This window comes from Panthera leo, chromosome F3 (genome assembly GCF_018350215.1).
Source record: "Panthera leo isolate Ple1 chromosome F3, P.leo_Ple1_pat1.1, whole genome shotgun sequence".
NCBI classification, from domain to species: domain Eukaryota; kingdom Metazoa; phylum Chordata; class Mammalia; order Carnivora; family Felidae; genus Panthera; species Panthera leo.
This window is the reverse complement of record NC_056696.1, coordinates 11,097,122-11,673,837: the sequence shown is the minus strand read 5'-3', so window position 1 is coordinate 11,673,837 and position 576,716 is coordinate 11,097,122. Positions and strand designations below refer to the sequence as shown.

The window sequence follows — 576,716 nt, the reverse complement described above, 5'->3', positions numbered from 1 at the left end:
CTCTTATTGTGATGTATAAATCAAAAACACCTGAACTCTTAAGGGCTGTTTTCCCTCCGGCTATAAGAGATTTTCACTAAATGACAGCTGGTACCCACATCATTGTCCTAGAAATTGCCTGCTGCTCTGGAAAACAGTTGTCCTACAGAGTTCCTTGAATCAGAGGCTCAGAAGAGGGAACTGAAGGTGGAAGCCCTCGTAGAGTTAATAGCCTCAAACACTTACTGATCGCTCACCAAATGTACCAGGCATTCTTCTAAGTGCCCAACGTGTATTAGCTTATTTAATCCTCACATCACCCGATACGGTAGCTGTTACTCCCCTCCCCCCAACCCCTCTTTTACAGATGATAAGAAACCGAAGGACAGAGCAGTCGAGTAGCTTGTCCAGGCGGTGTGGCTCCAAAGCCTGTACGTGGAACCATGGCATGGCATGCCTCTCCCCAAGCAAGGTGCCAAGACGAGGTCTGGAGTGACTCGTGCCCACTCCATTTGCTACCACACCATTCCTGGCCAAGAGTAACATCGGAGGACTGGCTTCCTGCTTGTATGCTAGGGATTCCATAAGCCCTTGAGTCCCCTTTTGCATCCATATGGATTATTTGAGCTAGTAGTAGCTTGAGGAGGAAGCTCCGTGGCTTAATGACAGACTAGAAATAATCTGTTAAAATGCCGAGTCTTCCGCCATTTTGTCGCCCCCGAAAGTTTGTTCTCATTCCAAGCGCCGCCATTTGCAAGGGTGTCTTTGTTTTCTCAACACGACGGGGCTTTCTGGTAGCAGCTTATTACAGGAGACATCCCCCAACTCTGCACTCTCACACTAGTTGTGTAAGAGGTGGGATATAAATATGGGCCAACCTGGCTTTACAGAAGAGAAACAGATCCTCCTTTCTCGGGCTTGTTTGACTTCCCAAAGCTCTTTCCAACAACAACAACAAAAAAAAAACAAGAACCGAAGGTGACAAATCTGCTTTCTGTTCTGCATGGGTCACCACCAGGATATCTTTGTTCTGAGGAAGAGATTTCCACCTTCCCGGAAAGAGGACAACTATGTAAGGATCAGGTTTACTTATTGCAACTGGAATTCTTTCCATCTAAACTTGGGGTTCCCAACCTTTCCATTACAATAGGCTGGTCAATAATCAAGGCCAACCAGGCCATCTCTCCCTCTATAGGCACCAGCCCAGCCCCCCAGCTTCTCCCCATGGCTCAAAGCACGGCTTACACAAGGGGATCCTGCTACTAGGGAGTAAAGCCAGCACTCTTCCCTCCCACCGCCCCTTCTTACAAGTGTCTCCGTCACTTCTATTCCGGAGACTGAAGTAAGATAACCTCTTGGCAAACTCTTGACCTGTCAGCTAAGAAGCTGAGGAAGGCCCAGCCCAAACCCCCAGAGAGGAGGGGGACTCCATGCTCTTCGACACATGCTGTACATTCTGTCGTAATACCAAGAATGGCAGTGGGCAGCCCACGGCCCACAGTTATGCTTTAACCTCTAATTGTTCGAGTTATCCTCGAAACGTGTGTTAAGCATCTACTACTATTTGGCAGGTGCTATGCTAGGTGCTGAGGAATCGAGGGTGCGACCTGCCCCCTGCCCCCACTGAACTAATGGCTCTTCCTTATCTCTCCTCCCATCTCAGTATCCTACCCGCTTCTTCCTGAGAGACCCCCATCATTATTGTCCGTTCTTATTGAAACGGGTCTAGGTCAACGGTCGGCTGTGAGAATCTATTATCCGGGACCTGAAAAAAAAAAAAAAAGGAAATGACTTGGCCAGGTACATAGAGACGATCCTAGGACATGACTCTAATTACTGACTTAATTCAGTGTATGTGATCTTTGTAGACTCTTCCCACTTTGGAAAGATGATCTCTTGTGCCTCTCTTAATGCTTTGATCCTTAGCCAGTAGGTAACATCAGAGGAAACCCCCTTCTGGGTTTTTTTTTTCCAGAATATACTATTCTTTCAAACTTAGCCAAGATAGAGAATCATATTCCAGAAATTCTTCCCATGGCTGGCCCCCAGTTAGGAATGGTGTTAGGCTTCTATCTTCTTTCACTTAAAAAAGATTTCTGCAGATCTAAGCTACAAGTCTGACCCCATTGGATTAGGTCTTTAGAGTGGATTGTGTTGTCTATAGGTGGTTTAAGAGAACCGGAACCTGAATCTCGGACCTCCTCTAAGACTACAAGATTGAACGGGATGACCTTTATAGAAGTGGCTGGGATGAAGCTTGACGAAGAGACATGCCTTCCTTGCCCTAGCATTACCTGGAAAATCGCACGTGTATGGGTCTCCTTCTTTGGACAGAGCTCATCCCACATACATTTCTAAAGATGGAAAACGCTTGCTCCTATACACCGAATCCTCAAATTCTCTCTCTTTAAATTACTCCTGTTTTCACTAACACCCCCACTGCCGAGGTTTCATTCAACCAAATTGTGGCACACCGTACAATACTCTGTGGCCATTAAAAATCACATGGCGGAAAACCATTTAGCAGCATGGAAAAATGTTCAGGTCTTTCCCCCCAGCTCTCCAGTTCTCAATCAGAGTATAAAATTTGCCAAATATTTCATTCTGGTCACTCTTTGCTGAGCATGTAAACCACACCATTTCCTGTACTAAGTCAAGGTTCATGGTCATAGTTCTAAGAACTGGTTCGTCAGTAGTGAAACAAACTATTTCCTGTTAGACCAACAGTGAAGAAATAGACCATAATAGTCTATTTCTTTGAGAAGCAGTGAAATGGATGCTTATCCATCTGAGGGTCTCAAAGATGCAAACTTCACACTGGCGTTTAGAAGATATCTATCGGGAGGTGACTGTTCGTTAATACCATTGTTTTGGAGCAAGATACAAGCCCTGGCCCATCACTGTATAGCTGGGGTATCTTGAACATGTAATTCAACCTATCAGAGGCTCCGTTTCTTACCTCATCGGGTTGGTGGAAAGAGTAAACAAAGAGTATGTAAAGAACTTAGTATAATGCTTGGTACTCAGAAAGTAATCCATAAATGCCAGGTAGTATTCGAATCTCTCTAACTCAGTTTTCTCCTCCAGCCTCTACTTCAGTAAAGATGGGGACAGGGAGTTGGAAGAGTGAGAACAGGGCGCAGATTCTAGCAGGGTTCCCAGTCACTGCGTACCAGGAAGTCAGGAACTAAAGGTCAGCTTTGTGTGATCCTCTGACTCGGTTTTTCCGCCGCCTTTCCCCGCCCCCGACCAGGAAAAGCAGTAAGACGGGTTATCACTTCTCTATGCGAGGTAGTAAAGGAGGGACATCTGGGGGCACTGTTACTTGCTCCGGGCCCAATCTTGGGGGACTTTTAAGTAAAGAATGCCAAGGATGAATTGAGAGGGAAAGGAGGAAAGCCAGCTGAGACCACAGGGCCTTGGCAGAAAGATAGGGGTGATCTGAGGTGGGAGGAGGGCCCAAAGGAAGCTTCCTGGTACAACTCTTTCCCACCGGGAAGCCAAAACTACTCTGGGACCGGGTGAAATTCCCTGTCCGTCAGGCACTTTGGCCAAAAGGGCAAATCTGATTCAAGGAAGTAACAGTGGGTGGAGTAGTCCTTTCTGCTTGAGGACAGCTGTCTGCAGGCCCTGATGCAGAAATGCAGATGAGAAATTCCAGTGTGTCTGTTCGGAGAGAAGAAGACAGGTGCACCCACAACCGCTCCAAAGCCCGGATGTGATCCCTGCTCTACTGGAGAGGACAGAGTGCTGGGGGGGGCGGGGGGCGGGGGCAGAAGCGAGGCAGTGGGGGAACACTCGGAGAGAAATGTGAGCCTGTGTAAGAGGCTTCCGCAATGAAGAGCATGACGCTGCAGAGCAAGGCAGGAAAGGAGGGGCTAAGGTGGACACAAGATTTACAGCGGGAACATCTCCTTTCCAGCATGGCTGACATGCCCCGGGCTTTCTGCCAGCTCTGACCATCACCTATTCCGGAACCAGGGCGAAAAGCAATTTCCCTCCTCCCTTGGGTCCTTGTTGGCTCGTTCTTCCCTCTGTATCCCATTAGGTTTTGCCTCCTTTTGCACTTTCCAAGAAATGACCACGCTGGGCTCGACTGAAAATAAGGATCATCTCATTTCCGCTTGTTGGCAAGGAATTGGAGAGAGCCTGAACGATGGCAACCCACCCGTGACCTGACGGAGTGCGGCGCGTATCTCTCCGCCCGGCCCCGTTCTGGGATTTGAGACGTGGCGCCCACTCACGTGGCTCGAAGACTAGATTTCCTCTCAGTTGCTCCCGGGGCCACCCTTTCCCGCAAAAAAAAAAAAAAAAAAAAAAAAGCCTACATTTCTTCTTTCGAGGTCAGACTTTCTCAAGGTCACAAAGATAAGGCACTGTCTCATCATGGCCGATTTATGCACTTATTCCGAGGATGGAGTCTGGGGAAGGGTCTGGAGGTGCTAGCTGAGCACCTCCAACGCGGAATAGGGTAACACGGCGGCAGGAAATAACTCCAGGCTGTGGAGGGGCAAGAGGACTCTGGAAGGAAGGCAGAGCCAGAATTTAAGAGATCCATGGCCATGCGCGGTGTTTCCCTGGGCTGGATGGCAGAGGAGGGGGGGAAGGGCTGGAAATCAACACCGAAGGTACCGGGGCTCTACACCCATGCTACCAGGAACCGTCGATCTCTCATCCTCTGCTTTTCTACCCGCTCCAACTCCTTTGATCTGCCCTCTCCCACCATAGTTGCGTGCCAGACAAATAAGCACTATAGACCTCCAGAAGAATGGACCAAAAGGCTTGTTAGAAAAGCGGCCTCAGTAAAATGGGCTGGTTGGTCCCCACGGCCCTGAGGAAGCTCACTGGAAGAGGGCACTGTTACCCCCGCCCCCGACCCAGGAAGGAAACTAGCCACAGCCACGCCCGGGCTGCCTTCCCTCCATTGCCCTCTTCTCTCCCGGCTCTCGTCTTTGACCCTCGGGAGAAAACAGGAAGAGGATCGAGTAGAAGGAGGTAGAGAAGGGATATGAGGGTGAAAATAAAGAAAGAGGAATGGTGAGGCGTCAGCAGCGCTGAGCCTGCTCACGTGGTCGCAGAACATGATCCTCAGGACCCTTTCCTAAGGAGAATTTTTCCGCGTGCTCTCCCAGACTGGAGATGAGAAAGGAAGGTAAAGGCAAGACACGTGACTCCAAAGCACAGCGGAGGAGGGGGTGGTTGGGCGAGAAGGTGGCCATGGACGGCTGAATTTTTTAAAGACCACACTCCCTCTCACCTCCTGCCCCATCCCTCCTCCTCCCTCCTGCCCTTGTCCAGCCGCCTCGGGGGCCTGGAGCTCCCTGCAGCCTTTGGCCTCCTTCTCTGACTCTCTCCTGTTGTCTACGGATACCTGCAAAGGCCCGAGCTGCTCCCCTCCCGCTCCTGCAGAGAGCTAATGGACATCCTCTAGAACCCCAGTAGGGCCCGGATGCAGCACCTTGGCCACAGTCCATCTCCCAGAGACAGCAGGCTCCAGGCTGCCCATTAGCAACAGCAGCTAAGATTTCAGAAAGGAGGCAGGTCAGCGTTGTAGGAGACGGAGAAATGAACGACACACATGGGCTCCTTTCTCTTAGCAACGAAAACAGCAGCAAATGCTTTCCTGACAGCCTTCCTCCCCTCCCTGCCTCCGATTTTCCTTCACGTGACTGGTCACCACTTCACAGACCCCCTTGAAGTACCGGCTCTTAGAAATAACGACAGCGTCTACTGGAGGCCAAACCTCTGCGTCTAGCGTTTATTTCGAAACCACCTGGCAAGATAAAGATCATTACGTCCACTTGACAGGTTCTGAAACGGAGTCCCAAGCCTGCCCAGTTGCAAAGCCCGCACTCCCTCTTCTGCTCCAGAATGGCTTATTTTCCCCCAACTCTTTGAATCCTCTGCAGCGTGCAGCGGTGCCTGGAACGAGGAGGTCCTCAAAGCTTTCCAAGGCTCATGGAAAGGAAGTTTGGTTGTAGAGGAAGATGTGATGAGGGAGGCAGGCATAGACGCACAGCTGCTTTATTATCTGCAAAGCCAGCCTCTCCTCCCAAATGCACATAGTCATTAGTGAGAGGCTAAATTTAAAGCCACACTAAAACAGCCAGTTGCTAAACAAAAGCAACTTAGATAAATCTTCCTCGATTTGCATTCTGCACTGACTAGGCATTAAACGCCCCCAAACAGAGAGGAGGGGGCGGGGGGGGGGGTGGAGAAATGAGCAGGCATTAAACCAGAGCTGTGTTTCCCAAACCTTTGCAGGCAATGACATCCCTGTGACTTTGCAGAGACCAGGAAGTCACCGGTAAATGCCACACACCTTTTTTGTTTTTAATCTTTTTATTTATTTTTGAGAGAGAGAGAGAGAGACAGAGTACGAGCAGGGGAGGGGCAGAGAGAGAGAGGGAGACACAATCCGGAGCAGGCTCCAGGCTCTGAGCTGTGAGCACAGAGCCCGATGCGGGGCTCGAACTCACGGACCTCGAGATCACGACCTGAGCCGAAGTCGGACGCGTAACCGATTGAGCCACCCAGGCGCCCCTAAATGCCACACATCTTAAAGACTGTCCGTATGCAACCCACAAGCCTCACACTGATGGGCAAGGGTGGAATTTGAAAAAGGAGCTGCTTCTTATGTATTTCCGACGCTTCAGTAATTCAAAGAGAAATATATTAAAGTGAAATGAAGACGCAGGTCTAGCAAATCAATAGAACACGGAAAAGGGGGCCATAAGGCCCTGGATCCTCACATTGGCCGGCTCACTGTCACGATGTCGTTTCCTAGGAAGACAGCCACAAAGAGCACAGGACCAGGTACAAAAACTGGCCTTGATGGGGCGCCTGGGTGGCTCAGTCGGTTAAGCGTCCGACTTCGGCTCAGGTCACGATCTCCTGGTCCGCGGGTTCGAGCCCCGCGTCGGGCTCTGGGCGGACGGCTCGGAGCCTGGAGCCCGCTTCCGATTCTGTGTCTCCCTCTCTCTCTGCCCCTCCCCCGTTCATGCTCTGTCTCTCTCTGTCCCAAAAATAAATTTAAAAAAAAAAAAAAAAACTGGCCTTGAGTTTGACACTGGCCTCAGCCCCTGGGTTCTCCCTGCACAGGGGCCCACAGCCCTCCCATCTTGAGCTGGCATCCTTTGGCCTGAACATCCCCCCAGCTTCCTTGTCACAACCCTCCTCGGTAGTTTCTCCCTCTAGTCCCCCCTACATGAGGACCCTCCGAAGGGCACAAGAGACAGGGACCCCTGCACGGGACCCCTCTGGCCCTCGCACACCAGACTGAGACGTCTTCCTTGGGGGGCCGTGTTGTGATGCTTTCCCCAGAGGTCCTCAGAAACGTTTCTGTCATTTCCCACATTTGAACTTCAACTTAATGCAAGTTTATTTACCCCTTTCATGGCATTTTAAATTTTCTGCCTTGACACCTTGTCTTGACATGAGCTTCAAGGGAATATGTAGTAATATTTCTGGGAATAGAAACCCTGAGCTGTGATTAAATTTGGGTGGTAGATAATTACCTAAATGAACCGATCTTTTTTGTTCTGAGAGAGGCTTCCAATATGCTAAGGGAATTTGCCCCCCGGTGACCATTCGTATCATTGTCTCCAACTCTGTTTGATCATCCACGCTTACGAGTGAAAAAGTTTCAGCATGTGTCTCCAAAACACGTCTATATTCACTTATAAATTGTAGACACTGTCGATCCATAATAGCTTGTATTAGTAGAGCTCAATTTCTTTCTTATTTTAACCACAAATAAACAGACATTGAAATTCTAATATGCTACTCCTGCAGCACAATAGGTTATCACGCTGAAGGGATATTTATACCCCACTTTGGAGGCTAAATATAAAAAGAGAGGAGAGAGACCTCTGTTTGAGGCCATGATCAACTTTGCGGTGACAGCCACATTTCTCTTTCACCTCAGTGGGATCTTGTTCAGATGGGTATGTGGACAAGATTCTCTGAGCTAATAACAAAAGAATTCTCCAGGCCAATCTAATGGGAAGGGCTGTGCCATAAATAATCTCAAGTCGTGGTCCTAGCCATTAATTTCGTCACCCGCCCCCACCTTTGATTACATGCTTGCAGAACAACAAAGGCGCAGCAAAATGGACTCGTTTGCTTTCCTCCTCTGTCCCCTGGCTTATCCCTTGACAGAAAGGCTACTGAGCAGTAACGTGGTCACGCCGCATGAAGGAGGAGGGAGGAGGTACACGGGCCCGGTAGCAGTGTTTAAATGATCAAGGTGACACCACACCCGTTGGGCACTCCCTGTTAGAACTGAAAGTCGCCACCAGGCCAATATCGGCCAAGGTCACCATGCATGGTAGGCCTACCATGCCTCCTGGGTGGCAGGGGTGGGGGAAGAGGGGTCGAGCTTGGCCTGTGGGGCTGCGAAAATGGACAAGACCTCGCCCTGCCCTCCAGGGGCTCACGGTGGTAAAGCCACTAAACTTAAGGAAGGGAAATTTTTAAGGTCTCGTGGGCAGGCTCTCCGCCCCCATAGCTGTGATTTCCCTGCAGGCTTGGAGGTATTCACCATTACCATACTTGCCCAGCCAAGGGGTAGGAGGGCAACAGCCATATGGACCTTACATAAGCTATACAAACCATGCCAATTATAGGGTATGATACAATAATCCATACTATAAACTCTGCCTTATCCGAGTGGGCAAAAGAGCGACATCCCAAGGCTCTTACAAAAGTCGATTGTACAATTGCCCCCGATGACCCCATTCTAGGTAGCCAGCCTCCCTCGCTGAAAAGCCTGTAAGCAAATGCCAAACATTACAGAGCATTAGAGACCGTGGGAAACTTGTCATTTAAGCCGTTCCTCTAATAAAAGCTCCACAGAGTCTTTGGGATTAAACACACACACACACACACACACACACACACACAGCTGTCCAGGCGGCAAGAAACACTCAGTCTCTTTGCTTGTGGAAGTTCTTGAACATCCTATCTGCCATTTCTCATGCCTGTGCCTGCTCAGACCAGGTATTGCCCTTCCCCTTGAACAATGCTCAACCTCACAACAAATATTTATTAAACACTGCATTGTCACCGTCCTGAGAATATAGAGGTGAACACAACAGACAAAAATCACTGCCTACACAGAGCTTACGTTAGCATACATACATTATATAAATGGCAGATGCTGTAAGTGCTATGGAGAACAATAAAGCAGGGACAGGGGAGAGGGAGGGAACTGACCGGAAGAAGGATTGCCACACCCTGAGGAGACCCTTACGAGGATGAGAGTTTAAGGCTGAGGGATGATCTGGGAGTCCAGGAATTGTGGTAACTCATGCCAAATGGGATCAGGGACCAAATGCAGTCAGGTTCAGCAGTTGTGGTGATGATGTGTGTTGGGAAAGGAGGAGTGGGATCTTGCCGGGATCACCCAGAGTTCTGGCCCCCTTCCACTCCTCCCATTGATAAGGTGCTTGTTAGGGGCAGAGTGGTCTTACCCAGACCACACGGAGGTCTCAACTCCCGCCTTATTCCTGAAAAATAAGATACGGAAGCCAGGAGAGAACCACTGTCATTGAAACAATAAAGGAATATTATGTAATATATTATATATGTGTATATATATGCATATATATATAGTCATGTAAATTACTCACGATTATCTCTATTTAAGGTAGTCACCTTAGAGTCATTATTTTTCATGATTTCAGCAAATGACAAGCTACCGCACAGAAGCATAGACTTTCTCAGCCTGAGCAAATTTGTGATTGCTCTGTTCCCGTCCCAGCTCAGGTCTGCTCGGAACAGCAACCAAGCTGTCCTGGGCTCAATCCACCACCTGGTGGTCAATTCTGGGAATTACCTCACCCCCTCTACCTTCACTAGTTCTCCCTTGAACCCTTTTACTATCTATTTACTCAGGGGTATGACAAAAATGCTCTCTCCTCCTCTTATCTTTCTTTTATCACTAAGAGTGTAGAAATTTCTACCACAAAATATCAGAAGGTATACAACTCTGGCTCTCCTCTAAAGGAGAGCTAAAAAATTAGACAATTTTCTTCTCAGTTCTCTTAGGAAAACTTAGAATTTCATACACAGAAAAATCCCACTTAGAATAAGACCCAAAGTCCTTTCTGTGGCCATTCTACCTCGCTGACCACATGTTCTACTGCCCCCGTTGCTAACCCCAGTCCACTCACACTAGGTTTCTGCTTTTCCTTGAGGATGCCCAAGCACATCTTTGCTAAAGGGCCTTTGCATTGCTGTTGCCTCTAGGCTATCCTTCCCGCCCCCTATGTCTGCACTGACTGCCCCTTACTTCTTTGAGGAAGTCTGTCAGTTATCAGCTCCCTTAAAGAAATATTTCTTGACTACTGTATCTAAAATCTAACTTCTCCAGGGGCGCCTGGGTGGCTCAGTCAGTTGAGTGTCTGACTTCGGCTCAGGTCATGATCTCACAGCTCTGTGAGTTCGAGCCCCGCATCAGGCTCTGTGCTGACAGCTCAGAGACTGGAGCCTGCTTCCGATTCTGTGTCTCCCTCTCTCTCTGCCCCTCACCCACTCGCATTCTGGCTCTGTCTCTCTCAAAAATAAATAAACATTAAAAAAATTATTTTTACATCTAATCTCTCACTCCAATTTTTTTCTTCAAAATATTTATCACTACTTAGGTAGGTAGGTAGATAGATAGATAGATCTGCCCTATATTAGTTTGTTGCCTGAATACTCCTATAAGAAAGGAAATTTCTCTGGGCACCTGGGTGGCTCAGTCAGCTAAGTGTCTGACTCTTGGTTTCAGCTCAGGTCATGATCTCACGGTTCATGAATTTGAGCCTTGCTGACTCGGGCTCTATGCTGGCAACACAGAGTTTGCTCGATATGCTCTCCCTCTCTCTCTTCCCCTCCCCAGCTCTCTCTCTCTCTCTCAAAATTAATAAATAAAACTTAAAAAAAAATAAAGGGAATTTCTCAAAGGCAGAAACTTTATTCCGTCCCCGATGCACCTCAAGTGCCCGGCGCATAATAGGAATTCTCCCCAATCTCCATCTCCTAAAATAATGTAAAAGCTATTGTCATAGCTAATATGCATAAGATTGATGCCTGCAGCAATAACAAAGGAAGGTAAATCTATAGAATTTCCACAAAAATCAGATTACAAAGAGCCGGCAAAGCCCTGAAAATTGCTGAGAAATTCTCTTCAAAATCTGCATATACCTCTTATCCCTATTTAATTAGATGTGTTTTCCCTACGACTCTAACATTCAAAAGAAACATGGTTTAATATTATTCTGTTCTTTTTCGTTTAATCTCTGGCATGGTACCTTCATGGTCTTAACCATTTACTTCAAATATACTGAATCTCAGTTGCATTTTAAGATACACGTGTCTGGGAGCCTAGTCACCGGTTAAGTACACTATTTCTGGGTGAAAATAGTCCCTTCTGAGTTCCAAACAACCAACTTGCAAATGACAGTTTAATTATAACCCATCTGCAAACTGGGAACAGTCTTAAGGACGCCTTTAACATTTTTAGGATCCCAAGTTAGTTTTGCTATGAACTTTTCCACTCTACAGCAAAGGGGAAAAAAAAAAAATGCCGGTAGCCCAATCAGCCAGGAGGGATCTATATGGCCCAAATACACCGTTAGTTCCGTTAGGAATGGGATTCAGAAGATAACTCGCTAAGCGTAACACTTCTAGACAGCTGTGCCCATGGGGGCAAGCCCTTCCCACCTTCAGAAACAGAAGGACTCCTAGATGCCTTGGGCTTACGCGATAAGGAACGAACTCGAGACTAGGTACCGAACGTCATGCTTCTGAGCTCTTCCCTTCCCATTTCTCCCCCCTGCCCCCACCAAGACAGTATCTGTACGTACATCAGAGGTCATGGCGATGGGGAGACTGTGGACCTGCATGCAGGTCAGGAGCCCCCTGCAGGATGATGGCTTCTTGTCAGTGCTCTCCCTGCCAGTCCCCGTGGCCAAAGTCAACAGTTGGTCGAATTCACAGTCTGCCTTCTCTTGATTTGCTTTGAGCCTAGTGGGCTCCCTGCTGGCTGGGCCCACGTCAGCTCCCGCTAGCATGGCATGGCCCTCTGGGGTCTGGCTGCGATGCCCACTTGACCCCTAGGCCAGAGTCTGCCGTACAGCCCACAGCACTATCAACTGGGGTCACCAACTCATAGCATCACCAACTGGGGTCCCCAGCCCCCAGCACCATCAACTGGGGTCACCAGCTCATAGTGCTATCAACTGGTGTCCCCAGCACCGTCAACTGGGGTCACCAGCTCATAGTGCTATCAACTAGGGTCACCAGCTCACAATGCTATCAACTGGGGTCCCCAGCACCATCAACTGGGGTCGCCAGCTCATAGTGCCATCAACTGGGGTCACCAGTTCACAATGCTATCAACTGGGGTCCCCAGCACCATCAACTGGGGTCACCAGCTCATAGTGCTATCAACTAGGGTCACCAGCTCACAATGCTATCAACTGGGGTCCCCAGCACCATCAACTGGGGTCACCAGCTCATAGTGCTATCAACTAGGGTCACCAGCTCACAATGCTATCAACTGGGGTCCCCAGCACCATCAACTGGGGTCACCAGCGCATAGTGCTATCAACTGAGGTCCCCAGCACCATCAACTGGGGTCACCAGCTCATAGTGCCATAAACTGGGGTCACCAGTTCACAGTGCTATCAACTGGGGTCCCCAGCACCATCAACTGGGGTCACCAGCTCATAGTGCTATCAACTGGGGTCCCCAGCCCCCAGCACTATCAGCTGTGGCCATATCAGTCAGCAGGACTGATCCAGGAATTTCTGGATTCTTCTCACTTCACCTGGGAGCACGAAAAGACCCCGGGAAGCTACACTCAAGGTTTCCTGCTGCCTAACCCCACCTCAGCATTTACCTCAATGTAGTGTTTTAGGTGATGTAGGGAACACCCTGCAGGGGGTTTTCCTCTGAGTCCCCAAAGGAAAATGTCCCCTGCTTCTGCCTTTCCCATCTGTCTACCTGGGGGAACCATGGCACACGGTCCTCCATAACCACCCCCATAACTTCCCTCCTTCTAAGAATCCATCAGAACCCAAAGGGGGGGGGGGGTTCATTTTGTCTCCTCTATGATTGATTGTCCTTAGAGCCACACACCCTCATGTTCAAATTAATTGCACAAAACAGTGTCTTCTCCACCTTTATGGAAGAATCTCTGTGCCCTACTCCAACCAAAGTGGGGTTTATTTTTTTAATGTTTACTTATTTTTGAGAGAGAGACAGAGCGTGAGCATGGGAGGAGTAGAGAGGAGGAGACACAGAATCCGAAGCAGGCTCCGGGCTCCAAGCTGTCAGCACAGGGCCCGACGCGGGGCTCGAACTCACGAACCGTGAGATCATGAGCTGAGCCGAAGTCAGACGCTTAACTAGCTGAGCCACCCAGGCGCCTCACAAATTGGCTTTTAATATGGTGAAAGAGCTAAAGAAGTTTTTAAAATGTCTTCTTCATTTGTAAAGCCTAGTTTCCAAAACTTACTGAAAATTTAAAAAAAAAAACACACACGCAAAAAATTACTCAAGATGGTTTCTGCTCTGGGTATCACAAGCTGGATATTTAATATTTTCTTTTGCATTCCTGCGTAAAAACCCTAGTAGTCCCTGAGGCAAATCGATGCCTCTGGCAGCAAGGAAGGGAAAACGTGTAAAGGAATGCATGAGGGAAAACACATGAATACATCTCAAAAATAATAATGAATTCCCATTTCACACGCTTCCGACACGTTTCTTGAGTATCTGGTGTGGGGCGGGATCCAGGCAGAGGTAGAGCGTGGTCCCTGCCTACGAGAAGCTGCCAGGAAGAGGTGAGCGGGGGGGGGGGGGGGGGGGGGGGGGGGGGGGGGCAGCTCTGCCCAGGGTGTCAGAAGACTGGCTACGACGGATGCATGAAGTGGGACGCAGAATCAAGAGAAGGAAGAAGTCCCGGCAAGAGGAGCGTCCTAGGCAGACACCCCGTCACACTTCAGATCGGCTGCTATGAGTGAAATGCGGAGGGAGATGGATGGCCAAGGCCGCGACGGGAGTGACATCGTGGCATGGGACAGGGGGTAGGATGGGCTCGTGTTGGAACAGCCATGGAGCTGACTTCAGTGTAGAAGAAACAGGGAACGAGGGTGAGGGCAGAGGCAGCGACGAGGTTAGGTTACGTGGCGAAGGTCGCAGATGGAACCTTTGGAATCACCTGACACTAGAAGACCATCTGGGTGGACCCAGCCCGTCGCCGCGTCCTCAGCAATGGACGAGGGCAGTAGAATCAGCAGACTGGAGAAAGGAACACGTGGGTGGGAATAAGGTTTGAGACCCGTCACGTTGCTGGATTCGCAGGGGGAGGAAGGGGCCGTGAGCCACGGCGTGTGGGTGGCCTCTGGAAGGTGGAAAAGGCAAGGAAACAGATTCTCTCCCAGAGCCTCGAGAAAAGCAGCCCCCCCCCCCCCAGACCTTGACTTTAGCCCCGTGAGGGAGACACACGTCAGATGGATAACCAGTGTCCTGCCACTTAGAACGAGGACGGCTCCGTGACGGTGTGAAAGATGAAATGCACTGGGAAGGCCCCAGTTAGTTCCCAGAATCCACAGCCACTTAACTCTATATCCGTCCCTCCGAAGCTTAGCCCCGCCCGCGTTTACTCCATGTTTACATCTCGGCTTGGGTCTCTGACTTCGGTCCTCCAGCCTTTCTATCGGCAGCAACAACCTCACCAGCAGCTCTCCGCGTTTTCTCCCTACATTTTCCCCTTCCATGTGTACCAGATGCAGAGCTTCAGGAGGATGGAAAAAAAAAAAAAAAAAAGGATCACATGATCCTTGTCTCCTCCTACCTCCTTCTGGCACATTTTTTCCTAGGTTGTCTCCGGAAATGGACCCAGGACCCTCTTTCATGAGATTTTTGCACAATTAAGGATATAACGATGAGCTCTGTAGATGCAGACATCTCTCGAGGGAGCGTCGGTCCTTGGGTACCACCAAGCACTAACAATGAACGTGACCCGGCGGGACCTCTAACCGAGTGAGGGAGCAGGGGAGGAAGGAGGGCTTCGGGAGAAGACTCAGGCGTCCGTATTGATGTCCCATCGCTCCCCTCTTCGCTTTTCTGCATTTTGGTTTTGCAAGCAGAGCAATGTCTGATGAAACAGCTACGACCTGAGCTCGGGCAGGCTTGGCTGAACAGGTGCTTACACTTTCACGACGTCAGAGTCATAGCCACCTGAGATGCCCCTGCCCCTACCTGTTACTTTCCCAGCCAAGGGAAGGAAAGTAGAGAGGACATGAACGGGGGGGAAAGATACGAGCTTTCTGAGAGTCAAATGTGCTCTGCTGAGGAAAGTTTTTGTTTATTGGAAACGGACCTGAAGTTTAAAGTCACAAATATATTCGGGAAAAAAGGATATCTGTTTCTTCTACTGGGCTATGAATTTGCTACGTATATCCACAGGATGACTGCATCTATTCGAAAAGTAGTCATTACGCTGAGTGCTGGGGCGAATACGACATCAATGACGGAGTCCCTGACCTCACAGGACTTGTAATCAGCTTGGGAAAACAAAGTAAACACCCTTGAATGCCGCCATCATCATCATCATAATAGCCACCGTAACTTTTTTCAAATTTTTTAATGTTTATTTATTTTTGAGAGAGACAGAGGCGTGAGTGGGAGAGGGGCAGAGAGAAAGGGAGACACAGAATCTGAAGCAGGCACCAGGCTCTGAGCTGTCGGCACGGAGTTCGACAGGGGGCTCGAACCCACGAACCTGAGCTGAGAGGAGGACGCTCAACCAACTGAGCCACCCAGGCGCCCCAAGTCATCCTAACTTTTGTAGCAGTTTTCCTTTATGGTTTCATCTACAGTTAAATCCAAGAGAGTAGCACAGCACACAAGTCTGCACGATTTCAGAGACGGGAAAGAAAGGATGAGAGACAGAGCCCAGAGGCTGCCTGGGGGAGGGGATATCTGCGTTAGACACTGAAGATGGGAGAGAGCAGTGGAAGGAAATCTGAAACGCACGCAAAACCAGACAAGCGGAATCGTCATGACGAGGCTGGGGGCCGCTGACAGCGAGGAGGCCAGTTTGGTCAAAGCGGAAGTTGGAAGGAGAGATGTGGCCAGATCGCAGAGGGCTCTCACGCTTCTCAAAAGGTGCAGCCGCTGGGAGCATCTGAAGCCACAGGTGACCAGACGCGTTCTTCTCAAGTGCCGATTTTCTCTGATGCTTTGGCCAGGAAGGGTTATGTCTTTTTTTTAGCTGGTCTGAAACATCATTTTTCCTAACAATGCAAATTCCTAACAATGCAACCTTGCATGAGTTTCTAAGATGAACACGACTCAAAGAACTTTGTCACTTGGGGCAGGCCCTCCAAGCCCTGAATGTTCACCTTCCTAGACTCGTCCTCGCTCACCGCCAACCCCAATTTGTAAGTTCAGTCAAGTGTAACGCCTCATTATTTCCCCATCTGACTCCTCTTGCGCGGGGCTGACGACCGCCTTTATCTCGTCCCACTCAGGTTACTGCTGTTTGTTCCTGGCTGGTCCTGTGCCTCCGCCATTCCCTCCCCCTTCCCCTTCCACACTATTTCCGGGGTAATCTTTCTACAGGAAAATGTGATCCCACTAGCCCACTGTTAAAACCCTCCTGATGCCTCCTTCCCCCACTTCCCGCGGGCTCCAGCTACACCAAACCCACCCCCCCAGCTCACCCCCCCCCCCGGGGGTGCCCTGGGTGGCCGCACCTGCTGTGCACAACGCTGCCCAGTCCACCTGACAGATGCCTTGTCCTTTTGAGAAAACATTTCCTGCCAATGCTCTCTGAGCGACCCGTCTCTTTATAGCACCCAGTCTTTGCAGAAACCAAAACCTAAGATCTCCTAAAGGGAAGTCCTTCCCTCCCGTTTCTGGGATAACGCATCATCCTCCATATCTGGCCGGCCCGTTTCTCAGCTTCCTTGAGAATCACCAGGAACGTGCCAGCATCTTATTATCCGAGCGAATGTTCAGAGGTAAAGGAGACGGGGCGCCATTTTCCAGGATCCCGTATCTTCCACATGGCCAATCCCAAAGCCCACATTGTGTAAAACAGTGCGACAAACCTTTGTTGACTTACTCTGGTGTTTCAGGCGTTGTTGTAGGTGCGAGGGATGAAGCCATGGATGAGAACCCGTCCGGCGCTGGAGAAATTAACAATTTTGTAAGTGTCTCTATTGCAGGCCCATTGGAAGAGTCAGTTCTTAGCAGTCGGGGGACATGGCTCTCACTCTCTCGCCGGATGCACCAGAAAATTGGCCGAGGAGAGCCCCAGAGAGAAAGCCTCCCAGCTCACCTAACCGAGCGGAGACAATCGTTCTGCCACATACACCCTGCTGTTTTCAAGGTCTCTTTCAGTGCCGGGCAGGAACATCCAGGTATTTAGAATTTTAAAATAACTTTATTTCTCTCAACAGCGGCCTCTGAATATGAGAATATTGCCTGAGAGTTATAATTAAACCCTCACCATTCTCTTTAGCGGTTAACACGGCCATCAGTCATTGGCGGCCAGCCTTGCCTCAGCTCAGACTTCTGACCCGTTCCTCTCCTGTGCCTCCCCACGGAACAGGGCCAGAGTGATCTTCACATTTGAGGAGATGCGTTTCTTTCTCTTTGACTGTCCCAGAAGTCCTCCTGGACTCCTGTGTTACTTTCCTAGCACTCCACCAAAGGAAGCTTGTCCAAGATATCGTTACCTGATCTTATTCGTCTCTTGCTCACAATTTTTTTTTTTTTTTGAGAGGGTACAGGTGAGCAAGGGGGCAGAGAGAGAGAATGGGAGAGAGAAGTGGGGCTCATGCTCACCCAATGCGGGACTTGAACTCACCAACCGTGAGATCATGACCTGAGCCGACATCAGATGCTGAATGACTGAGCCACCCAGGCGCCCTCTTGCTCACAGTTTTTTTAAGTTCCCAGAATCCCTCTGAGATGTCAGGCAGCCACAGAAAGGTTAGAGTGTCCCTGACATGGGCCACAAAATGTTAGCCACCAAAGGTAGGTACAGGTAGACTGCGTGAATGTCCACATAGCTAATCAGTAGAGAAAGGGAGAGAAGAGACCCTAGAATGTGAATCCATGGGTCCAAATGGGAAAATTTAGAAAATGTCGGGAATTGGGTCAGACGGCTGGCATATTTGTGTCCCTGGAAAGATCTGTCTACCAGCCAAGAGGCAAAGGTGTTTCTTGAGTTTCATGAGGACAGCTTCTCGGACAGCTGCCCAAGAGGATGCACCATCTTGGAAACCAGAGGGGTTCAAGTTCTCCCGATCAGCACCCCCCCCACCAGCGCGCGGCAGCACCTCTAAATGAAAATAAAAGAGCTTGAGACTTTGTCATTATCCTCTGGCAAAATGGCCCACGGGCTTCTCCTAACACAAACGTTGAGCCACTGAGGAAGGAACAGGACAGTCACGGGTCCTGTCCACTTCTTAGACTTCCTCTCCTCTCCTGTTTTGCTAGTACCTCCTAAATCGATTAATTGGTCATAAAAAGCCAACTAGACTAAGTTCCCAAAAGACAAAAAAAAAAAAATGTTTCATTATCTCTCTGTGTTTTCTCCAGCAACGAGACTCTTTCTGGGCACATCGTGGCCTGAGACTCACAGGTCCCCCGATGCTGCTCCGATGTCATTTCCCATGGCTCCCACTTCCCTACCTGACCATGTCCCATCTTGACCCTCAGTCTTCTCAGAAAGTTTCTCCACGGGCTCCATAGGTGCTTTAGCATAAGCACATGGGTCCGCTTCGGCTGACCCAGGGCCGTAGATCGACACGGGTTCGTTCTGAACTCACGTAAATGCGTGTATTAGAAACGTGATTCAGCGTTCAGCCGCGTGTCAGCCCGGATCACTCTCCAGTAGCCACGTGCACCTCTGTTGGTCACACCTTCCAGTCACAGTACGGCGTGGTGGTAAAGAGCTATGACTCCGAATTGACGTGGGTTCAAACCCCAGCCCCCCGACTTCTAGAACGGGTAAAATAATGGAGCTATTTTGCAGGCTCGGTGTGAGCGTTGCAGAAGCTGATGCCTCGCCTGGACCAAGGCTAAGCGTTAGCCGTATAATAATCCCCAAGCGGGCAAGGGCCATTTTACTCCTTGTTCCCCCCTTATTAGCTAAGCACACAATGATAGATGCCTGATACATATATACTGACCGACTGAACAGCTGTCCCAAAGCGACTGCCTCCTCCCAGGGCCGACAGAAGCCATTTTCGCTCAAGAGCTCTGATGGAAATGCTTTGCTGTGGCTGCTGTTTCGGCTCAAGTTCTAAAGCACCGTCACGTTGCCCTCCTCTGCTGTCTCCAAAGTGGCATCGTATATTTCTTTAAAATAAGAAAGACTCCCCAGGGCTGTCCCAGTTGCTGAATGCAACACGGCATGATGAGTCAGCACCGCACCCTGCAGCCGGCAGCTGGGGCCCAGCGTGGCCCCCAGGACACCCGCAAGCATCCCCCCTGCGACGCTGTTGCTGTCGCGGGCACACGCCTCACAGCCTGGAGCGCTGACAGCCTGATGCAGCTGAGTGAGCAGAAGAACGGCGTCGTTCCAACCCCCGTGAAGCCCTCGGCCACATCTAGTCCCAAAAGCCCGCAGCTAAGGAATCAGAGCACGTTCCTGCCAAACCAGACCCTCGGCCGGGCAGCCCGGTGGCCATCTGGATACCGGGCCAAAGCGATGCAAAGCCGCGTCCCTCCGTCTGAAAAGCACCCTTTGCACCGCTGACTGTCCCACCAAGCCCTGTGCAGGGGGAGGGGCAGGGAGAACCCTCTGAGCAGGGCACCTCCGTGAGCCACTTAGGCCTAAATCTGCTTGGAAACCACAGAACTGCACCCTGTGTCATCTTGGCAAGTCGGTGGGCTTCTCGAGAACAGAGACGGCGTCGAGCAGCCCCAGCGAAGAGCCTACACACAGTAGGTGCGCGCTTCCCCTCTGATGGCCGACCAGGATGGGCGAACGGCAAGCCCGTTCAGCAGGGCGTAACCTTCCACGCCCCACACCACCACCCGTCACGTCTCCTCTCTCCTCACCTCTGCCAAATGTATCCAGCGCCCCAGGAGTGAGGGAAGAGCTCTCTCTCTCTTTCTCTCCCCGCTGGAACTCTGTTGGTTGAAGTTGCTCCCGAGAAGCCAGAAGATGGGGGCTTGGATGGGAGGCGCACGGCTGTTCCAGCCACTAAATGAAGATCGTACGCACATCTATGGTGGTTATGACGCTTCTGAGGGAACTACTCCGGTTCCCAGGATGGCGGAGGGGACGTAGCTCTTCACTGGGTGTGGTCCCCATGGGCTCTAATGCTTGAAATGGGAATCAGAGTTCGGGGGCCTCCTCAGTCCCCAAGAACGCACGCTTCCATCCTGCCTCTGTCTCCGTCTTGTCTCCCTTTCTCCCCTTTTCTCTCTCTCTCTCTCTCTCTCAAAGACACACACATGCTATTTAACTGAAAGGGACATGATGATCAAAGCGGGGCAGGGCCAGACATAAGCGACCTGCCTAAAGTCACACAGCCAGTTAGTGTCCTTGCCAGATTCCTGAATTCCAGCCCAGTGATCTTTTCCCTTGATTGTGAGATTATTTGGGTGGGTCTCTGCTTGCTTGCTGGCTCGCTTCTGCTTACATACATCTTCAAAGAAGGTCCAATTTCAGATCGGTCTTCTCTGAAAAACGGCAACGTTCCCCAGGTAAAATCCAGCTCCTCCAGAGAAGGGGTGCTTCTGGAATCCTGCCTCCCATCCGTTCCCCAGAGGATACTGGCTCACCCGATACGGCAGGAGGACCTGGCCCCCTCTGCTGCCCGTGTGATAAGCGATGAGTTTGAGCAGCACACCCAGAGACAGTGTGACCCTGCCCTGTCGTGACCTAAAGCCCAGACGTGTGCAATCAGCCCTGGTGATGCTCGAGATACTCCTTTGCAAACGCAGCAGCTGGCGTGAAGGTCATGGGCAGGGGGCTGTGCGCATTCATCTTGGTCAGTGGTTTTTTGGGGTTTTTTTAGCCCAGGCCCAGCAGGGAGTGTCCGAGTGAGGGGACAGCTATGCCCGAGGAGCCGTCGCGACCAGCCGTTTCGCTGTGGTCCCCTGGATGCCTGCGGACCACAGAGGTCCTCTGTGACAGACACCAATCTGTTTTTGGAGAAAGAGCGCCACCTGCCGTCTCTCAACTCTGTCCGCCTGCAGCAATGTTTCCCGAAAGCCCCAGTGCTGTCATGTTTCAGCAGCGTCGCGTCTGAAGGGGTGAGATTCCCCCACAACGGGGAGAGAAAACGTGGCACCCATAAACGTGGTACCTATACCCCGTGTCGGACTGTGAACCAGTGGCCTCCCCCAGGGGGACGCTGGCAGGGCCCTTCGCTCACGTCCCCTTCCTTCCCCTCCGGGGTGGCTTCTCTCCTCCAACTCAGAATGGAAAAGAAAGCCTTAGAGACTTCTGGTTCAGCTGAGGATCTGAATGGTAAAGAAGGGCGCCCAGGGTCACACAGCGGCCCCGTGTGCATTCCGACACAGACTTCTCTCGCACCAGGTAAAGGCTGGTTTGAATTCACACATTTCAGGTCTCTTTCTCTCCACCTGCAGTAGAAATTTTGAGGCTTTTCTGCCCTGCTGCATTGCTGATCTCACCATGCTAGCCCCACTCCAGCTCGCTCGCTCTCTCTCTCTCGCTCTCTCTCTCTCTCTCTCCTGCAGCATGCTTTGTAGCACAGCTGTGTGCCTCCAAATGTTATCTCCCCTCCTGGAGCCCGAATCCCAGGAAAGGAGGCTGCTCAGCGTCTGAATCTTTGCATCCAGGAGCTTACCACGGTGAAACGTCTGGGGAGGAGCTCCCCACATGCCCTGGGTCTCACTGGCTTCAGAAATGGATCCGCTCTCCTGGCCTCTCGAAAGCTTCAGCATTAATCATTTTACAACCCATACGTGTGTCAAATCCACATGTTGTACACCTCAAACTTACACAGTGTGTCATTTAAATCTTTAAAAAATGTTTTTTCAGCTGTCACCGACTGGTCGCCGGGAGGCCCGATCTCCCCCAGACTGACGGAAAAGGACAGGGGACCCCCCAGGTCCTCTCACGGTCCCTTGGTCCCTCTCTCTCTCCCTACTCACTGCGCCCCCCCCCCAAACCACATCAGCCAATATTAACGCCTTTACGTCTAACTACTCCAGTAAACCATGGGAGGCAACGCGTAGACCGATTTTACAACGGTCACGGTCTCCCAGAGTTTTCCCAAAGCTTCTGAATGTTCGTCTCTCAACACACAAAAGATCCAGCCATGAATTCTGCTTCTCTTTGCTCCCATCCCCACCCCCAGGGAAGAAACCTGCAAGGCAGAGTTGGACCTTCACAGCCCGGAGAGAGGAGAGAAGCCAAATGTCACAGAATTATTGCCACCAAAGGAGACTCCGTGACCTCCCATAACCACTCAGTGTCTCCCTTTTCTCGTCTGTGAGATGGGTGTAACAAAAGTGTTGGCCGATACGAATGTGGAAGGGTTACCCAAGACAATAAGGTACTTAGACCTCACTTAGCACTCAGAGGAGGTCAGCCACTATCTACACACTCCCCTTGGTCCTCACGCCCATCTTGCTCCTGAGTCCCCAGTGTCATATGTGGCACAAACGAGGTCTGCGGTCAACAGCTGTTTGATCAAGTAGGCAATGTATCTCACACAACAAGCTGTTGATAGAACAAGAGGAGCGTGAAGGGCAGGAATCTTCAGGGCTCCAGAGTGAGACGCAAGCTACAGTAAGTTGGGGGGGGGGGGGGAGTCCCAAGGGAGCACCTTGGGAGGAGGAGCACAGTTGGGAGGAGGGAAGCTGCCTTGGAAAGGCTGGGGAGAGAAGGGAGAAGAAACATCCAGAGACCTCAGCCTTTCGTTTCGATACAGATGGCTGGGAGTCAAGGATTCTCAGTGGGGAAAGGCCAGGCTTGTCAATAAATGGCACTGGAAAAGCTGGGTATCCACACGCCAAAGAATGAAATCAGAACTCTGACTACCACCCCCCCCCCCCGGGGGGGCAAAAATTAGCCCGAAATGGATGGAAGATCTTAAACTGTGTCTACCTTAAACTCACACGGTGTCATAGTCATCCCTCGCTTATATTTCAGGGGAAGTGGGAAAAGTGAAAACATAAAGTCGAAAATGATTTTTTTTTTTTTTTTTTTTTTAAGCTGAGCCATCAGCCAACCCAGCGGCCTCAGGTTCTGCCTGGAGCTTCACCCACGGGCCTGGGGCCGATTCCCTCCCAGGAGAACGCCACCAGCACCGTCGTGGCCCAACGCCAGCTCGGTTAAGCGCCCCCCCCACCCCCCCACTCGCCTTCCGCTTGTCCCCTCCCCCGCAGGCTCCCAGTGCCCAAGGACCCGCACTCCCACGCCCCCCGCCCCCGCAGTGTTAGCAGGAGGTGTGATCCCCGCCAGCTCTTGGAGAGGCTGTGTGGTGCCAACAGCGCCTCCCTGCGGGGCGCACCTGACTTCCTTCTGATGTTCAGGCAAAGGCAGCCAGACTCTCCAGGGGTCGGCTGGCACGGGCCCCGGGCAGAGCGGGTGGATCTCACGGACACTCTCCATTACGCACTCTGTATGCCCAGCCCTCCCTGGGCTGAGGCAGCAGAAGCTTCTCCTTTGCCTGGCACCGAGGACCCCCCCCCCCCGGGGGGGGCAGGCAGCGGCGGGGGTGCGTGCAGGAGGGGGCGAGCAGCGGGCGACAGAAAAGGTGTCTTCTGAGCAGCAGGCTGGCCGACAGGGGAACCATCTGGTAACACTCAAGGGGAAGCGGATCCACTTTGCTCCGCACGACGCCGCTGCAAGAACCGTCTGGACCTTCGCACCCCACACAGCACCGGCAGAATGCTGGGGCCCCTGGCCTGGCATCTCGGACACGCCCAGGCACAAAGCTCCGGGAACCGAACGATGCTTTTTAAACGGGAGCCCCGAGGCTTCAACCTCTCTGTCTTGCCCCGTCCTGTAACGACCACGAGACGGCCTCGCAGACGACTCACGCGTGGCTTGTCAACCTCCACCCTCCGGAGATGGAGACAAAGCTCTCCCGTTGCTACAAGAGCTAGAAGTACTTGGAACCTACATTTTGTAAATTACCACGCGGGTCGTTCCTATCTTTTTGATCGTTGGAACACAGTTATAACCCTTTCAGGGGAAGTGTTCCAGCCTTTTGAAAATACATTTTGTAAATTACCACCTCGGCCACAGTAAGCGCTGCCCCAGGACAGAGGCTACGACCCCCTGGCCGCGTGGGTTAAGGTTTTGAATCGAGAGTAGAACCCAGAGGGGCAAAACGAGAGCCGCTGGTTGATCAGGACCCTCCAACCAACCCGGAAAGGCCTCTCGGCTACCCACCCCTGCGTTGTGGCCACGGGGACAGACATCACCGCCGACCCGGTGCCACACTGAAGCCCGAGTCCAAACTCCAGTCCTGCCCAGAGTTTAAGCAGCACAGCCATGGGAAAGTCGCTGGGCCTTTCGGATTCGCAGTTCCCTCTTCCGTAAAGTGGAGGAAGCTCGGAGATGCCCAAAGATCCTCCCAGACCCTCACGTCACTCGTCTCCTTCCCCATCCACTGCACGCGTGGGACAGTCAGAGTTGGAAGGGACCTTAGGTTACCTGGTCCCATTTTACACATGGAGAACCCGGGCCACCAGGCAAGTTATTATCCCAACCCAAGTTATTATGCCACCCCTGACTAGAACCCAGAGCTCCTGGGGCCGAGTCTAGTGTGCCTTACAACCATAGAGTAGCAGGGAGCGTCACTCCTAGGTCCGGTGGCCCAGAAAGCAAACCCTGAGACAGACATTTAGCTGAGGGAAGTTTACTGGGGGGGGGGGGGGGGGGGGGGCGGTGCACTCAGTAATAATTCCTTTAAGGGACGGGGCACCTGGGTGGCTCAGTCGGGTGAGCATCCGACCTCGGCTCAGGCCATGATCTCGCGGTTCGTGGGTTCGAGCCCCGCGTCGGGCTGTGTGCTGGCAGCTCAGAGCCTGGAGCCCGCTTCGGATTCTGTGTCTTCTGCCCCTCCCACACTCACATTCTGTCTCTTTCTCTCTCTCAAAAATAAACATAAAAAAAAATTTTTTAATAAAAAAATAACAGTACCTTGACGCGACTGAGAGAAGCAAAATTAGGCACAGGAAGAAGTTGAATCATACAGGAAGCTCAGAAGCTGAACTTCCCTCCAAAGTTGCCCTGAATCGAGACGAAGGTGCCAGGCTGTATTCCGCACCAACCAGTCATTGGATGTGGGCTTCCCTTCGGGAGGAGCTGTAGCCTTGGGCTACCTGAAGATGAGCTTAGTTCCTAGAGGGGGACTCACATGGGAGTCATGAGCAGCTGGCACCCTTAGCCCTTGGGGGGCAAGGTACCTTGGTCCCATGCAGGAATTCCGGGCAGCACAGCACGGCATCCCGTACAATGTAGCTTTTGTACCACCGGGATCACTGACTCCCTGTTCTGAGAGTGCCCCTTCTGGGAGCAACTCCTACGCTCTTCTGGGGGTTCTATTCACCAGTGGAAACTACCAGAGGAAGATGAGTGGGACCAACCACCGTCACCACATCCGATCAGGGGGCCGCAGCTGAATCCCACTAACCCCATCCTCTCCGACCCATTCTGGATACCTCTCACTTCGAGCCAACACCTCTGTTGTTCTAGGAAACTTACCTGTTGGAGGGATCCAGACCCTCATCCCTAAGGAGCCCACGCCCCTGGTTACTACACCACAGCACACGGTTCTCTGGCATGGCTTTCTACCCTCGCCCATTTACCTCGTATCAGGCAGGGGTGTACCAAGAGATGCCCCAGGGGAGTACCTGAAGGCCAAACATATTCAGTCCTTCCCCTTTATGCAACAATGGTACCGCCCCCTCCCATCACTGGGGTCAATGGCTTCTGCCCTACGGGCAGCTTCTTGCCTTGCCTGCTGATCTCCTGGTACCAGGAGTCAGAAGACATCAGATGAAAGCATCCGTCCTCTGGAAACCAGCCTCTTCAGACCCACAGGGTCTGCATCTGTGGGGTTGGGGAGCACAGATCCCCCAGCTGGGTCACTGGGAGGGATGGTAAGCAGGACCGCTCCTATGCCTTGGGTTCCTGGATACAGAAAGTCTATCTTTCGGGGTCACGGCCTCCTATAGTGGATGCTTCTCTGGAGTATGTGCCATATGGATGGCCTTGATCCCTGCCACCACGGGGCCACCACGGAGCCACCGCTCCATTCACATATCCATTGCTCAAATACTGCAGGACAGAGGCTGGTTGACGTCAACGGGCTGAGTCACTTCGCCCACTTAGTCATTCGGTGTCTCTCCTGCCGTGGCTGCGCTCTGGTGGTATGAATATGCAATGCAAGGATCCTAACCCTTTCTGCCCCCTCCCTGAGGCCCAACCACATGCCTCTCCCCCCGTGCCCCGTGCCAAATCTTTCCATCTTTGTCTCCGCAGGCCCCTAACCAACGGTCACACCATTCACTATTTCTCATGAGTCTCCGGATATTATTACTTTAGTCCAGTGCTCCTTCCGCCCAGAATGGATGGCCAGGACCAGCCCTCAAGGCTCTGCCTGTTGAGAGCCCTTCCTCTCATCTCCCTCTTTAGGAGCCAGTGGCAAGCAGGGCTGCAGTTCACGGCAATCCGTTTCGGCTTGCACCCACATACAGACTCAACCCATCTGTGACCCACACCTGACGTTTCTTCCCCTCCCTAAGCGGCTCCTAAGTGAGGCTCCATTGCAGCCATGGGCACCGGCGTCAGCTGAAGGAGCAGCGACAGCAGCGGTGACACGAGGTCTGACCACCTGCTCACGCAGCCCACTTGGGCTCCCTGACCCTGCCGGTGCTCGTTCCCGGATGAACCGCTCGCCTTCTACAGACCCACCTGAAAGAACACAACCCACCCCCCTTCAGCCGCAAGCGACTCCTGCCAAGGGACTCGGCCATGAGTCCTCAGCAGCCAACAGTCTGGAAGCTGGGAGAAGGAGTACCTTGACCCTAAAGGGGAAATCTGGACAGTGCACTGGAGACCCCTCCCCGGCATCAGATCAGACCTTCATAAGAAACCAGTGAAGAAGAAAGAGATACCGAATATCTTGCAGGTGAGGAACCTGAGGTATCCCGAGATTAAACTAAACTCTAGTAGATGGTGAACCAATCCGGTGTGAGAACGGTCCCTGCACTGGCCCCGTCCAGTAGAAATGTAATGTGAGCCACACGTGGAGTTTTAGATTTTTCTAGTAGCAACATTAAAAATATTAAGAGGAGGGGCGCCTGGGTGGCTCAGTCGGTTGAGCGTCCGACTTCAGCTCAGGTCACGATCTCGCGGTCCGTGAGTTCGAGCCCCGAGTCAGGCTCTGGGCTGATGGCTCAGAGCCTGGAGCCTGCTTCCGATTCCGTGTCTCCCTCTCTCTCTGCCCCTCCCCCATTCATGCTCTGTCTCTCTCTGTCTCAAAAATAAATAAATGTTAAAAAAAAAAAATTAAAAAAAAATATTAAGAGGAAACAGATGGGATTGATTTTTTTTTTTTTTTTTTACTTTTCAGTATTTTTAATTGTTGGACAGGCATTTACCACGTTCCGTTCGTAGACTTAAACACATAAAAACAGACCTTCTTTCAGCTTATAAAAGAAATATAGGAGAACTTTTGACAAGGACACGTCATGACCTTACGTACAAGAGACAATGGCACCCTCCCTAAGCACCAGACTTTCTAGCATCTTCAGACAGAACTATCGCACCGGGACTAGTAAGTGCGACTATCAGATAGATGGGATTAATTGTAGTACTATATCTTATTTAACCCAAGAGATCGAAAATAGTATCATTGCAACACGTAATCCACATTACAAGTGAATGAGACACTCTACATTCTTTTTACCATACTAAGTCTTTGAAACCTGGCACGTGTTTTACATTTACATTTCAACTTGAACTAGCCACATTTCAAACGCTCAGTAGCCACGTGTGGCTACTGGCAACCGTACGGGAAACTCCAGTTTTCGACTCTATCCAAGTCTCTGCTCTATCGTCCCTGACGCACTCCTTTCAGATTGGCAGGGCCAAGAATCTGGGGGGGGGCGGAGATGCTCGGGCAATAATCCTGCCTCTGGTGGAAATCTATGTCCTTGCCATTTATGACGCTTCCAGAACCCCCCACTCCTTCGGTACAACGTGTCGTTCAGCCCCCAGGCAGCTTCACAGGTGTTGCCACCACGTGCTGGGAAGGTTCAATTTGAAAAGGAAAGAGAAAAGCAGTTGTAGGCAAATGTTTGACTCCATCTCTGTGCGTGCCATATAATTTAGTGCTAAATCCGCCTCCATGTGGTTTCTGTGGCAACCAAGAGAACCAGCTTTCCACAGCTCATATGTCCAATTTCTAAATGCAGGGTGCCCACAACACGCTCAGCATCCCAAACGTCTGAGCTCTGATGTTCTCAGAAGCCCCTGATTCCGAGCGTGAGCCACAGGCACAAGGATGCAATGTGGGAGCTTCTCTTAAAGTCTTTGCCCAACGCGGCAAATGGAGGAAAGGTAGGACTAGGCAGCTTTCCGTCCTAGCAATCTTCAGGAGTGGGAAAGCTCTTCGTTGGTCTGGAAAGACTTGGGAGAGGGAGTTGGTGCGGGCAAAAGGAGGCATCACGCCTGCTGTAGTCATTGCCAACCCAAGTAGCCTTAGCAGATGCACCTGCTCTGCACAGATGGGCCCCTGGGGGCAGTCATGAGCCCTCAAAAGCAAATTTCCTTTCTTCTGTCTCTGTCCCTTCAGCAAGCAGCATGCATGGGATTCAGGGGAGTAGACTGATAATCTGGCTCCGGCACTGACTTAGATGCTTGAGATGCTTCTCTGTCTCTGGACCTGGAGATGTGGAGCCATCCTAGAGAACCCTCCGCCATCCCTGGGGGAGGCCCCAAGATTGGAGGGAATGATTTGAGGATCTTCTGGTAGGTGTTAGCTCCCCCCCCCAATTCAGTACCGAGTTCCTTCCCATTGGCTCAGAACCCCGGAATGCACCTGTTTCCTTAGAAGCCCCCAGAGCAGTGATACCCACAATTTTCTGACCACCACCCACCACATAAAATGCCAGTCACATCATGACCCAGGACACCAGTCTGCCCATGTTCCCAGTGAGTTTCTCCAACCTAGTCTCCACGCTCACTGTATCCAGAGTGATCTTTTTAAAAACATGCATTGTGTCTACATAAAACTCCTTGGTTGCTCTCATTGTTCTTAGAATCAAAATAAAATTCCACTCACACCTATTCATCCTTCAGGTCTCAGCTCTGCCATCATCTATTTCCTAATTGCTCTGGCCAGGCACAAGCTTTTGTTTATGAACATTAGAGGTTTCTCCTTTGACACACTGTCACCATGGCAGTTTTGCATATGGTGGCATGGCTATTTGAGGTAACACCTAGCTCTCCGACTAAACTTGAAGCTCCGAAGAGCAGGAATAGTTCCTGATTTTTCCCAGCATTATATCCTGATGCCGATTGCATCGTTTGGCATAGGGTAAAAGCTCTATAAATATTTGTCACCTGAATGAATGAATAAGTGAATTTCAAGTGACAGCTCCTGACAACTGGTAAAATTTCATAGAATTCTCTTGTCGAAAAGATTCCAATGCTGAGGAGAGCGGGCTCAGTTTCAAAGAGTGTTGTGATGGATTGACGAGAGCTAACACGGGCCCCTGATTAGGAAGCAGTGCCCTGACTCCTGATGACCCTCCATGTTCGGAAAGAATCCGATTTTCTTGGGTAGGACCAGGCTCTGAGCAGTTTCCTCGGGTTGGCTGAGTGCTTGGACTGGAGGCCCCAAACCCATCCGGATCCCCTCGGCATCCCCGGGAGCGCTTCTTGACCACTTCTGATTTCAAGCTCTGAACCTGAAGTATCTTTTCGTTTTGGGGCCACCAGTCCTCCCTCCCAAGGAGACGAAGGCAAGAGGTCCAATCTTTTACAAGATATGTTCCTAGCATCCGCAGGAAAAGCGATGTCGTTTGTGGAAGACTAACCGGGACGGGACAACCCAGCTCCAAGATGGAAACTCTACCCTGAGTGCAGACCAGGACCGACCCAATGGCATGGCCCACGGGTTCCCTCTGCACCCTCCCCCTGCCAGGGCTGGCCTGGACAGTGGCTCTCACTTCCGGATCGGCAGGCCGGGTGGCTGTGGCAGCTACTGAACCAGCATTCCTATAATTTTGCTCGGCATTGATGAACGGGGAGCCAAGGGTCTAGGGAAAGAATCTGCTGTCCCGTGGTAGGGTAGCGTTCTGCCAGGTTCTTCCCTTCCTTCCTTTTCTCACTGCTCTTCTCTGTTACCCAGCTGGCTCAGTCTGCCGGCTTCTGCACAGCCCTGCTGACTCCAGCCAAGTGAAGTCAGGAGACGGCCCCGGTGGCCCCGCGCTGGGAACCATGGGATGTGCTGTCCCAGCTCCCACCCCCCAGCCCCCCACTGCCCACACCGCTCCGAGCAACTGGTCACTTCGGACCACAGGCCCCCTGCCTCTGCAGGGCCCCAGGAGGCCGTTCTCTTTGCTCCACTCGCTCTGGGCCTCTCCTCGCAGCCACAGCTCGGACCGCAGTTTTCTGGCCTCCACACGCAACAGTCAGCCCTTCCTCTCGTGCTCTGCCAACGATGTAGTTGGAGAACTATTTTCAGTGGGAAGTTTAAAAACCTACACGTTGAAGAGGAAGAGAAAGCAGGGCTGCAGGTCAGCCGAACCGGCAGGCAAGTAGCACTGCACAGCTGACCCTCTGGAGCGTTCTTTCAGGCTCCAAACCCGGGGACAGAGGTGGTCCAGTCACCCGGTTCTCGGCTTGGACGGTTCAGGGACGCCACGGAACGGAAGAACTGGCACCTGGACTCAGGACTTAAATCCCAAATCCCTTCCCTCTGCGGCCACACCACCTGTCTCAGGCGGTTGGCCGTGGTCCTTCCCCGAAGGAAGGACATCAGTCTGGGGACTTCGGCGACCGAGAGGTCGCAGCACGCCCGGGGAAGCCTCCCCCGCTCGGACACAAGGACGTGGCCCCAAGCTGGGAGAGTGGCGCAGTGTTTCGACCCGGAAAGAGCTGCGCGAGTTCTCAACACTCCCCCCGCGCTGCCGCGCACGGTGTCCTCCATAGGCCAAGGTGGGTCACAAAGTTGTTACGGAAAATTCTCCACACCTGAGTGTCCTGTGAGAGGCAGCAGGGCACAGCCGAAAGGAACCCGGGTTTTTGTCGTCAGAGAGACCTGAGTTTGAAATGTGCCCCTGCCTGTGCGCCCTCAGGTTGCCTCTCAGACCATCAGTCTCTTGACCCATAAACCGGGACCGATCACGCCTTTGTCGGGTTGTGCCGAAGGGACGGCGCGTGGCACAGAGAACGCTAAGACATCCTGAGGGCTTTGCTTGTTTTTATCCGTCTTTTTTTTTTTTAATTTTTTTTTTTTAACGTTTAATTATTTTTGAGACAGAGAGAGACAGAGCACGAACGGGGAAGGGTCAGAGAGAGGGAGACACAGAATCGGAAACAGGCTCCAGGCTCCGAGCTGTCAGCACAGAGCCCGACGCGGGGCTCGAACTCACGGACCGTGAGATCATGACCTGAGCCGAAGTCGGACGCTTAACCGACCGAGCCACCCAGGCGCCCCAATCCGTTTTTCTAAATACGTTTAATCCAGCCTGAGCTGCTGCTGCCCTAGAGACGCTGTCCCCTTGTGCTGTGCTGATGGGATAGCGTTTCAGTGCCAGGACGACACAGCCCTTCTCGTGCTCGGCGACGCAGACCGGGTCTGGAGTTATGTGTCTGGCCCTGAGCTTCAGGTTTATAATCGGTCAGGTGTCAGTGTTACCTTCCCGTGCATGTTATATACCCTTCAGGGCGGAGCCCCTGTTCTGAACAGCTCTAGAGACTTCATTCGCAGTTCCCGCCCACCGCACCGGGCTCAGGGGAGGCGCCGCATAAATGGCAGTGTCCAAACAGGGAGCCCGACGTGAGGGTGACCCACCGCGCTCTGTCCCTCTCTGACAAGAGCTGTGAGGGTCCCTCCGGGCTGGCCTCATCCGGCCCCAGGGGCGTTCCCATGGCGTAGACCCTTAGGTGTCTTGCTGGAGCCACCTCAGGTGGGACAGGCATGACAAAATCACAAGGTCAAATTCCAAAGGCGCCCGGCCAGAAACGTGGCCCCAGGGGAAGAGGACTAACACTCCTGGGGCGGGGCTTCGGTGGATCAAGGTCAGGACGGGTGCCCTTTGTATTTAGCCTTCATAGAATTTTCAGGAGATACCCCAATTGGCCAGACAAGGAAATGAGGGCTTTCGTGGGTTAATAGCTCATTCAAAGTGGCAGGGCCTGGATTCAAACCGGGTTGGTCTCGCTCCCAAGTAATGCTTCGCTATCTTCACACGGCCTCCCCGTGGGTTCCGAAAGGACAGGAGCCCTCAACTCTTCCACGAAAAAACCAAGAATTCACTCCACTCCTGTCTGCTGAGCCCCCCTGGGGTGGGGGGGTGCTGGAGACCTGGTGGGGGGGTGCTGGAGACCTGGGGGAGGGGGGAGGGAACAGGAGAGCCCCACGGCTGGGGGGAGGGGGGGCATGTGCAGAAGCACCTGCTCCAGGCAGGAATCCTCTGTGCTGCCTGCTCGCCTCCCCTGCCCTCTGCAAAGCCCCTGGTGAGCACCTCCTCTCGCCAGGGACACTCTCCTCAGCGTCCCCTCTCCCGTCTGCACACAGGCAGTCATCTTGGGCAGATTGCGCCTGCCGGCTGGTCCCCCAGGAGGCCGAAATGAGTCCTCTGGAGGGCACAGGCTGTCAGGAAGAAGGATGCCAGCGAGGCGCGCTCTCCCCATTTGCGTGCCGAGTTGGTTGCGCGCGGTGCATTTTTATGCCCGTCGCCTTTGCATCCTCCCTTCCCACTTCGCCTTCTCCTGATGTCCCCCGGGCAGTGTATCTGCCACTCCGGCTCTCCACAAGAATTCTGGCCTGGAGCGGTTTTCTCCGCCACTGCGGGGCCGCCCGGGGCTCACAGGGGTCTGTCGGCAGAACTCGGCCCTCTGTTCGCCGGTGAGGCGTGGCTGCAAGCGAGTTCCTCCCGGGGAGCGGGTCCTGAGCGGGTTGGGGGGGGGGGGGGGGGATCCTGCGGAGAGAGGCCAGGGGCAGGTCTGGGCGCCAACAGGGGGCGCCAGAGTAAACATCTGCGGGGGGGAATTCTTTCTAAAAAGAAGTAGGGGTGGATGATTACAAACAGGGAGCGAGAGCGAGTGCCAGTCGAGTGCCACTCTGACAGGCAGCGCTACGCGTGCTCGGGGTAAATCGAAGGGTAAATCGGATATACAGGACACGGCACGCGAGTGGCAGAAATACGACAGAGACTGGGGCCGCCTGGGTGGCCCCGTCCGTTGAGCTCTTGATCACGGCTCAGGTCACGATCTCAGGGTCGTGGGATCGAGCCCCGCATTGGGCTCTGCGCTGACAGCGTGGAGCCTCCTTGGGATTCTCTCTCCCCACCTCCCCACCCCCCACCCCCCTGCCCCTCCCTCACTCTCTCTCTCAAAACACATAAACTTTTTAAAAAATAGGACAGAGATGGTGTACGCGTATGAGGATGAATGAATTAACTGAAGAGGTGACAAAATATACCCAGGCCAAACAAACCAAGTCCCCCCTCCCGCTTGACCACCCCTGGGATACGTCCCCACGGCTGCCGTCCGGGGCGGCGGACATTTATCTCTTTTCAGAAGCTTTACGACCCGAATCAGGACTTCCTCCCCCACTAGGCGCGCAGCCCGCCGCAGGCAGCTAAGCCCGTCAACTGCGAGCCAATCTCAGAACCACAGCGACAGTCGCACTGACGGAGCAAGAGGGTTCGGCGCCGCCTGGGTGCTGCTTCGCCCCCGGAAGCGGGGTTTCTGAGACTAGGCCCGGGGCCCCTGGTTTGAATCAGAGCTCTCTCATTGCACGCTTCTGGGCATTTAAAACGCAAAACAAAACAGAAAGCAACCAACAAAACCGGGCAGCTCGTTTTCTAGGCCTCGGGGTCATGCACAGTCCCCAGAAAAGAACTTCTCCGCCCCACAAGCAGCCACACCAGTCAGGGCCTTACTGGGCCCTCCGGCCTCCCTGCTCCCGGCTTCCCAGTCCCCAAATCCAGTCCTGCGATGCCTCCTGCTCACAGAAGGTTTTTTTAACAATTGCACCTTCTTTAAACACATTTTTTTCATTTGTTTTATATTTATTTATTTTTGAGAGAGCGCGAGCCGGGGAGGGGCAGAGAGAGAGGGGGACACAGAATCTGAAGCAGGCTCCAGGCTCTGAGCTGTCAGCGCAGAACCCTATGTGGGGCTCGAACTCACCAACCATGAGATCATGACCTGAGCCAAAGTCGGTCGTGTAATCAACCAAGCCACCTAGGTGGCCCCCCAGAAAATTCTTATATGGCGTGGCCGTCACCCCAGGGGCCCTTTCTAGAGCTTCCCATTTCCAGCCCAAGTTCTGACCTTCCCTCTCTGGTGATTCGCAAATCTGACCTCCTTTCAGGGTCGGCACTGACAGTCTCTTCCAACAACCGTTCCAGAATTGCGCGCTTTCTCTAACAATGCCACAGGACTTCAATACACTTGCCACGGAATTAAACCTACTGGTTGTTTTCTGTCTGTGGCACGAGTCTTTCCAGCCTGATAACTTCCTGGGACCCAAATCACTGACACAGCTGGAACCGGGGTGTCGGATAAAAGGCAGCTGTCACTTCACGTCTTACAAAGTGTTTCCACAAAAACTGCCCCCAGCTGCTAACATCTTTCACTAGGGAGAGCTGATTCATGGAATTTAAAATAGGATGTCTGCATAGCCAAATAATTCTGCTGAGGAAGACAGAAAAAGAGAAACAAAGACTGACTTCTTCAAGTTGTTCCTTTGAGGACGAGTCAGGGCACGGACGGTTGTAAACACTGGATGGCTAGTGTGGAGAAAGGGAATGTTGGAGAAGACACTCCCGTGTGGGTCCCGAAGGTGTCTACAAAAGTACACAGCTCCTGGGGGTTCACCGAGACCCTCCCCAGGCTAGAAATATCCAGTAGGAAACCAAAATTAGGGCCCACCAGCCCTTCAGAGACCAGAAGTTCTGCGAAACCACTGATGGCATCTGTTTCCTGTCACACACTTAGCAAAATACTTGGTGACGATGTCGCCATAGCCTCTGTGACACACAGGACTTTGGATCTCATCCCTTCCCGTCTCCCTAGGCACTTTTCATTGCTGAGCCTTCTCTCTTACACGTTCGACCTCTTTCTGACAACTGGTTTCGTCCAGCTGACCTTTGATATCTACACTTTTCACCAGAAAGATGAGTTTCACTCAACTTTTTCTTTGCTGGCTCCTCTTTGTCTCCCTGCCCTTCAAACGTTAGTTTTCCTCAGGGCTCGGTGCAAAGACTTCCATGATTCTCTGTTGTCCTCTGTCTCTGGAAAACCTCACCCATAGCCCATTGTGTCCATTGCCACCAACGGTACTGACCCACATGACTCACAGGTTTCCATGTTGACCTCAGTCCCATGCCCATCAGTCCATTAGATATCTCAATGGCACCTCCTATTCACCTACGGAAGCACCTCCCATTTTTCAGTCCCCCAAAGAAACAAACCAAAAGGACAAGAGTCTCTCGTTCCAATAGTTTCGGATTTCTGGAATGGCACCATCTTTTAGCTGTCAACCCAGAGGTCACCCTTGACATCTTCCTGCTACTTCCCACGGCCAAGCCGTCACCACATCTTACCCACTTACCTGCCAACTATCCCTCAGACCCGCCAACTGTCCACCTGCCTCCACACTTCAGGCCTTTCATATGCTGTTCCACTGCCCAGGAAGCGCTTCCCTCCTTCTTCTGGTCACCTGGATCTCAGGTCAATGATCACTTACTTACTTGGGGAAGCTGTGCTGACTTCTCTGTTGAGGTCAAATGTGCCCATTACAGCTGGACCTCCAGAGACCTTGTCACTGTTGCAACTTTACATCTGTTGGCCTAGGGATTTGATGACTACGCCTCTAGTAATATTGGAAGCTCCTGGCAAGCAGTCTGTATTTGTGCACCTGCTGCCTGGTCTCCCATCACCCAACTGTGTGCCGTGCAAGGATTCATTTAAAGAATAAACAAAAGAGGTTTTCCAAGTTGTTAGGGATCTGACGAGAGTGATTCGTCGGCACACCTGCCGCCCTCAGGCCATCATCATCTGGAGCAGGTTTCGTCAAAAAGCATTCTGTGAAATATGGCCTTTTGTAGCAACATGGATGGAACTGGAGAGTGTTATGCTAAGTGAAATAAGCCATACAGAGAAAGACAGATACCATAGGTTTTCACTCTTATGTGGATCCTGAGAAACTTAACAGAAGACCATGGGGGAGGGGAAGAAAAAAAAAATGGTTAGAGAGGGAGGGAGCCAAAACATGAGAGACTCCTAAAAACTGAGAACGAACTGAGGGTTTATGGGGGGTGGGAGGGAGGGGTGGGTGGGTGATGGGCATTGAGGAGGGCACCTGTTGGGATGAGCACTGGGTGTTGTATGGAAACCAATTTGACAATAAATTTCGTGATAAAAAAAAAAAAAAAGCCAGACAGAGAATGACAAACAAACAAACAAAAAACAAACAAAAAAAAGCATTCTGTAATTAAGAAGCTAGAGAGAGGCACCTGGGTGCCTCAGTTGGTTAAGAGTCAGACTCTTGATTTCCGCTCAGGTCATGATCCCGGGGACACGGGATCGAGGCATGTGTCGAGCTCCCCTCTGAGCGTGGAGCCTACTTGAGATTCTCTCTCCCTCTTCCTCAACCCTTGCCCCTCTCATGATCCCTCTCTCATAAAAAAATAAATAAATAAATAAAATAAAAAGCTAAAGAAAATAAAGTGAGAGATGAGAAAATGCTTCCTTTTTATTTCTCATAGCAAAGAAAGGAAAGAAAGAAAGAAAGAAAGAAAGAAAGAAAGAAGAAAAAATTCCTAAAAGCTTCTTGGGAAACACCAAACCAAATATGAGGTGACCAAGGAAGGCTTGATAGTAAATGCAGGACATGGCCCAAGCGTTTCTTCATTGCCCTAGCACCAAGAAATGGCTCTAGAGATCTGTATTTCTGAAGGCAGGCTGAAAAGACCCTATTTTCTAAGGACAGTGTTTACCTGCTCTGACTCAATTTGCTAAAAACCAATTCCCAGGGGACCAGTTCCACAGACTAAGTTTTGGGCAAACGGGCTGACTTCCGTATTTCTCCAAACGTGATCCCTGCATTTCCTGCATTACCATCCCCTGGAATGCTTCCTAAAAGCACAGGCCATCCCAGACTTATTATGGGTGGGATCCAGGAATCTGAATTTTCAATACCCCAGATGATTCTCATGCAAGTTAAATTTGACAGCAGGACTGTGGTTCTGGAGAGTAGATGGCCACGATTTGCAAATACACTGAATCAGCCTCTCCTTGCCTCCTGGCAAGCCCCAAGCAATGACAAGAACCTTCCAAACACTGTAGTGAAAACCTCTCTCCTGGGAAAACAAAGATATCTTGCTTTCTAAGTTCTGTAGGAAGAGTTTGCTTTAAAAAAAAAAAATGGACACCAAGGAAGTTGGCTCGAATCGTTCCTGCTGTGGAGTTGAGCCAAGGGTACTATCGCTTGTGAGAGCCTCTGGCCAGCGGGCTAGATCCCGAACTGACTTTGGGAAGCAGGGTCTATGGGAGACAGAGCTTTGCAAAGTTTTGGCATCCAGGTGTTAGGGAGAGGCTCAGCCCCCAATCGCCTCATGACCTTGAGCGACAGAACACTTGCACGTGGGGCACGAGATGGGCCGGGGTCAGGGAAAATGGCTGTGCTTGAAACAGGACAGAAAACCCCATCCTGCAATAACTCTCTGTCTCCTACATTTATTTCACTTTAAGTAATGTCATTTGTGAACACAGTTGTCTCCAGGAGGCATCCATCAATAGAGGGGGAAGCCCTTGTCCACCACAGCAGGTGGACTGATGTGGAAATAACAGGTAATAACAGCAATAACAGGTCCCTAGAACTCCACCTGCACGGACTATAATTCATGCCCGTGAAGAAAAGTAGATGGAATTCACAGCACCCTCCAGAGGAGAAAAGAGTCCGAAAGGTTTCGTAATTTGCCCAAGGTCACACAGCTAGAGGAGTGGAGCTGATATCTGAACCCAGACCTGTCACTTTCACTGGCACCGTGATGCGTGGTAAATTAAATGTATGCAACGTCGTGACTCACGCCATTCCATCCGCATTCGAAGTCCCCTCCGGCGGGCTCCTGCAATTCCAGCCTCCCTCCCTACTTCCATTTTAGATCTCTCTTAACCTTTAGCTCTGCCCAGATCAAGCCAGAATTCTACTTCGTTTGTTTCCCGCAGCATTATTGAGATATAAGTGACCTACGACATTGCGGAAGCTTAAGGTGAACAATGTGATGATTACCACAATAAGGTTAGTTAACGCCTCCATCCCCTCATATAATTCCTTTTTGTGTGGGGGTGGTGAGATCTCCTCTCTCAGCGACTTTCAAGTATATAACACAGTAATGTTCACTACGGTCGTCACAGTGTATGTCGAATCCCCATGTTACACTGGGAAGTTTGTACTTTTTGACCACGGTTGTCCCATCTCCTCCACCACCAGCAACCACCAGCCCCCCCCCCCCCCGCCCCCAGCAGCCCCTGGCAACCACTGTTCTATGATTCACAGGCTTTTCAAATTATTTCTTCAGGGTCGTATTCCTAATCTTCCCTTCGTGTGTCTGGCTTTTCTTGTTTTTCCTTGCATGGATCTGTATCTTTTCATGCTCTGTATAGCTTTTCTCAGTTCACATCCCAAAGGGAACACTAACCTTGGGAACCAAGACTCACACGTACCAGCCTCCAGGTTTTTAATGGAGTACAAGATATGTCTTAAATACAAGTAAACATCTTACGTACCGGGCAATTACCCTGTGCAAAGTACTATTCAAAGGTGTCGGGGGAAAAAAAAAAGATGTCGGACATGGCCTCTGCCCTCAAAGAGTGTACAATCGAATGGGGCACAGACGTAGAAAGCACAAGTCCACAAGCAAGTGGGCTTGCTTATCCTCGCGGGTGCCATGGATGGTTTCCAGACTGTGGTGAATGTCGCTGGAATGACTCCCTCTCCTGGACAGGTGGCATGCAAACTGCACTCTGTGCATTAAATTCAGTTTTGTGCCTCCCAGAGCCATTTTTTCTCTTCTGTCTTTCATTGGCAGAGCTTCTAACACTCTGGTTTCCATCTTCTCTCACCCTGGACCCATGACCGCTGCTCATCAAACCATCTGTGGCCGCACCAAGAGGCGGACTGTGGTGGAACAGTTTCAGCCAATCCAGGAACAAATGTGAGTCATTAACTGTTAGGAATAATCTACCTGTTTAAGTGTGTGTTTCGAGTTCACTTAAAGTAGAGTCCTATCCTAACTTAGCGAAGGGATTTCAAATCTGCTGACTGGCAACCAGCAGCATGAGGCTGGCCTCTGTTGTGGGCAAGAATAAAAAAAAATAATACAGTTCCCTGGCGAGAAGCTCCTACTTGGATCTTGTTTGAATAAACCAGCTGTGAAAGATATCTGGAAATCACTGGGAAATACGAATACAGACTAAGTGTTTGCTGATATTGCGAAATTATTAGCAATTTTGTTAGACTAAAATAGTATTATAGCTATAGGGGGAAATGTTCTTTTAAGATACATACTAAGTCTTTAGGTGTGCAATAAAATAAAAGTGTCTGTAATTGACTTCAAATTCTTCTGCATAAACAAATAAATAATAAAGATTAAGTAAACATGGCTCAATTTTAACAACTGTTAAATCTAGATGATTCATATGTGTGTGTTCATTTTACTATCCTCTTTCTGCTTGTCTGTGGATTCAAACATTTTTTTATAACAAAAGTTTTTTAATTGGTACCAAAGCAAGGAAAAGTAATCTAATATTTATTGTGTGTTAGGCCCATTATAAATACTTCCTCTTACATTATCTTATTAAACGTAACAATGACAAGTGAAATATTAGCCCCATTTTACAGATGAAGATTGAGGTTTAAAGAGAAACATTAATCGTACATTCAAAAAACATTAAGCATCTATGATATGCCAGACACAGTTTCTGCCCTCAAAAAACTCATTTACCAGCCAGCAGGGGAATCAGCTACATAAGCCATAATGACAACTATTGTTACTGCTTTTTATAGAGCACCTAGTGTGACAAGCAGTCTTTTTTTTTTCCAGTTTATTTATTTATTTTGAGAGAGAGAGAGAGAGAGAGAGAGAGAGAGAGAGAGAATCCCAGGCAGGCTCCAAGCTGTTAGTGCACAGCCCAACGCAGGTCTCGAACTCACAGACCATGAGATCATGACCTGAGTCAAAATCAAGAGTTGGATGCTTAACCGACTGAGCCACCCAGGCGCCTGGGCATTTCAAATGTCTTAACTCAGTCTTCACAACGACCCCTTGAGGTTAGTAGCTCTATCACTCCCCATTTATAGATGAGAAGACTGAGGCCCAGAGAGGTTGAAGACATTGCCCAAAGTATCCCACAAAATATACAATAAAGTATCATGGATGGTCCTACAGACATATATGTAGGACCCAATAGGACACAAGGAGGAAGTGAGCATTCCTCCTGAAAGGGAAGCCATTGGGAAAGGCAACACACAGAGGCTAAGTAACTCGATTCTACCTACCAGGTGACGTAACTGGAGCCATGGTGCGTCTAACTCAGGGTTTCTCAACCTCAACACTACCGACATTTGAGGCTGGGTAATTCTCTGTTGTGGGAGGCTGTCCTGTGCGTTGTAGGGTGCTCAGCAGCATCCCTGGCCACCACCCACCAGATGCCAGTAGCCGCCTCCTGCTGGGTCATACAGAAATGCTTCGGACATTGCCAAATGTCCCCTGGGGGACAAAATAGCCCCCCTTTGAGAAACACTCATCTACTTTAAATTGTAATTCCATCTATAAACTATAGATCTTACCCTCTTATCTCAAACTATACTCTTCTCCTTAGCTAAATGTAAATGGGATCCCCCAAAACTATTTTGCCCAAAGGTCCTCCAAAACACCATGTGACTGTCACCTTCTCTAGCCCATTCGAAGAGTCTTGATCTGTGACTTTTCTCATATGGATGTTTAGCCTTTCCACTAACCTCAACCTTGGCTATAAAGTCATCTCTAGAGCCAGAGAAGAAAATCATTTCTACCCAAAACCTACAACTAGAGAGACAAGAGCCACAAAGAGATCTGGTCATCACCCCAGACTTTGAAATCATGACTATCAAATATATTCAGGCTCCCATCCTTTGCTGTCGACACTTGTATTAACTTGCGTCTGCTGGCTCTTCAGATAGGGAATGACCTTGTGAGTTCCTTCAAATTGGAGTTTGCAGACTACGTGATTGATTGATAACGACAGTTCCGCAGGCAGGAAACGAGCATGAAACACAGCTGCCCAGCTGCACTCGGCTCACTAACCAGCCCAAACACAGGTCAGTCCCAACAACACGAAAACTCATGAGATGTTACATCAGTTCTTCTGAAAATATGGCAGGCAGATAAACATCCAGGAAAACTGAAAATGGAAGCCAGCCCACGCTGACCCACATCGACGGTTCTATCATCATTATTAGCAACACAGGTAAGTGGAAATAGAGCTAGAGAATATTATTTGCAACGTATCTGTCTCTGGACGTGGGCTTTATTTCTAAGTCAGCCTATCTTTCCACTAGAGTTTCTCATCAGAGGTGAACTACGAAAGGGTGAGTGAGTGACTGTGTGGAAAGAGTGATGGCCAAGTGCTAAAAAAGAACTTTGGAAAATACCTTTTCATCCCCTGAATGATCCCCGAAATTTCTTTAAAGCATAATTCATTTGGCTTAAAGCTTTGGTCTCTGGCAAAATGAAAAATAAGACAGAGAAAAAACTCGCAAAGTGGTAACGGGACACCTACACTATAGTGTGAATAAGTTTCAGATACTAAAAAGAAGTTTTGAGAGGGAATACAGCGATAACATAGATTAGATAGAGACAGACAGACACACGTATTTCCCAAAATATTTTGGGAGGAAATACCGGTAAACCTGGCTTAGAACATTTTGCAATCCCATTCTTTCTATCTCAGAAATAAGAACAATCAGGCAACAGAATAAGAAGCATTTTCCAGTTCATTTAAAAAAGAAGACACTTTACCAATAATTTGACTGGTGGATAGGGAGAGAAAAGCAGAGGGAAAGTAGGAAAGACAACTAAGTACACATCCACTTAACAACTTCTTCTAGAGCCTACTCTAGTTATCATACGTTTCAAAAACATTCTTGCACCAAGAATAAACATGTTTAACAAGATAAGGGTCGGGGGCTTTCACCCAAAGACACGCAGAACGAATAATACACATTTTTTAAATCTTTTTTTCTCCACTAGCCCAGTGGTGCGGTAAGTGTAATTTTATGATATTGAACTTGCTATGAACTGAACGGTGTCCCCCTCCAAATTCACTTGTTAAAGTCCTAATCCCCAGTAACTCAGAATGTCACTCTGTTTGAGAATACGGTCTTTTAAAAAGTAATTCATATTACCAAATCTGCCGACACACGGATCTCAGAATTTTCACCACCAGAACCAGGGGAAAATGTACGTCTACTGTTTGAGCCCCCCAGGCTCTGGTCCAGCCCTGGGAAACTAATAAAAACTTCAAACTGCTTATCAACTTAAGTTGATTTTATCGTTACCTAAGAATAATGGCCTAAGTTTTATACAGGGCACAGGGGCCCCCGCCATGATGTTGTGTTCCCAAAAGTTCTTCTGTGGCATCAGTCACTAGAATGTCTCAAAAGTTAACCAAACAGGATGCACGGGGGCCAGACAGCCTACAAACATCACGAGAATTTACTGCAGCCAGTTGCCAACAGAATTTGGCCAATGGGAACCACTGGGCAGAAAAAAAACAAATCCAAATATTACTCAAGCGTTCCCAGGCAAACCCTCTGGGCACCGACGTTTCTTTTGATGCTGTTTTCACTTCTGGAAATATCCAGGCCACTCTTTGTCGCCCATGCTTTGCCTTCTGTGTCCTCTATATTTTCAGAGGTCAGCAAGCATTTCTAGTAATGATGCTTTCTCGTGCATGGCTGGCAGAATGTGAAATAGGATATAGCCACTTTGGAAAATAGTCTGACTTTTCCTCCGTGAAACACAGAGTTACCAACTGATCTAACAATGCCACTTCTAGGTATATACCCAAGGAAAATGAAAACAGATGCCCATACGAAACTTATACACAAATGTTCACGGCAGCATTATTTATAATATCCAAAAGTACAGAAGCACCTGGGGGGCTCAGTCGGTTAAGCGCCTGACTCTCGATTTCAGCTCAGGTCGTGATCTCGTGGTGTGTGATTTTGAGCCCCACACGGGCTCTGTGCTGACGGCGCGGAGCCTGTCTGAGATTCTCCCTCTTTCTCTGCCCCTCCCCTGCTCACACTCTGTCTGTCCCTCTCAAAATAAATACACTTTAAAAAAAAAAGTGCAAACCCAAATGTCCATCAACTGATGAGTGGATAAACAAAATGTGGCATACACATACAATGGAGTATTATTTTGCGATAAAACGGAAAAAGGACCGATCATGCTACAACATGGATGAACTTTGAAAACATGAAGCTAAGCAAAAGAAACCAGATTTTTTTTAATTTTTTTTATTTTTTTTATTTTTTTTTTATTTTATTTTTTTTTTCAATATATGAAATTTATTGTAAGAAGCCAGATTTTTATAAAAGGTCACATATTGTATGATTTTGTTCATATGAGATATCCAGAATTGGCAAATCTAGGAGATTAGTAGTTGCCAGGGCTTGGAGACAGAGGAGAATTCAGAGTGAAGGATAATGGGTACAGATTTTCTTTTGGGGGTAATGATGCTCTAAAATCAATTGTGACGATCGATGCATCAACTCTGTGAATATTACTAAAATCCATTGGAGTGTATTCTTTAAATGGGCAAAGTGCGGGCGCCTGGGTGGCTCAGTCGGTTGAGCGTCCAACTTCGGCTCAGGTCATGACCTCACTGTCCGTGAGTTCGAGCCCCGTGTCGGACTCTGTGCTGACAGCTCAGAGCCTGTAGCCTGCTTCGGATTCTGTGTCTCCCTCTCCCTCTGCCCCTCCCCTGCTCGTGCTCTGTCTCTCTCTGTCTCAAAAATAAATAAAAACATTAAAAAAAAATCTTTAAATGGGCTAAGTGTATGCTGTATGGACTATGCCTCCAAAAAGCTGTTCTAAGTAAACATTTTTCTATTCCCCATTTCCTTCTGGCTGTTCTCCTTTTCCCAAACCCAGTACATACACCACAGACTTCCTCCTTGACAGGGGTAACAAAAAAGGGGATTCAGGATTAGGACCTAGAGTACACAGCGATCAAGGCCCTTTTCAGACCTCAAGAATATAAAATATCTATGGATCATTTAATTATCCTATTGTTGCTCTGACGAATTACCACAAACTTGGTGGCTTCCAACCACACAAATTTATTATCAGACCGTTCTGAGGATCACAAGTCTGAAATGGGTTTCCCGGGGATCAAATCAACATCTCACCAGGACTGTGCTCCTTCTAGAAGCTCTATAGGAGAAGATGTTCCCTGTCTTTTCCAGCTTCTGGATGCTGCCTGCATCCATGACACATGGACCGTTCCTCTGTCCCCAAAGTCAGCACCTTCAGATCTTTCTCTGATTCTATTACCCAGGATAATCTCCCCATCTCAGATCTCCACACAATCATATATGCCAAGTCCTTTTGCCCTGTAAGCTAACACATCCAAAAGTTCCAGGGACAGAACATGCACATCTTGAGGGGGCCATTATACTGCCTACACATCTACTATGTCAAGCAAGTGGTTACAGCATTAGGGGAGACAGTGGACCTTAAGAAAGGACCATGGAAGAGAGAGAAAACAGGATAACTAGGTCCTCAAGATCACAGACCCAGTTCAAGGCTACCCCAAGCACATGATTGGCCTCTCCACCTGTCTCCTTATGAATATAAGCAAACAATCAACAGAGGTACTTTCAATTTTTCAAACAAAGAGAAAGAAAAATCCAGATTTGTAACGGTCCTTGAAGGAAATTTATGAGCTCTTAGAAAAGACAGCAGTGATCTCCAGGAACCAGCAGCATTTCATGAACAAAGTTCAAGACCTGACAGTTACACCTTCCTGTTTCCTTTGAGAGGGGACACTCCAGCTAAGAAATGTGGAGATTTGGCATATCTCACCTACTCCAAAGTCTCAACTTGGAGAACTATGGGCTACAATGTAAAGCACTTCTCCACGTGAACAATTGACTACTCTTTGTTGAAAGGATATTGAGGGGTGCGTGGGTGGCTCAGTCGGTTAAGCGTGCAACTTCAACTCAGGTCACGATCTCGTAGTCCGTGAGTTCGAGCCCCGCGTCTGGCTCTGGGCTGATGGCTCAGAGGCTGGAGCCTGCTTCCGATTCTGTGTCTCCCTCTCTCTCTGACCCTCCCCCGCTCATGCTCTGTCTCTCTCTGTCTCAAAAATAAATAAACGTTAAAAAAAATTTTTTTAAGTAAAAAAAAAAAAAAAAAGGATATCAATGAATGGATTGGGGTTGTCTTGTGAGTCACCTCTAGTGTTGGGCCACAGGGCTGAGGTTTAAGGTTTTTATCAGTGGCTTAGAGGAATAATTCTCATGCTTGTGGATGGTACAAGCAGACGGGAGACCTTGAACAGGATGCCTGGGTGTATGTGTGCAAAACAACAGGGTTAGATCGTGGGGGCACACGGAGGACAAATGAGTTGGGATGCTAGGTGGGGGCCTGATCATCAGGGGGAAGTGGCAGACGCAGACCTCTGCTTTAACCGATCTGTCACACGATAAAAATAAAAGATACTGAAATGGGTGAAACCCAACGTGAAAAGGGCGCTGGACACAGCCGCTTAGAGACGAGGACAAAGGTGTGCCTGTAGACTGCAGCCGTGTGAAGGCACACAGACAGGGTCAAGAGGCCAGGGGACCAAAGTAAATGCAAGATGACAGAGGAATGATTTCATTGATTATGGCACAACAGTCACATAGTAAGACCACCATCATGAACATAAGGTTCTCAAAAATATTTAATGGCGTGGAAAGTATTAATTTTTTTTAAAGTGGTCTTCAAACTAATGTACGGTAGAATGCCAGTTGTGTGATTTTTTTTTTTTTAAGTGTGGCTACAAGAAAACTCAGAAAGGGTTCAACACGAATGGCACCTGTCTCTGGGTGTTAGGACGGTGCGTGATTTTCTTTTCCTTTTTCGCATCCCCACATTTTCCCAATTTTCTACCATGGACATGTATCACGTTCAAGATCAGAAAGGTAGACGGGTTGGTACTTAGGCAGAAGGAAAGCTGTCTTTTCACCTCGGACAAGAAAGAAGACAGAAAGAACATGGGTAGGAGCAGAAATACTTGGAGAAAGAACGGGAAGGGGTGTCGGTGAGGGAACTCGTGCTAGGCAGATGTTTCAGTCAAATCAGGAAGGCAGTATTCCTTAGAGAGCATTTCTGCAAGGAGGCAATTTTCCCCTTGAGTAAAGGGGACATTTTTTACTCTGTGTTCACTTTGGAATTTTGGCACCTTTTAAATGAGGAATGTCGGCGGGCAGCACGCTGAAATTAATCTACAGTCCGGCTTTTCTCCCAACTTAACAAAACTCATTAAGAACCACATGAGCCTCTGCAGGGGCTGACTGTCTATGTGCATAAAGCAAAGTGGGGCAGAACTCTCATGTTACCGGTGGCTATGCGCAGCCACCGTGACATCAGCCGTCACTCCACCGGCAATACACCTGCCGTGCAAATTATGCAATCGGCAGAAAGTAAGCCATCGGCCCATGGCCCACCGATGGCCCTACCTGCCTCAGTTCCGTCATCCGAAAACTGAAGACATGCTCTCCACCTCTGAGGGTGAGGCAGTTACACTCACATGACAGAGGTGTAGGAATTACCAAAGCACTTCACAATTACGCCCGATTAATCCAACGGTCCGCCACCGGCACCGGGGGGGCGGGGATGTTTCCTGCTGGAGGCTGATGGTCTTCTCCGTTATCAACACCCTAACTTTCTGCTAAAATGGTCTCTCAGGAGACCCGTGGGTCCAGCGTCGTCCCTTCACAAGACACCGAGACCCAGAGAGATTAATGGGCTTCCCCGAAGCCTCCCAGCTGGCGGGTGCAGAGTCAAGGAGAGAAACCGGGCCCACAGACATCAGGCTGCTTCTCCTTCTCTCTCCCTCCCCCCGCCCCCCATCCGCCCTTGGGAGAAAGGGTGCCAGGATGACGGACACACATCATCTAGTGAAATGGCGATGGTCTCAGCTGGGAACATAAGATGTGCCTAGGAGAAGCAGACGGACCCTGGGGACAAAAGAAGAGGGGCCCGCCAAGGGAACCTTGGTCCTGAAGATCCATAGTAGGACCTCGGGGATAGATTCATTTGTGTGCTTTCCAAAGCCCATTTATATCTTGAGTTGGAACCACCTCAAGAACTATCAAGTGTCATGTATTTACCACCAATTCAAAACATAAATAAATGACACAGGGGCACCCGGCTGGCTCAGTCAGTCTGGGGTCCGACTCTTGATTTCAGCTCAGGTCATGATCTCGCGGTCTGTGAGTCTGAGCCCCGCGTCGGGCTCTGTGCTGACGGCTCGGAGCCTGGAGCCTGCTTCGGATTCTGTGTTCCCCTCTCTCTCTCTGCCCCTCCTCCACTCACACTCTGTCCGTCTCTCTCTCTCAAAAATAAACATTAACAAATTTTTAAGTAATGCATTCTTTACTAATGATTTCCTCTTCTCTCTTCCCTCTCTGCCTTTAATAAACCTTCCTCTTCTACGCTCAGAGGAGTTCCTTTCTATTTGCTAAATGGGATGTTGCCCGATTCATGATTTGTGGAATAAAGCCAAATTGATCGTCAAAGTTACTCAGATGAGTTTTGTTTTTTAACATAGTGAAATTGAAGGCATGTCATTTCTTAGTTGAATCTCAGTCTCAATGTGGGGCTATGTCATTTTTTCCCCACAGGATTGTTTTAGAAATAAAAAGAGGTTATATATGTAAAGTGCTTAGCACAGTATTTAACGTGAAGTGTTCAATAAAGGATGGCTACTATAATAATTTCTGAGGGCAATCTATAATTATGGTATTAAGAAGACAAGGAAGGGCGCCTGGCTGGCTCAGTTGGTTGAACGGTCACGTGAGCGATCTCACGGTTCATGGGTTCAAGCCCCACATCTGGGTCACTGCTGTCCGCACGGAGCCTGCTTTGGATCCTCTGTTCCCCTCTCTCTGCCCTCCCCCACACTCATGTTCTCTCAAAAATGAATAAAACATTAAAAAAAGAAGAAGAGGGGCGCCTGGGTGGCTCAGTCGGTTAAGCGGCCGACTTGGGCTCAGGGCATGATCTCGCGGTTTGTGAGTTCGAGCCCCGCATCGGACTCTGTGCTGACAGCTCAGAGCCTGGAGCCTGTTTCAGATTCTGTGTCTCCCTCTCTCTGATCCTCCCCTGTTCATGCTCTGTCTCTCCCTGTCTCGAAAATAAATAAAACGTTAAAAAAAATTAAAAAAAAGAAGAAGAAGAAGAAGACAGGGAAATGGGTAATATTTTTTTTAATTTCTCTACAATTTCATTCCTTCCAGAGGCTACCTTTAGTCACAAAAAATAAAAAATAAATAAATAAATAAAAACGCAAGCAGAATGACATTTCTAAAGATTCGAGACAGCTTTTTCTGGATGGCCCATTTAAACCCCAGCATCAAATAGTGTCAGTCCCAGGCTAGTAGATCTGAATGCACTTCCTTTCAGAGAGGCCTGCAAACAGAAGCAAGCAGACGGGTGACAGCAGCAGTTCCCTGGGGATAATCGGCACCTTGCCCCCGGCCACGTAGACCAACCAGGCCCCGGACAGAGGCAGGTACCACTACTCCCCTGGCCCCGTGCTTTTCTAAATGGTCGTGATGAGCCCTAAGGAGAAAAAGCGCTTCCCTTGTTCTACAGGAGCGGGTCCACAGAATCAGATTGAAAGTAAAAAAAAAAAGACAATCAGAGGTCCCCGATGTCCTTTCAGTGCCAGGTGTATTAACATGCTAAACAGAGACCTGCAAAGCCAGCTCCAGAGTGTCTGTGATGTCGCCTTCGGAAATGCTGCAGCCAAACCCTGCCCTGCCCCCTTCCAACAGACACGAAAGCTCTTGAGAAAATTTCCTCTCTGTCATAGCAGGAGACCGCGGACGGGCGGACGCTTAACAGACTACCTGGGTCCGAGGTCGACGGGAAAATGGAGTGGACTAAAGATATTTCCTACAAAACTCATCCCAAAAGATCCTGAAATCGTGCGTCATGGATTAACAATTGATTTGCTAACCTCCCCAGCCTTCCTTCTCTCGGCCTTGAGCTTGGAGGCCACAGACCCAAGTCACCAAGCCTTGAAAGGAGCCTCCACCACGTATCACGCGTCCTGAGAAGCACACGCATGTATTACGTCCCTTCATTTTCACAACATCCGCGCCAGGCAGGAAGTATTTACCATTTTTCAATGAGGCAAGGGAGGCTCCAGGAGGAATCTGCCCGCGTCCCTGCAACCAACAAGTGGCACCATGGGATTCCCTCTTTACCTTGTCCCCAAGGAAAAAAATATACAAGGTAGTAGCCTTTGGGAGCAACAGAAAGAATGATAACCTGTGACCGAAGCTAAGATATCTGGAACCGCCTTCTGGAAGTATCTTAGGAGGTGGGCGGAGAGAATCGAGGAGGGAGAATGTGGATCAGAACGGTGCTAAGGGTACCGCTCTCAGTCAAAACAAAAGCTTCAACCACGTTGCCTGGAGCCCTTTTTCCCTGTTGCTCCTTTTACCTCCTTCGTTTGAGGTCTAAGTAGTTTGACATTTTCCCCCCCCGAATTTGTTTTTTTGTTAAACTCACGGTTAGCACCTGCCGGGGTAACTCTTCACGCCTGTGTGCGGTCCAGCAAGACGATCCTTGGGGATGGCCCTCAAGGGACCAGGGTCCCAGCGCCTGAGCTCTGAAATCCACGCACGTGCACGTGGCTCCCAGCCATGACCAAGTGCGGCAGGGATGCTAACGCACTGGCGCTCCTGAGAGACATAGGACCCCTCTGGAAGCTGGCCTTGGCCGGGGGGACTCTCAAAGGCCTTCTTGAACATTCCTTGTGCTCGCGGCAGTCTAAGAAGCTTCCCCCAACGTTCTCTCCTCTTCTCCCTCGCTTGGGATCAGACCTGCATTTTGATTTGACTGACCTCTCAGACTTTCTGACTTCTTCCTCTTTTTTTTTTTTTTTTTCCTCCCAGGCATTTCCTTAATAAAATTCCGGCACGTGTCATTCCATCTTGGCCTCTGCTTCTTGGAGATGCCCAGACTGACACAAGTTAACCGAGGGGGTCCGCTGGACAAACCGGTTCACCATCAATCCCACCAATACTGTGCCTTGGATTGCAGCCCCCCCTGCTGTGGACTGAGCTGTGTCTTTCCAACAATTCCTCTGCTGAAGTTCTAAAGTCTCGTACTTCAGAATGTGGCTTTATGTGGAGACAGCGTCTTTAAGGAGGTAATGAAGTTAAAATGAGATCATCAGAGTGGGTCCAAATGGAAGATGACCGGTGTCCTCACAAGGAGAGATTAGGGGCACAACATGCGTTGAGGGAGGGCATGTGAAGACACAGGGAGAGAGGGCTCCGAAGAAATCAACCCTACCGACGCCTGGTCTTGGGCTCATAGGCCTCAAGAGATGTGGGAAGATAAATTTCTGTTGTTTAAATCCCCCGGGCTCTGGTACTCTGTGATGGCCTCCGTAGCAAAGTAATACAGTCCCCTGACATTTTATGGCCTGAATTGGAAGGTGCCTTCTACTCTATTTGAGCTCCTGACTCTTTCTCCACTCCCGTTCTGTGTGGGGTCCTTCACCTGCCTGACAGGGAGCCCTTCAATCTCTTGCACACAAAGGACATAGACAACACGCCCAGCACCCTGATAATAGGGGTTCTGAGTATCCCGCACCAACCCACATCCGCAACGGAGAGTATACATTGGTTTGAAATTTCAGGATGTCTTTTGGAGTAAGTTTCTCCGGACGAGTTTTAATCTCACCGAGGATCCCTCTTGGGAGTAGATGGATAGAGAATTTAATTTCTTGTTGCTAAAGTTTTGGGGGGGAGGGGCTGGATCTCTTTTCCTTTTATGCCACTATTTTATGCCGTTCTACCAAGGTTCCCCACGGCTCTCGGCCGGCATGTGCCAGATGGAAACTGGGTTCATTCGTGTTGCTCTCATCTCAGTCCTTCCCATTTTGAGAATGCTGACTTCTGACTAAACTCTGATCCTAACAGGTCATAAGACCTTCACAAGCTACCAACCACCTCATGTAGGAGAATGCCCCCCAAGACCACTCATCACAGGTCTTCTGTGGAAATCACCACCCTGTCACCTTCAGATTCCGGCTCAGAGAGATTGAAGGAGATGTTGCCTGACTATGTAACTCCTATTTGCCTCAATAGAGGCTTTTATGAGTTGAAAAAAGTGTGCACAGAAAGACTAGACAGAGTGGACACTATTTTTAAAAAAAAAAAAAACGATTAATTAACTAATTAAAATTTACAAAGACGAGCAAGAAAAAAAGCGAATGCAAAGAATTCTGTGAAGGGGATGAAATCAAAGATGTGTGCATGGTTTTGAAATTTTCTTTAATGTATAAATGACTTTAATGGATAAATGTATACAGTTCTTTCACGTATAAATAAAATCAAAAAAAGGATAAACCGGCGTAAAATAAAAATTCATCGGGGGAGGAGCCAAGATGGCGGAACAGCATGGGAAGTTTTTTTGTGTGTCTCGCGTCCCTGAAATACAACCAGACCAACGGCTAAACCATCCTGCACACCTAAAAAAACGGATCCGAGGATTCACACAACAATCTGCGCCACTTGAACCCCTGAACTCAGCAGGTACGCGGCGCAGAGAGGTGAACTGGGGGAGAGAGAAGCCGGGAGGGCAGGGAGCCGCTTTTGGGTGCAGAGAGAGGATGGAGGTGGGGGGGGGAGGGGGTGAATACAGGAAAAGCACCCCCCCCCCCCCCAGCAAAAGCAGCTGGAGAGAAAGCGGAAAAGTGGAAACAGCCGCAGGGACTGGACTAAAAAGGGAGAAAGGAGAAAAGAGAGGCTGTAAATTCCCTGAAGACTCTGTAAACAGAGGGAGCAGAGGCTGAAACTCCGCAGCTCCATACCTGGCGGCGCTCAGGTGGGAAGGGCGAATCCCCAGGAGCAGAGTGGATTCCGGGGGGCTTCGGGCCACACGGGAGAGGCGGTTCCCCCGCTGGGAGGACAGCTGGTAGAGGTGGCGTGGCCCCCGCACAGGCAAAGACCCCGGCGGACCCGGGAGAATGGCCACATTCGCTGGTGCGGGAACAAGGTCGCTGGGGGCGGAGCCTGGTGCCAGATGCGTGTCCTGATTTTCCATAATCCCTGAAACGCCGCTGCTACACGATCGCGCGAACTTTCTCTGGGGCGGGCTGGCCCCCGGCCGCAGTCTCGGGGTGTCGGCAGCAGCACGGTCCCGCGAACGTTCCCGGGTGCGGCCGGCACCCGGCCATCGCTCGGTGAGACCCTCCGCAGAGGGGCAGAAAGGGTCAGAGCCGCGGTCCCTCCGAAGTAAGGGGTCGGGAGACACAGCCGCATCTGAGATAAAACTCAGGAGGGAGGTGCTGCCTGGGGCTCGGTTGCAGATGGTGTAAAAGCGGGTAGTGGACGGAAGCCGAAGACAAAGGACAGGTGCACGATTGCTAAGCTAATCCGGAAGAAGGGAGTTCGATACTAGAGAGCGGGTAGCCGGGCAACACCATCGCCACCATTCCCGCGCATGCGCATACGCACCTACAAGCGCCACAGCAACCCACCCCAGTAAGCTAAGCAGCGCCATCTAGTGGAGAACGGAGCCGTTACACTAAGCCCCGCGCAACTGGGCTAACCTCGCTCTTCAGGAACACAAATCTCTCCGCTTGCTTAGTTTCTGGACTGGAAAGAAATCATAGTTTGACTTCTACGGGAAAACGAAGTAATTTCAATCGTATTTCAGTCTGTTCACTGGTCCATCTATTCAATTTTGTTTCTTTTTTTTTCTCTTTTTCATTTCTTTTCTTTTTCTTGAATACAGAAAGAAAAAAATTATTTTTGTTTTCAATTTTTATTGAAAATATTTTCCTCTAATTTTTCTACTGTATTTTTTTTACTTTGGTGTAAATTTTTTTGAATTCTATTTTACTTCCATCATTTCATTTTATTCTATTTCAGTGTATTCATTTTTTCAAATTTTCCAACAATTTCCTTTTTTTTTTTTTCTTTCCCCTTTTTTTCTCGAGTCTGTCAAGCCCCTTTCAACACCCAGACCAAAACACGCCTAGGATCTAGCATCATCCACTTGATTTTGTGTTTGTGTGTGTGTGTTGTTTTCAATTTTTTAATTTTAATTTTTTTTATTTTTTTAATCTCATTAATTCCTTTTCTCCCTTCAAAATGATGAAAAGAAGCAATTCGCCCCAAAGAAAGAACAGGAAGAAACGACAGCCAGGGACTTAACCAACACAGATACAAGCAAGATGTCTGAACCAGAATTTAGAATTATGATAATAAGAATACCAGCTGGAGTCGAAAATAGATTAGAATCCCTTTCTGCAGAGACAAAAGAAGTAAAAGCTAGTCAGGATGAAATAAAAAATGCTATAACTGAGCTGCAATCTCCAATGGATGCCACAATGGCAAGGATGGATGAGGCAGCACAGAGAATCAACGATATAGAGGACAAACATGGAGAATAATGAAGCAGAAAAAAAGAGGGAGGCTAAGGCAAAGGAGCAAAATTTAAGAATTAGAGAAATCGGTAACTCATTAAAAAGGAACAACATCAGAATCATAGGGGTCCCAGCAGATGAGGAGAGAGAAAAAGGGGTAGAAGGGTTCTGTAAGCAAATCATAGCAGAAAACTTTCCTAACCTGGGGAAAGACACAGACATCAAAATCCAGGAAACACAGAAGACTCCCATAAGATTCAATAAAAACCGACCATCAACAAGGCCTGTCATAGTCAAATTCACAAAATACTCAGGCAAGGAGAGAATCATGAAAGCAGCAAGGGAAAAAAAGCCCTTAACCTACAAGGGAAGACAGACCAGGTTTGCAGCAGACCTATCCACAGAAATTTGGCAGGCCAGAAAGGAGTGGCAGGATATATTCAATGTGCTGAATCAGAAAGATATGCAGCCGAGAATTCTTTATCCAGCAAGGCTGTCATTCAAAACAGAAGGAGAGATTAAAAGTTTCCCAAACAAAAATTAAAGGAGTTCGTGACCACTGAACCAGCCCTGCAAGAAATTGTAAGGGGGACTCTCTGAGGGGAGAAAAGACTAAATAAATAAATAAATAAGTAAATAAATAAATAAATAAATACCAAAAGCAACAAAGACCGGAAAGGACCAGAGAACACCACCAGAAACTCCAACTCCACAAGCAACATAATGGCAATAAATTCATATCTTTCAGTACTCACTCTAAACGTCAGTGGACTCAGTGCCCCAATCAAAAGACATAGGGCAATAGAATGGATAAGAAAACCAGATCCATCAATATGCTGTTTACAAGAGACACACTTTAGACCTAAAGACACCTTCAGATTGAAAGTTAGGGGATGGTCACCAGAAGAAAGCCAGAGTAGCCATATTGATATCAGACAAACTAGATCTTTTAAACAAAGATTGTAACAAAAGATGAAGAAGGGCATTATATTATAATTAAGGGATCTATCCACCACAAAGATCTAACAATTGGAAATATCTATGCCCCAACTTAGAACACCCAAATATGTAAATCAATCAAAGAAACTCATCGATAGGAATACCATAATAGTAGGAGACTTCAATACCCCACTCACAACAATGGACAGATCATCTAATCAAAAAGTCAACAAGGAAACAATGGCTTTGAATGACACACTGGACCAGATGGACTTAACAGATATATTTCTTCCTAAAGCAGCTGAATATACACTCTTCCCCAGTGCACATGGAACGTTCTCCAGAATAGACCACATACCGTGACAGATATCAGCCCTGAACAAGTACAAAAAGATCAAGATCATACCGTGCATATTTTCAGACCACAACGCTTTGAAACTCGAAATCAACCACAAGAAAAAATTTGGAAAGGTAACAAATACTTGGAGACTAAAGAACATCCTACTAAAGAATGAATGAGCTCACTAAGAAGTTAAAGAGGGAATTAAAAAATACAAGGAAGCTGGGGCACCTAGGTGGCTCAGTCAGTTGGGCGGCCAACATCAGCTCAGGTCATGATCTCATGGCTGGAGAGTTCAAGCTCCGCATCGGGCTCTGGGCTAACAGCTAGGAGCCTGCAGCCTGCTTCGGATTCTGTGTCTCCCTCTCTCTCTACCCCTCCACCACTCACACTCTGTCTCTCTCTGTCTCAAAGGTAAATAAACATTAAAAAAATAATAATAAATAAAAGTACATGGAGGGGTGCCTGGGTAGCTCAGTCAGTTAAGCGTCTGACTTCGGCTCAGGTCATGATCTCACGGTTTATGAGTTCGAGCCCCGTGTTGGTCTCTGTGCTGATAGCTCAGAGCCTGGAGCCTGCTTCAGATTCTGTGTCTCCCCCTCTCTCTGTCCCTCCCATGCTCATGCTCTGCCTCTCTCTATCTCTCAATAATAAATGTTTAAAAAAAATTTTTTTTTAAGTACATGGAAACCAATGAAAATGATAACACCACAGCCCAAAACCTCTGGGACGCAGCAAAGCTGGTCATAAGAGGAAAGTAGATAGCAATCCAGGCCTTCCTAAAGAAGGAAGAAAGGTCTCAGATACACAACCTAACCTTACACCTTAAAGAGCTGCAAAAAGAACAGCAAATAAACCCAAAACCAGCAGAAGACAGGAAATAATAAAGATCAGAGCAGAAATTAATGCCAAAAAACAAAAACAAACAAACAAACAAAAAACAACAACAGTAGAACAGATCAATGAAACCAGAAGCTGCTTCTTTGAAAGAATTAACAAAATTGATAACTACTAGCCAGTTTGATCAAAAAGAAAAAGGAAAGGACCCAAATAAATAAAATCAAGAATGAAAGAGGAGAGATCACAACCAACACTGCAGAAATACAAACAATAATAAGAGAATATTATGAGCAATTATACGACAATAAAATGGGCAATCTGGAAGAAATGGACAAATTCCTAGAAACATATACACTACCAAAACTGAAACAGGAAGAAATAGAAAATTTGAAAAGACCCATAACCAGTAAAGAAATCAAATTAGTAATCAAAAATCTCCCAAAAAGCAAGAGTCCAGGTTTAGATGGCTTTCCAGGGAATTCTGCCAAACATTTAAGGAAAAGTTAACACCTATTCTCTTGAAGCTTTTCCAAAAAATAGAAATGGAAGGAAAACTTCCAAACTTTTCCTATGAAGCCGGCATTACCTTGATTCCAAAACCAGACAAAGACCCCACTAAAAAGGAGAACTACAGACCAATTTCCCTGATTAACATGAATGCAAAAATCCTCAACAAGATATTAGCCAACCAGCTCCAACAATACATTAAAAAAATTATTCACCACGACCACGTGGGATTTATACCTGGGATGCAGGGCTGGTTCAATATCCACAAAACAATCAATGTGATTCATCACATCAATAAAAGAAAGGACAAGAACCACATGATGCTCTCAATAGATGCAGAGAAAGCATTTGACAAAATACATCATATTTTCTTGATAAAAACCCTCAAGAAAATAGGGATAGAAGGATCATACCTCGAGATCATAAAAGCCATAAATGAACAACCCAACGCTAATATCATCCTCAATGGGGAAAAACTGAGAGCTTTCCCTCTAAGGTCAGGAACAAGACAGGGATGTCCACTCTCGCCACTGTTATTCAACGTAGTATTGGAAGTCTTAGCCTCAGCAATCAGACAACACAAAGAAATAAAAGGCATACAGATTGGCCAGGAGGAGGTCAAACTTTCACTCTTCACAGATGACATGACACTGTATATGGAAAACCAAAAGATTCCACAAAAAACTGCTAGAACTGAGTCATGAATTCAGCAAAGTTGCAGGATATAAAATCACTACACAGAAATCAGTTGCATTCCTATACACCAACAATGAAGCAACAGAAAGAGAAATCAAGGAATCACACCAAAAACCATAAAATACCTAGGAATAAATCTAACCAAAGAGATGAAAAATCTATACACTGAAAACTATAGAAAGCTTGTGAAAGAAATTGAAGAAGACACACAAAAAAACGGAAAAGATTCCATGTTCCTGGATAGGAAGAACAAATATTGTTAAAATGTCAATACTACCCAAAGCAATCTACATATTCAATGCAATTCCTATCAAAATAACACGAGCATTCTTCACAGAGCTAGAACAAACAATCCTAAAATTTGTATGGAAACAGAAAAGACCCCGAATAGCCAAAGCAATCTTGAAGAAGAAAACCAAAGCAGGAGGCATCACAATCCCAGTCTTCAAGCTGTATTACAAAGCTGTAATCATCAAGACAGTGTGGTACTTGCACAAAAACAGACACTCAGATCAATGGAACAGAATAGAGAACCCAGAAATGAACCCACAAACGTTTGGCCAACTAATCTTTGACAAAGCAGGAAAGAATATCCATTGGAATAAAGACAGTCTTTTCAGCAAGTGGTGCTGGGAAACTGGACAGCGATGTGCAGAAAAATGAACCTGGACCACTTTCTTACACCATACACAAAAATAAAACCAAAATGGATGAAAGACCTAAATGTAAGACAGGATGCCATCAAAATCCTCGAGGGGAAAGCAGGCAAAAACCTCTTTGATCTTGCCTGCAACTTCTTACTCAACACGTCTCCAGAGGCAAGGGAAACAAAAGCAAAAATGAACTATTGGGACCTCATCAAAATAAAAAGCTTCTGCACAGCGAAGGAAACAATCAGCAAAACTAAAAGGCAACCGATGGAATGGGAGAAGACATTTGCAAATGGTTAGTATCCAAAATCTATAAAGAACTTATCAAACTCAACACCCAAAAAACAAATAATCCAGTGAAGAAATGGGGAAAAGACATGAATTGACACTTTTCCAAAGAAGATATCCAGATGGCCAACCGACACATGGAAAACTGCTCAACATCACTCATCATCAGGGAAATACAAATCAAAACCACAATGAGATATCACCTCACACCAGTCAGAATGGCTAACATCAACAACTCAGGCAACAACAGATGTTGGCAACAATGCGGAGAAAGAGGAACTGTTTAGCACTGCTGGTGGGAATGCAAACGGGTGCAGCCACTCTGGAAAACAGTTTTGAGGTTCCTCAAAAAATTAAAAATAGAACTACCCTACGATCCAGCAATTGCACTGGTAGGTATTTACCCAAGGGATGCAGGTATGCTGTTTCGAAGGGAGCACATGCACCCCGATGTTTATAGCAGCACTATCAACAATAGCCAAAGTATGGAAAGAGCCCAAATGTCCATTGATGGATGAATGGATAAAGAAGATGTGGTGTATACATATATAATGGAGTACTACTCAGCAATCAAAAAGAATGAAATCTTGCCATTTGCAACTACGTGAATGGAACTAAAGGGTATTATGCTAAGCAAAATTAGTCAGAGAAAGACAAATATCATATGACTTCACTCATATGAGGACTTTAAGACACAGAACAGATGAACACAAGGGAAGGGAAGCAAAAATAACATAAAAACAGGTAGGGGAGCAAAACATAAGAGACTCTTAAATATGGAGAACAAACAGAGGGCTACTGGAGGGGTTGTGGAGGGGAGATGGGCTAAATGGGTAAGGGTCATTAAGGAATCTACTCCTGAAATCATTGTTGCACTATATGCTAACTAACTTGGATGTAAAATTAAAAAATAAAATAAAACTTAAAAATAAATAAATAAATAAATAAATAAATAAATAAATAGAAACAATATCTTAAAAAAAAATAATAGAACTTGTAAGTTTATCTGGGTACATAGCCAACAGAGAGGAAGATGATACTTACCAGCCTCCCTTGCAGCTAAGAAAGGCCATAAAACTAGGTTCTGGACAATGGAATATAAGCAGAGTGTTGTATGAAAATTCCAGGAAATATTCTTATATAAGAGGAGTAGTACACTGTTCTTTATATCTTCCTCCTTTTTGATGGCCAGGAAATGAATATGATAGCTAGAAGTAGAATAACCATGCCAGACCATGAGGTAGAAACCTAATGCAAAACGTGTAAAAGCACTAAAAGCACTTCTAAGAAGCCTAAGTCCTTCATGATTATGAGCCATCTGTACTAAATCCCTATGTATTTTTCTAGAAATATATCCATTTCATCTAAATTGTAAAATTTATTTGCATATTCATAATATTCTCTTACTGTCTTTAGAATATCTGTAGGATCTGTAGTGATGTCTTCTTTTTTACTCTTGATACTGATTATGTCTTCTTTCTTTTCTTGATCAGTCTTGCCAAAGGTATATTAATTTTATTAGTCTTCAAAGATTTGACTTTTAGATTTATTGATGATCCCTTCTATTTATATATTTTCTATTACCATTATAATTTATTTCTTTCTATTGGGGGAGTGTTATTTAACTATTTTTCTACATTCTTGAATGTAGGAATATAAATCTTTCTTGCTTTCGCTACATCTCATAAGTAATCATATGTCATATTTTCATTATCATTCATCTATTTTCTAAATACCAATTCTTGTTTGTCCCATAAGTAATTTAGAAGTATATTTTTTAGTTTCCAAAAATGTATGGATATTCTAGTTCTCTTGTATTTATTTATACAAAAATTGTGTCATGGTCAAATTCTGAACAAATACAATTCCTTTTCCACCGCCTATAGAATAGATTTTTTTAAATACCCTGTTTGTACTTAAAAATAACTCTATTCTGTCTTTCTAAGAAATTGTTCTGTAATTTGTTTGTTCACTGTGTTACTCAAGTCTTTTAAATTCTTACAGATTTTTGTCTAATTACTCTGTCAATTACTCATAGATGTATAGTAAAATTGTCCACTATGGTTGTGAATTTGTTTACTTATCCCTGAAGTTTTTATAATTTTTACTTTACATATATTGAGATTATGCTATTTGATGTAAATTTAGAAATGTTTTATAAACCTAGTGAACTGTCCTTTTGTCATTATCTAGAGATATGTTTATTTCTAGCAATGCTTTTTTTTTTTCCTTAAAGTCTGTTTCATCTGATATTAACATAGCTACTTTGGCTTTTGGGTTTGGTTTTAATTTCTACAGTATATCTTTTTCTATGATCTTAGTCTTTGTGAATCTTTATGTTTTACCTCTGTCTCTTATAAAGAGTATATGGTTTCTTTTTAAAACAAACTGCTGATGATGTTAATTAGCATCTTTGCTCCATTTATACTTAACACAATGACTGATACATTAGCACTTATCTGTTATGATGTGGTATTGTTCTGCGTATTCTACATTCTTCCCCTTATTTATTGCTGCATTTGAATTGATTATATTTTAATCATTCAGTTAGTTGGCTCCCATCCATTTGTTCATAAGCTATATACTGTTTTGGAATTCTCTCAGTGTTACCCTTGAAATGATCAGATGCATTTGGGGCTTATCAAAGTCTAATTAATTACTGTTAATTAGTATTCTCATCCTCATCCTAACAATGCAAAGACCTGAAACATTTTTCACTGCATTCTCTAACCCTTATCTAATACCCACTAACATGCTCTTGCTGTCCTGCATTTAATTTTGTATATATTTTTTAATTCCAAAAGACATGATGATGATGATGATGATGATGATGATGATTGCTTTATACAATATGCACACATAGCAATATTTTTTTTCCATTTACCCACATATTAAGATTTTTATTCATCTTGGGGCACCTGGGTGGCTCAGTTAAGTCTCCAACTTCTCCCTAGTCACGATCTCGTAGTTCCCGGGTTCAAGCCCCACGTCGGGTTCTGCGTTCACAGCTCAGAGCCTGGAGCCTGCTTCAGACTCTGTGTCTCCCTCTTTCTCTGCCCCTCCCCCACTCACACTCTTGTCTCTCTCAAAAATAAATAAACCTTACAAGTTTAAAAAAAAAAAAGATTTTTACTCAACTTAACTTCTTCCTGCTTTTTCATCTAGCATCATATTCCTTTTCCCTGAAGTTAACCCTTTAGTATTTCCTTTACTACTGATGGCAAATTCTGTTTCATTTTGTCTGGAAATGTCTTTATTTTCCCTGCATACGTTAGTACTTTTCTTCTCTCAGCATTTTGGAAATATGAGTCCTCCGTATTTGGTCCCCCACTGTCGCAAGTAGGAAGGCAGCTGTTGGCCTGTTGCTCTTTTCAAGGTAATCCAAGTTATGTTCTTGATCTTTCTCGCTATAAGATGCCACGCATCGACTTCCTGTTCAAAATGCATTGGGTTTCTGAAAATCTGGATTAATGTCGCTCAACGGTTTTGAAAAAAAGTGCTCAGTTATTATCTCTTCAAATATCATTTCTGTTCCTTTAGAAAACATGTGACAGATGCAATATTTCCCTCCCCTCTTCCAAGATTCAAATTAAATGATTGTCCTACCTTCTCACTGTATTCTCCATGGTTATGGAAGGCACTCACATATATTGCCTTTTGTGTTTTCTTATTATAAAGACTGCCACCATTAGCATTAGCTATTTCCTCTTCTATTTCCAGTTTTTCATTTGAGTGCTTCCTCTCAGACCAAAAGGAAGTCATTGCTCTAGATGCTTTAAAATTACTGTGCTTTTCTGGGGCGCCTGGGTGGCTCCGTCGGTTAAGCGTCCGACTTCAGCTCAGGTCACGATCTCGCGGTCCGCGAGTTCGAGCCCCGCATCGGGCTCTGGGCTGATGGCTCAGAGCCTGGAACTTGCTTCCGATTATGTGTCTCCCTCTCTCTCTGCCCCTCCCCCGTTCATGCTGTGTCTCTCTCTGTCTCAAAAAAAAATAAACGTTAAAAAAAAATTTAAAAAGTAAATAAAATTTAAAAAATAAAATAAAATTACTGTGCTTTTCAAATATTTATTCTTTTCATACAATTACCTCTTCCTCTCCGTAATGCTAGCAATGCTGACAATGCTCTTAGCTGGCCTTACCCCATCTTACCCAGATCCCTAAAGCCTTGCCAGGCTCATGACCTCATTCTGCCTCCCAGACTCTCTTGCAGAAGGGCAACAGACAAGAAACCTTAGCCGGCCTGGTTTGGGGAGAAGGGGATACAAAAGGAAGGCTCCAATTTGCTACAGGGAATTAAGACAAATGTTTTTGGCAGTTTTTATTTTGTCTTTAAAGTTCTGTTCCCATAGCAAGGGGCTTTCCTCTAAGGACTGATCTATCGATTCGTTACCTCACTGGGATGGGTCACCTTCTCAAACTCAGGACAGAAATTTGGAGGGGGGGGGGGGGGGCGCCGTGTGAAGGGGGAGCAGGGAAAATGGAAGAAGCCAATGGCCAAGCCAGTAGCTGCTGGGTGCCTGCAGATGGGAGGAGTCAGAGGCAAAACAGACCAGAGGAAAAAAGACACAAAAAGTTCCAAGGCCGGGGATGGTACAACAAAATGCCCCGTTCACCCCATTTGCCCCAGCTCCCCCGTCTCCCGTTTGGGCCACAACAACACCTTTACTACCCGCTGAGGCCTCCTGCCCAGCCGATCCTCCTTATCCACTCTCAGGAGGACCCTGTCTCTTCCGTGACAAGGAAATCCCTTCATCTGCTACCACACTTCTCTCCTTTCCTTCGCTGCCTGAGCTCCTCGGACCCTGGGTCCCGTCGTCCCCTCCCGCCTGCTCCCTGGGCATCAGTGCTCCCTCACACTGGAGGGAGTCTCCCTTGAGATCCACATTCAATACCCACTTAGTTGTCATCTTCATATGTATTTCTCAAAGGCACTTAACATCTTCCCACTATCGAAATCTGGGTCCCCTATTACGTATTCTCCTTTTCAGCGAACAGTCTCCAAACCTCTCTGGTCACATAGAGCGGAAATGTCATACCTTCGTAACTACCATTCCTCAAGCCCATATCTGGTCCACCTGCCTATCCTGACCCCCCAAGCCCCTAAACATTTCTCGAGCCTGTCCCCGTTGATCTTCTTAGCCACCACCCGATACCTGCTGACCCATCTGCCTGCATAGACTTTGCTGTCCCATCCATTCCTATAGCAGCCACCAGGACCTCTGTGAAAATGCAAATCTGACTCCATCGCTCCCTTGCTAAAAATGCGTCAGTGATTCCTTAATGATCTTAGGAAAAAGAACCCAAGAATCCTTAAAATAGTGTACTAACAGGAATCCTATTTTGAAACATACGCACACCCCCACACACTTTTTACCTTCTGCCTTCCCCAAGAAGTCAACGTCTCCCTAGATGGCAAAGCATCTATCCACTGGGGAGAAATTTGGCCTGAAAAGGAAGAACGCCGAGGGAAGGAAGGGAGTTCATATCCAGAGTTTTAATTTCAAAATGGAGTTCTGCAGCAAACCAATAGCCATGCAAGGGAGAATTTTCTGAATTCCTTTATCCTCTTTTTTGGCTTAACTGGGAATCAAGACTGACTGTCCACACCACCAGGTTCTCCACAGGACAGAGCCGGTTCCCCCTGCAAAGGCCATTTGGAAAACAAAACAGAAACACAGCAAGACCTGGGGTCAGGTGGAATCATCCAGGGGATAATTGCTGGGCCCCGACCAATTGGAGGGAAGGATAGAGGAAGGGGGGAAGGGGGGGAGTGGGGAGGGGGGAGGAGGGGAGGGGGAGGGAGGGAGGCCCAGCCACAAGGTGCACAGACTGCCAGCCACGGCCACCAACGTCAGCAGGGCGCTAGGTGGCCAGAGAGACAAGGAGCGCTACTTCGAAGACCAAAAGAGGCGGAGAACAGTCCAGGTCACTTCAGGGCTCCAAGGTCGCTTTTGTCACTGTTGCTACAAGTACCAAGCAAGCCAAAGCCCAGCCCCATGCTCAGGAGCCAGCCTGAAAAGTTGCCCGGTAAGCGTAGCCAAATCTAAGCATGTTTACTCAAAAAGGACTATTTCTATTTTTATTTCACGCTAAGTTTTGAAGCTGAAATTCTTGCTCCTCAGCAGATGGAGTTTCTGAGAAAGATGAAATTAGAGACCGATCCCCCCACCCCCCCCCCCAAAAAAAAAGAAAAGAAAAGAAAAAGAGAAGGAGGGCAGGGAAGTGGAGAGGGAAAGAGGAGGGGCAGAGGAAGGGGGAAGGGGAGGAGGAGAACCATCACTGCTCCCCACCTGTGCCTCTGGCTATGGTGTCCTGGAACCGCCCCCCCACCCCCCTCCACCTGCTGTCTCTCACACCCCACTCTCCCTCCATTCTCAAGACACAGTGTCCTCCCCCCACCCCCAACCTCCCTGGTCCTTTTTCAAACCTGCTCACCTACAGGCACTTTCCCACACAATCTATCCCCCCTCCCCCTGGCTGCCGCACCCTGCCCGGTGGTCCGGACTGTTTGGCCCTGCCTCGCTTTCCCGAGGAAGCCACCCCAGACCATCCCCCCTGGCCCCGCACCCCTCCCCCGCCTGCAGGGGCCCAGAGGCCCCCTCCCCCCCCCCCCACTTATGGCCCCAGAGTTCCCTGAACTTCTCCTGGTCGCCGTCTCCCCCGCTGGCAACCACGGTGCTGTCGGGTTGTGCCCTTGATTCCGCCAGCCCGGAGACCCTGAGCCCCACGCTGGCAGGACCGTTTTGCTCACCCCTGCACCTCACACCAAGGGCATTCCATCGGTCTTTACCGAATGAAAGAATTGCTCCATAAATCTATAAAGAGGTGAACAATCCCATCTGTTCAAAAATGTACTGGGCTGCCCTGTGAGCCAAGCGGCCCCCATCCCTGCGGGTTCAAGTTCAGCAGCACGGTTGCCACGGGGGGACACTTTAGCGGCAATGCCCGCACTGGATGGATGGCCAGGGTGCACACGGCTCAAGTCTCATCCATCTCGAGTCCCATGCTTCGCGGAATTGAAGTGTTCCCAGAGCCAGTGCCATTTCCTCAGGTCATGAGGGTGGCCAAGGCATCCTTGCCCAGCGTGTGCTTGAGACCAGAGGACGGCGTTCTCCACGCAGGAGGAGGAGAATGAGCGTATGTCTGTGCCCCTGGTGGCTCTGCGTTCATCGCTGGGGATTTGTTGTTGTCTCCCCATTAGCTGCTGCTGCTGCTGCTGCTCAAGGCAGTGTGTGTGTGTGTGTGTGTGTGTGTGTGTGTGTGTATGTGACGTGCATGGACACAGTACATATGTACGGGTAGGGGTGGGATACGGAACTGGGGGACCAACTTGTAACCAACATAAAATGTTTTGTGCCAGCCTCAGCAGCACCATGGGTGATGCACGTACGACGTGGAGAGGAAGACCCTCTTCCAGGCGTAGCTCACTACCCAACACCCCACCACCACCTACATCTTTATCCAAAAGGCTAACAATTTGGTTCCCCTGAGTTTTAAAATATTTTGCTTCTGAAAACCTTGTTAAAATGAAAATGCTTTTGGAAGGGGAACGGTTCAAGCTTCTATACTCCGCGTTGTAGAGACGATTGCGATGGCTAATTAAGAAGGGCCTGGAACATCAGACACAAGATGAGGAGTGGGGAATGTCAGCGAAGGAGGATGGGAAAACCCAGCATCCAGAGAGCTGCCAACGGTGGCCTCTGTCGCCTGTAAACGTCACTGGCGCAACTCGGCTTGGGAGGCCCACAGGATAACTGTCTGTCCTCAAAGGAACACTGCAGATCTCTGAGATAGAGGGGTGTGCTCCGTTTAGTTTAGATTCAAAGAAAAAGTGCCGGGTTCACTTGAGGTTCTCTGATCAAGGGCAACAAGCAGCATCTTGGGGGCTCTGCAGCACCGACGGTGACAGCCTGGCCATTTCCCGGTTAGGAGACATAAGGAGCAGCAGCAGGGAAAGCCACCTATTACTGGTGGGATGAGGTCCACAAAACTGCTCTGGGGAGCTCAGGACCACCCCCTATACCCACCCCCTGCAGAGATCCTGCAGCACTCAGTGTCAAGTTTAAGGAGGACCCGGGGAAGTGAGGGTGCAGAAAGAAATGAAGGATGGAGAGAGGAAAACAAAGAAAGACAGAGAAGGAGGAGGACAGGTTAAGCATCTGGAAAATTACTGCAGGCTCATGGCTTTTGCTGCTTCAAAGCCAGGATGAGTCATCGGCTGGTTGCCTAGGCAACAGCTATCTTCCTCCTGCCGCTGATCAATTTCATCTGCACAAATGTCCCGGGAAACCGTGAGCTGTAAAGATAATATGCCCGAGTCACAGAAAGTCCTGCCAAACGAGGTCTGCATTTCAAGTGTTCTGAGCCAGACCTTATGTATGTTTACCCATCGTCTCTGTAACCCACCCCAGCCCCATTCCAATGTTCACACACACACACACACACACACACACACACACACAGCAATGGGCCAGAGCAGGGGTCAGGGATACAGGCAGGAGGAGATTGTCACCTCTGCCTTATTCTGGCTATGCCAGAATCATAACTGCCCAACCTCACCGTCCCCCCCCTTAAAGACAGAGTAGATATGTGGTCATTCTGTCCTCTTATGTCTCCAAGCAGTTCCCTGGATGATGGAATACAGCCACGGAGGGCAGTCAGGGGCAACTCCGGGGGTCAGAACAGGGAATAGTGGCCACTGTCTCTACCCTGAGTCCTCCAAAGACATCGCTGTCACCTTCTAATACTTTCTTTTTCCTCCCAACACTTGTCACTACACGTGATAGACTAACTACATAATTGCTTTGTCTTACCCACTAGAGCACAGGCTCCTTTAGGGCAGGAAATTTATTTGTCCCGCTCTCCAGTATATCCTCACCTCCCAGCCCAGCTCATCATCCTGCACATACTAGGTGCTCAGTGATAGTTGGTTGGCTGAACAAAGGGATGAGTAAATGAATAGCAATGTTTTCGGACCACCTCACAGAGAAGGCCACCCTGAAAAAAATTACACAATCAATACCGTCAACCGCCTTCTGAAGGGGTTAACGTCCACGGGACTTCTGTACTATCGGCGAGACAACACCTACAATATGACAAGTCAGGAAACCGTCAGTTTCCATGGTTTCCCCCATCCTCCTGCCACCATTTAGGGCGTGAAGAACTGAGGAAAGATCTTACGGGGGAAAAAGGACGCGCGTCTCATATACACGTAGCCATCCCGCAGCACAAAGCTGATAGAGTTTCCAGGCCCGTTCATCTGCTGCCAGTGTCCTCTAGGGAATGACAGTGTGGCAGGCACGCTGGGTGCATTTTTTGTTTGTTTCACCTTCAAAACAACCCAGGTGATACATATTTTATAATTCCCATTTTACAGATGAGGAAACTGAGACAAAAGGAGGTGATAAATAGATAGATGGATAGATACATACATACATACATAGATGATAGATAAATAGATGACTGATAGATAAATAGATGATAGATAGATAGATAGATAATAGAGAGATACAAGATAGATAGATAGATGATAGATAGATAGATAGATAGATAGATAGATAGATAGATAGATGATAGGTAGATGATAGATAATAGATAGATAGATAGATAGATAGATAGATAGATAGATAATAGATGATTGATAGATAATAGATGGACAGATAGATAGATGATTGATAGACAGATAGATAGATAAGCAGCATCAGCATGCGACCCCAGTTCTGAGTTCTTAGCCACAGCCGGTGTCACCTCTGCTTGCCTCACCCCTGCACTTGTCCCTGTTGTTCCTTTGGTGAGATTTCCAACCCCCCTTATCCTTCAAGCAGCCCAGAATGTCAATTTTAGCCTGAAGTGTTTTGCCTCTCGTACTGCGCTAATTTTCCAAGTATCTTCACGTAAATGATGTCCTTTGGGCCTCAAAACAATGCCGGCTGCTAAGCATGGGCTCGCCTCACTGCAGATGGGGAACGTGAGAAACAGAAAGGTGATGTGATTTGCATGACACCGTTCACCCAATCAGAGCTGGGGTTTGCACATCGATGCTCAGACGCCACTGTCTCCCCAGTCCAAGTGCGCTCCGGAAAAGAGCATCCGAGGGCACTCTCGGTGTGATCAGCCCCAGGCCCTGCCCGCACCCTAATTTGGCTCTGGGCCCCCACCATTGCTCAGAGCTGTCCGTGAGAAGCCTCAAGCTGGCTCTCATTGATTCCCCTTGTCAGCTAATTCTAGGCAGAGCCAGCCCTGGGGAACCTCAGGGACCTTCCTTCTGCAATAACAGGAAAGCAACCTGAGATTTCAGAGGAAATCTGAGTATGTGAGAGTCTAAATGTTATGGCTTAATTTGGAAAATGGTGCCAGATATTTGTACTAATTTTATCTTCACTCTTTCCTGGCCCTGATCCCCTCAGCCTCAGTCTGCTCTCCACCCACCCCCTTTCCCCTTCAAAAAAAAATAACCTTGCATCATCCGCCATGCAGTAAAAATGCTTCAAATTATAGCTCTGGGGTCATCCTTCTGAGAAACGAGTTCACAAAATATTCTTACCCGCTCTCTCTCTCTGCAAACACTGCTAGGCCAGGTGGGAATGAGTAATTAGAAGAGCCAGAATTATACATTTGAATCCAAACACTTATAAGATGTCCCTACTGGCCGGCAACCAACAGGCATACAAAAGAAACATGCTAATGATCACCAAAAATGAGGAGTCTCGCTTGCTTTGAGTGGTCTCTATGAACGACTCCACCTGCCCGCCAGAGCCATTCTTTTTCCTCAGCATGGCTTCCTTTCTCTATGATTTGTCTATATGGACGATTTTCCTGTCTGTATGAAAGCCACATTTTCCCTCTGTGTCTGAGCCCGTGTGTTTTGTGCACACATTTGCATGTCTTCGTTGGTGGGAGTTGGACCGAGAGGGGGCCTGCCATGTGCTGGGCACTGGGCCAGGTGCTTCCGGGATGTGACCTCAGCCCCACCTCCAGGGGGCTATAACAGCAATATGATTGCTAGTGGGTTTTTTTCCTTTTACAGGTGAGGAAACTGGGGCTCGAAGAAGTTAAGGAATTCGTCGACCAGCACAAAATAATGTAAAATTAATCCTAGCAGTAGACCCAGAACGGTAACTGGGTATCATCCACGCATTCACACAATACTTTTATTTCAGCACGGGACTACTCTTTCCAGTGAATCTGAACGACCATCGCCGCTGAGAGACCAGGAGGAGAAAACTATATTGAATCTTTAATAACGTTCTTTTCCCCCATTTATGAGATCCACGGAGACATTGGAGTGTTCACCTTAATTTTGTTTGGGCCAAAATTAGTTCTCACAGTGTAACCCCTCAAAAGCATGATGTTATGTGTCAAAATTATTTACAAACCAAGTCAGAGACATTTTAGATCTTCCAAATCCACCTATCCCCTCAACTATGAGGGCAGGATGATAGCTATTTGTTATGTTTCCAGTAATACGTCATTACATTAATTCTAATGATGATGCATGAGGCCGTGTTAGAATATTTAAACGATTTGTCTGTCTTCAGTGATTGAGCTTAAGGAAAAAAAATTCTGATTAATGAAAAAACATAAGTCTAATTCTTAATCAAGCCTTGCCTATGAACATACATCTGAAGAAAAGTGGGCCAGGCCACCAGAAAATCATCCTGCTGATGTCTTCCTTAATTAGTCATATCTGACCCACAACTTGGACAGTACTTCTGTTACACTCATGTGCTGACCGATTAGATGCATCATCACCCCATCCATAGAAAGCATAAGAATGGTTACTGCTGACTTTATAAAGAGCAAAATATTCTCAAGCTACTGAATTTTTCAATATTAACATGGATGAGTAAAATTCTTTCCTTTCTTTAGAGCTATGCGCTTTGCCTTACTCTACGATTGTGGTCAGAAAGTTGAGTATAAATCGTGGTTTTATAACATAAAACATATTTTCCCATTCATTCTTGTGTGTGTGTTCTCATTCATTTATGTGATTAACGTGGGCATTTTCCTGAAGGAAATGAAAGTTTCATTAAATATAAATGGCACAAGTTTCCTATTGTTAAAATTGAGGATCTTAAACATGGTGACCTCAAGAAGATCTGGGAAAGCTCAAACACAGGACAGCAAGTTAGGACAAAAAGAGGCAAAAAAAAAAAAAAAAAAAAAAAACACTGGAAGCTGGGGTCTTGGCTGGGTAGTATCATTGGAGCAAAGGATGTATGGGACCAAGTGACGAGATGAGAGGCTGCAGAGACAAGCAAAAGTCAGACCTTGAAAGGCCTTATCAAGGCGCACATACTGCAAAATCCACTAGCGGGTTTTTAGGCACAGTGACATGGTCAGCTTGGAAACGAACTCTGAGAAAGGTGACTCAATCAGCAGTATGAAGATGCCCTGGAGGACAGACGCCACCGACGGCAGGAAGAATGTTTATAGTAACCCAGCGAGAAGCAATGGAGAACTAATCCAAGGCCGTCCATGAGGATGGAGATGTGGTGGTGGGTCCGGGAGAGTTTAGACAGACGGAAGCCCCAGGAGGTTGTGACTGGGCCTGGGAGTGGGAAAGGACTGTGACTGGGAAAGGAAGGAAGTACAAGTTAGTGAAGGAGCCAGCCTGGAAAGGATCATAAAGAGGCTGCTATATGCCAGGTAAGGAGATAAGAAACACCAGAGCAGGTGCATGTTTGGCCAGGGATTTAAAATAATGAACTTCCAACGTATGTGTACAGCTTGTGGAGCTGTCCCACAGAGCGCTCGGTGGGACTGGAACATCAGAGGGGAAATCGGTGCTCACCCGTGGAAGCCGAAGCTGGCTCTTGGTGAGTTCGCTCACTACGTGGGTACGGAGCGAGGAGAGAAACACGTTTAAGGGGGTGAGTGAAGAGGCTCCCATGAAAAAAGATAAGGCGGGGAAGGCCCAGCAAATAGTGATGACCTTGGATGCCAAAGAGAAAGAGAAGTTCAGGAAGAAAGAAGTCCACACAGTCAAAGACTGCGGAGACTAAAAAGTACTCTTTGTTTTGCAGAGCATGGGTGAGTCCGTTTCAATGCAGTAAGAACAGAAGCCAGAATGTAACAGGTCCAAGAGTTGGAGTAAAGATTGCAAATACAGTCACTGGCATTCTAGGCACGTTATATACCTGCAAAAAGGTTTACAATACTTGTTTTTCATTACAGAAGAATATACCCATATGATATAAAGCTTAGCAGATAAAGAACACAAGCTCACTCGTGATTTCTATATCTCGAAACAAACCACTGCACTTGGTCAATTTTCTCCCAGTCTTCAACCATGTGAATATACTTCACTTCCAACTACTGTCTCTTAAGAAACCTGAAGGTGAAAACCTACAAAAATTCCAACACGTCCCCCAAACGTATCTGTAGCTTGCCTTAAATATTTGTCTTACTTCAAAGCATCTTTGCAAGAGCATGGCCCCAAATAATAGGCCTTGAACTTACAGCTGGGGCCATGTGTTGTTCATAACATACCCAAACTTCAACTTCTTTTCATAGCCTTTAGAAGTCTCACTCCAGCAAAGCCAGCAATCGAGTGTCAAACTCGGAACCTCAGCCAAGTGTCTCCCTGCCCCCAGGGGCTACCCCAGGCTTCACCTGAAACATACAAGGCGTATGGATCAGGTCCCCGGAAACTGGAATGGAAGTGGGCAATCATCCCACATCAGATCATTTACTAGAAGCAACTTCTTTCTTATTCCATACATCATACCAAACATTCTCCAGCTTCTCACGTCGCCCAACGCGTACTTAAGTAACTGGGCTTGCTGGAGTAAGAACGAGAAAGGTTCAAGTTTACCTAAGCCTGACCTCACCTCCAGGCCGGCCTGGCGAATGTTGCAAGAAGGCTGGGCTGTCTCCCACGTAACACCCCGTCTCCTTCTTTGATATTCCTGAAAGCAAAACCTCTTCCGAAATTTGCCCTGACTTCACGGAGACAGGGACAAATGGATAAACGTTTTTCAAGTGTCAGCAGCCAGGCTTTCATATGGAAATTTTACAAGGGAAGAGGTAATGTTGGAAGTGGTGGGAGGGAGGAGTGAAAGTTTAAGACTAAAGATGTCTATGAATTTGTGCCACAGAGGCCGTCCCTGGTGCTAGTAATTCTGGGAGGAAAGCCACATAAATATTTGCATTTTACTGGGAGTTCCCCAGAGCCACAAGTCTTAACCCCAAAGCAGCACAGCTTGAAAAGCAGGAAGAGTCTGGGGATACTTCAACTTTGTGGTGTCCTTCCAATGGTACTCTCTATCTAGTGATCTGTAGCTCAAATTTTTTGGTATCCAGTTAGGGATTATTCCTTTTGCAAAGAGCTTTTACAAGTACAGAGACTCGTGTCGAATGGGCCCCTTGAAGCGTTGGGCACTAGCCCTCTTCTGTCGGTTGATAGGGTCTGGGTGGCCCTGTCTAACCATGGCTGGATAAACCTGGATAAAACTAAATCTTGTAGGCGGTCCTATGTGGAGTCCTTAACTCTACCCCAACCTGTCTTGGGAGTTCCATGATTATCTCTGAGCCTCCGAACGAGGAGAAGCGCTGAAGAGTCAGGGACAAAAAGCAAATCTACCAGGTCCGTGATTATGAGGTAAACAGGGCCAGTCCTGGCCATGACCGCACCTCTCCTCTCCCCTTGTCACCTCCTTCTCTCTCTCCTGCCGGGATGCCCACCACATCCCACGCCCAACACCTGCCCCTCTGTCCCTCGCACTGTTCCCGCTCTGTTGCAGGGCTCGCAAAGATGTATGCTGTGTTTTTTCCTCGACCTTCTGAACTTCCCCGAGCTCCCATGTGCCCAGAGATACAAATATTCACCTGCTAGGACCGCCAGAACAATGAAATAAGGCAATGAGTAAAAGGTATCTATGGCACAAAACAGTTCCCTGAGTTGTTACCCTTATTATTATTCATTTCTGTTACGGTTGTTATCCCTTCCCTTAATGATACTACTTTTCCCTGGGGTATTTGCATTCAATAGGAGACAAAGAGCTTCTAAATCCCAACAAATCGGTTCCTAATGGTGGGGCTTCAAACCAAGAGGAAGAGAGCGGGCAGGGGTCCTTCAGGGCACCCTCAATATCTCCCCGGGAGTATACCCACGGTGGGGGGGGGGCTCCACAGCCCAGCCTCCTGGGATGACTGCGTCTGCTGCCCCACTGAGGGCCCACGTGGCTGTCCTGCTCAGGCACACAGGGCGATCGCCACGCAGCCCGCGGGGACGGGAGCCACAAAACAGATGTTCCCGTGCATCCGCCTTCATCCAGAGAAGTGCTTCCCTTGCGGGCAACTAACTTCGTTTTGCAGGCTTGCCGGAGTCCAGGATAGCCCAAGGTCAAGCTCCCTGGGGCCTCATCTAAAGTTTATAATGAGGCCGGGACTCTGCTGAAGCAAGCCTCAGCATAAAACTGCCTTTCAGCTCGAGGGCAAGGCACCACGACTCAGCATTCTGGTCTACCTCCCCCGGGTCTCTGACTTCTCCCTCCTCCCCCTCATCCGCCGGCTGCTGCCTCAGCCAGGGCTCCTGTCACCTCTCTCTCCCCCAGGTAAACCATAACCAACCAATAATTTACTAAGTGCTTACTCTGTGCCGGGCCATCTAAACAAAAGTTTTTGCATGCAATTTCTCGCCAAGCCTCAACACAAGCCACGAGGTGGAAATTCTTTGTTGGGAAATATTTGGAAAATTTTGGAAAATTTTTGGAAATCTTTGGAAATATTTGTTGTTGGAAATATTGGTTGGGAAATTATTTGTTGGGAAATTATTTGATGGGAAAGTTGAGGATGCTCAGCGAAGGTCACTAACTTGACCAGAACTTCCGCCCTTTCACCCCCACTCTCTGGCTTCCTTCCCCCCTGCCCTCCCCTCACCTACTCCCACTCTCCGCCAGCCCACCCACCATCCGCTTACAAGAATCCCTTCACCATGCCATTCACACACTGGAAATCCTTCGGAGACTCGCCGTTGGGTCCAAATAAGGTCAAGGTCCCCTCAATCGGCATCCTAGACTTTTCCCACCCTCACTCCAAGCCAACCACCCCGTCCCACGATCCGCTCCGTCCCACATGAAGCCGCATGTCACCCGAAAGCAGCTCTCCATCCCTCACACCCACCACCCCTTGCGGAATGCGGCTTCCCCAATCTTCCGCCTGACAAACATCCCTTCGTCCTCGAAGACGCAGCCCAAAATGCCACTTGCCCTGTGAAATCTTCCCAAACTCCCTCTGCTCCTTCACTCTGTCTCTCCCTCTGGGGTCTCCCAGCCCTTCCCACTCTTTCCACTAACGTGCTACTGCATCAGATTGTATGCCATTGCCGGTCGGGGGGTCAGCACCCCAAATGGGCTGGGAGCTCTCCCGGGGCAGGGGGAGTTTTTCATTCTAGTCCCGGAACCTTCCACGGGGCCTGGACCGGGTGGTCGATTGAACATTTCCTGCATGCTGTATGGAGAAATCATTTATTTATTCGTTCGGCCAGTTGGTTTTTAGTCCGTTGTGGGCTAGTCTGCTGTCAGGGAGCTAATCTTCGACTATTGCACAAGGCGCCACACTAGGGACTAGGGAGGCAGAGAGGAAGCAAAGTCAGACCCCCTGGGAGGAGTCCCAGCTTTGGTCTAATGCTTATATAACCGTGGGTTTTTATTACTTTTTTCTTGATTCCCTTCCCAGAAAACAAATTGAGTTGCAGAGCCTGCAAAATACCACCCAATTCCATCCTATTTAATCTGAACACAAGTGCCATCCATTTAACTGCTTACCAAAAAAAAAAAAAAAAACCAAAAACCCTCAATTGTCGGGTCTAAATCACAAGCTCATGCAAATAACCAAGGTTAGATGGCTTCCAGCTCCACTGAGATCCTCAATCCCTCATGGTGTTAGTTCCCCAAGTTCTACACATCCAATTAACTTTTCTGATTACTCACGGATTAATTAACCAAATTGTGCTGACGAGAAAGCATCGCGGCTTAAGGTGGCTGTCTACATAAGTAGACCTTATTCCACCATGATGATAAACACTGGAAGCACCTTCGGGCAAGGATCCCACCTCTGTGACCCCTGCCAAACCAACCGGCACACGGTGGGCGGTGGGCGAGTGGGGGGGGACTCCAGAATTGCAGGTGCAAAGAAGCAGAAGATGACGTCATCTGAAAACCTCATTCTGCACAGGAAAGAAACGAGTCCCGGAGAAGGGCAATGACACGCCCAAGGCTCTTTAAGGCTGAGCTGGGACCAGCACCCAGGTGGCTTAAACTCGTTTGACGATAGTGTCGACCCCACAGCTACCCATTGTTTATTGCCTGGCGTATCTGCTGACCCGGAACCACGGGGCCAAAGGCTGAGGAGCTGATCAGTATTAGTGGCCTGAGGGACATAAATCTGAGGTCAGGGCGACCGAAGCAGCTCAAGTCTGAGGGAGCCCACCCTTGCGAGAAAAATGCAGGGAAGAGATTCTGAATTCTGGACCCCTCTAGGTCTCCAGGCAGTTGCTGACTTGTGAGCCGCAAGCAGAAGCCGCTGGGCAAGAGGCTGAGATACAAGGCAAACGTTTCAGCAGCCTCACAGCACTCTGGAGACACAATGTGGAGTTGGGGACCCACCGAGAGGATGCTGTGGGAAGCGCTCAACGTTGTAGCTGGGACTCCTTGCATTCGCTTCCTGTGGCAACTAATTATCACCAGTGTAATGGCTTTAAACAACCCAAGTTTACGGTCTCAGGGTCCTGGAGGTCAGAAGACTGGCAGGGGTCCCGCTGGGCTCCCATCAAGGTGCCTGGTAGGGCTGCATTCCCGCTGGAGGCCTTCGGGGAGGAGCTGTGCCCTCGCTTTTGCCAGTTTCCAGAAGCTGCTCACATTCCTTGACATGGGGCCCTTTCCCCACCTTCGACACCAGCAACCGCAGGTCGAGTCCCTCTCGTTGAGCATCACTCTGTTCTCCTGCCTCCCTTTTCCACTGTTAAGGGCCCTTGTGATTCTGCTGGGACCACCCAGAAAATCCAGGATAATCTATTTTAAGGTCAGCTGATTAGCAACGTCAACTCCATCTGTCCCTTTCTTTCCCCTTTGCCATGGAAACTAACAGATTCGTGGATTCCCAGCATTAGGATGCGGACGTCTTAGGAGGGGGGCTTTATTCTGCCAACACACCCTAGAAGTAGTGAAACTGAAACACAGTTCTGAATCACCTCAATCCAAACATGATTAAGGCAACATGCCCCCAGGATAACAGCCAGCCAGAGCAAAAATAAATCCTCTCCGGAGAAAAGTCAGCATCCTCCAGAGCTTCCATAACCTCTCCAATAAAATGTCCAGCACTTGTGGGGCACCTGGGTGGCTCAGTCGGTTGAGGGTCCCACTTCGACTCAGGTCATGATCGCGCGCGGTCGTGGGTTCGAGCCCCGCATAGGGCTGTGTGCCGACAGCTCAGAGCCTGGAGCCCGCTCCGGGTTCTGCGCGCCCCCCTCTCTCTCTGTCCCTTCCCCGCTCGCGCTCTGCTTCTCTCTCTCAAAAATAAACATTAAAAAAAAAATTTTTTTAATGTCCAACACTTGAGATCACCAAATATGTCAATATACAGGACCAGATGACCCCTTGGTGTCTTTCTGTTCCCCCACTAGAATGTGAGCCCCCTGAGAACAAGGGCTACGTCCAGTGTGTAATACCCAGGCCTCACCCCAGGCTGTGATGTATAACAGCAGCCCTGCAAATACGTAGTCAGTGACTGGCCAGATGCCCACCACAACTGCACCGCAGTGGAAAACACAGTGGCCCTGGGCAGGGACTTCGGAAGCCAACATGAAACTCTCGGAAATCCTGCCGCACCTGCAAAAAGGCTACAGCTCCCAGGGCCAGCTTCCCACAGGCCAACCTGAATGATAATAACAACAACAGTAACAAGAAGGAACGAAGAAAACCAAGCAGCCGATGCCGCGGGCAGCTCACCACCACCCATCACTGGGACTGAGCAGAGAGCAGACCAGCCGCGCTCGACTCCCACCTGATGTCCTCCGGTGACAGCTGGTCACATCTCCAATCCCCTCCTACCTCTTACTTATTTTGAGAGTCTTCCTTTTTTTTTTTTTTTTTTTTTTAACGTTTATTTATTTTTGAGACAGAGAGAGACAGAGCATGAACGGGGGAGGGGCAGAGAGAGAGGGAGACACAGAATCAGAAGCAGGCTCCAGGCTCCGAGCCGTCAGCCCAGAGCCCGACACAGGGCTCGAACTCACAGACTGTGAGATCATGACCTGAGCCGAAGTCGGACGCTTAACCGACTGAGCCCCCACAGGTGCCCCTATTTTGAAATGTTTCTTAATGTTCCTAGGAGACTTAACCCTTCCAAGATACCTTCCAGGAAAATGGCTGAGAAACAAGAGACGTGGGAGCGTTAAGGCAGAGCTGGGGCACGCAGTGTGAAGCTTGTGCTCCCGGCCGGGAGCCACCAGCCTCTGTGCTGCAGAAAGGCTGGCCGCTGGGGGGGGGGGGGGGGGGGGGGGGGGGGGGGGGGGGGGCGGGGGGAACCGCCTCGTTTCCGTTTGTCTGCAGTGGAGGCACTTTCTTCTATTGTGCAAAGGTTTAACCTGCGCCAGTGTCAGCCCCGAACTGGCAACATTTCAAGAAATACCCTAAATGGGAGAAGGAGCCGTCATTTATTTGAGTATCTATTGTGTGCCAGACACCGTGCTAAGCGCTTGACGTGGGTTGTTTATTCTCTAAAATGCCGCTCTGCCAAGATACTGCAGCGCAGGGAGGTTAATTACTTGAGTCAAGCCTACCCGGGCAGGAAGCAAGCAGAGCCACTGGCCACGGTGACACAAAACGCCTGTGTGGCCACCACAAAAGTCTGCCTTCCCTTCATTCGCGAGTGTGAGCAACTGGGATAGTTGAACTTCTCAGCCACTCAGAAAGCGAGCATGGAAAGAAAAAGAAGGTGTCTTGTTGAAAGCGGGTGGCCAAGCGGCTCTTCCCCCTTTTCTGCCATGCTGGTACCTAATGGTGCCCCCCCCCCCCGCGGCAATATTTCCAGAACCCTCCAGTCCTACAGCAGGACTCCGGGGTAATGGGCCACATGATGCGGTGAGACTTTTCATGCGAAACAGGCGGAGGTGAAGAGTACTGTCAGAGGGCAGACCGGCAGCTTCTTTTCTCTAAAACATGCAGGGTTTGTGCAAAAAGAGGGTTCTCGGTCCCCCACGTGTCCTTCAGATTATTCCTGCCAGTATCACCCACTCCCTGGAGCCGTCTTCACCCACAGACCGCACCCGAGTATTGGATGGTATCTCTCTATGATCAAGTTGCATTTCGGGGACAGTGAGGTTCCTTTTTAGCGCCTCATCAAGAAAAGAGCCCTGAGATCAGCCTGCGTGCCCTTGGCGTTGGGTGATCAGGTTGCCAAGGCAACAGCAGCCGCTTCTGACGTCACTGAGGGAAGGCAGGCTCCGCCCTGAAGGTGGGCCCTCCCCTTCCTGATCGGCTTCGCCCTCCTTTGTCAGACTTCGTTAATTCCCTGAGCTTCTCCGGAGTTCCCAGCGCCACCCGCCCAACCCCACGCAGCTCAGCAAACACAGGAAGAGAAGAAACTGCCTTTATTGGAGTCTTTCTCTCCCTAGTCACCCTCTAGCCAAAATCATCAAAACAAACAAACAAAAAACTGGAGGGAGAAGGGGGAGTGAGGTCCTGAATGGTTCCCAGGCAAATTTGCCTGTGACTCTGCCTGGAGATTTGGGGAAAAAGGAGATGGGCTGCGGAGAGAGACTAGGGAGGGGTCCGCGCCCAGCACATGGAGCAGGAACAGAGGCAAATCAGATCAAAGAAAGGGTGAAGCTCTTCACCCACACCCGTTCCTACCTGAAACATTAATAATGGTCACCTTTGGGTTGAGCCTCTTGCTTAATAAAGTATAAGGACTTCTGCCCACAGGAACAGAAGGGTAACTAGGGGGCAGGAGTGCAAGCTTGTTCCCAGCTCAGTCCCATGGCAGACATAGCCCACTGCCCACCACGGTCCAGGGCTCCTTTTCCATGGTGTAAAAGCTGTGTTTGAGGAACAGCTACCCAGCCAGGGATGTATTTCCAAGGGAATCCTGCCTCTAGGCCCCATGTTCCTGCCAACAGAAGGTGAGCGAAAGTGAGGCGGCTCATTTACAAGTCAAAATGAGGCCGTCTAGGGGGCGCCTGGGTGGCTCAGTGGGTTAAGCATCCCACTCTTGATTTCAGCTCAGGTCATGATCTTCTGGTCCGATTCCCTCTCTCTTTGACCCCTCTCTTGCTCGTGTGCTCTCTCTCTCTCTCTCTGTCTCTCTCAAAAATAAATAAATGGCAAAGGAGAAGGAGAGAAGGAGCCTGGGTCCCTAAATTACCACCCCGCACACAGTCATCAGACTGCTTGGTGAGTCAGAAATAAAAATCTCCTGGGTTAGGCAGCTGGGATTTCAGAGTGTCTCTGCCAGAGCAGCCAGCATGAACTCCTACAGCTTTATCACCAACGGGGTTTAGGCCAATGCGACAAGGCCCTGGCCCCGGGGCTCTCAGGCTCTGAGGGGCCAGCACAACTGCGTCCAGAATGAAAAGCCGCCAAACCAAAGCTAAACACAAAACCTGCTCTAACTGGAGGGAGGACACGTTCCAGCAGAAATCCCTCAATGGGGCTGTTTTTGTCTGCAGGACGCAGGAGGGGTCACTGGGCAAGAAGCAGGAGCGGGCGGTAGGCGGAGGCAGGGGAGACGAGGCCGACGACACCAAGGCCTCTGCTCAGCCCTTGAGCATGGCTGTGTCCTTCGAGCAGCAGCACCACGGGCCCCTGACGTGGATGCCATCAGGGCAACAGCCAGGAGTGGGAGCCGCGGTCAGGACTGCCGTGGACGGGCCAATGCACAGTCCCACCGCCGAAGGTGTGAGTGGGGCCAAAGTGAAGCCGGCCCTTGTCTTACATCCTGGCTCAGAGCTGGGTTCACCTGAGAGGAAGGTACCTGGTTTGTAAATGTGCGCGTAGGTGACGCCCGGGACCCCCCTGGCTCCCGTGGGGGTACCGCACACTAAGGCTGTGGGCCAGTGGTGGCCCCGACCCCTGCGATCCTCGCCCGGCCAGGCCACAAAGTTCCCGCCTCCAAACCAGCGTCAACACTGAGTCACGTTGAAGAAAGCAAAACTCCGAGAACCGAAATGAAATTGGACAGCTGCCCACACGGCTGAAAGAAAAATTCGCTGTCCCCCTCCTCCCTTCCTAGCCTTCTCCCCCCCACCCAGCCCAGAATCTGATCCGGGTGCCAAATCCGCTCCCCCCCCCCCCCCCCCCCCCCCCCCCCCCCGAGGTACGAAACCGACGCGACCTTTTCCGGAGGGTAATTGTGGTCCCTCTATTAAATACTTCCATATTCAAGCCCTTTGACCTCGTGAGTCCACTTCTAGGAACTGAATCCACAGAAATGCACCCCCTCTCGGAAACTGCCAGAGAAATCTCTACAAAGCTGCCAAGATACACATTTTCGCTCCGTTTTGCCTGGGAACTTTTGTCACTCGTTCCCTTGTATGAGAAACATTATGCATCGTTGAGGATTCAGGATGTCGTCTGACCACGTAAAGGAGCCACGACCTGGTATTTTACCATTTGTTTTGAAACTGATCACCACCCGGGAGTCCCTTGAGGGCAGGGGCCGCACCCTAGCCCCTGCTCCTTTTCAGACCTGCCCGCTTGCCCCCTTCAGCACAATATTCTAGACGCAGAGCCGCTGGAGGCCCGCCTCACTCTCGGCTGTGTCCTTATTCCCCACTTCATGCAGGCGCTGCTTTAGGCAGGGAAAACGGAGAGGTTCGGGAGAAGGAAGAAGGAGGAGAGAGCACGGCTGGGCATTTACGTTTTAAGGAGAAATAAGTCAGAGTTTTTAGCGTGTTGTCCCTACCTTGAACCCCCTGCAATTATAGGCAGCCGTTTTCTGGGGAGACGGAGCGGGGCTTTCGTGACCTTCTCAAAGAACTCATGTCCGTGACACTAAAAAAAAAAAAAAAAAAAAAGTGGTTACTAATCCCTGCGTCCGGGAGTTTCGACTCCGAAAAGGGTATGTTGAGACAGCTTCTGAGAAAGCAGGGGAGAAGGCCAGCCAACATCATAAAGAGAGCTACAAGAAGCTCCAACATCAACCGTCCCACTGGTGTGCCGATTTTCCTCTTGCAAGCCCTGAAGACGGTGTTTCAAAGCACTACAGTCCCCGGGCCCCCAAGCTCCTAAACCTACCTCCGAGTTGCTGTCTGTCCTAACGAAGCGTGAAGACATATGTTCTGACTCCTTAAAAAACTAAGAAGGAACAAAAGAATCTCAGAGAGGAACACGCTCAACGTTCCAAACATCACCTACGAGACAAAATACGACAGGGTGTCCCTACCACTGTTGGCCTTGAGAGCGCGATTACTAGTCAAAGATTTTGGGGCAGGCAGTCGAAAGCAGTTGATTTTCTGTGACCGCGCGTTTCATTAATGCTGAGCTCGGCACCCTCTGGGGAGTGAGTGAGGCTTGCGGATCAGATCTAGGTTTCCCAACCCCTCAGGACGCTGGCGGCTCCCCATCTACCACGACCACTATTGTGTGGCCCAAACAGAAATCAACTTAGCCTCAAGTTATTTGCTTTCAAAGAGCTCTGCTGTTCCCCGGTGCCATTACCTTTCAAGGTATCTTGGGTCTTCCTGATGCTTTGTGATCGACCAGAGTTAGATTTTGCAGCAAGAGACGTTCAGACATTTGCCACACTGTGCACGCGTGGTAAATTAACTACCGGGTTCCCGATCGTTTTCCACTACGATGCTTTATGTAAACTGCGGAGCGTCTGGCCTCCCTCCACCCCTTACCCTTCTACCATCTCATTAGCTCCAGTCCTTTCCTTTAACTCGCAGGTTAACAACTAGCTGTGCCTGAGGCCGCCTGGCACGGCGCACAGAGAGATGATCTCACCAACACCATTTACTGGCACTTACCTGCCTGCCTCATCACACTGCCCTGCGTGCTATGAAAAGCAAATAATAAGACGCAGTATTTGGTCTCAAGATACCTACCGATCAAGCAGAGGAAAACCTGTCCTGACAGCAAGAAGCATCCTAGCATGGGACAGCAGAAAGAGAGAGAACCTGGGGGGCCCGGGGGCCTAGTTGAGAAATAACATTTAGTTTCATGTTCGTTCGGTGAGTGACACAAAACAGTCATTGAAGAAGGGCTCCTGGGTGGCTCAGCCTGTTCAGCGACTGACTCCGGCTCAGGTTACGATGTTGCGGTTCGTGAGTTCAAGCCCAGCATCGAGCTCTCTGCTGTCAGGGCAGAGCCTGCTTCGGACCCTCTGTCTCCCTCTCTCTCTGCCCCTCTTCCACTCGGTCTCTCTCTCTCTCTCTCTCTCAAAAATAAACATTAAAAAAACAGTCATTGAAGAATAAGTAGACACACACACACACACACACACACACACACACACACACGATATTTGCACTTTGTAACACATTAAGACTGCTTTTGGGGCGCCTGGGTGGCTCAGTCGGTTAAGCGTCCGACTTCAGCTCAGGTCACGATCTCGCGGTCCACGAGTTCGAGCCCCACGTCGGGCTCCGGGCTGATGGCTCGGAGCCTGGAGCTTGCTTCCGACTCTGTGTCTCCCTCTCTCTCTGCCCCTCCCCCGTTCATGCTGTGTCTCTCTGTCTCAAAAATAAATAAACGTTAAAAAAAAAAAATTAAAAAAAAGAAAAAAAAGACTGCTTTTAAGATCAAGCACCGCTGTGTAGGACTTGGGAACTGGCCAAAGCCTAGGTCACTAGATATGATCATGAACTCTGGGTCAAAAGGCTAGGGTTCTAGCTCCCCATAAGGTCAGGAACACAACAAGGATGCCCACTCTCACCACTGTTATTCAACATAGTGTTGGAAGTCCTAGTCTCAGCAGACAACACAAAGAGATAAAAGGCATCCAAAACGACCACGTCGCTCTTCACAAACATGACACTCTGGGTGGAAAACCCAAAGACTCCACCAAAAACCTGCTAGAACTGATGCATGAATTCAACAAAGTCGCAGAACATAAAATCAATGCCCAGAAATCGGTTGCATTCCTATACAGCAATAATGAGGCAACAGAAAGAGAAGTCAAGGAATTAATCCCCCTTACAACTGCACCAAAAACCATAAGATACCTGGGAATAAACCTAACCCGAGAGGCGAAAAATCTATGCATTGAAAACTGTAGAAAGCTGATAAGAAATTGAAGAAGGCACGCCAAAAAAATGGAAAAATGTTCCATGCTCATAGATTGGAATAACAAATATTGTTAAAATCTCAATACTACCCGTGGGACACCTGGGTGGCTCAGTCAGTTAAGCATCCAACTTTGGCTCCGGTCATCATCTCACAGTTCATGGGTTCGAGCTCCATGTTGGGCTCTGTGCTGACAGCTCAGAGCCTGGAGCCTGCTTCAGATTCTGTCTCTCCCTCTCTCTCTCTGCCCTTCTCCCACTCATGCTCTGTCTCTTAAAAATAAATAAATGATATATTTTTAATGTCAATACTACCCAAAGCAATCTACATATTCAATGTAACCCCTATCAAAACAACACCAACATTCTTCACAGAGCTAGAACAAACAATCCTAAAATTTGTATGGAAACAGAAAAGACCCCGAACAGCCAGAGCAATCCTGAAAAAGAACCCAGATTGAGACACATCACAATCCCAGACTTCAAGATGTATTACAAAGCTGTAATCATCAAGACAGTATGGTACTGGAACTAAAACAGACATATAGATCAATGAAACAGAATAGAGAACCCAGAAATGGACTCAAAAATGTATGGCCAACTTAATCTTTAACAAAGCAGGAAAGAGTATTCAATGGAAAAAAGACAGCCTCTTCAGCAAATGATGTTGGGAAAACTGGACAGCGACATGCAGAAGAATGAACCTGGACCACTTTCTTACACCAGACACAAAAATAAACTCAAAATGGATGAAAGACCTAAACATAAGACAGGAAGCCATCAAAATCCTACAGGGGAAAACAGACAACAATCTCTTTGACCTCGGCCACAGCAACTTCTTACTTGAAATGTCCCTAGAGGCAAGAGAAACAAAAGCAAAAGTGAACTACCCGGACCTCATCAAGATAAAAATCTTCTGCACGGCGAAGGAAACAATCAGCAAAACTAAAGGGCAACCAACGGAATGGGAGAAATTATTTGCAAACTACACATCAGATAAAGGGTTAGTATCCAAAATCTGTAAAGAATTTATCAAGCTCAACACTCAAAAAACAAATAATCCAGTGAAGAAATGGGCAAAAGACACAAATAGACTCTTTTCCAAAGAAGACATCCAGATGGCCAACCAACACATGAGAAAATGCTCAACATCGCTCATCACCAGGCAAATACAAATCGAAACCACAATGAGATACCCCCTCACACCAGTCAGAATGGCTAACATTAACAACTCAGGCAACGACAGATGTTGGCGAGGATGCGGAGAAAGAGGAATCCTTTTGCACTGCTGGTGGGAATGCAAACTGGTGCTGCCATTCTGGAAAACAGTATGGAGGTTCCTCAAAAAATTAAAGATGGAACCACCTTATAACCTGGCAATTGCACTACTAGGTATTTATCCAAGGGATACAGGTGTGCTGTTTCAAAGGGGCACATGCATCGCAATGTTTATAGCAGCGCTATTGACAAGAGCCAAAGTATGGAAAGAGCCCAACTGTCCAACAACAGATGAATGGATAAAGATGTGGTATATATATACATATATATATATGTGTGTGTATATATATATATGTATATATATGTATATATGTATATATATGTATATATGTATATCTATGTATATCTATGTATATCTATGTATAGATATATATACATAGATATACATACATAGATATGTACATAGATATACATAGATATACATACATGTGTATGTATGTATACATATACATATATGTATATATACATATATATACATACATATATACATATATATACATATACATATATACATATATATGTAAACAACCTCTTAAACACAGAGGACAAACTGAAGGTTGCTGGAGGGGTGTTGGGTGGGGGGGAGGATGGGGTGGGTGATGGGCATTAAGGAGGGCACTTGTTGGGATGAGCACTGGGTGTTACAAGTAAGTGATGAATCACTAACTTCTAGTCCTGAAATCATTATTACACCATATGTTAACTAACTTGGATTTAAACTTAAAAAATGAAACCATTAACCTTAAATATATATTGGAAATAAAAGCCAGTGTTTTAAATAAATAAATAAATAAATAAAAATAAAATTAAGTTAAAAAAAAAAAAAGGCTGGGGCTCTGGGTCATACAAGCTCTGAGTTCTTGTCTCCTCTGTTTTCCACCTATAATGGTAGTGATCTTTAAAGTCCTGATATTGGCTCTCTTTCTACTATACCAAACTTTCCTTCCTCGGTAATCTTGGACATTGTAAGAGGCTAAGGGGCCTCCATGGGTACCACGGCAGCTACAGAACTGGATGTACGTAACAGCAGATTGATTACCCAGTGGTATTGACTAGGCTCATAGTCATTACCGATTTGTACAGGTATTTTGACATTTTCTGCTAGATATCAGAACGGTGTCTCGGGAAAGGATGCTTTTTTCTAATTCACATCAAGTTTCCACATGCACTAGCTGACAGGTCTGAGACAGAGAGGTGAGGTGAGCAAGCCAAGCCCCAAGGACCAGGGTCAAGGCCGGACCCCGTGGCTTGAGAAGCCCAGCCTGGGAAGAGACACTTCCCAGGCTGTGCCTTTCACCGAGTTGCGGCTGATGCCCAAACCCTACCCGCTACACCTGACTTCCGCAGAGCTGCTCTACAAGCCCAGCCAGAGATTCTCGGCGACACCTACCCCCAAGCATGGGCCCACCTGCTCATTTCACACTTCTGTCAAAGCCCCCATCAGTGTCCCCTTGCCGGAGTCCGAAAGCCTGAGGTCAGCTTAGAGTCCTTCACGCCTCCCCCCACTGCTGTATTCGTTCGGGGAACACGGCCTTGACCTCCGGCAGCCAAGTGGTCTCTGCACCCGTCTCCTCAGTGCCAGGCCTCCTGCCACCACCCAGTTCACTCACCTCCTCTGCCCTGAACCACAGATACCCTCCTAACTTGGTCTTCAAACCACCCATCTTTCTGCTCCAATGCATCCTGGGTGGTGTTGGTTAATTGTCTACAACGCTGTCCTCAACACATCACTTCTTGCCCCCAAACCTTCACTGACATCATCCTGCTTACTGAGTCAAGTCCACACTGCTCCCAGGCAGGGCAGTACCCCCCCACCCCCATGTAGGCAACACTCAGTAGGATCAAAATCCTCATTGTTTACAGCTAACCCACCAGTGAGGTAGGGGGAAACCATTTCTCCAAGCCTGTTTCCACATCCGTTAAATGGGGATGTTAACAGGACCTACTGTATAGAGCTGTTGTGAATACTAAGCCCAATATATACTAAGCACAATACATATACAAGTGCTTAACCCTCAGTAAATGTGAGTGGTGATGATGGTGATGATGAAGGTGAACACGATCTCCCCCCCCCCCCCCAAAACAATCCCTCAAATGGCTGTGGCTCCACTCTGGCTCACGATTCTTCCTTCTCGTGTTCGCTTCCAACCCAGGTCCCTTAGCTGCCACGCCCAATGAATGCATTTTAGCTCACGTCTGTGTTTCAGTTCCCTTTTAACTTCTCCCAAATTGCCTTCTCTAGCCCTCAGGGAATGGAATCTCCCAACACTCACTGATCAAAGTGAAGTAATGAAGAGTCCAGCCCACTTATCTCAACACCCTGACCTGACACTTGCCCGCTTGTCAAAATCATCCAAATCAAAGTTTTACTAAAGTAGCAGAGGGTCACCTGAGGGGCTCAGACGGTTGAGCATCCAACTGTGGCTCAGGTCACGATCTCGTGGTTTGTGGGTTCGAGCCCCGCGTCGAGCTCTGCGCTGACAGCTCAGAGCCTGGGGCCTGCTTCGGATTCTGTGCCTCCCTCTCTCTCTCTCTCTCTGCCTGTCCCTCATTTGTGCTCTCTCTCTCTCTCTCTGAAAAAATAAACAAACTTAAAAAAATTTTAATAAATAAAGAGTATAAAATGTGAACTTAGACAGATATTAGATAAAAGTCCAGCTCTTCCTGGTTTGAGCTCTGCTCCGATGGGGTCCTGGATGTGAATTAAGTAACAAAAGCCCACATCTGAATAACATGCTTACCAGGCGTCACCGAGTCTGTTTCCTCATCTGTAAAATGGAGATAATGATATCCACTGTGCAGGCTGCTGTAAGAATTAAACGGCACCGTCCGTAAAGGGCCTGCGTAGGGCCCAACTCCAAGCCCAGAAAGGAGACCTTCCTTCTATACTCCTTACCCACTCTAACCAATGTGGCTAAGAATACCTCTTACTGGAGGGTGGGCTCTACTTTCAAACATGTATATGTTTTCCAGAATGCATCACTGTGAGAATCAAATCGAGAGTGATAAGAAGGTGGGGCGCCTGGGTGGCTCAGTTGGTTAAGCGTCTGACTTCCGCTCAGGTCATGATCCCGCGGTTCGTGAGTTCGAGCCCTGCATCGGGCTCTGTGCTAATGGCTCAGAGCCTGGAGCCTGCTTCGGATTCTGTCTCTCTCTCTCTCTCTCTCTCTCTCTCTCTCTGCCCCTCCCTCACTCACACTCTGTCTCTCTCTCTCTCAAAAATAAATAAACCCTTAAAAAAAACATTTATTAAAAAAAGAGTGATAATAAAGCATGACAACTGTATTCGTTGGCTAGAGCTGCTGTAACAAAATATGATGGACTGGGGACTTAAACAGACATTTATTTCTCACAGTTCTGGAAACTGGGAAGTCCAAGGTCAGGGTGCTGGCAGACAGGCTAATTCTGAGGCCTCCTCTCTTGGCTTGCAGGCAGCCGCCTCCTCACCGGGCGCTCACACGTGAGCTTTCCTCAGCGCATGCTCACGGAAAGCGAGCAAGCCCTCTGATGTCTCTTTTACAAGGGCATTCAGCGCAGTCAGACCAGGGCCCCATCTTTACAACCTCGTCTAACCCTAATTACCTCCCCAAAGCCCCTTCACATGCCATCACTTTGGGGGTTAGAGCTTCAACATATTAATCTTGGGGGGGGGGGGGTGCACAACATTCAGTCCCTAACAACATTATTCACCACTGCCCTTATTCATTATTACAATATCACCAGTCTGCCTTCTAAGTCTCCACGGCTATGCAGGGAAGACTTCCAACAGTCCTGTCAGCCACCACACGGCATTGGCCAGTTTGCTTCTCTCCTGCTGCAGACCTGAGGTCTCTGTAATTCCCGAAAGTTCTGCCAAGGCATTCAGTCTCCACAGAGTCCCTAGAAAAGGCCCTCAGCCATAGCCAGAGCCGCTGTTCCCTGTTACTGCTTCCTCTGAGTCCGCTGAGCCCAAAGAAGCTGCCGGAGCCAGGGCCACAGATATGGTCAATGAAGGCCTGCCACCCGTGGCAGCCGCCACGGGCCGCAGTTGTCCCGACCCCAGAAAGCAGCAGAGGCGCCCCTCCCGCCCCCACCTTTGGGCCGACCGTGTCACGGATTCCAGACAAAAAGCTTTCCTCCTCCTTCCCAGGATGCAAGCATGTTTCGCAGGGTCTTCTGTTCATCGCACAGAGCATGGCATGGAACGATGCTCGATAAACGTCATTTCACTGGTGGTGGCATGAACTACAGCGAGTCCTACAGGATGAACGCTGTACTCAAAACCCACCCTATCTCTAGCTCCAAGGCGGTATTGATCAGTGAAGCTTGTGGGCCTCAGTTCTCTCTCTCCCGAGCAAGGTGAGCTGCTTCCTCAAAGCCCGAGCTTCCTTCCAGCACGCTGCAAGATGGGTCACACCCCTTGGCGTGCCAGGAGATATCATTCCCTCAAGGTCTCCAGGGTTGCTGGGCTGGGCCTGGGGGCCAAGAGTCACAGGCCGGACCCCTCCTGTGATCAATAGCTCCCACAGTTAACCCCCGTGTGCCACCTGATCACCACCATTCTCTACGTGCAGGACAGTCCTACTCATTGCCGTCCAGCATAAACTGGAGAAAGTTGGGAAGCACTTCCTCATGCTGAAGGAGCCCCAGCAGGCCTTCCCTCGTTCTGTCACGCGTGCACCCTAGGACAAGCCCAACTCGGGTTCCAGATGCCCTCTCCCAATCTTGCTTGGCCTCTTCATTCTTTCCTTTGATAACCCGACCTCATCCCCTCACTATACCTCCTCCAGCCATCCTTCCTGCTGCGCCGTCACCATCCATGGGACTTCGTGGATCTTCTAGAACAGTAATTTATTCCCTAACAATTATCTGGATGGAATTCCCAAAAACTGAGCCCAAAGAGGAAGAACACCAAGATACCTTTGTATTCGAGGGCAATTTTCTAGTAGAAACCACATCCTATGAACAACTCCGTGTGTACAGATTTGAGACTTTAGATTAATAACACAATTCCCTGACAGGCACCGTCTATGAAAACTCACATACACACATGCGCGCACACACACACACACACACACACACACACAACTCACACAAGAATTAATAGACAATCTGAACAGGCTTATATCTATTAAATAAGTTGAATCAATAACTAATAACCTTCTAAAATAGAAAGTACCAGGCCTATTGAGTTCATTGGTGAATTCTACCAAATATTTAAATTCTCTACAATCTCTTTTAGCAAATAAAGCAGAAGTGTTTCTTTCTAATTAATTTGATGAGGCTGATATTACCCTAATACGGAAGCCAGACAAAGGCATTACAAGAAAACTACAAGCCAATACTTCTCATAAACAAAGATGAAAAATCCTCAACAAAATACTAGCAAAGCAAACCCAACAATGTATAAAAAGAATTATACTGGGGCGCCTGGGTGGCTCAGTCAGTGAAGCATCCAACTCCGGCTCAGGTCATGATCTCAGAGTCCATGACTTCGAGCCCTGTGTTGGGTTCCGTGCTGACAGCTCAGAACTTGAAGTCTGCTTCAGATTCGGTGTCTCCCTCTCTCTCTGCCCCTTTCCTGCCCACACTCTGTCATTCAAAAATAAATAAACATTAAAATAAAATAAAATAAAATAAGATAAAATAAAATAAAATAAAAAGAATTGTATACCATGACCCAGTGGAACTTATTTCAGGTATGCAAGTCTGGTTCAACATTTGAAAATCAGTTAACGTAGCCCATCACATCAACAGGCTAAAAAAGAAGAATGACATGATTATATCAATAGATGCAGAAAAAACATTTGACAAAATCCAACATCCATTCATATGTCATCAGGAAAATGCAAATTAAAATAAGAACGAGGGGAGCCTGGGTGGCTCAGTAGGTTAAGACTCCAACCTCTGATTTCAGTCCAGGTCATGATATGATCTCACAGTTCACGATGTTGGGCTCTGCACTGACAGTGTGGAGCCTGCTTGGGATTCTCTCTCTCCCTCTCTCTCTCTCTCTCTCTGTCTCTGTCTCTGCCACTCCCCTGCACACGTTTTCTCTCTCTCTCTCTCTCTCTCAAACAATAAACTTTAAAAAATAAAATAAAACTTGGACAGAACCAAGGTGCCCTTCGGTAGGCGAATGGATTAACAAACTGTGGTCCATCCAGACGATGGAATGTTACTCAATGATAAAAAGAAATGAGCTATCAAGCCACGAAAAGACATAGAGGAACTATAGGCTATTATTAAGCAAACGAAGCCAACCTGAAAAGGCTATATACTGTATAATTCCAATTACATGATGTTCTGGAAAAGGCAAAACTATAGAGAAGAGACCGTAAAGTACAATGGTTTCCAAGGGCTGGGAGAAAGAAGGACAAATCAATAGAACACAGAAGATTTTGAAGGTGGCAAAAATATTCCATACGATACTATAATGATGGATACATGTCATTACACATTTGTCCAAACCCACAGAATGTACCAGTACCAATGTACCAATACCAAACACTAATGTAAACTATGTCAACCAATACCAAATACTAATGTAAACTATGTCAGTGTAAATTCATCAATTATATAATAAACTCACCACTCTGGTGGAGGAGGTTGATAATGGGGGAGGCTGTGCGTGTGTGGGAGCAGGAGGCACATAGGAAATACCGGTACCTTCTTAATTTTGCTGTGAACCTAAAACTGCTCTAAAAAAAGTGTCTGTAAAAAAATCATGCTGCAGGGGTGCCTGGGTGGTTCAGTCAGTTAAGCACCCAACTTCAGCTCAGGTCATGATCTCATGGTTCACGAGTTCAGTCCCCGCATCAGGCTCTGTGCTGACAGCTCGGAGGCTGGAGCCTGCTTCGGATTCTGTGTCTCACTCTCTCTCTGCCCCTTTCCTGTTCGCACTCTGTCTCTCTCGCTCTCAAAAATATATAAACATTAAAAACTTTTTTTTTTTTTTTTTTGCAGCTGAGGTCAAAGAGGTTGTTGCCTGTTTTATCCTCTAGGGTTTTGATAGTTTCCTGTCTCACATGTAGGTCTTTCATCCATTTTGAGTTTATTTTTGTGTCTGGTATAAGAACCTGGTCTAGTTTCATTCTTCTGCACGTTGCTGTCCAGTTCTCCCCCCACCATTTGCTAAAGAAGGCTGTCTTTTTTCCATTGGATACTCTTTCCTGCTTTGTCAAAGTTTAGTTGGCCATACATCTGTGGGTCCAATTCTGGGTTCTCTATTCCAACGGCCTATGTGTCTGTTTTTGTATCAAAACCGTACTGTCTTGATGATTACAGCTTCGTAGGGGAAGGCTCTGGCACTGGAGGGTATTATGCTAAGTGAAATAAGTCAGAGAAAAGGCAGATATCGTACGTTTTCACTCATGATGTGGGGCTTGAGAAACTTAACAGGAGACCATGGGGGAAGGGAAGGGGGAAAAAGTAGTTACAAACAGAGAGGGAGGGAGGAAAACCATAAAAGCCTCTTAAGTACAGAGAACAACAGAGGGTGAATGGGGGGGGGGCCAGGGGAGAGGGGAAAATGGGTGATGGGCATGGAGGAGGGCACTTGTTGGGATGAGCACTGGGTGTTGTATCGAAGGAATCTACCCCCAAAACCAAGAGCACACTGTATACACTTTATGTTAGCCAATGGGAGAGTAAATTATAGTTAAAATAAACAAAGAAACCATTTTAATAACCTTGTAAGATGTCTTAATCATGCTGTAAAATCAAAATGTTGTTCAGTTGATATTTTTACGCAAATGAACACATTAGTTGGCATCCATGGTCAAGTGCTGCGGCAGTCAATAAAAAGGAGGAGGAAGGCGGTGAACGTGTCCACAGTTGGCCGCACAGTGGTACTCCAGGTATCTCACCTACATTCAAGTTCACTCTCAATCACACTTGTCCCAATTGCAAGTAGGCGACGGTTTCCCTGGACAGCTACGTTACTCCCCTAATTTTAACCTTCCTGAGTCCACTCCCCTCGTTTCTCATTAAACCGTGGCCCTAAGAATCCACGCTACCTATCACAACCATCTTGCGGAAGGAAAGAGGAGGATGCTCCCTCTCACAAGAGAAGAGGGTTGCTTCCTTCGACACAGGCATCTGCTACCTAGGATTCGCCGATATGGAAAAATAGATTTACGCGCCCTCGAAAAGAAACTGAAGGGTATTTCCCGGTAGGCTGTAGGGTTCGATGCCCGATCCTATCCAAAGCAAAAAGCTGAACACAGACCCGAACTCAGATCCCACCATCCACGGATGGAGCTGGCCGGTCAGCCTGTCTCAAGTCTTCCCCCTCCTTGCCTCCCACATCTAGCCGGTCCCCTAGTCTGTTGTTCAAGGATCCCAGCTATGCCTGCGTCCCAACCCCAGAGACCCTCACCTTCCTGAAGTCAGGCAATTGCCTGCAGGGCCCCAGGCCTGTCCTGCCTGCCCCACCCTGCCCTGGCAAACCCACTCTACACGATTCAAAATAACAAGCATTCACTGAGCACCTATTATGTGCCAGGCCCTGAGCATTAGGATACGGCAATGTAGGATTAGATCCAAGGGTCCTCCTTCCAAATCAGGACTCTCTGTTTTCCTGATCCACCAGAATCCCATGGATCTTTATTTCAAAGGTGAAAATGGTAATAATAATGCCTATAAGTTATACAGAATTTAGGATGTGTAAGGCACCATTGCAAGCATTTTGCCTACACTGACTCATCCAATCCCCATACCATCCCTGTGAGGTACCGTTCGTATTTAACAAATGGCAAACTGAGGCAGAGAGATGGCCTAGGGAGGCTACCCGCCAGTAAGTGGCAAAGCAGATGTAGCACAAGCAGCCTGGCTCTGGAGTCAAGGTCTGGACTACCGGGCCAAGAGCTGGTGGGGGCAATAGAAAGGGAAACGACATTCAATGCAATATGTATTAATTTAACACTTACTGGGTGCTCAGACCAAGGAGTCAGAGATGAAGGTAAGTGCCTCCAAGAGGGGGAAGCTTCCTTTCTCCACCTCCCTTTCAAAGACAAGGTCAGCCCCGCACAAACACACGTCCAACACAGATGATATCTTAGCAGACGGAGCCTCCCGCCTCTAAATCCACTCTACCGTATGCCAGATAATGCACATAAAATGCTTTATTGGCGTGCGGGAGTCCTTCATATCCCCCAAGGTCTCCACTAGGTTTTTATTACCTCCATCCTATACATGTGGAAGCTGAGCTCTTGGCCCTTGTATCGAGTTCTTGGGGAACCGTTGGCCAGGCTGCAAGCGCCTTGACACTGAGAATACCTGTCATTTTTCTGCCCCCCCCCCCCCCCCCCCCCCGCTCAGCCCTCCAGCAGGCACTCAGAAAACAGCCGTGACATTGCACTACATCAACAAGCCAGCGGGGTGCTCTGAGCACCCCGACACCTGATAATATCCAGCAGGGATCTTGCCGTCGGTGTCCTCTCCCGCTCGTGTTCACACAATAAAAATTGACCTGAACATCACGTTTTATCAGCGGCCACTACCAGAGCTTTGCATGCGAGGATTGGTTAGAAACCTCACTCTCACCACATCTCCCAGGGAACGGAACCAAAAACACTCCTCCAGGGTGAGGGGGTACACACACAGGCATCGAGGACCCCTGCCGGCCAGGTCTCCTCCCGGGGAGGTGAGCTTTCCGTGTGGGCACCTGGAAATAGAACCCACACGCTCTCTGCTCCTTGTTGCCCTGGAGCCTTGACAGCTGTCAGCTGTTCGGACATAGCCTGACAATAACGAGCCCCTAACGAGCCCCGTAATGCCTCTTCAGGGTCTTGCTAAGTCATCAGATCCCCTGGTGATGCCATCTGCCGCCGGGGGGGAGCACGTCCAGAGATCCTGATCCCCAGGCGGCAGCCTGACAACGGGATTTTAGCCCGGGATTTATGCCAGGCACACAGACCCAACCTGACACTGCAGGGTTTAGAATTCAGAGCCCATACGCCACGAGTCCCCAGGGAGAAAAGCAAATCATTTTCTGAAGACAGTGGGACCTGCTGTTTCCTCTTAGGAACCCATTAATAACATGCTAATAAAAACGAAGTATCATCAAAAGAACATATTTAGATCAACTGTTCCCTTCAGCAGGTTGGAATTTCTGCAACAATCGGGAACAGCTTTGAGCTCTGCATAGCAGCTCCCACGCCAGACACAATCTGTCTGTTGCAAAGGGGATGAGTCAGCCTGGGGGGAGGGGGGGAGGGCAAGGACAACCTCCTACCCCAACCCCGCCCCCCACAGCAGCAGGGCTGCTCAGCTGGGTTTTCTTGTGGGATGAGCTCTTAACCTGCCTAACAGGTCACTTCTCTCTGCTTTAAAAGGAAGGGTGGTATCCCAGAGGCTCCCAAACTTTGAGGGAAGTGGCCTGTCACCGAAGCAACGACCCTCCTTCAGAGCAGGGGTGAAGCCCACCCAGCTCCTCCTCTGTCCCGGTTTCCAAAATGCAAATCTCTATAGATACCTTTGACCCCTCCTTTCTGTCTGTTCCTCGTGTCTTCTATACCCCCAGCTATAAACTGGGCTTTGTGCCACTTCCTGATGGGTGTTGCAGGCGTTTATTCATTCAGGAAGGCATTCATGCAGGCAGGCAGGCATTCGTTAATGCATGCATGCAGGCAGGCATTCATGCACGCATGCATGCAGGCAGGCAGGCATTCATCCATGCAGGCAGGCATTCATGCACGCATGCATGCAGGCAGGCAGGCATTCATCCATGCAGGCAGGCATTCATGCACGCATGCATGCATGCAGGCAGGCATTCATCCATGCATGCAGGCAGGCAGGCATTCGTTCATGCATGCAGGCAGGCAGGCATTCGTTCATGCATGCAGGCAGGCATTCGTTCATGCATGCAGGCAGGCAGGCATTCGTGCGTGCATGCATGCATTCGTGCATGCGTGCATGCAGGCAGGCCTTCCGCAGGGCTGGCTGAGCACCATTACATGCTGCGTCAGGTGTTAGGGGCGTTGGGCTGAAGTTATAGCCCAGCACCACCCTCCTGGATCCCATCCACCCAGCCCTTCCTCTTACCCCTGCTTCCCACGGCAACAAGAGAAGCCTTGCAGGTAAAAAGGCTGGACACCAGCCTGTCCGCCCAGGTTGGTGGGGCTCCTGCTGGCTCCCTGCTGGCTCCCTGCAGGCCGGCTACCCTCCCGAGAGCTGAGCCTGGAGGAGCAGGGCCTGCTTCCTCCCGTCACACCTCTGCAGACACTCGAGGGCCCCCCGGCTCCCCCACTGCGGGGACGTCTCCTAAGGGCCCCTCTTCGCCGGCCTGCCTGGAGAGGCAACTGGGCCTCTGAGCCCCTCCCCCCCCTCCCCGAAGTCCACAGTTTGCCCCCTGGAGGGTGTGCAGACCTGCCTTCCCTCCTCCCCGCCCCCCACCCCTGCTTTCTGTCCACCTGGCTCCCAACAGCGCTTTCCACAGGAGCCTTCGGGGAGGCCCTCAGCTCAGCGACACCGGATTCCGACCTTCACCGTCCTTTCTCCGTTTTCTCCTCTGTCGCCAAACGGTGGGGGGGTGGCAGGGGATGCCACCCCACAGTCTGCCACTCTGACACGTGGATTGTTGTGAGCAGAAGGCAATCGGGACCCAGCTGACTCAGGAAAGGTTGTGTTGTGTTGTGTTGTGTTTTACCCTTCCCTTAACTGCCTAAAAAACATAGATCAAGGGCTTGTGCCAGGAGGAGAGTTCCTACCAGAGATGACTTTTTATATCAGACTGAGCGACGTGACCAACATCTGTTTCCCAGACATTTGCTCTCCCGTCGTCCCGTGAACTGCTTCCTCCCCCCAGCCCCAGACCCCTTCCCCTTCTCCTTAGCTCCCAGTCTCCATTGCCTGGTGTTTTGGAGCTTCCCCAGTCTTTGGGGCTCCCGTATGTATGGAATTAATTGGAATCAATTAAAAGCAGCTCTTGCGTCCGTTTAATCATGAGACCCGCCCACGAACCCACGAGGGAGGGGGGCGGGTGTCCCTCCCCACGACGCCCACAAACGGGCATCCCTTCCAGCACCTGAAGAGGGAACTGTCCCGAGACTCTGTCGTCAGCCCCACGCTGGCAGTGGCTGCCACCACCCCCCCCCCCACCCCGGGCTCAGGGGTGGCACCTGTGGGCTGGCTGGTTCCTGAACTCCCAAGGTTCCCAAACACAGCTCCGCACAGCCCGTCTCCTCGCCCCGCCCAGCTCGTCCCTCACTGCCCCGTGTCGCTTCTCTGCTTCTCTCCCTAAAACCCTCAGAGGAGGCCACAGAGCACCGTGGCTACGATTGTGACCGTGGACACTGGACTGTGTGGTCTCAGTCCTAACCATCCCATCGCTACCCGGGCGACCCTGAGCGGGTGACTTAACTTCCCTGGGCCTTGGTTCCCTCATCTGCAAAAAGGGGATGATCGTAGTGTCTGTCTTCTAAGAGGTGCTGGAAACACTGACACGGGGCTCAGATCCACATCTGGCACAGAGTGCGTGTCCTGAACGTTCTTACCGAATAAAGAACGGCTCCCTGTTGCGCAGCATTTAAACCCCGGGCTCGGGGAGCCTGGGTGGCTCAGTCGGTTAAGCGGCCGACTTCGGCTCAGGTCACGATCTCGCGGTCCGTGAGTTCGAGCCCCGCGTCGGGTTCTGTGCTGATGGCTCAGAGCCTGGAGCCTGTTTCGGATTCTGTGTCTCCCTCTCTCTGACCTAGAAGGTTCTTCCCCACTAGCTCCTGGCCTCCCTGCCCACCCCCGTGCTCCTCCACGCCCCTGTGTTTCATCTCCCTCCTAAGCTTGCTTGCTTTCCACGGGCCTAACAAACCAGCCCTTCTCAGCACATCGCGCAGTGTTTATTGACTAGTAGGTGCTCAATAAATATTCGATGCAAGAACAAATGTCCAAGCTGTACGATAGATCAGTCATCAGTAGCCATATCTCCAACTCCCCAGTCATTCCAGATATAATCGTTTGGGCTCCTCAGCGCCAGGAAGAAGGTTCTTTTCCGAGGATATCCGACTCCCAGACAGCCAAGGGGGACGGTGGCCGGGAAGGGGCACAGGCCGAGCCTGGTTCCCCAAAAGGTGACAAGTGCAGTGTTCCAGAGAGCCCAGGACCCCGAAGCACTGAAGGCAGGGCCCCTGGACACTGGGTGGGATCAGAGGCCTGACTGGCCCGAGGACCCGCTGAACAACCTTCTTGCCTCTCTGGGCCTCAGTGTCTTCACCTTCAAACCGAGGGGCTTGACTCTATGCTAAGGATTCCTCCCACTTAAAAAATCCTTGAGTCTGTCCCAATATCGAACGTGACTTGATTCCCGCCATCTCATTCCTCCACACCAACCATCTTCAGTGGCTCCCCACTGCCCTGAGAATCCAGACTCCGCTTATACTGGTGGCTGGACTGGGTGTTCTCACTCCGGCCTTCCTGTTCCTAACGGCCCGCTCCCCATTCAGGTGAAACTCTTCCCGTCGCCTATTGAACAGGTCCCTTCCCTGTGCCTCCTGTTTCCACCTGAAGAAACTTCCCTCCTCTCTGCAAACCTGACGTCCCCCCTCTCTTCTGAAACCGAGTCAAACCTCTGCTCCTTCACGCAGCTGTCCCCGGGCCTCCCCAACCCATGGCGCCTTGACCTTCCTTGTTGGCCTACCGTTCGGGCCCGTGTACCTGGTGTCGTACCGCGTTATTTATGGCCCCCGACCTTGCCTTCACCGATTCCTACATATTGGTATTTTCTCCTCGTTAGGAGCGCGGGCTTCTCAAGGAAGAGACCCTGTCTTCTCCCTTGCTACACTTTCCTCTTACGCGGCCTCAGTAATCTGTTAGCCAAGAGAACAGTATTTAGGAAACCACTGGCTGAATAAGCAACTTTCTGGCTGAATCACGCGTCTCTCGAGTGTTCAGAGGCTGGAGCTAGATGCCAGTGATCACATAAGGGACCGCAGGCTTATCAACCACAGAGGCAGTTTTCGAAAACCAGATGCCTCCGTGTTGGCTGCCTCGAAGTGACCAGCCCGCCACCAGCCACCTCCCTTGTGTACCAGAGGCTCCTTCCACTAAGAGACCCACACGTTTACGGTCATCTTGCTACCGTCTCACTGGCCCCCCTATATCCTTGGCCCCATCACCGGCGTCACCCGAAAAATCAAAGCTGAGAAGCAACACAAGAGAGGAAGAGTCTCTCCAGCTGCCCCACCGCCCCGCGGCCCCCTGCCCAATGTCAGTCGGGCTCTGGCCTTGCGGACCCAGCCTACTTTTCGTGACTAATTTTTGCCTAAAATGGACCCCCCTGACTGCGTGTTTTCTTCTTTTGAACAAGAATGCCGGGAATCCTCACCCAGCGGCATCGGCCTGAAGGATCCAGGTCTGAAGGCTGCTCTTCTCCCGAGTCTTCCAAAAACAGAAGCATCTCGAACTCACCTCCTCGCTTCCCTCCCTTCCTCTGTGCAAGCTTCGCACCTTGTGTGCACGAATGACCAGGGGCCAGGGGCCACCGAGCCCTTCAGGCCTTCGCCTGGCTTCCGTGGAGAACCAGGAACAGAAGGCCGGTGGCCCCGCTCCCTGATCCCGCCACAGCCACAGCCGTTCCCAGACTTGGCCTCTGGGGACAGAGTGGCTCGCCGTGCTGAGGGACAGTGTCCAGACAGACAGAGCGGCAGGAGCCAGGAAAGGTGGCGGGAAGGGGCCGTGGCAGGAGGAGTGGCAGAAAGCCAAAACCCACAGACGGCAGTGAACGGTCAATGCAGGTAACGGGACCCATCCAGAAACCTGTCTCTACCTCTCCAGTTCTCACTTCCAGCCCGGGGTTTTCTCGGTTGCAAGATAAGGTCGGGAAGGAAAAAACACAGACAGCGGCACTTCCTTTTCCCCCAAACACCAGATGGTGCCAGATACAGAGTTCTTTCCGCCGAAGTCGGTTACTGACAGGGAGCTGGGCTCCCGCAAAGCGCCCCCTGCAGGCCCGTGCAGAGGAACGGTGCTCTGTTCTTGCCCAAGTGGGTTTCACCGAAAAGGCATTTCAGAATTATTTTTGTAAAGGGTGGCTGGGTTCCCAAACCACCTGCAAAAGCTTACTTCCACCCGAAACGTAGCTGAAACAGTGAGCGCTCGCAAAAAGGAAAACCATTTAGTGGAGGAGGTGGCGGGTGAGCGGGAGATAAGAAATGAAAGCGAAGAAATGATTCTAAATAACCAGTAAAATTGGGTTGAGAGTTCCTTGAGGGCATGAGCCCTTCCTCAGTCACAGCTCACAGCCCGTCACTGCACGGTTTTGCTCACCACGCCCAAGGCACCTGGTGCTCCCTGCCTCCTGACCCACCGGAGCCAACCTCGTTGGCGCCCGCTCGTTTGCAATGTCTGCTTCTCCAGCTGCCCAGCGAGCTCAAGCACCAGAGCTTCGGCTTCTGTTATTTACACCCGAAGGAGTCCCACCCGGCGCCCAACTTGGGGGAGTCCGTCGGTCCTCAGCTGCTCGCCTTGCCCTGCGATGACCCTTGTGCCTTCATCAGGCCGCTTCCCGACTCAGTGGCAGCAGAGGACCTTGAAGATCTGCCATCCCCGCCCCCCAAGCAGAGACGCTCTGTGCCCCGCCCCCAAACCAAGGGCCAGGAGTCCCTCCTGCGGGATCTCCGGTGCCCGGGGCCACCACCTCCCGTGACAGCCTTTCTGCTCCTGAAGAGCTCGGATTCGGGGCAAGTTCCCACGTACAACAAGATGACATCTGGCTGCTGGAAACTTCCACCCATTAAACCGATTCCCTCAGCCAGTTTTCAAAGCGTCGTAGGACTGAAAGCAAACAGAGTTCCTGCTTTTATACATTCTGGCGTGGTGACAACGAACAGGAACAGAGAGCAGCCACCAAGAACACAGGCAGGGCTGCTTCTAAGCTCTTTGCAGGGAGCCAGCCACTTACCGCTTATACCTTCCCTGTGAGGAGTACGATGGCTGGCCCCCCCATTTTATGCAGGAGGGGGTGGGGTCGGGAGAGGTTACCAAACATGCCTGAAGTGACACACCCGGAAAGGAAGAGAACCAGGGTCTGAACCCTGCAGTCGGAGGCCACAGCCCAGCATCCTTGGCAAAGTCACGCTGCGACACAACAACTGCCCCGAAACAAATGGATCTGTTGTTCAGATGCTGACCTGCAGAGCAGAGGGCAATGATTGACGGTCCCAATCGCGCGCTCCGGGGGGAGGGCCCCGGCGGGAGCAGAGCTGCTGAGGACCCAGAGGGTGGAGGAGGGTTTGGTGGGAGAGGGGGCGATGGGAGCACGGGTATAAGGAATGGTTCTGGCCCGTGATGCTACCTGGAGCTCTGTCTACAAGTAACTCTCATGTCCTCTTACCCTTCCCTGCGCCTCCTTCACACACCCCTACGTTTTTTGTGTTTTGTTTGCTCGGGAGCCTGCTAACCCCCTGGGTGCCTGCTCTGCCCAGGCCCGCTGGCTCCGCACGACTTCCCCGATGGCGATGGCGGCTGTGCAGCCGCAGCCAGGCTGGGCGGGGCCAGACAGAGGGGCAGCGGCAGGTTCGTGCCCTCACTGCACCCAGACACGTGCACCTCTGAATTGTCACCATCGAGTCGGCTGCTCTATCGGATGACTCCCAGATCTTTTCCCAGAAACAGCCCTCATTCTATATTTGGACAGTTGCTTTTTTTAAATCTGCAAAGTTCTAACTTCCTCATGTTAGTTTCAGCCTGCTATTCCAGGCCACTGAAATTATTTTCAAATCTCTGTCCTGCCATCACTGTTACTAGGTTCTTCTGAGCTTTGTCTCATCTGCTGGATTATAAAATGTTTCTTTCTTCAGTTGAAGCATAAATAAAATTGTTGAGCGAGACAAAGCCAAGGTCAAGGACAAAGTCCTCTGCCTCAACCAGAGATCATTCCCCAGGCTGATAAAGGATACTGTTTATACCAACAAGTCTGGGACATCTGACAATAGCATCCAGTCAAATATTATACACTCTCCTCCCTCGAGATCACACAGAGCACATTTTCCTAAATGCCAGGCAGGAATGCCACATGCTGTATCCCCAGCTTTCCTTAAACTTGCAAACTAATTGCCCTGTTTTAAAAAATAGAATGATGTTCATTTCTTATATTTTTTCCCTGTAGGAAGTGATCCCTGCATCCATTTCAAAATACTCAGAATCCCTTTAAGAAATGGTTTTTAATGTGATCTCTATCAATACCTTGCTTATCTTCCTGATTTCTCAGGGTTATCTGCAAAAGCTCTGAAGTCATCCCTACGTTCTTCTTCAGGAGAGCTCACCACCGCCTTGCCAGGAGGAGAGTGGCCTGGCTCTCGTTAATTGACCATTCTTTCTTATGGAGAAAAGGAAACTTGCATCAGAACCTTTTTAAAACACATTGGGGGGTAAATGTAATAAAAGAATCCCAAGAGAAGATTAATTTTTTTTTTTTTAATATTGAGCAGCTTCTGTATAGAGTGAGAATTTCCGGACCCAAACAAGATTCCAAAAGCCTTTTCTATGCTCAGCAACGTCTAGAAGTCTGCCCTAAGACCCCTTCCAAACACGCTTTTCCCTAGGTATGGAGTATAGCATCCTCCCCTGTTCTTTCAAATTTCCTCAGGTGCTGCAGGCGGCACCCTGAGTGGGAGGGCCGTGGAGGAAGTCTGCACCCCAAGGTGCCAGACCTGGTTCCTCCCTAGCTTGGTGCTGGTCTGTTTTGAGTCACTGTGCAAGTTCACGCCACCCGTCCTCAAACCCACCACCAGCCCACCCTTCCCTTTATACGGCCTGCCTTCAAGGAAACTGTCGGAGGTGTCAAAGCAAGGGGTTGATAGGAATCTAAGTCAACGTGTGAGCATTTCCCCTCGAGGGGGATAAAAAGAAGACACAGACCACAGTGAAGAAAATAAAAGCAGAGATACCTGATTAAGATCTCCCTGCCATTATGTATGCATGGCCTCAGACCAGGCGACTGAAGGGCAATCAGTTCTGCTTTTTTCCGGCCATTTTGGACTTTTGTGGGAAATGAAATGATACCTTTGGAAAAAAGAGTAAAAAATGATCATTCTTAATGCTAATGGGCACACGGCAAAACTAGTATACTTATTTATGGCCTGTCCCAAGCTAACTTGGCCCGATCACTTTGCACTGTCAATGCAAAGCAAGGATCAACAAGAAACTCACACTCCAAGGAAGTTACCCTGAAGAAACCAAGAGAAGAAAACTACATACGTAGGCCCAAAACTGTTCGATGCTGCATAAAAATGTCGGCGCAGTCCCAGGTATATCTTACGCACTCAAAACTATCTTTTGAAAAGCTAAGTAGGTCCAACAGTCTGATGATGATTTAATAACTTTGGTCAACAAGATGGACAAGAACATGAACAAGATGAAATAGTACACAGAAACGAAAGTCATAGTAGAAAGTCTATAAAAATAAAGGGACGGGGCTCCTGAGTGGTTCAACCAGTTAAGCATCCAACGCTTGATTTCAGCTCAGGTCATGGGGTTGAGCCCCGCATCAGGCTCCAGGCTGAGTGCGGAGCCTGCTTGGGAAAAAAAAAAAAAAAAAAAAAAAAAAATATATATATATATATATATATATATATATGGATGATTGCACAGCATAAAATTAAATAAATATGCTACACTTCAAACTAACATCCAAATTGATTGCAATTAAATAGATATATGTGTCAAGAGGATAATATGAGAAATAGAAATAGTTATGCAAAGTGAGAGAATTGAAAGCAATTTTCATAATTTTATTAACTTTTACTCTGTTGCATTTTCTTCACCACTTCAGAAGTGCTTTCGGCAGAAAGAAAAATGCACCGCCTGTGAAGGCGAGAGACTATAAAGATCTTAAACAGTTATTTTAGAAGTCATCGTGGACGCTCTTGGAGGGTTAAAATGCCTGTCCAAAGGTGGGGGCTGCCCTGTGGGAGACACGGTTGGCATCCCTTAGACAGAACTGCCCAAACTGGATTCCTCCTTCTTGAAACGTACTTGACTTCATGGCTCAATAAAATGGAGGTCGAATATCTACTTTGCCCCCCCCCCCCCCCCCCCGGATTCTCATACTGTTTCTGAAAATACAATCACTCTCTTTCTGACATTGTCACCTAATCTTCCGGGGCTGGTTTTGGAAGTGGCCAGCAGGGCTTTTTCCCTTCGGAAAGGTCACAAAAAAGAGTGGCCCCCATGCAGCCCCAATTTTCAAGTTGGTGTTTAATCGATCTTAACACACCTCACAACATTGTCATTATGAATGTGTATCCAGGACCTAATGAGGTTAAATTTGGAACAGATGAAACCGCCCAAACAAGGCTTTGGACTTCAGTGTCCAAGGAATTGGATTTCGAGAGAGGTTTTGATCCCCCCCCAAGAGCTTACACCTTTGACCTAACCTTTCCAGACACTTGCTCTCGCCTGGGTTTCCAGCTTCGCCAAGAGGGGAGGGGGCATGCGCACAACGGTGCTTCCCCACTCCCCCCCCCCCCGCCCCGCCCCGGAGTTCAGCGGGGCTCTCCAGGTCTATGCAGCTCCTGCTGGTGCACGATCGCCTGCTGAGTTTCTTGGCAGAAGGACACCTGGCCCCAAAAGTCATTCTGAGGCGGCAGCTTTAAACGGGGTGACGGTCACCATTGGGACTGGTTGTGTGCTGGGACCCCCAGCTTACCAGTCCTCAGGGCTCCCAGGTGTCTGTTTGCAAAAGATGTCCCTGCAGCCTGCCAAGCAGTGTAGATTCCTCCAGCTTTCCCTGAAGGGACAATATGTGCATTGGTGTCACTTAGGGCTTGGAGTGTGATAGATGCCAGATGCCCCCAGTAGCCCACTCCTGCGACCCCGCCTCTCCCAAGAGCTGCTGTCTTCTGGGTCCCTGGCTCCCCTGACTTGAGTGTCAGCTCGCACCTGCACAGCAGGCACCCCCTTGTCTGCCCAGGGCTTCCGGGGCTGTCCAGGCCTGTGGAGCTTAGGCTGGTCCCGAACCGCCTGCAGAGGATCCGGGTGGAAGGAGGCTCTCCACCGCACAGATCTCTTTGAGGCGGCAGCTGCCTTTGGACTTGATACATGGCAGAACCTGGGGCTTCTCCAGCACTGGGGCAGCCCTGAGTCACGGGAAGACACTCAGGCCAGCCCTCCCAGCACCCGCCCCCCACCCTGCGTTGCAGTTGAGATTCCTCCAGGGAATTGCCTTCGGGGAAAATGTTCACTATTGGGTAGGTTATGGCTTACACTTAGACGGCATGTTCCTCTGAAAGACAGCTCCTGTGACCAGGCCTCCCTTGAACCTTGCCCTGTGCCCTATCCCCGGTTCCCCTGAACTACGTGGACATGAGCAGTAGGCACCCCTCAGCAGGCCTTGGGCAGCCGGAGCGCTCCAGGCCTGAGGAGTTGGGACCCACCCTCAACCACCTGCACAGCCTCAGTCGTGGAGGCAGCCGCCAGCCCACAGATGTCATTGAGGCGTCAGCTGCAAATTCACAAGTCAGACCCCATCTGAACTTGGTGCCTGATGAGCACCCGACCTTCTCCAGAAACCAGGGCTCCCAGCTGTCTTTGACTGAAGACTCACCTGCACTGCCCTGGGAAGACGGTCGCATTCCCTCCAGCTCTGCCTTCGGGGTGAGTATGCCCATTGGGTAGGGTGGGGCTTGGGATTATGGGGCTGCCTTATTCACCCAAGAGGCTCCTGCCCCTTGCCATGTTCTAGACCCCTGTCCTTCGCTGAACTGCTGGGCGTATGCATGGACGATATACACCCCCCCTCCCAGCAGGTTATGCTGTGTAGTTCAGGGTAGGCATAGATCTTGAATAGAACAGTGCCCTACTGTATACCAATGCCCTACTGTATCTATCTGAGCCTCAGTTTCCCAATTAAGACGTGGATAGTAGTCTTTGCAAAGGTCAAGTGAGATAAAAAGTCCTTGACATCTCTTTGCAAGTGACAAAGCGGCCATGGCCATATTTTTGCATGTTATAGTTTATACGTGGATTTGCTTGATGGTCTTCTTGTCTGCCTCCCCATTTGCATGCCCTCTGGCAAACAGAAATCTGAGACACAGCACAGTAATTCTGGAGACGCAGGGAAAATGCCAGTTATGAGCAAACCTAGCATTCATACGCAAATTTACCAAGAACCGCTTTACTCTGTCAGCAAAGACCTGAAGCAGTTTCGGTGAGGTCACACGTGAAAACAGAATTGTAGAGTTTGAATGTATGGGATCCCAACTCTCCTTCGCTAAGCAAAGAAGGCTTTCTGAGGAAGGAGGGATTTCAGGTAGCATGTAAATATCAGAAAGATGAGGCCTAAAACGCACACTATGTGGGTGAAGTGGTCCACTGACCGGGACGGGACAGCAAGTAGATAGATCTCATCGATCACCCAGGCTCTTAAGAGAACGCAAGGGGCACGTGGGCCACGTTATGTCTCGTTGAGGTCGCAGGGAGACTTTGAAAGGTGAGGACGTCAACACCGCCGCCCAGATGGGTGCCTCATCCTCTGTAAACGTACAGCTCTCCACTGCCCTTGAAACTGTAGGCTGCTTAGGTGACGAAAAATGAGAGAAAGAGTAATCTGACAGGAGCTCTCCCTCTCTCTCTCGGGATTCTCGCTTCCTCTCCCTGCCCTTTCGCAGCTTCCAGGCCCACCCTGGAGCCACGTAAATAGCTTTGGGGCAAGCCGAAACACTGGTCTTCAGCAAGAAGATTGCTTTTCCAAGCACAGCAGGCCCAGCTGAAACGGGCTGGCTTCTTCAAAGAACTCTGCGGGCCCTCTAAAAATACCCTGCTGAAGCAAGAGCAGGGGTGGGTGTGGGGTGCAGGGATGATGGGGGCGGGTTCACTAAATTCTAAGAACCGTTTCGTCTTTGGGAGACGGGACTCGGGTGTTTCGGGCCCTAGCAAAGTGCTTGTTTTCACCGCCCCCTCGGTCCCCCATTTGTCCCTCTCCTTGCTCTGAGATGCAGCTGGGACAGGGCTGTGTCATGCGATGGGCCCAATGGTCTACTCTCCGAAGGCTCTGCCTTAAAAGCGGGTGGATTCTTCCTCCCGAGCTAATCCCTGTCGGTTAGAAAGAAACCCCGTGTTAACATCAGTCTGGGATCCACGCATTGATCTACACGAGGCCCCATGACGCGAGGTCACCATGACGGACGTCACCAAAGCATGCAGAACTACCTCCTCTGCGGCCAGTAAACTTTCACGAGACTTTCACATTTTAGGTGCCAAACTGCCAGGAGAACGGGCCTCAGAGAATATCCACACCCAATATCAAATGATCGGCTCCAAAGCATAGACCAAAATTGCATTGTATCGTCCTCGGAGGGGTTTCATAAACGATGGCCCGTTGCGGTGGGGGCGGCGGGGGGGGTTTGTTTGCCCATCCTATTCAGAAGGCATTTTTGTCCTGACGACTGTTCAGTTATCTCTATTGCTGTCTTTACAGCTGCTCGTCTTGCTTGGGTGGGTCCTTCTCTGAAAGGAAAATCTGCGGCCCCACTTTTTTTCAAGTTCTGCCGCAGAAGACTGCAGACGCTGTGTGGCCGGCGCTTTGCTGCCACCTAGTGTCGAGCCTCGGGGTTGCAGCGGTAAAGAGGTAGAGGCGTCCGGAGCATGCGCTCTGCGGACCTTCACAGTCGGTGGTCCGCCGGTGGTCCGCAGGCTTCCAGATCCAGTGCTGCACGGACACGGGGGTGCAGAGTTCTGGGTTATACGGCTGATTTCAGGAGGTCGACCATGCATACCCAGAGGCAGAAAACCCAAGCCTGCCCCCACCCCCCGCCCCACCTCCAGCCACCCATCCCGCCCCTCGTCCTCACCAGGGCGAGGCCGGTGGTGTGGCCAGCACTCTCCCATTCCCCGCAGACCTTTCCAGTTTGCCCTCGGTGATTTCTCCCGCCCACCTGAATCCCACGCGCTAGGATTGAATCCCCTGAGACCCCCCTCCCCTCCTCTGGGCGCCTCAAGCCCCTACAGAAAGTTCTGAGCACTAAAACCAAGGGAGAGAAAGCGATCTTAGTGGAATCCGTGCGCGGAAACCTCCAGGAGACGCCAGCCATCAAGGTGATGAGCCTGCTTTCCTAAGGGCTGGACAGCACCCTGTGACTCAACTACAGACATTCAAGGAAAAAAAGCTAAAAGCCAGCTTTACTAAAAATGTCTGCTGGCTGTTTGGGGTCCATCTGCAAATCCAAAGCCCCAGTAGCTCCTGGTGTGTATTCTGTACGGGAACACAACAGGGAACACTCACACAACACTTGCTCAAACCTTTAATAGTAATGCTATGAACTCGGGGCGCCTGGGGAGGGGGGTGCTCAGTAGGTTAAGCCTCCACCTGGAACTCGGCTCAGGTTCTGATCTCACGGTAGTGAGGGATAGCCCCACATCGGGCTCAGTGCTGCTGGTGTGGAGCCTGCTTGGGATTCTCTCTCTCTCCCTCTCTCTACCCCTCCTGTGTGTGCTCATTCACTCTCTCTCTCTCTCTCAAAATAAATAAAATAAGCTTAAAAAAAAATAATGCTATGAACTTCACTTACTCAGAAGGATCAGGGTCAGGGAGGTTTAATTCAAATTTTTCGTTATCTGAGAGCTAAGGCAAACATTGTCTCTGATCCAGGAAAGTGGCTTCTGGTAGTTACAACTCTCACAGTCTGTGTCCTGTGAATATTTCTGCTAATACATAGGAAGAAGATTCGGAGACGTGCTGATAAATTCCATATTGCACAGGCTGGGAAGACTGAGAATGCATTCTGTGACAGAATTTCCTTCGAGAATAATTCAACAGACTTCTTTTTTTTTTTAATTTTTTTTTAACGTTTATTTATTTTTGAGACAGAGAGAGGCAGAGCGTGAACAGGGGAGGGGCAGAGAGAGAGGGAGACACAGAATCTGAAACAGGCTCCAGGCTCTGAGCTGTCAGCACAGAGCCCGACGCGGGGCTCGAACTCACGGACTGTGACATCATGACCTGAGCCGAAGTCGGACGCTCAACCGACTGAGCCACCCAGGCGCCCCAAGTGGGTGTTTTAAAGGGAGCCTGAGGGAATGCGGTCGGGGGGGGGGGGGGCGGAGGGGGAGCAGGGGCCCTGCAGAGTCCGGGAAGTGAAAAATTACAAAAAAGGTGGGAGGGGAAGTGGGTGCGGGTGACACGCACCTGGGCTTGCTAACCGGCGCTTACTAAAGTTAGGCTCCTACCTCTCAAGGCTGGGAGACGGAGACCCTGCCTTCAAGTGTTACTGGAGCAAACGGGAAATTCTTCTGGCAGCCTTGGGTCTTCTAGCACTCTGTCTCCTGCCCCATCTGTCGGCTTCTCTCCCAGCTGCCCGGAGTCCTCGGCCTCTCCCGCTGCACGGGAGAGAGGGCAACATGGAGGACAGAGGGTGGAAGGTGGCCCCTCCTCGGCAACCTCGGCCATGGCCATCTCTCGTGCACTGGAAGGCCAGCTGAAACTGAACTGGAATCTGACGACGATTTCCAGATTCCTGGGAGAGAGCAAAGAGCGTGGGTCAGGAGGGACCGTGGAGGCGAAGGGGCGGGTGTGACAATACAGGGCACGGCTGTCAAGGTTCTCAGCTCCCCTGGGAGGGAAGGAGCCAAAGGGGTGTGTGATTCACCCACACTCAGTGAAGAGTGTGATTTCGGGGCGATGTCACCAGTAAACGGAGTGGGTTTACACCAAGCCCCCGGCGGGACTGTCAGGACCAAGGACACCTCCCGATGCCTTCCGGGGCCCACACGCCCCTCAGGTTCCTATTTCCTAGAACTTATTTGTGGGGTTCTAACAACCCCTCCTTAGAGCTGCGGCCCGGAGTGAGGGCCGGTATGCGGTCTGCCCCTCGGAGACCCCCAGCGTGCCTCTTTTCTCCCCAGCCGACACTGATTTCACCCGAGGACACCGTCGTCTGCCCCGCACCCGTGTCCTCGCCTGTCTCTCCTGCCTACTGTTTCTCATGTAGATGGGGAGGCCCCGGTTCTTTTGGTCTTTCCAAGCCAAATACATTTTTTTCTCAGAAACACTAACTTTTACGAGTTGTAAGAGGCTATTTTGGATCGCAAAAGCGGATCTATGTCAGGCGTGGGGGGCAGGGGTAAGTGACGGGTGCCAACAAGGAAGGTTCAGGTAGTTACCTCGGGGGCAGTGGAGAATCTCACTTTTATTCTGCTTCGTGTTAGAGATAATCTAGAAATAAGGGGGCCGTGATGTACATGACCTCACCCTCGAGTTTGTTGGCCCCAGTGTCCTTTCCTCAGAGACCAGAGATAAACAGGAATCCCAAAGACTTTTTAAAAAGGGGGGGGGGGGATTGGTGAGCGACAGAGGGGGACGCCACTAGGTGGTATTACCATAGGCAACTTGTGACATTCCCATAGGGCATGGCTGAATGTGAGAACATTCAGCATTAACGTTAATTGAAGGTAACTCTGCCCTCCTCTTTCTCGCACGCTCAGGAATGAAACGCATGAAATAGTCGAGCCCAATTTCAACGTATCAGTCACCCCAGACTCACATAGCCATTGTCCCCTCCTTCTCCAACCGCCAGCTCTCGCTATATTCCGCTCAGACCCTGCTGCCTCAGGACCCATTTGTGGGATCTTTGCCTAGGCGTCAGTCTTCAATCTGCCCATGTAGATCCCACTTGGGAGCAGGGGGGCAGGGCAGTCTTTTCTCCAGAACGCTGGAATGCCATATATCAAGTGGACCCTTTGCCCCATGCTCAGAGGCCTCCGTTCTTCAGGCAAAGGAACAGCTGATGTGCCTAGCCCAGTGCCTGGCAGCTGAGGAAAATTGGGACCATCCCAGGTCCCCTTGGCCCTGAGGCTGAAGCAACTGCCTGGTGACACAAAGCTCAGTGGCAGGCAGAGAATCTGGGGAAAGCGTCTGGTTCTCCACCAGAGGGTTCTCATACCAAGAAGTGCCTTTCCAGCTGGACCCATAGGCCCCCGGTGTTGAAACTTTCTATGTGCAGGGCGTGCTGACGGGCCACTTGAAACACAAAGAGACGTGATCCCTCCGTATCAGGAGGTTGCAAAATAGCCGAGGAGACAGGGTGTGCTCATTGGAAGGGAAATAGCCACCGAAGGTAGTAAATATCACAACGGAAAACATGTCCGCTGGTCGCAGATCACTTCGCGTGGGTTATCTGCTTGGGTTCCTGCTCCAGTAAATCCTTGAAGGGTTGCTCAGTGACAGCATTGGCCCAAATCTCGCCCCCTTTCTAACTCCTGTACCCCCTCCGCCCCAGTGGAAGCTCAATCCCCTTCTCAGAGATCCCTTGAGGACTCCAGTCTGTCCTCGGCCAAGGCTTTGCTCTTGGGAACTACTCTTATCTTCCCCAGAGGCTAGAAGGTGTGACCTACATGATGGCTGCTATTCAGGGTTAGACGTCCATCTAGCGGCTAGAGAAATAGGGCTGGACCTTACCTGAGACGCACAGTCAGCCTCTGCAGGGAGGAAGGCTTCCTGATCTGCCCCAAAAGTCATCACTCTGGCCTCATGCTCGCCACGTTGTGCCTGCCTCCGCTGCAGGGTTGACACGCCGTGTCCACGCAGGAGGGAATCGGGTTCTCTTCAGCTCGTTGTCCCCAGCACCTGCGCCTGGCAGAGCCAGTGCCCAGGGGGCTTTTACTGCCTCATCCTGCATTTGGTTGAACTGAGAGGTATCAAAGCCGATGTGAGTTTAACAAGTCACATGTATGTCACCTTTGTTTTTAGTGACTGGTGTCTACTTTAGAATTCGATGCAGCTTACCTGAAGAGGTTTCTTCTTTTGTGGACCACTGCTGCCAGGTCACCTGTTTGGTCCGTCTTCCGCTCGGATGCCCCTTATTGGCACAGGGTCAACGCTCGATAAGCCCGTGACGTGCCAGAGGGCAACGTGCCTGCCACCCCACGGCACGAGAGGATCAAGAGCAAAGACCCTCCACATTATCATGACCCTATTCCAGGATACTGTTTCCCAGGATGATGAAGTCACAAATTACGTTAGTGACTGCTTCAGAAACGCCCTAACGATCCATGCATCTGAATAATACCTGACTCAAAATGGTCCCCCAGACCCCCAAATCCTATAAACATCCATCCTGGATTTTTCTCTTCTAAGACTATTAAGATTCTATCAAGGTGGAAGGGACTCCTTTACTGCAATTAGTAATAAATTCAGTGTTGCTTTGTCAGCAGGCGACCTTGGTGGTCTTTTTGAAGGTTGGCATACTGCGTTGTATTGAACTGAACCCTGTTCCAGGCCTGGCCCTAAAGCTCTCCTCAGTTCAAGATCAAAAAGCCCCAATCCTTTGTGCGGTGCATTGGAATTAAGGTGCATTGGAAGGGCCACTAGACAATGAATGGACAGATAACGTTCTTTCCAGTAACACAGGGCATTTGTAATGGGTGGGAGGTAAATTATCAAGATTGCACTGTGGATAGATTCTAGTTGCTACAAGAGAGAAGGCCAGATGTCTCTAGGAGGGCCCATCACGGTTGTAATTTGGATACTCTTGCCCAGACCAGAACAGCCTGACAAGAAGAAAGCCACCCATCTCCATGATGGGGTTTATATATTGTTATTTATTTATTTGTTTGTTTGAGAGAGAGAGAGAGCGTGCACACGAGCGGGGCAGAGAGGGACAGAGAGAGAGAGAAAATTCCAAACAGGCTCCACACTCAGCACAGAACCCAACACGGGGCCCAATCCCACGACCCTGGGATCGTGACCAGAGCCAAAATCAAGAGTTGGACGCTCAACCAACTGAGGCACCCAGGTGCCCATCCATGATAGGGTTTAAGGGTCTGCAGACAGAAATAACCACAGACTACCTCTGAGCACCTGAATCGCCACAGTGTAAGCCTTGTTCCTTTTCACTTCCAGGACTTTGTCCTTTAAGTGGAGTTATCATCCCGTCATCATTTCAGCCATTTGCTTTGTTGCCATGCAGTTTAGAGCAAAGCTCTTCTTGGAACAGAGGAAAAATGATCCCAAGAGCCAGCGAGGAAGCCCCAGCTACAAAATGTCAAGGAGCTGGCCATTCCTTGTTCTTAAGTCTCTTGATGTGGAGCATACTCACTGCAGTTGAATGAGACAAAAATGACCCAGATTTGTCACTTGTCTCTGTGTCCACACCCCTTGTGGAAACAAATGGCTTCTTCTGACCAGGAAGCCACATCGGAAGGTCGCATTGAGTGCAAACTACAGTCTTGTCGTATAAAACTACTGAGATTCAGGGTTTTACCTGTTGTAGCATCTAGAGTCCTTACAAAGACCGTACCTATCTAGGTAGTAAGGAAAATGAGATATGTTTAAAATTAACCAGTTTTGTGGCACAAAAACAGACACTCAGATCAATGGAACAGAATAGAGAACCCAGAAATGGACCCACAAACGTCTGGCCAACTAATCGTTGACAAAGCAGGAAAGAATATCCAATGGAAAAAAGACAGTCTCTTCGGCAAGTGGTGCTGGGAAAACTGGACAGCGATGTGCAGAAAAATGAACTTGGACCATTTTCTTACACCATACACAAAAATAAAGTCAAAATGGATGAAAGACCCAAATGTAAGACAGGAAGCCATCAAAATCCTCGAGGAGAAAGCAGGCAAAAACCTCTTTGACCTTGGCCACAGCAACTTCTTACTCAACATGTCTCCGGAGGCAAGGGAAACAAAAGCAAAAATGAACTATTGGGACCTCATCAAAATAAAAAGCTTCTGCACAGCGAAGGAAACAATCAGCAAAACTAAAAGGCAATCGATGGAATGGGAGAAGATATTTGCAAATGACGTATCAGATAAAGGCTTAGTATCCAAAATCTGTAAAGAGCTTATCAAACTCAACACCCCAAAAAACAAATAATCCAGTGAAGAAATGAGCAAAAGACAAGAATAGACACTTCTCCAAAGACATCCAGATGGCCAACCGACACATGAAAAAATGCTCAACATCACTCATCATCAAGGAAATACAAGTCAAAACCACAATGAGATACCCCCTCATACCTGTCAGAATGGCTAACATTAACAATTCAGGCAACAACAGATGTTGGCAAGGATGTGGAGAAAGAGGAACCCTTTTGCACTGCTGGTGGGAATGCAAACTGGTGCAGCCACTCTGGAAAATAGCATGGAGGGTCCTCAAGCAATTAAAAATAGAACTACCCTACGACCCAGCAATTGCACAAGTAGGTATTTACCCAAGGGATACAGGTGTGCTGTCTCAAAAGGGCACAAGCACCCCAATTTTTATAGCAGCTCTATCAACAATAGCCAAAGTATGAAAAGAGCTCAAATGTCCATTGATGGATGAATGGATAAAGAAGATGTGGTGTATGTATACACTGGAGTATTACTCGGCAATCGAAAAGAATGAAATCTTGCCATTTGCAACTACGTGAATGGAACTAGAGGGTATTATGCTAAGCGAAATTAATCAGAGAAAGACAAGTATCATATGACTTCACTCATATGAGGACTTTAAGACACAGAACAGATGGACATAAGGGAAGGGAAGCAAAAATAATATAAAAACAGGGAGGGGGACGAAACAGAAGAGACTCTTAAATATAGAGAACAAACAGAGGGTTGCTGGAGGGGTTGTGGGAGGGGGGACGGGCTAAATGAGTCAGGGGCATTAAGGAATCTACTCCTGAAATCACTGTTGCACTTTATGCTAACTAATTTGGATGTAACATTAAACATTTTTTAAAAATTAACCAGTTTTGTTTTGTTTTTTTTAATCAGACATGGGGATCACACAAACAATACGGGGTAGGAAGCTAATGAGGGAAAGATCTGTTTGATCATCAGATGGATTTTGTGCTGAACATTTTGTTAATGTTTATTTAATTTTGAGAGAGAGAGACAGAGCAGGAGTTGAGGAGGGGCAGAGAGAGAGAGAGAGAGGGAGACACAGAATCCGAAGCAGGCTCCAGGCTCCGAGCGGTCAGCACAGAGCCCGATGGGGGCTTGAACCCACGAACCACAAGATCATGACCTGAGCCGAAGCTGGATGTTCAACCGACTGAACCACCCAGGCGCCCCTCGATTCTGGAATATTTTAAACAGCAGGCGAAGGAATGTGACCTTTATATTTACGTCGGTGACTGTGGGCCCTTGAAGATTTCTGAGCAGTGAGGGGACACAATCCAAATTAAAGACGGAACCACCAGCCTTGCAGGATGCCGGGAAGGCAGAAAGCCAAATCCGTGGCCACAGCCCAGGAACGTGCTAGCAAGTGTCTGAAGGAGAGCAGCGTTTCCAGACAATTCTCCGTGGAGCCATCACATCTTACTTTGCAAAATAGTGTGAAAATGTGCTATAAACTCCAGAGCATCCAAAGCACGGTACAAATATCAGTTATGATTCTCATTACCATTCACATCATTAAACGTAAAGGAACGGGCTGGAGTTCCAGTAAGCCAATGTTTGCCGCTTAATCAAGCAACCCACAGAATAGCTGGATCGCAGGGAGGGGGCAGAAGGTTAAATGATGCTAGAGTGAGGTAGGGGGGTGGGGGGGAGGGCTAAGGCTTAAAACAGCCCCAGGCTCCCCATCGGCATGGAAAATTCGGAGTCATCCCTGTGAGAACCAATGGGGAACATTTGCTGAGGGGAGGAGGAGATGTACAGATATTCTGGGAAAATTGTTGAAAAGATTCTGCCGTAAATAATGGTTACTAAACATAACATTGTATTTTAGTTGGGGGAGGGGGCACTTGGGTGGCTCAGCTGGTTGAGCACCTGACTTTGGCTCAGGTCATGATCTCGTGGTTCGTGGGTTCGAGTTCCCCTTCGGGCTCACTGCTGTCAGCATGGAGCCCGCTTCAGATCCTCTGTCCCTCTCTCCCTCTCTCTCTCTCTCTCTCTGCCCCTCCCCTGCTCGTGCTCTCTCCCTCTCAAGACTAAACTAACATTTAAATTTATTTTATTTTTTTTAGTGTTTACTTCTTTATTTTGAGAGAGAGAGGGAGAGAGAGCAGGGGAGGGGCAGAGAGAGAGGGAGACGGACAATAGCTCAGCACGGAGCCCGACACAGGGCTCGATCCCCACACCCTGAGGTCGTGACCCGAGCTGAAATCAGGAGTCAGACACTCGACCGACTCAGCCACCCAGGCGCCTCTAAAATTGTATCTGAAACACACTCTGTCCGTGGTTTATTTCTCCTAACTGCATTTGTCCCCAGGGGGACAGGCTTCGTCGGTTACATCCACAAACTGCATCACCGAAACACTGATCAGCAGCTCTGGCGAAATGGGAACACAGAGAGCTCAGCCAGGACCGAGGGGGGCAGCTCTCAACCCCCAAACCTCGCTCACTATTGGAGGCCACAGCCTTTTTAAAGGACCCCCCAATGTCCACCCGAGATACACTGCAAGGAGGAAGTATGGAATTTGGATTTTCTTTAGAATGTGGCTAGAACAGGAATGGAAGCATCACCCCGCAGAGGCACGGGGTGGGGGGTGGGCTTTTTTACCCTGCTGCCTTCTAAGCGCATTGCACTGAAATATTTACGCTTGCTGCTTTGCGAATCTAGAGGATCATATAAATGCTAAACCGACAACATTATTAATTTATTGGATATCTACAGGCCTATATCTCCAGGAACGTCAGGGAGTCTTTAAACAACAAATCATGTTTTTAAAAAAACACCAAGATGAGATGTGATGAAGTCAGCAGGAATGAATGGGTACTGAATAAAGGACAGAAGCAGGAGGTCAAAATAGAAGAAAGAGAGTTCGTGTCCCTTCAGAAACACTCGGGGAGCATCTACCAGAGAACGGGTGTCTGCGTTTGTTGTTAAAATACAAAGTGGAGACACAGGGGCCGTTCTGGGGGAGCTCCATCCAGTGAGGGAGAAGGATGCCTAAAAAAAATAAATAAATAAAACAGAGGCAGTTATAGGAACCCTGACCTTCAGAAGGCAACGTTGTCCACAAAAGGCTGAACTTGGGAAAGTCCAACTGGCATAGAAAGAATTATGTGGAAGATTATCCACCCTTGTCTGGGCTCTGAGTGGGAGAAAAGTTCCCCCGTGATAGTCTAAAACTTTGAATTGAGACGTTGGATTTAGCGTCAGTCTAAAACCTTGGATCTGAGGCTCTGGACTTCGCGTTGGGTCACAATTTAGGAGCGAGCAAACGCCAAGTGGAAAAGGTAACATTAAACTGGGACTGGACAGGGGCACCCCGGTGGCTCGGTTGGGTAAGCATCCGACTCTTGATTTGTGAGACTGAGCCCCACCTCGGACTCCACGCTGAGAGCGCAGAGTGTGCTTAGGGTTCTCTCTCTGCCTCGCTCTCTGCCCCTCCCCGCTGCTTGCGTGCTCTCTCTCTCTTTTTTCTCTCTCTCTCCCAAGATCAATAAACATTTATAAAACAAACAAACAAACAAACAAACCGGGACTAGACTGCTGTGGCAGAGGGGTTTTTCCAACAATGGCCCCAAGAACGGTTCCCGGGGCCACATTCGCTTCTCCCTCCTCGATTATCCAAAGGCAGAGCCCGCATTCCCTCCGAATTAAATCTGGGTTGGTTGGGATGGGGACAGAAGTGATGCTGGGCCCTCCAAGGCCAGGTCATAAAAGACAAGACAGTATTTTTTTTTTAAGCAGACTTTATTTAGGAGAGCAGTTTCAGGGTTCACAGAAAACTCCAGGAAGGTGCAGACCCGTCCCATACCCCCCTGCCCTCACACACGCACAGCCTCCCCCCGCCATTACCCATGTCTCCCCCCCAGAGTCGTCACCATCGATGACCACACCGCCTGCCTCCCGAGCACCCAAACTCCACGTTCTGTGGGTCGGACAAACGAATAACGTGCAACTGTCACTAGACTACCCTGCACACACCATATGCCCTGAAAACACCACAAAGGCGCTAGTCACCGCCCTAGCAATCCTCCGTGCTCGCCCTATCCATCCCTCGCTCCCCCTCCCCACCCCAATCCCTGGCCACCCTGCTGCTTTCCCCGTAACCCCTGCCCTCTTCACCAGCTTCCTTCCCGATTCTCCTCTGGGGGTTCCCTCGCGTCCGGCCTCCCCGCCACGAGCCCGGACGCAGACGTTGCTCACGGGTCAAAGCAGTCAAAAGCACAAACACGCAAGTGAGACCTGCGTCACGAATGCCAGGCCGCAGCCCCAGTAGGGCTGCAGCGTCAGACGCCAAGAACCCAAGATGGCAATGCGACGATCAGGAAGGGCGCATAAAGGGAGCCTCTGTGAAGTGACTCAGGGGCGCCTGGGTGGCTCAGTCGGTTACATGTGCAACCAGCGGCAGCTCCGCTCATGGGTTCGGGCCCCGCGTCAGGCTCTGTGCTGAGGCTCAGAGCCCGGAGCCCGCTTCCGACTCTGTGTCTACCCCCCCCTCTCTCTCTCTCTCCCCCTCCCCCCGCTTGCACTCTGTGTGTGTCTCTCTCTCTCACACGAAAATAAACACTAAAAAACTTTTAACGTGATTTAAGTTTTTTGAAAATAAGCAGCCATTGGAAAAACTAGGACTAGATTTTGCTGCTCGTGTCTGTTTTCAAATAGAGGAATCTGCACAGTAACTCACGTAACCAACACCGCTGATCAAACAGTGTGGTGGGGTTGGTTTTTGTTTTGGGGGGCGGAGAGTTGGTAGGAATATTTTAGAGCAGTTCCTTTCGTCTTCACAACTAGCTAGTGGTCATTTCATGCAAATTTCTAATTTTAGAGCAGTTCCTTTCCTCTTCACAACTAGCTAGTGGTCATTTCATGCACATTTCTGGAACTGTCAGTTTTTGGAAAACTCCCGATCAAGTTTCTTTTACGTCTGAGCCCTTGCACATACAACTGCTCTTTCTGGTACTGCTACAGGTTTGTGCCTTAGAAACACAAAAACTCTAATCCATCTTCCGTAACTTCCGTCACAAGAGAAAGAACCGTGGTGCATTGATGCTTATTTTTTATGTTCCGCTGAGTATATTCCTGGCAGGAGACAATTTCCATTTGGACTAGGTGTCACTGATCGCCACGTTCTCCTACTGACAGATCCTTACACGGGACGGCTGGATGAAATTTCCACAGAGCACCTTCTCTGTCTGGGTCTGCACATCTCAGTCTTGTTTCTCTTCCATGACCCAAACTCTACGCCCGGCGCCGTAGGACGTGTTTGTATCACAGTGTAGTCCCCGGCACTAAATTTCCATGTCACGAACAGTAGGAGTCTGGCCGGATGCCATGTGCCTCACGGGGCGGGGGTCCAGCAATAATAGGGAAGTGACTGAGAACCCCATACACATATTTCCCTAACTCCACACTAAATGGGTTTCCAGCTCAGTTTCCCTTTAGTCAGATGCCAAAAATGCCCGACACCGCTCGCCACAAAGAGAGACGTTACGGAAGGGAGTGAAAAGAAAAACCGGCATTAACCAAGATGCATCAAAATCTCTTACAATTGCAAATTTTACAAAAGTATATGAGCATATTGTTGTGCCCTCTCCCAGGGCACGGGAGGAGGCTTATACAAACAAGGGGGCCCGTGGCTAAGTCTCACTAGCTTTACCGTAGATCCAGGCTTATCAACAAAGAAACACCGTCCAGAACCTGTAAAGAAAGGTTGAACTACTCGTAAGAATTACGGACGTAAGAAATGAAACCGCTCTTCATAGAAGAGGCAGCCCAGACGGCCATGATGCTCTGCCAAGATATTCAACCTCAACAAACATGAAAATTAAGACAACCCGATGAAATGTTACGCCATGCAAACTGGATCATGTTAATAGCTCAGTAATGCAGGATGTTGGCAACGTTGGAGACTTATATATGGCTGCTGGACTGTAAATTGATACGACTTGACCATACCGACCAAAGTTGAATCGCACAACATCCCTAAGTTTCTGGGGAGTCCCCAGAGCAGACCCCCACACACCTGCGCACAAGAGACATGCACAAGGATGTTCACTGCAGCACTGTTTGTGACATAAAGCAAGAGGAGACTAACTGTCTATGCACAGGAGTGACAAATCGTCTAAGATTTGTTCATAAAATTGAAAACGATCCAACCAAGGATAATGAAACCACTACAATGAATTAACGGGTTAATTTTTCAGTTTTAGAAATACGGATATAATATTTGTCAAGTAGGCTTCATTCCCAGTGGAGCCCAACACGGGGCTTGAACTCATGACCCTGAGACCAAGACCTGAGCTGAAATCAGCTGTGGGATGCTTAACTGACTGAGCCACCCAGGGGCCCCATTATGGATATAATTTTCAATCATTTAATTTAAATCGTATAATTTTGAATCATCTCAATCAAATCACATCAATGTCAAATGACTTATAGAGGTTAATATCACTTACCCACAATTTAAGAGACATAAAACAGTTGTTTGTATTAGCTATGGATTCATATATACTAGGAAACTTACCAGAACGTACATGGGAATGATGTACATCTGTAGCAGGATTCTCTCACAGGCTTTTTAATTTCCAGGAAGCAACTTGATTCATGCCGGCCCTGCTCGATTGGGTTCGCACCCAAAGAACTGAGCCCCGAACGTCACGTGGCACAGTTTTTTCTACATTTGCTATTTCTTTGTCTCCCATATACGGCAACACACACAGACATGCAGTCCGATTAAGTAGCCTCGGTTTACGAGGTCATGAGAGATGTTGTCACGGAGGCGCATAGCCAGGTTACCTTGAAGTTTTCTCTCCCTTTGATTTCTCTCTCCTTAGGGAGGAGACGGTAACCACACACCCACTTCAAGACTGTGGCTACTGTCCAAAACTGTGAAGGATCTCAGATTTTGCCCTCCTTCCATTCGAGCAACGTAGCCCGCCAGGGCCAGGGTCACGGATGCTGGAAAGAGACACGGGATTCCTGGGTCAGAGACAAAGGACTTCAACCCTCAAGGCAGAGCAGGCGGCGGGCACTTCACGTTTGCATCGGTTCCCCCTGCTTCCCAAGGTCCGCGGGGGTGATGCTAAGTGGCCCAGGTGGGGGCCAGGGTTCTGATTATAGCTGAGGAACCCCCAAACCTGTATGATTTTTATCTGTACACAGACTAACACACACACACACATGATCCATACGTGATCTACCGGTTCTGCCTCTCCAGTGGAACGCCGACTGGTACGGAGGCCATCTGACTCTGTCAAATCTGCTGCTACAGGACTTGGTCTTATACAGATGAGGAAACTGAAGTCCGCTGATGTGAGTTGCTCAGTGCCGGTGCCAGAGCTGGGATGGAAATTCACGTCCCTCTCTCTGTGCCCATTGCTCTCAGTGCTCTTTCCTCTGTGCTGTTTACGCCAACATTCCCCAGAGGCGAAACTGTATTGGTCTTCGAGATCTTCGCTGCAGAGAATCTTTACTCCTTACAGCGTGAAACTTAAAACTCTCCGGGGTGCCTGGCGGACCCGGTCGGCAGAGGGTGTGACGCATGATCTCGGGGTGGTGAGTTCGAGCCCCACCCTGGGTGGAGCGATTACTTAAAAATAAAATCTTTTTAAAAAATATTCTGCACAAGAAATCAGTTGCATTCTTATACACTAACAATGAAGCAACAGAAAGACAAATGAAGAAACTGATCCCATTCACAATTGCACCAAGAAGCATAAAATACCTAGGAATAAATCTAACCAAAGATGTAAAAGATCTGTATGCTGAAAACTATAGAAAGCTTATGCAGGTAATTGAAGAAGATATAAAGAAATGGAAAGACATTCCCTGCTCATGGATTGGAAGAATAAATATTGTCAAAATGTCAATACTACCCAAAGCTATCTACACATTCAATGCAATCCCAATCAAAATTGCACCAGCATTCTTCTCGAAACTAGAACAAGCAATCCTAAAATTCATATGGAACCACAAAAGGCCCCGAATAGCCAAAGTAATTTTGAAGAAGAAGACCAAAGCAGGAGGCATCACAATCCCAGACTTTAGCCTCTACTACAAAGCTGTCATCATCAAGACAGCATGGTATTGGCATAAAAACAGACACATAGACCAATGGAATAGAATAGAAACCCCAGAACTAGACCCACAAACGTATGGCCAACTCATCTTTGACAAAGCAGGAAAGAACATCCAATGGAAAAAAGACAGTCTCTTTAACAAATGGTGCTGGGAGAACTGGACAGCAACATGCAGAAGGTTGAAACTAGACCACTTTCTCACACCATTCACAAAAATAAACTCAAAATGGATAAAGGACCTGAATGTGAGACAGGAAACCATCAAAACCTTAGAGGAGAAAGCAGGAAAAGACCTCTCTGACCTCAGCCGTAGCAATCTCTTACTCGGCACATCCCCAAAGGCAAGGGAATTAAAAGCAAAAGTGAATTACTGGGACCTTATGAAGATAAAAAGCTTCTGCACAGCAAAGGAAACAACCAAAAAACTAAAAGGCAACCAACGGAATGGGAAAAGATATTTGCAAATGACACATCGGACAAAGGGCTAGTATCCAAAATCTATAAAGAGCTCATCAAACTCCACACCCGAAAAACAAATAACCCAGTGAAGAAATGGGCAGAAAACATGAATAGACACTTCTCTAAAGAAGACATCCGGATGGCCAACAGGCACATGAAAAGATGTTCAACGTCGCTCCTTATCAGGGAAATACAAATCAAAACCACACTCAGATACCACCTCACGCCAGTCAGAGTGGCCAAAATGAAGAAATCAGAAGACTATAGATGCTGGAGAGGATGTGGAGAAACAGGAACCCTCTTGCACTGTTGGTGGGAATGCAAATTGGTGCAGCCGCTCTGGAAAGCAGTGTGGAGGTTCCTCAGAAAATTAAAAATAGACCTACCCTATGACCCAGCAATAGCACTGCTAGGAATTCATCCAAGGGATACAGGAGTACTGATGCATAGGGGCACCTGTACCCCAATGTTTATAGCAGCACTCTCAACAATAGCCAAATTATGGAAAGAGCCTAAATGTCCATCAACTGATGAATGGATAAAGAAATTGTGGTTTATATACACAATGGAATACTGCGTGGCAATGAGAAAAAATGAAATATGGCCTTTTGTAGCAACATGGATGGAACTGGAGAGTGTGATGCTAAGTGAAATAAGCCATACAGAGAAAGACAGATACCATATGGTTTCACTCTTATGTGGATCCTGAGAAACATAACAGAAACCCATGGGGGAGGGGAAGGAAAAAAAAAAAAAAGAGGTTAGAGTGGGAGAGAGCCAAAGCATAAGAGACTGTTAAAAACTGAGAACAAACTGAGGGTTGATGGGGGGTGGGAGGGAGGGCAGGGTGGGTGATGGGTATTGAGGAGGGCACCTTTTGGGATGAGCACTGGGTGTTGTATGGAAACCAATTTGACAGTAAATTTCATATATTAAAAAAAAAAAAAAATATTCTGCACAGATGCAAACACTTGCCTGTCCATGCAAGCTCCGCTGAGCCTCGGCGACAAAAATGGCCAATTCTCTTGTCCCTAGTCCAATTCCAGATGCTTGGTGGGTCCTCACGCGGTGATTTACAAGTTAGAAGTGGGTTACTTGCTCATTTATCGCCCTGTCCCTGGTCCTCTCTGTCGTCACCACCAACTGCAGAGGAAGGGGGCACAGTGGCCCCAGGTAAAAATGATTGCTACACGCCCTCCACACCTGCTGATTCTCCCCTCATTCTGTGCTTTCTTATTGTCTTTGGCTGCCGCCCATAGCCAAGTGTGATGCAGTCATCAATAGTCACTTCACCTCGATCTGATGTCCTCCTCTCTGGAACTCGCTTAATTACTAGCTAAGTGACCTGATAATTTGTACGGCCGGCAGTATTGTAAGCAAGAAAAAATTAACTAGATATTCACCACAGATAATCTTGACATAATAGAAGAGGGTTTGTTTGGTTTTTTTGGTCTCAACCCAAAAGAATCACAAATTGGGGCAGGGTGGGGGGGGGGGAGGACTAGAGTAGGTCAGGCTCCAGGAGATACATTTTTAGGGGGTTCTTTTTCATTGGCTTTCAAATCCTCTCACTTGTTATGACCGACTCCATTCATGGGTGATGCTAAACCAGTGTTTTTTTCATCAGAAAAGTGAATGGACTACAAGAGATGCATTCTAAAACCCCTGTGACAAAACCACCCTTCGGCCACCAGCAGTGTGCAGGGGCTAAATTTACTTTGCCATGGTGTGGTCGTCATTGGGGGAGAGGGAGAGAGTAAGGATCTGTGAAAAGAAGGTACACACTCTCCCTGCCAGTGATCCAGAGAGAAGGTGGGAAACCGCAGAAGAAACATGCCAGCGTTCTTCTGGGCATCAGTCTTGGTTTGGAGATGAATGAATTTCACTGTCTGCTAAGAGTATTTTGACTAGTGAGCGAAAAGATAATCTTCCAGAATGGAGGGCTGGGTGGGAGCTCGACAGAGAACTACAGACACAGAATTCAGACGCAAAGCAGTCCTTCCCATCGGATTCCATGTATATGAAGGTCAAGAACAGGTTAAACTAATGGTCAGAAGAGTGTTCCTCTTGGAGGTGAGTATCGCCTTGGAAAAGGGCAGCCTTCTGGGCTGCTGAAAACATTCTATACCTTGATCTTGTCGAGAGTTCTGTAAGTAGTTACATTTGTAAGCATTCATCAAGCCATATGCTTAAGGTTTATTTACTTCCTGAATGTTACATCCCAATACAAATTTTAAAACATCTTAAATAGATTCCAAAAAACATGAACGTTATTGAATTCTTGGTAGAAGAAAAACTTGGTAGTTTTCTAAATGTATGTAACCTGTTATGTTTAGTTTCCCCCTATAAGCACTAAGCTTCTAGAAAAAAGAAAAAGACCTTCCAGCCTGGTTTGTGGGTCACTGTGGAATGGTCATGTGTCCTCACCTGAGCCAGCCATAGAGCCCAGCACAGTAGAGGCTGCGGTGATTTGAAAGATTGGTGAGAAATCTAGAAGCTGGAAACTCGAACTGCCCCTCCTCATGGAACATTCTCTCTCCATTGCCAACCCAAGGGGATCTGGGTTCGATTCTGCTAGGGAGAACAACAGTTTCCCTTCCCGGTCCCTTCTGTACTTTGGTGCTCGTGATCCAAGATCCTAACAGCAGCCCAAGAGCCAGGATGTGTATGCTATCACCAGGGAGACGAGCTGAGAGCCGTGGGACCTTGACCGTGCCCAAACTAGGAGCCACCCCCAGCATGGAGACAGCCTCCACGAGCCAACCAGAGAGAGAGGTTGGTCCATCTGGAGCGTGCCTTGCGCTTAGCACAGAATCTTGCCAGTAGAGACCCGCAGAGACCGTATGTTGGATCCTCCCGTGGGAAAGCCTTTACCTAAAGGGATGATCTCCCTTTACTAGGTTAGACCAGCCGCGCGCGCTAACAAAGCTTTCTACTCGCCACGGTTTGTAACCATTGGCCTTAAGAGGTGTTTCCAATTCCATTTTGTTCACGATAAATGTCAAGGTTCAGCTCCATTTCCTCCACCTTGAAGGCGTTTTTGGTGCCTTTGTATAGGCCAAACACCCAGGCCTAACGTGGCCTCTAACACCGTGAAACTTGGAATTAACGAGCCTCTGCGTGACCGTGTTGGGCCGGCGTAAATGGGACACCCGCAGTGAGTGACAGAAACCCCCAAACCAACCAACTCAGCAGGAATGGAATGTGGGCCCCTGCCCCCCCGCCCACTGAACGCCTGCCGAGTGGGAGGAGGGGAGGCAGTCCCCCCAAGAGTGTGGGGAGGGGGGTGCAATTCTTGTCCCAGAAGGCCGGGGTGCCGGGCAGACAAACATGTCTCTATAACGAGGCTTGAAAAGATTTAATACCCTCAGACCACAGAGGCTCTTCCCTGCACCTTTTCTGGCACCGCATATCCGCCCTCCTACCCCCCCCCCCCGGACCTCTGCTCCAGGAAGCACGTGCTTGCTCAGTCTACCAACCCCACCAACCGGCCAGGAACCATCAAGGGGCTCAGGAAGGTGGGAAGGGGGTAAAGCGAATAAGAGGGAGGGCGCTGAGACACATGCCAGAGCAATGCCCCAGGTGCCATTCTCCAGCTTTGACACCCAGTCCCTAAGCCAGAATCCGGCTCCTGCGCAAATGCCCTATTTCAACCCGCTCGTACTCACCCAAATCGAGTCCAGTCTTGGGGGAAAGTGGCAAACACCCACTGCCTCAAATATCTGTTATCGAGATTTGTTTTAACGGCATAGTTTTTACACTCTCCTCATATCAGCACCTCCCCTCCCCTCCGCTCAGTCCCAGGAGGTGCCCCCGGAGCGACAGAAAGCCCCTGGAAGCATCTGGAAGGCCTGGCATAGGTATGGTGTGGCGGGCAGAGGCCTTTGGTGGCGAGGCCGGCTCACCGGGAGCGGGGAGGGCTGCGGAAGCCACACGGACCAAATAAAGACCCCACGAGGGGAGACACCTTCAACAGAGCAGGCTCCAGGGAGAGTTACAAATCTCTCCTGCCTGCCTGCCTAAAAGAATTGTATTAACTCTTTATTCCGGTGCGATTTACGTTTCTCTTCAACTCAGTGTGACAGGCTTCAATCTCTGAAGCGACATCACTGTTGTCTTATAACAAGCTGCACGAGCAAGGAGGTGCTGTAAAAGCTCCTGGGTGGCTCAGTCGGTTTCGCATCCGACTTCAGCTCAGGTCATATCTCATGGTTCACGAGTTCAAGCCCTGCGTCGGGCTCTGTGCTGACAGCTCAGAGCCTGGAGCCTGCTTCAGATTCTGTGTGTTCCTCTCTCTCTGCCTTACCCCCGCTCTCACTCTCTCTCTTTGTCTCTCTCTCTCTTTCTCTCAAAAATAATAAACATTTTAAAATATTTATTTTTCAAAAAAGCTCCAAAGTTAGTCTAGGACGTCAGAGACTCCATCAGTCATTAAATGACTTAGGCAATCAAGGGCTGTTCTCCCAGGCAGAAATTAGCCCCGAACTATCTGGAGAAAACACCAGAAAGCATATTGTTCTGGCTGCATGGCCCACACCATGCAAATAGAGACCCTCAATGCAGAACCAGCTGTCATTTCGTGTGTTTAAAAAGCATCACAGGTTTGGAGCGCCTGGGTGGACCAATCGGCTAATTGTCTGACCTCAGCTCGGGTCACGTTCTCGGGGTTGTGTGAGTTCGAGCCCCGCGTCGGGCTCTGTGCTGACCGCTCAGAGCCCGGAGTCTGCTTCAGAATCTGTGTCTCCTTCTCTCTCTGCCCCTCCCCCGCTCACGCTTTGTCTCACTCTGTTTCTCAAAAATAAATCAATGTAAAAAAAAAAAATTTTAAAAAGGAAAAAAAAAGAAACTCTTATCTGAAGCCAGGTTCCTGTAGTACCTATCCCTCGATTTCTCTGGTCTGGGCAAGTAGGTTCCAAACTTGGCTCTGTAGGATCTGTTTTGAAAGGCAGATTCCTGGACTCCAGCCCTAACGATGCTGATCCGGTTGGTACGGAATGTGCCCAGGAATGTGTGGTTTGTTTTTTTTTTTTTAATGTTTATTTATTTATTTTTGAGACAGAGAGAGACAGAGCACGAGCAGGGGAGGAGCAGAGAGAGAGGGAGACACAGAATCCAAAACGGGCTCCAGGCTCGAGCCGTCAGCCCAGAGCCTGACGAGGGGCTCGAGCCCATGGGCCGCGAGATCGTGACCTGAGCCGAAGCCGGACGCTCAACCGACCGAACCACCCAGGCGCCCCTGGAATGCGTGTTTCTGACAGGTGCCCCTGGTGATCCCGGCACGGGGGGCTCCAAGGACCCGTATTTGGAAGCAACGGCTCTGCCCACACCTTCTCCGGCTCCTCAGTCACTGCCCGTGGGCTGTGCCTCAGACGAGGAGCCCTGGGTAACACAGCGTGTTCCTGGGCTCCCCACGCTGACACGCTACCCCGACCCGGACACGTGTCTCCGAGCTCTGCCGTCCCGCGAGCTCCACGGCTGTCCTCCTAGCACGCACGCACTGCACGCCAAGTTGCATTCGGCCAGTGTTTATTGGGCACCTACTATAGGCAAGGCACCGGGTGCTGTGGGGTACAAAGACGAGAAGGCTAGTCCTCACCCTCAAGGGGTTCACAGTCTAGGGGGAGAGAGACACATTCACAGGTGACAAAAACACAAGGCAGGATGGGGCGAGCTCCACAAAACGGAGGCAAAAACCGGCGGGGCAGGATCACACGTGCCCAGGCACCTCAGGGGTATGATGTGGGCAGTGACGCCTCAGCCGGCCCCCGGGGGGGAGGGGCGGGAGTCCCAGAGGCGGGACGGAACCGAGAAGGACAGCTGAGGTGCCAAGAAGGCACAGAGGTGGCAAAGTCCACGGAACGTTGAGACAACAGGCAGAACGTCGACCTCGACGGAAACGTAGGACGCTAATGGGGTCACGCAGGGAAGCTGGAGGCTCGACGGTCGACGGTGTCCTTCCGGCCAGGAGGTAGGACTTCGTGCTATAGGCAACGGGGAGCCATGGAGGGTTTCTGAGCAAGGGAAGGTCACAGTCTCATCTCCTCCATCCCAGGCACGGAGCTGTGAGTAAACCGTGACTAGCTCTCTGCGTGTTCACGTCACTCGGTGGCCTTACGCCCTCCCTTGGCCTCAGAGCAGAAGCCCGGTGGCCACAGATGCTTCGCAGGGCGGCACGAGGCTGGAAAGCCTCAGGCCAGGTGAGCTCAGACAGAACAGGAAGTGCGGCCTTCTGGAACCATTTGGAAGTGAGGGGCAGGGCCGAGGGAGGTGCTCAGTGAGGTTTGGTTACCTAAGCGGGTCGCAGATGAGCTGCAGAGAAAAACGGGAGCGTAAAGAGACACCAGGGAGCCTCATCAGACTAAATCATCTCCCGTAAGCCACCCACCCCCCCCCCAGCTCACTGGGCGAGGCGACCCCGCAGTCTAACTTCCTGGGATCCGCAGGTGGGGTTTCTAAAAGCTCTACGCATAGAAGGTTCTCCGCCGACACCCTCCCTAGGATCCTGCCTAACCATCCAGTGAAGAGGGAGAATGGCGCCCTCCCCCACCCGGGCCACCCCAGCCCGAGAAGGGATGCGAGGCCACTGCCGTCCAGGTGGACACGGCGATGCTGGTCAGCGAAGGCTCCCCCAGAACCTCCACGCCGGCTGAAGCGGGTGCCTGGGCAGAGAGGGGCGAAGTCACGGCCGGGCCCCCCAGGAGAAACGTCCCCGGGGAGCTGGCGTGCACGTCTGGGCCCGGCCCGGCGGGGCCCCCGCCGCTGTTACTGATGGTCCACAGGCACGGGTAGGGGCTGCAGAGACAGAGACACAGACGCTTGCTGAGGGCCCCGGCCTCAGGACAGAGCACCCGGCCACGGCTTTCCTTCCAGCTCTGACCCAGAGGGCCCAACCTGTGAGTGAGACCCCTCCCTGGAAGAGAGGGGACGTGACAGACACAACGATTGGGACACCCAGGGTCGGAAAACCCGGGTTCGCGTCCCGGTCTCCCGCTTACTGCCCCCGAGACCCTGGTCCAGGCAATACCTCTGAGCCTCGGCTTCCTCACCTTCAAGATCTGGAGTGATGATGATGTGCACGTTACAGACGCTATCACAAGGATTAGACAACAACGAGGATACGAGGCCTCGCACGGGGTGCTCACCCAACGGTGGGCGTTATAATGAACTCCTCCATTGCTGGCTCCCAAACCCAACTGCTTGCTGGAACCACTTAGCAAGTTCTGACGCCTGGGTCCAGCCGCCAGAGAGCCTCGGGTTTTTACCAGTCTGGCGTGCCACTTGGGGATCAGGACTTTTTAAAGCTTTCCGGTCGACAGTAACGCGCAACAAATTTTGCGCCCGAACATAGATGAAATGACTACGGTCGGTCGGGACAGGCCGGGTAAATGCCAGCGCCCTAAGCCTTCAGCCATCGAGATGTCCTGACATTTTAGAGTCTCTGTTATCGCCTGATACTGAGCTACGGGAGAACGGGCTCGTTGCGCAGTGACGGCACTGGACGCATTTGCTGTTCTCCAGCAAAATCGCGACGGGAGTCGGTAACAGGTTAAAGATGCTGCTGGGGGTGGGGGGCGCCTGGGTGGCTCCGTCGGTTAAGCGTCTGACTTCAGCTCAGGTCACGATCTCGCGGTCCGTGAGTTCGAGCCCCGCGTCGGGCTCAGGGCTGATGGCTCAGAGCCTGGAGCCTGCTTCCAATTCTGTGTCTCCCTCTCTCTCTGCCCCTCCCCCGTTTGTGCTCTGTCTCTCTCTGTCCCAAAAATAAATAAACGTTAAAAAAAAAATTTTTTTTTAAAAAAGATGCTGCTGGGGAAACCAGAAACAGAAACGCCAGCCTGCACTCCATGCCATGGTCCAGATACTATAGACCTGTCTGGGCCACACGAAACCTGCAAAAGCCCATGCTCTGGCTGTGTGCTTGTTGTCTGTCTGTTTGTTAGCTCGCTCGGCCTGCTGTGATTTGGGGTCTGACCTCTAGAAGAGGTCTCTTCTACGGCATCGCCCGCGGCAGGGCCCCTGCCTGATGCCCCGTGGGCCAGTGGGAGAACCAAGCACTTGGTGACACCACCTACTGGATGACCTTCAGGACGTCTTTAACGTGTCTGAGCTACGGTTTCTCCAACAGTAAGACAGGGACTTTAACGGCAGCCTCGTGGATGTCGCTGAATACCGTAAACAACTAACAAAATATCTAGGACAGAACCTGCCACGTGATCGTTTACCATCTTCAAGGACTCGCTTGCTCACTTCGTGCCACCACAACCCGAACCCGTGCTTTTCCTTTAGGTAATCCAGCCGCGTACCGACCGATAGGAACAAAACGCGAGCCATAACTGCCAGGCTTCGTTTGCTAGCAGCCACACGTTTTAAAAAAGACAAAAGAAGGAAAAAATGCACTTATTGGTAATAATATCTTATGGAACCAAAAACGTGCAAAAAATTATTTCAACATGCATTCAAGGTAAAAAAAAAAAAAAAAAAAAAAGAAGAGTTGAGATGTTTAATTCTTTGTTTCCTGCCCAGTCTTCAGACTTCTGTGTACTCACAGTACACGTCCATAGGGACCTGCTGCATTTCAAGGGTTCAGTCTCCGCAGGCGACCGCTGGCTGCTGCATGGGGTAGCCCAGCGCCAGACCCTGATCGCCACGGCCACATCAGTATCAAAACCATCAAGATCCTAGCAACCCCGGCAACACCCACGCAAGCTTGTTAAATGCAGAATCTCGGGCTCCAACCCAGACCTGTTCATCAGACTGTGCATTTTTTTAGAGTTCTTACTTATGTTGAGAGAGAGACTCGGTGAGCAGGGGAGGGGCAGAGAGAGGGGGAGATAGAGAGCATCCCAAGCCGGCTCCGCGCTGTCAACACAGAGCCCGATGTGGGGCTCAGTCTCACTCACCGTGAGATCATGACCTGAGCCGAAATCAAGAGTCAGACGCTTAACCAACTGAGCCGCCCAGGCACCCAGATCGTGCATTTTAACAGCATCCCAGGTGATTTTTTTTTTAATGTTTACTTATTTTTGAGAGAGAGAGAGAGAGAGAGAGACACAGAGTGCAAGCGGGAAAGGGTCAGAGAGAGAGGGAGACACAGAATCCAAAGCAGGCTCCAGGCTCTGAACTGTCAGCACAGAGCCCGACGCGGGGCTCGAACCCACAAACCAGGAGACCACGACCCGAGCAGAAGTCAGACACTTAACCGACCGAGCCCCCGCCTCCCAGGTGATACTAACACCCATCTAAGTGTGAGCAGCCCTGCTGTAGACCAAAGCACTACGTCCCCCTAACATTTTCTAGACCAGCAAATCACAAGTTACCAGACATCTCCCAAGACCCCCCTTTTCATTTTGGGTCCCTTCTAGGACCTTCTCAAAACTCTGCACACAGAACTGAACGCAGCAGCGGACATTTACGTGGAACGCTGCCGCTTACAACGCATCTTAATGCGTGTTCTCCTTGTGAGCTCACCGTAACCTACCGAGCCGCTCATATCATTTCCGTCTTAGCGATAAGAAAGCGGACGCTCGGTGAGGCTCAGGAAACCGCCTGGAGCCACAAAGCCCATACCAGGTAGAACCAGGACTGAAGCCAGTGTCCGTCAAACTCCAAGGTCCCTCCCTGTCCCTTTCCCCACACCGATCTCCAGAAGTTCGAACGACATGCAGGTCTCCGGTGCGTGAGTTCCGCCTCGGGTCCGGCATGCTACATTCTGCCCTGTTACCTGGGTTGCGGGCCAGGCACCCACCGTCCGTTCCCCTGTTCGGATGGGTGGCTTAGGAGAGCACCGACAACTCAGGGTCTCGGCATACAGTTGAGCAGGTGCTCTCCCACTCCCTTCTCTCTGAAAGTGAAAAGCCCATCCTGTTTTCATGTTCCCTTCCTAGTGGCTTAGGAGTCAGGACAATGGCTTAGGCCAAGGCACCCGAGGAAGAAGAATGACCTTGAGTCTCCAGTGCTAATGTCAAGACCTCGAGACCACCAATGAGCACGTTGCTGGCGTTGGTCTTACCTAGGCCCTGGATTGATCGGCCCGCTGGTGTGGGGTACAGACAGGATGCTGGTGTGGGGTGTGGAAGATAAGGAAGTCCAGCTGTCGGCTCCGGAGAAGACTTGCAGGTTATTGCTGGAGCTTTCTATCAAATTCACTTTGGGGAAATAACAACAGTTCAGTTGATGGGGTGTGTACAACACGCAACGATGGCGGCCAATGATATTATTCGAGGGCGAAACGTGACCGTGGCTCATGCCACAGGGGCCAGTAGTTTGTTAGTGCTTTCCGAGGGAAACGGCAAAGAAGGAAGCCCTCAGGAATACAGAACGTCAACCACATGGCACGTTCCGGTCCTATCTTACTCTGCACAACAGCGACCTGTCCTCTCCCCTTTGCCCATGGGGCTCAGAGAGGAGAGGTGATCCGCGCTTCGTGACACAGACCCGTCTGACTCATCACCACCCTCACGCCCCCTGAAGAACGGATCGTGTCAGCATCCCCTCAACACAGGCCGAAGGGCCCGCCAGTGCCCCAGACGAGATTTCTAAGGACCCACACCTTATTCTTCTCAGCAACCCCAAGTACATTTAAACACCTCAAGAACAGTGTCTTCTACGTCTTTGGCTCTCCATGGGCACGTCTTCTACGTGCATAAATAAGAGAGAGGAGGGAGGCAGGCCGAGGAGAGCGAGGAAGAACATTCCAGTGCGCACACCTGGCTGACCCAGTCGCTCCTCGTCAGGATGGGGCACCTGCAACTTCTTCAGCCCCAGCTCTGTTTCCTCCACCTTTCCCTCCACGCTCTGTTCCAAATCCGTTCCCCGGACACCCTGGGTCCCCTCCCCCCACCCCGGGCCTTTGCTCACCCCACTCCTACCTCAGGGCCCTTCGCCTCTCCTGGGCCCCCTGCCTTCCGCCTTCCGCCTCTGCTCACCCCCACCTCTGTCCGCTTCTATTCACCCTGCGAATCTCAACTTAAGGGTTAACCCCTCCGGGGCAGTTACGGCTGCTCGTTTCCCTCCGTTCCCACAGCACCTGGGCTTAGGTGTGTTCTAGAATGTCTCTCAGACTGTAACGTGCAGGAGAATCACCTAGGGATCTCATTAAAATGTAGACTCGTCCAGAAGGAGAGCCCGAGAGTCTACCTTTCTAACGAGTTCCCAGGTGATGCTGTAGGTCCGAGGGCCACACGAGAGCTCTCACTGCCTGGTGTTACGATTCGGTATTCATGTATCCGCATGGGCCCGAGTTTCCTCAGGGAAGAAACTATCCCTTCATCACCTTCCCATCCACTGTCTGGACGAGGGCCTGGCGTGTAGCAGGGGCTCAGAAGCTGTGTTTTACGTGCTGACCGTGGGAAAGGACCGGGAAGCAGAGCGAGAACGCTGCCCACTTTCTCGTGTCATTAAGCTACATTCTATGCCTTCCCGGAAGCAGCTCTCAAGGCTGCTGGGAGTGGCACACGAAGGGACACAGAGACAGGCAGCCGGTGACCCAGAAAGCCCTCTGCAGACAGAGCTCAGGGTGGGATCTTAACCCTCTCCTCCGACTCCCATGCCATGAATCTCACTTATTTCTTTAGACAACAACAAAAAAAAATGTTTAATGTTTCCTCATCTTTATTTTGAATCAGAGAGACAGACAGAGAGAGAGAGAGAGAGAGAATCCCCAGCAGCCTCTGCACCATCACCGCAGACCTCGAGCTCATGAATCGTGAGATCAGGACCTGAGCCAACATCAGGAACAACCCAGAGTCTGGGTCTTTAGGAAGACCCAGAGGTCTTCCTAAAAGCTCCCCAGTTCTGGGCCCCGCGTCCCCCGGACGTAATACAAGTGAGGAAAAGAGCCCCGCGGAGGCGGTGAGCGGAGGCCCTTCACCCCCATGAGAAACCAGGAGACCGAGCGTCTTACGAAACAATTATAAAACACGAATAATGTTATAACTACATAACCAACTATTAGTATACAAAATAAAACATTAAAATGACAGGGCGCCCGGGTGGCCCAGTTGGTTAAGCGTCCGACTCCGGCTCGGGTCACGATCTCACGGGTCGCGGGTTTGAGCCCCGCGTCGGGCTCTGGGCTGCCAGCTCGGAGCCTGGAGCCTGCTTCGGACTCTGTGTCCCGCTCCCTCCCTTCCCCTCCCCTGCTCACGCTCTCTCTCTCTCTCTCTCTCTCTCTCTCAAAAATAAAGAAACATGAAAAGTTTTTTAAAAAGCCATCACAATGATATTACCCAATACTATTACCTATATTCGGATGCTTCTTTTTACTACCCACTGTGTACCCATTTCTCGGCACCACCGCCCCCCTTACCCACACCCCCAAGGGCCTAATTCGCAAAATCACACACCTGAGGGAGAATGGTTTCTATGCATGTAGGCAGAAGGATAGGGAGCCTGCCGGTGACCGCGGAGGCCAGGATAGTGCTCATAGCCATGGTGGGTGTGGGTTGCGGACAGAGGCAAGGGTGTCGCATACTGGTAACTGGCGTTTCCTGCTGCACACGCTCCGTCAGGATTGGAAAAGATCCAGCCTCCCACTAGAATAGACAAGAGGAAGACACAGAGACCGACTCTGAACTCCCACACCAAAAGGCAGCTGACCAGCCAATGCACATACTGCGTCTCTGTGTGAACGACGCTGAACATCCGCCCGGGGTAGCGACGGGGACCGCGGCCGCCGCCACCCCCCTTCCACAGCAGCACCGAAGCTGGCTTCTTTGGGGAAGGATGACAGTTCCTATCAAAGTTGGGAAAGCCTCTGGAGGAACGCTGGGCCCGAGCGGCATAAAAGACCGTTTGAATGAAAAGTTACAGAAATGCAAAAGTGAAGTTGCTTCTGACTTCACTGAATTAAATTAAAAGTCAGTCTGAGAAGCAATAACCTGTTGATGTTAGACGCATATGTAATGTCCAGCTGGGGGGGGAATGTTTCATGTGGTTACACAGGCGTGAAGGCCTCTTTCTGCCCAGCGGGAAAGGTGTCTGTGGTTCTCATTCCAAGCAAGACGAGCCAGGATGGCTCACAGAAACTTGGTTTTGAATGGAAAACAAAAAACATGAAAGAAAGAAAAGGCATCGGAAGAAAGAAAGAAAGAAAGAGAGAGGAAGGAAGGAAGGAAGGAAGGAAGGAGAAAGAAAAAGAAAGAAAGAAAGAAAGAAAGAAAGAAAGAAAGAAAGAAAGGAAGAAGAAAGGAAGGAAGGAAGGAAGAAAAAAGAGAGAAAGAAAGAAAGAAAGAAAGAAAGAAAGAAGTGAGGAAGGAAGGAAGGAAGGAAGGAAGAAAAAAGAGAAAGAAAGAAAGAAAGAAAGAAAGAAAAGAAAGAAGGGAGAAAGAAAGAAAGAAAGAAAGAAAGAAAGAAAGAAAGAAAGAAAAAAGAAAGAAGGAAGGAAGGAAGGGAAAGAAAGAAAGAAAAGAAAGAAAGAAAGAAAGAAAGAAAGAAAGAAAGAAAGAAAGGAGGGAGAAAGGAAGGAAGGAAGGAAGGAAGGAAGGAAAAAGAGAGAGAAAGAAAGAAAGAAAGAAAGAAAGAAAGAAAGAAAGAAAAGAAAGGGAGAAAGAAAGAAAGAGGAAGGAAGGAAGGAAGGAAGGGAAAGAAAGAAAGAAAGAGAAAGAAAAGAAAGAAGGGAGAAAGAAAGAAAGAAAGAAAGAAAAAAAGAAAGAAAGAAAAGAAAGAAAGAAGGAAGGAAGGAAGGAAGAGAAAGAAAGAAAGAAAAGAAAGAAGGGAGAAAGAAAGAAAGAAAGAAAGAAAGAAAGAAAGAAAGAAAGAAAAAAGAAAGAAAGAAAAGAAAGAAAGAAGGAAGGAAGGAAGGAAGAGAAAGAAAGAAAGAAAGAAAGAAAGAAAGAAAGAAAGAAAAGAAAGAAGGGAGAAAGAAAGAAAGAGAGAAAGAAAAGAAAGAAAGGGAGGGAGGGAGGAAGGAAGGAAGGAAGAAAGGAAGGAAGGAGGGAAGGAAAGAAGGAAGGAAGAAAAAAGAGAGAAAGAAAGAAAGAAAAGAAAGAAGGGAGAAAGAAAGGAAGGAAGGAAGGAAGGAAGGAAGAGAAAGAAAGAAAGAAAGAAAGAAAGAAAGAAAGAAAGAAAGAAAAGAAAAAAGAAAAGTTTGTCTGATGCAGGTGTCCAGTGGGCAAAACCAGGCATGTGGTCACCCTGAACTGGACTCCTGCCCCCTTGGTTTGCCACATTAAGGGACACACCTGAAGAAGCTCGCTGAGAAGACCGTAACGTGTGAGCTTGGAAAAGATGCGGTTCACAAGCGGGTACTATACACAAGGCCTGGTATTCCAGCTCCCTTTAAAAAGTGTTTTTCTGGGGCGCCTGGGTGGCGCAGTCGGTTAAGCGTCCGACTTCAGCCAGGTCACGATCTCGCGGTCTGTGAGTTCGAGCCCCGCGTCAGGCTCTGGGCTGATGGCTCAGAGCCTGGAGCCTGTTTCCGATTCTGTGTCTCCCTCTCTCTGCCCCTCCCCCGTTCATGCTCTGTCTGTCTCTCTCTGTCCCCCCCAAAAAAAATAAATAAAAAACGTTGAAAAAAAAAATTAAAAAAAAAAAAAAAAGTGTTTTTCTGAGAGCTCCTCCCTTCGATGCACGATATTGCTGCTCCACAGTGAGCATGTGCAGAGGCGCAGGGGACCGAGCGAGTAGAGGGCCCCCCACCCCCAGCTGGACCCGAGCAAACCCCCACAATTCACATTAGAGCGTCTCCGACACCAGGGTTAACTTTCTGCTCTGACATCACTCACCTGGGATTCTGCTGCAGCTTTAGGGGGCTTCCTCCCCTCCTCCCATGCCATCCAGACATGGGGAGGCCAGTGCCCTGTTAGGGTCGCCCAGCCCCCACACAGTCCCCAGCGTCATATCACTCACCTCACCCTATGGCTTTCCTGTCAGCCTCCCCAGTCTCCCCCACGTATGCAAGGGAAACGCTGCAGTGGTGACCAACACAAAAATGGGCAAACACTAAGAACAGGGGCAATTCAGGCCAGACTGACAAGGGTGTGGGGTGCAGAGTGGAGACGGAGGAGACAGTCCTGAGCCTCTGGGAGGTGAAAACTTGAGTCTGAGAAATCCATCACCCCCTGCCTATCTCCTGCCTGAGTTTCAGTCCAGTCCCCCAGGAACACCAGTTCTCTCTGGGAATTCTGGAAAGGGCATACACATGTCTTGAGTGGAAGAAACAACCTGTGGAGTCTTGAAAGAAGCTTTGGAACACAACAGGTAGGGTCCGAGTGCAGTCTGGGTGGGGTGGCTCCAGTGTTCCCCCCCCCCCGACCCCAGGCATGTCCCACCCACTGTCCACCCAACTCACAGTGAGAATAGGCCACGTGCTGGCTCTCAGAGACAGCTTCCGGAATGTCTTTTAGGTGATTCCTGAAAGAGAGGAAAGTACACCATGGCCATCTGGCGTATTCTACAAGTCCTGCGGAAAGTCTACCCCATATTCTCTCTGCAAAGCACTCTATATCTTTTATCTCGAATCTCTCCCTCCCCTTCTTCCTCCAGGATACTTTATCTAATGTGCAATTCCTCTTTGAATTTCAAGTTCATGTGACTCCAGCTTGCCATATTTATAGCTATCCCTGTTTAGTCTGATCTCACTGATTTGGGGTCACTGCTCCCGCCTGGCGAAATTCAAGCAATAGCAACAGCTAGGATTTGCGTAGGACTTCGGGGCACAAACGCATCTGTGATATGCTAGAACCACCGATAATCCCGGGGGGGAAATATTCCTATGTCAATTTTACAGATTTTAAAAGTGGACCTCAGGGGCGCCTGGGTGGCTCAGTCAGTTAAGCGTCCGACTTCGGCTCAGGTCACGATCTCGCGGTCCGTGAGTTCGAGCCCCGCGTCGGGCTCTGGGCTGACGGCTCAGAGCCTGGAGCCTGCTTCCGATTCTGTGTCTCCCTCTCTCTCTCTGCCCCTCCCCCGTTCATGCTCTGTCTCTCTCTGTCTCAAAAATAAATAGACGTTAAAAAAAAAATTTTTTTTAAAGTGGACATCAGCGAGGTTAAGTGACTTATGTAAGGTCACACAGCCAGGAAACGGCAAAGCTAGGACTCCAAGTCAGGACCGCATATTCAAAGTTCTGTTATCTCACACATCAGATTTTTTTTTATTTTTTTAGGCCTTTGGTTATCTGAAATTACATTAAATCCAATATTGACAGGACGGACAAAGCCCTTTGATAGAAATCAATGATAAGCACTATTTTTTTTTTCTTTTTTTCCCTAGAATGGAAAGGAAAAACGCAAAGGTGTACAGCCACTGGCCTAAAGTGACCATTCACGATCCCAGAAGTCTCTGAACGTTCTTCTCTCAAAAGCTCTCTCCTTTATGAGCTACCTGTATGAATCACTCACCTCTCCTAGGCTCCATGCAGTTTAAAAAAAAAAAAAAAAATTGAAACCATACTACTCAGAGATAATCGGAGGCGGGGAGGAGTGAATTATTAAAAATCTGAATCACGTAATTATGTTTTCTTAAACGTGCCTGTGCTACTTTCGAGAGCTGGTAGTAAAACAGAGCTGACAAAACATTGCCAGTTATGAGGTTCCCCTGGAGCCCTGCTTAAGGGACAGATAATTAGGAACTTTGTTGAATTGCGATCATTTTGTTGAAGATCGAATTGAATGTTGCAAACCTCTTTCTATCAGAGGGAGTGTGTGTCCTTTCAAGATCATCCTGTCATCAATCTCACATTTGCAGAAGCCAACCCGCAAGGTTTCGCTGCAATTTCTCTACTCACCTCTCCTTGGCATCCAAGAAGGCTTTGGCAAAAGGGTTGTACTTGATTTTGAGAGCTGTTATCTTGCGTTTACAAAGACAAGAAGCGTTAGTGAAAGCGGAACACGTTACGAGCAGGCAGAACCCTGTATCTCCACCTGTGAATTTCTGTCCAATCGGAAGGATTCCCCCTCTCTTCCCTTTTCTCCCTGTCCGCGTATCTTTGCTTCCTTCTGCACGAAATTACTAGTACACCGTTCCTGACAAAGGATGCTATATTGTGGCTGCAGCGAAAAAGGCAAACGCAGCAAAAGCAAGCAAGGGAAGGACAAAATTAGAAAGGAGCAAAGCCTGATATGCTAAGCCTGCCATGTCTTCTTTTATTTATTCGTCCTTTTTTTTTTATTGAACACCCCCCCCCCAAAACATCCCCATGTCAGTTTTCTAGTCCCTGGGAACACAGTCGGAGTGATTCCCCCTCACCCAGAGAGTACGGCCCAATGTCACTCCATAAGTCTTCGGGGATCACTTACTCCTTGGGCCACGTTCATGTTCACACAACCTCAGATTCTCACTCCCACCCGCCTTCGCGCCAACCCGCTGGCCTTCGCGGGCGTCCTTTTTCTTCAGCGCCCCCAGACGTACATACACGTGTATATGACGCGTGTGTGCTCTCGTGACCTCAGTGTAAGTGATTTGAGGGCAGTGCACACATCTGTGATGCCCATCACAGTAGTCCCAGCAGGTACTAAGACTCAACAAATATTTTGCTGAATGAACAAGCGTTGGAAAGAATGTTCGCTGCAGCAAGGGCCTGGGGGCAGGAAGAAAAGTGAAATAAAAGCACGCCTCTTTCTGGCCCCGGGAATGCGGAAGAAATCAGAAGAGGGAGGAAAGCCACAGAGCCTGATGCGAGTGACCTGGTCTTTCTCCTGGCCTAAACCCGGGGGGAGGGGGGGAGTGGGGAGAGAAGGGGGGGTGTTCGGGTGCATTGGGAGACCTAGCATGCAGCCCCAGGTGCAATGCACCCTCTCAGGGTGCATCTACACCCATTTGGCTGGAAAGTGTTGGAAGTAGAGGGAGGCTCTAAGGTGGGGTTTCCTGGGCTTGATTCCCAGGGGGGAAATCAAGGTGGAAACACAGCATGAGGCTGGGGAGCTTGCCGGACGGGTGGCCTTAGCCAGGCTGGTGGTCCAGAGGGGACTCTCTAGCACCCACCCAGCAGGCAGCCTGACTAAGGGAGCAGGTGGGAGTAAGTGGGCAGGGGCATCGCCGTGGAGACCGAAGGGGCTAGGGCTTAGTCCCCAACACCTCCTCCCCACTCTCTAGAGTCGCAAAAGCCATACCCTCCCCTCAAAGACCCAGACTCCACCATAGGGAGAGAAGCAGGGCAGGGAAGGCCGTCTAGAACACAAGCCTGTTTTAGCCTACGGTCAGCACCACCTGAGGGCCTGTTTAAATGATCTAATATTTAACTGATCTAATCTGTAACTGCTTGGAGGCACTCGGCCAAGAGGCCAGACGACTTACAGAAACGAAATTACGTTTTCTCTGCACGTCTGTGATGGGAGTTAGACCTACAATTCAATTTCACCTCGAGGCACTAAGGCAGCCGTTTCCAAATCCGAACGCTCATCATCAGAATCCTTTAGGGAGACTTTAAAAACTACAGATTCGGGGCATCATCCCTGGAGATTCTGACTCCATTGGCTGGGCGGGGGTCGGGGAGGGGGGAGCTCCAAATCTTTTAAAGCTTCCAAATAAAGATCTACAGCTTAAAGCAGCAATAAGATACTTTGGGGTTGTTCTGTTTTGTTTTGTTTCACCTAGCAGATTATCAAAACTGAAAAGGGCTGATCGTCACCCGTGTCGGGAACCGTGGGAGGGTTGCAGAGGCGTGGGCTCTCTGGGGGAGGTAACTTGGTGATGTCCCACGATTCTCAACCCACCCCCTCCTTGACAGAGAATTCCATTTCTAGATGTTCATCCATGCAAGCAAACAGCGGGGGCGGAGGTACTGGCATATTCTTTGCAGCATCACGGGTCAGAGCAAATAAAACACCTGTAAACAACCTAATAGCCACCCTGGGGAGCTGATTGCCCGAAAGACCGTATATCCCCCGCAGGCACTTCAGAAAAAGAGATATGCCTGAACTTAATCACATAGAAAGATATCCATAATATGCGGCTAAATGGGAAATAAAAAGAAATTTTCAGACCAACATTGTACTTCATTAGCCAACTTATGTAAGTCTATATTCTCATATATATTTATATATACAGAGAATACGTGTCGGGGGAAGACACACACTTTAAGCTGTTATTTGTGGCGGCCTTGGGGAGTTGGATTCAAAAGGCAGGAGGGAAAGAATACATTTTTACCTTTTGTTTGTAATTTTCACTGAACGTAGTTCTGCACTATTATTGTGGGAAGTTTCTGTAATGAACCTGTATTACTTAAAAAAAGTGTTCGTTTTTTTTAAGTTTAGTCAGAAAGGATCTAACCCGCCCCCAGCCCCTCCGATGACACACAGACCTGGAAAGCCCTAGAAGGTGCACACGGACCCAAATGTCCTGTGCCCAAACTAATCCACAGAGGCCAGGTTCTGCCTCCTCGGCTCAAAGCGCCAGCGGCTCCCGTGGGGCAGGAAAGACCTCAGTGTGCTCAGCACGAGCCAACAGGACAGTGAGCCTAACCCAAGCCGGAGGCGGGCGTGCAGGGATCAGCTCTCACAGACCCGCTCCTGGAGCAGGAGACCACCCGGCTCTGAGCACCAGCTCTGGGCCGAGCGCACGCCGGGCCCGGAACACAAAGACTCCTGGGTCTGTTGGTTTTAACGCAGTGCACAACCGTGCACCAGGAGAGCAAGGGTGGCAGGCCTTTGGCCAACAGGCAAGAGGGAGTGGAGAGTGGCTTCCTCCTGCTTAACTTCATCTCCGCTGGGGTGTTCCGGACTCTAGCTCTGCTAGATTCACCGGTGAATCCCAGAAACCCACCTCTCACCCACGCTTGGTCCCCATCCCCCACCCTCTTCCAGGGGACAGCCGCCCAGGCACGCGCCTGTGCACACTCACCTCCTCGTTCTGATAGGCGGTCACGGCTATGAACTGGGTTTCTGGGAAGGAGCAGTTCATCACCATTCGATGGGCACCTCCGACGCGCACTATGTGAACCTGAGGTTCGTATTTATGCAGAGAATTCAACATTATCTGTTGAGGTGGGAGAGGAAGAGAAGGAGAAGCCATGCAGAGCCTGGTGTAGCACAGGCAATAGTGACCCCTTTGGTTGGTCCCAGGCTGGGCACCCAAGCCCGGTCAGGGCCACACGTTTCGAATCCGGGTCACCGGAGCTGCCACCACACGATTCCCTTGTCTGAGAACTGAATGGCGGGGGGGGGGGGGGGGGGGGGGGGGGGGGGGGGGGGGAGGGGGGGGGGGGGAGGGGGGGGGGGGGGGGGTGTTATTCAGAAGCTCCCAGGGAGCATGAAATGAGAGCTTATGCTAGGATTGCCAGAAAGTTCTAAAGCGTTCGGTTCTCTGCCAACATCATGCCTTCCTTTTCTCTCTCTCTCGCTCTCTCTGGCTCTCTCCCTATTTTCAGAACAACAGTGTGGATTTCGATCCATTAAAACATACTGTTTTTCTCCACATGAGGAATCCTGACATCTCAAAATGCTGACGTGGCTGCCTGTTGCGAGCGACTAGCTAAAGAGTAAGGATGTCTGACGTCTGACGGTTACCTAGCACCCACTCTGCGATTCACACAGAAGCCTTCTTAAAAGTCTTAAGTCGTGGGGGCGCCTGGGCGGCTCAGTCGGTTAACCTTCTGACTCACGTTTTTTGGGCTCGGGTCATGATCTCAGGGTTCGTGAGTTCGAGCCCCACTGCGCTGACAGTGCAGAGCCTGTGTGAGATTCTTTCTTCCTTTCTCTCTCTCTCTCTGCCTCTCTCTCAAAATAAACAAAGTTAAAAGAAAAAGAAAGAAAACGTCTTCGGTTGTGACATGTGGGAGGCAAGAACAGGTCGCTTTTCAGTTTCCTGTTTTAATAAAGAACTGAAACCTTCTGACTATTGCCCAGGCTTGGGTGGGTCACCTCCTCCTCCTAAACCGTCAACTCCCGGGTCCCGGCTGGTTAAACATGGGGATCAGAGGAGGCCACAGAGATGGGGGGCTGAGAGGCCGACAACAGGAAATAGGGGCGAGGGCCTCGCCTCCCAGCTCCGGCTCTGAACAGCCTACAGAGTTCCCCCACGCTGCCCCCCCCCAAACGGTCTACATTTTATAACATAAATCACAACCTTACACATTACGCTAGTATCCGCTAAACAAAGGAGGAAAAAGCCCCAAATTCGTGTTTACTCTGATTGGAGACCTTAAATAAAACCTTCCTTCTTTAAGGTGTGTTTGTTGTTCTGAAAACCCAAAGCGGATTCAATATTCTATTGACAATTATCATCATGCCCGAGCCGAGGTAGCAATTATTTCATTTGGGAGCCGCTTTTTATTAAGGCATTTGTCTATTGCCAACATGCCACTTATACCAAAACAGAGGAGAGAGAACAACAAAACCCCGGTACCCACAGCCATCTCCTTCTCCGGGGGGCTGGGTAAAAAGCCCCACACAAGACAAAACTCTGAAAGGGCCCTCGATGATTAAGTAAACTACCGCGCTCTCTCCCTCTCTCTTAACATCAGGAAGTCCATTAAAAACTGAAAGCACCAATTAAGAGCTGTTTATTCCTGTTCACATTTGGACTCCAGGGAATAATTGGCTTCCATGGGAGAAGAGGCCAGTGAGGACCCCTCTAATTGCCTAAATGCACCCTTGATATTTCTTGATTGGTGGTGTGGGGCGGTCGGGGGGCCAGGCGATCAGGCGACCCGATCTTACCTGCCCTCCTCCATTGAGCTTGTTTGTCAGTTTCACTTTGCTGAAGGAGATGGGAGCTTTCATCCAGTGGGCCCCAAAGTTGGGGGAGTCCGGGTGGATGTAGACGCAGCTGTGGCTGGAGACCTCTGGCTTGCCCGCGGGCACCCATTCCCCGTTGACATACTTCCAGCGGTGACTGTCCGTTGGGACGAAGTCCAGCAGGAGGGAGTACATGGCATTGGGGTCCAGGCCCGTGACACTGATCTTTAGGACGGGGAACATCCGTCTAAAAGAAGAGGCAGAAACTGAGTCACAGGGGGGATGGTGGCGGGTTCGGGCCACCCTTCGCCTGGTCCGGCCGTCTCTCCACTGCGCGGAGACCTTCCGTGGAGAGCCTCGGGGTACAGCGAGTGACCCAGGACAGCAGCCCCCCCATTCCAGAGCCTCTTTTTTTACAAATGCATTTTAGACTGGGGTTTTAGGGGCGCGCCTGGGGAGCTCAGTCAGTTAAGTGTCAGACTCTCGATTTTGGCTCAGGTTACGTGATATCGAACCCTGTGCTGGGCTTTATGCTAACAACGGGGAGCCTACTTGGGATTCTCTCTCTCCCTCTCTCTCTGCCCCTCCCCCCGTGCATTCTCGCTCTCAAAATAAATAGAGTTAAATATGTCTATATCTATAGAGATATATGGGTTTTACTGAAAACCACTGTGCTCCATTTTAAAGTCTGAAAACCATTAATCTAGTCATTTGACAGAGGACCCTGAAGCCCAAAGCCTATCGTCACATGCCACGTTCTCACGGAGTCCTTTCTTCAAAGACTTCCTCCGGGCACACATCAGTTCTTCCATTAAGGCCACAAACCAGTCCTTCCCCTGTCACAGAGAACACTAGCTCTGAATGACAGCAATAGCGTTGAACGGCGAAAACGTGGTTTCATGGTAAAAATAAGTGAGGGAACGCTTGGCTCTACAGAGCTAGACCAGTTCCTTCCCTGCGTGACTTCTCAGAGCCTTTAATCTACGAATGTGCACGATAAACCTCCGAGCAGATGAGGACTGTGCACACACGGAACTTATAGGACAGTGGAACCATCCTTTCACTGAGCATTTTGTGCGAATTTGTGTTCAAGGGATGTACTCGGAGACGCACCGATCTGGAGTCCTCAGGCCTTCTTCCACCTTCTAGAACGGTGCCAGCAAATGTGCTCTCACATGCGTGGAGAGGCTACCTCGCTTGGCTGCTCCCTCTCTCTGGTTTGTTTTCCCTTCACCGAATGTCCTAAGGCGCTCTAATCTATCCTCAAAAGACCTGGTTTCCGGACATGCCCCCTCCACCACCTGATGGCCCCGGACGTCATCGTATTGTGAACACGTCTTTTGAAATCCGAATCTCCACATTGAGAAGCTAATAACCGAGAGTCTGGACACTTGCGACCCAAGGCGGTCCCCCGACCCAGCAGCACCAGGATCACCTGGAAACTCATCAGAAACGCGGAACCTCCGACCTCACTCCAGACCCACTTTTCCCAAAGCCCCGGGTGCGTCACAGGAACATTAAAGCTGAAGCGGTACTTAGCTTCAAAGCCTCTTTGGCTTTGAAGACAACAACGAAGGAGGGGCGCCTGGCTGGCCCAGTCATTTAAGCGTCTGACTCTTAATTTCGGCCCAGGTCATGATCTCACGGTTCGTGAGTTCGAGCCCCGCGCCGGGCCCTGCTTGGGATTCTCTCTCCCTCTCTCTTTGCCCCTCCCCCAGTCTCTCTCTCTCTCTCTCGAAATAAATAAACTTGAAAAGAAAAGAAAAGCAAAGGGACCTGACAGGCAGATGACAAGGGACGGACCCAAGCCGTGCAGGCTCCCTGTCTCTCCTGAGCTGAAATTACGAGGGCTTCCTGAGCAATCTGGACATAGACCAGAATTATCTTCCCTCGGCATTTCCTTTCCTGGCTCCTCTTTCAACTTGGTCTTCCAGCTGGCGGTGGTGGGGTGTGCTTTCAGACCCCTGCCTCAGAGACCAGTTCCCGTCTCCTCGCGGCGGAACACAGAGCCTGGTTCGTGTCTCTGGCCCGGGACTCGGTAAGGATTCGGCAGTCCCTCCGAGAGGCCGGACGGAAGAGCGATCTTGGTTCCGTCCCCCGCCCTTCCTGAAGTTGTTCTCCAAGCACACTCACCCCAGCCTTGTCCACGGGGGGCAAGAACTCCACGAGCTAATTCACCAAAGTGCTCATTCTAAGGCCTGGCGCCCAGTGAGTGCTTTGCAAGCGTCGGATGTTCTGTCATTACGTCCAAGCCCTTCAGCTGGCCCAGCTCTGCTTCTGTTCCAGAATCCTGCCCCGGGGCAGTGACTTGGGAAGTTGGAAACGCGGGACACCAGCTCCACCTCCCTTCTGCCTGGCTGACAGGTGCCAGTTCCCTCCGCCTTTCTCTCTGGAGAGAAGAAGTCTGGGCAGAACAGAGGAGTGACTGCTGATGGCTTTGGGTTCCTTTTTAGGGAATGTTCTGGAATTAGATAGCGGTGATGGCTGACTATTTTAAAAACTATTGAATTGTATACTCTACAAAGGATGAATTCGATAGCATAGGAATTCTTTCTCCAAAACAAAAAAAAAACAAAAAAAAAAAAGAGCAAACTAATAACTTACACCACCACAGTTTTTTTTCTCCAGCAGGATCACAGTTATTTGCCCAGAGACCCTGGCCTTGGCATCACGAGTGGGAAATGCTAAAGGTTTCCTCCTTCCCCCGGCTCCCAGCAGAACTGTCTCTCCCTTCCCTCTGTCTTGGTGGGCACAAGGAGACAAAATCTAAATAGGAGGTTACGACAAGTATGTGAGTTAAAAGAAGTTTCTAGGAAAAAATGCATCAGATGATGCACCTCGAATCCAGATCCTGCCTGAACACGGCATGACTCACCTGTCTTCTCCTCTCCATTAATGATGAGACTTTCATGATAAGGAAAATGAGGATTCTCCCCGCGGGAGGCTCCCTGTGTCATCTAAATTCTTCCATTTGTGCATTCTTTTTCTTTTTTTTTTTAATGTTTTATTTATATTTTTGAGAGAGAGACAGAGCATGAGGGGAGGAGGGGCAGAGAGAGGGGGAGACAGAATCCGAAGCAGGCTCCAGGTTCTGAGCTGTCAGCACAGAGCCCAACACGGGGCACGAACCGACGAACTGTGATATCATGACCTGAGCCGAAGTGGGCTGCTTCACCGACTGAGCCATCCGGGCGCCCCCTCTTTTGCTTTTTCTCCGACAGAAGGATTTCATCTATTCTCTTCTCTCATATCAGACTGAACTATTCCCTTTCGCAATATATTTTAATGTTTTCCGTTATTTTAATAATCCTGGCCACGTATAGAAAACGAAGCCCCGGGGCACCTGGGTGGCTCAGTTGGTTAAGCGTCTAACTCTTGGTTTCAACTCAGGCCACGATCTCGTGGTTTGTGAGTTTGAGCCCCGTGTCAGGCTCTGTGCTGCTGGTACAGAGCCTGCTTGGGATTCTGTCTGTCTCCCTCTCTCTCTGCCCCTCCTGTGCTCACGGTTTCTCTCTCTCTCAAAATAAATGAACTAAGAAAGAAAGAAAGAAAGAAAGAAAGAAAGAAAGAAAGAAAGAAAGAAAGAAAGAAAGAAAGAAAGAGAAAGAAAGAAGAAGAAAGAAAGAAAGAAGGAAGAAAGAAAGAAAGAAAGAAAGAAAGAAAGAAAGAAAGAAAGAAAAAGCAGAAACCTCCTGAAAACACAAATGTCATTTGCAAAGAATCACAAAAGCGGGCATCAGAAATGATCGTAGGGGTCAGATTGGGTCACTTTGACAGCCAGGAGCCTGGCTTGTTTCCACGACGTACACAGAGAAGAGATGGTCTGGTTCCTGGTCCTTTGCTTTCTCTGAAATGCTGAAGTTTGGGTTTGGGTTTTTTAAGAAAACTCAGGAATTAAGTGTGGATCACTGTCGTTTCACACACAAAGTTAGAAAGCACCGGAAGTTTTCTCAGTAAGGATACGCGGTACATGTGAAAGCAATAAAAAGAAAAGAAAGCTCACGTAACACATCTTCTCACACTAAAGTGCGAGGAAGGACACGGCTGCTCCAGCACGTGGCCGGGCTGTTCTCTCCATGGTGTGATCGTATAACTCTGCCTTAAGATTTACGAGATGACTTAACGTAAGACAGTTTTGCCAGCGACAGCAGCTAAACACGGAATTTTACGGCACCCGGGACTTAACGTATGTGCGTCTCACTCACGTCTCATTTTGCCCCACGGAAGTAAATGTTGCCATGCCCATTTCACAGATTGTGCACTTGGGGTTCAGGAGGTACATGTCCGTGCTCCTCTGACTCTGCCCCACTGCCTCCTCCTCTGGTACGTTCACCACACCTTTTCTCTCTCCTTTTCTTTTCTTAAATTGAAGTATAGTTTACGCCCATAACACCAGTTTCAGGTGCACAACATAGTGTCGTTCCTTTAATATTTTTTTTAATGTTTTCTTTAGTTTTTGAGAGAGAGACAGAGGGTGAGCAGGGGAGGGGCAGAGAGAGAGAGGGAGACACAGAATCTGAAGCAGGCTCCAGGCTCCCAGCTGTTAGCACAGAGCCCGACCCGGGGCTCGAACCCACGCACCGCGAGATCATGACCTGAGCTGAAGTCGGACGCTTAACTGACTGAGCCACCCAGGAGCCCAGGATGAACTGCACTTCTAATCTGGTTGATTTTCCTCCTTCTGTTTCCAAGGTATGGCTCACCACAGAGGAGCCCCAGAGTTGGTGAGGAGCTGAGAAATATGTAAGTCGGTCCCTAATTCGGGAGTTGGGGGGGGGGAAGGAGAGAGACAGAAAGAAGGGGGAAGACAGGGAGAAAGACAGAGGGAAGGAGGGAGAGGGAGAGAGGGAGGGAGGGAGAGAGAGACAGAGAGAGAGAGGAATAGAGAAGCAAATGCAGCAGGGTGAAAAAAGCATTCCCCAGAACCATGCTTGAGGGACCACAGGTGGTTGGGCCTTGCCCGTGAACTCTGCTTTGCTAGGAGGTCGGTTCCTCCCTCTGTCTTCTCCTAACGGATCTTGAGAGCCAGTGCTGCGAAGGAGGCTACGAGGAGTGACGTTGGCAGGAAGACAGGGGGCAGCTGTTGGAGGTGGGGAACAGCAGAGATGGTTAAAGGTAATATTCACCTTCCGCTCTCACCGCAGAACTATAATATTCGTCAACTACCCGTCAGGATGTGTGTGTGTGTGCACGCGCGTGTGCACGCGTGTGTCGAGGCTTGTGCGACGGTAAGCAGCCTTAAGAGTAGCAGAAGGAACCCGGTTAGCAGAAGGCAGCTGGCAGCAATACCCACGATCCCCATGAATCCTAACTGTGAACTCTGGGGGGAAACGGTGTGTGAGCTACGGGGCAGGGAAAAGCATTTGCCTGATGCACAGCCTCCGTTTCCCCCCCTCTCGCACGGTCAGCTCGCTGCCCTTAATCACTGGCAAATTCAACTTAATGATTCCCCACGCTTGTTTGTTTGTTTATAACACATGGGCACACCAATTACATCTGAAATGCTTCCAATTTCTGAAAACGTGTGCAAGGCAAATCGAATCAGAACTGAGTCGAAATTATTTAACTGCGTGGAAATACATGGGAAATACGGCCTTTTCCACTCAGGTGAAGACGGTATAGTAAAGACAACAAGAGGCACAGGCGATTTCATATATTTGCCTCGGAAGCCTGGAATAAGGGTGTTGTTGTTGTTGTTGTTGTTGTTGTTGTTTTCTCCGACCTAAAATTGAAGTTCCTGGCTCCAAGGATTGAGATGAAAGAGAATACTCGTCAAGCTGCACACCCTACAGATGATTCAAATGAGCTCTAGGGGGATGTTATAATTGTTGCTGTTGTAGCTGAAAGACGACTGAAGAGGGAAAACTAAAAGTTGTATTTGGAAAGGGGGAAGGGGGAAAGGGAGGAGGGGAAGAAAAGGAAGGACAGGGAGTGAGGCAGGAGAGACGGAGGGAGGAATGAAACCCATCAGGGTCCCGGTTTCTGGGGATAATCCAGGGGGAAGTCCTTTCTTTACTACCTCTGATCAATGTCAGAGAGAAGCCTCCTCTGTGTGTGTGTGTGTGTGTGTGTGTGTGTACACACACACACACACACACACACACATATATATATATACTGAATTCTTTCATCAGCCCACCCTATGTTATTTCAAAACTTGCTATTAACACAGAACAAGGAGACATCAAGTGGACAGGAGCTATCTGATTACCCTCATTGAAGCTTCTAGACCCCCAAAAGTCTGCCCACAGGGGCAGGCGGGTTATGTGAATGGAAAGGGCTACAGCTGGGTGTTAAATACCAGAAACAGTCTTCCGCACAGAGAAGGGCCACGGGGGCATGCGCCCCGGGCTCAGGAGTTGGTCTGGAAGCAGGGATGAAGCATCTGGAGATAGCGGGTCTGCAGGTAGAGGCCGGGGGTACAGAGGAGATACGCAGGGACAGACGGTTAAGGGAAGACAAGGGGACAGGAACAAGAACGATCTTTTGGTATCGAGAACGTTAAGATGTGGCTAACAATCTAACCTGTGAAAATACGAGATAGGGAGTAATTCCAGGCCACGCTCACTCACCATCCACCGCGTCAATTTCTTAGACATGTGTCTTCCCTTCTTTATCTGAAGTATAAGGGGAACGGTCTCCTCCTGGAAGAATCTCGATCCTAAGGGGTTCAGAGACCTTTAAGAGAACCTGAGAAATGACTCAGTTCACTGGAGGAAGGGAAATGACAGCAGGACCTCCACAGATAAGACTAACCGAGTTGGCTGACATGAGACTTTTCTACAAAGGCTATTTTTTCACATATCTAACATTAAAGGACTTTAAACTTGGGAAGATTTTCCAATTTTACATATGCAGAAAAAGTATTTAGGTGAACAGAGGCACGTGGAAGCCATTCCCAAATTGTAAAATTACGGGGCACCCGCGTGGCAGTGTCATAATTCTCCCAGGTAGACAAGGACTGGTTCAATGTCAGTACTGTGCATTTCATTCAAAAATAGGAAAGCAAGACATCGGGGACGGAGGCATTTTGCACGAGGGCAGAAGCCTGCCAGAGGTCCTGCTGGCCCCAACTCTTCTCTCTTACCAGCATTTCTCCGAAGGGCCACAATTGGAGCTCTGCTGAAACTGAGCATACCGAAAATGCTTTCTGACTTTTGTACTTGTTGACCTTGTGAACCAAGGGTTCTGTGAGCATCGTCTGACTCTCGGGAGCCAGTCTGGCCAAGCTGGGAGCAGAGAGATTTTCTTTCAAAATATTTGCATCTCCTCTGCTTAAGCGAAACCTCCCACTATTACCCTGACAGCCACTTAGCAGGGCTGGATTTAATAGAATCCAAGAAATGCCACCGGAGATCGGTTTCTGTTAATCTCTCATTTGTGGCGATGGGAAAAAAGCGGGTCTCTTCTCTTTTCTCAGACAGTATGTTATGGCTTCAGCAACTATTCCTGCGATGGTTCTCCCGTCACCACAAACATACACAATCTCAAAGGAACCCTCACCACAAACACACACGACGAAGCAGACGTCGCGACAGGCAGTGAGATGAAATTTGCCCTTTGGCTCCCGATCTTCAGCTAAGTCCACAATTCCCTGGCAAGTTTGCTACCCTTAAGAGGAAGCATCCGGCTTCCAAATAAAGTTGACTTTCACCTTATCCAAACGGCGGTGGAGCTCAGGTCGGCTCCAAGATACGCAGTCAGTCAAAACATAATATCACCTCCCGACTAACTTGCCTAAGGCCCCCACTTATGGTAATTTCCCAGGATTTCTCCATGGAGAATGCATGCAAGGTGACTTCATTCTCTGCTCTGACCTCGGGAAATTAATCAAGCTGGCTGGGGGAAAGCCGTCTGAGATTGTTCTTCTCGTGAGCATTTTAATCCGACTCGGCTGCCTCTGAGTGAAGAGCGGCAGCCTCTTCCATTTTCGGGGGATCTCACCTCCCTCGCCAAGCCCCCCCGCAGCCCAGGCCGGGCCGCAGATCCACTCACCTGCCATTCTTGGTCACGATCATTTCGTTAGTGACTTCCTTGAATCTCTGCCAGAGAGGCGCGTCCTCCAGGATGATCTGAAGCTGCTTCTCCGTAGGGTCACCTTTTTCCCTCCCTGCCTGAAGCTCACTTTCTACCACATTGAGCAGCCGAGAAACAGTGCCATCACTGGTCTTCTGGGCGCCCAGCTTGCTCATGGCCATAGGCCCCTCTCAAACTTGGCCGCGGAGCGTCGTGACCTACCTCGAGCCTGCTTCCAGCTCCTTCCTCCTCTCACCTGCCTGCTTTTCCAACCCAGCCCGGCAATGCCTGGGGAGCTGGGGAGAAGATGCTTTGGCTCTCGCCTAAGCTCCTAGCATGACACCCCTTAAAGTCTCCAAATTATACCACCAACCTGTTAAGCTTCAGTGGGGAGGGGGAGGGGGAGGGCGGGGAGAGGTAGGAAGAAAAAGCCCTCTCTTAATTACTCATTGGATCAGGTGGGAGAGAGCCTGGCTTTCCCATTGGCTGCTGTGCATAGAATAGACATTTAAGAAGAGTACTCCATCCAAATTATCAGGCTTTTATCTTGTTGTACCTGAAGAGGTCTAATCACTGTTTTGAGGACCATTTTCCCATTAATTAAAACTGTTCCAGGCCCAGACTGCGACAATCAGGCAAATCATGTTTGTGTATAAATCGTGGCATGTGGTACCTATAGGAAAAGAGCTCCTGGGGAGAATCGCCAAACTTGAGGCCAAAGCAGGCTGTCCTGCCACAGTCAGGAACCCAAATCCCTCCGATATCTACCAGCCCCGGATGGAACGGCAAACACGAAAGGCCAAAGGCACCACGCCAGGGAATATGGCAGCCGTACCCAAGAGTGAGTGAAGATGTTCTGTGTGCCACCCACTCAACGGTCAGAGATCCAGAGAAAGGGGAAAGAGCCAGGGCCCCCTTCCTCCCGGCACACCCCCTACTGCTCCTCTCCCTCCTCCGGGACCCCTGTGCACACACAGGACCCCAGCACCTCCCGCAATCAGATCTCCAAACCTCGTCCTTCCTCCCTAGAAGTCAAAGCCCCAGTTTTGTTGAGTCCAGCCCCCGCCAGAGGGAGGAAAAAAAAACTCACTCAGCATCGTATTACCCTCTCCAAGGAAGCACCGCCCTCAGTGAGTGAAAATAAGCTGTTGACATTACTAGGCAGAGCAACTTGGACCCAGAAGGATCCAGAAGGATCCAGAAGGGCTCCACAAGGGCTCTCGGGCTTTCCTCTTAGACGGCCCGTGACCTATCTGGCATTCTGGGGTGAAGCCCCATTTTCCCTGGGAAGATACTGCCGTAGATGCTTCATTTACCCATGACACACAGTACAAGCCGGGGAGGCGGGGGCAAGGACAGAGCTGGCCAGCGGTAGATCCCCGGGGGTTAGGAGTTTCTCTCTCATTAGAACCCAAAGAGGATTAAAGGGAAAATACAAGCAAAAAAAGAGAAGAGAAAGTCAGGGTAAGGATGATACTCAAAACGCACTCAGTGCCTAGCAAGTGCCAAATACTGGTGACACGTCACATCCAGCGACAAATGAGGCCGAGTAGCCTGCGCCTTCGTGGAATTAACAACCTGATGCGGAAAATGAAAAATGCTCAGCGGTGACGAGTCTATGCAGACTGCGTAACGGGTGGGGTAGTGGCACCCAGCAAGGCGGGGAAGATCCTAACTAGAGAGGGTTGTGTGGAAAACCTCGGAGGAGCAGACAGTCTTGCCGAAACCGACGAGATGCCAAGGACACAGTCGGGGAAGAGTCGGGGAAGAGTTCCGGGCAGAGGAACCCCAAGCGGTTCCTGGCACGGGTGGGCCAGTCGAAGAACTGTGGGAGGCGGGGCCGGAAGGGGGCTGCAGAGAGAGTAGAGGAAGATTTGCTCCGAGGGGGGCCTCGTAAACTATGGCAAAGAACCGGATGGTATCCCACGTGAGACAGGAAACCCGCGGACAGAATGAAGCAGGAAGGCAGCATGATTTGCTTTGTACTTTTCAAAGTCTGATTTGTACCGAACAGACTAGTCAAAGGCAAGGGTTGAAGTAAAGAGATTAGGAAGCTGTTACGGTGGTTCAGGCAAGAGGCGGTGGTGGGTCAGCCTGAGTGGCGGCAGTGGCCGCAAAGATGTGAACGGACTCCAGATACATCTTAGAAGCAGATATGACAGGGGCGCCTGGGTGGCTCAGTCAGTTAAGCGTCCGACTTCGGCTCAGGTCACGATCTCACGGTCCGTGGGTTTGAGCCCCGCGTTGGGCTCTGTGCTGATGGCTTGGAGCCCGGAGCCTGCTTCGGATTCTGTGTCTCCCTCTCTCTCTGTTCCTCCCCTGCTCTCTCTCTCTCTCTCTCTCAAAAATAAATAAAGATTAAAAAAAAAAAGGAGCAGATATGACAGAACTCTAGGGACTCCGTGAGGGGCAGAGGGGGAGTGAGGAACTATGTACGTGATGAATAATTAGTAGACGGCACGGCCGTGTGCTGAGATGGGGAAGGCTGGGGGCAGAGGTACAGCTTTGGATAGTGGAATCAAAATGTCGTTTTTCTGCGCAACACTGAGATGACTGATAGACGCATTAATGGCCCTCCCAAAGATGTCCGTGCCCTACACCCTGGCACCTGTGAGTATGATCTCACGGGGTAAAAAGGGATTCTGATGCTCGACGTCATATGACATCAGGGAACGGCAGATGAAACCAACAATGAGATACCACTCGACACCTGTTAGAATGGCCCAAATCCCAAACACTAACGGCACCAAATGCCGCCGAGGATGTGAAATGACAGGAGCTCTCATTCGTTGCCGGCGGGAATCCAAAATGGCACGGCCACTTGGGAAGACAGTCCGGTGGTTTCTCACAAAACTAAACACCGTAGGGTCTGGCAATCTCTTTCCTTGGTATTTACCCAAAGTTGTTGAAAATTTATGTCCACACAAAAAACATGCACACAGATTTTTAGCAGCTTTATTCATAATGGCCCAAAGTTGGAAGCAACCCAGATGTCCTTTAGCGGGTGAATGGATACATAGACCGTGGTCCATCCAGACCGTGGGATCCTACTCACCACCAAAAAGAGATGGCCTGTCAACGATGAAAAGACACGGGAGAATGAACCAAAGTGCATTTTGCGCAGTGAAAGACGCCCATTTGAAAAGGCTACCTACTGTACGATTCCAACCATAGGACGTCTTAGAAATGGCAAAACTATGCAAAAGCGAAAAGGTCGATGGTTGCCAGGGGTTGGGGAGAAAGAGGAAGAGGGGTGAACAGGACTTTTAGGGCAGTGAAAACACTCTGTAAATTACCGTAATGACAGATACCTGTCATTACACATTTGTCCAAACCCACAGAATGTACAACAGTAAGAAGGAGTCCTCATGAAAAGTATGGAATTGGGGCGCCTGGGTGGCTCGGTCGGTTGGGCGTCCGACTTCGGCTCAGGTCACGATCTCACGGTCCGTGGGTTCGAGCCCCGCGTCGGGCTCTGGGCTGACGGCTCAGAGCCTGGAGCCTGCTTCCGATTCTGTGTCTCCCTCTCTCTCTGCTCCTCCCCTGTTCATGCTCTGTCTCTCTCCGTCTCAAAGATAAATAAACGTTCAAAAAAAAAAAAATTAAAAAAAAAAAGAAAAGTATGGAATTGGGGTAATGATGGTGTATCGATGCAGTCCATCGACTGTAACCAATTTAGCATTCTGGTGCTGGATGTTGAAGGCAGGGGAGGCTGCAGGGGGGAGACGGAGGGGCAGAAGGCGTATGGGAAATCTGTATACTTTCAGCTCAATATTACTGTAAACTTAAAACTGCTCTAAAAACTAAAACCTATTAAGGGAAGGGGGTGGGGAGCCCTCTAGATGTGACTAAATTAAAGATCCGGAGATGGGGAGAATATCCAGAATTACGGAGGGAGCTCAGTGTAATCGCAAAGGTCTTTATAGGAAGGAGCAAACGGATCCGGAAGCCAACAGAGAAGGTAAAATGGACGGAAGCAGAGGTCAGAGAGGAGAAAAGATGCTATATTCCGCTGGCTTTGAAAATGGAGCAGGGAGTCCCAAGCCAAGGAATCTAAGCAGCCTCCAGGGGATACAAAGGCAAGGAAATGGATTCCGCCCCTAGAGCTTCCAGAAGGAGCATCTGCCATCATCCGGATTTTAGCCCAGTGAAACTGATTGGACTTTGGACCTCCAGAACTAGAAGATAAATTTGTGCTGTTTTCAAGAAACTGAGTTTGTGGCATTGTGTTACAGCAACAATAAGAGACTAACACGAAGACCTTAAGACACGCCTCCAAGTAGAGATTTCCAAAAGGCACTGCTTAGAATCGTGGCACAAGTGTGGCTCTGAGCTTCCTAGCAGCCAATGCAAAAAAAGGGGGGGGGGGATGCAATCCGGCATACATTACACCGTGTTCCTAAAATAAAAACGACCCATTTGCCCATGAGAAAATGTTCCCACGAATCTAAAGAATCCTAAGGAAAACAGAGGGCAATACAGTCAACGATGTTTCCCCCAAAGAGTCCATAACACCAGTGAGAAGAGGACTCTTGTTTTCAAGGAATTTAACAAGCTACGAGGGAGAAAGAGACATATGCTCTGGGAACTCTACTACAGAGTGTGCAAGGTGTTTTGGAAGGACCAAAAAAGGGAGAAAAGTAGGAAATAATAATAGTGTTCTTTTCTTGTCAGTTATATCCCAAACCATGTGCTCCTGAAAACTAGGTTAGCTCATGAGTTTCTTCAACCAGCAGGCCCCTGAGAGGATGGCCCTTAGGGAACAGCACACGCAGTGGCCATGGGGCAGCCCCAAGACAGGGTCCCCAAGCAATAAAAAATGGTTTACGCTCTCTTGGCTTTATGTCTGGCCTCTTTCCAGCCTATGCCACCTCTGAAATCTGTATTATATTAGGCATTTTTTTTTAATGTTTTTATTTTTGAGACAGAGAGAGACAGAGCATGAGCAGGGGAGGGGCAGAGAGAGAGGGAGACACAGAATCCGAAGCAGGCTCCAGGCTCTGAGCTGTCATCACAGAGCCTGGTGTGGGGCTCGAACTCATGAGCCATGAGATCATGACCTGAGCTGAAGTCAGACGCTTAATGGACTGAGCCACCCAGGCACCCCAATTTTTTAATTTTTTTTTTTTTTAGTTTTTTTTTTTTTTTAATTTTTTTAATGTTTATTTATTTGTGAGAGAGAAGGAAAGAGAGTGAGAGCACACATGGGGGAGGGGCAGAGAGAGAGGGAGACACAGAATCCGAAGCAGCCTCCAGGCTCTGAGCCATCAGCACAGGGCCCAACGCAGGGCTCGAACTCACAGACTGTGAGATCATGACCTGAGCTGAAGTCGGACGCTTAACCGACCGAGCCACCCAGGTGCCCCGATATATTAGACATTTTAGATGGAACCACACGGAACCACATGAAACGGCTGATACTCAACATACGTTTTACCTGGAAACAACGGCAATTTCATATGGCTCAATCTAATTCTTGGATTTAAGCTAATATAAAATGCCTTGACTATATACTAATACCATCTATACAATAATACCATTTTACTTGGATAATTGTTTTCTAGTTACTAAGTATCTTATCAAAGATGACTTTGAGAAGTATAAGGGAGAAAATAAAAACTTTCCATCATCTCAACACCCAGAGACGCCTGTTAACAAGTCTGCCGTAGATACTTTTTACTTACAAATACATGCACGCTTTCTCCTTTAAAAAATGGGATTTGAAAACCGCGTGGCAGATTGAACACATGCATTCGTTCATATCTGCTCCCCACCAAGCCCCTCTAAAATGGCACTAAGGAAATACACAGTGTAAACCCACAGGGTTGAAAAGTACAGAAGAGGAAATGGGGGCAGATAAGAGCGGTCAACAAATGCTGGAAACTGACGAAACAAATGGATGCTGGAAACTGACGAAACAAATGGATGCCCCCCCCCACCCCCCCCCCCCCCCCACCCCCCCCCACCCCCCCCCCCCCCCCCCCCCCCCCCCCCCCCCCGCCCCGGCTGATGTAGCAGATCAGAGAAAAGTGGAGATCCAGGCTTTCCAGGCAGAAGCCAGTAAGAAGCAAGCCAGTGTGTGCCCGGCAACTCCGAAATACCTCAGGGATCGGATGCATCGCATACCTGTGACACCCAGGGGGGTGGGTGCTTCTGGCTAGGACCAAACAGGAGGAGGTCTTGAAACTTTATATAAGAGCACCGGGTGTTGTATGGAAACCGATTTGACAATAAATTTCATATTAAAAAAAAAGAAAGAAAAGAAAAGAAAAATAATAAATAAGTAAATAAATGAATAGTGCTATACTGAGGTCTGTTTTTGAAATACTGATTAATGGCAGGGTGACAAATGGACAGAGACAGGGAGGCTAGCCAGGAGCCCGTTACAGGAGTTCAGGGGAGGGATGGCAAGGTCATGAGCCAGTCAATGGCAGTAAGTCATGTGAGGAAAGCGGGGACACTGGCACATTAGCAGATAAAGTCCACATAACTCTGGCATCAATTAGATGTGGGGATTAAGAGAGAGGAAGGAGTTAGGAAGCCTCAACAACTTTGAGTCTTGAGTGACCGGTCAACGCCAATACCATGAGCGGCCATAAGGAACACAGGAGAATCGGGGTTGAAAAGACAATGTTGGGAAATGTTTGAGTTGACTCTTGGACAACCCACTGGAAATGTTGGAGGGAATTGAAAATAGGAGGCTCAGCAGCGCCTAGGTGGCTGAGTCGGTTAAGCGTCCGACTTCGGCTCCGGTCGTCATCTCGTGGTTTGTGAGTTCAAGCCCTGCACTGGGCTCTGTGCCATCAGCTCAGAGCCCGGAGCTTGCTTGGGATTCTGTGTGTTCCTCTCTCTGCCCCTCCCCCTGCTCGCGCTCTGCCTCTCTCTCTCTCTCTCTCAAAAATAAATAAACGTTTAAAGAAAAGAAAAAGAAACTTTGTATAAGAAACAAGTTAACCTTTAGATCCACCCCCCCCCCCCCCCCCCCCAGCCCTCCTCCAGCCAGGCAATTCTCCTTCCCCTATTGCAACAGAAAACAAGAGACTTGACTTTCAGGAGAGAGAGGGTTTTGAGAGGATTTGTACTCAGAGACAGCAGTCACTGATGGGGACAGGGGTGAGGGCCATACTGAAAACAGAGGATTAAGACACGCTCCTTGCATAATAGATTTGATGAGTCCTCAGTGAGACGACACATCCCCAATCACCACTGACCGTAATCAAATAGGGGAAGCCAACATTTGTAAAGCCCTGCCCATGTGCACTGGCATTCCATAGGGATTGATGTGCCTCGCCCTTAAATACAACCACACAGATCGTCGGGTTTCAGGCACAGAAGTCAGACCAAAGGGGGAAAAAAGGAATTAAAAAAGGAATTCTGAAGACACAGAGACAATTTTGCAATCTCATCGAAGACTTGGGGAGTCTTTTTCCAACGTCATTCAGGTCGTTGTCAGAATTCTGTTCCTTCGGCTCAGTCCGTGAACTTCTGACTCTGGCTCAGGTCATGACCTCACGGCTCATGCGTTTTGAGGGTTTGAAGTCAAATGTTACGTGGTTCTTCCTAGATGTGGGGAATGCTGCACTTTCCACAAAGTGGCAAACCCCCCCCCCGCCCTTCCCCCCATACACCACAAAGACACGCTACACAACCAAAAAAAGTCAACACAATTAAAAATATACATACCATTCCGATCTATGAAGAAGCTCTGCCTGGTGACTGAAAATTACAAGGGAGAGAAGGAACTGAGATGTCACGCAAACCCCAAGCACCGAACATCCTGGCCGCTTGCTCCCCCCGTGGAGACCAGAACCACGGCGGTCAGCTCAGCCACACATCGGGTCGCATCCGCAAATCCACTAGATCAACTGAGGCTCCGCCTTTTCACCAAAGCTTCCCCACGGGCAGGAGTGGGATACAGGTGCTGCCCACGCCCCTCGTGAGGGAGCACTACGTAACTACCCCACCGATGAGCCCAACTCCTCTTCACCTCGCATTTGACGTGTAACGAGGAAATCCGCTATGTAAGCAAACCCATCGAGAATTCTAGAACAAAGCAAAGACCTTGCGCTGTAGAAATCCCCGGCCCGTAAGAATCTTGTGTAGATGTGGACGTTCACTTACGGGCCTACTTCCAAGAGGGCTGGGTGCTCAGTGTGTGCTCGGCAGGCACCACGTCCGACCTCAGGGAGCTCAGGGTGCGAGGAGACCGACAAGTTACCTGCCGTGGAAGTTCGGCAGGAAGGTCACTGGAGGAGGCCCAGGAAAGGGAGAGCCAGGGACACCTGCACAGAGCAGGGGACACCTAAGCTGAGTCTTGGAAGTCTTGCCTTGGGCTTGGGAGGAGCTGCGTTCCAGGAAGAGAGAACGAATAGTCCACTAAAGAGGCCAGAGGAAGCAAAACACCGAGCATGTAAATAACATCAAGGAGTTGAGCCTGTGGAACGTTAGACTAGACAGGACAGGGCAGCCGGGCTTTGGATGTTCAGTGCTTCCCACGAGTCAACAATTTTAGGTGGCACGAGGGCTAACGCTGCTTATCGTAACAGAGAAGTGTAACCAAGCATGTGAAACCCATGCCTTTAAGGACACGATTTCTTGGGACCAAAAAAAGTAAAACTAGGGGCACCTGGGTGGCATCCAACTTCAGCTCAGGGCATGACCTCATGGTTCGTGAGTTCGAGCCCTGGATCGGGGCCTCTGCTGTCGGCCCGGAGCCCACTTCAGATCTTCTATAACCTTCTCTCTCTGCCTCTCCCTCCCTTACTTTCTCTCTCTCTCTCTCAAGAATACTTTTTTTAAGTAAAACTAGAAAAGAGATGTAGCTTACATTAAAATGTTAATAAGGCAATGGCGAAGGTAGACCTTGAACCTCACAAAGGCAGGGAGATGACTAGCGTTTAGCAAAGTTGCCATGTGTGATGAGTCCTGGGGCAAGCAAGCGGACAAGCCGATGGGAGCACCATTTTCGGGAGAGTGCTATTTAGGAGGCGTGGAAGCTGGGAGGGAAAGCAACGGGAGGCAGACAGGCAGGGAACAGCTGCAGCTCGCGAGGGGTGAGGGAGAGCCACGAGGGGCATCGGGGAAGGAGGACACGGCAGGGGTGAGAGCTATTTAGAGGGCAGGGTCCACGGAAGTGGCAGTCCCTGGCGTGGCTGTCAAGGGAGAAGGCACATGCGGTGATGGTCAAGCATCTGGCAGGACGGCCCGGCAGGTGGCTGGACCGCTCTCCAGGACGGAACAGAGAAGAACCGGGAGGAGCTGGCTCCATGTTCCCCATGGGCAGGGGCATTAAGGCCCAAGAAGAGTCAGCAGTGCACAAGCCGGCTGTGAGCACACCCTGGGACACCACCCGAACATCGGGAGCTGGTAGCCGGGCCGGGTAGATACCCGGTTCGGTGACCTCTGGCCTCGCACGCTGCTGAAGGGATCAAGAGGGCGACACGTTCCCCTTCGGCCTGACAACTCAGTAAGTTCGATCTCACAGGCCCAGCAGCTGCCCTGCTGTCCCGCTGCCAGGCGAGGAGGTTGGGGAGGGGGGGGGGGGCGGTTATTAATTAAGATGTGCGGTCTAGGTGACACCCGATAGCACTGCTGTGTCCTCGGGCACAGAGCGGCCCGTGTCTCGGACTTAAAGGGCAAAAATTGAAAGCCACGCAACCTGAGCTCATGAGCTCGCGCTGCCCTGAACATCCGTGCCCGGATCCCTGAGCACACCCGCAGAAGTCATGTCTGCACATTCAGTCCCTGCAGCCTGCGGAAACCGAACACCTTTCTCCGCCCACCTCCAGCGGCACCGGGAAATTAACACTCACCCAGGTATTGGTCATAATTAAACTGAACAAAAAGACAGCTGCTCCTACCTTTCTTTTTTAATCACCAACATGCAGCCCTAGGGATTACTGGCTTTGGGGCGATTTAGGGAGGATTACTCTTTCATTAGTGTCTGGGGTCAGTTCCAATACAATGTCATTAGAGCCTTTTCAGAGACCCTCCTGGGCCAGCGGCCCATCCCTTTCCATGTCTGAAAGGTTAGATTTTACAAAGCCACGGGCAACCTACTTATCAGGCCCCCCACATGCCTGTGATTTTTCACCAGAAATACCACCCCAAGATGAATTCTGCCCACGTTCTGCAGACATTCTGCTCTGAGTTTCTAGGTGAGAATGGCATTCTAAGTCCCCCGTTCAGACTCCAACGATAAGAAGGAACAGCAGTGAGATAGGAATAGGGCTGTCCTTCGGTGTTGACAAAGTTGAAAGATCTGTGACATCCCTGTATAGCTACCCACCGTACGTCTACCGACCACACCCCTTCCGCAGCGAAATCAGGGACACACACACGGTGACACGGACTTTTATTCAATCAGCAAACGCTCGAGTGTCTATGGTCCTTCGGGCGGTTTGCCGAGGGCTGGGGATACAAGGCAAAAGTAGGCAAAAAGAGACACAGCCCGTGCCTTCGCGGAACTGAGTCTGCAAAGGACAATGGCACGCGTCAGGGAGGTGAGGGAAGGCCTCCCGGAGGATACGAGGCTCACTTTGAAATCTGGTGGGCAAGCAAGATGGGCGAAGAGGAGAAATCCGGGCAGATGGAACCACATGTGCAAGGCCCGCATGGCGTGACGGAAAGAGGCTCATGAAGGCCACAGGCAGGCGGAAAGGGAGGCAGAGGCTAGACCACGCAAGACCCCGCGGTCTTGTGGGTCAAAGTACGCAACACTGCCTCCTCCTAAAAGTAACCACTCTGGTTACATTGAAGAGGGGTGGACAAATTAGGAGCGTTTCCTTACCTCCAACAGTGACGGTGGTAAGTTGGACGCATTACCTCTGCTCTGTTTACAATACCCACCTTCCCACCAATAGCCACAAGGACCTCCAAAGACGTTCACAGCAAGCTGGAGCCCAGGCAGACACACAATTTGGGTGGCTTTTCCCTGTGTGCTTAGTCAATCTCCGTTTTTCTGCCCATTCATAAGAATCGCTTGGATTTTCCTGCACTTTTAGATCAGCTGCCGAATTTTTATTTTCAGGTGAACTCTGCACTTCCTATAAATTTCTCAATTTCACCTTGTACTTCCTCTTGAAGAATGTTTATGAAAATGTTAAAATAGAAGCAATTTCAAAAAAAAAAAAAAATAGAAGCAATTTCAATTTTGATCCCCAGTGGACTTCACTATTCGACATATTCCCTTCTTTCTTAGTTTAATCCCCTGAATCCCATGAGAATTCAAGTTTCACTTGTTTAGAAAATGAAACGTTTCTCTCTAGAAACTTGTTAGTGATTTTTTTAAAGCTATTTTCCATTGATTGATTGTTTTATCTCCCTTGAATCAAGCTCTATGATATTCTAACTAGAAGCTAACATTTCCTCCTTCTTCATGAGTTAGCTTACGGATAAACATGACTCCAGAAAACGGAAGCAGGAGTTCTACGCAACCGTTCAGAAGTAAAGTAAAGTTGAAAGTAGATTTTTGGGAGCGGAGGGATGGGCGAAATAAGTGAAGGAGATTAAGAGGTACAAACTTCTAGTTATAAAACAAGTGAGTCACAGAGATAAAGAGTACAACATACAGAATGTAGTCAATAATATCGTATTAACTTTGTACGGTGACAGATGGTAACTGGACTTACCACGTGAGCATTTCCTAATGCATACAATTGTCAAATCATCCTGTTGCATACATGAAACAAATATGATATCTGTCAACTATACTTCAATTTAAATGAATGAATGAGGGGCGTCTGGTGGCTCAGTCTGGTAAGCGTCCGATTTTGGCTGAGGTCATGATCTCACAGTACTTGAGCTTGAACCCCGGATCAGGCTCTGTGCTGACAGCTCGGAGCCTGGAGCCTGCTTCAGATTCTGTGTCTCCCTCTCTCTCTCTCTGCCCCTCTCCCGCTTGCACTGTCTCTCAAAAATAAACAAACATGAAAAACGTTTTTTTAAATAAATGAAAATGGAGTGCAGAAAAAAAGACTTTCAATTATTCACTATGTATATGTGTAAGTCTAATGAGAACAGTCTTTTATAATAAAAAACATATGTGTATATATGAATAACTAAAAGGTTTTTTTAACGTACAACTGAAGTATTTTACCTAAGCTACATGTAACGTTATCTTCTAATACTAAATTCTGAAGCAGAAAAATTTGAAGGCGCCCAGCAAACTACTCTGGCTATGAGGAAGGTAAGAAGAATGAAATCAAATTTCATTTGATTTGATACAACTTGAAAGAAGATGGCAAATAAATGTGAGGGGCTCCTGGGTGGCTCAGTCAGTTGGGCATCTGAGTTCGGCTCAGGTCATGATCTCACAGTCCGTGAGTTCGAGCCCCGTGTCAGGCTCCATGCTGACAGCTCAGAGCCTGGAGCCTCTTCGGATTCTGTCTCTCTCTCTCTCTCTCTCTCTCTCTCTCTGCCCCTCTCCTGCTCACACTCTCTCAAAACTAAATAAACATTTTAAAAAAATTTTTTTAAAAAGGAGAATATGTGAGAGATGAGCGAAAAATGTCAAAACCAAAAAGGCTGAGAAGGGAACTAAAATGGTCATTGCCTTTATTAGTAAAAGCCTAAGAATTTTAGGGGCACCTGGGCGGCTCGGTCAGTTAAGCATCAGACTCTGATTTCAGTTCAGGTCACGATCTCACGGTTCGTGGGTTTGAGCCCCACCATCTGGCTCTGTGCTGACATCTCAGAACCTGCTTGGGATTCTCTCTTTCCCTTGTTCTGCCCCTCCCCCAGCTCATGCTTGTTCTGTCTCACTCAAAATAAATAAAAACTTAAAAAATTATTAAAAAAACATAGAAAGGTCATTTGTGGCTATGACAGAACCTCAAAAGGTGATAGGAGGGCATTTTTGTTTCCATTAATGGCAAACCAAATAATCTGGAACGAGTCCGTATGCTGAGGACAAACAGATAATCTGAACAAAACACAATCATCTACTTGAAGTCATCAGAGAGCCAACAAGACAGCAAAGAACTGCAAGGTCAGGACAGGCAGGAAGACAGAGGTTAGGGAAGCGATTCGGGTATTTGCAGTGCTTCTCCCGGGAAGGTTTTGCCAATGGCAAAAGAGGAGGCTAACGATCCGAAGCACTTTGAAGGCCTCCTGAGTCTCGAGGGGCGGGGAGACTAGGGTGCAAAAAGGTCGAACAGCTGATACAGCTCCTTCATCTTTGCATTTGGCCTTGAAGAGCTGTGCCCCAGGAGAGTGAGCCAGGAGTAACCTTGGCTGGTAGTCACCTTGAATTTAACCTGAGTTGCTGGTACCCCCCAACCAGTTGCCAGAACACATGTAAATGGTCTCTGGAAGGTCCCGGGCTGCAAATTATTTCAACTAAGCTCTCTGCAAATGCAGCACTTAGCACATGATAAAAATAGGCAGACAGGGGGAAAAGACAACAAAAGGAAAACCACGAAAACCAGAAAAAGCAAAGGACACTAGAAACAGAACTGCAAAGGCTTCAGATGATGGATTTGACAGACACACGCCGGCCATTATCAGGGAGAAAAAAGACAGTGTAGGCTGTTGGGATTCTCTCTGTTCCTCTCTGACCCTCCCCGTTCATGCGCTCCCTCTCTCTCTCTCTCTCTCTCTCTCTCTCTCAAAATAAACTTTAAAAAAAGTAAAAGGAAAAAACAACTCTGAAGAAAGCCAAGGAAGTGACACTATAATGCCAGGATAGTCATCTTTGAAGGTGGGGTAAAGGAAGTAGTAATTGGCCAGGAGCATAAGGGAATGTTGAGATGCTGGCAATGTCCTATTTTTTTTTTAATGTTATTTCTGAGAGAGGGAGAGGGAAGAGTGCAAGCAGGGGAAAGGCAGAGAGGCAGAGAGAGAGAGAGAGAGAGAGAGAGAGAGAGAGAGAGAGAGAATCTGAAGGAAGCTGTGAGCTGTTAGCACAGGGCCCAACATGGGGCTTAAACCCACAAACCATGAGATCGTGACCTGAGCCAAAGTTGGACCCTTAACCGACTGAGCCACCCAGGCGCCCCACAATATCCTATTTCTTGACCTGGGTGGTGGTTATACCATCACTTTGAAATAACTCGAGCCATACCTTATTGTGTTTTGTATTTTGTTTCTGTGTTTTATTTTTTTTGTTGTTAAAATAAACAAGTATTTTGAAACTAATTGAAAGAGTAGTTAAATCCACATTATAATTCACATGTCTCTCTCAACAATTGATAGAAATAGACAAAATCAGTATGGTTAGAACTTGAACAACACTGGAGCACCTGGGAGGCTCAGTCAGTTAAGCATCCGACTTCAGCTCAGGTCACGATCTCACAGCTCATGGGTTCCAGCCCCGCATCAGGCTCCATGCTGATGGCTCAGAACCTGGAGCCTGCTTTGGATTCTGTGTCTCCCTCGCTCTCTGCCCCTCCCCCTCTCATGCTCTGTCTCTGTCTCTCTCAAAAATAAACATTAAAAAAATATATTTTTTAAAGAACTTGAACAACACTGCCAACCAACTGGCCTAATTGATATTTATAGCACACTCCACCCAACTGCTGAATACGCATTCTTTTCAAATACACATGGGGCATCCACCAAGATAGACTATATGCAGGACCTAAAACAAGTCTCAGTACGCGTTAAAGGATGAAAATCATTTAGAATAGGTTTGCTGACTACAACAGAATTACAAACCAGTAATAGATATCTGGAAAATCCCCAAACATCGGAAAATTAAACACACATCTAAGTAACCGATGGGTCAAGGGGCACCTGGGTGGCTCAGTTGGTTAAGCATCTGACTCTTACTTTCAGCTCAGGCAACCATCTCACAGTTCGTTCAGTTTGAGCCCCACGTGGGGCTCTGCACTAACAGCACAGAGTCTATTTGGGATTCTCTCCCCATCCCATCCCCCCCCCCCTTCCCCTGCTCCTCCTCTCTCTCTCTCAAAATAAGTAAACTTAAAAAAAAAAAAAAAAAAGATTTTAAGCAATCATTGTGTAAAAGAAGAAATTATAGGGAAGCAGAATATCTTAAACTGGGCGAGGCCATGTTTGGGAGGGGCAGGGAGTGGAGATATGGTGTGAGGTTGGGGTAGGGAAAGACAGGGAGGGGAGGAGGTGGTGAAGCCAGAAGCAGGGGGAGGGAGAAGGGGAGAAAAGGCGGGGTGGTGAGCTGGGATTGTGGAGGCAGTCCAGAGGTGGATGGTAGTAATAATAAAAAGGCAAAAAAGAAAATATTTTGAACTTTATTAAACTGAAAAACACAACATACCAAAATTTGTGAGATGCAACCAAGGCTGTGCTTCCAAGGAAATTTATGGTATTCAGTTATATTAGAAAAGAAGGAAGATCTAAAAGCAATTATTTAAGCTCCCACCTTAAAAAGCTAGAAAAGTTAAACCCAAAGTATAAGGAAAGAAACAAAGGTAAGAAAAGAAACCAATTAAATAAAAAATAGACAACAGTGAAAATCAATGAAACCAAACACATCATAAAAGTGCACGTACACAAAAAACACAAGTGTAATGATTTATCGGAGTGAACACCTTGTAAGTTACCACTTGATCAAGAAATAGGACAACCAGGGCCCAGAGCCCTCCTCCAGTGTCCCTTCCCCAATCACCAACCTCTTCATACTTCAGGTCATCACTATCCTAACTCCATGCAAATGAAGTGTAAAGTCCTACTCTTCATTATAATCTTACCACCGAAGGATGTATTTTTAGCCTACGTTTGGGTTTTACCTGCTTTAACTTATATAATGTTAACACAGTATAAGAGGTGTTGGCTGGCCATTCATATACTTTTGTCAAATGTCTGCTCAAAACTTGTGGGGCACCTGGGTGGCTCAGTCAGTTAAGTATCGATTTCAGCTCAGGTCATGATCTCACGGTCCATGAGCTCGAGGCCCGTGTCGGGCTCTGTGCTGACACCTCAAAGCCTGGAGCCTGCTTCGGATTCTGTGTCTCCCTCTCTCTCTCTCTGCCCTCCCCCCCACCCCGCTCACACTCTGTCTCAAAATAATAAACATTAAAAAAAATTTTTTTTAAATATCTGCTCAAAACTTTTTAACTAGTTTGTCTTTGAAATGATCAATAAAATCATAAATGTTAAGCCCGACTGACCAAGATAAAGCAAGGAGACACAAATTACCAGTATCATCGGCAAAGAGAGAACAACCATAGCTACAAATCCTAGAACACTAAAAGAAGAGTGAAATATTATGAACAACTTGATACAAACTAGTTTAGGCAGTGACTAAACCAGCTAGGTGTGTAGGAATACTCCAACAAAACAAAAACGTTTGACATTTCTTACCTTCAAAACTCTTCAAAACTTAGAGCCATGTTATCCCCAAGTCACTGGAGAAAGACGACTACATACCAAGTTAGCTCAAAAACAACTTTAAGTGCTTAACAATGCATGCTGCGTACTACGAACGCAAAATAAGGGCAGGGTCTTATCCTGCAGTCATACAACCTTCATTTGGCTTAGTGACTCCCGGGAAAACAAACATGAATACGAGACAGTATTAGATTTATTAAAGACCATAATGCAATCATTTATTGGAGAAGGAAACAAAAAGCAAGAGAAGAAAAATTAAGAACAGTTTTATAATGTTTTGGGGGAAAAAACAGCTTCATCGTCCGCAAAATTCTTTCCCTTTGAGATGCATTAGCAAAAAAAAGAAACACTTGTATGAAACAGAATCTCAAGGTAGGAAAAGTAGCAGACAAGAATATATTTTTGGATTTAAAAAACTCAGTTATGCAATCAGCAGCATTCAAAATTAGTCGAGTATCTCTATACAATTGCAAAAATCGATTCATGTTTTAACAAAGTGTTTTAAAAGCTCAAGGTATTACAACAGGCACAATGTTCTGAAGGCATGTAAATTATCCACGGGCTTTGAACATCTTTATCCCCAACTTCACAATCAGAATTTACAAAAGCCACAAAAGATCAGAGCTGGGAGGATTTAACATTTTTCCTTTCCTTGTTCAAAGTGGCAAAGTCAAGCAAACATTGAAAAAGGCAAAACAAACACTCTTCACAGCAGAAGGACCACGAAACTGGAAGTCAACTAGACTTCTCCTTTAGGGTGTCCAACAAATGCCAAGATTCACTTGTGCTTACAAGTAAAGGCTCACTAGCTGCAGCGCGGAAGTTCAACAGACAGAGGACAACACTCTGCCCAGATACGTCTTTATTTGGTCTTCAAGGATACCTCACAAGGATGTTGAGGCCAGGCAGCCCCCTCAATCGGGGAATGTTTGTCCGCGAAGGTTTTTTGGTTACCTTGTGGTAAATACACACATCAGCATCAGCTGTTTACGACAACGCTGTGGACTGACTTTTCATTTCAAATAGCCCCATCTGGTCCTAGAGGACTACCTATCACCTGTCTAGTGAACTCGCTCTTGCCTGCTTTCAGCTCATCCCGTCCACAGAAAATGTTTTGTGCACTTCTCAGCCCATCATCAGCCTATCAGCTCCTGCTAGGAAGAATGGAATTGTATTTGGTCGGTGTGCATTAAACAAGGGCCCCGCGGCTCCCGTCTGCCTCACCGGGCTCTGCCCACAAGCTTTAGGGTCAGATCCCTGCCAGCATGAGTTTTCGAGCTTCGTGAGGCCTTTCTGCACAACGAATCCCTGAGCAACCAAGAACAAAGCCTGGTGTAGCAGGGACTCGCAGTGTGGCCTGTGATAGAACTGGAAACAGCCCAGATGGGACTACACAGCCTATCCTGAAGGAACCGGGCTCAAATAAACCGCAAAACACTTTTTACTCGACTAAAAATGCTCCAGATCTCAGAATTTCCTAAAATTCATGAACTGTGACTTAGAAGGTACGTGATTTAAAGGCACGCGATTTAATCGCCCAAGTTTTTCAATAAGAATTTCCAAAAAGTCAAACATCCTACATTCTTTTGTTAATATCCTATCAAGAGTTTCAGATATAAATCTGTATTTAACTTCAGATGTAGGTCTGTTAGCTTTTTATAAACTGTTATCTGAGAAAAACTACAGGACATCTTAAAACACCCAAAACATTTTTTAGGTTTTAAAAATCAAGAAAACTATGCCAAAAATCTACAAACATGGGTTTTCTTCATTGGCTGAAAATGAAAATGAGCATTTCATTTGCTGAAAACGAGGTCCAGGACGGGTTGTAAACTTGTAACTAATTTGTAACCCTGCAGCTGACTCTGGTTGGGTGTTGTCGGAGGGAAGAGGTGAGGCAGCCAGCCCCGGTGTGGGCTGCCCCACGGAAAAGGGAACCCACCGCCACGGGAACCCGAGGGCTGAGTTCAGTTTCCTAACTCAGTCCCCCAAGGGACACACGGCCACACCTGTCACGCTCCTGGAGCTCTCAAAAGCAGAAGCAGCCAAACCAGTTATCTCCCATACCCTGTTCCCAGGGTGTGCCTTACTTCTTCATCACGTTTTCTAATGGAAGTATCCAAAGTAATTGATTTAGATGCATCTCATGGTTTGATTTCCTGCTCCCTGAGCGCACCCTGGTTGGGGTGGGAGGGAGGGGGCCCTCAGAAGGATACCCCACGAAGTCCCCATACAACGAGGGAGAGAGGCTCTGAGCACCGAGATCAGCAGCCCAGTGGAAATGCACAAGTGGGGACGGTGTCCCACTTTCCCAGGGAACAGCCAGCCGGGCCCAGGCAGCAGTGGCCAGGGAGGGACACGGCCACACACACGATCTGGCAGCCAGAGCTGCCTGTGAGCACTGTCGGTGGGCAGAAGGGAAACCTCCTAGGTGGTGAGACGGGTGGCAGGGGGTCCAACGGCAGGCTCCGAGGGTGGGGGGACGGCTGTCCAGCCTTGGGGAGCAGAGGGAAGAGCACTGGGGGCACTGCTCCCATGCAGCTGGAGGCACCCCCTTGGGGAGCATACTTCCCAGGCGCAAAAAAAAGTCACCTCAATGGTTCCCTTCGTTCCAAAAATGCAACGACCTCTGCTTCCCCCAGCGGTGAACAGGCAGGACAGCGGGCAGGGAAGCCAAGACGGCCGCCAGCCTGCCGGCCACGGGGTCCGAACTCTAATTCCCCACTCACCCCCCCCCCCCCAACGAGGGTGCTTACAACCAGAACTGTTGCCTGGTTACAGATTTCAGCGGATCTGACATGGATTTCTTCCTCCCACAGTGCAGTGGGCAGAAACAAGTAGGGAAAACCAAAGGGGGAGGTGGCAGAAAGGAAATGCAGGAGTCTGGAAGATTCTGAAAGACGGGATCATCCAAAAGCTGCCGACACTGTCCAGGCTGGAGCTGTGTGCGCGCCAACCGATCGCAGGCCACACGTTAGGGCAAAGCAGGTGCTTTAACGAAAGAACCCGCGCCCTCTACCGGTGAGACCTGGAGGGACCACTGCCCTGAGGCTATTCCCTCTCTTCGGTGCCGGAAACAGGGCCACGAACCTGCAAAGTCACTGCGAATATTACAGGAGACAATGCATGGCCACGTCTACTGTGCTAGACATAATGCTAGATAAATATTTTCTTAGATAAGTTAGCCGTCAGGGACATTCATCCCGTCCCCTTCAAAGGTCACCTGTTATCTCTGGGACTAAGTAGTAATACCTTCCTTTCACAGAGATATCCTGTACCTATCCTGGGCCCCGGGCTAAGCACCTGATACACAGCTCACTGATGTACTACGATGATCCAGCGGGAACTGTTATCTCCTTTGTTTCTAAACAGATAAGCAAAGTGAGGAACGGAGCTCAAGTAACTCGTTCAACCTGACACCTGCATGTGACTGAGTCACAACACACACAGACCCGTTGGCCGTTAAAGCCCACATCCGTCACCACCAAGCTACACAGCCCTGGTGACATCTCAAAGGGTGTCTCGACCTCGTGTCCCACAAAGTCCAGTCCAGACATTGGAAAGGGTCACAGGGATCAGCCTTTTAGTTACTCCAGGCTGGTTGGAGCCCGTAGAGACAGGCTAGCCTCACATCAGCTCCGAAGAGAGGGAACAGTGGACCCTCCTGACCTCTTCTGGGCCCCTTCCTGGAGCACTTCTGAGATGTGAGCAACCTCCTGGAGCCGCCTCAGACGTGCAAGAGCTCCACGAAAGCCAGAAGGTAGCACATAACTTCCCTTTCTGGCTGAAGGCAGGTCAGGGACCTCGGGATAAAACAGGGTGCCCTCCACAGCCTAGAGAGGACGGGGTAAGACCGGCTCCCTCACTCTGGCCCTATCGGGCCAGCTCATACCTCCCAGCTCGGAGGAAAACGCTAGCAGCTCTGAGGTCTCAGCTTCTCAGCTGCAACAGGAGAAGGAATTTAGCAATTGGCCACAAGCAAGGAGGCCACGAGTGGACATCACAGCCTCTGGTTTGGAGGTCCCGGAGCCAGAACCCGAGTGGACTAGCCAGACCTGGGTAGAGAACAGAAAGGCGACCCCGAAGACACTTCACTTGTGGGCTTGCTTTAGAGGCCCTGCAATGCCAAGAACTCTGGCCATCAAGGCAGGGTATTTATGATGGTCAGGCAGCAAGGAGGAGCTGAAAGGGCACACAAAGGAACAACGGAGATCCCACGGATCCAGAAGGAAGCTTCCCCAAAGGGAGGCTGGGCAGGAGGCAGTGCAGTGACGTAAAGAGAACGGGACCGGAAATGGCACGGGCTTGGCTGGTGAAAACAGAACAGGCAAAACAGTTAGAGGAGGCACCTCCAGAGCCACACTGGGAAACGCGGGGTCGTGGAGGAGACTGGAGCTGGGGCACCCAGGCTCCGGGCCCAGTTCTGCCACCGGCCGTGGCTTTAGGGAAATCTGCTAACCTCTCTGAGCCTGCTTTCCTGGACTGCCCAGTGACAGAACCATCACCTCCTTGTCACCGGGCTCTCGTGAGGACCAGACGAAGCCCAGGGGACAATGCACCCTGTGTGTAGACGGGGCCAGCAACGGAACCACCCGACGGTCCACGGCGTCCCGCCCCGGTGTCTGCGGCTGGGGCTCGAGTGCAAACACTGGCACTTGTTTAAAGGTCACTGGGCAGGCGTGCCTCCTTCCTGCGGGCCCCACAGTGGGGCTCTGTCTTCCCACCCACTCACCCCTGGCCCCATTCCAGGGCAGAATGGAAAATGGGATCAGTTTAAAAGCGACATTTATAAATAATGGAAAAAAAACCAAAAAATACAGTAGGGAGCAGCGAGAGTTTTCACCTCCTGTCAGCTCTCGTGCAAAAGCAAACCGTGTGTGTTCTGTCGCAGCTCTGTCCCCAGTCTAGTTCTAAGAGGTCATGAGGAAAGATTGGGGGGGTGGGGTAAGGGGGAGAAAGGAAACCTCAAGAGAAAAAGAGTGTGCACTGAAATATCATCGTCAGGTGTGGAATCAGAAGACCAAGAAGGCTGACGTTCAGATTTGAAAACAACACGTGTCACCAAAAAGTGCTCCTTTTCCAGGTCACTCCATGGCCAGGCCTTCCACGGGTTTGTATACAGAGGTCACCGCAGAGAACCACTGGTTCCCAGACCCCAGACCAGAAGCACGTCCACACTGTGTGAGGCGGCGGCGGTCGGGGAGGATGGTCTCCACGCTGAGGGCAAGTCTACCAAGTCCCCGTTGACCCCCAAACTCTGTCCCTTATTGTCGCACCCCTGCCTTCTCTGATGGCGCTGCCTGTCGTCCCCTGGGGATCACTGGCTCCCCAAGGCTTATCTGCTCCTGCTTAACGAGGTTTTTATTTACGAGACTCCAGGGGAACACCGTCCAAAGAGGAAACAGGTGCATGAGGAATATTCTACTCCCTAAGATCCAGAACCCATCTCTCACACCGTGCTATAGACGTTTGGGTCTGCGAAACCAACACTGCCTCCAAAAGCAGCCCTCCAATGTTCGGCTCACAAGCAACACGCGGCTGCGAGAGAAAAGGCACGTGTCTGCAAGAGGTTTAGAAGGTATTTACAAAACCGTCCACCAGCTTCCGGGCATGGTGCCTTCTTCCAAAGCTTTGCAAAAACGGACCGGGGGTTATGCAAGACACACAGCAAAACACTTCTTCACGGCATCCCTAGGAGGAAAAGCACAGAGATAAATGAGAGGTCATCACCCCAAAGGCCCCGTAAGCGGTAAAGCCCCTCCTTTAGATTTCCAGGGTACCCAGAGTAGCACCCAGCGGAGCAGAAAGCACCTGCACTACGGGGTCAATCTACCTGGCACCAAACCTCAGCTCCAAATTAGTGTTACTGTGGGCAAGTTATTTGTCTTGCTGAGTTTCAGATTCCTCATCTGTAACAGGGGGTGTCCCTCTCACCCTAAAGACCAGCCGCAGGAACGAATACACCGAACGGAGTAGGTATTTAATAACTGAGAGCCATTCATGATAACCAAAGGAGAAGACAGGGGAAAAAGTAGAGATTATCAGAAACCAAGAGTTTAGGACTGTGTGTTTTAATAGCAACCAGAATCACTCTACGCGCTGAAAACATTAGATCAAATAGTCACCAGGGCCTTTCTTCGTGCTAAGCAAGCAGCAGAAACCTGCTAAGGGACAGCTGTCAGGAGCTCGCTAGCATAGGGGGCTCTCTGGAGTGACTGAGGGTGTATTAACCTGCTGTATTAGGCCTGCACCAGGCACTTACTCCTCAGAACTCAGTGTCCAGCGTGGAAGGAAAGAGTGGGTACCCAATTACTGTCCCAGCCCCACCAAACCCGGCTGTGTGCCAGGGCTCCCACCCCAGTCCCTCTGCTCTCCGCTGCCCCTACACCAAGGATACTGGGAGTCACGGAGGCAGGCAGGGGTAAGTGCATGCATTTGCATGAGCGGGCGCTGTGTCTTAATACAAAGATAATTTCTAGAGCTGCACTTCTTAAGATATGTTCTGTCCTGTAGTCCTGGGAGATGCTCTGCACAAGAAAGGGTTTTACGACCAAGTAAGATCCCTCATGGCAGCTGACAACACACACAACATATTCAAGGACCCGGAACGCCCACCTAATTTTGCTTAACCTCTACCCAAACGTATCTGACCACAGAAGCCTTTTCCACCACATAACCACTATTTCTGTGGAACACTGTGGGAGCGCAGGGCCTCTCTCTGTGATTCCTGCCCTACTAGTCAGCACACGAAATTCACTGCTACAAGTAGCTTTCTATCATTCGGTCCATCACTTGTGCCTAAGCTCCAGAAATGCCGATCCAGGTCAAGTCTGCAACCCTTGAAGAACGGCACCACGCAGGCCCAGCTTCGTGGGTAAGAGACGTGTAGAGTTGCACCGGGCCGCCTACTTCAAAGGTTCCACGCCTAGGTTAACGCCCTGTGGTTGCCATCGTGAAGTCCTCCGTCATTTTTTTAACAAGGAGCCCACATTTACATTTCGCACCGGGCCCTGCAAACTAGGCTACTGGTCCGGGCACGATGACACATTCACCCTGTTGGCAAGCTGATAAATACCTCACTGGAGGCTCAGGCTTATTTCATGCAAAAACCTAGTTTCCCAAGACAGCCCCCCATCTCCCCGAACCGGCTGGGTCAGCAGGCTGAATCTTCCTGTTATTCCCCTAGAACCCGCTCCCGAGCCACACGGCTGCCCTTGCGTTGATGGACTTGTGAACCTCTCGTCGGACACCCCCCGGCGTCTTCAAATCCCCGTCGACAGCACACTCAGAATGCGTGAAGACGCAGGGCTGCTCTCCCTCCTTCCCCGCTCCCATGCGATTTTTCTTCTCCACGGTTAAGGAAAAACCTTCTTTTTTTAGTTGACAGGTGGTGACAGAGATGAGTGGAGATCGAATGGTTGCAGGAGAACAGAGTCAGGCAAAGATCACAGTTTTGAGAGGCCCATGGCTGAAGGGCCAATTGAAGGCGGTGTGGAAGCTGGAAGGGGGGGGGGGGGGGTGGTGATCTGGTCCGACGCTCTGCTTATCCACTGAGTCCACTAAGGCCAGAGGGGTCCAGCAAGTTGCCCGAGGTCACACTGCTACTTAGGAAACCCTGGTCCTCCGAGAACTGGCCCTGCTTATTTTCCGTCTGTAAACTCTTCTCAGACACTCTCAATGACACCGCGAGAAAACGGGCATGAGTTTAGACGCCTCCCCCTCTTCCTCGGTGATATTAAAGCGACATTCCCCTTGCAAATCTCCGCAAAGCTGCAAGTTACAAAGAGTGATCGTGTGCACAAACACACTCTGTATCACAGGAGAATGTTCACGCCACCGGAACTGGTGGTCCTGGGTCAGCGCCTGTTGTCCCTGAAACATGGGGGAGCGGGGTGGAGAGGACCCTCGGCTTCCTAATCTACAAAACAGGTATATGACATTTACCTGTTTGTCTCAAAGAATTTCAATGAAGGTAATATGTGCTCTCTGAAAGCGCTCTGAACTAAACGCCCTTCGCGAACATACCATCAGCCCCAAGGGACGGAAGTTACGGTCCGAAATACAGTCCGTCTTACCTTGCATATGGAATGAAGGAAAGGCTATACCTGCAACGAAAACAAACACAAGTGGAAATTAGACGGAGGGAGTGGAAGATCGCACACTGGGAGGAACGGGCCCTGAGCTGTGACCCTCTCCCTCCCCAGCGTGCAGGCCGCTCACACCCACACGTGAACGCGAGCTGTGCCACACGTTCAGGTGGGGAGGGAGGTAGGGTCGTCTGTGGCCAGAGAAGAAGGGCAGAAGACCCACGTGGAAGCAACCCTGTCCCCTCAGCCTCACAAGGTCACTGCTGTAACCAAATGAGCCAGCAGATCCCACATATCCAGGTGGTACAGAGCCCTATTCTGAAACAGTACCAAATAAAACCCTGATCACTTGTCCTCTAATATTTACAAATCCTCGACAGAGTGTAACTGACAGGGATAATTTTCTGCTCTGTTCCTATTAAGCTTGAAAGAAAAGAGAACAGAAAGAAAAAAACCCACGACCAACTGCTCAACGGATAAAAACATAAGCAAGCTATGCTATGATTCTTCGAGAGCCCAGTTGGCTCAGCCCCTTCTGAGAGGAGGACCCTGCAGGGAGGAGGCAACAACCCTAACGGACCAGGCCCGTGTGTCAGGCAGGGAGTGAGTTGGTCGGCCCGCAAAGAGCACAACACCGTCGGTCCTGGCAGGGATATGGCCATCTGCCTGAGCCCATATGAATGCTGAGCCTCTGAAAACTGGATTCGAATTCAGTCTATCAGAAAGGCATGTGCGTGTGGGTACCAGTTTCGGCCCCCAGAAGAAACCACAATAAAACATAAGTCATGAAACCTGACCCTTTCGGCACCTACTCCCAGAACGTGTCATTAAAAATCAGGCCATCGTTCTTCTCATACTCCCCGTACACGGAAGCTCGTTCACTTGTGGACACAGCAAATCCCAAAAAGCATTTGGGAAGTCTATTTATTCAGAAGTCCAAAATCACGAAAGGGAGGGACGGGTGCTCAGCTTGTGGTCTGGCGAGCAGGGGCACAGCCATTCCGCGGCCCTGTCCCCTTTGCCCTAGAGCAAACCCTCTTACTTTCCCAAGTGGATCAGCACACCATAGAAACTGCTGAGGCAGGCATGAATCATCCCCTGACAAACTCCGGAAGTACTACAGAAACGTCTCAGAAGCCATCGATTCCACCACCCTCTCCCTCCGATGTTGGGCCCGTCTGAAAGGGCCCGAACCTGCAGCCCCACCACCGGCCCCCAATAACGGGGTCTCCAGCGCCCGATCACCGTGCGTGGCTCTTGAGCGACAGCACCCCGGCCTTGCCAACCGGCCTCCAGTGCACATGCTGGTCCCACCGCCCACAGCCGCGTGGCTTTCCATTTCACCATTCACCTCCTGCTGACAATTCCCTCTTTGTGCTTCCGCTGAATGATTCATTCCATCACAAACGTAACATCACGACTTCGGTACTGCTCTCCTTTCCTTCGATGTCTCCCTGACTCACAAGCCTCCTCCTACCAGCCCCGGTAACGCTTCATCGTCCTTGCTCTGACCGGACATAAGTGACTGAGTCACATTTATCACATCTCAAAATCAACCGTGAGCCCCGCACAAAAATGTCGCACCGGGCAAACGATCGGCCTCCCCTGGCCACCCAAGACCACTAATGCCACCTGTTGGCTCCGGGGCCTGACTTCACTCGCACCGGAGAAACCTTAAGTTGAAAAGTGTCTGTGTCTTTCTCTTCTCCTACCCACACCACGTGGAGCTTAATCTCCTTCAGCTGCACTAGTCAGAGATGGAGGTGGGAGGGGGCTACGTAAAACAGCACTTACCACGTCAGGGCCAAGGACTGCAAAATGCAGAAGATGAGAGCGAGCCCCTTGTTATGCCACTGAAAGAAAACAACGGTTACCGCACAGTGCGTGACGAGGGGCATAAACCGGAAAGGGCCAGGGAAATTAAAATGCACACTCACCCAGAAGGCAGAACACAGGGTGAGTGTAAAACACAGCTAGAGAGAGAGGGAAAACACGAATTAATACAGCAACAACACGGAGAAAAATACTGTTAAGACTTCACCGTTGGCAAACGTTAACGATGCTTCTCCCGCTGCAGTGACCCGATTCCGTGATGATCATGGCAACCGAAGGCACCCTTCATTGCAAAGCACTGGACCCACGTGGAGGCTTGCGAGTTACCCACATTTGGCAGAAGAGTTAAAATCCCCAGGAAACGAAACCGGCCAGTAAGAACTGATGTGGATTAAAAAGAACTGAATTGGGGCACCTGGGTGGCTCAGTCGGTTGAGCGTCCGACTTCGGCTCAGGTCGTGATCTCGCGGTCTGTGAGTTCAGGCCCCTCATCAGGCTCTGTGCTGACAGCTCAGAGCCTAGAGCCTGGAGCCTGGAGCCTGGAGCCTGGTTCGGATTCTGGGTCTCCCTCTCTCTCTGCCCCTGCCCTGCTGTGCTATCGCGCTCTCTCAAAAATAAATAAACATTAAAAAAAAATTTAAGGGGAGTCTGGGTGGCTCAGTCGGTTAAGCGTCCAACTTCGGCTCAGGTTGTGATCTCGTGGTCCGTGAGTTCGAGCTCAGAGCCTGGAGCCTGTTTCAGGTTCTGTGTCTCCCTCTCTCTGACCCTCCCCCGTTCATGCTCTGTCTCAAAAATAAACATTAAAAAAAAATTTTTTTTTTTTTTTTTTTTTAAAGAAAGAAAGCAAGCAACAAGCAGACCCGTGTCAGAAAAACGGATGAATGGGGCCGCTGGGCAGCTCAGGCAGTTAAACGTCTGACTCTTAATTTCCTAATTACCGCTCAGGTCACAATCTCATCATTCGCGAGATCGAAACCCACATGGGTCTCTATGCTGACAACCCAGGGCCTGCTTAGGATTCTCTCTCTGCCCTTGCCCCCGCCCCCACACTCCCTCTCTCTTTCCGGGTTCTTCCCGCTAAGCTCTGCCTGTGCGTGGCTTCCCCCGTCCCCAGGAGAGTGTCCCAGCTCTCTTACTACCACATCAGTATGGCCAATTTCACAATCCCTCTGGGGTGCAGAGCCGGCAGGACCCTAACACCAACTGCAACAGCAAGGGGGTAATTATCAGACACCGAATTCTCCCTGTGTGACGGTGGCTACCAGCATCAGGCAGTAAGTCAAGACGAAAGGAAAACGAAAAGCGGTCTTTAGGTTTAAGACAAGAAAAATCCCATACGGCGGAAATAAAAACGGCCATTTGACAAACGCAGCTAAAAGGCAGACCTTACCAGCACCATGACAGTCGCAATCAGGCGCGTCGGCTCGAACATTCGCTTCAGCTGTTTCATGGGCCCCATGAGGAAGACGGTGCTAAGAGGGAAACGTACACACGCCTTCAGCCCAGAACGGAACCCCAAGCTGCCCCCCATCCCCTCCCCCAAGGTGACTGGCGGTAATCACAGCAGTCAGAGCAGCTGACGTGTGGGGGCACTTGGGTGGCTCGGTCGGCTAAGCGTCCGACTTCAGCTCGGGTCATGATCTCGCGGTCCATGAGTTCGAACCCCGGGTCGGGCTCTGTGCTGACACCTCTCTCCGCCCCTCCCTCACTTGCACTCTGTTTCTGTCTCTCACATGCCATCATGTGAAAAGTTCTCACTACATGCCAAGTGCTGTGCTTAAGGGCCTCGGGTGCATCACTGTCACGGAATCCTTCGCCAACTGTGGGGCTGACGACAGGAAAGCATCGTACTTACTTGGCAGATGACAAAACTGAATGGCGGAAGGATCTGTTACCTATCCAGGCTCCCCCCCACCCCAACCCCAGCGCATCAGGCAGTAAGTGCATGGAGGTCTGTCACAGCCACCAGGTCAGAGGACCCCTCTAAGGGGTGCTGCCTTGCCTCCTTACCGTCCTACCCATGGAAACAAATGAACAAACCAAACACTCGGGTACTTTTAAAAAGAAAAACCACAGGGACGCCTCGGTGGCTCAGTCCGTTGAGCGGCCGACTCTTAATATGGGCTCAGGTCATGATCTCAGGGTTGGGAGATCGAGCCCTGGGTCGGGCTCTGCACTGAACATGGAGCCCGCTTCAGATATTATTTCTCTCTCCCTCTGCCCCTCTCCCCTGCTTGCTCTCTCTAAAAGAAAAAAGAAAAAAAAAAAAAAAAGAAAGCCACATCTGACAGGTGGAGGTTGTTTAGGTTAAAAAGTAGCACCTTTCATTTTCTTTCATAATCTGCAGAGAATAATTCTACAGGTGGTATCATCTATTATTTGTTCAATGTTTGCTAGATGCCAGATAGGACATCCCCGACCTCATTCCATCCCTCAGCAACTATGTGAATTAGGTGTTATAACACTTATTTTCAGAGATGAGAAAACGAAGCTTAGAAAGGCTAACTTACTTATCCACAATCTCACAGTTAGGAACTTCAAGAGCTGGCATTCAAACCCCCATCTACTGGATCCAAAGCTCCAAAAGAAATCCCTAGTGTGCTTTCAGGAGGAGTGGAACTTGAGAGATGGCCTGTGAGAGGAACCACACGCAGACCCTCATGCCTAACCCCTGAGGGTCATATCTGTCATGTGTCTGGGTTCCTGGCAGAAATGCCCCATGTGGCGTCACCCTGGGGAGTAATTGGTATTAACCAGTGTTTAACAAGCCAACCGGCAGATAACATTAGCTACTGGGTGATGGTAAAACAACAAATTTAAAACATAGGTCTATGTCTCTGTAAACTGCCAGTAACTTTCAACCTGAATTCATAGCTGTGCTCTTTCTTTTTTCAATGTTTTATTTATTTTTGAGAGAGAGAGAAAGAGGGAGGGACGGAGAGGGAGACACAGAATCCGAAGACAGGCTCCAGGCTCTGAGCTAGCTGTCAGCACAGAGCCCGACGCGGGGCTCGAACCCACGAACCGCGAGATCATGACCTGAGCCAAAGTCGGATGCTCAACCGACTGGGCCACTCAGGCGCCCCACATAGTTTCACTCTTAAGTCAGGTATTTTAGCCAACACTGAACAAGGAGAGCCAAGGCTGGCATTCAAAATTAAGTGCAGCATACCTACGAAAATATAACACATTATAGGCAAAGCCATAAACTCCTAGCCACACCCCGGAAATAATCATCGGCTCCCTTTGCTACTTCTGCAGGCAGTGAAGAGCTGACCCCATTAGGGTTTGCTAAATAGTTCTGGACTAACAACACACTCCTTCCTGTATTTATGGTCAATCTGTAGACTACATTACAGCCGACGCTGTCTGCCCAGAGCAAAACCCTCCAAAAGTTAGTATGTGAGAGAGCTTTAGAGACGAGATTAGACACCTCGGCGAGCCAGCGTTTTACTCTCTTAGGCCTTCATAAAGTAAGCTCTTAGAAGGTAACCAGAGTCAAAGACTCACTCATTTGGTTAACATTTCTGGCTAAAACCAAAACTAGGTCTGGGAACAATTAGGGACGGACAGTTAAGACAGAGGCAGCCCTTGTCAAGTGGCTTAGAGACTTTTAACAAGCCAGTGTAATAAAATGCTATCCGTGCTGTCGTGTCAATATACCTCATATGTATAAGAGGTTCGGATTGAACCCCATATGAAAGAAGAGGTCATTGATTCCGGGTGGGGTGGGGAGAGGTCACAAGGAGAAAGAAGTTTTGAAGGAGCGGAGACTTTTGAGCAAAGTCTTGACAAGCGAGCAAAAGGATGGGGGTGGGGCACAGAGAGGGAGAGACAGACGGCGCGGCACTCCAGGCAGAGAAATTAGCCCCAGAATGGGCACAAAGAAGTTTGGGGAAATTGCAAGAAGGTCAGCCTGGCTGGGGAGTGGAAGTGGGTGAAGACACATCTCGAAGGGCCCCTCCTGCATGCACACACCTGTGCCGGAAATGAGGCACCACTACAGACAGTTAGGCAGGGAGATCACTGAATGGCTCTACAGCTCTGTGGAAAATGGCCTGGGGAGGGACAATAAAGGAGGCAGAGAAGCCAGCAGAGGAATCCTGTAGGAGTTCAGACGGGAAGTGATGCGGGCCAGAGCTAAGAGCAGCACGGGGGTCACCACATCCAAGAAGCCTTCCCTGGCTCCCTGGGTCAGATGATGGCACCTGCCCCTCCCTGAGCACCCCCTTTCTCCATGCCCTATTATGTTACCAGTTCATGTCCGCCTGGCTGGCCAGTGAGCTCCACTGTGGGAGGACCCAATCCACACTTGTCTTTGAGAGCTCAGAGCCCAGCCCAGGGTGTGATCAGGGCTTACTCACTGAGCACGTGAGTCGATCAGTCAGGGACAATAGCCACGGGACCAAGAAGGAGCCAATAAGACGTCGGCACCAAGCCACGGTGAGTAATAACGGGGGCCGCGGCTTGGACACCTGGGACTCTGAGACCATTCACTGAGACGCAGGGGAAGGAGGAGGGAGAGGAAAGGTCACGGAGTTCAGGCTCCAGGAGGACCATATAGTCAGGCCCGCACTCCCAGCTCAGAGCAGGACTGTTGCTCTCAGCCCGAAGGTGTGGCTGAAGCGTGAACTGCACTTGACCTGGGGTATCTGGGCACCTGCAGCGTGCAGAATGGGCTGCCCTGACCTCAGGCGCCAAGAGACAGGTGCGAGATGGTGTTCAGCAGGCAGAATAGTAATACAGCCCATCTGCAGCCTCGGGCCCGCTGGGCCCTTGTAAAATCACCACTCAAGTCTCTGGCCGCAGCAGGCCAGGGTGCCGAGAGGGCTGTGCGGTCAACCCCGAAGAAACCATTCAATGGCTCCGTGCACGGTTCCCTCAGACACAAGATCACAACAGTAACTATACCCCAGGGGACTTCAAAAATAAACTAACACACTGGGTGCTGTATGGAAACCAATTTGACGATAAATTATATTTAAAACACAAAAACAACAACAAAAAAAACCCAAAAATAAACTAAGATACCAAAGTATTCTATGGGCGTGATGTATATATATATTTTTTGGACGTGATGTATTTTAACGACCTCTTTTCCCACCAAATCCTTAGAACTACGAAAGCATCCTCCTTCTCCCTCGAGCACAATCCACACCCATTTTCCCATCCCGTGACCGGCTACGCTTAGATTAGGAAAAAGAAACAAAAAAACTGTTACCTCCCAATCGATGCGATGTTACCAAAGGTGTAAAACACCGCGAAGAGGTACAGTCCCTTTCTGGGGACCCAGAGCAGAAGAGTTCCCTAGAAGATAAAGCACAGGGTGTTTGCACACAAGGACCCCCTCCTGCCACAGCCACACAAGCAAGAGCCCACGGAGAAACACGCGCTCCTCCCCGCCTTCCTCAGCACCTCCCAACCTCTCTCTCTTATCCACGCATCTCATGAAGCGCCAGAGAGAAAAGGCAGGGCACAGAAAGGGAAGACGACAGAGGGAAGGAGGGCCGGGGTGGAGAAAAACCAAGCGAGGAGAGGGACATCTCACCAGCAGTGAGCAGACAATTCCTGCAGCAAAACACGCAATGAAGCCTTTTATTCTGGTGCCCCAGCTTAACGAAGATGCCTCGACGACCTGAAATTTTCAAAAAAACTGATTACATACACATATATGCATATTATAGCACCAAAACCAAGGTGCATGTAATTATTTTTTTTGATGAGAGAGAGAGTGCAGGGGAGGGATACAGAGAGCATCCCAAGAAGGCTCTGCTCTACCGGCACAGAGCCCTATGTGGGGCTCGAACCCACAAACTGCCAGATCATGACCTGAGCAGAAAACAAGAGTCAGATGCTTAAAACCAGCTGAGCCCACCCCCCCAGGCGCCCAGGAAGCACATAATTAGAGGTAGTGCGTGAGTCTGTACTGCGGAAGGCAGGAACAAAGAATCCGACTCACTCAGAGCTCCAAGAGCCCTTGGGAGTCATGGACTCCAGCTCGTTATCCATCCATGAATCTCCTCTCCAGCAGCACATGAGAAGTCACCGAGCCTCCCTCCGGATGAACATCTGCAGAGGTGGGAACTCTCTGCCTGCGGCACAAACCATTTCCCGCCCAGTGATGCAAGGCGGCAGACCCTAGAGCCGCCCAGGCAGGACGAGGTCAACTGGAAAGGCATGGACTCCACCAGGCAGGGGCCCAGGAAACGGGGACAAGACAGGGACAGGCGCTCAGGCAGTTGGGTCCGCTGGGCATCGTCTCCTGCATCAACCAGCCAAGCTTCGGCAGGAGCTGCTCCCAGCGGCACCTGAGACCTCGAAGGACTGAGGCTCTCGTCCGTGTCGGGCTCCCGGCTGAATGTATTCACTCCTGGCACACACAGGTATGCCGCAGGGTGCTGGCATCGGCCAAGTCACCCAAGGGTGAGACAAATCCCAGTTAATTCACGACTGCCCTACTCTTCTGACTCTCTGCTACCATGATTAGGCTCAAAGGATGCCAAAAACAACTCTGCTAAAACAGGGGAGCCTGCAGGTGGCTCCCCAGGGATCGCCCCCCGCCCCATGTCAAAGGGGACAGCCAAGCAGTCACGCCAGAGGCCTTCTGAGTCTGTCCACCCCATGAAAGTGGCCACCGCTGCTCCAAGCTGGGGACAGGCAGCTGCCACTCAGACCAAAGGTCCTGCCTCCTGCCCAACCACCCCAGCGTATTCACACAAGGTTCACCTCGCGTGGCCATCAGAGTCTCCATCCAGCAACGGGGTGGGGGGGGGGGGAAGCGGCCAGCAGCATTTCCACCCGCTGATGGAGGAAGGAGCGGGTGGCAGAAGCTGCAAGGGTCACTAGATTGGCAACTCCTTCAACCGTGACTGCTCCCAACTCAGGAACCTGTTTTCAACCTGCTCTCCAAACTTCCTGTCAAACCAGAAGCTTGAAGAGAAGGACCAGATGCTCTTCCAGGTGTGGCCGGCATCGCTACAGAATGGCCTAACTTCCATTTGGGAGAAGGGGAGCATTCCAAGCAGTTCTGGTTTCTTCCTTCAGAAAGGAAAGGGACATGTTGGTTCCACAAGTCTCTCAAGCTGAATTTCCATCCAAATGTCACCCTACTGGGGAGCCTGGGTGGCTCAGTCAGTTAAGCATCTGACACTTGACCTCGGCTCATGGCATGACCTCACCATTTGTGAGTTCGAGCCCCGCGTCGGGCTCTGTGCTGGCAGCGTGGAGCCTGCTTGGGATTCTCTCTCCCTCTCTCTCTGCCCCTCCCCTGCTTGCGAGCATGCATGCCAGGGCTTTCTCTCCCTCTCTCAAAATAAGGGAAGAAAAACATTTTAACAAAAAGGCACCTGGATAGAATTTGCAGGCAATCTGCTCACAAGCTGTCTGGCAGTTAGAACAAAGGTCTCTTTGACTCTGGGATTGGGAAAAGAAAGGCTCTTGCCAAAATAAAGAAAAGCTAACAATTGTTGGAGGAAACCCGGCTGGTAACCAGAAGGTGAGAAAGGAATACTGATCATTCCTGTGCTTTCAAAGGTACCACTCCTTCCTTCCTCCTCCCTGGAATCCTTGATGGAAAACCTAAGACCTATACTTTTAGAAAGAAGCCCTCTGAAACTAAAGGTTGAAGGTGTATTTATGAAGGTGAGACATCAATTAAAAAACTCGTCGGGTAGCTTTTCGTGATTAGGCACTGCGGAGGAGTTTTTATTAATCACCTAGTTTCACATGTACAGAACTAGAACTTTCCGGCTGGGGAAACCGAGGCCCGCGGAATACACACCAAAAACGTAAAATGTTACTTTGCCTTCCACAAAGGAAAACAAGAGCGAAAAAGCTCTCGAAATAGGAAACGAACATTCTGTGCGGCTGCGCAGACCGCAGCTGGACGGGACCATCCCACGGGAACGGTCCCGCGAACACGCAGGCAGCCTCACGAGGTCCCGGGCGCCTGCAGCGTCTGTATGCAGACTGGGGGCCCAGAGACACAACACGGTTCGGCGGTGGAGACGGGCCACAACAACCAGAGGTGACCAAGGGCGGGGGGGGGGGGGGGGGGGGGGAGGGTCAGGCGCACAACTAAGGGCCGCCGCGCGGGGGCAGCGGGCAGGGGAGGCTGCGGGACCGTCGCCGGGCCCAGGCGACCTCCCCGACGCCGGCTCCCTCCGCCTGGCTCTCGGGGGCCCACACGCCCTCCCGCCTGGCTCGGCCCCGGAGCCCGGGGAGGCCGGCGGGGCTGGGGGGCGAGCGGGTGGAGAACCCCGAGACGGCGCCTGCCCCCGCGGGCGTTCCCGCGGTTCTGCTCCGGCGCCGCCCTCCCGAGCGGGCCTGCGGGGCGGGGAACGCTCAGGGGGCGCCGGGCCCCAGCGCACCGCACAGGCTGACCGCCCGGAGCAGAGCGCCCGGCACCTGTGGCGGCGCAGGGGGGCGGGGGGGGGGGGGGCCGCTGGACCCGCGCCCGGCCGACCGGGGGCAGGACGCACTCGGGCGGCGCTGCTTTCCAGGAAAGCCTGGAAAGGTTCCCGCTGGCCCGCAGCGGGCGCGCTCACCTCGGCCAGGCCGCCCCGGTCCTCGGTGTCCTGGCCGCTGAGCACCTTCTTCAGCTTGTCCATCCCGGGCCCGGTCGGCGCCGCGCAGCCCCGCTCGGCCGCCTGTTGCGCTCGAGTCGGCGGCTCTTCCGGGTGCCGGGCCCGCCGCCGCCGCCCGCCAACCACGGCGCGCCCCGCCCAGGTACCTGCCCACCTGGCGGCCGCCCGCGCAGGCGCCCCGCGGCTTTTGGGGCGGGGGCTGCGGCCGGGGGTAGGGGGCGGGCCGCTCGGGGGTTAAGGGCCGCCCAGCCTGGCTCTGCGACCAGGCGTCGCCCCGCGAAGCCAGCCGAGTCCAACCCGCCGCCCTTGCGGCCCTCGTTCCTTCCGCGTTGATTGAGCACCTACAGCATACGGTGCACAATGCCAGATGTTTGACACACAGATGCAGAACTGGACCGACACCATCCCTGCCTTCAAGGACCTTTAGAGACCCCCCTCCTCTCCTGCCGGGAAGAGGAGGGAAGGAAGCACTTGGAGTTGGCTGTGTGACGGGAAGGGGGAGGAAAGCCGAATGTTGGACTTTGCAACGGAGCCAATTTTACTAGTTCTGCAATTAGGCGGGTAGTTTGGTAATGTCCGAGGAACATTCTCCACGAGCGTCTTAAACGTACCTTTCGCTCCCCTGTCTTCCCGGGGCTGCTGATTCATTCTTTTAGTTGGTCTGTCATTCACTCCAAAAAACATTTATTGAATTTCTATGCCAATGAAGAAATACGCAGTTCTGCTCTCCAAGTGGGTAAAGTTCCAGATGCCAGTCTGGATGAATGGATAAAGACGATGTGGCATGTCTGTATAGAATGGAATATTACTCGGTGATCAGAAAGAATGAAATCTTACCATTTGCGACGTGGAAGGAACTAGAGGGTATTATGCTAAGTGAAATAAGTCAGTCAGAGAAAGACAAATGTCATATGATTTCACTCATGTGGAATTAAAGAAACAAAACAGGTGAACATAGGGGAAGGGAAGCAAAAGTAAGATAAAAACGGAGAGGGAGACAAACCAGAAGAGACTCTTAAATGCAGAGAACAAACTGAGGATTGCTGGTGGGGTGTTGCTGGGTGGGGTGATGGCCTAACTGGGTGATGGGCATTAAGGAGGGCAATTGGGGGGTGTCTGGGTGGCTCAGATGGTTAAGCAACCGACATCGGCTCAGGTCATGATCTCATGGTTTGTGGGTTCAAGCCCCGCGTTGGGCTCTGTGCTGACAGGTCAGAGCCTGGCGTCTGCTTCCGATTCTGTGTCTCCCTCTCTCTCTGCCCCTCACCTGCTCTCTCTCTCTGTCTCTCTCTTTCTCTCTGAAAAAAATGAATAGACATTAAAAAAATATTTAATATGCAATATATGACAAGGTGTAATGCATGTGTGTTGATATACACACGGGGAGAATTGTTCTTTTTTCTGTAATTACTGATGGTTTTCTGAAATGAAAAGAGTAGGATTTTTTTTAAATATTCTTAGCAATGTTAAATATCTTGGTCTTCCTCAACTCTGTTCATGACGCCCTGACCTGACCCTTCTATGAGCTGCATACATGATCTGGTGATGTGGTCAAGGTACCAGGGGTCACACTGTGAAAACCATGTCTGTGACATCCATACGTCTGAGAACCACTGGTCCCATGGACCCCTCTCAACAACCAGCTCTTCTTGAGCTTTGTTTCCTTTTCCCAAAGTGGGAGTTTCTCAAGGCTGGGTTATCTGCCCTCTCTTCTCTCCCTTTCCACACTCACCTCCGGAAAGCTGATTCCTTTCAGGGTTTACAACACTTTTCTCCAATCCTTTACAGCTTGCAAAGTCCTTTCACTGGCGTCAGAGGATATAGGTTTGAGTCTAGACTCCTTTATTAGTTTTATTTATTTATTAGTTTATTATTTTATTAGTTTATTTATTTTATTTTATTAGTTTATTTTATTAGTTTTGGGACCGTGGGACATTTATTTAACCTTTCCAAGACTTGGTTTTTCTCATTTGTAAAAGGAGAGTAATAGTCATACCTACTCCTAGAGTTTTAGGGGGGAGTAGATGAGCTAATGAGTAGAAAATGCTTAGCATATTTTTTTTTCGACAAATGCTGCCAGGACGGTGAATGTCCGCATACAACAGGATGACGTTGGACCTCCTTCTCTCACCATAAGCAAATGGACATCAGCTGGTGAATGGATGAATGAAGTGTGGTAACTCTATACAATGGAATATTATTCTGCAACGAAAAGGAGTGACATAATGTACACATGCTTCAACATGGATAAACCTTGGAAGCATGTTGCTAAGTGAAGGAAGGCACACATTAAAAGCCACCTGTTCAGATTTCATATATGTGAGAGTTCCATAATGGGCAAATCCAAAGACAAAAAGCAGATGAGTGGTTTCCACAGTCTGGGGACAGAGGGTCACGGGAAGTAATAGCTAATGGATAGAGGGTTCCTCTGGGGGTGATGAAATGTTCTAAAATCAATCGTGGTGATGGTTGCACAACTCTGTGAAAACACCAAAACAAAACAAAACATTGAATTGTACACTTGGAGTGAATTTTATGGTATATACATTTCATCGCAATAAAGCTGCTGAAAACATGCTTAGCACAGTGCCTAATGGGTGTTTCCCAATCCATGAATGTTATTTATTAGAAAATGTAACAGATGTTCACTCTTCTCTTGCCCTAAATGTATCCGAGTTTGAACCCAAAATATTGGACTCCTAATTTATCTACAGAGCAGGGACCCATGTACAAGGTGACTCATCGTGACATTGCTTATAATACCTAAAGATTGGAAACAAGCCAGAAGTCCATCAGTGGGAGGAGTGGTTATGTAAATTATGATACATCCATTCGCAAGAATACAAGGCAGTCGTGAGAAAGAAAAGAATGAGGGGCACCTGGGTGGCTCTGTTAAGCGTCCGACTTCGGCTCAGGTCATGATCTTGCGGTTCGTGAGTTCAAGCCCCGCATCGAGCTCTACGCTGACAGCTCCGAGCCTGGAGCCTGCTTCAGATTCCGTCTCCCTCTCTCTCTACCCCTCCCCTGCTCATGCTCTATCTCTCTCTTAAAAGTAAATAAACATAAACAAAAATTTTTAAGAAAGAGAAGAATGAGGAAGCTTTTTATATATTGATATGAAACTATCTCTGAGATATGTTGTTAGGAGAAAAAAATCAGATCCAAACAAATAGGTAAAAGGTAGATAGGTAGATGCATGACGGATAGGATATGTGTGTAGACATATCTGTATTTACTTACATATACGTAAAATACATCTGGAAGGATAGAAAAACAAAACCAAGAATAAACAAACAAAAATACTGATGTTACTCTTTACCTCCCGGGAGGGAAACCAGGTGACCGTGGGGCAGAGAACTTTTCCCTGTGTATCTACTGACTTTTCAGTTATGAACCTTGCCAATGTATCTGCTATTCAAAATAAATAGAGACACAAAAAAGGTTACATACTCTATGATCCCATTTATATGAAATACCTAGAACAGATAAATCTATGGAAACCAAAAGCAGAGTGGTGGTTGCTAGGGGCTGGGGGAGGGGTTACTGGGGAGAAACTGGTTAAGGAGATGAAAACATTTGGGAACAAGATAAGGATGTGGTGGCACGATATTGTGACTGTACTAAATGCAACTGAATTGTTTGCTTTGAAATGGTTCATTGTATTTTATGAAAATTTCACTCAATGGATTATTTTTTGAAAGACAAAGAGGGAGAGGAAAAGGAAAAGCGGGGGGGGGGGGGGGGGGGGGGGGGGGGGGGGGGTGAGGGGGAGACAGGGAAGGGAGGAAGGAAGGGGAGGGAAGGGAAGGGAGAATGTAGAACAGAACAGCAAAACAGAACGGCAGCTGACCTGGAAGGTTTTGAGCCAACAGCTTTGTATGCAGAGGCCTGTGCTAAGTCAGGAATTGGGGGAGGAGACAGTTGTCACAGTGATCCAGTGATCAGGAAGTCGGAGGGAGAAGACCAGGCATTGGGAAGGACACCAGAGCCGATGGGTGCCTACCGCCTTCCGTCCTGGGCGCTCCCCTGGTGTCCAGCGCCCATCCTTCACCTTGGGGCTCCTCGATTGCCAAGCTAAGGTTGTTTTTCCCTCTAGCAAAGCATTAGACGGTAGGGGGCTCCTGGAGGAATGTTCTACTCTGTCTGTGCCTCAAGTACTTGTCAACGAGCTGCAGGTTATAAGGAAGTTTAATTTTAGCTGCCATTTCCTTCTTGCCTTTGTTCCCCACATCGCTATGGAGGTGTGATGTTGGGGCTCCTGGAAACTGAGTCTGCAAGGTTTCTGGAGATTAGGCTTTTGATAAGATTGCCCTTTTCTTGTCATTTACTAAGATATTTGTAAACTGATGGAGACCCACGTCCTGGATGACTGTGATCTCTATCCATTAACCATCTGTTTTCTTTCCATTCCTTGGTCCTTTGGGCAGCCAGGAGTGCCCGAGGAATGTCACACACCTCCCACCTGGGGAGGGCGGGGGGGGGGGGGGCGCTAGCTTGCACTCTGTCCCCAGCCCACTCCACACTCCCTCATCACCCACCATCGCATTGCCATTGGAAGGATCCAGAGCACCAATGTCTCCTGCCCACCCCCAGCCCTCCTCAGAGCCACCTTCGAGGCTCGCACTCACCCGCTCCCAGCACCCCCTGCGTTTGTGGCCAGTCCCAGCTGGGTGCCTAAGGCTCTGTAGCCCCAGCAGGGCCAGGAAGCTTCTATTAACACTTAACACAAAAGGCTGATTAATCTCCACCCCGGACAGTAGTGACATGGGAGCCAAGGCAAGCTGCACAAGCGACCCCCCCCACCCCACCCAGGTGGGGTCTGTGTGATATTCCTCAGGCCCTCCTGGCTGCCCAAGGACCAAGGAAAGGAAAGAAAACAAATGGTGAACTGATAAAGATCACACTCCTACAGGACAGGAGTCTCCATCGGTTTGCAACTGTCTGAATGATTTACAAGAAAAAGGGCACTCTCCAGAAACCTATGGACTCCCTTTCCTGGAGCCCTAACCTCATCCTCCCCTCCACTGGGATGTGGGGAAACAAAGGCAAGAAGAGAGTACAGACAAAATTCAATCTCTTTATAACCTGCAGCCCATTGACAAATACTTGAGGCACAGACACTTTAGAACGTTCCTCCAGGAACCCCCCACCTAATGTTAATGTTTTGCCAGAGGGAAAAATAACTTTAGCTCCCCAACGGCAAGGCCCCCAGTACCTTAGGAGTCCTCTTTAGCATATGAAAGTCCTTTGGGAAACCTCTCTCTCTCTCTTTCCTTCCGCCTCCTCCCACCAACTCCAGAGTATAAAACCATCACTCCTGACAACCCAGGGCAGCTCTTTCTGCCCAGCGGTCCTGTCCCTGCGCTCCAATAAAACCACCCTCTGGCACCAAAGACATCTCAAGAATTCTTTCTTGGCCATCAGCTCCAGACCCCCACCACGGCTCCAAAACTGCATCAGTCGGGGTAGCGCCCGAACTTCTCCAGGGACCCCCAGAATTTCCAGCTCCCACAAGCATTCCGGGACTCACTCCTCCCCGGGCCACCAACGTGCCTCTGACGCCCCCACCACCAGGGCAAGGAAACCAACCGTGCAGTGACTCTCCCTGCCAGCCCCTCCCAAGGGGACTGTTGTGTCGGTGCCGCTCTGTCCCCTGCCATGTGAACCTGCTCCATCCCACGCTAATGGCCTGAAGGAAGATTCTCCGCAAGTCTTCCTCTCCGCTCCGTTTCTCCCGCCTCCGTCCCAGTCGCCCCACATCCAGAAGGCGGCGCTCGCTTCCACAGTGGCCTCCCTGCCTCGCCACGCTTGCACCTCAAGCCCACCCGGCCACCACCACAGCTGTGGTCACCTTCATGTTCCATATTCATGGGGTCACGCCGGGACTCAGAGGCCCCCACCGGCTTCCCACTGCCTGAAGGCCTCTCCTGGCATTCAAGGCCCCTTTACTTTATTATTATTTTTTTTAATGATTATTTATTTTGAGAGACAGAGAGACAGAGTGGGGGAGGGGCAGAGAGAGAGGGAGACAGAGGATCCAAAGCGGGCTCCGCTCTGTCAGCACAGAGCCCCACGCGGGGCTCGAACTCACGAACCATGAGATCGTGACCTGAGCTGAAGTCGGACGCTTAACCGACGGAGCCACCCAGGCGCCCCTGTAAACACTACACTTTAAAATGAAAAGTGAGGGGCGCCTGGGAGGCTCCGTCGGTTAAGCGTCCGACTCTCGATCTCAGCTCAGGTCACGGTCTCAATGTTTGTGAGTTCGAGGCCGGCATCGGGCTCATACTGATGGCGCAGAGCCTGCTTGGGATTCTCTCTCTCTCTCCCTCTCTCCACCCCTCCCATGCACGCATGCATGCTCTTTCTCCTTCTTGCCCTCTCACTCTCTCTCTTTCTCTCAGAAATAACTTAAAATGAAAAATTCAGGGGTGCCTGGGTGGTTCGGTTGGGTAAGCGTCTGACTCTTGATCTCAGCTCAGGTCGTGATCTCACAGTTCGTGAGTTCGAGCCCCACATCGGGCTTTAGGCTGGTAGTGCGGAGACCGCTTGGGATTCGCCGTCTCCCTCTCTCTCCACCCCTCCCCCTCTTGCTCTCTCTGTCTCTCTCGCTCTCAAAAATAAAGAAATAAACTTAATTTTTTTTTTAAATATTAAAAAATGAGGGGTGCATGAGTGGCTCAGTCGGTTAAGCATCCGACTTCGGCTCAGGTCATGATCCCGCGGTTTGTGGGTTCAAGCCCCGCGTCAGGCTCTGTGCTGACAGCTCAGGGCCGGGAGCCTGCTTCGGATTCTGTGTCTCCCTCTCTCTCTGCCCCTCCCCCACTCACACTCTGGTCTCTGCCTCTCTCAAAGATAAAATTAAAAACCATTAAGAAAAAACAATTTTCTTTTTTTAATTAAAAAGTGAAACATGCGGGGCGCCTGGGTGGCGCAGTCGGTTAAGCGTCTGACTTCAGCCAGGTCACGATCTCGCGGTCCGTGAGTTCGAGCCCCGCGTCAGGCTCTGGGCTGATGGCTCGGAGCCTGGAGCCTGTTTCCGATTCTGTGTCTCCCTCTCTCTCTGCCCCTCCCCCGTTCATGCTCTGTCTCTCTCTGTCCCAAAAATAAATAAAAAATGTTGGAAAAAAAAAAAATTAAAAAAAAAAAAGTGAAACATGCATTATTCCTGCTAAATATGCATGACACTTCGGCTCGGATGTCACTGGCAGGCTCTGAAAGTCCAAGAGGACATCACGTGCGGGTGGTTCCTGCATTTGAACGTGGCCAAAACATCCCAGTAAGAGTCGGGAAGTCTATCAGTGTCACACACAGTGCCTGGCTTGCAGGTGGCCTGTTCGACAAGCCCGGCAGAGGCCAGCGCGTGAAATCCGCCCCATCTCGCTGTTTCCGAGTCATCTGTGCTCGGGAGGCTGGTTCCAGCCTGGCTCCGCGGGCTCGGCCGCGTCCTGCTCAAGACCGGCCACCCTGCCCGTGGTAACCCGGCTCTCGCCAAGGAGGGAATCGAGGCTCATCACGCAGTCGGGACACCTGAGCCCCTCCCCGAACCGACCCGCAGGCTGTCACCCCGGCCAGACACGGAGACTCTGCTGTGGCTTCCTTCAACCCACCGTCCGGCCGTGCTGTTTCATGCCACCTGCAGTGAATGTCCTCAGAAGGTTCTCTCGGATGCCCACACACTCCACGGCCCTTGGGAACTTAGGGGCGCTGAGTTGTTGCCCTGCTCACAATCTCCCGCCACGTGGAAAGCTGCACGATGTCTCCCACAAGATACCCGCGTCTAATATCTGGAACCCAAGAAGGAGGCAGAGGGCGAAGACTTCTGGGCGGCTCCTTCGCTTGAGCATCTGACTCCAGCTCGGGTCGTTCCCGAGTTCAAGCTCAAGCGTCCGCTCTCAGCTGTCAGCTTCAGATGCAATGTCCCCCCTTCTCTCTCTCTCTCTCAAAAATAAACATTAAAAAAAAAAAAAAAAAAAAAGGAGGAGGTGAAGGGAGACTTAGACCCAAGAGGAGAAGCTAATGTGACCTTGAAGTCACGTGGTCACAAGCCAAGGAATGCTTGAAGCCAGCAGCTGCTAGAAGCCGGAAGAGGTAGGAAAACGTGGTTCCTGAACTCATTCCCCACCTTGACCTCCTGGAAAACACCTCTTCTCTTCCCATCCTCGTCCCCTTGTCTCCCCCCCACACACAGTGCTCCAAAGACAATACGCTTTTTCTCCCATTTGCACGAAGGTCTCGTGCACAGACCCTGTCTTATTTGTCTTTGTATCTCCAGCACCAAGCGCAGAACCTGGGACACATAGCAGGTGCTAAATAGCCTACTCCAGTCGCTGCCCTGAAGGTTAGCCATTGTCCTCGCTCCCGACGATGCCCCCAGGCTGAGTGAGCGTGTACTCCTGCATAGCTCTTCTGGGCGTCTGTCTCGCCAGGGTAGACAAGCAGGGGGCTCTGGATGAAGTTTTATGTAAGCCTTGTTAAACTGCATCCTCCCCTCGGCACCAACTAAAATCAAAATCGCTTTCAGAGTCTCCAAGGAGTCTGTATCCGGGGAGCTGGGGAGGTAGCCCCAGGACACCGGGTGGTCCTCCTCGGGGCACTGATGGACGACATTAACATAGAAATGACAGGAACTGAGATATGCATTCCTGGTGATTCAAAACAATTTTTTCTTATGTTTATTTCTGAGACAGAGAGAGACAGAGCATGGGTGGGGGAGGGGCGCGGAATCAGAGAGAGAGGGAGACACGGAATCTGAAACAGGTTCCAGGCTCCGAGCTGTCAGCACAGAGCCCGACGCGGGGCTCGAACCCACAAACCGTGAGATCATGACCTGAGCCGAAGTCGGACGCTCAACTGACTGAGCCACCCAGGCGCCCCACATTCTTGGTGATTTTAAAGAAAAAGGCCTCAAGATATCAAGATTGAATGTCTTAATAGATCTGGAAGGGAAAAAAGGGAGGGACGGAAGGAAAGCCAAGTCCTCAGAGGCTAGAGGTTAATCCCAGAGGCTAGAAAAAGGATTGTCTACCGCAATGTTGACAAACCCCAGCTACACACAGAGCAGATAAGACGTCGTTGTGGCAGGTGCACCCCCATCACAGTTATGAGAGCCTGGGGCTCTGCAACTGTGCGAATCCTGAACTTTGTTCTTTTGTTCTGATCCCTTGCTTACCAAGCAGCCTCCTGCATTATAACCTACTTCCAGGAAGCTGTCGGCCCTCTGTGTCATCGTCACAAGTTAGACCTTGGACTTGTGAAGATCACAGACTGGACTATGAAGGGCTATGCTGCCCTATGGGCATTTATCTGGGCAGCCAGGCTTCCTCTCTTTTTCAGATGAGTGTTTGTGCCTTTTTTCGACTCTTCCACAGAAACCTAATAAATACAGGAGAGAAGGGGCCCTTATTTAGCCAACCAGGTTAGTGGTTCTTATTCTATTTTGGTGTCACAGACCTTTTTGAGAATATGATTGCCATAGAGCCACTCTCCATGTGCCCACGTGCAGAAAAGTCGCCTAAAATTCCAAGGGGCCAGCGTATGGAGACCGGACGTTCAGCCATTGACTATGGATCCCTGAGTGAGAACCCCAGGCTCAAGGGAAAGCAGACACCTACTAGCTTTCTTTTTCTCCAAGTACTAGATTTCTCTGTGTGTTCGCTGGATTTTAGCGATAATGTTTCCAGAATCCCTTTGGGGAGAGGCTTGATCACTGAAAGGTCAGAAAGGCTGCTGAAGGGTAATGGCTTGATATCTAGCTATCGTCTTCATTTATTCTCCCCTCCCTTGTAAGTCCTTTGTCAATTTACAGTCCGGCTTGCCGATCAAGGAAGAGTTCTGTGGACAGAAACCAAAGAAACCATTAGCGTCCAGGAGTGCACAGAATTGGGGACAATACGAACAAGACTCTTCTGCCAATCACTGCGGGGGGGGGGGGGGGGACAACGTTTGCAATATGTCGATTTGGAGGTTGCGGTATGGGTGCGGTCATGGCGCCCCGCCTCGTATTCCCTTACCCACCTGAATCCACCTGCACTGTGGCAGACGTCCTCAAGCACCTTCCTGTGTGTGTGTGTGTGTGTGTGTGTGTGTGTGTGTTGAGGGGGGGTGGTGAGGAGGAAGCGACCACCCCAAAACTGGGATGGCCCCGGCTTCCCGTCCTCTGCTGGGAGAATCTGAGCTATGTTCCACACACTATGTCAGAAGTCTCCAGCAGTATTTTCAAAACTTTTTTTTATTTTACTAAAAAACATTTTTTTTAATGTCTATTTATTTGGGGGAGACCGCACAAACAGGGGAGGGGCAGAGAGAAAGAGGAAGACACAGAATCCGAAGCAGGAGCCAGGCTCTGTGGTGTCAGCACAGAGCCTCACTCAGGGCTCGAGCCCACAAACCGTGAGATGGTGACCTGAGCCGAAGTTGGACGCTCAACCGGCGGAGCCCCCCCAGGCGCCCCAGAAGTGTCCGGCAATATTAAGCCCAGGTGATCACGGAGGGACCCCCGCATTCGGTACCCCCCTCCCCCACTTTGGCCTTTTCTCCTTTATCTCTTTCCCCACTTCCTGACTTGTTCCTTCTGAGATTACCTCCCCAACTACCTGCCTCCTGGTTACTGTCTCGGGACAAGCTCTGCTCTGGAGGGCGTCTAAACGGAGACAGGGTGGGACTGGCCCCGAGGGGCGTTCCTTTCCATCTCACACCCCCGTACCGAGGCCTGTCACTGTGACATTGGTGCTGGTTTCAAATCCACCTGGGTGTTTCCTCTGCCAGTGCCCTAAATACATCATAAATAGGAAACCCCACGCACCTATAGATGTTTACTGCGGACGAGACCGGTCCAGGCAGATTTTCCACAAGCACCGCCTGACGCTGCAGTTCCAACGCAACTCAGGAAAGCCCTCGCACGGGAACAGACCTCACGTTCACCTGAGTGTCGCGTCCCCGTGATGCTAAGCGTGCCCCCACGGGAAAGACTGGGGGGAGAATCTGGTATGCGGTGAATCCCTGCAGGAAACCAGGCAGGTAAGTAAGCAAAGGTTATTTCTGGTTTCTGGAACCTTGTTTTGGTAGACTGAGCGACCCTTCTTCACAAAGTGACTGGGGGAAATGGCTGACAGTCGCAAAACGTGAGGCTTTAAGTCCTCTCACGGGAGCGCTGTTTGGTCCACTGGCGATCCCCTCTTAAGCCACCCATCTGCCACAGACGTGCCCGTCCCACAGCGCCCCCCAGCCACCAGCCCAATTCCGCGAGAGCCTCCTTTGTTGAAATACCTGTCTCCATGTCTGGTGTTCCCGGCCTGGCCTCTGCTGTCACTTACCGATGCCTCCATGCCACCGATGGAAACTCTGTCGTCTTACCTTAAAGCATTCAGCACAGGGGACAACTCCTTCTTATTTTATTTTTTGAATGTATTTATTTATTTGGAGAGAGCGAGACCACAAGCAGGGGAGGGGCAGGGAGAGAGGGAGAGAGAACCCCAAGCAGCCTCCGCACTGTCAGCTGCAGAGCCGGAAGCGGGACTTGAGCTCACGCACTGTGAGATCATGACCCGAGCTGAAACGGAGAGTCGGACGCTCAGCCGACTGAGCCACCCAGGCGCCCCAACAACTCCTTTTTTTAAGAATACTGTGCTCGGGGGGCGCCTGGGTGGCTCAGTCGGTTAAGCGTCCAATTTTGGCTCAGGTCACGATCTCTCGGTCTGTGAGTTCAAGCCCTGCGTTGGGCTCTGGGCTGACGGCTTAGAGCCTGGAGCCTGCTTCAGATTCTGTGTCTCCCTCTCTCTCTGCCCCTCCCCCGTTCATGCTCTGTCTCTCTCTGTCTCAAAAATAAATAAAACGTTAAAAAAAAAAATTTAAAAGAACACTGTGCTCGGGGCACCTGGGTGGCTCAGTCAGTTGAGCATCCGACTTCGGCTCAGGTCATGATCTCACGGTCCGTGAGTTCGAGCCCCGCGTCAGGCTCTGTGCTGACGGCTCGGAGCCTGGAACCTGCTTCGGATTCTGTGTCTCTCTCTCTCTTCCCCGCTCATGCTCTGTCTCTCAAAAATGAATAAACGTTAAAAAAATTTTTTTTTAAATAAAATAAAAATAAAAACACGGTGCTCTTCCCTTGGCTTCCACGATCCTACACTCCTCTGGTTTCTACCTACCCACTGGTAGGTCTTTCCTCTCCGCTCAGGGCTCCGGCCAAGGCCTCGTTCATGTCCTTAAAAAAGCCTCTCCAGGTGCTCCCATTCACTGCTGTGACTTTACATGCCACCTGTGTTGGTGATGACCCCAACTCCTTTATCTTCGACGTCTCTGGAACTGCCCGTTCGTCGCCCGCTAAACCGCACATCAGACACGGCCGCGTGGGTGTCTCACAGGCGTTCCGGACCTGATGTGCTCACGCACAACGTTTGTTCCCAAGCCTGTCTCCCTGTGTGTGTCCGGCACATTGCAGAGCACCAACATCTCCCCACTCGGGGAGGCAAAAACCTAAACATCCGCCTTCATTCCTCCGTTTCCTTTCTTCCTTCTGCCGAATTTATCAGGAAATCCAATAAAGGCAGCCTTCAAGGTATATTCTGAGTCGGGGCACCGGGGTGGCTCAGCCGGTGCAGCATCTGATTTCGGCTCAAGTCATGATCTCGCAGTTGGTGGGTTCGAGCCCCGCGTCGGGCTCTGTGCTGACAGCTCGAAGCCTGGGGCCTTGTTTCGGATTCTGTGTCTCCCTCTCTCTTTGCCCCCGCCCCCCCAATAGTGCGCTCTCTCTCTCTCTCTCTCTCAAAAATAAATAAACAATAAAAATATTTCAAAGTGTATCTGAGTCTCGTTTTCTTCCTTGCTGTAACCCTGGTTCAAAAGGCACCGTCACTCAGCTGGCCGTCTGCTGGCCTCCTCGATGTGTTCCCTGCCTCTCCTCCTAACGCCTTCAATTCATCCTCATGTCACAGCTAAAGTGAATTTTTTTTTTTTTAATGTTTATGTATTTATTTCTGGGGGGAGGGGTGAAGAGAGGGAGACCGAGAATCCCGGAAGCAGGCCCCATGCTCTCAGCGGAGCTCGAACTCATGAACCGTGAGCCAAAGTCGGAAGCCCAACCAAATGAGCCCCCCAGGTGCCCCAACGGCTAAAGTGAATTTAAAATGTAAGTCACATCACTTGCCCCCAGGCCTAACTTCTTGTTTCTCATTGCCTCAAACTCCGTCTTCCTTAAAAGAGGACTAGAAACCCGTTCGTGGGTCTCAGCTGGCTGCAACCGGCCCCTTCGGACTCACCCTGGGCTCTATCCACTTCCAGGAAAGAGCCAATCTTTCCTGCCCTGAGGACTGTTCTCGTACTGCTCCTCCCTGAGAAAGCCCTTCCCACCCTGAACAAATCCCCTGGTCAGCTTCTTTTCATCCTTCAGGTTGCAAGTTCAATGACATTCCCCAGACTGCCTCTTTTTCTTATGTAAATGGCTCCTCAAATTCTTTGTTTTTTTTTTTAAATTCTTTTTTTAACGTTTATTTATTTTTGAGACAGAGAGAGACAGAGCATGAACGGGGGAGGGGCAGAGAGAGAGGGAGACACAGAATCGGAAGCAGGCTCCAGGCTCGGAGCCATCAGCCCAGAGCCCGACGCGGGGCTCGAACCCACGGACCGCGAGATCGTGACCTGAGCTGAAGTCGGACGCTTAACCGACGGAGCCACCCAGGCGCCCCGTAATTCTCTGTGTTTTTAAATTAATGTTTGTTGAGGTGTAATAACAAGGAGATTCGTAGCACATTCCTTCACCTTTCCCCAGTTTCCTTCCCCGCCCTTTGTGCTCAGGGGCCTCCCCCTGCCCTGGCAACCACTGATCCGATTTCTGCCCAACAGGGTTGCCTTTTCCAGAACGTTGCTGTGACGGTTAATTTTATGTCAGCCCGACTGGGACACAGGGTGCCCAGGCAGGCATTGGGTCAGCTGGGTCAGACGTTATCCTGGGTGTGTCTGTGGCGGTGTTTCTGAAAGCGATTAGCAGTTTTTTTAAGTTTATTTTTGAGAGAAAGAGAGAGAGAGACAGAGAGAGCGAGTGGGGGAGGGGCAGAGAGAGAAGGAGAGAGAGAGAATCCCAAGCAGGCTCTGCACTGTCAGCCCGGAGCTTGACGCAGGGCTCGAACTCCTAACCGGTGAGGTCGCGACCTGGGCCGAAACCAAGAGTCAGACCGAGCCGCCCAGGGCCCCCCAAAGAGACCAACATCTGAGGGGGCTGCCCGGTGCAGCCAGTAGGCCTCCTTCCTGTGGATGGGCCTCACCCAACCGTCTGAAGACCTGAAGAGAACCAAACGCTGCTGGGGAGTGACCTCCTCCTGCCTGTTGAGCCAGAACAAAGGTCTTCTCCGACTTTTGTACTTAAGCTGAAAAACAGTGGCTCTTCTTGGATCTCAAGGCTTTCTCAAGCCTGCCGGCTTTCAGAACAGAAGTCACGCCATTGGCCCTCCTGGGTCCCCAGCTTGCCCACTAAAGCTCTTGGGACCTCGCGGAATCTATGGAGATAGATACACGCACACGTATCTGCCCATCCTATTGGTTCTGTTTCTCTGAAGAACCCCAACACGGCCACAGAAATGAAGTCGGGGGCGCCTGGGTGAGGCCAGTGTGTGGACCCGTTTTATCTAGGAGCTGAAAGGTAAGTGAAAGCTGACATTCGCGAGAAACCGCCAAACTGTTTTTCAAAGCGGTTGAACGGATTTCACGTTCTCCCCAACAGCCTATGAGATTCTGGTTGTTTCACATCCTCACTGACGGTGGTCTCGCCCGTTTTTAAATTGCAGCTGCTGCAACAGGCGTAGCGGCGGTGAGGTTTGGGGGTGATGGCGGGGTTCGGAGCTGACGGCCAAGAAAGAATTCCTGAAGACGTCTTTGGTGCAGAAAAGGTGATTTTATTAATGCACGGGGACAGGATCCACGGGCAGGAAGAGCTGCCCCGGGGTTGCGAAAGAGAGGCTGGTTTTATACCGTGGAGTTGGGGGAGCTAAAGCCAAGAGGAAGTTTCTTAAAGGGATTTCCATATGCTAAGGAAGATTCCCAGGATAGTGGAGGCCTAGCTATTTTCAAGCTAAGGTTGTTTTCCCCTCTAGCAAAGCGTTATCATTCAGTAGGGAGTTCCTGGAGTTTAGGCTCTTGAGAAGATACTTGTAAACTGAGGGCGACTCTAGCAGTTTAACCATTTGTTTTGTGGCCTTTCCTTTGTTCCTGGGCAGCCGGACGTGCCTGAGGAATGTTACACTTCTCCCACCTGGGGGCGGGGTCTCCCACCTGGGGGCGGGGTCTCCCACCTGGGGGCGGGGTCTCCCACCTGGGGGCGGGGTCTTTGCCGGATGTCAGCTCCCTCATCAGTGGTATCTTACTGGTTTTAATTTGCATTTGCCTAATAGGTGATGATTTCGAGCATCTTTTCATACGCGTTTTTACCATCCGCAGCGTTTACCCATTTTCAGTTGGGTTATTGTGTTACAAGAGTTCTTTATGCATTCTAGATACAAGTCCTATGTCCTATATGTGTCTTGGAAATCTTTTCTCCCAGTCTGTGGCTTGTCTGTTGATACGCGTCAAGAGTGTCTTTCAAACAGTGGAAGTTTTTGGGGCGCCTGGGTGGCTCAGTCGGTTAAGCGGCCGACTTCGGCTCAGGTCATGATCTCGCGGTCCGTGAGTTCGAGCCCCGCGTCGGGCTCTGTGCGGACAGCTCAGAGCCTGGAGCCTGTTGCGGATTCTGTGTCTCCCTCTCTCTGACCCTCCCCGTTCATGCTCTGTCTCTGTCTCAAAAATAAATAAACGTTAAAAAAAAAAAAAAAAATTAAAAAAAAAAAAAACAAAAAACATTAAAAAATAAAAATAAAATAAAATTACATTAAAAAAAAAAAAAAAACAAACAGTGGAAGTTTTTATCGTAATTTTTTTTAACACTTGTTTGTTTTTGAGACACAGAGACAGAGTGTGAGCCGGGGAGGGCAGAGAGAGAGGGAGACACAGAATCCGAAGCAGGCTCCGGGCTCTGAGCACAGAGGCTGGTGCGGGGCTCTAATCCACGAACCATATAGGATCTGAGCCAAAGTCGGACGCTTAACTGACTGAACCACCCAGGCGTGGACACACGCTACACACACACACACACACACACACACACACACACACACACACGTGCGTGCACAAGCTAGGGAGGGGCAGAGAGGGAGAGAAAAACTTCGAGAAAAATGTCAGCACAGAGCCTAAGGCGGGGTGTCAGTACGGAGCCTGGTGTGGGGCTCGGAGCCGGTCGCGGGGCGCGAGCTCACAAACCATGAGATCTTGACCTGAGCTGAAACCAAGAATCAAAGAGTCAGATGCTTACCCGACTGAGCCACCCGAGTCCCCGCCTGCTAGGACTTTCACTAACTATAGATCAGTCCTGGGAGAACTGGCATATTAACATCTTGAGTCTTTCATTTTACAAATGTGGTATTTGTCTCCATTTACTCAGGACTTCCTTAATTTCTCTTATCCTAAGTTATTTGGGATTTCCCAGATACCTTTCTGTTATTGGTTTTTACTAGTTTTAATTCTACGTATAAGTTTTTTATGGCCCAGAATATTCTCTACCTCGGTGAATGTTCCCTAAACATTTGAAGACGGTGTGCATTATACTGTACGTGAATTTCATGCCCACCTCCCCATGGTAGCGGGTCATGTTATCCATGTAGGATCCCGGGCCCAGGTTTTTCTGTCCCTCCTCTGACCTTGGAGGATATTGGCTTGTACTCCTCCTCGGCAGTAATGGTTCTTTGGCTGTGTCCAAAGGCAGAACATTTCCTACTCCCGCACAGGCAAATGGGTTTTGTCTTTATTCCTCCCCTAGAGATGTTGGATTTTTGCCTGAGCCCCAGGGGTGATAGGATTTGCTGCGCCTCCCTGAGCAGCCTAAAGCTTTTGCATCTTCTGGAAACGGGTCTGGGGAAGTGGGCAGGGCTTCATACCTACCTATCCCTCGGCAGTAGCCAATTACATCCCGAATGCTTGAACCAGCGACGAGGGGAGGGGGGGGCTTTCTGGTCTCCAGCCTGCCCCTGTGTTTCTTGTGAACACTTGGTATAGGCCACTGGGAAAGATCTTGTGTGGGGAAGTCCCCCGATTTGAAACTCTCAGCTATGCCAAATTCTTAAACTCCTTTAAGAACTTAACATTCTAGATTATCTTTAGCTGCGCATATAGTGGCCGCTTCCTTCTTGAGCACTCTTTCTAGAAGGAAATGGGTGCATATCCCATCTCCTGTTGGAGCGCTGATCACTCCCCGGGATTGTGTGCTCCGTCTCCCAACTTCAGCTCTCTGACACGCTCGAGGAAAGCTGGAATTTTGTAGATTATCCAGAAGTTTTTCCTTATGAGGTCACAGTCTCGAGACTTTCTACACCCTGTTCAGAAGCAGAACGGACTACCTCAACTAACGGTGATTTTGTTATTGTCTGCAATCAGTTATTATTTCCGTCATTATACTTATCAAAATTTGTAAATTTGTAATTATTTCTGTTTTGTTTCCCCCACTTAACTTTAAGACCGTGAAAACATACACTCTGTCTCTTCATGATCGTAATCCCTCGCGCCGAGTGCTACATTGCACACCAAGCCCTTAAAACTAAACAAAATGATACTTATGGCAGATATTTCTTTTTTCAAAAATCATTAGCCCACCATACAGCAAACACTGGCTGATTAAAACATCCACAGAAGTACCGGGGGGCAGGGGAGGGCCGAGGAAGAGGAAGAACGAGGGCCCAAAAGCTAAACTGGGAGATTATATTCTGAACTATCTGCTGGATTTTCATTTATCATCTGCCCAGAGAATCTGGCTGTGATGCTGCCCAAGTTCAAAACAAAGCGCAAATGAGACAAGGATACCAAACCCTTCTTTCATGAAGCTTCGGGAACAACTGAAATAAATGAACTAGCAAAAAACATAGATCAGTAATTCCTTATTGTTTATTCTTTTCTTACAAAAAGACACTTGGAACAAATAAATACAAAATGGCATACGTCTTGTTTAGCAATGGGCAAATACAGGTTTTTCTGGGTACTGTCCACAGGGATGAACTAAAGGAGCTTCCGGAAGTGCCCTCATCCTATCAGCTTCCCACCCTCTGTTTTTAAAAAAAAAAAAAAAAGTCAATTCTTTTCATTCCTCACAATTTTCAACAATGGAGTCTCAAAATAAGTAACCTAGCCCTGACTCAGAGACAAAGACATCTGATTCAAGGTCAGCACGTATATAATGACGTTGCCCCGAAACTTCAACTAATGAATATTGAGTTTTCATTTCTTGTATCTTGTATGAATAAAGAGTTTATTCTGTTCAAATCTGCATGGCAAATAAAATACAACAGAAAGCTGAGTACAATATATACACTTTTCTGTCCTAAGAGAAAACATTAAATACAGGTATATTTAATATACAGTGAACATGCCGTGTATTTTCTTGAAGCCAACAAAATCCCCATTTCCTATACCCTGCAGGTGATGCAGAAGGCAAACGAATACCAAAATCACTTCTGACAAAATGTAGCTAACAAAATTAGCTAGACGGTAATACAAATTCAATATTCAATGGATTTATTCATTCCACAGTTGCATGGAAAAGGAAGTAAAAAACGTCAAGTACAAGTAGAACCACACGTAAGAAAAAGCACCTACGGATGGAGGAGGGACAGCTCTGGGAGCCTGCCTGGGAGAGGCACGCCTCGCTCAGGTGCTTCCAAGGACAGAACACCCTAGTTCGCCGAAACCCTAGGTTACTCAGTTCTGTGTCTGAAATCTTCTCTAAGACGTCAAAAGTCAGTTTAAACATAGAGGGGAGAGATTTTTTTTTAATCTGTGGGTAAAGATCATGAAAGTCTGACACTGATTTTCCTAAAAGGCAACTCACGACTCTCCAGAAGTACGAATAAACATCAAAAAGCCCAAAGTAAAGAGCTAGCAGTACATCAACATGCGTGGTCAGGAATCCCGTGAAACTCACAAGGTGCTGCGGTTCGGTGATTTCCACGAACCTCCTCCCGGGAGAAGACAGAGTTCCGTGACGGATGCGGATTGTGCCCACTGCTCACGAGACGCACACACATCGAGACTCGTGAGCTCCCACTTTGTGACAATTTAGAAATCCAAATTTGGCTCCAGAAAATATAAATCTGGAATAGGACTCTGCAGATAGACCATACAAGTAGCAGCTGAGTGGAACCTGCCTGCAACAATCCTGTATTTACTTTTTTTTTTTTTTTTTCCTTTAAGGCTACAGAAAATCTGCACATAGACAAGGCGATTAATTCTCATAATAAAAATACCCCCTCCAAGGAGCTAAGGTCTCCAGTCAGATTTCATGGTGAGCAGACGTTGTGTGGCACATTCTATTCCACAGGTGTACTTTCTGGTGGGTCTGCAGGCTTAGGATCAATTCTTTCTGGGAACAGTAGCTTCTCACAAACTGCCTCCTTTATTGGTAAATACTGTGATATTTCGTTGGGTTCCGTGAAGAGGGAAGGTGAAACGTGCTGGGAGATACATAAATCGTATTAGTATATATTCAGTCACTGCACTGATACTTTTTGGCAATGCTTTGGTTCAAGCATGCATAAAGCATGACAATTCTAAAATGAGTGGCAATCGACGTCTATGAGGACGTATAGGTGTTTCTAATGAGAACGGGTATCTCGTTACTGGATCATTCGGCCCTGTTACCGAATGACTTCCTCAAAGCTCACAGGGATAGATTATTTATAACGCTCCCACAGATGTATTAAGAATTTAATACATCTTAATCCAATCCCCTTTCCCTGCTGCTTTTGTACCTTGAAAGCACTAGCCTTCGGGTAGAGCCCAGTTACGGGGTCTACGCCAGACTCTTAAGTAACGTTTCTAACCCACGAACGTGCTCCCCCCAGAAGGAAACAAGCGCTAGGGGTGAAAAAGAATAACAAGTTTGCAGAAAGGTGGCACCTGGGAAACAACCCATTACAGAATCCTACAGACTTGGAGAAGCCCTTTACAAGTCCCAGAGGGGCAAGAAAATAAAGGACGTTAGGTGAAAACAAGTTGCGGTACAGAATTACCACACTTTAAGAAAAAAATCAGAAAAGCAGACTAGGTAGAAAGAAGTTACGGGGGGACGAGGCGCTAAGTGGAATGAACATCCAATTGGTAACAGTACCAGACCCACCGCCAACCAACTCTGGGTCTGTTTCTCCACCATAAAAAGTGGAAATTAGACTGGATGATGGTGCTGCTACCCATAACAACCCTGTCCTGGTATCTGGGGTGAATTCAGAGAAGTTACGCTCCAGGAGGCTTTATCTTATAGGTGGGCTTAGTAGGTGAATCGCTAGATCTAGGGAGGCAGATGTGGCTAGAAATACACAAAATGAAACATTAAAAGTCAACTTCTAGAAACTGGTATTCAAACACCGTACCATTAAATTAGCAATTTTGCTCTCTCGTGATGTATATTCTCGTAACATGTAGGTCTTGTCCGCCTATGTGGAAAGATAAAAAAAAAGGTTGCAATAAATATTTCTATTGTTATCAAATAGTTTCTATTAAACACAACCACCTATGACAACAGAACAGGTTGCAAAAGCAGCATAAAGTCTGATAAGAATATCTTATTCTGTAATGAGATAACTAATCTCACCAAGAATTCTGAATTATTGATTCCAATCTCTATAAATCACAGTGATAGCATATGTAAACAGATTTGATAATTACCAACTAAGAGAAACACAGCCAAAGTTTTACTATGAAAGAAAGTATGTATATTTACAAATGAGATATGCAAGACATTTTAATATTACCGCATGTTTGGAACTATACCTTTTCCTTAAGCTATAGTATCTACTTACATAACCAGGCTACTCTTACATTTAAAAAAACAAAACGAAACAAAAGAAAGCTTTACCAAATTTTATTCTCTCCTATTTCCACAAAATTCTTGTCAAATTGCTTATTTAATAAAGCAAGTGTTTGGTACTTCAATTTTTCCCATTTATGACTTTTTACTTATGTATTTAAGTAGTCTCCATGCCCAACATGGGGCTTGAACTCACGACCCTGAGATTAAGAGTCCTCTGCTCTACTGCCTGAGCCAGCCAGGCACCCTCCATTTACAACTGTTTAAAATTAGGTGTTAGAGGGGCACCTGGTGGCTCAGTTAAGCATCTGACTTTGACTCAGGTCATGATCTCACAATATGTGAGTTCGAGCCCCGCGTTGAGCTCTGTGCTGACAGCTCAGAGCCTGCAGCCTGCTTCAGATTCTATGTCTCCCTCTCTCTCTCTCTCTCTCTCTCTCTCTGCCCCTCCCCTGCTTGCGCTCTGTCTCTCTCTCAAAAACAAATAAACATTAAAAAAACTTTTTTAATAAAATTAGGTTTTAAAAAGCAATGTATTACAATTTGTTTTTTGGTGAAACATTATTCAATAAAAGAAAAATCACATAAGATTAAACTCCCTTAAAGTTTTATCCTTTTTTTAATTTTAGAGAGAGAGTGCAAGCTGGGGCCTGGGGCAGAGGGAGAAAGAGAGAATTTCAAGCAGGCTCCACACTCAGTGCAGAGCCTGACATGGGGCTCGATCCCACGACCCTGGGATCATGACCTGAAGCTGAAATCAAGAGGCTCAACTGAGCCACCCAGGCACCCCAACTTTTATTCTTTTCTATCAATAAAAACACATTAATGCTTAAGGAAAGAAAAATTAGATGATATAAAAGTATAATATATAAGTACAGCTTCTATAGATAATACTATCTTTAACTTAGAAATCTCTACACAGAATCTTATATAGATTCATACTTGCTTTTTTTTCTTTTTTTTTTTTTTAATTTTTTTAACGTTTATTTATTTTTGAGAAGAGAGAGACAGAGCATGAACGGGGGAGGGTCAGAGAGAGGGAGACACAGAATCTGAAACAGGCTCCAGGCTCTGAGCTGTCAGCACAGAACCCGACTCGGGGCTTGAACTCACGGACTGTGAAATCATGACCTGAGCCGAAGTCAGCCGCTTAACCGACTGAGCCACCCAGGCGCCCTGCTTTTTTCTTTTAAAAATTTTTAATGTTTATTTATTTTTGAGAGAGAGCACAAGTGGGGGAGGGGCAGAGAGAGGGGGGACAGAGGATCAGAAGCAGGCTCCGTGCTGACAGCAGCCAGACTGATGCAGGGCTTGAACTCACAAACCACGAGATCACAAGCTGAGCCGAGGTGGGACCCTCAACCAACCGAGCCACCCAGGGGCCCCCATACTTGCTTTTTAAAATTCAACACTGAGGGGCGCCTAGGTGGCTCAGCTGGTTAAGCGTCGAACTCTTGGATTTTGACTCAGGTCACGATCCCAGGGTTGTGAGACCAGCCCCACAACGGAACCTGCTCGGGATTCTCTCTTTCCTTCTGTCACTCCCCGGCTCGTGCATGCACGTGCACTCTCAAAAATAGATGAACGAATGTTTAAAATTCAACACTGAGATGCAGATCTTTACGTATCAGTTAAATATAACTTCTGCCATTCATGTTAATGGATCTATACTTTTCTACTATATGGATATAAATTAAACAATTTAAATCAGTGCCCATTCAGTGGGCGTTAAGCTCCTTCTCTCCTTTTTGCTATTATAAACAACAGCATTGCCATGAACATTCATATATATATATATATATGTATGTGTATATACATTTATATATAGATACACATACGTGTATATATATACATTATATATATTATATTATACATTATACATTACATATATTACATAATGTATATATGTACATATGTACATATGTGTATATACATATTATATATGTATAATATATATAATGTATATATACATAATGTATATATATGTATATACATACATATACTGTATATATATACTGTATATATATAATGTATATATAATGTGTATATATGTATATATACATTACATATATATATAAATGTACAACTGCCTGATTAATATTTGCAGATTACTGTATAAGAATGATTTTAGGATAAATTCCTAAGAAATACTGTTGACTTAAAGCATAAGCATTTTTAAAACTTAGATTTCATCTTTTCTGAAGGAGAAAAATGCAGTCTATCTTTAGTACTTCGCTACCACTTATTAAAAGAAAAAGATCGCAAAAAAAAAAAAAAGAAAGAAAAAGATCACAGTTACCATGTTATTTCAAGGAAAAAAGCCCCACCCATCTATAAGTGCAGGATTTGGGAAAACACCAATCCAACCTCACCCTACTGGGTACAAATCTCACTTCTGCCACCCAATAACTGTGTAACTTGGGTAAGTTACTTACTCTGTCTTTGCTGTAGTTGCCACAGCTATAAACAGCGATGATAACGGGACTTATTTCACAGGGTGGTTGTGAGAGTTCACTGTTCCTAGGACTGCCCAACTGGTACTGGTGTTCCCTTCGCTAAGTCACCATTCTACATGATCACAGATCTGAGGGTACAAATCCATTCCACAAGGACAGGCTGCTATAAGCTATTAGAAGACTTTTCATGCCTTCAATTTAAGCCTCCTCCTTTTTTTAACTTTTCTGAAAACCTTGTATGTTAACAGTTCCTTCAGAGGTGAGTACAGAGCTTTCAAACTTTAGAACAACTATCAAAATGATTATGTAATACAAATTTCAGTAGGTCATGTAATTGTTGTTTTGTTTTGTTTGAAGTTTATTTGAGAGAGAGAGACCATGATCGGGAAAGGGGCAGAGAGAGAGGGAGAGAGAGAATTCCAAACATGTTCTGTGCTGTCAGCACAGAGCTCGACGAGGGGCTCGATCCCACGAACCTCGAGATCATGACCTGAGCTGAAATCAAAAGTCAGACGCTTGACTAAATGAACCACCCAGGTGCCCCCTCGTGATTGGTATTTTTAATATCAAGACATTATATAAACAATACATATGAAACACAAAGGTAAGAGTTAAGGGACAGGTTTTTTTTTTTTTTTAAGTTTATTTTGAGAGAGAGGGCGAGCAGGGGAGGGGCAGAGAGAGAGAGAAAGAGAATCCCAAGCAGAGTCTGCACTGTCAGCACAGAGCCCAATGCAGGGCTCGATCTCACGAACCTTGAGATAATGACCTGAGCCCAGATCAAGACCTGGATGCTTAACTGAGTCACCCAGGCACCCCAGGGACAGGTTTCTTAAACACAGCTTAAGTACACGTGAAGTTTTTAAAAAGGCATCAGACATCCTCTACTGAGGAGGAACACTGGGGAGCGTCTTTCAGAAAACATTTTCAGCTACCAGAACTTTCAGAAAGGAAGATGTGATGCGGTCAATAGTGAACGTAGAACACCCAATCTTCAAGGTTAGAAGGACTGCCATAAATTATAAAGCATTATTTCATTTCAAATTCTCAGACAGACAGTGAAAGAACACGACCGAGCCCAACATCAACTAGTACATTCATTAAATAAGAAGAGATACCTCATGGTAAAGTCTTGTGTCATTCATTCTGATAAGTACTCCATCGATTCTCAAGAAAAATCGCAACAGCAGGAAAAAACTAGAAGGCATTACTCTCTGAAAAAAAAAAATAGTATGTTAATATTTTAATGAAAACTAAATGCTATTACTTTGCTGAGAAAATAAATTTTTTTAAAAGGCATCAGAGAAAAGCTGAATTAGCACTATACAGAAATCTCTGAACTAAAGGTTCTTTGTCATAGCACCAACTTAGTCCTGTTCTATTCTGTTCTATTCTATTCTATTCTATTCTATTCTATTCTATTCTATTCTAAATATCCTGGCTTCAGTTTCCTACAATAGAAAAATATTTTTTAGGTCAAAAGATAATTGAGGTTAAAAAGACTTAACACTTACCTACGTAATATGAAAATTACAATGTTCACTTTAAAAACGGACAGTACTTGGGGCGCCTGGGTGGCTCAGTCGGGTTGGGCGTCCGACTTCGGCCCAGGCCGTGATCCCACGGTTCATGGGTTCGAGCCCCGCGTCGGGCCCTGTGCTGACAGCTCAGAGCCTGGAGCCTGAATTCTGTGTCTCCCTCTCTCTCTGCCCCTTCCCTACTCGCGCTCTGTCGCTCTCTCTCAAAAATAAGTAAACATTGAAAAAAAAATGTTAAAAACTGACAGTACTTACCATTAATGTCAACACCAGTAATACCAAAAGGAAAGAATAACCTATTTCTTTGTTTTTACTCATCTCTACTCACTTTACATTAAATGAAGGCGAGAACTTAAACGAAATGCTCTAATTCAGTGCAATCGATTAAGTATTATTTCATACTGCCCAAGACTGGTTTATCAGATCATTATAACATGTTCTTGGCATCTTTCGTCTATGCCACATCTACACATTTCTGTTTTCCAAGCGTAAACCGGGGAAAAAAGACAGAGACAGTGAGAGAGTAAGAAGGTGGGTCCTGGTGGCAGGGAGGGAGGGGTTGGATACTGTGGGGCCTTTAGATCTTTAAAGGGAATATGCTTGTGGGCACTTGGCTGTCTTAGTTGGTAAAGCATATGATTCTTGATCTTGGGGTCATGAGTGCAAGCCCCACATTGGGGGTAGAGATTACTAAAAATAAAATAAAATAAAATTAAAATAAAATAAAATAAAATAAAATAAAATAAAATAAAATAAAATAAAATATAGACCATTTCTTAAAATAAAATAAAATAAAGACCATTTCTTAAAAAAAAAAAAAAAAAGCTTGACCATTTACTAAATAAACACTCGTCGTCTACTAAGTGTCCAGTTCTAACTATAAGTAGATCTTGGATTTATATAAAAAGATACAATCCCAGTGGTCAAGAAGTTTATCAAAGAGGGAAACAGAGAAAAAAAAAAAATGATGTGGTAGATATAGTAACAGAGGTATGCACAAGGTTCAATAAGCACTCAGAGAAAGTCCCGAAGTTGGCTGAAGAAAGTTAGAGAAGGCAACGGAAAGCTGACCATGGAAAGAAGAGCTGGGGGCGAGAAGGAGAATTCCAAAAAGAGGAAACAGCATGTATAACAAGTAGTGAGGCACGGAATAGAAGATACACGCAGGGAACTGAGTGAGTTGTAGAAGCACAGGGCAACATTAATGAAGAGCGAAGAAATAACACGATAACCCACTAACAAACAGTGGCTTTACTACCTAGAGAGTCACCAGCCACAGGCCAAGCTCTCCTGCCCTAGGACCTTTACGAGCCCTGTTCCCTGACCTAATGCCTACTGGCCTCAGATCTCGGTGTAAATATCACTTGTACACAGAAGCTTCTCCTACCATTCTATGACCACAGGCTTCTGTTATTCTCTCTCCATTCCCTTATAAACGAAAAGATTTATAACTACAGCCGTTCACATGTTTACTTGCTTAAAGCCCATCTGCCCCCACTTAGACCGCAGGCTCCATAACTGCGAACATCTGCTCTGGTCATCACTTTGTCCCTGCTGTCTAGACAAGCAGCGAGCACACGGTGGGTGCTCGTCAGCGACTCCCTGTAGGAAAGAGAGGCTGGAGCTCTCTTTGCCGGGGAAAAGGTCCACAGTCACACTGCCTTCGGGTGGGATTATCAGCAACAGACTTCAAAGCAAAACCCAGAATAAAGAAGGGCTGGAGGAAGAACCTGACCTAGACAAGTTGCTACGTCACAGCCAACTGACTGGGAAGCAGCGTTACTTGACAGAGTGCTCTTTGTAATTACTGGAAAGACTCACTGGCCACATTTCCCCACATTTCCAAGTGGGTTATTGACAGTTACACTGGGCACAACACAGGAAGCGAGCTGAAGTAACGTTTCAGGGCGGCGGAGGGCAGAGCAGGAGTCAGAAGACCCAAGTGCTCGTCCTAATTCCGCAATTTAACTGTGTATTTTAAGGCGGCAGTTCTCTCACAGGGGATGTTTGGAAATTTCTGAGGGTGTTTTTTGTCGTCACAATGATATTAGGCAGTTAAAGACCAGAGACGTTAGATGTGCTGTAACGCACAGGACCATCCTATACAACAAAGTCCAGTCCTGCATCCACAAAACTTCCAAAGATCTTCTCTGCCATTCATGTGGGGAAAAAGATAACAATAGCAATAAACACAAATACATACATACATAAATAAGCCAACAATTTATACTGACCTCACCTTAGAACCTAACTCCATTTTACATACAAATACAAAACACACTGAATTTCCGGGCACGCAATTACTTTGCAAATCAAGGAAAGATTCTACTTTATTTCATTTGGAACTTTACTAAAGGGTTGTTCACCATTTTTGAAAAATTACATCACCAATGGCAGTCTTGATTGTGTTATCTGAGTCACTGACTGCTACCTGGCACCCCTATCAGCCTTCACTTGTAGCTGTCACATTCACAGTGATTCAATATGCAAATGTAAGTATAGGACTGCTTCATTATGACTTTAGTCATATTGTCATATGCAGTCATATTTAGTCATATGCAGTCATATTATGCATATTCATACGTACATACTGAAATACATCGTTTATTCTAAATCAATTTCCTTTTATTTCTCTTTTATCTTATAATTAGGACACGATGTTGGTTTACTGGAAAGAAGGTGGGTTATAGTATCTATGAAATTCATTTCACGGTAGTAAAAGGGAGGGGGTGTTAAAAGTATTTGGTTAGGAAGAAAAAAAAAAAAGGAGCAACGAGGGGAAGTAGGTTGAGAACCAGTAACTCAGATCAAGATCCTAAACCACCTAAAGTCTCCTTCTTCATCTATAAAACTAGGGGGTGTGAAGAAACCGTTCCTTAGACCCTGTCTCCATAAAACACGACCATTCTATAAGACTACTTCAACAAAAGCCACCTCAGCACAGGCTTTGTGGAATTTTTTGTACCACAGAGATGAGATACGTGCCTACCTGATATACTTGGATTCTTTTTTATTTTTTTTTTAATTTAAAAAAAAAAAAATTTTTTTTTTAACATTTATTTATTTTTGAGACAGAGAGAGACAGAGCATGAACGGGGAGGGGCAGAGAGAGAGGGAGACACAGAATCAGAAGCAGGCTCCAGGCTCTGAGCCATCAGCCCAGAGCCCGACGCGGGGCTCGAACTCATGGACCGCGAGATCGTGACCTGAGCTGAAGTCGGACGCTTAACCGACTGAGCCACCCAGGCGCCCCTGATATACTTGGATTCTTAGGTAAAACATGGAAGCAGAGGGTAGACCACATTCACTCCTGACTACTCAGAATGGAACTAACCACCCAATGGAAAAAAGACAGTCTCTTTAGCAAATGGTGCTGGGAGAACACCTGGACAGCAACAGGCCGAAGAAGGAAACTGGACACTTTCTTACACCAGACACAAAAAGAAATTCAAAATGGATGAAAGACCTCAATCTGAGATAGGAAGCCATCAAAATCCTACAGGAGAAAACAGGCAGCAACCGCTTTGAACTCGGCCACCACAACTGCTTACTTGACGTGTCTCCAGAGGCAAGGGAAGTAAAAATGAACTATTGGGACCTCATCAAGATAAAAAGCTTCTGCACGGCAAAGGAAACAATCAACAAAACTAAAAGGCAACCAAGGGAATGGGAGAAGATATTTGCAAATGGCATATCAGAGAAAGGGTTAGTATCTAAAATCTATACACAACTTACCATACTCAACACCCAAAAAAAAACAAATAATCCAGTGAAGAAATGGGCAGGAGACATGAATAGACACTGTTCCAAAGAAGACATCCAGATGGCCAACAGACACATGAAAAGATGCTCAACGTCACTCATCATCAGGGAAATACAAATCAAAACCACAATGGGACACCCCCTCATACCTGTCAGAATCGCTAAAATTAACAACTCAGGAAAGAACAGATGTTGACGAGGATGCAGAAAAAAGGGAACCCTTTTGCACTGTTGGTGGGAATGCAAACTTTGTGCAGCCACTCTGGAAAACAGTATGGAGGTTCCTCAAAAAATTAAAAATAGAACTACTCTACAACCCAGCAATTACACTACTAGGCATTTATCCAAAGGATACAAAAATGCTGATTCAAAGGGGCACATGCACCCCAATGTTTATAGCAGCACTGTCAACAATAGCCAAAGTATGGAAAGAGCCCAAATGTCCATATACTGATGAATGGATAAAGAAGATGTGGTATACAATGGAATACTACTTGGTGATAAAACAGAATGAAATCTTGCCATTTGCAACAATGCGGATGGAACCAGAGGGTATTATGCTAAGTGACGTAAGTCGGCCAGAGGAAGACAAATATCATATGATTTCCCTCATATGGAATTTGAGAAACTCACCAGGTGAACACAGGGGAAGGGAAGGAAAAATAAGATAAAAACAGAGAGGGAGGCGAACTATAAGAGACTCTTAAATACGGAGAACAGACTGAGGGTTGCTGGAAGGTGTTGGGTGGGAGGATGGGTTAAATGGGTGATGGGCATGAAGGAGGGCATTTGTTGGGATGAGCACTGGGTGTCTTATATAAGAGATGAATCACTGGGTTCTAATCCTGAAGCCGACACTACACTGTATGTTAAATGCATTAAATGAATTAAAAAAAAAAAAAAAAGAATGGAACTAACCATTAGCTGGTTACATAACATCACTGCCAGTATTTGGGAATAGGAAATGTATTTTCTCTGAAAGTTAAAACCTTGCGTATCAGCATGAAAATAGCTTTTCTTTAGATCTTAGACTAGTCCTATAAACTATAAATCATACCAAGGACAGTAGATTACAACACAAAATCCTAGCCTAAAAACATAGCTGAAAGAAGCTACCTTAGAAACACAAAACAAAAATTAATTCCTAGAATACCTCATAATTAGATATAGGTAATGCCACCCACACAAAATTATCAAAACTCATAATAAACTCACTGAACTAAATCGAAAAACCTCATGGTGCACAGAGCTCCACTCTTTCTCCCTGGGGAACTGTGTCACAAGGAAACCATTATTATTTTTTGAATTAAAATGGTCTAGGTTTAGAATTTAAATTTTAAGATGGTAAAAATACTTCAAAACCTGAAACAAACTAAGTAAGTTAAAAGCAACTTAAAAGGCTCCATCCAACGATAACAGGAATCTAAAGTTGCTTTGGGGGCGCCTGGGTGGCTCAGTGAGTTAAGCGTCTGACTTCAGCTCAGGTCATGATCTCATGGTTCGTTGAGTTTGAGCCCCTTAGCAGTCGGGCCCTGTCCTGACAGCTCAGAGCCTGGAGCCTGCTTCAGGTCCTATGTCTCCCCCTCTCTCTGCCACCCCCGGCTCGTGCTCTCTTTCGCAAAAATAAATAGACGTTAAAAAAAAATTTAAAGGGGCGCCTGGGGCTCAGTCGGTTAAGCAGCCAATTCTTGACTTCAGCTCAGGTCATGATCTCCTAGTGAGTGAGCTCGAGCCCCACATCAGGCTCTGCACTGACAGAATGGAGCCTGCTTGGGATTTTCTCTTTCTGCCCCTCCCCTGCTTGCACTCTCTCAAAATAAATAAACTTAAAAAATTTTTTTTAAATAAGTAAGTTACTTTGTTTATGTAAGTAGTTTCCACATTACAGTATCATTTCTTTACAGGGTGCTTTATAATTATTATAGAAACCAAGAAACCAAGAAATCAAGCATTCATAAGCAACTAGCTTCACAAATTCTAAAATAAGAACTTTTTAGTAGTTTTCTGGCCAAGATTAAAATACCAAGTGGGGCTCGAACCCACGGACCATGAGATCATGACCTGAGCCGAAGCCGGATGTTCAACAGACTGAGCCACCCAGGCGCCCCCTTTATGATGTTCTTAATAAATAACATTCTTTTCTCTAGCTTACTTTATTGTAACAATACGGTATATAATATATATAACGTACAAAAAATGTGTAATCAACTGTTAACGTTATCAGTAAGACTTCCAGTCAACAGTAGGCTATTAGAAGTTAAGTTTTTGGGGAATTAAAAGTGACACAACGAGGGGGCGCCTGGGTGGCTCAGTCGGTTAAGTGGCCGACTTTGGCTCAGGTCATGATCTCGTGGTCCGTGAGTTCGAGCCCCGAGTCGGGCTCTGTGCTGACAGCTCAGAGCCTGGAGCCTGTTTCAGATTCTGTGTCTCCCTCTCTCTGTTCCTCCCCCGTTCATGCTCCGTCTCTCTCTCTCTCTCCTTCAAAAAAATAAAAATAAAAACATAAAAAAAAAAAAAGTTACACAACGATTTTCAACTGTGGACAGAGGGTTGCTGGTTGCCCTAATTCCCTCACTATTCGAGAGTCAACGGTATATTCCATACCCACAGTCAAACACCTAGCCATAAGGAAAGATATAAGGTACTCCTTAAACATTTACGCTTATTTTTAGAAGTTCCTTGGAGAGCTCTGTTAAAACTAAAAATGATCTGAGACGGTTCAGATTTTATTTGAGAGCAACTGGGAAACACATAGACTTTAAATCAGAAAAAGTTCTATGTCAAAAAGGCCAGGTGAAGGGCATCGAGTGAGCTTTATGTGCAAAGTACCTAGCAAGGGCTCTGGAAATGATCGTCACACTTGGTCACACTTTGTCACACTTCGTTCTACATTTCATCACACTTCGTTCTCAGGCCTTTTCTGACCTCTTCTCTCCATTCCCACGTGCGTCTACCCAACTTTCCAGTCAGATAGCTAAGGGTACCACGGTCAGACAAGAAATATTCTTTGTCCCATAGTGCAGAGACAACTAAATCTCTAATCTGTTTAGGTAATTCTGATAAAACTCCAGCTTTGGGAATCACTGGATGAGAGGTAAGCTTATCTACACGCAGACCCCCTTTCCTCCCATCACCACAGAAGCATCTCTCCTGTCTAAGGCTAATCCTCCCTCCCACGATCTGGATCCTAGAAGATTATGAGCAAAGACAAACTGATCCACTGTGTGACTGATCTTAGGCAAGTTACTTAATATCTCTGACCCTCCGTTTCTTCTCACTGAGCAGAATTTTCTGGAGGATTAAATGAGATGATATAAATAAGCTATATGTGAAATAATAGAAAATACATATATAGGTCTCTGCTTCTAGTTCCTGACAGAGGGCTTCTGAAACCCTTATAAATTTCTAAGTGAGAAGGGCACTTAGGAACATCTTCGGTTCTAATGAGGTGATTCTGGGGGGGGCTCCTGGGTGGGGGCTGGTCCCCAGAAAGACCAGGCCATGATTAGAAGCTTGGAATTTCCAACTCCACCCCTCATTTTCCAGAGAGAAGAGAGGGGTCGGAAACGGGAGTTAATAATTGATCATGCCTTGTGAGGGAGCCTCCATAAAATCCTAGTAGGATGGGGTTCAGAGACTTTCCAGGTTGGTGAACACATCTATATACTAGGAGGGTAATGCACCCCAACTCCAAGGGGGCAGAACTCCTGCACCTGGGACCATCCCACACCTCCCCCTATATCTCTCTCATCCGGGTGTTCATCCATACCTCTGTTACCATATCCTTTAATAAACTGGTGAGCATAAGACAAAGAATATTTCTTGTCTGACTATCCATAGTACATTTGGCTATGTTCCCCTGAGGTCTACGAGCTGTTGTCGCAAATAATTAAATCCAAGGAGAGGAGGTCACGGGAACCTCCAATTTGTAGCCAAGATGGACAGAAGTTGTGGGGAACGTAGGGACCTATGACCCCTGGTGGCTGGCGCCGAAGACGTAGGGCGAGGGATGGTGGTCTCGTGGGCTTGAGCCCTTAACCTAGGAGATCTGACACTATCCCCAAGTCGATAGTGAGGCCAGTGTCCCAGAATTTTGGGTGTCGGTAAAAGTACCACACATCTGATGTCGGAAACATTTTGAGCGTTGAGAGTAAAGGAGAGACACAGGAGGAGGAGACTGGAGTTCTTCCAACCCAGGGTCCCACAGTAAATTTTTCCTCCCGGTAAAGGCTCAAAGCCTTCCTCTTCCCTCCCCTCTTCCTCCTCCTCCAAAACCTCACACCATTCATTTTCTCCCCTCTCTACAAGGAACTGCTTCCTGTGAGCACCTGATCAACGCTAGTCTTCCCCATGTTAAAAAAGCAAAAAGCACATGCTCACGCACACCTGTCAACCGCGTGTCCTCTCTTAGGCGTGTCCCTGTGTCTTCTCCATCTAGGAAGCTTTTTGGAAGTCTGGTCTACTCTGTCTCCACCTCCACATCTTTCCTTTACTTCCTAACCATGTAACTTAAACTGCACTTGCAGAGGTGAATCCCGGTATCTTAGTTGCTATAACCAATAAGTTTTTTAGTCTGGTGGACACCATCACATTCTAAGATCTCCTTACAGCACGACGCTGCCCCTTCACGTCCTTCTTCTTGCAAAGCTGTGCCTCCTTAGCTTCCCAGGCACCACGTTCCTGGTTTCTCACCCGCATTTATATTTACCAGGCTAGTCTGTGCTTAGAGAAGCAACTTCATTTATCCACACCGCACTGCTGGGAACTATGGCATTTATTTAGGGCAATATGTGTTTCACTGTCAGAAAGAAACGCTATCCGAATGAAATTCTTCCAGGCATCCTTAAAATGCAACCCTATCCCACGTCACTTTTAAAAGTAACACGAGGTAAAAGAAAGAACGTGATAGGATGACACTTCTCTTCAGTTATCTAATGCTAGAATAACGACATAGACGAGATAGCACAAGGAAAACTTTGTTGCTAATTAGTTTCATGACCTTAGGTAAATGAACCCTTTGGGCCTTGTCTATAAAATACAGAAGCTAGACTAAGTGATTCTCTACCAATTCATCGTAATTCCAAAATGCTATGGTTGTACAGAAAAACGTGGCTTTAAAATATATTGCTGTTTTGATTTGTTGTGGACAAAACAATAATTTCAATCCCAACACTGACAACCATTATGCTCCACGAGCTATTTCTAACATTTTTTTTTAATGTTTATTTATGTTTGAGAGATAGAGAGACAGAGTGTGAGCAGGGGAGGGGCAGAGAGAGAGGGGGAGACACAGAATTTGAAGCAGGCTCCCGGCTCTAGGCTGTCAGCACAGAGCCCGACATGGGGCTCGAATCCACGATCGGTGAGATCGTGACCTGAGCAAACGTCGGGACGCCCAACCGAGCCACCCAGGTGCCCCATCTAAGAGCTATTTCTGATGCTAGGGTCCTGTCTTTGAGAGACCTTCTAGTAAGTTCTATACTTGAGGGGTTAAGAAAAAGTGCTCCTGGGGGTCTGGAAGAGGAATACTGAACTCTTCCCGGGGGGAGCTGTGGTGCATCTTACAGAGGAGGTGACATTTTGGCTGGGCCTTGAGGGATAAGGCACGTAACACAAAGTTTCAGTAGAAGATGTCCCGTGAAGTGTTAGAAACACAGTTCTGACCTAATAGTAAACACATATGAGTCAATGCGAATGAGCTATTTATTACCCTTCTTAAACACGTTCCACCGATAACACTGTAAACGGAAGTACCTTCCACTGATAGAAGAGAGTACAAACGGAGAAGGGGGTTTTACACTTGTCGTTTCTGTCACCTCTGTGCTGGCGAAGGACGTGCAGTTTCTGGAGCACCCAAATTCTGACCCCCCCCCCCAAGGTGCCGTCTGCAGATCCTTTCGATATAATTTTTAACTCAAGAGTGAAAATTAATCCATAATTTTCATTCTAATTAAATAATCAGCAAAAAAAAAAAAACCAAAAAAAACCAAAAACTACAAAGCAGTCAGGCAGCTCTTGAAAGAAAATGTTCTACTAAAGCCTTAGGAATATACTAAGATTTTATGAACTTTATAATGGATAGTAAGACGTACTCTAGACCCACGTGATACTTTACATGCTATCATGTTAAGACACTGTGATTCTAAGTGAGCTTTATATCTCTAACCAATGGGAAGAATGGAAAAAAGAAGTTAATTTAGTTTTACTTAATTTATTATTATTATTATTTATTTGAGAGAGACAGAGAGAGAGTGCTGCACGTGGGGTGGGGAGGGCAGAAGAAGAGAAAGAGAGAGAGAGAGAGAGAGAGAGAGAGAGAGAGAGAATCTCAAGCAGGCTCAACACTCAGCATGGAGCCCAATGGGGGGCTCGATCCCAAGACGCTGGGATCATGCCCTGAGCTGAAATCAAGAGTTGGACGCTCAACGGACTGAGCCACCCAAGCGCCCCTGGAAGAAAGACGTTCATTTTATAATACTCACAATTTTCACACTCAGGCTTGAAACTCCATGATCATGAAGTTCATCCTCAAACAGGAGAACTTCTTCAAAAAACTTAATCTGTTCTCTGGCTTTCAGTTTCTCCGTATCTATATGGTCTGTTGTAGGTACGACCTGAAAGAACAAATTTCGGAAGGAACACATGAAAATTGAAGGAGCTGGAGACACAGGAGAACAGTCTTCCCACCGGTCTTTTCTGCATGGCCAAAGCACACAGCTCTACACCTGGGTGTCCTCAGTAGACACAAAAGATGAGGTATGTGCCTTGTCCCTCAAACGCTGACAACACTACAGGTGGCTGATACTGTAGCCTTACAAGACAGACTCAAAATTCTTCAGCTTTCATATAAGTCAAGTTAAAATCAAGTGTTCTTGGGGCGCCTGGGTGGCTCAGTTGGTTAAGCCATCTTCGGCTCAGGTCATGATCTCGCGGTCCGTGAGTTCGAGCCCCACGTCGGGCTCTGTGCTGACAGCTCGGAGCCTGGAGCCTGCTTCGGATTCTGTGTCTCCCTCTCTCTCTGACCCTCCCCCGTTCATGCTCTGTCTCTCTGTGTCTCAAAAATAAATAAACATTAAAAAAATTTTTTTTTTTTTTAAATCAAGTGTTCTGTTGTGATTATGAGAAAAATCAATCCTCTGAACATTAGTCAGCGTGATGGACGACTGCTATCATAGACACCCAGAGCGGTTTTGTGCGGTGAAAGTCTACTTGGAAAAAACATCGGTATGGAACTTACAAAAAATTCCCATTAGAGTCTTGCTATGTATTTTAGATTCGCAGCCTAGCTCCCCCAAGCGTACAAAACAGTGTTTTAAATACTGAGGTAAATTAAGAACTTTCCGAGAAATTCTGAGGGAAGAACTCCTAGCATTCTGGGCTTCTGAGGATGCTGGCCAGTTTTTCACCGTGTTATTTCGCAGCTCACGGACACACAGATTCACAACCCAACAAGAGCGTCACCAATGCTAATAAGGCAGGTCCTATCGGTAGCTCACTAAATCGGTAGCTCACATCATTCTTTACTCCATCCAATTTCACTACAAAATGTTGAGCTTTTCCATTCTTTGACATAGTTGTATCATAAATTAACACAATGGGGGCGCCTGGGTGGCTCAGTCGGTTAAGCGTCCAACTTCGGCTCAGGTCATGATCTTGCAGTCCGTGAGTTCGAGCCCCGCGTCGGGCTCTGTGCTGACGGCTCGGAGCCTGGAGCCTGCTTCGGATTCTGTGTCTCCCTCTCTCTGCCCCTTCCCCACTCATGCTCTGTCTCTCTCTGTCTCTCAAAAATGAATAAACGTTAAAAAAATTTTTTTTAAATATTTGGAAGAGAAAATAATTAGATAAAACATGGGTTAAGGATATTGATTATATTTATCTATACTATCTTCTTCATTTACAAGGACAAGTATATTTAAAACACATTTGCTCTTTCTCTTTTCTCTTTCTCAACTCTTTTCATGTTCTCACTAAACTCAGGCATCTGAAAAGGGGAAAAAAAACCAAAACCAACAGCTAAATTTAAAATGTAACAAGTACTTCTGACTCCTAGTATTGTCAGAATGAGTAACCCAGACAAACCCTCTTGCTTAAAAGCTGGACGAAGAAACAAAAATTTCTGAAAAGCATCAAACGGTCAAGATCCTGAAGAATTCCTGAACTGAGATCTGCCAAGAGCACTGGAACCCAGAAAAAGTGAAAGTGAGCCTGTAGTTGGCTGGCTTTGGCCTTGACGCATCTGTAATGGCCGCTCCAGGGGAGAGGCTGGGGTCTGCTAGTTCCTGGCCCCATCACTGCTCAGTGCTAAGGACAGGGACGTTGGAGAATTCCCCGCGCCCCTCCTGAATTGGGGATGGCACCCTAGGGGGCCACACTGGTGTCACAGCTTATGTTACAGGCCCAGAAACCTCAAACACGGGTCCCAGACCAGAGGTTAGCAAATTAAGACCCGAAAGCCAGATGTGTCCAGATGTGGCCCCATCACCCATTTTTGTGTGAACTGGGAACTAAGAATCATTTTTACATTTTTTCAATGGTTGGAAAAAAAAAAAAAAAAAAGAATATTCCAGAGCACATGAAATTCAAATTCATGACATGAAATTCTACGTAAGAATTCACATAGATCTCACACTGTGGAACGCACGTTTCCACGTCCCTAAGTAAAATGTTACCGAAACAAAGCTGTGCCCGTTTGTTTACTTCCTGTCCATGGCTACGTTCAACTACAACAGCACAGCTGGGCAGCTGCTCATAAACCCTCCCGCCCTCAGAGCCTCAAGTATTTCCTACCTTTACAGAAAGTTTGTACAACTGTGTCTCTGACTCTGAATACCCTCGGCTGCCTGTCAGAACTGCCTTCTGGGGAAAAAACATCATCATCCTGGGACTCAAAACTAAGGCGGTCAGGTCCATCAGGAGCCTGCGCACCATAAACCGGAACCAACAGAAGAACAGGCCAATAGGACAAGACCCAAGGGACCCCAGATACTGGAAATGAGGCCCGAGCTGTTCAGCAACAACGCACGCTAGATTCAAGGAAATCAAAGCTAAGGCTGAAAAATGCCATAATATACTAGGAAATGTTTTTTGAAAAAGAAGTGTGATCAGGAAGGGTCCCGCTGGAGGGTGGTTGCAATGTTCTATTTTTTTTTTCCTGAGTGGCCACATTTCACAAATCATTACACTGTAACTTCATGTTTTCGGAGTTGACAACCGTTAAAAGGCTTACAAAAAATATGGAACACCGCATTCTTGACACCTGACAAGAAAAATGAGCCCGAGTTACATCCTTCGAAGAAGTCCTCCCTCACGTCAGATGGAGGTTTATGATAAGGAAGTCACTTGATTTATAGGTGTTTTTAAATTTACCATATAAAGTCAACTAATGCTAAATACTAAGAACCCTATTTTAAATTTGTTTCAAAAATGTCCTCTTTAAATATTACTGAAAGCAGTAATACATGTATGTACACATTGAGATATATATTTGCCATTTATTTTTTTTTTAACGTTTTTATTTATTTTTGAGACAGGGAGAGACAGAGCATGAACAGGGGAGGGTCAGAGAGAGAGAGAGACACAGAATCCGAAGCAGGCTCCAGGCTCTGAGCTGTCAGCACAGAGCCCGACATGGGGCTCGAACTCACAGACCGTGAGATCATGACCTGAGCCGAAGTCGGCCGCTTAACCGACTGAGCCACCCAGGCGCCCCTATATTTGCCATTTTATATATATACATATATATATATATATATATATATATATATATATATATATATATATATATATGGTGGTAAGGACAAGAAAGTTTTTTCTTTTCTTTTTTTTTTTTTTAAAAGTTTATTTACTCATTTTTGAGAAAGAGAGGGTGTGTGCCTACAATGTCAGTTTACGTATTTAACCGAAAAGAAGAAAATGGCCACATTTTGCCAGGTACCTTTTAGGCATCTGACCTCCTAACAGTCCTTAAAAACATTTTTTTTAATATTTATTTATTTTTGAGAGAGACAGAGACAGAATGCGAGTGGGTTAGCTATTAGCACAGAGCCCGACGCGGGGCTTGAACTCACAAGCTGTGAGATCTGACTTGAGCCGAAGTCGGACGCTCAACTGACTGAGCCACCCAGGCGCCCTATGACCTCCTAAGATTCTTATACCATAATCTTTGAGATGTTCCTACGGTGGCCCAGCCAATACATAGCAAAGCTGGATTTGAAAGCAGCCAGCACAACTCTATGACTGGCTTTCTTCTCTTAAATTATGCTACAACTCACGAGTAAGAGGTAAAACAACTCAAAAAAGAGTGAGAAAGCACTACACACACACACACACACACACACACACACACACACACACACACACACACCAGCAGCTCCCAGCAATTAAAAGGCAAGAATTTAAGTGCAAAAGGAAAGGCGTCATTCTAATGCCTCATTCTGACATTCTTACGGTTCATATAAGATATATGCTCCTACACAGGCATATATTTCCTATATACACTAGGGCTTTTGATTTCAGAAAGGGTGTAAGCATTAAATAATTTAAAATCCCAAGTAATATTATAGATCAAAAAAACCCTTAGGTATTAAGAAAGTCAAATGCAAAAAATGTGCCCGTGGAGTGATCTTCCACATACAACATGCTTACCAATAAGCTACAGCATTGGTATTATGTTATCAAGAGATACATACTTTAAGATCTTGAACCTATTTCTTCATCCACGAAACGAGGATAAGAAGGCCTAACCTACAAGGTTATTTTGAAGATTAAGCAACAAAGTTTTAACACTTTTGCCTAGAAAACAGGTACTCAAGGGGCGCCTGGGTGGCTCAGTCGGTTAAGCATCCGACTTCGGCTCAGGTCAGGATCTCACGGTTCGTGAGTGTGAGCCCCGCGTCGGGCTCTGTGCTGACAGCTCAGAGCCTGGAGCCTGCTTCGGATTCTGTGTCTCCCTCTCTCTCTGTCCCTCCCTTGCTCATGCTCTGTCTCTGTCTCTCTCAAAAATAAACATTAAAAAAATTTAAAAAAAAAAGATACTCAATTTTTTAAGAAAGCAAAGGAACGTACTCACAACTCTGTTTAGACCATAAAGCAAGAATAAATATTTAGATACTATATCTATATATCTACTTCTAGTTTTGGTATTTCAATAATATTACTTTAGTTCCCCTGACATTTGAGATATATTATTAATAACAGCAGCTACCATTTATTGAGATCTTGCTGTATAACAGACACTGTGCTAAACACTTTACATATGTAATCTTATTTACTTCCCACAACTGCTATTATCCAGTTTACCAAAGTGAGAAACAGTATTCAGCAAGATTAAATTGCTTTTCCAAGTTGAGCGATGGTGCTGGGATCTGAACCCAGGCCTGCCAAAGCCTGAACTCCAGTAAGCAGGTGATCACACCGCTATTTGTCAACAACGCCTCAGAACAAATTGCATTACAGGCGGAAGTGTCAGGAAGAGGACTGAACACACGCCTTTCGCCTCCCTCTACTCTCCTTTTCCCGTTTCTATTGCCGTGGTTCTAGCTCCTCGGTCACAGCTAATGCTACTTCATAACCTAGGGGAGGCTTTTTAGAAGTCATCATTCCTGCACAGGGTTAAAACAAGTTCCCATTTCTTCACTCCCGGCAATGAAATCTCAAATGGACTGTGTTCTTTACAAAGTTTTTCAATCAGGAGTGAGACAGAAAGGAGAACGTTCATCAGTGAAGTATTAAGGGGCTGACATAACCTTGCTCCCCACAGACTATAAAGGAGGGATTTTTGTCTGTTCTCTGCTGTATCCATGGCTCCTAGGATTGGTGCCTGGCACAGAGAAGAGCTCAAGAGCGAGTCAGTGAGTGAATGAATACATGTTCTCTCAAAAAATGTGTGTATTTGTCTCAGAAGCAGCACAGAAAAATAGGTAAAGCTTGGATTATAAGAGCGGCAAAAACTGAGAACTGAATTCCCGCTTTAAGTTCTGTCTTCCCAAGACTAAAAATCTCTGTAGAGACCAGAAGCCCATACACAACTCATCTCCTTAACACTTCTGCCTAAGCACCAACACATGATATAGGGTCTCCAATAAATATTTCATTTACGGTAAAATAATTTTGTTCTCCATAATGTTATCTCTGATCATCAGAGACGTGCAACCTAAGCCAGATTTTCACTTCAGTCATACGGTCTGATTTCGCAATGTAGCTAAGCTCCCAATACGACACCTACCAAATCCACTTTCCCAGCATCATTCACCGCGAAGCGAATCTCTTCCTAAGTAGGACTCACACAGATGCAACTTCGCATTATTAATACGGGGCTTTCGAATTCACCTAGAGCTTTCCCACAGATTATCTCCTATCAAAACTCTGATGTGAGGTAAATATGTCTGTTTACCCAAATTACTAATAAATTGAGACTCAGATTCGGTAACTGGCCTGGAGTCATACCAGGTTCACACATAGTGCAGGAAGGGCAAAAACATAAGCGGTCTGAACAAAGGTCCTATCTGCCCACCTACCTGTTCATCTGGAAAACCGTAAGCTATTAACTAGCAGGTTCTGTCTCAATCACCCAATTAACCACACCAAGAACAGATGCACATTTGAATGCTTCTTTTTTTTTTTTTTCATGTTTATTGTTGAGAGACTGAGACAGAGCGCGAGCAGGGGAGGGGCAGAGAGAGAGGGAGACACAGAATCCGAAGCAGGCTCCAGGCTCTGAGCTGTCGGCACAGAGGCCGACACGGGGCTCGAACCCAGGAGCTGTAAGATCATGACCTGAGCGGAAGTCAGACGCTTAAGCGACTGAGCCGCCCCAGGTGCCCCTTGAATGCTTCTTGACAGTGATAACGGTAACATTAAGGCGGTTTGCCATGGTTACTTTTGAGAATAAAAATTGTTTCACTGTGGCCTTCTTATTTTCGGCTTATAATCAATTAGCAAAACCCCTTCACATTAGGTTCTGAAGCTTCCCCTCACTAGAAAGAAAGTGGGATGAAAAGTAATGGCAAAAATAATCCATTACTAGAAAGTTCTAATGCTGAGACTGTCCAAGACAGCTAGTGACTTTATCATAAAAGCAAAAAATAAAGATTTACCTTTAACTTAAGTGATTCTCCAAGTAACGTTCCCTTATAATCCGTTGTGTAGGTCCAATCGTATGGTTTAACAACTTCCTTGGAGTGTTCGCCCTCCGTCCTCAAATATTAAAATGAGAAGGATCAGATTCAGTAATGCAGAATATAGGCTGTCTGTATTCATATATCACACCAAGTTACATTCTACAAATAATGCAAACATCCTAATACATACATACATATACTTGTCATAATTCACTAATACAAGATCCTTCTTGGTTTGTCTGCATATTTACAGTTATTAAACTTGTCATATGCTGATGTGGTCTCTCCAATTAGTTAGTATAGTCCTTGAGGACACAGTTTAAAGGCGTTATTGGGGCACCTGGGTGGCTCAGTCGGTTAAGCGTCCGACTTCAGCTCAGGTCAAGATCTTGCGGTCCGTGAGTCCGTGAGTTCGAGCCCTGCGTCGGGCTCTGGGCTGATGGCTCGGAGCCTGGCGCCTGCTTCCGATTCTGTGTCTCCCTCTCTCTCTGCCCCTCCCCCGTTCATGCTCTGTCTCTCTGTCTCAAAAATAAATAAACGTTAAAAAAAAAATTAAAAAAAATAATAAATAAAGGCGTTATTATACTTCTTGGTATCTTGCAAGGTACCTAGTTAGTATACGATAGACACAAAATAAATAACTGCCAATTTGATTATCAAAGAAAACACGTTTTTCTTTATTTTAATGCTCCTCACATTTACAGTTCAAATCATCAGTAAACATTTTTCTTCAAAAACAGGAACAGTGAAGTACACAGCCTACTGTGTCTTCACCAAGGAACACTGAAAGCTCAAAAATGTAAACCTTGCATGGCTCAACTCAACCGTAATTCAATTTAACCCAACAAGTATTTAAAAGGTAGGGTAACTAATCTCCGTTTTATGGATGGGAAAAATGACTTCTAGAACGATCCAACTATTAAGTTAATAATAATACCTGCCCTTCACTCTCATAAAATACACATATCATGACAGAAGATTTCTGTCAACTCTTCTTTTTCATTTTTTTTTTAATGTTTATTTATTTTTGAGAGAGAGAAAGAGAGAGAGAGTGCAAGCAGGAGAGGGGCAGAGAGAGGGGGACACACTGAATCCAAAGCAGGCTCCAGGCTCTGGGCTGTCAGCTCAGAGCCCGAGGTGGGGCTCGAACTCACGAACCGCAAGATCATGACCTGAGCCGAAGTCAGATGCCTAACCGACTGAGACACCCATGCGCCCCACTCTTCTTTTTCACTTAACCCATAAATGTTGAGATTCTTACCTGCTTTCCTGCCACTCTTCGGCACAGGCTACTTTAAGCATTCCTTGATAGTTGTTTACACATCTTAAGGCATCCGTAGCGTTGAACTCAATCCCAAAGCCAGAGCCGTGCTGGATTCTTAAAACGTTGTCTCCAAACATCATTTCAGGCAGAGATGGCATATGTAATTCATCGGCTAACCTATGCAAAACCAAAAGTCAGGTAATATTTCCAATATGTGTATAATTATAAAGTGTGCAACAGAGGCAAAAATTTAAATGTGCCCTGAGTAAAGTTCTAAGGGACCCCAAAGAAGGCACGGGACTTTAGTGCAAGTGTTCTACGACAGCCACTTTAGCAGATCAGAAGGTTTTCTTTTCGATTTTCTTTTTTTTTAAGACTTCTGGATTTTTTTTTTTAATGTTTTTTTTTTTTTAATTTATTTTTGATACAGAGAGAGAGAGAGCATGAAGAGGGGAGGGGCAGAGAGAGAGGGAGACACAGAATCCGAAGCAGGCTCCAGGCTCTGAGCTGTCAGCACAGAGCCCGACACGGGGCTCAAACCCACAAACCGTGAGATCATGACCCGAGCCGAAGTTGGACGCTCAACCGACTGAGCCACCCAGGCGCCCCTGGATTTTTTTTTTTTAATGTTTATTTTATATATATAAAAATAAATATTTTAGTATTTATTTTTGAGAGAGTGAGCATGAGCATGAGAGAGGGGGAGAAAGAGGATCCAAAGCTCCATGCTGACAGCAGAGTGCCCGACACGGGGCTCAAACTCATGAACCCTGAGATCAGGACCTGAGCCGAAGTGGGCCACTTAACCGACTGAACCACCCAGGTGCCCCGAGACTTCTGCATTTTTGAACAGTTACACAGCTATTATTGTTAGATAAGGTAAAATAACACTATATTAAAGAATATATTCTTACATAAATCCAATAAAAGATCACACATATCCTAAGATCACAATTACCCTCTTTCTAATTGCTTTAGATTTATTTCCAATCAGACATACCAATCAAGTCTTGCATACATATTAAAAACAAACAAGCCAAGAAAACTACATGAACAAATTAAACAATGGAAAAAAATACTGATTCCTACTAGAAACATCTATTTCATTCCTGGGTCATCAAAGGCCCACCACTTTCAAGAATAAATATGGGTTCCAATCCTCCTATGACTGTCTAGGAGATGACCTAACATACCACAGTCTCATGTTTCCATAAGCTTCATGTTTCTGGTAGACTTTTTGTTCTTACACAATTATATTAATTAAAGTTACGAAGAAAATATAGCAATTAAAGATGCTGTCTCTTGTAGGAAAACAACTTTTCCAGTATAATTCTCAAATTGTCATGTTTTATTTTTTTTAATGTTTTATTTTATATTACAGACAGAGAGAGACAAAGCGTGAGCAGGGGAGGGGCAGAGAGATGGAGACAGAATCCGAAGCAGGCTCCAGGGTCCAAGCTGAGACAACTCAACACAGAGCCCGACGCGGGGCTCAAACTCACAAGCAGTGAGATCATGACGCTTAACCAACTGAGCCACCCAGGTGCCCTGCCTTGTCACAAGTTTTAAAAGGTGGTAATGAAGAAGGCAAAAGCACCAAGGCTGATGAGGGAAACCAGCACTTGCTTACATGGATTTCTGGAAGGATTGTGCAAATCTACAGTCTATCCCCTGGGGCACCAATTAGGGAGAAAGTACCGGGAATTTCATCAAATTTATTTTCTGACTCCAAAGGGCAGCAATGGGAAATCTGTAATAAAAAAATAATCTCCAATGCAGAAAAGAGCTATACACATTGACATTCAAAACCATCTTATTTATAATAGTAAAAGAGAAATACTTGGAATGTCCGAATATAAGGAAATAAACCATAATGTAAACTTCGGTCTATCCATACGATGAATGAAACATTATAGAATCGTTAAAAATGTTTAACAAGAAAATATAATAATGTAGAAAAATGTTTATGACACAATAGTAATAATAGTAATAATAATAATAATAAAAATAGTAATAAAAAATAATAATAATAGTAATACATCTGTGTATGTATGTGTGCACCTATCAGTGATTTAACATTTTAAGCTGCACATCTTTAAGGTATCTAATAATGTTAATTGTTCATCATAAATTTAAGTAAAATGTATTCATTATCAGGAAATAGAAAATATTGGGATGCCTGAGTGGTTCAATGGGTTAAATGTCCGACTTTTTTTTTTTTTTTAAGCATTTATTTATTTTTGAGAGACAGAGCGCGCGTGGGGTAGAGGCAGAGAGAGGAGACACAGAATCCGAAGCAGGTTCCAGGCTCTGAGCGAGCTGTCAGCACAAAGAGCCCGACGTGGCGTTCGAACCATGAGATTATGACCTGAGCTGAAGTCTGATGCTCAACTGACTGAGCCACCCAGGCGCCTGAAGTGTCTGACTCTTGATCTCAGCTCAGGTCTTGATCTCGGGGCCGTGAGTTCAAGCCCCCACGTTGGGTTTTGTGCTGGGCGTGAAGCCTGCTTAAAAAAAAAAAAAAAGGAAATAGAAAATATCAAGTATTAGAGAGATTAACACACCTATGTTCATAGCAGCACTATTCACAATTGCCAACATGTGGAAACCACCTAACGTCCACTCACAGATGTACGGATAAAGGAAACATGGTTTATCCACACAACGGAACACAATGCAACCTTAAAAAAAAAGAAGGAAATTCTGCGATATGCAACAACGTGGATGAGCCTTGAGGGCCTCATAAACCAGTCCCAGAAAGACAAACACTGCATGATTCTACTTAAATGATGTATCTAAAATAGTCACATTTACAGAATCACAAAATGGAATTGTGGGGGCGCCTGAGTGGCTCAGTCGGTTAAGCGTCCGACTTCAGCTCAGGTCACGATCTCACGGTCCGTGAGTTCGAGCCCCATGTCGGGCTCTGTGCTATCAGTTCAGAGCCTGAAGCCTGCTTCGGATTCTGTGTCTCCCTCGCTCTCTGCCCCTCCCCCACTCACGTTCTGTCTCTCTCTATCAAAAAATGAATAAACGTTAAAAAAAATTTTTTTTTAAAAAGTGGAACGGTGGTTACTAAAGGTTGGGGGGGTGGGGAAAGAAGTTACTAATCAACAGACACAAATTTTCAGTCAAGCAAGAGGAATAAGCTCTAGAAATCTGCTGTACCTGTAGTTAATAATAAAGCATTGTAAACTTCAAAACGTGTAAAGAGGGGAACTACAAAAGACCCTGAATAGCCAAAGCAATCTTGAGAAAGAAGAACAAAGATAGAGGTATGATGCTCCCTGATTTCAACAAAGCTATAGTAATCAAAACAGTACAGTGCTGGCTCAAAAACAGACACACTGATCAATGGAACAGACTAGAGAGGCCAGAAATAAGCCCACACTTATATGGTCAATTCATCTCTGACAAAGGAGGCAAGACTATACGAAGAGGAAAAAATAGTCTCTTCAATAAGTGGTGTAGGGAACACCGGAAAATTACATGCAAAACAATGAAACTGAGCGTTGCTTGGGTGGACCCGTTGATTGAAAATCCGACTCTTGATTTTGGCTTAGGTCATGATCCCAGCGTCATGAAATCCAGCCCTGTGTCGGGCTCCATGCACTGAGCATAGCACTTGCTTGCTTGAGATTCTGAATCTCTCTCCCTCTCCCTAACTCATGCACACACACGCTCTCTCTCTAAAATATAAACAAACAAAGAAAAAGAATGAAACTGAACCACTTTCTTACACCATACACAAAAATAAAATCAAAATTCAAAATAGATTAAAGACAATTTCATTGTAAGCCCAGAAACTATAAAACTCCTAGAAGGAAATATTGGGCAATAAACTCCTTGACATCAGTCTTAGCAATATTTTTTGGATCCGTCTCCTCAAGCAAGGGCAACAAAAACAATAAATAAATGGGACTCCATAAAACTAAAAAGCTTTTACAGAGCGAAAGAAACCATCAACAAAATGAAAAGGCAATTTACCCAACGGGAAAAGATATTTGCAAATGAAATAACCAATAAGGGATGAATATCCAAAATATGTAAAGAACTCACACAACTCAATAAAAAAAAAAAAAAAAAAACAAACACCCAAACAATCTAATTAAAAATGGGCAGAGCAGCTAAAAATAAAAATAAAAATGGGCAGAGCAGCGGAATAGACATTTCTCCAAAAAAGACATACAGATACATGAAAAGATGCTCAACATTACTAATCATCAGGAAAACGCAAATCAAAACCCTATTGAGATATCTGCCTATCAGAATGGCTAAAATTAAAAAGACAAGAAATAACAAGTGTTAACAAGGATGTGGAGAAAAGGGAACCCTCATATACTGTTGATGGGAATACAAAATGGTGCAGCCATTTTGCAGTCTATGGAAGACTATGGAGGTTCCTCCAAAAATTAAAAATAGAACTACCATACGATCCAGCAATTGTACTTGTGGGTATTTATTTGAACAAAACCAAAACACCAATTTGCAAAGATATATGTACCCCAATGTTCACTGCAGCATTATTTACAATAGCCAAGATATGAAAGCAACTGGTGTCCGTCGAAGGATAAATGGATAAAGATATAAATATAGACAGATATATACACACACATACTTCCAAGAAAAAAAAAGTGCAAACTCCCAAGGGGGAAAAAAAATTTATTACAAACATAGATCTCATGTTAAGTATTTCTACTACAATAAAGCAAAATTTAAAAAAATTTTGTTTAATGTTTATTCATTGTTGAGAGAGGGAGAGAGAGAGAGAGAGAGAGAGAGAGAGAGACAGGGGAGAGTGAATGGGGGAGGGGCAGAGAAAAGAGGGGACAGAGGATCCAAACTGACAGCAGAGAGCCGGGTGCATGTGAGGCTCGAACTCACAAACCATGAGATCATGACCTGAGCCCAAGTCTGACCAGGCCACCGAGGGGCCCCTACACCAAGATTTAAAAAAAAAAAAAAAAAATTAAATACTTCAAAGATTAAATAAGATGAAGACTGAATGTATTAGGACAAAAATTCCATAAAAAAGCACTCAATTAAATAAATTTTAACTACTTAATGGAATAACGCACACATGAAATAAGACATGATTCTGAATTTTCCCCAATATATACCTGAAAAAATCTAGGGGTCTTACAAAATACTCCGGTTATGTACATAAAATAATTAGTCACTAATTTACACTGCTAAACCATCCTTTCATGACTCTCTTCCCTGGTGACTTCCTCTGCCTGAATCTTAAAATACCCTAGGGTTCCCTAGGATACCATCCCATAACCTTTCCTTTTCTTCAGGATGACTTCTACATGATCCTAGGTCACGCCCAAGGCTCCAGATGTCAACTATAAGCTGATGATTCCCAAATCTAAACCCACCGACAGTCATTTTTTGGAGTTCCAAGACAAATGCCCACCACTCTAGAACCCCCACGCGACTCACACTTCAACCATCTCAACTCATCCTCTAGCCAACAACTGCCCCCATCTGGTCCTCCTCCTGTGCCCACCGTGTTCAATGGCGAGGCTTCCCATTCCTATTCCCAAGCCAGAAATCTTCTCATCGGCATAGATTTCTCCTCTCTCCTCCCTCCTGCTGTCAAGTGGCCATCCAGGCACCTAATCTCCTGAAACCTCTCCTCTCCTCTGCCCTTTCTAACTGGTCTCCTTACCCAGTCCTGTGGCCTTCCGATCCATCCTCCGCATCCCACACCCCCCCCCCCCAACCCCCGAGAAATCTTTCCGAGTGCACATCTGCCCAGGTCACTCCTTCGTACAAAAGGACACCGGCGGGAGCCCCCATACAATACCAACTCCTCAGCCTGGCATACAAATTCCCTCAGTAGCTCCACTCCCCTGGGGCCCTCCCATTTCCCACTACTCCCGCTCTGGTACCTCTCGCTCCAACCAGGCAGAAACGGTTCTTCGAACAAATGGAGGCCCGCACTCTCCCCGGCCTCCCGGCTTTACACGTGTCCCCTGACAGCCCCAAACTCTGTCCAGATCCTGTTCAGGCATCACAAACGCCTCCCGGCTCGCCCCATGCCTGGCCTCCCGGCTTCACACACGCGACCACCCCCACCCCGTGCCTCTGATTTTCATCAAGATCCACTCGGGCATCCGAATTTCCCGGACGCCTTGTCCCCTCTCAACGATCTCAAATAACCTCGCGTACACGTCTCTATCCGTTATTCACCCGGCATTACAATGGCCTCTCCGTCTCTCTCCTAAGACGGTCAATTCCTGCAAGAGGCTCTTTCATCTGCCGTATCTCAAGCGCCTGGCACAGCACCTGACGCGCTCAAAACCCAAGCACATGTATCATCCCCGCTATCGACCCCCAAGAAAACCGGGCCCAGCCACTCAGGAAGCAACGGTCTAAAGGTGTGGCAGGCTGGGGCAGGTAGGGACCTGCGGCGAGGGCGAAGTCCACCGGAACAGTCAAGCGCCGCTCAAACCCGGGCGGAGTGACAGTTGCACGAAGGCAGCGCCTGGCGAACCCCCCACCGCAGGGCGGGAGGTGGCGACAGGATTCTCTCCCGATGTCATTTCGAAGGTCCCGTCCTCAGGGACGGAGCCTCCGCCCCGGGGAGGGTTGGGGCTGCGTGCAGCTCGCCCTGCCTCCCGCCCAGGCCCAGCTCCCCGGCCCGCGCCCCGCGCCGCGTCGCGTCCCGAGTCCCGGAGCCTCACTTCTCCACATCCGCTGACTTCATGATGTGGGTTTTGGCCGCCGTCAGCTTCCAGGGCCCGAAGGAGAAGTCCTGGTGGCTGCTCTGGAAGCCGTGGATCATCATGGCCGAGGCGGCGCCGGCGCGGGCCTCGCGGAACAGGCTGGAGCAGCGGCGGCAGCGGCGGCGGCCGACACCGGTTCCTCCGCCTCCGTCCAGCCCAGCCCCCTCGGCTTCCGAGCCGTCCATGCCCAGCCCCTTCCCGCCCCGCCCCCTGCCGGCCGACCCGGACGCAGGCCCTCCTTTCCGCCTACCCCGCCCTTTCGATTTTTGCTTCCGGGACCAGGCGCCAATGTTGCGTGACCCACGTCTGACGTCACGATGCACCGGAAAACAGCATAGGGGAGAAAACGCTGAGGGGCGGGGCTTCGGCGGCAGTGGGTGTGGTCAGGGACGCACCGCCCCCGTCCCCGGACTCGTTGGATCGTCATCCGATACTTGCTGGTACCGATGGGAGTCCTTAACGGAATGCCGGAGGTGGAGAAAGCGAGTTCTACAAGGCCTTTCCGGACCTCGCAAGGCAGTGTGATTACCTTGCATTTTGGCGAATCGTTGTGCAAAGGAGAGGCCCCTATATTCTTCTGTTGAGGCCACAGAACAGAAATCCTTGTAATTTAGGAGGTCCTGCACCAAGCGTTACATGATTTAGAAGTGGACACGTAACTACTTTTAACTAAGACAGACTCCTGTCAAAAATTTCATCCTTCGGACAGGTCAAGGCTCTCCTGGTCCAGGCCCCTGATATGGTGGAAGCAATACCGGAGAGACCGGTGCTAAATCCACTTCTGCAGTGCTGTTTTGTGCATCCTTGGGCAAATCACTTAACTGATGATTTGGGGTTCAGTTGCCGCAAAACAGCATGGCTTGGTGTTAGGACATTTCCCAAATCTGTCTTTCCGGTCTCGTTTCCAGAAACTCCCTCTTAGCCCTACCCATCTGCACTCAGCCTTACTTCTAAGCCCTTATTCTTGCTGTTCTCTTAAACCTATTAAGCGTATTCAGACCTATCCCGTTTCAGACTCAACCTGGCACCTTTTAAAAATATAGATTCTCCAGCCCCTGGGCCTCACCCTAGCCAAGGAATGATTTGCCTTGATCAGATACGTCTTCAAAAGGCTTTTCCTAAACCCTGGAGCTGGATGTACTTATTTCTTTCTCTGGGCCAACATGTTGATTTAAATCAACTTCAGTGTCCACTCATCCAAATGATTGTCAAAATGTAAGCACTGCTATTTGCCAACCATTCGTTTTATTACAAAAATAGCACTCTCACCCTGTCTTACAACAGAGCTTGACAATGGAATTCCTAGACATGATTTCAGCGATACAAGGCAGGACTGCCTTCCCCTTGAAATGTGTGTTATCTATCTATCTATCTATCCATTTATCTATCCAATTTCATCTAAAATTTCAAATACTCCTAGATAGGGCAACGGGCCACTGATTTGCTTAATCGGTCATTTACATCTTAGTCTAAATGATTTTATTATAGCATCTTCTGTAAGCTGGCCTTGACAGAGAAGTACCAGGCCACACTATCCAGACCTGAGTCAGTGCTTTCCCACCTACCCTTCCAAAACATTTGTCCTCCTCCCAGATTTTCCTAGGCAAGATATGATGAAGACTGCCTATTAGAAGGAGTTTTTAATTTAAATTTAAAATCTAACATTTTAACCCGTTGTCTCTATGGCCTCCAATTCAGCAACTTATTAGAGTTTTTAAGACTAAAATTCTTGAGAGTACAAAGAAACAAATCTTTAAAGGTACAATTTAAAGCACTCACACATTAGAGGAGTGCCTGGATTGCTTAACTGGTTAAGCATTCGACTCTTGGTTTCAGCGCAGGTCATAATCTCACGGTTCATGAGTTCAAGCCCCCAGTTGGGCTCTGTGCTGACAGTGCAGAGCCTGCTTGGGATTCTCTCTCTCCTGCTCTCTCTGCCCCTGTCCTGCTCATGCTTTCTCTCTCTGTCTCTCAAAATAAATAAATAAAGAAAGATAAAGCACTCACACATTAGAGAGATATTTAGGCATTAACTGGGTACTGTCCATCCCCATTCAAGTATTATCATGCAAAAACTATCTGCTTTATAAAACTGGTTCTAGGGAAGGCATAATACCTGGGACGTGATTCTTCAGCTAGATTGGACAAAGGATGTTTGAACCGCAAAATCAAGCCATCTACCACTCAAGTTTGTCAAGATTCAGTTCTGAGAACAACCAACGGGTTATTATAGAAATTTGCTCATTACACAGGCTTTTTGGGGCACTGAACTGTGGTGACAGAATCTGTGTTAGGCCTAAGGACACAGCAGGAAATAAGACAGGCAAGATCCCTTTCGTCTTAGAGCTTTCATGATAATGGAGGAGACAGGTAATAAGTAAGTAAACAAATACGATTTATAATTTCATAAATGGATAAGTTCTGTGCAGAAAATTAAGCAACTTAGGTAGAAACAGTTAAGTTGTGTGTGTGTGTGTGTGTGTGTGTGTGTGTGTGTGTGTGTTTGGGGACAGAGAGCAGACTGTACAGATGGAGTGATCAGACGAGCCCATTACTGGGAGTGTCTAGGAGATGAGTCGAAAAATGTGGGCATGGGCCAAATTGAGAAGGAACTTGAATGTCATGCTGAAGAACCTGGGACTTTTTCCAATGGGTGATTAGGGGCCACTGCCTCCGTGAGATAGTGTGATGGCCTAAACTTGTGTCTTCAAAGTGAGATCCATGCACACGTATCCTCATACTGCAAAATGCATTGGAGGGGAGGAAGAAAATATTAACACTTCTATTTATATTTATCTCCCGCCTTTTTTAGTTCTGTTTTTGTGCATGTTTCATAATGTATATAATATATCACATATTCATGTGTATTTTATTTGCAAACAAATATTGGGATGTGTGCTCGATTTTTTACAGATATTAATGTCAAGTGATCAAATGACCTTGTGGACCATCGACCTACTTGAAGGCAGTAGTCGAGGGGTTAGAGAGGCGAGGACAGATATGGGAGAGGGCTAGGTGACTGATTGGATGTTAGAGAAGCATCCGGTCTGTGGCCTGGATATCACAACACCGTAATCAGGATGCCTGTCAACTAACCTGTGTATTCTGCGATGACAAAGAAAGACAGGGACCCCCAAGAGAAAAGACACGATCATATAAAAAGAGAGGAAAAGGAATTTTCTGAGGAAGAGCCTGTGGAAACGAAGTCCGACTTGCTTTGTTCCCCCATATGTGAAATTCCAGATGATGCACATGGGCACGGAATGCTAAGATCTGTGTGAGGCGGGGGCGTTTCTAGAAGAAAGATCGTGGTCATTAAACAGTAGATATTGTTCAAGTATGTATATGGCATCAGTTATAATTTGATTTAACTGTCTCTTCTGTTTCAGAGTGATTCCCTTCTGCTCTGCAAGAGAGCATGCAGAAAGATGAACCTTAAAACTGCAAACAATTTGGCCACGTTGCCCATCTACAAGGCTGCCCAGCTTCTCCTTCGTTCTAGGGGTTCAGGGTCTGTGAACTGACTCCGATCTGGGAATTAGGGAGCAGCTGTGGCTTCCGTGGCGATCCCAGTTTGTTTGTTTCACTATACTCGGGGTTGTGTTGGTAGTACACGTCAAGGGGAACCTTAAGGTATCGCTCATCTATTTCTGGCCTCGGGACCCACTGTCAGTTACCCCCGCATTCCCAAGATCTCTGTGGGTCAACCCGTTCTGATGATCACTCTGTCTTTGCTGCCTATTATAGTCACCGTTGCCTCTGGCCGGTTAAGTACCGCTATTTGGGTTTTGCCATCTTGGACATCGCTACATCCTCACGGAAATCATGGAGTCCACTCTTAATGGCACATCTCCTATCTCCATCCCTGCCTTGCAGAAGCCAGCCAACGAAACACCCCTCAAGGATGGCGGTGCCCCTTCCGTCAGTGTATTTCTGGGTAAAGGGCACGGACTCTAGTCCTCTCGGGACATAATTAGGAGGCGGATGAGCAGGTGACGTGAGCGAAATCCATGCCAACGTGCTTGTCCCCTACATCTTTGCGTTACTTCTCCGTTAAACGAAAGAAACTCGGGATCTCTAGTTCCGGCATCACGGGTCATGGTTGAGATCAAGTTGCAGTGAGCCTACTGAACGAACGAGTCCCAGCTGCTCACACCAGCACATCGAATCCACAGACCGGCTTATTCGGCTCTCTGTAAAATTACATTCCTCCTTCGCTGGACCAGCATCCTCAGCATGGAAATACAGATTTCCTGGAATCTGGCTGCTGGTTTCCTGGAATCTTGCCAACATAAGTTACCAAATTATTGCGATTCGTTTGCTGTTTACAAGTTCTAGATGTGACTTTGCATCTTGCCCTCTGGATGCCCTGACAGTGAATATAGCTAAGGATCCAGAAGCCACGAGAAGGGGTAGGTGTTGGGCGCAGAGAGAACTGGCACCCTCTTGCCAGGTGTCTGCCTCAAAGGAGGTCATCCTAGAGCCTTGAAGCAAACCAGGACCATCTTAAAGACAGGAAGGGGGCTAGCGATTGAGGGAACAGGGTATTTAAAGTTTTCTCAAATCTCACTGCCTCAGCGCTAAACGTCCCACTCGGGCGTCGAATATATGTTCTAAAGTCCCCAAAGAGGCCTGTGAGCTACGGGCACCTGGGTGGCTCGGTCATTTACGCATCTGACTTTAGCTCAGGTCACGATCTCATGGGGTGTGAGTTTGAGCCCCATGTTGGGCTGTCTGCTGGAGCCTGCTTCAGATCCTCTGTCTCTCTCTCTCTCTCTCTGCACCACTCTCTCTCTCTCTCAACAATAAATAAACATTTAAAAAAAAAGAGGCTTGCAGGTCGTCTACCTGCAAGGCCATCACTGTGGCTCATTTTGTGCTATTGTAGCTTCATAGCTCTAACAGGCCAGAGATACTTATAACAGGTGACCATAGACACTCCCTGAATTTCTTGCTTACAGTGCACGAGGCCAAGGATTTAAGCTGTATATTCTATTCCCGTTTAATGTTCCCCCTGAAATTTCCAACATGCGTACTTCCCAAAGCCTATTAGTTTATACGACTACCCTCCTCTCAGACAACATAAGGATCTTGGCATGCTTTCATCCTGACCGCTCATCTCACTTTATGTATATTATTTTCCTCCTGTGCTTTAAAAAAAAAAAAAAAAATCCATTCTCTGGCTCCCTGTTTTCACTAGCTGCCTAAACTGATTTTTTTTTTTTCAAAAACCCTCAAAAGGAATTGTACTTGTATCAAAACCAAACAGAGGAGGTGGCGGTCGGGACCCTTTGGTCCCTTCCGACGTGGGCAAGGAGAAGAAAAGTTCTTATGAAAGGTGGAGATGGGGCGCCTGGGTGGCTCGGTCGGTTGGGCCTCCGACTCCGGCTCAGGTCATGATCTTGTGGTCTGTGAGTTCGAGCCCCGCATCGGGCTCTGTGCTGACAGCTTGGAGCCTGGAGCCTGCTTCGGATTCTGTGTCTCCCTCTCTCTCTGCCTTCCACCGTTCACGCTCTCTCTCTCTCAAAAATAAACATTAAAAAAAGAAAGGTGGAGAGGAGCAGCAGACATGTGAGATGTTTTGTAAGCCCCCGCAGCACAGAGAGCAGCTCACAGTGGGTTAGCCTAGGGCCTAGAAGTGTCTCCTGACTTAAATGCCTGTAGAGAATATTAAACACAAAGCACATTCCCTAAGGGAGCATCTTAGTCACGTTACTCTTGGTTGACAGTAACAGAAACCCTCTTCAAACTAGCTTTAGCAAAGTAGTCTATTCTACGTGTTTAAGAAGCTTCCTGGTAGACATCTTGATAGCCATTTCTTGGTTCACGTTTTAAATTTCCAGAAGGGAGAATCTGACTGGCTCAGCTCGAGTCCCGTGTTCAGCATAGCCCAGTCAGCATGACTAAATGGGGCCACGTTAGTACAAGCCTCTCGACTTTGGAGACAATGGTTCTCAGAGATAGATATACACCCCCCACCCCCAGTGTTTGTAACAGTGGGCTTTGGGCTGATTAGGGGAGAAACAGAAGGGTTTTTAAGTATGTGTTATAGTTAGTAAAGGCAAGCCCCACTGGGGACAGAAAATATTGGCAGAATGGGATATGAAAAAAGAAGTTGCAAGAGAAGTTATGAAATTTTACCTCTACGTACGTTACAGTTTTCTGTGACCCAAAACAGACCCGATGTCTCATCAACACTTTGGCAAGGTTTGGGGACCCGCAAAAGGATGGAATAAAGGTGTGGACCAGGTTATTCCGAAAGTCAACAATAAAACTATGTAGGCTCACCAAATTTGCAAAACGGGGGGGTATCTACTTACAGGTCAGTCTTCTAGTCTTCAATAGTTACTGCTATAACCCGATATACGCCCATTTGGATTAGGAGAAACCCAATCGATGAGAATGAACACTCCTCCTTAGGCCTCTGAGGCATTTCTTTGAATTTACCCAGGGCCGATGTGACTTTTCACCTGCCTGGAGAGCTGCTGAGCGCCAGGAAGCAGCTGGCCATCCAGAGAGCTGGGGGTCCCTAGCTGTGTTGAGACCCTCTCAGAGCACTCGAATGGCTGATAGTGGTGACCATGTTGGGAATCAGTAGCACTGTTTGTGTTAATTTTTTGGTCTTTGATGTTCACGTTGGGCATCGCGGTTTTGTTTTTTTTTTTTAATTTTTTTAACGTTTATTTATTTTTGAGACAGAGAGAGACAGAGCATGAACGGGGGAGGGTCAGAGAGAGGGAGACACAGAATCCGAAACAGGCTCCAGGCTCTGAGCTGTCAGCACAGAGCCCGACACGGGGCTCGAACTCACAGACTGCGAGATCATGACCTGAGCCGAAGTCAGCTGCTTAACCGACTGAGCCACCCAGGCACCCCGGGCATCGCAGTTTTAATTACACAAACGTTGTAGCGCTTTGTTGGGTCATGCATATGATAGAGGGACCCGTTGTGACTGTTAGCTTCAGGCGCATGGCATGCCACAGTGGCAGAAAAGCTGACAGACCATAAATGACGCTATTTTAGGATCTGTTATAAAGGGAAACAGGGGTACTATCTCTTTGTGACAATAATGTGAACTTTTGGAGTCACTGGTCCATTTCATAGAGAATTGGTGGTGTTTCAGTACATAGGTGGGCATTTGGGGACTCGGGAAAATATATACACACAGAAGACCTTGATTCGAACGTTATCTGGAAAGGTTGTGAGGAAAATTACCGGATGATTCTTCAATAAGACAGATTACAGATTTCGAAAGTGTTTTTATAGCACTAGACTCTGGTACAGGTAGATGCGTGTGTGTGCCTTAATTCGGGTAACAAATACAAAGTTATAAAACTCCAGAGAGTTTTATATGCACAGATTTTTATGCACAGTTTTATATGCACAGTTTTTTATGCACAAATTTACTCGGGGAACTACACCGTATGCTAATGTCCGAAGGCAGGAATGAGCAAGTGAACCAGGGATTCTAAGGCCGCCAGCCGAGAAACACGGATTAAAAACAAAACGAATAGGGGCGCCTGGCTGGCTAAGTCAGAGAAGCATGCGACCCTTGATCTCGGGGTTGTGAGATCGAGCCCCATGCGGGGTGTAGAGATGGCTTAAAATAAGTAAATAAGTAAGTAAGTCAATAAAATAAAATAAAAAACACAACAACAAAATGAGCATCCGTGCTCTTTTTGCTCTCAGGAATCCATGCTCTTTTTGTCCAGGGATGCTGTATGGCCAAAATATTTTTCTTTCTTTTTCCCCCCGCTTCTTTTGTAGCCAAAACAAGGATAAAAGAAACTGAGGCAAGCTACGGGGCCGGGAACTTGAATGGCTAAAACAGGCTTTCTTTCTGAAAGCACAAGCCTCAACGTAAAATTCAGACCCTGGAGGCAGGGATGAGCTGGTCGAGGCGGGGTGGGGGACAACAGGGCTGAGATCTGGGGGGATCCTCAGTTGGAATCAGGCCTCTTCCTTGGTGGACACAAGCGGACATCTAGCACAGAGCCTCGCAAAGGCCCTTGCCCGGTAAGCGGTCCATCGGCATAAATAAATGCAGCCGCAGCAGTGGAGAAAGGCCCAGGGCACGCGGGTCGCTCAGAGCGTCGCTCGTTCTCAAGTGTGGTCCTGAGGCCACGTGCACCCCGGAACCACTTAATCCGCCATCTCTAAGAGTGGGATCTGATTCCAGAGGGGTACTTCGTTTTTAGCAAGCCCTCCACACTAGTCTTAGGTACGTGAAACTCAGAATCTTCAGAACACAGCAACCCCGGAGGCAGCTTTCACCCAGAAAGAGAGAGCACTGGGCTGTTGGGAGAAAATGTGATGTCCCTACAAATTGCTGGTCACGGTGTTTTTCTTCTGCCGGGAGGGGTGTGTCGGCGTGTATGCACCCCTGTGTGCTTGGAAGGGGTGGAGCCTGATGCTAAAAATAGTGATGACCGTAATTATCATGTTTTGGACACCTATTCTGTGTCAGACACTGGGATAAGTTACTTACAAAATGAGTTCATTTAATTCTTTTTTTTTTTTTTTGAGTGTATGTATTTTGGAAGAGGGAGGGGCAGAGAGAGAGAGGGAGAGAGAGAGATCCAGAGCAGGCTCCGCACTGTCAGCACAGAGCCTGACACGGGGCTCGAACCCGCGAGCGGTGAGATCGTGACCCGAGCCAAAATCAAGAGTCGGATGTTGGACGGAGGGAGCCACCCGCGCATCCCCGTTTCATTCTTCACATGAATAGGGGCGCCTGGGTGGCTCCTTCGGTTAAACACCGACTTCGGCTCAGGTCATGATCTCGCGGTTCGTGAGTTCGAGCCCCGCGTAGGGCTCTGTGCTGACGTCTCGGAGCCTGGAGCCTGCCTCGGATGCTGTGTCTCTCTCTCTCTCTGCTCCTTCCCCACTCGTGCTCTGTCTCTCAAAAATAAATAAACATTAGAAGAAAAATTTATTCTTAACATGAATAAAATTTAACTTACGCTCTTCTTTTACGTTAAAAACATAGTATGATCTCAGCTTCAGCTAAGCGTATTTGTGAGACACCTGATGTAGACCGTGACCCATGTCCCGCCAACCTATGCGTAGGGCATCCTAATTTCAGCAAAGGGGCTACAGGTAACTGAAACTGTTCCCGGGGGCCGCCGGGCCAGGATTCTGGATGGGTAGACTATCTGCTGAGCACTGAGGTCCCCTGGGTAATGGCAGGACTTAGCAGGGACAGGCAACGGAAGGCCAGTTGCCAAGTCTCTCAGACAGGCCTGGAGACGACAGAGCGGAGGACGGTGGGAGAACGATAAAGTGGGGTGATTTGGCCTCAGAGGGTAGGGGGTTCAGGGAGTGTTGGAAAAGCAATGGTTCTGAAGCACCACCGTCGAGTAAGGAGACTGAAACCCACCACCATATACGGGGTCGGGAAGAATGAGCCACCCAGCTCACGAGGGCTGCGAGGGACGCAGAGTCCTCACGGAAAGATTTCAGTTAAGGACGCTGAAAGGAGCAGTCTATACACAGCTTAAAAACGTACGTAAGAATTTGTTTTTCATGGATATCGGTGAACGGCACCCCCATCTCCTTCCTTCCCCTCTCCTTTGCTCTCTCTCTCATTCTCTCTCTCTCTCTCTCTCTTTCCCACCCCTGGGCCTTTGCACAAACCCCTCTGGCCTGAGAATGTCCGTCCTCCCGCCCCATCTGGCTCACTCATCATAAATTCCTTCAGACGTAGGCCCCGGTGTTCTGTCTTTGAGAAAATCTTCCCTCCCCACCTATCCTGTCAGAATGAAATGTTTCTTTCATGCTGTCACCGAACCTTCTCTTCAGCATCATCAAAGCTCTTCTCTCATCACATAGCAACGGTCCGCTTTTTCCTCTGCTTCTCTCCACATAGTATAAGCCAGTGATTTTCAAACGTTAGTGTGCAACAGAGTTACTTAGAGGGTTTATTACCACTCCGTCGAGGGAACTCGAAGACTCTGCATTTCCAGTAAGTTCCAACGTGATACTGCTGCTGCTGGTCCAGGTGACGCACGTCAAGAACCTGCGTGGGAGGGGCGCCTGGGTGGCTCAGTCGGTTAAGCGTCCGACTTCGGCTCAGGTCACGATCTCGCGGTCCGTGAGTTCGAGCCCCGCGTCAGGCTCTGGGCAGATGGCTCAGAGCCTGGAGCCTGCTTCCGATTCTGTGTCTCCCTCTCTCTCTGCCCCTCCCCCGTTCATGCTCTGTCTCTCTGTCTCAAAAATAAATAAACGTTAAAAAAAAATTTTTTTTAATTAAAAAAAAAAAAAAAAAAAAAGAACCTGCGTGGGAGAAGCTGTGGGTTCATCTTCCCCAATTCCCTAGCACAGTGCCTGGCACGTGATAAACCTTCCATGGATATTTGTTGAATAAATAAAACCAGAAAGCTCACATGAATTTTCAACGGTATATTAAGCAACCTTTGTGCCTGGTTGATCATAGCCTCCACCCCCTTTCCTCTACTCGTACCCTTAACATCAATCCCCGATGAGCAGGGAGTCCCTTAAAGCGTCCCCTGTTTTCCTGAGGCAGGTCAGGTCACCGTGGAACCTTGCACACCTTCTCCAGTTAAAGCTCACTTTCTCTGTGTCTCATTATCTCAGTACTCATTACGTAACTAACAAAATTATCTGATAAACTAATCGAAACAAGCACACTAGTGATTTAGTACTAGTGATTGGCATGTTCCTCCAGCTTATTTACCAATTTATGGTTTTTTTAAAATTTTTTTTAACGTTTATTTATTTTAAGACAGAGAGAGACAGAGCATGAACAGGGGAGGGGCAGAGAGAGAGGGAGACACAGAACCGGAAGCAGGCTCCAGGCTCTGAGCCATCAGCCCAGAGCCCGACGTGGGGCTCGAACCCACAGAACGTGAGATCGTGACCTGAGCCGAAGTCGGACGCTTAACCGACTGAGCCACCCAGGCGCCCCCCAATTTATGTTTTAACAGAGCGCTTCAATGCCTTTTTGCGAGGCATGTAAAAGTATTTAAAAAAAAAAAAAAAGTCTGGGCCTGTGACTGGACTTACTCACGGATTCAGACGCTTTTACCGAGAGCCAACCGCGGTGCGGGCACCTGCTAGGTCCTGAGGATTGACAGATGAGAAAGACAAGGTATGTATGCTTAGGAATGTCCATCTACACCTAGAAGACAGACACATAGACAGTGTCCCCAATGCCAATAGACACGTGTGGGAAGCGCTACGAAAATACAGAGAGAGGGGCCGCTGACCAGACTGGAATGATTGCAGGGTTCTCATGTGAAAGCAGACCCCCAAAAAGGCTATGAATCCCCCACGGAGAAGCCAAAAAGAAGGAACAGTGTGATGTATTAGGTGGAGCAGAGCAAGTTTGGGAAGAGGCTAGACCATATCGACATTCCTTATTCCTGCTCAAAAACCATTACGTGGCTTTTTTTTTTCGTGGTCATGCTATAGATAAGCAGTAATAAAAGTTTCATCTCGTTAGGATAAATAATTTTTTTTTTTTTTTGAGAAAGAGAGAGAGGGAGAGAGAGGGAGAGGGAGAGAGAACGCGAGCGTGGAAGGGGCAGAGAGAGAGGGAGAGAAAGTCCCAAGCAGGCTCCGCACTCGCAATGCGGAGCTTGACTCAGGGCTCGATCCCATGACCCTGGGATCGTGATTTGAGCGGAAATCGAGAGTCGGACGCTCAACCAACTGAGACACCCAGGTGCCCCTAGGATAAATAATTTTATAACATATTTCAAAAGAAATTTCTGAAAATCCGATTATGCTAAGATCTCAAAAATGAAAAAAAAATGAAACCACATTCCTAATAAAATAATATGGAAGGCCTTGACATTTCGTGGCACTTTCCCTGAGCTAGTTCTAATGGGAGGAATGGACCCAAGAATCTTCTAAGTGTCAGGAAGAGCCAGCTTAGAACTCACCTTGCCTTGCAGAATCCACACGGTGAAGAGTACCTTTGACACACATATGGGACAACTGGGGCTGGGGCTGCATAAACACAGATAAAATGGCCCAGTGCTAAAACTATTCCGCTCTGTTCAATTTCCTGGGAATCTCAATAGGAAGAATCAGCAATAAAATACTTGCTTTGGGGGCGCCTGGGTGCCTCAGTCGGTTAAGCGTCCGACTTCGACTCAGGTCACGATCTCGCGGTCCGTGAGTTTGAGCCCCGCGTCGGGGTCTGGGCTGATGGCTCAGAGCCTGGAGCCTGCTTCGGATTCTGTGTCTCCCTCTCTCTCTGCCCCTCCCCCCTTCATGCTCCGTCTCTCTCTGTCTCAAAAATAAATAAACGTTAAAAAAAAATTTTAAATACTTGCTTTGTATCATAACAGTGTGATTCTACCTTCCAAATGAGCCACACTGAACCAAACTATAGCTCTACCGGGCTGTCTTTAGGTCACAAACTCTCCTTCCTGCTTCCTTTGGTCCGTTTATTTCCCTCCGACTTTTCTTGGCTCCCGATTCAAAATAGCTTCCAATTCCTCACTGATTTACCCATTCAGTTGAAGCTATTATCAAAACTCCTCAGTTTTGAGCTCTTCAAGGGCAGGGACCTTCGTCTTACTCATGTGTGTGTCCTCAGAGCCTGTTTGGAACCGTGAGTGACACAGCAGTCATTCAGCAAACCATTCAAGGGAGCGGACAGATGATCCAGGGCTTGGGCAACAGTGGGAAGGGCCAGGCTGGGGACTGGATGGACTCCCAGGGTCAAGGCAAGGATTGGGATGGATTCCAGAGATAGTTGGTGGGAGGAAGCCCAGGGAGACAGGGACCGCCTCGGGAGAAATCCAACAGTAGACGAGGAGAGAAACCGCCCAGACAGAAGCATCCCGTTGGTGGGACCATCTGGGTGGAAGATGCAGTCACAGATCTGAGGACCAAGACTGGGACTCCAGCTCCACAGCATTGAGAGAGGAAGTCAGCAGCCCGTCCACTGACAGGTGTTGTAACAAACAAAGAATGGGCTCAGAGCATCAGACCCATAGGGAGAAAAGAGGGCTCCATCACTCAAGAGAGAGGTTTCGTCACAGAGCAACAAGGGAAGAACTCAGTCCCTGGGCTGAGATGGCTCTTTCCTCACTGTCATGGGTATCATCTCGTCAAGTCTGTCAAGTCCGTTTGTGAGAGTCTCCGTTCCTTACAACCAAAGAGCTCAGTGGAAACAAGAACCTGCTTGCAACATCTCCCGGAGTACCGCTAGCCACGGCCCTTCATCCCCCAATTTTCACATAGAATGTACAAGGGAGGCCAGGTTCTGTGCAGGGGAGGGAGCAGAAGGAGAGAATAAGGGAATTCTGGCTTTGAGGAATTCAAAAAGGAGGGGAGGAGCCTGGCAGGGGTGAGAATATAAATATTTCAACAAGCTAAGTGGGTTGGGAGAGAGGACGCAGAAAACCCACGGGAGTTTTCTCCTATGGAGAGTTGACTGCATCCAAATTAATTTTTAATTTTTTTTTTGATGTTTATTTTTGAGAGAGAGAGAGACAGACCGTGAGCGGGGGGAGGAGCAGAGAGAGAGGGAGACACAGAATCCGAAGCAGGCCCCAGGCTCTGAGCTGTTGGCACAGCGCCCGACGCGGGGGCTCGAACTCTCCAACCGTGAGATCGTGACCTCAGCCGAAGTCGGACGCTCTACCGACGGAGCCACCCAGGCGCCCCCATCCAAATTTATTTTTAAAAAAGAAACGTTGCCAGGGCGCCTGGGTGGCTCAGTCAGTTGAGCATCCGACTTCGGCTCAGGTCATGATCTCACAGTCTGTGAGTTCGAGCCCCATATCGAGCTCTGTGCTGATGGCTCAGAGCCTGGAGCCTGCTTCCGATTCTGTGTCTCCCTCTCTCTCTGCCCCTTCCCTGCTCATGCTCTGTCTCTCTCTGTCTCAAAAATAAATAAAAACATTCAGAAAAAAAAAAATTAAAAACAATAAATAAATAGCAGGGTATTTGAAACCAAGGGTGGTTACTTCAGCTTGGCTGTGAACTAGGCGTGTTGGGAAGTGACCGAATGTAGACATCTATTTCCTCCTTACACAATGAAAGAAATCTTTGAGGGCTAGAAGAGGTGGGCTTTTGGGAAAGTGAAGCAAAAAACACCGTGTGATGTAATGCAAAGACCACAGGAGTTGGGATCGTCGGCCTGTTCGTTTCCTGAATCTGCTACTGCCTTGCGATGCCATAAGGCCTTGAGATAATGTTTGGAATCTGTATTTTTGTAACCTCATAGTGGTAATAATAATAACGACGACGATCGAATGACTTCCCTTAGCTTCCTCACAAATGTGGGACCCTTCCTAAACCATTAACGGCCATGCAAATATCCGTTACTATAATGAGTCAAACGTTCAACCACGCAGGTCTGTTTTCCTGATTGTGACGCAAACGTGGAAAGAAAGATGCAGGCAACTATTACTTGACCCTAACACGGAATTCTGGAAATCCCAATGATTTTTGGCTCTTTGTTGTGAGTAATTCTGAAGCCACTCAGGTGACCGAGCAGGGGTAAAGTGGGGACTGGTGAGGAGCATCTGCCCAGAGTCCTAAGGGTCCATGCCACAGATCGCACCCCAATCCTGTCAGCCATCTTTCAAATATTGCGTTATTTTATGTATTCCAACATACACGAGCTTGGTTTGTGCTGGGTTGGGAAAAGAGGCTAATGATACGGGCCACGATGCCCAGGAAGCGCCACTTCGGACTAAATGACAGAGGGGGAATCTAGGTTTGAAAGAAAGGGGAAGGAGGAATCGCTTGCCTCAGGGCACACCCAGTCAAGAGAGCATCCATGTTGTATCTTCTGTATTCTAGGCACTGTTCTCTGTAGACAATACTGAAGTAAAGGACATCACCTCTGACCTTAGGAAGCAGATAGCGTATTGGGGAACGTGACACATCTCCATAGAAAAAAGACATACGCTCCCTTTTCACACCACCAGCTGGGATGGCAGCCGTCTCCTACCCCAGATCATGTCTGCCCTCCAGGGCCAGATGGTGATGCTCCACGATGGCCATGGGGCAACCAGAAAACAAAGCCCACGCTGCCCAGAAGCTTCTGGAGGTTCCTCGTCCACCGCGTCAAGGAGCTGGAAGTGCTCCTGTGGTGCAGGAGATCTCGCTGTTCTCGGATTGCTCACGGTGTTTCCTCCCAGAAGCCCCAAGCCAAAGCCATTGTGGAAAGGGCAGCCCAGCTGGCCCCCAGAGTCACCAGCTCAATCCCGGGCTATACGGCGTGGAAAGTGAATACGACAGATGCTCATGTGCACATTTTCTTTGCGGTAAGTACAACCTTGACCACTCTGGGGGCAGGGAAAAAAAAAAAAAAAAAACCATGGACACAATTTGCTTACGTGAGCTGTGGGGGGTGGGGGCAAGACCTTGTCTTCTTCCCCTCGGTGTACCTGCCGCTCGGAGGGTGTCTAAGAAATGTCAGATGAGTGAAAGGAGAATGGAGCACGATCGAGAAATGCCTCAGGAGTCCAGAGAAAGGAATGTTGCCTCGTGGTCAAGGAAGGCATAAATGGACCGTGCTTCTGTTAGGACTTGAATGGTGAAGTAGGATTCAAACAGCAGAAGAGGAAAAATGACTCTAAGCGCTAAAGCGTCATGTCCAGAGGCCAAGAGCCCAGAACGCCCACGGGAATGAAAGAAGGGGCGATAACAGTGACCAGTTATAGACGGTGTAGACACACGCTCCCTCTCAACCTTCACCTGCCACAACTCTGGGAGCTACCCGCTATTATGCCCATTCTACAGAGGAGGAAGCTGAGGGTAAGGGTCAAACAGCCTACCTCCCCAGTATCACACAGTAATAAAGCAAATAAGAAAAAGAATACAAATACGGAAGGTACTTGCAACACTAGAGATAGCCCCTGCCTTTTCTTCAAATCAGGTTAAATTCAACTCAGAACCTCAGCCGAGTGCCGTCCTCACCCCAGTGCGATCCACCCCTGTCCTTAGGCTGATGCAAAGGTCTTAGGGTTCTGGATCATACGCAGGGGAAAATGCTTGAGGAAGCCTCTCTGGTCTTGGCCCACGTGCTCACCCCTGCGATGCCCACAAGTCCAGCCTGCAGCTTCCTGGAGTGCCGGAGCCCCGCTGCCTGTGCTCAGCCCCCCTGAGAGTTCTGTCGCATGGGGATCCTGCCCTGTCCCAGGTTGCAGGACGTATGGAGGGCGTGGGGAGGGAGGTCCGTGCCACTCATGGTTCCCCTAATTCTCCGTATCCTTCTCCGTTGGCAGAAGTCTCGATGTCTCTGTTTTTGCCTATCTCCCACTTCCCCTCCCCTCCCCTCCCCTTCCCCCACCAAACGATGCAAACATCCCCTGAAACAGGAAACCCTTTTAGGGGGCACCCGGGTGGCTCAGTGGGTTAAGCATCCGACTCTCGATTTCAGCTCAGGTCATGATCTCACAGTTCGGAAGATCAAGCCCCACGTGGGGCTCTGTGCTGTCAGCTTGGGATTCTCTCTCTCTCTTCCTCTCTCTCTCTCCCTCTCTCTCTCTCCAAATACATAAATAAAAAAAGAAGCCCTTTTAGAGCAGGGAAGGGAAATACTAAGAGTATAGCACAAATAGCTTTTTCTCTTGGACAGTTCCACAGGAGTAAAAATAAAAAAATTCCAATTAATATTGCAATTAATTAATCGACCACAAAGCTACCTTTTTTTAAAGTTTGCTGTGTGCGGGGACTACATTAAGCCCTTTACCCACAGGTACAATTATTATCCCTACTTTATAGTCAAAGAAACCAGAGCTTAGAGAAGTCAAAGTGTCTTACTTAAGATTGCAAGGCTCCTTAAGTGATAGAATCGAAAGCCAAACTCAAGAACGTCTGGCTGGAAAGTCTAAACTCTTTTATACGCCTTTTAAGGGAAGCAATTCTTCCCAGCTGGAGTCCAGAGCAGAGGTTTATTTTTTCCTTCTCTTAAAAAGAAAACCCACACAATTACAGATTCTGCATTAAGTAGCAAATTTAGGAAGAAACTTACTCTTGGTCTCATTAAAACTCCCATCAATTTTCATCTGTCTTTGTCATCTTCTAGAACTTTGCATTTGCATACTTAATTATTTTTTTTTTACTTTTTTTTTTAATGTTTATTTACTATTGAGAGATAGAGAGAGACAGAGCATGAGCCGGGGGTGGCAGAGAGAGGAGGAGACACAGAATCCGAAGGAGGCTCCAGGCTCTGAGCTGTCAGCACAGAGCCCGACGTGGGGCTCGAACCCACAAACGGTGAGCTCATGACCTGAGCAGAAGTTGGATACTCAACTGACCGAGCCACCCAGGTGCCCCTGGTGTTTTTATTTCTATGGAATAGATTCCCAGGAGTAGGATTTCTGAGTCAAAGGGCATACAATTATTATAACTGAATAGATATTGCCAGATTGCTTTTCAATGCCTATACAAACACACACTTTACCAGCATTGTAGGAAAGTACAGGCCATAGTTCCAAATGCTAGTCTGAGACCGCCTCACAAATTGACCATTTAGTAGGCATCAGGAGGGACCCAGGAATCTCTATTTTTTTCAAAGATCTCCATGTAATTGTAATAGGTACTAAGATTTGGAAGTCACAGGTTTGTCTCTGTAGGATTTACCCCATGGGAGAAATAAGGGGCAGAGATCAGGAAAGCCATTTGATGGGGGGACTCCCTTTAACAAAGGACTTTCAATGAAAACTTTTCACATTATCACCAAATAAAATTATAAGCAACAGGGGTGCTTGGGTGGCTCAGTCATGTAAGCGTTCCACTTCAGCCCAGGTCATGGTCTCGGGGTTCCTGAGTTCGAGCCCTGCGTTGGGCTCTGTGCTGACAGCTCAGAGCCTGGAGCCTGCTTCAGATTCTATGTCTCCCTCCCTCTCTGCCCCTCTTCCTCTCTCTCCCTCTCTCTCTCTGAAAAATAAATAAACATTAAAACATTAAAACAATAATAAAATTATAAGCAACAGAAAACTTGACAGGATGGGAGAAAGAAAATATTAATAATTCAACCTTAAATATATGTCTCATTATCTGTCCACCCCACTGGTAATACTTATCTTTCAATAAATTTTTGTTGTGAGCACAAGTATATGGTAGAACGTTGCGTCTCTGATGGAATATTTTAAATTCAATTAAGTCTATAGCTTATGTATAACACATGACCGTCATTCAAACAGTAATCAGAACAATTCTTTCAGCAATACTATTTTGCTACAAAAAATTCTAACCTTTAAATCAAAAATACCCTAATGTTTTAATTTTTCTGTAGAGAAACAAAATATGATCTTGTATTGGATAAAAGTATTAGATTTGTTTGCTAAAAGTAAATACTGAATATACCATATGTTTTATATTCCCATGTTGGCATTTCCTCATTCTTTTCCTTTTCTTCTCTTTTCTATTATTTTCTCCTTGCCCTCCTCCCAATCTCTCCCTCCCCATCTCCCCCCTCCAACCCATTCTTCACCCTAGGTCCGCACGCCAGGACAGCTGGGGCTGCTGCAGTTCCAACATTGACCACTAGGGGCCCTCTGCTCCCCTGGCCTGTGGGCAGAGAAAAATGCCTTTTCTCTTTTCCAACTTTTTTTTAAACTTTTTTTTTTTTAATGTTTATTTATTTTTGAGACAAAGAGACAGAACTTGCGTGGGGGAGGGGCAGAGAGAGGGAGACATAGAATCCGAAGCAGGCCCCAGGCTCTGAGCTGTCAGCGCAGAGCCCGACGCTGGGCTTGAACACAGGAACAGTGAGATCGCGACCAGAGCCAAAGTCGGACGCCCAACCGACTGAACCACCCAGGCGCCCCATCGTTTCCAACTTTCTTAATGGAAATAAGTCTCCCGGGGATTTTCAAAAGGATATCCCCCAGACGAACCAAGGGAAAACAAAGAGAAATTTTAAGAAGACACTCCAAACAGCAAATACAGCTTTCAGGTTTAAGACGACTCAAACCTAGTCTTAGCTCTCGATTGATACGGCTGATTGGCTCCAGCCTCTGTTCCGTTTCTTCCCCCCTCTGAGGGAACACAAAGCAACAGTAAGTTACATTGGCCACGACAGGAGAGTTAGCAGGAAGGAAACCGACTGCCCCTCAACACTTTGTTCTTAACCATCTCTCTCGGCATGACCTTGGGGGGGATTCTCCCAGCTCCTCTTGCTTTTCCTTGCTGGGGAGCTTTTGCTCTGCAACCGTCCTGATGTCTCACCTTCCCTCCACTTCCTGGCCCTCCGGCGCCAGCCTCCTGGGTGTTTTTCTTGAGCCCACTCAGAGGTCTCTATGGCTCTTAGCATTGGGAGCCTTACCTTCAAAGTCTCCCCTTGCTAGTATCTGATCTGACTCCCTGTGGAGTCAGGACTCGCAGCAAGGCTGGGGCTGAGTCAGGATCCGAACCCAGTTCTTCCGACTTTCAAACTGCAGACTGCCATTTATACCACGGGCCATCCTTCAAAGGGCCATGCATGAGGCGATCTACGTATTATATGCATAATGCATATAGTAACAGCGGCAATAGAATAGAAAGGTATGCATATAAACATGTTTGCGATCCGAAAAGATCTTGAGTTTTAAGCCTGAACAAATCAAGTGTAAGAACACAAATGTTATCTTTGCCTTCTCAGCTGGTTCAGAACGTCGCTGAAAAAATACTGATTTTCTCTGCCCGGCGAGTGTACAGGTTTTCAAGAGCTCCCATTTTTAACCTGACGGGTTCCTTCCCACGTACTCTGGATTTGGAGATTTCATTGCTGGCCAGAGCCAATCGCTAACAGGCACCTCGAAATTAGCACGGCAGCAAACTGACAAGTCAACAGCGCAAAGAAAGCTTCTTCAGGGTAAAATCATAAGGTGGGTAGAACGCGGTGGTAGTGTTCCGGGCTTTTCTCTTCCACTAAGTCAGTAATTGTTGCTTGAAGGTTAACATGGCAATTTTTTTTTTTTTTTAACTCATTTTTCCTGCGGAACATCCACCTGCTTCGTAAGATTCATGCAAGAATACTTCCTAAATGGTTCTGTAGACTTCCATTGCATCCCATTTTTTGGCATATTAAGATTAAATGGATCAGTTGCTCATCAACCATTCACCTAATGATTTCACTATCCGTTGATGACTGGTGCCTACCACCCTGATTCCCTTAACAGTGGCAAAGGAGCGATTTTAAAATTCTATTCTTTCTTCTGCATTTATTGGCTGGAATTTTTCCATCAAAAAGAACTTTTCCTTCACTTCCCTTTTGGTTACACGGGCATGCAATTCTTATAGAAAAGGTGGAATGAATATTTGATTCCTTCTGTTTATTAATTTTTTAGAGAAATTAGTTGGTTACTTAGCAATCACCAGTGGTGACCACTAGATTTAACTACAAAAGCAGAGTTTTATTTATTGGGTATTTTCCATCCACTGCAGTTATTCTTTTTTGATGCTCAGATTGTCCCTTCACTTTGGCTCTTGCGTCTTCTTAAATTTTTTTTAACGTTTATTTTTGAGAGAGAGAGTGAGCACGAGCAGGGGAGGGGCAGAGAGAGAGGGAGACAGAAGTTGCAGGGTCTGAACCCACGAGCCATGAGATCATGACCTGAGCCAAAGTCGGATGCTTAACCGACTGAGCCACCCAGGTGCCCTGACTCTCTTGTTGTTTTGAAATTACTTCATTCATCTTTGAAATCTCTCTTCGTTTTTGGTACAAGATGTTCTAGATCCATTTTACACATGTTCTGGTCCAGGGCAATAATCAGCCATTTCTGGAAGGAGACTTAGTTCCTCTCTATGAGAAATGGCATTTTGAGACCAGGTCTGGTTGCTAAGGGTGCTCATTGCTTCTGGGATGTCATTTTTTCCTGCTTTAGTGGCTGGAGTTAGGAAACACAGGCTTTTTAAGAGGAAACAAATCATGAGACCATATTGACATTTCCAATGCAAATTACTTTTTTGCAGGTTTTTGTTTAACCTCCTCAATTTTACCCTTCATCTCCTTTTTTCATCACTCAAAATCTCAGGTCCCACACCGTAAACACGGTTGTTTGTTTGCTTTCTCTTACACAGTATCTATCGTTGTTTCAAACAACAGTAACGAACTGTCACTGACGTAAGGTGACTGAATGAGATTAGGATTTTTCAGAGGTTCTTTTTGTCTTTAGAACATACCCCACTGGAGAAGTACAGTTAAAATGCTATATTCCAGGGGCACCTGGGTGGCTCAGTCGTTTAAGTGTCCCACTTCTGCTCAGGTCATGATCTCACGGTTCGTGGGTTTGAGCCCCACGTAGGGCTCTGTGCTGACAGCTCAGAGCCTGGAGCCAGCTTCGTATTCTGTGTCTCCCTCTCTGTCTGCCTCTTCCCTGCTCACTCTCTCTCTCTCTTAAAAATAAATAAACATTAAAAAAAATTTAAATGCAATATTCCAAACTCACTTGAAATTTTTTCTCTGTGTTGCTGTGACCGAATTCAAAGAAGGCTTCACAAAGATGACTGGCCCTAATCCCCAAACCTGAAAATGAGAGGTCACTCTTGTGATTATGTGATGTTATATGGCAGAGTTGGCTTTATTTTTTTAAGTTTTATTTATTTATTTTGAGGGAGGGAGGGAGAGAGAGAGTGAGAGAGAACAGGGGAGGAGCAGAGAGAGAGGGGGAGAGAATCCCAAGCAGGCTCTACACTTACAGTGGGGCTTGATCTCAGGAACTGCGAGATCATGACCTGAGCCAAAATCAAGATGCTTAACTGACTGAGCCACCCAGGCACCCCCTTAGGGTCTTTTTTTTTTTTTTTAATGTTCATTTATTTTTGAGAGAGAGAGAGAGGGAGAGAGAGAGTGCGATCAGGGAGGACCAGAGAGAGAGGGAGACACAGAATCCGAAGGCAGTTGACATATGTCCTTTTTGTGAACTCTATTCAACCTTCGCCTCTTTTTAGTGAAGTGTTTAGCACTTTGCTTCTAAATTGTTAACAGCTCTGTACAAGGCAGAGCTACCCTAGCCTGTGCTGGTTGTTTTCTGATGGGGACCTTTCAGCCGTCTAAGTGTCCTGCTTTGTGCGCCCAGCACCCTGACTCCCACGTGAGCTGGCTTCTGGCTGAGTTTGGCCAGCGAGAGGTTCTGGCAGGAGAACGGAGGGTGCTGTCTCCCACTCCCTCCCATCTTCAGCAGTGACGACACCTCCCTTGGTAAAGCTCTCGAGCACTTCCTTCTCCAAAGTTCAGCTCCCGGTGGGCTCCTCTAACATTATTCCCCCCCTTGTCTCTTCAACTCCAGGGGAGCTAAGGACAGCCCTTTACATCCCCGGCTGTGGCCCTGTGTGTACTCCCTTCATTAAAAATCTCCATATTTGAGGGGCGTCTGGGTGGCTCGGTCGGTTGAGCATCCGAGTTGGGCCCAGGTCATGATCTCCCGGTTCGCGGGTTCGAGCCCCCATCGGGCTCTGTGCGGACAGCTCGGAGCCTGGAGCCTGCTTCGGATTCTGCGTCTCCCTCTCTCTGCCCTACTCCTGCTGGCCCTCTGTCTCCGTCTCTCTCTCAAAAATAAGTAAACATTAAAAATTAGAAAAAAAAATCTTTATTTGAGCCATTTGGGGTGAATTCTGATTCAGCATCCTAATTGTCACATACTTCTTTGTGACACAAGTTGTACGTATTTTTTTCCTCAGTTTACCACTTTTCCTTCGACTTTGCTGTGGTGATTTTTTTCATGAAGTTATTATTAGTTTCTCAGTTTATTTACTTATTTTGAAAGAGAGAGAAAGAGGGGCGCCTGGGTGGCTCAGTGGGTTGAGTGTCCGACTTCAGCTCAGGTCACGATCTCGCGGTCCGTGAGTTCGAGCCCCGTGTCGGGCTCAGGGCTGATGGCTCAGTGCCTGGAGCCTGCTTCCGATTCTGTGTCTCCCTCTCTCTCTGCCCCTCCCCCGTTCATGCTCTGTCTCTCCCTGTCTCAAAAATAAATAAACGTTAAAAAAAAAAGAAAGAGAGAGAAAGAGAGCATGAGCAGGGGAGGGGCAGAGAGACAGAGAATCCCAAGCAGGCTCCACACTGCCAGCGTGGAGCCCGATGTGGGGCCTGAACACACAAACCACAGGATCAAGACCTGAGCCAAAACCAAGAGTCAGATGCTTAACCAAATGAGCCACCCAGGCGCCCCCCAAGGAATGACTTCTTAAAATTGTGCAGTAAAACTTATCTTTAGTATTATTATGATGTCAGCTATGGGTGTCATAATTACCAAAGTTTGTCCTGCTTCCAGATTATAAAGGAAGGTATCTGTATCTAGAACTTATTTGAGTTTCATTTTTGACATTTGATCTCTGACCCACTGAAATTTACCCCATATACAAACTGCTCTTTTTAAAAACAATTTAATGTTCATTATTTTTAAGAGAGAGAGAGAGATAGAAAGCAAGCAGGGGAGGGGCAGAGAGAGGGAGACACAGAATCCGAAGCAGGCTCCAGGCTCTGAGCTGTCAGCACTGAGCCTGACTCAGGGCTCGAACTCACGAACCGCGAGATCATGAAGTCAGACGCTCAACCGACTGAGCCACCCAGATGCCCTATACCCCGTAAACAAACTCTTATATCGCCTTTATTGGTGATATACAGACGTTATTGGTTTGGCATCTGTTATTTTCTGGGAGGAGTCATAATAATGGTGAAAATTATCATAATTTCTTCTATTCCAATCTGGTACAATTGTTTCAGAACGTGTAACCTCCAGAATATTTTTGTTTTAAGCCACCCCGTTTGGGGCACTTTTATTACTGCAGCCCTTAGGAAACAGACACACCTGATCTTGTAGCTCTAAAAACTATATGCTGAAGATTCCCAAACTTTTATCTACAGCTCACACCTCTTTTCAGCTGTTTACTTCACATCCTCACTTGGACAGCTAATGCCCATCTCAAACGTCGTGTGTCCTGAGGCTCCTGGGTGGCTCCCCAGACAGCTGAGCGTCTGACTCATGGTTTGTGAGATCAAGCCCTGTTTTGGGCTCAGAGCGGTGCAGAGCCTGCTTGGGGTTCTCTCTCCCTCTCTCTCTGCCCCTTCCCCCCCCCCCCTTAAAATAATCATTTTTTTTTTAAACCCTTGATGTGTCCAGACTGATTTTCTGACGTCCAGCCCTTACCCCCACCTCCAGGCTTTGGCGTGGCCGCTGATGGCAACTCGATCCTTCGGCCGCTCAGACGATAGCTCTGGAGTCAACCCTGACACTTCTTTTTCTCTTATACTCCACATCCAACCTATAAGGAAATCTTGTTACCTCTACTTATAAAATATAACCAGAATCCAGCCCTTTCTCACCTCCTTCACCGATAGCATCCTGGTCCAAGACACCGGCATCCTTCTACTCCAAATCCTTTCCTTCCACTCCTAGCAGAAGCCAAAGTCCCGTCCATGGTCTGTGGGATCCCGCACAAATCCCCTCTTCTTCTCTCTTGCCTGCCTGACCCATCTCTTCCCGCTTCCCAGCTTGCTTGCTGTGCTCCGGTGACCCCAGCCCATTTGCTCTTCCTTGAAAATGCAAGGGACCCTCCTACCTTCGATTCTTTGAATTAGCTGGTCTGTCTGTCTAGAATGCCGTTCTCACACGTCCTAATGATCAATTTCCTCATCTCCTCCAAGTCTGTGCTCAAGTGTCGGATTATCAAGAAGCCCTAACCTGACCACCCTATTTGATATTAAAAACCACCCTCTGCCCCCTGCATCCAGCTCCTCCTTACCTTGCCCTAATTTTGGTTAGAATATAAGCTCCCTGAGGGCAAGGGTCTTTATTTTGCTCCCTGACATGTCCAGACCACATGGCATGTGCCCAATAAGTATTTGCTGGAGATGAAAACAAAGTTATTTTTTTTTCTTTTTTTAATGTTTATTTATTTTTGAGATAGAGGGAGACAGAGTGCGAGCGGGGGAGGGGCAGAGAGAGAGGGAGACACAGAATCCGAAACAAGCTCCAGGCTCCGAGCTGTCCGCACAGAGCCCGATGCGGGGCTCGAACCCACGAACCGTAAGATCATGACCTGGAGCTAAAGTCGGACACTTAACCCACTGAGCTACCCAGGTGCCCCTGAGTAAATCATTGGTTTGTGGAAACTGTCATTTCCTAGAATTTTATGCTAGGAAAATTTCATCAATTTTTAATTTGGGATTTAGGATATTTGGGAAAGAGATTGACCCAGTTTACCTTTGTCTAACAAAGAAAAGAATTGCAGAACAAGTTGTTTGCAAATAATATCACTAAGGAACAGACAACTTAAGAGAATCAATGCTTTTATATTACCATTTAATAAAGATAATACTAGAGAAGGCCCTTTTATTTTATTTTCTTAAAAATTTTTTTAAGTTTATTTATTCATTTTGAGAGAGACAGAAACACGAGACCATGACCTGAACGGAAACCAAGAGTCAGATGCTTAATCAACTGAGCCACCCAGGTGTCCCACGCCCATTTATTTTAAAACTATGTATTTTGGGGGCACCTGGGTGGCTCAGTCGGTTGGGCGTCCGACTTCGGCTCAGGTCATGATCTCGCAGTTTGTGAGTTCGAGCCCTGCTGACGGCTCTGAGCCTGGAGCCTGCTTTGGATTCTGTGTCTCCCTCTCTCTCTGCCCCCTTCCCCACTCATGCTCTCTCTCTCTGTCTCTTAAAAATGAATAAACGTTAAAAAAAATTTTTTTTAAACTATCTATTTTGTATGTATATATACGTATGTTAACCAGAGGCCATTCTTTACCATTTACTAAACTAGCTTGGGATTGGAAGGCTCCAATCCTGCTTCCCCCCTCCTGCTGCGCCCAGAGACAGACACCATAGGTGCAGGTCCAAACGAAGGAGGGTTAAGGTGCAGAGGCAGCATGGTGGAAAACAGTTCACATTGTACTCCTTGAGCAGTACTCCTGCCCAAAGTAGCCTCTATTAGGAGAATTGTGAGTGCTTTTGAGAGCCTACGTTCAGTTTCTGTACAATACTTGGAAGGATTCGAATCTATTTCTTGCCAAATATTTCTAACTTTCACTGATTTTGTAACTTCCACCTCCCCCCTCCGCATTTTCGTTTTTATTTATCACTTACATAGCCCTTAGCAGCTGAAGATCCCATTCTAATTGCTTAACAATTATTAGCTCATTTACTCCTCCTGGGGGCTGTTATAATCTCCATTCTTTTTTTTTTTTTTTTAATTTTTTAATGTTTATTTATTTTTGACAGAGAGAGAGAGACACAGAGTGTGAGTGGGGGATGGGCAGAGAGAGATAGAGTGAGAGAGAGAGAGAGACGCAGAATCCAAAGCAGGCTCCAGGCTCTGAGCTGTCAGCACAGAGCCTGCCGTGGGGCTCGAACTCGTGAACCGCGAGATCATGACCTGAGCCAAAGTCGGACGCGTAACCGACTGAGCCACCCAGGTGCCCCTACTCTCCATTCTCTGTATATGGATTTGTATGTAGAAGGGTGTGTCTAACCAGCTCAGACTGTTACAGATTCCATAGACTGCCTTAAACAACAAATATTTATTCTCCCAGCCCTGGAGGCTGGGAAGTCCAAGATCGAGGTGCCAGTAAGTCTCATGTCTGATGAGGATCCGCTTTCCGGTCTGCAGATGGCTATTTTCTGTATCTTCACATGACAGAGTTCAGACAGAGGTAAGCTCTTTTGCGTCTTTAAGGATTCTAATCCTCTCCTAAATCACCTCCCGAAGGCCCTACCTCCAAATATCACTATAGTGCAGAGTAAGCTTCGACACGAATTTAGGGGGACACATTCGGTCCATAGCAGTGTGTGTGTGTGTGTGTGTGTGTGCATGTACCCACACATCTACATTTATTGGACACCCTACTATGTGTGGGATTTCCATTCATTGCGTCATTTAATCCTCAAAAGGATCCAGTACAGCTATGGTCCCCAGTTTACAGACCTGGATGTTGAGGGAGAGAGAAGTCACATGTTTTGGCAGGGGTGAGGGAAAGAACTGATTGCAGAACTGAAGTTCTTAGTTTTGAATTTAAGGAATGGAGACGTCTGTCAGCCAGCAATAATCGCCATAATGACGAAGTGAAACAATGCAGATAAACTGCCAAACAGGGAAACTGGTACATAATAGAAGCCTAATACATGTTTTTCAAATCTGAATGTCTGTTTACTCTACAGGGAGCATCTTTGAGAAGGTTGACTGGGTTTAATCAAGAATTGGCACAGATAATCCGTCGTCCTAAAAGCAAAAGGTTTTCTATAGAAATTTTCAAATACCTTTATCTCCTATAATTTTGGACAGACTCTTCCTTCTCTTTGGCCATCCTGTACACACACACACACACACGCACACGCACACACACACACATACACCCTGTTCTCTCTGCCTCAAATACAAGGCAGAGAGTGCAAGGAGACTAGGCAGCTTCCAGTGAGTCTGAGGCCACGGCATCATGTACGGCTTCACCTGCAGGTGGACGTGACCCAGAGTAAACCCACCCCGGTGAAACCGGTTTGTGGGTACGTCGCTCCCCCTTCTTTATACATGGTTGTCAGTTTGCTGGAACTATTTTATCAGCCATATTGTTTCCATGTCTTCTTTTGTAAGCCTCCTCCAACATTTTCTGGAAGCAGGCACAGCATGAAGGCAGAAGAGAAAACTGCTTATGTACGTGGTATCACAAGGGAGGGAAGAGCAAGGGGGAGGTCTCAGAGGCTTGTCTCCAAGTTATGGCTCCCAGCTTGTGCATCCGGATCCCCTGGGGGTTGTGCTTGGCAAGAGGCGGCTGGCTGTCCAGGTGCCCCCCAAGACCCGCCACATTCGTTAGGGGGACGATTCTCAAGTCTAACACACCCTTTTAAAATAACAGATATTTTGTAACAGCCTTTTAGTATCTTGAAATGAAATTGGTCATAACACAATCTACCTACCTACAGAATTTGGAAACTTCAATATGATCTCCTAATATTAATAACAATAGGAAGTGATTATATCATTCTTCTATCCACAACTTTCATCACACCCAGAGAGAAGCCAAAGGATCTGTACGACCCTGCACAATCTGGTCTCCTGTTTCCTCTCGGAACTCGTATCTTACCTCTCTACCACTGAAGCGTACTTCTCAAGCCACATGGGTCTCCTTACTGTCTCTTAAACAGCCTAGATACAGAACCTTCTCAGGGCCTTTGTGCCGCCTTTCCTCCATGCCCGAAACACTTCCTCCGATGTCTACTGGGCTGACTCCTTCACTTCCTTTAAGCCTGTTCTCAGGAAAGCTCTTCCTTCAACTTACACAGTAAATGGCATTCCTGGATACATTGGTTTAGAACAAAACCGTGCAAAACAAACAAAAAAAACACCTTCATGCTTAGATGTCAACAGTTTGACTCTAGATCAGAAAATAACTTTTTTTGTGGTCTTTCAAAAGTCACATGTGAAGGGCATTGTTCTTTTTTTAAATGTTTATTTATCTTAGAGAGAGAGAGAGCACGAGCAGGGGAGGAACAGAGAGAGAGGGAGACACAGATTCTGAAGCAGTCTCCAGGCTCTGAGTTGTCAGCACAGAGCCCAACGCAGAGGCTCGAACCCACAAACCGTGAGATCATGACCTGACCTGAGGTCAGATGCTTAACCAACTGAGCCACTCAGGGGCCCTGGGAAATGTTCTTTTTGTCATGCACTGCAAGACATCTGGTATACTTGGCCCCACCCACTAAGTATCTGGAGTGTTCTCTAATTGTAACAATCCCAAAATGCCCCCATAGATTTCCAAAATGTGATATTGAGGACCACTCAGTCACACGCCTTTTTTTTTTAATTCATTTATTTATTTTTGAGGGGGGTGGGGGTGGGGCACGAGCTGGGGAGGGGTTGAGAGAGAGAGGGAGACACAGAATCCGAAGCAGGCTCCAGGCTCTGAGCTGTCAGCACGGAGCCTGACACGGGGCTCGAACCCGCAAACCGTGAGATCATGACTTGAACTGAAGTTGGATGCTTAACTGAGCCACCCAGGTGCCCCTACACGCCTTCTGTTATTTCAAATAACAAAAATTAAAGCCCCATTGGCTCAATAAAATAATATTGATTGCCTCCAGGTGTACATCATCTTCAGGGAAGGCTTCGTCAAGGATCACGTGATTTAGCCAGGCCCTCAATTCTACCGTTTCTCACAGCTCTGTGTTTCTTAAATTTCGGCTCCACCCACCCAGCATTCTCAGCAGTATGTCCTTGAGGCTTCATCCTGACCCAAGGGCCCCAGGCCCGTCTCCACCCCTGAACCAAGCATCTGGCTTAAAAAGTGCCCGTAATCACAGCCCACCCCCGGAGCTGGGCCAGAGGTCATTCTGCGCAACCCTCAGGATACATCCCGTAAGTTTCATCCATTAAATTGTACGCTTCCCTGGTTTTTAATGTATTCACAGTGTTGCGTGATCATCACCATAATCTAATTTTATAACATTTTCAAGAAAGCTTGTAACTGTTAGCAGTCACTTCTCATACAACCCTACCCTCAGCCCCAGGTAATCATTAATCTTTCTGTCTCTCTATATTTACCTGTCCTAGATATTTCGTATAAATGGAATCATACAGGGGCACCTGGGTGGCTCAGTCGGCGAAGTGCCCGACTTCGGCTCCGGTCATGATCTCATAGTTTGTGAGTTCGAGCTCTGCATGGGGCTCTGTGCTGACAGCTCAGAGCCTGAAGCCCGCTTTGGATTCTGTGTCCCCCTTCCTCTCTGCTCCTCCCCTGCTCACGCTGTCTCTCTCTCTCCTTCAAAAATGAATATTCAAAATAATTAAAAAAAAATTTTTTTTTAACGTTTTTATTTATTTTTGAGACAGAGAGAGAGCACGAACAGGGGAGGGTCAGAGAGAGGGAGACACAGAATCTGAAACAGGCTCCAGGCTCTGAGCTGTCTGCACAGAGCCCGACGCGGGGCTCGAACTCACGGACCACGAGATCATGACCTGAGCCGAAGTCGGCCGCTTAACCGACTGAGCCACCCAGGTGCCCCTATTCAAAGTAATTTTAAAAATAAACGGAATCATACAACATGTGGCCCTTTCTGTCTTGCTTCTTAGCCTCATGTTTTCAAGGTTCCCCCATGTTGTAGCAGGGGGTCAGCGTTTCATCCCTTTTTACGACTGAGTGATGGTCCACTGTATGGCTAGCCCCATCTTGTTATCCACTTGTCAATTTGTTTGATACAGACTTTTGTGTGAATGTAGGTTTTTATTTCTCTTGCTTTAATACCGAAAAGTAGGATTGCTGGGTCATATGGTAACTTTATGCCTTATATTTTGAGGAACTAACAAAAACTGTTTTCTAAGGTGGCTGCATCATTGTGCATGGTCACCGGGAGCGGGCAAGGGTTCTAACTCCTCCGAATCTTCCACTGTCCTTGTTGTCATCTTTTTCTTCTTTTTTTTATTAAGGAAGTTTTTTTAATGTTTATTTGTCTTTGCGAGGAAGAGAGAGAGACAGAGACAGAGCGAGGGCGGGGAGGGGCAGAGAGAGAGGGAGACACAGAATCCGAAGCAGGCTCCAGGCTCTTGAGTTGTCAGCACAGAGTCCGACGCGGGGCTCGAACACACGCGCCGCGAGGGTGGGGATATAATATTTTATGCAGAACAGGCAGCATACTCCACAATTTTGCTTTGACTAGTTGTATGTGGACGGCTGGATTGGAAAGATAGCTCATTTTAAAGATGTCTTAACCCGTGCGATTCTTCAGCCAGCATTTAGGATTCAGTTAGACAAAGCCTCTCGTTATCTTAGTTCAGAAATCTTTTGGGGGCCCCAAAAGGGAGTGGCTTATGAAAGCGACTTGGAAAAAGAAAATTACCATGTATCTTTCTCTTCTTTTCTTGAAAAACATTCTCACCCCAAATCCACGCATGTTTTTCACACAACTGTCACCTATACAGTGTTACTTAGTGAAGTAAGTTTTCTATATTGGTGGCTCAGTCGGTCAAGCATCTGCCCTCCGCTCAGGTCATGATCTCACGGTATGTGGGTTGGAGCCCAGAGTCGGGCTCTGTGCTGACAGCTCAGAGCCTGGAGCCTGCTTTGGATTTTGTGTCTCCCTCTCTCTCTGCCCCTCCCCACTCATGCTGTCTCTCTTTCAAAAATAAACAAACATTAAAAAAAATAACTTTTCTATCTCTTCTCTGCATCTGAGTGAATACTGCTCACAGCTCAGTATTATTAGAAGAAAAATCTTAAGAGAGCAATTGAAAAAATGCATTTGTTGGCAGCAATTTCTATCTTTGAATGCACAGTAAGTTCTGAGCTAATCAGCTATGGGAAGAAAAACCTTTGTGATAAATAATGTATTTGATAATGAGCGGGAGAAAAAAAGGTTTTCAGTGGAGTTCAGGGAAGGGCATCCTCGTATCATGGGTGGATACGGAGGCAAAAGATCCATAATTGTTTTTCTCATTCTCTCCATGTCAGTCTATGGCAGATCTTTCCAGACCTTTCTTGAATGCCAGCTTTCAAGAGGGCTTAGCTCTCAGGCTCCATGGCACCAGATGATCTACTTAATCTCATTTCATCTTTTTATTTAAACACTTTTTAAAATGTTTATTGACTTTTAAGAGAGAGACAGAGAGAGTGCGAGTGGGGGAGGTGGAGAGAGAGAGAGAGAGAGAGAGAGAGAGAGAGAGAGAGAATCTGAAGCAGGCTCCAGGCTCGGAGTTGTCAGCACAGAGCCCGACGCGGGGCTCGAACCCACAAACCACGAGATGATGACCTGAGCTGAAGTCTGACGCGAAATAGACTGAGCCACCCAGGTGCCCCTCGTTTTGTCTTTTTAAACTCCACAGATAGGCAGGTATGAGGATGCCTATTTTACGTAAGAATAAACTGACATTCGGAAAGGTTATATAACTCCGCAGGGTCCCAAAGATTAGCCAGTGCCAGAGTCAATGCAAGTTCAAATAAAAATAGTAATAACCAGGTATTTCATTAGATAAGTCTAAAATACTCTGGAGAACAAACCGCTTTCAACTCCTTCAGCATCTGGCTTTCTGGCGACCTAGACTCTGAGAGGAGCTTCAGCTTCCGGTTTTTGACCAAGTAAAGCATCTATCCCGTAGGAATATTAAGGCATCCATTAACTTTTTCCCTCCCCATTATCCCGTCTGTCCCCGAAGACAAGCTGGGTGTTTGGCAAGTGCAAGATAGTAAATTATTGCTCCCACAGTGCCAATCTGTAGATAAGGGAATAATTAATGCATTCCTCAAAGCAGATGGATTCCAGAGGAATTCAAATCCTGCTCCGGGGGCAGCATCAGTTTGTGCTGGAGTCTGGTGAACTGGACTTTGTAAATTCTGACCTGATTCTTTTCCTGCCCTGTTTTCTTCCTCCCTTCCTCCTCGCTCCAGGTCGCCCGTTTGCTTCAACTTTTCTTCCCCTTATTAAGACTGCTGCGTAGAAAACGCCAGGAGGCTAGGGACGGCACAGAACGTGGGGAGTGAAGAAGGGGGAAAAGGAACATTACGAAAAGGAAATGCTCTGTCCTCTGAATGGGCAGCGCTCTGGTCTGCGCGTTGTAACGATTGCTCCTCGGCCTTGTGGTTCACGGGCGAGCAGAGCAACACTGTAGGGATCTGTTTACATCCACCCTCTCACTCTCGAGGGCTGCGGGTTCCTCAAAGGCCGGCCTCCAGGTCGATTCCCTGGGATGTGTCCAGGGCTCGGCGCGGCGCCTGGCGCCCGGCAGCTGTCCCTAGACGTCGGGTGGGTGAAGGAAAGGTGGGCCGGAAAGGGAAGGCCAGCGGGAGTGCAGGGCGAGCCTGGAGGAGGAGGGGGAGGAGAACGGGGCTGTGCGGAACCCACGGGGGAGAATCCGAAAGTAGGAGTGCGATGGAGAGGGAGATGGAAAAGGGGACGTCCCAACGGCTGAAACTGGGACGGAGGGACGGGGTCAGGGAGGGCCCGCGTCGGGGCCACCGGAGCGAAGCGGGGCGAGCCGAGAGGGTGAGGGCGAGACAAAGAGCGGCGGGCGAGGCCGGCCGTGGGAAGGGACGGGAAGAAGTGGCCGCGAGGGCGGGCGGCCGCCGAGCCGGGGGCGCGGGGCTGGGGAGGGGCGCGCCGGGGCGGGGAGGGGCGGCGGCGCGGGCGCGGGCGCGGGGGGCCGCGGGGGGCCGCGGGGGGCGGGGCGGCGCGGCGGAGGAGGGGCGGGAGCGCCGCAAAGTTACTTGGCCTGCGCCCGCCCGGGTCCGCGTGCTGGTGGCGGGGCGGCGGGAGGAGCGAAGCGGGGCTCGGCGGCCTGAAACCCGAAACCTCCAGTCCGCGAGCGCGGCCGGGAGGAAGGAAGCGGCGGCGGCGGCGGCGGCCGCCGAGGCGGGAGGCGGCCGGGCCGGGCCCTGAGCGGCGGCGGAGGCGGCGCGGTGAGCCCGGCGCGGGGCGCGGGGCGGCGGGGCGGGCGGGCCCGAGCGGGACTGAGTTCCGGGCGGGGCGGGCGGGCACGCGCGCGCGCGCGCGCGCGGGGGCGCGACGGGGAGGGTCTCTACGCCCCTTCCCCCACGCCTCCCCGCCCCCACGGCGCTCTCCTTTCTCCGCGCCCCCCCCCCCGGCGGGTGGGAGCTGTGCTCCCGGCCGCGCTCCGCCAGCGGGTGGGGAGCCGGAGCTCTTTGTGGGAAGATCTTGGGGGCGCGTCCCTGCCCTGCGGCCGGGGGCTTCGGACTGGCTCTGCTCCCGGCCCGCCCCTTTTCTGCAGCGCCGCCCGCAGCCCCCTGGTACGACCCCCTGGAGGGGAGGGCATCCGTGCGTGCCCGGGACCCGGCCCGGAGGGGCTCCAGGCGGCGGGCTCACTCCTCCCTCGGGGATAGGCGTGGGGGGCTAAGCGGCGTCGTCCCCCTTTTGGAATCCGTGAGGACCAGGTGAGTCCCACCCTCCCAGTCGGGCTCAGGGCTGTGTGTCCCCGAGCCTGGGCGGGAGGCGCGCTCAGAAGTCGCCGGGCCGACCTTGGAGCGGCGCGATGGGCGCCTCCGCCGCCCCCACATCTGCCAGACCGAGAGTCGGTTAGCTTTGGGGGGACTTGGCCAGCCTCCTGGGCCAGACCTCAGCCCCGTGCAACCTCTTGACAAAGGCGTGGGAGATGAGAATGTCCGTTGGGGAACTGGGATGCTCTGGTGCGCTCCCGAGAGGTCTGCTTTCCAGTAACCACACGGCCGTGCGTTGGCATGACTTTGTATCGCATCTCTGTGGCTATTTTTGTTCGCTGTTGTACCTTTCATCCGTTTTTGCGAAGTGCTTTCCAAAGAAGGTCATTTGATCTTCCTCCCTGTGAAGTCGGGAGGTGGGGTGGTTTTGGAGGGAAAGGACCTCAGTGCCTTGATGTGTCCAATGGGGATGATGGTAACGACAGGCACGCCTATCTCAGCGTGTTCCTGGCTGGGGAGGATATCCCCGGGCCTCCTCCCCAGCCCGGCAGCGACCAGTTCAGTCCAGCCTTCCTCCCTGTCCCTGAAAATGAGCTGCCGGGGGCTACTGCATGGGGAAAAAGTGACTTTCCCTTACTGCAGCCATGAGACAGGTGAGGAGAGGCATTTCCCAGAGCTCAAGGCAGAAAGAGGAGGCAGGAGGGACCTCAGATCACACAGCCACGGGCTCTTCATCCACCTTTCTTTAAAACTGGGATTTGTGTCACCCCTTTCTGTCACTTCTCCCACAGCTCCCCTCTTGTTCTAGTCCACACCTATCTTATTTTGTAGTTGTAAGCTGTTTATAAGCACGATCGTATACACTTTTTTAAAATTTCATTCACTTAACAGCCCTGTGAAGTGCTATCAGCCCATTTTATAGGTGGAGAAACAGACTCAAGAGAGCTAAGTACTTGGCCCAGCAACAAGGAGCCAGAATCAAACTCAGGTTTTTTGACTTGGCAGTACTTTTAATGTCGACTCCGTCATCCAGGTGGGTCCTCGAACTCAGGACTTCTCCCTGTCCCAAAGCTCCACCGCCACGGCGGCGAGGAGATTAGGGACCCCCTCAAAGAGAGACCCGCTTGGCATTTTAGGAGCTAAATCCACGACCTCATGTACTCATATCCTTCTCTTTGCGTTGCAGCCCTGCATGGTGGGGGTATCAGAGACGAAGGAGGACCGTGTCGTCAGAGGGGTTGAGCTCTTTGTTTGGGTTCCGTGAAAGACAGCATGGGCTGAACTGGAACTGACCTACATGTCCGCCAAAGGAGGTAGGGTTCTGTAGTGTAAACTCTGCTGCGGGCTGGGCCAGTCAGGAGGCCTGCCTGTAGAGGAGGGCAGGCAGGCAGGTGGGCTGGTGGGGGGCACGCCTCCCCGTGAAGAGACAGCTCCAGCCCCTTGTTGCTTCACCTGAATTTGGGGGAGGAAGCTGTAAATTGTTACGGAAAAGGATCTCATGTTTTTAAAGCTAGTAACGAATTCAAACCCCTTTTCAAAATACGCAGGGCAAGCAGATTATAGGTGCCGGCTGGTGTTTGCCTGCAGACTGCCAGCCGACAGCTTCTGGGTTGGACCTTAGGAAGAAGTTGCTGTCATTCTAAGAAGCGATGAAGCGTGGCTGGAGTGGGGGGGGGGGGGGTGGGGGGGCTGTCTTCTAGCTGTTTTCCTTTGAGAATCAAAAAAAGAAACGACAACAGAACTGGAGGTAGCCAGCAGGGCTGGCTGGAGTTTGGAGGGAGGACTGACTTAATGACTCAGCCCCTCATTCGTTCAGCCAGTGTCAGTCTCCTTGGAGTCTAGTCTTACGCCAAGAGAATGCTTGCAACTTGCTCGCTACCTGTTTCTGTGGCCAGTTATGGGCGCAGCAGGCGTTCAGGGCAGATGCGTTCGGGGAAGCTGGGAGCCTAAAGGAAGGCGTTTTCTCTGTGATGGGGGGTAAGACATGAAGGGGGCACGTTCGGTGGTGTGTGTGTTTTTCACTCAAGTAACCGGTGAGAGAGCCCTGTATCCAGAGCACAATCTGAAGTCAGCCTGCCACTTAAAAACTGGCGTCCCTGGGTGAATAATAGAAAGCATATCGGGGCGCCTGGGTGGCTCGGTCGGTTGAGCATCTGACTTCGGCTCGGATCACGATCTCGCGGTCCGTGAGTTCGAGCCCCGCGTCGGGCTCTGGGCTGATGGCTCAGAGCCTGGAGCCTGCTTCCGATTCTGTGTCTCCCTCTCTCTCTGCCCCTCCCCCGTTCATGCTCTGTCTCTCTTTATCTCAAAAATAAATAAAAACGTTAAAAAAATTTTTTTTTAAAAATAGAAAGCATATCTAGAGTGTGGTAGCTTTTTCATAAACATGAGTCATTATGAAAGATTTTTTAAAATATAGATGTGTATAGGAAAATAAAATATAGGACGTGTATAGGAAAATAAAGTTCCCTCCACTCCCTCTCCTCACCTCAGAGGTAACCACCGCAAATGTATTATTTTCTAGGCCTTCTTCAGGGCCTAAGTATATGCCCCCCGAGTCTGGAAATCCGGGTGAATATGCAATACATTGTTTATTGATACTTATATATTTTTTTAAGTTTATTTATTTTGAGAGACAGAGAGCAGGAGAGACGGAGAGGGAGAGAGAATCCCAGGCGGGCTCGAGGCAGGGATCGAACTCATGAACTGTGAGACCGTGGCCTGAGCCGAACCGAGAGTCAGACGCTTAACTGACTGAGCTACCCAGGCACCCCCCACCCATGTCTGTCCCCGAATGCAGCGTGAGCCCCCCCCGCACTTCCTGGAGGGAGCTCGGCCCCTCCCGGCTGGGTCCCGGGCACACACCGGGGGTTGTACAAGGGGGCTGCGGGCAGCGCTGGAGAAATGGGTCCAGCGGGGAGAAGGGCCTGTCCAAAGCCTCTGGCCGCAGGGCAGGGATGCACCCCCAAGATCTTGTGTACACGGGAGTATTTCTGGATAAAACCTATTCCTACAAGTGAAGCTGGTGAAGGTATGTTACTTTAAACGTTTATTTAAGCAAAATTCCCTTTGTTTATTGGGATCTGGAGATGGTGCAGACAAGAGATTGAATTTATTTACTAACTTTTAGGTTTACTCGTTTGGGGATGGGTAGTATTTGGGGTACTGTATTTGGGGATAGGTAGTATTTCTAAAGCACGACATTCGGGGCGCCTGGGTGGCGCAGTCGGTTAAGCGTCCGACTTCAGCCAGGTCACGATCTCGCGGTCCGTGAGTTCGAGCCCCGCGTCAGGCTCTGGGCTGATGGCTCGGAGCCCGGAGCCTGTTTCCAATTCTGTGTCTCCCTCTCTCTCTGACCCTCCCCCGTTCATGCTCTGTCTCTCTCTGTCCCAAAAATAAAATAAAAAACGTTGAAAAAAAAAATTAAAAAAAAAAAACAAAAACAATAAAGCACGACATTCAAAGGGTATAAAAGGGTAGTATCTCCGTCCTATCTCAGCCCTCTCTTTCCCTATTTTGGATATAATGAATTTTGCCAGTTTTTGTGTATTCATCTAGAGTTAGCCTATGCATCTGTAGGCAAATAAAATGTGTCTTGTGTTTTCTCCCTCTAAAAGAAAAAAATACGGTAGCATACAATATACCCTATTCTGCTTATGGTCTGAAAACAAAGCAAAACAAAACCTATGTCTTCGAGATCATTCCGTACCAAAGTTCTGTGCATTTTAGGTTTTCCCAAGCTTACACTGAAAAAAAGCTTAGTCAATTTACACTCCTTCAAACTGCCCGTGAAATCCTTTTCAGTTTTTCTGTTGAATTGTTTGTGATCTCATCAGTTTTTGAGGCTGTCTCTAAATCCTGGACTTTCTTTTCTTGTTAATAAATCAGATATTTTGCCTTTTATGTTTTCCTCCCTAGCTTTACGTAACTGTACCTTTGTGCAGAAGTGATGACTTTTTACATGATTGGGTCTGAATCACTTTTCTGTGACCCCCCCCTCCCAAGTTTTTTGTTTTGCTTAGGAAGTCCTCTCCAATCGCAAGACTAACTTCTTACGTTTTCTTTTTCCTCTCTGTTCTCTTTGCTTTTTTTTTTTTTCCCTCATTTAACACTATTTTAAAGTATTGTGTCTTTCCTATTCCCTTTTTTTTCAGGTTCCCTCCTCACTGACACCAGGGAAGACAGGGTTTGAATTTGCCTGTGAGCCTCGTTAGCCAATGTGGCATCCCTCTTGTCTTTCGTTTTTAGAGGGATCATTTTCATCGAGCGTTAAGGACGAGCTCTTCACTAGGCGGGGGAAGAGGGAGAGCTCTTCACTAGGCGGGGGAAGAGGGAGAATGGGCATTCCGACAGCGGACACGTTTCCGTGCAAAATCAGGGGAGCGAGGTACAGCAGTGGGTATATTTGGAGAACCGTGAGTGAGCGATTCAGGAGGGCCTCAGTGGAGGGCGTGTCCGTGATAGGTTCTGCAGGTGACCCAGCCTGGCATGGCGTGACCAGGCTGGTTAGGAGTCAGCTGGTCCAGCAACACTGGAAGGTGGGAAGGAGATGAGATAGAAATGTCCGGTAGTCATCGAGGGCAAAGATAGCGAGGCCCTGGGCCGGGGTAATGACAGTGGCCGATGAAGTTGTGAGTCAGAATTTAGGGAGGCACTACGTGTCCGTGACGGGGAACGGAAGTGACCAGCACGCGTTGCTTTACATACGGCATCTCACTGACACCTAGCAAGCCCGTATGAAAGAAGATCCAAGGCTCAGAAATGTCCATGAATCTCCCCCAGGTCCCGTGGCTCGTGTCAGTCGGGGCCTTAGCCCCATCAGGATTACCTAGCAAGAGTACTCTCTGATGCCCTGGGTTTCTGTCTTGAGTGCTTGGGGCGGGTGGTGATGTTTTTTCTAGGGTAGTGAAAAACACGAGGAATAGCATATGGAGGTGGTAGAAACGGTAGGAGCAGAGAGGACGAATTCCATTTTGCACATGTTCTTGCTGAGGTGCCTGGGTGTGGCAGGAAGGGAGTATGGGAGAAAACACCTACTAGGCGGGTGGATATGAATCTGGAGCTCTGAAGAGCGATATAGATGGAGATTTCGGAGTCATCCCTGTTTACGGGGGTATAGAGAGCGCGTACAGAGAGAGAGGAGGTCTCAGGCGGGACTCTTCCTTCTACAAGTGGTGGAAAATCAATTCACACTGGCTTAAGCAGAAAGGAAAGTTATTGGCTCACATCACCAAAAAGCTCAAGAGTGGGGGCGCCTGGGTGACTCAGTTGGTCGAGCATCTGGCCCTTGATTTTGGCGCAGGTCATGATCCCGGGGTTGTGGGATTGAGCCCCGTGTCGGGCTCCTTGCCGAGCATGGAGTCTGCTTCGGGTTCTGTCTCTTTCTCTGTCCTTCCCTGCCCTCAAAACAAACAAACAAACAAACAAACAAACTTAAAAAAAAGCTCCAGAGTGTATCTGACTTCAGGCCTGGGTTCCAGGTTCAAATGATTTCATCAGGACTCACTTTCTTACCTGCTCTGGTCTCAGGCTCCCCGCTCACGATGGCTAGGGGGTGATGCCAGTGCGAATCCCGCGGGAGAGGGCAGCTGTCTGTCTCCCAGCTACCCCACCACCAGGCCCGTACGTCTCACAAACCGAGTCATAAAGTGGGTCAGAGGGGTTTGGAATGTGCTGATGGGCGAGGCATAAATTGTGTCACGTCCATGAAGACACATGAACTCCGGGTCTGGAAAGGGTGACTCTGCAGAGGAAACTCAGGGGCAACCCCCGGAGCAAAGGGAGCAGTTGATTTCCTCTGCAGACGGAGAAGGAGTGGCCCCTGGGCAGTAGTAGTGACACGGGTAGGGCGACTGCAGGTCAGTAAGCCTGGAAAGGAATAGAAGGAGGGAGAAGCAGGAGAGAGCGGCAGCGGGGGAGGGGGGCGTCTCAGAGGAAAATGACTTAGTCGAAGGCATCAGGTGCTGGGGGAGTTCAAGGAAGGACCCGTTGAATTTGGCGAGGAGGTCATCCTTGTCCAAAGCAAGACAGTCATTTATTTTTATATTTTATTTTTATTTTTGAGACAGAGAGACAGAGCATGAGTGGGGGAGGGGGAGAGAGAGAGAGAGAAAGAGAGAGAGAGAGGCACAGACTCTGAAGCAGGCTCCAGGCTCTGAGCTGTCAGCACAGAGCCCAAGCAGGGCTCGAACTCCAGAATGGCGAGATCATGACCTAGGCGGAAGTCAGACGCTCAACTGACTGACTGAGCCACCCAGGCGCCCCAAGACAGTCATTTATTTTACACTTGACTACGCCTGCCTTCTAGAGGATTCCTATTCCTGCCTGTCTCCTGCACTCCCCACCCAGTCCCGGGACGGCCAGGAAGGGCAGAGGTGTGGTGAGGGCAGTCAGGACATCCAGGCTCTGCCAGTAATTACATATGTGACTGAGCTTTGGTTTCATCGTCTGTAAGATAACACGGCTGTGCCGGGTTGCTCCTGTGGCCGCTCCTAGCTCTGAAAGGTTGGAGATAAACGCATCTGCTCATTTCAGACCGCTTCGTTACCATAACCCTTGTCCAAGCCTTCACCTGTTACCTGGGCTAACCGGTGTCCCTGCCTCTGTGCTCGCCCTACATCTGTTCTTTACCCTGTAGCAAGAGTGGTCCTTTAAAACAGGTCAGTCACATCCCTCCAGGGGCCTCCGTCACACATGGGCTCTCATCCATAGTCCTCACCACGGCCACGGAGTCCTCAGTAGTCTGCCCCTTACTGGGTAGTCTGCATGCCTTAAAGCTCATTCTGCCTCAGGGCCTTTGCACAGGCCCTTCCCTAGCCTGAAATTCCTTTGCACTGTTTTCTGTTCTGATCAGATGTCACCTGGAGAGACTTTCTGACTACCCACTCCCAGCCCAGTCACCCATTCCTTCTTCTTTCCCCTGGTAGCTTTCTTCATGGCACCTGGCACCATCTGGAATTATTTTGTATATTCATTGTCTATTTGTTTACCGTTTGTGTCCCCTTCCCTGTGAAGCTCGCACAAAGCTATACCCCACACAAAGCTCCAGGAGAGGAGAGATTTTAGTACCTTGCTCTGTGCTGTGTCCCTGTGCTGTGTCCCAGCTTGGCACAGAGTAGGTATTCAGGAAACCTTCTTAGGGGTGGCTGAGTGAGGGCTGGGAAGGGGGAAGCAGGCAGTGCCCAGGAACCAGCAGCAGCATGGTAAGGGTGGGAGGGGACATCCTTTATTCAGCAGGGCTATCTGTGATGGCATGTGTCTCAGATATGGTCAGCAGAAAAAAAGGATTCAGAAATGATATTACTTTAAAACATGTAAAAATTGGGGCGCCTGTGTGGCTCAGTCAGTTCAGGGTCTGACTTCGGCTTAGGTCATGATCTTGCTGTTTCGAGTTCGAGCCCCGCGTCGGGCTCTGTGCTACAGCTCGGAGCCCGGATCCTGCTTCGGGTTCGGTGTCTCCCTCTCTCTCTTCCCCTCCCCTGCTCACGCTCTGTCTCCCTCAAAAATAAATAAACATCAAAAAATTTTTTTACACATTCAGAAATAACATTCTCAATTTTAGCGGTATGAGTTTAGCTAGTGTGCTGGGCTCCGGGAGGATTACGAATAAAACAAATGATCGAGAGTAAAAACCAATTAACGTGATACCATTGTTTCTCTTGTGATGGAAGTAATCTTACCCTTATTCCCTGCATAGTTTTCATCTCTTCTTCTTGGAGCGCACATGCACACGCGTGTGTGTGTGTGTGTGCGTGCGTATGTGTGTGTGTTTTAGGGAGAGAGTTGTTTTATTTTCCTTCGATCTGTTCGTCAAGTACATGCAGTAAACCCAAAGTACTGCGGTGGAACAGGATTTCTCAGGCTCCGTGCTGTCGACGTCTTGGGCTGGGTAATTCTTTGTTGTGGGGGCTGCCCTCTGCATCAGGGGGTCTTTAGCAGTGTCCTTGGCCTTACATGCCAGAGCTGTCCCCTGAGATGTGACACCCAAAAATGTCCCTGGGCATTTCCAGAGACTCCTCCCTGGGGTGGGAGGGGAGGCAGAGCGCCCTTCCTTTGAGAAACACTGATGTAAAATATTGGAGTAGTGATTGCGTTTGATTGTTACCTAGAGTCTTCTGTGTGGGCATTTTCAGACCTTCCCCAGCCATCCTGACACTCCCTTAAAAAATGAGATTTTCTCTTTCAGGGTAGGGTGCTGTGCATGGAACCTCAGCTGAGGGCCCGCCACCCCGACTCAGCCGGGGCACTCGCATTGCTAGTCACTGAAGCGACTCCGGCTGGGCAGGAGCCCCCCCTCCTGCAGTGATGGAGCAGTCAGGTTCAAGTCCTGAAGCCCTGAGCACCGTCCCCGTGGAGCCCCAGCCATTTCCATTTGCAGTGCGTCCTTTGTCCTGTGTGTCATCCACTTAAGCGGTCAAGTGAAATGTCTTAGGCGGTCCTTAAAATTTGAAGGGGAGAGAAAAGAATGGAGTCTTCTTTTCGTATCTTAAGTAGCTTAAACATTTTTTGAGTTTTATTCCCTGACAGCCAGGCCACTACCTGCTTTCACAGGTTTCCACGTACATTGCTTTTTCCTCGTACGAAATGACCCCCCAGTAAGTCCAGTGACTGTCCGTCACCACACACAGTTACTCACTATATTCCCTATGCTGCACATTACATCTCAGTGACTTACTTCTTCTGTGACTAGAAGTTTGTGCCCCTTAATCCCCTTCGCCTGTTTCGCCGGCCCCTCCAGCCTCCCCGCCCTGCTAGCCCACGGTTTCCCGTCTGAGTCTGTTTCTGCTTCGTGGGTGTGTGTTGTTTTGCTTTTAGATTGCACGTAGAAGTGAAGTTCTGTGACCTTTTCTTTCTCTGACTTAGCTCATGTAGCGTAATGCCCTCTGCGTCCATCCATGTTGTCTCAAACGGCAAGATGTCATTCTTTTTTACGGCGGAGCACTCTTCCGTTATTTCTGTATGTGCTGTGTCTTCCTTACCCCATTCATCGGTGGGTGGCCGCTTGGGCGCTTCTGTATCTTGCCTCTTGCAAATAATGCTACAGTCAACGTAAAGGTGCGCAGTTCTCTTTGAATTGGTGTTTCCGTCTTCTTCAGGTAAATGCCCCAAAGTGGAATTGCCGGATCGTGTAGTAGTGCGATTTTTATTTTTTGAGGACCCCCCCCCCGCCTCCCGCCGCCCCATACTGTTTTCCATAGTGGCCGCATCAGTTTATATTCCCACCCACAGGGTGCGAGGTTTCCCGTATTTCCACACTCCTCGCCAGCGCCTGTTTTTGTCTTCTTGATAACTAACCGTTCTGAAGGGTGTGAGGCGATCGCTCCTTGTGGTTTTGATTTGCTCTGATGCTGAGTGACGCCGAGCATCTTTTCACGTGCCTCTTGCCGTCCGGCTGTCATCTGCAGAATAATGTCTGCTCCAGTCCTTTGCCCGTTTTGTAATCAGGCTGTTTGGTTTTTTGACGTTAAGCTGTGTCTGTGTATTTCGGATATGAAGCCCTTAATGATTTGCAACTAGGATTGCTGTGGGTTGCCTTGTTGATGGTTTCCTTCCGTGTGCAGAAGCTTTTTAGTGTGGTGTAGCCCCATGTAGTTAACTTCAGTTGTTCTTGGCCTGAGGTGACTGCTTTAGGAAGCTACTGCTTATTACATGTAGGGGATGAATCACTGGATTCTACTCCTGAAATCGTTATTGCACTGTATGCTAACTAACTTGGATGTAAATTAAAAAATTAATACATTACGGGGCGCCTGAGTGGCTCAACCGGTTGAGCGTCCGACTTCGTTCGGCTCACATCATGATCTCACGGTTCGTGAGTTCCAGCCCCCGCATCGGGCTCTGGGCTGACAGCTCAGAGCCTGGAGCCCGCGTCAGATTCTGTGTCTCCCTCTGTCTGCCCCTCCGCTGTTTGCACTCTGTCTCTCGCATTGTCTCAAAAGTAAATAAACATCAAAAAAAAAAAAAAAACAATTAAAAAAAAAAAAGATACTGCTTAGACTAGCATGAAAGAACTTACTGCCTGTGTTTCCTTCTAAGAGTTTTTACGTTTCGGTTTTAGGTTTCGGTTCTTACATTTATGTCCTTAATCCATTGGGTCCATTTTAGGATTCGTTGTTTTAGTTCTGTGAAAGATGACATTGCTTTTTTTTTTTTCCTGTAGTATTTTGATGGAGATTGCATTGAATCTCTAGATTGTTTGGGTGGCATGGATGTTTTAACAGTGTTAATTCTTCCAGTCCGTGAGCATGGTACATCTCTACATTTATTTGTGTCATCTGAAGATGATTCTTTCATCAGTGTTTTATCGTTTTTGGGGTAAAGGTCTTTCAGCTCCTTGGTTAAATTTATTCTGAGGTATTTTATTGTTTTTGATGCAGTTATAAATGGGATTTTGTTTTTAAATGTTGTATTTATTTTTGAGAGAGAGAGAGAGTGCAAGCAGGGGAGGGGCAGAGGGAGAGAGGGAGACCCAGAATCCAAAGCAGGCTCCAGGCTCTGAGCTGTCAGCACAGAGCCCGACGCGGGGCTCGAACTCACGAACCGCAAGATCATGACCCGGGCCGAAGTCGGACGCTCAACCGACTGAACCACTCAGGCGCCCCTAAATGGGATTTTTTTTTTTAAGTTCCCTTTTTGATAGCTCATTATTAGTGTATAGAAATGCACCTGACTTCTGTATGTTAATTTGTATCCTGCGAATTTACTGAATTTATTAGTTTTAATAGTTTTTTGGTGGAGGGGTGCCTGGGTGGCTCAGTCAGTTAAGCATCTGACTTTGGCTCAGGTCAGGATCTCATGGTTTGTGAATTCCAAGGCCCGCATCAGGCTCTGCGCTGATAGCTCAGAGCCTGCTTGGGCTTCTCTCTCTCTCCCTCTCTCTGCCCTTCCCTGACTTGTGCTTTCTCTCTCTTTCTCAAAATAAATAAATCAACTTAAAAAAATATTTTTTTTGGTGGAGTCTTAAGAGCTTTCTATATATAGTATCATGTCATCTGCCAATAGTGAGTTTTACCTTTTCCTTTTCAATTTGAATGCCTTTTATTTCTTTCCATTGCCTAGCTGCTGTGGCTAGGTCATACATTCCTCTGGACGATCACATAAAGTAGGTTAATTCTACTGTCTCTTTCCTCATGGAGAATTTCAGGCTCAGAGAGGTTAGGAGACATGCACATGGTCATGTGAAATTCAAACCTAGGTTTCGTCAGGATTCCAGAAATGATTTTTTCTACTGAATATCAGATCGAAGTAGATATTAAAGAGTAGGGGGTATATAAAATATTTTCTCCCACATGCAAAGTGCTGTTGGGAATACAAAGGGGAAACTGAAGAAGAATTAATAAGCTTCCTGGAGGAGGAAGACTCCTTACCTAAAATGAAAACTCGTGTTAAGACAGGCATGTCTGAGAGGATAACGAACGTGTAAAAGGAAAACTTGACATGGTAAGAGGTAGGAAGGGTCACTGTGAGGGTGGAATGTTCCAGAAAGGTTTTTTTCAGAATTTTGCTCTTGATGTAGATGGACCTTGAGCTAGATGTTATTCACGTAAGTGGCAGTGAGGAGGTCAGGGGCCTGGAATGGGTTATCGTAGTGATCTCCAAGCTTTTCCAGGGTGCGTGGATCCACCTCCCCTGCCCCCACCTAAAAAAAAAAAAAAAGTTTATTATTTTGAGAGAGAGGGAGAGAGAATCCCACCCGACCCAGGGCTTGATCCCAAGAACCGTGAGATCTTGACCTGAGCTGAAATCAAGAGTCAGATGCCTGAGCCACCCAGGAGCCCCGATCTGCCTCCCCTTTTAATATCACTTCAGCTGGAGAACACGTGTTGCTTCAAATACAAAAAGTTGCTTTGAATCAATAACTATGTGAAAACGAATTTTAATTGTATTGACCACAGTAGCACCTATAGACATTTGAAGCATAATAGTTCACGTGTGTGCGAGACATTATTTATTTGGTCCACAGTTAACTGCCACCTGCAGTTTGGGAATTCATGACTTAGAGGATGTGTGATAGGATAGTTTATAGAGGAAATAAAAGTTAAAGAATCAAGGTAGCCAAGAACAAGTAACACTCTGCCTTGTTTTACAGGCCTGTGCAGATATCTTCTGCACATGTACCTGTAGTCTCTTCAAAAGGTTCTTACTTTCTAAGCTTGGCCTTTTGGAAATTGTTAGACGTCCAGTATACATTTAACTGCTACATCCAGCGTTCTGGTGGCATAAAATTCAGTGGGGCTCAACAACCTTAGCTTTTAAATTCAGCAGTTTCCCTCTTACTACTTAAAAAATACTAAAATTAGATACTGAGCTCTGAGCTGTTTCAGGGGTCCCTGTTTTTCTGGAACATGCTAGAGTTACCTAAGCCGTATACATACAGTTCTTACGTTACTTACATCGTAGAGTGTTGAGAAGTAGAAAATCACCTGTCCCCAAAGGCACAGGAGGAAATGACGTATATGTATGACAGAGGCCTTAGTTGGAGATCTTTGCACTGACGCGCTCCCCCGAGATGTTATTTGCTCTTGCAGAATATTTGCAGACTTTTAATAAGCTAGACGAGGAAAACTGTAGTTAAGTATACTTTGTGTAGGAAAAGGGGAAGCAGAAAGTTGAAAAAAGTTGCAGAGAAAGTGTAAGAAGGAAGTAGAGAATTTAAAGGCGCATCTGGTGTAAGAGGATATACCCTTACCTCACCTAACTGGAGGGAATCACTGTATTTCTGATCCTGCATCGATGGCTCACGGTGGAAATTCACCTGCTGAGTCACTGGGCGAGTGTAACAGTCTTCCCTGAGGTTTCAGAAGAAGGCAGTTGCATTAGAATTGATCTCTAAGGTCTTTTCCAAATCAAAATTCCATTTATCTTGGTACTTAATGGCCTTGCGCCATCGTCATGAAAATTACTATGTTTCGTGTCCTTTGTTTTAAAATATACAGAAACGTATGCTAGATTTTCATAATTTTGCTTAAAGGTTTAAAATAAAGAGTTTTGCTATTTTAAGGTGAAAAAAGCCCCATCAATTCATAAAACTCAGCTATCCAACATGAGGCATTTCCAAGGATTAGCTCAGCTTTTAAAAGTGCCCTTTTGGAAGAGAACTTTTTTTTTTTTTAATTTAAAAAAAAATTTTTTTTTAAACATTTTTATTTATTTTTGAGACAGGGAGAGACAGAGCATGAACAGGGGAGGGTCAGAGAGAGGGAGACACAGAATCTGAAACAGGCTCCAGGCTCTGAGCCGTCAGCACAGAGCCTGACGCGGGGCTCAAACTCACGGACCGTGAGATCATGACCTGAGCCGAAGTCGGCCGCTCAACCGACTGAGCCACCCAGGCGCCCCTGGAAGCAAACTTTTTAGTGGAGGCCCTCTCTTCCTACTGCTTAGAGTCTTTGACTCTGTATAGAGTTATCATGGAAAAGGGCGAACGAGTTAGGATCACTGTGGGGTCGAGGGGAAGGGGACGGGGCAGGTGGGAGAAGACGACGGACAGATGGACGAAGACCCCACGGCACCAGTTCTTACCAGCAATCGGATTGCACCGTAACATTCACGCACAGCAGGGTTTGCCTTCCTCTACGTCTCTCTTCTCACCTTTGACCTACGTGTCAAGTTGGCGTTGCTCTACGTGGTGTGCAGGGGAGACTATACTACAAGGACTTAACCAAAAAGTGGTTGACTGGCATGCCTGCCTGGGCACAGAGGCCTCGCAGTTCGGTATGTGGTTTGGGCCACAAACTGATTGCATTGGGACTTCCAGCTACCTGGTCAGAAGGTGGCTGCCTCACTTGTGAGCATCGGGTTTGAGTTCCAGTCGGGAGGGAGGGGAAAGGAAAAAGGGCGGGAGCCATAGCTGGGTCTGTCCCCCAGGAAGTGGATAGCCTTTGGCCACGTTGTAGACATTTGTTGATTGAAACTGGGTCTGATGGCCGCTCAGGCTGTGTACAGGGAGTCTGTTTTCGTGGGCACGTTTAGTGCCCCGTGTCAAGTGAGAGTTGTGTTGAGAGGGGAAAGGGGGTATCGACTGGATAATGAATAGTGGCTGCTGTGTCTACAGAGCCAGAAATGCCTGCTGTGCCAGGATGCCCAGTGTCCCGTGGCTCATTCATATATTCAGTTATTTATCACGTATATTGTGTACCTGTTCGTTGTCAGTCACTGTTCTGGATGCCAGTGAAGAAATTTGTAGGCCAGAATTCCTTGCACTCACGGAGCATACAGTTTCGTGGGAGAGAAAGGCATTAACAGATTAACGAGTATGTACATACATGTGCACTAAGGAGAAAAAGTAAGGAAGAGAATGGGGCCACAGAGTATGGGAGAGGGGTATGAAAGGTAGTGTGGGGGTGGGAATGCCATGCCAAAAAGGTGATTGAAGTTAAGACTTCGAGTGGGAGAGCAACCTACAAAGAACTCTGGGCTGAGGGCATTCCGGGCATAGGAAGCAGCAAGTACAAAGGCCCTGAGGTAGATGCATGCTTGATGTGTCTGTGAAATAGTGAGGAAGCCAGTGTGGTTGGAGTGGGTGTAAAAAGCGATTTTTATTATGAGGTTGGAGCAGTAAGGGAGAGCCGGATCACGTAGGAAACTGTGGGGCATGTTCTCAGTGATCTGGGGATCCTTTTTGGCGTTCTGAATAAAGCCGTGGCTTGGTCATTTGTTCTGACCTCTGTTTGAACAGGCTCATCTGGGGACTGTGTTGAGAATGGGGGCAGTGGCAGACGCAGGTAGGCCAGCGAGGAAGCTATTTTAGTAATCCCGAGAAGATACAACAAAGCCTGGGCGGGAGTGATGGTAGCAGAGATAGTCAGACATAGTTGAATTCTAGAAACATTTCAAAATTGGAGCCCGTAGATTTGTTCATGAACCAGATAGGAGAAGCGAGAGAAGGTGAGGAGTCAGGAGTGACTCCCAGGTTTAGGGCCTGGGAGGATGGGGGAACCACAACAGGAGATGAGGAGGAATGTGGAAAGGGCAGGTCTGAGAGATTTGAAGTCTGGTTTCGGACGTGCTAGGCTTGCCATGCCCGTGACGTCCGACTGGAGCTGTCGAGTAGCCAGTTGGGTGTATTGAGTCAGGAGCTCTGGGGAGTGGCATTGGTGCCTCTCTGCCTGAGCAGGGGATCGTGACCAGACCTTTGGCCCAGCACAGCCACCTCTGGCCGCAGCGTCAGGTAAGAGGAGCAGCCTCGGGTGTCCTGACCTGGGGGGACCCAGCTTCGCCTCCCGGAGCTGCCGGGATCCCAGCTCCAGGCAGGGTGGCCGTGGGCCAGTGCTGTGGAGGCTTTCCCGAGCCTGCCCTGGAAAAGCTGGCGTGTCTGCCCTTGTCCCCCCCCCCCCCCCCCCCCCCCCCCCCCGCCCCCGGGGGGAATCTGTGGTGCAGGCCGGGGTGGCCGGTGGCCTGGCAGAGGAGAGACCGCTGCCTTGTGTCCAGCTGGGCGTCTCTCTGGTCGGGTCGTGCTCCACCTTCAGGCTCCTGAATGTTTTGCCCAGAGCTGTGGTGAAACCGCTGCTGCTTCCTCTCCCTAAAGCGCTTTTCTCTCGGGACCTAGGACTCTCCCCTGGGGAGTTGTCTTCGTCGCGGCTTCAGCTGGCTGTTGGCCAACTTTCCGGGAGGCTGCGATGGACCGTCCCCCGTCCGTGTTGACCGGGAGATGCTGGCGGCGTTCGGGGTTGCCGACGGCGGCCTGGGAGGGAGGCCAGTGGCCCTTTGAAAGGACTCAGCTGACAGTGTGTGGCTCCGAGTCCAAGTTGGCTTAGTACGCGGTGTGCCTCACAGTCTCCAACGTGCGCGACCCAAACGGCCGCAGAGGAGTCTGAGGAGCACGAAGCTGAGTTTTGTTTCACCGTGTGCTCTGGGGAGGGTGCAGCGCGACGGGCGCGTGCCTTTAGTGCATCCGGCCGCGGAAGTGGCCGCCGGAAGTGGCCGCCGGAAGTGGCCGCCGGGGCGAGGAGCTCGTGAGGAGTCACCCGCCCACGGCCCACGCCCCCTGCTGCCTGGAGGTTACTCTGGACGCCGCCTACGGCCCTCCTCCTTGTCACCGTCATCATCATCACCGGCTGAAGATAGCCGCTGCCTCCTTCGCTTGGTGACTCTCCACACCCTGTGGGGAGAGGAGTTCAAGAGAAGCAACCCCGATAAATAGGTTCTTCCCTGTCTTTATTGTGCTAAGCACATCTCCCGTGCACGTGCCGTCGTGGCCATTTTCAAGTGCGCGATTCAGCGGTATGGACTGCCATCACGTTGGGCACCCGTTCCTGCCACCCGTCCCCAGAACGCTCCTCGTCTTGTAAAACTAACCCCATTCACCAGCTTCCTCCCTCCCCCGGCTCCTGGCATCCGCCATTCTGCCTTCTGGCTGTAATTTCGACTACTGCGAGCACCTCGTGTAAGTGGAACCATGCGTATTTGCCCTTGCGTGACTGACTGGCTTATTTCACTCAGCATAGGGCCCTCCAGGTTCCCCCGTGCGGGAGCCTGTGTCAGAGCCTCCTTCTGGAGGCTAACAGTCCATCATGTGGGTATACCGTGGGTTGCTTGTCAAGTCATCAGTCAGGGCCGACTTGGGCTGCTTCACATTTTAGCTGGTGTGCATCATGCTGCTAGGAACACGGGTGTACGAGTATCTCTTAGAGACCTTGCTTTTTTAATTTTTTATTTTTTTTAACATATATTTATTTTTGAGAAGAGAGAGACAGAGCATATGCGGGGGAGGAGAGAGAAAGAAGGAGACACAGAATCTGAAACGGGCTCCAGGCTCTGAGCCATCAGCACAGAGCCCGACGCGGGGCTCGAACCCATGGACTGTGAGATCATGACCTGAGCCGAAGTCAGACGCGTAACCAACTGAGCCACCCAGGCACCCCTATCATTTTACATTCCCACCAGTGGTGCAGAAGGGCTCTAATTTCTCCATGTCCTCACCCAGACTTGTTATTTTCTGTTTTTGTTTTTTTTTCCCCTTATAGTAGCCATTTTATGAGTATGAGGTGGTATCTCCTTGTCGTCTTATTTACTCTTGATGATGCTCAGTGATGCTGAGCATCTTTCATGTGTCTGTTGGCCATTTATATATCTTCTTTGGACATGGGATGTTTTTGGTTGTGGCTGAATTTTAGGAGTTCTTAATATAGTCTAGATATTAATCCCTAATCAGATACGTGATTTGCGAATGTTTTGTCTCATTCTGTGGGTTGCCTTTTTATTCTGTGGACAGTATCCTTGGATGTACAGATTTTTAAATCTTCATGAAGTCCAGTTTGTCTGTTTTTTTCTTTCTGCCTGTGCCTTTGATGTCGCATCCGAGAAATCATTGCCAAATTCCATGTCGTGACTTGGTATATTTTTTTGTTTGTTCTTTAGGCTTCAGTCTCCCGCTGCCCCATTTACCTGTTTGGTTCCTTTCCTCTTTCAATAAAGTTATTAGACCAGTAGATCAGGAACATATCTTAGATTTAGTACATCTTTATTCACCCATACCACAAACGGGGAGAGCATTCCGTGTAGAGGACAGGCAGAAGCAAAGAGGATGGGAAACGAGAGCACACAGCATAGCTGGCTGGAACGGAAGGCCCGTGAAGGGGTTGGTGGGTCAGAAATCTGGAATGTAGATGAGGCCATGCCATGCCGAAGCTTCTCCTGGGCTAAGTGGATGGATGGATGGCAGACGGTAGTCTCACAGCCACAGGACCAAGTTTACTACTTATTGTTCTCTTGAACTAGGCCCTTAACCTTTCTGAGCCTCAGTTTCCCCGTTTTATCTATTTAACAAACACTGATGTGGTTCCAGACACTATTCTGAGCACCGTACAAGTATGAACTCATTGACTTCTCCCACCAACCTTGTGAGGCAGATGCCTGAGCGAGAGTATTATCCCCATTTTACAGAAGGGGAAGCCGGTGCCCAGAGAGTTTAAGTAACATGTCAAGGTCACGGAGCCAGTAAGTAGTGGAGCTGGGATTTGAACCCAGGCCCTCTAGTTCCAGAGTTCATGCTTTTAACCATATGTTTCGCTGCCTCTCTGAAATGGGGAGAAGAGTAATTCCTCCCTCTAAAAGTTACCCAGGAGATCTAATGAGATGATGCAGGTGAGGACACATTGTATGTTGCACAGGGTTTTGCAAACACTGTTTATTATTAGCTAAAAATAATCAAGCAACACTCTGGAAATGGATGTGATTCTCAAGCGTATTGGGAGAAAGGGACGGATCAAGGACCAAGCCTCGGGGAAGGTCTGTGCTGAGGAACAAGAAATTGGTTTTGGAAAGACATCAGGCAGACTCACTGTTGACCCCTGTGGACAGGATCACAGTCGGTGAAGAACCCCAGCTCCAGCCTTCCAGTCTCTACAGACGACTGTTGTGAAGGACAGTGAGGCGCTCAGGGGGATAATGTCCATGCAGAGGGGACCAAAGCCAGGTCTTTCCCGCTGGCAAACCAAGAGCTCGGTCGGGGACTGAGAACGTAAGGTCGTTTGGGGTTCTGACTGTAGCTTTTTTTTTTCCTCCTTCTGCTGGTGCAGAAAAAGTGCTCGTGCATTTTCCCAAGCAGACCACAGCTCAGGCCTGCTTTACATGCGAAGTGAGAGATGTTGAACCAGGACATTCCTGGGTTTGGGGTGCCCTTGTGGGGACAAGGGCCGAGTGCCCTGTGCGTGGTAATAAGACTCTGGGCTGGCTGTGCGGGCATCCCTGTCCCCACAGAGGCCAAGTTGCTGCACCTGCTGTGTTCGGGACACTTTTCATGTGAGTGCCAGGGAGGGGAGGAGGAGACCCCGGGATCTTGTGATCTCTCTCTGGCTCTCAGCGAGGTGTGTGGTCTGGTTTATAGGTTGGAGGGGTGGGGGCTTACTGTCTATCTCTGTTACTTTGTGCACCGCAAGGTAGTCATTAGAACCTTCTTCCCGTCTCCCCCTCCGGCTGGTGATTGATGTGTAAAAAGTGCTGGGAGGTGCTGACCTGAAGAGCCCCTGAGAGAGCTGCCGAAATAGCACGACAGTGACCTCGCCTGGGCTTGTTTGAAGTGGTGTTTAGGAAATACTCCTTTGTTGTTGTTTTTTAAAAAACTTTTTGATGTTTGTTTATTTCTGAGAGAGAAACAGAGCGTGGGCGGGGGAGGGGCAGAGAGGGAGGGAGACATGGCATCCGAAGCCGGCTCCGAGCTTTGAGCCATCAGCACCGACCCCGACGCGGGGGCTCGAACTCGCAACCTGTGTGCTCATGACCCGAGCCGGAGTTGGGCGCTCAATCCACTGAGCGCCCCCGGTGCCCCAGCATTGAATTTCTTTAGGAGAGGGCATCTGGCGGTCCCAGCTTCCAGGCTGCTCAGGCTCTTCATAAAGGTGGGTGGCTGTGGAGGAGAGCGGGAACCACTCCCGCTCGGGTATATTTAAGAATGTCAGAAGAGAACCTTCTGCCTTATGCTGAAAGAAACTATCTTTCTAGAGAAGACTTCTGGGGAGGACGGATGTGTCTTGTCATGTCCAGCAGCCCCTTGTTAGACAGGTGTCAAGAGAACTGCCACCTTCCGATCACCATGGTCTCCCAGCACCCACCTGAGCCTGGGCCCGTTGTCTCCGGGCTCTCCAGCGTCCCTTTGGTGGCCTCACTTCTAAGCGGCGCTGGGGGGTGGGGGGGGGCAGGGAAGGCCTCCCTTTCTTTGTAGCGGCTTGTGGACTGGGCCACGCATCTCCTGATCCCAAAGAGGCGGCACGCTGGGGGTGCCCTACGACAGTCCATGGCACCGGTGGCCGCGGGGCTGCAGCAGGAAGGAAAGGATAAGGTGTTAAGAAGGAGGCCGAGGTAGGCAGAGCTGTGCCCGAGGAGTCGGCCTAACCTTGAAGAAGAGAAGGTTCCTGGTACCGATGTCCGAAAAGGTGGGGGTCTTGCCATTTTGTGTGCGGATCGTGGCGGATCAGAGTATTAGTTGGGATTCTCGAAGTTGCAGGTGTCAGAAACCCAGCCCACTTAGCCTCACGGGAGGAGAAAGGGCACCTGAGAGAAGGAGAGGATTCGGAATCTCAGGTTACTGGGCCAGCACGCGTGGCCGGGCTCACAGCGTTCTCTCCCCCCCTTCCCCGTGCCTCCCTCTCTTGCTGTCATTCCCTCAGCTCTGCTCACGGTGCCACACGCGGCCGCCACCGCAGCCGCCCCGGCCCGCGTCCCGTCAGCCTCCCAACCCGTGGGAGCGAGTCTGTCCTTGAGCTGTTCCAGCCAGAGTCCTGGGGCACGTGGCCGTGGCTAAAACGTGCAGGAAGGGTCCTTTCCCACAGTGAAATCAGCAGGCTCCTCAGGCGCTCCCACGAGCGCGCAGCTGGACCTCGCTCGTCCACATGCTGCTCCGGGCGCTTGGTAGAAATCGGCGGAAACTTGCCCGGACCTCGCCGTAACCGTGAGGAAGATCGTCTTCTTACAGATGAGGAACAGAAGTTGACTGAGCTCATGGGCCTAAGAAGTAGAGTTGCTGGGCTTCAAACCCAGGCAGTTTGGCTTAGTGTCTATACACTTAACCCCCAGGCCACGTCGTCTTTTTCTGGCAAGTTCAGGGCAACTGCAGTCTGGGCAGGAAGGACGCCCACTGCAAATTGATGAAAATCAGAGTTCTAGGTAAGAATCTGAGGGGAGACCGTTAACCTCCTAACTTGCACTGGGGCGCCTGGGTGGCTCAGTCGGTTGGGCATCCGACTTCGGCTCAGGTCATGATCTCCCTGCTCATGAGTTCGAGCCCCGCGTCCAGCTCACAGAGCCTGGAGCCCGCTTCGGATTCCGTCTCCATCTCTCTGCCCCTCCCCTGCTCGCACTCTGCTCTCTCACTCTCTCTCTCTCTCTCTAATATAAAAAATAAAACATAAAAAAATTTAAATATCCAAATTTGCACAAACAAGAGAGAGAACCCACCCTTACATTGTAGTAATTCTGTTTTTGCAAATCAAGGTACTTCTAGAATTCTTTCGTGGAAATTACCATGCAAACCAGTTTATAAAACACAATAGATACCTGACTCAGTATTCTGTAAGGTTGCCTTGTTGTTGTTTTTTAATATTTTTCACATTTATTTATTTTGAGAGAAAGAATGAGTGCGTGCACAAGTGGGGGAAGGGCAGAGAGAGAGGGAGACACAGAATCTGAAGTGGGTTCCAGGCTCCGAGCCGTCAGCACAGAGCCCGACGTGGAGCTCCAACCCACGAGCAGTGAGATCATGACCTGAGCCAAAGTCGGACAGTTAACCGACTGAGCCGCCCAGATTTGGTTGCCTTGTGTTTAAAAAAAAATTTTTTTTTTTTTTAGTGTTTATTTATTATTGACAGAGAGAGAGAGACAGAGCGTGAGTAGGAGAGGGGCAGAGATAGAGGGAGACACAGAATCCGAAACGGGCTCCAGGCTCCGAGCTGTCAGCACAGAGCCCGACGGGGGGCTTGAACTCACAGACCGCGAGATCATGACCTGAGCTGAAGTCGGGACGCTCAACCGACTGAGCCACCCAGGCGCCCCTTGGTTGCCTGTTTTTTAAGCCAAAATGATACTGATCGCTCGCTTCAGTGTCAAGATCTGGCTTTGAATGACCCGAAGCCGTTGCCAGCAGTCTAGTCCAGCAGGCCGTTCACCGTCCCTGGGAATGGCCAAGAGGACCGAGGTGGTTCGGAAGGAGGAAGGGCCATGCCGCACTGAGCCACGGCGGAGGAGACAGGTGAGCCTTCCCTGGTGACCTGAGAGGGCGAGCTCTCAGCCCGGAGTAACCTCTGACAGGTTTGATAGAACCCCAGTCACGTGACGCTCGGGCTGTCTCTGGGAGTCGCAGCACAGGGCAGGACCCAGGGAGTGTGGGAGTGCTGACGCCCCTGTGGGTCTGGCGGCAGGGGGGCCCGCAGAGCCGAGATGTGAGTCACGCGCCCATTTCCTTCCATTCCATGGGCCCCGGCTTGTCAGGCCCTGGGTAAGCCGGCCGCCTGCCAGGACGCCCTCTCTCTGGGTCGTGAAAGGTGCCCCCCTGGGAGATTTGCCGGGGCTTGTGCCTCCCCACTGCGGCTTGGGCCCCGCAGCCCTTCTCTGGGCCTCTGGTTCACGAGTGAGCCAGCCTGGGGCCACTGGGGGGGGAACAAGGGCAAGTGGAACTTCATTCGCTTTTTCCCTTCTCTTTTGGATCGGAACTTTTGCGTCCTGTTTTTATGCTCTTAGTGGTTACCTTCGCACTGTTGGCACTCGTATTTGACCTCATGATAACAGAACTTCAGCAGCTAGTCATTCGTGTACCGATAATGATTGAGTTTCCCTACCGTGTGCCAGGCACTTGTCCGGGTGCTGGGGAGACAGCCGGAACCAAAATTTCTGCCCCGAGTACCTACCCACCTGGACTATTTCTACTCTAACCATGCCTTTAAGAGCTTCCATTTTGCTTTGCATTTTCATTTCAGCCTGTTTTCAAAAGCTTCCAAATTAGCTGTTTGTATAAGATTTATTGTTGCCGTTTGACTTTTTAAATTAAAAAAAAAAATTTTTTTTTTTCAGTTGTTATTTAGATTTAGCCGTATAGTTACCAGTTTCTTTTCTAACAGTTAGTTGCTTCTTGCGCCCTGCCCCTTAGTTTTGGATTTGGGTTCCTTCATGAAATGTGTCTTTAAGTGGATCTTTCAGTCAGGGACTGTTAGTAAACATTCAGGTTTTGTTTGCTTCAAAGTAGATTGTGCCCTCTCTTGAATGATAATGTAGAACTTTAGCGCAAGAGTTCTTTTCCTCAGCACTTGACAGAGAGCGTTTCGTGGTTTTCTGGCCTCTATTTTCTGTTTTCTTCGAAAGAAGAGGCTGCTGTTTATCTAGTTGGTACTACTTTAAATTTCTTTAATGTTTATTTTTGAGAGAGCGAGAGAGCGAGAGAGAGACCAAATGCAAGCAGGGGAGGGGCAGAGGGAGAGAGGGAGACACAGAATCCGAAACAGGCTCCAGGCTCTGAGCTGTCCGCACAGAGCCGGACGTAGGACCCGAACTCTGGAACGGCGAGATCATGATCCTAGGCAAAGTTGGACGCTTAACAGACTGAGCCACACAGGTGCCCCTAATTGTTACTTCTTTATAGAAAAATTTGCTTTTACTGTTTTTCTCTGTATCTTGGTGTTTGACATTTTTCACTGTGATGTGCCTTGTGCAGACTTTTTTCTGATTTACTCTTGGAATTTGATATGCCCTTTCATTCTGAGGACTCGTATGTTTCTTTAACTCTAGAAAATGTTCAGTCATATCTTTAAATACTGTGTAGGTAGACCCAACCCACTGTAAATTGGATGCTTTTGACTCAAGTAACGGAAGCCTCAATGAAAATAGACCTCAAAGTCATTTTAAGAAATGTGTTATTTCACATTAAGTAGATTCAGATACATTATTAAAATGTATATTTCACATAACAAGAGGCCAGGATGCAGTGACTTGAGCATCTGTTAATCCAGCAGCCCAAGGGTCCAGCTCTCTGCTGACTTAGCGTCTGAGGACGCCAAGATGGCTGCCTTTGCTCTGTCTGTGCTTTCTTTGCCGTTAGGGCCATTAGGAAAAGATTTTTCTTCCCAATGTCTTTGTGAGATCAAAGCAGCTTTTCCTAGATATCCCCATCTCCACCCTGTTTATCCCCAGACGTCTCTTTCCGACTTCTTTGCCAGAATTGCAAGGAGAAAGGACACAGTGATTACTTTAGACTTACCGGGATCTAGCTCCCGAAACTGGGGATGCGACCAACCTTCTGAGTCACTGGGAGAAGGATTGGACACCAAAACGAAGTAAGAGGTCTGCCAGTGAGGAGAAAAACCAGAGTGGTTGTTGGGTAGGCACCCAGCAGTGTTTGCTACCCATGTTCTCGTTAATGTCTCTTGCTGCCACTTCTATTGACCATATGTTGTATCTTTTTATCCTGTCCTTCATGAATCTTGACTTTTATTTCCTATTTTCAGCTTCTTAATCTTTTAATCGCATTCTGGGTAATTTCCTCAGAGTTTACTATCTTTCTCTTTAGCTAAATCTGCTGTGCAGCATGACCATTGAGTTTTCAATGTTAACAACTAAAATTTTAATTTCTGTTTGGTTCTGTTTCATGTCTTATTCTTTCATTATGGTTCTTACCTCTTTTCTTTTTAAAGCTTTTCATTGTGTGTATAGTCTCGTTCATCTTTTTCTATTAATTTAAGTTCTTGGAATTATCAATTCCAATGATCAATTATCAATTCTCCTGTTTTTGTTTGTTTTGTTGACGCCCCCTCATTGTGAATTGTATGCACTCACTTTCACTGAGTGTTTATTTTGAGAATGTGGAAATTCACTACAGAGCCATTTTATATTTACTTCTACAGCATTAATTAAAAAAAATTTTTTTTTAACGTTTATTTATTTTTGAGACCGAGCATGAACGGGGGAGGGTCAGAGAGAGAGGGAGACACAGAATCTGAAACAGGCTACGTGCATATGTAGCTTTGTTAGATATTGCTACCTTCCCCTCCACTGGGCTTTGCCCCTTTGCACACACATCTGGAACAGAGGGGAAAGCGCCCCTCCCTGCAGCCCCGCCACCAGAACATGAAAGGAAAGAAACGGTGTCTTTGTGTAGTTTTGTGTGCATTTCTCTTATTTTCATTGCAACTGGGCATCTTTTCGTACGTTTGAGTACGATTCGTCTATCGCCCCCCGTGAACCGTTTCCGTCTTTTCACGCCCAGTTTTATTGAGATACAAGTTGACACGTTAACATCGTGTAAGTCTAAGGTATACAACTTGACGATCTGATGGATGTATGTGCTGTGAAATGATGCCCACAAAAGCCTAGTTAACACTGAACTCCTCAGAGAGCTCCATTTGTTTCTGTTTATATCTTTTGCTCACGTTTCTGGTTTTTCACCTTTTCTATTTTTTTGGCATTATTTGTAAATTAGAATGATTAGTCCTTTCTCTGTGACAGAAGTGATATTTTCTCCCAGTTTGTCATGTGTCTAATGACTCGAAGTCTGTTTTCTTTACCACCATGTTATCCCTTGTACAGTTAAGAATAATAAGCTTATGTAGGACTTTGGTTTCGAGACATCAATTAATAATTTACTTGTAAGAGTTAACAAACACCTAGTTGGTTAAGTGTCTGACTTTTGCCCGGGTCACGATCTCACGGTTTGTGAGTTTGAGCCCCAGATCGGGCTCTCTGCTGTCAGCACAGAGCCCGCTTCCCATCCTCTGTCCTCCTCTCTCTCTGCCCCTCCCCTGCTCATGCTTTCTTTATCTCAAAAATAAATAATAAACATTAAAAAAAAAAAGAGTTGGGGTGCCTGGGTGGCTCAGTCGGTTGGGCATCCAACTTTGGCTCAGGTTCGTGATCTCATAGTTCATGGGTTCGAGCCCTGCGCTGGGCTCTGTGCTGACAGCTCAGAGCCTGGATCCTTCTTCGGATTCTGTGTCTCCTTCTGTCTCTGCCTCTCCTCCCTCCTCTGTCAAAAATGGATAAACATTAAAAAAAATTTAAAAAAACAAAAGAATTATTTGGTGCTGCTCCAGCCAGCAGGCCTCGGGTTTGTGGTTCTGACCCACCGCCGTCAGGCTCACTGAAAAGGGAAGCTTTCTAGCCTGCACTTAGGACTGCTGGAAACAGAAGAAGGGCCCCCTCCCTGTGGCCAGAGGTGTTTGGACAGAGGCGTCGGTCCCGGCGGCTGCGGGGAAGGCTCTGCGCTGTGTGTGGGCAGTTCAGGCACCAGGGTCCTTGTCGTCTGGCTCGTGGAAAGGAAATCTTTCCTTCTGGTGTCTTCTGTTTGTTGGGATCCAGAGCCGCTGGAGGAAGTGATCTGTGGGATTTTGTGGCTGATCAGAGTAGATGGCAGTTTTGGGGAAACAGGCATCTGTAGGATTTAATGTTCACCTGTTAACCTTGAGCTTTAGCCGAGATTCTGAGCCGGTGTCTCGGAGCAGGGACTGTGCCTTGTAGAGCGTGGTGTCTGTGGGCCAGGAGCTCAAACTGTGCCTGCACCTACCTATTTATAATTGGTGCTTGGCTCCTTGCCCTCCTTCACCACTGCTCACAAGAAGAGTGATGCTGTCTCAATATGAGTTGTGCTTGTTGAAACCCTGCTCGGGGAACTCAGAATAGTTCCTATGATAATCTTTTTCAAAAAGTGTTCAGTTGTTTATTTTGGGAGAGAGAGAACCCATGTGTGTGAGCAGGGCAGGGTCAGAGCGAGAGGGAGAAAGAATCTTTTCTTTTTAATGTTTATTTTTGCTTGTGCAAGCGGGGAGGGCAGAGAGGGCGACAGAGGATCTGAAACGGGCTCTGTCTGTGCGGACAGCCCAGAGCCCAATGTGGGGCTTGAACTCACAGACCGAGCGATCGTGACCTGAGCCGAAGCTGGACGCTCAACTGACTGAGCCACCCAGGTGCCCCAGCGAGAGAGAGAATCTTAAGCAGGCTCCGCGTGCGGCAGGGAGCCCCGTGCGGGTCTCGATCCCTCGACTGTGAGATCATGACCTGAGCCAAGATCAAGAGTTAGACGCTCAACTGACTGAGCCCCCGGGCGCCCTCCTGTGATAATCTTACTGTCAGACGTTAGTGGGCACAGGAATCAACTGGGGTGAGAATGCAGATTCTGATTCAGGAAGTCAGAGGCGTGTCTGAGCCGTAGGCTGCCGTGATGCCCATGCTGCTGGTTCAGGGACCTCCCTGAGTTGCGGGGGGCCCCGAAGCAGCAGTCCGCAGCGCGTTTGAAACAGAATCACCCGTCCCCTGCTCGTTTCAAACGCAGACTCCTAGGTTGGACCTCGGGTCTCTGGGACCAGCCTGTCTCGGCTGGGGCCTGAGGATCGGCTCTCTGGCTGGCGCCGCTTTCTAAGTGACGTCACAGGTTTTGAACCGCTGGCCCTGGGGAAAACGAATAGGATGGTTTAGGTTGGACGAGCCCATCGTTCAAGGAGGCAGAGATGTGGAGCCGCACGGAGAGTCGGTTGTAGAAAGCAGGCCGGTGGGGAAGACTGGCTGAGAGCCTCGGGACTGGCAGGAGAACGGGGGCCTCTGCCGCCTTTCTCTCCAGCGCGTAGGATGCGAGTTGACGAGTCTTTCCCCGTCCCCTGGTCTCACCTTCTTTTTCTAGTCGTCCGGCATGCTCTGCCCGCCGCACGCCGAGGTGCCCTGACCATGAGCCTCAACTCCTCCCTCGGCCACGGGAAGGAGCTGAGTAACCTCACAGAGGAGGAGGGTGGCGAAGAGGGGGTCGTCGTCACCAGCTTCGTCGCCATCATCATCATCACCGTGTTCGTCTGCCTGGGCAACCTGGTCATCGTGGTCACCTTGTACAAGAAGTCCTACCTCCTCACCCTCAGCAACAAGTTCGTCTTCAGCCTGACCCTGTCCAACTTCCTGCTGTCCGTGCTGGTGCTGCCTTTCGTGGCCACCAGCTCCATCCGGAGGGAATGGATCTTCGGCGTGGTCTGGTGCAACTTCTCCGCCCTTCTGTACCTGCTGATCAGCTCGGCCAGCATGCTCACGCTGGGGGTCATAGCTGTCGACCGGTAAGCTTGCCGCAGACGTCGAGAATGGAAGAGTTAAGGAGCGTGTGCAGAGCGGGAACGGGAGACATCATCTCGTTTTAGCTCCTGGGGAGGATGTCGGGGGCCTCTGCCGGGGAGGGTGAGAAAGCCTCTTCCAGCCCTTCAACCAGAGCATCTCTGATTTCAGCTGACCGACACTGCATATAGGTTTAGTCTTTAAAAGGAGTTCCGTTGCTTGCAAAGAAAGTTCTCGAAATCTCTGGCCCGCGCTTTAAGGATGAGAAAAAGAAGCCGGGGAGGGTGATGCGTCAGAGATGTTGGTTTCCCAGAGGGCTGCCTGCCGTCTGCTGCTTTGGTCGGGCCCCTGGATTCATCTTGCGTATTAGGATTTTGCTCTGATGGTCAGTTCGTTCACCACAGGCCAGTGTGTGACTTCAGAGAGAGAGTAGATTCAGCTTGCGGGACGGGGGAGGAAGCTAGCAATGGAGTCAGAGGAGACTAGCCAGGGTTCTGGTCACTTGGTGACACAGTCCCTGAGCTCCCTCGGGGACCGTCAGTATTTTGGCTGACGAGTGGTAGCTGGATGGTCCATTCTGAGCTCAGACCTCCTCTAGGCCCAAGGCCGAACCCTGTCGGCTCTCGGCAGCTGTGGGGGATGTAAAATGAAGGAAGCGACTGGTCAGAACTAATCAGTTGGCTTCTCTGAATATCTTTTTTTCTCCAGTAATGTAAATGTTACAGAAAATGTAAAGAATAAAATAAGAAATGTCCACAGTCTCACCACTGTTTCATTTTTAGTATATTTGCCCCCAGTAATTTTTGGTTGCATACAGTACATTTTTTTTTTTTTACAGTACATTTTTTAAATAGGCTTTATGGCCCATGTGGTTTTTGTGAGCTGCTTTTTTACTTAACAAGTGATGGGGAGCATTTCCTTCCTCCGGCGGTTGTCACGTGCCCTTTAAGAACATGATTTTTTTTTTCAATATATGAAGTTTATTGTCAGATTGGTTTCCGTACAACACCCAGTGCTCATCCCAAAAGGTGCCCTCCTCTATACCTATCACCCACCCTCCCCTCCCTCCCACCCCCCATCAACCCTCCGTTTGTTCTCAGTTTTTAAGAGTCTCTTATGCTTTGGCTCTCTCCCACTCTAACCTCTTTTTTTTTTTTTTTTTCCTTCCCCTCCCCCATGGGTTTCTGTTAAGTTTCTTAGGATCCACATAAGAGTGAAACCATATGGTATCTATCTTTCTCTGTATGGCTTATGTCACTTAGCATCACACTCTCCAGTTCCATCCACGTTGCTACAAAGGGCCATATTTCATTCTTTCTCATTGCCACGTAGTACTCCATTGTGTATATAAACCACAATTTTTTTATCCATTCATCAGTTGATGGACATTTAGGCTCTTTCCATAATTTGGCTATTGTTGAGAGTGCTGCTATAAACACTGGGGTACAAGTGCCCCTATGCATCAGCACTCCTGTATCCCTTGGGTAAATTCCTAGCAGTGCTATTGCTGGGTCATAGGGTAGGTCTATTTTTAATTTTTTGAGGAACCTCCACACGGTTTTCCAGAGTGGCTGCACCAATTTGCATTCCCACCAACAGTGCAAGAGGGTTCCCGTTTCTCCACATCCTCTCCAGCATCTATAGTCTCCTGATTTGTTCATTTTGGTCACTCTGACTGGCGTGAGGTGATATCTGAGTGTGGTTTTGATTTGTATTTCCCTGATGAGGAGCGACGTTGAGCATCTTTTCATGTGCCTGTTGGCCATCCGGATGTCTTCTTTAGAAAAGTGTCTATTCATGTTTTCTGCCCATTTCTTCACTGGGTTATTTGTTTTTTGGGTGTGGAGTTTGGTGAGCTCTTTATAGATTTTGGATACTAGCCCTTTGTCTGATATGTCATTTGCAAATATCTTTTCCCATTCTGTTGGTTGCCTTTTAGTTTTGTTTGTTGTTTCCTTTGCTGCACAGAAGCTTTTTATCTTCATAAGGTCCCAGTAGTTCATTTTTGCTTTTAATTCCCTTGCCTTTGGGGATGTGTCAAGTAAGAAATTGCTACGGCTGAGGTCACAGAGGTCTTTTCCTGCTTTCTCCTCTAGGGTTTTGATGGTTTCCTGTCTCACATTCAGGTCCTTTATCCATTTTGAGTTTCTTTTTGTGAATGGTGTGAGAAAGTGGTCTAGTTTCAGTCTTCTGCATGTTGCTGTCCAGTTCTCCCAGCACCATTTGTTAAAGAGACTGTCTTTTTTCCATTGGATATTCTTTCCTGCTTTGTTAAAGATGAATTGGCCATACGTTTGTGGTTCCTAGTTCTGGGGTTTCTATTCTATTCCATTGGTCTATGCGTCTGTTTTTGTGCCAATACCATGCTGTCTTGATGATTACAGCTTTGTAGTAGAGGCTAAAGTCTGGGATTGTGATGCCTCCCGCTTTGGTCTTCTTCAGAATTACTTTGGCTATTCGGGGCCTTTTGTGGTTCCATATGAATTTTAGGATTGCTTGTTCTAGTTTCGAGAAGAATGCTGGTGCGATTTTGATTGGGATTGCATTGAATGTGTAGATAGCTTTGGGTAGTAATGACATTTTGACAATGTTTATTCTACCAATCCATGAGCACAGAATGTATTTCCATTTCTTTGTATCTGCTTCAATTTCCTTCCTAAGCTTACTATAGTTTTCAGCATACAGATCTTTTACATCTTTGGTTAGATTTATTCCTAGGTATTTTATGATTCTTGGTGCAGTTGTGAATGGGATCAGTTTGTTTATTCATCTTTCTGTTGCTTCATTATTAGTGTATAAGAATGCAACTGATTTCTGTACGTTGATTTTGTATCCTGCAACTTTGCTAAATTCATGTATCAGAAGAACATGATTTTTAATGGTTCCATATTGTGCCATCCCGTGGAGGTAGAATTTATTTTTACAGTCCCTTTGTAGCTTCCTACTTGGAGGAACATGTGTGTGGTGAAATTGTGGTTTTGGTAAGAAGAAACACATGTTCGCGATTCTTCGTGTGTAAAAGGCAGGTTGTTTTCCAGAAGACTGGATAGACTTTTACTCCAGTAGCTGTTCGTTGGCATCCTATCAAGACTGATTATATAATAGTAAAAAAAGTAACTGGGGGACGCCTGGGTGGCTCAGTCGGTTGAGCGTCCGACTTCGGCCCAGGTCATGATCTCACGGCCTGTGAGTTCGAGCCCCGCGTCAGGCCCTGTGCCGACAGCTCGGAGCCTGGAGCCTGCTTCAGATTCTGTGTCTCCCTCTCTCTCTGCCCCTCCCCGCTCTCTCTGTGTGAAAATAAATAGAACATTAAAAAAAAAAGTAATTGGAACTTTGTTGGCAGTGGGGAGACATGGGATCTCGCCATTGTTCCAATTTCCATGTTTTTAAAAAATTGTTGATTTTTTAAATGTTTGTTTATTTGTGAGAGAGAGAAAAATCTTAAGTAGGCTCTGGGCCGGCAGCACGGAGCCTAATTTGGGGCTTGAACTCACCAACCAACCGTGAGATCATGCCCTGAGACAAAATCCAGAGTTTTAACTGACTGAGCCACCCCAGCGCCCCCAAATTACTGTTCTTTGAATTTCCTTTCTTGGGCCCTGGGTCCTGTGGGACATGGGGTGAAGGCAAACCGCTAGAGGAGAGCTGAGGATTTTTTTTTTTTTAATTTATTTATTTAGAGGGGGAGAGAGCAGGGGAGGGGCAGAGAGAGAGGGAGAGAGAATCGTAAGTAGGCTTCATGGTGTCAGTGCAGAGCCCAAGGTGGGGCTGGATCTCAGGAACTGTGCAAACCAAGAGCTGAACCCGTTGCTTAAGGGGCTGAGCCCCCCTGGGGAACTGGTTTTTCAGTGCCTCTCTTGGAGCCGTCTGTGTATGGATGTTTGGGAAATCGTGCCCGCTGGGCAGGGGCAGGTGGGGGAGACTCAGTTGCGTTGCCCAGTTTGGTGCTTTATTCTCTCCTGTGGGGGTGCTGGCCGGATGGCCATGTAGGAAGGGCTCTGGGCCTGGTCCTTACGGCGGCAGGATACCAGCGGGCACAGCACACAGACCTTGCCCACGTGTTCACACGTAGGCGGCAGAGGCCTGCCAGCGAGGGCGGGTGTGGACCCAAAGCATAGGGAACTGGCGCGGCCCCAGTCCTGCTTGGGGTGGCAGGGCCTGGAGGGCTCCCCGGAAGAGGTGCCACTTGAGTAAGTCCTAACCGCGAGTAGGATGGCACAGGCCTGGAAGAGCTGGAAAAGACCCTTCGACGGAAGGAACAGCGTCCAGCAGGTAGTGCGGGGAATGCACGACTAAGATGAACAGATGAGCGGAGGAACTCACAGCGGAGGGGAGGGGAAGGGCCATGGAGTATGCGGTAGTGCTGGGCGGGGCCTCAAGCGGGGAGGAGGAGCCCAGGGCCGTGCGGGGGGAGGTGTGGGCATGCATCCTAGGTGGCTGGAGATCGTCTCCGGCTGTTAGTGGTGGCTGGAAAAACGGTGACACACACGGGTCACATTTACCCGCTGGAGCTTTGATCCACGCGGCCTGACTCCACACCACCCCGTGACAGAGCCGGTCCAGAAGGGACCTGTGCCTCCCCTCAGTGACCGTTACCTCCCCACCACGAGGTGCAGACAGGCAGGGTCTTGGCCGGTTCTGGTGATTACAGCGTACCGACCCCTGTCATCGTGTTTTCAAGTAACTTGGTGGCAGATGCAATTTACTTTTTATTATTGGTCGTTTATTATTGGTCATGTGGCGTAAAGATACAAATTGACTGGGCCAGTTTACGTGATCCGGCCCTTCTTAGTGACATAATATACTCCTTCTGCCTGCTTCATTTTAGTACATTAATTTTACTCTATCTTGCTAATTTTGGAGGTCACCTATTTGTTCCAGTCTATTGGAAACCTAGAGATGCAACTCTGTGTGTGTGTGTGTGAGAAAGAGAGAGAGAGAGAGGTGGAGGGGGAGGGAGGGAGGATGAGGGAGAGAGAAAAAACAGCAGTAGGACAGGAGGGAAGAAGAACAGAGGACAGGACTAGAGGAGAGAGCCGGAAACGTCTCTAAGAAAGTGGAAGGTGGTGGGGGGGCGCCTGGGTGGTTCAGTCAGTTAAGCGTCCGATTTCGGCTCAGGTCATGATCCCGTGGCTTGTGAGTTCGAGCCCTGAGTTGGGCTCTGTGCTGACAGCTCGGAGTCTGGATCCCGCTTCAGATTCTGTGTCTCCCTCTCTCTCTGCCCCTCCCCCACTTGTGCTCTGTCTCTCTCTGTCTCTCAAAAATGAATAAATGTTTAAAAAAAAAAAAAAAAAAAGGAAAGTGGAAGCGGAGAACCCGCCGGGGCAGGTGTCATGACCTCCACTGAAAGGGGTTGCTGCTAATACACAGTCCTCCCAGCAAATCCTTGCAACTGGGGGCTGGCTCCCATTCTGCAGGTGGGCAGAGTGAGGCTTTGTGAACCTGCCCCAGCTCACGTGGCTGGTAGGCAGCTCGTCGGGTTCCGAGGAGGCGAAGGCGGGACTCAGAGCAGACTGCAGAGGGAGCCACCCATCAAGTCCAGCAAGCGGCTAGTTTGACCCAGGGTTTCTCAAGCTGGCACTGCTGACGTTCTGGGTTGGGTCACACTTTGTGGGGACGGGGGGCCGCCCTGGGCAGCACCCCTGGCCTCTGCTCACTAGATGCCGGTGGCTCCTCCGCAGTTGTCACCACCCAGAATGTCTCCAGACATTGGCACGCGTCCCCGGGGGGACACGTCGTCCCCACCGAGAACCCCAGCTAGAGAACTCCGCAAACTAAGTTGGCAGATGAGCCAAAGGAGAACAGACCGCGTAAGAAGAATGGCTGACTGGAGAGAGATTTGGTGGGAATGTCGGTGTCCGAAACCGGCCACGTGGGGAACGTCATGTGACCCGGGGAGAACTGTACCCCGAGTGAGGGTGTGACGTGGTCGCTTAACCCGGCAGCTCGTCGGGTTTTCGCGGCACGTGCGGGTGGACGCGGCCCCGGCTCCGAAAACGGGGTTCGGTGAGGGAAAGCGGCTGGCTCTGGGGGGTGGGTGGTTACGGTGCAGGGTCACCAGTGCCACCGGGAGAGCGTCCGTCCGTGGTAGCGCGCTGTCCCCGAGGTGGCTGGAGTCGGCCTCCGCTCCGTCCTGTTTGCGGTGGAGGCGTCTTAGCGACACGGACCGACGTCGCTATCTTAGGGGCCGGTCTTGCAGCAGGACAGCTAAGCATCGGAGTCCCTGTGTGCGTAATGACTTTTCGGTTACACGAGACGTCGTGGGAGGCTCTTCTGGGACCTGGGGTCGTGCTTGGGCTCATGCCTGAAAATGAGCTGCTGGGGAAAAGACAGAGCTTCAGAAGCCAGTTAGGAGCACGGAAGGCAAAAGAAGCCTGTCTGTTCGGTCCTCTAATGACGTGCAGGGACACAGGGAGCTGCTGTCGTGCTGTATTTTCCTTTGAACCTGCAGCAGGCCTCAATGAGGCTAAGTTTAAAACATGAGGTTTCAGATCTACAAAATCCGTGTCTTCCCTTGGGCAGATGGGGGATGTTCTGTATCTTGATAGAGCCGTAGATTTGTGCGTTTCATCGTATGTAAGTTTTACAAAAAATGAAATAAATGGAGGGTAACTGGGCAGCACCCTGGCCCTGGCGGCCTCTCCGACTCTGGGAGACTGACCCCTTGGGAGCCGGCCTCCGGCCCCCAGCACCCCGGTGGGACTCGGGGCTCAGCTGGGAGAGGTTATGGTCACGTCCCACTGGAATTGCTCGTGGCCGGGACCTTAGCGGGTGAAACAAATACCATTTATTATAGAAAAGGAGGAGTCTTGCCATAAAATAATAATAATACCTGGATGTTGAGAATAGCCAGAAGGATTATGTGTGGAGGACCGCTTATTAATTGTAATTATTTTTACGACCGCCAGAACAGGGCTGGTCAAAGGAGCCGGGGGCAGTTAACATTCCCTGGCCCGGCTTTGCTGCGCTGCTGCCCCTGGGGTGTCTTGAGGTCAGAGAGCCTGCACACGGTTTAAAAGGGCAGAGAAAAATAGAAATCTCTGCCTTGTTTCTTTTTAAGAGTGAAGGAAACCTCCTAGGCAGCCTTCAACCCCACCCTAGCAGACCCCCTCACGTTTCGTTGGCTGGGATGGTGCCACACAGGTCAGTGTCTCGGCCATGACTTGGCAAGAGGTAGGAGACCACCAGAATGGCCCCATTCATCTCTCGGGACTCAGAAGGGCCCAGTGTCCCCGTTCAGTCATAGCAGTTGGGAGCAGCACGAACGATCTGGGTTCCCGTTTTCAGGAAGGAAGGGGGAAAGGTCGGTGGACAGGCAGAGACCAAGCTCTGCCCCTGCCATGTGAAGAGGAGGCATGACGCAGGCCTTTCCCTCAGTCTGGCCCCTGAGTTCTTGGGGCCAGGGCTTCTGTGGTTCCCACGTTACCGATGAAGGCCACCCAAGGTCACACAGCTTGTAGACGGGAGAGCTGCCCTCTGGACCCAGGGATCGCAGCTCCAAAGGCATGCTTCTTTCCCTGGGCTGCTCGGACTTTGCAAGATGCAAACCCAGGTACCAGCATAAGACACTGATTGCTTCATCCCAGGCCACGTGCAATGATAGATAGCCGTGACCCATCCCAGGGTCCCCGCGAGATCCTCTTTTCAGATCCCACACCCGGGGAGCATGCAGCCGGACATCAGCAGCCCCTGGCTCACCTCCGGTTAGGAAGGCCCTTCAGGGGCGCCTGGCTGTCTCAGTCGGTGGAGCATGCAACTCTTGATATCAGGGTTGTGAGTTCAAGTCTCATGTTGGGTGTAGAGATTATTTAAAAATCTTTTTTTTAATTTTATTTTTTAATGTTTGTTTATTTTTGAGAGAGAGAGAGAGAGAGAGAGACAGAGCATGAGTGGGGCGGGGGTAGAGAGAGAGGGAGACACAGAATCTGAAGCAGGCTCCAGTCTCTGAGCTGAGAACACAGAGCCCGACACGGGGCTCGAACTCATGAACGGTGAGATCATGACCTGAGCTGACGTCGGACACCCAACCGACTTGAGTTACCCAGGTGCCCCCCAATTTTTTTTTTTTTTTTTTTTTTTTTAGAGAAGCAGGGACACCTGGGTGGCTCAATGGGTTAAGTGTCTGACTTTGGCTCAGGTCATGATCTCACGGTTCGTGGGTTCGAGCCCCGCGTCGGGCTCCGTGCTGACAGCTCGGGGCCTGGATCCTGCTTTGGATTCTGTGTCTCCCTCTCTCTCTGCCCCTCCCCTGCTCATGCTCTCTCTCTCTCTCTCTCTCTCAAATATAAATAAACGTTTAAAAAATTTTTTGAAAAAGCGAAAGTCTTTCACAAAGGGTGTAGATGGGGGAAGCCTTCCCTCCAAGAGGGTGGGCAAGCAGCATGTGGCAGTCAGGCCGTGGGCCCTGTCCCTGCGCTGCTGGTGCCCTGGGGTGACTCAGGACGGGAGATGTGGGATCCTTGGCCCCGTTCGTTTTCTGCCATCCTGTCTGTACCAGGTGGCATCAGCGTGGCCACCCCTGTCTTTTCCACAGGCTGCCCTCACGGGGAAACCCTAGTATTCATTAAACAGCATTTCCTTTGGGTAAAATATCTGGGTGGGGAGGATGTGGTTTACTTTCAACCCCATGATCTAAATCCTCCCTGGCTTTCCCCCCGGCGCCTCCGTGCGGTGCTGAGCTCCGTGCAGGTTCCCCACGGGGCGGGTGCTGGCTCACACCTCCCCGCACCCCAGAGCTGCCTTCCTCCTCAGGGACTCCTGGGCCAGTGCCTCCGATCTCTTAAGACCTGGGTGTACGTGCGTCTCCCGCAGGAAGCCTGGGCTGACCCGCCTTCTGGGACAGGTGCCCCGCCAGTGTGCAGCTGGAGCCCTCCAGGCCTCCCTCCTCCGCGCAGGGCCGAGGGATTAAAAACCACCCCTGTTGTGTGGACTCCGGGACAAGACGGTTTGCTAGGAGTCGCTGGCGTGTCACTGGGGGCTGTGGGGCCAGATCGTCTGGGTTTACGTCTTGTTTCTTCCCCTTATCTTGGGCAGGCTGCTTATTCTTCCTCTGCCTTAGTGCCCTCGTCTGGAAAATGAGGGGGATGATAACACCCACCGCTTCACGCAGTCGTTGGTGAGGATTCCATTTAGCTCTTACACCCCAGACGCATGCTCTGCCCACGTGTCTGTCTCTCGCCACGTCTTCTCACTGCCTTTCCTGTACGTAGCACAGGCGTTCAGCAGGCCTTCAGTAAATGTCCATCGATTGAATGAACCCCCTAGTCCGTCAATATTATTCTGGCTTTTTCATGACCCTCTGGAAACGAATCAATCTCAGGTTGATGTCAGCGACACAGAAGTGATCTGGCTTCATGCACGATCCCTTAGGACTCCTGTAGGTGCCCCGAGAGGACCCACAGCCCCGAATATGATTGGGCTCTGGCATCGTGACTCGGAAACAGGACCGCCCGAGCCCTGGGTTCATCCTGGCCTCCAGCTCCTGGCTGATGACGGGTCCTACAAAGCGGGGTAACACGGCAGAGTCTGTGACTTGTCCGGGAAAAGTTGGGAGAAGGGACTGTCTTCGGAGCCCCGTGACTGGGTTGGGTGGAGAAATTCAACAAAGCTCCCTACCTCGGAGAGCACGGGGTGCCCGTTCGGGTGCGTTTTCTCTATTTTGACTCCTCTCTCTCGCCCCCTCCGTCCTTTCCCTAGCTACTATGCTGTCCTGTACCCCATGGTGTACCCCATGAAGATCACGGGGAACCGCGCCGTGATGGCGCTTGTCTACATATGGCTTCACTCCCTCATCGGCTGCCTGCCGCCTCTCTTTGGTTGGTCGTCGGTGGAGTTTGACGAGTTCAAGTGGATGTGTGTGGCTGCGTGGCACCGGGAGCCCGGCTATACCGCCTTCTGGCAGATCTGGTGTGCCCTCTTCCCCTTTCTGGTCATGCTGGTGTGCTACGGCTTTATCTTCCGCGTGGCCAGGGTCAAGGCGCGCAAGGTGCACTGTGGCACCGTGGTCATCGTGGAGGAGGACCCCCAGAGGGATGGGAGGAAGAACTCCAGCACCTCCACCTCCTCGTCCGGCAGTAGGAGGAACGCCTTTCAGGGCGTGGTCTATTCGGCCAACCAGTGCAAAGCCCTCATCACCATCCTGGTGGTCGTCGGTGCCTTCATGGTCACCTGGGGCCCCTACATGGTTGTCATCACCTCTGAGGCCCTCTGGGGGAAGAACTACGTCTCCCCGACCCTGGAGACCTGGGCCACGTGGCTGTCCTTTACCAGCGCCATCTGCCACCCCCTGATCTATGGCCTCTGGAACAAGACGGTTCGCAAGGAGCTGCTGGGCATGTGCTTTGGGGATCGGTATTACCGGGAGCCGTTCGTGCAGCGGCAGAGGACTTCCAGGCTCTTCAGCATTTCCAACAGGATCACAGGTAACCTGGGGACTTGCGGGGAGGGGGAGGCCCACCTCGGGCGGGAGGCCCTCTGCCGTGTTGACGGGTGAGCTCTCAGACCGACGGCGGCCTCCAGGCTCCAAGCACGGTGTGCGTCGGGGGAGGAGCGTCCCGGCGCGTCCCCCGTGATTCCCAGGCGGCTTTCGGCAGGGGACACCAGAGTTCAGAAGTCCGTTTTCGGTGTCCCCAGCCACGGCACGCTGGCCTTTCTACAGACAAAAGAACCCAAGCATTGGACCGGGCTCCCCTCCGCTGTTGGCCAGTCCCTTCGTGTCGGTGTTCTGTAAAGCAGAGTCCACCTTCAGGCACCCCCGCCCCTCCTCGGCTCCTCCTCCCCCATCGCGCTCCTCCCCCCCATCGCGCTCCTCCCCCCCCATCGCGCTCCTCCTCCCCCCCCCCCATCGCGCTCCTCCTCCCCCCCCCCCCATCGCGCTCCTCCCCCCTCCCATCGCACCCTTCCTCGGGCCTTTCATGCTGGTCAGCGGTTTCCTCCTGCCGGTGCCAGTAATTCACGTGTGTCGGTGCCAAACCCCAGCCTTCCGCCCTGCCGCCTTGAAATGGCACTGTCCCCTGTGTGTAAAGCTGCTCCATCCAGTAACTGATCTGGGAGCTAACAAGCTTCTGGAGGTGATCCTCTCACCTTTGGTGAGACCCAGAGGACTCGCTCTAGGCAGGGATAGATTTTTTTCTTTTTTAACCCTTTTTATTTGGAAATAATTGTAGACTTGGAGAAGAGCTGGGAAGAGAGGACAGAGACTTCCCACCCACCCCGCTTCTCCTGGCGTTCACATCTGGCCGAATCATAGCAGTTACCAAACCAAGATACTAACATTGGGGCAGTGCTGTTAACTATGCCCTGCTTGAGGCAGATTTCCCCCATGTCCCCAGTCAGGTCCTTTTGCTGTTCCAGGATCCGGTTCGCGATCAGGTCATGGCTCCCTTTGTCTTCTTGAAGCTTTGACGAGTCTTTGTTCTTCCCTTGTCTTCTGTGACATTGGCACCTTTTTAGAGTACTGCTAAGGGGGTTTTTAGGATGCCCTTGGTTTGTGTTCAGCTGCTGTGTTGTCAGGATTAGAATGAGGTTCTACGTCTTTGGCAGGAATGCCGGGGGAGGGGGGGGTGCTGTGGTCTTCTCCGTGATCACATCAGGGGCACGTATGTCATTATATCTTATTACTGGTTTAGGTTGCCTTGACGTCTCGGTTGATGCCTTGGCTCGAGCTGCTATCACCAAACACCATAGACCAGGGGGCTTAAACCACAGACCTGTATTTCTCACATTTCGGGCGACTGGAAGTCTGAGATCAAGGTGCCACGTGGTTGGAGCCCGATGAGACCACTCTTCCTAGCTGTCCCCTTGCTGCATCCTCATGTGGATATGGGGAGACGGGACAGGGCAAGCCCTGTGGTCTCTTCTTACGAGGCCCCCACCCTCATGACCTCATCTGCTCTGGATTACCTTCTGAAGGCCCTATTTCTGGATACCATCATACCGGGGTTAGGGCTTCAACGTATGAATTTTGGGGGGAACACACTGAGTCCGCACAGTTCAGGAGGCGTCTGCCAGGTTTCTCCGTCGTAAAGTCACTTTTTTTTTCACTGTAATTAAGAAATACACTGGGGGAGAGCCTTCGAGGCCCTGCAAATACCCTGTCTCTCCCTCAGCCTTCACCCACTATTTTTAGCATCCACTGGTGGATCTTGCCTCCAGCGGTTATTACCGTGTTGTTCCGATGGGGAAGTAGCCGGGTTTTTAGGGCCATGTTTGAGGGAGATTATCACCCGGATGAGCCGTTGGAAGAGAGACTTGAGGGCGCTTGGATCGACTGGAAAAAGCTAGTTCAGGTTACAGTTCTCATCTTTTTCTGGGTAACTTTGGGCAGCTCAGACCGCTCGAGAGAAAGTTTCCTGTTCGTGGAATAGAGAGGCCTTCCACCTTCCCTCCCAAGAACGAATTCCCCAGGGTTGTGCGTACTCAGCGGTAGTATTGTTGGGAGATCTTTTCCACGAGGCAGTAAGAAACCAACATCACTGATTTACTCCGTGGGCTGATGGAGTGTTATTTCTTGAGAGAGGAAGGAAGTCGGGGACTTGTTCTTCTTCTTTTTCTCCTTTTTTTTTTTTTTTTTTGTAAGTAGTCTCCATGCCCAACATGGTGCTTGAATTCATGACCCTGAGATCAAGAGAGGGAGTTTTCGTTCTGAGCCGAGGAGAAGAACCTTTCCGTACCCCAGTATTGTAACCACCGAAATGCCCATCGCCTGCCCCTGCAAGTCCCTGTTGCCAAGTACGACTTGTGAGCCAGGACTGCATTCACGGTCTGGCTTCATTTCCCCGAGTAACTTACTCAGATTTGGTAAAATCGCTCCTCTTTTAGGCAAAAAGTGTATGTTTTGCCCTCCATTGAAGTGAAGAGTGGGGAAAGAGAAAGAAAGAGGGAAGAGAATAGAGGAGGAGAGGGTAGCCAGCACCAAAACAAACACCGGCTTTTGGCCAGCATTTTCCACGCAGGTCGCCTGTGGTGGTGCCGGCAGAGGCCGTGGGGCCGGGAGAACGCCGGGACGCCCCTCTGTGGTTTGGTGGGCAGGTCCGTGGCAGCTGGTGGCCTCCTCCTCGCTGAGGGACGAGCAGTCTTGTGGGAGGCTTTTGGGTTGCAGAGTGTGTGGGCCGATGGGCTCTGTGTACTTGGCCTTCCCCAGCTCCTGAGTGTTGGACACGGAGCGGAACTCGGCTGCCCTTGCTCCAAGCCCCGCCCGCCCCAGAATGCCCACGCCCTTCTGGGCCGAAGAGGGAGGCCTGGCCTCCACCTCTGGGCCTCGGTCCCTCTGGCCGAGCCAGGGAGCGCGGACCCTCCTCTGACGCCCCCTGTGGGCCTGGCTTGCATCCGCCCAGACTCCTGAACCCCAATCCGCTTTCCGTCCCTGGAGCCTGCCTTCTAGGCCACCTCCCTCACCTCCGGGAGTGCTGAGCTCGGTGGTAGCAGAGGGAAAGAGGGGGGTAAGACCCCTTCCAAAGGAGCAACAGAGGTCTGGAGGGTCTGTCTTGTTCCTCTCCGTTTGCGGGGCCACCTGGCTGCTGCTCGCTCGCAGGCGGTCAGCGCGGCCACGGCCACGGCGGTCTGGCCCCCGTGACTCCTCACACTGCTGGAGACCAGGGCACGTTCCGGCTTTCGCCACAGCCTCAGAGATGGTGTCCAAACCCCACCGCGGCCTCGACCAGCCCACTTGGCAGTAGACTGTCCCCCACGGGCCCCTCCCCGAGCCAGGCTTCCCGCGGAGACATGGGCACATTCTGAGGCTGGGGCCCTGGACGGGACGAGCATGTCTGGGCCCTTCTCTGGTGCCCGTCTCTACAGCAGCACCCAGCAGGGCCCTCTGCACCAGTGTGGTTCCCGAGTTCGTGAAGGGGTGGTCCTGAGAGAAGCCCCTGCCCCCCCCACCCCAGTCGTGTCCTCCTTAGCTCCAGGGAAGGCAGGAAAGCGCTTTCCCCATCACCTCGCACCCTCTGAAAACTCAGGACGGAAGTAAAGATCCGAGCCGTCTCCTGTCTGTAAGGGGACCGTGGGGGTGGGTAGCGGCGGTCTCTTTGGTCTGCTAGGCTGTAGGTGTTCCTCGCGAGGCCAGAGGACTTTGACTTTGTGTGCTGCCTTGTTAATTGCTAAGAGCTCCTTCTGGTGACCTCCGTGGTCTCCGGAGCGTCCGGCTCTTTTGTTCCTGGAGTCCTCATTCTCCCGGTGTTCTCCGGGGACCCGCGCGGAATTCTTGGTTTTCTTAAGCTCCCAACACGGCCTCCGCTGAGATCCGTTTCTTTCCCTTCTTCCTCCGGTATTCCTTCTTCTCCTTCTCTCAAGCTGGGGCCTCTCCTGGAGTGTCCAGTGACGAGGCCCTGGGTGCGGGTGGCGGCCCCGCATCGGGAGCAGCATCAGGAGCAGGAGGCGCTCAGCCCCCCGGGGAGGGTCCTCCCTCTCCTGCTGAGCGAGCTGAGGGGCGGGGGTCCCACTGGTAACTCCGCAGCCTGGCACCGTGCTCTCGCTTTCTCCGTGATGCCTCGGCCGTGGCCGGGGTCTCCGAGCCCATCCCCGGCCGGCTCCTCTCACCGTCCTGCCGGGAGGCGCCCGGGCTGGGCGGAGCCGGAGGAGGGGACCCGCCCCCGCCCAGAGACACTTCAGAGACACTTTCCCTCCGGCCCCACCTGCCGCGGGGGCTCCTGGCCTCCGGTTCCTCAGCTTCCGGGCCCAGTGCGAGAACCGGCCTCCCCCCAGGCCTCCCCAGCCGCCGGCCTCCGCTCCCTGGGTCGGGCCCGCGGTCCTCGTCGGCACCTTCCCGTGGGCGGGCACTCTCTCCCGCTTGGCGCTTCACGCCTCCGGAACACGCAGATTCCCCTGTGCCGCTCGGACCTCAGGAGGTCGCGGCGGGCGAGTCCGCGTTGCGCGTTTAACCGGAAGATGGTCTCCCAAGACCGCTGCCTCGCGTTCTCCCTGCCACCCGCCTTGTTGGGGTGTGTCCTTGTTGGGAGAGCTTCCTCTTTGGGGGAGCCACGCCCCCGGGGCAGGAACGAGGGGCAGAGGGGGAGAGGGCGGCCGGGGGCTCCCCGTCTTGCGGTGGGTTGACGGCGCGGCTTGCGAGTGACAGAGGGGACAGGAGAGCGGGAGGGGGGGCCGGTGGGGACCGCTGGAGTGGGAGGGACGGGGGCTGCCCCGGCGGGACCTGGACCGTGCTGACGGCGCCGACTCTGCCTTCCAGACCTGGGCCTGTCCCCACACCTCACGGCGCTCATGGCAGGCGGACAGCCCCTGGGGAACAGCAGCAGCACCGGGGACACCGGCTTCAGCTGCTCCCAGGACTCAGGTAAGCCTCCCGCGCGTCCGTCACACACGCCCTGGGGCCCGCTTAGGAGCCGGCGGGAGGGACCTCCCCACGCAGGTGCCTTTCCGGTTGGGGCTTTGAGCTCGCCAGCGTCTCCGGGCCTCGGTTTCCGCCCGTATCAAACCGGGATTTCCGTTCCTCTTCTCTCCACCACACGGGGTTGTCGTGAGATCCAAATGAAGCGAACCCCTTTGAAAAGCTGAAGTGCCGCGTGCCCGTGAGTTGTCACCCTGAGTGTGACACCCTCGGCCGCCACGGGCTCTGGGGTCCAGCTGCCTGGTGTTCAGTGTCTCATTGGCCTTTTCTGAGCTGTGCCATCTGGGGCAAGTTGCTTAATCTCTAAGCCTTGGAGCACCCCGGGTGTGAACTGGGGGTAGCTGGCCCCCATCACGGCAGCTCCCCTGAGGCCCCATCCGTGGCTCACCACCCTGGCCTGCTTTGTGCCCTGCCTTTGAGAAACTCGGTCTCCCCGAAGGGACACGTCCCCGGCACAGATGCTCCCCGTCCCCCATGGCTGCCCCCAGGGGACCCTGCGGGCCGAGCTCCTCCTTCAGGAAGTCCGCCTAGCATGCCGCTGGGCACCTCACCAGGCCCTGGTGAGAGGCGGTGGGCAGAGGCGTCTGCTCCCCATCCTGGGGCCTGTGCCCACGGGCCGGGCCGTAAGGAGTGGGGCTGAGCTGGAACGAGGCTCAGAGGGCTGGGCAGTGGGCGGGGGGGGGGGGGGGGGGGTTGCTCCATCCCCGCTGCCCGGAGCTTGTGAAAACTCCTCTCTGCCTTGACCTGAGTCTCCCCCCGCCTGAGCCTGTGACCTCGACGCTGGGGTGGGCCGTGGGTAGGGACCGAGACCAGGCCTTCTGGCGCAGACAGTTATCCCTGCAGGCAGAATATTCCCTGAGAATGTTCTTTCACCCGTCAGCCAGGGGGTTGAACCACCGTCACACCGTCTCCTCTCACCCCGCGTCCCTCGTGTGATTTGAACGAAGGGAAGGTCTCTGGGTCACTCCCCAGGCTCTTTCCCCATTCACAGACGACCAGCAGGGATCCGGAGGCAGTGTGACATCCATTCATTCAACAAATGTTTATGTACCCAGCCCTCGCTCTGGCCAGACTCTGTACTAGGTTCCAGAGATCCAGTGGTGAGCTATACTCATGGAACTTTCTGCGGACCTGGGAAGACGGCCCGTCATCCCACGTGCTTTCAGTAATTCTGCTATTAAAGATTATAACTGGGAGGGCAGCTTTGGAAGGGAGAATTAGAGCAGCTTCTCGGAGAGGGACATTGAACCCCGAAGAGCAAGGAGATGGCCAGGCAGAAGGCATAGGCGTCGTGGCCGGAGAAGGAGCGTGGCCTGGGCCGTCACACGGACCCGAGCGTGTGTGACTTCCAGCCCCGCCGTTTACCGGCTGTAGTCGTGCCTCCCCGATTAGCTCCTGCCGTGTGCCGAGCGCTGTGCCGCATCTTTCCACGCCTCAGCTCACGGTCCTCAGCCAATCCGTGAGGTGGACCGAACTACCATCCCCGCGTCGCAGCCTTGAGGACGCTGAGGGATTCGGCACCTGCCCGAGATCCTAGGTCCCCGTGGAGCGCGAACTGGTGCTCTGACTCCCGGGGAATGATCTTTCTGGAGGCCAGGCGGTGATGCCTCTGCGGCTTGCTCTGAACAGCAAGAGGACCCCGGGGCTGCCCTGTCTCCCTCGTTTCCCCAGCACTGAGGCCTTGAAGGATTGAAAGCTGGAGACCGGGATGGAACGAGGCTGGGGACGGTGTCAGGCCAGGGTCCCGGCTCAGCCCAGCCCTCTCTAGTATGACCCCCTGCCTCCCTGCCTTTGTTTCCCCGCTCTTTTAGGGGGTATATTTTTCAATTCTTTTTTGATCCTCAAAGAACTCTACCTTTTCCGGTTTGAAATGTTGATTTAGCACAACATATTTTAACAGTGACGGAAATTCAGACCGTAAGAAGGATCCTCAGAACACAGAGCTCCGAGGGCCCTGCCCTGCACTGAGCCCTGCCCCCGCCCCTCCCTCCCAGGCCCGGCCGACTTCACTCTGTGTGTGTGTGTGTGTGTGTGTGTGTGGCAGCCCCACGGGCCGGCTGCAGACTCCTCGGGATGACACCATGCACACGGTGTCCCTCGGGCACCTGCACATGCTGTGGGGCCATGGTCGCCCCTGTTGGTGGGATTGAATACTTGGGGACGAGGAGGCGAGAGAGGTAGAGAAGGAGGCGGCGAGGAGGACCTCACACCCCTGGTTCCGTGTGCACAATCCGCCCTTGGTTTCAGGGACAGATGTGATGCTGCTCGAGGACTACACGTCGGATGACAACCCTCCCTCCCACTGTACTTGCCCCCCCAAGAGGAGGAGCTCGGTGACATTTGAGGATGAAGTGGAACAAATGAAAGGTTGGTCTGTGGCTCACTGCTTTGGGACAGCCCGGGGCGGGGCGGGGCGGGGTGGGGGGGGGCAGCAGAGGGAAAGGATCTGGGGAAGATTCCTTGGCTCAGCCCTGCTCGCACCCCCAGCGTTCCAGGGCTCCCCGCTGTGCCGGCCACCGTGACTGCTCCCGACCCTGCCGGCCTCACTTGTCCCCGGGCCTCCCCTTGTTGGGGCATGAGGCCCCCGGGCTGGGAAGGTGGGGCTGTCGGACTCTAGGTCGATGCGCACGCGCACGCACAGCCCCCATCCTGATTCCCATCTCCTCCCTCGGGAAGCCGCCGGACTGGAGAAAACTTTCTGAGCCCTCCACAGTCTGTCCCCTTTGTGGACGCGGTGTGGGTATAAATCTGAACTTGCCCTCTCTGAGCCTCCGCTTCCTCACGGGGAAAATGGAAGCAGTGGCCCCACGAGCGCTCCCCCCTGAGCAGAGGCTGTCGCCTCGACCATCTGTCGTCCCTGGAGTCGATGAGGGCGTGTGAGCCTGTGAGGGGAGTGGGCTCCCACATTTCGTCTCCCGCGTGTCCTTGTCACCTCTGGGACGTAGGATCTGGTTTCCCATCCGGACAAGCGTGTTAGAAGAGTGACAGGGGACCATCCAGACCGCCCACGACGTAAGACCCTGTCCTCTAGATCCTGGCACGTGAGGGCGGCCGCCAGAACCACTGGGTGGTATGTGGGAGAGTCAAGGGATCGGGACAGCGGACTGTGGCCATCGACGTGGGTCCCGTCAGAGCTTTAGGATCGTAGGGAATCCCACCTCTTCTCCTGCCCCCCTCCCTGACTCCTGCCCGACTGAGGCGGTCGCAGAGCTCAGGAGGCAGATGGGCCACTCTGCCGGCAGAGTAGACTCAGGAACAGAGGACGGCCTGCAGCCTCATGGGCTCTGTGATATATTAGCCCGGAACCAAAGCATGAAGGACTCCCCCCCCCCCCCCCCCCAGACCGCCCAGCCCACGGGGGCCAGTCTGGCCCCTTCAGACCCACTTAGTGGGGATGGCGGTTCTGAGGGCCTGTCTGCCGGCAGGGAGGAACAGGGCCGCCCTCGGGTCGCAAGTGAGAGGGGCAGGGAGAGGCGACGTGTGCCCCCGCCCCCCACTCTTTGCTCCATTCTTGTGTCCGGCTGCAGACTCCCTGAGACGGGGTGACGGGTGGAGTGTTCATCTCGGCGGGTGGATGTTGCCTCCTCTCCGGAAGGACGTGAGGGGTAGGAGACACGCCGTCGGGAAAGCTGGCAGTGAGGGCAGTGGTGAGGAGCAGCGCTGGGCGTGACGTGGCAGACTCACCTCTCTCTGTTTTTAGCTGTCGGGGGTCCTGATCCCGGGTGGGGCGCACGGACCTCTGTGTTCCTTCCGACCCGAAGGCTCTGGCGGGTCTGAGCCCATGTGGCCGGGAGAGAGCCCACGCTCAGGATCGTGGAAGTTTGGAGCGTAGACGTTGTGTGGTCCTCGGGAGCTGGAACACCAGAGAACTCATTCAGAGATGGAGAATTTTGAATACCCTCACCCGGGAGTATTTATCAAGCCTTTCTTACGGGCCAGACCCGAACATCTCAGAAGGACCTGTTTACGGATCGCAGAAACCTCCTGGAGAGGAGCGCCGGGGCCTTCTCGCTACAGATCGGGAAGCATCGGTTGGGATACTTCCAGGCGTCCCCTGCTAGTAAATGGGGAGTCGAGGATTTCGGCCCCGGGGAATCTGACCGCAAAAGCTATGCCCTCAATCCGCTTGGCGGTGAGGCGTCAGCCAGAATATTCCCGCTAGCCCTCGGTCCCAGCCCTCCGCTAACCGTGTCTCTGCTTCTCCCTCAGATGCTGCCAGGAACCCTATTTTGCACGTGAAAGCCGAAGTGCACGAGTCCCTGGACAGTTACGCAGCCAGCTTGGCCAAAGTCATCGAGGCCGAAGCCAAAATCAACCTGTTCGGGGAGGAGGCTTTGCCGGGGGTCCTGGCGGCCGCGCGGACCGTCCCGGGGGCCGGCTTCGGGGGCCGCCGAGGCAGCAGGACTCCGGCGAGTCAGAGGCTGCAGCTGCAGAGCATCGAAGAAGGGAACGTTTTGGCTGCGGAACAGAGATGAGAGCCCGGGGTGGACCGTCTGTCCCGCGGGGTCGCCCGGGGACAGAACACCTGAGGTGCGGCCAGCAGGAAACACCGAACGGGGTGTCTCGTGAGGCCGCGCGTGGGCTCCTTGGAGGTCTTGGCAATGGGACCAGCGGCGTCCGAGGCACGAAGGAAAGCGGACGGAGGTGTGGCCAGGACTTTCCGGGAGGTGGGGCCTAGAAGGGACTAGAGACCAGGGCTGGGAAGGAAACCACCAGGTGGCTGACTCCCTCTTCCTGACCTGGGCGCCCGGCCAAGCGCTGTCGCCGGGATCTCAGGCGGTGAGCCCTTCCCAGCGCGCTTTGGGGGACAGCGCGTCCTAACCCCGCGAGATCAGCCCCTGGCGTCTGCGTGGTCGATGCGGTCCCCGTGGGACTGGGGTTCTGCACTGAATGGTCCCCAGAGGAGACCCTGGAGCAGGGCCGGTCAGATTGGAGTTCCCACACCTCCATCCCGGTCGTGACCTTGCAGTCCGCACGGAGCCACCTGCTGGTGCCAGTAGGGACGATCCACAGGCCGCTGGAAGCAGCAGGCCTGAGGCTGCTGTTGCTGAGAATGGGGGCCGTTCTGCCCGCCTCTCTATTGACTCATTCTTTCAAAAGAAGGGAAAAACCACTGTCAAAGCCACGAGGAAGGAGCAGGTGCCAGATGTTTCGTTTCCAGAATTTAAAACAAAAATGCGTTCGGTTAGGACAGGCCATGCTCCTCCCAAGCAGGAATGGGGCTGTGGTGCCCAGCACGGCGGGGACACAGAGACACCGTAGTCACACAGGACAGCCTCCTCTGACAGGCTGTGGTGGCCCCGCGACCAGTCAGAATTGCAGCTTCCAGCTGCACAGGGACAGTCCCCCCCGCCCCCCCCCACCCCCCCCCATGCAACGGCTGCTGGTCCCCTGGCCCCGGGGTGTGAGGCAGGATGGAGTGCAGACGTCGCTGCACCTGTGCTCCTGGCCCAGCTCCGCCGCTGCTACCATCTGGGACTTCCTGTCGCCCCTCGAAGCCGTCCATCCGGAAAGTGGGAAAAGGGGGCCAGAAGTGGGATTTGAATGGTCTCCAAGGTCATTTCCAGCTGTGATCTTTGACGTTCTCTATCTGTAGGTTAGAGATGGGGCCTGGCGGGGGGGGGGGGGAGTGGACCCTCCCAGGGGCGCAGGCACATCTTTCCAGATGGTTTCTGATGGGTGCATGAAGCCCTGCGGGGTGGGCGCGGTGCGTGGGCTCGTCAGACCTGTTTCGAGCAGGGTCCTGAGCGACCACCCAGGTGTAGACGCGGAGGAAGAGGTGGAAGGGGAGCGTCGGGAATGTGATTCGTCTGGTTAGAGCGCGCCCGCCTCCCCCTTCGATCTGGGACATTCGTTGACGTGTGGGCTTGCAGTAGTGCTGTGGTGACTTGGGAAGCCGTCGAACCGCCTGGGTCATCAGCCAAGTGCCAGACTTTCCCCGCCCTCGCAATTCTAGGCGGGCCGCGGGGGGCAGATTCGCGGAGATCCAGCCGCCCCAGGAAGCACAGTCCGTTGTGGTGTTTTCTTCGGGGCCTAGCCAGCTCCTGGTGACGCGTCGTCCTTTGGCTGCGCGGTCCCCGGCGCGCAGGTTCCTAAAGCCCTCTCCCGAGGTGAGGGCTCGCTGCCTTCCTGGTGACCGAGCCCATCGGCAGTGCTCCGGGTCAGCAGGGTGCCGGGCACCGGCCTAGGTTCTGGATGGGGTGGGAAGGAGCAGGTGGCTTTTCCAGAGGAGCGGAGGGCACATACGCCCGTGGGATCTGCCCAGACGTGCAGGTCACACGGACTCCGCTCCCGCTACTGGGCGTCATTCCTGAATCTTAGGGCCTCTTACGTTTTCTGTGTGTCTTTTTTCCCACACTTGTCTAGTAAGGGGACCGTGTTCCCGAGAAACCGGTGTGCACGGAGATGACCTTTAATCTCTAGGCCGGAATAACCTGGGATGGCTTGCCGACGAGGCCGTTTTTGAGAGCAGCATGCCGGCTTGGAACCCAGGGGTTGAAGAGCGCTTCCCCTGGGCTGCGCTCGGCTGGGCTCTAAGGGAAGAGTCTTGGGACCCCAAGTCCCCGCTGGCGGATCCCAGACTGGCTGCGATTTGCTAGGGTTTCACCTGCGCCTGGCTTTACAGGGTCTGTTTCCCTTTTTTCTGTTGACGCTCCTAGGCACCGCGTACCTACTGTGTGCAAAGCACCAGGCTGGCCTCTGGGTGGTGCCTTTAAAGTGTCTTCCTTCACTCGTTATAATACAGGGAGAGACTCGGGCGATACCGAAGCTAACGGCAAAGTCAAGTGCTTATTCACCGGAGGGAGGTGGATATTTCCGGGTAGGGCAGCTGGGGATGGCTCCGTGAGGTAGGTGACGACCTCAGAGGACGCGTGGCAGCTAGAACCGTATTTTGCATATTCGGGGATCCAGAGATCTGGATCCAGCCTGAGTGAGAGCAAGAGCCGGTGAGGAAAGAGGTGGGCGAGGAGAGGAGAAGTCCACAATTTGCACACGTTATGGAGTTTCCTAGAGGCTTTTGGAAGACACCGGTTCTCGGTGCAGAAGGTCAAAACCCCAGCTGCCCCCACTCCCCCCGGGCCTGTCGGCGTCCTACTGCTCTGTGGTGGCAGCTTGAGACCTTCCTAGGGGACCATAGGGACAGTGGCAGGGTGGACATTTGGGCACACAGTTGCTTAAAAACCTCACTCCCATGTCTTCCCGTTTAAGGCTGTTGCCCATCTCTGCCGCTTTCGAGATTGTCATTTGACTGGGTCCCTGCGCTGTGCTGGGGACGCGAGGTCTGGGGGCTCTGGTGGCGCACGCTACAGGGCACACCTAGGCCGCTCCCCCGGCCAGAGGCACGGAGCTCAGGCGCTTGGGGCCCTGGCCACTAGGTGGCAGCAGCGTGGCTGTGATGCCACCTGCAGTTCTAGAAAACCCAAAGGGCAAAGCTGAAGGCTCGTTTGCTTCCAGCAGAGCCCGTGCTCAGAACGCTTCGTCCCCTGCCGCCCTCGGCCTTCAAGGCCCCCTGCTTCCCGGTAGACCCTCCCGGGGCGGATCCTGCTTCTGCTCCGCTGTGTATGTTACCCGACGTTACCCGGTCGTGCAGGGGAGGCGGGCTCGCGGCTGTAAGACCAGGGCCCCTGGCGCTTGTTCTCGGTCCTCATGCCCGGGGGTGCCAAGTAGTCTGCGTGGACCTGAGCCACCCGCGAGACTGACTCTGCATTCGTATCGGCCGAGGCCTTCGGGTGGGGCCGGAGAGGGAGGAGACGTGCTTTGATACGGGGAGATCTTGTAAGTCCGCTCGCACTTCACCCCCAAGCACGTGTCCATCCTGACGGCGTGGCCCTGAGATGCTTGCGCCTTCGAGACGCGTCCCCGGACGGACCGCGGGGCGTGCTCGTGATGGTGGTCGGCCTCGAGCCCGGCTGCCTCCCGTCCGAGGCCCCGGGAGGGGGACGTGGCTGCCGAAGGGTGAGGCGGGGCACCGGCGCGTAGCCGGTGGGTGACACGCGTGGGCGCGTCCCGTCGCCCGTCGCGCCGCTGCGCCGGCGCTGCGGAGGCGCCCGGCTGAGGCTCTGGTGTGTGCCGGGTCCTGGGGGCCGAGCCCCCGCTGCCGCTCGCGAGCGGGCGTTCTTAGGCCCTTCGGTCTTTCCACGTCGCAGTTGTGGTATTTCTCTGGGGGGACGCGGATTCCAGGTGGGTCCCCTCCCAGGTGACGGTGTGGATTGAAGCGCCCTGCGCGGGACCGGGCGTGGCTGGTGCCGAGCCCTACGGTGACGTCCCAGTGACCGTGGGTGGGTGCGTTAGGCCGGTTTTACAGGGGCTTCTCCGGGACAGGAAGTGAGAATCTCGGCAACTGTGATCCTAGGCGGGAGGTGCTGGGGGCTGCTGCTGTGGGAATCGTGTTGCGTATATAGCACAGGAGGGTCTTCTGGGAAGAGACACACGGTGAGGGAGGGGACGGCAACGGACAGGAGGGAGGAGAGGGAGGCAGGTAGCATCTGGAACTCAAGTCTGAAAGGAGCAAAGTGAGCTTTTCTGTTGTAGAGTCCCGAGCCACAGCACAGGCTCAGCCTTGACCTCCCTCCCTGACAGCTTGAGTCGTGACCTGGGCGCTGACAGCTCTGTCTTGCAGTGACAGTGACTGCTTGGCCATGGGTCTTGGGCTCACAGAATCTTTGGTCCTCTAAGTCCCTGATGGGAGAGGTGGCCCAGGGACAGGAGTCCGTGCTACTATGCACAGCGGATCCAGGACCCCAGGGGAATCCCGTGGGAGACAGAAGGGACCTCCCACCCTGAAGTAAAGGACAGTGGCTGTCGTATGTGACTACAAGAGGGGACAGAGTCTGACCCCCCCCTTCTGGGTTGGGGAGAGGGAACACAGAATCCAGGGAGCCCTAGGGAAGCCTAGGAATTGTCCGAGGTCCCAGAGTGCATTAAGCCAGAGTCTGGGTCAAACGCCAGGTCTTGGCCATGTCGCTGAGCGAAGGAGCCAGCTTTGCAGCTGGAGGAGGTTGGGGGGGGGGGGCGGGGTGCGTGAGGTGAGGTGGGGGGAGAAAGTAAAAGTCCTCGTTATCAGACTAGGCCAGCTGCCCTTAGAAGGTAGAAACCATTGTAAACCGGGGAGCTTGGGAGCCTGGAATACCGGCTCGCCAGACCTAAAAAAACCTGCGACCCAAGGAAAGCGGGTTCATTCGAAAGATTTCAAAGCACAAACTCAAGTCTGCATAAGGTTACCAAGAGCACAGTTTTGCTTAATGACATTTCTAGAACATGATACGCAAAGCTGCGTTCGTTTCCCTCAGAGTTTTCCTGAATAGTATTAATAGCTTAGGAATTCGAAGACATTTCTGTTTTTCCTTTTCACACCACCATTCTGAAATATCCCAAGTCCCGGGCAAGTGGCCACTCCCGATGAAGACAGCCCCGCGGGGGATGGGCAGCCTGGGCCTGCGTGGCCACAGAGTGTGGTGGAAAGAGCGCGTTTGCCTGGAAACAGGTCTGTCCCTCTGTGATGCGTGTGTGTTCTAGGAGGCGGAGCTGTGCCGTGTTCTGATAACGGACCCCCGGATGCAAAACTTGTTAAAAACCTTCAGAGCAAAATCAGAGCAAAACAAAAACAAAGCTAGTCCTGAAATAAATTGCACTTGAAGTTTTTGGATGATTTTTTTTTTAAGGTAAGAAAAACGTTTAGGGTTCTTCTAAATCACAATATTTATAAACGAGTAAAAGTAGATCGAGTAGCTTTGTTTACCCAGTTGGTTAAATATCCGTTTCGGTACGTGTCTGTGGAGACCGTGGATCTGTACTTGGACTTCTGGGGCCGGCGACTTTCTGAGAGCCTCCACCGTTACCTACTGTGTGCAGCCACACCCCTGTCCGCAGCCTCCCTCCCCGGGGGCTCACGAGAGGAAGGAGACCGCACAGGAAGGGGCCGACCGCCGTAGGATTAGGAGGCGTCGACACCCCACAGTCAGTCACCTTGCTGCATCCATCCGTGTGCTTTTCATAAATTCTTCAATTCGTCTCTACACCCGACGTGGGGCTCAGACTCAAAATCCCAAGATCAAGAGTCACGTGCTCTACTGACCGAGCCGGCCAGGAGCCCCAGTGCAGGGTTCTTAAAGGAGGTTTGACGAACGGCCGTGCGCCGTCTCTAAGCCCGTCCCGTAACCAGAGTCAGAGGGCGGCTGGCAGGTTGCCACCGAGACTCAGCAACCCCCAGGCACGGGACCTCCCACCTTCGCCCAGCTCCCTCACCTGCCACCACCGCAGCCCTAATCCTGTGTCGGAGCAGCACGTGGGCCCTGCGGTCCGGGTCCCCAACATGCAGTGAGTCACGGAAGTGACCACGGAGGTGTCCCCTGTACCTCCGTAGAATGTTTTCTCTTCGCTGCCTCCGTGACTGCTGGTCTGGCCCACCTGCTCCTTTGTAACATAAGGTACCAGATGCTGCAGAATTTAACAGGGCGGGGGGATAACTCCTTTGACAGGTACTGTTACATTTAAAAAGTTTGAAGGTTCCTGGCAAAAGTGAACAGGAAGTTCAGAGTTCCCATATGCCCCCTGCCCACCCCCCAGGCTCCCCTCCTACCGACAGTCTGTGCCAGAGTGGACAATTGGGATTTTATTTTCATTTTTTTAAATTTTATAGAGCGAGGGAGAGGGAAAGAGAGAGGATCTTACGCAGGTTCCACATGGTACAGAGCCCAGCGAGGGGCTCGATCCCATGACCCTGGGTCATGACCTGAGCTGAAGGTCAAGGGTCGGTTGCTCAACTGACTGAGACACCCAGGCAGCCCTTGAGTTTCTTCTATGCTCTTCCAGCCAAAGAGCTTCCCTGGCCTCCCCCTTGAGCCTTCCAGTAGCCTCTGCCCCATGAGCCTTGCAGCACCTCTAGAGCATATCCGGCACGGTTTGGTTACAGTGCAAGGAATGACGTTGGTTTTTGTGCTTGTGGTAGTCACTTCGGTTCTGTCAAGCCCTTCAACCTCCGTGGTTTCGTGTGGTCCCCACACAGCCCCCGGGACACAGGTGGTACAATAGGAATATGTCCATCTTACGGAGGAGGAGGCCAGCCCAGAGAAGTCAGATGGCTTAAACAGGCCACATAACTAATTGGGAATCAGAAGCGAAGACCTTTGCATTTCCCAGAAATCATGCAATTGTCCTGTTTGGCTACAGCTCGAATTCCTTTTCCCTTTACCATTCGCCACGTCTCCTGACGTGAGAACGTGTCTGTCCCGTCCAGGGCAAGAGCTAGATGTTGAAGTCTACCTGAAGTTGCTGAGCCAGCAGAAGAGTTACTTTTCTTCCGTCCAAAAAGCCAGTCTGCCTTCTCTTGGTCGGTGTCCCTGGGCTTCCCGCCATCTTCTGCCGCCAGGCGAAGGGGTGATGCCTGGTCGCCGCGAGGGAGAGGGTGCTTCGCCCGCTACACCCGTGAGTCCCTTCATGGCCCAGCCGGAGGAAGCGGCACGAAGGGGAGAGGAGGGAGGATGACGGCAGGGTGGCGTCTGCAGGGGTGGTTTCGGCTCAGAAGGTGCGGGCCTGGGTGGAGACGGCCTAAGGGGGGGCGGAGTTGGACACCAGGGTTGAGGGGGACCCAGAATTACAAGACTGGACGGTCGACAGCTCGTGGCTGAAACCGAGAAGTTGGAGAGGAAGCCGGGGGGCCAGCGCTTTCGGGACGAGCTTGCGCCGGTCCGTCACGTGAGCTACCCGTGATGCTCTGGGCCTGTTGCCGGCAGCCTAACTCCTGTACTTGGGTGAAGAGGGATCACGAACCATGAAAGATGGAGATTAGAAGTGAAGGTAACGTGCTCTGGAAGGAGAAATGAGAAAAGCTCCTCTATGTGATTCTAGCACACAGAAGTCACAACAGAAAAGGTTATCAGATCTAGAAAAGAATAGAGAAAGAGCCTTATGTTATAGAGAAGACGGGAGAATGTGGGTCGGGGTAGTAAGGCATTCAATGAAAAGTCAAATTCAGGACATCTTAAAACAACCAACTTCTTTTATTAGAAAGCAACAAACATGCAAATGGCAAGTGTAGAAATTTATCTGAACCAACGTTTTCACTATAATGAAAATTACTCTCCACGCTGACCCAAGCTCTCCTATCCGAAGGTTAGGGAAAATATTGCACTTTGCATTTTCTAGCACTCCTCATACATGGCAAAAAGTTTTAAAAACATTTTGCTAGTTTTGTTTTACACGCTCTCCCAAATTCATGCACACAGTCATTCCAAACCAATGTCAGGTTATCCCCAAAAAAGGGAAGAAACTCCAAAACACCATAACCTTAGAATTGCACTAAAGCTCTGTAAAGAGAAAATATAATCAATGTCTTATACAAATTTCAGACCATCTAAGTGCTTGCCAATAAGAGCTGGTTATTCCTCATCCTCATTTTCATTCTCCTGACCAGAACCTTCTGATCGGTCACCCTCCAGCCGGTCTGGAAAACACACAGAGGAGACGCACAAAAAGAGACACTTTTAGAATGACGATTAAGATAATTTTCAATACCTTCTATTTGAAACCGATGAGAATGTATACATATGAACGTATCATCGCGTAAACATCAGTTCACCTCCGTGCGTAGGGAAGCTATTTTTTGCCGCTAGAAGCAAATAAGAGAGTCCGGGAAACAGCACTATACCTTTGAATATGCATGTAATTCTAACCGTAATACAAATTAAAAAGAAAAACCCTAAGGATCCGGATATATCCCGGTCTACTGCGGAGTTTTAAAGATCGCGTTCCTTGGAGTCCAGGAGCCTAAGGAGGTGTCTCGTGACACCAGTAGACCGAAGGGGGCTGTGGGGGAACCTGGGGAACATTCCTAAGGATCTGTGTATTCTGTTGATAAAAAAAATTTTTTCAGTTAAATATCTGCTATGTTCCAGGCATCGTGCTAAGGATACAATGGTGACCAAAACAGACCCGCGGTCTCTGCCCTCGAGGGAATACGGGATGGTGAACTGGCGCGTGACACGGCCCGCTGTCCCCGACCGTCACGGTTGGCGCGTCTTGCTCCTCTGCTTGGGACCCTCGCCCCGTCCTGCAGCCGTAAAGCTTCTGCGTACCCACTCAGTGCGACCGTTATCCCGTGTGAAACGTTTCTGGGACTTTTCCAAACCCCCACTTGCAGAATGAGGAACTCCTTCCTCTACATTCCAGACTATCCCGTGTATCCCGTGTAAAGATGACCTAACTGCGGAGACAGGTCGTGTGTGTCTTCTTACAGACTAGACTTGAAGGGCTCTGAGTTCCTGGGAGGGTAGGAACTTTTTCTTTTTTCTTCTGTCCTCAGAGCCTGGTACAGCAATCCACGCATATAGGTTTTACTAGGATACGTTAGGTTAGGTTATGTGAAGAAGGCCACTTTAAAAGCCCCTGTCACCACTAGCATGGAGCCCATTCTGTCACAGGAACACTCCCCCCAGGGCAGCGTGGAAAACACGGAGATCAGACATGGGGGAGAGGTTCACTCCCGGCTGTCAACAGCAAGAAGACTGAAGCCTGAGCTTTTACTTAGGACCTCCAGAGGCGTCAACTCTCCCACTGGGTCACTGGGTCCTAGGTCACCACCACCAAGAGCAGTGTACAGAGGGACTGTGTGTTTTCTGTCCAAGTGAACGAGACTAAATCCCCTCTATGCTGACTCCATTTTGAAGTCAAACTAATGAGATGATGTATATGATCTATAATCTGAACTACACAAGTTTTAGCTATTATTATTATATAGTACGTGTTCCATACACATTTGCAAAATAAATGAACCAAAATAAGGTTTGGATTGACCTTCATGTATCAACCACTAAGGAATCCAAGCACAGTGGAAGAATTTCTGGTCAATACTAACGAATGTTCGTATAAAAGAGATTATAATCTTTATATTGTGATACACTTTCACGAGGGAGCGAAACGCGAAGTCGCTATCTGCCTCGGTAGATTGCCGTGAGTGGGAATCCTGGACACGGCTGACTATATTCAACAAAGCTATTCCTGTCCCACTGGAAGCACGAGGAAGGAGTGTCCGCCTGTTTCAAAGTGCGCCGGTTCTTACCCACATTCCTTTTGCTTGTCACACTATGCGTGAAGATGGGAAACGGAGGGTCAACAAGAATTGTCGCAGTCTTTAACTCGGGGGGTTTACGGTAGACAACAGACTTCTGCAGAGTCCAGAGCAAGCCACAGAGTCAAGCGAGGGCCAAGAGTGTCTAGCATAGGCCAGCGAACGACTGACCGTGGCTCCCGGAATGAGAAGAGGGCAGAACGGTGGTTCTTTTCTCAAGTCCGTCACAGTCACTGCAGAGTCCTCTCTCAGAACATAAGCCCAATTTCTAAGAATAAAGGAAACCTTCTGTTCGTGAAGTGCCACCTCTCCGAGGCAGGGAAACCGCACCGCGGCTCAACGTTTACACCGACCTCTGGTTGGCAGTTACGGACCGGGGAGGCCTGACAAACCCTGTTCCTTGAAATGAAAACAAAATAAGAATCGCTTCTATGTCCACTGTTTTTTAAGGCAGACAATACTGTGATAGGAAAAGGCAGGATAAAACGGGCAGAGACGGACCGGTTAGGTAGGACCCGGAGGCTCTGGGCGGGGAGGACTGCGTATTTTGGAACAGAGCTGGGAGTGTCTGACTACAGCCAACCCCCGCAGGCACAAACAAGGTCCCTCTTAGGAATGTAACAAACGCCATCAGCTCCCCTTCAGGGCCCCCTCAGGAATTTGACAATCAAAATACCTAACTCGAAAGGCAAACCATAAAACGTGTGTTACAGGAGGGACAGTATGACTCCTCGTACAAGGGAACCGAGTCAACCCCGAACGGACGACCCAGCACCTAGAGCTGTCCAGCCAATAAGGGTGGGACCTGAGAAGGAACAAGGGGGCGGGGAAGGGAGAGGCGACCAGAATCTTCCAGACAAAGGCCCTTGCCTACAGTCCCGGGCATTCGCTTTCAAATGTGTCCTGTCAAGAGAGCTTCATGCTCTTCTTCCCTCCTGCCCTTACACTCCGTAAACTTTGGCCTGCTGCTCCTTTTGTGTCGCCTCGAAGTTCTTCGAAGCGGCGAGACAAGGAACCCTGGGTACTGAGGGGAGAAATCCTGCAACGGTACCAAACTGTTTTTGTAAATAAGGTTTACGTTTGTGGGAAGCCTTTTTTATTCTTGTTAGGAATATTTCCTCAGGAAACTATTTTTGGTCGGGGAAATATGAAGAGAGAGAGAGGAAAACAATTCCCCGAAGGAAACCTGTGTTCCACAAAAATACTGTGCAGTTCTCCAGACCATCCTTCACAAATTTATTATTTCTCTAAGAAAAAGAATAAATATGTGACTTATTGTTAGAGATGTGACACCAGAAATTCATCCATTTATTCAACAGACATTTGATGAACAACGAATACGTGCCAGGCGCTGTTCTAGGAGTTAAATATCCAGCTGTGAATAAGACAAACTAGGTCTCTGCTCTCAATGAGACCACTTCCTAAAGGGGAAAAATCGAAAACAAGACAACCAACATTTTCCCCCTTTAATTTGTAAGAAGGCAGCAGATACAGTAACGAAAAGCTGGGCTAAGTACTTGAGGAAAATAGGCAATGAACAGAGTGGGTGACTGAGAGGCAGGGCACGAGCGAGAAGGCACATGAAGCGACGTCCCGTTGGGTGAAGTGTCTACCGAGACTTCTCTAAGGAGGTGACGCTGGAGCTGAGGGCTCAACTGTATGTTCAGTTCAGGCCAAAGTCCTTCAGGCAAAGGAGACGGTCAGCGAAAAGGTCCTAAATGTGCTAATAAGCTTGATCAGTCTGAGGAAAGAAGAGGCCGGCCGGCATGCTGAAACGCAGTGCGCTACGGGACAAGTGGAATGACTGGAAGTCAGAGGCTGGCAAGGTTTAGATCATGTAGGACCTGGCAGACCACGTCTTGTTTTTTTAATAAAAAATTTTAAACTCTTTATTTTTGAGAGAGTGAGTGAACGCGAGAGAGAGCGCAAGTGGGGGAAGGGCAGAGAGAGAGAGGGAGACACAGAATCCAAAGCAGGCTCCAGGCTCTGAGCTGTCCTCACAGAGCCCGAGGCGGGGCTCGAACTCACGAACCACGAGATCATGACCTGAGCTGAAATTGGACACTCAACCGACTGAGCCACCCAGGTGCCCCAGACCAGTCTTATTTTACGAGCAATGAGGATCCCCCAAGAATTTTAAGTGGGGTGACAGAGCCTAATTTATGTAAAAAAGGGGCCAATAAACTGACTCACGGGCAAATCCAGCCCATAAGAAACTTTTATTAAAACAGCCACGCCCATTCACCTACAGATTATGTGTGGCCACTTTTACACGACCACATCAGAGATGAGTAGCTACAACAGACACCAAGTGACCCACAAAGTCTAAAATAGTTACTATTTTGCCATTTCAAGAAAAAGTTTGCCGACCCATGTTTTAAGAAAGATCCCTCTGGCCACCCTATGGAAATCAGACTGTGTGAAGGCGGGGGTGGGAGCAGGGGGACCAAGAGTAGGTGCGTATGGTTATATCCCGAAGTAAAGTTCCAACCGCTGACGCAGTGAACCTGTGCATATGACTTGGTAAGTGCCGTGAGCTCAGTCGAGGTCGGGCTCTAGCACCCACCGCGGAGGGCACCATGGCTACCTAGAGCTCCGTGGGCCAAGGCCCAGAGGTATGAAGGGAAGTGTGTCAAGTGATGCTTCAGGGTTTCCTAAGTCATGTTAACACATCTGGACTCTGTCCTGAGAACAGGAGAGGCACGTTTTAAGGAGAGGAGTAAATTACCAGCTACTGAGACATTCCAGAAGAGGTTAGAATGGTCCAAACACACAATTACCATCTCTCCAAAGTCTATCAAAACTTCCAGGGGTCTCAGAACTGCCTTTACGTCTCAAGAAGTGGCCGGCCTGCACTAGAAGTCTTTGTAGAGGCCGCTTTTAGGCAAACAGGCTCGAGCAATGGACTGTTTAAAGGGCCCACAGCGACCACCTGGCTGGATACAGACAGGCCCACCAGGCGACCCACCTCAAAATAGCCAGAGGCCCTAAGTGACCCATGGGCTCCTTACAACCAGGCACAGCTACCAATAAAGGGAAAATTCCACGGCAGCCACACCTCCTCATCTCCTCCTTTAAAAACAGCCTCCACCCACTGCCTCCTTGCAGACAGCTTCTCCTCTGCCTGCCTGCCCCCGCTCCCCAGCCGCATGTTCAGTAAACCTCTATCTCCTTTGTTCTGCCTCAGGTGAATCCTCCCCCCCCCGCCCCCCGCCTCTAACCGATCGTTGCCCCACATTTGGGGGCCCCCATCCAAAGCATACACCACATTCAGACACCACAGTCTTTACTGCTGTACTCATGGGAATGATTTTGCGTGCTGTTTTGAAAATGCAGAAGCTCAAACCCTATTCAGATCAAATGAGTAAGAATCTTCAAGGGGTAGGACCCAAGTATTTGTAGTTGACAAAGCCCAACCGGGGATCTGAAGTGCAGCCTTCGCTGAAGATCACAGCTCCACCAGGAAGAGGCCGCCCAGTACCTGTTCCCTGGGCCTCCCGGGAAGCCTTGTGGAGTAATGGAGGGGCTGGACTATTCTGGAGCCAGCCTGGGCTTACTTGATCGCCGTCCATTACTAACTCTCCTTGAGTACCTGTACACGCTCATGGTGCTCCAAGAACTGGAGACAAGGAGCAAAGGAGAGGAAAGGGGGGAATAACTGACTCATCAAGTAACCTGAGGTCTTAAGGATAAAAACAACTCTCGGGAACATCTTCCTTTCCAGTCTTTTACATAAGAGAAGCAAGAGGATGAGCTGACTAAACCAATTAGAAGGTGTTTTTGGTTGACGGCAAAAAGAACCAGAAACAAAGGAATCTTCACAGTGTGAGACATCTTCTCTAACACTCAAATCAAAGGAGGCTAGTAGCAGCTGTTGGCGAACAAACCACGTGAGCACCCGTACAAAACAGATTCTGCACAGACCAGAGAAGAATGTTTTCCATAGAAAAACTAAGGAAGAGCCCTTCGCCAGATAAACTCTTCAGAACAAGCAAGTTTTAAGAGTCCTAATTGGCAAATGTTCTAGAAAAGCTGCCTCCTCAAGTCTGAAATCTAGATGAATTTTAAGGGTTACTCACTGTTATTGAAGAAAATGGATCAAAAATCTTAGTCATTAATGTGATAATACAGGAGCCTAAAAGCTACCGCAAAAATATTTGGTTGGACTACTAACATTTTCTGTTTACGTTCCATGTTTATTTTTTGTTTTGACCATTTGAAAATCTCATTCTTTCCTGGTAGTAGTTAATATTTACAATTTCATGATTTTCTCCCCATCTCATAGGAGTTTCTTTCAATTCTTTAGATGTGCTCCACACTCTTTCTCCTCCAGGACTTCGAAAAATGCTACATACCCTTTACTTTGCCTGGAATATTTGTCCCTGCTCTCTCTGAGGAAGTGATATTTAATCCACCGCTTACAAAGACCTGAAGGATAAGCAAAGTGATCCTAACAAAAAGTGAGGATGGGAGGGGGACAGCATGATGATAAAGATCCTGAGGTGGAAAAGAGTTTGACATGCCCCCAAATTCAAAAAGGGCCAGAGTGGATGGAATGGACACAGAAGGAGAAAATACTGTGAATGAGCCTGTAAAGAAGCTTGAGATCAGATCACCCGGGGGGCTGCGTGTCGTATTTCTGATCTGAACGTATTCCTACAAGTGAACTTTCTAGGTCAGAGGGGAGTAAGGGCGTGGAACTCAGTTTCACACCTAGGCTTCACCATTCATCAGCTGCATGAGCCGGGGCGAGCTATTACGAATAAATAACCGACTTTCTAGAGGGTTGGAGCTCATCGGGAAACATCTGTGAAATGACTAGTATGGGGCCTGACACATTACAGCTACTCTAGAAACGATGGCCGCTGTTATTATTAAATAATAGGTAATACCCAACATATGAAGACATTTAATTTGTGAAATCAGTGAAGAACAACAAACGCTGTCTTGTTTGATAAATGTACTTTGTTTACAATGGATACTGGATCTTTTCTACTGTTACGAACACTGATTATATTCACTTCCTTCTTGAATATTAATTGTAACATATACGATTTTGTGTTTCTTTGGCATTGAACCTCACGGTTTATCATCGAAAACAAAAAGTATTTAAAAACCCATACTGAGGTATCTGTTTCGACCTTCACAGTAGCATGTAACACTTATTTTTGTCTGGGCTAGGAGTAATTTTGACCACATCTACCTTGAAAGGGTACCTTACTGTAGAACATAGCGTAAGGTTTATGGTATGATCCTCCACCCTGAGAAGAGAAGCACAGCTGATAAAAGGTTTTAAGTGACTCTGTCTTTTCATTTGGATGCTTTTCAATAAATTTGGTTCATGAGGAAGTAAGTTTACTGTACTAAGATCCAGGGTTCACAGAACTCCTAGCTCGGGAATTACATTGCCCTCGTTTTGTGGTTAAAGGAAATTGTACAAATCACTTTGAAGCAGATCGTAAATAACAGCATGTTTTTCAAACGTAACAATGGTTTGAATAATACAATGACAGTCCTTACCAGCTCTGATATGATTCAGTGAAGCCAACATCCTCAACATGAAAGAGGCTGGGACTGTGATGGTGTTTCTAGTCTCCTCCAGCATGAGTTCGTTTCGAGTTATAACCTGAGGCAAGTTAAACAACCAGGTCAAAGCAATGAAGTAACTACACGTTCCCATGAAGAGTAGGAGAACAGTAAAAAAATTAGCACGTCCTAAGAGGAATTACTTCATTCTTTCCATGTACGCTGTGTATATTTCCACCCTAAGGCTACTCGATGCCAGGTAATTAACTTGCAGTGAGGGAGGAACATGACAGAACGCTACTCTTTCAACTGGCAGCAAAGAGAAAGGTCACACTTTGAGGCTACTTAAAACATTCAAGAATTCAATGAATTTTTTCTTGTAACTTGTTTCCCCGAGCAGTCTACCTTGTGTCTGCTCATTATGTTCCCCTACGGCAGAGCTGATGCTCTTAGTGACGGAGGGGTGTGAAATTACTATCCCTGGGTCATTTGGATCTCTGGAGAAAACGTTACCTGGACTGAGGCAAAGTAATCTTGAAAAATAAAGTTTTGGATTAAGAGTTACCAATGAATTATATCTTAAGTACCAAGAACAGGACTAAATGATTACCCATAAACACCTAGGAATCTACTATACAGTCATGAGCAAAGGGGGAAAAAGAAAGAGGGAACCGCAAAGCGTGTGGCAAAGGAAAAAAGAAAGAAAGGAAAGCATGAGAGTAAGAGAAAGATGCTAATGTCATCAATGGTTCCCCAGCGATTTACACACTTTCAACTCATGGGGCACCCCCAGGGCCCTTTATAATCTTGCCCCAGGGAGCTGCTTTCTTACCCACTCACCCCTGGTTCGTTATTTACCTACCTTAGGACACCTTGGAACATGCTGATCCTTCATCTCAAGTGCTCCTTAGCTCCCTGTCTGCCTGGTGAACTCTGTCCAATTTGTACTTCCTCTGCAAAGACTCCCCCATCCCATCTACCCCATTTATAAGCACCTCTGCTCCTTGTCACAGGCTTCCAGAACACTGTGTTGTGTGCCTCCCTACATTCTGGCTGACTGTTCACAAGTCTGTCTTTCCCACCAGCCTAAAAGCTCTGAGGGAAGGTTTATTTTTTAAAATTCATTAGGGCGCCTGGGTGGCTCAGTCGGTTGGGCATCCGACTTTGGCTCAGGTCATGATCTCGCAAGTTTGGGGGTTCAAGGCCTGCGTTGGGCTCTGTGCAGACAGCTCAGAGCCTGGAGCCTGCTTCGGATTCTGTGTCTCCCTCTCCCTCTGCCCTCCCCGGCTTGTGCTCTGTCTCTCTCTCTCTCTCTCTCTCAAAAATAAACAATAAAAAAAAGTTAAAAAAAATAAAAATAAAAAAATAAAATTCAGCACTGTGCCTGACATCGAAGTTATAAATGTCTACTAGAAAGCAGATGTGGGAACTGTGCCGTGAACTGTCAACCCTGGTCTAGAGCTCTGGCTTTCTAACTAACATTTCTCAGTAATGGACTCTCACTTTATGTTTTTAAGAGAATGCAGCATCTACTTGAGCTGCATTCACACAATGCAGAAACTCACAGAAACTCAACAGTTATGTCAGGAGCTAACTGATTAATGCCATGGACCCTTATTTTCACAAGAAATCTTCTATGAAAACCCACTAATAAAAACCCCAGCTGAAGTTAGGGAGGAAAAGCCCAGAATTCAGCGTTTGTGTCATCCACCTTCCCTCTTCTCATCCCACAAAAAACCTACAGCTTCACAAAACCCAGTTTGAAAGCTGTTGGTTTAACAAGGAGCTGAAGAAATCTAAAATATAACAAAAAGGAAAAGATTCTCCAGTCATTTGTTCTGCTACTTATTTGGCTGTGATTATGGAGGGCAGCCAGAGTAAAACTATTTTCTTAAAAGGACAGAAGGTTTTTTAAATGACTCTTCATTGCAAAAGCACAGACAGTCAATCTGTTTTTCTTAAACTATAATACACTTAATCTGGTATTACCGATGAACAGTATTACAATTATCAAAATACCCTGATTTTTACTTCTCTAGTATTATAGGCATGTTATTGCTTCTTTTTCTTAAAATTCGACCTCCTCAATTAAATAAACTTGTTTATGTTACCAACTAATAATGAGCTGATGGGAGTCTTCTTAAGAAAGCATTTCAGGAATAAAGTGACATACACTCATTATAATAAGTAGAAGTAAAAAACTTACTTCATCAGCAAGTTTTCGGTTAAAAATCCTGGACTCTTCTAGTGGTGACCAGATCTTTATGTCATAATCTATGCCAGATGAGGCTAGAACTAGAAATAAAATGTGCATATTAATATAAAGCATAAAAACAAGCCATTAAGACATGCATATGCGTTATATATTATGCATGTATATATATGCATGTATGTATATGCATATACACATATGTACATGTACAGCAAAACTGAGCTGGAATGGAAATTGTACTGATATATTTGTTAACTGAAAATATGATTCTGAAGATTTTCTAAAAGTTACCCTGGAATATAATTTTAAGACTATCTTGAAATCACTCAAATTTCTTTCTTTTCCATCGCTCTTTTACGAGAAACATGGGCAGTGTCAAATGGAAGGCAAGAACGAGCCAAGCTCTCTCGTTCTGGTACATTAACTTGGCCACGTGAAGACTAAAAAGTCTTGGAGATTGAGTTTGGGGAAGTAATGCAAAGTTCAGTCAGCCAAAGCTCTTGCAACTGATAATACTTAGAGGAAATATTAGCAGGATAAACTATCTCCCCATACTTTCTGCCAAAAGGAGGTTCTAAGTGTTTTTTGGTTGAAACCCAATGAGAGTCATAACTGACTCGAGTGGCTGCCTTCTAGGATAATATGCATTATTTTTATATTAAAAACTAGCACAAAACTGGAGCTGATGTACAGATTTCTAGCCTTTGCCTTATAAACGGCCATCTTACTTGGGTCAAACGGATGTGGCTGCAGGCAGTTTACCACATGATTATCAGCTTCCAGAAGCATTAAATGCTCAGCAGTGTGACGATCCCAGATGAAGATATGGCCACAATCAGAACCACTCATTACAAAATTAGCACCCCAGAAATTGGCTTCTTTTATCTAAGGGTTTAGAAAAAGGAAATAAGAAAACTCAAATCAGAGTTATTAAAACAAAGACTTATTCTATTCTGCAACTGAAAATATTAGAAAATAATAAAAAACTAGAAGAGAATCTTTGTCTTCTATTACTTTAAAAATGATACAGATTTTTCAGCAAGCATGATATGGCACTAAGTAATGAAAAGTTCCCCATGAACACAGAGATTCTGCTCTGTTCAATGCTGTATTTATAGGGCCTAAAACAGTACTTGGCGACACTAGGTGCTGAATTAGTAACTGCTAAATGAATGAATGGGATTTCTGGGACTGGGCAGTGTAATGGAAACTTCTACATATGTTGCTGACCTTTCCAAAAATGGTTCCATTTTAGGTTTATAATAAATACAGTTCATAGAAAAAAACGAATAGTTCCTTTTTCTATTTTGCTTTATGATAAAAGAACAAAAAGTACCAATCTTTTTATTAGCTATTCTCCCGCAACTGAGAAAGGATATAGCGTATTTACTTTTATGAAGCAACGAGACAAAGGAATAGGATATACTGGAATGGTTGTGACGCCATATGGATGATTTTGAATAAACCATCCAAAAATCTTTGTAGTTCAGGATTTTTTCGATCATTTCATCAGTAGCTGCCACTTTGCTATTTTTGCCAAAACAAAAGGGGAAGCCAGTTTTGTTGTTGCTTAGCGCTACTGTTATATTTACTTTTCTTTTTTTTCATTCCTATCCCCAATGGTTTTCATCTAAAATTTTAACCACAAGGTGTAAGAAGTGTACATTGATCGCTTCTATTGATAATAAGCATTCAGTTTAGAATGATTAAATCGATACTACCAAGGATACCTATAGAGAGAGCTAATTATCTCCCTACCCCAAATAACTTTTTTGTTAAGGAAGCTCTACACACAACGTGTGGCTTGAACTCAGGACACCAATATCAAGAGTCACACATTCTACCGAATGAGCAGGTATTCCCACAATGTAACTTTTTGCCTTTACTCTGAAGAGTAGATTAAAACTAATTCTATAGGTACTTTTGGATAACTCAATGAATGTATGAGGACAACACTTTCTAAATATGAATGGTTCAGAGTTAACAGTTATGCTGATCATCTTGCAAGATCTTCTTAATATGACACTGGGTATATAGACTTGTGGATTGTTAAGACTTGCACAGATCTTAGAGATCATCTGGTCTATTCTTATTTCATAAAGGCGGACACTAAAGTCTAGAGAGACAAAGTGACTAAAGCAAATCTTCACTTGTCAATCTTAAGAGTTGTAATTAAAGTCACTGGACTACATTTTGCAATGAGCCTGGATTTCATATATCTAAATCTTCCTCTCCAAACCAACAAAGGGTGCTAATACAAGCTAAAAACAAAAAAAAATCTACTAGGCCGGTAGACAGCAAGTGTGAGAAAGCAAGAAAGACACAACTGTTACGTGTACCAGCTAAAAAATTTTCAATTCTACAATATTTCCTCAGTAGGGCAGAGTTTTCTTTAAACAGTAATGGTCTGGCAATATATTCTAGGACTAAAAGAACCAAGTTTGGGTAAAGAGGTGACTGCTCAGGTACAATAATGCTATCCTGGAAGCACACTGGCAACATAGGAAGATCACCGTTATGGAAAAACATTCATAGTCTGAATCTGCAATTTGTCCAAAGAGTGCCATGAGCATTTGGTACCATTGTCCTGGAGTTGCGATGGCCCTTATAAACCATCTTTACTAGTGGCCTTCTAATGTTCAAAGTATCCAATTCTTCCATTTCTTTCCTTTCTTTTCTCCGCCTGAAGAACTCCTGAATGCGGGCAACAGCAGAGCGTCTACGAATTCCATATTAAAAGAAAAAACAAAAATAAATGAAAAAAAAAATCCACAGGCCACTACAGAGTGAAAACGAGGAACATTAAAATACGGTAAAGTCTAGAAAACATTTAAACTAAACATTATCTCAATAGGGCATCCCCAACCGAAGCATAAAAAGGCAAACACAACAGTGAGACTACATCAGACTAGTCGAGTTACTAAAAATATTTTAGTGAAAAGATCACTTAGAAATTTGGTACTGGTTGAGAGTAAAGGAAATCGCATGCGGCACACTGGTTTTTAAAGGGCTATTTTATAAAAACGTAATATAGACAAAATTAATAGGCAATTTATTACAAATATAACAAATCCTACTCAGTATCATTTTTCTTCTCCATATTAGGAAATGTAAAGGCATAAAGAGAAACGAGGAGAAACAAAGGGTAACATATAATAGTGGGTAAACTTGTTTTGAGTGTTTGTTCACGATGTTCCCAGCAAAGAACAGACTAGTCAAAAAAAGAGAACAGTAATATATATATACAATAAAACAAGGACTTTCGGATGGATTCTATTCTATATGGAGTCCATATTAGAGTATAGATTTGGAGCTAATGAGGCAGACTCTCCTCTCCTCAGAACTGAGCTGGTTACAGAGCTGGAGACTGAAGAATAATGGGTTCTCTTTAAGGCTAATTTAATTATTAGAAGAAACTTTTCCTAACATATGATATACTTGGTAAGTTTGTTAGTTTTGTTATTCAAAACACTGTCTTTTGGAGCACCTGGGTGGCTTAGTCGGTTAAGCGTCTGACTTCAGCTCAGGCCATGATCTCGCAGTCCGTGGGTTCGAGCCCTGCATCAGGCTCTATGCTGACCAGCTCAGAGCCTAGGGCCTGCTTCAGATTCTGTGTCTCCCTCTCTCTCTGCCCCTCCCCAGCTTGCTCTCTGTCTCCCCATCTCTCTCAAAAATATTCTATTTTGACATATAATAGACCGAAAAGTTCTACAAATCAGTAAGAAAAATGAACACTGCAACAGAAAAATAGGCAAAGGACAGGAGTAGGGAAACTATAGAAGAAATGAATAGTCAGCAAATGTACAAAAGGATACTGAGACTCACTTATAATAAGATAAAAATAAAAAAAAATTGAGGGGCGCCTGGATGGCTCAGTTGGTTGGGTGTCCAACTTCAGCTGAGGTCATAATCTCCCAGTTTGTGGGTTCAAGCCCCACATCAGGCTCTGTGCTGACAGCTCAGAGCCTGGAGCCTGCTTCGGATTCTGTGTCTCCCCTTCTCTCTGCCCCTCCCCTGCTCACATTGTCTCTCTCTCTCAAAAATAAATAAAAAACATTAAAAAAAACTGACTTCTTTGTACATCTACCAGATCAAAAAGATTTTAATGTCTATCAGACTGCCAGGAGTACAGAAAACAAATGCTATGGCAGGGGTCTGGAAGTGGTTCTATATATATAACAAAAACAGAGTGAACTCCTTCACTGCAAATTTTTCATTGAAGAACACATACATGGGAAGGCATAAAATCCTAAGTGTGCAGCACAATGCATTTTCACAAATGAAACAAGCCCATGTAACCAGCACCAGAATGGAGCAACAGAGCATAACCAGAGTTCCAGAATTCTCCTAGTGCTTCATTCCCACCATCGCTCTGCCCTTAAAGGAAACCACTATTCTGACTTCGAACAGTATGAATTACCTCTGCATGTTTGTGAACACTAATTAAATGGAATCAGAGGAGATATATTTTTGTGTCTAGTTTCTTTAGCTCAACATTATGTTTGTAAGATTCATCCATGTTGTCTTATTTCGCTGTAGTAACTCATCCCCTTTGCTGTCGACTACTACTTTATAAATATATTATAACTTATGTATTCATTCAACTGTTGGCAGACACTGGGCTGTTCACAGTTTTTGATTACTGAGTTAGTGCTACCATCAGTGTCGGCTCATGTCCTTGGCAAACATATGTACCTATTTCTGCTGGGTATATATCTAGGTGTAAAACGGCCGGACCAGAGCATGTGCATATGTTCACCTTTAATAGAAACTTTCAAACAATTTTCCAAAGTGGGTACACCAAGTTATACTCCCACCAGCAATATACTGAGTTCCTGTTCACTACAAATTAAATAGTATCTATTAAAATTTTAAATGAATTTGCTTTGATGCAATTTTACTTTTAAAGAATGTATACTGTACAAAACTTAAGCAAATATACAAACATATATACATGTATACATATATATGTGTAATATAAGTTTTTGCTGTACTACTTTGAGAAAGATTGGAAATAATCTAAATTTTATGTGGAAAGGATAGATTAAATAATGTTACATCCATACATTGGAATATTTACACCACCATTAAAAAAGATAAGGAAGATCCATAAAATAACCACATGAATAATGTTGGTATTATACTGCCAAAACTGTAACATAGGTTAATGAATAATTCTTAGAGAAAAAATTCTATATATGCATAGAAAGGGCCTAGAAAACGGACACCAAATTGTAACACGTTTGTTTTTTTTTTTTTAACATTTATTTATTTTTGAGACAGAGACAGAGCATGAATGGGGGAGGGTCAGAGAGAGGGAGACACAGAATCTGAAACAGGCTCCAGGCTCCGAGCTGTCAGCACAGAGCCCGATGCGGGGCTCGAACTCACTGACCGCGAGATCATGACCTGAGCCGAAGTCGGCCGCTTAACCGACTGAGCCACCCAGGTGCCCCTGTAACACGTTTTTAAAACAATTATGTAACAATTTTGTACTCCCACTTTTATAATAAAAAGGTATTTTCTTTTTTATAAAAGGATATACCATAAGTTATACAGGCTTATTTAAAAGTGCTTTAAAAACTTTATCCTATGCTTTGTATATCTAATAAAAGGGGGCACAGGGATACACATAACATTTTAGAATCAGATATAATTAGAAACTTCCAGGCAAAAAGATGACATATTTAGCTTATTACGATTTTCTGATTGGGAGCTCTCAAACGCTCTCAAAAAAAACCCACAATTAATATGTTGGATCTTTCTTTTTTCCTGAATTGGAAGAAAAGTCACTCTGAATCAGTTAAAAATATATGATTAGCAAAAAACCAATAAAGAAAAAGACTCTTTTGCTAACAAAGCAGAATATCAGGTAGCAGTGGAAACAGCAATGACCTTGCCAACAAACCAAGGGCCTCAGAGCTATAAATGAAAAATAAATTATATGACAAATTATGAATTTAGATAGAAGCTCAAATTACTTAAAACAAAATGTGTGGGCAAAGTTATAAAGCTAAATGATTAACGAAGTGGTAATAATAAAGAACTAGTAAAGACAGTACCGGATCAAAAATGTTCATTTCATTTAAAAGTTAGCTCTAGAATATGGTCTAATTTACTGCTTAGTGTTTGTTTGATCTGACCATCCTGATTTCAAAATCTGGATGTCAAGTTATATGGTTTGTATTATATAGTTCTGATCTAAAATTAGGGCACCTGCCACCATGTCACTACAGGAAAACTATCTAAGAGAAAAAGCTTCAAGTGCAGAAATTTCAAATTAGAGAATAAAAAGTAACTGTGGATGCCATATCTACATATACAATCAGGTAATGTCCAACTCAGCTGACATTTCTAAAGAAATGATCTTAGAAAGAATACACTGAAACAACTTTCCTAGAGGATATTTCACAGGAAACATTGAAAAAATATTGGTCATTGAAAATCATTTGTACTTTATTACTTTGCAAATTTGATCAAATGAAAATCAAAATGACACATACATATGAAGAACACCAATCAGCAAACAAATATTTATTAAAAGCCTACCATTTGCAAAGTTGTTTGGGGGAATATCAGCTATTCTTTTATAAGAGCTTAGGCTAGTTTTGGAGCACAGTTTAAAAGTCATAAAAGGCATTATAAAGTTAAATAAGCATATGCAATTTCAGAAGTGAACAGTAAAATAATAATAATGAGTATAAATCCCAACCCAATGGGAAAAAAAATAAAGAAAAAGGCAAAACCAAAAAAAAGGATAAAAACCTTAATTCCAAAAAAGGCAAGAAAGTAAAAAAATAAATAAATAAGACAGGATAATTAGAAGACGTTGGAAAGTTTAAATACAGCCATAATGATAGTAGATTTAAATAGACTAAATTCACCAATGGAGAAAAAAGAGAATGTCTAGGATACACCTCAAGTATGAGGACAAGGAAAAGCTTCAAGTGAAAGGGTCTTACACAAATACTAATCAAATGAAAGGTGGCTTAGCTACATTAATATCAGACAAAACAGATGAGGATAAAAAGCATTAAGCATTAGATGAGGATAAAAAGCATTAAGAATAGAGACGATTACTAATACATAAGAAGTTCAATTTACCAGGAAGATATAACAATTTAACATATATGCACTCAGTAGCCTCAAAAATGCATTTTAAAAGAAAATGACATAACTGCAAGGAGAATGAGACAAATCTTCCAATACAGTGAAGACTTTAACACACCTCTCTCGCTACTTTGTAAGTCAAGCTGACAAAACCACACAAACAGCAAAGATATAAATTTTAACACAATGAACAGTCTTGATCTAATGGTCACATATGAAATTCCACATTAAAAATTGGAGTAATATTCTTTTCAAGGGCCCATGAAAGATTTACGAATTTGACATGTACAAGGCCACAAAGGCAGTTTCTACAAATTTCAAAGAATGCATCTAACACCAACTACATTCTCTGATCACAAGTCAGATGTTAATGAAAAAAAAACTAAATTTTTACAACTTTAATTTAGAAAAAAAAGAAAAAAAACTATAAAGTAATCTCAAAGAAAATAGAAGAAAGGAAATGATAAAGAGAGAAAAAGGAGAAATAAAAAACAGAAAGAATAACAATATAGAGTTCCGCCATGACGATGAAGAAAAAATTAAGGGGGTTTAAATAAATAATGTTATGAATAAAAAGGCCATTATAACTCAAGACAGTAGAAATGAAATAGACAATAAAAATACTATAATAACAAATTTCCAAACTTAGATGAATTGACACATTTTTTAAAAACCTCTTAAAACTGACTAAAGAAGAAAGAGATCATGCAAATAGTCTACAGCTATTAAAGAAGTAAAATAATACTTAAAAACCATCTCCAAAAGAAAAAAACTAGGTCCAGCTGGTGTTATAGGTATAATCTACTAAACTTTTAAAGAAAAGATCATTCCAACCTTATACAAACTCTACCAGGGAAAGGAAAAATAGGAAATATTTTTCTCTACTTATGTTTAGTGTAACTTTTTACCAAAAATAGGATGAGGAAAATATAAGAAAAAAATTTCATTCCAAATATAGATACAAAAATCCTTCGCAAAATATCAGCAAATCAAATCCACCAATGTATCAGAAAGATAATACATCATGATCAAGTTAGGTTTATCCCAGGAATACAAAGATTGTTTAACTCAGTTCTGTATGTAAGGATCTTGAAAGTCCTTACTCCAAACTCACAAGTAAAAAGCTCAACAGACTGAAAAATCAACAACTCTTCTTGGATCTGTAAGAAAGGGGAGGACACAGGGCAAATTGCTATCCCTAAGACTGGAGAGAAAAACAGGCAAACAGGGAGTCATAGCTTAGCAAAGAAGAGACTTGAAGGTAAGAACACCTGAACTGTGATTGAGGGACTGCTGGAGGCTCAGTGTGGACAGCTCTAAGAGTTAAAAACGCCAGGGGAACTCAGTCATAGGGTGCCCCCCACCCCCAAAATTTTCAGATTTACCTCCAGGAGCCAGACCAGATTGCCACACTAAATACTGGAGAAAAATCCCCTTGAGTTTCTGGCAGGGAGAGGGTAAGAGGAAGTATTCTGAAATATGCCAGAGCATTCTCTTCTTCTTATAAGGTCTGCTCTTAGTGGAAACTAGTTAACCAGAGTCCAATGTGCTGGGGTACTATCAGAGTCCAACTAACCTAGGGGAGGGAAATAGCCAACTACAGCTCTCTACAGGATGACCCTGGTCATCCTAGCCCACCTAAAGGGAAAGAAAAAAATAACCTAATGAACACTTGTAAAGTCCAGAGATGTATGTTCACTAAAAGACTGAGAACGAATCATAAGATTAAGAATGCTTCCTCTCCCCCACGCCTTACAACCACATTGCTAAAGGTTTAGAGCAGTTCCTTTTACACAGAACGCTATACACATTTGAAGAGACAGAGAAAGCATCAGAACCAGACATGACAGGGATGTTGGAATTATCAGACCAGGAATTTAAAACAATTATGATTTGATTATAATTAATGAAGGGCTCTAATGGATTAGGTACACAACACGCGAGAACAGATGGCCAATGTAAGCAGAACGCTGGAAATCCTAAGAAAGAAGTAAAAAGAAATGCCAGAGATAAAACAAAGCACTGTAACAGAAATGAAGGATGCTTTTGATAGGTTTGTTAATAGACTGGACATGACTGAGAAAAATCCTTGACCTAGAGGATATATCAATAGAATCCTTGAAAACCAAAAAGCAAAGAAAACAAAGACTGAACAAAAACCCAATCAAACCAAATATTCAAGGACTGTGGGATAACTAAATAGATATGACATAAGCGTAATGGGAATACAAGAAGGTGGAGGAAAAAAAAAGAAGAGAAATATTTGAAACAATAATGACTGAGAATTTCTACAAATTAATGTCAGACACCAAATCACAGATCCAGGAAGCCTAGAGAACACCAAGCAGGATAAATACCAAAACAAAACAAAACAAACACAAAAAACAAAAAACAAAAAAAAACCCAGAAAACAACAAAATCAAAAAAACCCAAAGCAAACCAAAACCAAAATCTTATACCTATGCGTATCATTTTTAAAATACAGAAAATCAAAGATTAAAAAAATCCTGGAGGAAGCCAGAGGAAAATAAACATCTTACCTAGAGAGGAAAAAAAAATAAGAATCACATCCAATTTCTCCTCAGAAACTATGAAGCAATAAGGGAACAAAGTAAAATATTTAAAGCACTGACAGAAAAAAAAAAAAAAAAAAAAATCACCAACCTAGAATTCTATGCCCTGCAAAATGATCCTTCTTGTGAATGAGAAATAAAGACTTTCTCAAATAAAAGGAAAGGAATTTGTTGCCAGTAGACCTGCCTTGCAAAATTGTTATAGAGAAGAAAAAATATGTAAATCAGACATATGGATCTATATAAACAAAGAACATCAAAGAAGGAATAAGTGAAGATTAAAAATAAAAACTTCATTTTTTTAATTAAAAAATTTTTTTTAAATGTTTATTTACTTTTGAGACAGAGAGAGACAGATTGTAAGTGGGCAAGAGAGGGAGACACAGAATCCGAAGGAGGCTCCAGGCTCTGAGCTGTTAGTCCAGAGCCTGACGTGGGGCTCAAACTCACAAACCATGATATCATGACCTGAGCCGAGGTCAGACGCTTAACCAACTGAACCACCCAAGTACCCCTAAACTTTCATTTTTCTTACTCTTAGTTTACCTAACAGATAAGTTTCTTCAAAATAATAATAATAGCAATAATGTATTCCATTATGTACGTTGATGTAATATATCTTATGTGTATATATGCTTATGTATGCTTATATTAAAGTGAAATGAAAGGCAGCAATGATACAAGGGACACAAGAAGGAATCAGGATTTTGTTATCATATAATACTCACGCTACCTGTGAAGTGGTGTAGTATGATTTGAGAGTGGATTGGATTAGTTGTAAATGTACACAGCAAACTCTACGGCAACCACTAAAAAAGATTTAAAAAAGAATTGTAGCTGATATGTTAAGAAAGGAGAGAAAATGGAATCATATAAAATGCTGAATTCAAACCACAAAAGGCAGAAAAAAAGGAAAAGACAAAAAATAGGAACAAAGAACAAATAGAAAACTATAATGAATATGCTAGACATTAATCCAATTATATCAATAGTCACCTTGAATGTCAATGTTCTAAATTACACCAATTAAAAAACAGATTATCAGAATGGATCAAAAAATATGACCCAGCTATCTGTTGTCTACAAGAAATCCACTTAAAAATAAATAAAGAAATCCATTTAAAAATAAATAATTAAAAAAATAAAGAGATTAAAAGTAGATAAATGTAAGGAGAAAAATATCCCATGTTAAATACTAAACAAAAGAAAGCAAGATTAACTATATTTCTTTTGGACAGAGCAGACTTCAAAGTAAGCCAAGTTATCAGGGATAAAGAAGGGCATTAAATAACATCAAGGGAGTCAATTCTCCACGAACAATCTTCAATGTGTATGTGCCTATCTAGAGAGGGTCAAAACACATGAGGAAAAAACTGACAAATGCAAGGAGAAATAAACGAATCCACTACTGTCGTTGGGAGGCTTCAACACCTTTGTCTCAGAAAGGGGCAGATCCGGGAGGCAGACAGTAAAGCCATAGCTGCACTCAACAACTGGTTGAGTTGATCCAACTGATCAACTGGATATAATGGACAACTACTGACTACTTCATGCAACAACAGCAGAATACACATTCTTCTCGAGTTGAACGTACATCAATATACACTACGTTCTGGGTCATAAGACACATGTTAAAGGCTGTTTAATATTAGAACATTTGTAAGTGTATTAGCTGGCTAAAGGAGAAAAAATAGAACTCAATAGATGAAGAGTTAGGTGACTGATTAAATCAATACTCGTTCATGATAAAAACTGTTAGTAAACTAGGACAGCCTAGGTAGGGAAGCCCCCTAACCTCATAGGAGGTATCTACAAAACCCCTGAAACACCAGTACAAATAAACTCATGTAGGCACTTTTTTCAAAATCAGGAGCAAGGTATGATTCTTACTATCCTCATTAACCAATACCCAGTAAGCAATAAGAATGAAAAGGAGGAAAGAAAACTCCTTTTTGGAACGATATGACTGTCTACATAAAAAAGCTTAAAATAATTTATATGCTAACTAATAAATATAACAGAAAAACACTTGGGTAGATATAAGATCATTATATAAATCAACTGCATTTCTAAACACCAGCAACAAACTATCAACAGAGTATGAGTTTAAAAAAAAAAGGGAGGCATAAGTTTAAAAAAATTCATTTACAATGGTAACAAAAATGAAAGTATCTATAAATAAGTTAAAAACCGATATGCAAAACTTGTTCATAGGAAATTATAACCTGTTATAACCTGGGGGCACCTGGGTGGCTCACTCGGTTAAGTGTCCGACTCATGATTTTGGCTCAGGTCATGATCTCATGGTTCACAGCTTCAAGCCCTGGTTCTCTATCTCCCTCTCTCTCTGCCCCTCCCCCATTCATGCTCATGTTCTCTCTTTCTCTCTCTCTAAGTAAACAGAAAAAAATAATAATAACCTGTTACTGAAAGACATTTTTAAACAGCCTAAATAAATGTAGAGATAACTTAATATTGAGAGGATAATTAATTCTCCAAATTTACTTCCAGGTTTATTACAACTATTATCATATTCTGATGACTCATAAGTAGAACTTAATATGTTGATCATAAAACAGACCAAAAGACAAAGAATAGCCAAGTCCCTTCTAAAGAAAAATAAAGAGAAGAGACTTGAAGAGACTTGGAAGACATTAAGATTAAAAAACTAGAGTAATTAAAGAGTGTGGTATTGATGGAGGGGCAAACAAATTGACCAATGGAACAAAACAGAAAGCCCAGATATAGACCTGTGTTTATCTGGAATTCTATAATATGACATAGGTAGGATAGCAGCTCCCTGGGGAAATTCAACATTTAACAAATGAACAGGGAAAATAGGGCTAACTAAATGGGCACACATATATATCATAAATAATCAATTCCAGATGGATTAACACCTTAAATTGTCGAAAGAAAACTTTAAAAGAAAATTTTCAATTTTTTTGAATCCAGGGTAAGGATTTCTTAAACAAAAGGAAGTTATATGCATAAAGAAATGATACAATTCAACTACATTAAAATTAAGAATGGTTTCTCAAGTCAGCTTAAAGTAAAAAAGAAAAAACAAATCACAAACCAGAAAAAATATTTACACACTTATAAATGATAGCAAATTAGTATCAAAAATATATAAAGAATTCCTTAATAAGTAATAAAAGTTAAGACAACACGGAAAAGAAAAACAACTCAATTAAAACAAACCAGTAGAGGGACACCGGTTGGCTCAGTAGGTTAAGTGTTCGACTGTTGATTTCAGCTCAGGTCACGATCTCACATTGTGAGATCGAGCCCTGAGTCAGGCTCTGGCTGAGCATGGAGGCTGCTTGGGTCTCGGTCTCTCTCTCTCTCTCTCTCTCTCTCTGTCTTGGTCCCTCTCTCTCTCTCTCTCTCTCTCTCTTTCTCTCTTGGTCTCTCTCCCCTCTGTCCTCCCCCCACCCACTCTCTCAAAATAAATAAATAAACATTAAAAAAAGAATAAAACAACCCCAGTAGAAAACCAGGTATGGCCAAAAAACAAACGAGAGATGCATAATCTCGTTCTGTAAATACAGAAATGAAAATCAAGACCACGAGATAGCACTGGACACCAAATTTTGCTAACGGTAGCAAATTCAAAAAAAGTGACAAAACCAAGTTTATTTATTATTTTTTTATTTTAGAGAGCAAGTGAGAGAGAGTGGGGCAGAAGGGTAGAGGAAGAGAGCGGGAGAGAGAGAGTGGGGGAGAGAGGGAAAGAATCTTAAGTAGGCTCCATGCTCGGTGCAGAGCCTGGCATGGGGCTCAATCCCACGATCCTGGGATCATGACCTGAGCCCAAATCAAAAGTTGGATGCTCAACCGACTGAGCCACCCAGGGGCCCCTATTTATTTAAAGATTTTATTTTCAAGTAATTTCTACACCCAATGTGAGGCTTGAACTCACAACCCCGAGATCAAGAGTTGCACGCTCTACAGACTGAGCCAGCCAGGCACCCTAACAAAACCAAGTTTTAAAGAAGATGTGGATCAGTGTGATTACTCAGTGACCGCATTAACTTATACTCCCACGTTGGAAGACAATCTAACTTATAAAATCAAAGATTCCATTCCTAGGTATGTACCCCAGAAAAACCCAAGGACACATATTTCAGAATGTTCAAACCAACACTGTTGTTAATAGCAAAACTGTAAACAACTGCCAGTTACCAGGAAAAGGGATAAATTATGGATTATTATATAGCAGAAAACAGACTGAGCATCAGCTACACATTACAACATGGGTGAATCTTAATATAATGTTGACTGAAAAAAATAGCAAGTCCTGGTCTCACATCTAGTATGATGTCCTTTTTTATAAAGTTTAAAAGTGGGTAAAACAATTTAAGTGATATATTATTTTGGCATTTACGTTCAGGATGATTTTTTGTTTCGAAAGTAAGGCATGATCAACACAACATTCAGGAGAGTGGTTGCCACTGGTAAGGTGGGCAGGGGCACAGAATTGGGAGGTGTATGCATAGATCTGAGTTACTGGTAGTCTCTCAGTTCTTGGCTTGGGTGTTGGGTTTATTGAGATTCACTTACCATTAAATAAATGAAATAAAGAAAAGGAACTAAGCATAAGTCAACAATGACAGTGTGTCACAAACCAAGAATTAAAACAAATACAATTCTCCCCTCCTTAGATTAGGTTAAAAGCCCTTAATAATGCCAGTGCCTATGCAAAACTCTATGGCCACAATTACTATTTTATAATTATTTGTATGTGTCTGTGTATCCCACTGAACCAAGAGCTAATGGAGGCTGTAATTTTCATTATCCTTAGATTACCAGCATCTACCACAGAGTTTGGTTCATACACGTTTATTGAATGGATAAAATAAACACAAAACTGATTCATTATAAAAACAAAAACACCTCAAGGTATCAGCCATTTATTTGGGAGACAGCATTTACTAGAAAAAAAATCTAGAATGAATCTAACATATAACTGACCTAAGAAAATAAAAACCTAGATTCCTGACTTTATATTTTGATTCCTTCCTCTTCCCCAAGAGTCTTCTTTATTTATTTATTTATTTATTTATTTATTTTTTAATTAATTTATTTATTTTAATGCTTATTTTTGAGAGAGAGAGAGAGAGAGAGAGAGAGCAGGGGAGGGGCAGAGACAGAGGGAGACAGGATCTGAGCATGCTCAGGGCGAACAGTGCAGAGCCTGATGCAGGGCTTGAAACCCACGAACCACAAGATCATGACCTGAGCCAAAGTCAGACATTTAACTGACTGAGCCACCCAGGTGCCCCTGTATTTTATTTTTAATACTGCATAGTCTAGAAAACTATTTCTAAATGGTCAGTAAAATTCTTAAGGTAACTCCAAGTTTAAATTAGGAAGTTATAAAAATCAGAAACAGGGGCGCCTGGGTAGCTCAGTCAGTTAAGCTTCCAACTTTGGCTCAGGTCATGATCTCACAATTCGTGGGTTCGAGCCCCATGTAGGGCTCTGTGCTGGCAGTGTGGAGCTTGCTTGGGATTTTCTCTCTCTTTGGCTCCTCCCCCACTTGTGCTCTCTCTCTCTCAAAATAAATATATAAACTTACAAAAAAAATCAGAAATAGTCTGTAAGCCCTACTAAAAAAAATAAACAAGTTGACACATTTAGTAGTTAGAGGACTAGGCTAAAATATAAGGAGAAATTAAACAGAAACTAAAAATATAAAATGTGAATCACTTTGCCTATTATTTTCAATATGGTTTATCCTTTTACAAAAACACTATCACAGATAGCTAGAGTGATACAATTGATATTATTGGTGTCATTAAAATGGTCTGTGGGGGAACAAAGAAATTTTAGGGTAGAAAAAATGGTTTAATCCAGATTAGGAGAGGACTAATTTATTTAACCTGGAATTAAATGACATGAGGAGTAATTCAGTTAGTCAAAGGAGGTTAACATAAAAGGATACTGTACTAAGGATAGAACGTGAGGACACGGTCAGATTATACAGCAGGTGAATTTTAAGTTAAACTATTGGAAGAAATTCTTTACTGTGCAGGTATGAAAGAGTCGTCTAGTCTAGGAATCTAATGAACTTGATACAATTTAGAATGTAAACTGGAAGAGCATTGTCCAAATTGTGGGATTTTTGTAGGTGTTCCACAAAAAGTGTTTGTGAAATGTACAAAATAATGGATTAAGCAAAGCTAAACAGGTTTCTTTGTTGTTAAGTCTTTGAAGAGGCTTTATGATGTTAGTTTCATGAATCTAAAAAGACATATACACAATGTAGTATTTCCCAAATTTTGTGACACCACTGTAGAGTATCAGGGCTCTTAGGGCAACAAGAAAACAAAGCACACGCTGCCCAGAAGCTTCTGGAGGTTCCTCGTCCACCACGTCAAGGAGCTGGAAGTGCTCCTGTGGTGCAGGAGATCTCGCTGTTCTCGGATTGCTCACGGTGTTTCCTCCCAGAAGCCCCAAGCCAAAGCCATTGTGGAAAGGGCAGCCCAGCCGGCCCCCAGAGTCACCAGCTCAATCCCAGGCTATACGGCGTGGAAAGTGAATACGACAGATGCTCATGTGCACATTTTCTTTGTGGTAAATACAACCTTGACCACTCTGGGGGCAGGAAAAAGGAAAAAAAAACCAAAACATGGACACAATTTGCTTATGTGAGCTGTTGTGGGGGGGGAGAGTGGGGGGAGAGGAATTGGGTTCTTTGCCTCAAACCGTATTAGTAAAGCTAAGGGACAGCAGGCCTGACACTGCTGACTTCAGAAGAGTCTGCTTCCAAGGCTGGCTCTTGGCTGATGTCTGGGAACTTGACTTGTCCAACGCTGCCTGCAGTGTTCTGCCTGCCTGGGACACTGAAGCCTGATGTACTGGCTTGCCTGGATGGTCTGTAATAAATAAAGTGAACACGTCCTTTCCTCTTGGGTCTGGAATTTAGGTAGTTGTGGTTGGTGTGGAGGGTGCCCACATGACCACCCCCCAATAAAAATGGTTTCTGAATCTCACGCAGGTTTCTCTGGACAGAAACACTACACAAGCATTAATACACTTGATTACTGAAGGGAGAACATTCTATGGCCCATGCTGGGATTGGGAAAATGTTGGAAGCTTATGCTTGGATTCGTCCAGACTCTGATGTGTCTTTTCTCTTGTCATAATTACAAATGAACCTAAATTCTGTGAGCCTTTCTAGGAAGTCATCAAATATGTGGGAAGGTTGTGGGACCTCTGAAACAATACAGTTGATGTTTGAACAATGTGGGGCTTAGGGACACTGACCCCCACTCCCATGGAGGTAAAAATCTGCATAAAGCTTTTGACTCTCCAAAAACCTTACGAATAGCCTACAGTTGATCAGAAGCCTTACTGATAACAGAAATAATAGAGCAACATATACTTTATGTTGTATGTATTATATGTTGTATACCTAAACTAGAGAGAAGAAATGTTAAGGAAATCGTAAGGAATGTTAAGAGAATCAAAGTCAAAAATTTACATTGTTATTTATAAAAAACATCTGCATATAAGTGGATCTGCACAGTTCAAAACTGTGTTGTTCAAGGGTTAACTGTAATTCATAGCTTTTCATTTATTTCAAGTTTAGGAAATCGGAGGAAGAAAACAACAAGCCAGATCATCTAAGGAAATATGAATAAAAACTTAGCTAGAATTTAGTAAAAAGGTGTCTTGTTTGCCCAACTCTTATTTACATATATGCATGTATGTATTCTTATGCTGTCCTCAGACGTGCTTACTTCTTACACAGGGAAATATACACATACATATACACATACACATACACGATAAAGTGTTATACAGACAGCATAACAGATGTATAAAGGGCACACGGAAGAAATGTTCAGTCCTGCTTGGGACTATGAAAGGTACGGGGCCAGGAAAAGTTTCAACAAGAAGCAACGTAAGATGAATATTGAGATGAGGTGGCCGACATGATGGTGTCAGTGACAGGAGGGCATTTCAGGTAGAAGGCACACAGTGAATAAAGCAACAGAGGCATTAAGTGTACCCAGAGACGCTCCCAGTAGGTCTGCTGTAGTCTGTGCAAATTCTGGCCACGGCCATGACAGAGAGCGCCCTGCAGGCCAGGCAGAGGAGCTGGAGTTTTCTACATTGCAGGCAACGGAAAGCCACTGAAAGTGGACGTGATGAGGACAGAGGTTGGAAGCAGCTGGAGGGCCATATGAATAGAAGACCAGGTGACAGGTGATGAAGTAATAGCAGCTGAGCGAAGAGTAAGGGATGATTACCATTTTATTTATTATTAAAAGAAACAGATTAAATGTGGCACCTATCATTCAGAATCTCGGTTAAGACCTATTCACAAAACACTACAGGACAGTCCCTCACGTAGACTGGCTATATGAGCGAGCAGATCATAACGTGTGATAATTTTGTTTTTCTAATTTTATTTTTCTAATCTTATCTTAAGCAGAACTTTACATTCCTTGAGCATCCCCAACTGCTAATGGGGAAGCAGACTAAATGTGTGCTCGATGTCAGGAAAAAACTACCTCGTAATTAGAAATTTCCTCCATATAGGAAAGAAAGAACAGAGGTAAAGAAGCTGTCTAATCTCATTAGCTCTGAGGGAAGGGAAGAGGCACATTTTCTTTTTTACCGTTGTTTACTAGTTCTTGATACTCTCCGCTTCAATTTGTTAGCTTCTCTGTAACTTGTTTAAAGCAACATGGTACTTTTTAATTGCAATCTTCACTGTAAAAGCAGAAACTGGCCTTGAGTACTTGAGATGAAAGGTAGAAACCAGAAAATCAAAAAGCCCTTAAACAAATTCCATTTTATGTTTCATATTACCCCTTTGTTTTGGAAACTAATGAATGGTAAGTAACAGACATGTGTCCCTAGAATTAGATATAAAGTTGATTTTGTCAGTAAACCAGGTTTGGGCTAGAAGAATAATGGGATTGAAGCTCACTTTAAAATTGTATTTAAAAATGTACCCCACTGTCTTCAAATTACAGAAGTGTCTGAGACTTAGATAGCATCCTGATGTGCGACATTAAGTTATTAAAGCTATTTATTAATAAAACAGCTTTCCTTAAAAGTCAGAATTTTACACCTATGCATAGAATTAGACTCAAGTCCTTATTTTACTTCCTGATTTCAAGGGAAAGGAGTATATCTGAATAATAACAAAAAGTTGCTAAGGCTAATTGCTTTGCCAATCAAGTTTTTTTTAAAAAAAGTAAGTTGCATCCTTTGACAAAATATCCAAAACGAGTAACCAATAACTTAGAGTACATCATTTTCAGATGATAGTTACTTTACCATGTGACACACTCGACGTGGGTATCAGTTACATCTGCACACAGGAAATTTCTCTTCATTCTATTCTCATGCAGTGCATGCAGCTAAATACAGTCTGTGAAAAGCAACCTGCTCACAAGGCTGAGCACTCAGAGTTCAGTAAGTTTGAGGAGGTATTAACTGTTAATAGGAAAGGTGGTTAGGTGTGGAAAAGGAGGACCTGGCAAATTCATCATAAAGAAAAAATAAATAATGAAGGAACATACTGAATTACCTCATTATTCTATCACCTATTGTTGTTCCTCTGATATTAAATCTAGTGAAGGGAACACAATAACTAAAGTCACTCACAAAGACTTCAAAGAACCAAATATTTAAAGCATTAATAAGGTCACCACTTCTACTGTTAATCACCTAGATCTAAGAAAACTTCTGTGTCTCCTCCTGACTTAAGGAATTATGTGAGATTATGCCCTTCAACTTAAAAGTATATGAGGAGATTAAGGAAACAGAGACACTCACTGAAGCTAGACTGAAAGGAAGACTTGGCACTTAATCCCTTTTATCTTTAACTAGATTAGAACCTAACCCGTTGCAGAGTGCAGGGCACTGCAGGGACTCAAACCACCAATACCATCCACTGCGACACCTACATTATGCTCCCCAGGGCTATGCTGCTCTTTCAGAAAAAAATAATTAAGCCCTGAGCTGACTCATTTGTCCTAACCATAGACTCGATAACAAGCAAGCAAAGAATAACAGAGCTTTTCACTCTCTAGGAGTTCAGTTCTTTCTCTGTTACCTTTTTTCTCTCTGTAATTTTCTTTCACAAAGAATACACTTGAATCATTAGAAATACTGAGAGTGATTATAATGATGAGTAAAGAGATGGTGACAAATTTACAGGACACAAAGAATTCTGGCTTTAAAAATAAAGGCCATGTTCCCCAGGGTCCAGAATAGGTAAACAGAACCACATTTCTATGCATATGAAAAATACATTTTTTAAAAAGTGGTTAACAGGCCATACAAGGTTAATATTTTTACTAGTTACCAGGAAAGTCTTTAGAGCATCTCAATGGAGTCTACAACGAAAAACATCCAAGACTATGCAAGAACTTCTTCAGGAAGCTCACTCACACGCTTCCCAGAAAGCAAGAACCTCTCGGGTTTGGCAAAAGAAAAGAGCTACCAGCCAGGCCATCATACCGTTTACTGTAAGCTCCCTGGGGCACCGTGGAAAGTTTATGTGGAGGCCATATAAACAGAAAACCTGACCAGGATCCTTCCATTCCAAGGGCACGGGTTTCTATTTCTAAATACGGTGTATAATATCACTAAGGGATACACATACTACTTTTGTTTATTATTTTTTAATCCCAAGATTGGAAAGTATATGTTTGATTAATTATTCTTTCTTCAATTTAGTTTCCATTTGATGTGCTGTGCTCTGGCCCTAGACAAAGTTAAACGGGACCAAATATGTGGTGATTTATAGAGATTTCATCGTTTTAAACTTCGGATATCTGCCAGTAGAGACATTTTACCACAGACTATAGTTGTGCTTCTCTAAGACCGATCTGCCAAAGAGCAGAAATTAGAAACTATGGTTCTTTGGCAAATCTGGCCAGTCGCCTGTTTTTGTAACAGCCTATAGGCAAAAAACAGTTTTTACATTTGTAAGTGGTTATATTTTAAATGGTTATATAAGTACCTACACAGTAGCCTCCACTTTATCTCTTGGCCAGCAAAGCTTAAATATTTACTATCTGTTTCTTTAGGGAAAAGCTTACTGAGCTCTGCCATAGAGGTCCCAGTTGTATTTGTACCGACACTAGCTATGGTTCATGGGCAGAGCGTTCCATCCTAAAACATCTATGTTAGTGGGTAAGGCTTTTATTTTCTAAGACATTTCCTGCTCATGCTTGATCTCAGTCCAAAAGTGAAAAGCTGGATCATATTTATCTAACCAAATTAAAAATGCAAGTCTTTATAATGAAATAGTTACTTTACATTGCAAAGAACTGCTTTGATATTTTTAATAATGTGTACCAAAAATGGCTTACTTACAAACTTTTTAGCTTTCATTTTAAAAATTAAATTTGGGGCAAAAGAAATTATGAGATCCGCTACGTCATTCTTCATACACATTGAAGTACAGACCTAAGTATGCACTTTTACCATTTTTAATTTTGGGGCCATTTCTTTACTCTAACCAAACTAACCCTGACTGGGCCTCTCAAGTGGCAGCAACGAGGGAACTCCGAGACGTGCGTTCCTTTAGTTGGGCATTTCATCAAAGTATGAAATGTATCCTTAGATTCTAAAAACCAAACAGTGTAATTTTTACAAGAGAACTTTGAAATCTTTTGTCCCTCTGGAAACAGAAATTCTCAGAAATCATACGCCTACTTACAAGCTGGTAAATAGTTCTTTTCATGTTCTTAAGAAGTAAAGTATCTTAAACTTTCTCTCTTTAGCATAAACGTCAACATACGTATTCCTTCAATTTATAAGATAAATAGGCAGTTGTCTTAAGGATGAAGAACCCTTAGCAAGGTGCAGCAATATTAAAAACATACTTTATATAGGCAGTTCAAGATTTAATCGAGATGGTGCCAAGAAGTCAGGAACTATCAAAATTATTTAGATAAAAATCAGAAGGAAGATTTTTCACCATTTACAATTGTTGGTAAATAGGAATAATGCAAATCTCAAAGAAAAACTGATGTAGTTGTTAAACAGTCACTATAATCGCTTTAGTGATAAAGGAAATGAACTACAGTGTTACATACATACAAAGACGTGTGTACTGCCAAGGACTTAGTACATACATCTTTGTATGTATGCAACACTGTAGTTCATTTCCTTTATTAAAACTGTTTCCCTGCATTCTTATAAATGGCTTGTGGATTTGTCCTCTCTTCTTCAAGAAGTTATTAAGTTTCTTAAAGAGTGAGAATTTATTATCCTTCTGTTACTCTTCGGTAAGTTCACTATTATGTCCAACAGAATAAAATAAAATATATGGGACAAACGAAGGCTATATACCTGAGCTGAACATACAGAACATTAAATAATATATAATAATAATTTTTAAAAATCAGGGAAGCCAATGCAGACCCAGAGGAGGTTTCTGATCTGGATCTAGCCTGAGAGTATGCACTGGAGACCTCCACGGAGTAGGGTCAGCTCCAGGCCGTTGTCCCTCATTTCCTTGCTCCCTCCAAATCCTCCTTTCTCCCTGATGCTCAACTACTGTGTTTAAAAAAGAAAAAAGAAAACTTTTTAGGTCTAAAATATACAAATCATCTGCTTAGCACTTCAGTTTCCTCAGCTATAAAGTCGGCTTGGTGTAAAAGTGTTATAATTAGCTTGGATAGAAGATGATAAATAATCACGATATTTTATAAGCGTCTAACATCTATTAAAAATACATAATTTCTTATTTAAGCAAATAAACCTGGTAAGTGATTTGGTGCATTTTACTAGAAAGTACACTTAAGTTTTATTTTCAATTATGACCTTAGCATCATTTTTAGCTACATAAGAAGTACAAAAAAAAAAAAAAAAAAAAAGACGTATGTTCACTTATGTAAATAGAAAGCCATAAGTGCATAAGCTTAAAATAATTCTACAGACTCTAATTCTCCACCCTTGGGTTTCAGAAACCATCAATTTGATTTTCAAACTGTGCTACGCTTGCTAACCTTACCTGTATTCAAGTGGTTTTGATCTCCCTCTTGGGTATGGAAAGAAATGGGACTAAGTTTTACTTGTCTAAAACAGAGACTAAGAATGCTGAAGACTAATGTGCGGCCGGTAAAGAGAAGATGGTTGGTTCATTGCTAAGTACAAATATTGGGAGAGATCACTTCCTTTACATTTAAAAACAATGCCATTGCCAAGTAAACATTCTGATTAAACGTAACTGAAGGAACTGTCCTTTCGTAGTCACAAAAGGTGGTTTCGCTGAACTGGAAGCAGTTCTGTTCCGGATTTCTGCTTGGCCTCTGTCAGTCTTTATCCCTAAAGCCATTCTTGGTGTAATTGTTTTTCAAGTCTGAGTAGCCACACAGAACATCCCGGTTGCTTAATACAGTTATTGTTTATTTAGTGCTTTCAAAGTGGACGGATCCTCTGACTAAATAATTGATGGATTTTTAAAAATTCTTATAACAATTCTAGATAATCATAACCTAATTTTATAGATAAGGAAACTGAACCTTAAAAATATATTAGGTAGTTTGAATGAGGAAATATAGCAAGTGGTAAAACCAAGATTCAAACCCAAGTCATAATGCTCTTGATCATTAATTTACCATGAAAGAATGGCAATGCTATATAATCTTTTCACTGTATTTTTCACTTGTCCGAAATGTCAGAATATTTTACAAACAGTAGTATAGTGAGCATAGAAATATGTGAAATGGTTCTTCATACCTGTGTAAGCTAGGACTTTAAAGATAAAATTTTATTCTCTGGAAAAGGACAGAGCTTATACTGAGATATGATAGCATTATCTGTGGAAATAGTTTTTAAAAAGTATGGAATGCAATATACTTCAAGAGATTTTATCTACTAAAAAATAGAATACACCTGTATTGATCACACAAAATAAAAAATGGCAGAAGTATATGAACACGTGAGCGATTCTTCGTTGTAGTTGTAATATTTGTTATCTGGTATGATTTTTCATTTTCTAAATTGGGTTACCTAGTAGACATCAGAGAACAACATAATGTTCTCAAAAAGAGAACTACTATCACACGACCTTAAGCCAGGGTCAGTAGAAAAGCAGAAAAACCGAATGTGAAAAAAACAAAATAAAACAAAACTGATAAAGGCCAGGATGTCTACAGCTAAATATAGCTCTGACTTCATAAATAACCTGTTGGTCGTTCTCCACATTCCTTTCTCTTGACCTGTAAGTTGAGGAGCAAGCCTCAGGCCTGGACACACAGAGCAACAAGACTTTATTCCCCTCTTAAGTACACTTTGTTCAAAGAATGTAATACGTAAAATCATTTACAGTTTAAAAAATTCTGTGAGTTTGTATGCCTGAGATACCCTTAGGGGAAGCAACTGTAAAAAATGGAGAGACTCCTTTATGTGACTTCAAACAAAGCCTGGTGAATTGCACTTTTTTAGAGTTCATTTTAATGAAAAATCTACCAACCTGTCACCAGGTCCTGCTCGATACCTCGCACCTGGGATCAGGACTGGGTCGTCATCACTATCATCTGTGTCCTGGAGAGCAGAGTCCCTGGCTAATGTTTCCTCATGAGCCAAAGGCCCGATGGCTTCTGTTTGTGACTGAGGCTCAGGATTAGTGGTATTTTGATCGGCAGCACCTTCAGTGCTAGTTTGATCTGAAGTTCCTGGTTCCTTGCCTTGTTCAGACAAAGTAGATTCTTCTGGAACCCCACAAGAGCTACCAAGATTGAGGTCATTTCTTTCTCCTGAGCAGGAATCCAATGGCTCAGATGTGAACTTATCTGATTGTGCTGTTAGAAAATAAAGTAGAAACAGCTGGTCATGTTGGCAACATTATTTAATCTAGCCTTAAAGCTGGCAGGCATTTCCTAATGAGGAATTTCCCAATAGGGAGAAAAAAATTCCATAATACATCTATTTGGAAATGGTCTCAGGAGAGAGTAACATAAATTACGCTTCTCATTTGCCCACATGAAGCAATTATCTAAAGAGAACAAGACAACTACTCACCTGTATCTACACGATTCTGAAGTGTGTTTTCTGCAGATGCACCTTCCTGACATGTTGTCGCATCCTCTGACGATTCTTCAAGAGCTTCTGGGAAATAAACCAAATTATCATTTTTTAAAATGTTTATTTATTTTGCGAGAGAGAGCGCAAGCAGGGTAGACAGAAAGAGGAAGACACAGAATTCGAAGCAGGCTCCAGGCTCTGAACTGTCAGGATGGAGCCCAACACAGGGGTCGAACTCAGGAGCTGTGAGATCATGACCTGAGTCAAAGTCGGACACTCAACTGACTGAGCCACCCAGGCACCCCACCAAATTATCATTAAATCCAAAATTTTTAATAAAATGAATACCAGCTGAATACTCTCGCTATCCTATATATAAGCGGCTCTTAATCCTTTTGGGATCATAGAATCTTCTGACACCCAGACATAACCTCCCCTCAGTACAATGCAAATATCTACGTCCACACCGAACTGTACAAACACTATCAAAGATGGATGAGCAATCCCGCCCACTGCCTCCTCCCAAAGCCCAGGCAAGGACCTTCATAAACCCGTGGTGAAGAATTTCTGCTTGAGATAAGCCCTCACAACTGACATTACTTGCTCTTGCCTTGTTTCTAAACTTCACAAAATCTAAACTTAAAACTGAGTATTTTTCTATCCCTTTACCATGCATTTAGTAGAATCTGAACTATCATGAACCCTACCATCAATTCTCTTTTGGCCGCTGAAAATACTTATTTCTGGGATTTAACTCTAAGATCCATTAGGGATCAGTCTTTTTTGCTCCTAACCGCGCATCTGCTTACTAGAGAGTTGTTTTACACATACTTAATTCTTGTAAACTCTGTTATATTGAGGCATCTATTCCTTTAATAAGAAGTGGAATTCATTTAGTCCTTCATTTACCAAGTATTTTTTGAAAATCTACTGTATGCCAGTCTTGGCCGTGATTCATTTCATGCCATTTTTCTTTGATTAATGAGCTGATTTTTCTATGATGGCCCATCACCAGCTATATTTATTTTTTAATACTCTTGTTACTGTACCAGGCTAAATTTTTGAGCATTAGTTCCATCTGATTTTCACCAGCTTTATGAAATAGCACACAGTCAAAAATGGATGTATAAAAGAAAGCAAATAAGCAGTTGCTAGGGGTTAAGGGGGAAGGAGGATGGGGGATGGGGTGTGACTGCTTAATGGCTGTGGGATTTCCTTTAGAGAGGATAAGAAAATGTTTTAGAACTAGACAGATGCAATAGTTGCACAAAATTGTGAATGGTCACTGGATTGTGTACTTAATTTTTTTTTTTTAGATTTATTTATTTTTGAGAGACAGAGAGAGACAGAGCACAAGTGGGGGACGGGCAGAGAGAGAAGGAGACACAGAATCCGAAGCAGGCTCCAGGCTCTAAGCTGTCAGCACAGAGCCCAACGTGGGGCTCAAACTCACAAACCGCAAGATCATGACCTGAGCCAAAATCAGTCGCTTAACCGACTGAGCCACCCAGGCGCCCTTAATTTTTTTTTTAATGTTTATTTATTTTTGAGAGAGAGAGAGAGAGAGAGAGAGAGAGAGAGAGAGAGAGAGAGAATGAGTGGGGGAGGGGCAGAGAGACAGGGAGACAAGAATCTGAAGCAGGCTTCCGGCTCTAAGATGTCAGCACAGAGCCCAATACGGGGCTTGAACACACAAACCATGTGATCATGACCTGAGCCAAAGTCGGATGCTTAACCGACTGAGCCACCCAGGCATCACTAGAGCGTGTACTTTAAAATGGTTCATTTATGTTACGTGAATTTCACCTCATTAAAAAAAAAAAAGTGAGCAAAAATTATATGCTAACAAAAAAAAGAGAGAGAGAGAGAGAGAGAGAAGACAGAGAAAAAAAATCTCCTGTAATCAAGGCTCTGGACTAGACACTAAATTTCACATAACGGTCATGTAAAATATTCTAGGAAAGCATTCTGAAAAATTCCTAAATGGCATTTCTTGTATGAAACAGTATTCACGCATAACCCATTTAAATTTTATTCCTTTTTCCCCCTTCACAAGCCACCTATACTCTTTGAAAAAATCAAGGCAGATACTTTGGATTTCACTGCTAGGTATAAAAGTGGTCAAGATAATCCAAACTAACATTTACATCTCACATATTTTCAGTACAATGACCACCTGTCTTGGCCATTGTATCCACTGAGGGGAACTGTGCTTCACTGTGACTCCCTACCCTAAATGCTTAAGGCCTCAACCATTTGCATTTGCTATCTGTTTATCAACAGTAGTGGCTGGACTACTGAGGCAAAAGTAATTTATTAAAAACAAAAAACGGGCGCCTGGGTGGCTTAGTCACTTAGTTGAGTGTCCGACTCTTGATTTTGGCTCAGGTCATGATCCCACGGTTGTGGGATCAAGCCCCATGTCAGGTTCCACGCTGAGCTTAAGATTCTCTTTCTCCCTCCCTCTGCCCCTCTCCCCCACTCGAGCTCTCTACAAAATACTAACTAACTAACTAACTAACTAACTAACCAACTAACCAAGAAATAAATCTGCTGCACTGAAAGAACATAAAAGCAGGTGGACATTCAACACTGGGGTTTTATAATGACAACAGAAACAACACCTTACTTGTCTCACTGTCTCCTGGTGGTAGCACAGAGCTCTGTGGGGTCAAGGATCCCTCCTGACCCTCAGATTTGCAGTGGCTCCCATTTCCTCTAGAACTTGAGGCAGTACTGCTCCTATTATCAAAACAAAACAAGCGGTTCCACCAGGAAGTTAACAAATATGAACTTTTAGGGTAATTTTTATATTTTACAACTAGAGAAACAAAAAATCCACACAACAAATAAAATACAGGACTTCTTATTTGAATAGTACTTGTAAAACACCACTTTCAAAGATCAAGGTGATTATTCTAATCCTCCTTAACCTTAAAAAAGAGATTTAAAAATACAGAAGGACCACCTTTTCAAGGTTTTGATGCTTCTATTTATTTCTATACATTTGTATTGAATTTTAACTGAATTACATGGACTCTCTTCTTGTCCTCACCACAGATGGTTCACCACATCCAAATCCTTACTGGTTTTACACACTTTGGTCTTTGAACCCCCCTATGCAGCTTGCTTCTACTTCTGGACTGTTGTTCACATATGGCAGGTGATTGAGCACCAGGGCTTGTAGAAAGTTCGGAAAATGTTTTTTGTTAGTTTAATACCCACCTGACGATGACTAACAATTCTGTCGGCATTTTTGGCTAGGGCAGAATCCTAGATGGATTCAAATAAATAATTTTCAATGAATGTTCTGTGATAAATCATGGCATATGTGTAAGGTGGGGATTAGATGGGAAAGAAAATAGAGGAAAATGTAAAACAATCTAGGATTAAAATTAAATTCAGAGAAATGTAATAATTTCTTAGATTTAGAATAAATGTGAACAAGAAAAAAAAAACCCTGAGAGTTACAAGTAACTTAAAAACTGTTAATAACAGACAAATAGCAATGACTCAATAGACAATGCAAATTGTCATGGACTTTTTGCCAAGATTTTATAAAACCCCCTTCAGGCTACTTGCAGAAGTCAATTGGATTTTTTTAAAAGGGTACCCATGTATATAATATGCTATTTTTAGGAAGAATGCATATCTACATGGGTATATATGCAGAAAAAAATTTCAGAAAGGATACGTACCAATGTTAAGTGTCATCTCAGTAGGATTATTGCAAGTGATTTTTTTTCACACTTTTCTCTAGATTCTGACTTTTTTTTTTTTGCAATGAGCATGTTATTTCTTTTTAACCGGAAAGAAATATATAGCAATTTTGGTAAAGAGAAGCCAATGTGATATATAAATCTTTTTTTCCCCATTGAGAAAGCTATGATACAGGCATAAATAAAATGCTCAGTGTATTATAGTTATGAGAATTGAAACATATGATACTGATGTAGGAAAACAGAGCCATTAGTGGAAAAGACAATGTAACCAAGTAAACATGTTTAGCATATGTTAATATGGCATTTTAAATCACAGAAAAAAGCATAAATTGCTCAATCAATGTAACAGGACAAAGGAAGAGTCATGTGGAAAAATCAAGCTATAGCTCTATGTCATACTTTATGGCAGAATAAGTTGAAGAGGAATTAAGCACATATTTCTGATATGAAAATCACAGAAATGATAAGAGGAAAATAAGAAGAAACTTTCCCCCTAATCCTGGGAAGGACAGGCTTTTCTAAGCATGAGCTCACAGGCTGGAACCATAAAGCAAAACTGCCATAAGTAAACTGAAAGACAGACAACAAACTGGGAAAAATATCTGCAACAAATGAAAGACAAATGGTATCATCCTCACTCAATTCTATAATAAATAGGTAAATAGTTTTATAAACAGTAAGAAAAAGATATGAACACTGTAGTAGAAAAACGGGCAAAGGCTAGGAAAGGCCAATTTACAAAGAAGGTAACTACAGACCCAGCACCCGGGCCTGTCGTGTGCTAGGCAACGTGCCAAGTACTATCTGCTTTTTCTGTGTGATCTCGTTAAATCTTCCCAACAAACCTCTAAAGTAGGTTCTTAGTAGATATGCCTGTTTTCAGATGAAAAAACTGAGATTCAGAGAAGTTCAACAGCTTGTCAAGTTTAAGGTCTAAGCTCTTAGTCAGTGTGCTCTATTGCCTTATCTGTCATCAAAGAAACTAAAATAAAAGCAAGACCCCATACTGGCATATGAAAAAGAGATGAAAAAGACTGCATACATTTTGAGTTTTCTTTTTATAATTTTTTTCTTTTTTCTTTCATGATCAGGAAAAAAACTAATTACTTTCTGATAAAGAAATAAGAAACTAGTGAATGAGAGAATTTCATGGTCAGTTTTTAGAGAAGAAAAAGTAGCATTCAAAAGAAGAGTGGGACTAAGGATCTTTGCTAAAAAAAATGCTCAGATGAGATTCTTTATAAAAAATCAGCCTTTTCGGTACAGAAACATGAGACTAGAACAAGAAAGACATAAAGCATAACAATCTTGTATGATCTTCAATTACATATTAAGAAAAAGGGCCACAGAGATCATGATTATAAAAAGTTGAGTTCCAATACTAAGGCTCATAAAGAAGTTAGAAATTCTACTGACTGCACCTTCAAATATATATCTAGAATCCTGCTCTCATCCTGGTCCAAGACACAGGTGCCTCTCACCTTTCTTACTGTTAGTCTTTTAACTGGCCACCTGGCTTCCACCTAGGGCCTATTCTCTACTCGGCAATCAGAGACATCCTTTATCCTTTTAAATATGCTCCTCGCTTACCTGGGCTGACCTTCTTTGCTACTACTTTCTCCTTTGGTCCTCCACTTCAGCTACAGTGGTTTTCTTAAAGACCCTTGAACATTCGTGGTCTGTTCCTGCGTCAGAGCCTTTGGACTGGCTTTCTCTCTGCCTACAATGCTCTTCCTCCAGATGTATGCATGGCTCACTCCTTCTTACCCTTTAAGTTTTTGTCCAAATGCCATCTACTCAATGATGCCTACCCTTACCCGAGGTCTCCCAATCATCCTTACCTGCTATATTTTCTTCCACAGCACTTAGTATTCTCTAACATACTATACAATTCATTTATTTGCTCTATTTATTGTCTGTCTCCCCCATCTAGAATATAAGTTCCAATAGGGAGGGATTTTTTTGTCAGTTTTTTTTTTCCCTGATGTATTCCCAGTGTCTAGAATAGTCTCTGGAACACAGAAGGATTTCAGTAATATCTGAAAATACTACTTAAAGATTTTAATGTAAATACATAGACACATAAACACAAATGGAAACCAGTGAACTGGAATAAATAAATAAGTAAAATCACATATCAACATATAATTATATATTAATAAACAATATATAGCTATATGTTATGTATATATTATATGAGCATATAATATATAATAATAAACAGTGGAATATGTTAATATAATATCAATTATACAAAATAATTAATATATTGGTTATAAATGATTAATATAATTACTATACATTAATCATATAATTATATTACTATGTAATTATATATTAAGAAATATTATATTATTGACATGTTAAATCATATTAATATAGAAATGGTAATAAATTTAAATACAAAATTTTGGATACTATCTCAAGCAAAAGGCATGAGACAGACTAAAAGAATATAAGAAGCTCACATAACCTGTTTTTAAGACATAAGATTTAACTAGATTAGTGAGCCATAAATATAACCAGAAATGTCATTAAAGAGAACCTGATAGCCATCAAATAGAGTTCAACCTTACCAGTAATCAATTAAATAAAAATGACAATTATTTTAAAATCAAATATACAAATTAAAAATAAATTGCTATTGAACACTGGCCTCGGGGCAGCAAAATGTGAACTTTCATATGCTGCTGGGAGAAACGTAATGACAGAAGAGTCCTTTGAAAATAATTTGGCAATATCTTTTGACTTAGAGTTGACTTCTAAAAATACATCTCAAATCACTCTTAAAGATAGGAAAAAGCTTGTAAACAAAGATATTCATTATAAAAAAAAGAAAGGTAAATTCACTGCCTGATTAAAGAAAAACGGTTAGGTAAACTCTGGAATATTACAGTTTTCAGATTTACGAAAACTAAGTAGAAATGTGGGAATATTTATTATGGAGCTAAGCCAAATAAATGCAGGAGAGAACAGAATATGTACACTATGATTCAAATTAACTTTAAAACGCAACCCCCAAATCACACATGCATACATATATGTACATATGTGTGTGGACACACACACCTACGCAAAGGACCAAGACTGAAAAAAAACTCCAAAGTGTTAGGTTTATTTTTTTTGCACTAATGGCCTATTGGTGATTATTTATTTTTCTATCTTTTGCATTTTCTATCAGAAGAAATATTCCAGGACCAACACCATCAGCATCACCTGGGAAATTTTTAGAAATGCAAACTGTCTGATCCCACCTCAAACTTAACTGAGAGTGGGGCCCAGTAATCTGTGTTTTAACAACCTCTCTAAGCGATCTGAACCACCCACCCTAAGTTGGAGAACCAATGCATTACAACTAAACAAAACACAAAGATGACGAAGTGCTAAAAATAGTATCTAATACAATCCTACAAAATGGCTAAGAACAGCTTTACAAAAATATTAACTTACCATTCATCTGTAAAGTTCAGTTTTATTGTGCTTGTAGTTGTTCCTTCTGTGCTGTAGTGCAAACTTAAAACTGGTTCACCTGTCCCTGGTTTGGGGCTCAGCTTTTCATTATTGTTATCTGAAAATTGTGTTTAAAACATTTGAAAAAGTCTCTGAAACCAATAAAAAGATGACATTTCCTAAAATTTATAAAACTTAAATTAGGCTGTCCTTGTCATAGTTCTTTCTCACATCTGTTACGGTTCTCACTTAAAGTTCAAAAGCAAGTGTTATAGAAACACTACTTCAAAGTGGCACTGCATCAAATTCTACTTTTGTGGACATGACTCCCTTCAATTCAGATGGAAATCACACACATTTGAGAGTCATATTTAGTCATTAGGAAATCAAAGAATATTAACAAGCAATGAGATATGTTATAAACTGGTCCTTTCATGTCATGGAATGCTCACGACTTCATTCTTTAGTTGCTAGAGCATCACGATAAACTAACGTTGGCTCCTTCAGAAGCACTGAGAAGCAAGATGCCAGGCCTCTGAAAGCAGCTGTTCAGTAAAAACTCTGCTGCAACTAAAGGCTATCAAATTTTTTCTGTTCTTTCAAATTCACAGATTTATAATCTAGCAAGGGATTATAGACTGCACGCTATTGGGAGGGGAGGAAAAGAAAATTTAATATGCTTTTGATATTTCTAAAACTCTCTTTGCTATAAGATCATATGTTTTGGTATATTTCCTCTTCCTCTCCTGACTAATCTCAGGAATTTGTTTTCTAAACTACGGAAATCGTAATTTCACCTTAAGAATCTATAAGGGATGTCCATGATACATTATCTATCTCAACATATTAAATCTTTGTAAAATGGCAAATAAAATCAAGAAATTCTACACAAATTGATATAGACCACCCCAAAGTTATCCTTCCCCACCTCCCCAAAAGAGTACATGGATCTTCAAACACCAAATTAAATAAAGCTTAAAATTTTTTTCTTTTTATGATGATTAATAGCTTGAGGGAACATTAACATACATAGAAAATACAAACTGCTATATAATCAAACATGTAACATTTCTGCCAGTTGCTTGCAGAAAGAAAACTCTTCTGTGATATAACTGTTTTCTTGCTATCAGTTTAAGAACTGATACATTACTAATAGTAAGCCTTCTGTCTTGGAAAATAACAAAAGCAGTAACAACTTCATAAAACCAATATTATTCAGGCCCTTTGGTTATCACATTCATTTTATACTGCAGTGAAAGACTTCTATCTTTCTGTATTCCTCTTGAAGACGCTAGAGCGCTTGTTAAAAGAGAATCCGACAGAACCTCTGCTCTAACTTTTATCCTATGAAATGGCAATTAACAAGATTTCCAATGGAGAACTATAGTAGAAGAGAAAAGGATTCTCTCCTAGGGATGAGAAATCAAGCTGGTAATAAAACTCAGGGCTTTCAGTTCTTGGGTCTTCACTTCTAACTCCTGAGAAATCCTCTCCTGTAATACTAATTGCTATTTGAAAATAACAGTGTCAGTAAATTATAAAGCTCTTCCCAAATGGTAAAAACACTTTGTTTCTGTACTACTGTTATGACTATGTCATTGCCATAGCCACTGGGAATAAATTAACAATCCAATACAACTTTCAAAGATTCAGTATTACATTCAGTGTTTTAAAGGAGGTATTTCATCAAATGGTATTCCAAGAAAATAACTGAATTAACAGATGTTTAGCTTACATAAAATTATTAAGAATGGGACTTTTAAAACATCCGTCCTACCCTTGACCAACTTTGAGAAATTTGCTGGTAGGCATTTGTCCACACATAGTTTTCCCTTATTCTTACTGAAATTAAATTTCCCTTATTCTTAGTTGCTGAAATTTTTGGCCCACTGCTCCCCAAATCACCATCATAATCCTTGATGAGGACAGATAGCTGCAAGATTGAATGATCCAGGAAACTAAGAGGCAGAGCTGGGCTGGTTCCTTTATTATCTGTCACAACACTTTATAAAGTGCTTTGCTATTTATTTTTCTTAAAAAAATTTTTTTGTAATTAATTTTTTGAGAGACATAGAGAGACAGAGCACAAGTTGTGGAGGGGCAGAGAGAGAAGGAGACACAGAATCCAAAGCAGGCTCCAGGCTCTGAGCTGTCAGCACAGAGCCCAACGCGGGGCTCCAACTCATGAACCGTGAGATCATGACCTGAGCCAAAGTCAGACGCTTAACCGACTGAGCCACCCAGGCACCCCTATTTATTTTTCTGTTAAAAGTAAAGAAGGGATAGAAAACAAAAGGGGTGAGAGAATTACAGGACTGAATTTCTTACATCCACCTCACTTATAGCAACATAAGTTGTAAGAAGCCATTTATACGCTGTATCAAAAATTTCCTTTTGTATAAAACAAAAGAGACAGCTATAGAGACTTGCACTCTGTAACTGCAGGAATACAACCTCTGTCCAGAGGTCAGAATGGTGTGGAAAATATCTTAGTTAAATTGCAGCACCCCACCCCCGCAAAGCAAGAAGCTTCCTAAGATAATATTAATTAAACCATCTTCCTTACGGTGTCTACCACCATAAGTTATTATTTAATCTCTCATGAATACAATCTACATATTGTAAGTCACGTAAGACACAGTGGTATTCATTTAATTTATAAAATGACTACCATTGACAGAATTTGTTCACTGAGATTGTAAATGAACTCACCAGCCTGGGGTAAAATTGGGTCACCGCTCTATAAACAGAATGCATTCTTCTGTTAGCTACACAAACTTCAGACCCCTCAGTCTAGTTAACTCCTTACAGACTGCATGTAAATAACGAGTGCTTCTGGCAGAAACACCACCCAATGCATAACTAAGGCATTAATAAGAGTATCTACCCACAGTTTAGGATTCATTTCCTGGCTTGTTCCAATCTATTCCTACTTTAATACTCCTCTTCTTGATCATCTACATCCTACCAGGTTGAATTTTCTCAGAAATGTAGATCCCTGGCTTACTAGTGAATTCACAATTCTTTTCTGATACAATATGTATTTTAAGCTACAAATGTCTGAGAAAAATCCACTTTAAAAAACTAAGAAATTAAATGTCTTATTTTTACTCTATTTGAAAAAATATTTGTAACCATTTATATCGGCAAACACAATCTAAAAACTTTATTATTCAGGGCGTCAGATTCTTGATCTTGGCTCAGGTCATAATCTCACAGTTCATGAGTTCGAGCCCCACATTGGGCTCTGTGCTGACAGTACAGAGCCTGCTTGGGGTTCTCATTTTCTCTCTCTCTGCCCCTTCTCTGCTTTCTCCTTCTCTCTCTCAAAAATAAACACTGAAATATATATGTATATATGTATATATAATTAAAACTGTATTATTCAAAACTTCACACAACAGACAGAAATATGTAACTAAGATATTTTTTGCTTAACAAGTAAAAGTTTTAATCTAAGAGCCCTTGTGGTTAGAACTTCACCTAAACAAATGACTATATATAAAAAGCACCATCATAATAATAACAAGAATTTCTTAAGCATTACTATGTCCCAGGAGACAGGTGTGTCCTGTATTAAACCTCCACTTTACAGATGGTGAAACAGGTGATTCTGAGCTAGATTTTTTTTCTCTCGCCATCTAGGCTTCCTTCTACATGGAGTTCCTACTGACTATGCTGTCTTGGAAGTAACTTGAATACAAAATAGAAAATAAGACTGCTTAAATATTTTAGTTTAGAAATACCAATTGTTCGTGGTACTATTTCTCAGAAATGATGTGTAATCCATTTCAGCAATATTAATGTAACTGATCACGGTTCTGGTAACCCAAATTGTCACTTTGGCCTCAGAGTACTGGAAAATTATGCTGTATCTTCTGGTTAGGGTGCTTAGAGACTGACTGGACTATTTCTCTTTCTCCTAAAAACATTATAGGAGAATAAAATTAATTAAACTGTGTGCTCTCAGCACAAGGGCAGTGTAGTGGGGGAAAAATCACTTTCAATTTGTTCAACACTGCTGAAGTTAGAGATGGCTATTTTATATTGCTTACTTAAGAATAATTATTAAAAACTGGCGACAGCAGCTTGCAGTGCTAAAAAGGCAAACTACCACCTGTTTTAAAAACACACGTTTCAAAAGCACAATAATAACCACATAAAAATCAAGACCACATACTGTAAAAGACTTCATTTTCGAGGTTACAAGTGAATAGTCAATAACGTGAAATTCTGGAGAGCCAATTTTAAAGATCCTCTCCAGACATGTTATAAGAGCCCTTTCAGGTTAGTATAGTGACTCAGAAAAAAACTTTAGAATGGTCTGGAATATAATTTGAAAGCAACTTCTCTGAATTTTATTTAATTAGATACCTTCCAAGCCTTTCAGATATGAACCACAAACAATTTTGTTTTGGTAACACACATGTACTCAAACCATTTCATCTGTGCATTGACATCATGAAATTATATTCCTCTGTGGTTCTAAAAACACAGGCTCAGAGTCATGCCAAAAATTAAGTGTGCTGACAGTAGCACAAAATAGGCTATCTTGGTAACTAGGTTTATAGATCATCTAAATACTGATACAGATGTTTGAACTTTCAGCTAGGATATCCCTGGAGACCTATCCTATATGTAAATTTAAAGAGTAATCAAAATTAAGATAATTAATGAGGATATGGCCACAAAAATTTGTTTAGAATCGTTATGCCCAACATTTCTCTGCTCCTGCGTCACTCTCGTAACTGTACGATCATACATTAATCCCCAGAGTAGCTTAGGTAAGCGGTGGATAATACAGAAATAGTATATTCTTTATGAAAAGTATTTTCTATTATGCAATGAACTAAAAAAAAAATTTTTTTTTGATGTTTACTTGTTTTTGAGAGAGAGAGAAACAGAGCGTGAGCAGGCGAGGGGGAGAGAGAGAAGGAGACACAGAACTAGAAGCAGGCTCCAGGCTCCGCGATGACAGCACAGAGCCCGATACGGGGCTCAAACTCATGAACTGTGAGATCATGACCTGAGTTGAACTTGGACACTCAACTCACTGAGCCACCCAGGCGCCCCTGCAATGAACTTCTTGCCACTTCTCATTCCATTAAGTCAAATGTTAAAAAAATTAAAAAGATAAATAAATCTAAAAGGAAGCAAAACATACGGTGAAATTCTCTGAAAAAAATGTAGACACATCAATAAGGTTCAACTACCTTCTCAAATTTTGCTCCCAACTTACTTGACTTGCACAGAAGAGAAGGCAAATTTCTCAAATATAATTTTTAGAACAATTTGAAACACTTCCATTTTATAGGTCAGGAATCCGTAATTTTTCTGCAGACCTCAGACTACTGGATATCCAGTTCTTCCAATCATTTGCATAAGAAGGCATATTCTGATTCAAAGTGGAGAAACTGCTTTTAGGAGTAGATTCTTCACAGAAAACACCTATCTACCGTACAGATGACTGTGGGGCAAGGCATTTTATTCTAAAAATAAGTGTTCTCACTAGTGCGATCTGACTTTACATACATAAATGATGTTCTGGAAGCCAAAACCAAAGAAAGCACAACTTTAAAACTGGTAATTCTTAGGAAATCGCTTCTGTAAAATCTTTTGGAAATAATATTCTAGTCAAAATATCTCCCTGACAATCAAAACTCAACCTCTACATCAATTATACTAATTTTAATCCAAGAACTTTTTTCCTGACATAAAACAGAAATGCAAATTGAATCTAAACAGGAGTTTGGATACATGTAGGTTCAGACTGTGCCTGGTTTCATATTCCCAGTGACGTTTACAACTTCTGGGCTGAAATGCAGCAGCTACCTAGGCTCTCTTTCCCCTGCTGCAGACCCGTGAGCCTTACAGCTCTCTGTTCGTAAGAGTCCCTATTCCTATTTCACATTCAGTCTTGAGGAGAACACACAGGAAGGAAACAGGTAAAGATGCCCACGCCATGTGGCACAAGAACCCTCCCCAAATCCTTACTCAGTATCTCTCTTTTCTGTTTCCCCGGGAATATTCTCTCTTAAAAAATCCAAACCTGCCTGTCACACAAAACAGATCAATATGTGACTTCCAGGTGAAAATGAACAAACGAGGCAGACAGCTCAGAAGAACACTCTCTTTAACCATTTTCCCCTCCAGCTACTGTCTTCCTTGCTTATTGTCTTGAAATGCTTTTCTTGGGGCACCTTGGTGGCTCAGTCAGTGCTTGATTTCGGCCCAGGTCATGATCTCAAAGGTTTGTGAGTTCGAAGCCCCGCATTGGCAGGCTCTGTGCAGAGCCTGCTTGGGATTCTTTCTCTCTCTGCCCCTCCCTGGTCTCTCTCTTTCTCAAAATAAACAAACAAACATTACAAAAATGTTTTTGAAATGCTTTTCTTATTTCTCATCTCCATTTCTTCACCCCCTGGTCTACCGTGGCCTCTGTCTCTACCAGCCTGTGAAACTGCTCTAATTTGATCAATCTCCTCCACACAGATTAATTTAGTGGAGAATTTCTGGAAACCATTTACTTGACCTATCAGCAGCACTCAGATACACAGCTCTCCTGTATCTGAGAATTTCTCTTCTCTCAATCTCACGACACTGTACTGGTGGTCTACTCTACCTCTGACCTCTCTGGTTCCTTCTTCATCTCTTGTATCTCCTCTAGCAAAATCTTTAATTCTGCAATTTTTCTGATTTTTTTTCCTGAGATGTTTTAGATACTGAATTTTCTCCCTTCACGTTTTATATTCATCTTTGTCAATTCATCTACTTCTATGGCTTCAATTATTATCTATATGCAGAAAATTCCCCATTTATTTCTCTAGCTCTGACATCTTTTCCTCCTTTTTTTTAAAAAAAGGGTTTCTTTTCTTTTTTTTTTTTTTTAAGTAGGTTTCAGGCCCAATGTGGGGCTTCAACTCACGACCCCGAGGCCAAGAGTCACATGCTCTACTCACTGAGCCAGCCAGGCGACCCTCTAACACCTTTTCTAAGCCCCATATCCATGCAATCAACTGCCCAACGGCCTTTTCCAACAGACGTGGGTCTCCCACATGGAAAACTCAAAATCGACATATTCAAAAGCAAGTCTGCGATCCCACCTCCTTCAACGCATCCCCTCCCATACCTTATTCCTTTTCCAGGGTTGCCTATTTAAGAATGTGTCTACCCACTTAACTGTGCTCAATCGAAACTTGGGAGTTAGCCTTACAGCAGCCAGAAATGTCATCTGTTAATCTCCATCAGTAACTCCCCCAAACAACCACAAATATGTGAAGACACATACTCTCATCCTGGTCCCTCCAACCAGCTTGCCATTACTAAACCACCCCCACAGAGAAATTCTAAAGTGGTTACTGCAGCTTATACTCTGGACTCCTCCTCAATCTCCTGCCTCATTCAACTATTATCAAATCCTGTTTATTCTATAGCCTAAATATTTCTTCAGTCTCTTCATTTTCTCCCCAGACTTCTATCATCAATCGGGTCAAAATGTTAGTACCAGGAGAACTTCCTAAGTGATTCTGTCTCTAGTCAAATCTCCACACTCTATTCTGGACAAACCAGATGGATCAGTCCATACTCTCTATTTTAAATCCTTCCTTAGCTTCCTGCTGTTCTTAAAATAAAATCCCAAACCTTAAACTTCCCAAAGGTCCTTCTCAATCTGGGCCCCACCCATCTCTTGAAGCCAAGGAACACTGCAGCCACAGTGGGACGCTCATGTCATGCTAACGTGACGATCTCGGAGCCTCTGCATATGCTGTTCCTGCTTGCCTGTACTCACTCCCCTTCACCTAATTTACTCATACTCCTCTTTCAGACCTCAGCTGAAGTATCTCGTCCTCACGGATGCCGTATTTAGCCCCCTGCCAGAAGACGTGAAGACTCACTCTTACGTGTTCCCCAATGAACCCTGTTATTTCCTCTTTTTATAACACTCACCACACTTCGAGTTATCTTTTCATCATCTGTCTTTACTGTTAGATGAGGCAAAGCACAGTAGTTATGATCACAGATGGCAGAGTCAGGCTTCGGTCTGGATCACATTTATAACACTAAGGCACACTTACAGTGGGTAACCTCACACAAGTTTCTTAATCTCCCTGTGCCTCAGTTTCCTCATCTGGAAAATGAGCGTAACAGTACCTATGGTATAAGGTCGTGGTATGGATTAAGTAAATGAACAAATAAAAATTGCTCAAAGTAATGTCTGCCACAAAGAATATGCAATGCAAGTGTGTCTGCTATTGCTATTATTACGGTTAACCAACTCTATTATGATTATTAACACTGTTATTGCTAATCAACACTATGTTCCCAGCACAGGGAGCATGCATCCTAGTGTGAGCCCAGTGCTTGCCCCAAGTAAACAGATAATTAAATATGAGTTGAATTAATGACACAGACATACAAATATGGCTCCATCACTTATTTCACTTGTCCTTCTAGATTTCTTGGGAGTCTTGGTTTCTTCATCAGTAAATAATATTAGTACTTGTTGTGTAAGAACACATGAGATAGTGCATGTAAAATTCTTAACACAATGCCAGTCACACACTAAAAACTCAATAAATGTCAGTTATTTTTATCATACACAGTTCTGAGTTAGAAAACAATTTAACTGGATATACAGACAGATACTGATTTGGTTAGCAGGAGAGGAGAACGAGTGAGCATACACAATATGCTCAAAATGAAATAGGGTTTAACTTTCAAAAGAACAAATGTATCACTAGCACGAAGAATCTAGACTTAATAGTTGGGGAAAGGGAGACTGCTCCCTTCTAAGCAACGAAGTGATCATTAATTTTTTGGAATATAAAAAATCTAAAATGAACTCTAAGTTCACTAACATTTTTTTTTTTTAGAATTTAAGATACAGTATTTACAAATATACTCCAGTATGATGAATACTGAATTTGTACTTCCCATTACTGCAGCAGGCTTCAACAGTTAGATATTTAACAAAAATTAGAACTGTCAAAGTACATTTAATGGAGATCTAAAATACTACTTGAAGTAATACTGTCATGAAATTACTAAAATGAAATTGTAATTTGGTGACAGCGTATGACCTTAAGGGAAGGCCTGACAGGTCCCATTTTCCCATTTCCCATCTACCCTAGTGGAGTCAGTCAGAGCTGTTTCACTGGTTCCTGGTAACCCACAAGCCTCATCCGCTAAGTGAACGTCTTATGGACATCGAAAGAAGTCTGCTTTTGTGCATATACACAGTGGAGAGTTAAAATTTGTATTTCTAAAGCTACAAATTGGTGTCTGGCAGGTGCACAATCGCCCACGGGCCTAAGTTTCAAACGCAACAGCATTATCAACTTCCCGGATGATTATCACTGTAATGGATATACAGCAACTTGCTTTAGTCACGGCCAAACTTTAAAACCCAGGCAGAACAATTTTCTTACACTCCGTCAAAAATTAAAAGTTAAGGTCATAGGTTTCTTCCATTGTTTTAATAGGGGGAAATCACTGGCCTAAATATTTTTAACAGAAAATAATGTGTTACTTTTAATAATGTATGTAGGGATGAGAAATATATGCCAGAAGAGGATTATTTTCCTTATAATACAGTAGGCATTACATAATTAAGGATATAAATGAAAAGAAACACCAGAACTACTCATTAAAACGCTGTTCAAACTAAACACAAAGCACAGGTATCATTGTGCTTACTCAAAAGGAGTTTCTAATTAGCACAGAGAGGCTGTCAATGTGTGTACAAAGCCCTCTATTTGCAAGATATTGGAAAGTATTTTACGATAGGATAAAAACAATATGCATGTTGTACACTTATTTCCTTGACATTTTGTTTCTTAGGAAAATATTTTGATAAAAGAAAAGAACTATTGAGGCAACCAGCAACCAGGCAGCTTGCATTGAGGACTCTGAAGGTTTAGACTAAATATATTTTTATTTAAAAAATGTGCTTCTGTCAAAAATTCAAGATAAACAAAAACAGTGACTGACCAACCAATGCAATAATGTGTACATAAACACTGAAAGAAAAAAAAAGTCTTTTAGTGAAGCAAATCCACTACAATTAAAAAAAATTTTTTTTAAGATTTTAAGTAATCTCTATCCAACATGGGGCTCAAACTCAGTACCCCCACATCAAGAGTCCCATGCTCTACTGACTGAGCCAGTCAGGCACCCCAATTTTAAAATTTTTATTAGGAGCATTCTTATCCTTGGTAATCCCCTCAAATAAAGAAATCTATGGACTACGGTGGGATATCAAACAATAATGTGAAAGTACCTCAGGGCTTGTAAGATGAACACTGTCAAATAAGTATGAAACTGAATTATCAATTAAAAAAATTAACAGTGTCTCTTTAAAAGTATGAATAAGAAACTTGAAACATAATTAAATAATCCTTAGAGATATATTCAGAAAGAAAACCTATGAACTTTACTTTTCCCGTTCTACAGGGTAAAGTGGAACACAAGAATCTTGACAAAGATTAAAACGTGAAATAATAGCATTAAGGGGACATCAACTATTCCCTACACCTTTAACCTCTCGGACGAAGATTCTTTCTTATTTTATCAACGTGCTCCATTTGGAAACTACAACCCCTCTCCCAGACATTACCTTTCCTCTACCTTTTCATTCTTAAATGAGCTTATGGAAAGAGTCATCTACGTGCTAACGTTTCCGCCTCCAAAAGAAACTCGTTCTCCTCAAACCACTGCTGTCTGGCTTCTGCCCCCACCGCGCCACTCAAACTGCCAGGCCACGGCAACAACGGGTAAGCGGCCTCTGACCAAAGCCCAAAACCATTCCTCAGTCTTTGTCGGACGTGACATCGTCGCTTCACAGGTCACTGCTGGGCAGTTCCTCTTCGAACTTGGCTTCCCCACCCCCCAACCCCCCCCAACTCGGCATCCTTTCTGCCCTGCCAGTTCCTCTGCTCATTCCTTTCCGGTCTCCTTGGCCGAACCCTCTCCTCTGCTTGCTCCGCAGGGTACACTCTCCCCTTTTCACTTTACCCTCGTTTCCTCGACAGTCTCATCTACTACCATGGTTTCAACTGCTATCTGTAAACTGATGATTCCTAATTTTTATCTCCCCCTCAGACCTCTCCAGTGACTCCCAGACACATATATCCATCTATCTGTCCGTAAGATTTCTCAATTTGGATAGCTCAGTGTACTTAAACATGTCAAGAAAATCTCATGTATCTTCTCCCCCTATAACCAGCTGTTTCTCCGGAAATCCCCATCTTGGCTGATGGTATCGCTCTCCATTATCCTATCAAGATACCTGGATATGGTTCTCTCCTTCATTTTTTAACCACTCAGTCTCAAGATGCCATCAATTCTGTCTCTCAAATATTGACAAAATCTGTCCATTTTTCTCATTTCCTACCTCTAATTACCTTAGATTGGACCCCAGAGCGTCTCTCACCTGGACTATTACAACAGCCCCTTACATGGTCTTGCAGTTTTCAATCTTAACCCCTTCCAATCAACCATCTATAATCGTGCCAAAATCATCTTTCCGATACATAAATCTGGTTCTGCTTCTCCTAAGGCATCCCACTACTTAATAAAGTCATTTAACTCACTCATTTAAGCAGATATTTATTGTTTACTGTATAACAGATATGGTATTAGGCATATCTGTATCATAGTGTATTAGAGTCGATGAAAACAACATTTAGAGAACACAGGGATGAAACAAATCCTCAAACTGTATGATTACAAATTGTGACAAATGCAATGAAGGAAAACAGGTCACAAAGAGAGTAAGAGGGGAGAATTACTTCAAATTAAAATGTCATATTATTTTTAAGAAAGGAATTTCTGAGATTTGATGGGTAGAAAGCTGCTGTAGGAGAAAAGGACTTTTGGTAGAGGAAATAGCATACATAAGAGTTTTGAGAGGGAAAGGAGTAGAGAGTGCTAGAAGAACTAAAAGCAGACCTATCTGTCAAAAGCTTAGTAAGTGAGAGAAGGGTGGCCTGAGATAAGTCTGGGGAGACAGGGGCCGGGTCAAGTCCACGGTATGGACTTGGGTTGTTTTGAAGGGCAAAGGGACACAATTAAAAAGTTTTAGGTAGATGAAGGACATGATTAGATTTGTTTTTAAAAGTTGACTCTGGCTGTTGCTGGGAAGAGGCTGCAGCCTGAGTGGGTGTGAGGAACCCAGCTGAGAGGTTATCGTATTAGTCCAGATGAGAAAGATCGTGGTGGGCAGTTTCTCTTAATGTTTACAGAAGTTATTTTTAGGTAGTATAAGGCTGTAATGTAGAAGTCCCCAGTACTTTCTAAATGACGTAATCCTGGGGCCCTTAGGTGGCTCGGTCGGTTAAGTGTCTGACTCGATTTCGGCTCAGGTCATGATCTCACGGTTCGGGAGATCAAGCCCCGCGTCCATGCTGACAGCACGGAGCCTGCTTGGGATTCTCTCTCCCTCTCTCTCTCTGCCCCTTCCCCCCTCCCGCATTCTCTCTCTCAAAAATAAATAAATAAACCTAAAAAAAAAAAGGATGTAATCCTGCTAAACAAAAAGGCATGTGAAAAAAAAAAAAAAAGCTCAGGGTTTAATTCATTTGGATATACTGTTCATCATTAGAACGTTTCTAATTACACAGTTCATTGATGATAGTCTAATACGATATAGCTTCTGCCAAACCTACTCAGTATTTGCCCTTTTATGTAACACCTCTCCTTATATGACTAACAGGCATATCATAGTTGACATGGCCAAAAAACAAAGAACCTCTTGATTTCTGCCTCAAGACTAATCTACCTTAGTTAAGTGGCATCATCATTCACCCAGGCATTGATGCCAAAAATCTGCGAGTTATCCTTTCTTGGTCTCTTTCTGCCATATTCCATATCATATGTAAATTAAGTACCAATTTAACTGAATAAAATATTCAATATAATCTATGGAAATTACTCTATGTGATTAACAGAATATGAATCTGGCCACAACTGTCTGGTAGTGATACACTATTTGCATTCATATATCCTTACAAAAAAGATTTTTGATTAGAGAGCAGTTTTAAACAGTAGTACAATATAGTATAACATGGTGATATAATTGTACTTTACCTTAAGGGAATTATTCTTCGCTGTTAATACCTTTACAATAAATGCATACAGACAAAACATGCTTAATTTCTTAGTTCTCAAATTTCATTTACCAACTCATTCATCATTCATGCAGTCTCAAGAACAGAAACACCCACAGCAATAGTGGTCATCTCAGGTCTCGAAAGAATAATTTAAGATCAGAAGTAATTTGTTTTAAAATTAGTTTCTGAATATGTCTCCAGGAAGACTGCTAAAATCAGATCTGTTTCACACTAAACAGGTACTTCAATAATATTGAAGTTCCCAAATACCATTGGCAAATGAGGCACCCTATACGTGTCAACTTTCAGCCAACTAATAGCTTATGGCCTTAGAGCTAAGTTATTTTTTCCTAATTTTTTTGGAAACATATTTATAAAATATAGTAGAGAGATGATGCATCTGTCTTCTTAGAGAAAAGTATTATTTAAGTTATCCCGGACAACTTCACATCACTGGTTTCTACCAGCTGCATCACAATACGTTTAGAATAACCCAGGGAATTCGGAGGTACAACAGTAAAGTTGCTTTCCCTAATTCTGAACGGCCTGTTTGTTTCGTTTTTAGAGTCTTTCTCTTTCCATCCTTCTTTTCAGCTTCCCCTTCTCATGGTCAGAACGTCTTCCTCTACCAATCCATCTCTGTGCTGTCCTTGATTGATGTGCTAGTAATAAAGCTTGAAAAATAAGTCACCTGGCTCATCAGGCTGTGCTCAGAGCTTTCAAGCTGATGTTACACTGTCCTACTTCACACGTGCCAAGTACCTGTGGACACTATTTTCCCTACAGAATGAGATCATAATTGTATTCCTTACAGTTAAAGCTATCAGTAGTCTGACCACTGGTAAGTGACATATTACCATAGCCATTTGGTAATACAGAATATTAGTATGTTCAAATACCCTTTTCTGGGTCAGCCACTAGGTAATATGGTAAGCTCACCCCACAGTTCTACACAGTTTTATGACACCTCGGCTTTTCAAGGTAGATATAGCTCATATCCATTACAATATTGTTATAAAAAGAGAATTTAAAGATGGCATAAGGGGCCAAAGGTAGAAATAAACTGAGTTTACGTAGAAAATAATCCGCACAGGCCAAGGAGGACCTTTATGCACAATACCACGTAGGGCAATTTAGCCCACAAAATACTGACTGTTAGACCATAATCAAAACGAAATGCTACGAAAAAGTGAGAGAGAGAGAGCTTGGTTTATGCATCGCAATAAAACTATGGGTGGATGGGCATAGCGCATCTCCTGTTGCACGCACCCTGCTGCTCGTCAAGTGACATGGATCCGAGCTGTTTGTTAACCACAGAAGAAGGAGAATCTGAAACAAAAATGAGATTTCAACTTAAAAGTAAGCAGCAGAAAACTGCACAGCAATGTCATGATCAACTCTAAGCTTAAGAAACAAATGTATAAGGGCAGAGAACAGAAGTAAGTACCGTGGTATATTTCCCAAGCAGTGAGTAAGCGGGGCCATGTGCTTCAGACAGGTTATTCCACGCAAGCACTTAGCAAACTAAGAATGAGCTGAGAAAATATTCTTCCGCTTCCATGCATATACCTTTTGTCAAATTCACTTAGCACAGGCACAAGGTACAAGGTAGATAAAACAGAACTAGAGTTATCTCTTTCACTAGACGGAAGACTCCTCCCCCTTCTTAAACCCCTCTCTGGCCCCTTACAGATGGCTTTCGTTCTGGACTGGAGGATTCAAAGCATGAAATGAGATGCTCACTACACTCTGCTAGACGGTGGGTATTGCACCTTGAGCTGAAACAGGAGCTCAAGTGAAGACGTGAGACAAAGAAAATGGTTTGTAAGAGAAAACTTCAACGAAGTAATCGCCATGACAGAAACACAGATAATTTTAAAAACTCTAAGATATGTTGTGCATATTAAAACTGTGGTCTGTTGAAGCCTTAGTTTTTAGGGGCCTGGTGGGAAAAGGAAAAGAGAGGAAAGGAATAGGCCTCCCAGTCTGGGCTTCATGCTTTCCACCCCGGCTTCAAATAAAACATTTAATTTTTCATCCTTTTGATGCTCTGAGTTTCTGTGTAAGAATTTGTTCTATAAATGGGTTCTATTGTTTGGAAAAGGCAGCATGATAAAATGGAAAGAGCACTGGTTTGGCGTTAGTGAGTTTTGATTCTAAACCTGGTTCTGACAATAATTAGCCGTGTGACATTTTTAGATCTAAGCTTCTTTCTTCCTGGCCATCCTAGGGACCTAGTAACTTAAGCAAGGCACCAGGGAATAGGAGGTGGCTACTAAGTCCTGGCTTGGGTTCCAGTGTCCCAATGGGGCTAGAATATGTGGATAATAAGCACAGCTCCCCCCAAAATGTAAGATTAATTCCTAGTTTCTAATATCCTGTGTTCCAGTACTTAGCAAATGTTAACAAGACAAAAACCTTGCACTTTTGGATAGTCACCGGTTTCTATTCATAATGGCATTTTATTCCCCAAAAGTAGATAAAATATCTTGAGTTGAGAGCGTCCTTAACTTAATAGCTAAGAAGTTTTTCAGTATATCCTGGTTGTTTCAATTTGTACATTTAACAGTCTAAATCTTGCCACTAGGACCACTTCTATCAACTTTAAATCGTCTACCTTCTGATACGTTTGCTCAGAGACTTTTGAATTACTAGATTTGGATAACGCATGATCATCATCTGAATGATAGCTTTGGCTTATCCTTACTTATCACCTCTTCATCAGAACATTCACTTCAACAAATCTGCACAACACAAAAAAGAAAGAAGAAATGATAGGATTTCAATCAGTTCCTGAATCTCTCCATGCTTTGCTTTCCTTTCTATGGTTTCTTCTCATTTATCCATTTCAGGGATAGATACAACATTCCTACCTATGTTGTTTTTGAAGAACAGATAAGATGGTTTTTAGAAGATCAAAATTGTATTCCTTAAAGTAAAGAAAAACTGAACAAAAATTTGAATCACAGTGAAGTATTAGAAAATCCTCCTAGAAAGCGTTTCATGAAATATTTTTGTTATATTTGTGTTTGTTCTACATTTCATTGTACTCTCATTTATAACTAAGAGCACTCAGAAAACTATCAACTCTCTATGTAATCTTTTTTTAAAATATTTAATTTTTCCACAAACGTTATGGAATGTACAAATCTTATGAAATAAAGACCATCTTATTTAATTTTATAGATAAAAATTTAGGAAAGAGTATGTCTCTAAAAAACCCATTAATGAAAGATCTAGAATGCTATTATCTCCTCAAAATTATATATTTTCAATCTCTTTAATGATTTAAGGTATTTAAAAAGTTTACATTAAAATAGTATTAAGTGAAAAGGGTTTCCTCACTGGTTTTATATCTGTCACAATACTGTACGTAGCTGGGGAATTATTTGTTGTTCCTTCCATCTTGAAAACCAATCTTTAAGAAGAAATCCTTCTTGATCATTGCTTTGTTCTATTTTCAATCTTGGGCACCATGCAGCTGTTTTTTGGAAGGATTATTTTCCTGGCACATAAACATGTGAAGTGACATGTTTCCATACCACTAGATATTCATAAATACAGTACCCATAACTTCTAACTTACAGAAGTACTTCCAAATATTAACACAATAAAATTAGTTCAATGCTGATTGTGTCAGTATGTTTGCACATTCTACCCCATTTGCCTGTGAAATAAATATCTTCCAGAAAGCACCCATTACATAATAAAAATCAGACTAGGGCGCCTGGGTGGCTCAGTCGGTTAAGCATTTGACTTTTGGTTTTGGCTCAGGTTATGATCTCACAATTTGTGAGTTCGAGCCCCACATCGGGCTCTGCGCTGATGGCGTGGAACCTGCTTAGGATTCTCTCTCTCCCCCCGCCCCCCTCCCCGTCTCTCCTTCTGACCCTCCCATTGCGTGCTTGTCTAAGATAAACTTTAAAAAAAAAAATCAGATCATATGGTCTCATAATAATTTATTACAAAATGCAATATGGTTGGTCCGCTTATTGCAAGTGTTTAGAATTATTAGTTTTAAGGTAGAGATAAGCTTTAGGCTAAACTCATTCAGTGCTGAGCTCAAGGTGTCTCATGGCCAATTTCTGTGTATTTCCAAAAAATTTGTGTTTTGGTCTCGAAAAAACTCTTTAGCCCCTTGACATCAGAATTTTCTCCAGTGTAGACAAAAATAAGGAATTATAGTCTTTTAATAAGATTTTTATTTTATTTTTAAGTAGCTCCAAACCCAACATGGGGCTCGAACTCAAGACTCCAAGATCAAGAGTCGCATGCTCTACCCTCTGAGCCAGCCAGACTTCTGCGTTCAATTTTGGCTTTTCCACTCAGTAATACCGTAACCCTGGACAAGTCATTTAACGTCTCTATGTCTCAGTTTCTCCATCTGTAAAATGGGAATAATCACAGTATCTACCACATACTATTCTTACGAAGACTTAATGAGATGATCCATGTAAACTACTTAGATAGCACATAGGAAAGGGTCAATTAATGTTACTATTACTTGCCTCTTGTTCAGAAACATGATACTGAATGAAAAATAACGATAGGAAGCTGTTCTGAAAAATATGGAACGTGTTCCCATGACTGAAGTTCTAAGACGCTCATCACTGGTGTGCCCAGATTCTGTCATTCAATGTAGCCACGGATGCTTATAGAACGAGACTGACATCATATCTGAGTTACTAACTACAGCTTATGCTATAAACAGTAAAACAAGGATCAAATGCATCCATCTGAGAAGTGCTACACGTGACTGCTGTCACGGACAGTGGGGACTAGATGTTGTGTAGAGCCTGCTTGCACAGGATCGGGTAAGTGCTGATTTTTTCCAATATGGCTCAGTTTTGAAAAGCCCTTTTTCAAAAATAATCACCAATATTGTATACCCTCTTGGGGTATAAGAATTACTTTTTTTCTTTTCCAATCAGCAAAACCGTGCCATAAAGTGAAAAAACAGTTCCTACCTGACCCCCTCTAGGCTGGCTCCATGCTCCAGTGGGGCTCTGTGGTGGTCGAGCCAGTACAGCAGACTCCACAGGGTGTTGTCACTCTGAGCAGGAGCCAGCAACCCATGACTTCAAAGGACCTGAAATGGAAAAAAAGAGTCGGGTTGAAAATCAGCAATCCGCTGACTGCCTCTGCCGTAGCTGTCTAGGGCATTCGTCTTTAGAGCTCATTCAAAACCCTGAATGCCGTCAACTGTGCATGGCTGTGATAGGAGGTAACTTTGAGGCGGTAAGTGGAAGATATGGTAATTAGGACAGCCCATCATTATGTGTACTGCTCTACTTAGGAATACAAACATGTTACGCCATATTGTCTACCCCATACTTATGTCATCTCTGGAAATTACGGCAGGCCACACTATCTAAATAAATCAGTAATTGGGAAACTGAGACACAAAGCAGCCAAATGATCAGTCCGAGCTCATCTAGTCATAAGGCCAGGACAAGAATCCCACCAGTAATCTGATGAAGGCAAATTCACCTCTTTATGATTGAAAAAAAAAAAAAAAAAAAAATCACTCAAAGCCTAGAAATAAGTTATGATGTATTTTTTAAAAGCCTAGGAAATAAAAGGCACTTTTTAGTTTAGAAAAATAAAAATATTTTAAAGTAATATATTCTGACTTTGAAAAATGAAATTTTTAGAAATTAGCTATGATGGATCGATTAATGTCCACAATACAAAGACAATATTGTACCTAATCATTAAGTTTAAGAACACGTTTTAATAATTGCTATTCAAGGGGCGCCTGGGTGGCTCAGTCGGTTAAGCGTCTGACGTAGGCTCAGGTCATGATCTCACAGTTCATGAATTGGAGCCCCATGAATTCGGGCTCTGTGCTGACAGCTTGGTCCCTGGAGCCTGGAGCCTGCTTCGGATTCTGTGCTTCCCTCTCTCTCTGCTCCACCCCTGCTTCACAGTGTGTGTGTGTGTGTGTGTGTGTGTGTCTCAAAAATGAATAAAATTATTTAAAATAAAATAAAATAAAATAACTGTCATTCAAATAAAATCTACCTCCTTGTTGAATTTCATAAATTGAATTCCTATTCTGTATTTTTATAATTTGTGTGTTCTAAAAAGATGAATTCTGTATTAAGTTTATTCATTTTTCCTCATATCAAAAATGTACTACATGGACAGAATATACAGATTTTTATTAGTCATCCTCTGTAACAAACTATGCATTATTTAACTTTTCCTTATTTAATTACCAAATAGTGTTCTTATGACATGTGAGGACAGAGTAAAAGTAGTATTATCAAATAAACACAGGGCATGTCAAGATTAGACTTATTAGGGTCTAAGATGTCTCGTATGAATGCTATGTTAAAAGCAGATGAAGGACGCCTGGGTGGCTTAGTTGGTTAAGCGTCCAAGTCTTGGTTTCGGCTCAGGTCATGATCTTGCAGTTTCATGAGTTTGAGCCCCACATCGGACTCTGAGCTGACAGCACAGAGCCTACTTGGGATCCTCTCTCCCTCTCTCTTTCTAACCCTCCCCCACTCATGCTGTGTCTCTCAAAATAAATAAATAAACTTAAAAAAAAAGCATGTGATACAGAGGAAGTATTTTACCTTATGGTGAAGGGAACAATACACACTGACTGTTAGCCCTAAGGGTCTCTAATATTGACCATGTAAGACAGCCTCAGGGCCCAACAGGGTGTTAAAAAACAAAGTAGAGGGGCCTGGGTGGCTAGGTTGATTGAGCATCCAACTTCAGCGCAGGTCATGATCTCACGGTTGGTGGGTTCAAGCCCCACATCGGGCTTTGCGCTGGCAGCATGGAGCCTACTTCAGATTCTGTCTCCCTCTCTCTCTGCCCGCCCCTCCACTCGTGCATGCACTCTCTCTGTCTCCCAAAAATAAACATAAAAAAAAAAAAAAAAAAACACACAACAAAGTAAAGATACCACATTTCTCAACCTCAAAATGGGCAAGGTGTCTACTTTTTAAAGATTACCACAAATAGACTGATTACCAAACTAGATACTATTTAATAAGAAATTTCAGAGTTGGTAAAATAGCATCTTATTTCAGAGACTACATAATCACTCTAAAGCTTACTGTTTGTAAAAAAAAATCTGTTTCAATTCAAACTGGTAAGCTAGATATGAAAGGATGAGTCTAAAAATATTGTTCTAATGTCTACAATGTACATTTCTTTTCTGCTAATGTAGACAGTTTTATTTTATACTCAAACTCACTTTAATATTTGGTTTGTCACCTGCTAAATTTCAGTATTTTAAAAATATTTAAATATGTGTAGGAACACTTTAACTTCCTTATTGGTTTTTATGTTGCAAAATTTTTACTTTTGAAACACTTCGGCTAGAGTTTTATGCACAGCACAAAATCATAGCAAAATGTCTCATTCTTAAATGTCATGACTGTCATTTAATCAAGCTTTCCAGTCAGTTTTAAGTACAGGAAAAAAAAAATGGTCAGAGACGTCTTTCCTTGGCTGATAACACTCAATTAAAAATGAGGCTCGGAATCTGTTCCAAACATCACACCTATATTACAGTCATTTAAATATATTTTATTTCACCATGGTATTATATAATGTGCTTCTGTTATCAGCACACGGTAGAACAGCTATTTATAAAGTGGAGGTTGCTAAGTTCTACCAATATATAAATGAATTCCAAGTAATTAAATCAGAGTTCTCAAAGTAATGAATACCCCACCTCTGCAGGGTGGCAAAACAAAGTAGTACATCAAAGTATCATAATCTCATTTGTGGGAGACCCTGGACACACTCCAGTTCCTAAACAAAGATTTGCACAGCACCTACTACGTAGCACCTCTAGGACAGGATATATAATACCTATCATCCATCTTGAAAGAATTAAATTGGCAAACTGTTTTATGCTATATAATTCTTCCCACAAACATTTGTGGACTATCGTGAGCTTCCTGGCCATGAGAGAACTGGCCCATTAAAATGCTCAAAGAAAGAGAGAGTGGCACGGATTATCACGGTCATAAACTCCCATGAGTTTTATAGCATAAGACTATTCTGGCAGGAGACTGTAGAGTATTTTTGTTGTCCTATATATCAGAGAGTTGATCACGTACACAAGGAATAAGTAGGCAGATACTGAAAACTTGCAAATAATCACAGAAGAGGATGACTGAGTCAGCAGGCCAGCTGGCCAAACGACACCGTAATTCTAAAATCTAGCACTACTACCTTCCCAGGAATACTGGCTAATGTTCAAAGGAGAAACAACAGAAGAAGAAGAGGAAGGGCTAGGGGCCAATAAACACAGGTATCATTTCAGCACGTATGAAATTTCAATAGAAATGCCAAAGCAGGCTCTGAATTCACTAGGTTATTAGAAAGTAGCTCATTAGCGTACAAGTAATAAACATCTGCCCCTTTGCAGAAATGTCACAAACCAAATAACGGATTATTCTACGTTCAGCTCTCCGGCCAACACCGCTGCCGCCCGTGTTCCTCTAGCCGCGACGGGGAGCGCCGGATGCGACAAAGGCGGGGAGAAGCCGTAAGCGCCATCAGCTCTTTCTGAAGGGCAGGGCAGCGTCTTGTTACACAGCAGCAGTGTTAAGACACCAACTCTACCAGCCGCTCGAGGACACTTGACGTTAATAACCTGAGGCACGAGGGTCCTGGGAAGAGCCCTCGTGAGAAGACTGACCGGAAGGAGGCTGCTGGGCGCGCGCAGCCAGCTCTTGCTGCCTCTGCTGTTCGGCCCTCTTAAGCCTCAGTTGTTGCAGGCGCTTACGGAGCAAAGCTATCTCAGGCCCCCTTAAAAATTCTGACACAGATAGGAAAAAAAAAAAAAAAAAAAAGGTGAAAAGATAGTAATAAGAGAGGAAATGGTAAGAATCTGTTACATATTAAAGAGAGAAGGGTATAAAGAAAACACGTCTCATGGAGGAATATTAAAAACAAATTACTCACGAGAAAGAAATTACTGATCATCACATTAGGAGATACACTATACACACTTACGTATTCAAATGCGTCTATTTAACCACAACGAAATGAATTACACACATATAGTCTCGAAGGATATTTAAGTAACTAAATAGAATGACAATAAAGTCTTCCGTAAGCAAAACATTTTAAAATGTTCCTTTCGTCACTAATTTCATCTTTCTATAACAAAACGATACTACGAAAAATTAGTAACTATCAGTTATCTAATCTATATACAAAATTGCTAACTTCGATCAGATAATAAGGAAAATTCAATTAAAATTATGAAAAAGTTATGTATTTGTAAACAGTTCTTGGAATTTATTAATGGAGGGCTCTTTAAAAAGTCAAAGTTACATAGTTTTCAGCTGAATAGAATTGTCATTTACCTTTTTTTTACCTAAAAAATATTTATATAATCTTCAATATTTTCTTAAAGCAGCGGTCATAGATAAAAGTAGAAATATAACATAGAATTCTGCAGATACATTTGAGTGCCTACTATGTATGAGGCATCGTTTTAGGCTCGGGAGAGAAATAAAACACTGAACAAAATGGTCCCTACTCATGTGGAGTGTATGTTCCGAAAGGAAGAAAGACATCAGTGAACTCACGTCACACACATATATGTAATATACACGTAGGTGCTCGTGTAAAGCAGGGACACTTGCTGTGAAGTAAATTGGACGGGGTAAGATGAGGGGAACAGAGGTAGCGGAGGAGGGGTTGTTTTCCGTACGATCACTGAGGGAGGCTTCTCTCATAAGATGATTTTTGAACAGAGACCTCAAGGACTGAGGCAGGAAACCACACGGGTGCCTGGAGGAAACGTTCCAGGTGGAGGGAAGAGCGAGTGCAAATGCTCAGAGGAGGAGGTGTGTCTGGGTGGGGGACGTATCACAGGCAACGGCAGAAGAATTTACTGGTAGTTTAGATGCAGAACGATCCCCAAATTCTGGGCCTACGTAACAAGAAAAAGAAGAGTTTGTCATTTTTTGTGACGGGGAAAAATGGAGCAGCAGGTAGTAGCAGAGGGAAGAGGAGAACTAACAGCTCAGCGGAGAACTTGAGTAGGGACTGGCTGCGACACTCTAGAATTCACTAATGAATTGGATGTCGCTGGTGATGCGACTTGAAGCTGCTGCAAGTGCAAGTGGGAAGAAAGAAGTCTAAGAACTGAACTCTGGGACCCTGCAGCGTTTAATAGAAAGGAGAAGCCGTGAGTAGGAAGGAGAAGCCAGCGAGGAGGTTGGAGGGAGCAGCTGTGTCAGAGGCTGCTAATATGACAAAAAAGACACCCAGAATTAACCACCGGCTTTTGCACCTTGGAAGTCATTCATGATCTTGACAAGCTATTTCAGCAGAAATCACAGGGGCCAAAACGCGACTGGAACGGGTTCCAGAGAAAGAGGAGGTAATGGAGTAGAGACACAAGGCACACATATACTCTTTCCAGATGATTTGCTGCTAACAGGGAACAGAGAGATTGGCTTGGGGGTGGGGGGTGGGGGGGGGGGGGAATAAAGAGCCCAGGGAAGTTTGTTTAGTTTGGGAAATAACACATATGTCTGTGTGCTGATGAGCAATGTTTAACTGAGGGAAGGAAGAAAGAGGACACATGAAGAGAAGGGGGCAAATGCAAGAATGCTGTCCCCGAGCAGCCCCAGAGACGAGCTGCAGTGGTAAGCAGAGGAGGCGGCTCTAAATAGGTCCAGAACGACTTCACCACAACCAAAGGCAAGGCAGAGACGCAAGGGCTGCTGACTTGATGGTGGCGGCACAAAGAATTCTGTGTCTCTTGTTGACGCTGGCAGCAAATTACACAAACCCCCCCGACGACTTCTAGCCTCGTTTACCTGGAGTATAAAGGTGCAAATTTGGTTGTTTCCTGAATCAATCGTGCCAGAGATATTAACATCTTGTTACCAAGTTCTCTACTTATAAAGAATTTTATTCAGTCAGCCGACTGGCAGTTAAGATTTAGCAAACAATTCAAGTATCATCACCGTCTCCCAATGCTAGGTTCTTCCTAGGAAATTTTCTAGCACCGAGCAGGACGGTATTCACTGATGAATAAATTAGGATGCTCAGTGGCACAGTGCCTTCTTTTTAGGTATAGACATACACCGTATTTATTGATGGCATAACAGCAATGCTTTAAGCAATATAAAGAATTACCGTGCACCCATAAAGTTTGTTATTTTACAATTCAAAACAATTTACCATGAAGAGACTACATATACGTCAAACTTTGCTAAGAAAACAAAAACCACAAAAAAATTCACCTGACTTCATCATCATTGCAAACCCTCTCTCTGGAGCTGCCAAGTGTTTCACGGGGATAGGAGAGTCTCCATCTAGATCCGCTACGTGATGTAACATATAAACAGCGGGCTCTAAGTGCAAGCCCTGATGCTCTATAACTCGGAAAATCAACATTTAGTTAGGATAACGTCCCGAACTATTTATTCAATGCTTCCGGTGCTTTTTAAAGAAGAATTTGCTCCTTTACTTTTAAGGCTGGTATTGTGGCTTCCCCCAAGCCCCTGGCTTAAGACAAAAAAATGAAGCTAGGTACAGAAGTTGCCACAGCTAACTAGGAATGGCAAATATTAAGTTAAAAATTCCAAGCAGACTAAGCAGACTAAACAACCAGACTAAACAACAGTCTTGCTAGCAGGTGAAGATACATACACATTATGTCCTTTAAAAAACACATAAACATATAATTTATAATGCGAATAAATGCACTGAGAATTAGTTTTTGTTGACATGAACCAAAATGGAAAGTGAATATAATGAATACTTTGGGGTTGAATTTTAAAAGCAACAAAAAAACCCTCAACAATGTGTCAGGAATTGCTTATGGGAAATCCGTACCTCCATCTCCTGAAACGACCTGCCCACTGCCTGTTTTCCGCTGACGGACTCTGGGCTAATCTCCCCAGTGACGCAGTTCCCACTGAAATGGAAGAACAATAAACTACAGCTGACCCGACAAAGGTCCCCTCAGCTCTAACCTCACGTCCTGCCTCCAATACATAGGTTCTTTTGTCCTGGACACTGCATTACTTCTCCATCTAATTTGGTGGAACCTAATCTGCCTGCTGTGGCTCTGTCCTCCACCCCACCTTGCTTCTTGGCCGGGTGATCCTTGTGCATTTTTTCCCTAGAACTGTCACTCCTTTATTGACTTCCAAGTTCCTTTGGTCTCTTCTTTGGTCTCCCCAAAGTGACCATTAACCTAATATTTCCACTTGCTTCTAATCTATATACTGTCTCTACCTCGACTGAGTAGACTCTGGTCTCCTTTAAGGAAGCTGTGATCTGGATATTTGGGCTTTGAAAGATTTGCTCTGCTATGCTGTACAACAGAGCAACTGCTGTTCCCGCTAATTTTTCTACAGAGCTCAATGTAACTGTAAAGATTTTGAATAGACCTAAATAAATGTGTAAACCTGGACAGTTATTTGTAAATAAGCAGGAATTCACACATAAGGCCTATCATATATTAAGTAAAGGAAATTCTCATTGTCTGAGTGGCCCATTTAATTAGAAGCACACAGATGGATCCCTCTGGTGACTCACTTCTCAAGGTGAGACCTCTATGTACTGACGACCCCATTCAATCCAAAGAAACGGCCTTCTCTATACATATTCTTTTATCTAGATTAAAATAAAAACATTTGGGGGCACGTGGGTGGCTCCGTCTGCTGAGTGTCTGACTCTCGGTTTCAGCTCGCAGTTTGTGAGCTTGAGCCTCATGTCACGCTCTGCGCTGACAGTGTGGAGCCTGCTTGGGATTCTGTCTCTTCCCCTCTCTCTGCCTCTCCCCTGCTCACGTACACTCTCTCTCTCTCAAAAATGAAAATGAAAAATAAAACCATTCTCAAAAAAAGAAACAAGTCATAAATCAATCCAAAATGAACAAAATAATTACAAATTTTCTTCTTCTTTTTTTAAAGTAATCTCTATGCCCAACATGGGGCTTGAACTCACAACCCCAAGGATCAAGAGTTGCATGCTCCACTGACTGAGCCAGCTAGGTGCCCCAAATTAATTACAAATTTTAATAAGTGATGGAGTGCCTGGGTGGCCTGGTTAAGCATCCGACTTCGGCTCAGGTCATGATCTCGCGGTCAGTGAGTTCAAGCCCCACGCTGGGCTCTGTGCCGACAGCTCAGAGCCTGGAGCCTACTTCAGATCTTTGTCGCCCTTTCTCTCTCTCTGCCCCTCCCCCGTTCACACTCTGTCTCTCAAAAATAAGTAAATGTTAAAAAAAAATTTTAATAAGTGCTTATCACAAAGTAAACAGGGCTATATAAAAAACATTTTAGTAAAGAAAGATGAATCTAGCTACGTAAGAATGAAAGACCTCCTTTAAGTGACACTTGAACTGAGACACAAGGAAAAAGAAGTTGGCTACAATAAGCCGGGATGGAGGGGGGAAGCTTCTCGGTAAGAGAACAAGAAGTACAAAGGCTCAGAATCAGAAACAAAGAGGCAGAAGAGAACCTGCCTGGCACATTCAAGGAAATAAAGGAAACCAATGCAGGTAGAGCATAATGATCCCTGGGAATTAAGAAAGTGATCTGAAGTGAGGTTGGAGAGGGGGGCAAAACCCAGACCATGTCGGTTCTTACCCACGGCGTAAGAAAGTTTCAGTTTTTTTAAAGTTAGACTTCTAAGTGCAATTAGAAGTCTTTGAGGGGTTTTAAACAGCAAAGTTACATAATCTGATTTAATACTATAAAATACTCATCCTGGCTGCTGCATGCAGAATAAATGATAAGGAAGTGAGGGTAGATACAGGAGATCAATTAGCAGACAAGAAATGATGGTGAGATGTAAGAAGTAGAAGTTATTTTAGACACAAACCAACAGGACTTGCTGACGGACTGAGCGTGGGACATGTAGGAAAGCAAGGAATCAAGAATAACACAGACGCTGTTAAAATAAGCAAACGGGGCAGGTGGTTTTAAATTTACTAAAATATAAAATGGCTAATATGGAAGAGATTGGCAGACAGGAAGGACAGGAGGTTAAATTAAGTTTTAGTTTGGACGTGTTAAGCTTAAGATATCCAAAGACAACTAAAAAGAAGGGTCAAATAAGCATTTGGACATAGGACTTTGTAACTCAAAGCAGAGATCAGATTGTTGACATACATTTAGAAATCTTCAACTCAGAGAAGCTATTAAAAGTCACGTGAGGGGCACCCGGGTGGCTCGGTCAGTTGAGCGACCAACTCTTGATTTCGGCTCAGGTCACAATCCCAAGGTTATGGGATCGAGCCTCGTGTCGGGCTCCATGCTGGGCACGGAGCCTGCTTAAGATTCTCTCTTTCAATCTCTCTCTCTCTCTCCCTCCCTCCCTCCCTCCCTCCCTCCACCCTCGGCCCCTCCTGCAAGCTTTCTCTCTCAAATTAAAAAATTAAAAAATATTTTTTTAGAAGCTATGTGAATTGATCCAACAATCCCCCACGGATACAGAATAGAGCAAAGAGCACGGACTAAGGATTTCTACTAAAATATTCAGAAGTGTAATAGAACAAGAAATATCAACAATGATTACTGAAAACCAGCTACAGTTGATAATAAGAATAAATAAGCAAAGTGGTATCAGATGCCAAGAAAAGAAAGTGTTTTCAGAAAGGAGTGACAGACTATGTTAAATGCAAATGGATTTAAAAACCTGGTAAGATACCAACAGAGAGGGATAAAATTTGGCAAATTTGGCGAAACGTAAGTCACTGGTGACTGACAAAAAGTTTCAGTGGAAACGGAGTTGAAAGGCAGACAGGAGTTGGTTGATAAACACATGGAAGATGGTAAGAAAATGGAGACGGTATAGGCGAGCAACTCTTTTGAAGACTCTAATTATACAAGAAGCAAAGACACAAGTCTGGAGGAGAACGTGGGATAATTAAGGGAAGATTTTTTTAAGACAGGAGATAATAACAGCTCATGTCTGAGGTGGAAAAGGACCGATGCAACAGAAAAGGCAATAATAATGATGCTGGAGAAGAAGCAAAGTCCCTGAGAATTTGGAAAGGGATGGGAATTGCACTGTCTAGCCTTTGACAGGAACAGACACACTTCTTCTCAAAATGTGTCTGCTTCTATCACAGATGCTAGAATGTCAGGAGATTCGAAAGTAGGAAAAAGTGCCCCCCATACCGCCCCACTGTGAATGAGAAGGTTATCAGCTTGGGGATAGGATGAGGGTAAAAGGGGAGTGCTCAAATTCTGGGAGACAAGAAGGTGTGAAATAAACAGTCTGGCTAGTTGTTGAGCCGCAGTGTTGAAAGACTGTTCTGACACAGCACGGAGCACCCAGTGAAACGTGTGGTTGTGACTTTCTTCACTACGACGCAGTGACTCCATTGCGGACTAAGAGAAGGCAAATAATTAGGTTCACAGATGGCATTTTGCCAGGCAAGTTTTCATGTTCCCATCGTTCCTTTCCTTCCCCCCAGCAAACGTGACAGAGGAAATACAAGGGGCATAAAGGAAACATTCACACAAAGTGGATCCACAGCAAAGGAGGAAGCACACTTTCCATTCCATGTCTATACAAGGCCGTAGAGGCACGCCTTGAAGATACTGCGGGTCTGGTTCCAAGGCACCGCAATAAAGCAAATATCCAATGAGGCAAGTCAACTGAATTGTTTGGTCTCCTAGTGCATATAAAAGTTACCTTTACGCTATTCTGTAGTCTATTAAATGCGCAACTGCATGATGTCTAAAAACCAATATACATACCTTAACTAAAAATCACTTCATTGCTCACAAATAAAAATAAAAAAGCAGCCATCATCTGAACTTGCAGCGAGTCACAATCCTTTCGCTGGTGGAGAGTCTTGCCTGGATGCTGACGGCTGCCGACTGATCAGGCTGTTGAAGGGCGGGATAGCTGTGGCATCGCCTCACTTCTTTCGCTGACGGTTTCTTCGTAGCGGCTATTTTACAGCGTTTTACCCACAGTTGAACTTTCACACTTCAAGTCTATCCCTCAAACCCTGCCACTGCTTTATCAACTAAGTTTATGTAATATTCTAAGTACTTTGTTGTCATTTCCACAATCTTCACGGCATCTTCACCAGGAGTAGACTCCATCTCTGGAAACCACTTTCTTTGTTCACCCATGAGAAGCAACTCCTCTCCCGTCAGCTTTGATGCTGAGATTGCAGCGATTCAGCCCCATCTTCGGGCTTCGCTTCTCGTCCCAGTTCTCGTACTGTTTCCACCACACCCGCAGTCACTTCCTCCACTGAAGTCTGCAACCCCTCCAAGTCACCCGTGAGGGCTGGAGTCAACTTCTGCCAAACTCCTATTCATGTTGATATTTTGACCTCTTCCCATGAATCGTGATATTCTTTTTATTTATTTTTTAATTTTTTTTAAATGTTTACTTATTTTTGAGAGAGTGCAAGTGGGGGAGGGGTGCAGAGAGAGGGGGACAGAGGATCTGAAGCAGGCTCTGCACCGACAGCGGTGAGCCCGATATGGGGCTTGAACTCATGAACCTCAAGATCATGACCCGAGAGGAAGTCAGGTGGTCAACAGACTGAGCCACCCAGGTGCCCCATGAATCATGACATTCTTAATGGCATCTTGAATGGGGAATCCTTTCCAGAATGTTTTCGATTTACTTTGTCCAGATCCATCGGAGGAATCACTCTCTATGGCAGCTAGCCTTACAAAAGGTGTTTCTTAAATAAGAAGACTTGAAAGTCAAAATGACTCCTCGACCCAAGGGCTGCAGAATGGATGCTGTGTTAGCAGCATAAAAACATAAATCTTGTTGTACATCTCCATCAGAGCTCTAGGGTAACCTGACACATTGTACATGAACAGGAATATTTTGAAAAGAATCTTGTTTTCTGAGCAGCAGGTCTCCACAGTGGGCTTAATATTCAGCAAACCATGCATCCAGGCTTGTTCCATTTCTAGAGCACAGGCAGAGTACATTTAGAATAAATCTTAAGGGCCCTCGGATTTTCAGAATAGGAAATGCTAGCTTCAAAACTTTTCTCCTGCAGCTTCCTCACCTCTCTGGGCCTTCACAGAACTGAAGAGAGCGAGGGCCTTGCCCTGGATTAGGCTTTGGCTTAAGGGAATGTTGTGGCTATGCAGACCACTAAAACTTTCTCCGTATCAGCGATACGCCTGTTATGCTCTCTTTATCATTTGTGTGTTCGCTGGAGTAGCACTGTTAACCTCCTTCAAGAACTTCTGTATATTCACAACTTGGCTAACCGTTTGGCACAAGAAGCCTAGCTTTCTGCCTGCCTATCTAGGCTTCTGACGTGCCTTCCTCACTGAGCTTAACCATGTCTAGTTTTTTATTTAAAGTGAGAGATATGCGACTTTTCCTTTCACTTGAACACTTAGAAGCCATTTTAGGGTTATTAACTGGCCTAATCTCAATACTGTTGCGTCTCAGGAAATAGGGAGGCCCAAGAAGAGAGAAAGGGAGAGCGGAACAGTTGTTTGGAAGAGCAGTCAGAACATACGCACATTTACCGAGCAGGCTCCCTGCCGTGTGTGGGTGGCGTCTGTGGTGCCCCAAATCAATGACGCTAGTCACATCAAAGATCGCTAATCACAGATCACCGTAACAAATATGATAATAGTGACTAGGTCTGAAATACTGTGAGAATTACCAAAATGTGACACAGACACGAAGTGAGCAAACACTGTTGGGAAAACGGTGCCAACAGACTAGCTCCACGCAGGGTTGCCACAAACCTTCGATGTGTAAAAAACACAATACACGCCAAGCACAACAAACTAAAGCACAATAAAAGAAAGTATGTTTGTCATAAAAATCATGGCTCTGAGATGACACTCTGCCCTATTCCTAGTATCCATAAACCTATCTGAACCTAGAAGTGCAGAAGAGACTGCGGGGGGGGGGGGGGGGGATGAAGCAAAACAGAAAAACTCATTAAGCCCTTATTGTTAAAGTAAGGGATAATCAAAGCTTGCTATCAAAACAATTCCAGGCATAATCTTTAGATGTTACATCTAACATCAAATCATTTTCTTCAACAGCGATACTATCTTCACAACATGGAAATATTCCAATTTTCCATAGTGCAGTCAACCAAAATTCTTTTGAGGCTCTACCAGTTAAAACTATTTCCTTACATCTTAAAAAAAAACTACAGGCAAAGGTGCCAATTAATGATCAAAACAATGATCACATGATCATCACAAATGTTTTTTTCTATTATGATGATTCAAATTGCTACTTAATACTTACATTAAATATTGAAAGGGATTTAGCAATCTGAAATGCAATATTAACTGTGTTAAATATCTGTAACAAAAAAAGAAAAATGAAACTCCAAACTAAGTACTTTACTCAGAAGTGTGTTTAAAAACCAGTGCAGTTAGAATTCAGTGGAACATGAATATAAGCCGGGGAATGTTCTTGCTCAGTTTTCCTGATAACTTATAATTGATCAGAATCTTTAAGAATGTTTCCAAGAATGCTATTACTTTTTTTTTTTTTTTTTTTTTACCAACTTTACCTGCTCTGATGAACAAACTTTGGACTGATTCTGTCCCTACTTCGCAAACACTCCAAAATATTTTATTTTCCCATAAGCTGAAATGTTAACTATGTCAATTAGAGAGTAGAAAACCTGATTTTATAGCTCTGCTTTAGCTTATTATTACAAATTGTCCACAAGTGTTAATAGTTACATAACTGACTCTGGCTTCTATTTCCAAAGAAACTGGAAATGAATGACCAAAATAAGACATACTGATAAAAAAAAAAAAAATGCCTGCTATAAAACACCCCATATTTGGTGATCTAGTATCAGATTTCGGAGTGGCAAGAATAAAGTGACAGCTTGTGGCAGTTAAGCTGTTAGAAAATTTTTATAGGTTTTAGCTTAGGCCTGCCAGCTGTATCACTAGTTGCTAATTTTTATTATGTGTCAAGTAAAATGCTTCTTTAGAGGAACCCAAAGAAAAACACGAATAAAATCTTAGTGGTCATTATAATTACATGTACACAGTTAAAATGCCAAGTAAATTATATCTGCTAAAAATTACTGTTATAAATACTAGTACATTCCATAGTTGGGGGGGGGGGGGAGTTGAACATGAGGCGTTTTAATATTGAGAGGAAAAAAGTATTTTAGCAGAATTTAGGAACTGACATTTTCCCACTAACATCAAGTACCAAGAAGACAAGGACTTGTTAAAACAATTCTCTTTCATGTAAATATAGGACAAATAATTCTTTTCGTAAGTTGTATATGTTGTTGACAAGAGATGTTATCAAATGCACCACACAGAATGTATTAAAAGTATTTCCGGATTTAAAGAAAAATAATAAGAAATATAAATGCATTAGAACTAATAATAATTAGGGCTATATTTTCATGATCACTTTAAAACAGACTTATAACCAAATAAGTCTAGAAATACATTTTGGTCTATAACGGTATATAAAAGTAATCTTAAAGTCAACTGCATTAAACTATGTCAAAACACTATCTGCCGGTACCTATATTTTTTAAAGAACTGTCTTAGGTAAACTGAAGATTCCTGATAATTGTTAAATTCATTCAAGTTAGGCACACTTGAAGTCTGTGTTTATGTTACATGTTCACGTATCACATGTCATTTTGATCATTTATTCTGGCAAGAATGAGTTCATGTGATTTAGTATCTTTCAAATCAGCCCATAGAGAAGTTTTCATTATCAGAAATCATCAGATGAACCGCAGCCTATTTAATGAGTAGCATCCTCACCAGACTGATGATGTGTATGGCGTCCAGATGCCTCCACAGCCTGCCTTTGTTCGTTGTCTGGAGAAGACAGCAAAGAAGTAGAATGAGGGCTTTCTGTAGAAGATGATGTCGAATGAGCCTGAGCTGACGCTGTAGAGGATGTCGAAGGCTGAAGAAGCTGCTCGGCTGAAGGATCTACTTCCATTGCGGTTTCACCCACTTCCAAATCAGAACTCGATGGGACCGCAGGAAGAGGAGAAACATCTGACTGGCTCGTTCCACCTTCGAAGAACACATGTTAATGCAAATTCAAATACTAACTGCTTTCCAAAACCAACCACTCTAAAGAGATACATTAAAGAAATACGTGTGTACTGGGGCGCCTGGGTGGTTGTCGGTTGAGCGTCTGACTTCACCTCAGGTCATGATCTCACGGCTCGTGAGTTCGAGCCCCGCGTCGGGCTCTGTGCTGACGGCTCAGAGTCTGCAGCCTGCTTCGGATTCTGTGTCTCCCTCTCTCTCTGCCCCTCCCCCCGCACTCGCTCACTCTCTCTCTCTCAAAAATAAACATTAAAAAAAATTAAAAACAAGAAATACATGTGTACTTGCACGTGCATATACCTACACACAGATTTGTATAATTTCAGGAGATCAAACGTACCCAGTGGTGGTCTGATCCATTTAACCACATAAGCTGATCAAGAGGGGGGGACATCTATCTACAGAACATTTTTGTTAAAATAATCCACCTTTCAAGCTCAATATGGTACCTTCATTTATACGAAGCTAAATAATAGCTTGTGAAATGCCTATAAATAACATCTAGTCTCTTTAATTTAAAGATGATGATTCTGACTTAATGACTGGATAATAGGAGAGTGGATTTTATGAATATCTTTCCATTCTACAACATAATGTATCTGAAATATTTAAGAAAAATATTGGGAAGAGTAAAGTTACAAATAGGTCAAAATAAGGTTAAGTTTCTGATTCCTACGTCATTAGCAATGTTTTAACCATTAAACTAACATGACTCAGTCATGATTTAAAAAGACTTGAGTGTCTACTATGTGCTATGCTAGGCTTTGTGCTATCTGCAAAGGAATAATTAGGAATAATCAATAAACATTAACAATTTTCCCCAAGCCTAGATGTTATTAAAAGATGGAATGGACTAATCAAGTTCGTATCTTGCAAGATGCAACTGCCACAGAATATGGAACTTTTTCTTTTAATGACCATGGTTTAAATAATTCTTATTTTAAATTTAAGCACAAATATAATAGCTCTTAAGCAAATCCACAGTCTAAGGAATTTTTAAAAAAGTTAATTGAGATGCAGGAGTTAACGCGAATCATTTATGGATAAAAATCAATGTAACTTTTTATTTTGGTGTTTTAACAACTTAGGAATTAACATTTATACTCCTCATTTTTGACAGAGAGAAGTAACTTGCCAAAGACCCCAAGGCTAGAAAGTAGTGAACCAAGATCTGAAAACGGGTCAGCTAGCACCAGAAACAGCACTTAGAAACCAATGCCTAGGTAACCAAAAGGAGAAACTATTCCATTATATAAACCTTCTTTATCTACAGAGTTTTATATATTTCCATTTTCAGAATGCATACAAAAGGGACTTCAAAGGGGACGATCAGATGTCCTTACCTTTTTTTTTTTTGAGAAAAGCAAAAACAAGGACTAGGCCTACAACATGAAGGGACAAATTATACTCAGAACCCTTGGTCCTCTACTGCTTCACACAATACAGTTAAGAAATATGTGATGATTATAGATTATTACATATATTATATATAAAATGGTATAAAATGGATGATATAAATAATACAGACATCAAGGGCGCCAAGTCAGTTAACGTCTGGCTCTTGATTTTGATTCAGGTCACGATCTTAAGGTTCATGAGCCCCGCGTCAGTTTCTGCACTGACAGTGTGGAGACTGCTTGGGATTCTCTCTCTCTGCCCCTCCTCCTCTCTCAAAAATAAACAAACTTAAAAAAAAGCAAACAAATATCGGGACACCTGGGTGGCTCAGTCAGTTAAGAGTCCGACTTCAGCTCAGGTCATGATCTCACGGTTCGTAGGTTTGAGCCCCGCATCGGGCTCTGTGCTGATAGCTGGGAGCCTGGATCCTGCTTCAGATTCTGTGTCTCCCTCGCTCTCTGCCCCTCCTCCACTCACACCCTGTCTTTCTCTCTCTTAAAAATAAACATTAAAAAAAAAATATATATATATACATATATATATACACATACATACATATATATATATACACATACATATATATATATACACATATAAATATATATAAATATATAAAACAGCTTTTGCCAGCTTTTGGCTGACTTTAATTAACGAGAAAAATTACCTCTGGGTCGAGATCTTCCTCGTCCTCTATTGCTTTGTGCAACTTCACTTGCTTCTTCAAACCACCTTGATAACATGTCAGACATTCTCTGCATCAATGACACATTGGGACTCTGCTCACCTATTACAATACAGGTCTCATCAGTGAATTCAGTAATAAGTCAGGATCTTTCATTAATGCAAAAATCTAGATTTTTAAGGCCTTTAAAATGAAAACAATTAAAAAAAAAGAATCAAACTGCCTAAATAAATTATATGCATGTATATGAATCTCTTAGAGCTATCATTACATTTCATAGTAAATGTTTATATAAGTCACTCTCTATCTGTATTCTGAGTTCCTCAAGAATAGAATTTGTATTTCCTACATCTTTGCCTATTCTTAGGTACCGTCACATCTCCCATCCTGACCTCAACCCACATCTTTAGTTCGAAGAGTGCACAGCCAGGAAGTGCTCATGAATTGTAAACTGACTGATTATAAGAAAGGCTTGCCCTCTCACTTACATTTCCTTAAACTGAATTTATTTTCATCATACTGTAAGCATATTCCATATATTCAAAATTAACAAAAACCAAAAGCTGCTGCATTTGTCTCTTCCCTCTCCCTCTTTCCTCCTTCAAATATATGTTTTCTCTTAAGGAAATTACCAAATGAAGTATGACATCAAATTAAAACTGGTAATTTTATTCTACAATCATATAATCTAAAATGCGCATCATTTGTTCTCGAATTTTCTGTGAAAACTTTATACTTCATTGCCTTTATGTAATGTAGCTTTATATGTAAGTATATATTATAAGATGGTACCAAGGAAAATATATTGGGGAATAAACATGCTTTTGATCTTAACAGAATTCAGAAGTCATCAGAATAAGATTTTGGCTACAGACCAATCAGTAAAATACACACAGATTAATTCTATTTTAAAAGTGTGCCATCTTAAAGCTCCCAAGGTAATTTCCTATGCTTTGTCAAAGGCATTTGATAAAAAGGGAAAAAAAGATTTTATCTGCTATTATAAAACTCTTGGGTTGGAAACGGAGAGTTTTTGTTTCTCTTTACACCTAATAAAAAGGCAAAAATCACGAAGTTTGATAATACCTAATGTTTTATATGGCAATGAACGCTCCTACTTCTAGGAGGAAGGTAAAATAGTGCATTAATTTTGGAGGGTAACTTGATAGCTATCAAAATACAAATGCACTTATCCAGTGACCCAGTTGCTCATTCCACTTTTAGGGATCTATCCTCAGATACGCTTGCGTGAGTACGTTAAGATATATGTACAAGGACATTCATTGCAGCATCACTTACACCAGCAAAAAAAAAAAAAAAAGAAAAAAAAAAAAGAAACAAGTTAAAAGATTATTTTTTCAATACCATATTAGAAAAGCCTAACCAAAGTATAGTTACCATCTCGTTCTCGTTCACTCTCAGGCCTCGCTCGGGGTCCAGTATCTGACCAATCACCACGAAGTCTTAAACGCTTCACAGGAGGCTGTCGTAACTAAAAGACGAAGACGAAACTCATTTGCTCAACTCTCAAAGCACGCTTTAAGTCTAACGGATTCTTTCCATGTCCTTGCTTTCCTTACTGAGGATGCAAATGAGATGCTACGTCAAAATACGAAAGCTCTTATAAGGACGAGATCTACTGATGGTACAGCTTACACTTAACATCTTCACCCTAAAGAGTCTGAACACAACTTTGAAATCATGTGTAGGTGACTTCTACTCCCACCTGTATCACTTACCAGCTGACCACAGGGAAGTTATCTAATCACACTGAGCCTGAGTTTTCTATTACGATGATACATGTAGTGTAGGTCAAGTACCTACATACCTGACAAGAGGAATGATCACTATTTGATTATCATTGACGGTTTAGTCTCCGATTCCCCCCAGCATCTACTGCAACCCTTCATGACTCACCTCAGGGTCTCTACTCTACCTTGTTTCCCTCGTTCTTGGCTAATACCTCTTCCTCCTACTTCAGAGAAAATACAGTCAGTCCTGCAGAAGTGACATCAATTTCCTCAGCTGCATTCTACAAACTTATCTATAATCTGCAACTTCCTAATTTCTTCTAACCTTTCTCCGAAGATGTATCATTTATTTTGTTAAGGCCTAATCTCTCCCATCTGTGCTTTTACATTTTGTTCCTTCAAACTCCTCAAGCACCTTGCTTCAGTAATTACTCCTTCCCATACCTGCATCCATTTCCTCATTTCTTCCTTACGATATGCTAAAGGTTTTTACCATTTTTAATACACAAAACACCTCAATTTTATGTTTTTAGTCAGCTATACTCTTTCCCCATGTTTTCTGAAGCTTTATTGTCAAGCTTCTTGAAAAAGGTCTATATTTATTCCTTTATCTACCACTCCTCCTTCACTTCACCGTTACCTTACGCTCCCATCTTTCCACTGAACTCATTCTCACCAATGTCATCAACGGGTGATTGATTGCTCAGTTCGCTGATCAATGACAAAATGATCAACAATCAACTCCCAATTCAAATGGCACACTGCCCAACTTATTTTGATGTCTATAGCACTTGACACTCTTGATTATTCTCTGTAACTTTTATATTTTTAACATTTGTGATTGAGATATAACACATATACCATAATACCCACCCTTTTAAAGTATGTAAGTCAGTGGTGCAGATGCTCAGAGCTGTGTAACCACTTGTATCACCACTAATTCCAGAACATTTTCATCACCTCAAAGAGAAATCCTATAGCTACGAGCAGCTACTTCCAATTTCTCCTTCGACTCAGTTCTTGGAGACCACCAATCTACTTTCTGGCTCTCTAGATATGCCCACTCTGGACATTTCACACAAATAGAAGCAGATGTGGCCCTTCCTGTCTGGCTTCTTTCACTTAGCATAATATTTTCGAAGTTCATCCATGCTGCCCCATGTATCAGTATTTCATGCCTTTTTACGGCTCAGTAATATTCCATGATTTGGATATACCATGTTTTGTTTATTCATTCATCAGTCGATGCACATCGAGTTGTTTCCGCTTTTTTGGCTACCGTGAATAATATTGCTGTGAACATATGTGCAAGTTTTTGTGGGGACATATGTCTTCAATTCTCTTCAGTATACATCTGGAAGTGGAATTGCTGGGTCACATGATAATTCTATGTTTAACTTTTGAGGAACTGCCCAACTGTTTTCCAAAGCAGCTGCACCATTTTACATTCCTATCAGCAACGTGTGAAAGCTCCAATTTCTTCCTGTCTTCATCAACACCGTTACTGACTTTTTTATTTTAGCCAAACTGGTGAGTACGAAGTGGTACCTCACTGTGGTTTTGATATATTTTGGATACTAGATTCTAAATCATTAGTAAAATATAGGATATATACAGATTCTAAATCATAAATCAAATATATGTTATACAAACATTTTCTCCCATTTTGTGGGTCATTCCCTTTATTTTTATTTTTTTAACAAAACATTCACTGATATTTTCCCTGACAATTAAGCAGATTTTGATAGAAACTTGGTGACAACTTAGCTGTAAATTTTCTGTTTTCTCTTGGAAACCATTCTGAGCAATAAGAAGGTTGGGGGAAAAAATATCTCAACACCCTCAGCAAAGAAGACAGAAAAATAAAAACCCTCACAAATTCCAGAAGTAGGTAAATATGGCAAAGAGCAACAGAGGATAGAAAATCTACACAGGAAGCCACAAGTACGACACAGAATAACCAGAAGATTAGAGAAAGCCTAGTGTGGTAGCTGTCCAAAATCTTAGACTAAAATCATTTCCAGAAACAGAGGGCCTCACTCTATGTGAACTATATTTAGAATAGAATGGAGCCCTGCTCCACAGTTAGGGGAAGAAACTTTATATTATACAAGCAAAGAACTGGTTGTTATAACCTCAGCAACTATTTCTGGAACAAGACATTCAAGTTAAAAACAGTCCCAAGTTTGACTTTTTGAGATATGCAAAATAATCTAGTCAAGAATACCGAAAATGGTACAAGCATTAATTCAGTTATTCAAAGAAGATTTTCCTGAGCATGTTTTATGTGTCAGGCACTACTCTAGATAGTGGAAAAAGATCAATGGATAAACTATACAAAAATCCCAATGTCACAGAACTTATAGGCTACTGGAGTAGAAAAACAATACAAGATTACAAAAAAAAAAAAGTAAAATATACAAAGAAAGTGCTGAGTGTTATGGGGAAAAAATTAAGTAGACAAAGGAGATAGGCAGTACCGGAAAGTTCAAGGCTGTGATTATCTGGGAAGACCATTTCATGCCTGGCAAACACAAAAGCCATAAGGTAAAGCACACCTGGGCTGCCTGAGTAAGTAAGTAGACGTGGTCAGAGAAGAGTACAATAGGAGTACTGAGAGAACAGCAGCAATAACAAGAACTACATGAGACAAGGTCTTGAAGCCACTGTAGAAACCTTAGTTTGGCTTTAAATGATATGGGCAGCCACCTGTAGTACTGATCAGAAGAGCAGCATAATTTGACTCGGTTTTAAAGGATCACTTTGGCTGCTACGTAGCTAAAGGACTATGGGGGCAGAGGAGTCAAAGCAGGGGGACTGGTTAAAAGCTACCATAATAATCTAGGAGAGATGGTTGATGCCTTGGATCAGGGCAGTTGTGGGAGTCAGAATGGGAAGCTGTACTACAGATCTGGGGTATGTATTTTAGGCACAAATCATGGGGACCAGGAGAACATTAGAGACTGGATTCAACAAAGTAGTCCAATAATGGGGTGGGGCAAATAGGAAAATGTCAAAAAGATATTAGAGGAAAAGGAAAAGACAGAAAAGACAATAAAAAGAAAAAAGGAACACAAAAAATAAGAAAAATGAGAAGTAAAAAAATTGAACTAGACAATGAAAAAAATAAAAGAGAAATTATTAGAGGATATAAAGAAATAAAAAGAAGCCCCCACAAATTAAGAAAATTTAAAAATACCACTGAAACACAAGAAAAAATCATTATGTGAAACTTTTATTCATATTTTAAAACCCTACTCAATCATTTCTTACATTTCCAATCAAAATACATTATTCCTTCCTTTGGTCTACTCATACAGAACATAATTTCTTCTTTTTTTTTAAGTTTATTTATTTTGAGAGCAAGCGCACATGCGTACATGGGCAGGGGAGAGGCAGAGAGAGAGAGGAAGAAAGAGAATCCCAAGCAGGCTCTGTGCTGATGTGGGGCTCGATCTCACGACCCTGGATTCATGACCTGAGTGAAAATCAAGAGCCGGACACTTAACTGACTGAGCCACCCAGGCGCCCCAGAACATAACTCTTATATAGAATTCTATTAAGTTTTATATATTCATTTATTTATACCTCTATTCCCACTAAACTGTAAATTCCTGAGGGAGAGGCTATGTCTTTGTCACAGTCATCCCAGATTTTCTAAAGTTTAGTATAGGACCTAGTGCACAGTAGGCACGTGTCAAGGATTTAGGATAAAACACTTAAGAACAGATGTTGAGATTAAGAAGGAGACAGACTACCAACTTCTATATACACCTGTCAATTATTTGGTTTATTATAGAAGCATAATTTAGTTTTGTAATTTTAATCCATTTTCAGAATTATTTTTCTTAATTCAACAAAGAACACTGAGAAAACCACATTCACTGTCATGACTCAGCCTCATGCACCCTGATTATGTAAACATATTCTGTTTACATATGTAAACACATAAGTATTCTATGGTACAAAAGCTGGCTGGCCCACTTCAAATGTTTCTGCATTCCAACTTTCATTATGTAACAGTCAGGAAGTTGGAATGTAACTTCATTCACTAAACCACGCATCTCAAGAGAAAACTACCCAGCAGCAACAAAATAACAGAGCAGATCTCATGTTTTCAATCAGGCCAATAAAGTCAAAAAACAGCTTTCATTAGCCATCATACCCCTTTCTTTGTCAATTTCCTAATTCATTTAAATACACTGACACTTTCAAAAGCCCAAAACAGATTTATAAAGTTATCCCGACCTAATTTTATAGCCCTCTAAACCTGCAACCATAAGTACTGGATTTAGTTTTGCATCTCACAGGAATTACAAAATTGTTGTTCCTTAATACTTTCAAAATACATTCACTGATAGGAGTTGGTCCAATACCAAAAAGTCACTGATAATTAATAAAGCAACAGTTAATTTCAAAAACATTTACAAGCCAAGTGATTAAACATAGGACATTAAAAAAAAACAAAAACAAACAAAAAAAAAAGCCAAAGTGAAAAATATGTTGGGGAAAGAAGTTTAATAGGTTAAAACAAACATTTTTCTATTGCTGTATATTGCCAAAGATACATTTTTTCTGGTTTTTGCCTTTTATAAATAAGATGGTTTGCTATTTTATTTTTTTAAAGATTTTATTGTTTTTTATTTTTATTTTATTTTTTTTAAAGATTTTATTTATAAAAATTCTCTACATCCAATGTGGAACTTGAACCCACAACCCTAAGACCAAGAGTCACATGCTCTACATGACTGAGCCAGCCAGGCACCCTAATGGTTCACTATTGTAGAGTCATTTTAGTGGCAGCAATTCTGTCACTTAGTTTTCAATACAGAATATCGTATGTGTATAGATATATATGTAACAGATATAAAATGGGATATATAAACTCCAATAAGACTAAATGTTTTTGTTCACCAATAGGAGTTAACCAAATACCATTTCCATTCATATGTGGTCAGCAATCCCCTCCTCCCCCGATTGTGTGTGTGCGTGTATTTTAGCTTGCCTTTTTCTCATTCGCTCAGATGTGTTCTGTAAAATAAACCCACGCATGTATGCCACTCGTTCATAATTGTGAAAGAGAGGCACCATCAGGAGAGAAGGAGATTGCTGTCCACATGTGAATAGAAAATGGTAACAGATACAACTCCTATTGGTGTATGAACAGAAACATTTAGTCTCTTGGGAATTTACACCTCCCATTTTTTATTATTTTAATCGCTTTTCCCGCAACTGTTAGAACTGTTGATATTTCTTGCTTGCTCCTGTGCATCCACAAAGTTAAAGAAACATTTTGCTATTAAAAATTTTCTCTTTAAAAATGTTTCACAATACTTTTTTCTAGTCAGCCCCTGTTCTTCCAGGTATATTCCAAGTCCTCTTTCAAAACTTCGACTCTAAATGTCTTGCGAATCAATTCTATTTTTTGAAGGCCTACAGGCCCCAGGAGTCACTGAGTCAGTGTCTTCTGAACTGAACGAAGAACATGGTTTTGAGTAAGCTTACCTCTTCTCTTCTTTCTTCTGCAGACGGAGTTTTAAGTTCTCGTGCTGTATCATCTTTCGGGTCAAAAAGATATATATAATCTGAAGAGTAACTAACGAGAATCTCTTGGCCATCTTCGCTGTAACACAGAGATGTCACCCTGCAGGACTTATTATTAAGATGGGAAGGGATAAAACGGGCAACCATTCCAGTAGTTCCTCGACCTGCATAATTCCCTAAATAAGAAAATAGGAAGTTGTAGAATTTTTTTAAGAAAAACATTTTAAAAACTCTTAATCTGAATTATGAGATATGTGATTTAATGTAGCAATATAAAATCCAAACTATCCTGTTCTATTTCTAGAAGAGGCTCTTTTCTCAATAGTCTGATTTTATAACAAAATAATAAAGAATACAGCATAAAGTCTACATATCTTTTAAAAAAATTTCCTGAGTTGCTGGAATTCCAGATTACATAAAGCGTTTAATTAGAAATAGGAGTTAATCAGTGAAAATGATTTATGATTTAGGGGCACCTGGGTATCTCAGTCGGTTAAGAGTCCGACTTGATTTCAGCTCAGGTAACAATCTCACGGTTCCGGAGTCTGAGCCCTGAGTTGGTCTCTGTGCTGACCTACGGCATAGAGGCTGCCTGGGATTCTCTCTCTCCCCCTCCCCCACTCGCACTTTCATTCTTTCTCAAAAGTAAACATTTAAAAAGATAGCAAATAAAATTTTTTTTAAATTTACATTCACTTTTCTTCTTTTCCTTTCCTTCTCTCTTCCCCTTCCTTTCCTCTCTTCCCTCCCTTTTCTTCCTTCTTTCGCTTCTCTTCCCTTCCCTTCCCTCCCTTTGCTTCCCCTTCCTGTCCCTCCCTCTCCTTCCTTCCCTCTTTTCTTCCTTCCCTCTCTTCCCTTTCCTTCCTTCCTTTCTCCTCTCTTTCCCATCCCTTCCCTCTGCTTCGCTTCACTTCCCTTCCGTCCCTTCCCTTTGCTTCGCTCCCCTTCCCTCCCTTCCTTCCCTCTTTCTTTCCCTTCCCTTCCTCCTCCCCTCTCTTCTCCTCTCCCCTCCCCTCTCCTTTTTTCTTTTCTTCTCTTTCTTTTCTTTCTTTCAGTAATCTCTACATCCAACATGGGGCTCAAACTCATGATCCTGAGATCTCTTCCAACTGAGCGAGTCAGGCTCCCCTATGTTTTTAAAAGATTTTTGATTGTCCTGAAATTTTCCTCTTATAACATAACGAAGGGGGGTAGTATTCCAACTTTAATTAATTTTGGTAGTCATCAACATAATACAGTATAATAGAGAAAGGGTCAACTGGCATTTTGTGCACTGGAGGTCTGGGAATGCTAAATTCTGAGAGCCCCATAAAACTGTATGAACACTGCACAAGGAGGCCTTGTTCTGCCGAAAATGTCAACCGTGTCCCATCTGTTGAGAAATAGTAAGTTAGCCTACAATTTCATACCATATCACTACTGTTCCCCCTAAAAGTGCATATCCAGATACATAAGACACCTCAATCACGGTTCCAAAACCAAACCAAACCCCACCTCGTCCTCCCATTTCCATAATCTATGTTCATTTTTACTGGACATAAATTGACCCTGAGCCTGACATTGTTAGTTTCTGACCAAGTCCATTTTTATTTTGGGCAATACAAAATACGCGAATATATGTAAGTGTGTACATATGTTTGTATATTTGGTGGGCATGTGGGTGTAAAATCCTGGCCTTCCCTTACTGAAAAATGCTGAAGAACGATGGCTTTCAGTTGGGTAGTTCAGAAGTGGTTTGATCCCACAGTGGATGAGGAGCGAATGAGGAGTTTCAGATGGATTCAACAGCATCGCTAACAGTACTTTAGGCATAAACATATGCTATACAGTAACACAAAGCCAAGTCACTGTTCTTTCTAACTCTTCTGTCTCCTGCAAAGAGAAATTAGGAAAGCCAAGTGCCGGGGCACCTGGGTGGTTCAGTCAGTTGAGCGTCCAACTCGATTTCGGCTCAGGTCATGATATCGGGGTCGTGGGACTGAGCCCTGCGTTGGGCTCCATGCTGAGCATGGAGCCTGCTTGGGATTCTCTCTCTCTCTCTTCTCTCTCTATCCCTCTGCCTCTCTCCCCTGTTCGCTCTTTCTCACTCTCTCTAAATTGAAATTTAAAAATTTTTTTTAAAACAAGGAAGGCGAAGTGTTGTGGGCTGATAGTGTCCCCCACAAAATTCACGTCCACCCAGAACCTCAGAATGGTTCTGGAATATTTGGGATATTTGGAAATAGGGTCTTTGCGGATATAATTAGTAAGATGAGGTCATAACGAGATTAGAGTGGACCCTAGATCCAATATGTCCTCATACAAAGAGGAAAATGTGGATTCAGACACACACACGGGAGAACGGCATGTCAACACAGAAGCAGAGATTGAAATGAAACATTTAAAAGCCAAGATTAATAGCAATCACCAGAAGCCAGAAGTATGCAATAGATCCTCCCTGAGAGCCACCAGCAGAAAACCCTGTGAAACCTTGATTTTAGACATCTAGCCTCCAGAAATGTGAGAATCAATTTCTGTTATCTTAAGCCACCCAACATGTGGCAATTCATTATGACAGTCATAGGAAACTAACATGTGAACTGTTACAACTTTTTAAGGTGACAAACTACAAAAGCATCACACTGATAGGGTCATAAAACCTTGGTAAAATGCTGTTTTTCTACGAATCCGTATTATTTAAATACATTGTGTTTACTGAGTTTTATGACAAACTAATGACATTTTAAAACTGCAAATATGTCCTACAGATTTACTCTTTGAACTGACAGAATCTTATATTTTCTCTAACATACAGCTGTTTACCTGTGGCTCTTGTGCCCAGCATTCGCCGATCATATATTCGTACTGAGCTATCTGAACAGCCGACAGCAAGATAATAAGGTATCGGTGGACAAATAGCCACCGAGGTGGCGGCACGTCGGCAGTTAATTAAAATATCCTATGAAAGAGAAAACACCGGCGTCACAGAGCTCTGCCACAGAGAGGATACTGTAAAGATTTAAAACACTTGAACATTAAAAATACTATCCTTTGAATTAGAAGAAAATAACCTTTCTGAAAAATCCTAAGCTAGGATGATAATGAGAAGGAAAACAACAACATGGTTTTCTTTTCATTTATTTTTCAGATATCTGTTAGCGTTTCTAACAAATTCAGCTGACGTGAGATCAAAATAGATATACGTGGTCAATATTCCTCCTCAGCAGTTTATCACTATAAGGAAAATTCCTTTTTTTTCTTCTTTCACAGCTTGCCACACAATTCCAAAATTGACTAACACAACATTGTAAATTTTCCTTATAAACCAATCAAAATAAAAATCATACGGAAAGATAAACTGGAGGTTAAAAAAGCAAATAATATTTGAGTAATGAAAATTACATTCTGAAAAGGAAAACACAAAAATTACTCCGAAATACAAGGCTAAAACTGAGTAGTTATGTTAGGTCAGCAAGATTTAATGAAATTAAATCCATCCACAATCTTAGAACCCAGAGATAGCTTACTGTCCGATTTTAATTATGATGTTAATTTTTTTGTCACTTGTACAAAAATTTGATTCTTACGTCTTTGCAATCTTCTTTCGTGCAGCTAGTTTTGATGCGTGTGTCAAACCACCGGACAGTTCCGTCTTCACCACAGGAGAGAAAAGTATACGGGTCGTTGGGTACAGTCATAATCTGAAGGTGAAAACAAAAGTACAGGTAACGTTATTGAGCACTTGGATGGTTTTGAAAGACACCGCTACCGTTCCATGAAATAAAATGAGGAATAAATAATAAAGTAAAACTGTCTTCTTATTCACAGACGATTTGATCACGTAAGCAGAAAATCCTATGTAACCAATTTTTAAAAAATTTATTAGAATAAGCGAATTTAGCAAAGTTGCAGGATACAAGATCAATATATAAAAATCAATGCCGCATCTCTATACCAGCAACAAAATCATCAGATACTGAAATTTTAAAAATAATATCATTTACAATAACGTGAAAAAATATGAACTACTTAAACATATGTAAGACCCATGATACTGAAAATTATAAAACATTGCTGAGTAAAATTAAAGTCCTAAGTAAAGTAAGGGAGATGTATTGTGTTCATGGATTGGAAGATTTTTTTTTTTTATTTTAGAGAGAGAGACAGAGCACATGAGGTGGAGGAGAGGGGCAGAAGAAAAAACAGAGCGAATCTCAGGCTCCACGCTCAGCACAGGGCCCAGGGCTCGATCGCACAACCCTGAGATCATGACCTGAGCTGAAATCAGGAGCCAGACGTTCCACTAACTGAGTCACCCAGGAGCCCCTCAATTGTATTTTTTTTTAGTTTATTTATTTATTTTGGGAGTGTGCATGCGCATAAATGGGGGAGGGGCAGAGAGAGAGAGAGAGAGAGAGAGAGAGAGAGAATCCCAAGCAGGCTCCACACTATCAGCGCAGAGCCCAATGCAGGGCTCCATCTCAGATCATGACCTGAGCCAAAAGCAAGAGTTGGATGCTTACCGACTAAGCCAACCAGGTGCCCCTCAACTGCATTTTTTATACAGCTACATTTAAAAATTAACATCCTTAAAAAGATAACATTTATGACTGTACCAAAATACCAAATACTTAAAAAATTTAAGGAAATCTAGAGTAACACCACATAAAAATTGTAAAATATTGAGAGAAATTAGAAACCTTAATAAATGCAAAACTATATCATCTTCATTGATTAGAATATATAATAATTGTTAAGATATTAGTTTACCCTGTATTTATTTTTAAATTCAGTATAATAACAATCCAACTTTCAGCAAATTGTTTTTTTGCTTTTTGTTTTTTTAGTTTATTTATTTTGAGACAGACAGACAGACAAAGAGAGCAAGCAGAGGAAGGGCAGAGAGCGAGCAGAACAGAGGATCTGAGGCCGGCTCTGCGCAGACGGCAGAGAGCCCACGCGGGGCTCGAACTCACGAACCGTGAGATCATGACCTGAGCCGAAGTCACACACTTAACTGACTGAGGCACCCAGGTGCCCCAGCAAATTGTTTTTGTTGGAAACCAATATGCTGGTTTGAAAAGTTATACTGAGACACAAAGAATCTTGAAACAGTAACTCTACTAGATACGAAGATTCATTACAAAGCTATTGCAATTAAAACAGTTTGGTATTTTAAAAAGTACAAATAGGCCAACGGTGCCAAATAGAGTACAGAAATGGATCTATCCACATATGAACTCTGAATTTATGATTAATGGCACACTGAATAGCAACAGCGGGGAAAACAATCTTTACCATAAAAGATGGTGGGTAAAATCCATATGGAGAGTGATATCGGCAAAACTGCAAAACAGGATGCCTCAACTCATTCCCCTAGAGAAACACTGGCTTTTAATAACAGTATAAAGTCAAAAAGCCTTTATGACAATACCAAAGACCAGTTAAGAAAGCAATATACCAGGAAAGTTCAAAGCCAAGTACAGCCATAATGAAAGGAATAAGAAAAGCTTATTTCATTTCAATTCACACCAGCGCCTTCCCCAAGGCAGCACAGCACAAAACTGGGGGGGCGGGGGGGGGGGGCGGGGGGGAGCGGGGTGGGTGGAAAGCCCACTTGCAGCTTCTCCACTGGAAAGGAAAGAGAAGAGTGGAATGTATGTCCAACATTCCAGCTTACAGGCAGGTGGAGGAGGGCTACCAAGGGACTAGTTTCTGTCTCTTCTGACTCAGCATTGATAAAACTTGAGAGAACAAAAGAGAGCACAGTGGCTTCCTTGCAGGATCACAGATGGAAAAGGGAGCGGAATGGAATGGAAAATTCCATCTCTCTGAATGGACCGGAGATGCATCCTCATAAAAAGTTTAAGGGACCTCTAGAATCTCTAGCTGGGCTGACTGGTGAAGACCTTCCCTACACAAAACCCGTCTAAAAAGACCAGGAGAAGATGGCTATTTTTTCCAAAGCAAAAACCACAACAACAAAATAATGAGGCACACAAAGATACAGTGTAACAGCCCAAAGGAACAAAACAAATTTTCAGTAACTGACCCTAATAAGATGAAGATCTACGAACTGCCTAAGAAAAGAATTCAAATTAATCGTACTAAAGAAGCTCAATGCATCACAAGAGGACACAAATAGACAACTGAATGAAACTAGAGAAACACTGCATGAACAAAAGGAGAATATCACCAGTGAAGTAAAAACTGCAGAAAGAGGCAAATGGTAATTTTAGACATGAAGAATATAATAACATTTACCAATTTACTAGAGGGGATCAACATCAGGCTTGATCAAGCAGAAAGAAGAATCAACAAACCTGAAGACAACTCATTTGAAATTATTGTGTCAGAGGAACAAAAAGGAAGAATGAAAGAAAGTGAAGAAAACCCTAAGAGACTTCTAGAACACAACAAACTGAGCAATATATATGGAAGTTCCAGACGAAGAAAAGGGAGAAGCAGAGAGCTTGTTTGAAAAAATAATGGCTGTAAACTTTCCAAATCTTCCCAAAGAAAATGGACAGCCATACTCAAAAAGCTCAACGGACTCCAAGTACGATGAGCCCAAAGAGGCCACACTAAGACATATTATAGGCAACCTGTCGAAAGTCAAAGAGAGAATCTTGAAAGTAGCAAGGGAAATGTGAGTCATCACGTACAAAGGAGCTCCCATTAGATCAGTGGATTTCTCAGCACAAACATCACAGGCCAGGAGGGAATGGGATAATATATTCCAAGTGCTGAAAGAAAAACAATAACAACAACAACAACAACCACCACCAAAAAACCGTGCAAACCAAGAATACTATATCCAGCAAAACAAAAGAAAGAAAGACTTTCCTGATAAACAAAAGCTGAGGGACTCAGTCCATCACCACAAGATCTGCTTTCCAAGAACTACTAAAGGGAGTCCTTCAAGTTAAAACAAAAAGTACCAGACAGCAAAACACACAAGCATAGAAAAACATAAAGGTTTGGGGGCACCTGAGTGGCTCAGTCAGTTGTGCATCCGACTTCAGCTCAGGTCATGACCTCACAGTTTGTGGGTTCGAGCCCCGCGTCGGGCTCTGTGCCGACAGTGCCAAGCCTGCTCTGGGTTCTGTGTTTGTCTCTCTCTCTCTCTGCCCCTCCTCCACTTGTGCTTTCACTCTCTCTCTCAATAATAAATATTGAAAAAAAATTTTTAATATAAAGTTCTCTGGGAAAGGTAAATAGACAACTACAGAAATCTTTGTAAACATGATGTGTAAATCACTTTTAATTTGGGCATAGCGTTTAAAGGATAACAGCGTTAAAATTATTGTAACACTAAAGTCAATGAATACAACATACACAAAGATGTAATATGTGACAGTGAAAATAAAAGGGGGGAAGGAGGAACACCTAGGTGGCGGCTCAGTCCATTAAGCATCCAACTCTTGATGTTGGCTCAGGTCATGGCTCGTGATTCACAAGTTCAAGCCCCACATTGGGCTTGCACTGACAGCATGGACTGTGCTTTAGAGGTTCTGTCTCCCTTTCTCTCTGCCCCTCCCCAGCTCATGCTCTCTCTCTCCCTCAAAATAAATAAATGAACTTTAAAAAAATAAAATAAAGTGGGGGAAGGATGTAACGGAGTAATTTGTGTATGTGACTGAAGTTAAGTTGTTACCAGTTTTTTTTTTTAATTTTTTTCAGTGTTTATTTTTATTTTTTGGGAGAGAGAGACAGAGTGTGGGCGGGGGAAGGGCAGAGAGAGAGAGAGAGAGAGAGACAGAATCCGAAACAGGCTCCAGGCTCTGAGCTGTCAGCACAGAGCCCAATGTGGGGCTCGAACCCATAAGCTGTGAGATCATGACCTGAGCCGAAGACGCTTAACTGACTGAGCCACCCAGGCACCCCCAGGTTGTTACTAGTTTAAGATAAGTTGTTATAACTTTAAAATGTCTTACATAATCCTTATTTTAACCACAATGAAAACATCTGTGGAAGATGCACAAAGGAAAGGAATCAAAGAATGTCAATACAAAAAAAAGAAAATCATTGAAAACATAAAAACAAGAGTAATAAAATCATTATAAGACACACAGAAAAAAATGGTAAAATGGTAATAGAAAGTACTTCCCTATCTGTACTTTAAGCAAATAGTACACTACCAAGTGGGAAGTTTATAGCAGTAAATACCTACATTAAAAAATAAGGAAGATCTCAACCAACAATTTACACTTCGAAGAGCTAACAAAACAACAACAAATTAAACCCAAAGTTAGAAGAGGAAGGAAATAATAAAGACTATAGCAGAAATAAAGGAAATGAAAGATAGAAAATATCAATGAAACTAAGTTGGTTTTTTCATTTTGAAATATGAGAAATATTTATTTTGAAATATTTATTTTGAAAGTGAGAGAGAGAAAGAAAACACAAGAGGGGGAGGGGCAGAGAAAAAAAATACCAAACAGGCTCCTGAATCTCATGAATCCTGAGATCATGACCTGAGCCGAAATCAAGAGTTGGGCGCTTAAATGACTGAGTCACCCAGGCCCCCCGAAAGTTGGTTTTTTAAAAAGATCTTCAATATTGACAAACTCTTCCCTAGACTGAGAAAAAAAGAGAAAAGACTCAACAGAAATCAGAAATGAAAGAAGAGACATTACTAACTATGTCACAGAAATAAAAAGCATCTTAAGAGACTTGTAGGAATAATTATACAACAACACATGGAAAAACCCGGAAGAAATGGATACATTGCTAGCAACATACAACCTATCAAAACTAAATCATGAAGAAATAAACAATTTGAACAAACCTGTAAATAGTAAGGAGATAGAATCAGTAATCAAAAACATGCCAACAAAGAAAAACCCAGAACCAGATGGCTTCACTGAGGAACTTTACCTACATTTAAAGAATTAACACCAGGGGGTGCCTGGGTGGCTCAGTTGGTTGAGTGTCTGACTTCGGCCTAGGTCACGATCTTGCTGTTCCCAAGTTTGAGTTCCGGGTCAGGCTCTGTGCTGATAGCTCAGAGCCTGGAGCCTGTTTTGGATTCTGTGTCTCCCTCTCTCTCTCTGCCCCTCCCCTGCTCATGCTCTGTTTCTCTCTCTCAAAAATAAACATAAGGAAAGAAAGAAAGAAAGAAAGAAAGAAAGAAAGAAAGAAAGAACACCAATCCTTTTCAAAACCTTCAAAAAAAAAAAAAAACAACTGAAGAAACAGGAACACTTCCGAATTCATTCTATGTGGATAGCTTTATTCTGATACCCAAACCAGACAAAGATACTAAAAGAAAATAAAACTATAGACTATATCCCTGATGAATACTTATATAAAACTTCACAGAATACAAAAAAAAAAAAAACAACCAAAAAACACGTTAAAAGGATTATTCATGCTTCAGATCCTGTGTCTCCCTCTCTCTCTGCCCCTCCCCACTGACTCTGTCTTTCTCAAAAATAAACATTAAAAAAAATTTTTTTTAACAGGCAAAGGACTTCAATAGACATTTCTCCAAAGAAGATATACAAATGGCCAACAAACACAAAAAGGGATACTCAACATCACCAATTATTAAGGAAATGTAAATCAAAACCACAGTGAGGTATCTCCTCACACCCATTCAAATGGTCATCCCCTCAACAGGTTGAGCCTCAGACTTCAGCTCAGGTCATGATCTCAGGGTTCATGAGTTTGAGCCCCGCGTTGGACTCTGTGCTGACAGTTCAGAGCCTGGAGCCTGCTTCAGATTCTGTGTCCCCCTCTCTGTCTGCCCCTCCCCTGCTCATGCTCTATCTTACTGTCTCTCTCAAGAATAAATAAACATTAAAAAAAATAAAATCAAAATAAAATGGTCACTCCTGGAAAAAAAACCCAGAAAATAGAAAACAAGGACGTGGAAAAACTGGAACCCTGACGCACTGTTGTTGGGACTGTAAAATGGAACACCTACTATGGAAAACAGTATGGAGGTTCCTTAAAAAATTAAAAGTAGATTTATCACATGACCCAGCAATCCCACCTCTGGGTATACACATCCAAAAAATTGAAAACAGAATCCCAAAGATATATTTGCACCCCTAGGTTCATTGCAGCATTATTCACGATAACCAAGAGGTGGAAGCAGCCCAAATGTCCACTGACGAGTAAATGAGGAAATGGACTGTATGCTACACACATACAATCAGAGAGGAATAAGCCTTAAAAAAGAAGGAAATCGGGGCGCCTGGGTGGCGCAGTCGGTTAAGCGTCCGACTTCAGCCAGGTCACGATCTCGCGGTCCGTGAGTTCGAGCCCCGCGTCAGGCTCTGGGCTGATGGCTTGGAGCCTGGAGCCTGTTTCCGATTCTGTGTCTCCCTCTCTCTCTGCCCCTCCCCCGTTCATGCTCTGTCTCTCTCTGTCCCAAAAATAAATAAAAAAAAAAAAAAAAAAAAAAAAACGTTGAAAAAAAAAAAAGAAGGAAATCCTGCCATAGACTGATATAGATGAACCTTGCGAACATTATGCCAGTCACAAAAAGACAAAATACTGCATGATTCTGCTTACACAAGGTATCTAAAACTCAGAAACAGAAAGTAAAACGGAGGTTGTCAGGGGCTGGGGGAAAAGGGAATAGCAGAATTGTTCAATGGATAGAGTTTGGTTTAAAAAAAAAAATGGATTCTAACTACATTGTATATGCATTCAACAAAAACACCCTTGGCAAATGGATATATATATATTATTCAAATGTCCTTAAAGGGAATGCCCCTTTGTATGCTGTTTGGGATTCTGATTTAATTTTCCAAGAAAATAAGTTACATTAATATAAAAATCCATATGGAGAAAAAAAGTTTACTCCTACTTCATGCTACCACAAAAATCAAATCCAGGTGAATTATAAGATCTAAATGCAAAGACAAAACAATAAACTTTAAAAAAAAAATTTTTTTTTTAATGTTTACTTTTGAGAGAGAGACAGAGCATGAGCAGGGGAGAGGCGGAGACAGAGAGGGAAACACCGAATCCAAAGCAGGTTCCAGGCTCTGAGCTGTCAGCACAGAGCCCGATGAGGGGCTTGAACTCACAGACTGTGAGATCATGACCTGAGCCAAAGTCGGCGCTTAATCGACTGAGCCACCCAGGTGCCCCAAAACAATAAACTTTTAAAAGGGAAAATGGAAGAATATCTCCATAACCTCGAGACAGGAAAAAATATTCTGACCAGGATGCAGAAAGCACTAACTAATAATAAAGGAAAAGACTAATATGTTAGACAATATTAAAAACATGTCTTCATCCAAAGACACCATTAGGGAGAGGTGGGGGGAGTGGGCACAATGGGTGATGGGCATTAAGGAGGGCACTTGTTGGGATGAGCACTGGGAGTTATACATAAGTGATGAATAAATCCATTAAACAAAACAAAACAAAACAAAACAAAGACACCATTAGGAGAGTGAAAATACAACCACAGAGTAGGAAAAGGCAGGTCTATATGCAGAAAACATTAAGAAACTCCTATAAATCAAAAAATAATGAAATAAGATGAAAAACCCAATAGAACGACTGGAATTTTGAATAGGCACTTGACATATGAAGAGATGATCAACTCCAGCAGTATCAACAGGGAAAGGCATTTGAAACACAAAATGACACTACACAAACTCCCAAAATGAGAAATTAGTAATACCAAATGTTGGCAAAGATGAGCAACAATAGAAACTCCTGTATGCTATTGGCAGGAATATAAGTTATTATGATTATTTTGCAAAATTATTTGGTAATATCTCTAAAACAAACAAATATGTGGCCATGTGGCTGGCTCAGTTGATTGTGCATCTGACTTTGGCTCAGGTCATGATCTCACAGTTTGTGAGTTTCAGCCCCATATTGGGCCCTCTGCTGTCAGCACAGAGCCTGCTTTGGATCTTCTGTCCCCCTTGCTCTCTGCCCCTTCCCCACTTGCACTCTCTCCCAAAAATAAATAAACATTTAAAATAAATAAATATCCTATGGCCAAGCAAGTCTACTTCTAAGTACATACCCAATGAAGTATATATGCATTTATGTACTTAAAATCATGTGAAGGAATGTTCTCCAAACTGGAAATCAAATTTAAAATTTTCATCAACAGTAGAACAATCCATCAATCATGGTACATTCACACAATGGAATACTACACAGCAATGAACAAATTAGAGTTGTATCCAACATAGATGAATTTCACAAATTATTAAATATCGGAATGAGGGAGCTTTGGGGATACTTAATGCTTTCATATTTCTTAACTTAGATAGTTGCTACATGCATAGATTTACTTTATGATAATTTACCAAGCTATATACTTAGGATTTATATACTTTTCCTATGTGTTTTGTACTTCAATTAAAAAAAAAAAAAAAAAAAAAGTTTAATGGTAGATGGAATAAGGTCAACATACATCTAATCAGAATTCCAGAAGAAAAAAACTCTCCATTTGGTAAAGAATAACCAAAGACCTATTGACTGCAAATTTCCCACATTTTTCTAGATGCCAGTTTCTCAGACCAAAACATCAGTAAATTCCAACTATGACAAATAAAAAGGAAATCTATATCTAAAAACATGGTGGTGACATTAATGACAGGAAAAACAACAAAGAAAAATACAATTAAAAGCACTCAAGGCAGAGAGACACATTAACCAAACAGAAATGACAATTAGACTGATGATTGAGTTCTCAACTTCAACAATGAAGTCAGAATACAGTAGAATATCATCTGAAATAAAATAACTATCAAACTAGAAGTCTATATCCAACAAAACAACCTGTGAAGAATTGGTATGAAAGTCTTCATTTTCTGGAAAAAGACGAAAAGGGAAGGAAGGAAGGAAGGAAGGAAGGAAGGAAGGAAGGAAGGAAGGAAAGGATAATTGGAAACAAAAATTGTTTCTAATAACAAACCTGCACAAAAAGAAACTCATAAAGAATGTATTTTATATACACAATGACCCCACATGGAAAAATCTGTGGTGGAAGAGCCAAAGGTATTAGTAAACAAATACTAACTAACAAGACAATGATTAATATTTCATTCATAAGAGAAAAGATGTAACTAAATTCAGAACAATATAAACATATGAACTCAGACAAGGGATGAAGAGATTACAATGTTCCAAAGGGCTTTATTCAGAGAAGGGCAAAGGTATTTATTGATTTTAGACTTTGTTGCTAATTTTTATTTTTTAAATTTTTTTTTTCAACGTTTTTTATTTATTTTTGGGACAGAGAGAGACAGAGCACGAACGGGGGAGGGGCAGAGAGAGAGGGAGACACAGAATCGGAAACAGGCTCCAGGCTCCGAGCCATCAGCCCAGAGCCTGACGCGGGGCTCGAACTCACGGACCGCGAGATCGTGACCTGGCTGAAGTCGGACGCCTAACCGACTGCGCCATCCAGGCGCCCCTGTTGCTAATTTTTAAAACAGGAAGGTCTATTTTCCATGCAAGTAGCAGAAACAAAATAGAAAGCAAAATCCTCAAACAATTTCAAAAGAAGAAAAAAGACGAGTGGGGAATGTATAGAGGAAAAAAAAAAACAGAAAGAGAAAGCAATTAATAAGATATATTAGTAGATCCAAATATATCATTTTTCACAATAAATGTAAATTGACTAAAATCTCCAGTTCAAGGCCAAAATTGTGAGAATGGATGAGAAAATCAAATCTAGCTATATACTACTTCTTTAAGTACACACCAAAACATGAGGTTACCAGAGAACTGAAATTCAAATCACGGAAAAAGATACATCAAGTTAACACAAATAATGGGAAACCAATGAATGTTCTGATACAAAGAAATGACACAAAAAGATTTTAAAAGAGCATTCTGTAGAATAAGCAATTTTTCTGAACCAAGTTAAGCTGTATAATTGAGTCTTAAATTCATTTCACCTCACTTAATTCAGGTGAGGGCTTGAGCTTATTAATGCCCTTTAGGAATCTGATTCTTTTGCCTGTGTACTAGCATTCTTTCTGCCCGGGGAACATTTGGTAAGCATGCCATCAATGACTTTATGTGAGACACTGATAAAGTGTTTAAGACACTGAAGCCTAGTATACAAGTTTGTAGCACAGTAACAGAGAAGAATTTTTAAAGGCTGACATCTGTTTGCAATTACAAACCCTATTACTATTACATTTTATTTCTTTATTCACAAGGCTATCAACATACATGCTCTCAAGTACTTTACTCAAATCTAGGTAGTCTGTCACTAATTTCTGTTTCTACATATGCATGAATGTATACATACACAAAATTACACATACATACATACTTACACAAAAGCACACACTTACATATGATCGTATATGTATAATCACAGTAAAACTGTACCTCATAGGTAGTTCCATAATGGCACGTAAATTGGCATTGTCTGTTGGTTTCTGCATCTTGCTCAACATTGGTATAGAATATTACTCCATCCCCGGAGCAAGAAACAATCTGCTTATCATTTGTGCATGGTAAGAACTTTGCACTAAATATATTCGCTCGGTGCCCTGAACGAACTGTTGTCAAAACCTAAAACACAAAGAGAAAGAAAGAAGTTCTTGGTAATTTATTATTTCTTAGAAAGTAACATTCATATTTAATATAATCTTGGTCAGGAGTAAATTTTCATTAACATTCTTATCTCAATAAAAAAATGGTTAGCTGAGGGGCGCCTGGGTAGCTCAGTCGGTTAAACATCCGACTTCAGCGCAGGTTATGATCTCGCGGTTCAAATTCGAGCCCGACAACAGGGCTCCGTGGTGACAGCTCAGAGCCTGGATCCTGCTTCAGATTCTGTGTCTCCCTCTCTCTCTGCCCGTCCTCCCCTCACACCCTGTGGCTCGCTCTCTCTCAAAAATAAACAAACATTAAAATTTTTTTTCAAATTATAATTTGATTCCAAAAGATTATAATTTAAAAAAATCACAATCTCAGATATTTTCTTTTTTTTCTGATGTATGAAGAAGTATCATCAACAGGAATACTACTGTGAAAAGTAAATGTACATATTTCCACCTATTTGGTGTAGCTGCTCATTCATAAAATCTCAGTAAATAAAAAAAAAGGACCATTATATATAGAGACAGAGAAGATGATTTTTATTATTCTAAAAATATTTTCCTGTATTCTTCAGATAATCTACTTTCAACAAGTTACTTTCAGGATTAGAGAGAGGGTACAGGGGTGGGGAGAAAGGACCATCCTGACTTTTGAAACTGTTTACTAGATAAATTTTAAGCTATTCCCTTTCAGGATAAAGAAATAAAAGTAAACTGAATTTAAATGAATCATGAAATCAAAATAATGAAATGGTACAGATGAAACTACAGCAGAAGTCCCAACATCTAATTCCTTAATTATAAAGACTAAAAATTCCTGTGACAGAAATGTGTTTGTTTTTTTTTTTTTTTTAATTTATTTTTAAGAGAGAGAGAGACAGAGCATGAGTAGGGGAGGAGCAGAGAGACAGGGAGACATAGACTCGGAAGCAGGCTCCAGGCTCTGAGCTGTCAGCAAAGAGCCTGACACGGGGCTCAAACCCACGAACCGTGAAATCATGACCCGAGCCAAAGTCAGACACTCAACCGAGTGAGCCACCCAGGCGCCCACAGAAATAAAGTTTTAAATAAATATTCAAATATTTGCAACATACACTGCAGATATATGACCAACTCTCCTAATAGTTCTTAAAAATTGAGAGAAAGAAACTCAACAATACCTGTTGTGTTTAAAAAAAAATTTTTTTTTAATGTTTATTTATTTTTGAGACAGAGAGAGGCAGCATGAACAGGGGAGGGCCAGAGAGAGGGAGACACAGAATCTGAAACAGGCTCCAGGCTCCGAGCTATCAGCACAGAGCCCGACGCGGGGCTCAAACTCACAGACTGCGAGATCATGACCTGAGCCGAAGTCGGCCGCTTAACCGACTGAGCCACCCAAGTGCCCCAAAACCTGAGTTTTTTTAATCGAATGGGCAAAAGATCCAAATAGATAGTTCACTGAAGGGTATACAAATAGCCCTTAAGAACGTGAGAAAAGGGGCACCTGAGGGGCTCAGTCGGTTAAGCTTCCGACTTCAGCTCAGGTCATGATCTCGCAGTCCATGAGTTTGAGCCCTGCGTCGGGCTCTGTGCTGACAGTTCAGAGCCTGGAGCCTGTTTTGGATTCTGTTTCTTCGTCTCTCTCAGCCCCTCCCCCGTTCATGCTCTGTCTCTCTCTGTCTCAAAAAAAAAATAAATGTTAAAAAAAAAAATTAAAAAAAAAAAAGAATGTGAGAAAACACCCAACTTTGTTCATAAGGAAAACGCAAACCAAAGCTACTAACAAACCAGTTCTCACTTTTCAGATTGGCAAAAATTCCCAAGTTTGACAACACACTATGTAAGCGAGCCTACGGGGAACGGGCTCTTCGGCATTTCTGTGGAACTACATGGTACAAGACCAACGGGGAGGAATTGAGCAGTACCTCTCAAAACCATACATGTGTTTACACTTTAACCAGACAAGTCCATTTCTAGGAATTCACCTTAAGATACACCTCCAACAATACAAGAAAAAATGCACAAAATTATGTACTGAGCTAGTCACAACAGCAAAACACAGGAGACTTGTTAAATGAGTTACGGTACATCCCAACAATGTACGCACAATGAGAATTTAGTGCAATGTTGAGTATCTGGTGTGCTTTAAAAAATGTGTTGAAAAATATAACAGCATGTCAAAACATGACACAAGGTTGGCTTTAAATGTCCCACCGAACAAACTGAGGCAATTCAAGCATCAAAAAGTGTATCGGTGTATCAGCCACCTGGGTGGCTCATTCAGTTAAGCGTCCAACTTTGCCTCCGGTCACGATCTCACAGTTAGTGGGTTAGAGCCCCACGCACTGTCAGTGCAGAGCCTGCTTGAGATTCTCTTTCCCCCTCTTTGCCCCGCCCCTGCTTACGTGCTCTATCAAAATAAATGAATAAACTTAAAAGAAAACTGTATCAGTAATAGATTATAATATATTGAATTTTTAAAAGTCTGTAATCCCTTGGGACACTTTGGTGGCTCAGTCGGTTAAGTATCCAACTCTTAGTTTTGGCTCAGGTCATGACCTCACGGTTCATGGGTTCGAGCCCTGAATTGGGCTCTGTGCTGACAGTGGGGGGCCTGCTTGGGATTCTCTCCCTCTCTCTCTGCCCTCCCCTATTCTCTCTCAAAATAAATAAATAAACTTTAAAAATCTATTATCCTAGGGGCGCCTGGGTGGCGCAGTCGGTTAAGCGTCCGACTTCAGCCAGGTCACGATCTCGCGGTCCGTGAGTTCGAGCCCCGCGTCGGGCTCTGGGCCGATGGCTCGGAGCCTGGAGCCTGTTTCCGATTCTATGTCTCCCTCTCTCTCTGCCCCTCCCCCATTCATGCTCTGTCTCTCTCTGTCCCAAAAATAAATAAAAAACGCTAAAAAAAAAAAAAAATCTATTATCCTAAAAGTGATTTTTCCAAAAAATGCTAGGGACAAAGGAAATGCTCTTATTACAGAAACATGTCAATTTAAAAATGTAGAAGGAATGACAATTAAAAATCACTATTTTGTAACTACATTTTAACAACTGATTAAGGCAAGAATCAACACTAAAATCACTCTAAGACTGTTATGAAAGAGAATATTCACACAGTTTCAAAATACCACTTCACAAACATCTTATTAATTACAAAAGGTCAGCATACCTGCAAAATGGAAAGATCAAACTTATCACCAATAAGAGGACAGACTAATATCATGTACCACACAATGTAATTTGTGGAGAATTTTTACTAAAATGTTTAATTTTAATCTACTCATAAAGAAAACATCAGACAAATGGTTGTAAAGGGAGACTGAGCAAATACAAGGACTAAATGAAAAGACGGATGGAGCTTGGGTTGAAGGAGGAATGGCAGTGACAGAATGATGAAAAAACGAGGAAAGGTGAGTACAGACCATATGTACATATGTGCATGCGTAATGTAGAAAATCATATATGTATCATATATATAATAGCATACAGTCGATTCTCATCATTCCTGATAGTTATGTTTTATAAAGTCAGCACAAATACTGAGTTAATAAGTACTGAATCACTGCTCCTAGGGAAACACATGGTTAGGTTCCTTTGAGCCTCTGGCCACAACATTTTTCTCAATCAATACATAGCCTTGTTTTAATATTGTTTAATGTTTATTTATTTATTTTGAGAGAAAGAGGGTGTGTTAGGGGAAGGGGCAGAGAAAGAGGGAGAGAGAGAATCCCACGCCATCAGCACAGAGCCCCATGTTGGGCTTGATCCCCTGAACCATGATCATGACCTGAGCCGAAGTCAAGAATCAGACCTTAAACTGAGCCTCCCAGGCGCCCCTACACACCCTTGTTTTATATGTTTCTGTTTAAAGACCTCACTGGGGCACCTGGGTGGCTCAGCTGGTTAAGCATCCGACTTCGGCTCAGGTTGTGATTTCATGGTTTGTGGGTTTGCACCCCACGTCAGGCTCTGTGCTGACAGCTCGAAGCCTAGAGCCTGCTTCGGATTCTGTGTCTCCCTCTCTCTCTCTGTTCCTCCTCCACTCACACTCTGTCTCTATCTGTAAAATAAACAAACATTAAAAAAAAATTAAAGACCTTATTTATTGTATACTGTTGATTCATTAGCATTGAACTCACGGCCAACAACATTATAATTCATGCCTACATGAAGCTTATTTAATATAGTTTCTCCACAAGAAATATCCCAGGCTTCTTGTGCTTAGAAACACAAGATAATACTTCAGCATGATACCTAGGCTAGGGACATTTTAAACAGTGAAGTCGTCATTGGGGTGCCTGTGTGGCTGAGGAGGTTGAGTGTCCGACTTTGGCTCATGGTTGATTAGTTCAAGCCCCATGTCGGGTTCTGCCCTGACAGAGCCTGGAGCCTGCTTCACATTCTCTGCTTTGGATTCAGTGTCTCCCTCTCTCTGCCCCTCTCCTGCTTGTGTGAGCGCACATGCACTCTCTTCCTCTTTCATTCTCAAAAAAATAAACTTAAAAAAAATAGAGAAATCGCTAATAAAAAGGATAAAAATGGAAAAACATGACAAAATATATCACGAAAAGGACATAGCATGTTTACGGTATGAGACCTGAAATGAGTCAGAGTATGACCTTGTTTGATCTCTTTGGTATACATAAAAAAATAGGATAATGTTTTGGGGCGCCTGGGTGGCGCAGTCGGTTAAGCCTCCGACTTCAGCCAGGTCACGATCTCGCGGTCCGTGAGTTCGAGCCCCGCGTCGGGCTCTGGGCTGATGGCTCGGAGCCTGGAGCCTGTTTCCGATTCTGTGTCTCCCTCTCTCTCTGCCCCTCCCCCGTTCATGCTCTGTCTCTCTCTGTCCCAAAAATAAATAAAAAACGTTGAAAAAATAAAAAATAAAAAAAAAATAGGATAATGTTCTTGTTCTTAGTAGATATATACCAAAGTATTCATGAAAGGCATGAGGCCTCCAACTTATGCTCAAGTGCTTAAAAAAAAATCTATTTGTGGATGCTCACTGTATTATTTTTTCAAGTTTTCCCTACATTTTAAAATTTTAAAACAAAGTTAGGAAAATATATTTCAACTTTATATTGGGTTTGGTTTTAAGTGAGTATTTACTGTGTGACACTAACTGCCAAATCTTAACAGAGTACCACACCAAATCGTAACATAAATCTGTAATGAATATTAGCAGCTATTTACCTCGACCAATTTGAATATTTAAATCACCTCATTTTATTTAAGACCTAGGTTATAAGGTTATGGCCAAAATAAGAATTTACTGAGAACCATAAATTACTACGCAGTATGTCTTACATATATAATGCACATATAATTAGGGTCAAAGAAAAAAAGGGGGGTGTTTTTTGCACCTCCATCAATCAAAGCCAATGAGGAACAAAATTTGTCTGTTAAATGCCTTCAAAATCTTTCATTCCTCTCTCTAAGCGTAAGACACTAAGATCTGATAGATTAAGGTAAAAAAAAAAAAAATAACAGAGAAAATAATTAATGTAAATCTTTTAAACAAGATAGGTACGACAGCCTTTAACTCTGTCAGGTATTTTAGCATGGCTTACCAAGTAGCTAACTATATAAAAGTCACTACATACAGTGTATGTATTGGTTTCTTCATCTGATAGGCCTCTGGCTTTGCTTTAGTCACATTCAGCAGACATCATTCTAACAATTCATGATTTATGCATGGCTTACGCATAGCTTCAGAAACAAAAGCACCAGATACACAAATAGATGTACTGACATGTCACATATTGTTCATAAATTGAGATGGATTTTATTAAATGAAGATTTATTTTTTTAAGATTTATTATAAACTTTTTAATGTTTATTTATTTTTGAGAGAGAGAGAGAACAAGCAGGGGAAGGGCAGAGAGAGAGGGTGGCAGAGAATCCGAAGTGGGCTCTGTACTGATAGCAGGGAGACTGATGCGGGGCTCAAACTCACAAACTGCAAAATCATGACCTGAGCCGAAGTCAGACACTTAACTGACAGAGTCACCCAGGGAGCTGGCTGAAACCAAATCAAGAAAAATTTTGCATACGTGGTACACTCAGGATTTCTTTTATATTAGGTGTTACAAGGCTACCTTCCTTCGGTTTTTGAGGTGTGCCAGGAGGGGTGTCCCAGCATACTTTGGAGGGTCTGCTATAGGAATCCATACCTGATTTGGGTCCTAAGCTTTGTTTCTGTCTACCTTGACCTTCAAGGCCATCAAGATTAAAGTTTATATATGCCTGGACTAACAAATATCTTCAGGGAGAAAGTGGCTCTCATGCTCACTTCTCTGGATTCACTTTTCCCTACATTTTGGACTGATAATCCCTTACTATCAAGGCAGTTCTTTGTTACTTTCAGGACAATTTTTTTCTTTACGATAATTTTTAAAGTCTTTAATCAAGAATATTTTAGTTGTTTTCAATGGGAGGATGGGTTCAAGTAAATTAGACTATAATTATTGGAAAAAGAAACGTCTCCATTTTATACATTTGACACAGATGACACATACAACTAAGAAGTCACCATCAATAAGGTATGCCTCCAAACTCTTACTCTGTAAAAAAATAAACATTTCAAAATTCTATTTGCATTAATCTTTCCATGATTAATGAGGTCATCTTTCCATGAGGTCTTTCCATGACCTCAAAAATAAAGTCAAACTCTAAGAACAGATAATATTTGACTCAGGATCAAAAAACGTTATTTTGGGCACCTGGGTGGCTCATTCAGTTCAGCATCAGACTCTTGATTTAGGGTCAGGCCAGGATCTCATGGTTCGTAAGATTGAGCCCCATGCGGGGCTCTGTGCTGACAATACGGAGCCTGCTTGGGATTCTCTCCCTCCTCCTTGGCCCCTCCCCTGCTCATGCACTCTCTAAATAAATAAATAAACAAATATTAAAAACTGTCTATTTTCCTATGTAATTAATCATCTATGTTTATATATTTTTTTACTATTTCTGATAGCAAATTTGGATCTATGAAGACCACTACATGAAAAAGATAAAGTCTTGTTATATTTAAACTTTTTAAAAGTATTATCTGATTACTCATTTCTTAAACTGGCAACGAGAAGGAGTAAGCACTTTTTAAATATACATATTCTATTGGGAACCATGCCATCAAAGTGAATGTCCTCTTTCCAAAAATAAGCAAATAAAGAAGAAACAAGACCTTCTAAAAATTATCCCATTGAGTATGGTGACAAAATAATCGAAAGCAATGACTTGGAGAGAGAGGTGAACACCTATGTTCATAATAGTACCATTATTCACAATATCACAATGGTAGAAGTAACACAAGTGTCCACTGAAAGATGAATGGATAAACAAAATGTGGTATGTACATACAATAGAATATTCAGGCTTAAAAAAGAAAATCTTGACACACGCTGGAACATGTCTGAACGTTAAAGACATCATGCTAAGTGAAATATGCAGTAATAAAAAGACAAATATCATATAAACACTTATATGAGGTATCTGAAGTAGTCACATTCATAGAGACAAAAAGGAGAACGGTGGTTGCCAAGGACTGGAGGGAAGAGGGAAGAAAAAGGAGTTCTTGTTTAATGGGTACAGAGTTTCAGTTTTGCAAGATGAAAATAGTTCTGTAGCCTGATGTGCTGATAACATCAACAATGTAAATGTACTTAATGTCACCGAACACAAACATTAAAAATGATTAAGATAGTTAGTATTACGTTATGTGTATTTTAATACAATTAAAAAAAAGTGAAGCTCTGCATCTTTTCAAAAACAAAAAGATTATTCCATTGGTGTCTAGACAACTACTATGAATACTGCTAGCATTAAAATTCTGAGAGTGATGGGTCAAAAAGCATTCCAAACATACATCATTACATCATTCCAGGACATTTCCTCTATCGTAACAAAAAGGTTGTCCTAGTACGATATAATGATTTATAAGAAATATACCTTTGGGGGTGCTTGGGTGGCTCAGTTGGTTAAGCATCTGACTCTTGATTTCAGCTCAGGTCATGATCTCATGGTTCATGGTATGGAGCCCGAGCCCTACATCGGGCCCTCTACTCACAGCACAGAGCCTGCTTGGGATTCTCTGTCTCTCTGCCCCTCCCCACCCCCCCCCCCCCCCCCCACTCAAAACAAACGAACATTTAAAAAATAAATAAATAAATCTTTGGTCATTCAGATGACCAAAATCTATTTCTCTGATATATCTGGTCTTGCTCAATGGTTTTTGAAAATGCTTCAGAGACATAAAGGTGACATGGGTGTCTTGTTATCAATGGAGGTGACTTTTGGAATCCACCAGAGGGTGGCAACTGGTTGCAAGAAAGGGCAATCGTAAGATTAGAGAGCTGCAACTTGGGAGTGGCGAGGGGCTGGAGGTTGACTCAATCAGTGATTAAAGACAGTCAGTCAGGACCAAGGACTATGTAATGAAGCCTCCATAAAAACCCAAGAAGACAGCTTTTTGGCCTTTTTCAGAGGGCCTCCACATTTGGGAGATGAGAATGCTTCAACATGCCACTGAGCCAGGCCCCAAGCTCCACACTGGAATTGGATCCAGGCACCTTAAAAGACCTAGTAATTGCAGACCTAAAACAAGTAGGATTTGAAAATATCAAGTTTCCCTCTGCTAAGTCAGGACAATTAAGTAAAGCTATTTCTGAAACAAAATTAAGACCTGTCTCTTAATCAAGAATATCTTCAATATGAACTTCATTCAGACTGAAGGACCACAAACATTTATTAGAATATCTTAACTGTTTAAATGTGGAAAAACAAGAAAAATGTGAATAATTTATTCTTAAGGTTCCTACTACTTTATTTAAAAAATTTTTTTAATGTTTAATTATTCTTGAGAGAGAGAGAGAAAGAGACAGGCAGACAATGAGTGGGGGAGGGGCAGAACAAGAGAGGGACGCAGAATCCGAAGCAGGCTCCAGGCTCTGAGCTGTCAGCAGAGAATCTGATGCAGGCTTCAAACTCAAGAGCCGTGAGACATGACCTGAACCGAAGTCAGGTGCTTAACCGACTAAGCCACCCAGGCACCCCAGGTTGCTACCATTTTAAATGAGTGTTTGGTCTGACAATCTACCAAGTTCTCACTGATACAAAAATAGGTGTATCTGGGGGCGCCTGGATGGCTCAGTCGGTTGGGCGGCCAACTTCAGCTCAGGTCATGATCTCGCTGTCCGTGAGTTCGAGCCCCGCGTCGGGCTCTGTGCTGACTGCACAGAGCCTGGAGCCTGTTTCGGATTCTGTGTCTCCCTCTCTCTCTGACCTTCCCCCGTTCATGCTCTGTCTCTCTCTCTCTCTCAAAAATGAATAAACGTTAAAAAAAAAAAAAAAAATTAAAAAAAAAAAATAGGTGTATGGTTTCTCCATATAGAGAGAAGAGCCACTAAAAATGAGAAATAATCCTAAAACTCAATATTATATGCCAGTTTACGGTAGTAGATATCATGAAGCATTTCACTAGAACCTAAATACTGTTTTTTCAAACTGATAATATCTTAAACCACTTGGCTGAAGGGTAGATTTTTTGAGCATGAAAGAAAAAAAAAAAAATCACACTGTCCTTTTCCTCCCAAAGAATGATTTATTGAGATAATGTTACTTTTGGCAATTTTACCCAGGTGGATACAGTGAAGCATATTCAAATTTGCTGGAGTCAAAAGCCCAGTGAAATCTAATGTTTTCCTAAGAAGACTAAGGGATATTCATATAATAACTTCCAAATTATATAACTGTAGCAAAACAAGAAGGATATTTTGTTACAAATGGCCATTCCATAATCATTTACAGTTTCTTAATTTTTAGCTTAATTTTTCTCATGAAATGATAGATTTTTTAAACCACTTTACCTTTCTGCTGTAAGGATTACTAATTACTAACTTGGTGTCATCTGAGCCAGATAAAATATATTCTCCAGTCTCATTCCAACAGATTGTATTAACCTAAAAAGAAAACAAAATGTAAATTTAAGCAAGCTGGACATAAAAACAAGTATGCCATCTTTCAGTTAACTGACGGTTCAAAATTTATTATCACTAATAAAGTTGCATCTATGATAAGCAGTATTTACCACTTTACCTATTGAAAATACAGCTGTTTAGTAAATATAACATTCTGTAAATTCACAATGAAATGACTGAGTCTTTAAATTTTATTGTTTAAATTTATTTTAATTGATTCATTTTGTACCCAGAAACATAAAACCAGGCCACCTTAAAAAAAAAAAAATTAAAAGAACTTACTCAGAGCTATAGTAATCAAGGCTGTGTGGTATTGTCATGATCACAAATTTAAATCAATGGAATGGAATTGGAGCCCAGAAATAAACCTGTACATTTATGGCCAAGTAATTTTTGACAACGGATCTAAGACCATTCTAAGGAAAAAGAATATTTTTTCAAAAAATAGTGCTGAGACAACTGGATATACGCAAGGAAAGGAACACCACATACAGAAATTAACTGAAAATGCTAAAAAAAACCCTAAATGTAAGAGCCCAAACTATAAAACTTAGAAGGAAACACAGGTATCAATCTTTATGAAAATTAAAACCACAATGAATTACCACTTCCCGCCCAGAAGGATGGCTATAATGATTAAAAAAAAAAAAAAATGACACAAAATAGTAAGTTAGCTAGATTGTCAAGAAATTGGAATCCTTATACATTGTTGGTAGGAATGCAAAATTGTGCTGCTATTTAAACAGGTTGGCAGTTCCTCAAAAACTGAAACAGAGCGACCCTATGACCCAGCAATTCTACAACAAGGATATATCCAAGGGAATTGAAAACATGGCCCAAACAAAAACGTGTACACAAAAACCAGAGCTGCATTACTCCTAAGAGCCAATTAGGGAAGCAACCCCAACATTTCTGAAAGAATGCATAAACAAAATGTCACTATCCGTTTGCTCCTAACAAAATATGCATACAAGGAAATACTCAGCAGCAACAGGAATACACAGTGGACACAAGCTGCAACACGGATACACTTTGAAGACATTATGCTGAGTGAAGGAAGCCAATCTGAAAGGTCACATATTAGAGGATTCCATTTATTTCAAAAATTCTAAAACAGGCATATCTGTAGAGACAGAAAGTAGATTAGTGATTGCCAACAGCTAGGTGGAGGGGGAATGGGAGGGAATGATAACTGCTATGTACTTTCTTTGTCAGGTGGTGAAAATATACTGGAATTAGCGGTGGACGGTACAACTTTATGAACATACTAAAAAAAAACTGAATTGCACACTTAAAGTGGGTGAATTGTATGGTATATGAACTGTATCTAAATAAAAAAAAAAATAGATTCCACTTTCAGTCAAGACAGAATAACACCGACCAAATTTACTATAACATCTGCAACAACTAAAAAACAGCAGAATATACATCCCCCTTTTTTTTAGAGAGAGAGAGAGACAGAAAGAAAGAGAGAAAGCAAGCAGGGGAGGGGGCAGAGGGAAAGAGAAAGAGAATTCTAAGCAGGTGCCACACCCAGCATGCAGCCCGACATGGGGCTCAGTCCCATGACCCTGAGATCATGACCTGAACCTAAATCAAGAGTTGGACACTCAACTAACTGAACCACCCAGGTGCCCCTACACCTTCTTCTTAAGTACACAAAAATCTATTTACCAATATAGAAAATACTTATGGGCCATAAAACAAATCTTAATATTTTTAAAAGATTTCAACTAAATACAGAGTATGTTTTCTGACCAAAATGGAACTAAATGAAAATCATTAACACAAAGAAATATTTGGAAACTACAAAATAACAGATGCTCAAAATAGAAATTACGTAATAAATTAGAAGGTATTTTGAACTGAATGAAAATGAAAGCACAACATATCTCATTTTATGGGTTGCAACTAAATCTGTACTTAGAAGTCAACTTATAACACTAAAATACCTATATTAGAAAAGATAAAGGTCTCCTCCTATCAGTGACCTCAGCTTCTATTAAAAAAAATCATAAAAAGAACAAGTAAAACCCAAAGTCAGCATCAGATTACAAATAATGAGTATCAGAGCAGGAATCAATGAAACCACAGAAACCAGAAAAAAAAAAAAAAAAAAAAAGAAAAAGAAACATACACAAAAACACTAGAAGCTGATTCTCTGACAAGACAAATAAAATTAATGAACATGTTGTCAGACTAATCAAGAAAAAAAGGGGGGGTCAGGGTAACATATTATCAATATGAGAAATGAGAAAGGTGATATCCATCACTAACTACATATTCTACAAATACCTAAACATTAACGGAACACTATGGTCAACTTTATGCCATTAATGCAACAACACGGATGAAATTGACAAACTCCTTGAAACACACACACTAAACAAAATTCACTCAAAATATAATCTATTTTTATTAGGGGGTTATAGTTAGAGTTTTCCACAAAGAAAACTCAAGGCCCAGATGGCTTTACTGGTGAATTCTGCCAAACATTTAAAAATAATTAAATAATGAGAATTCTGTACCAAGTCTTCAGAATATTAAAAAGACAATATAAGTACTGGAACTAATAAGTGAGTTTAGAAAGTTTGTGCAATACAGACAAATATGCAAAAACAGGACAGAGAATTAAAACAACAACATGGTATCACTAGATTTCTACTAGAATGTCTAAACGTTTTTTTAAATTACTATACCAGATGTAAAGGAGAAACAGATGAAAAAACAGCAGACTTCAATAACCCATTTTCAACAATGGATAAATCATACAGACAGAAAATCAATAAGAAAACACTAGAATTGAACTACACCTTAGATCAAGATTTAGACATACACAGAATAGTTCATCAAACAGCAGAACAGACATTCCTCTCAAGTGCACACAGGACATTCTCCAGGATAAATCATGCTAAATCACAAAACAAATATTAGCAAATTTTAAAAGAGTTAAGGTATACTAAGTATCTTTCTGACCATAATGGTGAAAACTAGAAATTAAACAGAAGGATGGGGCGCCTGGGTGGCGCAGTCGGTTAAGCATCCGACTTCAGCCAGGTCACGATCTCGCGGTCCGTGAGTTCGAGCCCCGCGTCGGGCTCTGGGCTGATGGCTCGGAGCCTGGAGCCTGTTTCCAATTCTGTGTCTCCCTCTCTCTGCCCCTCCCCCGTTCATGCTCTGTCTGTCTCTCTCTGTCCCAAAAATAAATAAAAAACGTTGAAAAAAAAAAAAAACAGAAGGAAAACTGGAAATTTCACCAACATATGGAAATTAAATAATACACTCTTGGACAACTAATGGGTCAAAAAAAAATATCTTGAAATAAGCAAAAATGGAAATAAAACACATGGGATGCTGCAAACACAGTTCTAAGCAGGAATTTTATAGCAATAAATGCCTGTGTAAGAAAAAAGAAAGATCACAAAAAAGCAACAGAACTTAACACATTAAGGAAATAGAAAAAGAAAAACAAACTAAACCTGAAGTTAGCAGAAGAAAGGAGACAACAATGATCAGAGCAGAAATAAATGAAATAAAGAATACAGAAACAATAAAAAAGATCAATAAGACTAACAGTTGGTTTTTTGAAAAGAAAAAAAATGACAAGCCTTTAACTAGACTTAGCAAGGAAAAAAGAGAGAAGATCCAAATAAATAAAATTATAAAAGAGATTACAAATGATACCACAGAAATACAAAGGACTGTAAGAGAACACAGTCTCTTACACACCAACAAACTAGACAACTTACTTTTTAGTATAACCTACCTAACCTGAATCATGAAAAAATAAAAATTCTGAATTGGCCACTAACAAGTAAGGAGACTGAATCAGTAATCAAAAACCTTTAAAAAAAAAAAAAAAAAGGAGCATGTAGGTGGCTCATTCGGTTGAACTCCTGATTTTGGATCAGGTCATTATCTCACAGTTCGAGAGTTTGAGCCCCATATCGGGCTCTGCACTGACAGCCTGCTTGAAATTCTTGCTCTCTCAACAATAAATATTAGAGAGAGAGAGAGCGAGAGAGAGAGAGAGAAGCCCAGGATCAAATGGCCTCAGGGGCTTTAAATATTTACCAAACATTTAAAGAATAAACACCAATCCTTCTCAAACTCTTCCAAAAAACTGAAGAGGAGGGTACATGCCCAAATTCATTTTCTGAGGCAAGCATTACCCTAACACCAAAGCCAGATAAGGTATTACAACAGAAGGAAACTACATGCCAATATTCCTGATGAATGTACATATAAATATTCTCAACAAAATACTAGCAAATCAAATTCAGCAGCACATTAAAAGGATCATACAGCATGACTAAGTGGGATGTAGCCCTGAGATACAAGGATGGCTCAGTATACACAAATCAATAAATGTGATATACCACATTAATATAATGAATGATAAAAATCATATGATCACCTCAATATATATAGAAAAAACATCTGACAAAAGTCAACATCTTTCACGATAAAAATTCTCAACAAACTAAACATAGAAGGAATATTATCTCACCAATTTAAAGGCTGTATATGACAAGCCCACAGTTAACATCATACTCAATGGTGAACAGCTGAAAGCTTTTCCTCTGAGATTAGGAACAAGAGAAGGGTAACTACTCTCATCACTGTTATTTAACATAGTACTGGAGTTGTGGCCAGAACAATTAGGCAAAAGAATAAAAGGCATCCAAATTGAAAATGATGAAGTAAAATGGTGTCTGCTGGCAGATGACATGATCTTTATACACAGAAAAGCCTGAAGATTCCACCAACAAACTGTTAGCACTAATAAATGAATTTAGTAGTTTCAAGATATAGAATCAACAAACAAATTATCACTCACATATCTACATACTAACAATCAACTATTTAATGCCAAGTTACAATAGCATCTAAAACAATAAAATACGGAATAAATTTAACCAAAGAGGTAAAATATCTGTACACTGAGATCTACACAATATTGATGAAAGACAATGAAGAAGACACAAATAAATAGATACGCTGAGTTCATGTACTGGAAGTCTTAATTTTATCAAAATGTCCATACTACCCAAAGCCATCTATAGACTCAAGGCAATCTCTATTAAAATTCCAATGGCATTTTTCACACAAAGAGAAAAAACAAACCTAAAGTTTGTATGGAACCACAGAGAAAGAAAAACAAAGCTGGAGGCATCACACTTCTGACTTAAACTATATTACCAAGTTACAGTAATCAAAATAATATGGTATTGACACAAAAACAGACACACAGACCAATGCAACAGACTACAGAGCCCAAAAAACCCATACATATGTCGTCAATTAATTTACAACAAAGGATCCAAGAATATTGAATGGAGAAAGGACAGTGTTTTCAATAAATGGTTTTGGGAAAACTGGATGTTCACATACAAAATAAAAAAATTTAACTTGAAATGGATAAGACAAAAAAAAAAAAGACAAAAATAAAGAAATAAATAAAAGCAAAAAAAAAAAAAAGAAAGAAAGAAAGAAATGGATAAGACTTATAAACATAAGACCTGAAGAAAAACAGTGAAAAACTCCTTGACCTGGGTAGTCATTTTTTTAGATATGACACCAAAAGCACAAGCAACAAAAGCAAAAATCAACGAGTGGGACTAAATCAAATTCAGAAGCTTCTGCACAGCAACAGAAATCAACAAAATGAACAGGAACCCTAAAGAATTGGAGAAAATATATGCAAACCATAATTTGACAAGGGGCTAATATCTAAAATATATAAGGAGCTCATATAATCAGTTAACAATAACAACAAAAAAACCCCAAATAATCCGATTTTTAAGGGCAAAGAATCCAAATAGACATTTTCCAAAGATATACAAATGGCCAAAAAAATATATGAAAGGCTACTCAACATCACTAATCATGAGGGAAATGCAAATCAAAACAGTAGTGAGAGATCAGCTCATGCATACCAGAATGGCTATTATCAAACACAGACAGGAAATATCAAGTCCTGGTAATACGTAGAGCTAAATGAAATGTGGAGGTAAGCTTTACAGTTATATGGAGTAAGAGTTCTGAGGAGAAGGCATAAAACATACAAGGCAGAGGCGGACTTGGTGTACTCGAGGAACAGCAAAGAGATGAGTGTGACTAGAACAAATATGCGTAACAGAGACCACAGTACAGGATGAAACTGGAGAGAGCCGCTTGCGCCAAATCACAGGGCCTGGAAGCAACAAGGCCTTGGCGTTCACTAGAAGTACGCTGGAAATCGACTGGAGAGTTTTGAGCAGTTGCGTATTATGAACAGATGATACATCACATAATTTTCTTTATAAATTTTCTTTCTACCCTCTCCTTATTTTGAAGGATATAACAGAAACTCAGAAAAGTACATATACATATAAGACTTATAACACTGTTTACTGCATTTTGACTTTAAGAATACATAGACAAATAATAAAAGATAACCAGGACTACAGAATAAAGGGTACATACAACCAATATGACAATATAAAAGCATACAAGCTGACAGAGGTGTGAAACAGAGATAAAAAGGTGGAGAGAAGGGGTGCCTGGCTGGCTCAGTCCATAGAGCATGCAACTCTTGATCTCGGGGTTGTGAGTTTAAGCCCCATGCTGGGTATAGAGATTACTTAAAAATAAAATCTTAAACAAAAAAGGTGGAGGGAAGGATGAAAGAATTAAAAGTCTCTACCTTACAGAATGGAAATTCAAGAGATACCGTCTATAAATGACAGAAAAACAAAAGGATGTTTATGTATGTTGTTTAGTGTAGAGACTAAGAACAGTAATATAAAAATTCTGAGAAGCCTACATCTTAGAAAGTGAGAGAGTTCTATAAATGAGTTAAATTCTCTATCATGGCAGGAACTCAGTAGATGATGTTTGAAGTTGCCAATTCAAAAAAGATCAATGTAAGAGTATTATATGGAGATACAAAAGAAATCATCAGAAGATCTGAAATGAAAAATGATTCAAAGAGGTTGTTTTTGGAAAAAAGGATAGGAATAAGGGAGAGTGAGACACATCTGTTACTTTTTGTTATGATCCATTTGAACCATGCACATATATTATTTTGACCCGCTCCCTCCAAAAATGGTTTTTAGCTTTAAAATAAATACATATACCTGAACTGTATTTATAGCATAATTATAATTCCATAATAGCGCACTGGAAATACAGGGTATATAAAAACAAGTTAAATGATACCACAAGAAACCAAACTAGTATCTGGAATGTGTGACAGTCTATAGGAAAACTGACTTACACTCTGTAACAAGTCAATGGCAGGAACAAAGAAGGGGAAGCCTGCTCTACTTTAATAGTGATTTGAGAGGCAGGGCACTTATGATGAGCACTGGGTGTTGTATGTAAGTAATGAATCACTAAATGCTACTCCTGAAACTAATATTACAGTGTATGTTAACTAACTAGAATTTAAAATAAAAACTAGAAAAAAGAAGAGGCATGGCAATCAAGGAATAAACTTTGCCTGGAACCTCTTTTGAACAAATAACTATAAAAAGACATTTTAAATAATAAGAGAAATTTAATTATGGACTGTATATCAGATGATACCAAAAATATACTGTCAATCTTGTTAAATTACATAATAGCATTTTGGTTACATAAGAAAATGTCCATTGCTTTTTGGCTACACACAGGAGTGAAATGACATAATATCTAGGGTATTATGATATTCTGAGAAAAATGAAATGGAAAATATGTCCCAATATTTAAAAAAAAATTTTTTTTAATGTTTATTTTTGAGGGAGAGAGCGAGCGAGCGAGCATGGGAGGAGCAAAGAGAAAGGGAGACACAGAATCTGAAGCAGGCTCCAGGCTCTGAGCTGTCAGCACAGAGCCCGATGCGGGGCTCGAACCCACAAATTGTTAAGATAACGACCTGAGCCAAAGTCGGACGCTTAACCGACTGAGCCACCCAGGCGCCCCAAACATGTCCCAATCTTGATAACTGCTAAATCCGCCTGATGAGTATATGAAAAGCATTGCCTGAAATTTTCAGAACAGAAATTAAAAGGAAAAGGATTCTGTTCTGGCCCTGTTAAATCTGGCATGGCCATTAGACATGCAACCAGTAGAGAGCTGGATACGTGAATCTGGAGTTTGGGGAAGAAACAGAGAGCTGGAAGTCATGGTTTTTTAGCCGTGGGACCGGATAACATGTCTCAGAAAAGTGAAGAGAAAAGAGGGTGGGAGGAGCCAGGACAAAGTCCCAGTACATCCAACAACTGAAGGTCAAGAAGCGGAGGAGTCAGCTAGAGGACAGAGAAGACGCAGTCAGTCAATGAGATACAGAGAGAACCAAGAGAGTGTGGTGTTAGCAGAAAGCAAGAGAAAAAATATTTCAAGAAAGAACATGTGTTCAATTAATGTCTAAATTTCCTGAGAAGTAACCACTGGTAATCATTAGTGACCTTCACAAAAGCAGTACCGTTGAGTGAGAGGGAAGCCTTTTGATAATATTAGAAAACACATCTGTACTCTTAAAAATCTCCCGCATACTTTTCTAAAATCAAAATAAACTTTATGTTTTAACGTCAAACTTCATTCTCCCATTTTTTATTACAGTTATTCATAACCTCTTCAAAGAGGATGGGGCATTTCATCAAATATCGAGCACTTGGTATTAAGGTCCTTCATAGTGGAGAATTAATTATTACTTACACAGCCATCATGCACATTCAGGGTTGCTTCAAGTTTCAATCTTTGGATAAATTCTCTTCTTCCTGTTAAAAAAAAAACAAACTAAATAAGTTATAAGTCATTCTTGATGAAGAAAGTATAACAAAGAAGTTAAGAGCCCAGGATCCCACATGAGGCAGCTCTAACTGCAACTCCCACTTAGAAGCTGAGTGATACCGCCTCAGCCCTCATTCCCTCATTAAGTAGTTCCTGCCTACCTGATGCTGTTATTGCAAGGATAAAACGGTTCAAAGATAGAAAGGGCTTAGCACAGTGGCTGGACCACAGTAATCATTCACATATATATTCAACCAATATATTGAGTACTCATTCCATTCCAGGTGGTGTTCTAGGAGCTAGGAGTACAGTGGTGAAATAAAACAGAAAAAGAACTCTGCACTCTAATGAGCTTATTGAAAGACAATCAACAACACGTCACCTGATGAAAGTGTCAAATGGAAAAATAGAGAAAGAGGATAGGACTAGAGGTGGGGGGTAGGGTTTTGAACCTTAAATAGGTGGGCAAACAGTGTTTTGTTAGATACTACCTACTTTCAAACACATCTCAATTTCAGAAATGTTAAAATATTTTAAAGTTCATTTTACGATGAAATGTACCAGCAAAAAAATAAAATAAAATCAGCCTAAATGTCCATCAATAGCAGAATTATAATACTGCAAAAATAGAAATCCCTTTGAAAATGAGAAATGTTTCCCTTTAAAAAATGAATCATCTTTATCAAAGAAAGACCAAAAAGCTTCATGTTTATTCAGAAGCTGTAATGAAAAGAAGCTGAATATATGACAAAGAACGATAATTAGCTAAGTAAATCAGGCTGATGAGATCTCAAATAAAATTAAATTTGACTATGCTCTCTGTACACTGTCACCAGGGACAGATTTCTCTACACTTTCTTGCCATTCGATGTAAATATCAAGATCTTCTTGAGAATGAACTATTTTCTTTCTTTGTGCTTGCTTATGACTGGTAAGATGGCTAGGTAAAGGATGAACATGTGGGTTAAAGAATTTTTCTTTTTTTCTTTTTTTATGTGGGGGGAATGTTCTATGGTTCTAAACATTGGAATAAGACAACCTACAGAAATTCAGTATTTTCATGAATTGGTTGTACTTTATATAATTAACTTTTCAATCTGATTTTCAGTTTTAAAAAGATGCTAACTGTACTAAATAGATAACATTAAAAAAAAATTTCCGCCCTTCAGCCAACAGCAGGCTTGGCAATCCTACTGAGTTATAATTAAGAGTTAAGATCATATTATCAACATGACAACAATTAAAATTCATTAAAATACAAGGAGGAGGGGGAGGAGGAGGAGAAGAGAGGAGAAGGAAAAAAAACCACAAATTTTTCTTGAAAATTTTTAAAATCTAGGTTTGAAAACACAGCTCTAGCCATCTCTGCCTAGAGAAAATGGTGGTGGGACATGAGAGAACAGAAGACAAGGTGAGTTCTCCGAGCAAGAACTCTTACGTACGAAACCTGCACATAAAAACATGCACTGAGACTTGACAGTTAAATAGCTCCCAAATGATTTCTGTATGTAACTTTGGAGATCAAAATGACTGTATTGTCCATATACCTCATTAAATGTGCTTCCAGAAACAACTAACATAAACCTCCTCTACCCTTTACTAATTAAATGTACTACCAAAAAATAGGAGCTGACAGATGCCCTAAAATAAGAATCGTAAGGTGAAAAAGCGGAGCCCCCCCAAATTAAAATAAACTCATACCTGTCGTCAAGAACTATGAAGTCTAGACTACCTGCAAGCTAACAACTACCTGCCACCATCTCATGAATGCTGGCAGAAGACACAAAACTCCTAAGTCAGAAGCAAAGGATTTTTCTCCTTAATCAATGCAAGCTTCAAGTTCACATAGGCTCCTTGTCCCTCAATTCCCACAGGGCAATGCGGAGCAGCCTAGGTAAGTACTGGATATGCTGGGGGTTTGAATCAGAGCTGGAGAACCCTGAACTGAGGAAACCCAAATCTTACAAAAGATCAAGCAAACTTGTCTGACCTTTTTCCCAAAGAGTGACAGTATCTGTATTATACTGGACAATAAATAAATCTGCCCTCTGCTCCAGAGAGAGATATTATAACTTCCAAAGCTGTTCCTTGTATATACATTATTGAAAAGATAGTCCAGAACAAAGCAGCCAGTGCCTCTGCTCACAAATGTGCAGAAATGCAAGACGCATGGAGAATTGCCTCCCAACAATTACACACTTGTTACGGATGAATTTACCTACTGCTGTGGCTTCCTACTCATGTCTTTCTTGCAACCCATGCTGCCTCTCATAATTCCATCACTGCTTTGACATTCTATTCTTTATTAACAGACCATAAGCTCAATAAAAAGAGCAACACTCTTGATCACCCGGGTACCCTAAGTGCCTAGAACAGTGCGGAGGACAAAATAGGCATTTAATATACATCTGCTCAATCAGTGAATAAGCAAATAGGATCATGATACTCGCTGTTCTAGAATATGTCTTCTGTTGGGTGAACATCTTTCAATGACAATAAATATACAGCTACTGCTCTTTTTATAAGAGCTACTGCTCATTTTGAATGGTTATATAACGTATTAAACAGCTTTGCAACTTACTTATTCACATACCTATCTCCCTTGGTAGACCGTGAGATGCTTGAGATAAGTGTTAGACCAGGTTTAAATACCTACTTGGAACATACTATGAATAAGCTGGGCAAAACCTAACTTCTCAGAGCCTTAGTTTACGTTACATTTGTAGAAGTTTTACATTTGATGGGTACACATTTATTGTCAGGAGCAAATTAATTAGCATTCTCAAAACTTGTGGACCTGCTGATATGCTCTACACTTAAAATGAGTTCTCTCCCTATACACAGGTGGGATTGGTCCAAGTTGATACTGCCTGGAAAGAGAGAAAATCATTTTTTAAAAATGACCTCATTTAGGAGTTGAGGTAGGTTCAGCTGATTAAAGAAAAACAGTAAGGCTGGTGATACTGAACAGCAGAGATGGAAAAGCATTTTAACAAAATTTTTCACTTTACTTCATTCTATTGTCCCTTTGAACTACTTTGCCTTTAAAGCCAAACTTTCTGGTCATCTCCACATGCCGCCTTCCCTAGCTCACTGTCAGCTCTTCTTTCCCCCGCACTGTCCCTTGCCCCCTCCTCTCCATTGGTTTTGTTCTTAGAAATCATAGGTCATCAGTAAATCCAGTGGGCCCTTTTAAGACACATTTTTCATGACCTCATAGTATTATCTGTCACAGCTGACGCCATCTTCTTGAAATAATCTTCTTCTTTGGTTCCCATGGCATCTTACCAGATAACCAGGAGAACTGAAAATCAAAGGGTGACAAAACTCCTTTGAGGTGAGACAGAACACAGAAGGGTTTCATCTTGGACAGAGCACAGGACAAAGAGGCAGCTGCCATCAAAGTGCAGAAGGAGAACACTGTGAGATGCAAACAAACGCTTTAAGGCCAACTGTGGGCTAACAAGATGGTTGAATCTCTGAGATCCTAGACACAGACAAAGTCTTCATTCGGTCACCGGCTCTTTTCTGTTAGCTTCCACCAAGAACTTGCGAGAAACACTGGAAACAGGGCAGGAGACCAGAAAGAGTCCCTCTCTGGCAGGACACAGGCATGAAACCCCACTCACGTTTCAGGCCATTCTCTCAGGGGAAACAAAAGCCGTAAGCCACTGCAGAAACCCAAGCTAAAAATGGCCTCAGTAAATGTCTACTACCGGTGAGAGAGGCAGGAAACCCTCACCATCATTTCAGGCAAAGGGCAACTGCCCTGAGAAAAGGATAAAAGTAGACACTGCCTATCCTTCAGGGAAGGGCAGGAAACCCCCTCCCATCTGATAAATAATCAATAGGAAGTGTGGTGGCACTGAAATGTGTCAAGTCACACTGAACTACCTTCCCAGAATCCCTTCCCTGTAGATCTCGCCTTAGGATGAATCACCAGCCATTTTTGCACAAGACTGATGAATGAAGTACAATTACAGCCATAGTGACTTTGCACTCAGAAGGTTGGAGCAAAGCTCATGCTGCTTATACGTGTTGTTGTGTATCTGCTAGCTCACCTTCTTGGAATGAGCAGCAACTAGGCCTAGGAGTGTATGTAATAATAAGTTTGTGTAAGTTTCTGTAATAATATTCTAAATACTTGGCTGTCATTTCAACAATCTCCACAGCACCTTCACCGGCAGATTCCATCTCAAGAAACACTTTCTTTGCTCACCCATAAGAAGCAACTCCTCATCCACTCGAAACCTGTGATTGCAACAATTCATCCTATCTTCAGGCTCCACTTATTCTAGTTCTCTTGCTATTTCCACCACATCTGCAATTACTTCCTCCACTGAAGTGTTTAACCCCTCCAAGTCATCCATAAGGATTAGAATCAACTTGTGCCAAACTCCTGTTCATGCTGATATTTTGATCCCTTCCCATAAATCAAAAATTCTTAATTTTTTCAAAAATTCTTAATGGCATCTAAAATAGGGAATCCATTCCAGAAGATTTTCAATTTACTTTGCCCAGATCCAACAGAGGAATCACAATCTATAGCAGCTATGGCCTTACAAAATGCAATTCTTAAATAGTAAGACATGAAAGTCAAAATGACTCCTGGATCTAAGGGCTTAAAATGGATGTTGTGTTAGCAGGCATGAAACACTCATCAGAACTCTTGAATGACCAGGTACATTGTCAATGAGCATAAATATTTTTTGAAAGGTATCTTTTTTTTTCTGAGCAATAGGTCTCAACAATGGGCTTAAAACATTCAGTAACCATATTGTAAACAGAATGCTATCATTCAGGCTGAAGCACAGATAAAGTAGATAAAGCACAGATAGAGTAGACTTAACACAATCTTTAGGGGCCTAAGATTTTCAAAATGGTAAATGAGCACTGGCTTCAACTTAAAGTCACCAGCTGTAATAGCCCCTAACAAGATAGTCACCCTGTCCTTTGAAGCCTTACAGCCAGGTACTGACTTCTCCTCTTTAAATATGAAAGTCCTGGATGGCATCTTCTTAAAGAAAACTATTCAATAGAAGGCTGTTTTGTCTACACTGAGAGTCTGTTATTTACTATAGCCACCATCGTGCTAGAACTTCTGGATAACATGCTGCAGTTTCTACATCAGCACTTGCCACATCACTTTGCACTTATATGCTATGGAGATGGCCTCTTTCCCTTAAACCTCATGAACAAAAACTCTGCTAGCTTCAAACTTTTCTTTTTCAGGTTTCTTACCTCCCTCAGCCTTTATGCAGTTGAAGAATGTTAGGGTCTTGCTCTGAATTAGGATTTGGCTTAAGGGAAAGTTGCGACTGTTTCATCTTCTGTGCAGATCACTAAAACTTTCCCCATATCAACAATAAGGCTGTTTCACTTTCTTATCCATCACGTGTTCACTGGAATATCACTTTTAATTTCCTCCAAGAAATTTTCTTTTGCATTCACAACTTAGCTACTGTTTGGCACAAAAAGGCCACTTTTCAGTCTATCTCAGTTTTCATTTTTTTTTAATTTTTTTTTTTAACTTTTATTTATTTTTGAGACAGAGAGAGACAGAGCATGAACGGGGGAGGGTCAGAGAGAGGGAGACACAGAGTCCGAAACAGGCTCCAGGCTCCGAGCTGTCAGCACAGAGCCCGACGTGGGGCTCGAACTCACGGACCGTGAGATCATGACCTGAGCCAAAGTCGGCCGCTTAACCGACTGAGCCACCCAGGCACCCCCTATCTCAGTTTTCAACATGTCTTCCTTACTAAGCATAATCATTCCTAGCTTTTAATTAATTTTTTTTAAATTTTTTTTAACGTTTATTTATTTTTGAGACAGAGAGACAGAGCATGAACGGGGGAGGGGCAGGGGGAGGGGCAGAGAGAGAGAGGGAGACACAGAATCGGATGCAGGCTCCAGGCTCCAAGCCATCAGCCCAGAGCCCCATGCGGGGCTCGAAATCACGGACCGTGAGATCATGACCTGAGTCGAAGTCGGACGCTTAACCGACTGAGCCACCCAGGCGCCCCTCTAGCTTTTCATTTAAAGTGAGATATGCAGGCACTCCTGGGTGGCTTAGTTGGTTAAGTGCCAACTTCGACTCAGGTCATGATCTCACAGTTCCTGGGTTCCAGCCTCACATCGGGCTCTGTGCTGACAGCTCAGAGCCTGGAGCCTGCTTTGGATTCTGTGTCTCTCTCTCTCTCTGCCCCTCCCCCACTCACACTCTGTGTGTCTCTCTCTCTCAAAAATAAACATTAAAAAAAAAAGTAGATACACGACTCTTTCTTTCACTTGAAAGGAACATGGTAGAGTTATTAATTGGCCTGATTTCAATACTGTTGTTCTCAGGGAGTAGGGAGACCCAAAAAGAGGGAGACACAGGGAACAGTTGGTCACTGGAACAGTCAGAACACACACAACACTTATCGATTAAGTCCACTGTCTTATATGGGCACGGTTTGTGGGGCCCCAAAACAATGACAATATTAACATCAAAGATTACTGATCACAGATCAATGTAACAATGATAATAATGAAAAAGTTGGAAATATTGTAAGAATTACAAATTCTTACAGATTCTGTGCCACAAAATGTGACACAGAGACACAAAGTGAGCAAATGCTATTGGAAAACAGGTGCTCCATGCAGAGTTGCCACAAACTTTCAATCTGTAAAAAACACAGTATCCACAAAGTGCAGTAAAATGAAACACAATAAAACAAGATATGCCTGTACTGGAAGTTTTAGCCAATGTGATATTGCAAGAAAAAAGAAAAAAAAGACATACATATTGGAAAGGAAGAAATAAAACAGATCCAATTGGAAGATGACATGATTTTGCATGTAAAAAGTCCCCAAGATTATACCCCCCAAAAATCCCTAGAACTATAAGTGAGTTCAGCAAGGTCACAGGATACAAGATCAGCAGATACACAAAGTTGCATTTTTATATATTAACAATGAACGTGTGAAAGTTGAACTTAAAACACAAAACCATTTGTAATTGCTCCAAAGAAAATTAAATATTTAGACATAAATATAAAAAAGAAATATAATGTATCCTGATCATTACAAAACGCTGATGAAAGACACCAACAACTTAAACAGAGTATACCACGTTTATGGATCAAAAGAATCAACACAGTGAAAGACGTCAGTTCTTCCCTAATTGGTATATAAATCTAATGCAATTCCTATCAAAATCTCAGTAATTTGGGGGTATGGACAAGCTTGTCCTACGATTCATATGGAAAGGCACAAGATATAGAATAGCCAAAACAATTTTGAAAAAGACAAACTAAGGGGGGAAAAGGTCACTCAATTTGATGTTAAAACTTACTATATAGCTACAATAAGCAAGACAGTGTGGTATTATTTACAGAAGAACACACACACAGATCAGTGATAGAGAACAAAGAACACAGAATCAGGTCCACATAAAATGCCCAACTGATTTCTAAAATAAAGGCGCAAAAGTAACTGAATGGGGAAATACAGCCTTTTCAACAAATGGTGCTAGATCAAGACAACATCCATAGACACAAAAATGAACTTCACGCTAAACCACACACATCATACAAAACTTAACACAAAATGGACCCCAGACAAATACAATTTTAGGAAAAAAACCTAGGAGACAATCTTTAGGACCTAGGGATAGGTTAAGAATTCTCAGACAGGATACCAAAAGCATAATCCATACAAGGAAAAATTGATAAATTGGACCTCACTGAAGTTAAAAACCTTTATTCTGCAGAAGACCCTACAAAAAGAATGAAAAAACAAGCTATAGACTGGGAGAAAATATATGCAAACTGCACACCTGACAAAAGACTAGTACCGAAATTATATAAATAAGTCCCAAAACTCAACAGTAAAAAACAATTAATAAACCAAACAAAAAATGAGCAAAAAAACATAAAGGGACATTTCACTGAAAATATGAAGATGGCAAATGAAGTACGTAAAAAGATGCTCAAAATTAGCCATTAGAGAAATGTAAATTAAAACCATGAGTTATCACTATATAATTAGAAATAAAAATAGTGATAACACTCCTGCTGGTGATGATGCAGAGCTGATGGGAATGTAAAATAGTATAGTAATACCTGAAAGAGTATAGCAGTTGCTTACAAAATTAAACAATGTGCTTACCATACAATCCAGTAATTGCAATTCTTAGACCTTTATCCCCAAAAGATGAAAACTTACATTTATATGAAACTGCATGTTCATAACAGTTTTATACTTAACAGTCAAAAATGGAAACAATCCAAATATCTTCAACAGGTGAATGGTTAAATAACCATATAACCATATCATGAAATACTAATAAACAGTAAAAACAAATAAACTATTAATACAACAATTTAGATGAATGTTAAGGGAAATACACTGAGTGAAAAAAGCCAGTCTCGAAAGATTACATGCTGTTTTTTATGTTAACATACATGTTATTTATATAATATAAATAACAATTTAATATAAATAACAATTTTTGAATTGACAAAATTATAGAGATGAAAAGCAGATTACTAGTTGCCAGAGGTTAGCAGTAGGGAGAAAGGGATACAGCAGTGACTATAAAAGGATATCACAAAGGATCGTTGTCATGGAATTATTCCCTATCTTAATTGTGGTGGTGACCATGTTAATCTATTAAAATTAATGTTCAAAATGCACAGAATACATACACACACACAAATAAGTACACATATAATTGGGGAAATCTGAATAAGGTTCATGGCTTTATCTATCTATGTCAATTTCCTAGTTGTGATATTATCATATAGTTGTATATAAGATGTTACCATTCATTGGCAGTATTGGTTGAAGGGTATATGAGATCTCCCCAAATTATTTCTAACAATTGTATATGAACCTACAACTACCTCAAAATAAAAAGTTAAGGAAAGTACCAAGTTAAAAAAAAAAAAAGAAAAAAACACCTTCCCACAGAGAGAACTCCAAGCCCTGAGGTCTTCAACAATGAAATCTATCAAATGTTCAAGAAAAAGGTAATTTCAATTCTATATAACCTCTTTAGAAAAAGAGAATACATTCAACTCATTTATGAGCCAACATTATCCTGATACCAAAACAAGCAAAAATATAACTATAAGCTATAATTATAAGCTTGTAACTTATAAGAAAACTATAAGCTAAATTTTATGAGCATAGACACAAAATTCCTACCAAAACTCAAGCCAGCAACATATAAAGGATAATTTATAATAACCAAGTAGGATTAGCCCAGGAATTGAATATTAGTTCAACATTAAAAAAATCATTTAATATGCTAATATACCAAATTAACAGAATCAATGAAAGAGAAATCATATAATCAACTTAAGAGATATAGGAAAAAAACCTTGACAAAATTCAACAGCTAGTCATGACAAACATTCTCAGCAACCTAAGAAGAGAAGGACATTTCTTCAAAGAGTGTCTACAAAAAACATATGGTCAGTAAGATATTAATAGTGAAAATCTGAAATGTTTTCCAAGATGAGGAATGAGGCAAGGATGTCTACTCTCAGTACTTCCATTCAGATTCTATTGCAATCCTGGCCAGTGCAATTAAGTAAGAAAAAGGAAAAAAAGAAGAAAAAAGGAATACAGGTGAAAAAGGAAGAAATAAAACTGTTTTAATATGCAGAGACATAATCCTCTATGTAAAAATCCTACAGATTTGGAAAAAAAAAATTATAGGAAGTAATTGGGGCACTTGGCTGGCTCAGTTGCTAGAGCACATGAATCCTGATTTGGGTTGGGGTTGTAAATTCAAGCCCCAAGTTAAGGGTGGAGTTTAATTTAATAAAAAAGAAGAAGAAGAAGAAGAAGAGGGGGAGGAATGAGTAGGTCTAGTAAAGTCGGCAGGATGCAAGGCCAATAAAAAAAAATCAACTGCATTTCAATATGTCCATGATGAATGACTGGATACTGAAATTAAAAATTAATACCATTTAAAATAGTATTTAAAACATTATGTTACAGGGATAAATATAACAAAAATATGTGTAAAATTGTGCACTGAAAAATAGAAAACATTAAAGAAATGAAAGAAAACCTAAATAATTGGAGACAAAAAGGACTATCATGGATTGAACATTCAATATTGTAAAGACTACAGTTCTCTCTGAAATAACATATAGATTCAATATGATACCAGGCAAAACCCCAATAGTTTTTGTAGAAACTGACAAACTGATTCTAAAATTTATATGGGAATGAGAAGCACCTGATTAAGCACCTGAAGCTTAATCTGTAGAGCATGGGACTCTTGATCTCAGGGTCATGAGTTCAAGCTCCACAATAGGGGGTAGAGTTTACTTAAAAAAAAAAAAAAAAAAAATTATATGAGCATGAAGAGAACCCAAAATAGCCAAAATAATTTTGTATGAAAAGAACTAAGTTCAAAATATTGCCCTGGCTGATTTCAATATTCACTATAAAGACACGATGTACTGCTATAAAGAAAGACAGCTAGATCGATGGAACATCACAGAGAAATGAATTTACATATATGGACAACTAATTCTCAACAAATGGGAAAGACTGTCTTTTCACAGATGATGCCAGAACAACTGCACATTCATACAAAGAAATGAAAGTGGACCCTTACCTCACAGCGCAGATAAAAACGAACTCAAAATTGTTCACAGCCCTAAATATAAGAATTAAAAAGAGAAAACTTCTAGGAAAAAAAATGTATAAATCTTTGTGATGTTGGATTAGGTAAAGATTCTTAAATAGGACACAGAAGCATGAAGTATAAAAGACCCTGTTAGGAAAAAGAAAAGAGAAGACAAACCGGGAGAAAAATATTTGCAAAACACATATCTGATTAAGAACTTGTATCAAGACTATACAGAGAATTCTTACAATAGTAAGAAGGTAAATCTGAACATTTAACCAAAGTATACAGATGGCAAATAAGCCATGAAAAGATACTCAACATCATTAATCATTAGGAATAAATCAAATGCAAATTAAAATGATAACGATACCATTATACCTACATACCTAGAGAGGCTAAAATTAGGAAGACTCCCAATGCCAAGTGCTGTGGGAATGCAGCATGGTACAACTATTTTGGAAAGGAGTCTGGCAATTTCTTGTAAAGTTAAATACACTTACACAACTCAGCAATCCTATTGCAGGTTACTACCCAAGAAATAAGGATTTAAAAGGGTCCTACTCTAGTTATTTTTCCCAAGGAGTAAACAAGGTTTCATTATTTATATATTCTTTATTAGCCATGAGCAGTGTTTAAAAAAATTTTTTTAATCTGCTGCAAGTACTTGAAACCCACCCACCCTAACCTTGACATCAATGACACTCAATTACAATTATTAAAAATATAAACCATTTAGTAAAGTTTTGCAAACCTCAAGCCAAGATGTATCAGTAAATATTCTACCACATCAACACCACAATTTCTAGCATGATACAGAACAGAAAATAGTAAGGCTAACCACCACTTGGAGAATCTTTTATTTTAGTTGCATGTGTATACCACAAGTTGCCATGTAAATGTATTTTTACTGTGGATCATGGTCAAACATTTTAGAAACACTGACCTAGAACATGCCTACAATACAAACTCTGTGCTACCAGCAGCTCCTATCCCTTCTAAGCATTCTCATCCTATACCCAGGAAGAATGAAATCCACAGTAGAGCCATTCAAATCTGTCTGCAGCTGCTATGATTGATATGTCTTTGGTGGTCTTATCTTCAGGAATCATCAGCATATTCTATTACATGTATTTGTCATATTTGACAGTCATTTTTCACCACTAAAATCAGACATCTTTCAATTTGCATTGAGGTTTCAAAACTAAAGAGACAAAATACGAAGATTCCACTAACTTCTCCCCAGTAGCTAACAAGGAAGCAAAAGTCAGAATTTATTGACTCATATAACATATTGTAACTTGGCAACACATTATGAGGAACTGGGTAACGCAGATGTATTCAGAATATGCTAAAGAAGAATCTAAATGCAAAAATTATCCATTTCAATATATATGACTCCAATGATACTCCAAAAACACAGATTTCCGAATCCCCTTACAAATAGAAATTTCAAACTCCACTATAAAGTTGTCATAGGAAGGTACCAGGGTGGCTCAGTTGGCTGAGTGTCTGACTTTGGCTCAGGTCATGATCTTGAAGTTCCTGAGTTCGAGCCCCACATCAGGCCTGCTGCTGTCAGCATGGAGCCTGCTTCCGATCCTCTGTCCCCCTCTCTCTCTGCCCCTCCCCTGCTTGTGCTCTCTTTTTCTCTCTCAAAAATAAACCTTTAAAAATAAACAAAGTTGTCATTCGCTGCCTGCTATAGTCTGAATGGTTGGGTCTCTTCAAAATTCCTACGTTGAAATCCTAACCCCTAAAGTGATTAGCATTAGGAGGTGGGATCTTGGAGAGGTGATCAGATTAGGATTAGTGCTCTTCTAAAAGAGACCCTGCTTCTGCCCAGTGTGGTTACAATGAAAAGAATGCCATATGAATCAGGAAGCAGGCCCTCCTTAGCAGACTGAGATCATGATGTAGGCATCCTACTCTCAGCCTTCCAGCCTCCGACACTGTGAGACATAAATTTCTGTTGTTTATAAAGCTACTTAGTTTATGCTATTTTGTCAGAGCAGCCTAAACTGACCAAGACACTGCCTAATCATAGCTTAAGCATTTTATATGAAACATACTATACATTATGGCACACAACTCCCTTGAAAAGTTCTTTTACTCTTTTGTCAATTAAAGTAGAAAGGTGAGAAAGTAAAAATTCAAATGTGGACAAGTCCATTTAAAATGAGAGAAATATGAATAGAAAGAGGAAATGTACAGAAATGATAGCTTCTTTTATAAGCAATGTTTACCTTTATAACACTGTGTGTGTATATATATAAAACTTGTGACCAATAAGTTATCACAATAATCACTGAATCCCCAAAGCACTACCGTATCTTGAGAAACAAACATTTAAATCTACAGGTGTTTCTGACTCTGGACTTTGTAAATCACTCTTTAAAAAAAATAAATCCTACACTGACATTTAGATCAGGCCCATAAAGATGACAATAGCTGGCCTAGCCTCTGAATCCCGATGAAATCTTGTGAATTTCAGGGTTAAGTGAACATATATATTTTTCACCTAAATAACATATAACAAATTATTTATCTTCATTCCCACAATATAAAAAGATGTTTTATGAACTGCAGCTTTCTTTGGTAGGAGGAAAATAAGTAATTAATCAAATTTAAACTCACCTACAAAGCCTGGAAAAACACAGACTATGGTGAAATAATTTGAAATGTAAACATTACAAGAAAAATCTGTCAATTCTATCTGTGAATTATTTATTTAGCAGTAATTCATTATGAAGAATACAAATAATGGAAATAAATTGGAAAAATAACCTACAATACTATAAACAATCAAAATGTTTGAAGTCTCAAAAAGAAAAAAGTTGAGAGAGAGAGAGAAAGAGAGAAACGAGAGAGGGAGGGCGGAGAGGAGAGAGAGAACCCAAGCAGGCTCCGAGCTGTCAGCACACAGCTCACAAACCGTAAGATAATGACCTATGCCAAAACCAAGAGTTGGACACCTAACCTCAACCCAGGTACCCCCACCTTCTACATTCTTTAACTTAGGCTTTATAAAGACTTTGTAGGAGTACTTCAAAATATTATTTTTAAGAAACTCATTAATTCAGTCACTACTAATGAGGATTTTACTATTTCCTGAATGCTATGCCAAGATTTAGCACTGGGGTGTAGAAGAATTACATAAACGGTGTAAAGAAGGTCTACTGAGGCCAAGAAATTACAAGTCATTTTCAAATACTTAGAAAACCACATTTAAAGGATGCTGTTCAAGAATATGCTATTTATAAAGCATATGTTATTATCACATTTAAAATATTATTTAAGATAAGGAACTGCCTATATATATATATATATATATATATATACACACATACATACTGATATCTGAAAATCTATGATTTGGAATTTCTACTTAAGTCCGTGGATTCTTGCTTTTCAATTCCCCTCTACCCAATGCAAACTCTGTTCCCATTAGGGAGTTACAGGAGGAAGGGGAAAAAGGAAATGTATAGATTCATATTTTAACTGACTGTCATAGATACAGCTGAACTAACTGAACCAAAAGAAAACATGAATACATAAACCTATATAGATCAGTACTTAAACAGTCCAACTAATACAGGACCAAACAAATTTATTCACGCAGAACGCAGTGTTAAAGTTTGTTTTATCAAGCTAAAATTAAGTTCTTTTTCAACAAATAAATATTAAAATACTGCACATCTTTTTAGGTTAATGATTAAAAAACACACTCTCTACTATGTTTAATTTTAAAACAATCACCACTCTAGGTACCTATCCTACAACACATGCACAACAAGCAAGTACAAGGATATTCACTGCGGCGCTTTTGTAACAGCCAAGGTTCATTTCCAGAGGAAAGGTCTGAGTGGATTACAGTACCATCATACAGTTAAATACTATGCAATAGTTTAAAAGACTGAATAGGTCTATTTTTACTGCCTGGAAAGATCTCCAAGAGGGAGTGTAGAAAAAGCAAATTGCAAAACAATGTTTACAAGATGACACCATATATGCAGGATTCAAACACACACACACACACACACACACACACACACACACACCACACACAAAACCATAGCATTTCCATATGTACATGTGCGCTTGTAAAAATGCAAAGAAAAAAGTCTGCAGGAATATTCAAGAAACAGATAACTGTCACCTCTAAGAGTGTGAGTGTGTGTGTGTGTGTGTGTGTGTGTGTGTGTACCTGGAATGGGAGGGAATCACAGGAATTTCTGCTTCATTTTTATTAAGTCTGTACAAGAATGTACTCAGATGTCACTTGAAACACTAAATAACAAGAATAGGAAAAAAAAAAAAAAAAGCTTGCTCAGTGCTCTCAAATAATTTACAAACCAGAACCGTTAGGTGTAAGATTTCATTTTCCAAAAGATAATGATTTGAAGGCAACACCAAATGCCATCACCGAATACTTGCCTGGCAAAAAGTGACAAAACCGGAAAGAAAAAAAGTTTTAGATGATGTCTTATCTTCAAATAAAAAAAAGAACAACACGTGCTGCAAGACTGCAGAAGAAAAAAGCCCCTTCCTAGAAATACGTCCACCTTACTGGACTTTTTCAGCTAGCTCGGCTTGACCCAGAATCCTCACAAAACCACTGTATCCAAAACGAAAAAAAGCGGCATGCTGTTCCCTCAAGTATTGAAGGTTGTTTTTAGAAAGCTTAACTAAGAAACAGTTAAATGCCAAGTGTGTTTTACAGGGGTGGGAATAGGAACGTGAAACCCTACACCTCCTTAAAGCGGTCAAAACGAACTCAACAGCACACAGTGGAACAGGGAAAGCGCGCGGGGGTGGGGAGAGCTCAGCTATCACTTTTAGGTTTTGGCTCCGAGCCGCAGAACAGTTTACGCGGAGTCCGTCTGGAGCGCGAAGTCCCCGAAGGTGGGCACCGCGTCGCCGCCGACACCCAAACCCTCCGAGGACTGGAAGGGAGGGGGCTGTCAACAAAAACTTAGTCCTTCGGCGGAGCGGGGAGAGCGCTGGGGAAGAGCACAAGCGCCAACTTTGGCTCGAAACGAAGCAGCTCCGGGAGGTTCGGCAAGTCTTCTCCCCAGTCCCACTCCACAAGCGACCCCCAACACCTTTCCGGGCCAGTGCCGTCTGCCCCCCCCCCATTAAGCCCCCCGAGGAAAACCCAACAAGGGCGGCGGCTGGCAGCATGCAAAGGGGGACTTGGCCGTGGGAGGACACCGGCAAGGGGTCCGTCGGCCAACGTCCACCCAGCACCCCAGAGTCTCCGGGGCGCCCCTGCCGAGGCGCTGTCCCACCTCCAACAGCCCCGGCGGCGCGGCCCCCTCCCCCACCTCTGGGCGGCGACCTCAGCGCCTCCGCCCCCGGGCCCCCGCTCACCCAGGTAGCGGCTCCGCAGCCGGGACGGGTCCTCCAGCCCGAGGGACCTTTTCCTCACGTCCCACAACAGGTGTGGGCAGGAGCCACCCCGAGACATGGCTCTGCCGGGGTAGGAGGGGAGACCACCGCGTGGGGGAGGGGAGGAGGGGGAGGGGACACGCGGATCAACACCCGAGCCGCACCAGCACCATCCGCGCGCCGGGCCTCGCGAGCGCAGCGAGTTAGATGGCGGCGGCGCCCTCGCCCCCGAAGCCCGGCCGCGCCCGGGCCGGAGCTCGCCTCATACTCTCCTCCTCAGACTACCCAGAACATCCAGAGATCAGCAACAGTCCCCTCCCTCGGCCCCCCTCCAACAGGAGGAGGCGGAGGCGGCCGCGACTCCTCCCTCTCCTCGTTCTCAACACCCTCCCTTCCAAGCCTTTCTCGCGAGATGACGACCACCCCCGGGACTGAGGCCCGTGTGCGCCACGGCTGCCCTCACCCTAGAAAAGTGGGTTCGGGACCCTGCAGCCAAATCCTCGACTCTTATGGAAAAGTGAGGAGTTGAGAGAGAAGAAGATGAGATGTGAAGGGTCTCAGTCCCGAGTCTCATTCCAAACGAAGCAAGAGCATTGTGCGGCGTCATCTTTAGTCGGGGCACTGAAGGCCCAAAAAGCCCATTTTAACTACGGGCCTTCTTAATCAGAGTAAAAGGGGACTAGAGCCGGTGCAGCTTCACTTTCCCTTCTCCAACATGGCCTCGAGGGCAGGAAGGAGAAATTAGAGGTTCGCGCTGGGCCCCGCCCGCACCGTGGGGCAGGCCAATCACAGTGGTCAGCTCGGTTTGCGCAAGCGCGCTGCCGCCAGGGCGCTGGGTTGGTTTGGTGAGGCAGTCCTTCTGGCACCTGTTGCCATGACTCCTCCTCCTTCCCGCGCCGGTGGGGGGAAGGAGGCGGACCCGGGGCGGGCCGTCGCAAAGCCTCCGCCTCCTCGGTCTTTTCTGGGCCCCAGCCACCCGGCGGTTCGCAGGGGGGCAGGCGGAGCTGCGGGAAGGGCACGCTAGGGGAGAGGAGGACGCGAGGAGCTGTGGCAGGAGAAAGTGACGAGTGCCCTTCGTTGTCATCCAGGGAGGAGCACGCGGCCACTGCCCCACTCGGCCGCCCACGACCACTCGTCCGCAGAGATGTCAGCCGCTGGCGTCCGGGGCCTTCGGGCCACCTACCACCGGGTCCTCGATAAAGTGGAGCTCATGCTGCCGGAGAAATTGAGGCCGATTTACAACCACCCAGCAGGTAATAGATCCAGAATAGCTCTCTCCGAGACCTTCCCTCCTTCTTCCTCGAAAATAGACCTTTAGAGGCCACGGACACCCTGCCGCTGGAGGCATCACCCACAGCCCCAATCTCTTCCCTTCGAGAGAATCGGTCTCACTTTTCCATCCTCCTTGCTTTTTGCTTTCTCTCCATCCACGTCTTTCCTAAGTCTGTGATTCTCGAGTCAGCGCCCTTCGCGACCTTTCTTGCACCCCATCCCTTAGGCGCGTCCCAAACCCGGACCGGGCCTCTGGATTTTATCCTTCTCCATTTCCGCAGCCACGAATCGGTGTGGGCCCCCCACGAAATTCTCATTCACTCCTCTTTCCCTCCAAGAGTAGCGGTAGATTGACCCACGCGGAGCAGAGCCGGCTTGTCGCCCTGAAGGGTTTGGAGTAAAGGTCACACTTCCTTCAGCTCCCGCCGGCAGAGGCCTGCAGATGCGTTACCCGGGTTTCAGAGTCGGTGTCCTACCACGTCGCATAGGTCCAGTTTGTTTAAGTCTGTCCTTACACGTGAAATTACTGAGCAAGCTCTCCCTAGACTTTTTCCTGTGCACATTCCCGGATTTAAGTCTGCTGTGCCTCTTCCTGTAGGTGTGACCTTGGGCGAAATCCTAGATATTTTAATTTCTGTAAAATCTGCTCAGTGTAAGAATTAACGATAACATACGTGTTTCATTCTTCATAAATGGCCTCGCACATGTTGGCTCTCACTTGTCCTGTTGGAAAAAAAGTGTTCCTGCGGTTGAAAGCAAAGAGTTCTTTAAGAAACTGAAAGATGCTAATCCTTCCAACTCTTGAAGATCTAGAATTTTGTTACCTCTTCTATAAAGTGGGCAGTAATAATACTTGACTGGGAACTAAAACTGGAGATGCTGAGGTCTCTTTCAAGCCTAAGATTTAGCAAATGAGAAAATGTGTCATAAATTGAGTGCCACCCAAAAGTGATCCTTTTTCCCTTTATTGTTAAATCTCTCTCTGCAGTTGGTATCATTAGGAAAGTTGTCTTTTCCCCTCGTATTTGAACTAGGAAGCCTGTCTCTGGAGTCTGAGATGATTACTGGCTCTGATTTCCAGTTGGATAATGGAATGAATAGTATAATAATGTTAGTGTACTTTAGTATACTGAAGTATGAAGTAAATATTATGCGTTAGTATATGATTTACTGCAGTAATGATACCCGTTATAACACTGATCTTTAAGGAGAGCTAAAGGAGAATTCTTTGAGAAGTTTATTTAGCTTATTTGCCTTTTAGTTTTTTTAATACTCAATTTTTTTGGAATTGTGCTGTTTTGTGACAAAGGTTTTCGGGTGGGAGGGTTGAGCAATGCTCCTGTAGTAATCCAGGCTTTAAAGTCAACTGAATTCTATGGCGTCAACTCGGACTCTCTTAAGCTTTGTATTTGGGCTGTAGGATAAGGGCAGGGTAGAGGAGGAGCAATGTAATACAGTGGAAGGTAGTTTTATAGTGATCTTTTCCAGGGCCTTGGCTTTAGCACACTTATAATTACCGCTTAAAATACTTTAGTCATGTTTCAGAATCAGGAGACATTACCTTTTCATTTGTAGACTGTGCATCTCATGTTGATATTCTTGGATCAGTTCAGTTACTGTCACCTCTTTTTCAGTGTGAGGGAAGGAGAATAGGCTCTGAAGCCAGACACAGGTAGGTTTAAAGCTTGGCCCTGTGACCTTGATCTTAAAGCCCCGAAGCCTTATTTTTCTGATCTATAAAATGGAGATGATAATTCTCATTTAAGGATTGTTGTGCAAATTAAATGATAAAATGGCTATAAAACGTTTAGCAAAGTATTTACACTTAGACTCTCAACAAGTGTTAGTTCTCTCCCATCTAAGCTTTTAACCAATACGCGCAATAAGAATATGTACCTCTGTTGGGCGCTTGGGTGGCTCAGTCCGCTAAGCGTCCAACTTCGGCTCAGGTCATGATCTCCAAGTCCATGAGTTCCATCCAGCCCTGCGTTGGGCTCTGTGTTGGCAGCTCAGAGCCTGGAGCCTGCTTCGGATTCTGTCTGCCCCTGCCCCCCCCCCCCAAAAATAAACATTATATTAAAAAAAAAAAGAATACCTATCACTGCAAAATCATTGGTGATTTGGGGCGCCTGGGTGGCTCAGTCGGTTGAGCGTCCGACTTCAGCTCAGGTCACGATCTCGCGGTCCGTGAGTTCGAGCCCCGCGTCGGGCTCTGTGCTGACCGCTCAGAGCCTGGAGCCTGTTTCGGATTCTGTGCCTCCCTCTCTCTCTGACCCTCCCCCGTTCATGCTCTGTCTCTCTCTGTCTCAAAAATAAATAAACGTTAAAAAAAAAAAATTAAAAAAAAAATCACTGGTGATTAAAAAGTTGTAGGCACACAAATGTAGAAATGGAGAAGCATGAAAAATAGAACTCTTGATTCGTTAGTACTGAGGAAAATCTGAGGCAACTTTGATTACTGCTCCAAGAATTATCAGAGTGAATATTCACGTTTTTTGTGTGTGCTGTTTTGCATAATAGCATGTTATTGAATCCTCATTTAAATGTTAGACTAAAGTCACACACTGGAGGTTTTTACAATGATATGCAAGGCTAGGATATTAACAGTTGGATAGCATACATTGTGGATTCTAACGTTTTGAAATTTAATTTTATCACTGGCAGAGAGTCCAGATAGTAACAAGAACATGTCTTTATATAGATTTATATTAGAGTGACAATATTGTCGTATGTATTATATATCATTATATCGCAATGATATATAGTATAGTTAGACCTGCGGCCTTCATCATTCTCTTATGTGTTCTTCCTGGCACAATGTGATCTACCTCCATAGAGTAAGAATAGAGTTCTAACCAAATGTGTGTTTTAGCAAGGTCAGTTCTCATAAGGTATGTCCCTCTTCGCCACCACCTCCTGACTATGAAAGTATGTGACCCTACACGAGCCAGCAGCATAGCCCTACTCCAGGTATTTGTCAGAGAAATAACCTTGAAATCATGCTGCCCCATGTTTACTTAAAAGTTTAGCTGAGGGGGGAAAAAAAACCATTGTTAGTGAAGGAGTGTCATTTGTATTTATGAGTTCCAAAATGAGATGAATTGTCCCAAGCTACGTACAAAATGAAACATTGGAATGTAGAAGAAAACAATACAACTTCTATTAAAGCTTTCTATTATTTCATCCTTTTAAAATTTCTATTCTCCACACGTCTTATATACAAATATGTCAGTATAGATGTATATAGTTATGCATAGAAGACAACTGAGCTCTGTGGAGTCAACATACGTACATATATGCATGTATGTAAGTTACATATATTCTCATAAATACATACAATCTATATGTAGGGGATGTGTGCTCAAAAAAATTTGTTTTTTAATGATAGGGACATATGTTTGAAAGTAGTTAGGAGACCACAGCCCTAAAGAACCCAAACATTATCCTAAAAGGTGGTCTAAAGGTACAAACTCCCAGTTATAAAATAAATACATTTTGGGGAGATAATCTACAACAGGTGACTATAGTTAACAATACTGTGTTATATATTTGAAAGCTGCTAAGAGAATAGATCTTAAAAATTCTTCCGACAAGAAAAAAATCGTAGCTAAGTGAGGCAATGGATGTCAACTAAGCTTATTGTGTAGTAATTTGCAGTATAAACGTTATGTTGTACATCTTAAACTAATACGACGCTGTGTGCCAATTATATCTCCGTAAAACTTGGGAAAAATAAAATAATAAATAATAAAAATAAAAACTATGCTTCAACAAAGTCAGCCCATAAAACAGGTATTTGAACCGTTATCATTTTGTGTATCTCCCCGTAGCTTTCTTTGCTTTTCTTGAGTTACATTTTGGCTTAAGTGGAAGAACTTTTGAAAAAGTAGTTGTGTGAAATCTGTTGCAATGTCTAGTGTGCTGCAGCTGCAAATATCTTGCTCTGCATTCCATGATATTCTCCGCGTGAAGTCTCACAGGGAAAGTGACTTTAACATCTTAGTAACAATAATATTTGTATTTTTCCCGGGTAAGAGACTTCCTTTTTCCTTTTTATCTTAGAGACCTAAATACGTTTTAAAATAAAAACATACTAAACAACGAACCCATGTTAGCAGTATTCATAAGGGACTATCTTTATCATAAAAATTAGAAATTAGGTATTAAAGGAAATGTTATTTTAATTTGTGTAAGTGCATTTCTTTATTTTGACAGAGCACACGAGTGGGGGAGGGGCAGAGAGAGAGATAGGAAGAGAGAGAATCCCAAGCAGGCTCCTCACTGTCACCCTAGGGCCCAGCATGGGGCTCGATCTCATCAACCTTAAGATCATGACCTGGGGCGCCTGGGTGGCTCAGTCGGTTAAGCGTCTGACTTCGGCTCAGGTCACGATCTCGCGGTCCGTGAGTTCGAGCCCCGCGTCGGGCTCTGGGCTGATGGCTCGGAACCTGGAGCCTGGAGCCTGCTTCCGATTCTGTGTCTCCCTCTCTCTCTGCCCCTCCCCCGTTCATGCTCTGTCTCTCTCTGTCTCAAAAATAAATAAACGTTAAAAAAAAAAATTAAAAAAAAAAAAAGATCATGACCTGAGCTGAAATCAAGAGTCAGATGCTTAACCAACTGAGCCACCCAGGCGCCCCTAAGAGAAGTGGTGTTATACTTGATAGTTTAATACAACTTAGTTCAGAGTATGTATTATTACATGTAAATAAAGCCAAATGTGAATCAAATAAATAGTGTAGATGCCCACAAAGTAATGAATCAACAATTTTTTTAGCATTTCTGTTAGAACAATTTATTTTCTTGCTACAGTTATCTGAAGAATATTAATGCCAGTCTAGGATAGATATTTAGATATCGAGATGATATTGTGTGTATTTGTATTATATATAGTATATAGTTATATTCTTAAATATATATCTAATATCTATTATGTTTATATACACATTAAATATGTGGATATATATATTATTTTTTACAGTAATAATCTCTGTTACCCTTAAAATTAAAGAATGAGAACCAAAATGGCAAGTTGGGATTTCAAATACAACTGTAAGATATTGACGAAGAGTAGGATATCTTTAAACCAGTAGCTACCAAGTAAGTTGAATGTTTCAATATTTATTGAGGGCCTGCTGTATATTAGGCACTGCTCTGGCACTTGGGGTATGTTAGTGAATAAAATAAAAAACCCTACCCACAGACATTTTATATTCTCAGGAGAAATCATGAAAGGAAAACAATCCTTGCTGTAGTCGTTCGTTTGACACTTTAACACAACTTTTGTCCACACACCTGATTTTAACAAAAGCAAGACTATTTACGCCTTACCTAGTTTGATTCAACAGAGAGATCAAAGGAGAAGCAAGCCCTGAGGAAAGCTAGAAATACTTTGATTCCTCCAAGTCATGTGAGAATATTAATTTTGGTTATAAGAGGGTATGAAAATGTTCAAGGCATGGTATGACATAGGAGAAAGAAGTGGACCAGTTCTGCTCCCTGCTCTATCTGGAAGTACCAGCGTATAAGACGAATCACGTGACATCTAAATGCCTTTTCTTTTTCACCTATTAAAATAAGGGAGCTTGGGGGCGCCTGGGTGGCTCAGTTAGTTAAGTATCTGACTCGATTTCAGCTCAGGTCATGATTTCGAAGTTCATGAGATCAAGCCCCGCGTCAGGCTCTGCACTGACAGCACGGAGCCTGCTTCAGATTCTCTCTCTCTACCCCCGTCTCCCTCTGCCTTTCCCCTGCTCATGCACGCACGTGCTCAGAATAAGTAAACGTAAAACGAATAAAATAAGGTGGCTTGGATTTTCTTTCTGGTCCTTTTTAGCTGTAATAATCTACAATTTGGTATTTTTACTGGAGCATTCCTTCGTTTCAGAGCTTTCAAGAAACTCAGATTTCATTGGGGAAAACTATGTAATTATTGTTAAGTTAGGATTTAGAGAGGTTTTTAATCCTTGCTGTGCTATGTACTTTACACAGCTAATTTTATGTCTCCGGGCTTCATTGACCTGATTTATAAGAGGAGTGCCTGAACTAGATGATTTCAACTATCTTTTTAAATCTAAAAGTCATTGATTTCTTTGCAACTGAACAAATAATGTAAGCTTAGAATATATTAACCCTAAAATACATGTTAACTATTTTAGCTAGTTTTTTTCACCTGTTATTTTACTTTGGCACTTGCACCAAAGCCTGTTTTCAATCAGTATTTTATTTTATTTTATTTTATTTTATTTTATTTTATTTTTATTTTACTTTATATAGAGAAAGTATTTTTATTTTTTCTTTTTTTTAATTTTAGTTGACATACAGTGCAACAATATTGATTTCAGGAATAGAATTCAATGATTTATCACTTGCATGCAACACCCAGAGCTCATCACAAGTACCCTTCTTAGTACCCATCACCCATCTAGCCCATCTCCCACCCATCTCCCTCCATCAACCCTCAGTTCATTCCCTTATGGTTAAGAGTCTCTTGTGGTTTGTTTCCCTCTGTTCTTTTTCCCTCCCTTCCCATATGTTCATCTGTTTTGTCTCTTAAATTCCACATGAGTGAAATCATATGGTATTTGTCTTTTTCTGATTGACTTATTTTGCTTAGCATAATACATTCTAGCTCCATTCACGTCATTGCAAATGGCAAGATTTCATTATTTTTGATGGCCAAGTTGTGTGTGTGTGTGTGTGTTTATGTGTATGTATATATGTATATATATATATATATACCACATTTTCTTTATCCATCAGTCGATGAACATTAGGGCTCTCTGCCTAGTTTGGTATTGTTGATAATGCTGCTATAAACATTGGGATGCATGTACCCCCTTCAGATCTGCATTTTTGTATCCTTTGGGCAAATCTTTAACAGTACAATTGCTGGATCATAGGGTAGTTCTATTTTTAGTTTCTTGAAGAATCTCCATACTGTTTTCCAGAGTGACTGCACAGTTTGCATTCCCACAAACGGTGTAAAAGCCTTCCCCTTTCTCCGCATCCTCTCCCAGCACCTGTTGTTTCTTGTGTTGTTAATTTTAGCCATTCTGACAGGTATGAGGGGGTATCTCATTGTGGTTTTGATTTATATTTCCCTGATGATGAGTGACGTTGAGGATCTTTTCATGTGTCTGTTAGCCATCTGGATGTCTTTGCAATCGCCATCGTAAAAATTATTATGTACCCTTTATATCCTGTGTGCTATTTGAGTGATGGCTGTTGCCAAGGCCTTAAGGAAGATACAAAGTTTATATGGATCTAAAATGGTGGCCCAGTCACCTTCTTAGTGTGAAATCAGAGCTAGCTTTCATACAAATAAAATGAGCAATTTTTGATAGTACATATCTGTGTCAAAGAGTAACCTTTACAAATTCTAAGGATTTGTAAGAGGTTGGTCACATGAGGGCAAATTTGCTTAATATAAGGAACTTAGAAGAATGTTGAGGAATGTTGCAAAGCAGCAAACCATAGAGAAATGGTGTGAAAGGGACAGGAAAAGGTAGTGAAAACATTGAATAAGAACCTTTATTTTTCACATTGGGACATGGAGAGCATCTCAATTCAATATTTGTATCTGTGTATCTTTGCATGTGTGTAAAGTTATTTATTCCAAGAAGGAAGGTTTTCCTAGGGAGAATTATACATAAAATAAATGACACACTTTCTGGGTAGAGTTTATATAATATTTCATTAACAGTAATTCCTCTCGGATAAGGAAATTAGGAAGTAAATTTATGTCATTATTTTATTAACAGGTTCTTCAAAATTTATCAAGATAACTAGATTTATTTGTTTGAAAATATATGTCTCTTTTTTTATTTTTTATTTTTATTTTTCTTAATTCATTTTTTTAAATTTACATTCAAGTTAGTGAGCATATAGTGCTTTAATGATTTCAGGAGTAGATTCCAGTGATTCATCCCCTATGTATAACACCCAGTACTCACCCCTACAAATGTCCTCCCTAATGCCCCTTACCCAGTTAGCCCATCCCCCCCCCACAACCCCTCCAAGCAACCCTGTTTGTTCTCTGTATTTAAGAGTCTCTTATGTTTTGTCCCCCTCCTTGTTGTTATATTATTTTTGCTTCCCTTCCCTTGTGTTCATCTGTTTTGTATCTTAAGTTCCTCATATGAGTGAAGTCATATATTTGACTTTCTCTAACTAATTTTGCTTAGCTTGGCATGATACCCTCTAGTTCCATTCATGTAGTTGCAAATAGCAAGATTTCATTCTTTTTGATTGCTGAGGAATACTCCATTGTGTAGATATACCACATCTTCTTTATCCATTCATCCATCGATGGACATTTGGGCTCTTTCCATATTTTGGCTATTGTCGATAGTGCTGCTATAAACATTGCGGTGCATGTGTCCCTTTGAAACAGCATACTTGTATCCTTTGGGTAAATACCTAGTAGTGCAATTCCTGGGCCATAGGGTAGTTCTGTTTTTAATTTTTTGAGGAACCTCCATACTGTTTTCCAGAGTGGCCACAGCAGTTTGCATTCCCACCAGCAGTGCAAAAGAGATCCTCTTTCTCTGCATCCTTGCCAACATCTATCTGTTGCTTGAGTTGTTAATTTTAGCCATTCTGACAGGTGTGAGGTGGTATCTCATTGTGGTTTTGATTTGTATTTCCCTGATGATGAGTGATGGTTGAACATTTTTTCATGTGTCTGTTAGCCATCTGATGTCTTCTTTGGAGAAGTGTCTATTCATGACTTTTGTCCATTTCTTCACTGGATTATTTGTCTTTTGGGTGTTGAGTTTGATAAGTTCTTTATAGATTTTGGATACTAACCCTTTATCTGATATGTCATTTGCAAATATCTTCCCCCATTCCGTCGGTTGCCTTTTAATTTTGCTGATTCTGAAAACGTGTGTCTCACATATTTGGTTATGCTATTCCCTTGCAGAATTTCCCAAATTCCTCTGTGAAAGTTTGAACCTTAAAAAAAATCGATTTCACTTTTAAAATGAGACAAGGCCAGGGGCATCTGACTCTTGGTTTCAGTTCAGGTCATGATCTCACAGCTTTGTAGGTTAGAGTGCCTCATCGGGCTCTGCGCTGACAATGCAAAGGCTGCTTGGGATTCTCTCTCTCGCTAGCTCTCTCTGCCCGCCCCACTCGTGCTCACTCACTCACACTCTCTCTGAAAATAAATAAATAGATAAACTTTAAAAAAATAAAATGAGACAGACTCATACTCTCAAAGAGAAAATGACCATTATTCTCTGTATTTCTTTGTTATACTTGCAAATAGTCAGTTTTAAATATAAAATGTATATGGGTTTTTTTTTAATGCTTAATATTTCCAAATTGTCAGCATTTGAGGCCTTTTTTAATTTCCAACCAGTAAACTTCTAAGAGGCTTAAGAATTATTTAAATTGTTACTTAATTGTATTACTTATTAGTTAGTTCTTTGTCGAAAAGAATGTACATTTATATTTGGTGGGGACACATTTCCCTCATCTTGGACTCCAAATTAAATTTCATAAGAGGTGATTTTTATTCAGGATATTTTCAGCAGTTCAAATTTTCTACCTATTCAAATTTTTCATTCATTGTAATGAATGTTAGCTAGATACTCTGTTTATATTTCTGATTGTCTTGATTTTAAGGTGTTATCTCCCTGCAGGTATCATAATTATATAATTGTCTCATTTTTTAAAAATATTTGTGTATCTACTTATTTATCTTGAGAGAGTGAGTGGGACGCCTGGGTGGCTCGGTCAGTTAAGCGGCCGACTTCGGCTCGGGTCATGATTTCACGGTCCATGAGTTCGAGCCCCGAGTCAGGCTCTGTGCTGACAGCTCGGAGCCTGGAGCCTGTTTCAGATTCTGTGTCTCCCTCTCTCTGCCCCTCCCCCATTTGTGCTCTGTCTCTCTCTGTCTCAAAAATAAATAAACGTTAAAAAATTAAAAAAAAAAAAAAAGAAAGAAAGAGAGAGTGAGTGAGTGCAGGCAAGCACACAGGCAGAGAGAGGGGGAGATAGAGAGAATCCCAAGCAGGCAGCAAGGAGCCTGACTGGAGGGATCCCATGAACCACAAGATCATTACCTGAGCCAAAACCAGGAGTCTGATGCTCAATCGACTGAGCCACCCAGGCGCCCCTGACACAGCTCTTCACACAAGAGAGCATAAAAAAAATAAGATAATTAGGGTTTGGTTTTTTTTTTTTTTTCAACGTTTTTTATTTATTTTTGGGACAGAGAGAGACAGACAGAGCATGAACGGGGGAGGGGCAGAGAGAGGGAGACACAGAATCGGAAACAGGCTTCAGGCTTTGAGCCATCAGCCCAGAGCCCGACGCGGGGCTCGAACTCACGGACCGCGAGGTCGTGACCTGGCTGAAGTCGGACGCTTAACCGACTGCGCCACCCAGGCGCCCCAGGGTTTGGTTTTTTTTTAATGTTTATTTACTCTGAGGGAGAGAGGGAGAGCTTGCCCACAAGCTGGGGAGCCGTTTTCGGATTCTCTGTCTGCCTCTCCCCCACTTGCACGCTCACGAGTGCTCTTGCTCGCTCAAAATAAATGAATTCTTTAGAAAAAAGAATTGTTAGGGGCACCTGGGTGGCTCAGTCAGTTGAGCATCAGACTTCAGTGCGGGTTATGATCTCACGGTTTGTGAGTTCGAGCCCCTCATGGGGCCCAGCTGCTGTCAGCTCAGAGCCCACTTGAGATCCTCTGCCCCCTTCTCTCTGTGGCCCCCTGCTCACACTCTCTTAAGAATAAATCAAACGTTGGGGTGCCTGGGTGGCTCAGTTGGTTAAGCGTCCGACTTCAGCTCAGGTCACGATCTCACGATCTGGGAGTTTGAGCCCCGCGTCGGGCTCTGGGCTGATGGCTCAGAGCCTGGAGCCTGCTTCCGATTCTGTGTCTCCCTCTCTCTCTGCCCCTCCCCCGTTCATGCTCTGTCTCTCTCTGTCTCAAAAATAAATAAACGTTAATGGGGCGCCTGGGTGGCGCAGTCGGTTAAGCGTCTGACTTCAGCCAGGTCACGATCTCGCGGTCTGTGAGTTCGAGCCCCGCGTCAGGCTCTGGGCTGATGGCTCGGAGCCTGGAGCCTGTTTCCGATTCTGTGTCTCCCTCTCTCTCTGCCCCTTCCCCGTTCATGCTCTGTCTCTCTCTGTCCCAAAAATAAATAAAAAACGTTGAAAAAAAAAAATAAATAAATAAATAAACGTTAAAAAAAAAATTTAAAAAGAATAAATCAAACGTTAAGAAAAATGGTTGACTGAAGGAAGTCTTGTTATATATATTGTTTAAAAAGGAATAGCTGTGTCATCGTATAGAAAGACCATGTTTAGAAAGGCAGTATGACGTGTTCACACTGTTTGATACCTATTTCCAAATGCTTTGTTTTGTCAAAACTTGGTGTTTTACAAATGTTGGAGTGAGTAGGAATGTTTCCTCATTACCATTTCCACTGTCGATTGTGGTTTTCAGGAAGACAGCCTCTGGGACCTCAATTCATACGTGTCTAAATTTACTTATTTACTCATAAGGTACAAAATGATTAGCTAAGATAAAATGGAAAAGTGAACTGAAATAAGTTTTCTTTAAGACGTTTTGTTCGTCCATTTTATGGTCACAGGTTTTGTTAAGCCCCTATTTTGCTTTTCTTAACAACGAAGAAAACACTATCTATTTGCATTTGTAGATATCCAGCTCTGATTCTTTGTGTCACCTGTCCGCATCCTCTGATATCTCAGAAATATGAGAAATTTAGAATGTCTTATAATACCTATTTGCTAATGATATTTTTTAATTCAGTGCTTAGCAGTTGTGAAAATAATGGAGGGCTTGTTTTATATTTTAAAAGTATTCCCTAAAATAGTCTTACCTCTCTTGGTCTAGGTTGTAGCAGCCACAGTTTCATGTTTGAAGTTTTTTTTCTTTGGTTTGGTTGTAAAAGATAGGAGCGGTTAATATTTTAAAATTCTCATCCAGCTTGGGGCAGTTGAGTAAATTAGTTACCAAGCAAATGCTTACTGAAAAGCCTGACTGTTTGTTAAGTCTGAAGGATCAAATATTTAAGCTCATAAAGAAACCAGAACCTAGAGGCATTATTCAGGAAACAATTTTTAAGGTGGCAGAGGAGGAAGCATCAGTTTTGAAATAGAAGGAAGAAGGAGTTGGCTGAGAAGTTCAAAGCCAGCGACCAAAACATTGTGCTGACTTACACTTGTGTGCTGAAGGCAAGCTTCATGCAGGGAATAAAAAATAAACATAGTGATTGATATTGCATATGACTTAGAGACTTTGTCTCTAAGAGACTCTTAGAGTCTCTTAGAGACTTTTTGTCTTTGACAAAAATAAACCCAGTGTGCTCTGATGGGAATCTCAGACGCTCAAACTAAATAAAATAACTAGAGAGTTTGAAAAGACTGACTTATAGGATCAGTACATTATGCCATCAGACTTACGGGAAGAACTTTCAGGAGCCAGATAGAGGAGTGTGATGGTCTAAGAGCAGAGTAACTAGTGAGTGAAGATCTGGTACAGCCTTGATGTAATGGAACTTGATGTCCCTGGGGATGAGTAAATAGCAGATTCTGCCCTTGAGGATGAAGCGGTTAGGATCAGACCTAAAGTTTATGTTTGATTGACACCTGTCCCGGATATGGTTAATCCCATTCAGTTCTGCTCACAAAGACTATTCGTTAAGGGAAACCGAGAAATAAGCCTTGCCTTCACCCTGTCTCGTGAAAGTGACAGATGCATAAACAGATCATTTTAATTGTTCAGTGCAGAAAACGACAGAGCAGTATACGGGCCGCTTAGTATAACCTGGAGATGTTAAAGAGGGCTTCCTTGAGGAGGTGCAATCTGTAAGTTTTTGAACGACGTTGGGAGTTAGCCAGATGAAGACAAGGCCGAATATGGGGCTAGTGGAAGCATAAGCTAAGGTTTAGAGCCAGTAAACAGCATGAAACTAGTTGTGTGTTTGCCTAGCTTGTTCTATCGACATTTGGGGGGCTAGCTGATTATGTGCTGTGGGAGACTGTCCTGTTTGTTGGAGGACGTTTAACAGCCTGCCTGGCCTCTACCCAGCAGGTATCAGTAGCAGCAGTATCACCACCACGACAGTTGTGACAACTAAAAGTGTCCTGGGACATTGCAAATGCCCCCCCTGCGGGGACAGAATCACCCCTGGTGGAGAACCAGTGACCTGAGCTAAAATGTAATTAAGTCAGGATTGGAAATTTATATTCTTAAACTCTGTGCCTTCACGTTTTCTTTTCTGTTTCCTTAGTTCCTTTAAATTTATTTTAAAATTCCAACATCGAAAGAAAATTGTTTCCAATTCTTGTTCAAGATACAGAGGAGAGGATCATTATGCAGCTAGAGTTCTAGGGGTAATGGGAATTGCGATCAGAACAGTACGAAGCTGAGGGAACCGGATAAAAGATAAGTACAGTAACCCAGAAATTGAATATGTAGAGACTTTCAGCCAGTTACAAGAACGTCAACATTTAGAACTCCCTCTCCCCCTCTCTCTGCCCCTGCCCACTCACACCCTCTCTCTCTCTTAAAAATAAATAAATTTAAAAAAATAAATTAAAAAAAATAAATAACCATTTAAAAAAAAAAAAAAAGAACAGCAAAGTTTAGAACTCCTCAATAGCTTTAATTCTCCCAACAGCCATTTCAGCACTATGTCCAGATTGGCACTACAATTTAAATTATGGAAAACTTGAGGGGTGCCTGGGTGGCTCAGTCAGTTAAGCGACTGACTCTTTTTTTTTTTTTTTTTTTAAACGTTTATTTATTTTTGAGAGAAAGAGCGTGAGCCGGAGAGGGGCGGAGAGAGAGGGAGACACAGAATGCGAAGCTGGCTCCAGGCTCCGAGCTGTCAGCACTGAGCCTACCCACCCACTCTTGATTTCAGCTCAGCTCATGATCTCATTCATGGGAATGAACCCTGTGTCGGGCTCTGCGCTGACAGCACAGAGCCTGCTTGGATTTCTCTAATTCCCTCTCTCTCTCTCTCTCTCTCTGCCCCTCCCCTGCTCACACCTGCTCTCTCTCTCTCAAAATAAATAAATTTTTAAAAATATGGAAAAGCTGAAAGTACATAGGAAAACATGAAAATGACTAGCTGTCACATGAAGGTGAGAAAATGCAGTTTTGGGGCACCTGGGTGGCTCAGTTGGTTAGGCATCCGGCTTCGGCTCAGGTCATGATCTCGCGGTCTGTGAGTTCAAGCCCCGCATCGGGCTCTGTGCTGACAGCTCAGAGCCTGGAGCCTGTTTCAGATTCTGTGTCTCCCTCTCTCTCTGACCCTCCCCCGTTCATGCTGTGTCTCTCCCTGTCTCAAAAATAAATAAACGTTAAAAAAAAAATATTTTTAAAAAAAGAAAATGCAGTTTAGTATTATAATCATTTTGGCGCACGAGGAAAGACAGACTCTGAGCCATGTACTTCTAGAATTTGAAGAATCGTTGGTCTAAAGTTAGCATCCAGGTCCTTTGAAGATTGAGAAAATGAGACTTCGATTGTGGAAAGATTTTAGGACTAGATGTAAATAGTCTAGAAGATCAGCAAACTTACTTTAAAAACTCTTCAAAGGATAAGCCAGGCTTATCAATATGCAAGTGTCGGAATGATAAAAACAACTTCTGATTTTAATGAATTTTTCAGTTGTTTGCATATAGGCACGTGTATTACATATACCCGTATTTATCAAAGTTAAAGTCTAAACTCTGGTTAATATAAACTGTTTCCAGTTGTGCTGGCTCTTTATTCAACAGCCATTAGGTGGTAAGGATACAAGTATGAATACGATTTAGCCACTAGCTTCAAGGAGGTCATAATTTTTATAGGTAAATAGATCTACCACTAACCACAGTTGTATATTTAAAGGACACTATGATAGATTTATAAATCTCTTTGTATTAAAATCACGTTGAGTTAACGAATTTTACTGTAAGCCCAATGAATTCGTTTGAGAGGGATAAAAGATAATTAAGGACCAGGGGCACCTGGGTGGCTCAGTCGGCCGACTTTGGATCAGGTCACGATCTCACAGTAGTTCACGAGTTCGAGCCCCACCATCTGGCACGCTGCTGTCGGAGTGGTGCCGGCTTCAAGTCCTCTTTCCCCCTGTCTCTCTGCCCCCCCTCCCCCACTCATGCACATACACTCTCTCTCTCAAAAATAAATAATAAATATTAAAAAAAAATTTTAAGTCATGTATAAAATAGTTGGGTTATTTCTAAATTTTTCTTTTCTTTTTTTTCCAGGTCCCAAAACAGTTTTTTTCTGGGCTCCAATTATGAAATGGGTAAGTCCTGAGTTTTGCAGAAGGTACTGAAAAAAAATATTCTTTAAAAGGAACTTATTAATTTGAAGTCACTTTTATGAAGAATGTTCTTTTTTAAATGTTCATGGTCTGGGGGCACCTGGGTGGTCCAGTCACTTAAGCCTCTGACTTAGGCTCAGGTCATGATCTCGCAGTTCGTGAGTTCGAGCCCCGCGTCGGGCTCTGTGCTGAAGGCTCAGAGCCTGGAGCCTGCTTGGGATTCTGTGTCTCCCTCTCTCTCTGCCCCTCCCATGCTCACACTCTGTCTCTCTCTCTCAAAAAAAAAAAAAAAATTAAATGTTCATGGTCTGTCTGGAGATGATTTCATGCAAATAATCTTAGATGTGTCATTTTTACTGCATAAAGCATACTACCTACTTGAGTTCTGAGCTTCTTAGATAAGAGGCCTTCTAAGAACATATTTGTTATCAAAAAGCTTATATAATTGTGGGCCCTAGAAACTCGAAACTTCATTCTAAGATTTTATGACTAAGTAAAATGAACCAACCAGAACCCCCCAAATTAATTTTTATTATTAATTTAGTATATGAACTGACGATACCAACACCAAAATACAGGCAAGGAAAGTTTAGTCTCAAAAAGTAGAAAAAATTATTCTACGTATCATACATATTTGGTACATGGTAGAATCCAGAACTTCTGACTCCCAAGACCAGTGCTTTTTACCTGAGGCCAGAGTTTTCATTCCCGAAGTTCTCCTTTAGCTGAAAATGAAAAGACACGGCCATGGAAATAATAAAGCAAATCACTGATTTTTATGTTGAAAGGGCCGGTTTTGGCCTACAGCAGTGCTTCTCAGTGTCATCCCTAGACCTGTAGCATTGGCCCTGCCCAGCAACTTGTTAGAAATGCAGATTTTAGGGGTGCCTAAAATCAGACTTCGGCTCAGGTCATGGTTCCCCTTCACCCCCTCTTTGTGGGGCAGACTCTGTGCTGACAGCTCGGAGCCTGGAGCCTGCTTCGCATTCTGTGTCTCTGTCTCCCTCTGCCCCTCCCCTGCTTGCACTCTGTCTCTCTCTCTCTCAAAAATAAATAAACATTAAATTTCTTTTTTAAGAAAGAAATGCAGATTTGGGGGCTCCATCACAGATTTGCTAAATCTGAAACTCTGGGGATGGAGTCACTGGTAATTTTGCCCTCTAAGTGATTCTGATACCTTCTAAAATGTGAAAAGTACTAGTCTGTAGGCTTTTTGTTCTTTTAATTGTGGCAGACGACACATAAAATTTGCCATCTTAACGATTCTCTTAGTGTCAAGCACATCCATTCATTTGTTGATGGACACTTGAGTTGCTTCCGCCTTTTGGCTATGGTGGATGATGCTGCCGTGGACAATGGCACACAATATCCGGTCCAGTTCCTGCTCCCAGTTCTTTGGGGTATGTACCCAGAAGCGGAATTGTTGAATCAATATTATTTTAAGCAACTGCCGCACTATATTCCGCAGCGGCTGCACTGTTTTTACATTCCCACCAGCAGTTCACAAGGATTCCAATTCCTCCACGTCTAGCCTGCCAACACTTGTTACTTTCGTTGTTGTTGTTGCTTTATAATAGCCATCTTCATGGGTGGAAAGTGGTAGCTCGTGGTGGGTTTGATTTGCATTTTCAAGTGTGATTAGTTATGCTGAGACTCTTTTCATGTGTTTATGGACTATTTGTATATCTTTGGAGAAATGTCTAGTCAAGCCCTCTGTCCATTTTTTAATCAAGTTTTTTTGTTGTTGTTGAGTTGTAGGCTATTTTAATTTTCTTAAATGTAATGTTTTAAATCGTTAGAACACAGGGTGCCTGGGCGGGTCAGTCAGATAAGCGTCTGCCTTTGGCTCAGTTCATGATCTTGCCGTGAGTTCAAACCCCGCGTCGGGCTCTGTGCTGACAGCTCAGAGCCTGGAACCTGTTTTGGATTCTTGTCTCCCTCTCTCTCTGCCCCTCCTCAGCTCGCGCTCTGTCTCTCTCTCTCGGTCTTTCTCTCAAAAATAAATATTAAAAAATTAAAAAAATTAAAAAAAAATTGTTAGAACAATTTCAGAAACTCAGCTATACATCTAAGTAGTTGAGAATGTTAGAATTGGCTGTCCCTTAATCTTATGGCCTTAGGTAAATTAAATCTGTCATTTTCTCCCCTTATTTATAAAATGACTAGAGTAGGTTAGTGTTTCCGAGCTGCATTTTATACAGAACTACAGAGCAGTTCTTTTTTTTAATTATTTGTATTGTTAAAAAACAAAATTCAACCAAGTAAGCTTGAGGGGTTTTATTAAATGATTCATGGATGAGACAGCATCCTATTTAGCGAATGAATAGAGAGGGAGACTCCCCAGGGCTACAGAAAGAGAAAAGTTTTTAAAGGCAGGACAAAGAAGTCATAAACAGAAAAAAAAAGATTATCTCCAGGTGAGGTCACCTTCACTTGGGGACAAAAGAGTCTTAGTAGGTGAATTATTCTTTGGGAATGGGGAGAGGGCCTATGCCAGAGAGTACATCATTGGTGCTGACCAGAAAATTCCTAACTGACTAGTTAAGACAACCTTTCTGGGGGAGGTTGAAAGTGCAGTTACATTAGGTATTAGTGTCTTGGCCTAAATGATGCCATTTTGGGCCTGTGGTTGTCTTTTTAACGGTATTTTGCAAAACCCTCCCATCAATTAAAAAAAAAAAAAAGTTTTAGGGGCACCTGGGTGGCTCAGTCGGTTAAGCTTCCAGCTTCGGCCTCAGGTCATGATCTCTCAGTTCCTGGGTTCGAGCCCCGCATCGGGCTCTGTGCTGACAGCTCAGAGCCTGGAGCCTGCTTGGGATTCTGTGTCTCCCTCTCTCTCTGCCCCTCCCCCACTCACTCTGTCTCACTCTCAAAAACAAACAAACATTAAAAAAATTGTTTTTAAGTTTTAATATGTCATCTTTAACGCTTCTGCTCGCTCTAACCGTTAAAAACTAGCTTTATGGTCCGAGAGTTCTGTGTCAGTTCAGCCATCTGTCTTGCGTTGTTTCCTACACAGACGCAGCATGCTCGTTGTCCTGTTTCACACCGTTTACAGCCTTTACCTCTCGTGTGTGTTCACAGACACTCAGGGAAAGATACAGGATGTTACCAGGAAGTGCAGCTGCTATTCACGGGGCCAAAAAGCAAAGCACAAATAATAGGTAGTTATGTTCAGAACTACTACAAAGTTCATAGAGGGAGGGGAAAATGATACTGCTTTTTATCACCCATGTCTTTAGAGCCTTTTTCAGACTAAGTGCCAGTCACTGAGTCGTAGATAATGGTGCCTTAACTTCCTCCGCTTCCCCAGCACTTCATTCTGATTTTCCTCCTGACTTGATACGTAATTACTAAGTAGTTTTCACTCGCTTTCAACTTACCAAAGACCAGAATTATGTACATTTACTGATGTTTTTCCCACAGAAAGATCTTTTTTTTTTCCCTCCTTTTCATGTGACTTAGTTAAACAGACATTTGATCTATGTTTTGGTTGCCCTGTAACTGAAGGCGATTCATCAACGTAACTGTACGCTAAATCCCATTACAAGCCTACGTTTATTCCCCGGAGGGCTAATTGAGGTTTGGCAACCCACCTCCGTCTATGTGTATACCCCACTTCCTCATTAAGCGAGTGAAAAATTGTTCATTCGTGTCCCCATTCCTGTTTGGTAGAACTCCATGAGTAGGGCAGACTCGGGGCACCTGGGTGGCTCAGTCAGTTAAGCATCCGACTCTTGATTTAGGTTCAGGTCTTTTTTTTTTTTTTTTTTTTTTTTTTTTTTCAACGTTATTTATTTTTGGGACAGAGAGAGACAGAGCATGAACGGAGCATGAACGGGGGAGGGGCAGAGAGAGAGGGAGACACAGAATCGGAAACAGGCTCCAGGCTCCGAGCCATCACCCCAGAGCCCGACGCGGGGCTCGAACTCACGGACCGCGAGATCGTGACCCGGCTGAAGTCGGACGCTTAACCGACTGCGCCACCCAGGCGCCCCTAGGTTCAGGTCTTGATCTCACGGTTCATGAGTTCGAACCGCACGTCGGGCTGTGTACTGAAAATGCAGAGCCTGCGTGGGATTCTCTGTCTCCCTCTCTTTCTGCCTCTCTCTCTCTCTCTCTCTCAAAAATAAATAAATAAATAAACTTTTTTTTGAATATAGGACAGACTCCTCACAAGAGGCTCAGGACAAGAATTCGAGGGTCCAGACTGAATTTTTTTTAAATATTTATTTTTGAGAGAGAGTGGGACAGAGTGAGCAGGGGAGGGGCAGAGAGAGAGAGGGAGACACAGAATCCGAAGCAGGCTCCAGGCTCCGAGCTGTCAGCACAGAGCCAGATGGGGGGCTCGAACCCACGAACAGTGAGATTTGTGACCTGAGCTGAAGTCAGATGCTTAACCCACTGAGCCACCCAGGCGCCCCCAGACTGAATTTTAATGTAGACTTTTATAGCAAAGGCTGTCTTGTAAGCTGTCTTACTGATATTTGTAAACATGCACTCACATGAATTACTTTCCTTAATAAAATGGGATTCAGAATCCTAAGGACATGATTGAAATTATTCTACAATAACCATTAAGGATAAGATTTGCTTTTATTGTTCATTCAGCCTCACACATAATTTTGTGTCCGGTTTGGATAAATATATGGATATATGAATATATCGAATATATATTGAATGTATTGAACATATGTTAATTCCCGTGGCTAGCATGGAATTCCAGATGCTTTTTAAATGGTAATGGAGACTATAGCAGTGTAGTTGCTGTGAGATAATGGACAAAATACGCCATGAAGAACAGCAGAGCAGGGGCAGGCCCTGCTTCAGTTTCCCATAATGCAATTTTTATGAGCTGTGCAAATGGTTAATGTAAATGCTGATACCTGCAGAGCAGAAATAGAACAGTTGAGGGTGAGACAGGCTAAAATGTCAGTAGAACAAGTTACAAAACAACAACAACAACAACACTTGAAATTTTTGGTGACTGACACTAATGGTCCCTTTGTAGGAAACCCAGTTAGTGTGATGTGTGATATGTGAACGTCCTCTATTTTTCTAATGTTAAAACGGGTTGTCTGTTAATCAAAATGCAGATCAAAGCAAAAACACCATTTAAACTAGTATGATACTAAAAAAAACACTAATGAAAAGTGTGTTATTATTTTCTATCTCTTCTGTGTCAGCACTGAAAATTATATAGTAACTGTATGTCTATAAAGTGTAATTGATTGCTTAACAATTCTTTCTAGCACCATTATTGAAAGAGTAAGAATGATTGACCCTATTTATTATCAATTTGGGTGTACTTTTGACTTCAAGTTTGTCACAACATAGAAGTTTATAGGATTTTATCAATAGCTTTGGTGTTTCTTCTGAAACATTGACAAAGGGTTTGAACAAAGTTTTGAAACATTGACAATATGATATACACCAAGTGCCTTGTGGGCTCTCTGTCTCCTTTAAAAACATCTATTTTAAGTTCATGTTGAAATCATACATAGTCTTCTGGTGACAGCATAGCAGCAGATGATAATAATTCATCTATGGTAGTCTGTCCATGACACATAACCGTTACTACTCCAGGGGACATATGTTCTGTATTAAGAATTTCAGACTATACTTTCAGACATTTAACTGTAGTGGAATCCTTCTTAACTACTTTTGTTGAGAGCAAATAATTAATCATTGACGTCAAAATGGATAATCCTAAAAAACAATGCCGGGGTGCCTGGGTGACTCAGTCGGTTAAGCATAAGACTTCGGCTCATCGTGATCTCACAGCTCGTGAGTTCGAGCCCCACGTCAGGCTCTGTGCTGACAGATCGGAGCCTGGAGCCTGCTTCGGATTCTGTGTCTCCCTCTCTCTCTGCCCCTCCCCTGCTTACACTCTGTCTCTCTAAAATGAATAAACATTTAAAAAAAAAAACACAATAGTTATATATCTTAAATATTTTCTTTTAACTTAAGAGACATTGATTTGCCAGTCATCTATAGGGCTAAAGCTTTTCTTTGTGTATGGATCCACTCATTTCCACATGTTCTGTTTTGGATGAATTATGTGGTAATGCATCCTGTACAATTTCCATTTTAGGGGCGCCTGGCTGGCTCGGTTGGAAGAGCATGCGACTCTTGATCTCAGGGTAGTTGAGTTTGAGCCCCAGGTTGGGGGTAGAGATTACTTTAAAAAAAAAAAAAAAAGTTTTTAAGAAGTTTCTACTTTAGTTTTGTTTAAAGCAAAGCAAGTTCACAGACACTTTTCATAATAGCATAAGAACAGAAATCTGCTGGATCTTTATGGCTTTCCCACCCAGTCTTTTTATATCTATCTTGTTCTCACCGCATTTGACCGCAGGCTTCAGCAACTTGCCTTTATTCAGTCTTTGCAGAGCAGTCACTTAGTTTTCATAAAAATGACAACCTCTTTTGTATTGCGTGTGATTCCCTGATAGTTCATTAAATTATGTAGGTTACATTAGGTTTAAGGACAAAGTTGGCAAAAGTTCAGTTCAACTGGTGGGAGCAAAAATTCACGAATGCAACACAGAATGAAAAACCATGAGTATCCAGCATACCTTTGGACACCTGTTAGCTTGTTTACAGAAGGAATGGAGATCATTGGCTAGCCTGGGAAGCTATGCTGTGAAGGTCACTTAAGAGAGCTTTTATCTTTGTTCATAGTCTTTTTGTACAAACAGGGTTATACTTAACTCTCAAATAATAGGCCGTTTTGTGTAGCTAATTTTTTTTTTTATTTCCTCTTCTCCTTAAGAATAAATTAAGCTATTTTAAGATTATCCGTGCAGATTTTTAATACCTATTTGTTTGCTTTTCCAGCTGGAACTATTTATGTAGATTAATTAATGGCTTAAAAATCCTGAGCACTTTGCTGTCTCTAAGCATTTGGGGATTGGAATATTCTATAGTGGTATCTCATTTTTTTAACTCCTCTAAAAGCATCCTAAGACTTTTTTTTTTTTAAATAGAGGAGCAAATATTGAATGAAAGAAAGAAGAAAGGTTTTTATACCATCTGAGGAATATCTACCCCACCCAGTGGAGATAATCAGATGCCAAAAAGAACCGTAGTCCTGGGCTTTAGATAATTTGAAGAGCATTTTTTTAACTAATGGAAACAGGGAGCTGACTTGAGTCCACTAAATGCCAGACTGTATTCGATTATCTGATACATGGTCTCGTGAATTTGATCTTCACCAGAAAAAAATCTGAGAAGCAAATATTACTAAATATTATTACCATCTTCCAGGTAAGGGTACTACGGCTCAAAGAGCTAGATGACTGAATATACCATCGTGGTAAGGGGCACAATCAAGACTTGAAACCCCAGGTCTGTTGGACTCCAAAGCCTATGCACTTACACACTTACATGACCACCGTTAAAATAGTCGCTGCAGATCTAACCTGGTATTTTCTTTGTACGTTGGAGAATATTTTACACAATCTTGTTGTTTATTCTAAACACTCTCCGAATAAAATCTATGTAGTTCTATTATTTGAATAAGCTTCATAATAAAGATGAAAACGAGTACAGACCTGCTGCCTCCTAGCCTAAGGCAAGTAATGCAGGAAAGGACAGAAAACTAACATTCCTTTTTCTCTGTGACTACAGACAAAAGCTGTCTGTTCTTGTTGTTAATAATAGTATTTACCAGGCACCTGTGCATATTATCTCGTTTAATCATATATCATTTTTGCAAGGGTAGCTACTGGTTTTCTCATTTTATACATGAGGAATTTAAGACAAAGTGTTATGTAATCTGACCAAAGTCACACAGCTAGTAAGTGATGGAGAATAGATTCACAGTGAGATTTTCTTTTTTTTTTTTTTTCTTTTTTTAAATGTTTATTTATTGAGAGAGAGAATGAGTACAGGGGAGGGGCGGGGAGAAGGGGAGAGACAGAATCCCAAACTGGCTCCGCGCCCTCAGGGCGGAGCCCAGTGCGGGGCTCAATCCCAACAACCATGAGATCAGATCCATGAGAGATCATGACCTGAGCCGAAATCCAGAGTCCTAAAGCTCAACTAACTGAGCCACCTAGGCTCCCCACAGTGAGATTTTCTAAGCTAATTTACATAAGCTTAGAATGATGTAGAAGTAGAAAGAGAGCTCAAGACCTTTGTGGGAGAGAATAATTACTAAGGTGTCCCAGAAAAATAAAGGGTATACTGTGAGCATAAATAAATCATGACCACTGACTTCTTCTAAAAGAAGATGCTAGAATGTAGCCTATAGTGTTCATAGATCTGTGCAGCAAGCCTCAGTGTAATACGTGGACCCAGTAGGTCAATAGCAGAAATCAACCCCTTTGTTCCCCATTTCAAAGGCAGTATTCCACCCCGTAGAAGTAGAACAAATATGAAATGGAAAAAAATGCACATGGGGACCTAGAAGAAGAATGGAGGAAGGATGATTAGGAAGCATTTGGGAGAAAAATCACAGGACTGTGGGTGAAAGTTAACAAGAGGCAAAATCGCATTAGCTATGATTTATCTGGTTGTACCCCTGCTTACCCACTTTCCCCCTTTTAAATCAGAATCGTTGCCTTCTTGAACTACTGACTTTACTAATTCAAAACCCTTTGTACTTGACTTAAATTTGTGTATAAATTCACAAGTATGTCTGTGTTCTGTTTAGGAGCAAAGTCCTTTGCTGATTTATATTTTCCATGTGAGAGCATCTTTCAGAAACTCCATAAAACCTAAAAATAATTTCTTAAAGACATATTCTTTAATGACATCTAGGATTTGATTTAAAGTACTTAAAGGATAGGAGTGCCTGGAGTGGCTCAGCCAGTTAAGTCCAACTTCAGCTCAGGTCATGATCTCATGGTTTGTGGGTTCGAGCCCTTCGTCAGGCTCTGTGCTGACAGCTCAGAGCCTGGATCCTGCTTCGGATTCTGTGTCTCCCTCTCTCTCTGCCCTGCCCCTGCTCATGCTCTGTCTCTCTCCTTCAAAAATAAACATTTTAAAAAATAAATAAATAAATAAATAAATAAATAAATAAATAAATAAAATACTTAACGGATAAAAGGGAAGAGGGGAGGTGAAGCGAATGTGGCAGAATTTTAACTCTAACACACATAACTCTAATACACATAACATGTGTATGTAGGGGTTCTTTGTACTCGTCTTTTATTTTGTGTAGGTTTGAATTTTTCATCAATAAAGATCATTTTATTACATATTCTTATCTCTGCAATAGAGCAGCATAACCAAGCATAACCAGCATAACCAAAGACTCATTACTGAACTTTCTGAGTGATGCTGATGGTAGGGTTTTAGTAGGATGATTACATAACAGTGTTAAAGACACAGCAGGGAAGAAATAACCATGTATCCTTTGACATTAAAGAAAAATTATCCAACCAAGAAACTAAAATTATAACAGAGCTTTTCAGATACTTCCACTTTTAGAAAAGAATTAACACTGACCAAAACATGAAAGGAGGACGCTGTACAAATTACATAAATGCCTAAACAGCTTTTAGGCATCCACCACACCAGTGGTTTCCAACATGTATGAAGAATATATAATTTTGGGGGCGCCCGGGTGGCTCAATGGGTTGAACATCTGACTTCAGCTCAGGTCATGATTTCGCGGTTCAGGAGTTCAAGCCCCCATCGGGCTGGCCGCGATCAGCACAGAGCCTGCTTGGGATCCTCTGTCCCCTGCTCTCTCTGCCCCTCCCCCATGCTCATTTTTCCTCTCTCTCTCAAAAATGAATAAACATTTTCTTAAAAAAAGGAATATATAACTATGGGATATCTGGGTGGTCAGGTCAGCCAGTTAAGCATCCATCCAATTCTTGATTTCAGTTGAAGCTACAAGCTCACAGTCATGAGATCAAGCCCTGTATCAGACTCTGTATGCTGAGTGCAGAACCCTCTTGGGATTCTAATCTCTCTTGCCCTCTCCCTTTGCCCCTCCCCCACTCATGCAAATTTTTTGAGAGCAAAAAAATATATATATATACATACATATATATATATATACGTATATATATAATTTCATACGTGGAAAAAAGTATTATTTGTTAGAATACACACACGCAGGGGCACCTGAGTGTCTCAGTTGGTTAAGAGACTGACTTCTGCTCAGGTCATGATCTCACGGTTCACGAGTTCACTCCCTGCATCGGGCCCAATGCTGACAGCTCAGAGACGGGAACCTGCTTCAGATTCTGTGTCTCCCTCTCTTTTTTCCCCTCCACTGCTCATGCTCTGTCTCTCTCCTCCCTCTCTCTCTCTTAATAACTTTCAAACATATTTACTTTTTTAACGAAATTAAAAAAGAATACGCACACACTACTAATTTTCAAATATATGAGGCCACTTGATGTGGTTAACAAGACACAAATGCAAAAAGCAGCCCTGAACTCATTGTAGTTTTTGGTGATGTATATATTTTCTTAATGTGTGGATACTAAAATCATAGCTACTATCATGTGGAAATCTCTGAAACTTTATGTGTTATTTAAAATGAAGAATTATTGGGGCGCCTGGGTGGCTCAGTCAGTTGAGTGTCCGACTTCAGCTCAGGTCACGATCTCGCGGTCCGTGGGTTCGAGCCCCGCGTCGGGCTCTGGGCTGATGGCTCAGAGCCTGGAGCCTGCTTCCGATTCTGTGTCTCCCTCTCTCTCTGCCCCTCCCCCGTTCATGCTCTGTCTCTCTCTGTCTCAAAAATAAATAAACATTAAAAATAAATAAAATAGGGGTGCCTGGGTGGCTCAGTCTGTTAAGCGCCTGACTTCGGCTCAGGTCATGATCTCACAGTCCGTGAGTTCGAGCCCCACATCAGGCTCTGTGCTGATAGCTCAGAGCCTGGAGTCTGCTTCAGATTCTGTGTCTCCCTCTCTCTCTCTGCCCCTCCCCTGCTCATGCTCTCTCTCTGTCTCAAAAATAAATAAAAACATTTAATAAATAAATAAATAAATAAATAAAATGAAGAATTATTACTGCACACTCATGACGCTGTTTTTCTTGTTGTGTGTTAATGTGTCTCTCCAGGGCCTCGTGTGTGCTGGGCTGGCTGACATGGCCAGACCTGCAGAGAAACTCAGCACAGCTCAGTCTGCTGTTCTCATGGCTACAGGTAAATTAAATGAGTATTTTCTCTGTTCCATTTAGGGCATTCGGTATTTTTGTTTTTGTCTTACATCAGTTTATTTAACGGTTTACTGTTTGAAACGCACGTGCACTCACACACAAAGGAATTAACAGTGTTCTCGTTGGGCAATTAATTATTCGATAAGACGGTTACTGTGAATAAGTATCTGCGTGGGTTTTTGGTTTGTTTGTTTTACCACGAACATATTTTTGTAAGTAGGAAAAAAAGTTAGTTAATATTCATTTGCCCTATAAAGATTCCCTGTTGATGTAAGAACTGCATATTTTGTGTAACACTGAATTATAGCAACTTTATTAAAGACTCAAAGCACAGCTTTTCTTTTATCCTGCTTTATGTTGTCACGGTCTTATAATTATGTTGCTCTAATACAGAATGTTCAAAAGATATTGCAGCAGTACCTGTGCTTTAAAAAAAAAAAAATCTTTTGTTTCAACAGGGTTTATTTGGTCAAGATACTCACTTGTAATTATTCCAAAAAACTGGAGTCTGTTTGCTGTTAATTTCTTCGTGGGGGCAGCAGGGGCCTCTCAGCTCTTTCGTATTTGGAGGTAAGCCCACCAAAGGTGTAAAAAGAGAAATCTGCCTCAGAAGCCACCCAGATGGCAGTGCATTTTTTTTTTTTTTAAGATTCATGTATGATGTTAAGATGGAATAGGCCTGAAGCAGAAATTTCTAGAAAAATCTGGGGGTTTAAGTTCAAAGTTTAGTTAAGCAGTATGTTTGCTACATAGGTTTCAAATCTGACTGTGTCTTATCTAGAAATACAGCCCATTCATAGAATCTGTTTTAAGACAACAGACATGATTTACGAAATACTAAGTAATTTTCTCCATGAACGTTTTAACGCTCGCTTTCAATTATAGATAATAAAACGGGTGTGGTTATGTAGTGGTTGGAAATGATGTTTGGCGTGAGGCTACGGGTCTTGTCAGAAAGTATCCTCTGAGTATTTTTAAAACTGTTTGTAGGCGTCCCACATTTTCGTTTCACTCCATTTCATTGTGCTTCAGAGATGTTGCGCTTTTTACATATGGAAGGTTTGTGGCAACCCCGCGTCGAGCAAGTCTGTCGACACCATTTTCCCAACAGCATTTCTCCCTTCGTGTCTGTGTGCCACATTTTGGTCATTCTCACAATCTTGTGGTGCTCTGTGGTCAATGATCTTTGATTTTACTGCTGTCGTCGTTTGGGGGTCCACGAAGCACGTCCAAATGAGGCCGTGAGCTTCACTGATGAACGTTGTGTGTTCTAACTGCGCCGACTGGGCCATTCCCCCATCTCCCTCCCTCTGCTCAGATCTCCCTATTCCTTGAGACCCAACAATAGTAAAAATAGGCCAATTAATAAGCCTACAGTTTGCCTCTAAGTGTTCAAGTGAAAGGCAACAGATGCACATCTCTCACTTTAAGTCAAAAGCTAGAAATAATTAAGCTCAGTGAGGAAGGTAGGCTGAAAGCCGACGAGATAGGCCGAAAAGTAGGCCTCTTGTGCCGAATATTTAGCTACGCTGTGAATGCGGAGGGAAAGTTCTGGAAGGAAATCAAAAGTGCTACTTCAGTGAACGCACAATCGATAAGAAAGCTTAACAGCCTCATCGCTGATGCGGAGAACGTTTTAGTGGTCTGGACAGAAGATCAAACGGCCACGACGTTCCCTGTAGCCAAAGCCCAATCCAGAGCAAGGCCCTCGCTCTCTTCAATTCTCTGAAAGGCTCAGAGAGGTGAGGAAGCTGCAGAAGAAAAGTCTGAAGCCAGCAGAGGTCGGTTCCTGTGGGTCAAGGAAAGAAGCCCCACCATACAGCGCAAGGTGGGGCAGCAGGTGCTGGCGGACAGGCGGCAGCCAGTTACCCAGCAGATCGAGCAAGGTAACGAAGGAGGCGACGACAGTAAACAGCACATCTTTAATGTGGGTGACACAGCCTCCTACTGGAAGAAGATGCCTTCCGGGACTTTCACAGTTACGGAGAAGTCTGATATCTGGCTTCAAAGCTTCGGAGGACAGGCTGACTCTCTTGTGAGGGGCTAATGCAGCCGGTGACTTTAAGCTGAAGCCAGTGCTCATGCACCATTCCGAAAATCCTAAGGACCTTAAGAATAATGCTCAGTCTCTTCTGCCTGTGCCCTAGAAATGGAACAAAGCCTGGGTGACAGCACCTCGATTTACAATGTGGTTTACTGAATATTAAGCCCACTGTGGAGACCTGCTGCTCAGAATAAAAGATTCTTTTCAAAATATTCCTGTTCATGTACAATGTGTCAGGTTACCCTAGAGCTCTGATGGAGATGTACAACAAGATTTATGTTTTTATGCTGCTAACACAGCATCCATTCTGCAGCCCTTGGATCGAGGAGTCATTTTGATTTTCAAGTCTTCTTATTTAAGAAATATCTTTTGTAAGGCCATAGCTGCCATAGAGAGTGATCCCTCCGATGGATCTGGGCAAAGTAAATTGAAAACCTGGAAAGGATTCACCATCCTGGTACCGTTAAGAATAGTCATGAATCATGGGAAGAAGTCAAAATATCAACATGAGTAAGAGGTTGGCAGAAGTCCGTTTCAATCCTCGTGGATAACTTGGAGGGGTTGCAGACTTCAGTGGAGGAAGTGACTGTAAATGTGGTGGAAACAGCAAGAGAACTAGAATGAGAAGCGAAGCCTGAAGATGGGACTGAATTGTTGCAATCACAGGGTTGAATGGATGAGGAGTTGCTTCTTATGGATGAGCAAAGAAAGCGTTTCTTGAGATGGAATCTGCTGGTGAAGGCGCTGTGGAGATTGTTGAAATGACAACCAAGTACAGTATTTAGAATATCACATAAACTTAGCTGATAAAGCGGTGGCAGGGTTTAAGAGGATAGACTCCAGTTTTGAAAGAAGTTCCACTGTGGGTGCTATCCAATGGCATCATATGCCGCAGGGAAATCATCTGTGAAAGAGTCAGTTGATGTGGTGGCAGCTTCATTGTTGTCCTGTTTTAAGAAAACACAGCCACCCCAACCTTCCGCAGCCACCACCCGGGTCAGTCAGCAGTCATCAGCGTTGATGCAAGACCCTCCACCAGCAAAGAGATTACGACTTGCTGAAAACATAGATGATGGCTAGCGTTTTTTTAAGCGATGTTTTTAAGTCAAGGTATGTACTTTTTTTCCTAGACCTACTGCGATTGCACGCTTAATAGAATACAGCATAGCGTAAATGTCACTTTTATATGAACTGGGAAGCCAAAATACTCATTTGAATATTCATTCACAAAATATTCATTATCGTGGTGGTCTGGAGCTGAGCCCACTATGTCTGCGAAGCTTGTCTGTACTCGGTAGTTAATATTGTCAGTGACTGGTTCACACTCTGCCTCGAGCTCATCGTAGATGAAGGCTCCGGCTTCGCTGGAACCACAGAACCTTCCTAAATTGCAAAACAGTGCTCTTTGGCTAAAAAAAAATTAAATGATCTCCATAATAAAGAAATGGACAATATTCAGTTATAATTTGCCTTCCTTTCAGAAGGCATTCTGTCCTCCATTTTTTTCATCTTTGCTATCCTAGCTTGACACGTGAATCCTTTCATTATCCTCTAGCACAGAATGATGGATGATGAATCACTCGCTCGTTCTACCGCACATCCGACAAGCATTTTTCGAGCTTACTTGCATTGATACAAACTTCAGTCTGTACGGGGACTTTCTTCACGAGTATTTTTCTCAACCACCGTTGCATTTTAACCTTATGTTAAGCCATAATGGGAGGGCTGCAAACCCGTGGAATGCAGCATTTGGAATTATTATCTCTAAAGTGGAAACACAGATACAGTTTGACAAAAGGATTTTTGGCACTGTTTTCAGTCACAACAGTAGACTGGGAGATTTAGCTCAAAATATAAGTGTTGGACTCTGGAGCAGTTAGACAGGCACCATGGGATATTTGAAATCAGAACCTTTAGAGAAATCTGGGATTCTGGTAGACTTCGTGGAATAAGTTACTTCTTGTGCTCTCTTCTCCACCCTTATAATCCGGGACAGAATAGTAAATGAAGCTCTGGGTGTTGTAGAAGGGAAAGACTCTGACTTGGTGGTTAATTCTTCTTCGGATTAATGAGAATTGAAGAAATAGGCCTTCGCTTTACTATTCTGTTAACCCAGTGTCTACAAACTGCTAAAAACTCAGTAGCCTGTCAGCATCACAAAAGTCTATTTTATTTTTTAAAAAGTATATTTTATTTTTAGTGCTTAGGATCTCATTCCCAAGTTATTTTATTCTTAGGAAAGATGTTCCGTGATTATAAAATAAAGGTCCAGATGACCACATTTTGCTAAATTTTATTTGTATGTTCACATGTTTGTTACACTGTTATAATTCAAGAATGAAAATACCAAAATAAGACTTTTGTATGGGAAGCTATTTGTCAGTTACGTTGTTGAAACTTTTTGGCAGTTGGAAGCCAGATGCAAATAAAATCCTTAGGTCACTTTCCCTTCTGCCTGTTTCACCCACAAGCCCCTGAGAAGATTGTAGCTAAAATGATACAGCCTCTTGACTAGTGAGAAAGGAGACAGGGAATATGCTTCCCATTCCCTTCTTATTACATAGTTATCTGTGGTGATGCATAATTATTCTCTTTCTGTTTCCTTTATAGATATAACCAAGAACTAAAAGCTAAAGCAAACAACTAAGAGTTCCTGACCACCCGAACAATCTAGATGTGGACATATAACCACTGGGACTAATTTGATTTATTATTTGGTTATTGATGAGGTGATATTAACTGTGCTAAGGTTTGGAAGCCATAAAGAAAAAAAAACAGACTGTAAACTGGGGGCTAATACTCAATTTCACAGAAAAATAAAACAAACTTTTAATAACAGTGTTTCTTTGTATATGACTTAAGGAATGTATCTATGGCTATTAGTAACATTTTTTTTCTACTCTCTGCCACAAATAAATCATACTTGCTCCTACATACCCTTGGCTTTCTTCTGTACTACTCAACCAGAAAGAATTGAAAGGTTAAATTATCTCTTTTACAGGGAAAGGTGGTGAAATAGCTAGAAATAAAAGGAAATAGAGCTAAAGAGAGTGAGAAATGGGTAGTAGAATGGCTAGCAATTCTTGTATGGCTACAGAGTAACAAAAGATTTCTCAGTTGTTGAATTACAGTCAGTAATTGATAGAATGTGGCCGAAAAGGCTCTCCAGTCCTAAATTGGAATCCCAGCTCTATGGCTTATAATCTATGACTTTGGGCAAATCAAAGTACCTACTAGAATGCCTGGAACATAAGTTGGCTTTCTTTTTTTAAATTTTTTTAAGTTTACTTACTTATTTAGAGAGAGAGAGTGCGCACAGACCAGCGGGGGAGGGGCAGAGAGCAGAAGAGCGAGAATCCCAAGCAGGCACCACGCCATCAGTGCTCCAGCTCCTGAACCACGAGATCATGACCTGAGCCAAGATCAAGACGCTTAACCCACTGCGCCGCCCAGGCGCCCCAAGTCAGCTTTGTGTAAACATGTGTGACCTTTGTCCCCATTTTGAAGAGAGAGACTGGACATAGACTACTCCGTGCTAGAAATATAATCATATCCTATTTGAATGGAGCTCCAGTTTGGAGTACTGAGCTTCCTTCTGAAAATCCTACTAGAGCCCGTCCTGGGCAGAACTGTAGTCAAAGGAATCAGCAAAGCAAGTTATTTCTAAGTTTGAAGAAGCAATGACAAAAAGAACTTTTTATTCATTTTTTTTTAATGTTTATTTTTGAGAGAGAGAGAGCGCGTGCGCACGCACAAGTGGGGGCGGGGCAGAGAGGAGAGACAGAATCCCGAGCAGGCTCCACACCATGGATTCGCCCACGAACCACCAGATCATGACCTGAGCCGAAGTTGGACGCTTAACCGACTGAGCCACCCCAGTGCCCCAAGAACTTTTTAAATAATATATTTAACTGACCGAGGCAATTATCGGTGAAAACCTTGCACTTTTTAATCACTCATCCCTTCCCTGTAATCCACCTTCGAGGAGGAAGGATTAGAGAATTTGACACAGAAGTAAAGAGGTCCTGAAGAGTCCAATTTCTTTTTTTAATGTTTATTTTTGAGAGCGCGCATGAGCAGGGAAGGGTCAGAGAGAGAGAGGGAGACACAGAACCCGAAGCAAGCTATCAGCACAGAGCCCAGCTCAGGGCTCGAACTCCCAAACCGTGAGATCATGACCTGAGCCAAAGTTGGACGCTTAACTGACTGAGCCACCCGGGTGCCCCATTATTGCTTTCTTTGTATAAACCATGCTCTTCGAATTAGTTTGGCATGTGTGAGCACGTGTGTATGTTTCCTAAGGTTAAACCTTTAAGAAAAACATCTATTATGAAATATGGCATAGACACAAAAAAGTTTATTAAAATATATATGTTGAAGTGATGTTTCTTTTTTTTTCATTGAAACCTGCTCTTTCCTAACTGGGTTCTTCTAAGCCCCACTTCGTCAAATTAATTGTAGCATTTAGGTACAATCACAGTTATCTTCCTGTTGGTTCTCAGAAGTTCCATGGACAGACCATCAGCTCATCCTTGTATTTATGCCCGAGAACTCTCATCCATCCCATTATTGAATCCTAAAAATTAAGAGAGTCTAGTTAACTCTTGCTGACTTTGGAAACACACAGTCCACTGACCGGTTTCACAACTACTTTCGAAAACCTAGGAGAATTTATATACCAGAAGTCCTCACTACCAATGTAGGCACTGAGCTCCGTAGAAGTACTTTTCACAGTGGTGCAAATCACTTGGTCAGTCCTGTTGAGTTGAATTCTACATCAAAATTTCTAACTGGTCCCCAAAACTTCATTAGGTGAGTTCCCAGGGTGTTTCAGCTCAACTCTGCTACATATTAACTGTGAAACCTTATTAACCTTTGTGTCTGGGCTTTAGTATATTCAAGAGTGAAATGGGGTGAGGAGAGTATTTACTTGATAAGACTGTTGTAAAGCTCAATCAAACTAACGTTTTAACACAAAATTAAGTGTAGTAAGTTTCAGAAGACGGTAAGCTTATTAATTGAAGGTAGACCCCAAAAGTACTTTCTTAGACCAAAGTATACCCGCAAAAAGGGTGGACCATGTTACCCCTATTTGCACACCTTCTGGGGTAGTGACTATTGGAATTTCTAAGACTTCCACAGGTTAAAGCTGCTTGGGGTGGGGGGCGTGGGGGACCCAGAGGCAGGGTGGCGGATACTCAAGATAAATTCTTTAACCTAATCTTCTTGTGGTTTGGCATTCATTTCAAAGCAACATTGACTCATTTCTGCCTAGTAAACAGATTGTCTGTCTTTAAAGTTGTTCAAACAATCAGGAAAGGTTGGCCTGACCTGGGAGCCCAGGTTCCTCTCCATGAAGCAAAACAGGAGCTTGTTTACATAATGAAACGCAAATAGAAAACACTGATGTTAACACGGCTTCCTCCCTAAGGGGTCTGTTTAATTATATGAGGTATGATTCTAATTATATTAAGACTGGTTTCCACAACTGACATCAGAAAATTTTCTCGACAGACATAATTAAAGGAATCTCTTCCTCCGTTAAGACAACTGTGTTTTACAACTTTTTGGAGCACACAGTAAATTCAGTTAGAGGGCTGGGCTTTACTTGAGAATGATTCCTTGCTTTTTCAGTTCAACTTTCTTAAATTCAAGTTTTACGTACATGTCACTAAATGTTAAGTGTAGTTATGACATATGTAAGAACAGCTAGGAAATCAAAACATGATGTAAGCTGTTGGAAAATATGCCACCCACTTAAAAGATTTTGCCGGTGTCATACTGGATTGAGAAACCCAAATCCAATGCCAACGTTGGGCCACAAGTTACCTTTGGGGTAAATGAGGTCAGAAGCGTGCACTTAACCAATCAAAAAAGACAGGTACGTAACTCTTCACACAAAAATCTGCCTCACAGAAATGCCTGAAGATTAAGTACTGAATGCATTGTAACTGGTAAATTTCATAGTCCTGGTAAATCATAATCAATAACCAAATTGGGTATTTCTTATTCTGGAGATCCGTGGCTTTATAATAACCACCTACAAACTATTGCCTAATTTCAACCACCCTCCACAAGGTCAGAGAAAGAGACGTGAAAACTACTCGGGGGTCATATCAGTCTCCCTGACCCTTGCCCCACTTGTCCTACCTGCCAACCAGAAAGAGCCAGTCCCTGTAGGAGCAATAGGTCACTGGGACTGGTGGGGGAGGGGAGGGCAGGGCCAGCCAATCAGGAGCAGGGTCAGTGAGCGGGGAAACAATGACCTTCTGATGAGGGTGTGGCCTGGAAAACGGCTTTTAGACAAAACTGTCATTTTGTGGGTCAGCTCTAAGTGGACACAGGCCTTCTGCTGGCTTCAGAATAATGTCGCCCAGCCCCCTTTCCTGTTTAATGCACCCCCGAAAGATCTAGTACCTGATCCAGGCCCTGGCTTCTCCTCAGCCTTGGAGGAAGAAGAGGTATGTGGCATGTCAGTAGAAAGAACGGTTGCAGAGGTAAAGGTGAGGGCTGCCCTCCGGGAAGACAAATACTGGAGCTTACAGGAAAGTGGGGAATCCTTGGGCTAGGAATCCCAGATTAGGTAGGTAGGTAGGTAGGTAGATAGATTAGATAGATAGATAGATAGATAGATAGATAGATAGATAGATAGATAGATAGATAGATAATCATGATGTATATATCTCTGTCAGGCTTTTAAGTAAGGTTAGAAACTTGAAGTCTTGGAGCGCCTGGGTGGCTCAGTCCATTAAGTGGCCGACTTCGGCTCAGGTCATGATCTCGCGGTCCGTGAGTTTGAGCCCCGCGTCGGGCTCTGTGCTGACAGCTCAGAGCCTGGAGCCTGTTTCAGATTCTGTGTCTCCCTCTCTCTGACCCTCCCCTGTTCATGCTCTGTCTCTCACTGTCTCAAAAATAAGTAAAACGTCAAAAAAAAAAAAAAAAAGAAACTTGAGATCTTAAATGTGGCCTCATCCTGTTTATCCTGGATGTGTGCTGTCTTTACCTCCTACAACCACTCACCCGATAGCCTCCTCACATAGCAAGTGCCTACCGTGTAAGGGGGGGTGGTAGGAAGATGCTCTGGAAGAAACGGGGACGCGTAGACCAGGGTCTCTAAAACAGAGGAGTTTACAATGCACAGGAAGACGTAAAGAGAGCAATAGATAAGTAAGGATATTTAAATAGGAAATAAGGCACATTTAATACATTTATAGACTTTAAGTGCCCCTAATAGCACAGAGGACAAGTTGCCTTGGCTAGAGTGGTCTGGCAAGCTTTCCTCACAATGTTATCCCTTGAAGTTCAGAATATCTCCTCTTTGGACTCTTGTAAAACCTGGTTTTACAGAGTGGTGAAAAACTGGATGAAAGCTGAAATCTATAGAAGTTTCTAGAGGGTGTATTTAGAGAAACCATCATGGATATAACTGACCTTTAATTTCATTTTCATTTGTGATACTGCTGAGTTTTGAGTAGAATGGAAGTGCACACTCCTTTCTTTCACGAAACTCCTTCTCGGTATGTCTTTGGGGGTCTCAGCCGCCTGCTTGCTCTTTCAGTCTTGGGGGCGTGGGGGAGGGGGGGAAATGGGTGATGGGCGTTGAGGAGGGCACTTGTCGGGATGAGCACTGGGTGTTGTATGTAAGCCAATTTGATAATATATTAAAAAACAAAAACAAAAATAAAACATACACAAATGGGATGTAGCAGGTGTGATAGAAACAACGTGGACATTTAAATCCCAGAGACCTGGGCTTTCCAGCAGTGTGGACCAAGGCAAATTAATCTCTCTGAACTTCAGTTTCTGTATCTATAAATGGGAGTGGGGCCTACCCCACAGTGCTGTTTTTTTTGTTTTTTTTTTTTTAACGTTTATTTATTTTTGAGACAGAGAGAGACAAAGCATGAACGGGGGAGGGTCAGAGAGAGGGAGACACAGAATCTGAAACAGGCTCCAGGCTCTGAGCTGTCAGCACAGAGCCCGACGAGGGGCTCGAACTCACGGACCGCGAGATCATGACCTGAGCCAAAGTCGGCCGCTTAACCGACTGAGCCACCCAGGTGCCCCCACAGTGCTGTTTTGAGGCAACCTATCAATACATTAAAATGTGGTATGCGTCACAGAGTAAATATTAATCTAAGCCTTCTAAATTAGAAATTGTTGTCTTCTTATGAACGTTCCCAAGAAAAACTCTCAGGGATTCATTTGAGATGTCTTTGCCTCTTCAGCCCACGGACAAATCATTTTCTTATTCCGTTTTTCCTCATACGTTTGTCATGTTCGTGGCCAAATGAATCTACTTTCCTTGCCTGGTAATCATAAACCTAAAAAAACCTGCCCAAGTCCTCAAATCAACTTATTTAAAACAATGGACTCTTAGCGATCATCTTTCCATTAAAGATAAGATTCACTGCAGTCTGGAAGGCGAGGCAGCTGTGCCCCTCATGAGGAAGTCCAGCACTTTCCAAGTTTGCTCAGATGGGGACTTTACACTGTTTAAAAATTTTTTTAATGTTTTTATTTATTTATTTATTTTTATTGTTTTATTTATTTTTGAGACAGAGACAGAGCATGAGCAGGGGAGGGGCAGAGGGAGAGGAAGTCACAGAATCCGAAGCAGGCTCCAGGCTCTGAGCTGTCAGCACAGAGCCCAATACGGGGCTCGAGCCCACGAACCGTGAGATCACGACCTGAGCCGGTCGGACGCTTAACCGACTGAGCCACCCAGGCGCCCCATAAAAATGTTTTTTAAGAGATAACATGGAATTTGCAGTAAATCTAGTTTTCGTACCATGTGCCTATGCATTTGATTTTGTTACAATTCTATGTATAGCACTTTGCCTTTATTCTTCTGAAATTTCATTATTATTTTAGTCAATGGAGACATTTTAAGATCCTGATTCTGTCATTCAGTTCTCTTGGCTCTCTCTCCAATTACATCTTTAAAGATGTGCTCTAGCGTGCCCGTAGAGGCTCCCCTCTGAATGGACACTACAACACAAAGCAGTGTCCTTTAGGTAGGACTGTTAACTGCATTAACAGAGAACTATGTGTTTATCACTCCTAAAATGTTGTGTCTTACCCGTAAGGATGTGAGCAATTTGGCCATTAAAATCTTGCTAAAGTCAAGATATACTTTATCTACAGCTTTCTCTTGACTTAAAAATTCAATAACTTCAAAAAAGGAAATAACTTTGCTCTTGGCTCTGAATCCATTTTGACTCCTTTTATTTTTTTTTTTATTTTTTTTTTAACATTTTTATTTATTTTTGAGACAGAGAGAGATAGAGCATGAACGGGGGAGGGGCAGAGAGAGAGGGAGACACAGAATCGGAAGCAGGCTCCAGGCTCTGAGCCATCAGCCCAGAGCCTGACGCGGGGCTCGAACTCACTGACCGTGAGATCGTGACCTGAGCTGAAGTCGGAGGCTTAACCGACTGAGCCACCCAGGCGCCCCATTTTGACTCCTTTTAAATCCCTCTTGCTTATCTACGTGCTCATGTATTAACAAATATTTGGATTATCACAAATGTGCCAGCTCTGTCACACATGGTAGAATTGCACTTCACTTATTTGAAATTGTGTTCTCACAATTCATGGCCAAGGTCATGTGAGTGGAAGGAGAAATATATTACTTCTGGGAGGACACTTTAAGAATGAATCTGTCCCTTGAATCCTTTCTTCCCACTGTCTTGACATCCAGAATGTCCCAGCCCGGATCCCATAGTGAAGGCATCACTAGAGGAAAGCCTCAGATGACCTACAAAAGATACGTAGCACAAGCAAGAAATGAGCAGGAGATAGCCCTTCTTTACGTTCGATTTTGGAGTATTTGTTAACGAAGCATGCCTAGCTTATACTGACTGATACATTATATTTACCAGTCTATGTTTTCTGTAGCCTCATCTTTTTTTTTTTAATTTTTTAATGTTTATTTATTTTTGAGAGAGAGAGAGCACAAGCGGAGAGGGGCAGAGAGAGAGAGAGGGAGCACAGCCTCTGAAGCAGATTCCAGGCTGCAAGCTGTCAGCGCAGAGCCCGACATGGGGCTCAAACCCACAAACTGTGAGATCGTGACCTGAGCCGAAGTCAGATGTTCAATCGGCTGAGCTACCCAGGGGCCCCTGTAGCCTCATCTTTTGAAATTCAGAAGAGAATGTCCCCACCTCCAGTTTTCCAGCTCCTCTCTTGTTCTTGAGATTACATCTGTCCAGTATTTCAGTATTTGTGTTTATAGGTTATCTGGGGCTGGCTCCTTGAATTTATTTAAAATGACTAGGTGTTTGGGGTGCCTGGGTGGCTCAGTTGGTTGGGCGTCCGACTTCAGCTAGAGTCATGATCTCACAGTTCATGGGTTCGAGTTCCACATGGGGCTCTGAGCTGACTGCTCAGAGCCTGGAGCCTACTTCGGATTCTGTGTCTGTCTCTCTCTCTCTCTACCCCTCCCCTGCTCATATTCTGTCTCTGTCCCTGTCTGTCAAAAATAAATAAACATTAAAAATTTTTTTTTTAATGCCTGGGTGCTTTACCACTACCTTCTTGGCTTGGAGTTCAATTCTTTCTTAGCAATATTTGTTACACTTTTCAATTCTCTGTAGTGAAGAAGGCAGAAGCTTTGCCCTTATTCCTCTTTTAAAGATTTCTTTGCTTTTAATAAAGCTTAAAACTCCCTCTAAGTTTTCTTAAGCATTTTTCCTAAGTCTCAGTTTATTCTGGAATTCAGTCTTCTCCCACCCTTCTTGTAAGTTCATATAACACTTATCAAATTCACTATCTGAAATTATTTGACTTAATGTGATCTAATTGTTCCTGGTACATGCTGTGGTTTTTACTGAATGCTTTAATTTTTTAACCCTATTTACACATTTCTGTATCTTTCTTCACTTCTTAACAACTGAGTTTGACTTTTCCTTTTAAAGGTCATTCAATACCTAATATTTAGTGCTCAGTTTGAGAGGTTTTCCAGACACTTTAAAGTTTGCTAAAAATACTAATATTAACTGTCTTGGGGCACCTGGGCGGCTTGGTCAGTTAAACATCCAGCTTCGGCTCAGGTCATGATCTCATGGTTTATGAGTTGGAGCCACATTGGGCTCTCAGCTGTCAGTGCAGAGCCTGCTTCAGATCCTCTGTCCCCCTTTCCTTCTTCTCCTCCCCCCGCTCACTCATGTGCAAACGTGCACATTCTCTCACACACTCTCTCTCTCTCAAAAAAAAAAATAAAAGAAATAAACTTAAAAAAAAAAACTGTCTCACTTTTCCTTCTAATGCTCTCACGTACCCCAATATGACCTATGTATGTCTGGTTGAAATTACTAATCAGTTCCTCCCTGATGGTCAGTAACAGTTCCTTTTTTTTTTTTCCCTTTTTTTTTTTTTAAGCTCTTTTATTTTTCTGTATCACTTATTCCAGGAACTTGGATTGCTCTGAAAAAATGTTGGGTATGCTATTTCTCGTCAGCGTGGTAGAGCATGATTTTTACAACATCCAGGCATGAACATTTAATTGGCCCCAACAGCTAAAGGAAGACCTTGGGAAATTCTAGTCTTCTTAGAACTAACCGGGCAATGGATTGAAATTTCAACATTTCCTTTTACTTACAGTTTAAAACCTTGTGCGTGTGTGTGCGCGCGCGCACACACACACACACACACACACACACACACACACACAGCCTTGAATTCCGTTCCTCTGTTTATTTACGACTGTGCCTTAAATACACTTGATCTCTTGCTTGTATGTAATACTTTGCCGCTCACCTTTGTATAAATATCCACCCACAAAACCCACGTCCACACTTTTTAATTTTCAAAAAGGAGAGAGAAAAGATGAGAGAACGAAAGGGAGGGAGAGAGCAGGATGACCCATGGGGACAGAAGGACAAGGGGTGTAGACTGAGTGAAAAGTGCCGCTGGCCCCTCTGCAACACGACTCGCACACTGACCAGCTCATCCCTTCGTGAAAACGGATGGACTCATTCAGCTGCCCTCTTTCACCCCATCCTGTTTGCAATGGTGCTCGTTCATGTAACAGCTGCTCAGGGTTGGCGGCCCAGTGTGTGAGGGGTACTCAGAATAGAAAAGTGGCCCTTTTCAAGGATGACCGCACACATCAGGCATTATCACTACTCAGTCGCTTAAATAAGTGTCGTTCACAGCTTAGTACAACGCAGGTGGAGAAAAAAAAATAGGAAAATGAGTAAATGAATATGTCAGATGTCCTCCATTCTCAGCTTTTCTTTCCAGAAGGTCTATCTGGGGACTGTTTGCTGTGACCATAAACTCCTGAACACTTGCCTTGAACATGAGCACTCGAAGAGAAGAATCCCAGGACCGGGCCATCGTCAGAATAGCCGCGCATTTACCAGACCTCATTGTCTATGGAGACTTCTCTCCAGAGCGACCCTCTGTGGATTATTTTGATGGAGTCCTGATGTTTGTTGATATTTCAGGCAAGCACAAAGGGAATCTTTCATGTGGGTGGACGCGCAGCTCGATTGCAGAGTGGGGTGGCCCATTTTGAGCTTTTGCACTATTACGGCTATCGCTACGGAGAAAACAGGAGGGAGAGGGACAGCCTGTGTACCTGGCCCTCCTGTCTTCCCTTACCCAACACGTCCAGTCATGGGAAAACCTTTGAGATGCCCCAGTCCCATGCCTGGAACTTTAGACTCCAGTGTCCCGACAGCACTGACTCTAGTCCCCAAGCCCCATACATATCCCAGGCAAACTTGACCTCAGGAAATGGTCCTCCAGATGTTGTTTACATCTTAACGGTAAACTGGTCCCCTCTTCAGAAGTGTTTACATGTTGTGTGTTTTCAATACCATGGGATGGAAGTTCTAGACCAGCTAAGGGAATTGCGGCCATCCCTGTGCAAGGTGAGAAATTCGGAGGCAAGAGGTAGCTGGCATCCTCCCCTGACCCCTAAGATAATAAGCATAGACAAGGGGGGCTGCTGACGATCACTGAGAAGAAACCTTGCCCGTTCTGAAGAGCTGGAGCCCAGTGCTCTCCAATGAGTTCCTCTTGTCTTGCCTCTGTCTGGTTCCTCCAGGCAGCCTAGGAAACTAGGTGGACATTTCTTACAGGTTTTACTGCAATGACTGAGAAGTTCAGCACAGCCATGTACATGGACCGAGGGGCTGAGCAGTTGGTGGAAATCCTCAACCACTACATAAGCGCAATAGTCGAGAGTAAGTGTCCCCACGGGTTTCTGACTTACGTACGTTTAATTCATTGTTTCCCTGTGTTTTTTTGGTGATAGCCTGACAGAACACTTACCTTTATTTTCCTCATGAAATGTGTATGAAACCAGTCTTTTTTTGGAAACTAACATCGTGCGAGTGAAGGAACGTGATCAAGCCTCACTAACACAGACCGAGGGACAGAATGTTTTGGACCAGTTAAAACACTGAAATAGAGATTACCTTTAAGGAACTTTAGTTAGGGGCGCCTGGGTGGCTCAGTCGGTTAAGCTTCCGACTTCGGCTCAGGTCACAATCTCACGGTATGTAGGTTCGAGCCCCGCGTCGGGCTCTGTGCTGACTGCTCAGAACCCGGAGCCTGTTTCAGATTCTGTGTCTCCGTCTCTCTCTGACCCTCCCCCGTTCATGCTCTGTCTCTCTCTGTCTCAAAAATAAATAAATGTTAAAAAAAAAAAAAAAATTTAAAGGGGCGCCTGGGTGGCTCAGTCGGTTAAGCGTCCGACTTCAGCTCAGGTCACGATCTCGCGGTCTGCGAGTTCGAGCCCCGCGTCGGGCTCTGGGCTGATGGCTCAGAGCCTGGAGCCTGCTTCCGATTCTGTGTTTCCCTCTCTCTCTGCCCCTCCCCCGTTCATGCTGTGTCTCTCTCTGTCTCAAAAATAAATAAACGTTAAAAAAAAATAAAAAAAAAATTTAAAGAACTTTAGTTATATTCAATGACTCAAAAAAAGCGAGCATCGACATAACCCCACCGTAGTCATTAAGAGAATGTTGTATGAACAGGTGAGTGATTTATAACTCACTTATTAGTGCTTTGTCTTCTAATGATGGAGTCGGAAGCACTTACAACTGACTTTTCAACCTCTGCCGGCCATCTTGTGTGTATTCTTCATCTGAACTATTCATGAAGCAAAAAGTCTTACTCCATTAAGGTAAACTCAGGGTCTAGTCTTACTGGGCTCTACGTTCTCCAGTATTATCTTAATGGCACCCAACTAGACCAAAGTTCATGCTCCTTAAGAGCAGAAACTGTATCTACTTCCGGTTTGCATCCCGCTCAGCACAGCGGTGCTCAACAAATTTGTGGCACACACACAGAGGAGAAAACAATGCCCACGTCTCTTGTAAAGCCTACGTAAACAAAATGCAAGTTGGTAATAACACCCAAGCTGACCTTAGTTGTGCTTTTCCGGTTTCCTGATTCTCACTGCAGTGCGGAGTCCTGTCATTCCTGCACTTGCCCGTGCCACTCGAGCGTTCCATTGATCAGGAGAAAGCGCTCCATTATCATGGGCATAGCTCACTGTCTTCAGACCTCACCAGAAACCCCACCTGCCTTCCTGTCTCTTCCCATTCACAGAAACAGACCACGTCCTAGTCTCGTTCTGTGTGCATTCTACAGTTGAGGAAACACCTCAGTGGGTATAAGTGACTTGTTTCAGGCATCTTTAGCATGAGTTTAGACTCTGAACTAATGTTCTCTTGAGCTAATTTCTATTCCACGGATGAAGAATGAATTCTTACTAGCTTTAAGGAATTGGAGTGTGATTTACCTTGTTTTCTTCTTTTCTCAGAAGTGTTGATTTTTGGAGGAGACATCTTAAAATTTGCAGGTAGGGGGGCTCACGGAGATGGGAGGGGTAAGGAAGGAATGCTGAGGTGCGCCTTGAGGAACGTTTGAAGAGTGTCTACGCAGACTTCAGACACAACAGTCTGAATCCCCAGACACAACTGATCCCCAGGGCAGGGTGGGGCAGGAGCCCTCCGTGTATCTGTCTCTTCAAGGTGATGCACTACTCGCCCTGTGGAAGGTGGAGCGAAGGCAACTGAAAAACATTATCACGGTGGTAATTAAATGTAGCCTGGAGATCCACGGATTGTTCGAGACTCAGGAGTCCGAAGAAGGCCTGGATGTCCGAGTCAAGATAGGTAAGCTTTGAGAAAGGGGAGACGCTAAAGCAATCTGGACATGGGTCCTGACCCCCGAGGAAACTCTCTCCCCAAGAGAAGACATAGAATGGGGTGGAACACAGTGATTCAGCCCGCCTATCATGTCCTGAACTTGGGAATTAAGCTAACCAGAATGAGTTTTGGCTACCTCATTTACCCCTTAGAACTTGGGCGAATCTTAAGATCTACCTCAGAGGCTCTTACGAAAAGTAAATTGAAATAGTTACTGTAGTACCTGGCACAGAATAACCACTCCATGAAATACTCTTCATTATTACCATTACTGCTGTTGTTCTCAGGTCTTACTGCTGTCAGTGATAGTCATTTAAAAGAACTATGTATCATTTATTTTTATTTTTTATTTTCTTAAATTTACATCCAAATTAGTGAACTATCCCTAATATATAAATATATATATATATAAATATATATATAAATATATAAATATAATGTATTTATATTTTTTATATGTATAAATGTATGTATATATATAAATATAATGTATTTTATTTTTTATTTTGTATGTATTTTATGTATGTATATATATAAATATAATGTATTTTATTTTTTATTTTCTTAAATTTACATCCAAATTAGTGAACTATCTCTAATATATAAATATATATATATATGAATATATATATATATAAATATATAAATATAATGTATCATTTATAGTTGATACGTTCATACGTACATTTTGTGTACCTGTCACATTTTGCAACATTCTGTCTTTTGTTGCTCTGGTACCAAAACCTTTAACTCTCAACTTAAAAACAGAGGGCACATTGTTGGGATGGGACACCTGACTGTCAAAATACCTACTCCTTTTCTTCAACCTTTTCCCCTCCGGCTCTTGCCTGAGATTCAACCCTGAGGGTTTCTTTTTAAAAAAAAAAAAATAGGGGGGGGTTGCCTGGGTGGCTCAGTCGGTTGAGCATCCAGCTTCGGCTCAGGTCACGATCTCACAGTTCGTGGGTTCGAGCCTGGCGTCGGGCTCCGTGCTGACAGCTCAGAACCTGGAACCTGCTTCAGATTCTGTGTTCCCTCTCTCTCTCTCTCTCTCTCTCTGCCCCTTCATTACTTGTACTCTGTCTCTCTCTCAAAAATAAATAAACATTAATTTTTTTAATGTTTATTTATCTTTGAAGTAAAATTTTTTTAATGTTTATTTTTGAAGGAGAGAGAGACAGAATATGAGGGGGAGGGACGCAGAGAGAGAGGGAGACACAGAATCTGAAACAGGCTCCAGGCTCTGAGCTGTCAGCACGGAGCCCGACGCGGGGCTCAAACCCACGAACTGTGAGATCGCGACCTGAGCCGAAGTTGGATGCTTACCCAGCTGGTCCACCCAGGCACCCCTGGTTTCTTTTTCAATGAAAGCCTCAATCTCTGGTAAAATGCAAATCCTCTCCAAAAGGAATTACTAAAGTTGATCTCTGCTGTTCTTAAGTACAAATACATTGAAGAAAAGAAAATAACTTTGGGGACTGATCGGGCCTTCTAGAGAGTTAAGTGTCAAGGACAGGCGAAAACTAGTAGCTGACTTTCTAGCCGTGGGACAAGAGAGGAGCTTTGGAAGGTCTGGGCCCACAGAGGCATTCTCGGATTCCTGCGTAAAGTTTCAGAACCTCCGTTTTGCTCGGAGGTCGATTCTGACTGTTCCAAGAACCAGCGCCGCTGGGAAATAACCCGGAAATTCTTGTGCGGGCCTTCTTGCCAGGACTGGCTGCTGGCCACATCACCATGCTGGTCTTTGGAGATGAGACACGCAACTTCTTTCTGGTGATCGGTCAGGCGGTGGACGACGTGCGCCTTGCCCAGAACATGGCACAGATGAACGATGTCATTCTGTCACCAAACTGCTGGCAGCTCTGTGACCGGAGCATGATCGAAATTGAGAGGATTCCAGATCAGAGAGCAGTTAAGGTAGGTACGATTCTGCTGCTTGCAGAAAGTTCCATCGGTCTGTGCCAGGGCTGTCCCCGCCCCCCCCCCCCCGCCCCCGCCCATACCACCCCGTCAGGAAGACCACTGGGAAGGCTGGTCCCATGAAGCTCCTGGCCTGGAGATTCTCAGATGCGTCAGCCTGAGTTACACTTACAGGCTTCAGGCCAGGAGCCAAGGCCCAGCATTCAGGAGGAAATGATTAGGTTTCTCTGTGCTAAGGATGCGGACTTTGGGTGTGGAGGCCTGTGGTGTGCCAGTGCCCTTGCTTATGGAACAGGAAGGGTCCCCTGCCGACCTAGAAGCAGAGGGGTGTCGTCGGAGGTGTCGCTACTTAGCACCCTTCTAACTCAGGGCGAGGGATCACTAAGGGGGAGGGGTGGAGGGAGAGGGGCAGCCCTTTAGTGAGGGAAGAGAGACGCCCTACAGCCCTGCCTCATCGCAGACACTGCGGTGAAGCTGAAGACCAACTATAAGCAGAATTGTCCTTGGGATATGGTCACTCAGTGACACTGGACGTTGAGCGTGTGTAGCAGGGAGGACGGCCGTGCCACCAGCTGCACCAGGAATGGATGCAGGGCCAACGGAGAGGAGGGGGAGGGTCTGGGTAGCTGCTGGCCGAGGCGAGAGACTCTCCTACACTGTGCATCGCTCTACGGCCCTCACACCGTCACTCCTCCCGCGGTGTCCCCCGGGATGCGTGACCGAGCTGGCTCACGGTGCCCCGTTCCCCATCTAATGCCATCATTCCTTAAGGATACCCTTAGAAATTTTTTTGCTTTAATTTAATTAACTTATTTATTTGAGAGAGAGAGAGAGAGAGGAAAGGTGAGTTGGGGAGGGGGGAGAGAGAGAGATTCTTAAGCAGCCTCCACACTCAGGGCAGAGCACGACTCGGGGCTCGATCCCATGACCCCGGGATCATGACCTGAGCCAAAATCAAAAGGTCGGACGCTCAACCAACCGAACCACCCAGGCGCCCTGGAATTGTTTCCATTTTAATTAAGTTTAGACGTGCAGAGAAGTTCAAAATTAATAGTTCCCGTATACCCCTTCCCCAGCTTCCCCAAATGTTAGCATCTCTCATAATCAGAGTGCAGTTGTCGAAACCAGAAAACATGAACATCGATGCAATACTATTCTCTACTTGAGGGCCTTACTTGGACTTCACCGGTTTCCCGCTAATACCCTAGGTGGAATGTTCAGGTTTCTCTTCACGATCTCGCACTGCATTTCGTTGTCATTTTTACGGAGTCTCCTGCAGTCTCTAACAGTTCGGTGTTTCCTGGCCTTCATGTGACCTTGACACCTAAGAAGAGTATATTGGCCACTTTGTTGAATGTCCCTCCATTTGGTTTTGCCTGACACTCTCTCATTATTGGACTAGGGTTTGCTCACATGGGGCGGGAGACAAGAATACTACAAAAATGAGGTTGTACCATTCTCCATGTATCGTACCAATGGGGTTCTTGATCCTGGTATGAATCTTCTTACTGGTGATGCTCCCCACTACATTTGTGGGCATCAACCCCCATGTCATTTTATACTTACAAGAAAGAAATGATACATAGTTTCTCCGGGTTTTACTTAAATTGAAATGTTACGAAGGAAAAAAAAAAAAGAAGGAAATTCTAAGAGTGGGAAAGCACGCGGGTGAGCCCCCTGCTGGGGCCTTCTGTATATACACTGAAGATTTGAGATCTTAAGGACTAGTCAGAGAGACTTTTAGTGTGATCGTATCCAAATTATAGATCTCGGTTGTCTCAGTATGCCAATCTCCATTTACCATGTCCTGGACATTTTAAGAGCATACTCCCTGCCCTTTGTGCTGAGCAATTATATTCAAAGGACCAGAAAATCCTCAGAATAACCAAAAAACTTCTCTTTTTTTTCTTCATTTAGGTGAATTTCTTAAAGCCGCCTTCTACTTTTAACTTTGATGAATTTTTCACCAAGTGTATGACTTTCATGGATTATTACCCTTCTGGTGACCATAAAAGTGAGTATGCTCCATGGACAAGAGCCTTGGCCTCTACCAGTGCTCAGTAGGGTCTTAACCAATGCCAAGGGCTCTATTATAAGCGACCGGCCTCCTCAGTACAGCTCCCAGCGGTCCACAAAGGGGACCTTCCTCCCATTCCTCATGACCGTGATTCCAAGTATAACCCTCCTCAGGCCGTCCATCTCTGCTTTGGCAATGACTCTTCTCCCTTATCTTCTAAACATGTACAAGTCTGCCGCATGATAAAAGGAAAAATAAAACTTCTATAAACCCTACTTTCTGCTCCTAATTTTCACCACCAAAGTTCTCAGAAGAGTGATCTATATGTCTGTGCCTCCTCCTATCTTCTCATTTATTTATTCACCCAATAAACTTGGGTGAAAATTGCATATGCCTCGGGGGTGGCATGGTAGTGTTCACCTACTTTTCCATCTTGAGCCCCTGATGTCTAGCTGCTAGCCACTTCTTCTGTCTACTGAGACTGTTTAGGTCAAGGCCACCAATGACCATCAAACTTGCCAAAGCAGATGACCTCTCTTCAGGCCTCATCCTAGCTGGTTGGTCTCAGTTACCCTCTTTTTATGGACATACCTTCTTCTCGTCCCTTGGGTTCCAGAATATTGTTTCCTAGTTTTGCTTTTACACCTTAAGCCACCTGTTTTCAGTGACTTTGCTTACCCTCCTTCCCATTCCTTAAATGTTGGTGATTCTAGGGATCTGTCCTTGACCCCCCAGTCTTCTCTGCTCACATTTTGGAGACCTATTCTATGTATCCATGCTTAACTTCCCTAGGACTCCCAGCAGGCTGGGACTAGGGTGAGGAAAAAGGGAAGCCTAGGGCATGAAATTTAAGGAGGCACTACTCATGGTTTTGCAAGCTTCTTGCCCCACATAAGACCCAGCCCCAAGTGCCGGAATTCAGCCCAGACTTTTGTCACGATTTCTAGACCCCTAAAAATACTGCCCATGGGTCATTTTCACTGGATGTCAAACAGGTACTCAAACGTTAACACGTTGTTAAAAAATGGTTAAAGATGACAATCTGGGTGATGCAAACAAACTTCGATGCTTCATGAGGTGTGGACAGTCTCCTTGTGGAGACCCGCAAAATGGGGTGGAAGGCAAGAAACTTTTATAAGAGAAAGAATAAAGAACAAGGAAGTGACAGACAGAAAATATCTGATGGGGGGGTGGGGCACATAGTCAACCTCGTTTGGGGTGAGAAGACCAAGAAGTTGGCTTGGCATTTGGGGATTGCCTGGCTAGACGGACTGCATTTCCGGTCAAGTGGGGCATTTCTGGGGACTTGAAAGTTCTGAAGTTTCAGTTTGCTGACATGGTACCACAGGCTGGAGCAGCTCCATGTTGGGCCTAGAAATGTAGGTCAACAAGGTCTGAACACTGAGCCACTTACCTTTCCCTAGGAATCGTTTCTTCCTCCAAACCAGAAACTTCAGAAACATATTTTCTTTGATTATTTTGAGTTTATTTATTTATTTTGAGAGAGACAGAGACAGCGTGAGTAGGGGAGGGGCAGAGAGAGAAGGAGAGAGAGAGAATCCCAAGCAGGCTCTGCGCTGTCATAGCAGAGCCCGATGCGAGGCTCAGACTCACAAAAGGGCAAGATCATGACCTGAGCCGAAACAGAGTCGGACGCTTAACCGACTGAGCTATCCAGGTGCCCCAGAAACATCTTTGAATCAGCCTTCTTTTTCGTCATCTACATCCAGGTCATAAACATTTTGAACATCACGAGTAGTAGATTGTACTTGTACTAAGCTGTACTATGTAATGGGGCAGGAGGTGGGGTAGGGGGGAAACGGTAGGAAAATTGACCAGGAAAGGCCAAGAACCCAAAATCTCCAGAGATGGAGAAAGTCCAGTGATACTCCTTAAGCTTTACCTCATCCCATCTCCCAGATCTTAATGGTGCCTTCAGTAAAGGGCTCCTTCAGGCTTGATTTTGGGCTTTGCGGTGTCACAATACAATTCTGATACTAACCACCTGGACTCGGCACAGATTTCATGGGTTACGTTCTCTCCAAGACTCTCCTCACTTCAGACACCAGCAGCAAGCTCTGGGATCACCAGGCCACCTGCACTTCTGACCAACTGTCTATAAATCTAGGGGTCCCCCCCGCCCAGTGCTCCCAATAATTTACTGGAGTGACTCACAGATCTTAGGTGCTATGCTTATGATTTTAGTTTTATTGTAAAGGACACAAATCAGGACCAGACAAATCAAGAGACACATAGGGTAAGATCTGGAGAGCCCCAAACATGAAGTCTCTGTGTCCTCAGGATATTTCACCCTCCCTGTACATCATTGTAGGATTACCAACCAAAGACAGCTCACCCAAGCTTTGGGTGTTCAGTTTTTATTGGGGTTTTATTAAGAACGCATGGTTGATTGAATCATCGGCCACGTGGTTAAACTCAACCTTCGGCCCCCTTGCCCTCTTCAGGGGTCAGAGGTCAGGCTCATATCACATGGCTCAAAGTCCCCACCCTTTCCTCACATGGTTGGTGTTTCCAGCACAACTAGCCCAATCCTGAGACCTCATTAGCATAAATTCAGCTGTGGTCCAAAGGGCCCACCATGATGAACAAAGACAATCCCATTACTTGAAAAAGTCCAAAGATTTAGAAGTTACTTCCCAGGTACCAGGAACAAATACCAGCCAAAGTCTTTATTTTACTACAGGCACACATACCTCTCCATAACCATTGCCACTACAGTAGCCTAGACCTTTATAATTCCTGCTCCCTTGCCTCTCTCCACAGTCTGTTTCATATCATTTCTTCTTAATTTCCAGTACTCACATGGGATTCCAGCCAGACTAGAATCTTTACCACAATTCCTTCTTTTGTCCAGAAGATATGGGCTTTTGTTTTTTGTTTTGTTTTTGTTTTTTTAAGTAGGCTCCGTGGAGCTCAACATGGGGCTCAAACTCAAGACCCTGAGACCAAGAGTCCCATGCTCTGCTGACTGAGCCAGCCAGGTGCTCCCTAAAAGATATGTTTTATCTTGTCAATGGCGGGTCTGATTCTTTTGTGCTATTGAGGGAGAAAATGCAATAATTTTCCCCCATTGGTTTGCTATGTACTTAATTTAACAAAATTCAAGAATGGCTCGCACTCAGTCTATCTCTCTCTCTCTCTCAAAAACAAAATAAAAACATTTTTTTAAAAATTAAAGAAAAAAAAAAAAGAATCCTCATTGGATTTCCCTTGGTTCTGCTTGGCTGCTACGTATCCCAGAGTCTCCTGACTGAACCATAAAGACCACTGTCCGAGGGAATGGGGACTAGGAGACTCCGGTCCCCAGCACTGCAGACCACACTTCCTTTTCTGACCCTGCCCCTCCTTCTGCTCTCTTAGACCTCCTGAGGCTTGCGTGCATGCTGGAGTCCGATCCTGAGCTAGAGTTGTCCCTCCAAAAGTATGTGATGGAAAGCATATTGAAGCAGGTATTTTCGCAGTTTAATTTATTGGCTTTTGGGGTGTCCGGGATCCTGGACAACTGGAAAGATCAAGAAGACCAGTAGCTAGTAAAATATTTCACTGAACTAAAAAGAGATGGGGCCAACGTTCTCCATGTGTAGGTGACTATCACATTGGTTTTTCAGATCAGGATACTTTTAAGAGTTAAAGGAGGCATTGTTCACTAGAATTCACATTGGTACCATGTTTCTCTAAGTCACTTACCTTAGATCTTGAGCTTCGAGAGTTAACAATACAGACAATGAGAATGCCCAGAACTACCCCCACCCCCTAAAATTTTCCCTTTGTGTTCATCTAGATCTGGGCTCTCTTAAATGTATTAATTCACGTGAATTAGAACTCTCTCACCACTCACCATATGCCAGGCATTCTGCTATTTCGTGTATTACTCTTCACAATTCTTGCCAAATATCTTTATCCTCATTTTACATGTGAGAAAACTGAGACCCAGAAGGATACCAGGAACTTTCCTAAGGTTATAAAGTAAGAGACGTAGCCAGGGTTTGAACCTCGTTCTATCTGAATCCTACATTTTTTTGCACAGGCTGCCCACGTTCCTAATATATGAGTGTTTTAATCCTTACTTCCATCAAAATGCAGTTGTGCCCTGGAGGAAATCTTTGGGCAAGACTGAACAGGGGGCAGCTGCCTTCATAGAATGAGTTGAAACGGTATCAGAACGCACCCTGCCCCCTTCAGTCCAATTTAGAAGCACTACGTCCAGTCCCTGCGCTGTTTGACTCCTCAAGATTTCTGAAGCTCCAGAAAGCCCTCCCCTCTCTGCCTCCAAGAGATACAACACATTACATTTCTTCAGCTGCAGCCAGCTGAGGGCAAGGTCTATGGGAAGGGGCTACAAGATAGACTCCGGGGAAAAAAAAAAAAAAAAAAAAAAAAAGATAGACTCCGGGACTTGTGGGTAGGAATGATGAACGTGGGGTGAAAAGATACAGCTACGGGGGCTGAAAGGAGGCAGAAGACAGACCTTTCACAACAGCACCAAGGCTTTTCCTGCACCTCAACCACAGAGATCCTTGGAGATGCAGTGGTTGCATTTTTCCAAGCAAAACAGGATCGCCCGGTCCGACAGAATAATCTTTAGCTCATTTATTTACCGGGTTTAATCTTGAATACTATTTATTTATTTAATATGGATTTCTTATTCAATGATTTATCTGAGAAATCAAAGGAAATCGTCGTATCAATTCATTAGAAGTTATTCTTTTAGGAAAAGAATAAAATCACCTGACACCAGGACTGTGCCATCCAGTTAGGAAGCATGACTGCTGGGTTTCCTATACGCAGTTCCTTTCGTTCGGAAGATACGGTGTTTGGGGGTTTGTTTTGTTTTTGTTTTTCTAATACACTCCATAAGGCTCAAACTCAAGACCCTGAGATCAAGAGTCCCGTGCTCTACTGACCGAGCCAGCCAGGTACCTCCTAGAAGATATGTTTTATCTTGTCAACGGAGGATCTGATGCTTTTGTGCTATTGAGGGAGAAAGCGCAGTAATTTTCCCCCATCGGTTTGCCATGCACGCAACTTAACAAAATTCAAGAATCATGATAGGCAGGCACCATTTGGGAACACTCTCCTTTCCCCGGGCTTGTGGTGGATGGGCGTGGACGGAAGAGGGGAGCCGAATGACATACATACCTCCCCAGAGACGCAGGGGCATGTTGTCACTGGGACATCGGACTAGGAGCCCGGAGATTTGGGTTCTGCATGACTCTGGGACATTATTTCTCCACGTCTCCATTATCTAATCAGTAAAGTGAGGATCATAATGCCTATTTCATCTCATTTGAGGATAAGGTGGGGTAGGATGTGAAAGTATTCCTGAAGGTTCCAGGCCGTGAACGTACCAGGTGGGATTACATAATAGGCTGTTCTTATCCCTAAATTATAAGGGAGCCAAAAGGAACAGTGCTTGTCTCTGTTATTGTGACGGCTCCTACTGGCCCTAGGGAGCTAGCAGTTGGGGCAAGGATGTGGTTGCTGGCCAAAAATGAGCAAGTCTGTGAATTCACGTTGAAAGAGATTTTGATAGAGCAGATCTCCATCTGCTCGACTTTGGGCTGCCTCCGCCATGTTGTACGTCGTGCGTTCCGGTAACTTCAGCTCCCCAGAGGATCGCAAAAGGCCAGCGGCCTTCTTGGGGGTGGGGTTGCAGCAAAGAATCCACTGGCAAGGATCCGGGCTAAAGAAAGCCGCTCTCAACTCTGCAGATCGATGACAAACAGCTTCGGGGTTACCTGTCTGAGCTTCGCCCTGTGACCATTGTGTTCGTGAACCTGATGTTTAAGGACCAAGACAAGGCAGAAGTCATCGGCTCGGCCATCCAGGATGCCTGTGTGCACATCAATTCTGTCCTGAGGGTCTCCCGAGGCCAAATCAACAAAGTCTTCATGTTTGACAAGGTAAATTGTGAACTGAGGGGCAGAAACCTACCAATAAGTTAAAGTTGGCATTCACACCTATGGACGTTGGTGAGAGGGAGAGAACAGACACTTGTCACCTAAAAATATCTGTCTCTATTTGGACTTCTAGAAATAACTTGTATGGTGGATATGGCCCTTACTGTGTGCCACCCATCGTTCTCAATACTTTACACGCATTAACTCATTTCCTCCCGCGGGACTACTCTAAGAGGTAGGTGCGGTGGTTGTTGTCCCCATTTTACAGATGAGCATCCTGAGACAACGCGAGATTCAGTTTTGCTCATGACCATCCCGTTAGTAGGTGGTGGGCCGGATTCGAGCCCAGGCAGTCCGCCTCCCCAGTCTCTGCCCTCAAGCACTGTTGCCCGACCAGCTCTTGCCATGTGCACATCTCCAGCCCAGCGTATAATGCATCTCCTGGAGACTTTAGGTCACGTGTCTGGTAACTTTCACGCTCCAGAAGCCTGTTTCCAATATTCCCTACCTGCCGCGTCTACACCTCCAGTTCCCCTTCCCGCTTCAGCAGGGGGAGGGAGGCTGAGTGGGGTGGAGGGGCACCTGTAGCTTCTGGGTGTTTGGTGTTTTTTTTTTTTAAATTTATTTACTTATTTTGAGAGGGAGTGTGTGTGAGTGGGGAGGGCCAGAGACGGAGGGAAGGAGAGATTACCCAAGCAGGCTCGAATGTCAGCGCGTAGCCCAAGAACTCACAAGCCGTGAGATCGTGACCCGAGCTGAAATCAAGAGTCGGACACTTAATCAACTGAGCCATCCAGGTGCTCTACTTCTGGATATTTTTAATCTGCTCCTTTAAAAAAAAATTTTTTTAATGTTTATTTTTGAAAGAGAGAGAGAGAAAGTGCAAGCAGGGGAGGGGCAGAGAGCGAGGGAGACACAGCCTCTGAAGCAGCCTCCATCCAGGCCCTGAGCTGTTAGCACAGAGCCCCATGCAGGGCTTGAACCCACAAACTGCGAGATTATGACCTGAGCCGAAGTCGGATGCTTAACAGACTGAGCCACCGAGGTGCCCCTTTTAATCTGCTCTTAATAGGTTCAGAGAAAAACGATGTGGTTACCAAATTACCACAGAAGTGCTAGGAGAATTGATTCCCCATCTCAAGTGTTTTGCATCATAAGAGCAGAGCACTAAATCACTGCCCCACATTCACTCATTCACTAATTTGAGAGCATTTATTGAGCATTTGGTAGAAAGGGTTACCCTCTAGTCTTTGCACAGACCTGAATCAGGGCTTCCTTTATCCCATCAAGATAGAACCCAGCGCCAACTAGGATCTGACACTTAGATTCTTTTTGGAGAGGGTTAAAGAAATCAAGGTGTTGGGGCGCCTGGGTGGCTCAGTCAGTTAAGCGGCCGACTTCGGCTCAGGTCACGATCTCGCGGTCCGTGAGTTCGAGCCCCGCGTCGGGCTCTGTGCTGACAGCTCAGAGCCTGGAGCCTGTTTCAGATTCTGTGTCTCCCTCTCTCTCTGTCCCTCCCCTGTTCATGCTCTGTCTCTCTCTGTCTCAAAAATAAATAAACATTAAAAAAAAAAATTAAAAAAAAAAAGGATTCGAGGTGTTCTCTTTTGCCTTTCATCAGGATATGTCACGTATACAGACTGAAATTTGTAGCCCATCATCCTTTAATTATTATGCTCTTTTCTTATAGACAGCAGCATCTGACGCAGGTAATTGTTTAAGTGATTGATACTAAGATTGCAAAGAGTTTAATACTGCTTGGAACAGTTAAGTCTATGCCAAGAAAAAGCACTCTCAGTTTAAGCCATTATCCCTAAGAATAATAACAATATCTGAAAAGAACTTTAGAGTTCACAAAGTGTAACTGTGTACCAAGTTTGCATTATAAATGTATATAATGTTTCATATAAACTTACATATATAACATTAAGTTTATAAAAGCATATATACTGTAAAGTATATATTTGGGGCGCCTGGGTGGCTCAGTCGGTTGAGCGTCCGGCTTCAGCTCAGGTCATGATCTCACAGTCCGTGGGTTCGAGCCCCGCGTCAGGCTCTGGGCTGACAGCTCGGAGCCTGGAGCCTGCTTTGGATTCTGTGTCTCCGTCTCTCTCTGCCCCTCCTCTGCTCACGCTCCGTCTTTCTCTCTCTCTCTCAAGAAATGAATAAACATTAAAAAATACAAATAATAAAGTCTACATTCTATACAAAATACAGGATACACGTAATATACTATGTAGAGTATACACATGCTGTAAAGTAGTCTGCAAAGTTATACATGTGTATGTGTATATACATAGAACCCTCATTTTAGGAGCCAGAGCGACCTTCGCAGGTCTATGTCATAGCCATTTGCAGATCGATAAACTGAAGTTCGCTGCGCGTAATTGACTTACCCAAGTCCCCACACTTGCGAAGTGGCCTGAGAACACAGATTTTCTGACTGCAGAGCGGGTGCCTTTTCCACTGCTCTGTGCTGTTTTCTCAGATTTAAACTTAGCAGCGCGTAGGGTAAGACCTTGGCCGCAGGGGGAGAGACAGGTGGGTACCCACAAATAGCCCAGCACAACCCATTGTCTCTGGAGAAAAGCAAGCCCTCCTCAGGCTAGAAGTCAGAGGACGTTTACTAAAAATAAAATAGATGTGTGAGAAATCATGATCAAGGGTGACTCAGAAAGTGAGTGTTGCTGCCCTCCTTCCAGTAGCCTTCTGGCTGGTTCAGTTTAAATTTTTTTTTTTTTAATGTTTTTTAAAATTCATTTTTGAGACAGAGACAGAGCATGAGCAGGGAGGGGCAGAGAGAGAGGGAAACAGAATCCGAAGCAGGCTCCAGGCTCTGAGCTGTCAGCACAGAGCCCAGCGTGGGGCTCGAACCCACGAGCCACGAGATCATGACCCGAACCCAAGTCGGTTGCTTCACCCACTGAGCCACCCAGGCGCCCCTGGCTGGTTCAGTTGAAAGATGGCCCTCCGCCAGCTGTGTGTGCTGACTCTCTCCCTCACAGGGCTGCTCCTTCCTCTGTGTCTTTGGTTTCCCTGGGGAAAAGGCTCCTGACGAGGTCACTCATGCCTTGGAAAGTGCTATGGATATATTTGACTTCTGCTCTCAGGTTCACAAAATCCAGTGAGTGTTGACCCTGTTCCCATCTGGTGGACCCTGACCATTTCGTAGCATATGGGGAGATGGCACAAACGGTCAGGGGACAGGAGGGAAGGAGAGGGCTGTCGTTGACTGGAAGCCCTTCTGTTCGTACTCATTCCTCGGGGCCAACCCAGCCGTGATGCAGCCATAGAGGGATGGTGAAGGCAAAATGCAGAAAAGGACACTCTTAAAAAGTCAAGACATAGCAGGTTTGCAAGAAAACCTACTTGGGTTGCCTGTCTATGCTCTGGCTTCTTGGTAGAGGTTGAAATCTCAACACCATATGGAAGACTTGAGTTGAGTTTTTAAAAAATTTTTAAGCTTATTTATTTATTTTGAGAGACAGAGTGAGTGGGGGAAGGGTAGAGAGAGAGAGAGAGAGAGGGAGAGAGAGAGAATCCCAAGCAGGCTCTGTGCTGACAGTACGGAGCCCGATGCATGGCTCGAACCCACAAACCCTGAGATGATGACCTGAGCCAAAACCAAGAGTGGGACCCTTAACTGACTGAGCCCACCCAGGTACCCCTTCAATTGATTTTTTTTCTTCACATTTATTTATTTTTGAGAGAGAGAGACAGAGCATGAGCAGGGGAGGACAGAGAGAGAGGGACACAGAATCCAAAGCAGGCTCCAGGCTCTGAGCTGTCAGTGCAGAGCCCGACGCGGGGCCCCAACCCAGGAATCACGAGATCATGACGTAGGCCGAAGCCAGACGCTGAACCGACTGAGCCACCCAGGTGTCCCTTGAGTTGATTTTTAATAACTGAGAGATGCAATGAGTCCTTGGGTTGGAAATTTATATACTGATCCGATCTCAAGATGATCCACTCACAGTTAAGCTGTTAAGAAGGTCAGGTTTAGCATCCCCAGCCCGGGCTGCCTAAGAGCCCAGGCCCTCAGGTTTGCCTCGCCCGAGCACCCCGATGTCCCCAACTCGGGGCTCTACTTTAACAGGTACCACCCCCCTGGCTCTAAGCATTTCTGCCACGTCAGCCCCTCGTCATCCATCTATGCAGCCACCCTCATGTATTAACTAAGCTAGCTTTTGACGGCCACACACTACATCTGAGTTCCTCCGTGACTTTGTTCTTTCTCACCGTAACAAACATCGCTGAGTTGGTTACAATGCTTACGGTGTCAGCAATTCAAGTCCACCTGCGGTGGTGAGAGGTTATTTTCCAGAAAAGTGGCTCAGATGGGTATTGAAAAGTAGCAGGAAAGGGAAGTGATTTGTCACTCCCGAGAACTTAGTTCTGCGTCTCAAGCTGTGCCTCCTTCGCACGTCCGGGCCCTGGGCAGTCGCCCTAAACTCCCCACAAGGGAAGACAGTTACCTATCGAAACGCCTCCCTGCCCCCCTGTCCGTTCCCCTGCCCCGTTCGTCATCGTGTCCCCACCCTCCCCACTTTCTCTCCGCTCAGTACCTTTCCCTTACAACTCTCTTGCTTTCTCCCGGCTGCCAGTACCGTTTCCATCGGCGTGGCTAGTGGGATCGTCTTCTGCGGAATCGTCGGACACTCTGTGAGGCATGAATACACAGGTGCGCTGAGCTAACTCCTCCTCTCTCCTCGCCTTGTCCTCCGGCCTTGGGGGAGGAAGGATAGCTAAGCGAGACAGGGGCCCTGCCCTCTGAAAGCTTGGAGCCCAGCCACGTAGCTTTGCCCCTTGGCAGCTCGTTGCTTGCAAAGTGTGGGTTTCTGAGCTGTGCATGCGTATCAGAAATAAGTAGTCGTTCGCGGGGATCTGTAGAGGCTGTAAGTGCATGGAATGAGGCCGCCTTTATAACCCTTTCCTGTGAACATTAGACAGTTACTCCTCGTAATTCCTATTAAAAGTCCCTAAAGAACATGCCACTTGGGGACAGTGTGTTCCAGATTGCATTCTGCTAGTTCAATGGCTCCTTTCTCCCCGGCCTTTGCCCTCCTCCCTTCTGTTTCAGTGATTGGCCAAAAAGTCAACATAGCTGCCAGGATGATGATGTACTACCCAGGAACCGTGACTTGTGACTCCGTCACCTACAATGGCAGCAACCTCCCAGCCTACTTTTTCAAAGAGCTTCCAAAGAAAGTCATGAAAGGTGTTGCGGACCCCGGACCTGTCTACCAGTGTTTGGGACTGAATGAGAAAGTGTGAGTGTGGGGCGTCGATTTTGCGGTATTTTTTTTTTAGTAAAGAAGTGGGAAAATTAGGATAGCCAAAACCATCAGTCACCCGTGCCCGATTTGAAGGCAATTTATGAAAGTGAAACCGATTCCTTCCCCAGAACGAGGCCCAGATTTCCCAAATCCTTCGTCCTTCTCTATCTTACTGATAGTATAGCATCACGATAGTGGTATGATCCCATCCTGCCCTCACTACTGATAATCTAAGGGTGGTTCTTCAAAGGTGGTGCAAACTGAACAGAGAACCCCTCATTTGAGTATCTTTTGGGACCCAGATGGACCCAGCGGCCAACCATTAAGTATTTACTGATCGTACCAACTATGTGCCAGGCATGGACGGGGCTAAAAGAGTGTGAGATATTTTTCCTCCTCTCGGTCTTTAGTGAAATCTGTTCCCCAGAAGCCCAGCTTAGATACGTAGGGATCCCCTTGGAACTTAAAGTCCTTCAGCGGCTTCCAGTCATTTTCATGATAATGTTCAAATCCCTCAAAGTGACATACAGCCATCTGCCTTTCCAACCGTATCTCCTCCTGTGCCCTCTCCTCTGGGCTGTCTAAATAGAGTGTCCTCCCCATCCCCTCCCCCACCCTTGTCTACTGGGACAACCACAGTCAACTTAGCATTTTCCTCCTCTCTGTAACTCTAGCACATACCCATCATGATTGCTGATCTGATACACATTATGAGCTTTTTGATGATAGTAGCTATCTCCTGTTCATTTTTAATACTCCCAGGGCTTGGCACATAGTAGGCACTCGTTAATAACAAGTAAATGAGTAATATGGAAAGTGGAAAGGTATTTATTCTTTATATTAGCGAGCTAGAATCTAGGTCTTAAAGGATCATATAACAGTACCAGGGCTGCAGTTGGTTCAAGGAGTCTTTATTTTTCGTCTTTGTATTCCCAGGGTTCAGCACTGTACTTGGCTTGCATAGACCATCAATAAAATGCTGTGTGAATAAGTGAATGAATACTACTAATTTTTTTGTGTGAGTCCTTCTTAAGGGTTAGGCACTTTACCTCAAAATACATAGTTTATTCTTAGTATCAGCCACATCACGGAGACACTATCATTGTCTCCGCTTTATAAATTTAAAAACTGAGATTCAGAGGCGTAACGACTTTACGTCCGTGGTTGTAAATCTGGCAAACAAAGAGCCAAGATTCAAAATGCCACAATAACGCTCCGTTATAGGAAGCCACAGTAAATACAGTGGTATACCACAGTAAATATTTACTTATCCCACAAATATGTGGGACTCGATTGATCTTGGCTGGGTTTGGCTGATCTTGTCTATGCCTGTTCACATGCCTGGAGTTCAGCAGTTTGTTGGCTGATCCAGGACGATGTCGGGGGGTGGGGGGGAGGGGGACGGTGGGTAGGTGGGAAGTTTGGCTGATATAAATGAGACGATTTGGCTCTATGTGTGCCATCCTCCATCGGCCTGGCCCAGGCCTGTTCTCATGGCAATATCAGAAGAGCAACAGAGAGCAAGCCCAAAGCCCAAGCATTTGTCAAGCCTCTGTGTCGCATTTGGTAACATCCCACGGGCAGGGGCACCTGGGTGGCTCGGTTGGTTGAGCATCCAACTCTGGATTTCAGCTCAGGTCATGATCCCAGGGTCACGGGATCGAGTCCCGCGTCGGGCTCCACACTGAGCGTGGAGCCTGCCTGAGATTCTCTCTCTCTCCCCCTCTGTCCCTCTCCTCTGCTTACTCTCTCTTTCTCAAACAAAAATTAAAAAAAACAAAAAACAAAAACATCCCATTGGCAAAGCATTCACAAGGATGAGCTCACAGCAGGAAGGCTCTGTAGAGTGACAGAGCCCAGGGCGTAGATACAAGTAGGGTTCAAGAAGTGGGGCCATCAATGCGGTCCGTCTGCCACAGAAATTCAGGACCGTCTCGTCCCAAAGGCTGCCCTCCTCCTAGTTCTTCTATACCATTTCTGCAGATGAGATAGTGTCGAAATGCACATACGAATACGAACAGGCCTGGGTCCTGCCCTGAAAGTTCACAATTTAATGGGGAAGACCAACATACACGATATGCCCCGTGAGCTGTGTATTACGCAGAAGTTGGTACGTGCTATAACAGAGACGTAACACAATGGTATGGCAGTGCAGACAAGGGGATGGTCCACTTGACTAAAAAGGCTCCTTCAAGAAACAGTAGTGCGCAGTGGGCAAGCGTGTATACACTGGCCCGGTTATAGATACTGATTCTGTCGGTATTCTCCGTTCCTGCCACCACTCCCCGTGGGACCTCGGGCAAATTAAACGCTCTGCATCTCAATTTCCCCGTTTGTAAAATGGATATAATCGTACCTTCTTCGTAAGGTTTTTGTCCGGGGTAAAGGGCGGTACGTGGGCAGAGGACTTGAAACCGTGCCAGGCACACAGCATGTGCTTGCCAAATCACCGTCCGGGCACTTGGTGGAATTTTCTATATTTCCGGGTTCTCACTCTAACATCTTTTCTTTTCTTCTCTTCAGCATGTTTGGTATGGCATACCTCATCTGCAACAGAAATGAGGGCTACCCTTTGCTGGGTAGGTAGTAAGCCGTGATTTTTAAGCTTCTTTACTGAACTATAACAAAACATACAGAAAAGTATACCAGCGTTAAGCGTGCCTCCTAACGAATGATCACAAAATGGGCGTACAATCACCTTCCAGGCGAAGAAATGGAAAAATAGATGCCTGTGTGTGTCTTTTGGCGAACACACGTACGTGTTTCTCTTGAGGTTTGGGAGATGGTTTGGGAGATGATACCAAATAATTGTCCAAAATGGCTGTATTTACTTATATGCTGACCCACGGTGTTAGGAGAGTTCCTCATCCTCACCAACAACTTCGTTTTAAGTCTTCATAATTTTCATAACTCTGTTGGGTGTGTGGTAGTGTCTCACTGTGATTTCCATTTGTGCTTCCCTGATACGGTTGAGTTCCTTTTTCATATATTTGTTGGCCATTTGGGCATCATCTTTTATAACGCGTCTATACAACTCTGCTGCCTATTTTCCAGTTGGGTCGTATCTTTATTTTAGATCTGTTGGCATTTTTTGTATATTCTGGACACGGGTCCGCTGTCGTTTGTGTTTCTTGTACGTAACTCCTCCCATCCCGTGCTTGCCTTTTCACCCTGTTGGTGATGTGTTTGATGACCAGAATATTGTATTTTAGTATAATCTAGGTTATATAAACCTGGTCTTTGACAGTTAGTGCTTTTGTACACTGTTTAAAAGTTTTCCATCACCCCAAATCGTGAAGATCTATTTTTAGATTCTCTTCCAGAAACTTTGTTTTTACCTTTTACATTTAGATCTATGATCTATCTGGCAATGGCAGTGATGTTTTTGTGATTCTTGGTGACAGGAAGCGTATCAAGAGAAAGCTAACTTGACATGAGATTAGACAGGGAAGGGGGCCTAAAATGAGGTAAGGATACACCCTCTGGGGGAAGAGACCATCATGAAGATAGGCTTGTGGAATCTGAAGACAGCCATTTCTAGGAACACTTGTAATTTTCTTCTGTTAGATGAACATCCCTAAAAGTATCATCATAAGTTAAATCCTGGTCCTAACTGTGTTAGGACAATCAGGAGGAGGCTCTGTCCCACACTTTGGGGGGATATCAGGACAGAATCTTGATTTCAGCAGAGCAGAAAGAAGGCAGCAGTTCCAGAACTGAAAAGGGTACTTGGATCCTCAGTAGTGTGTTTTTCAGAGTCTAATCACTTCTTGTAAATACAGATTCCCAGACGCTTGAAGGCTGGAAAGGAGAAGGAATGCTCACCCTCACCCTCCTCCGAGGCCTTACTGCCCGTCCTACGATATGATTGTTGTCACGGCGACTGACAGCAAATGGAAGTCCTAACCCCCTTGTATAAGACCAAGGACTCCATCCGACCGCCATAGCAGGCCACATTGGCACAATCTGCTTATGTTTCCCAATCTGGTCTGGGCGCCTCTTTGCCCTGATTCCATCGCTGTGAGGTAAAGATCAAGCCCACACAACCTTTCCTTATCGCTCTAGCCAAAAAGAAACTTGTCAGAGGTGAGGACTATAGGAAATACCCTTTTTTTTAACAAGAGTTCCTGAAAATGAAATCGTATATGCTAACAGTATAGATGTTAACAAACCTATACTCAAAAAGTGTCCCAGATATTAGGGCCTCGTTGGAAGAGAAACAAGGTGACGTGACTTTTCTGAGTTACCTCCGTGAGGTTCAGGCCAAAGAAGAGTGTGACGCATCTCATAATACTGAAGTTCAAATGCATTTTCAGAGAGGGAACGTTTCCCCCAAATGAAGCAGTGAAATCTGCAGAGTGGTTCTCGCTGAATCGCCCAGAAATTTGCCTTACCACGTAAACAGTCGGCTGCTTTGTATAAAACATCTAAGCTTAGAGTAATCGTCCTGGTTTTCATTAGACATTGGATAACATCGGGCTATGTGTTTGCTCTGTGAAGGGGTCCAAAATGGTCCCACCCCCACCCCCGCCAGCAGTGCCCAATCCAGCAAAGAAGAAAGAACCAGCCCTGAAAGGTTCCCAAAATTGTGGGCTGGGTTTCAGATCTCAGGCAGGCTTCCTATTACATATATTTAAAAAGATGTAAGAAAAAGAAGTGTCAGGGTTGTGACCAAGGTGATGTTTATTTTCTTCTCAGTTTTCCGTATTTTTCATGGCGAGCATGTGTTGAGTTTCACAATCAGAAAAAGACTATATTTTATAATGTCGGTTGTTCCTGTGATAGAAATAATCTACACATGACTTTTGAAAGCAAGTTGAATTTTCTTAGTACGGATAATGTTTCCAGTAGCCCTGAGATAAGGATCATTTCTCATAGAAGAGAGCAAGTTTCTTTCACAGAAGTAGGAATAAAAAATGTTTTCCATAATTGTTTAACGTGGGAACCCTAATTTAATAAACTTATTTCCCAATGTAATAATCTATAGATTACTTCTCGTGTGCTATGGAGGAAAAGAAAAAGGAAAAGAACGCAAGGACCAGGGTCAGACAACCCTGGTTTAATTCTGGTAGCAGTTTGCTACCTTAAATCTCCGTTTTCTACACTAAAATTAAATGGACGTTATAATGAGCGTTCTACGAATACTTGGCCTCACAGCGTGTGGGGATCAGATAAAACCGTAACTAGAAAGCTCCAGAGAAAGGTTTCAAAAATTTTTAAAGTGCACAGTATCTCAAGAAAGGTCATGAGCAATTCCATGGGAATTCTAAAGGTATTTGTAGGAGCGTGATCACTATGTGTTTTTTTTATATATGTCTCAACTACTTTATGTTGATTAGGTTTGCTCCCTTTTTAAAAAATGCAAATTACAGGACGTGATAAGGAGATCAAATACTTCATGTGTCGTATGAAGGAATTTTTGGTGTCCAACTGCAGCCGAGTCCTAATGTACGAAGGATTATCAGGATATGGAAAAAGCCAGATACTTATGGAAATTGAGTATCTGGCCCAAGGTGAGAACCACAGGTGAGTGTCTTGCCATGATCGTTTCTTGAGAACTCAGAGATTCCTGATGTCCTTAAGAGTTTCATTTATTGTCACGTTCCTCTCCTCGATGTAATTCGCCTTTTGTGAACTACCCACAGTCTATCAGTTACTGGGTGCCATGCCCTCTGTACTAAATAGGTAATAGATGATAAACAGATTGAACTAAGAAAATGAGAAGCTGGGCTGACCCCTGGAGATCCTGATTTAATGCCAGGCAGGGCTTGGATATCAATATTTTAAAGCTTCCTAAGTAATCCCGGTGTGCGGACACTTTGAGAACTCCTGGCATGGACGTTGGGGGCAAGATCGGGTCAGCAGAACAAACAGAAATTTATCCAGCTGGCGATAGAGAATGATAGGCCTCTGGATTCTCCTTTGGAAGGCAGAGCCAATGTACTTATCTCACCCCATTCATGTGTTTTCATACAAGAAATGTCATGTGGCACCTCATGGACAGAGTGATACTCAGTGACGGTGACGGTGACTGAGATGACGATGGTGTCTCATGTCCCTTCACCATCGGACCTCAAGCCTTTAAGGGGAATATGCTTAGAAACCTTACATTACCTGTGTGTCATTCACAGGACCTCAAGCCTTTAAGGGGAATATGCTTAGAAACCTTACATTACCTGTATTTCTACTCTTTTTTTCTTTTTTTTTTTTTTAATTTTTTTTTTTTAACGTTTATTTATTTTTGAGACAGAGAGAGACAGAGCATGAACGGGGGAGGGGCAGAGAGAGGGAGACACAGAATCTGAAACAGGCTCCAGACTCTGAGCTGTCAGCACAGAGCCCGATGCGGGGCTCGAACTCACGGACCGCGAGATCATGACCTGAGCCGAAGTCGGCCGCTTAACCGACTGAGCCACCCAGGCGCCCCTCTACTCTTTTTTCAATGTCAAGCCTGCGAAAGGCCAGTTTGCAAATATCTTTAACGTCGCTGGTTATTCATTATAACCAGAAGACATTTATTTATTCATTCATGTATTCCGTCACTTATTGAGTACCTACTGTGTTCCGGGAACTGTTGAGGGCTGTATTTGTTTGCTAGAATTGTCATAACAAAGAACCACAAACTGTATGGCTTCCTGAGCAGAAATGTATTGCCTCCGAGTACTGGAGGCTGGGAGTCGGAGACCGAGGTTGACAGCTGGGTTAGTTCCTGCTGACGGCTGTGAGGGACAGTCTGTTCCATGCCTTTTTCCCTAGCTTCTGGTGGTTGGCTACCAATTGTAGGCTTGTAGAAGCATCACCCGATCTCTGCCTTTATATAGTGTTCTCCCCGTGCCTTGTCTGTGTCCAAATTTCCCCTTCTTAATTTTTTTTTTAACATTTATTTATTTTTGAGACAGAGAGAGACAGAGCATGAACGGGGGAGGGTCAGAGAGAGAGAGGGAGACACAGAATCTGAAACAGGCTCCAGGTTCTGAGCTGTCAGCCCAGAGCCCGACGCGGGGCTTGAACTCACGAACCGCGAGATCGTGACCCGAGCCGAAGTCGGAAAGTCGGACGCTCAACCGACTGAGCCACCCAGGCGCCCCAAATTTCCCCTTCTTATAAAGAAACTAGTCATTTTGGATTAGGGACCCAATCTATGCCGCTACGTAACTGCTCACGGAAGAGGAGAGAGAGACGATGAAAATAGGATCGGTGAGGACAGTGATTGAAGTGTGCCACCGGGATACTGCAGAAGCTAGGACAAACCCAACCTTGTATGTAACGCAGCCTTGGGGCTCCAGGAAAGATTTCCAGGAGGCTGCACCTGAGCTGAGATTTGCAGACAAGCAGGAGACGAGGGGTTACCAGGGGCTGTGAGGAGTGGTAAGCTTCCAGGCTGGGGAGACAGCCCGCACAGAGGCATGGGGAGAGGAAACCACTCTGGGTGTTCAGGGATGTCTCACCAGTTCGTTGGTAGAGGATGGACTGCTGGGCAGTGTGGCAAGAAATGGCACACTGAGACCCAGAAAAGGCTTGTATGTCACAGAAAAGAAGCGTAGGCTTACACCTTTTGGCAATGGGAGCCGCTGAAGACTTGCAGATCGGAGAGAGAATTGGCATCGATCCCGTTAACGTCAGGCTTCTGTAAAGGTGGTGCGTCGAATCATGGCACTAGGCAAGGGTAGGAGCATGTTACTCAGCAGTGCGGGTGAAAGTCTGAGGGCCTAGAGCAAGGTGGTGGGAGTGGGGCCGTAGAAGAGGGCAGAGCCAGGGTCAGTTAGGAGGGCTCAGGGACATAGCGGGATGAGGGGGTGTATCTGAAGCAGGAGTAACGAACAGCTTCCGGATAATATAGGAAAGTTCTGTTGCAACTGACTACGAAAAACCGGAGCGTTCCGTCGTTCTTTCTTCTTTTCAAAACATACGTTTAAGAACTCTCTTCTGCTTCTTGGCTTTCTCACGAACAGGACGATTGCTATCGCGTTGACTAAGATCAGCTTCCATCAAAATTTTTATACCATCCAGATATTCATGGCCAGTGTACTAGGTCTGGATACTTGTAAACATTATAAAGAACGACAGACCAACCTTCAAAATAAAGTCAAGACACTGTTGGACGAGAAGTTCCACTGTCTTCTGAATGACATCTTCCACGTCCGGGTGAGTCACTAGATCTGACGCCTGCAGGAAAGAGGGACAGGGCCCGCGCAGCGACCCCTGCCTGAGGTCTGACGCCTTAGCGTCTCTTGGCCGTTTATCGCCTTTTTCCTTTCTCATGTGGAGAATCTGGGTGATGAGGAAATGGTTCCCAAACGTCTTTGAATGAGCATCCCCCTTCCTGAGACATTGGAAGTATCTAGAAATACCATACTCAAAAAAAAATCCCAAACCCGCTGATTCGTTTGGCTCTCACCTTCCCATCATAGCTACACTGGACTAGCTGGTCCAGGAGACTGCCAGTGCAAAGACAGAGTATGCCCCGTTACTTCCTGTATCTTACTAGATTCGGTGACATAGCGTGTGACAGCCGGAAGGGACGCCATGAATTAGCCAACGCATGAGGATTCGATGGCGCGGAATGGGAAAGTGATTCGCCCCGAGTCACGCAGCTAGTAGCGCCCTTTGCTATGTTCCCACACCTGATCTTCTCCCGATTCTTTGTACAGTTCCCTATTTCACGAGAGGTTTCCAAGATGACCACCTTCAGAAAGCAAAAGCAGTTGGAAGCATTGTTTATGAAGATCTTGGAGCAAGTAAGAGCCGCTGTGGGTCGAGTCGGGGGCAAGGGCAACCGGGAGGCGGCCGGAGGGGTTCAGACGCCACCGGCAAAAGGCTTCGACCGGTGTGAGAGCTTTATCCTAACACAGCCCGCGTCTCGTTCTCCTTTCTTCCTTCCAAACCTCAAGTCAAGAGTCTGTTCAGAATTTAGCTGTGCTTGAAAGGGGTCCCTTTCACATTACTCCCGGGAGTCTGGCTTCTCCTTGAGACCAGCCCTTTTTTCTTCTCGCTCTGTGAGAGGTACAGCATGGCCAAGGGGTCATGTGTGGAGGCTCCCTAGTCACGCTACCCACATTTGTTTTTTTTTTAAACACTTTTTTTTAACGTTTATTTATTTTTGAGACAGAGAGAGACAGAGCATGAACGGGGGAGGGGCAGAGAGAGAGGGAGACACAGAATCTGAAACAGGCTCTGGGCTCTGAGCGGTCAGCACAGAGCCCGACGCGGGGCTCGAACTCACGGACCGTGAGATCATGACCTGAGCTGAAGTCAGATGCTTAACCGACCAAGCCACCCAGGCGCCCCACGCTACCCACATTTGAACCCGCAGGCCTATCGCTTGCTACCTGGGTAACCTTGTGCAAGTTGACTTACCTATGCCCTTGTTTAATCATCTATAAAATAGGCAGATAGCAGTACCTGACTCACAGGGTGGTGTAAACACACTTGGAACGTTGTGTGAACACACTTGGAACGGCGCCTCTTTGTCAGAAACACTCCTCCCCCTGCCCCCTGCATCTTACCTCGTTCCCTGAGTAACCTCATGACAATTCACCGAATGTGGACGATCACCAGATTTCTTTTCGAGTCCTCACCTCGTTCATAAGCACCCAGAACCAGCTTTCCAAGAGCCTTCCATATGTAACACGTGGATGTAGAAACTCGCGTTCAGTTCAGCGTCTAATACTAAATTTTATGTTTCCTCCCGCAGGGCCCCTTGTTCCTCAGTCCGATCCTTGATTTAGCTAATGGCAAAGTCATTCACGCATCACTTGAAATGATCTTTGCTCTCTTCCTCATCGGTTGCTACTCAGTTCTCCCTGGGAATGTCTCCTCCCTCTCTTCTGCTGTCGTTCAAGTTCTGTCACTCTGGACGACTTCCATGGCTTCCCAACAAGGCTCTGTGCCTTAGACCTCTCCTCTCCAGTTCATTCTCCACGAACATGTGTAAATTGCGCCACCCCGTGCTTTATACTGTCCACATCACTCCCAGGGCTAATGACATAAGTCCAAAGGGTTTTGGTTTTTTGTTTGTTTCTTAACCTGGAGAAATGCTAGTCATCCTTCAACGTCACTTCTTTGGTGAAAACTCCCAAAGCGCTAGGCATGACTGATCCTTCTTCCACCCTGCTTCTGTAACACTTTGAACATATTTCTTATTATATTTGCCATACAGTATTACAATTTGTTCCTTATATGGGTGTCTCTGCCTCTCAGGCGATTGTGGGCTTCTTAGGACAGGGAGCCTGATTCATTTGTGTATTATTATTGCACAGCACAGCGTCTGGCACATTATAAATGATCGATACAAGTTTGTGGCATTGTCTTTGATTTGTACCACCACTTTCTCCTTCTCCGCTTCGGGCAAATAAGCGAGGCATTATGAGTAATTTCAAAATGTCAGACTCTGGACAGTTGGCATTACAAGTATCCAGAAAGCTTCTTAAAAAACATGGATTTACAGGGGCGCCTGGGTGGCTCAGTTGGTTAAGCGTCCGACTTCGGCTCAGGTCACGATCTCGCGGTCCGTGAGTTCGAGCCCCGCATCGGGCTCTGTGCTGACAGCTCAGAGCCTGGAGCCTGCTTCGGATTCTGTGTCTCCCTCTCTCTCTGACCCTCCCCCGTTCATGCTCTGTCTCTCTCTGTCTCAAAAATAAATAAACATTTAAAAAATTTAAAAAAAAAACACAAAAAAACATGGATTTACAAACAACAACAACAAAACCAGACTCTTCAATACAGAGAACGAAAGAGTGGTTGCCAGAGGGGAGGCGGAGGCGGAACCGGTGAAATAAATAAGGGGAATAAGAGTACACTTATCGTGAGGACCACTGAGTAATGTATACAATTGCTGAATCATTATCTTGTGCACCTGAAACTAATATAACATCGTTAAATTGTACTTGAATTAAAATCTCTGCGGAAAATGAAAAAAACAAAACACACGGGTTTATTACTTCCGCACCTAAAGATCCCAAGGGACTTGGGTTGGGCTTAGGGATTGGTTTAGTCGCTGGCTTTTGTTTGAAAACTTCTCAGTTGTTTCTGACACACCGCCGAGTTTGGAAACCACCGCTAAAGCTACGCTTTAAGCACCGAGACAACTGTCTTTAGATCATTTATTCTCCCGTGCGACCTTGGCAAGTTACTGAACTGAACTTTTCTCAGGGCATAGCTTCAATAGTACCACTTCCTGGGAATGTTGCAAGGGGAGAATGAGTTACTTTCTAGAAAGAGCCTCACACGGTGCTTGGAACATATTAAGTACAATGTAGATGTTGGCTTTTAGTCACATTAATTAGAGACCATCCAGTGCAACCTTCTCCTTTTAAATATGAAGAAACCAGGGCCCATGATGCACTCTAGAATTCATGCTTTTTTAGTTCCTGCTAAAAAAATATTTTAACATTTAGTTTTGAGAGCGAGAGAAGAGCATGAGTCTGGGAGGGATGACCTCACGAACCGCGAGACCATGACCTGAGCTGAAGTCCAACGCTTAACGGACTGAGCCACCCAGGGGCCCCTATCTGCCCCGTATTTTTAAAGGCATCAATCCAAAACAAAACCAATGCAATGCTAACCTCCCCATCCGTTAAAATGTCCTCAAGGTCAATGAACGGCTAAATATGGTAACAGAACGGGGCCATGAGAGTAGACTTATCGTGTAAATGTGATAAAATGGGTCATAACACTTTATGAGATTTTCTTACGAAACGTGAAATTTTCAAGTAGCCTCTGCTGCTTTTGTTTGTAAAAATGTGGAGGGAACGAGTGGGTTAACCCAGTCTCGTCCCAGAGGGAGCCAAGAGGGGTGCAGAGCAGGAAGAGCGGGGGAGGTCTTCTCCATTTAGCCAGCTCACAGAGTGGAGTCCAGGATGTGCTCTGTAAGGGGCCGACACTAAGATGTAAACTCTCACTTTGTTTCATCCTTGTAGCCCCACCACCCAGAACAATACCTGACCCTAGTAGATGCACAATAAATGCTTAACGAGTGCATAAATCATTCAGATTATTTGGGGGAGAGGTAGCCTACCCAAGGAATGGGACAGGTGATCTGATTTCAAGGTACCATAGACCATACGTCAGGCTAGAACAGCATAAACGAGGTTCGTCTCCTTCATACCCCCGGGAGATCTTCATTTGTCCATAGATTAAAATGACTTGTGGGGCCGCCTGGGTGGCTCAGTCGGTTGAGCGGCCGACTTCGGCTCGGGTCATGATCTCGCGGTCCGTGAGTTTGAGCCCCGCGTCGGGCTCTGTGCCGACAGCTCAGAGCCTGGAGCCTGTTTCGGATTCTGTGTCTCCCTCTCTCTGACCCTCCCCTGTTCATGCTCTGTCTCTCCCTGTCTCAAAAATAAATAAATGTTAAAAAAAAAATTTAAAAAAATAAATAAAATGACTTGTGGTAAACATATCAGTCATTTTTATGTAGTGGGTCCTTTCACTTGCTTACAACCCATTTATCCTACACATTATCTTTACACAAAGCTCTGACCAAGTAAGAAAATCCATTCCAGCTAGCTTTGTCCCGATCGCCACAAACTCCCAAGTTACCGGAATCTAAATTAGTACAAATCACCTGGAAAGAAGATTTTGATTTAGCCCCACAAAACTCAGTGGGTCCACATGCAGACCCGCACACGTGACTAAAAACCCGAAGTCCCACCGCATTTTTCTGTGTCTCCGCCTTGTGCAGACCGTGAAAGAGGAAAGGATTATTTTCATCATCGACGAGGGCCAGTTCGTCGACGCAGCCTCCTGGTCCTTCATGGAGAAGCTTATCCGGACTATTCCTATCTTCATCATCATGTCCCTGTCCCCCTTCGTCGACATACCCTGTGCGGCTGCCAGCGCCATAATGAAGAACAGGAACACCACCTACGTCACCCTCGGAGCCGTGCAGCCTAAGGATATCCGCAACAAGGTCTGCCTAGACCTCGATGTCAGGGGCATCCCCAAAGAACTGGACACGTGAGTAACCTGTTTCTCTCCTGAGGTCCCGACCTCCGTGTCCGTTCCCCAGATCCAGACTTCGTGGGTTTCCCGAAGAAGTATCTACAAGTACCCGTTTCAGTATGTTCACTGGGCCCGCTGTTCAAGAGCCATTTCTCATGGTTGGTAGGATAGGCCCCGTTCACCTCTTCCTTGTTATTGCCCCCCGTTAGGTTGTCTCAGACGTTTGCTCGGTGACCTCAGTGTTGCTTCCCCTTCGTTGTGTTGGGTACGGGCATTCTCCGTGTAGTCAGCAGTGACTGAGGACGTCGTCGTGGGCAAGTGTCACAAAAGGCAAAGTGGGAACACTTAGTATACGTGCTGCCGAAGCGAGCACCCCACTGGTAAAGTTTAAGGACACAACTTGTAAATGAGCAAGGTCCGGCAGTACTGTAGTCTGGAATATTCTCCGTCTGTGGCAGGTGTTGAAGGCTGGCTCTTTACTCACTGCTTTCTGAGTGTCTCAGTGATGCCTCCACTGGGGCCCAGACCCCAGTTGCCTTAGCAACATGGACAGTGCCCCTGCTTGACTGTTTACAACCCACCTTAGTATCTGCATCCTTCTTTTTTTTTGTTTTTTAATTTTTTAGTGTTTGTTTTTGAGAGAGAGAGGGAGAGAGAGCACGAGCAGGGGAGGGGCAGAGAGAGAGGGAGACAGAATCTGAAGCACGCTCCAGGCTCTATGGTGACAGCACAAAGCCCGATGCGGGGCTCAAACCCACAAGCCGCGAGATCACGACCTGAGCTGAAGTCAGACACTCAACTGACTGAGCCGCCCAGGCGCCCCTGCATCCATTCTTTCTAATGAGTTTGCCTTGCTTCTGGAGGAAAGATGTCTTGGACAAAGTCTCATTTAAAATAACCCCAGGCATGAACTTGGCATGGTCTTTCCCTTTGTCTCTCACTCTGTCTCCCCTCTTTCTGTGTGTGTGTGTGTGTGTGTGTGTGTGTGTAGTGTGTATATATATATATATAGTGTATATATATATATATATATATATATACACACCCCTGTTTACGTTTTTAAAAAGAAATATTGAGGGGCACCTGGGTGGCTCAGTTGAGCATCCGACTTCAGCTCAGGTCATGATCTCACGGTTCATGGGTTCAAGCCCCACATCGGGCTCTGTGCTGACAGCTCAGAGCCTGGAGCCCGCTTCGGATTCTGTGTCTCCCCCTCTCTCTGCCCCTCCCCCTCTCACGCTCTGTCTCTGTCTCTCAAAATAAACGTCCAAAAATTGTTCTACAAATTTAAAAAAAATAAAAAGAAACATTGAAAGGAGAAATCAGAAACTGACATGGTTATTTATAAAGTCAGCAAGGGAAGCAAGACTGAGGATGTTCCTGATTATATAGTTTTGGCTTTGAAAAACATGTGAATGTTTTATGTAATTTTTAAAAATGAGGGACACCTGGGTGGCTCAGTTGGTTGAGTGTCCCGTGTCTTGATTTTGGCTCAGGTCATGATTCCAGAGTTGTGGGATCAAGCCCTATGTTGGGTTCCACACTGAGCGTGGAGCCTGCTTGGGATTCTCTCTCCCTCTGCAACTGCTCTCTCTCTCTCTCTCTTCAAAATTGAAAGAAAGAAAGAAAGAAAGAAAGAAAGAAAGAAAGAAAGAAAGAAAAGAAAGAAAGAAAAATGTAGAAAGCAACCCTTGGGGCTCTTGGGTGGGTCAGTCGGTTAAACGTCCGACTTTGGCACAAACTCCCAGTTTGTGAGTTCAAGCTCCGCGTCGGGCTCTGTGCTGACACCTCAGAGCCTGGAGCCTGCTTCAGATTCTGTGTCTCCCCCTCTCTCTGCTCCTCCCCCACTCATACCCTGTGCCTCTCTCAAAATAAACACGAAAAAAAAAAAAAAGCAACCCTAGAAAAGGAAAACAAATGGAAACAAATAGAGAATAATATTATTTTCAAATGGTTGAAATGAGTCAAATATTTTTCCTTTGGAAAATATGGTTCGTTGGTGCAAATAGGTGGCCTTGTTCCCACTGCAGGTACCTAGTGGAGGGAAGCTGTGGGATCCCATTTTACTGTGAAGAATTGCTAAAAAACCTTGACCATCACAGGGTACTCATTTTCCAGCCAATGGAGGTGGAGGAAAAGACCAATATGACCTGGAATAACCTGTTCAGTAAGTCTCCCGGTGAAGGCTCTTTCCTCTCTGTCCTCTTTCAGTTAGTAGATTTAGACCATTTAGATTTAATGCAGTAATTGATATGTTAGGGCTTAAGTCTGCCATATTAAGAAAAGTTTCCTTTTCTCTCCCCATGTTACGGTGCTCGTTTTCCTGCCTCCCTTTGCTATTTGAGCATTCTTTAGAATTCTGATTTATCTACAGTATTGTTGAGGCTATCTCTTTGTATAGATTTTTAATGATTGTTCTAGCTGTTACATCATATAGCATATGTCATCACAGCCTACTGGTATCACCCCGTTAACAGTTTGAGTTAAGATTAGAAACCGTACCCCTCGGGGCGCCTGGGTGGCTTGGTCAGTTAAGCATCCGACTTCGGCTCAGGTCATGATCTCGCGGTCCGTGAGTTCGAGCCCCACGTCGGGCTCTGGACTGACAGCTCAGAGCCTGGAGCCTGTTTCGGATTCTGTGTCTCCCTCTCTCTCTGCCCCTCCCCCGTTCATGCTCTGTCTCTCTCTATCTCAAAAATAAATAAACATTAAAAAAATTTTTTTTTTAAAAAGATCGTTCAGTATTTTCTGGGTGATTAAAAATTTTTGAGACTAGAGAGAGGTTTTATTTACACACCAGTGTGAATGTGCCAAATGCCAACGAATTGAAAACACTAAGACGGTTGTCTGGATATGAATTTCGCGTAACTTAAAAAACAACAACTAAATATAATACATGATCTTAGACTGGATCCTATATCGGAAGAAAAAAAGTGCTCAGGGGCCCAACTGTTGAGCCAGTTGACAACATTGGCCTGTGGACAGCAAATTACTATTTCAACATGAAATATTCTGAAGCCTCTAAGTGTATTCTAGTTATCTAAGAGGGCCCCATTATTCTCAGGAAATCCAGAGTAAGGTACTTGGGGCAAAGGGGCCTGAATGATGCCACTTGCGTGTAAATGCTTCAGAAAAAAACATGTACGTGCAGAGAAGAAAAAGGATATGGCACATGAAGCAAAATGTTCCCGGTGGGTGACTTTGAGCAAGGAGTACACGGTCGTATTCTTACAACTTTTGGAGAAACTTTCCAAACAAAAAGCTTTTCCAAAGACACGCACGCCACTTTTGGGGGTTTCCCGTGGAGCTCGCGGTGAAATCCAGCCTCCCGGCTGGGACCAGAGAGCCCACGGGCTCTGACCTCCACACCTGTCTGGACTCACCAGCGCTCTGCAACGTGCTGCCGCCACCCTGGCCGCATTTCTGCCGCAGACCGCTGTCCCCTCTCCTCCGACGCTTGGCACAGCTGGCCCCCCCCTCTCTCCCTCGGCCCAGGTGTGGCCTGCTTGGGGCAACTCTCTCTGCTCTGACCCATCTAAAGAAAGCCTCCCTGGGGGCGCCTGGGTGGCTCAGTCGGTTGAGCGTCCGACTTCGGCTCAGGTCATGATCTCACTGTCCGTGAGTTCGAGCCCCGCGTCGGGTCTGTGCTGACGGCTCAGAGCCTGGAGCCTGTTTCAAATTCTGTGTCTCCCTCTCCCTCTGCCCCTCCCCCGTTTATGCTCTGTCTCTCTCTGTCTCAAAAATAAATAAACATTAAAAAAAAAAAGAAAGCCTCCCTGACCTGCACCCTCTGTTACTGGGTTTATTTCATCAGACAGCTAAATCACATGATGGCATTATCCCATTAATTTATTTATCTACTGTTCGTTGTCTCCCTGCCATTGTTGGAATTTAAGCGTTGGGAGGCAGGAAATCTGGCACACCTTTGAATCTTCAACCCTAGAACAATGCCCAGTACCCTGGCGGCGCTCAGTTGGTATGGGTTGTGTGATTGAAAGAACGGGTCTCACAGTTGCTAGGTCTTAGAAAGGGAAATGAACACGCGTAAAAGAGCACGGACCGAGTCGTGCCCTTGAACCCCACTCTTCTGCTCCTAATGTACTCAAACACACTCGCACCTCCCCTCCCTGCTTCTGAACTCTTCCTGTCCCCCCCAACCAGCCCTCAGCTCGTCTCCTGTCCCTGGGTCTACTCCTGCAATGACAGCATTCTTCACGTTCCTTAGCCGTCTTCCTTGCTAGCTTGCGTCTCTCTCTCCCCAGGTTTTGGTCAGTTACTCATCTACTCCCTAGCTTCCGTGTGTGTGTGTGTGCATGTGTGTGTGTGTGTGTGTGTGCTTCAACCACAGCCTCGCTCTTAATTCCAGACGGTGTATTCCCAATTGCCCATTGGATCATCTTCCAGACCCCCTCGAACTCAACCTCCTTAAACCTAAATGCATCGCCCTCCCTCCCATACTGCACCTCCTCCTGTATTTCCCTGCTTGACTACTGGCAACATTCATGTCTCAGCGCCATCACTGCCTTGCTTAGACCCGTTTCCTCTGTCTCGTTGGTGTGCCGCACAGTATCACTACCTAGTCCTACCCACCATCACTTCTTGATCGCCCGTTGTTACCGTTTCTTACCCCGTCTTCCTTCTCCTGTTCTCTTGTTTCTCCCATACCAACTTCCAGGGTTACTTTCCTAAAAGTAGCTGGCGGATCACTACTCTCCTCTGTTCGGAAACCTGTGCTAGGTCCCCTTTATTTCGGAATAAAGTCCCAACTTCAGAGTGTGCCGTTCAGCGCCCTCCACACTCTGCTCCCAAACCGTCTCCCCAAATACATGTCCCCCGGTAGCACTCCAGCATCCCACACGCTACGGTTCAGCTGTCCTGGTTTCCTTACACTCCCCTGACTTGCCGAGTGCCCTGTGGCTTCTGTGCCTTCGCATCGATCGCCCGTCTTCCAATGGAAAACCCCTTCATCCTTCAAGATTCAATCAAAATACTTTCTCCTCCATGAAACCTTTCTGAATCCAAGACTGAATCATTTTTTCTTCTCCCTTCTCACGACATAGTACTCCTTGCTTTTTTAGCTTTTAGGTCCCTTGTCCTGGCACGACGATTAGTTACTTACCTCTCTGTTTCTGTAGACTTTGAGCTCCTGGAGGTTGGAAGCGTGCATTATTCACATTTACAGCCTTCACAGGCTATGGTGCACAAAGGGTCTGTACCGTATTGATAATGAACTCTCGACGGTCTTTGAGCACACTCACCTGGCACCTGTTTACTGCCTGGAAAGTTAGCTCCTTGTGTACATATCTTATCTCTCCAGGAGACTGGAAACTTAGCTATGTTCACCTCCATATTTCCACATCACATATCGCCGTGTCTTACGATGAAGGTGTTATATGAATGACTGAAGGGTAAGTCAGTAATGCATTTTAGAGTAGCAGGAGACAAAATTACTAAGCAAGTTTATGATCCAGCCTCACCATTTAAAAATTTTTAAGTTTATTTATTATTTTGAGAGAGGAAGCAAGAGAGAGGGCAGGGGAGGGGCAGAGAGACAGAGGGAGAGAGAGAGAGAATCCCAAGCAGGCTCCGCACCATCAGCACAGAACCCGACGTGGGACTCAAACTCATTGAACCATGAGATCATGACCTGGACTGAGAGTCAGACACTTGAACGACTGAGTCACCACCACCCAGACGCCCCCAACCTCACCATTTTAAACAATCTCTCTCTGATGAACATGCGGTGAGTCAAGTCGTCTCCCACAGAATGGGTTTGCATCTGAGTGTGGATATTTGAACGCGCGTGCAAATATATGTCACCATGAGATACGTCCTGATAATCTGTGAATCAGATTTTTTGTAAATCGCATGTACCACAGAAGACTTCCAATAGTTACTGCCAATCCTTTGGGGGCAGCAGAACATTTTTGAATACATTTCGATTTTCACGTATGAGTTCGCTTAAACAGTATTCCAAAATATTTGGCGACCCAACACACGTCTCTGCGTGCACTGTCTCTCGTAAGATCCCTCTTGACGTTTCTTGGAAAATCAAGATAACAGAAAAATGACTCTCAACTTTTCTCCCTTGTTCTCCCCCTGTAGAGAATTTTAGTAGGCCAACAGAGGAACTAAATATTTTTACTCTCGGTAACGAGGAGGGAAATGAAGAAGTCTGTAACCTCGCTAGTGGTGTCATATTGAAAAACTTGTCACCTCCAGCATCATTAAAAGGTAAAGACAATTTGCGTGTTCATTTTCCAGGACCTAGACTCCCCTTTTTCGTTCTCGAGGACAACTGCGTAAAAGGGAGAAAGGAAGGTCATCATAGACTGATGACGTTTGTCTGTTTTGTGCTGCCCCGGGCAGTCGAAGTCTCCACGGTGGGCTTCGCCTCCCTGCTTCTAATTTGGAGAGTTACCTGCTCCCCTGTGCAATTTCTGGAAGCTGACTTGGACAAAGTTTTGTTCAACTGCATGAAAGCATGAAGCGTAATGCATTTTTCATTAAACCAACGCCACGTAACGAGAGAGAAAATCTAATCCCGTAGCTTTTGCTGCCATTTACTTTTAAAAGACATGGAGAGTGTGGAATTTATATCCAAGCTCTGTTATTACTCTTTTAAAGAAAAATGGCTTTCAAGCAACGTTCTGGTGTAACTTGGGCTCCAACCCATGCCATCTATAAATAACTGAAAAGGTTTTGAAGGGTGACCTAGGGACACCTCAAGGTCCTCAGTCTTCCCAAAGCATCATTTGTTTCTTCCGCTAGGTCTATCAAAGTAGGAAGGTGGACTGCCTTGCCTTCTACAGTGTTCTGTGGGCAAGTTGAGAAATGCAGATTTTGTCCCACTGCAGGTGATGTAATAGCAAGACATCCTGGTAGAAATGTTCTGGAAGCCATGTGACCGTGACACCTGGGCTTAGATGAGAAGCCGGGATTCGAGCTCAGAGCTCTCTGGCACTTGGTCGTGAGCATAGAGGTGGTAGGCATAGGCTGTCACAGGAAAGAAGGAGTCTCTGGGCAGGTGGAGAGGAGGCTTGCTGCTGGGAGGAGGGTGAGTCAGTGACGAGGACAGACAAGGGCCTGCTGGAGAAGCCAACCCGGCTCGTGGATGACAGGCTCTCACCTCCCACCACCGTGGCCCGCCGTGACCTCCCCTCTCCTCACAAACCCCGTCACGCTTTTGCGCCAGATCAGAACACCGCGACATCAGTCTTATGCCGATCGGGCCATCATGCCGGGCGTGTTTCAGACGCCGGCACCTGCCTCTCTCGTACCCCCCAGCGCATGCTGTCTGTGGTGTAGACACCAGGCAGATCCCTCGTTTGGTTTCGCGTGGCCGGGGTTGCGTGAAGCGAGCACGGTAGAGCAGGACGGCTGTCCGCCCGTGGGCCGTATTTGCTCCGGACGAGTGACTGGTTCCCTACTGTGTGGCTTTTCACCCGCAGAAATCTCTCTGGTTCAGCTGGATAGCATGAGTCTCTCCCACCAGATGTTGGTGAGATGCGCGGCCATTATCGGCCTGACCTTCACCACGGAGCTGTTGTTCGAGGTTCTCCCTTGTTGGAACATGAAGATGATGATCAAGGCCCTGGCCACTCTGGTGGAATCCAACATCTTCGATTGCTTCCGGAACGGCAAGGAGCTCCGAATGGCTCTAAGACAGAACGCGGCCTCGTTTGAGGTCAACTATCGCTCCCTGTCTCTGCAGCCCAGCGAAGGGCTGGGTGAGTAGATCCGGGAGGCAACCCACATCTCCTCTTTGCCCGGTCAGAGGGCTGACGTGCGAGGTAGGGGGGCTGGGGGAGCTGATCCGCCGCCTTTCTGTTCGTCCCAGCCCACGGTGAGGAGGAAGAGCTCCGCGAGCTGGAAAGCGAGGTGATCGAGTGCCACATCATCCGATTCTGCAGGCCTATGATGCAGAAGACGGCCTATGAGCTGTGGCTGAAGGACCAGAAGAAAGCCATGCACTTGAAGTGCGCCCGCTTTTTAGAGGAAAATGCCCACAGGTGTGACCACTGCCGAAGCGGCGACTTCATCCCCTGTCACCACTTCACGGTGGACATTCGGCTCAACACTTTGGACCTGGATACTATTAAGAAGATGGCCAAGTCCCGCGGATTTACAAGTAAGACTTACTTTATTCCCCGTTAGTCCCAACTGCCCCTGGGGAGGGAGAGGGGGGCGCGGGGGCGGCCGAGTCCAGCGGGAACCGTCTTGCTGTGAGACTGTCAGAGGGGGTTTGGGGATCAGGACGCTGGTGAAACGGGGCGCAACCAGAGCTCAAAGGAAAATATCCAGAGGGATAAAGCTGACCCAGCTTAATTCACACCAAGGGATGGAATAGAAGGTTCGGTGGGGGGGTCGGGGGGGCCGGGTCTCACACGTTGAAGCAGAAACAGGAGCAAGAGGGAGGAGTGTTTCTCAGCAGGCAAGAATGCCGTTGCTTTGTCCGTCAGGTCTGAAACAAGGTTCCAGCGGAGAAAGAATGCGAGTGGGGTAGAATTATGCAGGGCTAAGCGGGTCAGGATGCCAGAAAAGGGGGCTCCCGCTCAGGGCAGGGGTTCAAGGCCATCTGTGAGGCAAAAGTGAGAAAGTTACCATCCGATAGCACAAGTCAGCCACGCGATCTGGGGAAACACAGGTTTCAAGGGGCAAGAGGGACCAAGGACTCTGGTACCATAGGCATGATGGATGTGAGGCCAAGGGTCGCAACCCCGATTCCAGCCCCCCTCGTGGGTGACCAGGGAGAACTGGTGGGCTACATGTCTTAGCTAAAGCCTTGGTGACTGTGGCTAAACCCGGTGAGGAAACCAGAGGCTTAAAAGTACAGGATTCCTATCTTTCGTGGATATTACACACTGGGAAGAAATGTATGGAAAGTGCCCAGCACATAGTAGCTACAAAATAAATCTTTATTTATTTATTTTTAATGTTTATTTATTATTTTTGAGGGAGAGAGAGACAGAGCGTGAGTAGGGGAGGGGCAGAGAGAGAGGGAGACATAGAATCCGAAGCAAGGTCCCGGCTCCGAGCTGTCAGCATGGAGCCCGACGACGCGGGGCTCGAACTCAACAAGTATTGAGATCACGACCTGAGCTGAAGTCGGACGTCTAACTGACCGAGCCACCCAGGCGCCCCATAATAACCTTTAAGAAGGACTCGAGGAACCAGCTGGCAGCAGGCAATGGGTCAATCTGAGCGGTTGGTCTTAAGCAGGCTGCTAGCGTCGTCGGAGAAAGCAACTTCATTCATTTTGGGGGTTCTCTAACGTAACTCAGCAGTTTTGCCCCGGCGATTCTGTGACCAGAAAAAAACTTCCGAAAAGTTTTACGACCGAAACAATGATCCCAAGACCCAGTGTCCCACATGCTTTCAGGAGTGCTTCTCAGGGACAAACACCTTGACTTCACTGTTCTCTTCAGTCATTGCCTCCATATACGAAATGGCGTGTTTATACAGCTTTTTTGAAACTCAAATTCTGACGTTATCTGTTTTCTTCCTACTGTGGCCAACAGATACAGCAGGCCAGGGTGAGGACTTACCGCTGTCCCATTCCGCCTCAGGACCTCTCCCCCATTATCATTATCCCCATACATTGTCGTCATTAGATAAATCCTTACGAAGACAGCATAAATGCTATTCATTACAGAACCAAGTAATATACTGTGAATACAGTTCTCTTTTTTAAATTTTTAAAAAATTTTTTTGCCTTCATTTAGTTTTGAGAAACAGAGTGAGACCAAGCATGAGCGGGGGAGGGGCAGAGAGAGAAGGAGACACAGAATCCGAAGCAGGCTCCAGGCACAGAGCCCGACGCGGGGCTCGAACCCACGAACTGTGAGATCATGACCTGAGCCGAAGTTGGACGCTCAACCGACTGAGCCACCCAGGCGCCCCTGTGAATACGGTTCTTAATGAAAGTTTATTTTTCCTCGAGTTTCTAGGATAATTTTTTTTTTTTTTTTTTTTTTTTTGCAACGTCTTCTTGATAATATCCTGTCTGTCGTGATTGGGTCCTCTGTTCATTACCCTTGAACCTTATGCCTGTAGATAATACCCGGTGAAGGACATACAGTTAACCCTTGAACAACATGGGTTTGAACTGCGCAGATTCACTTCAGATTTTTTTCCAATAAATACAGTCCAGTACTACAAATGTATTTTGTCTTATGATTTTTTAAATAATATTTTCTTGAGCACCTGGGTGGCTCAGTCGGAAAGCGTCCGACTTCAGCTCAGGTCATGATCTCACGGTTTGTGAGTTCGAGCCCCGCATCGGGCTCTGTGCTGACAGCTCGGAGCCTGGAGCCTGCTTCGCATTCTGTGTCTCCCTCTCACTCTGCTCCTGCCCCACTCACACTCTGTCTCTTTCTCAAAAATAAATAAACATTGAAAAAAATTAAAAAAAAATAATATTTTCTTTTCTCTAGTACTTAATGGCAAGGCTACAGTATGTAATACAGAAAACAGAAATATGGTAATCAGTTTTAGGTTATCAGTAAGGCTTCTGGTCAACAGTAGACTGTTAAGGTTTTGGCAAGTCAAAAGTTATGTGTGAATTTTCAACTGCTGGGGGTGGAGAGGGGTCGGCGTCCCAAAACCCTTGTGTTGTTCAAAGGTCAGCTGTAATTGGAAGAGGTTCAAAGACATGCCATTAGGTGTCGATTAGATAGGGAGGAAGTTGATTCTCTTTTCAATTTTCTCTCAGTCCTCAAGTCCTTCTTGAACGCTGTTATTTTCATGAGTCTCGATCCCCAAAGATCTTTCTCAGGGGCTCCGTCCTTCAGGTCGCTCTACCTACTTCATCAATGACCACTCCTCTTGCTCCTTTGTCTTCCAAACGTGTTGAAATCCCATCCACCAGGGGCGCCTGGGTGGCTCAGTCAGTTGAGCGCCCGACTCCGGCTCAGGTCATGATCTCAGGCTCAGGTCATGATCTCACAGCTTGTGAGTTCGAGCCCCGCGTCGGGCTCTGTGCTGACAGCTCGGAGCCTGGAGCCTGCTTCGGATTCTGTGCCTCCCTCTCTCACTGCCCCAACTCACTCGCATCCTGTCTCTGTCTCTCTCAAAAACAAATAAACATTAACAAAAATTTTTAAAAATAACAAAAATAATAAATTAAAAAAAAAGAGCATTCTCTTGTGGAGAGGCAGACGATGGAGAAAAAAATTTAATAAGGAAGTCAAATCTATAGGATGTCACAAGGGGTAAATCCCATCCCAAGGAAGAAAACTGAAAAGGATATTAGTTAGGGCCAGGGGGATTAGGAATGTAGAGCCATTAGGAAGCCTTCATTGAGAGGTGAGATTCCTAGAAAGATGAAGGAAATGAGAGATTTTGTCTCAGGGTTGGTGAGGGAGAGCATCCAGGCAGAGGATAGACAGCACAAAGGCCCCAAGACAGGAATTGATCCCTTCTATTTTATACATTGTGGGTTTGTGCTTTTAAAATGTATTTTATTCTCATTTTAATGGGGTAAAATTGTCGTAGACCCGGAGGTACAGGAGAGAAACAAAAGAGTTCAATCTGTCACCTTGAAGCTGAGGTCTTATTTCCAGGTCTTTGAAACCCCGAGATGAGCAAGTGATATCTTGGCTTTTCTCCCTCTGAGAACCTACAAGCATTTTGTGTATATTTTTTCCTTTAAAAAAATTTTTTTTTTTAATCTTTATTTGTTTTTGAGAGAGAGACAGCATGTGAGCAGGGGAAGAGCAGAGAGAGAGGGGGACACAGAATCCGAAGCAGGCTCCAGGCCCTGAGGTGTCAGCACAGAGCCCGACGCGGGGCTCGAACTCACGAACTGTGAGATCACGACCTGAGCCGAAGTCGGAAGCTCAACCGACTGAGCCGCCCAGGCGCCCCTATGTTTTTTCCTTTCGATTTTGACAGCTTCTCTTTGAAGTAGGGAACTTTTCATAAAATATTTCCTTCGTATATGAAGAATATTGAGAACAATAAATACTATGATTCACCTGAGGGGTAGATGATATAACGACAAAAACCATATCTTGTATTCCCCAACTTTATTTCTTCTTTTTAAAGTTTTTTCATTTTTATTTATTTATTTTGAGAGGGAGAGAGAGAGCACGCACATGCAGAGTTGGGGAGGAGCAGAGAGAGAGAGAGAGAGAGAGAGAGAGAGAAGAGAGAATCCCAAGTAGGCCCCACACTGTCAGGAGAGCCCAACCTGGGGCTTGAACTCACTCACTGTGAAATCACCTGAGCCAAAATCAGCAAGTCAGATGCTCAACCGACTGAGCCACCAGGCACCCCTCCCCAACTTTGTTTCCTTTTCTAGCCAATATTGCTTGTCTCTGCATCTCCTTCTATCACTATTACAATTTGAAACATAAAAAAATAGAGAGATGTTGGGGCGCCTGGGTGGTTCAGTCTGTTAAGCGTCCGACTCTTGATTTCAGCGGTCATGATCTCACAGTTTGTGAGATCAAGCCCCGTGTTGGGCTCTGTGCTAGCAGCACGGAACCTGCTTAGAATTCTGTCTCTCTCTCTCTCTCTGTCCCCCATGTGTGCACACGTGCACTCTCTCTCAAAATAAATAAACTTTAAAAATATACGTGTGTGTGTGTGTGTGTGTGTGTGTAGATGTTGATGGAGGAATAGCATTTTATTTTTCTTTTTTATGTTTTTCAACAAATGTGCATTTTATTCAGCAAATATTTATTGAGTATCTACTATGTGCTAGGCAGTGATCTAAGTACCAGGGGTATCATGCTACAAATGACAGATGTGTGGTGCGCCTGAGTGGCTCAGTCAGTTAAGTGTCCGACCTGAGCTCAGATCATGATCTCATGGTTTGTGAGTTCGAGCCCCGAGTCGGGCTCTGTGCTGACAGCTTAGAGCCTGGAGCCTGCTTTGGATTCTGTGTCTCCCTCTCTCTCTGCCCCTCCTCCACTCGTGCTCTGTCTCTCTCTGCCTCAAAAATAAATAAACACTAAAAAACATTTTTTTTTAAATAAGATAAAAATGAGAGACATGTGTCTACTCTCATATATTTGAATTTTCATTAAGTCTGATGATAGACAATAAACAGATTAATTAATAAAACCATCAAAGGTCCTTATAGGCCTTGATAAATAGTCTGAAAAAAATCAAGAACACTGCCTAGGTTTTTTGCCTTGAGAAAGCGGATATATGGCACTGAGACTTAAGATCAGGAAAACATAGGTGGATATAGGCTTATGGAAGAGAGTTTCAAGAGTTCTGTTTGGATCGTGTTAAATTTTTTTAATTAAAAAAAATTTTTTTAATGTTAATTTATTTTTTTTTTTTTTAATTTTTTTTTCAACGTTTTTTATTTATTTTTGGGACAGAGAAAGACAGAGCATGAACGGGGGAGGGGCAGAGAGAGAGGGAGACACAGAATCGGAAACAGGCTCCAGGCTCCGAGCCATCAGCCCAGAGCCTGACGCGGGGCTCGAACTCACGGACCGCGAGATCGTGACCTGGCTGAAGTCGGAGGCTTAACCGACTGCGCCACCCAGGCGCCCCAATGTTAATTTATTTTTGAGACAGAGAGAGACAGAGCACGAGTGGGGGAGGAGCAGAGAGAGAGAGGGAGACACAGAATCCGAAGCAGGCTCCAGGCTCCAAGCTGTCAGCACAGAGCCCGATGCGGGGCTCGAACCCACAAACCCTGAGATCAGGACCTGAGCCGAAGTCGGGCGCTTAACCGACTGAGCCACCTGGGCACCCCAGATCATACTAATTTTTAAATGCCTATTAGGCATTCAGACAAAAGTTGCCAAGGGAGCATCTGGGTATATGAGCCTGTAGTTAAGGGGAGATGTCAGGGTGTAGAGATTAAAAAATTGGAGGTCATTGGCATATGCATGGAATTTATAGTTGTGGGCAGACGAAATTACCCAGGAAAAATTTGTATAGAGAAAGGGGCCCAGGGCCAAACCGAAGCTTACCAATGTTGGGAATGTTGCCAGAGGAGTAGGAGCCAGCAAAGTGGGCAGCCAATGAAGAAAGCAACCAGGGGGATGGTTGTTCCAAAAGCTGGCGAAAAGAGGGAGCGAGCGGTCAGCTGTATTTAGTGCTGCCGAGAGATGTGATAAGATGTAGACAAATATGTGACCTTTGGTTCTGGCTGCATGGTGGCCACCGGCAGCCACCGGTAACCTCCACGAGAACAGTTTTAGAGGAGCACAAGGAAAGAGGCCTAATTCAATTTATTCAGCTCTCGGTCGCTAGAAATACACTAACTGGCAATGTAGGAGGAGAGGTGGGCAAATTCTTCCTTACACAGTGTGGAAAGGATTGTGACCGAGGTCAGCACAGGGCACCCGTGAGTTGGGACACTAGATCTATGGCGACAAGGGCACAGAAGGCTTTTCAAAAGAAGGTGATGACTAGGGGCTTAAACTGAATTGTTAGAAATCAGAAGATAATAGTGGAGTTCGCGGGGGTCCGGAGCCAATGGCCAAGAAAGAATTCTTGAAGACATTCTTTGGTGCGGAAAAAGTGATTTCAAAGCACGGGGACAGGACCTCTGGGCAGAAAGAGCTGCCCCGGAACCATGAGGAGAGGCTGGTTACATACTATGGGGATGGGGGCAGGGGTAAAGTCCAGGGGAAGTTTCCGATGAGATTTCCATATGCTAAAGGCAACTCACAGGACACCGGAGGCCTAGCTATTGTCAGACTGAGGATGTTTTTCCCTCTAGCGAAGGTTTAGCGTTAAGACAGTAGTGAGTTCCCGCAGAAACTGCCGGCCTCAGGTATGTGTCGGTGGGCTGCAGGTGATAGGGAAATTTAATTTTATCTGCCATTTCCTTCTGCCTTTGTTCCCCACGTCCTGTAGACTGATGCATTTCCTTTGGAGCCAGGAGACCTAGGTGCTGGTCTTGTTTCATCCCTAACAGATGATCTGAGACAAGTCCCTTCCCCTCACTAGGGTTCCTCCTTCCTCCTACAGGGAGACGTGGCTACATCCAATCATCCTCATTTGTTTTCTGTTTTAAGATCATTACGGAAGTCTCCACTCTCCTGGAGTCTGGATAGACGGAAGCTTTTTTTTTTTTATTTTTTTTATTTTTTTTAACGTTTTATTTATTTTTGAGACAGAGAGAGACAGAGCATGAACAGGGGAGGGGCAGAGAGAGAGGGAGACACAGAATCGGAAGCAGGCTCCAGGCTCTGAGCCATCAGCCCAGAGCCCGACGCGGGGCTCGAACTCACGGACCTCGAACTCACGGACCTCGAGATCGTGACCTGAGCCGAAGTCGGCCGCTTCACTGACTGAGCCACCCAGGTGCCCCAGACGGAAGCTTTTTAAATTCAAGGTTGTCTGCCTTCGGGGTATACATTTCAATGTCTATGCTTCTCCACTACAGACAGATTGTTAATTCATCGTTTTAGTTGCTGCAGGGATAAATTCGTTAAGATACGATTATCATCTATAATCACCCCCAACATTTCAGCGCCTTAACAGTGTCGGGGCCAAGGGCAATTCACCCCAAGATGGCCCACTTTGACATGAACATTATTTTGAGTTAAAAGCAATCCAAACCCAGCAGGTTGGGAAAAAGCTCTTCGCCAGCCCCTCAACTAACTGCCTGCTTTAACAGGAAGAGAGCTATTGACGGAGATTCCTCCTTACCTGAGAAACTTATCTGCATAACAGGGCAACTTTTGTTTTCCAAACACAGCAAACGGTCTTTCCCCTCCTTTGTACCCTCAGACCCCTGGCCTTCTCCTTAGCTCACAGAAGGCTCACGTCGCCTCACTGTCTTTAAAATTTCCATCCGGGTGGGTTCCCTCCATGCACGCCAGTAATTTGAAAGCCAGGGACCCAGGTTGCTTCCGTTTTGCCCTTTTGCTATCCCTTAGCGTCTCACGATTATTTGCTTTCCTGTGGAAGGAAAGGGTGGAGACGACACCAAACGGTCTCAGCTCAGAGGCACCCGGTATTACTTCTGCCATCATTCCATTTTAAATTAATCTATGCAGATTCACCTAAGGTGGAACGGAGACTGACTGGGAAATGTAGTTCCTGGCAGGTCAGCAAGTATGTAGTGAGAGAGGAACAAGTCTTTGATGGACGCCAGACATTTCTGCCACACGGAACATTTCGCGACCCATACGACTCATTTGTTTGTTTATTTTCTAGCTGAAGAAGAGATCACCTTCTCCAAAATAGAGACCCCTAAGAAATCTGAGCTATTTGCTGAAAACCTCAGGTACGGGTGTATGTAACTGTCCAGGAGATAGGGCATAGACCGTTGTCACTAAGTTCAGGATCGTTTGGTCCGTTCTCGGGACCTCTCAGGTGCGAGTGGGGAAGTGTCGGCGTGTGTGTGTCTGGTGAGTTCCGTCCATGGAATCTACGTTAGGTCTTCTGGTCTTGCTCTTTTCTTCATTGTTAAAGGCAGTTTCCTATCAAAAACTCAGTGTGCTTCTAAGTTACGACTCCTATTTATTTCTCATTTGGACAGTCCTGAAGAAATCAAAGAAAAGATCTTGAGTTTCTTCGACATCATTATAACAAAACTGAGGACATCCGAGGAAGACATCATCCCTCTGGAGTCTTGCCAGTGTGAGGAGATCCTAGAGATGATCATCATGCCTCTGGCCCACCATTTTGTGGCTTTGGGAGAAAACAACAAAGCCTTATATTACTTTCTAGAAATTGCATCCGCTTATCTCATCTTGGGTGATAATTACATGGTAAGGTGTTTCACCCAGATCTCCGCCCAACCCCACCCCCCCTCCCAACCGAGCCTGAGACCACCAAGCCTGCAGGGAAATTCAAGAGGCTTTTTGAATTACTGCATGCTCTTGATTTCCCGCCAGCACCTCTTTCCTGTGAAAATCAAATTGCTTAGGAGGGAAAGGACCTGAGATTGAAAAATGAAAACGAGAACAAAGGAGCTCGCCCACTTTGGTCTTTGCGTAACTTGCGTTACATTATCACACATACCTTTAGACCTGACGCTGTGGTGTTTCTCCAGGATAGTTGTAAATAACAGTCTAGGGCAACACACCCCCTGAAGCGTGGGGATGTGATGCGTGTGTAATGAAATAAAGAGAATTCGCTCTTCAGTGACTTGGGAAGCACTGAGCCGCATCAGGCCAAATAGGTTTCTTTACCGCAGATATTTCCAGGCCTTACCATGTCAGGATACGCGGAAAACTCCCAGAGGGTCAGGCCGGTTCTGGGGCATAGTGTGTTTCTCAAACTTCTTGGAACCTTAGATCTCTTTTCATAGAGCAGCTGGCTAGACGAACATTCCATAAACTCACTTCAGGAAATGCCCCTCTGACTCAGCCAGCTTCAGAAAGAGCTTCACGTACCTGAGCAGACATGCCTGCAGGTCAAGTCCACGCTGCTGGTCTGTTCCACATTTATGGCTGCTTCTGATCACAGCAGTCTAATCGACCCTCAAACCTGAGATGTTTGTAAAATGTAAAAATTAATCATTAAGAATGTTAGTAAGCCCCAGTGCTCTCAGGATTTATGTCAAAGATGAAAGTCTCCAGGCATATTATGTGTGTATATATATATATATATACATATATACATATATATATACATCTATAGATACATATATCTACATACATATACATATATACATGTACATATACATGTATATACATATATATGTATATACACATATATATATGCAGCATCAAAAAAATGCATCAAAAAAATTTTTAGTGTTTATTTTTGAGAGACAGGGAGAGACAGAGCACGAGTGGGAGAGGGGCAGATAAAGAGGGAGACACAGAATCTGAAGCAGGCTCTGAGCTGTCAGCACAGAGCTCGACACGGCTCTTGAACCCACAGACTGCAAGATCATTACCTGAGCCGAAGTCGGACACCGAACCAACCGAGCTTCCCAGGAGCCCCTATGGAATGCATTTTTATATATATTTATAGATGATAGATAGGTAGATAGATAGATAGATGATAGATGATGATGATAATGTTTGATAGATACATAGATACATAGATACATAGAGAAAAGGGGGATATGGCCAGTGAGTCCCAGGAAGAGAAGGTTTAGGTAGCCCAGGGAGCCAATTTGCCAAGTCTGTGCAATACCCCCTTTTCAATCAGCAGGGAATAGGAATAGTCAGAAAGGCAATGACTGGACGCAGAGCCCAGGTACAAGGTACCCAGAATGTGCCATTGGTAGCCTCTCTCCTGTCAAAAAAAATCTGGTAGGACCAGGGCTGGTGGCCAACTCATGTGTGCCTCTCTCCTGCCTCCCATTCAAACCCCTTTGGCTATAGGAGACTTGAGGATACCTCCTTCCCTTATTTTACTCTTCAACTGTGCCCTTGACTTGGCACTCACAGGTACCAAGGCTGTCCCGTCTAACGATGTCATAGAAGGCTTAATTAAAATGTGGTGGGGGGGGGGGGGCGCCTGGGTGGCGCAGTCGGTTAAGCGTCCGACTTCAGCCAGGTCACGATCTCGCGGTCTGTGAGTTCGAGCCCCGCGTCAGGCTCTGGGCTGATGGCTCGGAGCCTGGAGCCTGTTTCCGATTCTGTGTCTCCCTCTCTCTCTGCCCCTCCCCCGTTCATGCTCTGTCTCTCTCTGTCCCAAAAATAAATAAAAAACGTTGAAAAAAAAAATTAAAAAAAAAAAAATGTGGTGGGGGTTGTTGTTCAGGGCCTTCCCCGTCCCTTCCAAAGATGGCCCTGGCAAAGGACGGGGGGGGAGGGGGGGGGTCCTAACTCATTCCCAAGGTAGAGACCAGCTCCTTGTACATGTGGGGGGTGCCATGGGGGTAGGGGGTGGGTACATTGTTGGAAATTGGGCCATGGAATTACTCAGCGGAGGAAGCTGCCCAGATTCATCCCTCAGAGTGAGTGAGCCCCAGGGACAAAGAGGGGCCCCGAGAGGCTGGCCGGCGGGCCCCCTGCGGCCACCCCGCCGACCTGCCCCTCTGTGTCCCTGTGCCGGCTGCAGGCCTACATCTATTTGAATGAGGGGGAGAGGCTGCTGAGGACGCTCAAGAAAGACAAGTCCTGGAGTCACACTTTTGAGTCCGCCACCTTTCACAGCCTCAAAGGCGAGGTAAGAAGCCACTGGAAACACGAGCACGTGTTCTTCGTCCCTGGGGCGCTGCGGAGAAGCGGCACAGGGCAGCCCTGTACCTCCCGGCCGGTCCTCGCGCTTCTCACCCCTCCGCGCCCTCACTTGCCAGCAAGGTCTCCCTTGACCTTGTGGTTGGTCTTTACGAAATGTTTTTTTAACGGACCGGGGCGGGTGAACACTTTCTCGGCGGCCGATGACGCACAGCAGAGACGCGATGAGAACTCCGGTCCCTCAGCCAGCCATCCTTCCAGGCATACATTTGTAAACATTTACGGTTCTGCCAGGGCGGGTTTTGTTCCTGGGCCTTAGGTTTGCCTTTTTGTTAAGAATCCCCCAAATACGTGTCGTCGGAACTTGCCGATGAAGTCCAGGATCCCTGCTCTTTCTCCTTCCTCCCCCCGCCCTCCTCCCCTTGTCCCCTGCAGGTCTGTTTCAACATGGGCCAGATGGTGCTTGCCAAGAAAATGCTGCGGAAGGCCCTGAAGCTTCTCCACCGAATCTTTCCTTACAACTTAATCTCCCTGTTTCTCCAGACCCATGTTGAGAAAAACAGACACTTTTACTACCTAAGTCAACAGGCCCAAGAGAGTGCACCTCCAGGGTAAGGGAAGGAGCTGGGAACAGCCGAAGGTCTCACTCCGCAGAGGGAGAGACCTGCACATACTCCATCAGCGTCCAATGCCTGGGCCCCTAGGGGGCGCCAGAAGGCCGGGTGGCTCTGACCTAGCTCACTGGTGCGGGCAGAGCCAGTAGGGGGAGGGCCTCCCAGGACAGGGCGGGGTGGCCCTGGAATATTTCACAGCAGCTTTTGTGAAAGGGAATTCAAGTGACAAAAGCACCAGGAAGCCCTTTGCCAAGTGCCCTGCCCTACTCGGTCCCATCAGTGCCTCTGTGGAAGCTGCAAGCTCCCGGGGCCTCTGTCACAAGCCCTCTTCCATCCAGGAGGTACAGCCCTGGGTATTGTCCCTGCCCAAAACTAAAATAGCAGGTGCCCAAGGCCTCTGCAGAGGACAAACTGCCACCCATCTGTGTATCCCGTTAGGGATGTGGGTCGCAATGGGGGGGTATCCATCAGTCAAGGTTAAACCATTAAGATTTGTACACTTCCACGCATGTCAATTTTGCCGATAAAGAACTATAAAAAAAATAATGATGGTGGGGGGATAAACTGAGTAGGGGGACAGAATGCCTAGTTAAATTCGAAGTTCAGACGGACAAAGAATCACTTTTCTCGCGTACATACGTCACGGAAAATGTTCAGGACGTTTACAGTCTAAACAAATTATGTGTTTTGAATTGCAAATTGAACCGGGCATCCCACCCTTTCGTTCCCTAACTTTCCCAAGCCTAGTTTACAGCCACTTGCATGAAAGGAGCAGGAAGTGACCTGCACGAGGGAAAGGGGGGGAAGTGAAACATCTGCAGAGATGTTCGTTTCAAACCCCGCCCCCCCAGAAGTTCTGACCTCAAAAAGGAGGACAAGAAGCAATGTTAATGCCAGAGTTTCCAGGGCCGTCATGAACGTCCCATGCTGTCCATGTTTCTTCCGAGGCTTTAAAAAATAATTTCCACCACGGAATCAGCGTCATCAGTGTCTAAATTGAAAGTACCTGGAATTCGTCTTTAAAATCTCCAGGATATCTGTCTTCCCCCTTTCTCGTCTTTATTTAAAATCTGCTTGTGGATAAATATTTCTAATTACATTTCGTTTTCTTGGTTTTGTTAAATCACTAATATTGCAGCCAACTGGCTCAGGTTCCCATCGTTATCATAAATAAAGGGGATCGTTGGCTACACTATCAGTTAAGTGGCTTGTCAAAGCCAAGACTGCGAACCCAAACATTCTTTGTAGGTCGTCGTCCATCCTCCCCTTGAATACCTCCGGCACGGGAGGCTCACCACCTCTCATGACGTTCCATTCCACTGTTGGAATGTGTCTTAGTCTGCTCAGGCTGTTGTAACAAAATAGCATCGACTGGGTGGCTTATAAAGAGCATAAATCTATTGCTGAAGGCTGAGGCCAGAGTGCCGGCACGGTTGGGAGAGGGTTCTCTTCAGGGTCGCAGACTTCTTTTAGCTTCAGATGGTGGGAAGGGGTTGGAAAGCTCTGGAGTCTCTTTTGTAAGAGCCCTGACCCCTTTTATGAGGGCTCATCTGCATGACCTAATTACATCCCAAAGGGCCCACCTACTGTCACCGTCACTTTGGGGGGTTAGAATTCAACCTGCGAATTTGGTGGAGATGTATTCAGACCATAGCAGAGTGTGATCGTTAAAAAATGCTCATTTCCTTCGTTGAGCTGACAGCCAGCTGCCGAGAGTAATGTTCAGTGGAGGAAATGACACACGAGAATGGCCAGGCTGGAAGTGGACAGAGCTTGCGTCCTGGCACAACCACGATCTAGCCGTGTGGCTCTGAGTTAGTTACTCAGGCTGCCTGAATCTCACCTGCTGACATAAAACGGGGCTCATCACGTCGGCCTTTCTCGCGGGGTTGTTATCGGAATCAACCGTGATGAGTGATGTAAATGGGCTTTTTCAATAACTTCGCTGAAGTGGCAGTGCCCTGCCTGGGGATAAAGCGACTTACCTCGATTACCCTAACTAATCATCACAAAGTAGGCATCGCGCTCCCCGTCCTGTGGTGGAGAAAACGTGCTCCCTAAAACTGAGCGTGCTTGTGCCTTACCACGTTGCAAAGGGGGCAAGGACTCACGCCCACGTCTTGGCCCCGAGCCCGCAGCGGGGGTGCTGGGCCGGCGTTCCCCTCAAGCGCGCCGGTGACGGTATTCTGTGCCCCTCGTGTGTCTGCAGGAAGAGGAGGCTGGCTCAGCTTTACAGGCAAACCGCCTGCTTCTCCCTGCTGTGGCAGATATACAGCCTAAATTACTTTTTTCACTACAAGTACTACGGCCATCTGGCAGCTATGATGGAAGTAAATACTGCACTGGAAACCCAAGACGATTTTCAGGTAAGGCTGCCTTCGTGGCGGCTGCTTTGTCAATGTCCGTGTCTCCCTTGGGAGGGTCCTGGCGGAAGCCGGCAGGAATTCAAAACCATGGGGGTGCACCCAAGGCCTTCCCGGCTGGAGTGTTTCGCCCAGGCCGGTAGTTCTCAAGCACTTGGGCCCCAGCGTCACTTGATGCTTTCGGTCGATTACCGGGGACCGCGAAGCTGTTTATGTCTAAGGGTTGCATCGACCGAAACTGTGAGCAACGAAAACAGAGGTACTTAAATACTTTCAAAGAAGGATAAAGCTCTTACCTCCGTAATGTGTCCACTGAAAGATAATTTTCCCCAACAAAAAATTTAGTGACAAGGGTGGCACGGAGTAAAGTTTTGCAAATATCTTAACGTCTGGCTTCATGGGAGGCACCTGGGTGCTCAGCCTGCTTCTGCCTTGGCTCCGTTCCAGCATCAGGTGTCGCCCCTGGAAAATGCTACTTATATGCCGGTAGAGAAAGAGGGTAAAAAAAGGAAAACGTTAAAGGATAATTTTTTAAAAATTTATTTTAACATGTATTTATTTTCAAGAGACAGAGTGCAAGTGGGGGAGGGGCAGAGAGAGAGGGAGACACTGAATCTGAAGCAGGTTCCAGGCTCTGAGCTGTCAGCGCGGAGCCTGACGCGGGACTCGAACCCGTTAACCGTGAGATCATGAACTGAGCTGAAGTCGACGCTTAACCCACTGAGCCACCCAGGCACCCCAAGGATAATTTTTTAAAGTTTTATTTTTGAGAGGAGGGGAGGGACAGAGAGAAGGGGACAGAGGATCTGAAGCAGGCTTTGCGTTGACAGGAGAGGGCCCCATGCAGGGCTCGAACCCACAAACCGCGAGATCATGACCTGAGCCAAAGTTGGACGCTTTACTGACTGAGCCACCCAGGTGTCCCCTAAAAGATAATTTTTTTTTAAAGATAAAATCATGACTCTTAGAAACATAAAAAGAACACATATCAAAGACTCTATTAAACACTTTAATTACTGAGAGCTAGTAAGATGTTACAACTTGTTCTAAGGAGAATTCAATTATGACTGGATGCAAAAATAGCCCAGTCACGGGGCAATAATCACACATATTCCCCGGAATACTTACATGTCCATGCAAGAGAATAATTTACAATATTATCAGTTTTCTTCTGCCTCATACAGAGTTGTAAAATAGCCCAAAGACAGTGAGAAGCAGAGATAACCTTCACGAGTGAGCTAGATCGGACACCCACCAAGTTGGTTGTTTGTCTGTTTCAGTCTTTCACCATGTTTCCTGACGCAAATATTGGCTTTGACTTCCGGGCACTCCCTAAAGTGGCCTCCAGGGACCTCCGGGGATCCCAGGACCACACTGGGAGAACTGCCTGTCTAAGTTGTCGGGAGGAGGAATTTCCTCTGCCCTTCAGGGTCCTTCCAGCTGGACTAAGAATCAAGTTGCCAGGAGACGGTTTCACGGGAGATAATAAAATACAGTAGTGTATGTACAGGGAATCCACACACACATGAAGTTCGGTAAAGCAGGCAGTTGGGGGGCAGATAAAGAGCTTTTCCTTGAAACTAATAGGATGCCGTATGTTAATTATATTTCAATTTTAAAAATGAAACAAATTTGTTTAAGCCTAAAAAAAAAAAAGCATTTCCTGAGACTGCTGGGTCTCTGTGCTTATCAGCTGGAAGGTTTCCTCCTCCACGAAGCCTTTCTTGACCACCTAACCCAGGGTCTCTAACCTGTTTTAGTAGCTCTTATTACCATCTGGCATTTACTTGTTTGTTCTTTTGTTAGCGTGCAACCTGTGTCCCCTACTGGCCTATAAACTCCATGAGAGTAGGGACCTTGTCTGTTATCTTTTCCACGTCCCGAGCCCCAGTAATAGTGTCTGGCACATCGTAGGTGCTCAACAAATATTTACTGGATGAGATGCTTTGATTCCCCTCCATACTTGGGGGCTGTCTCTTAAAAACGCGGTGGCATTGGAGGACGGGAGACGACAGCGGAAAAGCCAAAATCGGAAAGTGAATCGAAAGAGGCTTGATCTCAGCTCAGGTCGTGGACTCACAGTTCACGGGTTCAAGCCCCACCTTGGGCTCTGTGCCAACAAGGTGGCCGTGACAGAGGGCAGAGCAGCCTCTGGGTGCTCCAGAGCAGATGAGCCACTCGGTGTCGGATAACAGAAAGAACTAGAATGAGTCCCGAAAGAGTGGTTTCCAGAACTTTACCTATCTGTGGCGTGACCACTGCCAAGCCACATAACCACCAAGCTTTCTATTTTCCTGACCAAATGAAGCAGTTGGACGCTATGCTCTTGGTCCGAATCCAAGAAGTCCTGGGTTCTGCCACAGTGTTGGACATCTCCTTCACCCCGCAGTCCTCTCCTCTCCATGGCTTCCGGCTGCCCTGCCCTTCTGGTGGCGCCATCTGAAACACGGATCAGGAGCACAGGAACTCCCACAGGTTGACTTGTGGTTTAACAGGTGCCCACAGAACTGCCCGCAACACCGAATTTGTGGACCGCTTATTTTGCGGGATTTGACGAATCCTAGGAAAAAGTCCCTTTTTCCTATTTATTTTTATTTACTTTGAGAGAGAGAGAGAGCCTGGGCGCAAGGGGGGAAAGGGCAGAGAGAAGGAGAGACAAAGAATTCCAAGCAGGCTGCGTGCCATCAGCACAGAGCCCAAGGTGGGGCTTGAACTCGTGAACTGTGAGACTATGACCTGAGCCGAGATCAAGAGTCCGTCACTTAACTGACAACGCCACCCAGGTGCCCCCAAAGCCCGTTTTTCCTAAATGCCTCCCCACTGACTGCCCTCCGTACCTGGCGCTTCTAATCAGGGATGCTTCTTTAGCAGGAACTTTCTTTTCACCTGTCCCTAAGCGTTCATGTCCTGGTGCAACTTTCCCACTGAAAAGAGTTGTTTATAGAGTAACCAACTTCTCCTGAGTCTCAAAACTCAGTTTACAACTACTCTTTCCTCTTTTTACATGCAAACAAACCCAACCCCCACTTCCTTTTTTTGTTAAACAACAGAAGGACGGGTACTTGTTCTCACAAATTAAACGGTCACAGAAACGTATAAAGTCAAAAGGAAAGTCGCTCCTGTCCCTCAGATCTCCTCCCCAAGTAGGTAACTACTGTGTGCACCTCAGAGTGAACCCTTCCAGGCTTTTTGCTTTGCAGTCCTATATCCACATATATAAGCTACGGCTTTTATTTTTCACAAAAACTGAAATTCTTCTATTTTGCTTAAGGACCCTGGGGCCAAGGGAGCCCTCGAGCTTGTCCCGGATGACCCAATAAAAAGGGCGCAGAGACCCAGTTTAATTTCTGCACCAAAGCCCGTGCGTTGGCCAAATGACCGGCTCCATTCTCAAGCTTAGTAAACACACGTGCACCGGCCCACGCCGGGTGGTGTCCCTGGGCTTCCTGCCATCTGTGTGTCACCTCTCTTCTCCACTTCTGCCATTTCAGATCATTAAGGCCTACCTGAATTACTCACTGCACCACCAGCTGGCCGGCTACCAGGGCGTGTGGTACAAATATGAAATCATGGCCATGGAACAGATCTTCAACCTCCCCCTGAAAGGCGAGGGCATTGAAATCGTGTCATATGTGGCTGATAAACTGGGCTACACCAAGCTTTTAATGGGTCACTTGGACTTGGCCATTGACTTAGGTAAGGGTTGTCTGGGCAAGAAGGGCCATGCAGATACCAAGTAACATCCTGAAATATCCTGGAATTGCTTTCTTCCCAGGCTCTCGAGCCCAGAAGATGTGGGCACTGCTCCGAAATCCTAACAGGCAGTATATGGTCCTCTGCTGGCTTAGTAAATGTCTCTTCCTGAAAAACAGGTATTTAGCCGAAAGCATTTCCCAAAATTAGAGGGAGGAAGCCATAGGAATTGAGCGTCCTGGGTTCACTTTAGCCTGGCCATTGGCTGGCAAGGGAGCAGGATTTACGGTAAGATGTGACTGATGATCATAGACTTTGGGACACCACTGCTCTTTGCACGGCATTTTCTTTTTAAGATTTTATTATTTTTACTTTATTTATTTATTTATTTATTTTTATTTTTTAAAATTGACCTCCAAATTAGTTAGCATCTAGTGCAACAATGATTTCAGGAGTAGATTCCTTAGGGCCTCTGACCCATTTAGCCCCTCCCCCCTCCCCCCACCCCTCCAGCAACCCTCCGTTTGTCCTCCATATTTATGAGTCTCTTCTGTTTTGTCCCCCTCCCTGTCTTTATATTCTTTTTGTTTCCCTTCCCTTATGTTCATCTGTTTTGTCTCTTAAAGTCCTCATATGAGTGAAGGCATATGATTTTTGTCTTTCTCTGACTCATTTCACTTAGCATAATACCCTCCAGTTCCATCCACGTAGTTGCAAATGGCAAGATTTCATTCTTTTTGATTGCCGAGGAATCCTCCATTGTATATATATATATACCACATCTTCTTCATCCATTCATCCATCGATGAACATTTGGGCTCTTTCCGTACTTTGGCTATTGTCGATAGTGCTGCTATAAACATGGGGGTGCCTGTGTCCCTTCAAAACAGCACACCTGCATCCCTTGGATAGATGCCTAGTAGTGTAATTGCTGGGTCAGAGGACCAGCAATTTTTTGAGGAACCTCCATACTGTTTTCCAGAGTGGCTGCACCAGCTTGCACTGCCACCAACAATGCAAAAGAGACCCTCTTTCTCCGCATCCTCGCCAACATCTGTTGTTGCCTGAGTGGTTCATGTTAGCCATTCTGACAGGTGTGAGGTGGTATCTCATTGTGGTTTTGATTTGTATTTCCCTGATGATGAGGATGTTGAGCATTTTTTCATGTGTCGGTTGGCCATCTGGTTGTCTTCTTTGGAGAAGTGTCTATTCATGTCTTTTGCCCATTTCTTCACTGGATTATTTGTTCTTTGGGCGTTGGGTTTCATAAATTCTCTGTAGATTTTGGACCCTAACCCTTTATCCGATATGTCGTTGGCAAATATCTTCTCCCATTCTGTCGGTTGCCTTTTAGTTTTGCTGATTGTTTCCTTCGCTGTGCAGAAGCTTTTTATTTTGATGAGGTCCCGGTAGTTCATTTTTGCTTTTGTTTCCCTTGCCTCCGGAGACGTGTTGAGTAAGATTTTATTATTTTTCAAAATAATCTCTGCATCCAGTGTGGGGCTCGAATTCCCAACCCTGAGATCGTGAGTTCCACCCGCTGAACCAGCCAGGCCCCCGCTGTGTGTACATCATCCCTAGTCTGTTTACTGTCTTCCCCTGCTATGGGAGTCAGGCTGCCAAGTGAAGGGAAAGGGAGGAGTCTCACAGGGGAGGCAGAAGCCCAGAGAAGGGCAACCAGGACCGGAGGCTCCAGCCAACTTGGCCTGACTCCGGTGGCCCTGACGCAGGGGCCCGTGACAACAGTTTGAGCCAAGAGCCAATGTGAGATTTGGGAGTGGCTTTGAAATTTGCGAAAGGGCCGCATTTGGTCCGGAACTGCGGGCAGGATGAAGCCGAGCCCAGCGCTAAACTCCATCCTCTCCTCCCCAGCACCTCCTAATCTTTACCACCTTCCTTTGCCCACAGAAACAAACAATTGATCCAAGTGCTGGGGTGGCTGTGGGACCTTTCTATATCAGAAGAGCACATCTTCAGCAAGGCCTTTTTCTATTTCGTCTGCCTGGACCTCATGCTTTATTCCGGTAAGCGTGGCTTTGGAATCTACAAGAAATCGGGGTTTAACACGCGTGTTAGTGTGGTGTGGCCGCTCTCGGGGCTGGGGTCTCGAGCCCACTAGGATTCTGGCTGAAAAGACCTATCGGACAGGGAAGGGGAGAGGCTGGTGTAAGAGCTAGGAGCCATCTGGAAGGTGGAAGGATTGTGAAGGACCAGCAAGGAGGAGAATTTGGCCCAGAAGAACCTGACGGGTGTAAGCGGCCAGTTTAGCGTCAGATCACTTTACACACAAGTGGTAGTGACTGACAGTGTCTTACTAGAGTACTTGTTAGCAGAATATACGGACAGACGTCACGCTTTACGAGGAGCGTTGGATTGCCAATGGATCTGGGCACCGGTAGCTGCTCGGAGATTCGGAAAAGGAGCTCCACCGACGAGGCAGCCCTCAGTGTCCACAGTAAACCAGAGGGGCCGGCCTGGGCATTCGTTCCCCAACACGGGATTTTTTAAATCGAAAGGGATTTTTTTTAAATGTTTATTTTTGAGAGAGAGAGAGAGAGAGAGAGAGAGAGCAGGGGAGGGAGGGGGAGACACAGAATCCGAAGCAGGATCCGGGCTCTGAGGTGTCGGCACAGAGCCCGACGCGGGGCTCCAACTCACGAGCTGTGAGATCGTGCCCTGAGCCAGAAAGTTGGACGTTCAACCAAATAAGCCACCCAGGCGCCTCCATCACCGTGTGATTTTGAAAAGGGCTGTAGATATTGCTGCCAGCAAAGGAAGCATGGCAGGGGCGGGGCGGGCAGTGTGGTCACAAGGTTGTTGCAATCCACAGGACCGTCTGGCTTCATAAACAGAGATTAAGGCCTCTCCCCACAGTGGGGACGTCTCCTGGAAGCTACTAGGCCAGAACAGGACCACCCCCGCCCACCAGCAAAGCTCTCCTGTTTCTGTTTTTTTTTAGGCTTTGTTTATAAGACATTTGAAGAATGTTTGGAATTCATATACCAAAATGAAGACAACAGAATCCTCAAATTCCAAAGCGGAATCCTCCTGGGACTTTACTCGAGTATAGCTATCTGGTAACAATGTGTTGCACTCACTAAACTCCCACGTTTGAAAAATGTTGACTCCTTGAAGAAGGGGAGATTAACACACACAACATGCACACACACACACACAGAAATGAAAGAAAAGAATTTATACTTTGTTGTACCTGAGAGATTGAAGGCATTGAAGGCGTGAGGGTAGATTTACACTGAAAGGCCCCTTGGGGATCATCTTGCCCTTTAGCAAGGCCGCCACGGGGCTGTAGTCAGTGCCACAAGCCTTTATTACCTACACACCATGGCGTGGTAATACAGAAAGGAAAAGAGTACTTGCTACTGAGGAGTGGTGGGGTGCGAGGGAGACTGATAAATAGCACCATTTGTGGGGCGCCTGGGGGGCTTAGTCAGTTAAGCCTCCACTCTTGGTTCCGCCTCAGGCGTGATCTCCCAGTTTGTGAGTTCGAGCCCCGCATCGGGCTCTGTGCTGACTGCGCGGAACCTGCTTGGGATTCGGTCTCCCTCTCTCTCGGCCCCTCCCCAGCTTGCTGTGTACCGCCCTCTCTGAAAAAAAAATAAATAAATAAACAACAAAAAAAATAGCACCACCTGCCCACACCCCTCCCCCCCACAGATGGAATTATATTGGAAAACATTGTTGATAGAACGGATATTGGAGGATGTGGCTTATGTCTGCAGGTATCTGCAGGCGGGTGGGCTTCCTAATGTTGAAGCCCAGGATTAGACTTGCCCACTCAGCAGGAGGCAGTTCTGGAAAACGGCAGTTCTCCCCCATCAAGAGCTTTCCACCCTGTGGCAGAGAGAAGCGCCACACAAAGCTCCTTTACGCGGGCCTCACTGCCCCTCAGGATGGGGAGGGCCGGGTGCCAAGCCACACCTGCCTACCTCCTACACTGCTGTCACCTCCTGACCACAACTGTGGCTGAACGCCTTTCACTCATGAAGTTTTCAACTCCGTAAACCTGCAGCTATGGTCGTACCTTCAAAGAAGTAGATCAACAACAAGGCTCCAGAACATTCATTAGATGACTTCCGCAGCCACTCCCAACATGCTACGTGCAGCCATGGTGTCCAGTGTTTATTTGGACTCTGCGATGAGTGAAATGAGCATCTGAAGACATTCCTGTCCAAAGCGCCACAGACTAGAGCAGTTCCAAATCTGAAAAGAGATCTATTCCGAAATTCCTTGGGAGACATTAAAATCTAAAAATCAATTGCCCTTACCAGTAAGAGTCCAAAGAAATTAAAGTTCAAAGTCAAATGACCTCGCCCGGGTGAATTAAAAATCCAAGGCATCTAAGGTCTGAAAGTCATCCTAGTTTCTTATTCGACTTTCTTTCGACAGCTGTGGCCTAGGCCTGTGCTTGTCACACGTTAGTGGGCACAGGAATCACCTGGAGAGCTTGTTAACACTTGTTAATGGATTCCTGGCCTCGTCCCAGTCCCCAGAGTGACTCAGCAGATGGGGGCTGGACCAGCGAGCCTGCATTTCTAAGCAGCATCCAGGTGACATGGATGTTCCCAGTCGGTGGCCCACACTTTGAGTAGTACTGGCCTAGGCCATCTCTCTCTGGAATTGGAGCAGTGTCTTCAAGCTCTAGAATTCATAGCTCCCAAGTGTTTGATGATCCTTTTAGAGTCCAAAGAGTTAAGTGCTTGCTAATATTAGCCGAGGGTTCCCGAGGAGTCTATTCATCACGAACCATCCAAACATCCTCTTCTTGCCCCGTTCCATAGCACATCGTTTCTCCTGGGGAGCAGGCGGTGGGCTCCAGGCCCAGGTCCCGGGAGCTGGGCCCGCAGGGAGACCCATTTCAGAACATTCCAAGGGCGCTACTGATTTGTCTTCTTCTGTGCTGGCGCAGGTATGCCAGGCTTCAGGAATGGGACAACTTTCACATCTTTTCCAGTAGAGCTAAAAACCTAGTGCCAAGAAGAACCCCGACAGCTCTTTACTATGAAGGAATCAGTAGGTACATGGAAGGGCAAGTCCTCTACCTTCAAAAGCAGATTGAGGGGCAGTCTGAGAACGCTCAGGACAGTGGAGTCGAGCTGCTCAAGGTGAGCCAGTTTCCAGGATAAACCACTCCGTAAGTGGATTTCTGTCTACCTTCTCGTGAAAATTATTTTCTCTGATTCCAGAATTTATATATTTATTTAAAAAATTCTTTTTTAATGTTTACTTGTTTTTGAGAAAGAGAGAGAGAGCATGAGCAGGGGAGGGGCAGAGAGAGAGGGAGACACAGAATCGGAAGCAGGCCCCAGGCTCTGAGACATTAGCACAGAGCCTGGTGTGGGGCTCGAACTCACGAAAAGTTCGAGATCAGGACCTGAGCCGAAGTCGGACGCTTAACCAACTGAGCCACCCAGGCGCCCCAGAATTTCTATGTTTATGGCATAGTTTTTTAAGGTAACTTCTTCCCCCCAAATTGGAAGGAAATACAAATTGCTCACAACCTTACTACTCAGAGGTAACCACTTTTTACAAAGAGAGACATCACTTTTCAAGTCTTTTCTCTGTGTGTGCCCATGCGCACATTTCCATTTTTAAAACATGCTATCAAATAAAATATATTGTGAATAATTTCCTGTCATTAAATTGTTTTCTACACCACGAGTTAAAAGGAAGCATAGTATTTTATCTTAAAGATAAAGTCTCCTAGATCTTGTTAGATGATATTGCCAAACTGTCCTTGGATAGAATTTTTTTGTAGTATTTTACGGCAGTTATTATGATAAACATCTTGGGAGGTTAAGTCTTTGCACATGGAAATTAAAAATATTCAGCTGATCCTGAATGTGTCTTTTAAGTTAACTTTTTTTAAAAAAAATTTTAATGTTTATTCTTGAGAGAGACAGAGTGTGAGTCGGGGAAGGGCAGAGAGAGAAGGAGACACAGAATCTGAATGGAGCAGGCTCCAGGCTCAGGACCTGAGCTGAAGTTGGACGCTCAACCGACTGAGCCACCCAGGTGCCCCTAAGTTAACTTCCTTTTTTTTTTTTTACACTTATTTACTTTTGAAAGACAGAACAGGACAGAGCACGAGTCGGGGGGGGGGGGGCAGAGAGATGGCGGGGTAACAAAGAATCCAAAGCAGGCTCCAGGCTCTAAGCTGTCAGCACAGAGCCCAACGCGGGGCTCGAACTCATGGACTGCGAGATCGTGACATGAGCCAAAGTCGGATGCTTAACCGACTGAGCCACCCAGGCTCATGTTAACTTCTTAAAAAAACAAAAACAAAAACTTTTAAAATGCGTTTTCAGGGGCGCCAGGGTGGCTCAGTCGGTTAAGCGTCCGACTTCGGCTCAGGTCACGATCTCGCGGTCCGTGAGTTCGAGCCCCGCGTCGGGCTCTGGGCTGACGGCTCAGAGCCTGGAGCCTGCTTCCGATTCTGTGTCTCCCTCTCTCTCTGCCCCTCCCCCGTTCATGCTCTGTCTGTCTCTGTCTCAAAAATAATAAAATAAACATTAAAAAAAATTTTTTTTAAATGCGTTTTCAGACACTTCAGTATAAGCATTATAGGACGTGCATATCTTCCACTCACCGAACAAACGTGTGCTGAGTGCAAAAACACATAAATAAATAACACTGGACTCCTACCTGATAGGCAGTAACCACCAGATACTAGGCGCTGGGGTGTGAGGGGGGAGCAAATCACACCCGGTACCCGCCTCTCGGAGTTTACAGCCTCGGCTGGGCAAACCCTCCAAGGGAAGAAGGGCCAAATCTCCTGTTGACTTGACAATGTTTTGCCTTGTCCTCTTCAAAACTAAGCCCATGTGTATTAGTTTTCCATTGCCGGGCCCCCAGTTACCACAAACCTAACAGCTGAAATCACACAAACCTCTCATCGCACACGTGGGCAGGTCAGAAGTCTGGACAGGCTTGACAGGTTCTCTGCTTAGGGTCTTAGAAGGCTTTAAAATCAAGATGCTGACCAAACTACCTCTGGGTAGGGATCTTCCCTAGAGATCTCGGAAGATATCTGCTTGCAGGTTCCTTAAGGTTGTGAGCAGAATCCAGAGGCTGAAAATTTAGGAATGTCTCTGTTTCAGAGATGTCACAAATTTGTCAAAGCAAGGCATCCTGGGACTTCAAGGCGTCTTGAAGTACAGGTAGCTCATTTAATCCTCAGAACGTTGTTAGGAGGAAGTCTTCGATCTGCCCAGGTAGGAGCTGTGCTCACCAATCTCCCAGGCCCCGGGGTCTCCTCCTACAATTTGTTCACACTGCTTACCGACCCCTGCCTGAAATACTTAAAAGGTCATTGTCACCTCTGCTTAGAGGTACGCTCTCTTTGGATACAGAGCATGTATTTGTATTTCTGTTACATAAAGCATTCTGCTGGCTTCCATTCAGGGTATGGAGTTGCTTGGTTACCCAAAACATTATCTTGCTTTATGTGATTATTCTGCATTCTGTATTATTTACGGAATTACTATGTCTTCTGTAACTTCATGTGATTTGATAGAGTGTCTGGAGTTGAGAAAATGACTCATGAGAATCTCAACCAGGCGCCGAGCGTGGGGCTCAGTCTTAACGACCGTGAGATCATGTCCTGAGCCGAAATCAAGAGTTGGACGCTTAACCGACTGAGCCACCCAGGCATCCCTGTCACTATCACTTTCAAATATTGATCGAATACTAACAAAGGGGGCCACTTTTGGCCAGTCTGACATATGAAAGTCCAGGTAGATAAACTAGCAGATGATGAAAAGAAAGCACGTCTTTATTTAGTGAATAGTACAGTGATAAAACTCCTCTATCCCAAAGACAGTACAGGTGAAAAATACCATAGGTACTTACCGGGTTCAGTAAAGATGAGAAAAACACGGTCTTTGTGCTCAAGAAGTTTGTGATTTATTCGACTTCGAAAAGGAGGTGGGGGGGGGTGGTGGAGGGAGCAGAGACAACACAGGAACACGAATGAGTGAAGCACAAGCTTGCGCGTATCTCCCACGGCACGCAGAATGATGCCTTGTTCACAGCAGGTGAGCTTCTTAGATCAATAATTGATAGACTAAATAGACGCGTTAACAGGTCAGTCAGGAAAACCCAACGTTTTGATCCCATGTCTATCATATTGAAATAAAGGCAACAAAGCAATAGGACATTGTTTCGCTGAGCATCAGATTAGCAAAGACACGTGAGAAGACAGACTCCTACTCTGAAAGACTCCCATAAACTTTCCAGAGCGCGTTCTGGCAAAATATCTTTAAACTACGCACGTTGGTTAATTCTCTTCCTGGGAATTATCCTAAGGAACTAATCAGATGACAAACAAAAATTTGTCTACAAAGATGTTGATCTCAGGTTTCTAGTAGTAAAAAACTAGGAGAAAATGGAAACTATATGCACTTCAAAAAGAAGATTGGTGGGGCGCCTGGGTGGCTCAGTCGGGTAAGTGTCTGACTTCGGCTCAGGTTATGATCTCGCGGTTTGTGAGTTTGAGCCCCGCATCAGGCTCTGTGCTGATGGCTCAGAGCCTGGAGCCTGTTTCGGATTCTGTGTCTCCCTGTCCCTCTGCCTCTCTCCCACTCATGCTCTGTATCTCAAAAATAAATAAAAACATTTAAAAAATTAAAAAAAAAAGTTTGGTTAAGTCAGAAATGGCACATTTAAACATTGGGATATTTTACGTAAAAATTCTGAATTTCTGACTCTTCTTTTAAAAATTGGAGTACCTGGTGACTCCAAGCCCACATGCCGAAAGGACAGCTGTTGGCCGGAATTGAGAGGTGACACTTGTATAGGGCACATCTCTAGCATGACATAATCCCCTCTGCTCTTATCATGCTATAGCCAGCCTGCTTCTTTATGTTCCTTGCCTGACTCTTGTCAGCATTTGAATTTGTGAGCTCTGATGTAAAAGAATCATGTCACTGGAAAATGTTTATCGTGTGATACTAAATGAGAAAAAAAGTTGCCATACTATGTGATTAGTATGATCCCAATTGGGGGTATGATATGTGTGTGTGTGTGTGTGTGTGTGTGTGTGAGAGAGAGAGAGAGAGACAGAGAGACAGAGAGAAGTGGGAAAGCATGTACCTAAATGTTAAAAATATTTCTTTCCGGGTGCTAAGCTTATGGGTAATTCTTTTTTTTTCTTCCATTTTTTCCCCCTAAATTCTGAACAGTAACTTATATTGCTTTGGTAATAAAAAGAAAAGGTACTTTAAAAAAAAAAAAAAAGCGCTTGCTGGAAAGGGTTAGTGAGCCCACCCATATCGCATGCTTGGTCCGGGTAGAACGCTGAAGCTCCCCCACTTGACGCGTGTCACTTTGTGTCCACTACATTCTATGTAATGTCTCTGTAATACGCTTTTTCATTTGATCGCTTCAATCTTTGAAACGTTCCCACATCATCCGTGGAGAAAAAATCGTTGCGGCCAAGGACGCTTTCTGATTCTGATATGCTGGTTTTCCTTTAGAACTTGGAGAGTCTGGTGACCCAGAATACCACTGGCCCTGTCTTCTACCCGAGGCTTTACCACCTGATGGCCTACGTCTGTATACTCATGGGAGACGGCCAGAACTGTGACCTGTTCCTGAACACAGCCTTACGGCTCTCTGAAACACAGGGGAATGTTCTGGAGAAATGCTGGCTGAACATGAGCAAAGTACGTACTACCGGCCAGCAGATGGCGTGGGGATGCCCACCCTTCCAAGGAAGCCCCAGAAGCCTACCGCCTCCTTAGCTTTCCCCAAGCACGGAAGGCCATCACGGGCCTTTCTGGACTCTTCCTAAAAGGGGCGATAGATCCGTAGCTCAGGTGTGTGTGCCTCCTCGTCCCCTTGGAGCTCCCCTGGAACCTTCCTCGCGTTCACATCTGCTTTGGCAAGATCTCCGCCCCTTCTCTGCAGCCCTCACCGCTTTCCACTGGGTGTTAATGTTGCTACGCAGGTCTCTCCTCCCCCTTGAGAATGTGAACTCTTCGAAGGCGAACATCACGCGTAGCATCCAGCCCAGCGCCTTGTACTCAGCACTTGTTGAATAAGCGAATGGGCCTATACTTCCGTGTGTTTATTTAGAGTCACGTGTCAGTAGCCTAGTCTGGGGGGCAAAATTCATCATTTGTCTGTGGGTTCATGTGGCTTAAAAGCACAAGGACCTGGGGGCGCCCGAGTGGCCGAGTCGGTTGAGCGTCTGGCTCTTGATGTTGGCTCAGGTCATGATCTCACAGTTTGTGGGAGCACGGAGCCCGCTGGGATTCTCTCTCTGCCCCTCCCCCATGTGCACATGCATTTTCTCTCTCTCTCTCTCTCTCTCTCTCTGAAAATAAGTAAATAAACATTAAAAAAAAGTTCAAGGACCCTGGACCAGTTCTGGTATCAGACCGGGCTTGGTCACGTAAGTCGGGGAGCGCTGATTAATTCTTCATGCTTTCTCTCCTCTCAGGAATGGTGGTACTCAGACTCCGAGTTCATGGACGACCAATGGCTTCAAACAGTCTCGAATCTCCCCTCCTGGGAAAAAATTGTATCGGGCAAGGTAAACATGCAGGATATTCAAAAAAACAAATTCCTGATGAGGGTTAACATCCTGGACAATCCTTTCTAACCTTTCGTGAAAAAGAACAAAGATTTCAGTAAGGCTCCCTCTCTTGCAATGATCCATTATTAACCTTTCTCTGGAACCAGCACCCTCCAGGTTCCTGCGTATTCTCTGCCATTCCAGACACAGAGGCAGACGCTCCGGGTTCTTCTTTCTTTTTCTGGAGGGTCAGAAAGGGTCAGCGGCCTCATGCTTACTTTCTCCCAGCTTTGCCCAAACTGTACCTGCCTTTCATTTTTCAACTCGACCTGTTCATTTCAGCCCAGGCGAAATGTGTGTCCTGTGGGAAAAAATGAATATCAAAATGGTTCATGCAGCGACAGATACATTTCTAGTTACTCTATTAAACTGAAAATGTTTATTTTTACGTGTCCAGTTGTCCCATCTTTTGTACGTCGCACGGCATATGGCAAATGGCAAATGCTTTTCACGGTCTGTAAGGGCAAGATTTGAAAAGACACATTTTGGGGGCGCCTGGGTGGCTCAGTCGGTTAAGCACCTGACTTCGGCTCAGGTCATGATGTCAGGTTTCGTGGGTTCGAGCCCCGCGTCGGGCTCTGGGCTGACAGCTCAGAGCCTGGAGCCTGCTTCGGATTCTGTGACTCCCTCTCTCTCTCTTCCTCCCCCCCCCCCCCCCGCCCGGCGCCCATGCTCTGTCTCTCTCCGTCTCTCAAAAAATAAATAAACATTAAAAATATATATATAAAAAAAGAAAAGACACATATTCGTAGCGCCTGACGGCAGCTTCCAAGCCCTTCTAACCACACGCATCAAGTATCTGTGGAGATACAATTTTTAAAGTTGAGATAATAGTACTTTCGCTGTGGGTACGCTTACGTGCTTAGAGTTAGTTTGCTTTATTTCAGAGAGTAATAGCATTCAATTTCACTTCCCAGATGTTGGAGATTGTGCCCCAGAGCCACCTGCAGTCACTCTCTCTGGGCAGACAGAAGCAGTCTTGGTGGCAGTTTGTGCCTCGGAGGGGACAAGTGGAGTCCATGGAGACTCAGCCACCTCCACCCTGCCACAGCTCCCTCGTGCTGCCTCATTTCATGGGCCCCCATGGTCATCTCAGGCAGGTGCACCCAGATTTTCGTGTGTCGATTCCAGGCCTCTTCTGATCCCAGAAGGGGGTTCTTCTGATGGCATCGACGTGTCCTCCTTTCACACACACCTCGCCGTCTCATAGTGATTTCCATAGGCGGTGCCACCATTAACGGGCGTTTCTTTAATAGACCAGTATTTTGTCGTCCTGCAAAAAAAGGCAAAGCCATGTGTTTTTCGTCCTGGTACCATAACTGCGTTCCACAAAGGAGGCTAGCCCCAGAGGTCCGGTGGCCTGACGGAGTGGGGACAGCAGCCCAGGAAAATGCGAGCATTAAGTTCCAGCATGAGCTCTGCCACACACATACTTTGTTCCTGTGGCTTGTCCCGTAACCTCCCTATTTCAGTGCACGGGTGTGGGTACTGGATAGAATAACGAAGGCGAAAAGGTGTTGAAGATGACAACGTGCCACACGAGTAAAATTAGGATGAGATGACTGGTTTTAAAAACAAACACGGCAGGGGCGCCTGGGTGCCTCAGTCAGTTAAGCATCTGACTTGATTTTGACTCAGGTCATGATCTCACAGTTTCTTGCGTTTGAGCCCCACCGAGCCGGCTTGGGATTCTCCCTCTCTCTCTGCCCCTCCCCTGCTCCCACGCCCTGCCTCTCTCGAAATAAATGAAAATGAAATAAACACATCAAATAGCGAACCTCACGTAAGGGTCATCCCCTTCAAAGCTGCTATTCTGCGACTTGCATACATCCTTGCTTTCTAATGACCTTCATTATTTTGTATATCACTTATCCATTCCCATATTTACTCCTCTGACCAACCTGTTGTGTTTTTTTTTTAACGTTTATTTATTTTTGAGAGAGAGAGAGAGAGAGAGAGAGAGAGACAGAGCTCGAGAGGGGAAGGGCCAGAGAGAGAGAGGGAGACACAGAATCAGAAGCAGGCTCCAGGCTCTGAGCCATTAGCACAGAGCCCGATGCAGGGCTCGAACTCACGAACCTCAGGATCATGACCTTAGCCGAAGTCAGACGCTTAACCGACTGAGCCACCCAGGTGCCCTGACCTGTCTTGACTAATCACCGAGTACCAGGAACGGATTCAGTAGCGGAGGTTGCGATACGGAGACCGAAAAGACCAGTTCTTGGCCTGGGCAAGCTCACGGACCTTCCGGAGGAAGGCACACGGGTAAAGCTGGTGTAGCTGCTGTTCGGGGATTAGACGAGGGCGAGGTGGAGGGGAGCAGCACACACAAAAGCCAGCCGGCTGAGAAGGCTTAGGGGAACTGCCTGAGAAAGGAAGTCATTTTGGTTACACGGTCCCTCCCTGGAGTGGGTGGAGGGCAAGTGGGGGTATAGGAGAGCCTGGGCGAGCACAGGCGGGGACAGGCGTGAGCCCCGCCGTGGCCAACAGAAAACAGGTGTGTGACTCCAGCTTATGGGAGATGTAGGCCAAGCGTCGGGTGGCGGGGGTGGGGGGCATTCTGCAGAGGCTGTGCTGTCCCGGAGGTGAGTCTGTCCTCCTCCCTGCCCCTCGTCAAGTTCCAGGCTCGCGGCCTCACGCCTTAGAAGCACTTCTGCTTCTGAGGTGCTCGTGCCTTCCAGGGGCATCGCTGGAGGAAGTAGATTCGGCTGAGACTTCTTTTCAGAAGACACGGAAGCCGTGAAGGCTTCGGGAAGAGAGAGGAACAGAGAAGTGATGCTCTGTCCCGTGTTATTAAACATGAGCCTTTGAAGCCTCCCGCACCAGGGTATGAACTCCTGGAGGGCAGGGGCTCGGCCCACATTCAGACCGCGTGCCTGGGCAGACAGCACTCGGAAAGCGCTGGCAAACTGGTGAATGTGTTAACATTTTCATTTGATCATCTCGAGTTCATTCCTCCAGGCCCCCTGAGGAGTAGGAACCTAGTATTTACTGAATGTGTGAACTATGTGGACCGTCGTGGAGATTAACAAAATTTCCGTGACATCGACCGCACGGGCCCGGCTCTGTGCTGCCGCTGCAAGGACCGATGAGAACCAGCCGGCACGGAGGTGACACGTGCGGGCCTGGGACATCACCGCACTGGATCTCCACCCTGCCAGTTGCTAGCCTTGGCAAGTTATTCAACCTGTTTGTGTGTCAGTTCCGTTGTTTTACTTTTCTTTTTAACATTTTTTTTTTAAGTTTATTTTTTGAGGGGCACCTGGGTGGCTCAGTCGGTTGGGCGTCCGACCTCGGCTCGGGTCATGATCTCGCGGTTCGTGGGTTCGAATTCAGGTAAGGCACTCAGAATTCTGCAGAAGGAACAAGCAGGCAATGAAAATGCAGAGTTATGAAGCGGGCCGCATAGGGTTTGTGGGAGAACAAAATGGGGAGGCACGCACCCTAACATGGCTTTAGAAGTTTCTAGGAAGCTTCCTGGAAGAAGACATAGGACTTTTCCAGGTGGGGGCCTGGTATTCGGTGCTGGAGAGGTTTTGGAAGCCATGGTCCTCCCACTTGGTCTGAACGAGCTCCACTGAGTGGAGGTGGGGGAGGGAGGAGGGGAATGATGATGTGGGAGGCAGGGGGTTGCTTTTCGGGGCTAAAGGCCTCCTGGACCAGACAGCCTGGGGGCTGGGACCTTATCCTGCAGGAGGGAAGGTGCAGCAGAGATGGAGATAAGGTCTTTGATTTGAGAGGAGGCAGATCGCACTGAACTCAGAGACTGGCCTCTCAAGGAGGGTGCTCAAAAATCACAAATACACAGGGAGAAGCCCAGTAAACTGGGAACTGGGAAGGGCCAGGCACTCGCATCTTCTAGCAGTTGCTAGATGGACTATTACATCACCCCCTCTCGCCTCCGCCCCAGCCCCCAGCTCCCCCAGGATCACCTGCTCGTGACCCAGCTTCCCATCGGTCGGTCGGGGGCGCTGGTCACTGTTCCTCCCGAGTCTTCTCTCTCCAGGCCCTGCCGGTCCCTGTATCTGCCAAAGCCCTTTCACACTCTCCCTGGCCCTCAGGCCCCCCTGACCATCTGCTTTCCCACTGCCGCTGAAAACCCAATTGGTCATCTGTGACTGAGCAACTCCAACAGCCACGCAAGGCACTCCCCTTCCGGTTTCAGATTGCGGTTCCCCCACCGGTGGGCGGGGTGAGTTTGCTAACCTGCACATATACCCGTTTGCTACTGCTCTGTCCCCTGTGTAAAACCCGATTTGCCTTCAGGACAACATCCCAGTTTCTTAACCAGGCTCTCAAGGCCTGGCTCCCCGCCAAATCCAATGCTGCAATCACGCTGGCCTCTCTCTCTCTCTCTCTCTCTCTCTCCCACCCTAAACCTCTGGGCTCTTCTTCCCAGCTGGAACAGCCTTCACCAGTCTTCCGTGAGCATGTGTGCACAGCTAACCAAAGGCCTGCCGGCCCCCTCACGGTCTACCCCAGCACTGTGCAACAGAACTTTCCGCGAGGCAGGAACGCCCTATCTCTGCACTGTCCAGTACTGTCCCACGCCACAGGGAGCCACCGAGCGCTTGAAGTGTGGTTAGTGTGACCGTGGATCTGAGTTTTAAGTCTGATTTCATCTCACGTCATTTAAATGTAAATGGCCGCATGCGGCCACTGGCCGCCACCGTAATTTCGTTGACCTTAAAAATGCCAAAGCAGAACCCCCAAAGGTTGAACTGGGACGTTTCTATAGCAAAGAATGGTAGCAGCTTGGATCAGAGGGGAGAAGAGAAAATGTATCAGGCTGGATCGCCTACACCTCTCATCCATATGTATTTCTCCAATTAATGTGATTCCAGGACGTCCAGCTGGTGCTTAACAACACATTTGATGTCGGTCTAGTGCCCAGGGCGCACGCTGGCGAGGCTGCTTTGTAATGCTGTCCTCCTTCCTATCATCCCCCGGCCTCCAGGGGAAGGGATTGCATTTTGCAATGACTTTGATGCATGCCTGCTGACAGGGAGGAGAAGGCACGGAGGGCAGTCCTGGAAGAGCCATAATCTAAAAGCCTGAAATGAATCGAAATAGACAAAACCTACAATAGGAACACAGATCGTTCGGTTTCTCTCATGGTACTTTTTTGTTTCTTTCTTTTTTTTTTAGACAGGACATGGAAGGAGGCCAGTTATTTCTAGCCAGGTGTGAGCTCTCTTCCTGTTTCCTTCTCTCCCACGGGCTTTCTTCTCTCTGGTGCAACCTCACTGGGCCAACACGAAGTCATTAGCTCAGCTTCCTCTCCGAGAGCCTGGCGTGTCCTGAGGTGTCCTGTGTCAGAGGGATTCAGGCTGCGCCGTCTGCCTTGCGAGCTCTGTTGCAGGATGCGGTGCTGTTCCACAAGCTTGGACCCCGGAGCTCGGCTGGGCTGCCTGGGCGCAGGGACACAGGGCACACCCGTGTGGCCCGCAGACATTTTACATTCTTCGGGACGAAAATCCTTGAGCAGGCTTTTCAGAAACATTTCTCCCTCTGGCAGAGCAACTATCTTCAGGAATCGCTAACGCAGAGCAAAGGCCAGGGCTTTTACTCAGACAGGAACGTCCAGACATGTTATAAACAAACCCTCTGGGGTTCTGCTGGGCCAGCAAGAGCCAAGGGCAGGGTTTTGCACAATGTTCCACATTCCTCGGGGGCTGTTGTACATTCTAAGAGATTCCCCTCAACATAAATTAAAAATTTATGTTTCTTTTATCTAGTTGAAAGAAACTATGATTTCAAAAAAAAAAAAAAAAAAAAAACAACGAGGGGCGCCTGGGTGGCTCATTCGGTTTAGCGTCCGACTTCAGCTCAGGTCACCATCTCGCGGTCCGTGAGTTCAAGCCCAGCGTCGGGCTCTGGGCTGATGGCTCAGGGCCTGGAGCCTGCTTTCGATTCTGTGTCTCCCTCTCTCTCTGCCCCTCCCCCGTTCATGCTCTGTCTCTCTCTGTCTCAAAAATAAATAAACGTTAAAAAAAAAAAAAAAGATTATGCAAAGCCGGAGAAAGAACCAAGAATGGGTCTAGATTCAAAACTCCGTGTCCTTGGAGTCCGTATCAAGGAGAAGGCAAACCTCAGACCTTCAGCAAGCTGGCCTTGGCTTTGCCCTGTCCCCCAGTGCCTCAGCAGAAAGGGATTCGGGTTCAGAATCACCCCAAATGTGTCAGGCACACAGCGCTGGAGGGCGGGGCTCCAATGCCGATGTGGGAAGATTAAACCTGCCAGACTTCCTCGTCCCAATTGTAGAGATTTAAAAAAAAACAACAAAAAACCCAGCCCCTTCCTTACGTTCAGGAGCCCTGCAAACCGGTCCACAAGGTCTGTGAGGAACCGACAATCCAACCCAAATCGGAGCCAAGAAGGGACAATAGTTAAACATCCTGTTTGCGGGAGGAAACAGGCTGGAAGCGGCAGCCCCTCTGGGAGCTCGAACGGCTCGTTTCCTTCCTCGTAAACACAGCCGGGGCCCCCTCTGGGTGCTGGGGGTCCCGCCTGCCTCCCGCCCTCAGTTGTTCCCACAGCTCCAGCCGGTGGCCCTTCTGCCAGTCCCCGATGGCTTTCAGAAGGATGTGACAGGGAGGTGACCTTGAAAGCCACCGTCGTGACCCTCAGACATCAGGTCCCCCTGCCAGGGGGCCGGGAGGATGCGTCTCGTCCCGCGCTGCGTCTCCGTAGCTGCAAATAATTTACCTTCGCCTTTTTTTTTTTTCAGTAGTTCCTAACACGTGACAATTACAGTACCACTTGGGATGGACAGAAACAGGACAACTAGAGACAGTCGAAACATCCACAAAGTCAGAAGTGGTTTCAAATACGGCACATGGGGGGGCCTGGGTGGCTCAGTCGGTTAAGCGTCCGACTTCGGCTCAGGTCATGATCTCGCGGTCCGTGAGTTCGAGCCCCGCGTCGGGCTCTGTGCTGCTGACAGCTCGGAGCCTGGAGCCCGTTTCGGATTCTGTGTCTCCCTCTCTCTCTGCCCCTCCCCTGCTCATGCTCTCTCTCTCTCAAAAACAAACATTAAAAAAAAATTTAAATACGGCACATCTATCCAAGGGAAGGCCCCATGGGTGTTAATGGCTAATGGTCTGGTTCTTTCCTTCCTCCCACAGAAGCCTGACAGTGCTGAGGGAGAGAACTGCAGGGTACTAGGCTCCTGTCTGTGAAACAGGCAGGGAAGTCTTTACCGGAGCCACGTTTGGACCCTCACTTGAAGAAACCATTTGTAAGATGCCATTTCTGAGACAGGGGGAAATTTGAGTATTAGATGACATCAAGGAACTGTTGAAATGCGTTTTTTAAAAAAATGCTTCTGGGGGCGGCTGGGGGGCTCAGGTGGTTAAGCAACCAACTCTCGATTTTGGCTCAGGTCACGGTCTCATGGTCGTGAGATTGAGCCCCATTTTAGGCTCCGTGCTGAGCAAGGAGCCTGATTAAGACTCTCTCTCCGTCTTCCTCTTTCACAGTCTCATTCTCTAAAATAAAATAAAAATTAAAAAAAAAAATGTTTCTGTTAAATGTGACAAGGTATTATGGTTATGTAAGAAAACGTACATATTTTTATTTCTTTTTTTCTTAAGTTTATTTTGAGAGCAAGAGAACACGAGCAGGGAAAGGGCAGAGAGGAGAGAGAGAATTTCAAGCAGGCTTTGCACCATCAGCTCAGAGCCCAACGCGGGGCTCGAACTCATAAACCGTGAGATCGTGACCTTGAGCCAGAGTCAAGAGTCGGACGCTTAACCGACTGAGCCACCAGGTGCCCCGTAAATGTACGTATTTTTACAAGATGCCCATCAAAGAATGTAGGGGTGAGCTGACATGTTTTGGGATTTGTTTTAATTCGGAAAAGAGGAAAAAGCCAAAAGGGGTGGATGAGGCAATCGCTGAGGATGGGCTTTACTGTTCTCTTTTGTGCCTGTTTGAAATTCTTTATGCCACGATCTTGAATATACGGGAAAAATGTGTCTGCGTGGGAACCTGCCATGAAACAGGTGGTCAGTTCCTTATGCCACCTCCACCAACACTACAAATGCCACTTTCCTCCTCCGTGAGGTTGCCCCTCAGCTTCCATGGACAGTCGGGAGGATGACATCATCCGGTTCCTAAATCCAAGCTGGTTAGCACTAGAATCGCCCAGAAGGATCGGGAGGGAGCCTTCAGCATCAAGGGGGTAAGAGCGTGAGGTCTCCTCTTTGGGTACCGCCCAAGCAGCTCACCCGGGCCGTGGCCGCCCTCAGAAGTCACCTATCTGGTTGGCAGGTTCCCTGTGAGGCTCGGAGACCAGCGCCTCGGCTGGCGGGACCGCCCCAGGGTTCAGTTCCCACTGGGGCGGAACCCGCAGAACACCTGCGAGTTTCCATTACTCGCAGGAACTTCCACGGTAATTCACTAAATTAATAAATCGCAGGAAATCCATGCTTATTAGTAAGACGTTACTTGTGACACCGCTCTCAACAGGCCGTCCCCATATAGTTTTCCAAACTGAGGTTCAGGCCCCTGGGCCGCCAGCAACGGCTTAACCACCTCCCTCACTGCACCCCCACCCGGCTCGTAAGGAACACAGAAAACTATTTCAGGCACACAGCACACTTATTTGAATAAGGAAGAGATCTTTTTTTTTTTTTTTCCTTTTTCTTTTTTTGAGCTATGCCAAGGGCGCAGTGGTTAAGAACAGGGCTTGGGATCAAACAGCCCCAGGCCCGGCCCTGCCTCTCTGGATCTGATTAGCCGAGTGACCCCGGACAAGTTATATACCCTAAGCGTGACACTGTCCAAAAGCGGGTCTGAGTACAACCAGCGTAAACTCATAATGCAACACAGAGTAAGCAACGCAGCGTGCCTGGCACGTAGCAAGTCCTTAGGAGCTCTTAGTCATTTCTGTTATGTCCCCTGTCACTCCTACTCTGTGGCAAGGTCCTTGAGGAGCTACGTCTTGTTCATTTTATTTCCTCATCTTGGCCCACTGCCTGGCACGGGACAGTTCTCAACATAACTCTGTTGAAGGAATAGCCACTATCATCCAACCAGTTAACATTTGCTCAGCCCCCAGGTGCCAGGTACTATCCTGTGCACTGAAGACAGAGCAGTGAACAAAACAGCA

At 45.9% G+C, this 576,716-nt stretch overlaps 8 protein-coding genes and 3 long non-coding RNA genes across 28 annotated transcripts; 6 read left to right on the top strand and 5 right to left on the bottom strand.

The window, feature by feature from the left end:
* Positions 1 to 72,835: 72,835 nt before the first annotated feature.
* On the top strand, positions 72,836 to 74,969 carry LOC122212356. The gene is made up of 3 exons (XR_006199114.1): positions 72,836 to 73,023; positions 73,469 to 73,707; positions 74,831 to 74,969. It is a non-coding gene; the product is annotated as an uncharacterized LOC122212356 (long non-coding RNA).
* Positions 74,970 to 127,512: 52,543 nt separating this feature from the next.
* TBX19 (T-box transcription factor 19) lies at positions 127,513 to 151,800 on the bottom strand. The gene is made up of 8 exons (XM_042925224.1): positions 151,598 to 151,800; positions 143,585 to 143,849; positions 141,768 to 141,902; positions 138,715 to 138,776; positions 137,278 to 137,339; positions 134,333 to 134,521; positions 131,998 to 132,133; positions 127,513 to 128,783 (listed from the first exon to the last, which is right to left on the bottom strand). The coding sequence occupies exons 1-8, from the start codon at positions 151,798 to 151,800 to the stop codon at positions 128,498 to 128,500; spliced, it is 1,338 nt and encodes a 445-aa protein (XP_042781158.1). The 3' UTR covers positions 127,513 to 128,497.
* Positions 151,801 to 168,113: 16,313 nt separating this feature from the next.
* SFT2D2 (SFT2 domain containing 2) lies at positions 168,114 to 186,595 on the bottom strand. 2 transcript variants are annotated; one of them, XM_042925002.1, is made up of 8 exons: positions 186,393 to 186,591; positions 183,395 to 183,481; positions 183,068 to 183,153; positions 179,237 to 179,318; positions 177,951 to 177,986; positions 177,808 to 177,866; positions 176,002 to 176,031; positions 168,114 to 173,617 (listed from the first exon to the last, which is right to left on the bottom strand). In XM_042925002.1, the coding sequence occupies exons 1-8, from the start codon at positions 186,453 to 186,455 to the stop codon at positions 173,578 to 173,580; spliced, it is 483 nt and encodes a 160-aa protein (XP_042780936.1). In that variant the 5' UTR covers positions 186,456 to 186,591; the 3' UTR covers positions 168,114 to 173,577. The 2 variants fall into 2 exon arrangements, with proteins under 2 accessions (XP_042780936.1, XP_042780937.1); XM_042925003.1 differs by lacking the exon at positions 177,951 to 177,986 and having other exon boundaries at positions 186,393 to 186,595.
* Positions 186,596 to 204,364: 17,769 nt separating this feature from the next.
* Positions 204,365 to 236,351, bottom strand: TIPRL (TOR signaling pathway regulator). Of its 3 annotated transcripts, none has more exons than XM_042925320.1 (7): positions 236,131 to 236,351; positions 229,436 to 229,615; positions 228,151 to 228,250; positions 221,539 to 221,670; positions 210,875 to 210,970; positions 206,864 to 206,926; positions 204,365 to 205,948 (listed from the first exon to the last, which is right to left on the bottom strand). In XM_042925320.1, exons 1-7 carry the CDS (start codon positions 236,232 to 236,234, stop codon positions 205,805 to 205,807), a joined length of 819 nt encoding a protein of 272 aa, XP_042781254.1. In that variant the 5' UTR covers positions 236,235 to 236,351; the 3' UTR covers positions 204,365 to 205,804. The 3 variants fall into 3 exon arrangements, with proteins under 3 accessions (XP_042781254.1, XP_042781256.1, XP_042781257.1); XM_042925322.1 differs by lacking the exon at positions 236,131 to 236,351 and adding an exon at positions 235,852 to 236,074; XM_042925323.1 differs by lacking the exon at positions 236,131 to 236,351 and adding an exon at positions 235,336 to 235,445.
* A 215-nt stretch (positions 236,352 to 236,566) lies between these two features.
* Positions 236,567 to 240,868, top strand: LOC122211824. Its single transcript, XR_006198859.1, has 3 exons — positions 236,567 to 237,387; positions 238,275 to 238,549; positions 239,562 to 240,868. It is a non-coding gene; the product is annotated as an uncharacterized LOC122211824 (long non-coding RNA).
* A 28,865-nt stretch (positions 240,869 to 269,733) lies between these two features.
* On the top strand, positions 269,734 to 317,645 carry GPR161 (G protein-coupled receptor 161). Of its 4 annotated transcripts, none has more exons than XM_042925391.1 (7): positions 269,734 to 269,964; positions 271,154 to 271,280; positions 297,056 to 297,473; positions 307,165 to 307,889; positions 312,653 to 312,757; positions 315,059 to 315,178; positions 317,021 to 317,645. In XM_042925391.1, the coding sequence occupies exons 2-7, from the start codon at positions 271,265 to 271,267 to the stop codon at positions 317,284 to 317,286; spliced, it is 1,650 nt and encodes a 549-aa protein (XP_042781325.1). In that variant the 5' UTR covers positions 269,734 to 269,964; positions 271,154 to 271,264; the 3' UTR covers positions 317,287 to 317,645. The 4 variants fall into 4 exon arrangements, with proteins under 4 accessions (XP_042781325.1, XP_042781324.1, XP_042781327.1 ...); XM_042925390.1 differs by lacking the exon at positions 269,734 to 269,964 and adding an exon at positions 270,577 to 271,000; XM_042925392.1 differs by lacking the exons at positions 269,734 to 269,964; positions 271,154 to 271,280 and adding an exon at positions 286,158 to 286,351.
* Positions 316,165 to 320,935, bottom strand: LOC122211894 (putative cuticle collagen 99). The gene is made up of 2 exons (XM_042925400.1): positions 320,391 to 320,935; positions 316,165 to 316,664 (listed from the first exon to the last, which is right to left on the bottom strand). Exons 1-2 carry the CDS (start codon positions 320,624 to 320,626, stop codon positions 316,508 to 316,510), a joined length of 393 nt encoding a protein of 130 aa, XP_042781334.1. The 5' UTR covers positions 320,627 to 320,935; the 3' UTR covers positions 316,165 to 316,507.
* A 1,548-nt stretch (positions 320,936 to 322,483) lies between these two features.
* LOC122211895 lies at positions 322,484 to 328,766 on the top strand. The gene is made up of 2 exons (XR_006198889.1): positions 322,484 to 324,235; positions 325,705 to 328,766. It is a non-coding gene; the product is annotated as an uncharacterized LOC122211895 (long non-coding RNA).
* On the bottom strand, positions 324,792 to 458,655 carry DCAF6 (DDB1 and CUL4 associated factor 6). 5 transcript variants are annotated; one of them, XM_042925389.1, is made up of 21 exons: positions 458,249 to 458,655; positions 442,168 to 442,229; positions 433,375 to 433,467; positions 423,312 to 423,497; positions 412,565 to 412,678; positions 411,801 to 411,936; positions 408,960 to 409,174; positions 403,102 to 403,195; positions 401,686 to 401,805; positions 399,324 to 399,584; positions 388,217 to 388,381; positions 380,857 to 380,916; positions 366,482 to 366,599; positions 361,939 to 362,051; positions 359,307 to 359,393; positions 358,759 to 359,086; positions 337,195 to 337,333; positions 335,343 to 335,499; positions 334,609 to 334,697; positions 332,397 to 332,502; positions 324,792 to 325,253 (listed from the first exon to the last, which is right to left on the bottom strand). In XM_042925389.1, exons 1-21 carry the CDS (start codon positions 458,343 to 458,345, stop codon positions 325,189 to 325,191), a joined length of 2,805 nt encoding a protein of 934 aa, XP_042781323.1. In that variant the 5' UTR covers positions 458,346 to 458,655; the 3' UTR covers positions 324,792 to 325,188. The 5 variants fall into 5 exon arrangements, with proteins under 5 accessions (XP_042781323.1, XP_042781318.1, XP_042781321.1 ...); XM_042925384.1 differs by lacking the exon at positions 388,217 to 388,381 and having other exon boundaries at positions 458,249 to 458,654; XM_042925387.1 differs by lacking the exon at positions 388,217 to 388,381 and having other exon boundaries at positions 399,324 to 399,380; positions 458,249 to 458,654.
* MPC2 (mitochondrial pyruvate carrier 2) lies at positions 457,686 to 490,863 on the top strand. 5 transcript variants are annotated; one of them, XM_042925394.1, is made up of 6 exons: positions 457,686 to 457,780; positions 459,355 to 459,519; positions 474,798 to 474,838; positions 485,885 to 485,969; positions 486,442 to 486,553; positions 490,638 to 490,863. In XM_042925394.1, exons 2-6 carry the CDS (start codon positions 459,411 to 459,413, stop codon positions 490,672 to 490,674), a joined length of 384 nt encoding a protein of 127 aa, XP_042781328.1. In that variant the 5' UTR covers positions 457,686 to 457,780; positions 459,355 to 459,410; the 3' UTR covers positions 490,675 to 490,863. The 5 variants fall into 5 exon arrangements, with proteins under 5 accessions (XP_042781328.1, XP_042781331.1, XP_042781329.1 ...); XM_042925397.1 differs by lacking the exon at positions 457,686 to 457,780 and adding an exon at positions 457,791 to 457,931; XM_042925395.1 differs by lacking the exon at positions 457,686 to 457,780 and adding an exon at positions 457,791 to 457,936.
* Positions 490,864 to 494,324: 3,461 nt separating this feature from the next.
* ADCY10 (adenylate cyclase 10) lies at positions 494,325 to 567,989 on the top strand. Of its 4 annotated transcripts, none has more exons than XM_042924921.1 (33): positions 494,325 to 494,488; positions 500,277 to 500,479; positions 501,119 to 501,223; positions 502,807 to 502,845; positions 503,018 to 503,161; positions 504,906 to 505,111; positions 507,032 to 507,128; positions 510,513 to 510,601; positions 512,864 to 513,055; positions 516,058 to 516,176; positions 517,657 to 517,733; positions 518,133 to 518,322; positions 520,852 to 520,907; positions 523,701 to 523,854; positions 526,281 to 526,473; positions 526,980 to 527,066; positions 531,008 to 531,282; positions 533,298 to 533,434; positions 537,373 to 537,501; positions 538,719 to 538,997; positions 539,108 to 539,398; positions 547,408 to 547,477; positions 547,733 to 547,964; positions 550,216 to 550,323; positions 550,770 to 550,945; positions 553,158 to 553,314; positions 556,803 to 557,007; positions 557,087 to 557,183; positions 558,913 to 559,028; positions 559,964 to 560,081; positions 561,932 to 562,127; positions 566,499 to 566,687; positions 567,467 to 567,989. In XM_042924921.1, exons 2-33 carry the CDS (start codon positions 500,332 to 500,334, stop codon positions 567,626 to 567,628), a joined length of 4,833 nt encoding a protein of 1,610 aa, XP_042780855.1. In that variant the 5' UTR covers positions 494,325 to 494,488; positions 500,277 to 500,331; the 3' UTR covers positions 567,629 to 567,989. The 4 variants fall into 4 exon arrangements, with proteins under 4 accessions (XP_042780855.1, XP_042780857.1, XP_042780854.1 ...); XM_042924923.1 differs by having other exon boundaries at positions 500,274 to 500,479; positions 550,878 to 550,945; XM_042924920.1 differs by having other exon boundaries at positions 500,274 to 500,479.
* Positions 567,990 to 576,716: the final 8,727 nt, after the last annotated feature.

Excerpts from the sequence above, each read along its gene's own strand:
- TBX19 (XM_042925224.1), bottom strand. The coding sequence starts at position 151,800 with ATGGCCATGAGCAAGCTGGGCGCCCAGAAGACCAGTGATGGCACTGTT. Across the intron at positions 143,850-151,597 it reads ATCGTGACCAAGAATGGCAG|ACGGATGTTCCCCGTCCTAA; the intron begins GTGAGTGGATCT and ends CTCTTCTTTTAG. Across the intron at positions 128,784-131,997 it reads CCGATCAATCCAGGGCCTAG|CCCCTACCCGTGCCTGTGGA; the intron begins GTAAGACCAACG and ends CTGTCTCTGCAG.
- SFT2D2 (XM_042925002.1), bottom strand. The coding sequence starts at position 186,455 with ATGGACAAGCTGAAGAAGGTGCTCAGCGGCCAGGACACCGAGGACCGG. Across the intron at positions 176,032-177,807 it reads CAGTCCTTGGCCCTGACGTG|GTATAGCCTTTCCTTCATTC; the intron begins GTAAGTGCTGTT and ends TTTTCGTTGCAG. Across the intron at positions 173,618-176,001 it reads TCCTTCATTCCATATGCAAG|GGATGCCGTGAAGAAGTGTT; the intron begins GTAAGACGGACT and ends TTTTCCTCCTAG.
- TIPRL (XM_042925320.1), bottom strand. The coding sequence starts at position 236,234 with ATGATGATCCACGGCTTCCAGAGCAGCCACCAGGACTTCTCCTTCGGG. Across the intron at positions 210,971-221,538 it reads CAAGCCTGAGTGTGAAAATT|AGAGTAATGCCTTCTAGTTT; the intron begins GTGAGTATTATA and ends TTTTTTTTTCAG. Across the intron at positions 206,927-210,874 it reads ACACAAGACTTTACCATGAG|GCGGACAAGACCTACATGTT; the intron begins GTATCTCTTCTT and ends CTTTCCACATAG.
- GPR161 (XM_042925391.1), top strand. Across the intron at positions 312,758-315,058 it reads CAGCTGCTCCCAGGACTCAG|GGACAGATGTGATGCTGCTC; the intron begins GTAAGCCTCCCG and ends CCTTGGTTTCAG. Across the intron at positions 315,179-317,020 it reads TGAAGTGGAACAAATGAAAG|ATGCTGCCAGGAACCCTATT; the intron begins GTTGGTCTGTGG and ends CTTCTCCCTCAG.
- LOC122211894 (XM_042925400.1), bottom strand. The coding sequence starts at position 320,626 with ATGGACACGTGCTTGGGGGTGAAGTGCGAGCGGACTTACAAGATCTCC. Across the intron at positions 316,665-320,390 it reads CGCCTCCCCTGCACGACCGG|CTCCCGAGGACCACACAACG; the intron begins GTAACGTCGGGT and ends CTGGTGTTCCAG.
- DCAF6 (XM_042925389.1), bottom strand. The coding sequence starts at position 458,345 with ATGTCTCGGGGTGGCTCCTGCCCACACCTGTTGTGGGACGTGAGGAAA. Across the intron at positions 433,468-442,167 it reads TGAATGTGCATGATGGCTGT|GTTAATACAATCTGTTGGAA; the intron begins GTAAGTAATAAT and ends TTTTCTTTTTAG. Across the intron at positions 412,679-423,311 it reads ATTATGGAACTACCTATGAG|ATTATGACTGTACCCAACGA; the intron begins GTACAGTTTTAC and ends TTTCACCTTCAG.
- MPC2 (XM_042925394.1), top strand. The coding sequence starts at position 459,411 with ATGTCAGCCGCTGGCGTCCGGGGCCTTCGGGCCACCTACCACCGGGTC. Across the intron at positions 474,839-485,884 it reads GGGCTCCAATTATGAAATGG|GGCCTCGTGTGTGCTGGGCT; the intron begins GTAAGTCCTGAG and ends GTGTCTCTCCAG. Across the intron at positions 485,970-486,441 it reads TGCTGTTCTCATGGCTACAG|GGTTTATTTGGTCAAGATAC; the intron begins GTAAATTAAATG and ends TTGTTTCAACAG.
- ADCY10 (XM_042924921.1), top strand. The coding sequence starts at position 500,332 with ATGAGCACTCGAAGAGAAGAATCCCAGGACCGGGCCATCGTCAGAATA. Across the intron at positions 518,323-520,851 it reads TTGGGACTGAATGAGAAAGT|CATGTTTGGTATGGCATACC; the intron begins GTGAGTGTGGGG and ends TCTTCTCTTCAG. Across the intron at positions 523,855-526,280 it reads GCCCAAGGTGAGAACCACAG|GACGATTGCTATCGCGTTGA; the intron begins GTGAGTGTCTTG and ends TCTCACGAACAG.